General features: G+C 38.9%; 2 protein-coding genes across 2 annotated transcripts; one reads left to right on the forward strand and one right to left on the reverse strand.

The window, feature by feature from the left end:
• Positions 1–71966: 71966 nt before the first annotated feature.
• CACNA2D3 (calcium voltage-gated channel auxiliary subunit alpha2delta 3) lies at positions 71967–448275 on the forward strand (the record flags this gene model as incomplete). The annotated part of the gene is made up of 38 exons (XM_084214355.1): positions 71967–72085; positions 72694–72775; positions 153846–153962; positions 188834–188893; positions 222367–222529; positions 240930–241061; positions 242409–242469; positions 242556–242706; positions 250997–251071; positions 261424–261513; positions 264785–264898; positions 311358–311436; positions 315723–315856; positions 334303–334320; positions 340960–341031; positions 341820–341900; positions 345854–345928; positions 356170–356253; positions 361114–361185; positions 361419–361480; positions 363331–363398; positions 365111–365156; positions 365309–365424; positions 366458–366551; positions 366909–367004; positions 368157–368278; positions 368843–368923; positions 406934–406995; positions 407886–407930; positions 411200–411262; positions 413773–413843; positions 422229–422304; positions 425748–425800; positions 427344–427399; positions 430728–430839; positions 446390–446502; positions 447290–447372; positions 448183–448275. 38 exons carry the CDS (start codon positions 71967–71969, stop codon positions 448273–448275), a joined length of 3291 nt encoding a protein of 1096 aa, XP_084070481.1.
• LRTM1 (leucine rich repeats and transmembrane domains 1) lies at positions 380323–390554 on the reverse strand (the record flags this gene model as incomplete). Its single annotated transcript, XM_084214629.1, has 3 exons — positions 380323–380759; positions 383948–384550; positions 390482–390554. The coding sequence occupies 3 exons, from the start codon at positions 390552–390554 to the stop codon at positions 380323–380325; spliced, it is 1113 nt and encodes a 370-aa protein (XP_084070755.1).
• Positions 448276–576716: the final 128441 nt, after the last annotated feature.

The following is a 576716-nucleotide window of genomic DNA, read 5'->3' on the forward strand; positions in this document are numbered from 1 at the left end:
TATCTTTAGAAATGAAAAGGAATGATTAACCAGGGAAATGGCTTTGTTAAGACAGATGTGAATGTTGCCTTTTTTGCCAGACTGTTTAGCCCACAGAGCAGGGCAGTACATCAGCTGCAGGTGACTATATGGTTCAGCTGATGTCACAGCCTTCTACTGTGATTTTGGTCTTATCCGCACACAAAAATTTGCTTGTACTGATTTGTTTAGCACAATAGTACTAGAAAATCAGGAGAAATGCTCTGAAGACTGAAAAGATAAACATTTGAAGGGGAAAATGGCATCTCAGAATGCTGAAGAGTGGTTGAAATGCCAGACATTATCATATCTGAGTAAACCTGGTCTCCTTCAAAAGGTTTTAGATTGAATGTGTTCTCTGGAGCCTGCTAGAGCATATAGTGTGTTTCTGTTATCTTTAAAAGCTGTCTTAATTGTTTGGCATACATTAGACTGTCTGTTTTTGGTGATAGCTTGGTTGTGAATATACTCAAAAGAAGGGAAAAAAAGCTTTAGCTCACTGATGCTGTGGAGCTGCTAGTAGATAGCTGGAACATTCTTATCAGCCACCTGGTGGGACAGGTATGGGCTGTTTGAGGAAACTCCTGCATGAAAAGTGGGAAAGGAAGTTGGGAGGACTTGCTTTCCAGCAAGGGGCTACTGTTTGTCATATATATCTTTATTTTTGTGTCTGAGGTGACTACAGCACCAAATAGATACTGGAATCCTCTGGCCTCCCTGATGTGATATCCCTGAAAATATGTGCAGCTGGGATATCCCTGTGCTGTTTCCTGCTGGATGTGCAGGGGTTGCATTTACACTGATGACTGAGCGGGCAAAAGTGTTTCTTCTTGATTCATATTTGCTTTGCTGTGTGTTTGGAGCTTTGTGTCTGCATTTGGAGCCTTTTAATGGGCACTTGAATGGGCCATTGCTGTGCCAGGAGTGGATTCCCCTGATGAAGCAAGGCTGAGATTGCACAGCAGCTGGAGCTCTCCTGCAGCGTGGGCACAGAGTGATCAGCTCTGTTCATGTGCTGTGTGCAGTGAGGACTGGCAGCTGTGTGGACAAGCAGTTCTGGAATCAACAGATTTCAGCAAATGAAACCCTGTTTTTCCCTTTCTGTGCAGCAGTAATGGCCAGCAATTTCCTAATGGCCAGCAGTTTCCTTGTCAGTGGAAATGGAATAAAACCATATATGACAAGATTAACATAAATTTTGAGAATTTCACTTAATGCATTGGAAAGGGTGATGCAAATAAGGTGGCAAATTGAACAAGGCTCTAGCTGTGGCTAGAGGCATCTCTGATACTTGATATACCCTTTTAGCAGTTAACTTTGTTCAACTGCTTCAGATTTAACAGCCAAGGTAAAAATAACACCTGGGGTACTTGGCAGAAGTAGGTGGATGAAGCCGATTCCATAAACTATTTGGTGAATAAAGTGTTGATAAATGTGATAACTGGAACATTGTTCTAAAGAGCTTGTATGGTTCTAATGTTGTACTAGTATCAATTTTTTGTCCTCCAAAAATTTATTTCTTTAATGGAATATGTTTGTGCAATCAAAACACCTTTGAATGTGTGCAAACAGTGTAGGTATTTTAAAAGCACGTGGTTGTTGAAGGTGGGGTGGACTCATACTGGAAAAGTTCATGCAGAACTGTATCCCCTATGAGGGACCCCAGGCTGGAGGAGGGGAACGACTCTGAGCAGTGGCTGAAACAGTCTGTGATGAACTAACCAGCAGCCCCATTCCCTGTGTCCCTGTGCTGCTGGGGAGAGGAGGCAGAGCTTGGCAAGGAGACAGGAGTAGTAGGAAGGTAGTTTTAAGATTCATTTTACTTCTCTTATTTTATAATTAATAAATTTAGTTAATATACCAAATTCAAGTCTGTTTTGCCTGGGTTGGTATTTGATGAGTAATCTGTCTCCTGGACTTTAATCCATGAACCTTTAATTAGATTTTCTCTCCCCTGTCCAGGTGTGATAAAGTGTGATAAAGTGGCCTGGTGTCCACCCCACCACACAGAGTTAATTGGAGAAGTGTTATCCAATATCTGGTTGTGGAGCTCACACCTCCTCCCAGGTTTAACTTTTGTGTGAATATCACATTTGCTCCTGTCATTATCACATGATAGAGGACCCTTAAGATTCTGATTTTAAAATACAGATGACACTCTTTACTATCCTGTTCACTGCATTTTCCATCTTTTTCTCATTTAATGCGATCCACTGCATTATACCTCACAATCTAGAACATAATGTACATGGGCTCTGTGCTATCAGAGACAGGAGGCAGAACTAGCCCCCAGTAAGAAATTGAATATAAACTTGAATATTTTTTTGTTCATTTTAATCAGACGACAGATTTTGGATTACAAAACCATAGTTTCAGTTCTTTGCAGTCATATTGTCATGACTTTAAATTGTCTTCCTTTTCTGCTTGACTTAAATAGGTTTTAAATTCAGAGGGAACAAATTCAGAAGAATTTCCAGTAACTTCTTTATCTTAGAAATTAATTGCAATTGAATTATCATGTGGTTTGTGCTTAAGGAAGCAGAAAAGCCTACCTGTAAAGAATTCTGAAGTGCTGATTTTCTTCATCAATAACTATGGTAAAAATTAAAGTTTCTCCAGCAATCTAGTCGGTGTGAAGCTGAGCTTCAGTGGTAGAGAAAAAAAATGCAACCCAGACTGAGTAATGACATGATAAAATTTCTTGTTGAGTTCTTCCATAAAGTAATATATTGAATTCCAATTGCTGCGTTTTAAAAAAAAAAAAGATATTGTAGTGGTATTGAAGAAGATTGTGAGAGTTGATTTCTTTGGGAAGCAAAGGCAGTAATAGGTAGATGGTATCTGAAAAAATAAATAATGAGAGAGTATATAAACATGTATATAAACATGCAAATGGATTAAACAGCAGAATGGTTTTTGTTTTCTTTGGTAACAGAAATATTTGATGACAGTGAAAATTAGTGGGTGGTAACTGGTTTCTTTATGGTCTCTTGACAGAAAAGCACTTCCATGAGGAAGGAAGTTGTTCTTCCCACAAAAACACCCCAACAAAAACTGCAGGGTCGGACTTTTTTTCTTGAGAGAGACTCTGGAATCAAGCATTTTAGATCTCATGCTTTCATAGTAGGACGCTCACATTCTAGGCTGCTATCAAAACTAAGTTTCTTTTTGGAAGAAGAGGTGAGTTTAAGGAAAGACGTTTTTTTCTTAGGGATTGGATTCCTTCAGTCTTCTTGCTGTTGGACCAAAAAAAAATCTGTGACAATCAAAAGGAGTTGGACAATTTTTTGCATAAGAATAGTGTTTAATTTTGCTTTAAAACCAGTCAGGTATATAAGCAATCACCTCTGAGTCTCCAAGCCATAGGAATTAAGCTGAGACGTTTGACTAAGTGGCTTATTCTCATATTTATCTCAACTGGTATCTCCTGAGCTTTTCTTTGAAGTGTTTGACAGCAGGTACTGGAGAGAACTGCAGCATTTGATGCCTGCAACTCCTTTCAGAGATTTTCCAGTCATCCTTGCTGTCTCCTGCTGTGGATCTGCAGCCTTTTTATGGGCATTAGAAGCAGCCATTGGGCTGCAAGATTTGCTTCTCTCCCTCTGTTTGTGTTCCAGCTGTGTGTGTCCCATCATTGACAGAGGTTTTCAGTCTGTCTTGGCAGTGTTTGTCTAACTCATTTCTAAGGCAAGAGGATCCTGTCCTGCACCATCCCACTGTGTGACATGGTTTTGTAGAGATGCAGTAAGCACCAGTTCATCGTGAGGATGAAGTCAGGCTCCAACATGAAAACACAGGGATTTTAATAAGCAGGTCTCACGGCTGGTCTCCTTATGAAGGATCTGCCCCAGTTCACTGCAGCCCAGTTGCTTTGGCAGCTTTTATCTCCTGAAGCTCTCTAAGTGATATTGGATATCACCTGTGCAATACTTTAGGTGGGTGGGACTGGTCAGGAAGGTGCCCCTGAGCATTTCCCAGCTGCACCATGACCCTGTGGGCAGGGGTTTGCTGCTGACCCAGCGCAGCACACGAGGCCACCAACAGGTCACAGGGCAGAGGGGCTTGGTGTCCAGCTCTTGGGGTGGCTGCCAGAGGGAAGGACAAGGATGCCAGGCTTGAGGCAACTGCATTTGTTGTGCAGAAAATCTGCAGGGGTGCGGCAGCAAGGAAAGCAGGAGACAGTTGGTGATGAAGTTCTATGTTTAATTGGCTATTTTCTTTTGAAAACCTATCCTGCACCCTTCAAACCTTTCATAATTTTAAGTCATTAAGGAGAGAGAAAGGGTAAAGCATGTTTCTCTGCGCTCATATTTCACCCTGTAACATAATCCTTTATGTTACAAGGCTTTCTTCCAGGCTGTTAGCCAGGTACACCAATCTCTGTAGACTTAATCAAAGAAATGACAACTAAAATGGTGTGAGAGAAGCTTCCAAAAAATTGAACTCACAAGAGACTACAATGCTTTATTAGGCTAATAGACTTTGGAAAGTGCTTGTTTCCAGATTCTCCCCTTTAAGCTGTTCAAAACATGCTCCTGAGGGCAAGCTGAAAAAAAATCAATGGAGAGCAGTTTTGGCTATCACTTTCCTTCCTGCTGCAATGTGACTGATCCCATCAGAGTTCACTTGTTTAATGCTGAGAGGCAGAATGCAGGTTCTGGAACCATGGGCTGTATTTTGTCAGGTTGCTTTCTTTTGTCAATTACAGCTGTTTTGAAGACACAGAAACTTCACTAATAGCCTAAAGTTCCTTCTGTTACTTTGGGTTAGTAGCTTTCCATGCATGGAAAACTGACACTGTTACCTTCAAATTTAAGCTGTGTTTCATTGCTTGACAGTGTCATGTGTTGATTTTAAGTTTTTTTTTTTCCCCTCACAAGACTTATTTTATAAATCTCTTTTTCAGATGACACCTGACTAAATAATTTTTTAAAAATAAAAATTTAATAGTAGCTTATGAAATCTTTGCTTTTGCATTGAAATGTCATAATTGGACAGTAAATTACCTAATTTGCATAGAAGTCACAGATTCTTGATAACTACTGACAGCATGTGTCCTTTGGGAACACAAATGTAGAGATTGCTTCTGAGTGTTTGTAAGAAAACAATACAAAATGTGGAGGTCTCTCCCAGTGGGTAAATTACTCATACAGTTCTGTATCTTCCTTGAGTCTTTCCTTCAGCAGAGTCTGGTCCATTTACAAGTGCTGCATTGATAACATATCCAGTGGGTGAATATATTCAGTATTTGGGTACCCAGAGAGTGATGTGTCTGCAAAGTGATTAAGCACAGAGGAGTAATTTAATATTAAACTTATATAAAAGAAAAACTGGAAGAGAACTTCCTTTTAGCCTTTGAAGCCATTATTTGAGTCTCTTAATGTTAATATCTCAGTCTTTTTCTGGTCATTCTTTCTTTTTGATGGACTTGAGGCAACTCTTAATATTTTTACAGACGGAAGCAGGGACAGTGTGCAGACTTGAAGATTTGGGTGCATTTCAAGATCAGAGTTTTTGATCACAGCATTCTTCACTCCCTTTCCATTCACTTTCTTAGGTTTACATTACAATTTTCATTGTTGCTATCATTGAAATACCTATAGTCAGCTCAAGCTATGTCTAAAATAAAGACCGAATATTTAACTACACTGCATATTTCATTTTAAGCATGAAACTGAATAAATTTGATACTTCTGGAAAAACCAGTTCCCTTAATAAGAATAATCAATTACATTTTCCTTTCTGCCACATGGCCAGACATGCAGAGCGATTCTTTCCACCTGGGTTCCTCATGTCTTTTGAAAAGCCAGAATTAAAAGGGACAGAACAGGGATTGCAGCCTTCTCCATGTCATTACATAAACTTTCCCTCTGTGCAGCTGGTACACCAAAACTGCTTCAAAATAGATTCAACAGATCTTAACTGTGAGAACAAAAGAACTTTAATTCTATATTGTGATTTTTGTCCTAGAGAAAGAGTATTAATGCTCTTGTGGGGATCTAAAATCTCCTCAGTACAATGTAAAAATCACCTATGTATTTTTGTAAGATTTGTGGTTTGCTTTTTTTTTTTCCCCTCCCTCTTGCTGCCCTCCCTGAACCTGCCATCCCCTGGCTGTGAAGTGTAGATTTCCTTTTTGCAATATGTCACCTGTAGTAAGAAAAACCCTGAAAATTATGCACTTACACTCATCTCAGCAATTAATTCCTTCAGTATTTTATGGCATCTATACAGCCTCTGGTAAGTTCAAAACAGTTGGGATAAGCAGAAATTAGAGGAAGTATATAAATAAGTAATTAAATATAGAAGCAAGGGAGAAAAGTGTTTTCTGGGCAAGTGGGTTTTATGTATGAGCTGCAGCTATTTGTCTCCTTGCTGAGAAAACTCAGGTCATACTCAGAGGTCTGAAGACCCTCCCTAGGAAGGAAATGTCTTTGTGGCTGTTTCAGTAACACTGTGTTGGGGCTCCTACCAGCTAGAGCAAGGCAGAAGTGTCTCTCTCCAGGCTCGAGAGTAACTGCATGTGTTGTGTACAAAGAGTTTTCACAACGTGTGTTCTGAAGCCAGTTTAATTTTACTGATTCATACACCTTCATGCATAGTTTTTACAGAGTCTCTTAAGCTTGGTCAGTCCTTTATCAGAATTTATTGTATTTGAAGTCATCTGGGTCTTTGAAGTCCTAGGCCTGCTGTGACTCTGCAAAATTCCTACAGATTGTTGCTAATTTTTTTTGCAGGAGCTGTCCTATTCTTTGCATATTGATACACTGCTCATCTCTCATAGAACTAGTGCAGCATTTTGTTGTAAATCACTTTTATGTTTTAAAACGTCTTTGCAAGGTGGTGGAATGACTTAGCAGAAAATATTGCAATTGCTGACAGCAGATTCTTTCCCTTAAGAGATAATGCTTGCAAAAAAAAAAAAAAAAAAGATAGTGTAAGCAGAAAAAAATCTGGAAGTCTCATTGTCCACTTTGGCTCCATGACCTTGGATGTAATTAGAAGACTTCTCAGCTTTGTTGCTCAAGCCATGTGTAGATAGTCCTATACACAAACTTGACTAATTTTGTGAAAGAAGCAAAATTATCTAATCTAGGAGCTTCAAATGAAAGGCAACTAAATTAATTTTCTTTTCCTAAGAAATTTTTATTACACACCTCTCTGAGATGTGAAAAAATACAGACACTTAATTTTTTATGTTAGTTCCATCTACTAAGGAAAAAAAAAATCAGGATTTTGTTTTTTTTTTTTACCCCTGGAAACCTTTATCTAATTAAAAAGGTATGAGTATTGCCTTTATTCTACAAGGTTACTTGATTAATAATATTATCTATTTCACTAGTGAGTATAGTCCTTAGACATTTTTGAATGAAAATAGGATTTTTAAATCTGACTGTATTAATTGTATCATGAGAAATACTATTCCAGTTATTTCTCATTCTCTTTTGTCAATGATCCTACTTTAAATGTCTGATGCCTGTGATAGCAGTTATGTGAATTCTGATTTTTGTAGCACCCATCCTGTTCTATGTATCTTTATTTTATTGTTGTTAATCAATCAGATCCATTATGTGTTTTGTAACATCCGGACTTAGCTCATGTCTTTCTTGTCATGTTTGTCTTTTCTACTGATTGCACAGGAGTGAAGAAGACAGTGTGACAGTGCTGTTTATTTTTTTTTTTCTTCAGTCTACTCATTCCTTGTTTCTGGATCTGTGAAGGAATGGTGGGAACTCTCGTGCATTGCTGGCTGGTTGTGAGGGAGGAATGTCTGAAGGGCAATGAATTAATTGATGTACTTTGGCTGTGAGTCTGTAGGAAAAAGAGCCCCCCAGCCCAGCCCAGACTGTTCAGGTGGCTGTGGGCAGCATGAGACTGCAGTGGCACTGGGACTGCTGCAGGAGCACAGTGCAGCTACTCTCCATCACCTTGAAACTTCCCAGATTCCTAAATATGGCAGACCTGAGGTTACTTCTGGGGGAATGGCTGTTGGTGCTTTCTGACAAATCCAGTTCCTTCCTGGTGAGTTATTTTATGAAAGGGAAGAGAACATGTACTTAAAGCTGAGTGCCAATCATCTTAGGGCAGTAGCACCAGATGACATTCTCTCTCCTCTTCTCACCCTTTTATCCTCAAACTGGTAATGGCCTTTGACAAGCATTGCTGAGATTAAGTAGAGAGACAGATTGCCTTGTTAAAGGTACTTCACAGAGTAGGAAAAAAATACTTTGAAGACTGCTTAGATTAATTATTCATAGTTAGCTGATGTAGCAGGACAAACAAAGTACACTCAAAGTTCCAGTTACCTGGAGATCATGAATGTCACTGCATCCTTAACATAATGGACAAGATGCTGCTTCAGGACTTCAGGGACAATGTATTCATTGTTCTCCACTTTGTCCAATGTGGCAATTAATGTGATTAAGCTAGCGCCAAATCTGTTTAAAGTACTACTGCACTGGGTCGTTAACTTTAACACTGTCATCATGTTCTCCCTGGTGCATTTGCCTTATTTAAGGGATGTACTAATGCTTAGCATTCACTTGAATCAGGAATATATTAATGTTTCTCTAGTTCTCAAGATATTACTCAGTTTTCATGTATTTAGAATTATATTGGACTAATAGGTGAAAAAACATTCAGCCCTATATCCCTTAGCCACTTCAAACTCCCACTGGCATAGTAGCAAGTGGTTTTATACCATAGTTTGCAAATCTGTTGGTGTCTAGCCAGTTGTATGTACTGTTTTTATCTTCAATCTTCAAGACTGCCTAGAATAAAAGAAAACTGGAATTGTTCATAGGTCCTGTAAAGGATGTGATGCAGTTAGTTCAGAAGAATTGCCAGGTAATTCTCAAGCAGTTCCTTTCATTCAAAAGATCCATCAAGCCATGCTGGATTTTCTAGAGACCACTATTGGGATTGGCTGGACACTGCAACAAGGGCTGTCTAAAGATGTGGGCAGTAGGTCTAGACAGCAGTGGTGTTGCTTTTAGAAATAACTTAAATAGAGGCAAAAACTGCATATTAAACTGGTCTGGTTTGGAAAATTAACTTGTGTTTGAAAGAGTCCCAGTGTGACCTGAAACGTTAGAATTAAATATATAGAAACCTGCTCCTATAGAGCTGGTGAAGAATGTAGTGGTTTCCATCTCCCTCATGTACAGCAGGAGCTGTGTTGTGTTAATTAGCTCTTTTCATAGCTGCATCATTTCCTTAAAAAAAAAAAAAAATTGAGAACTGGGTGTGGCTGTGGATAGAAGTTAACTTCTTCACTTTCAGCCCTGGTACATACCATAAACTGAATTACCTCTAATATCCCTTCTGTTCCAAAACTGTTAATTTTTTTTGTCTCAGCAGCCTATGAAAGCATATGTCTGCAGCACTTTGTATCTTGAAATAAACTGAGGGAACTTTCACACTACTGTAGAATCATCTGACTTGATAAGTACCAAGGAAGATGGAGATTTTCTTGTGCACTAGCCAGATGGATCCCACAGATTCCACACTGCACAGTCTGGTCCATACTCTTGGCAATAGTTTCTAATGAACATTTGAGCTTTGTGGTTTCATTGGTGGTGACCATCACTTCACTAGTTAATGATTTTAAAGTATGTAGTCCATTACCTGGTTTTCTTTCTTTTTTTTTGTTCAATAGCCATGTGCTTCTAGAAATTCTTCCCAATAGATTCTCTTAGACTTTTATGTTTTTAGATGAAGGGTGGTTGGGAGAACAACTTCTTGGACATTTTCAAACTTTTTTACAAAATTGGGCTTGTCAATGTATAATGTTTAGGAAAATTTCACATCAATGTCCTAGTCCACTGCCTTGTGAGAAAATTTGATCTCCTCTCTGCAAAATACTACACAAAGTAAATTTTTGGGCAGATTAGATACATCTACACTTCCATCCTTTGCATCTTCCTCAAATACTGATTATTTTTTCTATTTTTAAAATGATAAAACCCAGTGAATATTCTTTGGACATTCCTTTTTCCAGGTACTTGGGAAGATATGTGCCTGTTTATCAGATGTTTTATGTGTGCATTGCTCCTGCCCAGTTCCCCAGAGGATTTGCTAACTGAACCTCACACTCTTACTATGGTGTGTGCCTGTCAGGAATAACTCAGGGGGCAGGTGGGAGGTGAGAAGATATTTCTTTAAATAAGGGACCCTGTGAAATTCTCATCTGAGACAAAAGAAAGACAGACTTGTGTGAAGGTACCATGGGATTTGTTTATGGATGAAAAGAGGAGAATAATTTCATAATGTATCCCTAAAAGATAAAAAGGTAGCAGCCTGTTTTGACTGCATTCCAAAGGACTTGTGGCACATTAAATCAATTCAGGGAAGTAAGAATGAACCCAAGAGCTTTAGGTGTTATTTCATGTAGGCTCATGTAAAAAAATTCCAAATTTGGTGTATGTATTTTTTCCATGTATGATGAGCTCATTAGCTCCTCAGAGAACACAGAGCATAAGAAATGTTAGGTCACAGACTAGTGTAAAATAATTCCCAGGATGAATTTCTTAATCTTTTTAGATGAAAATAATACAAAATTAAAAACAAAAAAGTGCATTTCAAGGTCAAGAGATTATTACAATGAGATGAGTATACAAAAACATGCATAAATGATGCCCACTAGATGAAGCCTATTAAGCTATTATTCTTACTAGTGCTGCATTCAGTATTTGCAAATATAGACTCTAAGGAATGCTGCCTGATGCCTGTATTTAAATGAAGGTGGAGTAGTTTATAAGCAGAATAAAATGCTCAGTGTTTCATATTAACAACAAGCAAAATATCTGCCATAAAAGGGGATGAAAGAGATATAAAGCCTAAATTGTGTACACTGGCCCTTCATTGGGAAGATCAACTCTCCTTAGGGGATTTGCTAGTTCACATAATTGCTAGCACTTTGAACTGCGTTTTGACTTTGGTACAAAATATGTTGGACTATTTGGAGCTTAGTGACCATGTCATGTAAAACCTGCATTCAGTAAGTGGCATGCAAGGACAGTGTAAATATCAGTGTGTATGTATGGATAGCTAACACATAATTATCAGTAAGCTGTCATCATGAATACAAAATTATGGTGATTATGAGAACAGAAAATAACTACCTTTCTGCCTTTCTTTTTAATACTAGCACATATTCTCATGTCAAAACCACAAGTTCTTTTCCAGGTCAATTTTCTGTGTGCTGTTTCATTCTGTGGAAATCATGAGAAAAAGAATTCTGAAAAATCTCCATTTTTCAAGCCCTCTTGGACTATCCATATTTGACACTTTCCAGCAAGTTAAGCTCCTTTGCAAAGCAAATTCATTACTGATCAAAGAGTTTTGGGCATAAAGCACAGTAAAGCCAGGGCAGAATCTACAATAGGTTTCCAGCAAATTGGCAAGAGTGGGGTAGTGTGAAACAAATCAAGTGCACCTTGTGATAGTTTGTTGCTTTTCCAAAGAAGAAATAGATTCTTTTTCATGCAGTAATGGAAAATTCTCCCATAGCAAGGCTTGTCCAGCATGTGTTTTCAGAGGGTATCATCACAGAGAATGGACTTTTGTTTGCCCTTCCTTGGGATACCAGAATTTTGCAGAGCTCCAAGCTTGATTGCCATGTTCTCAGTGCATCCCTGAAAATCCATAATAGAAGCAATATCAAAACTGTCAAAAGACCCAAGCAAACAAAACCCCCAACAAGTGTTAAAAGGCAAATTATGTGTTTTTGTTAGTGATACTGAACTTCAGGATTACGTCTGCAAAAGACTCTGCTGCCTGTGGGCTATAATGCAGAATAACAGTTAGAGAAATATTGCAGAATGGTCAGTAGGGCAAAATCATCAGCCCTTGGTGTTATTTGAACAGGCCTGTTGTAAGGATCCTCTTTCATGGGAGCATTTAGATGTAATGTGAGGCACTTTCGGATGTTGGATATACATTACAAACATGAATAACCTCTTTCTTATCTACTCTGAAATTACCTTTCACACTATCCTCCTCTCACCAGTCCTTTTGCTAAAAGGATTTGTAGCTTGCACATCTGTGTTTCAGACTGTGGTTGCTGCATATGCATTCCCTGCTTAGGCAGGTGCAGTTCCTGATCTCAAGGACTGTGATCCAGTTAAGTGCTAAATGTGCAGGTCAGCTGTGGCATCACTTTTCCAACTGAGTCCTGGCAGATTCTGTACAACAGGTTTTCATTGCAGGGATCATCTCCAAATTACTGATTGAAAATTTGTGCATGGAACATGCTGTAAGAGTTCCATTGTAACTGCAGAAGGAACTCCAGTCAGTTTCAGGTTTTTGGCACAGAAGAGTTGCAAAGCCTTATGCAGTTCCCACCATGGAATTAGGCTGTGGAACCCTTCTACCATGTTGTAGATTCTATGTGAATTCAAAAAGTGGCTATGCAGATTTGTGAAAGGAAATTTTTTGAAGGATGGGGAAGCACAAATATATCAACTCTGGGTCTAAGGTGCAAACTGGTGGGAATTGTGAGAATATACTTTAGTGTCATCATTCCAAGTTATTTTTCTTTTTTTTTTTTCCTTTACATTTGCTCTTGGTATCTTTTGGTGCTGGAGCACTGAGTTGGCTGGCTGGCTTAATGCAGAGATACTTATAATAAGTTCTTAAAATCTTTAAGGATTTTTTCACAAGAAAAAATTATTTAGCAACAAAGTCTTTTTCAAAAGACTTAAGGGTGCCTCAATCCTTCTCAGATGGGGGAGTTGGTGATAGCCTCCAAACTGAGGTTAAATATGTTTGTATCTTCTTGAACCTAAATCTGTTTGTTGCTGTCTCCCTGATGGCTGTGCCTTCTAGGGTTCTAGCAGCAAGCTTAGGCTGCCTGATTAAAACTGATGTTGCCCTGTTTTTAAGGAGATCAGTGGTGGCTGACTTACTACCCTGGTGTGGAATAGGAAGTAATGTGAATAATTCACTTATGTAGAAAACCCAAGTAATTGTAACACAGATGGAATTCAACTGTATCATTCCATCTCCTTCCCTATAGGTGCTTGGACTTGTCTCAGCATATTGCCTGGTTTCATCAGAGTAACAAATCCAAAAAACTGTCAGGTTTCCATTATCACCATGTCTTTGGCACATGAAGTAGATTTTAAGTAGATGAGAATACGTTGTTGGAATGGGCTCTGCTGAAATGTGTGTGACAGATGTCAAAGAAATATTGCTGATGTATTTTAAGTTCTGCTTCCAATTGAGGCATTCCTGAAAGTGTAAATATCCTATGGCAGCAAGGAAAAAATTCCTTCTGTGCTCATCAGGAAGTGCATTGTAAATGGAGCCAGGCTGAACATTTGTGATGTTGACAATAGACAGACATAGAACAACAAAATTAAAGTCATCCTTCAGGATTGCAGTCTGGGACACACAGCTGTGCTCCCATGCTGCTGTCCTGCTTTTGTGTAAAGGTGATTTCCTCTTCACTCTTTTTGTCATTTCTTTGTGCTGTAAACAGAACACTTATTTTTCAATTTGCAAAAAAGTTTGTGTAAAATGCACAAAAATTCACTAGTGCCTTGTAAATGCAGTTACAATAGCAGATATGCAAGCATGTTGATGAAATTTCCTTGCATGGGTGTGTGTGAGTAGGACCAGCTTGAGAGAGTTATTCAGGGGGAAAATTTGCCACAGGTGCAAGACTGTTTAAACCATATAAATAACTAGTTACATGTCTTGTGCATTAAAGTATCACTGTGATGGAGATTCTTAAAAATTAAGGCAAAGTTAAAAACCAAAGCCCAAACTCTCCAAATAGTTTAGAAATTCCAGACAGGATAGGAGGATAACTTGGGGTAAAACCAGTCCACCCAGATGAGAGGGAAGGGGAGTGCATGCCAAGCTTAGGACAAGGACCCTGTTTCTCTTGGGGCTGCTCTCGAAGAACCATGAGAGGAAAAAGCTGAAATTAATAATTTTGACAGAAAGATGTAAATGGCTGTGAGACCACAGCTGTTGGCAAGGATGTTCCCAGGAAATCTAACAGCACCTAGGAAAGTGACAATAAAAGGGAAAGAGCCACAACTCTGTCAAGGGTTTGTGTCTCCATGAACTGAGGGTGTTCAGTTTCTGTTTCTATTTAAAGATATCCTTGCAAGTTAACAAATCTGAAATTTCCTTATATTTACCAATCATTATGGCTGTAAATGACACTGAAATTAAACTTTTATTTTGTTTTGTTTTCTGAGTCCAATAGAGTTGTTGGAAATTTTTTTTGGTACTGCAAAGTATCAAGGGACTTTAGTGGACTGAAATACAAAACAGTACTTTCAACTGTGGTGATAACAAGGAGCAAATATGAATAAAGATGTATTAAAGTGGAAATAAATGTTATAACCAGATACTAAAGAAATTACTGAATATGCAGTTAAATCACAATTTAAAATTTAAAAAGTATTTGCCCTTATCATAATTTATGTTAACAACTTGATATCTTTATTCTGTGCTACAGAATCAGGTTTGTTTCAGGACAACAAGCAAATGAAAAATCTCTGTAGATAAGGTGTGTTCATCCCCTTCCTAAGGCACAGGGAAATCAGAAAGGTGCCTTTGTCATCTGAAATTTTTCTCTTCTGCACAAAATTATAAACGATATAAAGAACTCTATGCCTTCAGCACAAGGAACTTAAGCACATACTAACATTGGGATCAATGATTTCTGCCTAGAGAAGTGACCTTTTCTACAGCAGCCAGTGTTCTGTTTTATAAATATTTGATGAAACACTTTAGATTGGGTTTGTTGTTAGCAAAGGAGATAAGTAGGGGTAAGTGTGCTGTTCTTGCTGCGGGCTTGCTGGGCACTGCTGTCCTTACCAGCTGCTGGACCTTCTGAGGGGCCATGTGAGGCTGTGAATTTGGCTTCCACACCTTGCTGGACCAGTAAATAAGTGGAAAATATTTGTGTGCATCTCTGTGTGTCTTTCTGTTCACAAGACTTAATTCCAGCTTTGTGCCTGATTCTACAATGACAGGGTTAAAAATCCATCTCTGTGTTTGCATCCAGGATAGGCCATGCTCCAAGCAATGGCCACAGAAATTGTCTTTCCTCTTGGTTTCTGTCTGCAAGTCCAAATGAATTCCGTGATGTGATACTGTCAGCTAGTTTTGTGCTTTCATGTATTTGCTGAAAAAGAAGCGCACTTTTGATGTTGTTCTACTTATGTCTCATCAAAGGTTTCGCAGCAGCTGCATTTCATGGTTCTGTGCAAAACCACCTGGAAAACATCCATCCTCTGCAAGTGATATTCTTAAGAGCGCCTTGCAGACTCAGATTTGCAGGTTGCTGAATGCTGCTAAATTGAAAACGACCCTATTTGAAAGGAAATGGATGCCGTCAATCCTTTAAGAATATCAAAAGCTACAGTACAAACAGCTCACAAAATGTAATGGGTGTCTAGAGATCCAGCTGTAAAGCTGCAGTGTAGTGCAATCTGTTGAATTTCAGTCATATAGAGTGAGATTTTGCATATCTCTACTAAAGTGATTTTACAGTGAATGGCTATTTTAAACATTTACTGAATACCTGATTACCTGTGCTTATTGGAAGAGACAAGGCCTGTATTTAAAGAAATTGTAGTTAAATTCTCCTGTTACCTTCGTGTCTTCCCCCATCAAGTTGCCAAAAAGCAAAGCATGTGCTTTATGTCTGCTTATCCAAAAGTAAATGTGTTTAAAGATCATTGAAAAAGGATCATTGCTGCAGTTCTGAAATGGTTAGAAGAGTACTTGAGAAATTATTTTAAAAGAGAGATGAGAAATAAATTATACATGTTCATGATGAAGTTAGTCATGAAGGCCTCAAGGAACTGTTTGTGTACTTGTGCTGGTTTATATATGCTATATATGCATAAATTATTAATAAAAAAGGTAAATAGTACTATCAACAACAAATTTTGTTTCCTCAATGATCTTAAGCAATGAAAACTTAATTGGACTGCGGAGAGTTTGAGAAGGTTCTTTTAGAATTGTAGGATGCAGTAAGCAGAGGAAGTCCTAATATAATTCTACAGTGATCTCCAAACTGGCTGTTGTTTTTCAGAGGGGGGAAAAAAAATCTCAGAGATATTCTTGATGGTTCTCTAAGATTGCCAGCAGAAGGTTTACACTGGATTATTCCAAGTGGCTTTAGAACATACTCATCTTGATGAAAATTCGACACTTTTTTTGGCAAATCCATTTTGAAAAAAAAAATTATTAAAAGTGTTCTCATGTCCACCTTGTTCCTTTTAAATAGATCAGTCAAATGAAATTAAGATCCTTAAAGATCCAAAATGAACAGAAAATCCTGAGTAAAAGGAGAAGCTCTGTGTCCCTTTTTGCTTGTTTTATTCTGTAGCAATCTGCTATCCCTTTCCATCAATCACTTGTAGTGGCACTTAATGCTGTGATTCATACCATTAATTTATTCCAAGGATTAATAGATAGTGTGTAATAATTAACTACAACATGCTGTAGTATGGCTTTCACTGCCTGCTACATGAAAGGACAGATATCTCTGTACTTATCTGAGATTTTTTTGCTGTTCAGGTGATACAAAGGAGCCAGATGTTGGCTGTAATTAATCAGTAGAGAATTGTTCTGCTGATGGGAAGCTCTCAGCTGGAATAAAGCACAGAGAGCTGGCTTCTGCACCAAACACTTCTGCCTCTCTGCTGTCAGAAGAGAGACAAGATTTTGATCCATCAATCCATCAGATATGTAATGTTTTATGAAAAACATGTGTTTCTAGGACATTTGGTTGGTGTTGGCTTGCCCACAGAATCATGGAGCTGTAATTATTTCCTTGTTTTTCATCTGCTGTACTGGTCAGATGAAAAATTTCAGGAGATAGCGTAATGAAAGAAGAATTTGGACTCTACCATTTTTTTTTTGAGTAATGGTTATCCTCTTAAAAATAATTCCAACAAGTCTTAGAATGATGCGAATGTAAGCCCTTTAAACTATTTCCCCTGTAACATTGACAAAGATTTGCGAGGATCTCATTAGTCACAAGAAGTGCAATAAAGGAGTACTCACTCCAAGAAAAATGTTTCTTTAAAAAAGGAAATTTATTGTTTTACATTTACACAAGCAGCAGACAGTAAGGTGCCCTCCTTGCAGGGTCACACAAGTCAGTAGCATGCATATGTTTTCTGTTGAGCTCCTTCCCCTGTTTCTGCACTTACGTACATTTTAATGAAAGGAAGATAAATTCGTACCAGGAAATAGAACACAAAATGAAATCGTTATTCAAAATACAAAACCCAAACATTCTGTGGGGGTTTTTTTATGATTGCTAAAAACAAAAAATATGGGTTTTAACCCTTCCATAGTTTATAATCTCCTATTCCTTCGGAATCACAGCAAAAAAGCACCCTCAAAGAAGATCTCTCAGTGGGGAAGATTCAGGCGGGTCGTTTGCGGCCGGTTTTGGGGAAAGCCGCACTGCTCGGTCCGGAGGGGCGGCTGCAGCCCGGAGCGCCGCCTGCGCTGCGCCCGCGCCGCCACCGGGGGGCGCCGCAGGACGCGGGAAGCGCCGGGAGCGCGGCCCGGGAGTTCGGGAGCGGGGGGGACTGAGCCGGGCATCCCTGCGGGGATGGAGCTCGGGGGGACAGAGCCGGGCATCCCTGAGGGGATGGAGCTCGGGGGGACTGAGCCGGGCATCCCTGCGGGGATGGAGCTCGGGGGGACCGAGCCGGGCATCCCTGCGGGGATGGAGCTCGGGGGGACCGAGCCGGGCATCCCTGCGGGGATGGAGCTCGGGGGGAGTGAGCCGGGCATCCCTGCGGGGCTGGAGCTCGGGGGGACTGAGCCGGGCATCCCTGCGGGGCTGGAGCTCGGGGGGACTGAGCCGGGCATCCCTGCGGGGATGGAGCTCGGGGGGACTGAGCCGGGCATCCCTGCGGGGATGGAGCTCGGGGGGAGTGAGCCGGGCATCCCTGCGGGGATGGAGCTCGGGGGGAGTGAGCCGGGCATCCCTGCTGGGGCCGGAGCTCGGGGGAACCGAGCCGGGCATCCCTGAGGGGATGGAGCTCGGGGGGAGTGAGCCGGGCATCCCTGCGGGGATGGAGCTCGGGAGGAGTGAGCCGGGCATCCCTGCTGGGGCTGGAGCTCGGGGGGACTGAGCTGGGCATCCCTGCTGGGGCTGGAGCTCGGGGGGACTGAGCCGGGCATCCTGCGGGGCTGGAGCTCGGGGGGACTGAGCCGGGCATCCCTGCGGGGATGGAGCTCGGGGGGACTGAGCCGGGCATCCCTGCGGGGATGGAGCTCGGGGGGACTGAGCCGGGCATCCCTGCGGGGCTGGAGCTCGGGGGGACTGAGCCGGGCATCCCTGCTGGGATGGAGCTCGGGGGCAGGGACCTTCCTGCCGCTGTCCCCAGAGTTTAGAAAGGCATGGCGATCATTATTCTTTCTGTGCTGATCTAGCACTGCGGAGTTCCTGTCCCAGTGGCGTATCAAAGTGGATAGGGGTGGTGGAAAGAGGAATTCCCAAACCCTGCTCTCTCTCCCTCTCCCCTCCCCTCCCATTTGTTTATTTGTTTATTTATTTTAACCCTCTGTGCATTAGTTACAGCATTCTGGTCCAGACCCTTCTTTGGAATGTGCTCCTGCTTTCTGAGCTTGCTTCGCCTTTGGGTACCGGCAGTCATTGCCGCTTCAGGGTGCGGTAACAATGACTGATCGCTTTGAAATGAAGTCACCACCTGGAACCCATTTCTCCCAGGTGTGGGTCCTGACCACATTTAACTGAGTACTCATGTTCATACCAGCGTTGCTCTTTAGTGTTTTTTAGAGATCCATGGCAGAGAGACTCTGCTGATTTTTATTTTTATTTTTTTTTCTCTTGGTATGAATACCATCAGGACTCACAACATCCTTCTGCTGGCTGCAGGGAGGTGCAAAACCACCCACCAGGTTATTCATCCACTTCAGCTCTTTGTTTGGGGTCACAGGAAGTTGGCATTGCCACCTCAGGATGTGGTGGAACCAGAGTGCATGGCTGTGGTAGACAGGATGCTTTTCTAATCCAGTTTCTCTCTGGGGTAAGCCATAATTCTGACTATTAGAAGATTTTTTCATTTATTTCATCATGGTTGCCAAACATAGTGGAATTCTTACAGACCTTCCAGGTGCGTTTGACCCTGGCATCAGCTGGTTTACTCTTGTTATAATACATTTCACAGTTAGTGAAACACTTTGCACCTGGGATTCCCTCCAGCCCTGTGATGAAAGGGGCAGCTGAGTCCTGGAAGGTCTCTTGAGGCAGTGTCAGTGCCCAGGGCTCCTTTCTGGGCAAAAGAGCCCACTCAAAACAGCAGTGTGCATGAGAAGCTTATGACAAACACCTCTGAGGAAAGTAAATCTTTCCATGTCTTGATGTATTAATGTTGAATGCTTTTTTGAAAATGCTTTAACTTATTTTTTAAGCTATAATTAGAGCTCATTAAAGAGCTAAGTGGATCAAAACCTATGGACTATGATACAGTTATAGACCATGTGTGTGGTAGTCTAAGAATCTATATTCAGTTCTTGACAACACAGACTTGGCAGTTTCTGTGCTTTCACTCCCACTTGCTATAAATACACAACGGAAAAATTCAAGTGTTAAAAATTTTAAAGTGTTTCCCAGGCTGTTCCTGCAATGAAATTTTTGTGCCAAAGTGGGTCATAGGTGAGAGTGGAGAATGGGATCTGCTGTTCCATTATCTTGTTGCCTCATGTTCAAGTGGTGTAACAGTGATACTGCACATCCTGACAGGTCAAACAAGTGAGAGCAGTGCAAAGAAAACCACGACTCATTTCATCACTGAGATTTAAAAAAAAAAAGGTATTTAAACTAGGGTTTTATTTCTTAAGGTGAAAGGTTTTTGAAGTGCCTTTGTAGTTATTTCAATTTGGTTCAATACATACCTGCCCAGCAGCTCACAGATGTAGGGGCACAGCTGGGCAGCACTTCTGGTTTGCTTCTGAGGAAAGTCTGGCAAAGCAGGAAACCCTGGAATGGCTAGTGAACATTTGAACTTCCAATACTGAGCACAGGACTCCTGCAGTTCTGCAGGGCTTCATTCCTAGTTTTTGCATGGAATTTCATGTTTAAAAAAAAAATATCTACCAGAAGAAAAATGTTATCTCTAAATTCTTACATGAATTCCCATAAGAAGAACACAAGATTTCTGATGGGGGTGTTTTCCTCATTTCTTGTTGACCAGTTTTCATCAGTCTTTTCTCTAACAGAAAGACAGAATGCTGTGCATTAGCTTCCCTTTGGGGTCTGCCATCCTTTCCCCTCCCTAATGCAGGTACCAATCTACTGTGTGGAGGTGTTCCTGCAGTCCCATGCAAGTTGCAGCAGAGGTGGTGTAAAGAAGTGTTCAATCCTCTCTCTTCCAAGGGTACATCTCGTGTTTTTCATTCTATATTTTTGCAAGGATGGTAAAATACAGCTTAAAAAATGACTTGCTCAGCACAAAATCACTTCCCTATTGATTTGGTTACCTCCTTGCTGCCTTTGCCATGCAGGCCAGCAAGCAGTTTTGTTTCCTTTGGTGAACTTAATCAATGAGGAGAGAGAGAACATGGGAGTAAATATGCTTGTTCATATGAAAAACCTTACTATGCATTTCAGCAGCATTCATACCAAAACAATGCTCTTGTTTTTCATGAATATTCCTGTAAGAAAAATGCAATTTTCACCTAAGCATTCATTTTCCTCATGAAAGCTTGGCATACATTTATTAGGAATATTCAGAGAGAGATGCAAGTGGTGGCAGTGCTGTGAAGCCCTTAATGATTGGCTCCTGAGAGCTCCTTTCCTCTCTGTGCTGGGAGCTGCTGTGGGTGAGGATAATTGTTGGTTTCAGTGCAATGTGTACCAGTGCCCTCTGGAGCACAGGGCTCAGGCTGCAGTGTGTAATTGCTGGATAGATGGATTTATAGTGAGTTATGGTCTACAGGGCAGAACACTTACTTGGCACACCATCCCTGCTTCTGCACAGCTCTGCAGCTGTGTGCTCCCAACTTCATTTTTCCACATGATGGATGCTGTCATTCCTGCTCTCTGAATGAACCAAAAAGGAAAAAATCTTGCCAGAAGTCCCTTTATATGCTTATAGTTTCTGATTCTCTTATTTGACCACACTGGAATTATTTGAAGGTTTTTTTTTTGTTTGTTTGTTTTTATTTTAATTTGTTTTCAGATACTTTTCTGCCCATATTCAGTTTGGAGTCCCACAAGACATCTTAAGTGCAAGAACTTATATTAGTGGTACTTAAGAGTTTCAATAGGGCTTTGTTTATTACTGTATAGTTTTGTTGTCTCACCAAGAACATGTTATGACATTTTAAATTCCTGGTATCTTCTAAAAATGTGGAAATACATCTGAAGAATAATTTTTTAATTCCCTTTTTTCAGGTAGGAAAGCTGAAGCATAAAACCAGAAAGATTCACTCAGGGCCCACAAAAAGGCTGCTGTTAAGCTAGAAATAACCTGAAGTCTGGATTCTTAGAATCCTACTTTATTATTCATTACTGATCCAGATAATGTCTTATTTGAAATATATGGCAGTCAGGATTTTATTTTCTGTTACTTTAAATAGCAGATATTTCTCCCAATAGAGAACCCTGTGCTAAATACAAATGATTGTGAGTTACTGAATCTACAATCACTGAGTTCTTTCCTTGCTTGGTTTGGAATGAAAACGTTTTTATTTTGTTCCATGAAGTTACAAATGTGTTATTTCTACTCAGTGCTCATTTTGACCTTGACATCATGTAAAATCTCAAATTCCCATTCCCTCTGCTGAGCATCTTAGAACACAGAGGAGAGAGACACTGTGAGTAAGAAGATTTTTGATTAGTTAGTGGTTCAACATAGTAGGACTACAAGTCTTTCTCAAGCATTATTGCATAGTAAATACAAATTTCTTTTCTAATTGCATGGAGTGTATTTTCCTGGTACTCAGCAAATTAAACAGTATTCATCAAACTAGTTTAGCTACAGAAAACAATACCTGGAGTTAGACAAAGAAAGGTTTTTTTATCTTTCTCTTTTTTTTTAATGTCCCCATTACTTTATTCTGCATACTATTTAGAGTAGTAGAAAAGATGAAAAATTAAATTTTTGTGCGTGTGTGTGCAAGTGGTATATTTTGGGAAACGTTCAAAAGAATGAAATGAGTGTGCTGAAGGAATCCCTGGTGCTTGTGTTGGAAGGAACCTCTTGGGAGCTGCACTCTGCAGGTGGAGCACGATGTTTTTAAAGGAAGCCCCACTGCTTTACAGGGCAGCCTGGATCATTGGCATTCATTTCTGTGATTGCTCCTTGGCAGTCATAAATCACCCTGTCGATAGGCCCCTCGCCTGGGGTGTTTAGATCTGAGACATTGATCCCTAGGAGTCCACTTTTATAAAGAATTACTGTCCATGTCCATCCAGAAAAGACCCCATTGAGAGTAAAGATGGACACAGGAAGGCTTGTCTTCCTTTTGGTGTTTGCTTTCTTCTCCAGGCAAATAGATGAGCTGGGTTTCAATCCCAGATCCTGATTCTATTAAACTTCTTGAGTTAGTGCACTTTTGATATTCTCTGTACGGATTTACCTGAGTAAGTGCATGCTAAAAAATGAATGTGCCATCAAAAAATTGTACCAATATGTAGTGTGTTAAAGAAATTAATTTTTGTGTCAATAAATGCACCAAATAATTTTTAATATAAGCCAGGCAGTGATTTGATGCAACAAAATATAAAGCAAGAGGGAAAGAAAAATCCTTCAGTAGTGAAATTGACATTAATGAGTAAAGAACACTTCTAAAGTTTCAAAAACCCAGTGGTCCACAGGAATGTGTTGGTGTTAAGATGTGTACCACAACATGAAACATTGCTGTGCCACATGTGTTAAAAATATACTTTAAAGAGAATTACTGCTATTTGATTTAATTATATTCATAATGGCCATTCACACAGCTTGGTTATAACTGGTTAAATAACACTGAGCACATTCTTACTAAAGCTGAGGCCAGCTGTGTCATATGCACAAACATAGGAAATATGGAATACAGCCATCTATATTCTGTGGTGCAAATAGCTTTGCTTCAGTTTAAAAAGGGACCTTGCCAAAAGGTTTTAGTGTAAAAATATATTTATATATATATTTGCATACATACACAGCTCTCTCTCTCTCTCTATATATATATATTAATAAAAAAGTATTCTTCCTTAAATAGTTCTTATTTGTATTTCACTATTAATTAATGTGAAATGCTTGTGTTAGTCTTTAAACAGCTGCTCCCCTAAGTCTTTTTAGTGTGCCTCCACATTTTTATGATGTACTTACAAAGTTTTTGTGGTTACAGGTAAATGTTGTGTGAGATCTTGAATCTTCAGTTTGGAAAGCACTGTGTAGTCAGCTGCCAGTTTTTATTAATTATGTCAATTTATTCTTTCCTTAATATTTCAGCTTTCTCAGTTTGTATCTCAAACTTCTGAGAAAGTTTTGTTTGCAGCTCCAGCAAGTTCTTCAACAGCTGCTGCTGGTTAGTCAGCATTTTATAGGAGATTGTCATTGTGTAGCACAACAATTAAGATGCTGGACTGAATAATGTTATATACTTAATAGACTTAGAGTTTTTGTAAGCAATATAAACCTTAAACTGATTCCTAAAATAGGGATCTTTCTTAATATCTTTTCATCTGTTATACCAAGAAAATATAATGCATAATACTTTCTGAGGCTTCTTTTGAAATTTCAACAGCCATAGCAGTGTTTTGCAGCCCTGCTTTGCTGGGTGTGAAGCTGCTCTGTGTTGAGGTGAGGATGTTTTTATTCCCAGCTGTTATCGTGGGGCAGGGTTTGATTCCACCAGAAGGTTTTGGTGCGGCGCTGCTGCAAGGAGCTGTGACGGTAACTCTGGAATTTCTCTTTGCGAGCGTTCCCCACCCTTAGGATCTGGTCTGACAGCACCTTGGCCCCAGTCCTGCCTGCACTGCAGGCTCTTTGCAGCACCCCAGCACAAGGTGACTCTGGAGCCAGTTTAATTGGCCATGGAGGGATGTGCACAGCAGAAGGAAGGAGCCTCCCTGGAGGCTCAGCCGTGCGGGGCTGGGCTGTGCTCGGGGAGTGCCAAGCTGATGGTGCAGGAGCCTTTGGGAGCGTTGGCAGGCACAGAAAATCCCATTAGGCTTTGGACAGCTCTGATTTATGGGAAAAGCCTGCACCAATAAACGTGCAGCCAGGCTGTGGGGAGAGGGGCTCACAGGGAGCTCGTGTGTTCGCAGGCTGCTCTGCAGTTTTAGTGCATCTACCCTCTGTGCTGTGCTGGAGACATGACAGCTTCAGTTAAAACCCTAGGACAAATAATTTAATCAATGTACTTCTGGGCTTTTGTGCTGCATGATCATCACTGGGATAGAAATGTCCCAGTCTGTGGGTTTAACTTCATGCCCAGGCTCTTGTACAACCCGGTGTAAAGAGCTCCTCATTCCACCGGAAAGGGTTAACAGGAGATGAAGAACAAGGGATGTGCAGTTAAGATATTTGCATGAAATTCTTAGGGGATTTGTAGGAAGCATTTTAATCTTATAATTTTTCACCAATTATTCGTTTTTAAAAATAACATGATAAATTTGAACACAGCTAAAAGGCCCCAGGCTTTACCACACATCCCAACTTTTGCAGTCACAGGAGAAAATGTACCCTTTCAGATTTTTGTTTTCTTCAGCCACCTCTTCACTTAGAGAGTAAAGGGAAATGATATTTAAGCTTTGCTCTATTCTTTCTCATCCTCCCACCTAGAAAATTATGGCACTGAGTCAGGTGGGTAATTCAGAATAGAAAGAATAGCTCTTGTTTACATCCTTGTATCTAGTTTTCAGAGCTCTTTTTATATTTCAAAATTATTTTCTCTGATAGTTCTGGGTGTAAATTTGGCAGACTGTTCACACTGCATTTATTGATGATTCAATACCAATTGTCCTTCTTTGAGAAGGTAGTAATGATTTTTTTTTTCATGCTTTTTTCTTTCTTTCACTTTTTTTTTTTCAATATTCAAATCCTGGCAACAATTGCATCATTCCTCCACTAAATTTTAAAAAATATTCATTACCATAAAGGAACTATAGTTAAGAATCCCTTTGTGACTTTTTATAATAGAAATGGGCAAAAATAATAGGGCTATTACATGTGTGAAAGGCTATGCTCATCCTTTATGTGTCTTGGAATTTGAATAGATGAAGAATCAAGGCTCAAGGAATTGTTATCTTCCCCACTACTGAGTCATTTTTGGGGTGGCCATAGGATACCCAGGATGCCAGTGATGTTTGAACTGCTCTTACTTTGGCCTGAGTTGGGCACTGGCTCACTGGAGTGTCAAATTTACAAAAAATAAGGGCTTAACCTCAGTGGAATATTTGCTAATCAAACCTCAGTGGAATATTTGCCAATCATCAAAGGGTCAGTATTTTATATTCCAGCTTGAATGAAGATGTGAAGTATCCTTCCTGCAAGAGATACAAAGGCAGACCCGAGGTGGAGAGCAGCTGATATTTAAAGAAACAAACTCATAAAGAGTGGGTTGAGAATAGCCTGTATTATTTACATACCATAGTATGTAAAGTTTCAAAGCCAAGTGATATAGGTCTCTTTTGTCTTTTTCAGACGTGTCCTATCAAAAAATTTGTTTTAGGACTCTGTGTTTCAACTATATGTTCGTGGCTGTAATTTGAAGTTTTAAAATTGGAGTGTCCCAACATGAAAGATTATTTCTGTGATTGCAATCATGGCACTGAATCCCTTTGGTATTTCTGCCACTGTGGTGGGTTTCTTAAGCTGTCTTGGTCTGTATGTTTTGTAATTTCTGCAGGAAAACCTGAAGTGTTTCTGGAAGTTTTGATAATATGCTAATTTTATATATGTGTATATATATGTATATAGATGTATATGTGTGTGTATACATATATATATATGTCAAACCATATATTTTGTTGATTTCTGTACAAAGTTTTGCCATTTGTTTTGCCATTTTGTTCTGGTTTTGACTTCTGCCAGAAATAATTATCTTGAGGCTTGTCTCATGTATTTACCATGCATGTTATTTGATAGTCCAATTCAGAAAACAGATTTATCTGCTGGATATAAAATAAATGGTGGTAGCAATGGTGCTTAGCATTATGAGAGGAGATTAAAAACAGTCTGCAGTGAAAGTGTCCCCTTCAAACATCTCAGCTAACATTTCTTCTCTCCTCCCAAATGCTAACTGCACCTCAAACTGGAGCAAACAGTCCAGCAAAACATTGCAACACCACCTGAAAAAAATGCCCCTGCAATATTTCCCAGTGGGGGATGCAGCCATGCCAGGAATTAAAGGTTTGTCACATCCTGGCTCATCAGCTGTGTCATTCCACCCACAGCACAGCCCTGCAGACTGGGGGTGATGTGCCACAGCTGAAGAGGCAGCATTTGACAAGCTCTTCATTTCAATGAGTGTGCCAGGTGCCAGGAAATCCTGCAGTCTCCACTGATGCTCTGTGTAATCGCTCTCCAAGCCACTGTGCTCTCTCCAGTGGGGTATTTTGAAACACCACTTAGGCAGAACAAAGATTATCTGCACTTTTGGTGTGCATCTGGAATAAAATAATGCCAATAACCCTCTCCCCACTGTCCTGCCCCTACATCTGTAAATCATTTAAATACAGTCCTTTATTTCAGATCTCCACCTTTGCCAAGGAATATCAGAAATCCATGTAAAGTCCCCAGTGCCAGATTTTGTGTCTGGGTCTCTGATTTAGATGAGTAATGTGTAAAAGTTCATGAGGTGTGAAACTGCATATAGCTAGCTCCTACTGCTTTATGCACATGAGGACATTAAGGTTTCTTCCAAGGTCAGTTCAATTTATGCTCACCAAATCCTATCAGAAATGTCACCTGCCTTCAGACAAAGCACATGACTGAGAATTTTGTTAATATTACCTTATTGTCTCACCATACCCACTTTTGAAACCCTCATATTAAAAGAGGGATGACCATACTTTCTTAAAGATGTCACAATATATTGTAATTGTAATTTAAAAATAAGGACTGCTAGCTACTCTCACAATCATCATCTTCCATACTCTTAAGAGTTATGAGCTAGATTTAATATTAAACTTGGTTCTAAGATTTGTTTAAAAAATAACCACAGTGGCTGCAGACACACCTATTCATTTTTTCAACCCACGTTTCAAATATACACACCTATTCTTTGTTTGGGCTCATCCATCCCATTATTGGAAGTCATGTTTATAACAAAAAGGTTTTTTTTCCCCTGTTTGAAACAATTAGCTGATCTTATAAATTGGCCAGCAAAATTTTTCACTAAAGGTTGTATTGCAATTAATAGCACTGTCAGTCCTTGTAACTGTGAATTGTTGGTAACTGCAGGCTAGTGCTAATGGCACAACAAAGTTATTTCTAAAGCATGCAGCTACATACTAAAGAACTTAATGCCTGGATTTGATTATACTGTTTGAGATAAAAGAATAGGTTTATACAAAATGGCAGTTGACCAAAAGGTATCATCACTGAGAAACATGAGATAAATAAAACTACCTGTTAGAGTGGTACAAGGAGAAGAATTAATATACTTTATATTAATATACTTTATTTCATATTTATTTCTTATTTCTTATATTTCATTTATAGTTCACTGGTTCAAATATATTCCAGAAACAGGAAGTTATTTCCATTTGAAAATGTCGAGCTATTCAGTGCAAAGTGATGCCTCTGTTCATGTGCTTTGTGTCATAGTAACTTCCACATTTAAGTTTTAGATCCCTTACCAGTAGCTCATCAAAAGGTGTAAGGATTAGCATGAGTAATACAGATTTATGTCTACTGTGATCCTGGAATGTCCTTTTGTGGAAAAGGATAAGACATGTCATGTCTTACTTTCCTGCAAAGCTTTTCTCTGCAAGGGACCAGGTCTGGGTGTCACTGAACCTGAGTACTGCCAGAATTCTGAAATCATACTCTTAATCCTTAGTCACCATTCTCCTTTGTGCCTGCTAGTAACTTGCAAAATTAAGTGTTAGTCTTTGCTGCTGTTTTTTTTTTCCTCACATTCTCTGAGAAGCTGTTGATGAGAGCATGGTTCTGAAACGGTGCTCATGGGTTTGGGGCTGTTTGGGAGAATAGGACATGAGAATTAAATCAGTAGCTCACACAACATAACAAATGACCAACTGAGGCATTATTTACATCTTGAGTTGACATAAAGATAAGCTGCTGCCTGCTGTATTATTTCTGCACAGGAATTTCTACAGCACTGTGAATAGCCAGAGATATGGAATGTTTAAAGCCCAACACAACCCATGACTTGAGAAGAAGTAGAGGAACTGTAACCCACCTTTCTCTGGACCCAGTTGAAGGGCTTCCACTTTAGGGTAAGACAAAAAAAACCATAATCATGGTGGGTAGACAAATTTGCTTCACTTTCAGTGCTATTTGGATAGTCAGGGAGCTCTGAGCTGTATAAATCCCTAGAAGTCATAAGTCAACATTGGCTTGAGAGAACTTCCCTGTGGATTTCACATTTTAGAGTTCCAGTCATTGCTGTGTCCCATCCCTTATGTGCAGTAGTTTTGAGTAAGGTGCACCAGGCTCACTTAAAGACAGGAAGCTTTTAATGTATCAATGATCCTGATTTTTCAGATTTACCTATGGATTCTTTCTGAGCTTTTTTCCCCCTCCCTGAAAGTGTGTTTGTATTTCTTAAGCACAACATACTATATTTCTAGTCAGGAGATGGAAAATGTAAATGTGTTGTTCCCTGAGATGTTCATATCTTTTTGTGGGTTTGCTGGTGGGAGAGAAAAGCTGGCTAGAGTTTTAAGAAATATTTACATTTGTGAGTTGAAATGTTGTAACTGCATGAAGAAAGATTGCTTTCAGCTTACAAGAGACATTTTTAATGCCAGCTTCAATTAAATTTTGCAAATGCTGTATTACTGAGGAACACAAGGTTCTGATAAGAGAGAAATTTTTTTAAGGCTGGAATGATTCCTTAAAGTCTTCCATATTTGAATAATTAGTAAAGCATATATAGTTACAGAATAAGTATCAGTGTTGTCCCTTTGAAAATCACAGTAAGAAATGTCCTCAAATTCCTGCAGAAGTAAAGCATACTTCTTTGGATCAGAAAATATACATGTGTTGATTTTGTTTAAGAAATGATACCTGTGCTAACCACAGTGAATTTAAAACTGTGTCAGAATTTCTGCAAAAAACCCCAACATCGGCTCCACTTGCTTGATCATCTGAATGAAATTTCAGATGTCTATTTCCTGTTTTGTTTGCATAGGATATAAACTTCTTCTGTTTTACCTTTTTAACTCAGTGAAATTGCACAAGAATGAGCTTTGCATGCCCAATGAAGAACAGCTCAGAAGATCAGGAAAAAAGCATTTTTGCAGAACTAACACAAACTTCAGATATGTGAGTGCAGAAATTGTTGCTTAGCATCAAATGGTTTCTGTCAGATTCAGCTTTTATCTTGGATATTCCTGAAGGAATCTGGATTAACATAATGAGAATTGCCATGCACCATCTCATCATAATTTTAGAAATTTCAGTGCTGTATAGTACACAAGGCTTTATTGTAAAGGTTTGTGACTGTTTTTTTTTTAATTTTATAAGATATATTTGCCCTGTATAGTTTAATTTAAATTTGCTTTCCTGTTTGTCAGCTATTTTTTTATTGTCTAGAATTTGAAACAAGGGCACAAAGTACCAGTAAAATTCTGACCACCAATGTTGAGGATTATATCATCCAAAATAGCAAATAATTGCAGGTTCTCTACATTTCCTAGTGGCCTTTGTACTGGACATGTCCAAGGGGATTTTATTATATATTGTAGTGAGTTGCAAATAATTACAATTTATTCCAAGAATTAATGGAATTGAAAATATCTCTCATCTGGATTCTATGGTAGGATGAGAAGCTGTGCATCACTTTTAAATCTGGCAATCAAAAAAATCAATCATAAAGGAGTAAGCATGTATAGTATGCATGGTCTTTGATGAAACTGTCTAGATGGAAGTGTTTTAAAGATATGAAATATTTGCAGTGATATCAAAAATCTGCTAAGATTTTTCACAGATAGGCTTTTTTCTTTTCCCACATCAAAAACACAGAGCAAATGTGATGTAGTTGAAGAACTGATGATAAAGGGGTTTTTCTGTTTCATACAAATTATTGACAGCTTCTATGGCAGCTTTATATCTCTACATGAGTGTGCAGCATTTTTCTCTTTATTCTTGCTCCTTTTACAGCTTTTAAGCTATTTTGCTTCCTGCAATCTATGATTCCACTATTCTTCTATTAAAGATGGAGAATGATCCTTCACAAGGGAAGCAGGTTTGCTATCAGAGATGACACAACAACTTCTTTCAATGCTTCTGCTAGTAAAATAAAAAATATTTTTTATAAAAGTTTATTTTGTGAGAGAACTCTCTTGCAAATTGACCTGTCCTCCACTTCAAATATGTTCTTACCTCCTTTTCTTATTTGTAGAGGAACTGTAACCCACCTTTCTCTGGACCCAGGTGTGGATTTAAATAAAACAAACTCTCTCTGAAATATTTAAGAATTTATAGAGTATTGGAGGGGTTTTCATTCTTACCTTGCCTTGTGTATCTCAGAAAAAACAATGTATTTAATGAAGACATCAGCATGATTTGCACAGATGGCAGTGTAGTAGATTTTTCCCATTGTGAAATTGATGGCAAAACTTTCCTCTTTGCTGTCCTCTTCAAATTACTTCCCCTTCCTAATCTCTTGTTTCCAGAAATCCTTCTTGCTGTGAGAAATGTGTTAGGTTGGTTACCTAGTACTTATTTGGTGACATGGATAAAAGCACACATGGAATTTTGGAGGTGAGCTCTGTCACAGACACAGCAGGAAGAGAGGAGGCTCAGAAAGCAGAGCTATCCTGTAACACAAGTCCATGCAGTTATGGCCTCAGGATATCAGAAGTCTGTGGTGACTGAATTGTTGAATTTCTTTAGTAATTTTAATTGGCAAGGATATTGAGTGGATTTCTGTAAATATTGATATAAATTTAAATTTGGAAGTCTGAAGTCAGGTTCCAAGTCCATAGATTGGTGCCTAAATATAACTGGCCTGATTTTTTAAAAGGTTGAATATCAGGTCAGTCATACTGAAGCAAAAGAAGTTATTCCCAAGGGATGGATACCAGAGGCTGGTGTTAGATGTCAGTTTGGAAAACTTGGACTTTGGGCTTTAAATTCTAAAATATATGCAATAACTCTTTCTTGTCACATCTAAATTTGACTATTACTCTTTGTTAAATGTTGTGAATGAGAAGTTGTTAATGAACTTTGTATGTACTTTTGAATTGTGTAACTGAAATTCCTGTTCTCAGATGACCAGGTGTTTAAATCCAGGTGCTAAATCCTGCTTTACTGAATATTTATGAACTTTTCAAGATGTAAATTGAGCTAAAAGGAATAAATGCCAGTTTAGGTTAGCACACAAGTTAACCTGGACAGGAATTGTCTCATAGAGCCCTGTTCTGCTGGAAGACACTTTGTAATGAAATGAACCATCATAATTTAGTGATTTAATATTATTGTTACTGTGCAAACATTTAAAATGTTATTCTGATAGTCTTAACACTCTTGTGATCCATATTTTACTACAAAACATAAAACATGCAATGCTGCACCAGTTTGCATCCATCTGTTTACAACTGGACTTTTCTAGGTTCTTTCTTAGCAGGATTTTGGGAGCAAAGGAAAGACCATCAATAGAAAATCCTTTCTGAATTTTAACTTAGTTTGATGGCACTTGAATGGAGCTTTGAGAGGTTAATGAGGGTTCTGTGAGGATTCACAGAGTGATAGCCATTAAAAAGATGGCAACTGATGTGGTAATTATATCTTTTTATGGAATATTCTCTCTGCTTCTCTGATCATTACAGAACTCTTAGTGAGTTTCTGAACCCCAGCTCAAGAAGGTTTTAGAAGCTGAGGACCCATGACTGTGAGCACCTTGCTCCTGGTGTGTTGTCTCCAATGCTTGCATTTTTCCATGAGTAACTGCCCTGCAATGGAAAAAAGATATTATTTTTTTATCCTTTAATAGTTGCTTCTCCAGAAATTTGTGTAAGCTGCAAATATGCTAATTTGATGTATCTTTTGGGCATATGCAGGCAACTCTGTGTAAGTTTGGGAGGCTGTGGAAAAATAGAAAATTTTGAAAAATGGAGAGATTTAAAATATTGTAAGTACAACACATGGAGACCTCACCCACCCCCCAGCCCCCCTCCCCCAAAAGTTTTCCTGCACAAGTTTTTAAATACTTGAATGCATATATTATTAATTATCTACTCAGTATTTGGCTGCATTTTTCTCCTTGCAGTTGTGAAACAGCCACATGTAATGAAACCTTGCCAAACAGCATAGGGAGCCTGTCAGAAGATGGAGGTTTTTACATAAGTAACATATGTAGATGAATATATAATTAATTAAGAGTGTATGAGGGGCTACATCCTTTGCAATATCTGCAATATATTATTCATTTTTCTTTGCCTTTTCATTAGTTAACCTATTACTGTAATTATCACTCATCTTTTGTGGCAAGCTTTGTAGATTAGAATTAATCACTCTAAAAATAATGCAGTCACCTAAAATATTCACATCATCAAAGATGAATTCTTTTGTGGTGCTGCAACCTGATACACCTTGGTGAAAATTTGTAGATGTGGCATTTTCTATACATTAGGGAAAAACAGGCTGACTGCATGAGAAAAGGAGTGGTGAGTCACAGGAGGGAGATAGGAGTGACCTTTTCCTTTTTTGTCTTTGTCTTAGTCTTGCACTTGTGGTACATAGTCATCATTTTCAGAGCAAAAAAATGCCAGGCTCATTAATTCAGTATAATATATAAGTGTTTTCTGAATATTTCTGAATATTTCATAATATTCAACAATATTCTGTTATTTAAAAAAATAATTGGGGTGTAAAATCTTTACTCACATTTTCCACAAATAATATTCACAAGTCACATAAAAATTCCTTGTAGGGTGAGTCAATCATCATTTGACAGTTTTTGGCCAAAAAGTTGTCTGGTGTTCCTTGACGTGAGAGTTTCTGTAGTATCCAAATGTTCAAAAAAACCCCTGAGTGATGCAAAATATGGTCTGCATTTCCTTCTCATTTTTTCTTGTAGTGGTATAATGTTGTGCTCTCAAGAAGTAATTATGACATCTGAGAATGGATTTAGAGGTGTAAAAGCTCTAAATTAACACTACTTGTAAAAAGGGACTGAGCACTGTATGTCATTTTCTTCTGTGTTAATGGTTTCAGAAGGTGGGTGAGTGAATCAGCCCCAGCTGGAGAGGTCAGCCTTGCAATTTTTTCACCATCACTTGCACTTGGAGTACTTGTGACAACAGAAATGGAAAAATATTGCAAGGAAATTATTTTGGATCATGCAGCACAATATCTTTATGTATGATGGATAATCCTGGTGACTGGGCTGTCAGCCAGGAATTCTCTTCTCCTGCTGAAGCCTCAGACTGTGGCAGGACGTGCATTAGGTGCAGTCCAATATTATTTAAGCCTAGATTTTCAGCTGTTTGCCCCATGGAAGGCAGAGCTTTCACATTTCCTCTCTCAAATCCGACAGGTCACGGTTTCCCCAGGGAGGAAGGAAGGAACGTGGCCAACCTCTTTTCTTTTATCAAAGGTGCCATCAGTGAGCACCTACAATTATCTAACTCAGATTAATACTTTTATCATGTCTGTTTGTGCCAGCCTTTATGCCCAGCCAGGAAATAAGACACTTGTCCTTTTTCAAGTTGCTTTGAAAAGATCAGCAGAAGACAAGTTCTAATTGCAGCTCCTGTTCCTCTGGCCTTATATTTAAGAGCAGAGCAGGACCTTTCCCACATGTCCTTGTGACAGCAGCTCCCAGTCTGCTGGCCTGCAGACATAAACACTCTATATAAAGTAATTAATGCAAGCAGTGAAAATAGCTCTCTGGTTTGCCTTTATATCAACCATTCCCAGTTCAAACACCTCAGGGAAAACTGCACAATGGCAGACTTTTACAAATCCCTCTGTGTGATGACTAAAAGGGTAGAACAATCCTGAATTTCCTGGTAGTTTTAGTAGTACTTGCCTTTCTGGATATGGCACATTCAACATTAGGAATAACTTAGAGAAGGTATTTGGTGTAAGTAAGTCAATCTGTAGAAAAAAATGCAACAGGTGAGGTATCAGACAGCTCAAGGCAAATTTATGAAACCTTTCACTTACCCATGTTTCAGCAGGAATCTTAGAGGGATAGATTTTCCATAGTGTGGCTTAAATGAGTTTTGGTCTTAGTGCAATGAAAGATTGCTATTCTAATCCTTGTTAGTAAACCATACGTCCCTGTGTAACTGTAAATGTTTTGGTCGTGGAATCTTTTGCAAAATCATTTGGCTGCATCATTTGATGATTGTGACAGAACTGTCTCCACTCCTGCCTCTTGTGTCTCTGGCAGTAGTTTGTATCCAAATCCAAATCCATCATCAAAATATCACTGTGTCTCTGATCTAATCCATCTGACTATTTGTTACCAAGGGAAGCCAGTTATTTCTCCTTAATATCTGTGAATATTCTCTTTTCTAGAACAGAATTGTAGCTGCTTGGTGCTCGTTTTGCTTCAAATGGATGTATGGAGTGGTATAGTTCAGGCATAGGGCCCTGGAGGTATTGACTTGTTCTAAAATCAGGCAGATTTCCAAAACTGAATTTATTTTCATTCAGACACAACTTGCAGCATAAGAGAAGAAATAAAAAAGTGAGAGAGAATAAATGCTGATAGGTGAATTGATGTACTTTTCCCTTGCTTAGGGACAAAAAGGAAAAGTAAGGAAATGAAAGTTACCATTTGCCATGCCTCAGGAAAATGAAACATTTCATGTTCACCTGTTCACAGACTCATCTACAACACCATTTTCACTGTGTGAAAGGAGCTTGGAGGCCTATTCCTATGAAATGCACTTGCTTTTACTACTCCTAGTGAAGAGGCAGGTAATGAGGAGAAAGTTTGGAACAATTAAATGAACTGCAGCCCCTTGTTCCCTTGTCCATTAGGGGAAAGAGCATTACAGGAAGCAGCTATGGTGAATAATAACTCTGGAAAACCAAGAAGAGAGCTGACATTAGTGATAATGCACTTTCTGCCTCTGGAAGGTAATATGTCTGCAAAGCAAACAATTTGAAATCCACTCAAAAGCAAAGAATAAATACTGAGAGTGGAAATTCTGGATAGCAGATTGAAGCAAAACACAAATTTGAAATGCAGTCATTGACAGTAGGAAAAGACATCAATTGGTGTGTAAGTGCTACTGGGATTTACATAGAACATTAAAAAGTTTGGGAAAAGCAAAAAAGCATAGCTCATATGTCAAAAACATTGGAAACAACTTACAGAAGAAAACAATGTAGTTATTGATTCCCCAAAATGCCTCATAAAAGTTGAGGGTATTGGGAATTGAATGGGAACATGTGGGTCTGTGGGCTGGATTCAGTTACTCGGGGTTTATGGTCACTCCTAAGCTTACAAACAGGTCAGGCTAAGTCTTGCTAGACCTGCCTCTGTAAAACTGGAGTTGCAAGGGAGGCATGACAGAATGGCTGCATGTTAATGGCCAAAATGACCCACCTGAATGCTCTGCTGAAGGGAAGCAGGCTCTGCTGAATACATTTAGGTTCTGAGCATGGATTATATTCCCCTTAACAGTTGATCTTTGATTTTACAGTTATTAAATACCCCAGAAATAAATAGAAGACTAAAGCAAACTTTAAAACTGACATACTTTGAAAATGTGTATTTGCCGGATAGTTGCATCCTCTAATTAATTGTAAGTCTAACATAACAGCAATTCACATCTGTGTTCTGTGTTAATTTATCTATTTCTGTTTCTCAGTTACTATGAACACAAAGTGAATTGCTATCCCAATGTTGCCCTGTTCTGTGAGTTGTTTACCCAGCTGCCATAAGGCTGTGCTGTTTCAAAAACCCACGTGGAATTATTCCACATTGCTGGGGATGCAGCTGATAGCCATAGGGGTGTGCATGTGCTCGTGTGCCCCTCTGCAGCCACACACAGCACACCCTGAGACATCCAGGGTAGCATCTGAAATACCTGTGAATAACTTATTAGATCTTTCCAGCAGTATAGCTGCTGTATTCTGACTGGCTCGAATGTTTAATTTAGGAAGGACTGATGAATTTTTCATATTGATATAGTCATTTTCCTTTTAAGTGTGTGTTTTGTATCCATAGGGAAACACATGGAGTTGCCAGGGTAACCATGACTTTTCTTGAAGTTCTAGGATGATGGAACACGTGCAGTTCATGGATATGTGTCTCTGTGTGGGGTGAAAAGGTTTCTGTCTAGGGCCATTTTGGCAAAGCTGGGATGAATGGCATCCAGTATCCCAGGGCAGGCTGTAACTAGAGCTACCCTGACACTGGGATTTCCTCTGCAAGCTTGTGCAACACAGAGAAACCACTTTGCTGTGCTGCAGCACTCATTGCTTGCAGGGAAAAAGTAAAAACAACACTCAGGGTGCCTGGGTGGTGGTGAAGACTCCAAGCCAGAATCTGTGAACCTTCCTTCAGTGTGTCCTGCCATGGGAACAGTAAGTCAACTCCCACAGCTCTCCTTGGCTGGGAGCTGGGATGCAAATGTGGTTGTGAATTCAGGACAGGCTGCAGCCAGTAAGTACCAGATCAACTGCTGCAGTAGATCTTCCTGATGCTTAATTCCACAGAGATGATGAGACTTTCCACATTTCGTAATATTTGATTTCCCCAAACCATGTAAAGATTAGGCTTGTAGCATTTACATATGGATGTATGAATCAGGTATAACTGCATTTGCAACTTCAGCCTAAAAACATAGTTATTTAAAAGTCAAATGTTATGACAGGACATCACAAAAAAAGCTCTGTAGAAGTAAAAATCAGGGCTAAGAAAGGTCATATTTAATATATTATAAACATTTGCTTTATTTTTTTGTGCCTTTAACAAAAGTATTCTTGCAGGGCCATTCCCTAAATATCCAGCATGAAGCTTTATACTAATGAGAGAACATATGAGTAACTCTGTTCTCATTATCTTTGGTTATCATGCACTAATTTTTTAAGTTGGAGGTGAAGACCCAAGACCAGTTTTTTAAGAGTAAAATGAGTGCTACTTCTATGCATGTGTACATACAATATTAGTTGCACTTAGACTCAAGTAAGATATGATTCTATGATTCAGAGAAAGGCAATTATTTTATTTTAGTGGAAAATTTAGAAGGTTGTCTCAAGCTGATGTGAATTCTTCTGTTTAAGATGCCAAAGACTTTTGTTTAATTCTCTTCAGACAGCTTAGTTCTGCCCAGGTTAGAAACGAATTTACTGTTTTGTTCAAACCTTTAGACCAGTGGTGCTGCTTTACATGTTTTCTTTGCTTTTTTTCCTCTTTCTTCAGAGGGGTGGGAGTCTTTTTGTCTGCAGCGAAGCAATGAATGACACTGATAAAACTTGGCTTTTTTCAATAAAATAGAACAAGGTCAATTTGAATAAGGAATATCTTGTGCTAGTCAAAATGCTCAAGGACAGCAGAGAAGGGGACAGCAGAGTGGTGGAAGGAATTCAGTTATACTTTTTTCAGGGGAAGTCCAATATCTCTGCAAGTCTAAAATTAGAAATGTCTGCTCTATTAAGAAATTAGCAGTAAGAAGGGTGGACAATCTAACGAAACTGTAATAAGATGACTTTTCAAGGTCAAATACCTCAATTTAATGCTGCTTGAAATCTCTCAAAAGTACTTAAGTGAAGCTGTGTGCAAATCTGAAACCACTTCAGTCCCACAGTGAAGGTTTTACAGTGAAATAGATCAGCCAGTGGGAGAGAACACGTCACAAAAAACATGTTAGAATTTGGTTATGGATTTTTATGGCTGGAGCACGTAGTAAGTACTAGGAGGACTAGATAAAAAGGAACCTCTGACTAGATATTCTCAGTTCCCAAGCTGGTTTTGCATGTCTGGCTCCAATGGCTGTTACATTCAAACACTTTCAGGTGTTTGGGCTCACCTGAAGTTCACTGATGCAGCACTTAAGTGAATTCTGTCACAGGTGCTCATGCACTGAAATGCAGACCTTTACTCAACAGCTTCCACCTGTGGTCACCCTGTGTCAGTCACTCTCTCTCTTTGAGTTTCTAAAAAAACTTAATGCTGTTAATTTTTTATGTACGTGCTTTTTATCATAATATAAACATAAAATAAGTATTTTGCACTGTCATTGGATTGTGCTCCCAAGGAACTTCAGGATGGCATATTGAAATCATGTTAAATGTGTATCTACCCTGAGCAGCAGAGTGTAAGGCAGTGAGTGCCATCCAGGCTGGTAACTCCTCAGAGCAGGACAGAGCCAAGGTTTAGCTCCCAGGAATAATCTGAACTCCTTGCAAAGAGCAACCACCTTGCAGTATGTTAGCAGGGCTGCTTGAAAGAGCTGAGAGAGATCTCAGGTGGAACTTTTGACTGGGAGTTGTTTCTGTGCCTGCCTGGTGCTCAGAATGCTTTGGATATGTGGGTTTCTCTTGGACATTAAATCACAGTATTGATGTAAGTGGACACAAATCCTCGTTTTACCTGCTCTGATGACAAGAAATTGACCCACAGTGGGAAATGTCAGACTGCAGTGTCTGTGTTTTCTTTCAGGATTTCCTTGCAAACAGAGGTAAACAGTGCAACCACGAGAGAGGCTTTGGGGCTTTGTATCCTACAAAGAAGAAAGAAAAACCTGTTTGTCTTTGGACACCCTGGTGCCTAAACCTCACAGGGATTTCTTTAGTTTAGTGGGTTCACAAGAACGATGCTTGTGGTCATCAGGGAAATCTCTCTGCCTCTTGCTCGTGCTCAGAGTGTTGAGAGTTTTCTCAGAGTACAAAAACTTCTTTCTCCAAGCTGGCCCCTCTCACCAATATGGTGTTTGCAAAGCAGCTGAAGGCATCTCTGCTAAATGCACCCCAGTCTTCAGCTCCTCCAAGGCCACCAAAGCAGTTTGATTTAGATCATTACTTCAGTGAAGACAATGCCATCGAAATTGGCCAATGTAATCCTGGTTTCAGCAGCACAGGACATGAGCAGTAAAATATACCAGTGCCCATTTAAATTTAGATATCCGTGTGAAAAAGAAAGGAAATGAGTATAAAATATACTCTTACTATATATTTAACAAACAGTGCCTGCTGATTTTTCCACTCATCTGGAGCACCTTGGGCATATCTTCCAAGTCTAGAGTTTCTAGAAATTATGAATTAAAAGCTGAAATGACTCTTAAGATCTGGTTGAAATTCATTCCTATTTATATTATCATTTATCCCTCAAGGAGTTAGATTTTGGATACAAATGGAAATGCCCTTGCTGCTATGCCTGACTAGATGCAGAGCACAAACTAAAATGAAAACACATTAAAAAGAATGAAGGATCTCCAAAATCTCCCCACCCCTTTCCCCCAGACAAAGGATTTACTGGACAGAAGGAGGAGAAATAATGTGGGAGATTTAATTCCTCAGTAACTTCTGACTCTGCCCTCCCTCCTATGGTAGGTGTGGGCTTCCACCACTCCATTGTGCAGTTCCTGAGGAACCAAAGGCTGCACAGCCTTGTGTGAGGAGCTGAGAGTGGACTGGTGTAGCATGTACACCTCTTTCATGTGGCTGAGATCACTCCCTCTCTCATCCCTTGGTCAAATATTTTATCAGTGTTTATATCAAACTACTTGAATATCATATTTTACAAATATTTTTCAAGGATGGGTTAAAATTGTGGCCACTGATAGAATAGGTCTCTGGTGTTTCATGAAGTGGGTGAGACTAGCTGTGATTTAATCAGATCTTTCTGTCCTAATGCACGGGTTTGCACAGAGATAGTTCCCATCTGTGCATCTTTTCTTTTTGCCTTAGGGAATTTAGCAGGAAACCTAGTGCTCATTCAAACAGTGCAGCATAGCTTAGTGATTTGTATTCTGGTCACATCATAAATAATCCTCCCAATGCTTGTTCCAATATAGAGTAAACACATTTGGGAAAAATACACACAACTGCGTTGAGTGGAGTTGATTTGGGATCACTAAAGTAGTATTAAACCAGGCTGGTTGCAGCTTCTTCTTAAAATTTTAACCATGTGGGAGAGAGAGATTTCTGAAAGTATCTGATAGATAATAGTGAACGTTAATATTTCTTTTCCTTGAGGAGACAATCCTTTTTTTTGATATTTTAAATTAATTTTATTTCTTATCTTTGTGCCTTGCAAGCAGACCCAGAAGCCATAAAGTGAAACAGCAAAGCAGAATCAAATGCCTGAACACATTCAAAAAGACCCAAATTGCTTGTTCACAGCAGCAGCCAGAGCTGAGCAGTGCAAGTCTCAGTACTTTGGAAAAGCGAGGCTGTTAACAAAGAATTTCAAATATGTTTTTAGTAGCTTTAATTACAGGTAGATTTTTTTAACATCAAACACATTTTATTTTTGTTGAGCAAAGAGTAAAGTCAGTCAGAGGTAGTTAAATGAAGATTCCTTATGCTACCAAGGGCCCAGCCAGCTAAAATGTCTGTTCCTGACTACCTTGAGAGAAACATGGAAGCCACTGTAACCTCAGATTCCTCCTTTCACATCCTGCCCCAGACAGAAGAAAGACTCGGTCCTGTTCCCAATACCATGTGCCTGCTCCCAGTACAGTGTGGTTTCCTATCCACTCACCTGCCCTGAGCTCTGTTTTACACTTGCTCCTCTGAATATCTTGGTTCAGGAGGAATTTGCAAGGGTCTAAAATCCCTGAAACGCCAAAGATGTTTTTCAGTTGCTGAAGGCAGATTAGGTTCTTAGAAATCAACTCCTTACTTTAAAAAAAGGTGGGAAAATGTCTGTTACCTCCAAGATATGTTGCAATTATGTGTGCCATACGTGGTAATTATTTTAATGCTTAATAAGAGTAGAGATGTAAGTTACTATAAGAAGAAGACTAAGGCAGCATGGGGTAGACAGCAAGGCACGTGCAAGACCAAGTAGCCCTGAATTCAAATCAAGGCAGGATTGAACCTCTGCATTTTATGGGCAAAAATATACTTTTTTGAGTCAGACCCTTACTAAAACATCTCTTCTATAGATCTGTCCAATAGACAAACAGTATTTTTGCAGTTCCATTGAAAGTTCCTCTCTGCAGGGCAGGTCTCTTCTAAAATCCATGGCAAAACCTTTGAAAAAAAAAACCCAAATAATATTTAGAACAAATGTATTTTGTTCTAAAACCAGACATCCAGAGATATGTTCCATTTCTGGTTAACTGTCTTTTCATAAATGAAAGTTCCTCTAGCCTTTTTTAGGCTAGATTAAATAAATGTGGTTTTGCACATTTATTTGTTCACAGAATTATTTAATTTCTTAATTGTGCTGCTTTTGTGGGACAGATTTCAAGGATGATATTTCAGACTACATCCAGGTGATTTCACTCACTCACCTTATCTGCTAAGTTTTCTCCATGGAATTGTGTTTCTGGATGTAATTTAAATGATGTGGAATTAAAAAGGAACTAAATAGCTTTTGTTTAGGAATTGTATTGAGTAAATATACTTCTTTTTCCTCAGGGTCTCACCAAGGACTAAGCTGTAAATAATTGTGTATACTCACTTTAAGATGGCCATTACTGTGATGGAAATTGACATAATTTTGAATTTTTTTTGGTTGGTTGAGGAATGAAAGGAGTACAAAGAAGAAGCAAAGAGGCACAGGCTTGAATAACTCCAAATGCCTCTTGGCAGCTGAAATATTCAAGTGTTTAACAGAATCATAGAATAGTTGATATTGGAATGGACCTTTAAATGTCATCCGGTCCAAAGCCCCTGCCATGGGCAGGGGCATCTTTCAGTAGAGTAGCTTGATGGATGTAAATATTTTGTGATGTTTAAGCTCTTGCTTTAATAGTTCTGGCAGTTGCCTTTGGAAGACTGAGCCTTATCAAGGGTCAGAGCAGTGGCTTTGGGCAGGTGCTCGTTCTCTGACCTTTTCCTCACAGACATGGATCTCAATAAACTAGTCTGGATCTAAATAAACTAGTTCACTCCTGCTTTTCCTTTACAATAAGCCTCAGAAAGAAATGAAACATTTGCTCTGTAAGGTGACCAGCATTCACTAACAAGCTAACAGAAGCTTGTTTAATGCAATTGTACTTAGGAGAGAATTGTGCAAGATTTAGGGCAGGACACCCATGTAAATTGTGCAAGATTTAGGGCAGGACACCCAGGACACCTTGGGCAGCTCATAAAGTTGGTTAACATGCACATGTTGCACAGCAAGGCTCTTACTCAAGCCAGGGGACCTGAACACTGCTGAAATATTAGGACCTGTGTGTTGTGTGTTTAGACATGGGCTTCAGCGCTGACATACAGCAGTAATGGCTGTAGATATTTTAATTAGAACACCTGCAATTGAAAAATAGGTACTGTTTACTCAGTCTGTTTGGACCCAGTCTGTACCTGTTATGCATTTTTAGCACTTCCTATTATCACCATCATGTGTTGGGATAATCCACATTCCTGAGCTCAGATTACTCATGTCCATGACAGTAGTGCCTAGGGAACAGCACAAATCAGGGGTAATGGTAGAGATAATGTATTTTGATATTTTTTTCACACATAACAGTTGTCTGTCTCTGCCCCCAAAGCACATCATCTGTCTCCTGTTAGACATAATTTTCTTTTTTTTTTTAAGTAAAGAAATAGGAGAGATCTAATTTTTCAGGACAGTCAAATTACACTTCTCTAGAGTCATAGAATAAGGAACTACTACAAACAAAATCATGACCTAATGAAAAAGTAACAATAAAAAAGTTTGGGTTTTTTTTTTTAAATAACAATTCTTCGTTGTTGTCGATCATGGATGCAGTAATTCCTGAAGGTTAATGGGCACTTAACAGTCACATTCTCACTTATGCACTGGTTCTGCTTTGCCTGGTTTTTGGCAGCAGGGGGGCCACAGAGGTGGCTCCTGTGAGGAGCTGCTGGAAGCTTCCACCATGTCCAGCAGAGCCAATCCCTGATGCCTCTGAACATGGACATGCTGCTGGCCAAGGCTGGGCCAATTAGAGAGGGCGGTAACATCTGTGATTACATATTTAAGAAGAAAATCAAAACAAAATCATGCCGGTTTTGGCTTTTAGTCAGAGAAGTGGAGGAGGTGAGAACATGTGAGGGAAACAACACGGAGACACCAAGGTCACTGGAGAAGGAGGGGGAGGAGGTGCTGCAGGTGCCTGAGCCGAGACTCCTCTGCAGGCCGTGGTGAGACCATGGTGAAGCAGCTGAGCCCCTGGGGATCCATGGGGAATTCACAAATCCAGTTGAGTTTTGCCCTTGAAATATTTCTCCCAGTCCTTATCTCACTCATGAAGTGTTCATTAATATTTTTTTCCTCTCCTCGACCCAGCTGTGGCATGGGAGGGTCAGCAGGTGACTCTCGTGGGTGCCTGGTGTTGGGCCAGTGTCAAACCACAGCAACCTAAAAAGGAGAAAGTTGCATGAAGTTCCAGTTCACCTTACAGAAAAACTTTTGGAGATGAAATTTGTAGTAAATGACTCTGGATAAATACAAACTAGTAAATCTTTTAACAGATTTTATGTGGTTTAAAAAACACCACCACGCACCTGGTCCTCATTGAGTTCATCATTATTGTCCCCATCTGGGACCAATCTGCACATGAGATTCAGGTGCTTTAGGAACAGCAAACCAGGGTATAAGAGATGAGGTTGGCTGTAAAGGAAGAGGTGGAGGGCAAGAAAAAGCTGGAGAGGTGAGAATGTACAGTGAAATACAAAGGAGTTGTTGGAGTTCATCCTGTTTGGTTTTCTTATTCTAAGAAAGATGTTATGATTTGTGAGAAGATAGATGTGGGGCTTGCATGTTGGGTAAGTAAATGTTCCTATCCTCATTTGCAGTCTACCTAACTTCTGTTCATCCTGGATTTGTGTGTTTGGTTTTTTTTTCCCTAGTAAAGCACTTTTTCTTAAATTTTGTCTTTCTCACCTGTGCCCTTATGTTCTTTATGATCTTTAAATTCAAGAGACTGTATGTTGTTGTGTGCCATGAGAAATCTCTGGTAATGCATTGTTGCTGCATATAATGAAAACACTCTGCAATTTTCCACAACAGAACTGTAAGCCAGGGATAAGGCCAGGCATGGGAAGATATTCTGAGTTTTCCTAAGTGCATAGAAATGGAGCCTTCTTGCTTTAGCTACAAGTCAGTGTTAGCCCCTAGGCCTCTTCTCTAGAATTACACATAGAGCAGTGAGTCGTATTGAGAATCTTGGGCTACTTTTAAAGGGTGCAAAAAGCAGCTACTGCCAGTAAACTTGTATTTGCCATATGGGGACTCTAGTTGAAAACAGCTGAAAATGACTGATCTAAACAATAACACACCTGTGAGAGCTTCCTCTGTAACTTCTTCATAACCCCTTGTGCACTGCTTGGCTTGGATCAGAATCCCTGAGGGGATCTTGTCCTCCTTCTCCTGCCTGTAACATTCCTGCTGAATCATGTAAGTGCTTATTTTCTGGCTTAGCAGTCAATACCCTTCTGGTCTCCAAATCAGTTGTGAGACCTTTTTGTTCCTCCTTTCCAAAGCTTTTGTATGGCAGGTTTGCTCTGAAGGTCTAAGTGCCCATCCAGGTGATTGTGTGGTTACTCCCTTGGAGTTCTGATATGAAAAACTTGTCTTACAATTATTGGGAATGACTTTTACACAGTGGCATCTTGCTGGAATATGTCACTCAAGATTTAAGAACTGAAGTTAAGCCTTGGTTGTTTACAGCAATCTCTCTTGTGTCAGAATGGAGATGGGTGTTCTTCACTCTTTTTTGTGTTGTTCAGTAAGTCTGCAGTTGGGCATGGACATATCTGAATTTTGGGTGTTAGAAAATGTCAGTGGTATAACAACTTTGAGTTCATCACAAGCCATCCAGTGTGGCTGGGGCAGAAGCTGTTTTCTCCCCTCATCCCCATGCTGACTGTGTCTCCTCCTAGAAAGATCTATTCCATTTTGGGTCCTCCTGATGTGGCAATTCAGCCTGGATTGCTGCATTATTGTTACATTCAGTTATTCTCTCAGACTCTTTGTACTGCTGAATCACCCCATCTCATCTCAGCCTGCCTTTGCTTGTGATCAGGTGGTTGAGTGACCTTGGTACCTACAGGAGTTTACTTTGGGCTGCTGCAAGAAATATGATGTTAAATAGATGTTAAAGGTTCTTCAGAACAAAACTGTAAAGCTGTGACTCACCGAGCAATACAGACTGGACAAAGACAAGGATTTGAAAACAAAGAAGGTTTAACAATACCTTGTTTATGCCTGGCATTTCACTCCAGTCCTTAGATAAGTATGACTTATCTTTGGCATCCCTTGCCCAGTTCTCCTGGGGCCCAAATTACAATCTGCTTGCTGCAGCCTGTGCCTCTGTGAGATTGCTGCAGCTGACAGCTGCAGAACTCAGCCCTGGCCAGCGAGCCAGCAGCAGTGAGTTTGCAGACGTGCTTGTGCTCTGCCTGTCTTTTGCTAACTTAAAATTAAATTCTCTGGGCAGATGACACTGGTGGTGGCTGAGTTTACACATATTTCCTTTTAGTAGGTCAGATAAATGTATGTATATACAGATTTAATAATCTATTAAAGGAAGTGATGTTGATTTTGTCTTCTTTTCCCTTGCCCTTTTATTGTTATCTCTTTGTTGTTGTGTTAAAGAATGACTTGGGGAGGGTGATGGGGGGAGAGATAAATAGGAAAAGTATGATTAAAAAAAAAATGCCAATATCTTCAGGAGTACATGCTAGCATATTTTACTGTCTTAATTTCACCAAAGAAAATGCCATGGACTGTAGAACTGTAATTTATAGCATGGAAAAGATGGTACCATGTGCCTAATTTTGAGAATAGAAATAAAAGTAACAATATTTTAAATTTGCTAGTGAAACTATCCAGTCCTGTTCAACAACTAGGAGGTTACTGGTGAAAAATATTTAAATTTAAAACTTTTTTAGTTTTATTTTTGGTGTATCTGGCTGTGTATTCCTGAAAGCTTTGTTTGTGGTTCTTTTATATGATTCAGTAGTTTATTTCTTTTTTTAGGAAAGCTTGTACTAAAATGTGTATGAATTGCAATCTAGAACCTGTTTTGGACTATTTAATAGTAGTCTAATTGGAATATCTCTGCATTTTGGAAGCTCTATGCATTTTGAATGATACCAACTCTCTGGTGCATTTTCTCCTGTCCTACTTGGAGCTTTTACTTCTGCCTGCTGGTTAGACAATCTACACTGATGAATGGTTTCAGACTTCATTTAAAAATAAGTAATTCTTCCCTGTTGCCTGTGTTTAGGTTTCCTGGATTCTCTAAGTGATTTTATTTGTTTCTATTATATTGGACTTCTGTACACAGTTTCAATTGAGTCTAGAAGAACAAAACATGAAACAATTGAGTTTAATAGAGGAAAAATTCTCCTCACACCGATCAGCAAAGCACAAAGGTGATGCTTATCTGTAGGAGCACCAGATACATGTGCACTACTCACTAATTTTAAGGATTGTTCATGTTTTTTTTTTGAAATATCTCCTCTCTTTATTGACCCTCTACTACTCAGAAATCAATGGTGACATCGCACATGTCTAAAATTGTAGATAAAAGCCCACCTGGAGAACAACCAGCAATTCCAAGAATTAGATTTAATAATATGCTTCAAACCTATGGATTTTCTTCGATGACTGTATTGGAGAATTTGCCAAGTCCCCTTTTGTAAGGTTGATCTTCAGTGCTTGTGGCTCTGGAAATGTGTAAACCACAGGCATTACTGACTTTTCAATTACAAAGTAGTAAAATACTTTTGTTCTACTTCAGGGCTTGAATAGTTGTGTGTATGCTGAAATTATAGTGAACTGTTTTGTTGAAGAAACCTTAGGATTGCTTGAAAGGAAAACAAATATTAATAAATGCAATGAAACTTTGCAGACTGAACCTTTATATTTAAAAATAATGCAGCAAGCCCTGTAGTGGTGGAACCATAAGCTGGCCTCTACATTTTACAGAGCAGGATAATACTTTCCCAGGTGCAGAAATGACTAGCTAGTTTTATTCCATTGCTTCCAATTTTTTGCTACCCAGAAAATACTCTTCAATTTTTTAAAATAAGTTGTTATCTATGGACCAGCATTAACTGGAGCTGGAAAAATGATTTTTTTTTTTCTGAAAGTACAAGAGGGAGCAAGTGTTTTGGGCTGTAATTTTCTTTGAAAAGCAAGTAGGTTAAAAAAGTTACAATATGCTCTTTTATTGTCAGTCATAAAAGCTAAACTGTTACTGGGAATTATGTGAAAAATCATGTTTTATTTTGGCAAACAGTATTATCGATTGTTGAGGCTTTGCAGAATTTTTTTCTGGGTCATAATTAACATCTTGGCAACCTTGCACATATATGGCTTCATTTTTATTTTTGTGCATATTTTTAAAATAAAAGTGCCATCTGCAGCGCTGGTAGCCTACTCTGCTTTAATATAGACCTGGGACATGCACAAAGACATCACACACTTTGGTGGTGTGTAAATATCTTTGCTCTACTGCACTCCTGAGAAATTTCTACTTTTTAGAATTTTGTGAATAAAAATTGGGGCTTACTTCCTTAACAAGGAGTTGTAAAAAGAGAATGAAAACAAAGAAGGCTGGGAAAAAGAATTAGGGCATATCTTCAAATGTCTTAGGGGATTTCTCAAGACTAATATGGGAAGATCCCTCACAATAAACAGTGCCTTTTGTAAAGCTCTGTGCTGTGGGACCTGCAAGTACCAGCATGGCTGTGTTTCCCACTCAGTTAAGCAATGTATCCTTGAAATTGCCCTTAATGCAGGGAGGGGAGCAATGGCCAATAACTGCAGGACATTATTTCAAAGGTCCCATGGCTGTTCTTGATATAAACCTCCAAATTCTGTTATGTGTACAGCATTATACTATTAACAACACCTACTTGATATTCCTATTTATAGTCTGCACACTGTATGGTGTGACAGGTGATAACAGGGCTGTGTCCCTTCACAGAAAGAAACTGTGAACTGATTTTCTTTGGGGAGTTCCACAGAATTTATTGGTTCATATATGGGAACTACAGTCTTACACCAGGAACTGAATTGGTGTAAGGTGAATCATGCAAGACCCTTGGTGATGAATAAAAATAGTTAGATCTAAACTATAAATGGCCAGAATAAAACAAAAAAAAATCCCAAACAAGAAATATAGTAGTATTTTATGCTAACTCCTTGGAACTAATGATTGAAAACAGAGTTTGCAGATGGCACTGAAACAGAAAGAACAAATATTGAGCAATGAAAGTAGACATGAGAAGGGTTTTGTTCATAACCACCATGTGTGAAGTGAACTGTTCATTTGATACAAATGCAACAACAGATGCTGAAAATGTCTATTATGGCATTATCACAATGAAACAATATTTTTAGTCTTGGTGTGTGCAAATGGCTTGCCTATTAATAATTATAATTTGTATCATGGTGAATTATTACAATACACAGTCCTCATGTTCCTGCAGTACCCACAACGTTTTACTGCCATTGATATGTATTAATGCTGCTTGAAATTTTGCAGCAGATCAAAAGCCCCTCATCATTCTGAAAGTTGACTCTATTTTACATGAATTCTCTTCTTTGGTTTATTGTATCTTCAAATTTTGTTTCTTAAATCCACAAAGACAAAGAAATCAAGAACTCTCCTTTCAGCCAAGCATAAATTTTTAAAATATATTTATTTTGTTTTGAGTGCAGTTAAACAGTATAATTTTGTTTAATGGCCTGAAGATAAAAATGTCCTTGTCCCACATTAGGTATTTTCACTCTTTATAACTCAGTGGCATCGTGCAGATCTTCTGCTGGGTGGCTTTTTTGCTTAACTGCTTCATATAAGATACCCATTTATAAACCAAGAGCTTCTGAAGTTATCCCTTGCTCATGTCTGGCTACTCAAAGCTTGGCTATGTTTTCAAATTCTTCTTACAAAAATAACAAGAGAACTAATTTTTTGTTAATTTTCTTTTTTGCAATAACTATTATATTCTATATAAAAATGCTATATGTGAACTGTGTTGCTTACAGGACTTCTTCTATAACTATCCATTTGTTCTTTGACTGGAACAATGTCTAGATGCTGTTCCAGACTTTGACAGTTCATTTGAGGTCTACAGTAAAGCTTTAAGGGAAGCTGAATGGCATCCTGAAATCCATCACTGATTTCTGTGTTAAATGTGCAAGGCAATATTAAAACAAGAGCTGGCACCTTCTGACCTCCCTTATGCAGCTGCATTTACAGTTTAAATGAAATTGATTTACCATTAGTGTCAGTCTTTGGGCTGGAGGCAATGGGTCACAACACTCTGCCTCTGCCTTGGAGGAAGTGACAGCAAAAACGTTGATATTGAAAAACTGCTTTTAAATTCCTGCATCTGGATGGTGGCAATCTAAAAAAAACTAAACTAGCTGAAACACACTGTAAGGGCTGTGGGGCCAAGGTTCCCAAAGTGACATATTTTGTCCATTTCCTACACGGAAAATGAAGCCAAGGGAATTGGTTGCTTACCTCCCTCCGTTTTTCTCCCAGCGGCAGTTTTGAGTTTCTCTTATCCCTGCCTTTGTTTTGTGCTCTGTAGAGATTTTCCCAGATGAAATGGTTCTGATTTTTCAATAGGGCTTGCTTGTCTTCTGAGACCGTTGCTGTTCAAAGATGAACGCACCTGGTAATTTTTATCACTGCTGTCTTTAATTTGAGCTCAAAGTTAACTGCTCTTAAATTACTAATTCCACTGCAAAGTTGAAGAGTCTTTTTGAAGCTTTGAATAAGTGAAAATGGCAGGAAATGAAGTGTGGGTTTCTATTTGGAGATAACTGCACTAACTGTTATTCTGACACTCCCAGGTTTTGGGTCCTTGCTTCTAAACTCTGTTTCTCATTTTGTACAAATTGTAGACCTCAGATCTGAAGTCTTTAAGTTAGTGATAAAAATTTCTGCCTAACTAAAATATCTCTGATATTTTTCCTCCCTCTGAGTGTTATGGGAGTATAATAAGGGCTATTAAAATAAATTAGATTGCATTTTCAATTAAAGCTTCTGTTTGGAAAACTCAAGAGTCCCAATGTTGTTTTGAATGATTACAGAAGCTGCATGTTTGATCTCTCTTCAGTGCTGTCAGCTGTAGGGAACACTTCAGGACAAATCTCAGCCACCACCCCTTGCCCAAGAAGGGGACACTGAACCACCATGTGATGGAGAAATGAATGTTGTGTTATTTAGCTGTTCTGTGTTTCAGAGGTTGAGGTGTGAAGGGATGTAACTTGTGCTGCCTGTTTCTGCCTTTCCCTGATCCCTTCTAAAATTTTGCCCTTGAATTTTCCTGGTGTGTCATCTAGCCAGCAGACACTGGTTTTCAGTCCAGTGACCTCTAGTAGCTCCTATTTAAAATCAAGAAAAAGTTTTCAAAATATGGTGAGACTACAAATGGAAAGTGCTGATTTCTGTTTAAGTCTCTTAATGCTCTTTGTGATGAAGGTGCTGAAATATGTTAAAGAAAAGCTCCAGTGATGAGCACACATTAACAATACAGTGAATCACTAAGCTTTTTCTAATAGTACAGATTGTCAGTGATTACTGAATTTTCTGGCTCCTGCTGCTTTGGATGGTTCCTGCTTTGTGTTATCAAGGGTCAGGAGAAAATTGTGGTGTTTCTTTTGTGGTGCGGAACAAAGTGCCATGTTTCGTGACTTCTGAAATTAAATAATTTTGAATTTATTTTTTTTTCCTTTTCTCTTCTTATTCACCTTCTTTTGCACAGCATTTTGAATTCCCATTAGAGAAAAGAACATTAGTAACAGGCTTTCAACTTCCCAGCACTTGCAAGGCAATCATTAATGGAGGCATTTTGACATTCTTCTTTCCATGACAGCCTTAAGCTGCAGCCACAAATGGCTTTTCAGATTTATTTGAACTCTTGTCTTTAGTTTTCATGTTTTTGATGAATAGATGCTGCCTTTAGAGTTTCTAAATATATGTTGGACATATGAAAACATATTCAAGGTCTCTTCTTAAATGAAAAGAAAGAGTAAAGCCCATAAATAAACCATCAGAGCATTGCTTTTGGAGACATGTCACACCTGTTGTAGAATTAACATTCTGAAACTTCAGAATGTCAGACTGCTTTTGGAGAGATTCTTCCTAATGAAGAGGAAAAAAAAAATAAAAGAAAAATAAGGAAGAAAAAAATAACACTTCAAAGAGCTACTTGCCTGATTGAGTTGGGGTGAAAAAATGACTTGATGGCTTTGATCCTTCCATCAAGTGAAACAACATGGGAGAGGAGGGGGGAGGGAAATGTGTGGCTTTGCAGAGTAATGTCATGCTATCAATGAGGACCACTAAAGATATTTATTGGCTTCAGCAGACAGCATCATAATGCAAAAGAATTCTCAGTCACTGTAGGGCTACCTATGTCCTCTGCTTTAAAATTTGGTGGCAGAATGGTAATAAATCACCAGTGGTTATCTAACCAACACTGGGTGAGTGGAGATAGATTCAGCATCACTCTCCAAAGAATAAGGGTTGTCTACACTGCACAGCTTATTTCCAGTACAAACAAACGTTGTATTAGATAAATATAAACACATTTGTCTAAATATGCTGTGAATATTTTATGCATAGCTCCTTCTGGGGAAGGAAAAAAAAAATCTATCAGACCTTCAGTCTGAGATTCATTGAAGAAAAATGCTACAATTTCCATATCTGCCACCAAATTTGATCTAAGCCTTACAGAGAACAATTGCAGGGAGGGGGAAAGGGACTGATCTTGAACATCTGGTTGGTGTTTCAGATCCTGTGTTTACCATTTATGATATGCATGAAGCAGTTGAGGGCTTGGAGGATGGATGGGCTGTAGGAAGGATAACAACAGGAATGGGTTGGGAGAGGAACCCCTGGGTGCTGAGTGGTGTCAGGAGCTGGCAGCTGTCACAGGAGAGGTTCAGCACAGGGTGTGAGCACTCAGGGCTCTGGGGAGAGAGCCACAGGCAGGGAGCAGGGAAAATGCTTCCTGTCCTTTGGTTCTTCTTGTCTTCAGGGAATCGGGACCTTATCCTGTCTCACTAAAGATGGGCAGGGTTGCATCAGGAGGTATTTGGCTCTGTCATCAATTTTACCTGAAAACAATAATCTCCAGGATTCTGTGCTCATTTCTGGCCCAGGAATAGTTATTTCTGGTCCCTGATGTGGTGATTGTGAGTTGCTTTTGAAGCCAAGCTTTGCAGCTGACCTTTCAAATTTGAAGTGCCGTCTCCTGTAGCAGAATACAACAATCCATTCTCCAAGTAATGCTAGAGCATTCAAGGTCTGCTTTTTCTATTTTGAGACTTTGTTTTTCTAACCTTCTTTTTAGTCTTCCACAAAGATGATAGGGGGAGGGAAGAGAATAGTAGCAAATTATTTTAAAGATTCAAAGAAACAGCAATGCAAATATATTTTAAATCTGTAGTCAAATCTAGGCACAATTTCTTTCCTGTCATCTTTATTGTAAGGCTGTAATAAATAATTAAGTTGGATGCACTACTTCTGTACAGGTTGGTGTAAAGTATAAAGAGCTGCTGTCTGGTATTTCAATCTCATTTTACTTACTGCCTTTAGTGAAAATGCTGACCTAGAAATTGTCATCTCTGACTGAAGCAGTGCTGCTTCTGCTCCACTACCTACATCTGATAGTGATCAGTGGCAGCTGTTTTGGAAAAAAGTAGGATAAAAAAAGTCTACAGTGAGAATATATAGAATAGTTTTTGCATTGGGAGAATGTTTCTGTATGTGATGGGGTGGTAAGAAACTAAAGAAGACCCTGGGGGGTCAAGTAGCAAAGATGTGTTCTCATGCAGAACAATAAAACATTGCTTAAAAAAAATTAAAATAATAAAATTTGTGAAAGATCTGTTGCTTGGATTGTAGTAAACATTTCTTTTTTTTTTACAATCCAGTTAATATTTAGCTAAAACTAATGTGTAATTAGTACATCTTGCAATCAAAATCCAAGTGTAAGATCAACTATCAAATCTTTAGCACTTTCAGAGGCTGGTCCTGGTAACACAGAAATTTGACTCACTGTGAGTAAGTCATCATGCTCTGGGAATGCTGACTCAATGACTTGTCTAAAAGACATAAGAGGGAATAAATGCATTTTCCTGCATGATGTGGGTACAGGATGTACAGGACAGGCCTGTAAGTGTAGACAGGTACAGTTTGTGGCTGGGGCTGTTCAGATGGGTTTTGTATGTTCAGAACATTTCATTGATGTGACTGTATTGTTTTGGAAATGGATATTGACTTTCCAGCCCGTTTCTGGTTTTGTGTAACACTTAAGAAGAATTGAATAGGAATTATTGCTCCTTTGGGTTGGAAATGCTGGCTGCTGGTTTTGAGTGGAAAGCAATTGTAGCCAGTTCTCACCAAGTCAGGCATCTGAAGAGCTAGATGCTTTTCAAACCTCTAGCAGATGTCTAACTCTATTTTTAGATGCTTGAACAACATTTTGGAATCTGGTCTGAAAAAGCTAAAAACCCCCTGTAGATAGCAGCAGGATTTTCATGGCAGATTCAGGTACATAGACTATCTGTTTTATTAATATATTTTTTGTGAATGCTTTGCAAGACTTGAAGGATGTTTTACTTGTGACCTCACAGGTAAAACACTTTAAGACACTTTCTGTTCACTGAAATAGTAATAAAGCTCCTTTTTCAAGGCATTGGTAGATATAAACACTCATAAAAGTGATTTCTGATTTTACTTTTTTTTTTTTTTTGTTTGGTGCCACCATCCATAGATGCTCTTGGTTATGTTTGGGGACTAAGAGTGGTTAGCTGATGGCTGTGAGACTTTTGTTGTTTGGAGTGGTGTTTTTTAATCTTCCTTGAATTCACAGTGGTAAGCAATAACTGAGGATGTACTTGCAGCATAATTTGGGAAGGTATTGTGGGAGATAGATTCTTTGTTTCTTTAGTTGAAACTCCTTTTTGGAATGTGAAAGAAGGCTTATCAGCGAAATGGAAAATTTCTGGGCCTTGGCATGTGGTGACTCTGACCTTTATGATGACATTGATTGATGTTCTGGATGACACTCTCCAGAATACTCTGCCAAGCAACCTTGGCCATTGTTCCCCAGTAGAAAAAGCCAGAAGAAAACGTGGGGGTTGGGTTGAGGCAGTGAGCTTGGTCAGCCAAGAGAAAGCTGATGTGCTGCCACCTGGACTTGTTCTCAGAAGGGTAACTGGTTTACCCACAGGGAATAAATTCTGAATTAGTGCAACTTGTCTGAGAATGCAGGAATGGCTGAGCTCCGGTTGCTACAGCGCTGCTCGTACCAGGCTGCCACAAAAGCACAACTCTGGGGCTGCCCCTGGCTGTTTCCCCACAGCCTCCTGCCAACCTGGGGCACAATTGCATGGCCACAAGTTTGATGCCTTACTCAGAAAGAGCAGGGTCATCTGTGTGGTGTGGAAAAGGCATAGACAAAAAATTGCCTGGCTGATGTGCTCCCAGATGTTGGCAGGCTGTTCTTGAGCAGAAATGAAGAGTTCATGACTATGTGGCACTCTGGTTTGTGGTACCTGGGTTTCTAGAACTCTTTGTCAGGAAGACATTTTTTAATTGCCAATGATTCTTTATTAAAAGCAGCAGAGATTAATGTGTTTTGTGTTCAGGTGTTTCTGGATTTCTCTGTAGTGTTTGAGGCACTGTGTTGCTTGGGCGCTTTACTGCGGAGACAGTTTAATGATTCAGTTGTGTTTTCTTCCTGTGAAAATGTGGAAGTCTGGGAAAAGAAGTCCCTTAGTCCTGCTAAAAGTGTTTTTGATAAATATTTACTGTCTTGCACAAAAGCTGGCCTCATCTAGTATGAGACTAGGGCATTTCTCTACCTTTACATCTAATAAAACAAGGGGAATGTTGAGGCAGACTTGATAGAGATGAATTATGGTCACAGTAGATGCAGGTCCTTTTGAGTATCTTTGTTCAGCAGCTTCCAATGACATGGAGCCACAGTTTATAGTTCTAGCTTGGGTTTTTTAAAATAGAAATTCTATCATTGTATGGGTTAATAAAATACAAAATGGCAAGTTTTGGAATGAACATTATGTGTGGAAAACCCAAACTGGCCATATACTCTTAAAACCATAACAAGCTGCTATCAAATAACGTGTACTCCTCTCCTTTGGCTTGCTCATTTTGTAGGAGGAATCTGATTTACAAGCTATGCTTATAACCAGCTGATTTCTAAAGGTCTTGCAGTGTAGTATTTTTTGCTTGTGACTGTTTGCAAGACTTACAGTGAACGAGATAATCTTTACAGGTCGTTTAAAGCATAGAATGGGTTTTGTGTTTTGTGTTTTAGAAGGAATTTTCCTGATGTAGCATGTGAAACTAACAGCTTGATAGTGAAATAATCTGCAAGGAGTTCAGTGTGTGTTGGGTGGCAGTTTGTGGGCTGGGCTTTTTTGTAGCTGTAGTAAACAGAGATCTGAAACAGACTGAAATAGGGAGGAGCTCACCAATGATAATACGTCAAAGCTTTTTCAAAATACTGTTTAACTTTCCACATCTATTCTCTGAACATGGTATTGCAACAGAAAAGGGGGAAACCCCCATTGTATAGCAGGAAAAAGTGAACAAAAGTGTAGGTAATTAAAAGTGTAGTCAGATTATATGATAACAAATTAGGTAGCATATGGGAAAACCAGAGAAGAGTCTTGCACTGAAAGATGAGTGATGGACCCAGGGGTCAATAACACAATCTGAGAAGTAGGAGATCTGGTAGGAATGACCTAGTTGGTCTAGATAAAACCAAGACTTTGAGCATGTCTCGCTCAGTGTGCTGAGCCAGTGATGCTATGGACTGGCCCTGGCAGGAAGCATTTCAGTGAGGTTTAGCTGTGCTGGATGCTGGGGGCTCCTGCTGCTCTGGGTCAGCTCATTTTCCTCAGTCCTGGCAGGCTGGGCTCTCTGTGCACGAGGAATTTGCTGTGAAGGGTTGAACTCTGTTTCTCTTCAGTGCCCAGTGGTGGGGATTTTGTTGGGCAACCAGCCTGGTGAATATTTCTTCCTGTGCCCAGGATGCACCATCAGGAAAGGGAGGCTGTCACACACAAAAGGCAGGCACAGCTCTCCAGACCAGCCTGTAGCACAGATGGGCCCTTGGCACGGAGGCAGTGATGTTTAACGGGCGAGTTCGTATCCTGGAGACTGGAATGCCCTTTCCCAAAAGGTTCATATGGTATCATTTTTTTCTGTTTTTTTTTTCCATGCTGGAAGGGCAGATTGGTCAGGAACAGGCTGTGGTTCCCCCCTGAGGGCCTGTGTGCTGCTGTTCTCTTGATGCATTACTGGACGGGTGCTGGCTGGAGCCTGGGTGTGCCCTGCACTCTCCCTGTGTTTAACGGGATTTTCCTACACTGTGCAGCATTTCCTTTTTCTGATTCACCCCCAGAATAGATGTGAAAACATCTACAAAGCATGCATTCTCTTCCTGAGGCTTTAGTCCCAAAGGTTTGAAATAAATCACAGGCAGTGTGAGGAAAGAATAACTTAATCTTTCTAGGCAAGTCCTGGGAGACTGTTCTAATATCTCAATAATTACAGAGCAAGTATAATAACAGGGCACAGAATAAAATCTGAAATCCATCAAAAAGAATCAAATAGCTATTTTTAGTTTGCTCTTTTGTTTGGATTCTTACCTTGCAATGGCAAGTTTTCCTGCAGTAAAGATATTTTCAATTGGTGGCTTCAAAGCCTTGCAAGTTTTAAATAATATTTCCTTTTTATTGATATGTGAACTCCTGCTTACGCAATAATAATATGCTTATAACAATAATATGTTTACCCTGAGTAGCTGTGTATTGATCTGGCCCTTACTCCTGGCTCACATATCTAACACAAACTGAGAGATTATTCTATATCTTCCATAGTCTCATTCTAGAATAATTCCATTCTGAAGGGACTCAGCTGTTGAAAGTGCAAAGTACAGCGTATTTCTGACTAGTAAGTAATAGGCTTTTCTTGATTTGGAGGTTTACCAGCCTGCTCCCTTAGAGACTGACACGTTTGATTTGTCTCCTGTGAGCACGTAACTCTTCCTAGAGCCACTGTTTGCCACTTTACAATTTAATTAACTCATAGTTGCCAAGTTTTTTTCTAAGTAGCCTAAGGCTTCAGCTAAGAAACACGTAAAATATGCTCTGCTAATGCCACCTGCTGATGCTGAGAGTACATGTCTGTCTGCAGTTTCATTTTCTGCAAAGTTTTTATGTGCCATCCTGTATACATGCAATGAATAACTTCTCATATGCTTGGTCAGAGTGTTATTTTAGACACATAACAATGAAATAGTTCTGTCTCTTACTCCTGTGTGCAGTAATTTCACTTTAGCTCTAGTCCAACTCATAAAGTGCAATTCTGGTTCCTAAAAATAAACAAAAGAACTCAACTTAGCCCTTGTTCTTACTGTGTACTAGTTCCATGCAGAGTTAAACTGCAGACTGCAAATAAGGCATTCTTTACATTTTTATAAAATGTGTCTTACTGTCTTAAAAGTTTCATGTGTCTGTGAAGGTACAAACTCTTGGGCTTGTGTGTGACACAGCGCAGCAGAGTTTCATTTCTCCACCCCGAGTTCTTGCTGTCTCCCTCTGTTGCAGAGGACTCATGTACAAAGTGACAGGATGATCAGGATCAAGGCAGTGGTTAAAAAAAAAAACCTCCTTTGCTGGGAGTAGTTTTCCCTTTTCTGATTGATGGCAGGCAGGGCTGCCAACAGCTCTGAGAGATGCTATGAACATGCACTCCCCACTTTTTGGATGGGTTTAGCGGTGGATTGTTGTTGTTTTAAACCTTGTGTTTGGTTTCCCCTCCTTGCACAGCTCAGTGGGATGCAAACAATTGAAATAACCAAGAGCTGGAATTACTTAGTGTCAACCTGCACATAAACAGTAATTGAGTGATTTTGAATGGGGCTGTGCAAAAGCAGGGCAACACTGAAAATTTACGTTACTGAAAAGCTGCTTTTCACATTTCCCTGCACTAAGGACATGGTTTGGGAGCTGGGGAGGGAGAATTGTGATGGACAAGAATGTGTTAGGCATGACTCTAAACTGTGAAACAGAGCTAATACCACTTTAGGGGAAAAAAAGGAAAAAAAGCTGAGTTATTAGCACCATTCATTTATTTGTGCAGTAGCATGTCCTTAGACAGGCAGCTCTGTATGTTTAGCATCTACTTGTTTCAGCCACCATCATGTCCTTCTCCTTTATAAATATGGACATAGTAGCTGCAACAAGGTCTGCTCCTTGGGTTTAGTGGGATTTTAAAGTTATTTAATTACTATTTATGATTATTTTTCCCCTGGTCAGTCTTAATTGTGTGTTCTGTTTTTCCTCTCATAGGATCCATTTCTTTAGCTCTTCTGATTCAAATAGTTGTCATCAAAATAATTGAGGATTTAATGTCTATATTCCTTTTTTTCACTGTGTGTTTTTACTTGGAGTTGCAAACATCCCCAATTTCTCTTTACTCATAAGAAAAGAATGGATGTCTCTCTCTTTGTGTTCTCTTGTCCATGTTGGGGCAGGTTTCTTTGCCTCCCCTCAGGCATTGTGCTCCAGCCCTGTGGGACAGTCCAGTTTGTTGTTTTGGGATCCTGGCTCTTATCTCCCATGGCTGTGACAAAATTCTGTCCCTGCAGAATATAATTTCTTGATTGTTCTTGCTCTGTGTTTGTTTTTTCACTAATTTACAGTAAGAAAAATATTTGCACTCCTGACTTTTCTTATGCATTATCTCAGAAATACTTTTTTTTATGTTATAAAGTAAAAAACTGAGTCAGGACCTCTAACTGGCATTGTACAAACCCCTTCAGCAAATGCAATTCTCTCACGTAGATGGGCCTATGCAGAAAGGTGAGTTTATTAGCAGAGATGTTAAAGTTGCTTATATCATTCTTTAAGCACTTTTGAAAGTGAAAAATGTCACTGACAAAAAATGTGTCCTGAGTTTAATTTTTCTTTTCTTATGCACAAATGTAATTTGAGAAAAACAGAATTTTTTATCTGAAGGTATTAAGAACAAAAATAAACTTTTATTTTGGTAGACAAGTGCTTATTCATGAGTTAAATTTTAAAGCCTCTCTTGATCTCTGAAAAAGCAGCAGCTAATGAAAGGAAGAGAAGACTGATGAGTCGAAGCTGTTTATCTTGTGTGTGCAGGGGATTTGAGAATGTGATTCTGATGTGTTTTAATTCTTTGAAATTGCTGCTGCAGTAATGCTTTTCTATTTTAATTTTGGATGATGCATGTGTACATAGAACCAAGAGTAAGTTTCTGAGTTTAAAGGTCCCTGCTTGCAGCTGCTTGAACTGCACTTTGCTTTGGACTGAAACAGGTGCTTGTCTATCTGCCTCTTATCCTCTCCTCCTCCCCACGTGCCTCTGAAGTGGACTGTGAAATGCTGCAGCAGCAGCTGAATATAGTTGTTAATGGAAATGGAAGGAGAGAGACTCTTGCTTTAGCACAGCAGGAGTCTCTGTGTGTTGTGGAGACCTGCTGCACTCACACTGCTACCATGGCAAGATCATGTCATTTTAAAACACCATCATAAAGGAAAATAGTCCTAAAAATGGACTTTGCTAGTATTGAAGAGTTGAATTAAGAAATATTACAAAAGGTCTAAACATACCTGTGTTTTTCTTTTCAGTCTAACAGGGGCTGATTACTGTTGTGTTGGAGCACTTAAGAGCAGTCCCATTCTGGCAAGTCAAATGAAGGGGTTATGTATTTTTCAAATATTTTTGGAGGAGAAAGGCTCAAAAGTGTGGCCCAGAGGAAACTAGATCTGCTCTGCAAATACTCCCCAGTGAATGGTACTTTCTGTATGAATGTACCATTGGAAGTCCAAGATGTAGTAAAAATGTGCACACCTGAAACTGACCATGTTCAGATGTGTGCAAAAATCCAATTCCTTCTAATGCAGACATCAGGGTCCAGTTTGCTGGCTGTTTTTGTAGGCATTTTTGAATGTTGCATGCTTACCCACAGAAGGCTCAGCCAGCCTTGCTTAGCCTGTGAACTCTGAACTCAGTAAGTAGAGCAGACACTCTGTCTGTCAAGTTTTCATTAAATTTTAAAATACATATGCAGGTTTGTGGTGTCAGCAAAGAGAAGAATTCCTTCTGGCAGGATTCAGCTCCAGGACTTTGTGCTCTAGGATAACCCTGCTTGAGCAGGGAGGTTGAACAGCTGTGGTCCCTTCTAGCCTGACCCGTTCTGTGACTGCAGAACTTCGGTGCCTGCGCTGGTACATTGCATCTCTGGGTGGTGTTATTTATTTACACCACACAGTACATTGCAGCTCTGGGTGGTGTTATTTATTTACACCACACAGTACATTGCAGTTCTCTGTGGTGTTATTTACACCACATAGTACCTGTTAGCCAGGAGCTGAGGGCCCTGCCCAGTGAAGGCAGGTTCAGTGTGTGCAGAAGCTGTAAACCTTGTGATGGTCGCTGTCGCAGCACTCTCAGCACAAAGGGCTTCCCTGCCCATAGCAAACAACTCTGGAGCTCACTGTGCATCTCTTCCTGACCTCTTGCTGAGCCTTGACAGGCTGGCACAGTGGCAGATTCTGCAGCTGTTTTCCTTTTAATGAACTGGAAATGGCCTTACAGGGGTGCAGGCTTGGTGTTAACCCCTGACTGATGTGTTATTTCACCAGGTAACTTCCTCTGTGTGCGCGCTGGTGCAGAGCAGGCACGCTCCGCTGCACACAATGGGTTCATTCTTCACTGGATAAATATAATGTGAGTAATTGCAGTTCATTATGTAAATTCCTCTCTCTGAGACTTTTATGGAGCAGTAATGGATTTTGCAGAATGCTGTTTTTTAAAACAATGTAGCAGTGTCCATCAGGGGGGAGGCTTCTAAACCTGCAATTTAGAACATTTTGTTATAACTTTGTTCTCTCCAATTCAAGTTAAACTATCCTGACTATATAAACATCTTACTACCTACTACTGGAAGGTGAAAGGCTGTTTGGTGTGATAAAGGTATTGTTATTTTACTGTTTATTAAGCATCTACTTCATAGAAGGGTACCAAGGGTGGAATTTAAAAGGAAAGACACATACACCCCTAAATGAAGGGATCCATATGGGAGAGTTAAGAAGATGTGATGGAGGAGAATTAGGTCTAGAGGTACCACTGCTTGTGGTAGTATTGCAAAAATATCTAAAACATAGGAAACCTCTTGGTAAATCCTAAATTTATAGGGATTATTTTAAGTATGTCTCTCCCTGTATGTGTGTATGTTAGTACTGGTACAGAGATAACAACAAATATTTGAATATAATAATAGAAGAGCATTCTAGTGTGAAAAATAGGAACAGATCTTCTGTTGGTAAAGCATCATTAAGAATGAAATATTAAAGGACTGAAGGGTATCCCTGTTAACCTGATATTATTTTTTTTCTGACAGTATGGTTTTAAATCCCATCTTAAATTTAACTGCAGATTTCTGCCTAGGTTTTGCATTCTGATGTGTAGAAGAACCCCAGTCAAATGAAAAAAGAGCTGGCAACTTTTATGCCTCAGATTGAAGTAGTTTTTAAATGGATTTTTTCTACTTAGAATAATGTGGAATGGCCTTTGTTTCTGGGCAATAATCACTGAATGTGGGAAAATCTTATATTTTATTTCTGTTGGGTTATTCTATTTTTCAAATAGAGGAGAGAGTCTTTGGTCCTTACATTGACTGATAACACCAAGATGCAGTTCTGTCAGTCAGCTCTGTGGAAAAAAAGGTTGCCCAAGTTTGTGAAGACGGATCTTTGTCGTGTCCTGGTGAATTCCAGCCAATGCTGTGACATGTCTGGAGGGCCCTGACAGGCTTCCAATCTAACAGTGTCCCTAAAATATCGACGTATGTAGAACGGAAGCCTTTGTGTGTTTTTGATATAGCTGAGATCCCTGCATACTCAACAAAAACTATTAATAAGGGAAATAGTTTCAACATACTTAGAAAGGCAGCTCAAGTCCATAAATGAATGAAAGGAAAAGCCAGATAACACAGCTGCTCTATGTAATGGCTAGCTTGTCTTCAAACAACTCGACTGTGAAATGATGCAAGCCTTGAGATTATTACTTTTCCCCGTTGGCAATTTGTATGCCTGAACAGCCTGTGCTCGACTGTATTTCAGTCTCAGGATGGGGGTGGCAGGGTGCTGGGGGGTGCATGTTGGGCCAGTTGTGGTAATAAAGGGCAATTAGGGCACTCAATTTTTTTTTTACACGTATCCCTAGTCACTTAAAATCCTTCAAAATGTATAACACCGGCTCTCTGGGCGGTACAGCAGGGCAAGATGCCCAGAAAGATGACATGTGTTGTCTTCAACTACTGCAGCTTCCTGGTCTTCAAGAAATGTGTAACTGCTGCTCTAAAAAGTGCTCCTTGGAGTGTGGGCTGTTGTCAGATCTGCCTCTCGCTGCCAGCAGGCTGTGGGATCAGATGTAACCCAGGGTGCTGTGAGAGAGCTCAGCTGGGCTCCAGGGCTGGAGTTGCCTCTGTGCATCTGTAGGTTAAAGACTGGGCAGGTACTGATTGCATCCAGAGTACCTAAATGTTATCTTGGGAAACTGAAGCTTTTTATTTACTTGATTTGGGAGAGCTTATCTCTTCAGAGCTCTGCAGTTTCTCAGCTGTGTGTTATGACTGTCTTGCTTTGCCTGGGAGTAATTAGTTTTCTTCTGCAAACCTACCAGACTACTGACTACTAGGACAAAACTGTTAGAAAGAAAAACATCATAGTATTGCTTTCCTTTCATAACTAAAAAAAGGTCTGCCTTTAGATTTTAAAGCTTGAAGCAAAGTCAGGAGCTCCCCAGAACAGCTGCTTGGGAGGAGGATTTTAGACAGTGTGAGTAGGTGACACCTCAGGTGGAGATTCCCTGGGGAGAAGTGACACCCCAGGGACTCAGCAGTGCCCTGGGGAGGGGGTCAGGGGGCTCATGGGCATGGATGGCCCTGGTGCCCTCAGGGGCTTGTGGCTGTAGCCCTTGATTATGAGGCAAGTGTCACAGAAGCACAGGGCATCACCTCAGAGAGCTTTCCTTGGAGTTCTGGCACCTCCTGTTCCGGAGACTGAGCAGCTTTGGCACTTGAGGTTTATGGTAATTTGAGAGAGAACTGAGCATAGGCTGTGATTGACATGGCTGTGTCTTCTCCAGCAGCCTGTAGGAACCAGAAGGGTATCCAGGATGAAACTGCCTTCACTACATTTGTAAAGGAGGATGGAAGCATGGAATTTAGGGATCCAAGTAGCTGGAAAACTGCTTAGGGCATTTGATGTCTTTTTGTGAGAAAATGGGTGGTACCTTTCTATGGTGGGGAAAAGTGGGACTTGCAATAGATAAAGGTGAGACCTGAAAATAGAAACCACAGCAGTGGAAAACAAAATGTTGGGGGAATAAATGTATTGGAGGAAAAATAGGGAGCCTCAGTTTACACGTACCAAAGTATGTATCAGGTTGTATAAGGCTCAGGGAAACTCTTGGGGTCTGGTGCCTTTCCTGTGTCCTTCTTGTCATTTTTGTAAACATTGACAAGATAGCCTATTGCTTTTTATTTTGGCAGCCCTCAGCTAATAAAAAAAACCCAAAAAAACAACTTTGAGGAAAGTTAAGAAGTCCATCCACTGCTGAAATGGATACAGTTATTTCTAGTAACAGCTGAGAACTGCACAACCTTTTTATTCTTATTTTTGAGGTCCCTGATGTAATAAAAAATCCCATTTGGATTGTCACTGGTGTTGTTACCACCCTTTGGTGTTGTCACTGGCCTTTGCTCAACATTGCATTGAACCCATTATCTAAATCTACTTTATTGGTCCCAACTGAAGATTAAGCAAAAGTGTTTTCACAGCATAAAAAGTGTTTTCACCCTGAACCAAACCAACCCCTCCCTGCCAAACTCCAGCTTCAAAACCACAAAATATTGGGGTGGGGAAAACGTGATAATAAGTTTGACTCAGAAATTTTCTTTTTTCTGAATTTTTTCTAAAATCTATCTAGTATTGTGTGCTTATAAGTAAAATTGTAGTATAGACTGGCATTTGGGTGGTGATTTTTTTCCTTTTCTTATTATGGATAGGAAGGATGGCTGTATTATAGCCTGAACTTGTTAGTATTAATGTTTAAAATGGAGTGATGCATTAAAAAGTAATAAGCACAGCAGTCTGAGTGTGTCTGTTGCAATGTTAGTGACACTATGATGGATTAACAGCCTGTAAAATAGAAATGCATGCTCTGGCAAATATTTTACCTAACACTTATTAGTGTATTTATGGGTATCAATTTTACTTTTACTTTGCATCTTTTAAGCATAATCATGGTTTAATATATTTTAAAAACCTACAAACCTATAAATCTGCTATTCTTCTGCAGGTGTGAACTTTCCATGATATGTAATGTCAAGTTAGATTATTAAAGTAGAAGCAGAATTTGAGCATTATATTCAAGCCAGAATTTGAAACCCCAGAATAAGAAACTACCTGGTTGTTTGGGTGGTTTTTTCCTGTGATGGGGTATTTTCTGTGATGTTGGAGTAAATCATTATGTCCAAGTCCACTTTTCCACTTTAGAGTATTACAGAAGTGCCCTAATAATGGATGTTTTCATCTGTCTACAGCAGCCAGATGCCATCAATTAATGCTCACCAGAACAAGAAGGCACTTGCACTGGTGGGATAAAATGCAATCCTAAATTTGATTCTTACCCAAGGTGACAGTAACCCCTTAAGAAATGAACCTTGATTTGTATAAACCAGCAACTCTTAAATAGGTTTTATCAGCTTGCTATTGTGACCTTAAGACAAATAATGACTTGCTTACACTCTTCTTAAAGTTAAATCAATCTCAAACTCTGGAAAGTTTGAAATTTGCTTAGCGCTCCCCAGTATTATTTTAGACCACCTTGAAATATCTTTTCTTTTAGTATCTCCTGGTGCCCTTAATCTTCAATTGAGATCAGATATGTAAGCCTAATGACTTCACAGGACACTTTATTCCATTGGTATATATTATTTTTCCTTATGCAACAATTTAATGGAATTCATTACCACAGTGTGTTCCTTTTTAATACATACTATTTCTAATTTGAGATAACGTTCCTTTTGAGATAACTTTGATTTTCAGGATAAGTTAATGTTCACAATAAATGAAAAAGGCTCAACAAAGTGATAGAGCAGAGGTGGATCACAGGTTAGCAACTGCTGCCATGGAATTATACAAAATCCATTTTCTGTACTCAAGAGGCAGAACTGTGGTGAATATCAGATCAAGAAACTGGCAGTTTAGTCAAGACTTCATAAAAGTCACATTCCCACCACAAAAGTCATACTTGTGATGTAGGAATTAATTGGAGAGTGACAGAATTATGGGCCTCTGAAGTACCTTATGGCTCTGTGTAATTACTTGACATGGCCCTGCTTCTTGGATTAAAAGCCATGTTATGTTTTCCACTTGGAAATATGAATGTTATTTTGAAAATAATTGCATGCCAACCTAAAGTTTGCTGGTTGCTTTCAGCTGAGTGGTTGGAACCTTGACCTCCCTGATGGCAGTGGCTTCACAGATGTCACTTCATCTCCTGCTGCAGAAGCTGCCCCTTGGCAGTGGCTGCTCAGGGCTGTTGCTCCCCCCTGCCCAATACATCATTTTTGGCACCCCGAGTTTGTGTCACCAACCCTGCCAAGGTCTGGAGTAAAGGCAGTGCTTTTCCTAACCCTTGAACCTGCAACAAGGGTCCCTTCAAGTGGCTCTGAGGAATTTGTAAGGTTTGGGGGGAACATCCACAGGCCATTATAGACATGACCAGGGGTTCATTCTAGAGCATAGACAGTAATAGATTCACACTTTAAATATGCTGTGACCTCTAGTCTTTTTTTTTTTTATTTTTTAATTCTCAGAGAAAGAATGCTAGATGGGTTCGTTTCCATAGCATTCTATTCATTATATCAGAGCTCTTAATTACAGTTTCTCATTTTTAAGTCCTATCTTCAGTTTGCAGGTATTTTGAATTCATTGAAAGCATTAACATTTACAACCTAGCACCAGCTTTGGGAGTAAAAAGATAGTTTATTTGCTTAGAGAAGAGTTCATTTCCCAGCGTGAAACACTTGAAAGAAACCAAAGGCAGACTTTGTCTTAATAGTTGAAAATTCAAAATAAATGAAGCTTATGTAAAATGGCAGTAACAGACTAGAGCTACAGTGGACTGCTGAAATTGGATTTGGGTAGCTATAAACATAATTAGCTTAAAGCATTCTAGCTTGCCATGCAGTGTGAGCTCTCATAGGCTGGGATTGATAATGCTTTGCTCTTTTGCATTTTAACTCCTTGTGGAGATTGAAAAGCCAGCTGATCTGAGGCTTTGTGGAAGTGAAATTAACCACACATTCCTCGGGGGGTTATGGCCAACTGTGAGCTTTATTGGGTGTTGAAGTGTGCTAAAGATAACGTGACAATAACCTAAAATGCTGTACTACCAACATGCTAATTAGGATTGTATATCAGTATTTTGAAAAAATCTTTAGAGATTTGTATTTCTAGTTGTGTAAATGATTGATTCTATGTAAAAATTGGTTGTGCAGGCTCTCATGGATGAAATACTAGTGCTTGATTTGACCTGAACAATATGCAGAAACAAAATGATAATATTATAGAGTTGCATATAAGAAATACTGATGTGGTTCAGAATTTCTGCAGGATTTTTGTTTCTCCCAAACACGAGCCCATGATGTGAAGTTGTGCTCATTTAAGCCACTGAGTAATGCTACTTGACCTCAATCTTTGCTGTAAGTGGGTTGGAACTGGTCAATACCCTGGCATTCCCACACCAGTGGAACACTTAGATTTATACACATGAGACCTCCATAAAATTCTAGGATTACACGTTCAGCCTCTCCAGAAGTGGCTTCATGTGCAGCCTCCTGCTCTTCCTGAGGTGTAGGGATCACCTGAGACAAGCGAGCCTGTGTTCTCACAGCAGGCAAACACTGCACCATGGGTGCTTCCACCACTGGGTTGTTTCCAGATAATAAATTCAGAACCTTCAGATTTTGCCTTTCATCTGACAGTCTCAAGCTTTGCAAAGCTGAGATAATTTGTGTTATCCCCCTCCTTCTCCTGCTTCTATTTTCCATGAGTAAGTGTATGTGAAACATTAAGCTTACGCAGAAGTAAGGGAAAGTTTCATGGAGTTGTTAAAGGCTGGAAGGATTTTCACCATGGTATTATAATAAATTGTTTACTGTATGAGGTGCCTCTATATCCTTTCACTTTTCCCCTTTTTATTCTCCCACTGCTTTTATTTAAGGGGGATTTTTTGAAACGAAATATTTCAAACGAGACTAAGAATGGACAATTTAGTCTGTTAAATAAAAAATATCACTGTGGAGAACACATCTGAGGATTATAATCTTAGTACTTAGAAGTGCAGAGGAATGTGGTACAAAGCAAGTATTAGCACTGTGTAATGCAGAGTAGTTACAGTTTTTCTATTTTTGCAGTATCTGAATCTTCTAATATATGTAGAATAAAGATAAACTGACTTATTTCCTTTCTTGTGTTCTTTTAAAAATATTAATTTCCAATGGAGGTGTCTTACATCTTCAGCAAGGCCTTTAGTACTTCAGGCTTCTGCATTTATTACTTCTGTTTAGAACTCATGGTAGATAAACTTCAGGGAAAAAAAATACAATAAACATTTGTGTTAATTATATCATTTCCTCCTACCCTTCTCCCCTGCACCATATGTTCTCTTCTCTGTATGGCTCTTGATTGACTTTTATTAGGGTTTGATACGTGTCTAATCAGAGCCCTCAAAGTACGTGCTGATGATGCAGTTGTGACCCTGTTTCTGCACCCTTTCATAAGTGTGGATAAACCTGGAGGTGGAAGAAAAGAACAATGGGATTGATTCATCAGGTGGTTATTATGTGTGTTTATATACAGGGCTTTGCCTTAGTCTGTAGTCTCTGCTTCAGCCTTTGAGTTATATCTCACATTACTCCTTGACCTGGATGTTTTGATTGTTTATTTGTGGGTTGGTTTGATTGTCTTTTGTTTTTTCCTCCAATCCCTTGGTTATTTCCTTGAATGAGATCCTCTGGAAAACCTTTGGGGATTCATCAAGTTTCTCTGCCCCTGTCTGTGACTTTCCATTACAACATTTGAGTCACATATCCAAGTTTTATTTCTGCTTTCATAGGGAAAACAGCTTCTTTCATTTTCTGTGAGATACCAAAATGAACCATTGTGCTTGATCATCAAGGACACAGCAGAAAATTACTTGCCATTTTTTATCCCTTAAAAATGAGAGGCCAGGAGCAGGGAGATGCAACTTAATAAACTTGTGTGGGGAGCTCTACTTCAGAGACCAGTGACATGTAAGGAACTTACCTGCACTTTTTGCTGAGATGCACTTTGGTTTCTGAATGTATATTTGCTATGTGCATAAATGCTTTCCTTCTCTGGTCAGTAATCTGTGCATACACTTTTCTAGTGGGACCAGAAATTATTCCAGATTCAGCAGTTGTTTATAACAGCATAAGGACATGATAGAAATGCCACATTACTTCCAAAAGATAAATTCATTACTATCCTTTGAAACTTGGCTTTCTGCTGCCTTTGCTCCAGGACATGAGAAGGCTGGAGCAAATAATGAAACACATTGCTCTATCCCCACTAAAAAGGACTGAAACTCCCCAGCAGAACTTACCACTTCTTTTCCCTGTGTTTTCCTTGGTCCTTCATTATGCAAACCCACTCAGGGCAAGTTTCTGCATCCCGATGGGAGCAACACGGGAGAAATGCTGACGTGAATTTGGGATCCGGTGTCACGACTGCAGTGATCTGCATAGCAGGAACAGTCAGCAGTGGTCAGGCCAGGACACAGCTGCAGACAGGTTGTGGTGTCACCTGTGGTGCTTCCTGGGTGTTGTGGTTCAGGTTTGCTTCCCATTCACCGAGTGGTCGGAGGAGCCGATTTCCTGCGCGGACAGAGCCGGTGTGCACTAATGAAAGGTGCTGAAAGCACTCTGGGTGTAGTGAGCACAAGTGCTTGTTAACACAAACAAAGATGGCTCTTTCAAGCAAAGAATTCTTTTCCGAGTGAATTTAGTTTCTTACACTAGCAATAGTACAAATACAATTTTTGTATTAAGCAAATGTGAGTGTCCAGTTTTGCACGCAGCAGATGCATAAACTGGAAGTCTGGTATAGTATTGAATGTATGATAAATGTAAACAAAGTCAAGGTTTGATGAATGACTTTATCATCTTTTCTTGCCAATAATTAGTGATGGGTTAAATCTGTGTTAAAATGTGCTGGCCTCTTGTACACAGGCATTTTGTGTGCTTTCAAAAATCTTCCACTAATGCTTTCAGAAATGAAGGTAACTTACTTGCCATAAGGGCACTGTGTTGGCTTGAAGCAGATAAGGATCTTTGTTAGCATAAGAACTGTTTGAATCTCACAAAATGAGCTCATGTATTTACTGCCTGACAGTGTTCAGCCTGTAAAAAGAAGTGAACAGCGCAAGTATTGAGACATTCACCCATTTCTGTTTCATTCCTGGCTTTGGAAAGATGCTACTGTTTATGTAATATGTTCAAAGGAGCACATAATTGATTATATACTGTTAGTCAGCCATGTGCATTTTTACATTTCTGCCTGTAGGTAAGCTGAACACCTGGTTACATGGCAGCATGTTTTAAACACTGTTAGAAAATCCACAGTAACAGCACAGATAACAGGACTTTCAAAATGGTTCAGTAATAGACAAAATAAACATTGCTTTTAAGAATTTTTTCTTTATTGCCTTCATACAAAGGTATTAGTGCAGTGGGAAATGTGATCTATTTACTGTTTGTGGTGGGGATGGCTGGTGGGTGGTGAAACTTGCAGGGTGCTGTGCTACTCTGTTCTGCACAGTTCCCCTGTTAGTCTTTCTATCTTTAAACTTCTAATTTCTTCTGAGAAAGCAGGAAGCTTTTGTCAGCTAGATATTGAATAGAGGTTTTGATATTTAAAGCAAACTGTTCAGTGCTCTTAGAGATGCTAATGTGGAAAGAAATACAGGTACTACATCTCAAGCTTCAAGACAGTAAATGCTAAGATAAGGACAGTGTACAAAGGCAGAGTGAATATTTTGAGGTGTTAATTCTAACTACAGAGGGAAGAAACTAGGATTCTGGAGCGGACACTGGAGCTATATTGTAGGATGCAGGGATGACTCAGCCCGTGCTCAGATCATGGTCTTGCCATACTTGTTTACATTAAAGTTCAGTTGCTATTTTAAGTCTGCACATTTAGTGGAGAAGAAGGTGAGAAAAAAGCAGAAGGAGAAGAATAAAAGCAAAAGGAGGGAGGGTATATTTGAAAACGCAACAACAACAACAAAAATACCTGGACCAATCCCTCCTGCTCCGTACGCTGCTCTCTCAGTGGAAGAGCTTGTAATCCTATATTTGCTATATCAAGAGGATTCTTCTATGAGCACAAATTAATAATTTATTCATAAGCTGGAGTCAGCCCGCATTGATTTACTTATGCTGCATTTCTTTTCATTCATAAGCCTTTGCCGGTCCCGAGCTCTCGGAGAGTGACTTGCTGCAGTGCTCCGGCGTGGGAGGAAGCAGCAAACGCGCCTTTATGCACAAGGACGTGCTCCCTACGACTCGATTCAATGTGCGAGCCTGACCGAGAGCCGGGGCTGGCTCCGGGAAGCCGCCGCTGCCGCTCCCGGGCGATGCTCCCCGGGCAGGCGCCGCCGCTCCGCTCCCTCCGCCCGGCGCGGCGCCGCGGCCGGGATGCTCCGGGCCCCGCACGGCGCTGAGCTCCGAGCAGCCTTCGCCTCTCCGGGCCGTGTGACAGACAGGTGCTTGTCACGCAGCCGTGCCCTGCCTGAATCGCTCTCCGGTGGGTGTGCGCGGCCCCACGCCCCCGCCCCTGCCAGCCCTGCCGAGCCCTCCCAAGCTCAGCCCCCGGCAATGTGCAGCGCTCTCCTCTCGCCTTCCTGGAAGGGCTCAACTACACTTTCAGCTCCTCCAGACTTTCTCTGCTTTTGCCGTACCCTCCCTCTGTCCAGCTCCTCCTGTGCCTGCCTCTCTGTCTCGGCGCTATCCCGTTAAAAGGCTGCTGCTCCTGCTCCGCTGAACCAGTGCTCTGGCTGGCTTGATCCGGGATGAAGGCTGGAGGTTATCGGCGAGGGAAAGGAGAACTCTAGGCAGCTTTCCATTTGCAAAGTGAGCAGTAATTGCAAGAAGACAGCCTCCCCAGCTGGAATCAATAGTCTGCTTTCTTGCTGCTAAGGGCACTTTGGAGCAGCAGTAGGTCACTGAAGTAACTTCAGCACACTGCTGACTGCGGAGTTGTAAAGAACTACATGCAAGTGGCTGCAGTGGTGCTGGAAAACGCTTTGCTGTTACCAGGGACACAATAGTTTTCAAGTCATTAGAGCTTCGATTCTGGTCCGCTCCTTCCATCACACAGAGAGGGTCATTCTTTGGAGGAATGAGGATGGAGCTGTGAATTTTTCTTTTCCAGGGTTCCGGTGTCCCCTTCTAGTGGAAGGGGGTAAGAGTGGGGGAAAAGAAGCTTTTAGAAGCAAAACCCCACTGCTGCTGAACTCAGCTTCACTTGAATTTCCCCAAACCTTTCCAGGCACAGAGAGGCACAATGCCAGAGAACCTGAATCTTCTTCGGGCTTTTGGGGGTTTTTTCTTTCTCTTCTGGACAGCTTTTAACACAGCCTTAGTGGATGTGGTTGGATCGGAGCAGCAGATCCCCTTGTCAGTGTAAGTGCTTTCGTGCTCTTTCTCTCAGGACCATATTCAAGGATGAGAACTTGCTGCTCAAGTTCTCCTGGTTTTGTATTGCAGATATTTGGCTGTTCCAGGGCACCTTTGCTCCTCTGTCAGCTGTGTTTAAAGTGGTTGTCTCCAAGGTGCTTGGCACTACTTTGATTTTATTGTAGGAGCATGTGTTGGTGGAGTATGTGGCCACTGAGTTTTAAGTGCTTGCATTTACTGAAATTGATGCAGTTAACACTTTCTCATGTGGGAATTTATCATTCAGAACTGTTTTGCCATTTTATCTGCTATTTTCCTTTCAATGGATATATGTCATGTTGTGCCAAAGCACATTTCTGTACAACTTAATTCCTTAAATTTTAATGGTTCAGGTTGGTAGTTTCATATCAGAGGCCTTACCTTAGCACAGGGTCTAGTTTGTGCTTATACTTGTACAGCTTCACTGATCTTTTGCTGTGCTTAGGTTCCTTAGTGAGCTCTCTAATGCAAAATTGCTCGGATCCTTCCGAGTGCAGCTGAAGCTGTTACAGTCTCTGTTGCTAGCTCTGACATGTGTATTACATTTCTTCCTGTCTCTTTTTTTTTCTTCACAGTGTAAAGCTCTGGGCCTCAGCGTTTGGTGGAGAGATCAAATCTATTGCGGCCAAATACTCAGGTTCCCAGCTCCTACAGAAGGTAAGAATTTCTTTGGTTGCAATAAGGAAGGTTTTAACAGAGAAAATGGAGGCAGATTTAATTTTTCAAATGAAGAGGAAAGCAGTGCTGTGTGTGCTTTTGTCCAAGATCTATTTTTGTATTGCATACTGGTCCCTGATGACTCTTTGCATTGCACTGCACTATCTGTAGAGTCCTTGCTTAACCTGGTATTTTTCTGTTGGAATGACTTTATTTTTCCATTGGAAAGTAAACTCCAACACTTATTCCTTGTAGCCTAGGCTTCAGCCCAGGTTGCGGGTGTTCAGTCTGGTTGCTGCATTGTGATGATGATGATGATGTTTCTGTGCAGAAACAGCTGTTTCTCATGAAAGATGCTAACTTCATTCAAGGAGCAGAATTAGTGCATATTGTATTATTTTCACCCTGGGCTCTATGTACACAATGCTCTGTGTCAGGAGAAGGCGGCTGCGCTGTTGTTTGTCATCTCTGCAGTTTTTACAATGCCATTATTCCCCCAATCATCTCAACCCAGTGCTGAGATGTATTACATCATTACAGATAAGAGGAATGAATGTGGTTATCTTCTTCCTCAGCTGCACAGCTGGGTAATAAGGTGGTGAAGTATAGCAAAAACTTGAGAAATTGGTATAAGTCTACATAATTGGGACAGAGGGTAATGAAAAAGCAGATTTGAGTATTAGGTATATATCAAGGACTCTTTAAATATGCAAGCTATAGTAAAGTTCTGTATTGTGGACAGTTTATTTTTACAACAGTTGCAAAAAAAAAAAGAGAGACTAAGAAACATGTTAGACTGAGACTGCTATTTTGGGGCATTTAACATGTGATTGTCAAAATGCAATATGTAAATGGAAAAACATTGAGACATTCACTGATCAAAAACACTCATTCAACCCATATATTAAATTTCTGCTGAATTTTTGTAGACATGATTTTTAGTTCTGAGTAACACTGATTTTATTTTTTGTCTGATTGCGAAGAAAATTATTCCTTGAGCTTTTAGCATTTATTTCGAAAGGCTTATATATGTGTGAAATTATATAACAGTACGTGCAGCAGCTGAAATAAAAAGCTTGTGCTATCCTTAAAAATGAAAGTAACTGGCTTTAGTAATTACTAAGGCATATGAGTTCTTTAGGAGCTTGCCTTTTCAGATTTGTATACCCAGGACTGTAAAACGTGAATTTCACTAAGCGAAAATACTGAGCTGTTAAGAACAAAAATATTTGTGGTTTCTTACTGCCTTTCAAGGCCTTTAAATGGCTTCCCTTCAATATGTTGGGCAAACTTTCATTTTATGATGAAAATCTGGACACTCAATATTTATTATACTTCCAGCTCGCATTCTTTAAAGTCTGTGTAGTCTTATTGTCACCGTTTTTTATGAACACCTTAAATTCATAAAGCAGATGGAGCTTTCATTTTTGATTAGTTTGTAATCAAGTAGTATTAAAAAGATTTTTTTTTTTTTTAATTGGGCCATGACAAACAAGTATCTTTATTTAACTTTGGAGCTCTTCCATGTGCAGCCATTTCTGCGCAAAAATGGCTTTAGAAATGAAACGTGCCCAGTCCTGAGCCCAGCGTTTGCTGGGAGAGTGTGCAATGTACCCTGTGTGGCAATCCTGCTAAAACCCACAAAGAGCCAGTATGGAATCCTTAATCCTCCTGCTCTTCCTCATAGTAGATGCTGCTGCCATCCCTTCTGTGATGCTTTTTTTCCCTCTGAAGTAGCAAGATTGGTTCCTATTGGTTGTTATAATTGTAGGTAATTGGAAGCTATTCATTTTACCTTTTCATCAGCATCCTTTCTGTTTCACTAACCAGTCTGTGCTCCTGTTTTTGAAGGTGGACAGTTTGTGTTCTTTCAAAGCTATTTTGTTTTTCTTTCTTGCTTACATTATATTTCCTTATTTAATGAAAGAGAAAGGAAAAAAACCCACAGGTTTGGTAGGTATTTAGAGCATTTTTATTCCTCTGTCACATGTACTGTTTTTTGCTTTTTTTCTTCCTTCTGGCTACAGTAGGTTTTATATGATGTCTGTTGCTTTTTCTTTTATTTAGAATTCCAAAATGTCTCTGTCCATTTAAGCTTGCTTTATCCTGGTGTTGATTGTGGCAAATGAGCCTGGATGACAGATGACTTTAGCATGTACTTTTTTTGTATGGTTATAAGGTATATTTTTTCTGGAAGCTTGTGTGAATAGAAACATACCAAACTTCAAGGTCTGCAAGTATTTTCAACATGCAAAGTCAGTGACAGAGGTTGTCACAACAGTTAAGGAGGTGATAGCACAGGAGGGCTCTAAATACAAATGCCTTTTTTCCCACCCCCTCCCTCCCCACTAGCCAGGCATCAAGAATATGTTTGGTATTTACTGTGAGCTCTGGGTGATCAGAATCCATGTCATTTTAAAGTCAAGATTCCACTTTTAGAAGCAGTGAGACTTCTGATATTACCAGAGGAGCCCACATTTCCTGATTATGAATTAAGCATCCTTAAACAAGTGAAGATATAAAATGTGTGTATGATTATGGATCTGGACAGTATAGATTCCTCAACTGTCAACTGCTTTGGAGTGCCATTTAGCTTAATACAGGCTTGCTAAATGAAAAATTAATGTAAAGGTTACTTGATTCATTCTGTCAGCACACACAGTGAGTGCTGCTTTCAAAGGGATGCGCTCACAGGCGAGGCGTGATTGACAGTCTCTGCTGCCCAAATGTTTTGCACACTGAGTCATTTGACCCACACTAAAATTTCATTGAGCAAATTAATTCGTGTGAGATACTCAGGAAAGAAATTTTTTGCCAGTTTACAGTTGTGAATATTGATGGAGTTGTTGCAATTCTTAAGGTCTTGCTGTACTGTGAACATCAAATACAAGACCAGCACTGGTGTCCTCTTGACTTTGTAAAAGATGTATAAGAATATTTTCCTTGCTTTTTGAAAGTATATTTTTAAATCCACTGCTTCCCATATCTTAATTGATTGTTTCATTATTTTATGTCCTTATGATAATCTTATCCAAGTATTTTGTATGCCTCCTCCTAGAAGTATCTGGGATACATGACTTTTCCCAAAACTGACTTCAGGTGAAATACAGATGCTTCAAATTGTTTGGAAAATAATTGCTCAGTAAGTAATTTCAGAAATTATAATGAGGGTTTAAACAAAATTAACACTTAAAAAATGTTCTATGCCTTGCTTTCAAAGAGATGGAACATCACTAAGTGTAAAAGAAAACATCCAGAAGCAAACAGGACTGTATTATTCCTAGTTTGTCTGGTTTCTGGAGGCTTTACAGTTGTCATATAGATTTGGAGAGACTCCTTGATGCTGTAGAGATGTTCGTACTCTTCACTTACTTAGCAAATACTACTGGGGCCTGAGAATTAATTTTAATTCTCTCTTAGGTATTGCTTTTTTTCCTTAGACTGTCAAAAGACATCTGCCTTATTTGAATCCTGACATTTTCAATTTTTTTTTCTTTTGTAAACACTGAGTTTTGTGGGTCCTGTACTGAATGTGAGAGTGTAGCCCACTGGCAAAGCCAGGCTTCAAATATGGGATGCAAAGCAAGGCTTAGGTGCCAGGAACATATCCACTTCAGCTGCTGCAATTAGAGTTTTGGAAAACAGGCTTTGGGGAATGCTGTTGTAATACAGTAAATCTCTTAAATCAGTGCAGGGTCTGTCTGTGTGAAAGTGCAGTGTGGTCTGTGCTTTCTCAGGTTCCTTTTGATGAGACTCTTTTAAAAAAAAATATTCTGAGCTTTGATAATTATTCATTTCTTCCTGAATTGTCAATTTTATTTATTGCAAATGTAGGAGCGGTGAAAATATCCTTAATTTCTTGGTCTTCCCACAAGGGTTTTTTCCTGACCAGAAGCTTGTTGCAGGCTCCCTGAGATGTTCCTTATGTAAGTTGTCTGCTGGAGCCCTGGTGTTATGTAAGCACTGCCTGCCTTGGTCTGAAGCAGGCTGGAGCCTGCATCTGCCTGCTCCTTTCAACAAATCCTTCATTGTGTTGGGAGCTCTCAAATCATTGTTTTCCCTGAGCAGGTTTTTCAGTCAGGAGAGCATTCCTGTTCTTAAAGATGCAGAATTGCATTTTGTCTCCCTGACTAGGAGGGGTGCTGGAACTTAGTAGTTTCTTGCTAGTGTGGAAATGTCAGTGCAAAATTAATACAACGGGGTGATTTAGATCAATTAGCATTCAGCTGGTGGATCTGATTCATACAGTACGTCTATCTTTAGTTTAAATTGTATAATAGGGACTTAGATTCTTAGGCAAGTTTAGTGCAATCATCTTGACATTAATTGCCTTTCTTTTATTCAGCCTTATGTTGGTTTTGGTTTTTGTAGGCTGTTTCTTTGCTCGAGACACTGCAACTACTGCTTGGAAGGAAGGGTCAAGTAGGACTGAGACCTGCAGGTTAAAGGACAGGCATCTACTGACTTTTTTGGATATCAGTTTAAACTTTTGCCAGCTGAGCAATTCTAAACCAGCAAAAATAATATAAATTTTTAAAATCAAAAATAGGGGAAAATTATCAATAAAATCTGTAGGCATATGGCTGTGAATCAAAAAATACAAAAAAAATCCTATTGAAGAAAATACCACCACCCCCAAAGCCCAAAAACCAAACCACGAGCAACAACCTTCTCCTCACCCACCAAACCTGACACCTACCCCAAAACCCAAATTCAAAACCCCACCAGGCAAGTAAATGGTGTAGAGCTTACCCAAAACTGTATTCAGAGTAAATTAATTATAATTTGGACTCCTGAAGTCTGGCTTATGTAAAATATGTCTCTTAGCACTGACTTAAAATCAAACCTTAGAAAATAAAAGAAATATACACCTGGGAATCTTACACTAGTTTAATTCTGTTGATTAATGCAAATGATGTTTTGGAACTTGCAGAACTTGAATCTCCATCCCCTTTAATTCCTACAGATCTTTGGGCTACATGAACAATAAGATTATTCTCCATGCCAAACTAGGTACAAAACATTTTAGTGTGCTTTGAAGTATTTTATGTTATCTACAGACATAAAGATGTAAATTCTTCTGGATAGATATTTTAACTTTGGTCAAGAATAAAAAAATCAAACACATTGTTATGCTACTAAGTATTTGGTGGGAAAACCTGGTGGGTTCCATGCTAATTTTCAGGCAGTATGTTGCTCTGTAGAGGAAAGGATTAATCTTATCCAACTTTTTGAATACTTTTTTCTTTTTCTCCATAACAAAAAAACTCTTGGCCTTTTTTTGGTAATAAAGTTTTGTCTTTTCTGGAGGTATTGGAAAATTTTCTTTCACTTCCGTGAAGTTAGAACTGCACCTTGAATGATCTGTGATTTGTACTCTTCTCTCCTGTTTGAATGTTATAGTGGGAGTAATAATTTTTTTGGTGTTGGTAATGTTTTTAAAATGCAGTCAAATCAGCTTGAATATCAAACATGTTTTAGATTTCACTTGGGCTAAAAGGGAACCCATGCTGAAATCATGTTTTGCTTCCTTCAGCACCCTCTATTGTGCAGTGTGTGCTGTGTCTTGCTGGGTTTGAGTGTGATCCTCTGGGGTTATGGAAAGTAAAAAGTTGTATTGTTAGTATGTAAGAGGAATGTGAGATGGCTTTAGTAAGTTCATGATACATGCATTACACTTTCAGTAATGTCTTTTAAGATGGGAATTATTGAGCAGACAATGCAACTGGAAAACATCAGATCTTGGAAGGGAGAGAATGATAATTCCCTCGCTTAATGCATTTATGGTTGGTTGTTTTCACATCCTGTATTGGAAAATGCTGACGTTTCAAGGTTAGAGGAGCTGCTCTCCATGCAAATTATCTTGGCAGTGGAGGTATGTAGAGCATGAGTAGAGGCTGTATTGTAGTGGTGATTCACTCTTAAGTAACTGCTAATCAATACTCCACACTTTCAAATGTCATTACTGTTCTGTAGGGGACAGTTTTTTGTTGCTGATAATAAGTCTTAACACATTTTACAACACAAATTATATATTGATGAGGTAGATGGTATTTTAGTTTCTGTAGAAGCTCCGCTGACAGGTTATAATGAAATAGTTAAATTCATTTGTAGTTCTTGTGGCGTTCCAGTTTGCTTTTTTTTACACAAAATGTTTTTGCAAAATTACATGGATGTTTTTATGATCCTGTTTAGCATCCACCAAGTTAATTTGTGTAAAGCTGTAGTACTTTCTTAGAGTGTGTGATCAAATGCTTGCAAGATTTGTATTTAAAAAGGAAGTCCTCACAAAACCACTTCTTTTAAAATCATAGTTGAAAAGAAGTTGATAAGTGTCTTGGTAGCCTTTCCAGAAGTGATTAATTTCAGAGACACATAATTACTGAAAATATCCTGCCCTCAGGTCTCCCAGGACCTTCCAGGTGATGTTACCCATGTCATAGAGGATAACCAGTGCACTGGTTTTAAAGACAGTGATGTAAGACATGAGGGGATTGTGACTGCTGAAGACACTCCTTCACATGGAATGAACAGATTCTGCATCCAGCATACCAAAAAAGGGCAATATAAATTTTTTCTCCACATCCATGGCAGATGTACAAGAACCAGTCTTTAAACACAAAAATTAATTTTTTGCTACTATCAATTTATTTGTTTACTTGTTTTTTTTTACTGAGAGAAAACCCTAGAACAGTGTGGAACTCTTGCAGCTTGGCTGCTCAGACCAGGTTCCTGACCATTATGTAGGCTTTGTTGAACTGCCTGATATTAAGAAGATGAGCTACATCCTTTATTTTGGACTATCATCAATTACAGTAACTGCATTTCTTCTTTGATGTCTGTACCTATGTGCTATTAATCTTTGTGTCTATATCTCCTTAAGGCATAGCTGGGCTGTCCCTCACTTTTCAGAGCAGAAACAGCTCATAAACACAGTTGTCAGTGCTGTACAGGTAGCCAGGATGGATGAAGACTTGCTGGTTTTTCCCTCCCCCTTTAAGCACACAAACAAATGATCTTATTAAAAATATAATTTTATTATAGAGGAATAAATATGCCAGCTATAAAAGAATAAACTTTTTGGAAAAAGACGTGGACTGCTCATATAATCTCTTGTTGGGCTTCAGGTCTGACAGCCACGTGATAAGGGATCAGCAGGGTGAGCTTTTCAAGGTGTTCCCGTGTGTTCTTGTGTTAAATGCAACTATGAAGTCCACAAGGGAACTTCAGTGGGCCTTGTAAGGCTCTGGGGTGTCCCAGTGAGAAACAAGGAAATGATGAAAACTCCTGGTTGATTCCTTATGTACCTGCCACAGGTTCTAGTGTTTTTTTATCAGCAATTGATACTTGTTCTTCACTGTTGTTGTTCTTGAGAAGAATTTGCCTGAAGAAGTACCTGCACTGAAGTTTTGCTTCTTTAGGTGGAGCCTGGTAGGGTGGTTGGATGGGGTCTTCAAAGCATCTAGGGTCTTGTAGTGATTCTTCATCAAAAGAGTTTGAAAAGTGATTTCTTCTAACCATGTTTTCTGTCTGTCAAGATTCCTGAAAGAACTGGAAAGAGTTAAACCAGTGCATTTCACTGAGGTGATTAAAAAAAAATTATAAAATCTTAGAAGGTGTTTTCTTTGTCAAAGCATCTGCTCCTACTTGTGTGTTTTGCTTTTACTTTTTTTGACACGCTTTATTGTTGTCTTTTTCTCTCCCTGTCTCTTTCTGAACTACCTTATTTATCTTTCATTTTAATCTTTCAGTTTTTAAATGGGCATATTTTGTAGAGAGAAATGTTTTCTTCTGAGCCAGATGCCAAATGTTTTGCATAAATAATTTTACAGTACAGGAGGCACTTAGAGTAGTTATTTCTATTTATCCTTCTAGATTGAGATCTCAGAGCACCAAAGTTAAGGCAGTAAAAGATGAAGGAAAAAATTGGTCTTAGGTCCATTAACAAACCAATCAATAAGGTGGCCTAATCTACATCATAAGATTGGGGATATAAAGAGAGAAACATGTGTGTATAATTAATTCAGAATACCTGGGATTAACACATGGATCCTATGGATTGTTGACTAGTAAAGTTTCTCATATGTATGACTGACAGTAATTTCCTTGAAGCATTCCTCTTAGTTTTTAGGAAAGGGTGGAAGAGCATCTAATAGATCTTCTCATAAGATGTTTTCCTTGGTGCTTTCCAATTGTGGATTTGACAGGCTTCCCTGAATTTTGTGCAGGTGGTGGATTGTCTGTCTTGTCAATACCATTCCTCTACAATGTGCAAGTTGAGTAGATTTCTTTTGCTTAATGTTCTGCATATAGTGATGCTGAATTAAAAAATTCAGCATCTCTAAGAATTGAGACTCTTGTGTTTGATACTAGTGACTCCACAAAACTGGTTCTGCAAACCAGCACTCATCACCCCCTCTATACAAAGTCTTTCTGTCATCCACTGTGGAGCTCTGTTTTCCATTATTTCTGGACATATGGAATAATGAGTTCTGGAACAGGATTTAGAAGGTCTGTTAACTCTGATTCCTGTTCAAAGTGGGGTCAGAGCTAAAGTCAGTGCAGATTTCTTGGGTCTTTGATCTTCAAAACCTTCAAGGGCAGCAGAACCACAGCCTCTTTGGTTCCAATGCTTGTCTCTAGTCTGGACAAGAAGTTACTTGAGCTGGAACTTCCATTTCACTTTGGCTCCTGAGTGTCACTTCTACCTCTCTAACATTGTTGGTTCATCTTCATAATCTCCAGGAAGGCATGGAAAGGCACAGCCCTTTGTCATGGAGGTCCCAGTCATGGACAGCATTCTGGAATTCTTGAGTTGCTTCATCAGGTCCCAACACTTTTCCTGACCTATTCTTTTAAAATAGTTCTCAGTAGCTTTATGGACTCCTAAACTGAGCTCTTGGCTGTTTGATATTCAGGTGGGTTTTTACCACTCACAATAGGAATATGTAACTGTTCTCATAATTATGAAGTCTCAAGAGTAATTTCCACTTAGCTGATTGCATGAATAGGAGAAGACTTTTTAATTTGTCGTGGTAACACAGGAATTTATTTTCTAATCTAGGCATAAGACAAGACATTTAGCTCCCAGTTGCTTTATTAGCCATTTCTTTTACTATCTTTATCCCCCCCAGTATCTTAAGTGAACTTAGTGTTGTACAGAAAGAGTCTGTCAGCTGGCAGAAGGTTTTATGTCTATTTTTACTTTATTCTACAGTAGCTGTCAAGGGATTTCTTTGTGCTTTTATACACAAACAAGGATTTTACTTGTTTTCAAAAAAGCAGGATTCAAAATTAGGCAGTCATAATATCTGTAGCCTGTTAGGTAACAGCTCAGTGAAAATGCTGTTTGGAATGCATTATGAAAACCCTGGTCAGGGCCCCAGCATGCAGTGTTCCCATTGTTCCTCCAGGTCCCATTTTAATACTTGACTATTCAATATACTTTGAAGATTTTGTGTCAAGCTATCTAAAATTGCTAACTTTCAAAAGAAACACACGCAAAAAAAATCTACATGCTACGGGTATTAAAATTTGATGTGTTGGGAACACATCATTGGTCACAAAATTAGATAATTATCTTCTAAAGTCACAAAGCTTCAGAGATAAAAAGCAGGAACATTCAAACTTTGGCTTTACCTTGAAGCTAAGTGTCTATCATCTTCTGACAGCTGTATGAAATGTATGAGCACTGAGCTGTTTGGCCATGATGCTATCGTATCACATTAATAGCAATTTTCACTGATAATGGAAACTGGTAGGAGGCTAAGAGCAAAGCTTTAGATTATGACTTGCAGCCATTGACTATCTGCATCCAGCAGATTTATTACCCCCTATGCACATTGTGCCTTTTATAATGTTTTCTGCAGTTTCTTCATCAAAGTACAAGAAGAAAGCTATTATAGATGGCAAGAAAGAGGAAAAAATCTGGGTACTCACTTCACATTTCAGACATGCACTAGTTGCAAACTGCAATGCAGCTTTACAGTAAAAGTAGGGATAAATTTTAGCATCCCCCATGAAACCTTTGAGAGGGAGAGGAGTGAATGAAAGAAAACTGGAGGATTTCTGTTGGTCAGCACTAATTTTCTATCTGTAGATATATCTGGTTTTTATCCTGGGGCTGTGATAACCATTTGATGGTCTACTTCAGTCCTGTAATCTTGGTGGCCAAAACTCAGGGCAGTCCTTAAGCACAATGCTAATTTAAACTGTAATGTCACACAGACAAATCAGGGGCACACGGTGGTGGTAGGATTTCATGGAGAGTGCCAGAAACCTTAAATTGAAAATTAAACATGCCAGCCTAATTCCCCTCTCTCCCCAGCTGGAGGCATCTTCTCCCAATTTTCTGTGTAAAATGGGCCTAGTAAACCTTTTTTTTCCCCCCTCAAATTTTAAAACTTTGATATTAAAATTAGGGACAATGCTTCATTATAGAGAGTTTAGCATTTAGAGAGAATGGCTGGTGAAGAGCACCCTTAGCATATGGATATGGAAACAGAGGGAAGTGGAATGGAAAGGATCAGCTCTGAGAGCTACAAGGCATTAATTTTAACACACTATTTAAATATAACTGCTTGCACTACTGAAAAGATAAATGGTTTCCTGTAACAGTCCTGAATAACTACAAAATTGATAAAAACTTGCTTTTCCCTGTTGTTGATATTTGGTGTCTGTAGCTGGCAATAAATCTCCATATGGCATTGCACTGGCAAGTGAGATTGAACCTTTTTTGTCAGAGGATGAATCCCTCCTGTGCTTTGAATACAAGGTGATACTCTCTGCTGATATCAGAAAGTAATTTTCAAATTTGCAAACCTTTTCTTCTTTCCCTTATAATTTTTTCCATGCTGATATTTCTTTCTCATTATGAATTTTCCACATAACTACAGTTCTGCACTACTTTTTCCTGTCTAGATCCTTCAGACCTTTTCTGGTTTTCTTCCAAGTAAGATCCAACCAACAAGACCCTCATTAGAGTCAAATTCAAAATTGTTAAATGCACCTAAATTGGGAATTGAGCAATTTTTAAAATAATTTTATGAGTGTCTGATTATTTCTGTCTACATTTCAATTACCGTATAAATTTATTTTCATGTGTTCTTTTTCATTCTGTCCTTCTCTTTACTCCCACTTGTTTATAGCCATTGCTTTTTTCCTTTGGAAATTTTTGCTATTAATGTAATTTTTCTAAAAGTTCCTTTAGAAATTTTATGGTTCTGATTATGGTTGTAATCATAATACTGCAGTAAGGATCTGGTCACCTGAGAAAATGATGCAGAAATAAAATGAGTAATAGCTCAGTAATTCTTTTATACCTAAGAATTGGGGAAGGTTTTTGCAAATGAAGCTGTTTTTCTTAAAATCTTTTCCTTAAATTATGATGCCTGAATCCTTAAAAGGAAGAATAAATAGATTAGGATGCATTGATGCACTTTATACGTTGTGAATGTCATTGGAAAAAGTGGGTGGTTGTGTCCCCAGTAACAGCCAATGTACTTTGTTGTGCCTTGGATGGCATGTGCAGGAAATGGGGTGGGAGGGACAGAATTTCCTCCAAAAACAAAGGGGAATTCTGTCATGGAGGAGGAGGAGGCAAGTTTTGCAGAAAGGAGCCTGCAGCAAGCTCAAAAACCAACCCAAGGTGAGAACAGGGACACATAAAGGGAGCGAAATGAGGAGGAATGGAACACATTGAAAGAAGCAGAATGAAGAATGTTAGTTTCTTCTCTGTGTTTTAAGACAATTGGAGAATAAAGACATTTGTATGAAATGCAGGCAATGTCTGTATTCTGGTGATTATTTTGGATAAATCTATTAAATAAATAACATATTAAAATATATAAGTCATAGAAGGTCAAGATGACTTTTTTGCACATGATTTAAAACTTTAGCCAAGAACTGAAAATAAGAAGAAATTATATGCTAAGAAATGTAAATTTCAGTTCAGGAAAGGCATCTGAAATTAAACTGGATTTAGTAATGATGCAACTCTGACGTTTTTATTTTGCTTCTCAGATGCTTAAAATTGGAAAGCTTAAGCATTTTTAAAAAATTCTAGTTTGCTTTGCCCAAGTTTTTTATTCTGTACAACCCCTGTGTAATAGGAATATAGTTCAGCTACTTTCATAAATTGGCACTGCAGCTGTCCAGTCCACCTTAAGCACGTTATTAATGTAGATATATATTTGTTCAGTAGAACTTCCTCAGCCTTGCAAGATGTCTAGGGAATTTAGTCTGAAAAAGGATGGCAGAACACAGCATGATATGAGGGATTGGGACCTACACTTGTGTGTTGGAATAATTCAAACGTTAGTGTATAGTATTATTCATCTAGACCATATTTATCTGATTGCATGCTGCTTATTTATCTTGGTTTATAAATATACAGGAGTTGAATTACTGAAAGCTCTAATTATTCTGAACATAATTTGTCAGACAAAACCAGCTGCTAACTCAGCTCTTCTCAAGAATCTTCAGTGAAATGCACAACCTAAATAATAATGTCTTGAAAAGTACAGAATTCCCATTCTTCACACAAATCCTCTCTGCCTGTTGGGTACCTTCCTCTCCAGAGTCCAGTAGAAGCCTGGGTTTTTCTGATGTGGCTGAAAGGACAAGAAATCCAGACAGAGTGTACTGTGGCTTGCATTGCTTGGGCTTCACTCACAGCAAATTTTTCAACACTGTTTAACCTGAAGGTTGGCAGAGATGATTCTTTCCCATCTTGGCTGAAATGTTGATAATGTTCATTGACTAGTGCAGCCATTAAGCTGAATTAAATAGTATTCCTGCTTTCAAAGCTTTCAAAATACCTGCAGTTTTGGTTTGCCCCTGACCTGGTGATTAACCTTATGCAATTCAGTTCTGAACTATCTTCTTCCATGGGTATAAAGATGTGCAAAGTCCTGCTTTCTCTCTACAGTTTAAAAAAAGTTTTGATGGCACCTTCTGTGCAGAATTTGCTTCTGTGGGGTCTGTTTTAATGGGTGTGGTACTCTTTGTTTTGTAAGTTGGGTGGGTTTTTTCAATAAAAAGGGGTCAAATATCACGAGTAGGTATAGATTAATGATTGATCTAGTTGACTGAACAGGTCAATTATCTGTAACTTTGCATATATAACAATGCTGTCAAAGAAGAAGAACCATCTACATGGCATTTATAGCATCTGTTTCCAAAGGCTTGAATGAAAACAAGATGTGTGCAGGATTAATGTCATTATTTCAGTCTCATTTGGAAGTAAACTAATTAACACAACATTTTGAATGCACAGCAGTTCAGGGTCGACTGAGGCCAGTGCAGATGGGAGTCACTGCTCCTGTGGATGTGCCTGAAGTGAGGCTGGTTTTGGGTAGCTTTTAATGAAAAGTTCTTGCCTAAAGTGTTGTGTACCTCAATTATTGTCAAAGAATCGCAGATTCACTGTTGAGGGTCAAGGGCTAAAATCATCACTGCTGATGAGAAGTGATATAAAGAAGATAAGTGAAGGAAAGAATTGCTGTTGACTGGCAGGTAGTAAAGACAGAAAAAATTTCCACCTATGTCTAGGATAGATGAGCAGGTCTGCACCTACTGTGACTGTAGGCTGCCTTGCAAGCCTTTAAACTTGGAAAGCTGAATTTTGCATAAATTGTCAAAGGATTGGATCTGCAATCCAGTAGTTTTCTTTTATATTCACAATAGTCATACACAATAATGAGACTGTTATCTGTAATGAAACCACATTCTCTTGGAAAAGAGGGGGAGAATATTTCAGGGGCAATGTTCTTCAGACTAGAAAAATGTTATGGTTTGAATATGAAGAGTAATTATAAATCTTCTTGATGGCTTCACATTAGGTTGAGCTGTAATTTATTTCACTGCAAAAGTGTGTGTATTTGCTGATTTCTACTTTTTCTCCTTGGTGGGTAGGAAGTTAGAATTGAAAGATGGCTTTTATTTCCTTGTTTAATTGCCTAAAAGGAAAAGTGACTGGAATAGAATCCCATTTCTTGTAGGGGAACAATAAAATGAGATTCTCTCACCTACTGATTTCAAAATATGCACTTCTTAATTCTATTCATTGCTTCCCACAGGAGCTGGCAATCCTTCTGTGACACCAACTCTCTGCCCTTGTATCACATATGAAGAATTGCTTTTTTCCATTTTTAATGAGTGGCTTGATATACAACCTGTCTTTTGCCTTAAGCATTTATTTCCATTCTCCTTTCTAATACACTCAATTTCCTTCCCCCCAAAACTGTCTGTTCTTGCCTCAGACCTCTGATATTATTTGATAACTCACTTTTTCATAATACAGTTTATTTAATTCTGTTTTCAGGTTTACTCCTGTGTATTAACTTAATTTTTTTAATATGTATACACATATAGTAAAGCTGTTAGTACCTTCTCAACTCTTGGAAATACCCCAATACCTATCTCCAAGAAATATCAAAGCTGACCTTGATGTACATAAAATCCCTCTGGGAGTGGTGACTCCACAATTTCCCTGGGCACCGTGAGTCAGTGCTTGACCAATTAGTGATGAAATTTTTCCTAATGTCCAATCTAAACCTCCCCTGGTGCAACTTGAGGCTGTTTCCTTTTGCCCTATGACTTGTTAACATGGATCTCTTTGTCTCTACCAGTGTCATTCAGCCTCTGAAATGCCCCTTGGTTTTGACTGCATTTAGTCTAGAACCTCTCCTTGGCTGTGGAATGGGATTTCCTCTGGAAAGTGTAAATTATTCTCTGCTTGTTCACTGTGCATGAAAGAGCTCAAGGTCATGATTTGCTATAGTTGCAGAAAGAAACTGATTTACTTGGCTGTTTCTTAATGGTTACCACCTTCATTTAATGAGAGAGACCCTGTTTAAAGGATTTTACAACTGCAGGCTAAATACTGTGCTAGAAAGGGGTAACAAATAACATTTGTGTAGTTTTATGCCTCTTTTTTGACTGCATATTCTGAATTCCATTTTTAGGACTATTTACCTGTTCCATCTTAGCTTTTCTCTCGCTGCTGTTGATAGATTTTACAAGATATGTTACATATAAATGTATATAACCATGTGCTGTCCTTAAAAAACACAACTCCCAAAAATCTCAGAAAACCTTGTAGTACATTTGCCTATTATGTAGCTGTGTGAAGTGTTATGAGGTTTGGTAAAAGCAGATATAGAGCCATTTGAATACACCTTATTGTATGAGATGGTGAAATTTATCACTAATGAGCTACACACTGTGTTGTCTATTCTTTGTTTACTGTCTTTTTAATAGTCCTTAAAAATGATATAGTAGAATTGTGATATGACTCCAAGTCTTGATAAGGTTCACAGGGTAAACTTTTTAATTTTTATAACCTGGTTATCTAGGAGAACAAGGAAAAAAAACCCCACCTGTACAGATTGCCCCCTCTGCCATGTATTCATCATACATTCAAGGATTGCTCTACCTGTACAGAGATAAAAATACCCAAGCACTGCAGTAAGATGTTTTATTGCAGGTGGTGTTTGTCCAGGCATGAAAAAACCCTTCCTTACTCTGGTTTTCTGAAATGTGGAGAAAATGTGAGCAGAAGTTTACTTTGCTGTGCTACAGAAGTATTAACCGTTGTTTATTCTGGATTAGAGAGTTAAAGGAGGAAGCGAGTCGGTGAGGATGGATGCCATTGTTCATTGTCCTAAACAGGCCAAGTCTCTTGTCTGATGCTCTAAGAGCAGGATTTAATTGTTGTTTGGGGTTTTTTTTGTAAGATACTGTCTGGATTCTTTCTTGACCCTTCAAAGAAACAAATCCTTTCTGTATAAAAGTGTCCTTTGCAACTCCCTTACCATAAAGTCATTGCACACTTGTAAATGAAAAATAGAAAGAATAAGGGTTAAAAATGAGCAACATCCCAAAGGACATCTAATTTGCCCAGAGCTTGCTGTGAATGAGATCTTAGCTTTACCTAAGCTTTACCTAGTTAGTTTTGGTGTGTGTTTCTTTTGTTTGAGGTTTAGTTTTGTTTTACCCAAAGTTTTATAAGGACAAAGTAACAATTTGCTACTTTAAACCATTTACATGCAGTCCCATGTAGAAGTGGTGTTTTAGTAGTGCTTGGCTACTGTCTAGGGACCTGCACAGCCCAGAGCTGCTGCTGTGTCAGGTGTTCAGGAGAAAAGAGCCCTAAAAAATCAGTCAGTGGTGTATTCTGGGGGAGGATGGGTATGGGTATAAAAAGTTCTCAGTTTGGTGCAGTTAAACAAATTCAAAGTGAATCCAAAAATTGTTGAGGAAACTTGACTTGTGGAATCATCTTATTTCTAGGGTTGGCTGTGTAGGTAAAATCAGAGGGAAAATCTTGGGAAAGAAAAGAGCAGGAAATGAAGGAATTTGTATGTTGGCCTGGGAGCCTGGTGTAGAGGCAGGTGCATCATGGAGTCTGTGCCTTGCCCCAAATCTGTTGAGCTGCCTCCTGAGGAGTCTTTGCCACAAACGTTTTTGAAACAGAATATAAAGCAACTGCTCAAAGGGAAGTATTTCTTGATTGAAACTTTAATAAAATTAAAATTTTAATCAAAGGGGGATTTTTTTTAATGGTGTTTCCCATATTTTTTCATGTGTGCTGCCTATTGTGTGTCAGACATGTAGACAAGTGTGTTTCTGAAGATCAGTGTTGCTTGGCTACTCCTTTCCTCAGCTTTTCTGTTCTGGAACTGGGAATGGCAGCACAGTGAGACAACAGTAGGTGTTTATCCCTTTGTCTAGGCGTTGTTCTGTCTTCTCTTTTCCCTCTCACCAAAGGTAAATGTATTCCTCTTGTAAACAATTGCCTTTTACTTGGCTGATACTAAAAGATAAACTGCAGAAGTGCCAGAGGGTATTCAGTCACACTGGGAATCTTGGTTGGACTGGCTAATGGGAATCTTTGGGGTGCAGCTCTCAGTCCAGATCAGACTTTGTCTATGAGCAGATCCTTACCTGGACTTCATTAAGTTTTTAACCCTTCCTACCTGGAATCAAATTAATGAGAAACCCCTTCCCACCCCTTACTTCAGCCTTGCTTCTCTGTGGCTGAGCTGTCTGAAAAGTTCCCACTCCAGTCTCTTATGTGTTTTTCTGCTGAGCCTTTCTCCTCTGGTTGGAATAACAATAAATAGATGGTTATTAACAGGTAAATTAGAACAATTGCAATCAGGCAAAATATTGCTTTTTAAACACTGATCAATATTTCATTTTCTGCCATTTTATTAATCTTTTTGGGCTGCTGAGGATAATTTGCCCTTCTCCTCCAACTAAGCAGATGCCAATTTTCAGGCAAATGATTCCACCCTTCAGAAGGGTCTCTTTAACCAGTGCCATGTGCAAGCCAGAATTTTTAGGTGATCTATCTTAACTTTTAAAAATAAACCCTTCAGCATTCCTGCACATACCTAAACATTTTGTATCTATGACATTTGCATAAAAAAAAAAAATCCTGTTTTATGCAATAAACTTGGTCAACAGAGAAAAAACCAACCAAATCCCATGAAACTCTCTTATCTTTCTGGGATTTATTACCATTAGGAATAATTGAAACACCTTGAGGATATTCAGTTAAGCTTTGACTCTTGGTTTGCCTCTCCTCAGGAGTGCTGAGCCTAATGTGGGGATTTTTGGGCTCCATCTCATTTCATGTGTTATGGGTACTTCATTTATCAAGTCAGGAGAAGCATTTTAATCTCCTGGTGCTCTGCCACAAGGCAAGGTGTTTCTAGGAAATGTTACCTGTTACACTGTTATAGCAGACAAAAAAAACCTTATGGGATCCATAATAAGATTTTATTAGCTTGACCTATTTAGTAGTTTTTCTTCCTTTTTGTGACAATTTCTGTAATAGGGATCAGAAGTGTCAGTTTTTCTGTGGAAATGGTAAAGCAATTACACACACCTTTAAGGCAATGTATTTCGAAGTTTTAGGTTTAATGCAAGACTTTCTTCTAAGCTTAAAAAATGGGAAGGAATTTCAGAAGTGTTTTAATAATGGGCTGGGATTTTTCTGTGGAACTTTTTTCTTGCGTTTACTGTTTTTTGTCACAGGATGGCAGCATGAGTAAGACCCTAAGAAGGTATAGCAGGGAGTCCTTTTTGATGTATTTTATAGATTTCTACAGGGTTAGATTTGTTGCCCTTCAAACTGAGACATCAGCTATAATTTTGCATCCTAAAGACTGATTAACTAAGTTTGCAATGCTAGTGCATCATCTTATGATCTGGAGAAAAAACTATGAAGGGATGGAGTGGGTAAGCTTCTCATTTGAAAGATGAAGTTCCCATCCAGATCAGGCTTTTGAATAGAATTTACTTTTTTACATTGGCCTTTTATTTTCCAGATTAGAATCCAGGGTTCATTTTAGCATGCTTCTATATGACTTGGAATTTTTTTCCTTTTTGTTACTAGACTAACAACTTTTGGCTTGTCAGAGTATCTCACAGAACATATACCTGAGGCTGAACCAAATGCCTGGATCACTAACCCCTGATGCATCTTAGCTATTAGAACTTTGTAGGCCAAACCCATTTTTAAAATGAATTCTTTGATCATCAGTTTAACCAGGTCCTGGGGAAGATCTCTCACAAGGTGACTGGTTCTGCAAGACAGCTGCTACTGCTAGACATGCCCCTGTCAATGCAGTAATTGTGTCTCAAACATCTCATCTGGAAAAGCACCTGTTTTTCAGAATAAGTAGTTCTTCAACATGTACATGTGCTCTGATTTGTACAAAATTATGGATTGATTTTCCTTGCCATCCGTTGCCTTTATCCTCAAAACTATTTGCTTAAAAGGTAGAATACAAAAAAAGGAAACTCGACTTCTACTCGTGACCTAATGCTTTTACATTTTATTTTTGTTACTCAAATCTAAGCTCTCCAAATTTTACAGCCTTAGTTTCCTGTCAAATATATTTTCTGATAGTTTTGTGTCCTGCTCCACTGTTATGTTTAGGAGTTTTATAACTGAAGATTCAGACTTTCAATACTTGTTCCAGCATTGAGAGATATAAAGAAAAATACTTTCTTACTGAAAACTCTCTGCATGGTAGACTGAATTCTTCACTCTCTTTCCACAGATTAATTCAATACAAAAATCCTAGGATGTATCTCCATGACCAAGTGCTAAGCCTTGGAAGTTTATGGCTTGGGTACAGAGAGCAGTTTGAGTTCAGATAAGAAGCAAAGAATTTCAGTCTGAAATAAACCCAGTATCAGCCATCATATTTATACAACTTATAGCTATTAGCAAATGCAGAAAAGTCAGAGGCAATAGATTACTTATTCAATTTGTTTTTTGTAGGCACAAGAATTGTTATTATAGGGCATTGTAAATAGAAAGGGGGATTACAAGAGGCGGGAGGACGAGGTTTAGGTGGTACATGTGCTGACGTTTCACTTGGTGTGATTCTGACTGTGTAATCTCTCTTTCCCTGCAGACTTCTTTCATATTGGATCTTAATTTGCCTCTGCAGATAATTCTGCTATAAACCACTTAGAGTTGTCATATGCTCTCACATAATGCTATGTCAACCACAAAGCCAACAATGTCTTTGATCACTTCTGTGGTGTTTATTAGTCACTTTCCTTTCAGGAATTTCTGGGCCCTTTTGAAAGCTTCAAAGAATTCTACTCCAATGCTGCATCAAACCAAGACACCCTTCAGATGAAGAGGGCTCTGCATTATCCCTGCAGATGCCACTGGTGCTGGTTCTGAGTCTACAGAGGGGTTCATGAACAGCAGTGTAGTGCTTTTCTGCCACTGCTAGGGAGCTAAGCAAACTTCTGTGTAGTGCTCCCAGCTGCCAGTAATTTTAGAGGCTTTAAGTATAATGCTCACTATGCAGATTTACATTTACAAATTCTATTACTTTGTCCATTTTATTCTGTGAGTGGTTCATGTCCTTCCTATTCATTTTTCTGTTCGAGTGTTATTTCAGCTCTAATTTGTTTGACATTCTTGGTAGTAGTATATTTGTATTCACAGAAAAGCATGTGAACAATTTCATCTATTGATGCTGTACAATGTGCCTATTAGATATACAAGTAGCAGTTGAATATATCCCCCGACCATTGTTAGGCCTCTTCAAATGATAATGCGCCCACGTTCCCCTGTGAGGCTGATGCAGCATAAGAATGAGTCTGCAATCTTCAAGGACTCTATGTTGTGCTAGCAGTGACCAGAAATTGAAGTAATTACTTGCATTACTTATGCAGTGAATAGCAGGGAATGTGTGTACTTGCATTATGTTCATTAGTTTTACTTGTAGGGGGCATCACAGCCTTGAGTTCACCTGGCTCAGCTGGGGAGCTCATCCTGCTCCCGTGGGGGCATCCTGAGCAGAAGGAGTGAAGAGTTCTGGGTCATTCTCCAGATATTTCCACATGATGTGTGGAAACAGCCAAAGAGTGAGTTTTAAATTCTCTAGTTATTCCATACCAGCTCCTTCACTAAAAATGCCTTTGTAGAGTGATACTTATTATGCAATGATAAAAATATATACACAAATCTTCTTATTGGTCTCTTTTTACAGAGCTATTTCTGCGTATTTCGAAGAAGTATGAGCATAAGGAGATTTGCTTTCAATATCCCAGGAAAGAGAAATTATGCTTATTTTGTCCTTTTTGCTTAAAGATTCTAATAGTAATAAGTGATATTACATAAAGGGATCTCAGTGTAGCATAACTAGAGAGCTGACAAGTCCATGTTCTAAGATCCCCTTGAAGGCAAGAATTAAGAACGACAACTTGTTAACATTTATTTCCTGAGCTGAATTTTAGGCAAGTCTACGTGTTTTACAGAAGCCACTGTATAGAACAGCGAGCATGTGGGTGTTCTCAGCAGGATCACAGTGTGCTGCTACCAGCAATCTCACTGCAAAATAGTAATGAAGCAAGAAGGAAAACAAGTATCTGCTAGTAATGTATATGCTAGTGAATGAGCTGCTTGATAGAAATAGCTCAAACACATCACAGTTGCAAAATGGAGCAAGATCCTCCCAAGTGCAATGTTGATCGGGCAGCTGCTTTAGGCTTGTGTGGCTCCTCACTCTGCAGAGAGAACTGGGGAGATTCATGATCAGAGCTCTGGAAATGTCTGCTTTGACGTGGTTCTGCCTTCATGCATTCAATAGATAAGATGAACTAAATAGAGAAGGCAAGCTCATGGGAGGCTGAATGTGGGACTTTGTCACGCTATTTTGGTGTGGCAGCGTTTTTGAAGCATTTCTGGACTTCAAGAAGTGAAGCAAGTAGCAATCACATGACTGCTTTATGTCAGGCTTTTGAATTTTCTGTCAAACTCAGAATTTGCTTGAGCAAAAAGTTATTTGGTTTGAATTGCTGAAACAGCATGCTCGGCCAGTCATAAAAAATATCAATGGTGCAGTAGGTCCTCGCTGTGCTGTTGAGGGTGGTAGCACTGGATTGCCATCTCTGAAAACTACTGCAGAACTGCTCTGAAGTGTAGAGGTGAATGCAAGTTCTGAGCATGAATAGAGTCTGTACTGACCATCTTTTATGGCAAAGGGCAAACCCAAGGTTGGACAAGTCACTTCTTGGTACCATGTGAGTCTGTGTGTCCCAAGGACCACTGGCAGGGCTCTTTTCTTGTGTTTGCTCACCCACACATCCTATGAGGGATGGCAGCGTTCAGTGCTTGTACTTTGCACTCAATGCCATTAATCTAAAGTGTGATATTTAACTTATTCTGGGTTATTAGCTGCTAACCTTGAAAACCAGTGAATAAAAAATGAAATGTATCCTGATGCCAAGCATTATTTCTGAAAATGCAGTGCCTGGATTCAGTAATTGTCATTCACAACAGAAAGGAGACAGTGCTAGCTGAAGTATTAATTTAGATCTCCTGTTATGTAGTAAACAAATTAAATGATATTATCATACAATTTGGAAGCTTGAAGGACTGTCTTCCCCACTTTTTTCTTCCCACATCCTTACACTTTTGGGGTTTAGTTAGCAAGTGGACCTCCCCACACACACTCACCATTCTCTTTGTTTATCATAGTATTGTAGCTTGGATTCTGGAAAAGAAATGTTGACTGAATTCCTCAGGCTGTTAGGAAAAGGATTATTGACTCTTATGTGTGTTGCTTAGTTATGGGCACAGGTAGAATTTGACATTGTCATTATCAACCTTCAAAATTTCCTTAGGAAAGAATGAATAAGGGTTATGTGCACCTGACATGCCTATTGATTCAGAGCATGATGGGCAATTCTGATAAGATAATTGATTTCTTAATATGGCTGATAATTGAAAAAGGGGACTCGTCAAACAGATGGGCTTTGCATTAAAAGAAGTGATTCATTACGTATAATTTTAATTATTTTACACATATATTTTCAATGTAACTTTTTCAGACGTTTTTATTTAAATCTGGAGGTTGTTTTTGGAGTTTAAATTTGGAGTTATGATTATTTTGGTTTAAAAATAAAACTTTGGATTTAACAGGTTCTGTGTTTTCTCTATTTGCAGTTTAATTTCTCTCAAGCTGTGTAATGTCTTTGACAATTTAAATTCATGAGTTCTGAAACTCATGATCATGTGAACCTTTCAGTTACAGGGTTTATAACAGTACTGGAATAACTGCATAAAGTGTAGTAACTCTGAGCTTATACTGTTTCAATATGTGAGAAAAAAGCAATGTTTGAAGAGCAAGGGGGGGGTTTGTTTTCTTCCTCTGTTTGTAAGGAGTAGGAAATGTGACATAAGAAGTTGATGTATGGTGGCACATCCCACACCCCCTCCATTATTTCTCTCTCCTCATGAGAATTCATTTTCTTGGCTACTTCTTTTCATTATGTACTCTGTCTTGAGACAGAAAAATAGAAAATCTCTTGCCTGGTGTTATGGCAGTGATTTCAGCTAGTGGACACCAGCTTCAGCTGGAAGGATTTTGTAAAAGTTATTTATTTAGGGTTATTATATTTTTTTCCTTATCTGTTTAGTGGATACAGGCACATTAATGTTTATGAAGTATTTTCTGAAAATTGAGGGAAGATGTTTGAAAAGCATAAAGCAGAGCCTTTCTCCTGTTCTCTGCCATAGTCTTCAAAAGGGATTAAACTTAAAAGCAGTCTGGTAGGATCAGTTCTGGGAAAGTAGCACAGTGTTTCAGCTCATTTCACATAGCTCAGAACTGGGAGAGGTTTTCAAATCAGTTGTATTTGCAGAGCCAGGCTTAGCCATATTTGTTTGCTGTTTTCTTTCACCATGGAGAGCTGACACACTATTTCATATTTTTGAGTATAAGAAGGGTCTCTTATCACTAATAACTAAACTCCAGCTTTTCACAAAATGCCATTCTCTTGAAAAGTTGTCTCTAATGGATACCATGCCATTTCTGTAAAGCAATTTTTTTTTGTTTCTGAACACATTCTATCCTCATAGAATAGTCTGATGGTCTGAGGGGCTGAGAAGCTCCCCAGGATGACCTGGGAGTTTTTACTGTTTGCCCTCTTTGGAAAGAAGCTTTTGGTGTGCTCTAGGCCTGGTCTTGTGTACGTGAGAGATCAAGTTGGTGGTTTAAGTGTTTTCAGGGAACAGTGGGACTAAATTTAGAGAATGTTTTATGCAGGATATTTTGGGAAGAAAACTGATTTTGAAACACAGGGTTGGGATTTCTAAAAATCACACCCAACCCCCCCCCCCCCCCTTCCCATTCTGGGGGGGTATAAAGTGGCTTCTGTTGTAAGATGGAAACTGCTCAGAAAAACTTTCCCCTTCAGGATTCCTCCTTGCCCTGAAGTCAGAGCCCTTCCAGGATAGGCTCTCCAGGAGGAAAAGAGCTTTTCACATGATAGTTATTGGTGAGCACAAAGAAACATGACTGTGCTGCTGGCATTGAGGATGGATGGCTGCAGAATATAGGAAATGTTGCTTGAAATTGCAGGGCAGAACACAGACTGTTCATTTGGGTTATCCTGTTTGTTGGTGTTCTTCACTTGCCAGTGGAATCTATTCTTTCTGAAAATATTTATATATTTTTAAGAAAGGTGTGTGAGACAGTGGCTGAGCTATGTTGCTATAGCAACTTAAATAGTTTGGACCTCTGAGGAAAACATGGTAATAATTACAGATGGTGTTGAGCAAACTTTAATGCAAGCAACTTTTCTATGGTGCAGATAACTCTGCCAGGGCTAAGTTTACAAAATGGTATTTCTGTGGTTTCTCTTCAAGATGGAAAGAGCTTTGAAGGCACCTCTTTTGTAGGACTTCCTAAAACTTATCTTGCATCTATTGGGAATTTGTTCCAAAATATTCTTCTCCAAAATGTAGTTACACTACTTTATGCTATTTTTGTTCTTTGTGTTGCATATCAGGAACTGTTAAAACTCACAGTGTTTGATTAAAATGACAAAATCTTTGCTAGGGCAAAAGCTGTTTAGACATTTAATGGTATGTGTGCAGAGAATGTTGGGGCTGAAACATCTGAGAACTCCTGTCAGGGCATCAGGTTGAGATTTGGAGAAGCCCTGCACAATTTAAATAATTCTGAGGACAATCACTTGTTACTTTGCTTTTGCCCTTCTTACACCAAACTGTTTCTGTTTAAAAAAGAAAATGTGTTGATTTTCCTTTTTCCTAGTCACTTGGTGCAATGTTTTCATTTTTAATTTTCTTTGATTTTAACCTGTAATTTCTGGGGAAGAGCAGGGAAGTGTCCATGGTGCTGGAAGCAGCAGTTACCCAGGACTGCAGTCTGCTTTCAGACTTACATCTTTAGCTGTATCAGCCATTGAATTTGAGTGGTACTGTGGAAACACAGCCCTGCTTGCACAAATCAGGCATTCTGTATTCACTCATAATCATAGTGCTTTTGTCCTGCTCTGGTCCCAGCTTCAGATTATCTGTCCTTCTTATTTCTTCTTTATTGTCTGCTCTAGAAGTGAGATCCATTCAGATGTTGACCATGTGCAGAAAAGAATCAGGCTTATTTTATGTAATATTTTAAATCCTTTCCTATTTTTTCTGGATTCAAGATATGCCTCTATAGAAATGGAAATAAGGCCTAGCAACTGAGTGGTATTGTGGAGTGAGTTCCATCAGCTGCATGACTAAGTGAATGAAAAGATGAAAGAATTTGAAATGAGCTTAAAAATATCTCTTCCTATTACTTTGTCCCTTCTAATTTTTGAAATCTGTCATATTTTATGTTTAAAAATTGAATTGAATCAGGACTCTTCCTTAGGATGGCATATTTTAGTGGATTCTTAAATTTGAAAGATTTAAAAGGCAAATGTTTTTCTTTTGAGAGCTTAAGATTACTCTTGAAAGCAATAACTCCTTCAAGAAATATAGTTAAATGGATAATATTCATGTGACCAGGAGCAATTTTAAATGTGCAGTTGGTTATATGCCTTACAATTGGAAAGGAGATTAATACAGAAATTTTGCAGTCCACCAATATATCCTGATACATTCAGTCTGACCTAATTCAAATAGCTGCAGTTTCTTAGAGTCCAGGGTTTTGCTGAAAAACCAGAGTGGTGGAGTTCTACACTGCAGTTGTGTTTGGCTAAATCTCAGTGTTGGCTTTCTAACTCTGAGTTGAATCTTGCAGGCTTTGTGCTGCTCTGTTCAACAAATGGCACAGTCAGTCTTGATCTTTACATTCTTATAAAAAGCATCTCTGGTTTCCAGCACAACAGTGAGTTTGGTGGTGCAGCTGGGTCCTGTAGAATCAGGCTTTGTGCAGAGTGGAATTCCAAACTGAAAAAGAGGACAGTAAGAATTGCTGGGAATGGAACAGGATGAAATCAATTATTATGGTAGGCTATTAATGCATGTTGGACTCAAATCTTGAATAAAATATGCAGGGCTGATTTTCCATCTCAGAAAGGTTGCAGTAGGATGAGAAAAGGTAGAGGCAAATCTTTAATATGCTGAAATGTACAAGACACCTTTGCTGGGTGAAATTAAGACCAGCATACAAAAGAAATGAAAAGCAGGGAAAGGATAGTTTGAAAGCTGTGTAAAATCACTGATGACAGGAAGGAAATGATCAAGAAATTATTCACAGTTTCTTTTAACAAAGGAGTTGAAAACCATCATATGACATTCTGTTAAAAGTTTTGATATAAAGGAGATGCTGTTTTCATTAGACATAATTAATCTATGCAATTCATTGTCATGGGATATTATAAATGCCAAAGTATAAATAAGTTCAAAAAGCAATTAAGCAAGCGCACAAAGGAAAGGTTTACCAAAGAGCATTAAAAATTAGGTGGATGCAGATGCTACTTTTATCTTGGAGTTCTGACATCACAGATTTTTAATGCCTGGGAGAATATATGTGGAGCATATTAACACCTACATCTCCCCTCTTTATGGCATTTAAGCATCTGCTGCTGGACTCTGTAGCAGTGAATATTGTGTTCATCCAGTGTGACTATTCTTGTGTCCATAATGATTATTGTAGGCTACATAAAGCATACCTTGTTCATTTATGCTAATTAAGGGTGACAGCATAAATCATGGATGAAGTTTAGGCATGACTTCCTGTGCTGAGCAGGAACAATTTCAGATGTGTCATAGGAGCTCTTACAAACAACCTGGCTGCTTTGCTTTCCATTGCAGGTGTGTTTTCTGTGTTACTTCCTTGCTGAGTACAGTGTGGGACTTCAGCTTGCCATTATGAGTTTGGTACCACTCTAGGAGAGGAAATCTTTGATCTCTGCTAAAGGAATTCTTTATTTACAGTGCTTGCCTCTTGAACTGGATGTGGCATCTTCAATACACAAAAAGGGGAGACAATAAAACAGGTAGTTGACAGCAATATCAACCACACCAAACTGTTTCCTCCTGCTGGTTCCTCACATAATTTGCTGTGTCATTGTAGATTATATTTGTTAGTTCAATTACCTTTAAATTCCTTTATAAAATAATTTGCTAGTGTGCCTATTTAGAAAGGTCAATTAAAATTACTTAGCCCAGAGAAATCAATTTACATCAGAAAAACTGCTTGAAGACACCATTAAGTGCCTGATTCACTGACAAAACTGGATTTGCAGTTAGACTGGAACTCCAGATGTGGGGGCCTCCCATCCACAATGAACTTGCACTTTTGGGTTATGAATGCTGAAGCATATGGAAGGCTTCATGAGTTAGGAGTTCCATGGCTGAATGTTTGCTCTTGTGCCATTTCACTTCAGTTCCTTCTTATTTATTGCTTTCAATTAGTTTTTCTTTGTTGTAAAACAGCTAAAAAGAAAATTAGAAACATAACCTGTCATAGTAAATCTTTGCTGCATAGTCAGTGTAGCTTGTAGTCTGCTGTTCTAAATAAACTGTTCAACTGATTAGGTATCAGTAGCTTCTTTGTGTTTTGTCTTTCCAGCTAAAATAGCAGAAATGGGCACAGCTAAAATTAATTTTAAAATAACAGATTACAATATATACACCTCTTTCTCACCTCTTTTACCCTTTGTTAATGGTGAAGAGCAGTAAATCGACTTGAAATTGGGCTGAACTGACACCTACAATTCTTATGCTGTGCTTATTGTGTGAGAAACTCACTGTGGCATCATTAATCAGGCTGTCAGGTACAATGTGAGAGTCCTACATTCATTACATAAAGAGGAACTCCACGAAGAAATGGAACCCCTGTGATGAATAGGCACTGGACACCAATTATTGTGGTGCTATTAATCATTACAACCAAAGCTCAAACCACCGTGGGGAAGAAATGCACAATATGCTCACATTCCTATATGTGGTTTTGTGAGCTTTAGAGTCTTCAACATCCCCTTGATGAGATGACAGCTAGAAGTGAGTGTTGCCAAGTTAACTCAGAGACACTTCTAAAGGCAAGCATGATGGATGAGGAATGTTCTTGCTATGAACACAGGAATCACACTGGCTGTGGCTGCCTCTCAGCTTTTCCTTGGGCGCTTGGGTGTTACTGCACAGAGAGAGTTCTCATCTTTAACCTGAAGGTGATTGCCTTGTTTCCAGAGTTTGGAAGTTTCTCATCCTATGAGAATATGAAAAGGAGACACTTGCAAAGGACAGGAGTGGTAATATCTAATTAACAATATCTAAAGACTGTGTTCCCATTGATAGGAGCCTTTGCACGTCTATGTAAGGAATCTCTAGGATTGAAGTATCTAAAAAATTCTTTCCTTGGATGGCAGACATCATCCTGATTTACATTTTTCACATAAGGTTCTGTAAGTAGTTTTGTGGCAGGTACTTTTTGAGGGTCTTATTCCTACTTCCTGCAGTTCCTGAAACTTTCTGTCTGAAATCAAAGCTCAATGAATTTGATGCAAGTGAAAAAAAAGCAAACCCCTAAACTGTAGAGGCAGTGGATCTTAAAGTAGTTTATTGCTGTGTAGCACCATTGCAAAGCAGCATCTGTCACTGAAATGATGTGCAACATGAAAAGTGTGCACTCCACTTGACTGACAGTCAAATTGGAGATTTTTCAGAAAATGCTGTGAAATCATTAATTTTTGTGGAAAACAGACACTTCCTTCTGGAGTAGGAACTGTGCAAAATGAGTTTGATCCTATATGTACTTGAAAGCTCTTAATGAAATTATTATTATTATGAAATAATTATTATGAATCTCCAAAATAGTATTTCTTTTATCCTTATGTCTTTTGCTCCAACATTAACTTTTGAAAGCCATTCCTTTGTGTTAATTCCCATCCCTGGAATAATTCTCATTCATTTCAGATGTTTTGAACACAAAGTAGATATACTTATTGGGATGATCAGTGACTTGAGCTAAATGTTGAGATTTTAACTCTTCAGTTCATCTGCTTCACGCTTCTCTTGCATTTTTATAGAAAACTCTCTGAGCTGTGGCAGAAATCTAAAGTTGATTTTTGCCCTGATGTGTAAGAGAACTGCACTCTGCTGTTCTTTCTTTTTCTACAGAATTCAAGGGGAAACCCTGTCTGCTGCTTTGCTTGGACTTTTCAAATTATCACTTGAATCCTAAAGAGTCTTCAGGACTTCTTGTCCTTATTTCAGGCTGCTGAGAGCAAATGTTGCCATCTCAGTGTTTCACTGCAGAGAGGAAACTAATTGCATGAGGCCACTTTCTGTACAATCATCACAGAACATTCAATCAGAATTAATTGCTAAAATTATATAATTACAGCTGCACTGAATGAGACTAGACCACAGCATCTGTTCCAGTCCCAACTGCATTTACTCTTGCTTTTGGGAGAAAAGTGCCAACTAGGATATTGTATTTTCTGCACCATTTTATGAATAGCTAAATAAAATAGTGGTTTATTTAATGGGATACTTTGAAGTGAACTAGATATTTTAAAACCACCATAGGGTAATAATATTGCCATAGGAAGAAAAGAATTATGACCTAAATTATTAATTAAATCCTGAAGGGCTTTTAGGTTTGGTTTTCTTATCTTATGATAAACTATGTGAAGAGTTGTCATGAAAGAAAACAGTAACTTGGATGGAAGATCTCTACACTGAGTCCAAATAAATTAATATTGTGTTTATGATTGCATGAGAAACAGTAAGTTTATCTCTAGATATCAAGTCATCTTTAGAAGGGAAAGGTGTAATGGCTTTGACAAAGCAGGAAGAGGAATTGAAACTTCAAAAGACAGTGAGGAAGGGAAAAGCCACACTGGAGTTCCTTGTTCATGTGGCTGATCTTGGTGTCCTCTCCATTGCATTTGCTTCTAGGCTATTGGCTAAGCAGCAGGGAAATATTTCCTTTTTGCCAGTCCTAAGGCATCAAAAATTTTGAGACAGTCCCCTTAAAACAAGAGATGGGCTTGAGAGATAGAACCAGTACATTCCATCTAGCTGCTCCACTAGTTCTTAATCTTGAAGCTGACCAGCTTGCAGAATTTACCCTAAAATCATGAAATTGGTGTAGATATTTTTCATCAGAACTCGATTTATATGTAATAACTTTTCCCTCAGAAAGCAAATCTTTAAAAAGGCATAAACAGCTTGAGATCTGCCATCATGAATAAGGAAATTTAGCAGACACTGTTCTGCTATGGAAATTCAGGGTTATAACAGAGCATTTATTAAGGCTAATTTATTGTCAAACATTTCAGAAAACTTCGACACATCAAACTGACAAAGAAAATAAGAGTTATATTCCCAACTAAAAAGCATCTGTGTGTGTGTATCTCACAAACGTTTAATTCACAAACTGTGCTTCTTGGTATCTGATCCTTTTTCAGAAATGCACTAACACATCACTGAATCCTTGTTGCTCCCCTTTTTATGTTGAAGTCACTAGTTTTGAGCATGTTTTTTGAACATATCAGACTTGTTAAACAGTCTGATTTAAATGCTGTCTCTCCTAAAACAAGCAAGCAGCATGTCTGAGGCTGTCATTTAACACAAAACATCAACTAAAAACTGCTGTGTCAGTCCTGGAAGTTCATTTACTGCTCTGTCCTTGCTAAGAAGGCAGGGTTGAGTTTTTTTTCTATTCCACACATATAACAAATGTTGACAATATTTGTCAAAAACTTTTTATTAGATGAGACAGAGATAAAATTGGATTTCATGATAAAAGGAGCACTCAAACCATCTCATTTAGAATGTATAGTCTTTTTTGCAGTGCCACTCTGCAGAGCTGCTTTGGTGATGAGTTCTGGTTATAGGAACAAATACTTTACTGACTGAATTGTTAATGTGCTTAATCTCTAGCAGCCTTTGCAGATGCATGGAAGCATATTGTGATAATTGCTAAAATGGCATTTTAACGTATTTTCTTGTTTCAGAACTCATTTTATGTTCAAGTGTTAACTTGTCTCTCCACTTTAGAACCACATTTATTAATGACCAGCTGTTATAAAACAACACAACTTAAACAGAAGTCAGAAAGTAATATTAAGTTATATTATTGATGAATAAGCAATAGTTTTAATATAGAAATAATATTTCTATGTATTTCCTTCCTAGTTCTAACTACACTACCTAGATATGTGCATGTAAGGGGTACAGTCACATGAAATTAGGTTTTATGTGGACTGGACAAACTGACAGTGATTCCTTTCTTGGTCAGGAGACTGAAGCTGGATAAGGCCCTTTGACTAAATAAAATGCCATGATGGAAAAATGCAATTTGTATTGTTTCACATGTACTAATTTAGGTGTTTGCAGTTTAATTTGGTTCATAATAGTAGCTTCAGATGAAATATACACATTGCAGGAAGTATTTTCTGCACTGTGAATATCCAGTAGTTGAGTTTCAGATGCAGCTTCTTAATTGGCATTGATAATTGAAGGGAAATCAAATAAGGAAGTGTTAGGGAACTGCTTTACAACTAACTGGGATTTTTGTGCTGTTGAGATTCATGACTGAAGGACATTTTGATGAAAACCTTGCCATGGCATTATGTGTGATTAAATTCCAGTGTCAGCTGAGCAGCATTGCCTTCAGCAGTGTCCCCATGAATTACCTTGGTGCTCTTTGCTCCCAGAGCCTGTGGAGCACCTGTGTTCATGTGCTGCTCTCTGCTCTTGAGGGCTCTTCTTTCATAAATTAGGGTGCAATCTCCTCACGTGGGGTTTGATGCAGGCATGATTACAGACAAGACGCAGAAGGTTCATATAATTTGCTTTATTTATTCTACTGCTGAAGATACATATTTCCATTTCTCGGGAATTGGGAGCTGTCAGTGTGGAAGGAAGGAGCTGGGACAGGGTGGCTTTGGGCAAACCAGCAACCAAAAGCACCCTGAGCCTGGACATCACCCCACCTCACATTTCTGTCCTGCCCAGGTAGCTGCAGTGGTTTCAGGGTAGTGGTGAGTGATTTCTTGAAAATGTTAGCAAAGAAAAAGGCTTTTGAGATGTTAATTTGCTCTTATGCAAATAAACCTGTCAATGGCACACTGAATGTGGAAGACCCAACTTCTTTTCCCAGAGTGGTTCCTATGGTTTCAGAGGTATGCTTTCATATCTTTGGGAAGATATGAATATTTATGGTACACAAAAACCCCTCATCTGTGTTGCAGTTTCTATAATTTTTATTTAATTTTACATTAAAAGATGTCATTTCTATCCATTGCATAGGTAAATGGCTTCATCAGCAATCATTTTATGCATGCAGGAGCTGGCCTGATTTACAGAATGCTAAACACAGATGGGTTTGTTCCTAATGCTCTCTAGTAGCTACTGCAGGAAAGAGTGCACAGTATATGCCTAATACATTATTTACTGAAGATAAATGCCAGACATGATTATGGTAAATTAGACCTTTTGAATTATTTATGAGACTCAGTGCTAAATGTTTTTCTCCTCCTTGTGTTACTATAAAAGCTGTTATATAATTGTTGGTAAACACTTTTTTTGTTAATTATTCAAGATACAGGAAATAAAATGTTTGGTTAAGTGAATCTGTTATTCACTTAAAGCCATCTGTTTTTTTTTTTCCAAATGTATTTCAGCATTTTTCACTGCTTTCTGAGGTAAAAAATTAGTGCATTATCAGGTAACAATCCTTGCAGTCCTGTTGTCACCTAGATGGAGAAACTGAAAAGCAGAGTATGTATGGAAAACCAATAATAATAATAATAATAATAATAATGACAACAACAATAATTTTATTTATTTATTTTTATTATTTGACCATCACATTTCACTTTCTAATATTACCTAAATACATGAGTGGAATTGTGTTCCATGCTATGTGGCTGTTCTCAGTTGAGTGGATTTGTGGCTAAAGTTGGGTATTTTAGCTTGTGCTCTGACTTGCACATGATTGCCCTCTTTTCTATTGAAATATTTGAGTTTCTGAGGAAAGCAGGTCTGTGCACTACTGGGATAATATTTTGTATGTTCCAGTCTCTAACTGCTTCATTGGTTTCCAGTAAAATACCAAATCAAAAATCTGAACCTGAATTAAGTATTCTGTACAAGGAATTCCTCCTCCAGCCATTTCAATGTTTGTGGAGTTCTTTTTTCTTTTTCTAATTATATTTTGAAATTGAAATTCCAAGATGCCACCATTCCCAAAGGCCAAATGAACATAATCTATTTGACAACAGACTGGTTTTTGGCAGCAAGGAACACGCTGACAATGTGGGCACATACATCTTTTGTCAGTTTTTATTTAGCATTCAAAATATATTTCCCATGCTGTGAGAGTGCTTCTGCACCAGTTTTAAAGCTATGCTGGCAATTATGTGTTAAAGTCTCATTCTGCATTTTTCACAAAGACAATGCCCGCTTATTTATTCCAACTGGAGCATCTTTGGAGCGGTTCATATTTATTTTGATAAATTTTCTCTATTGTTTTTTCACTCAGTTGGGATAGCAAATCTCCCTAGTTGGTAGTTTGGGCACCACATTTGAATGGGCTGTAAAATGTAGCCATTCTTAGATGTGGAGCTGTCTTGTAATTTTGGGAGAATTAATTCCAGGAAGATTTTCTCCATGCTCTGTGTGTGCCTTATGAAATACCTTGTTGAACTGAGAGGTGTGAATGGAAACACATTCAAGACTGTTCTGTAATATGTGCCCAGATCCCACTCACTATATTTCTGACTCTGGAGGAGGAAACAGTGAATTTGTGGAAGGTGTGGAAAGTTTGGTTAGGAAATTTTAGGGATTATGCACTCCTGCCATTGTTAATTTCTTATCAGTCTTACTCATCAAATTAAGAATCAGACAACTTTCTTATCAACTGGGATATTTTAGAAAGCTGTTACTGCTTCTTCTTTCTTACAGCAGATTAAATTTCTCTCCCCCATTCTTCTCTCTTGGACTCAGCAAGAGAAATTAAATACTATTCTGTGTTACCTTTTACTGATGAGTGTTTTTTGAATTGTTTCATTTTCCTCTATTTATAAAGCATTATGAGAACTGTGGTTTGATAGTTTTGTTATTTTTTTCTGGAAAGCTTGTTCTTCTGTAAAAGGAGAATGGACAATGCAGCCCCAAGTCTAAGCTATACATCTGTTTCAGGAAAGCTGTTTAAAGTAATGTTAATATACACATTTTGTTCCATTAAAAGGGTGAAGTGCAAAATGCGTAGCACTTTGAAGCATTTTGTGAGGTAAATTGGGAAAAAAAGCAGCTTTAATTTAAATTAATTAAACTTTGAGATAAATTTCTGCATAGGTCCAAATTCTGTTTGGTTTTTCCCCCTGTAAACTGGTGAGTTAAAGGAAGCAGCCCCAGTGTGGCTTGGCCAAATCCTGTGTGCACGTTCCTCCAGGGTGCTGTTGGATGTGGGAGCAAGGGGAGCTGGTTGAGAACATGCTGAGCAATGATTTGTGTTTCACCAGAGGAACAGGAGAAGAACAGATAATGATTTGTCCGTGCATATTCACATCACTTGACCTGTTCAAATTTTTTTGTTCCCTGTGATCTTTTCATAAATGCAGGGACTTGAATTCCAGATGTGATTAAAAAGGATAGTTGTAAACCCTGAGCTAATACACAATAGAGAACAACATACCTGCAAGGCTCTAGGAAACATTTCATATCACTCCTGAAAAGCAAATTCAGCCAGCCAGGGCTAAAAGTTGGTGCTGGTGAGGCAGCAATGAGAGTTGGTAAAAAACCTGAAAGCGCTGGAAGTTTTGAGTGGTGTGATGGCCTCTTTATCATCTCTAACACTTGTTAGGTATCCAAGCCTGAGATTCTGTCCCAGCTGTTACATGCAATTTATAATTTCCATTTTCAAGGCATATGTAATTGTGGGGCTGGTGTGGATGCAAGCAGTGAAATAGGTGTCAGCTTAAAAATTTCTGATGCTGACTTTTGAAGGAGGCGTTGCTAAAGTTGCTGCAGCAAACGTAGCAATTAAAACGTTGCTACAGAATAAAAAATGCAGTTGAATACTATTGCCCTAAGTTTCCCTGAATTTCATGCCAGATGTGCCTAATTTACTGGAAAAAAATTAAAAGGGGTTTGGGGCTGTATAATTTCCTTGGTTTGTGGCCTTTCTTTCTCTCACAACAATTTTGTGCACCCTGACACAGTAAAAACCACTGTGTTTATCATCTCATCGGTATAATTTAATTCATTTCATAAAAAATATGAATTCAAATGATTTCTAGAGTTTCACTCTGCAGTTAGCTGTAGGAAAAAGCTGAAAAAATCCTGTTATAAATTAAATATTCTTAGCATAAGCCAGTTTGGAATCCATACTGTACTTTAAGAGAATTAGTTACATTTCACTATTTGCTTATTAGAATTTGTATTTTGCCATAAAAATTAGTTTGGAAAATGTCCCCATTCATTCTGTTTAAATTTTGATCCTATGAAGAAAATTTAAATGTAACTTTTCATAAAAATTTTTTCCCCTTTGAGTTCTATCAAGTGGAATTAAAAAGGTCCCTTTGTTTTCTCCTAATCCACTGGCAGCCTGCAGTTTTCTGATAAACAATTAGAGTAATGATTTATCTAGAGGGAAAACTGGAATGTTTAAAAGTTTCATTATCTGGAAAATTATTTTAAAACTAAATGGTGAAGCAATGAACCCAGAGGGCATGGTGATTCAAAACACCACGGAGGAATCCTTACAGTGAGGTTTGTAAACCAAACAGCCATCAACATTTACAGGTTCAGACAAATGGTGATTTATTGTCCATGATTGACTTGTGCTTTAGCAGAAGCCCAGTTGCCAAGACAGAAAGCAACTCCATGTGCTATTCTTTTGAAAGAGGACAAATTAAATTTTTGCTGCTGAGAATAACAGAAATGTCTGCAAGGAGTTGAACAGCTCATCTCTGGCTTGAATAAAACAACCAAACCAACCCCCCACATAAAACAAACTCCATCTAACCAAGCAACAACTCCAAAAGACTGAAAGCCAGGAGCTGTGTGCACTGAGACACTGAGGATCACACGTGATTTTTCTCAGCTTTCTTATATTTAACAAGATGTTGCAAGCACCAGCATGGTGTGTGTTTGGAAACACAGGTGTTAATGGCTAGCAATGAAAGAACAAGTATTTTAAATGGAAAAAACTGTCCTATTGTAGTAGAACAGTGTTTGCCCCAAAGGGTTAACATCTTTACACCCCAGCTCCCCGCCTCTGAGTGCATCAATAAGGCATTTAAAATTCATTACTGCTAATTTTATCATTGGTAGCCCTTTGCTGGGCTTTAATGGCAGTGCTGATAAGAGCCTGTCTGCAGATGATAACAGAATTTTCCTTTCCTGTGCCTGTGCTCAGGGCTGAGGTTGTTTTCTCTCAGCTCAGGAGTCTCAGCTGAACTCAGCTGCTCCTGGAGCAGAGCAGCAGCAGCCCCAATCCAGCTGTTATTCCAGGAGCTGACTGCAGGAATTAGCACTTGGTGCTCAGTGTTCCCCAAATCCTAGGGAAAAAATTGGCTTTAGAAGCATCCTGTTGAAACAGTGTTAGCACAGAAATGATTTGGAGAGAATGGAGCTGGATACTCTCAGAAAACACTTTTCCATGGGTCTTTTACCTATAGAGCAACTAATTTTATGAAAAAGCCAAATCATTTTGCTAGATAATTAATTTTTTTTCCTAAAGTGGTGATTTCCACCTGCTAATAGGAGGCTGGCTAGGCAGATAGCAGCCTCACAGAGCCACCAAAATCCCAAGCATCCCTTGGCTGCTGTGCAGGGTGTGGTGGAGGCTGCTGGGGGCACAGGCGGCTCTGGGTCCCCCTGGTGCTGCCTTCATCATTTCCTGAGGAAGGAATGAGCTTCCTGCTTCCCTTCCAGTCCATGTGGGCAAAACCTTTTCCTTGTCATGTGGGGCCCTTCCTTGGGAAACAAATGACCTGCTTCTGCCTCCCCTGTGTTGAGCAGAAAAGGGTGTTTGAGCAGGAGGTGAGTGAGACACAGTTCTGCTTCTGCAGGGAAAGATTGTTCTGGATTTTTTAATTACTCTGAGTCCTCAATGCCTCAGACTTCTTCAGAAGTGCTACTGGATTGCAGGGGGATACAGTCTGGGTAAATGAAGGTGGTATGGAAGGTAATCTTATCCCCCAATGAGTTGCAGCTGGACCAATTACTAAAGATTAGGAGCAGGCTTGATCTTAACAGGCCACACCTGTAGCCAATAAGCACAAGTGGTATAAAAGAGTGGATTGGTGGGGTCTGGAGTAACAGGAGTCAGATGATGCTGCAAGGACCAGGGACTGGCAGTGCATGGAGGAGGTAAGAAGCTCTGGCGACACGAAATCCTTGCACCATAATGATGTTGGAATTCACGATCTCTAAGACAACGCTGGGTCGTGGGCACTGCTCAGCTCTGGCAAACACTGAGTTTTCCCCTGTCTGGTGTTCAGGCACAAGTTTGGAACTACCATCAGGAAGGCTGGTTCTTGTGCAGAACCTGAGGAGGCAGAGCTGAGGGCAGCCTGGCTGTGACTCTATCAACTCACTGTTTCATGACTTTGATCTTTTAGCTGCTCCCAGTGTATTTCTGTAGGGTGCCAAAGGCTGCCTCTGGCTATTTTTAAGGGCTGATTTGTGTTTTTGGCTATATCCAAGTATAAAGTGTATGTCAATGAAAGAACTGCATGTATCATATTTTCTATGACCTCAATTAATTTAATTTAATATGTCCAAGTTCCAGTGTAAACAAATCTCTGGATGTATTTGGAATGCTTCCTCTCTTCAATGAGAGGAAAACTGGGACTTCTGTACCTTAAATCCTGTTTCTTAAACAGTTGTGGAAATGCACAATTTTGTGAACATAAAGAGTCTCCTTGGCCTCAGCAGAAATGTTTAAAGTGACTAAACTCATGAGGAGCTGACTGATGGAGCTGGAGGGCTACAGTCACTACAAAGGTCTGTGCTTGGTCCCAAAAACCTACTGGCAAGCCCTGTCAGCTCTCTAAGAGCTTCTGGGAATCTGAACTCATTACAGGTTGTGAATCAACCTAAACTCCAAAATCCAAGATTTCTGAAAAAAAATAATTGTACCATAGAAACAGGGCTCACTCTGTCAAGACAAATCAAGTGCTCTGTAGTTTAACACAGATGAGAATATGTGGAAAACATGCACCACCTATCAAGAAAAACAGGAACATGAAATAAGGAAAGATCAGGCCTTTCCCACTATTTCTTGAACTGATTTTAACAAAATGAACCTCTTACAGAATTGCCTCTGGGGTTTATTAATTGCGTGTTTTCGTTTCTAGGTAAATACAGAAATGCAAAAGAAAAAAAATTAAGCCCTGAATCTTTTTAGGAAGATTCATCTCAGTTTTCCCAGCTTTCCTCAGTGTGCTCAGCTGTTCCCAGCTGATCAGTGGCCCCTGTGTGAAGCTGGCAGTACCTGCACAGTGCCAGACAGGAGTGTGTCCCTGTGCCAGGGAGCAGTGCTGCACCTGTAACATCAGACAGCTCTTTGATGTGTTACAGTGGAACAGGTTGAAACCTGCAGAAAGAAGCTGCTGGGGATAGAACACAACCTGCAAGGAGGCTTGTAGGGGCAGTGGGATGAATAAAAAATACTGTGATGTCCATGCAAAATGTGTTCTAATAGAAACACAACTGCCTTTTTTTTTTTTTTAACTTACATTTTGCTAAAATCTTATCAGTGTGATGCAATGGTAGCATTTGAAGATCTTCTTAAATTGTGCTTGATATTTTTAGCAATGTGCAATGTTTTCCCTAATCCATTTTAATAGGATTTACAATCCCTTTTTGATCAGAAGCTTCAAGCCTTTCTGAAGCTTCACTAAAGCAATAATTGTGGTAAAGCCAAAAGGGTTGTATGAATTTGACTTGCAGTCTCTTGATGCCATTTATATCCATTCCTACCAAGGGAAATAGCCCAACACAGTATTTGTAGTGTGGGTCACACCTGTTGTAAATAAGTGGTCTTTGTAAGTGCTTTACAGTGAACATATTTTCTATATAACTCTTGGAGAGTTTATTTAAGAACATTTTGAGATTCATCAGTACATAAAATTCATTTCTAGGGCTGAAACACCAAGACTGGATCCTGTTTGGAGCGTTGTGTTGTATCACACATAATGAAGTGTTAGCCAAATATTTTCTTTAGCCATTACCTCCATTTTAATCCACTCCATCTGGTGTGAGCACACAGTCCCCTTCCAACCCAGGTGACTGGAGCACATGCAGACTCCTCCCATCAGGGAAATCAGGGGCAATTGGAGCAATTTAGAAATCAGGCACAGAATCAATAGTGCTGATGATCAGATTTGCCCAGCACACAAACCTGCAGTTGTTACACAGATGTATTAGCAGAAATAGGCTCTCAATATCATGTAAAACTATCCTCCCCACCTGCTTATATAACTTGATCTCAACACATTGCTTTTTACACAGTTTGCTTAGTGTAGAAAATAGGTTTTTTAAAGCAAGGATTAATAGTAGTAAGTGTTTAAAGGAAGCATTTTGCACCCTTTTACTCACAAAGAGGATTATGTTTAAGATATCTGACTTGACCTGATTTTCCCACATGGGAGAAGCAAGCCTTCTTTTCCTGAAATGCTGTGAAGGTGCCTTTGGCCCTTCATCCATGTAGGACAAACTTACCTAAATGGGAAGTCCTGTGGAGCCTTCCATGGAGCCTGCTGGAATTATGTTTAGAATCTTGAATAATGTTCTTTTTGTATACTTATTTCTCTTATCCCCTTCAATATTTTTGCCCTGTTCTATCTGAGAAAGCCACAAAGTGCATCACAACTGAGCTTTCCTTATTAGCTGATTAAAATCTTAGGTTTTTGTTATTATGTCTGTCAAAGTTGATCACTGATAACATCAGAACAGCAAAAGCAGAGAATTTATGAGATCTATCTGCTTCCTCTGAAATGCACTAAGTAGCAGAGACAGAGGCTTTGGAACAGCAGCAGTGCAAAAAAAGATATGGTAATTACTGTGGTGATGTTTTATAAAACTGCTTTCTGCTATTATTTTCTGCATATCCTTGGGCTCAAAAAGCACTGAAATGAATGTCATTAAAGACAGTGTATTCCCAGCTGTGCCAAGTACAGTGTTCAAGAAATTCCTCCTGTGCCTTTTGAAAAGTGTTTCAACTTGTATAAAATCTATTTACAGAAAGGATGAACCAGAAGACTGAGTGGGGGAAATACTTTGGGAAAAAAAAAGATTGTAAACAGAAATGAATACATATTTTCCATAGAATTTTGATATATCTGCAAGGTAAATACGATAGAAAAGGTTTTAGTGTCTACTCTGAAATAGGGCTTTACTCTGTCCCCCTCACCCTAGTTATCCATTTCAGGGGAAAAGTTAAATAGGTAATCACTGGGAGAGGTTATTTTTGAATCTGGAATCTGTAAAGTGCATTCTTATATTGCAGGTCACTGCAATAAATTAGAAATTCCCTGTTCCCCTTGTCATATTTCCTGTTGAGCTCTAGTCACATGAATGCTGGGTAAGTTAGATACATTTTTTTTAGTTGAAGATTTTTAGGTTCTGGGATTGTTTAATGTGTAAGTGCCATGATTGCCAGATATCTGGTACAAATGATTTTTATTGCATATTTAGGTAAATCCAGTCACAGTATGTTGTGAGGGTGTTTTGAAATATTTTACTTTCTCACTGTAGAAGAGACTAAAGACATCTGGCCTCATTAAACATGTGTTGAGAATAGCCTGTATGAAAGAATAACCTGGCATTGTATTTTATCAATAAAATTCCCTTTTTGCAAAGGAAGGAATTTGAGATAATCACTGCACTCAACTTTCTAGCTTCCACAGTTATAATATTGTATATCAATTGCTTTTTAATGTGCTATTTATCCACTTTGTAGAATTCTGCAGTCAAATGTTTTAATTTGTCCTCCTATTTAAAAATCATAAATTGAATAATTGCAGAATATAAACCATGAATTGGATAAGCTTGGTTTAAAAGGTCTGTCTCTATTTCATGCTGCCCATTATTACTGGAAATTTCTTAGAAAAGGTAGATGCTGAGAAATTCCAAATTGTGAAACAGTAAAATTGCAGTCAATGCAGGGTCCATGCCCACCCCCAGACCCAGAATAAACCTGAATAAATGGGATGGCAGGATTCTATTGGGAAGGCAATTAATCCCGAGAGAGAGGGAGATCCATTAATATGCAAATGAAGATCATGACACGGTCAGCATATTTTAAAGGGTTTTGTGTCATTGGCAGGCATTTCCATTGAAACAAAGCCATTTTCAAGAACCTGCAGGAAAAGGAAGTTCTGGAAAAAAGAGTTTATAGAGGAGAATGCTTTCAGAAGTGCCCCTTTGCTGCTTGCTTCTGACAGCAGCCCAGGGGGCTTCACCTCTGGATCCCCAGGCACTGCAGCTTCAATGTTTTCTCGTGTGTTCTTTGTCCCCCAGCAGCGGAGACTGCAGGGCACAGACCAGGCTGTTCCCAGAGACTGCAGGGCACAGACCAGGCTGTTCCCAGGGACAGACTGCAGGGCACAGAGCAGGCTGTTCCCAGGGACTGCAGGGCACAGACCAGGCTGTTCCAGGGACAGACTGCAGGGCACAGACCAGGCTGTTCCAGGGACAGACTGCAGGGCACAGACCAGGCTGTTCCAGAGACTGCAGGGCACAGACCAGGCTGTTCCCAGGGACTGCAGGGCACAGACCAGGCTGTTCCCAGAGACTGCAGGGCACAGACCAGGCTGTTCCCAGACTGCAGGGCACAGAGCAGGCTGTTCCAGAGACTGCAGGGCACAGACCAGGCTGTTCCCACAGACTGCAGGGCACAGAGCAGGCTGTTCCACAGACTGCAGGGCACAGACCAGGCTGTTCCCACAGACTGCAGGGCACAGACCAGGCTGTTCCCAGACTGCAGGGCACAGACCAGGCTGTTCCCACAGACTGCAGGGCACAGAGCAGGCTGTTCCACAGACTGCAGGGCACAGACCAGGCTGTTCCCAGGGACTGCAGGGCACAGACCAGGCTGTTCCAGAGACTGCAGGGCACAGACCAGGCTGTTCCCAGGGACTGCAGGGCACAGACCAGGCTGTTCCCAGGGACTGCAGGGCACAGACCAGGCTGTTCCCAGGGACAGACTGCAGGGCACAGACCAGGCTGTTCCCAGGGACTGCAGGGCACAGACCAGGCTGTTTCCAGGGCTGGGTGTTTCTGGTCAGCTGTGGGAAGGAGGAGCCAGGGCTGCCCCAGGGCAGAGTGACCAAGGTGTTTGCAGGGCAGGCGCCTGCCCAGGCTTCACCTCCTTCCTCTGCCCTGGGCTTTTGTTCTCCTCCTGGATAATTCCTGCCCCAGGCCCTCTTTAGCTATCTTTGCAGAGTGCCTTTCCTCTCTATTGCATGTTCTGCCCCTTGTTTTCACCCAGAAATTTGAGGCAAACATCCTCCTTCCCCCAAACCCAGAACAGGGGCATCGATGCCTTTTACAGAGAGTTTGACCCCAGCTCTGCAGAACATCAGAGCATGTGACTGAGCCAGGCTTCCAAAACCACTGAAATGCTCTGTCTGGATGCTTGTGAAGGGGCTCTGGTGCATCCTGACAGTTTAACCTTCCCTTTATGGATTTCCCTGAAGGGAAGTGGTCCCTCAGTGTTTTGGTTGTGCTGGGGACCAGCAGCTCTCTGCTGAAGCCATCTGGTGCCTCCATTCCCCTCCTGTGCAGGGAGGGCAGCAGAGCTGTTTGAGCCCCTGGCTCTCCTACAAGGAGCCTTCTCCTCTCTCCAGGATCTGTATCCCAGTCTCAGGAGGGTCACTTGTGCTGGCACAGCAGGGACCATGGGTCCTTGAAGCTGGGGGCAGAGCACTGGTTGGAGCGCCTGGAATTTGGGAACCACTTTGGAATGTGCACTGGGAGAGCTGAACTGCAAACCTCTGGGGATGCACTGAAAGTGATTTTAAAGTGCTGAGTCTGGTTGTGCAGCCCAGGAGCCAGGGCAGCTCCTTTGAGAGATAAGCACTCAGAGAGACTCCAAGGGAAGAAAACAGAGTTGCTTGGGGTCTCTTAAAAGGCTTTGACCAATTAAAATCTTTGTGGAAACAAACAGGTAGTTGTTGGATGTTGCATTTTGTTTCATTTCATATATTTTGTTTAATTTTATTTTCTCTTTATGGCTCCAAGCTACTTTCTGAAAAGCAAGGGAAAAAATTACTGTGTGCAGCTGAAAGGTATGAAAGACCTTATTTTTGTGCAGAAAATCCCAGAGCTTCCAGTAAACATGGTAAAGCAGAAAGTAATAGCATATGAAGGATTTTGAGTTGAGAGATTAAGGAAAATAGCCATTCTGTGCTGTGATACACAAATAGCTTTGCTCATAATAAAACACTTTTTGCTACAGTAGCACTGCAAGAAACTCAGGACATTTTAAATTCTTCAGAGAAAAAGTCATGAGACAGTGAAATCTTGAGATTGTGCAAATTAGCGTTGGAAAATAATTGTCAAGCTGATTTTATTATCATAAAATAACAAAAGTATTTTTGTGAGAGCCTGTAGCCTACGTTGGGACTAGGGTCTCAAGAGAACAGACACCAATATATTAAATATCCCTTTAGTTTGTGGACAGCAGCAAAATTGACTTTTTATCATGGAAATAAAGGAGGTGCTGAGAAATTAATGAGTGTCCAAAAGTGCTTGATCCAGTACAACAGTCTGTGAATTTGTGCAAAATGCAAAAAGTTGTGTAAATTTGGCTAATTATTTACTAGGTGCTTACAAAAATCTTGGCTGTGAAGTACTTATTAAAGTGCCTAATGTGCTTATTCCACAGGTAAGACATAACATTTATTTTCAAATCCTCAGAAGCTGGAGAGTGTCTTTGACAAGGTTTTTGTAAAGATCAGTTTTTAATGGGGGGAAATCCTTCCCTGTGAGGTGGGGAGCCCTGGCTGCCCAGAGGAGCTGGGAATGCCCCATTCCTGAGCTGCTCCAGGCCAGGTTGGACACTGGGGCTTGGAGCAGCCTGGGGCAGTGGGGCTGGGACAAGATTATCCTAAAGGACCTTTCCAACCCAAACCACTGCAAGGTTTCTAAAATGGTGTGTGACTAATGCAAAGATTTGATTTTACTTCCCCTTAACACTTGCCTTTTGATTTTTTTCTTTGCTTTTCTGTTTAAGCCGTATTTTGATGTGAAATGACAATTTTGTGACAGAACACAGTTCAATAATATTCAGCCATATCTAGCTGAGGAATATTGCTTATTTAATATACTATTTGATGAACATTTGCCACTATTCCTATGTTTTATAAAAGGAGCAGAGGTATTTTAGTTTATCAAACAATGAGAATGTAAGAAGGAAGAAAAAGTCATTTGAATTATAATGAAGTGGTATAAAATTCACAGTACATTAGTTTTCATCTGTGGGATCTTATAATGAGTATTATTCTGCCAGGCTAAAAATTAATGTTGTGAGGAACTCCCCTCAAGTGCTTTGTGATGTTTCATATCTTTTCACTGTGTTAGCCATCACAGGGTTTGACCCTGAGCTCCCAAATGTATCTCATTAACACAGAGATTTCTGCTTTAGTTTAGATAATAAAATTGCTGTAGCTGATTTTCTGTGTCACTTTGTCAGTGGGATGGAAATCTCTGAACCTCTGCTCTGTACAAAAGTACCTTGAGAACACCAAGACTTGCCAAAGAACCTTTGTTGACATTTCCTGTGGTGTTGTACAGGTATAACAGTTTCAAGCTTCATTTTCTGCAGTCCTATCAGCACAAATCTCTTTGACAGGACCCAAATCACTGTCAGGCTGCACTTTAAGTGTTGGATTAGAAGAGCAGAGAGACATTTTTTGGCCACTTCTACATCCTTGGATTACTTGTGCATGTTGCTTTTCAAAGTGAAGATACAATCCCTTTACCTTCGCACAGGTTGAAGAAGGCTTTTGGTAAAAGTCACAATTGATTTTGGGAGATGATCTCAGTGAGTAGAATCAAAACACTAAGCATTTCTTTTTCAAGCAAAGATGCAAAGGCAAGTCTTTTTAGGGTGTATTTTCTTAAGAGGTTTATAGGAATGCATAGGATGCAGCTTTTGCTTTTATTCACACTGTTTCAGCTGTTGGAATTAGTGTCTGATGTTCTGAGGTTCAGTCAATGATTCAGATCTACATCTGGAGTTATAAAACGTTGCTGCATCCATAGAAATGTTTCCTTGATGTAAAACATTAGAACTGAATAGAAATAAAATAGCAATTAAATATAATAATTTTGCATAAAAAGCAGCGTCACAATTGCAAAATTGCACATTTGAAACCTCAATTTGTGACATTGAGAGACCATCCTGTGCACTGGAAGTCACTGATCTCATGCAGAAAGTTAAGTGTTTGTACATGCAAGCTGAAATGCTTTTGAAACTGTAAATCGAGTTTCTTTTCGTTTACAAAGGCTTGAGTTTGTCAGACAAATTGTTTTCCTTAGCACAACTCGTTCATTTGTTGCTCCCTGAGGGTTTTTGTTTGCTTGTTTTGAAAGGCAAACCCTCGAAGAGCTCCTTGTGTTTCCAGTCTCCAAACCGCTGGGGATGGGTGGCCCTGAGCGCTTCACCCTGGGCTGGGCTGTGCCTTGGGAGGCTGTGAGCCTGGAAAACAGAGGGGTGGGTGTGAGCTGGGCATGAAACTGCTCTGCTGCTTCTGCTGGGGGCTCTGCTCTCTGCCCTCCTTCACCTCCCAGGTCCATCCCAAATGTTCCGTCCCTTCTTCAGCTCTGCAGATTTCATCTTCAGGGTCAGCTTCGCTAAGGTAGCAAAGTAAAGTGCTTCTGATAATGCAAGAGTGAAAGGAGAAGCTCTTCCCATATTGCTGACATGAGTATCTCAGGGAAAACAAGCACACTGTAGAGTGTTTTATTGTCCTTTGAGAATGTCAGCTGCTTTGGAAGCAAACAGAAGCAGTTCTAGCAGAAAATATCAAGGTAAACATAGGGCTTGCTGTCTTTTTCCCCTACACAGACTTGGATTTTTTTTCCTATTTGTACTCAGGAGATCATTATTTCAGTTATGGTATAGTGTCCTATAAATTTAAAGTATTTAATTTTTGAATTTTCAGAAATTTTTTTAAAAGTCAAAATTCAAACTCTGGGCTGTTTCTGGAATCCACTTCTGTTTCCCAATTGGCATCTGTTTTTTCTTTTCAAAATGAAAGGACTAGAAGGGCATGACTCCTCTTGACACGAGCTAAAGTAATTTATTTATCCAGTGGGCTAAGGAGTCTAGTGTTTTTATAATTTCTGTACTGTAAATAACAATACTGGCAAGAAATCTGAGGGAGAACAAAAATAAAACTTTTCACGCTGTGTGCATTTTATTGAGTGATTTTTACTTCTTTGTTCTAGAAGATCTCAGGGATCAATTGTGTATAGTTACATGTGGGCAATGAAAAGACAATTGCAGCCTCAGAAATCTGCAGTGTAAATGCAGCAGGAGAGAGAACAGCTGGACACTGCAGCAGCACAGGTGCTCTGGAATGAGTGAAATAATTGTGATTGCTGTAATAAGGGGTGCTCACAGCAGACCAGCTGTCTCACCAACATGAAGCAAAGTTTCAACTGGATCAGGTATTCATGAGTTGAGCTTCTCTGGGTTACTGTGCTGAGGCTTGCAAGTGAATTTCTTACTTGTCAGAGGGGTAAATTATTAGTGGCTGAAATAACGAGAGAATGTATCTTGGCAGTGTGGTTGGAAAGAGTCTGAAGATAAGAGGATGACCACAAATAAAACACTGCTTGTCTTTAGAAGAAGTGTGGTGTTCTTTGAACTAGTTGAGTTAATCTGCATTTATGTGTGCTTCATAGTAACAAACATGGTAAAATCTGGAATTGGAGAGATTTCTGGTAAAAGTAAACAGCTTATTTAAATAATGCTCTGGGTATGGAAGGATTAAATAATACTTTGCAGACAAAGCTTTGTTGCCATTCAGGGTTCAATTTGCAGTGCAGTGCTCACAGGTTCCTTGGTTGGCCAAGTCCTATCCAGTTGATTCTGAAATTATATTTGTCTATGTCAGAGGAAGGCTGAATTTAGTCCTGAATTAGTCCAATTCTCTCTCTCCCCTGTCTGATCTGCAAACACACACATGCAATCAGAGTTAAATGCATTGCAGAGCCGTGGCTTTTGTGTCATGGTGAGCAATTATCAGTTTTGTCTTTCACAACTTTTGGTAGCAGTTGAGTAAGGCTTGAACATGTATAGCACCCATACATGCTGAGTATTCCTGTAGTGTTTCTCTTTAGGCATGTCATTTATTTACTCTTAGTTTAGTAGTTTAATGACTTTAATGAGTAAAATGCCTTAAATAGCATGATTGCATGTCTAATGAGGCATTTGGATGAAGAAGCCTTGCAGTCTTCTGAAAGCACAGACACTTCCATCTCCCATGTCTGCAAAGTGTTAATTTCTTTCCTTTCAAATAACTCTGATTCAACATACAAGAAGATATTTTGTGGCAAGTGCATATTAGAAGACAAATGAAATTTTATTTTTTGTTTTGTTTTCTTTTGTTTTTTATAGCAGTTTTAGGGCAAGGTATTTCAGCCTCAAACCCTTGAATTTCTTCAGATAAGTCTTGTGTTAAAAAGGAACATTGACAATTATCTTATAATTATTAGTAGATGAGATGTTCATTCTAATATCATACAGGGAAAAGCGTAGGAAGTGTTCCCAATATACATCCTGAATTAAAATGTTTGCTTCTCTCAATCTAAAAGTTTTAAAGACTTCCTGTGGCTGTAGGGACACAAAGTAGAGCAGTTAACTGCTACAAGCTATTTCTGCTGAAGACTCTTATTTTCCTCTTGGAAGTGCAGATCCCAATGAAATCTGAGTTCCAGGGATTTACAGCTTCCAAATGCTGTAACCTCCTTTAACCAAAAGGAGGAAAACAGGAACTTTGTGGCAAAGGACAAAGTCTTGATAGACAGAGATTTCTCATGATGTGGCTGAGTTTGGAGAGTAAACTGTTTTATTCCAAGTATTTTGAAAAGTTTCATAAAAAAGCCAATATTTTTAATATGGAATATCAGGCTATGAATGGTTGAGTATATGTTACTGCTATCCTGAATTCTAAAATTTTTGTGCTGATTGTGGTAAAAAAATTAATGAAGATAAATCTTTTACTATAAACTTTCAGACATTTTCAACTTTAACGTCACTGGGTTTGCTATTCTGTATTTTTCAATGATTTTCAAAATGTGGTGACATTTGAGAACAATTGGAAGAAAAAAGTATGTATGCTGCCCTTTATTCCAAAACAGTAATTCTGCACTTTTGCTTGTGTTTATGTTTGCATTAAAAGAAATGTTAATGCTTGCACTGAAAGCTGGACCATTTTGGAACAGCAAATGCACTGTAAGCAGGAGAGAAAGATTATATGACTTAGGCAGGAAAGGTAGAAATGGCTTTGAAATTGCAGGTACACTGAAGAGGTGAAGCTTCCAAACTGAAATTGTGTTGGCATTTAGCAGAGGAACAATGGGCTTGCATCACGATTGGATTTTATGTAAGCAGATTTTAAAGTTATTTCTCTGACTCTTTCTGCTTAAAATGGATTTTATGACCCCCTTATTCATAAGCACAAACTGACTTAATAACTGAAGTGTAATTAATAGAATGAGCACATCTGCCCAAACTTTATACAAAACTTCAGCAATTCCAATGAAATTGTTTGAATTGAGGCTATCATCATTATTAGATACTTGACTGATGGAGAAACAAACATCCCAGCAGGCAGTTTAAGAAGAGAAAAATGTGTTTTGTAATAATTCTTGTAATAAAAACCTGAAAGTAATTATTGGCCCTCTTTATTGGTTTGGAAAAAAGGTGTTTCCTCTGTAGAATAGTGTGATATCCTTAAAAAGGTAGAGGTTTCTGTGAGGATAAAGTGAAATAGGAAACTAAAAGATGGTTTTTAATATATTTCAGTGCAGAATAAAATATTGTAGAGCTTCATAATTTTTCTGCATAAAAACTTTTGATAGGTTTCATTCTCTTGTAACTCTGGTCAGTCTCTGACAGCTGTATTTACTGCACACACTTCTTAATTTTCATGAGGGTAGGGTACAAAATCTGTATATCTTCTCATTCTGCAGGTTTTGCCAACAAGGCTTGCTCCATGCAAGTGAAGCAAGAATCTTTAAAAAGCATACAAAGCCACAACTTTCTTTGCACTTATTATCATTAATATACTTTAAAATATATGTGAGTGTATTAAAATCTGTGTGAAGTCTGCCAAAAGTCATTAATCTGTCTGGCAGGAACTGATGCTAGAGAACTTATTGCTGGTTGCAATTTGGCTGATCAGGTGAGCAGGCTCGGCTCTGGCAAATGTTTTTTTCCAATTTCCAAATCCAATGAGTGATGATGTTTTTTTCCCAATGCAGTTATCAGCACATGTGCATGTGCTCTGTGTTACTTACACATGGAGTAGCTGCTCTGCCTTTGATCTCTGTTTCTGAAGGAGAGAAAGCTGCTTGGTAAATGCTTATGTAAAAGCACACACTTGTTTAAATACAGTAAATTTTGTTGAGTTTAATGGTGACTCTACTATAAAATGCTGGTGGTATTGCATTTTAGCATTTGTGTATATTTAAATACTAATTTAGTTTTTAAATATTCAGGCTTTATCCATCTTACCTGTTCATCCATTTAAACTCTCTCTTGCCTCCTTGTCCCTTTCTGGTGTACCTGGACATGTGAAACAAGACCAGGGAAGATATTTTTACTCTGCCATCTGCTTTTACCACAACTTAGTTCTCACATAAGTGGCATTTTATGCCCATTTTACAAGAGATTAATTTTGCTCTGCTTGTTGTCAGAGAGCTGTTGTGTCTCACAGTGCTTGCAGTTGTAGTGCCAGCAAATTTCTCAGTTTTGAAAGTTGCTTTTGCGATGGCTGAGCAGAGATGTGTGACACATCCTGTCTTGCTGAAACAACATGATGTGTTTATTACAATACAGAGTTGTGTTGTGTGTCTCCAGCCCCAAGGAAGCCTTTTTTACCAACTCCATTCATGCAGTGCTGTGGATTTTCTTGTGTGTGTAACAGGCTGCTGTTCAGTCAGCATGAAATCCAAACCAGCAGTCAGTGGAAGTGTGAGTGCCTCCACAGCAAGTGTGCCATTAAACAAAGTTAAATGACAACAGTTAAATCAACAAAATGTGATGGGAAGAGAAAATTGCAATTGTTAAACATTTTCTGTTTTGTCCAGAGCAGCAATATGAAGCTGAATCTGTAACATGAAATGCATAGAAACAAGACAATCAGTTGGAATAATAGTCCATCCAAAATGTCTAAGAATTCTTCAACATTTTCCTGGCTATTTGTTCCAATTCTGCATATCTGTGCTTAGGGGGCAGTTTCTCAGAGCATATCCCTTGCTGGGCTGCAGAGACTTGAAGGAGCTCAGCAGCTGGATTGCTTCCTGTTGGCAAAATCTTCAGGTAGGAAAATGAATATAGGTGGCTTGTAACCTGCTTGCCAGCCTTGGTCCAAGCTGAACTGCAGTCCTGCAGGAGGTTTTAACACCAGCAAATCCACTCTGGGCATTACCTACCTGCAAAGATTTCTGACCCTTTGAAGGGAGCCCTAACTGGGAGCACCATGGCAGGAAGAGTTTCTTCAAATCTATAGAAACAAACTGAATTGTTTTACCACTTTTTAGTGAAGGTGGCTTATGATCATAGTAAAATGTTAAGGTAATTACAATTTATTAAAAGTATCTCTCCTTGTTTAATAACATTTTCTGTCTTTATCAATAATAAATGTCACTGTCAACATTTTAATGATGTTTGTTAATATGTAGTTTTAAATGACAGTGATATAAACAATGCAGAGGAGGGAGATGTGCTTTCTTATTTTTTTAGTGGTTTATCCAGCAACTATCTCACTGATAGTGAGATTTTAAAATTCTTTTAAAAAAGCCTGATTTGTTGAAATAGAATGGACAAGCTCAGTGCTAATGGTGGCACACAGGTACCTCGGGCATCATCAGCTATTCTACTCTGTCAGCTATTTTCAGAGGGCAAGGGTTTTATGACATTTCATTCACCAGCTGTGCATAGATTTTGCTCAAGGAAGGTTTCTAAAACAGATAATATTATGATGAATTAAAATTAGAAATTATGAAGACATAATATACCCCGAGAGCAGAACATGCATTTGGTTTAGAGATCTGTCTCTGTGGGAGTTTTCCTGTAGGTTCTAAGTGACCTATAATTTATAGTTAGCTCATAAATACTCTTTACTGTAGTATTTTGAAAACATACTGTCATAAAAACTTACTTGCATTTTCAGACTACATAATTCTGTTTAGGTTGATTTTATTCCTGTATCTGGAGCCTGAGCTTGTAGCTGGTCCTGCTATACAGGACAGGATAAATATGTTTGTATGGAGAGCATAGAAGGAAACCACCTGTTCTGTAAAGATGTGCAATCTGCTTTGTCTGGTTTTGCTTTCTGGGTTTCTGGGGGTAGTTTTTTACCTTGATTTTGTAAATTTTAGACGTACTGTTTGGAGAAGCTTTTCCCAAGGTTTCATTTTTTGTAGGAAGCAAAATGTGCAGTAACAGTACAAGCTGCTGGTCCTTCATCCTTGTCATGGTGGGGTTAAAACACGTTGGTGCACATTAAGAAGTCAGTTTTGATCAGCAGTAGTTTGGTATTATCTGGCAGTTGTAGTTCTTTCATGATTAACTTTACAAAACTGTGCCAGTCATAGTGTCAGATGCCCCATGCACCCAGATTTCTCAAGCTTTAGGATGCTGCTTTTGACAGACTTTGCCAGCTGTTAATCCAGGAAATGATTAAAGCGTCTTGGATGAGCATAGATGAACTTTCTGATCATATCATTAGTGTGGAAATGTAATCCCCTTGAGGAAAAATGCCATGGCAGCATCAGTGACAGGGAACCATGTAGTTCACAGTTTAGAGGGTATAAATAGACAATATAGAGAAAAATATTTTGCTATCTGAAGACTTAAGTATTTTATAGTCTCATTCTGTTGGTATTCATGGAGAGCTCTGGATTATGAAGCCTGATCCTAAATATAGGAGGGTAAAAAAGAAGTTTTTTCTTGTCTTCAGCAGGGTGTGAAACAGGTCGTATATAAGCTTCAGGAGTTTCCTCATTAGTGCCAATGAGTAAACAGGGGCTGTTATTTAATACAATAAATGTTCCTTTTTTGTCTTACTCTGCAAAATTTCATTTCTTTTGCCCTAAGCATCTTGGCTTCAAAATGGTCCATATTATTAAGTCTGGTTCTGAGACCTTCAAGGATTTGTAAGATATACTCCTTGCAATTAAAACTAAATTGAAGCAATTTCACCCTGCAGTCAGAATTCAACCACACCGTTTTCATGTTTCAGCTTACCTTTTCATGTGAGATACCCAAATATTTATGGTAATCTTATCAGGAAAAGAACTTTAAAAATTCTTCCAGATGACTGTTTACCATTGAGGATACTTTAGTACTGAACTCAGTCTCTGTGTTTAGCCAGAGCCAAGAGTGGAATGTTTAAGGTCGACTGCTGTATCAGATTCTGGGAAATCTATTATCAGGCAGAACATTTCACACTTCAGTAAACTCCAAATTAATTACATTGATGGTACATGAATGCCAAAAGAAAGTGAGCGTAATTAATGCTACTTCAGCAAACATCAGAGGAAATATTAGAGATTTCCAATTGATGATAATGCTAATGTGTTACATAAAAGTGTTTTATTAGAAATGCTATAATGCTGCCCCTTGCAGTGCCTGCGTAATGTGCCAGTTTATTAATTTAAACATGTTTTTATTGGCAATTTAAGATTATATCAGCATGCAGATGTATTTTAATATAGTCTTAATTACATGCAGTTCCCTTGCAGGACAGTTTAGGTGTGAGGACAGACAAATCTGAAATGAAGTAGGAACATGTATGAAGACAGCAAACCTGCTACCTTAGACTTGTGGAGGGCAGACTTTGGTATCTTTAGGAGACTGGTTGGTGCAGTCCCTTGGAAGGCATTTCTGAAGGGCAAGGAGGTCCAGGAAGGCTGGACTTTGTCCAAGAAGAAAATCTTAAAGGCACAGGAGCTGGATGACCCCATGGGCCAAAAGATGAGCGAGTGGGGAAGACTGTCCTGGCTGAACAGAGAGCTTTGGCTGGAATGCAGAGAAAAAAAAAAAAAAAACAACAAAAAAACCCAAAGAGGATTTATGGCCCTTGGAAAATGGGATAGAGAACTCAGGAGAACTGCAAGGATGTCATGAGGTTATGCAGGGAGAAAATTGACGGGTCAAATCCTAATCTGGCTACTGTCATAAAAGATAATTAAAGGTAGTTTCCATAAAGGTGTTGACTACGAAAATGAGGCCTAAGGAGAATCTTCATCCTTTACTGGCCTTGGGTAAAACATAGTGAACAAGTGTGAGGAAAAGGCTGAAGTACCAAATGCCAGTTCTTTGCCTCTCTTTAATAGCAAGACCAGTTGTTCTCCAGGTGCAAGGAGATCAGGCCCCTGATCTGGAAAAGAGGGTTGGGAACAGAGTGAAGCCCCATAATCCAAGGGGAAATGGTCAGCCACCTCCCACATCCCTGAAACACACAGACTGTGGGACCCCCAGGGGTATGGAGGGAGCTGGGGGCAGCACTCTTTGGGCCACTTTCCATTTTCCATTATTTGTCAGTGACTGCAGAGGTCCCAGCCCACTGCAAGTTGCCAAATGTGATGCCCATCAGAGGGGGTGGGAATGGACAGGAAGGTTGGTAGGAACAAGGGTCCCAGGAAGGACAGGCTTGCCAGTGTCACCTTGGAGGCAGGGAATGTCATGGAGCAGACCACCCCAAGTGCCCTCCCGTGGCACTCACAGGACCACCAGGGTCCCACCCAGTCAGCGTGGGCCAGTTTATACAAGGCTTGACCAACCTGATCCCCTTCTGTGACAAAGCACACCCTTAGTGATGAGGGAAAGGTGGTGGGTGTTGTCTCTCTGGACTTCAGGAGAGCCTTTTACACCATTTCTGCAGAATTCTGCTGGACAACCCGGCTGCTCTTGGCTAGGATGGGTGTACTCTTTGCTGGATGAAAAGCTGGCTGGGTGTCTGAGCCTGGAGGGTGGTGGGGCATGGAGTCACCTCCATGGGGGTCTGCAGTGGGGACAGTGATCTAATCAGTGGGTCAATTAGATCAATGACCTAATGAGGGGGCTGAGGGTACCCCGGTCAGTTGCAGATGACTCCAGGATGGGTGGGAATGCTGATTTGCTGGGGGGGCTCTGCAGAGGGATCTGGTGAAGGATCTGGAGCATGAGTCTCATAGGGGAGCTGGGGGAGTTCAGCCTGAAGAAAAGGAAACTCAGGGGGACCTCATGGCTCTCTACAGCCACCTGGTAGGAGCTGCAGCCAGGTGGGGGTTGTTGTTTTATATTCTCTCATGTAGCAAGAGACAGGATGAGAGAAAATGGCTTCAAGTTGTGGCATGGGAGGTTTAGATGGGTATTAGAAAAAACTTCTTCAGTAAAAGGGCTGCAAAGCTCCCTGGGAGAAGGCTGCCCAGGGAAAATTGGGGTTGCCATCCCTGGAGGTATTTAAAGGATGTGTAGGTGCGGCACTGAGGGATGTGGGTTGGTGGTGGCTCGGACAGTACTGGGTTAATGGTTGGACCTGATGCCATTAAAGGTATTTTCCAACCTAAACTATTCTATGATTTTCTATCTTCTAGGGTTTATAGTGCAACATTAAGAGCTGATGCTATCTCAAAAGACCATCTGTAATTCAGTGACATTTACACAAAAATATGCTATTAATGGTATTATGGCTTCAATTGTTTACAATCTGAGCCATAATGAATTCCACCCTGCCTATTGTGGAGTACCGTAAGAGCAGCCACTGTAAAACAAGCTGTCGGCATCCAGAATGCAGTTTCTCACCCAGAAACAATGTAATAAGAAAAATAATTAGATTCTGTGATTAACAGAACGCAGTGAAATTATATAAGGTGGTTTTGAGTTTTTTTGCAGATGTTAGCACTTTATAAATTTGCATCGGAATCTTATTTCAGCCACTACAACTGACTTTCAAGCAACAGTAAGCAGGCTATAGTTAACCACTGAAGCAGAAATTTAGAGTCAATGAGTAATTATTAAGAGCTTTCCAGAATATTAGCTGTTTCAGTTGCTGCAGTGATGGAATAGTCCATTAGATATTTCTGTTTCTGGCAACTCCTGAGAATTGATTCTGATACGAAACAAGGAGCCATTTTGATCAATACTGTAATTACTCTTATTGATGGATTGTTTTACAATGATAGTCATCACCGCGGCGTGTCTGCTCGGGAGGCACCGGCGCTGTCCGCAACGCGCCGCAAATATCGGATTCAAATCAACACGCCATTGAGACTGGGCTGACAAGCGTGAAATTAATTGTTCCACTTCATGTAAGAGCTGCATTCTTCTTTTGAGAGAGTAATTTGTTGCTGTGTGTAGCCTGGGAACAGTACAGCTTCGGTGCCATGTTAGGTGGGGCTTCCTTGGTCTTTGTCTTTTCCCTGCAAGATCGGTTCTTTTACTCTTTTTGAGTAAAGTCAAAGGAGTTTGGGGCTCAAGGGCTCTGGCCAAGTTCATATTCCGTCAAGTTTTTCAGAATGGAACTGCATATCTTGGTGAGAGAAAAATATCATCCAAGCTATTGAAAGGTTTTAAAATACAGGAGTATAACTGAGGCAAGGAAATTCAAAATCCTTGTATATGAAAATACTGCAGAACAAGATAATGCTTTAAAAGCTGTTTTTCTGGTTTTTCTTTTTCATCTGAAATGTTGCATCATTACTAGTGTGTTTTTAAGTGAATATTCCTACTGAAAATGTTATCTTCAAATTGCCGTGGTGGAAAAAGAGACTGCTTGCAGGGAGAGAAAATATTTAGAAACATAAATATAGATGTACTGTGCCACACCACTATGGTCTATTCATGGTTTGTTGGCTTATTAATAAATGGAAAATAAGTCATTAATTAATTGTGATAATGAAGTGACAGTTATTAGTACAGTTCCCAAAATTGTGTTGCCCTTACACTTGTGTGTTTCTACTTTGAGGATGTTATTATCAGCTTTAGGTTTCTTAAAAGAATTTTCATGATATTAGAATACTTGAACTCAAAGGTTTTTAACTTTATCCTATTCCACTTTGCCATTTTCTTCTCTTTTTGTATAAGCTGCTCTCTCTCAAATGAAAGGCAAGTTTATTGCCAACTGGCATGGTGGGTGTGCACCCATGCATGTGCAATTTCACTGCATCTGTGTAAATTCTAACAAAGTAAATTCATGGTATGGGTATACTGGTTTGAATATGGAAAACATAGAAATAGCCTTGCAACTCAATGGACATTTCTCCATCTACCATTCTGTCTAATAGTGTCAGACTTAGATGTTTGAGGAGGATGCTAACATTTCTGTCATGAACACCTGAGAATAACCTTCTTGCGGGAGTGAAGAGCCCAGCACAGAGTCCCTTGTTGGTTACTGAGAATTTTAGAGGTTTTGTGTCGACAGCTACTGAGCCTTAAGAGAACACATTTGACCTGAGGTTGTGGAGAAGTTTTCTAAAATTGAAAGATAGAACTGGGATTGTGGGTGTGGAGTTTGAATAGAAGTGTGTAATATTATATGGTGGAAAACTTAAAGGTTTTTGAATATAAAACAAGATGGAGGTTTCAGGGTTGAGGCTAGTTTTTTTTCTTTACTTTCTTCTTCATGGGTTTGGATAGTATTGTATAATTGGATAAAAAAGTCTGCATTGAGGGCTATAGGTAGCTGGTTATTAAGTTTAAAATTAAAAAAAAAGTGTAATTTCTTAATTAGATAGTTTATTTTTCATTTATTTTCATAAATATAGATTTCTTTTCATAAAATATAAAGGTTCCAGTCACTAATTGAAAAAGGGTCTGTCCTTGAGCCACTGTTCTCTCATCAGCACAGGAGACTGCCAGTCTTGTTAAATACTGCTTACCTAGATGGCCGTGGTGGGTTTTTTGTGATGGCAGTTTCAGGGCTTTAGACATACCTTGTGTAAAGTGATGGTGCTGAGAGGGACTTGTTCACTCTGTGTGTGTTAAAACTGCTTTCTTATGCTCTTCCCAGGGAATCTTCCAGTGCTGGAACACTACCAACAGGTTTTTAGTGTACCCTGAGCAGATGCACGCATCATTCATTTTTCAAGAATGCCACTTAACACACAAACATTTGCTTTTTGCCCCAAAAACGCAATTGAAGGGCTTGAATAGTACTCTGACAGCATTTATCACACTGATACCACATCTCCCCCGTGTTCCACATTTCTCTGTGTCTTAGAGAATCCCAGGAGGGTTTGGGCTGGAAGGAACCTTGGACACCATCCTGCTCCAGCCCCACTGCCATGGGCAGGGACAGCTCCACCAGCCCAGCTCGCCCCAAGCCCTGCTCAGCTGGCCTGGCCTCGTGCTGTAGAGCTGAGCAGTGGCTCAGCAGCACACAGTGCTTGGTCAGGCTGCTGATTACCAAAATTCTTAGGCACTGATGATCCCAGTATGGTCTGCCAGCAAACATCACAGATCCTGTGTCTCACTGAATCACTCTGGCCTCACCCTGTACCATGTAGGTGTTAGTAGTGAGCATCAGCAAGACCAAAGAATCAAGTGTTATTTACAAGTGGAAAAAGTGGTTTGTTTAAATCTGCTTTCCTATATGGAAAGAACAAAATATTTTGAGTTGTATTTGGAACAAGATTTGTCCTGCGCTAATTAAATTTTGGGGTTTTTTAAAACTTGTTTGGATGTTTGGTTCTTTTCTGCCTGAAAGAGTTGAAGTTTATGGCATCATCTGAATTTCAAATTGCATTTCCAGGATGCAGGCATGAATCAAACACAAATGAAGGAAGCCCAGGGCCAGTTGTGGCTCAACTCAAGCAAATACAGAAAACCTGTCAGGGAGATTTAGCTTTGTGCTCTCTTGTTCTCACATATCTGTACTGCAGCAATCAGCAGGGAACTTAAGCTTTCAAATATGTCTTGAGACAAAACTTTTGAATTTCAATTGATTGTTTTTTATTTTGTTATAAATTCACATTTATATATCTATCAGAAACAATGCACAGAAGTTTGCACACAAATTAATCAACTATGGTAGTTCTTCCATAAGAAAAATAAAATACACCTTCCCCCTAAAGACCAAACTTTCTTTTTTTGCAGATCTTTATTTTTTGTTGAGTTTTGACTTGTTCTTTGAAATTGTTTTTTGCAATGAATTCACTGGAATCTAGCATTTATCTTTAATTCATCCCTAGGCTAAACACACAGCAAAGCTCTTTGCTGAAGACAGATCATGCCAGAACAGCAGCAATGTATCTGGCTGTTCTCTAGGTCAGAAACTCAAAGAACTGCTGCTTGCTGACTTTCCAAAGTGTAACAGATATTTTATTGATCTGTCTCCTTAATTACCATAATCCTCTCTGCTTTATTGCTATTATGGTGTGTGTGATCTGTGATCACTGGAGTTTTATTTTATCTAGGGTATCAGACGTAATACACCCTCAGTCACTTATAGTTTTGAGATTGTTTCTACACTTATTGATTTTTCAGCTTGTTTTATTAAATTGCAAGGAGAATAAATTCAAAAGCTTGCTTGCTTGATAGATGTTTACAAGTTTGGTTTCTTGTAGGATAGAAATCTCAGTGATCCCAAGAAGGAAAAGACAATCATAGTGCATGGTTTGCTTTTGGAGATGAAAGGAGGGACAGGACCGTGGGTAGGTAGGACCAGGCATCCCGTGGTGTTTTGCTTTGCCCCAGAGATGTAGATAAGAGCTGCTTATCTTCAGTGTGGACAGCTTCACCTCAGCCAGAAGATTTCTGGGCAGAAAACTTCTGAGAACATAATCCCCCTGCTTGCATTTCAAGAAATGCTTTCCATTTCTGAATGGCAGAAATGAGTTTCCTTCTTGAAATTCTCGGAGATGCTCACTTTTGGTGGCTCTTGTATTTGAACAGTGTTCCACAGCAAGTTTGCTACTTCAGGTTTCTCTTTGTGTAAGGTTTTGTGCTGGTGTGTGTGTGGAGCAGTTGATGAGCCCAGGGGGTTTTTCAGTATTATTTAAAAACAAAAGATTGTATTGGTTTATGCCTGAACGTCCATACGTACAGTTTTAACAAAAACTGGTTATTTCTTCTTCAAAAATTAAAATCAAACCAAATTTAGATGAAAAAAACCCCAGAACTTGCTATATCCTGAGCCTTAGCAGGCAGAAGTATTTACCTTCATGCTGATTTTTAAAAGGAAAAAGTATTAAAACATTAAAACTTCAATTTATTTGATGGTGTTTGCTATGTAAAAATTCTGTCCTTTGTAGCTAGTATTAATGCAATTACTGTCAGGAAAATATTTATGCAAAATTTCAGGTGATAAATCACCCAGCATTTTGTAGGCTTGACTAGTCATTGGTTCTTTTTATTTGCTAATTTTTTTTGTATCTGTTCTATAGTGAAGGCTGTGTATTTATCTGCTTAACATTATAAGAATGAAAATATTACATGAACCTGAAATTTTGAGAGGATTTTTTATATTTGTGTACTGCCAAATCTTATTGATAATTTAAAAAAATAAGGATTCTCTGTCCCAAGAGCTTTGCCAGGCACACCTTGGCTTTTTTTCCCCTTTGCAATGTTATATTAAAGCTGAAGTCTATTTCAGCTTTGTTGCACGGTGGAAATTCACCCTTCTTGCACAAAACTGCCTATTTGGAGCAGCTTGCTTTAGAAGGAAGGTTGTTTGAAGCAGTTTGCTTCTGAGTGGGAAATCCTTGGACAGAGGGAAATTGTGGCTATTGCCCCCCTGGATCTGGTGCAGTTATGAACCTGAGTGTGCAATTGAAACTGAACCAAATGTTGCCTTTAAAACCAGAATTTTGTCTTCATTCCCAACAGACATATTTGAAGTAGCAAGTGCTCAGTGTATAAATGCTTTGATCGGATTAGCAGATTTGAGGATTAAGTTTGTCTGTTTCAGAACTGGGAATCACTTTTTCTAAAAAAACTCATATGCCTGCATATGTATGCTGGTTTTCAGAAATTCTCCTTTCTTTCCTTATTTATACTTTAATCCTGGATAATATAAATGTAGGCACATATAATGCATTGTATGATTAAAACTTGTGAGAAAAATGGATAAAAAATCTGCTTTCATTCACTTGAGTCAATGGTCCTAAATCTGTCTCACAGGTACTGGTTATTCATCTGACACGGTCACAAAACCCCTCCTGTCAGCTGACAATTGTCTGCCTAAAGCTTAGTCTATAAGTAGGAATTTCTTTCCCCCTTTCTCCTTGCATTTGGGGAGTAAAGCTGAAGTGACTTAATTTAGAAAATCTGGAGCTTGCTGAAAGCAATTGGGGGTGTTAGGACTGTAAAATCTGCTGGGCACTGGAGAGTTCTGCTGGCATGGGCAGGGTGGGCAGCAGTGCTCCTGCCTGGTTTGCTGGGCAGGGTGGGCAGCAGTGCTCCTGCCTGGTTTGGTGGGCAGGGTGGGCAGCAGTGCTCCTGCCTGGTTTGGTGGGTGGGCAGCAGTGCTCCTGCCTGGTTTGGTGGGTGGGCAGCAGTGCTCCTGCCTGGTTTGCTGCAGGGTGGGCAGCAGTGCTCCTGCCTGCTTTGCTGCAGGGTGGGCAGCAGTGCTCCTGCCTGGTTTGCTGGGCAGGGTGGGCATCAGTGCTCCTGCCTGGTTTGCTGCAGGCACTGGGCTCTGTCCAGGGTGCTTGGTGGCCCTGGTGGCAGTGCTGGGGCTGTCCCCTGTGCTCTGTGCCCGCGGCTCCTGCGTGCCCAAAGCACTTGGGGCACAGCCTCAGCCTTGTGCTGGGCAATTCCCACTTGGATTCCCTGTGCAGAGCTGATGGATTGTCCAGCCTGCCAGGGACACAGGGGCAGGCACAGCACACTGCAGGACGGAGCTGCTGGGCCAGGTGTGACCAGCTGGGCTGAGCTCTGGGCGGTGAGGGCTCCTTGCCGTGCTCTGAGCCACCAGGACTGCAGGGACAAAGCTGTCTAAGCTGTCTTGCCACCACGAGAGCTGCCCAGCAGACCCCAGAGTGCTGTCAGGGCTTCCTTAGGATGTGGGATGAAGGTGGAACAGCCACAGGGGCATTTACAGTGAGTGGAGCCCGGTCAGCAGCTGTGAGAGCCTGCACAGAATGACAGTGCTCTGTGCCACAGAAGGGTATTGAGATTTGGTGTTTTTATTTTTATCCTCCTGATTCAGTTTACCATTGAACAGTCCTTAATCTGATTGATTCGTGGGTGGATAGCTGAAGGTAATGCATGTAACCTAGTGATCTGCTCTAAGTTGAAAATCTCTGATTCTTTACTGGATAAATCCGGTGTCAGACCTGAAAATAACATTGAAACAAATGCACATGTGTGTATATATATGTTCCTCTGAACATATCACACAGAATCACAGAATTTTAGGTTGGAAGAGACCTTTAAGATCGAGTCCAACCCATGTTCTAACACCTCAACTAGATCATGGCACCAAGTGCCACATCCAGTCTTTTTTTAAACACATCCAGAGATGGTGAATCCACCGCCTCCCTGGGCAGTTGATTCCAGTATTTGATCACTCTTTCTGTGAAAAACTTCCTCCTTAATTCTAGCCTGTATCTCCCTTGGCACAGCTTGAGACTGTGTCCCCTTGTTCTACGTGGGTATATATATGTGGATATATATATATGTTCCCCTGAACACATATATACTGCATTATGTATCTGTAGTTTTAAAAATAGCTCAAATCTGAGACCTCACCATTTCTCCTTTTTTTGTGGGAGAGCATGAAGATTTAGTGCATGAGATGGCCAATTTGCACTGGAAGGATGAGGAAATACATAAAAAAACTCAGTGGAAATGACTCTGGTTGTTGTGGTTTGAAAAGCAGCCATCGTGCCCGTGCGTGGGTTCGTTTCAAACAAGAAAGTTTCAGTGGCAGATTTATGGAGCAGGTAACCAAATTGTCATGGTAAAGTATAGTCACTCTGGAGCTGGATCAATACTCCACAGAGTAAATACAGATGAATTTCTGTATACAGATGACTGACATTTCAAGTTAGAATTTAAAGATTCTATATTTTCAGTGGTTTTTCAAGGAGAAGATGGGTGCACTTTCAGACTTGTAGCTCTCAAACAAAATTGAGAGGGCTGCAGCCTCTATAGCAATTGGAAATACAGTATCAGCTCCTAAAAAAGGTCATGATTTTCACTAGATTTATAATTATTGGATGAATTCTTAAAATAGCAATAAATCTGATTTTTATGCTTTGATTAAATAGAACACAAATCTGAAATACATAGTTCAATGAAGGATTCTTAAAGTATCATATTTTTAGATTAATAGAAATTGATGGCAGCACTTAAGACAAATTACTGTCCTCTGGTTATAGGATTTTATAGGAAAACTGTGTTTTGAAACCTCTCACCTTTTTCATAAACTGCAGTAAGTAAAAACTTCAGATGGGGTCAATTAAATTTTAAAGATTTAGCAAATAGAACTAATATTAAACATTCTTGTTATCCCTCGGTGAAGTGCTACAAAATACTGTTTGCTGCAGTCCCTCTGCAGCTTTGGGGCTTTGTGCAGATCACTCCCAGCCTTTATTTGGTTGCAGCAACATTCTGCTCCTTGTATTATACATTTAGATTGTATATAAGTCTGATTCTTGCTGCTGCTTGAATTACAGATTTTATATTTCATACTACTTTAGCTGTTGTGGACTTTTTATTTCATGCTACCTACACAGGCTTTAAAGTGTAAAACCTTTTTATGGCAACTTCTCCTCCTGTGATTGCTGTTTGCACAAGTAGGAGCTGCACTGATGGCAGTTTGATCCAGCAGGTGAAGGAGGGTTTGCAGGAATGTATCATGTACTCTATGCAAATTTCTTTTAGTTCAAAATTATTTAGAACACTTGCATACTGTGCATTAAGCAATTCCCCTCAGATTTATGGGGAAAAAAAACCCTAAAAAAAGATTCATCCACTCCTACCTGAAGGTTTTTTTTGGGCTAATTAAATGCCTTTTCTTCAGGTCCCTTCCCCCTCCCACCACATTAGCATTATGAAACAGGTTAGTAAAGTCACGGTTTCTTTCAAGCTATTTTAGTAACATTAATTTTACTTTGGTACCTTATTTTCACAGAAGTTTTTGCTGTGATTAATAAAAAAGTTTGATCTGTTATTGCTTGATTTGGTAGACAGTGGGAATATTTTGTCCCCTCTTAGTTTGTTTATTATAACTTCCAAGAAACTGAGTATAGACATTTTGTATTTCTGAATGGGAAATTGAAGGAGAAGCAAATAGTTTGTGTGGAACTCTCTGTATTATTTTTGGACTAGAGAAACCTGACATCCAAGAAAATTGCTTATGCAGTTAGATTTTTGTTGTTTCTCCATTGGGGTGGATTACACACTCAGCTTTAGAACAAAAGAAATGATGATTTATGCAGTACATAATGGTCCAGGGGTAATGAGTGTGTCACTGCATGCTTTGTGAAAGAGAAATTCAGGGAGCCATAAGGTATAGAATAAATAGTGACAACGGTGAATTAGAGATCCATAATTCCACTGAGAGGTTCTGAGCATGGCACAAACTTCAAATGTGAAGCTTGGGTGGCTCCTGGTGCTCCATCACTGGAGCTCAACAGAATTAATTCCTGAGGCCCTTCATTCCAAATTAATGAGATTTTCTTTTCTTGTTCAACACCTGAACCTCACCTTTTTTTCCATTTTAAGCAGTGTGTCCCCACATTTTTCTATCAGGACATCTTTCTTGCTCCCAGCTGTTCCCTCTTTCTTGCAAGCTTCAGGAAAGGAGCAATAACACCTTTCATTCTCAAACTACTGCAAACTGACATCTCAGCCTTACCTAGAATGGTTTTATTGCTGTCTTGTTTAAATGTCCAAAGCTGCTCATCAGTCAGGCTTAAAATCTGTGACCTTGTGTTTGATAAAAGCTCTTAGCTCGATATGTGAATGCTTTTACAGAATTTAAAGAGAAAATAAGTGTGCTGCAGTTCTAACAGCAGTTAATTTCTTGTGGAGTTGTGCAGCTTTTAAATAAATGGTTGGAAAATATTTTTTTATGTAGTTCATCTCAAGAATTCTTTGGGAAAAATAAAAATAGGGGATTTATACAGAAAATGCTTGTTTTTATTTTTAAGTGATATGTAGTACTTGTGATGCTTTATGATATGTATTTATCATAGGCTACAAAGTGGATATCTTTTCACAAATTGAATAACAGATTATGTACATAAGCATTTAGTGGAAGATAACAAAGGTTTTCTTATGTTCATTTCAACATATCAGTTCTTCAGAATCACAGGGACTGGCTGCTCTTGCTACATAAAGATTGTTGCTTCTTAGGCTGTGTATGCCTCTCTTGCATGTGAATTATGAAAAGTACATTTTATTTCATTAGATTCAAGTTTTAATCAGAATTCTGTATTCTTTCCATTTGTTAAAGACTTGCATACACACAGAGTGTATGTACTGAAACTATAGTAATGGATTGAAAAACCCAAATACTTCTATTTTTATATTAGGTTTGAAGTTTGCTAGTGTTATTCTACCAGTCAATGTAGTAAGCCTTTGCCTTTTATGCAGATACAGCACAGATGACACAAATATTATTTCTGGAATGTATTATTATTGATTCTTTTTTTACTGTAGTTCCTAGGATTTTTGGTGTTTGGGATCCCACAATGCAAACTGAGACTGATGCCAAGGCTTCAGAACAGAAACTTAGTTCTGGAACAAATTGTTCTTGGGGATAAACTAGTGGGGCCCTTCACAGATTTCAGATTTTTGTTTTCTTTCTGATTTGCCAGAGAACAAGGTGAAGCTGACCATGGAAATATTATTATCTGTGTTTAATACCTTGGGAAGAGAAGCACCAAGTAATTATGTGACTAATTCAAGGTTATGCAAAACTCTGTGGCAAAGCTGGGACTTGAGCCCACTTCTTTCAAGTCCAAGGTTAATATCTCAACCACCAGACCATTCTTCCCCTAAGAATGTAGCTTTCATTTTAACCCAAAATTTCACTTATGCTAATTCTTCTGCAAAACCAAAATCCCTTTGAATTAAATTTTCTGTAGCTACTCTCAAGTAATGAGGGACTTTAAAATTGCTTCTGCAAAGTTTGACTATTATTGAGTGTTTTTTGGTAAAATAACTGATATTTGAAAACATGTTTAAGATTAAATGTGCTTGTATTACTTTTTATGCTTTCTTTGATTTTTTTCTTTCCTCTGCCACCTAAAACTATAGATAAAGGATTATTGACTGTAACTGTTTCTGGAAACTAGATAGATTGTGTCCATCTCAGCAATATTTGAACTACAAAGCATGGTTGTTATATTTCTTCTCTCTCTCAATATATATTTATAAAATGGAAGCTGAATTCTGAAGGAATTATTAATAATGTGACAGTTCAGTGTTCTAATATTTAAAGCTGCTGTAGAGGGACAATTGACATCAGACTTGAGTTATACTATAGCTCTCACTTTAAAGAATTAAAAGGATAGTATTCAAGACAAAAAAATGAAGTATGAGTACATGCTGCCTGTCTAGAAGATGTTTTATCATGGAACAAAATTATTTCTTCTAATGCAACTTGTGCAACTCCATCTGGAATAATATGGGAATTGTTTTACAGTTCAGCCCTGAAAAAGGGTGACAAGTCAGGACCAGTAACTGGAAGAAGAACAAATAATTAGGAGTGTAATCATGGATGCTATAAATTATTGGGAAAGAAATGGAACATTAAGGAAGTCTGAAGTATTGTATATCTAATGTGTGTGCTGCTTTAGGAAACACACAAGCATTTTATTTGCCAAAATATTTTCAGGGGAACTCAATTTTCAGAGGCAGCTTCAATGATCTGGTTTGTTAAGAAGCCAACTGGGGTAGAAATAAATGTAATGGTGCTTTTGGATATTATTCATTCTTATTCAGTTTGCTCTGTGCTGTATGCTAATACCTGGTTGTCGTGGTTTGAGAGGAGGTAGGTTTTTTTTGAGATGGACACTGGTCCTCTTAAACTAATTCAGAAGATCTTGTAAATATTTTAGTGAACAAACAGATAATGTATTTTAAATGTTTATATCTTACCTATACAAGGATATTGAAGAACGATAACCGTTTTGGCATCAAACTATTCCTGAAGCACAAATTTAATTTGTTTTATGAATGAAGAAACAGAGAAGTTAAAACAATTCCATCAGAAGGCTGCTGCAGTGCAGGGAAGACAGCTGCAGTGTTCAGGAGATTTGTGTTGTCTTCCCAATTGTCATTTAGCAAGTGCTTTGTTCTGACTCAGTGTACTGTGCAAAACAGGACCTTTTTATCCTTTCTCCTGGTCCAGATATGTAACCCCTAAACCCACCTCTACCTTCTTACACCAGGAGGGACCCATTATGTTTTTATGGAAAATATGCAAAAGTGAGGCTCTAATAGTCATGGAATTGTATGTATTTTCCAAACCTCTTGATCCTTTCATATGCTGTCAACTGATACTATATAGAATTTGGATTACAGAGGAATTCCAAGGAAAACCAGGGATGACCAGCTGATTCTGACCTTTACACATTTGTTGCCATAGAATTGGTGAAATGTTTCTGCTTGTTACTGAAATTATTACCTAGGAACAAAGAGTTTTTCTGGGCAGGATTATAGCCACTGCATGCTAATTAATGAAACAAAGGGATGAGGATTACAGAAGCAATAACAGTAAAATATCCAAGAGCAGTTGCACTGGGGCATTATCTCCTGCCAGCTGTGCTGTTGTGTGCTTTGGCACATCTCCTCCTGTCATCCCACAATAACCAGAGGCTTTTACAGGGGCCTCACAGAAACTCGCCTCCTTCTGTCCATGTGGCTTTTCCTGTCCAGAAATCCTGCCCACAGGGTCAGCAGAACCAGATGGGGAGGAGAAAATAATCTAATGCTGGTATTCTGAGTGAGATGTCAACAGCTCTCCAAAAGGGATAGAGGGTGGGTGGTTTCTCTAACCACTAATTGTGGGAGAAACTGTTTAGGGTGAAGTGGTTCACTCTTCAAAACTACACAGTGGCACTTTGAGTATCCTCAGTCTGTTCTGCCATGAGATCCTGATGGAGAGAGGGATTTTGTCAGTTGTCAGGGTCATCAAAGAGTTCTAACTCTGGTATCTGCTAGTTAAGTTTTTACTGGAAAGCAAGGCAGCATGATAAAAGGTTAGTTTGCTGAAGAATGTTTTCGTTTCTAGTACTGAGTACCAGACATCAGATATTCTCAGCAGATTCTCTAGATATTTGCATTTTCTTCAATTTCTACTCCACTATTTTATTTAGAAATACTGTCTTGTTAGAGCTTCTAGTGGCTCTTTTATAAATTTATCCTATCTGACACCTTGAGGCCTCTAAACCCTGATTTTTAGATAGTTAAGTAAGCGGGTTCATGCCATTTTCCTGTTTGTTGTTTTGGAAGAAGTTTCTGCCAACCACAATCTCTTCTAAAGTGATCACCAAACACTCTTCATTTGAACCAAGAATATAAAAGGGCCAGGGGTGTGACTGGAGTTTTTGCCTGCTTATTTCTTGATTTTTTTTTTTCAAATGCAGTATTGACAGAAAAGCTGTGAAATTGACAGAAATCAAAGTAAAATTCTTTAATGCAAACTATTGCAAAATTTTCTAATTTATTGCACTAAATGCTCCCTTTCACTGTTCCCTATAAATATATAATTTAATTTTTTTTGGACTTGCATGGGTCTACTGATTGGCAGTGTTCTCGTGGTTTGACTTTTCATCACCAGTTGGAGCAGGAAAACTTTGAAGAATGAGCCAAAAGCAAATTCTGAACAGTGCAGTTTTTTGTTTGTTTTAAAGGCTGGAGAACATTCCTTTATCAGCTAAGGCATCATTCAGCATCCCTCTGGTTAGGGCGTTCTAGAGACATCTAGAGATGTGCGATGGCGCCTTTAAGGTGTAAATAAATCTCAGGGCTCCACACAAGCTGAGTGTTCGTGCAGTGCTGCAGGCAGGCTTGGGCTGTTGCTGTGAAATGTCCTCTCCCATGTTCAGAAGCCCTTTAGGAGAGTTTGGGTGTTGGGATCTGTCGTGTTCTGCGGGGACACTGCAGTGGGAAACTGCCAGGAGTTGTTTTAGAAATGGACGGTCGGGAAGGAGATTGAGCCAACCAAGGCAAACATTGGATCTGAGAGCCATTTATTGGTAACAAAAAGGAGTTGGAAAAGGAGTTTCCCAAATGAAAGAGGGCTAGAAGGGACAGAAAAGAAGAAAGGAAAATGGAAAAGGCATGGGGGAGAAGGGCAAGAGAGGAGGTGGAGGGACAAGTGGAGCTCAGGAGTGCCGTCCATGTCCTGCAGAGGGGCTGGCACTGGACAGGAGCTGAGAGGGGACAGAGCAGCGGGGCCAGGAGCCTGGATGGGCAGTGGTGGCCTAGGCAGGGACACTGAGACATGCAGGCAGGGACACAGGGAGGCAGGATGGACACGAGGGTGAGCGAGAGCCGGAGAAGGCAGGAGAGCCGAAAGATGGGCTGGGGCCAGGGCAAAAGCATAGGATTCTAAAAACCCCACAAGATGAAAGCATAAGCTCCAAAAGCAAGTTCAAAAAAGTCCCCAAGGCTTAGGATGCCCCTTTTATGCCCCTTGGCCCCTCCCAAAGTCTGCCTGCTGACAGGAGCCTTAATGATGTCAAAAAAAAGAGTGCTTGAATGTTGAGTAGGTTTTATTATGCTGTAGGATTTTCAGTTATCAGAACCCTTCCCAGTTGTGATACTGTGATAGGAATGCAAGCTTTTTTCAGAGTCAGGAATTTCTATGCAGACATTGAAAGTAAATATAAAATAAATTAATAACTCTATATAACGGGTTATGTGGTGATAGTGCAAGTTAGAATTCTAGAGCAAGAAGAAATGCATGTAGTGCAACCCATGATTAAAATGATCCTTGTGAATTGTTTTCTGTCTGTCTTTAAAAAAAAAATGTAGGTGGTGTTCTATTGCAGTCTTTAAAGATATCTTGCATCTTTTGCCAGTGGCTATTATGCATTCAGGCACCTCAGGAACAAAGAAATGACAGAGAAATGGATGGCCTGGGTTTAACTAAGTAGGTGATGGTACAGATGAGGCCTGATAAGCTTAACACTCCATCTCTGTGCTGCCACTGTGCTTTGCAAGGAGATTAGAACTGTCTGACTGTGAGGAGGGCAAGCTCCACAAATTCACTCATACATGGCAGTTCTGTAATGAGGTGATACTTCATTCCTTAAACTACTGAAGTAGAACTGCACAAACAGATGTGTGCCTCTGGCAGTGCTGTGCAGGCAGCACAGGCTCTGCCATGCCTCCAAATGCAAACACAAGGTCCACTTGCTACAATTATATTTTATTGGTGTACACTGTTTGTGTGTTTGTAATAGTAAGGGACAAATTATGTTGTGTAAAAGGGAAAGTAAATTTGAGGGTGTTTGTAATGCAGGGAAGAGTCTGAAGAGGATCTAAATAATTATTGTAATTTTCAGTAGGTTAATGTGACAAGATTTGTGTTGGAAATTGAGAGTACCTTTCCCTTGGTTATTTGCATTATGTTGTTTCACAGCAAAACTTTCAGAAAGCTCACAAGATGGAGATGTGGCCCCACTTTGGGTGTTTTACACAGTGAAAGGCCCAAGGTCAGCTCAGACTCAGAACTCAGCCTCTCTGTGTTTGGGGGCAGCAGCCCCAGAACCATGGAAGGGTGAGGAATGGCCATGAGACCCTGATTCACACAGGGTTATCTTTATGTGCTGACTTGTTCTGCCTGCTTTAATAGCACCACTTGTGACTTTAACTCCACTCCATGTTAATTACTCTGCTGCTTAGAGGCCTGGATGCAGTTCACCAAGGTCACTGTGTTGTGGTGCACACTGAGGAATTTATCAATAGGCTGCCTTGCAATGATCTGTGATTGTGGTGCCTCTGTTTGGTGTTCTGAGGTTTAATGAAACTGTGTATTTTTATTAAGCAATGATATAGTTGCAATCTGCTGATGGCGGTTTGCTGAACATTGTCACAAAGGATATATTTTTAAAATGGAAACTTTAATTTCCATGTCTGTGAAAATGCATTGTTAATTACAGCAGCCCAAGGTTTCCTTTATACAAAAACAATAACTTAGAAGAACTTTAACACAATGAATACTTAAATTGTCTTCTTTAGAAAGCAACAGCATTCTCTTTAAAACCAGAGAACCAATAACTTTATCTTGTTTCCTCTCCTAGAAGCTTGCTGGTCCAGGGACAGTCTCTTCAATTAACAGGACCTCCAAATATTTTGTTTCCTAAGAAGCAGATGCCTCAATTAGATGCTGATCACTTAAACCTTGTCTTCTTTTTTTTTTCAATTGCAAAGAAAGGGCATTAATTAACAGTGGAGTTGAATAACAGAACCACTAAGCTGCAGCATAAGCAAATGTAGTTTTCAGTGATAAGGCTTTCCATTATGGGATATTGAATCCCACAAGACTTAGAACATTTCTACAGGTACATTCACTAGGAGAATATTTGTGCTGCAGAAATGTAGTTTTAGGCATTGGTCATTTATACTAACCAACAACACAACCAGAGCAAGATCTTTTATTTAAGAAACAAGTTTTCAAATTGCAGTACTTGAAAATATCAGCTGGTATGTGCATATGCTCCCAAAAACACAAGCTGTTTTTCCTATGTGCAAATAAAGAAATAATTTTTGAGTGCTCTAAACGCATGAACAGAAAAGTTACAGAAAGGAGATAACAATATGTGTTCATTTTAGAATTAAAAAATTATGTGATTTCTGTGCTCTTCTCCGTGCTTCCTCACATGTGTGAAGGGAGGGAAAGTAAATTAATTACCATTAGGCTGAAGGAGAGCACACTGTACTCTTTACAACTTCATAGCATTGATTTGGCTGTTATTCATGGCTTCTGTTCTCTGCTATGCAGATTGATGCATCTTTAATTCATAGATACATTATCATTAATAGTGCTGTATTCACCAAGCAAAACAAAGCTGTTGTTGGGTCCTTTCTAATTGTGGGAATTTTGAGAGAGGAAAAAAAAGACAGGTTTGCAATACAGGTGTGAGAGTACACAAAATTCTGAGTAGAGGGTCTGAATCTCATTCTTTTTGGATGATAGGTTTTGATGAAGGTGATGTCATTAAGCAGATAGGTACAATTAATAAAACCAGCTTGAGTTTTCATTTTTGGGGGAAATAAAGGCAGAGATTGGGGCTGCTGTACTTCAGTCCTCTCTGCAACATTTGAAATTGCTCAGGGTTTATTTACTCTTTGCAGTGATGTTTGGAAATACCTACATATGGATATGATATGTTACCCACTCTATTGTCTAGAGTATTCATCCAATTTTCATGAAAACCCAAAACAACCAATCAAAACAAAAAAAAGTCCAAAACAAACAAGCAAAAAAAACCCCCCAAAAAACAAAAAAGAAAAAACAAACCAAAGAAAGAGCTACAAACAGAACTCTGGCTGGGATTTTGATGCACAGGACTTTTCCTTAATGAGGTTTCAAGTGTCATTTTTCAAAGTGTGAGAGAGGAAAAACTCTGTTGAGGGAAAAACATATTGAGAGCCAGCGTGCCAGATGCCAGTCTAAGACTCTCCTAGCTAAATGGCCCAAAGAGAAAAGGATCTGCACCAGTTCTGCTGCACAGGGCATTCGTTTATATCATATTGCAGCCTTTGCAAGGCAGTTATTAAATATTGGATTAAGGGTGGTTTGGCAGTTGAACTTTAACCCTTTGTTTGTCCTTGTCTGTTCAGCAGTTTGTTTTGGGAAGCTTTGAAGGAAATAATGATGGATCAGCTGCTCTCTAGAAGGATACAGCAGGGCTGGCCTTCCTCTGCTCTTTCTTTGAAGTTTTATAAGTGACTGGGAATCACATTTGGAAGTGAAAAGCATTAGCCTGTGTGGCAAAACCACAAATATGTTTTCACACTTCCAGGCAGGGCCAAATGCTATAGTTAGGTTCCCAGATATTTTTGTTCTTTTTTTATGGGTAACGAACTGAATTCTTCTCAAGACATCTCCCCTCAGAGCACATGCAGGTGGTCTGATTTTCACAGATGCTGAGAGTAGACTGATGATGCTGGCTTTGATGTGACTGAGGGCAGCCCAGATTTTTGAACACATAGTAATTTTTAACATTCAGTCATGAGCTGAAGAATTGTGAGCCTAAATTTAGGTACCCAAATTCGGCTCTTCAGATGTCATGGTTTTTCTTGTTATTAAAATTCCGCTTTGATCCGTAGGGTTCTGACACCTCTCTGAAGCCCCAAATCAATATAAATACTTTTATCAGGTGTGTACAGAAAAGTGCAATGATGAGCCAGAGCAGCAGGGATCAATGCCATGTCCTTCAGAGTGCCAAACAATGAAATAAGAAGCTCATTTAAGAGTTTATGTTGAAGGTACCACACAATGGTTTCGAGGTATCCAAGCAGACAAATGCTCATGGTAGAGAACATTCAAAACATAATTTGTGTCGTGAGGAGATTGTGTTTCTTTTTCTGAGGAACAAAGCCCATTAGAGATTCTTAAAAGCAGTGCTTTTGGACCTTCTCAAAAGGCATGGATATTGCTAAGCAAAGGTTTGTCTTGGAACACACTTCCTTTTTTTTTTCTTCTGCATACATTCCACTTTATTTCAGGTTTTCTTGGCTGCTCATTTTATTTTATTGCTCATTTAGGGGCAACCATGAAGTGTGGGATGCCAATTGTGTAATTTTTCTTTGATGGAAAATAAGTGTTGTTTCATAAAAGCTGGTGGAAGAGCTTGGTGTAAGGCAGGCATAGGCTGAGGGGGAGCAGTAAGGAGAGAAAGAGACATTCAGTGATAAGAGGAGTGTAAAGAGAAAAAAAAAGAATTACCAGAATGTCTGATTGCAAAACTTAGTTTGTGGTTGTATGCTGTGACCTTACAGCACAGAGTAAGCTGTCTCTCTTGGCTGTTCTTGTTGCCAGCCACCACAGAGGCTTTTGGAGAAGACTAATGCAGCTTTGTGTACAAAAGAAAATGTTGTAGTATCTCATCCCTGCTGGGAACTGGTGATGGCAGCGAACTGTCAGGTTACCTCAGGGGCTTTGAAGTGTTCAGGGTGAAAGGATTGCATTCTCAGATTGCTTCAGTGAGGAGCAGGTTAGGTGCACATGCTTTTAATATTCTTTCACCTGAAAATATAGTGAAGGCTTGGCCATGGATGAACACAGCCTCTGGATCCTGTTTAATTCTGCAGATTTATACTCAGAGCTGTGTTGTTCCTCATGGAAAGGATTTCATGTGAAATACCAGTGAGTTTTCAAGAGTATCCAGAACAGCATTATGGAAAAAGGAGTCTCCAGGGCAGTTCCAGAATGTTCTTATTCAGTTTAAATGAGGGCTTTATGTTCTTTTCTAAAATAGAAGCAAAGGTGTGGGTAATTGTATAGACAATTCTTCTGTGAAATATATTTCCAAAGCAGCTCTTAATAGCCTTTGTTAAGTAGCTCCTGAAAATCCTTGCTGGCCCGTGGAGATGTTTCAGATGTCTGAAAGAATTTGCAAGACAATAGTTTGCTTTTTCAGCTCTTTTCAGTTTTGATTGAATTGACATTCAGGGCAGCTGGTGAGCTGAGCCTCCTGGGGAGGGAGTGCCTGGTGCCTCTGCCCTGGGCTCTGGGGGCAGCAGCCGGGCAAACCCTGCCAGACATTTGTCACTGGGGCTGGCACTGACCAAAGCAGCTCTGGTACAGGGAAGATGGGAATGTATTTCCCATTGCAGTTTGCTTGGAATTGGATTGCCCCACGAGTTTGGATCACCCATTTGTGGTGGTTTTCCTTTCATTAGCTACTTTGGGTAAAAGTTAAAATACCGAATTAATCTCAGAGAGCAAGTGTTTGAACCTCCTGGAGTGTGTTTGTGTGCTTCCTTATCTTTTTATTTATTAGATGCTATCATTTATGTAACACCAATGTGGCTGCTTTTCTAAAATTGTACTTCTGAAGAGAAGTGCTCTGTGGTAGTGTAGCTTTTATCTTCTCCCACTAGCTCAGCTGTTTTAACCATGCTTGAATTCCAATTAATGCTCTTTACATGGTATTTTCTGTTATATAGGTGCTATGTATGTTTATATATAGTTAGACATAAACATATCTAGTTGTGAAAGGTTCAAGGAGACACCTTGTGTGACATTTCACAGATGGGGCAGAGGAATGTTGCTAAATCAGGAGTTGGGTTGTTTGGTTTTGATGATCATTCAGCTTAATGCTTTAATGGATTTGGTTTTGTGGCATTTACATTTAGCCATGAGGTAAAAATAGGTCAGAAGTAAATATCTTTGTAAAGATTAAATATGCTGGGGGTATAGTGCCCTTGCAGTGATTTTAATGTGCAAATTATTTTGCAAGGAAAGCAGTAACTATCCTTGTCAAGTCTGCTGATGATAACAGATTTCCCAAGGTATTTGTTCTTTGGCTATAACGTACCAGGAACAGCACTGAGTAACTAATCACAGTAAAGTACGCAAAAAATATCCCAATATTTTGTTTTAAAAGTGTATTTTGTGAAGTAACCAAACTGGACTTGAGGCAGCAGGAGTTCCTCAGACACCAGTGTGTGTGAGAGCCAAATGTGAGAGGCTAATCCCAAGCTCCTAGGAGCTGTGTGATGAAGTGAGGGAGAATTTCTCTGCAGAAAATGAGTGTGCCATCACACTGGGCATTGCTGATGGATTTCATCAACACAAAGAGGTTCAGGAAAGGTTAATAGGAGTGTGTAATGTGGTGTAACACAAACTCTCAATTACTAGGGAGTTCTCTAATGTCAAGGTGAGGAGAAGTGTGCTGTTGTGATTCATCTTGCCATGCAGATCAAGAGGAAGTTAACAAAGCTGACTGTGGTTTATTGAGCAGGGCATTGGAAGAATAACCAAGAGAGCTTGTTCTCTTTGTAGTTCTGAACTCTTGTGTGCCATTGGGCACATCACTGAATTTAAGGACAGCCCAATATCCTCTTCTGCATGGAGATTTTGACCAACAAGCTTTATAAATTCTTTGAAACTCTGAGGGTGAAAAACTTAATACCAACTCTGAACTAAAATAATTTTGTTCAACAACAAAATACAAACCCCCTAGTTGTTTATTTTGTTAGAGTTGCTCCACTGAATGAATGCATTTCAGAGTCAGGAAGAAAAGACAGCAGCAGAAGAGTGGCACTCTAACAAAACCACCCCACCGTGGGGTCAGCGTGATAAGGGGAAAATACAAAATCTTGTAGGAAGGAGAGAGTCACAGCTGAGTCTGTCAGAGGAGTGTACCATCTGTATTTGATATCTCTGCTGTGCCTGTGCCATCTGAGTCCCTTCTGCTCAGGGGAAGGGCTCAGACTCCCCCTCACACACACATGTGATGCTGGAGAAGGTTTTTGGTTTGGGGTTTGTTCCAGCAGTGCATACATGGTTAGTGACCCCACAGCTCTAATGAGCCGTTCAGAGGCTGTGCTGGATGATTTTAAATCTTCTCCTGAGAGTTGCTCTACCATCTCCCACATGCAGAAGGGATGTGTGCTCCATGGTGGAGCACTGCAAGAGCTCGGGCTGCCTAAGGTCTGAACTGTCACTGGTTTTGTCCCATCAATTTGAATATGGATATTGTCTTATAAAATGCTGTGACAGACTTTCCAGATGAAGAGTAATTTATATTTGTTTTGATTCAAAGCCATGTTTTGCTGTAGTCACTACTCTGTGCATGGCTTTTTAAAATTTCAGCAGAACTGTTAATGGGGTAAGGCAGCAGCTAATGAGACATTTTGAGTTTGCTCCATGTATATGGCAGGTTCTGGGTTCTATCATTTAAAAAGCCCACAAAACCAAAACCGAAATAAAGTGTAAAGAGGAAGAGGTGCTTTTAAAACACCCTGAATAAATGATATTTTAAAAAAATTGTGCAGTTGTGCTAAAAAAAAAAAGAGAAAAAATTGTTATACATTAAAAGGAGTAAAGAAAAATGAAGGGGCTTAATGTTAGACTGCAATGAAGAATAGATTATTGAAAGAAAAAAGAATTTCTTTATGCATAGAAAAGTAGTTTATTATCAACCTTCTGATCCCCACAATTTAAAAGACCTTGACATAAAAATTCAAGGCTACTTCAGCTGGGAAACTCAACTTTCGTGATAAATTCATGCATTTAGGGGTCAAGACTATGGTCAGGACTGTGGCATAACTTTTGGCTCTGTAGCTAAAGAAACTGCTTTAAGAGATGCAAATTGTATCAGCTGCAAGCTTTTTGCAACCTTTCAGTCTCATGAATTACATCTGATTGTTGGGGAGTCTCAAATATAGAATCAAAATAATTCTAATAAGTTTATTAACTCCTGTGGCCCTTCAGTCCAGGCTGCCTCTCTGAAGGGAACCACTGCAGGGACCTGCATGGCAGAGGGAGTGAGGCCAATCTAAACAGTTCAAGCACTGCACAGCACAGCCTTTCTGCTGGGCCAGAGATATTAATTGAAATCAAAAGTTGGTGATTTAATCAAAAGTGTATGTTTCTGCAATCTCTCTTTACATTCTCCATGTTGAGGCTTGCACATCTGAAAGTGGTTTTTTGAAAATGGCATGGAGTAAACACACATTTAATTTTTTCATGGAAACAATGGATAGATTGGATATTTGATCTGCCATTTGCATGCTGGTTCTGCTTTTTCATTATAAAACATAAAATGTATATATGCACATATAGTTTTAACATGCCTGTGACAAAATCTCTCAACCAGCAGCATTTGTGAAGTGTGTGCAGTAGAGCTATGAATGCACCTCAGAGGCAAATAACAGCTCCAAACAGGCAACACAGAGAGATGACTTTTAAAGTATTATTGCAAGATTCCTGTTGAATTCCTTTCTTTAATCAGGATGGTAGTGGTATTTACTGGCTCTCAAAATCCCAGGGAGGGGGAAGAATTTTCATCATAAATGGGTAGTGTTCTGCAGATGTACAAAGCAACCAGAGCCCTTTTGAAAGACTCAGACTAAGGATGGTGTGCACACATGTAAGTAACTTGAAATATTTTTGTTTACAGCACAAAGGTGAATATCCTGATTTTGGTAAGACTGGATAGAAGTAGCTACAAATAGGAACACAAAGACCATGTTTCTCTTTAGAATAAAAACGAGGAGAAAAGAACTTAAGCTGAAGTTTGCTTCAGGAGTAGATTTCTTTTCCTGCCTTGGTCGCTCAGACTCTGTAGGTTTTGGTGTGGTTTGGCTTTGCTATGGTTTGGTTTGTTTTGGGGACTCTCTGATTTTTTTTTTTTTTGTTAGCAATTCTCAGTTTGTGTGTGTTTGTGTGATCTTTCAGTGCCAAATATTTAGAGTGCATGAAACACTTCTGAGCTGAGTTTCGTACAGATCGCTTTTTGTTATTTCTAGAGGATCATTTACCAAGGAAAACCCCCGCACCCAAACCAGTGAAAAACATAAAAGCATTAAGGGTTCTGACAGTGAAATACTGTCTGTCTTTCCTTAGTGCTTATGTGAAATGATGTGGCAAAACAGATACTGAAGAAATAATGTATTTTTTGTGGGCTTTCTCAAATGATAAATGTTCTTGTCTCTCTGGAGAATTTCTTACCAAATGCTGATTTTTGCAAGCTGACAGAATCAGCATTTCAAGTATTTTTTTTTTTAAATGGCAGCAAATCAGAAGCTGTACCTGCTTCATCTTCTAGACAATTGGAAATTCATTTATCAGAAGTTTCCAACTATGCCTCTAATATTTCATACTCTTTTTTAAGCAAGTCAGTTGTTTATAGAAAAGTTAGGGCTATTTTCTCTCCTTTCAATAATAATAATACACATGTATTATTGCCTGTGTTACAAATGATGAGAATTATCAGTATCTCTTAATGAAGTAAAATTAGGGGAGATTAAAAAAAGCTTAAGGGCTGATTTTTTTTTTTTAATAAAACAAAACAACAACTTTTTCATCAGTTTCATTATTTTTACAGGGAAGGGAAATGCTAATTCAAGGTATTGCTTGTCTGAGTGGCTTCATAGTAGCAGTACAACATGGGAGTTAGCAAGTCTGGAGTATAAAGGCGAGCCTGGCCCCAAAGCTTGGATTTTTCCACTAATTTTGTGTAACTGGAACAATAGTGTCATGCTGCTTTCTCAAGATAACATCAAAATATAATAATTTCATTTTAAAAAATTTCAAATTTATTCCAGAGGGACTATGTCTTTGCTGTTTTAATTTATTGAAACTTAACCCCAAATATAATATGTAAAAATTTAGTGATGGGGAAAGGATGAGGGCCTGGAGGTCAGACAGCTGCTGCAGTGAGAGGAAGAGAATGCAGTGTTAATGATGGCCTTTGGTGTGGTTTTATCGTGGTTTTGTGTGTTTTCACTGTCCTGTGTGATTCAGGTTTCTTGCATTGATAGTTGTTATCAAATCAGGTTCTTTATGGGTGGAATCTAAACCCCAGCATCCTGCAGAGTGAGCACTGGGGGCACAGACACCCCCGGGTCAGGCTGGCACTCTCCCCTCCAGGCACCAGGAGAGCAAAAACAGCTGGAAGTTTTTTACAACCACATACTTTTCCTGTTTTGGAACCTTCCAATGATGGTGAAAAAATGATAGAAGTGCTTTTTTATGGCAGTGGAATTCCAAATATAAAGTATGTAATACATAAACCTCTTGGATCCCAGGGTCTTGCAGACCAAACTCTCCTGGTCTTGTTGCAAATGTTCTTGAAGGCTTCCAGCAACTGAGTGGAGTTGCACACCATGCAAGATGTGGGCTCTTTTCAAATAGATCTGAAATAATATCTTCTGTTTCTTCCAATTTCTTCTTTTGTGTTGGAACTTTGGTATTTGAATTATGAAAAAATGCATTTATTTACTATGAACTGGCATAATTATAAGATCATAAATTACAAGTTAAGAAATCATTCACATCTCTTTTGAGTGCAAGTTATTTTTAGCTTTCAAAAGCCCCAGTTACTCAAAATTGAGGAGTGTGGCTTTTTTATGTGCTTTCACAAGAGCTTAATAGACCATGTGGTAGGGTTCTGTGTGCCTAGAAAACGTTGTGGATTTCAACAGTTCCATTCAGTTTTCAGGCAAGCACAGTGAATAATTGCCTGGCTTTCTTCACTCAATGGCAAAGCTCAAATCAATAAATCTGATGACCTGAAAGCTGTCTCTTCAAGTGATGCATTTTAGAATACTTTCTAAAAACTCAAAGGTCAAGTCTAAAGGAAACATTTTTATCAGGAGGTGAAATGTTGAACATGCTCTGTGCAGCTGGAAATAAGAGATTCAAATTTGTACTTGATTTGTTTTAAATTCCCCAAAGCTTTAAATCCTGTGGGATGTGGACAGACATTGACATCATTCATTAACTGGCAGTGTTTTCAGTTTCCTGATCATTTACTGCATTTTATCATGGTGTTGGCTACAATAGCATTTGCCTCTCTTGTCCACTGTGCTCTTATATTTTCTCCAGTGAACAGGAAATAAAAGTGTATTTTTCTATTTTAGAAAAATCCCTTTTATCTCGAGTAATGACATAAATGGACTTCAAGAATTGAAATCAGAACTCTGTTGATGGTATCTAAGTGCAGATCAAAGAGGGGGAAAACCCAAATCTCTCTGCCTGCCTCGAGGGAGTAAAATGCAATGGGTTTGTTGGAGGTTTCTTAGGTTGCTAGATTGCTATTAAGGTCTCAAACTAGAGATTAATGACAGGCAGTAATGGGGAAAAATGAAATTATTTCTGAAATTACAGATACAAAAACATTACCCTAAATATTTACTGACAACTTCATATTTTTAACTATTATGTTTTATTAAATATTGTTTCATTTTCAAAACATTCACAGATTTTCACAGAGAAGAGTAAAGTTTAAAGGAAGTACAAAGTGTCAGTCTAGCTTGAAAATTAGTTTTGTTGGGGGAAATGGGTACAACATGTGCAGGCATTCTCTTAACAAAAGAGTCCTTTCTTGTGTCACCAGCCAGGACATCACTTGTCCTGGCTTATTCACTCTTTTGAACATTTTAATATTCTTCAAGCTGCTTTGAACCTCTGTTTTTGGTCACCTTATTCTCCATTGTCTCTCTGGAGTTCTATAAGGATCATCATTCTGCAGGCAAATTTTAATGATAATTTTTTTTTCATGATACCAAGGTGTGCCTTCCTCTCCCTCCCTGAGTCATGGAGGTGCAGGTTTGTGGTCAGGTGAAGGGTTTGGTGATGGGCAGGGATCAGTTCAACAAAACTGTGCATGTTTTAGAGAGAGAGAGGGAAAGAATGGCCAGAGTGGGAGCCAACAGTCCTTAGGGAACAGGCTGCAGTGGAGGAATGTGGGGAAGAAAAATGCTCTCAGCATTAAATTCTTTTTAATAATTAATTTTTACAAAGCTTCCTCATAAACACTGATGAGGAAAAAAAAAAAGTATTGATATGCAGAAAATAGAGGATAAAACTTGTTTTGAGTATTTTTTTAGTGCTTAGGTATTCCAAGAGTTATTCACGCTGTGAAATGTAATGCTCATGAATTTGGATAAAGGATGCTTTGATGCTTGTGTTTAGGTGAAGGCTCAAGTTGATGTGCTTTGTTTAGGCCTTTGTTGGCATGAAAAGTTAAGCATGTCTAGAGAAGCTCGTGGTGTGAGCACTCCTGATGTAAATGTTGTATAAAGCTTGGGAAATAGGCAGCTACAGGAGTTCAGCTGAGGAGGAGGATTCTAGGTTGCTAAGGCAGAGGGATTGCCAATATATCACTGTTTTTACATGATTTTTGGAGGAGATACAAGGGTTTTTTGTTTCTTCTTTTTGGCTCTTGTTTAATTGTGGGGAAGAGTAATTTAAACATTGTGAAGGGGAGTTATCGTTTTCCTACAGTGCACGAGATAAATATTTTTATTATTTTTTAAATGGACTTCTGGTTCTAATCCAGTTTTTCTCTCCCCATGACAGCATCTTGGCACAAAGCAGCCTGCTGTCACGCAAATAAACATCAAATAAATGAAGAATGTCAGCAAAAGTGTAATATAAAACGAATAATTAGTTGTCAAAATTTCAGCTGGTTCCCTGTGAGTAACTTTTCCCTATTTTTCTTTTCTTCTTCCAGAAATACAAAGAATATGAGAAGGATGTTGCAATAGAAGAAATTGATGGCCTTCAGCTTGTGAAAAAGTTAGCAAAGAATATGGAAGAAATGTTTCATAAGAAGTCCGAAGCCGTACGGGTAAGCAGCAGATCGATCTGCTATTTCCTTCTATGATGTAAAACTAAATATATGGTTTAGGCTCTGCTCTGAAGGCTGTACTAGCAATTGAAGGTGCTGAAGTGGAAATGCTAAAGCATTCAGGAGTATTTCAGGATCACTGTTCAAGAGAATAGATTTAAATTATTTATACCATCAGTAGACAAAATGTAACAGTGTGCAACGAGATTGGGACTGCCAATTTCCAATATGAGTCTGTAACATATCACTGTGTGCAATAAAACCTATGGTTGAAATGGTAGATTTTAAAATATCCAAGCAAAGCAGACTTAATATCAGTGCTCACTATTATAAAAATAGTATTGGAGGGAGATGTCTGAGTTCAGTAACTCAGGAAAAGATGCAAACACTTCAAATGGTAAACATTTTAATTGTGGTAAGCAACACATCACTCTTCATGTAGCTTGTTAATGATCACTGAATAACTAGGCTGCTCTCTGTAAGTCTGTAAGTTTTTGTGCTTTTTTTCTTTTTTTTTTTTTTTTGTATTTTTCTCTCTCCATTCTGGTCCTTCTTTTGTAATAACTTTGGTGTCTATTTAACTTACTATAAAACTGAGAAAAAAGTTCAGATTTTTATGTTTTATTAAATCAAATAGGAGTTTGTTGTAAAATGTGTGGTCTAAAGAGTAAAAAAAAAAAAAATCTTCCTGTTGTAGTTTTCCTTTTGCATTATTCTTTGCTAGAAATTGAGGTGACTGACTGGAACAATGTGGCATCACCCCTGTCAGCAAACTCACAGGACATTATGGTGATGCTGTTTACCATCAGCTGCTCTATTTCAGCCAGACTTAGCTGCTCAATTGAGCTGAAGATCCTCCTGTCCCCACTGCAGAGCTGGAGGCATCACCCGAGGACAGGGATTCCTTTTGTGTGACTGAGGATACAATTCCACCCTCAGCCTTGTATTATTTGTTATGGTGCAAAAGGGAGGAAGGAATTTGGCTACGTTTAAGAGGTTGAATTTTCAGGGCTGGCAGTGAAGTAAAACATATTTCAGCTTGTAAAACTGAGCTCACTTGGCAGGGAAGCAGAGAAAGACAATAAACATGGAACCCCGCAATGCTATTTTTACAGTGTGTTTTTCAGAGGGAAAACTACACTTTAATATGTGTGCAACAGCTTCCAGAAGCCTGAAGAATATTGACTTGGGGAAGGGGGAGGACTCTTTTCCTTGTTTCTTTGCAGGGAAAACTGCTCCCCTGAGATGATCATGTGAGCAAAGCATTCTTGGAGCAGCACTTGTTCAGAGCGAGAGGCGAGCAGCGCACTTGGCTGGCGAGGGATAGAATTCCAGCAGGGAGGAGCGCTGGTGGGGAAGGGCAGTTTGTGTCTCAATTAGAGCTTCCTAACAAATGCTTAGAACAGGTCTGGTCTCTTCATACAGATGGTGTTTTTATCTAAGGAGGGGAAAAAAAATCCAGGATCAATATAGACCACCGTGCTCTGAGTGAAAACAAGCCCGAATTCCGCGAAGTTAAACCATGCGTGTAATCTTGAGCGAATGGATTTTAGTGCTGGAAAAAGTGACTGAAATCCAGAGCCTTTTTTGCAAGGTTTCCATCTTTGGAAAGGAAGCTAAATGTGTGGTTTGGACAGGGTCACTTCTTTTAAGAAATGATCTGTTTAGTGTACTTTCCAATTAAGCTTTTAATTTTTGCATAATTATATAAATTGGGCCTTCTTGATGCTAGAGATGTAAAGAGTGACCCATTCGGTTCTGGCAGTACGTAGTGCTTGGTAATTTGCATCCTGAGAAGTACAAAAACCTTTGGTACAACGTGGGTTTTGCAGAAATTTCACCCTTGGTTCATCACAACTAATTTTCCCCTCATATCTGGGGAGGTGAGATGGGAATTAGAAAATTCCTCTACACTTAAGGGCTCTGTTCCATCCTGGTACTGGATCACCTTGTCTGCAAAATACTTGAATTTTGACATAAGCTTTGGATGGAAACTCATGCAAGAGCACTGAAATGTACAATCCAGAGCAATGTGTCAGGTCTATTGGTGGTGATGTTGGAGGAAGTACTAAATGAAGAATACCGTACAAAATATCCCTCAGACCTAGAAATAATGGAGACGGGATTGTGAGGCTGCAAATCCAAGGACTCAGAAAATGTGTTCCAATATTAGCCCAAATTGTTACCCTACACCACTGAGAGAACTTGCTTCAAGTACACATCAAAATCCATTGTTGATTAAAATGTTTTCTCCAAAAGCATTTTGGGCTAAGCATACTTTGTCAGGTGTTAGCAGATGTAGCACTCTGAAAATGTTCAAAAATTCATAGCACATAAAGTGTTTGATTTGTAGAAAAGGCCAAGAAGAATGAGTTTTTGTGGAGTTTTTTTTTTTGTTGCCTTTTTTTTGGTGATTCTGCTTGATGCTTTCAAACATATGAACTTATTTGAAACTACTAATCACAAGTGAACTCTTCTCCCTTCTCCCCCTGAATATTCTGCATGAATTTTTATCTTTGTCTCATCGCTTTTCATAGTGATTAGTTGGTTCAGTGTGATTTTTATCATATTCATTCCCTGTTTGAATTACCCTTCAGTATGCAATTATCCTATCACAGATTGTCCTATTTTTGTTCTGTCAGATACATAAGATAAATGGAAAACTGAAAGTGCTAAACCAATTATATAACCTTTTGTCATCTACTTTCTGGTGGAAAACCTTGCAAGCAACATTTCCCCCCCTCCTTCTCCCCAGTGTTCACTATTTACCTTGGGTTTATATCAGTTCAGGATATTCCTGTTAACCATTTCCTTCCCAATGCTGCCCTACCTGACTGATTTCAGCCAGGCAGCTTTGTATTTTATTTTGAAGTATTTGTGACATGAATTCAGTTAAAATCCCCGAGCTGTGGTTTTGATTCAATGCCACTGGTGTTTTTTGTTTCTATCTGTGGCAAAGGTAAATGGATCCATTTACTTTTAATATTACAGTGCTTGAGATGGGAAAAATCTTACTGCCCATAAGGTGACAGACACAGAAATGTTTCCTGCACTGTTCAGCAGTTGTTTCAACTTTACAGCCAAACACAAATAATCCCTTTGAGACCTTCATGTAGTCTGCTGTCACTTGAGCTATTGCTGCTTCTCTGGGACTTTTACTTATTTCACTCAGAGGAAGTTTGCTTCATCAGTCTTAAAGTTACCTGGGATTTTTTTTTTAATATAATTTTTAGAAGGTTTTATGATACTTCAGTGACTTTACAAATTTGAATCTGAACGGGAATGAAGCACTGTGACATAATGCTCAGTAAGTGACAAATGACCATGGCAACAAACTTGATAGTGAAAAAGAGGTGGAGTTAAAATTGTTCATTTGGTGCTTTTACTTTTCCTGGTTATTGGCATACTGGAAAAAACTGAAGGCTAGAGGGAGGGGAAAAGATAGCAAAATGAAAGATAACCAAGTTATTAGGGAATATTTGAAAAGCTATTATTGTAACTTTAGCTTTGTACTAAAATTTTGCTTTTCATTAATATTTCCTTGCAAATAAAGAAGTTCTATAAAAATGATTGTTGATTCACTGCTATGATGGCAAATCAAGTGTTAAGGATGGTTTTTCTTTAAGGCAACTACACTTGCTGCAGTGGAAAATGCAAATAAGAGGCTTCTTTTTATTAACTTTCCCTACCATAGCTACCTGGTGTTCATTGTGAAGCTGATTCTCATTATAACTGTACTGTGAAAAGTAATTGCTGTTGTACAGTAATTCAATTTCAGTGCATTCATGCATCAGTAAACCAGCAGGGTTTATCTAGAGAAACCTGGGACTCTAAAGCCTTTTATCATGAAATTCCACACGCAGACAAATGTTCTTCCAAGGAGTAGAATATCAGCATTTACATTTAACAAACATTTGCAATGAAGAGAAAGGGATTTTTTTTTTCCCCACTGATGATTTTTACACCGGTCTTTAAGCTTTTTTTTGGGCACTATTAGGATGGTGTGGTTTATGCACAGTTTGAGAATTTTGTGTGCTTGAGATGTTTGTGCTTACTCACATGCACGTGTGGTGTGCACATTTTAGTGTGCACATGTATGTTTGTGTGGGTGCAGATCTTTAGATGTGCATTTTGAGGTTTATGTGTGCCATATCAACAGCTACAATTTACTATTGTTTTTCTGCATGTATATCTACATTTATAAGTAAGAAAGTATCAAACAGCACATACTGCATTCAGATATTTCCAGGCAAATGCTGGTAAATTGCTGTCCTGGTCAATAAATGAATTTTTATTTAAAGTGATGTGTTAATGAGTGCAGAATGAACTTGATGAGCAAAAGATCGTGGCAAGTAATTTCAAGCTGAGAGTGAAAGTTGCTAAGGAGCTCTTCTTTATTCAGAGCACTGCAAAAGATTTCCACAGAGTGCATGAAAGCTCAGTTAAAAATTAATACTGAATGCTTTATTTACAATCCACCTCCAAATAGTTTAATCTTTCCATGAGTGTACTTGGAATTTAACTTATTTTTAGTATGTAACTTAGTGGTGAGTTTTTTCCTATTTGAGACAACAGTGAGGAATATTCCAGGTGCATTTTGAACTGATTTTTTTTTGGATACTGTTTTAAATGTGCACTGGCTTGAATGCCCAGTGTGTATTTTATTGCACTGTATTTTCATTCTGATTTTCTATCACTGTGATCAAGGCTAGATTGGGAACAGCATTCTGGAGAAGAGAAGCAAACAATCATTCATATTTATATTTATATAATATAATAGAAATAGATCTTTAATGTCAAAACATATTACTTTTCTTGGCTCACTACTTCAAAGATAGAATAAACTAAGTTCTTTCCTTGAGCTAATTTGCATCTGTAGAATTAGAAGAAAAATGAATATCAACGTGCACTCTTTACAGCTGCAGCTCAGTGGGGGCTGTATTGACCACTGATTTTTTTTAAATATAGTAACAAAGGGTTTTTTTTTAATATTCAGATGGAAATGAAAAAAAGAGAACCTCAACATTAAGTTTATAAAATTACTGAGGGAAAAAATTATAGATGGTTGTGGGTGGAAGGAAATTATGGTGAATCAACCCAGTATCACTATAAATAGTTTTAACTGACAGAATAAAGACATAAGGAATAAAGGAGAGATGGCTACAGTTGTGTTAATTACTGCTAACAAATTAAAGGTTTTCAGCAATATTTTTGTATTCACATTTAGTATTTTAACTGTAATTGTTGCTATTTAATTTTGGTGTCATTTAAATTTGCTCATAATTTTACTGGTCTCCTTCATGTGTCAGTAATAAATTTGTGTTCTTGAAAGCATGAAGAGCTTTATTTTTACTTTTTTGAAAATTGGAATACATTAGAAAATGAAAAGATGGATAGCAATCCACTGACAGGGGAGTATTCAATAGCATAATGCATAACCTTGATAGTGATTTGGAGACTATTTAAAGGCACAGTAAATATTTTTATTCCTTATTGCTATTGGACTTGAAGATTGCTCTTGGTAAATGTGTAGGATTTAGGAAATTCAACAAAGGAAGGATTGCCAAACCTATTCTAGTGCAGATCAACTAAATCCCACCTTGCTGCTTCTCTTCTTAGTTCTTTGAGTTTGTCAAGAAATTTTTTTATTTGTTAACTGCTATGAGTTCTGAAAGGGGGGGGGAGGAATCTATTTAATTGGAGTGTGGGTGGGCTTCTTTTTTCTTTTCATTCCCATGCCATGGCTGTGGTGTGAGAGCTCAGACTGTCCTCAGGTGCATTTGCTGCTAAACACGAGGAATGAATGAAATAGGTACAGTCACTTTACCTCATGCCTGTGTCTAATGGAATAAATATGAAATAGACAGCTCTAATGGAAGCTAGCTTTTCTGTCTGTAGATCTCTGTGAAACATAGCAGGGAGCCCAAGTGCATTGATGAAATATTTAACTCTCATATGTCCTAAAACCAGGATAGCTGGGTTGTCAGAACAGGTCTTGGCAGGGGGGAAGACGTGAAACATGGAAAAGCTCAGTGGGAGAGAATGAAAAGAAAACCAGGGAGAACCTCAGGGAGATGTTTCAGGGGATGTGTGTTTGCCAGGATTTCCAGGGAGTCGTGTACAGGATGTGCAATATCCAGGAATTCCTGCTCCCAGCTCGTCCCTGCTGGAGAAAATTCTGCTACAGCTCTGCAAACGTGGAGCTTTCATGTCAGGCTACAATTTGAAATATTTACAAAAAGTAAAGCATTCTGAACCATTTTTGGATTTTTATCTGTCTTTAAAACCCTGGCCTGTTTGTATGCTAAAGGAAAAAAATGTCAATTTCTTGAAGTTCAAATTTAGAAAAAAGAAAAAGTAGTCATACCATAAAAAGGAGAAAAATTAAGACTCGTAAAGAAAACTTCAAAGCATTTGCTGCAGAAGAAAATTATGATGGTCTCATCTCCAGTGCCAAGAAAAGAAATAAAAAGTATTTAAAGATAGTGCATTCAACTATGTAGCATTTATGTGAAAGTACAGTGAGGAAATCCAGCCACTTCACAGATTAATTCCTGTATTAGACAACAGCACACACCATTCAGTCTCTGCAATCAACATAAAATAGTGTTTCAGAGAGCAGAAAAAAGCAGTAAACTAGTTTTGGAAAAATGAAGTAGGATAAATTAGTCTCATTTATCCTTCCTTCTTATCAGTGTTTTAGGGTATTAGCATATTTTAGTGCTTTAAATTAACATTAATTATATAACAAAGTCGTATTGTCCAACTTTCTGTTCAATGTGGGATTTAAACTTCAAATAGTAATATTTTAATTAAAACTTAATTTCACTTGCACAACTGTCATCTTCTCAATTTTCAATTAGGATCCTGATCTCACATTGTAAATACATATCATTGAATCTATTTGTTGGAATTATAAAAATAAATACTGGTACTTTTATATCAAAGAAATGATAGATGTTCAGTGTCATATTAATTTTAGAGGGTTTAGTGATACCTATTTTTAATTGATTATAAATATTCTCTTGAGAAGGTGCACTATAGCTTGCTGTTTATGTAACATTAGTTTGTTTTTTGAATCCTTGTGTGCATTTTAATGCTTAGGTAATAAAAAATATCTCTTTGAGATTGCTCAGCCTGTGCAGAGCAGGTTTCCAAGCTGCTGCCTCCTTTTCCATCCCATGAATGATTCCCACTCCTCTGCTCCATCTGTGGAGCGCGAGGGAGCACCAGGAGCAGCGGTGAGGAGGAGCCTGATAATGGCTTTTTGGAGCCATTTAATGAATGGTCATTTATCAATATTTTGAGGAGGAGAGAGACTATCATCTCTGTGTGATTCTTCACTCTGAAGTGCTCAGAAGCATTTCAGTGAAAAGAGGTGCAAAGAGAATTCATGAGTGGTGTTTTATGGGCATGAACCCTTCCCTCTGCTCTGCGATGGAGCTTCCAGCCTGACCTGCCCTGGAGCACCCCAAGAGCCTCCTGCACACACAAACACCCCATTGATCCTCCTCACTCCCACCTGCCTGGAGTTTGATCCAGTGTAATTAGGTAGGAAGAAGCCTGCTTCATCTAAAATACTTCCAGCTCAGTTGATTTTTTTGTGTCTCCAACAGCTGATCCCGTATTCCAAACATGCCCACCGTGGTTGGTGCATTTCCTTGTTCTCTCACCCTTTGGATTTTTAAAACTTACTGCTTCAAAAGTTATTCTGCCTCATCTTATTTTCTCTGGACACTGCAGTTTCTTTTATCTTCTAATTTGAATAGAATTATAGGTTTATAAAATAAACCCACTGTGCTGCTCCCAGCTGAACAGTTTCTTTAAGACTGGGGAACTTCATGGACTCTTGCAGTGTCCTTTTTAACCTCATGGGCTCTCTGATCATTCCAGGGAGCTGCTGAGAGGAGTGGGGGTAAAGAAACTTCCCAGCAGCACTGAATTTCAGGTGGTCACAATTTCCCAATCAGAACATCAGGATTATCTCTACTACTGGTATGTGAAACAATAAAATAAACTCCTTTCTTTTGGGTTTTTTTCTCCTTTGGAAAAGCAGGGGCTTATTTTGAGAGTGAGTTAACAGAACATTTAGTTAATGGTCTTGTTTTGATCTGTATTTTAACAGCTGTCTGAAATACAGCTGCCATAAAACATCAGATTTGATGCTGTAACTAGAATTTCAAATATTCAAAACTCATCTTCCTTTTGATGAATGCCAAGAAAAAGGCTCAAGTTTTGTTTGCTAATGTTAGACTTCTGGATTGTCCTGGCCTGTACTTTGACATACTTCCAAATTAGCAATGGCTCTCTTCAAAAATGTCTCTTCTGGCTTCCACAGGTTCTTGCTCACCTCTCCTTTCTCCTTTATTTTTATTCCACCGTGGCAAAGCTGTGCAGAATAGCCTGAGAATTTTAAGACTGAAGAATTACCCGGTGCAGAAACCCCAAAACAAAAAGTTAAGAGAGGTTTTCTTCCCCTTAGATTAATTAGGGCCTTGTTCATTGCATGGCATGAAAAATATTGAAAGAGATGGGAGACAGGAATGAGTTGGATCATGTGATGGACACTGCTTTTTTATTTTCTTATGGAAGTGGTGGTGATGGCTTAGAACTCTATTGAACCAACCATTTGGATGAGTTTTGAAAACTCTGGTGACTCTGCAGCTCTTCAGGGAAATTATCCAATTACTTATAGGTCCCTTCAGGTCTGGTGTTTTGTGTGTGGTGGGCTGAACTGTGCTTTGCTGTGGCATGCTCTGCTAGAGGGTGGGAATCTCCTCCTGGCTGGAGAGGATCAGTTCCTTACGTGTGGTGGCTGCAGAAAACTCAGCTCTGAGCTCAAACTGTGTGTGCCTGAGCAAAAATGTTTCAAATCAGGAACCTGAATCTCCAGAGGTTCAGTAAAACATTAACAAGACTTAAAGTTTCATTTTCCTAGGGAATAAGGCAAGGTAGCTCACACATGGCACATATTGATGGATTTGAGATTGTGCTGGACAGAAGGACTCATCCTGAGTCTCACAGTGCACAAATTCTGTGGTACTTCAGTCTGTGACCCTGGAGACCAACCAGCTCTAGGGCTGAAATAATAGCCTTAGACTCTTACTGAAATAATAGTCTTGCCGTTGATCAATTTAACTAATTGATCGAATTATACTTAAAATTAAAATGTTAATGGATTTTCAATTACTTCCAAAGACAGACTGAATGTGGGGTTTCATGAAAATGTCTGGGCAGAGCTTTCCATGTGCACAGCCAAAAGCATCCCAGTACATTTCTGCTGGAGATTTGGGATTTGTGGCAGGAGCAGCTGAGGCCCCCAGGAGCTGCAGCACACCTGGGTGAGAGCAGGTGCAGAGCCCCACACCTGGGCTGCAGTTTGCTTTTCTGTCTTGAGGAGACACAAAGTTAAAAATCCCTGGGGGGGGGGGGGGAGCAAAAGTGTGAACTTTGATTTTGTGGTATTTTACATTTGGAAAGAAGAATGTTATTAGTTACATAGATTAGTTATCCTAATCACTGTGTCATTGCTGCAGGGGCTATGGTAAGAACAAGTTTAGTCATTTATTTCAGGAGCATCTTGATTTCAATGCCATGTAATTATGCCACATTACCTTTGGTGTATGTTTTAAAATTATTTGCAGTGAAGGGAACAAGCCATAAATTATAGAGATCACTTTTTAATTTCTTTTACCTCCCTGTGAATAGACACACAGCCATGTATTCTTGGCCCACATGCATTTCTTTGTCATTTAAGCTAGCACAGCATATCTTGGATGATTGCTTCTGGTGCTGTGCAAGTACTCCAGGAGGACAAATTGTTTGAGTAAATCATAACAAAAGAGGTGTTTCATGTAAGAAATAAACAGTTCCAAACTAATACTATAAACTGAAGTTTTATTGATTAGTCTGGGTTTGTTTTTTTTTAATGTAAAGTTTAAATTACAGCAATCATTGTGGCACAAAGCACTACAGAAATATTACATTACAGAAAAATCTGGTGCCCTGTATTTTCAATGGGTCATTTAAGAGCAGTGGCATATACAAGCAAAAAGGAAAGAACTGCTCTGCACCCCTGAGTCTTTGTTTTAAAAAGAAGCTGGACCTGGAGAAGCAGGGCACAGAAAAAGGCACAGCAAAATCTGTGTGCAGAAAAAGAGGGAGCATTTGGAAATTCCATGTAGCTTCACATCACCCTTGCCAGGTATATCATAGCATGGACTACACTCTACAGCCTCCCCCAAAAAATTACAGGGCAGCTTTTTATACATCAGAAAAAATTCAGGGACATCTCAGGGTAATTTTAATTCCTAAATATGAGGATAAGAGATTATTTAAAACCACTGCTGTAACTGTTAAACCTTTGGCACAGGTTAAGGGAGAACCCTGGTAAACATCTTTATTTCCTAGTTTATACCTTGGTTTCTTTCATCAGTGGAGTTTCTGAGGGGGGTTTCAAAGCCCCTTGGGGCTAGCACAGCATGGGGATTTTTCCTTTTTGAACACACTGAGCAGGCTAGAACAACATCTATTATTAAAAAAGATTGGCATCTAATTTTCCATTATATTGAAAAAACTGGGTTTCATCAGTAAAATCTTACTTTTTTAACTCATTTCCCATAACTTGTAGTGAGGTGGTAATTTAGCACTCTGTAAATGTGCCAGTAAATTAGTAATTCTTGAGTCATTAATTTTGCATTTATCTTAATTGTGCTACATCTATGGATATTTATGGTGTTTTACTTTTTTACATTTGAAAAATATTACTATTGAGATGGGTTTAAAAAACTAAATAATCTTAATGGGAATATTTTTGACATTAAAAAAATGGAAATTGTGCCTTGATTTGTGAGTTAAGCAATTATCATTTAAATATCACTACAAATTGTTCTAGAAAATGGGAATAGCTATTTTCCTTTTGCTTTTAGATCACTCCATGCTCATGATCTGGTAATTAAATCCCCAACCTCTTGATCTTTATTTTGACAGAAGTTCAATAATGAATTGGATAAATTGATAAAAGATGAGTCCATAGGTGGCTAATTAATATACTAATGGACAACCTTTAAATCAGGAAGCCCATAAAACACTGATTGCCATAAGCTGAAATCGTTTACTGAGGGAGCAGACAAAGGCTTTTGTCCTGTTTCTCGAGTTCTTTACTGCAGCAATCACTGCTGCAGAGGGTTTGGGAGCTCTCCTGTGCCCCTCTGTGCTGACACTCAGGGCTGAGATTCTGTTCTTGGCTCAAAGAGTTCAGCTTAAAAAATTATTTGATGAATTCTGTGTTTTTGAAAGTTCAGATAGTCTGAGCTTGTAACAGTTCTTTCTGCTGCTGTATTCTTATTTTAAAAGTGATATTTTATTTGAAAAATGCTGCATGCTTATGGCTTTTTCTTCTCCTCATCTATCATCTTGTTTTCTGAGCTCAAAGAAACTGAACCATGCAGGTGGCACTGGCCAGGCTGCCCCTGTGCAAACCCAAAGCAGTGCTCAGGAGAAACTCAGACCTCTGCAGATTGAGTTTTGCAAGACTTCTTTCTATATATGTGGAATATGAGTGGAACAGGTGAGAGAATGCAGCTGTGTCATCACAATCTCTGATGGTACAGTCAGGTGATGGCACAGAAAAGGATGTGGTTTTATTATGGAGCTAGCAGAGAAATAGAGCATAGTTTGAAAATGATTAGAAAGTGAATGGCTTTTTATATTATATGTTCTTAAAACATTTTTATGGCACATATTGTGACAATCTGCAGGCCTATGTGTTTTTGCTGTTGGTAGCTCTTTAGAATGTGGCAGGTAAAGAAGAAACTTTATCTTCTGTAATTGCAGATTTGGAAAAGTCCAGGTGTTCCAGCTGAGCATTCCCTGAGTTAAAGGGGTATAGGATGTAGTCAACACAAACTCTAGATTTTCTAAATGACATAACTGGAATGTTTCATCTAAAGTAGCAGAGCTAAGACAAATGTAGAAGCCTTTCCTATATTATGCATGCATGAATGAAGCCTTAAATAGCTTCATTCTGCAGTAGGGGAGGTGAGAATTGTGGGGTGATGTGCTGCTTCCTGTCAGAGACACAAATTGGTCTTGCATTATTCTGATTTTGCTGTGGAGCAGGACTCAGGAGGATGCTCAACCTTTCAGGTGTAAGGATGATGCTCAGGAAGTCAGGACTTGGCATTTGTTAGCAGGCACAAGCATTGTGCATTCCTTCCAGGAGAATGCAGTGTCAGCCCTGGGGCAGATGCTCCTTTGGTGTAGCCCAACTCTCCCTGTGCTCCCTACAAGGTAAATCCACACTGTTCATGCAAATCTCACAGGGCAGGGGCCCCTGTGGCTGCTGATGTGGATGGTATCCTTGATTTCTGGTTAATTTTAATTTGTTGAAGTAAAAGTCTTCCAAGGCACCTACAGGGCAAGATAAACTCACAGGGGTTCACTCATTGCAACCCCATAAAAGTTTAAAGCTCTGATGTAGAAAAACTTGTGATGCCATATATAAAATACATTCAGATTAAAAAAATAAAAGAAATTAGGTGGTTTTTTTTTCTTTATACCACATAAAATGCCTTTTTGTGTTATCATTGCTGCTGGCATAAAGGAAAACATCTTGGACAGCAAATTTGGCTGCTTTTCCTTTCAACCTACATGAGTGGTGACAAAAATAATTTAGTTTCAAAACTTGCTTGATCCCCTGCATTCAGTCTGTCGCAGTTAAGATGTTGACTGAGCCATCCTGATTGCAGTGTGGACCTTTGTCCAGACAGAAATTATTAGCACCAGCAGCTGATTTTACAGAGGGCTTGGACCAGCCTGCAACAGCACATTTGACTTCTTGCTAATGGGACTGAATTTAAGAAAGTGTCTTGCAGGAGAAATGTCTTCATTATCTATTATAAATGTCTGTTATTTGTTTCCCCTTATTTGTGTTACAAAGCACTAATGCTTGAAGAAGTGGAATGGGAAAGTGCTACGGTGATTTTTACTCCAGGAATTAATTGCACTGCAATCCTCAGTGGCTGAACATTTCATTTCAGACCAAAGTTAAAGAACATAAAATTAAATCCTGGATGCAATTTCATTCAGTCTGATTTCAGTATTAGTTTCTTATAATGCATTTTGGGAGACAAACAAGTATTACCTGCTGGCATGAAAAGAGCCTATAAAATTTAATAAAAACACAAAGTAGTTAATATACTTTTTTATTGGGGTAAGATTTCATTTTGTTGTAGTATGTATTTTGTTTCTATTTTTCCTTCAAAAAGGGCATTTTAAACTCAGTATTTCCTCCTGTAGAATTCTGCTTTTGAAAATGCAGCCTTCCTTTTCTAGTAATTTTCTTTTGCTGTTTGTGAAGAGTTGAGGATAGACAAATCAATTATGACTTTTATTCCTTTCTCTACTCTAAGCGCTTTGGTGTTAGCAAGCTAGGTTAGTCTGCTGGTATTACATCACATATGAATTAGGTAATGAAAAAAATTTAACTTCATTTTTGTGGAGTAATCATAACAAAATTAAAATACCTAGGAAAAGGAACAATTGTTTGATTTAGAATGAAAAAGAAAAATGTAACTAAACAATTTTAATTTGCAGTGTTGTATTTCACTTGCCTACTCTCACTTTTGCATAGTTCCCAATATATTTTCCAGTGTTTTACGTATTATCACATTTATGGTTGAAAGCTGTGAAATTGTTCCCCTTTCCCTTTCTCTCACTGGGGAATTTGAGTTCTCTGAGCCAAAATTAGCGTTTGGGTCATTACAAAGACACTGCTGATATTGTATTTCATACTTAATGAATCTTTACTGGCATCTGGGTCTAACCTTGACTCTGCTCAGTGAATCATAACTTGGCAGTCTCAGAGTAGGTGCTCCACTGTCCTATCATATTCCAGCAGAGATCATTTGGTCTTTCCCACAGATTTCTTTATAACATGCAGCATTGTGATTTTTAAAAAATAATAATAATAAAAATGAAATAATAAATCCAAGATAAAGTTTCAAAATTAAAGTCATATTAGAGTTAAACTTTGTAAACTTAATATGATTGTATTGTTAGTAAAGGTGATGTTCTCATCTTTTGTGTACTGCTAAAACCAAGCTCCTTCCTCTCATCATCTCTAAAGATCTCAAGGCTTGGTGTGAACCTCAGAGTTTCAGTACATGCAATAATTTTTTAGCAGAAGAGAATAGAGAAATTCAAATCTCCTCTATGTGCAACAACTGAAAAGGAGCTCGTTTCCAAGTCTTAACTTGTAGTGTCTTCATGCAGATCTGGAGAGCTGCCCATCCCTTTTTGGGGTGTGGGAAGCTCTTTCAGGGCTTCAGGTGTCTTAACCAGTGCTCTCTCTGTAGCTGCTTCTCCTCCTTGGCCAGTAATGCTATTTGGCACTCCCAGAATTTCTGTTGTAATTCCTTTTCATCTCAAAATAAGTAGTACAGAAAAGCAAAGAAAAAAACTTTTGAAAAATGCTGCCATTCTGAATTGATAGAAAGTAGAGAGTTAAATATGTTTTTAAAAGATAAAGAACACTGAGAAATATCCCATTTTTATACAAGCAGAAACTCAGAGAAGACATTTGCAATCCTTGAACATGAATTAATATTTTTTTCATCAAAAAAGCATGTATGTTTCTGGTAGCTGAGTGCAAATGTGATGTGTAGTGACTGGCAGCAGGAAATATCACAGGCTTTCACCTGCAGGTGACCAAGGTCTCCTGGTCCAGGTGGTGCAGCAGGAGCAGCCCCTGGTGCTCACCCTCCAGGCTCCATCACCTCCCATCTGAGGCCCCAAAGCCTTGCTGGTGGTTTGATAGCTGTGGTCAGGTTTATGCTGAGGATTTTCACCTGGTGCTTTTGGGTGTTATAAAGGCCCCTGTGAACCCTCTCATTTCTGTGTCAGCTGTTTGCTGATATCACAATTCACAGCACAGCTGCAACTTCAGCAATGCGGGGCTCAGGTCCTAGGAAAGCAATAATGGACTTTAGGAGCTCAGAGAAGAAAAGCCAAGGCAGTTGCAGGTTGGAATGTCTTTGTTGCAAGAGGGTTCCATGCATGTGAATTCCTCATTCTTGAGGAGCAGGGCTGAGGTGGGAGTGAGCAGCATCACAAGGGTGGGGAGGATTGCAGGGCAAGCAGCTGCTCTGTTTTCCAGTGCAGCGCCTAAGGGAGGCTGCTCAGCTCTTGTCAAGTCCCAGAGCTGCAGATGGAACTTGGGAGAGCATTCCTGAACCTCCCTGCTCCCCAGGGCACTTTCTCTGCCACCTGCAGGAGCAGCTTGTTTGGTTTTGTGTCCCTCTCCCCGTGGCCAGGCTGCAGACACAGCAAGCTCTGTGGTTTGTGCCTCGGACTGAATAACCAAAAACCAGCAAACCAACAGCCCTGGGATGCTGTCACACGTACTGGATGGTTACTTGGTGCTTTGCATCCTTGGGCTTCTGCTTTTGGCCACTTGTGAGACAATTCTGGTGCAGGTGGGCTCTGAGTGCACACACCTGCTCCCAGGTGCAGGAAGGGAATTCCAGTCTGGCTCTGGGGTGCTCTCTCACTTGTACCACACTTGGCCTTCTCTCTTTGCACACACACACAAAATCCTGACAAGTTTTTAATCTAGCTAATTTTTGAAAAACAGCTTTGTGCTTTTTATTTCTTTTTGAAATCAAGCTCTCTTTCTAAACCTGAGGGCCATTTAGTTTTCTTTAGTTTTGACGTTTGTGCAGCTCTTGTACTGACAGTTTTGAGGGTTCATAAAGGACCATTTTTTCTTCCTTAGAAACTTGCCTTTGGCAAGAGACTCTGCTGCACTGTGGCCCCCAAGCTGTGTTTTTTATCTCTTTCTCATTTTAGCAATTAATCTGAATTTTGCCATAGGGAATACCTGGTGTTTCTGCTCTGTGGATGTTCCTTACAATTCAGAATATGTCGTGATAGGTACTGTGTGATACAGAAGGAAAAGGTTGGGAGCAATGGATTTTGTGGGATGTAGGTGAAATGTGGAACACTGCAATCCAGAGAGAATATTTAAATGTCTCACTTAAACTGTCAGGCAAAGTAGATATGCAGTGAATGCATATGTTCTGAGAATATCAAATCTGCTCATGTGCTACCTTCAAAAAGAGACTTTGAAATAGGCATTGCAGCTGAAATGAATTCTGTATGGCACTTTCCCTATCTTCAGGAATTGGCATCAAATTTGCCTCAGAACAAGACAAAAACTAGTCAGACGTAGAGGGAGCTTCTGGAAATGGTAAAATTCTCACTGGAATCGTGGAACAGCAAGACTAGTAATAAGATTTGGTGTATTCTTTAATTTTAATACTCCTGTCTACTCCATCTGGATGTCACTTAATTAAAAAAGAAGGAAAGGAACACCACCAAGGCATTTATTAATTTGGGGGTAAGCTGTGTGAAATCTGTCAGTCTGAGTTCACCATATCCCTGAGATTCATTTTCCTTGGATTTGAAAATAAACCTTAAACCTCAAGGATGAGCTGCCACTACGGCTCATTTCATTACTTCCAGCAGACAATAAACCAGCCCAGAATTAGCATTCCCCCCACAGCTGTGCCCCTGCAGCCTTGTGTGGAGGGAGGCTGGTGAGCAGAGGTCTCTCCCATTTCTGCAGCTCTCTGGCTGCTTTAGCCCTCTTATCCCCAGGAAGGATCTACAGATCTCCCTGCCTGCTCCCTGATAATTCCACGGATGCAGATACAGAGATCTACCTGGGATATTCATCTTCCTGCACGTTAATGAGCAAGGTGAAGCATTCCTGAACCTCCCTGCTCCCCAGGGCACTTTCTCTGCCACCTGAAAGAGCAGCTGGTTTGGTTTTGTTTCCCTCTCTCCGAGGTCAGGCTGCAGGCACAGTAAGCTTTGTGGTTTTTCTCGCGGACTGAAGGACAGAATTAATTGGCTTTGAAGTTTCCAAATCTGTTTCTGAAGAAGAGATTTGCAATGAGTGACTGTGAGGGGGAGCCTGTGTGGAAGCCAAATCACTCTGGAAGCGGAGCAGCGCTGGCTGGGTCAGATGCCTGCTCTAAAATCCTCTGTTAGCACTTGATGTGAAATTGAAATTGGAATGATTTCCATCCCTCTGATGGAACTGGCTGCTCTCACTGCTGTTCAAGCATCTGTGCAGATGATGATTCTCTCCTGATATCTCTTAGAAAGCACTCCAAAATCTAAGAGTATTTATTTGCTTATTAAGTCCTTAGGGAGCCAAAACGAACAAAGCAACACCACTGAATTCTCCAAAAAGGCTTACCTGTCTGGGCTCAGACAGCACGTGCTGATTCCCTTGTGCCAGGAGTGCCCAGCCCTGGTGATGCAGAACTCTCTGCTACACATCAGGCAAATTCCTTCCCTGTCACCTTATGGAAGTTTGGAACTTGTAGAAACCAGAGATTTGCAGTAATTTTTGAGAAGGTGGTATCGAGTTTGGCTTTTCTCGAGTGAAGCTTTAATCTGGCAATATGAATAATGGGAAGGGACTGATTCTCTTGATCCCAGAGCAAGGGGGGTCTTGGTGGTGTTTTCTCTGGTGGTCCCAAACTTCTAAATCCTGATTTGCCAAAGGATGAATTTGAACCTCTTGAATGAGCGTGTTGTAGCTGATCCTGACCACTTTCTCCTTGCCCTCTAAACTCTGGGAATTGTAAAATATGGGTTCCACTGGATGCCATTCCTGAGATCCCTGACTGAATTCTGCACCTGGGGACCCTGGTGAAAAGATCTTTCAAACAGCTGTTGGGGACCTGCAGATGGGAGTGGGTGAATGTGTGGTTCCACTGTGGGAGCATCATCGATGGCTTCGTTTCTGGGCTGCAAGGGAACATTCCCCAGTAAAAGCTCGTGGGAGGCAGGTTTACCTTCCACAGGAGTGGGATGAATTCTAACAGGAATGCACAGCAAATAACCTCACATTTCCCCTTTGGCCTCTCCAAATACAAAGCACGTTCCTTCTTTTTTGCTCTGCCCACTGTCTGCAATGCTAATATGTAGGATAAAAAAGCACATGAAAGACTGAAGAGTAATAGTTAAAAATCAACACCTTCTCAGCTAATATTGCTAAAATTAAAAATGATCAGTGCATATTTATCATCTTTTGGGACAAGGAAAAGTTCTATTTGTGGCAAGTTGGAGATTGGTGCACTGCTGACACTCCTGTATGGTGTCAGGTTTGAGATGTTCAATTCAAGCCTGTCCACACTGCAAAGCCAGTTAGCTTGCTACTAATTACCATCCCTTGTAGCTTTGATTGGTTTTAAGACAAATTAGCAGATGTAAAATTCTCATTCTTAGACTTGCTCAAAATTAACATTAATATATGGCTTGAAGATGCAAGGTTCCTCTGCATTTGAGTTTTTAGAGTAAAGCTTTTTAAAACTGCTGCCCTGCAATCATGTGCAAAGACAAAGCAGACTGAATAAAGTAGGATTTCTGATGGCAAAATGGGAAGTGATGTGCAGAGTCTGTGGTCTTTCATAATGTAAATGTGATAATTGCTAGATGAAGGTTATTTGGAAATGCTTCTAATATTTGATTTGTCTTTAGCATGACAGATTTTCATAATTTATAATGTTTTAGACAATATTAATTGATGTGGAAGAAATCTGTGTAAAATCTGTTAAATGAGCTGAGAACTGCATGACTCCAAGTTACTTTGGGGATGTCAATAGTTAGACATCTCAACAGAGCAAACCACATAATTTTTCAAGGTTTGATCTTTATACACAAAGAATATTTGAATATAGCAGTTGCCACACAGAACTCAAGAATTTAGTACTGTAATGTGAGGTGGCTGAACAGCTGTTTTTGTGCAGTATTACCAGAATACCTGCAGCAAGCAATCAGCTGTCTTACAGAGCTAAAATTTCTTTTTTTATCCTTTTAACTCTTGAACCTGAAACAAACCACTATCCATTTCAAAGAAGTGATACTTCCAAATAAAATTTAGCTCTAGATGTACTAAACCCAAAAGAGAAAAAAGAAAAAACAATCCCAAATCTGAGGTTTGTTCCTTCATTTCTGGGGCTGAGTAATGTGATGGAAAAAGAGTGGCTTTGCTCAGTGTTTCAGGGAGGATGACTATCCTACCAAGGTTATTAGAGAATTCTGCATTTCACCTTTAAAGTGTTATCTGGCAGTGCCACTAAGGCTTATCATTAGCATATCCTTTGGTACTTCCATGGCATCAGGAAAGACATAAACCAAAATAGAGAAGGGACTCATAAACAAAACAATATTGTGACTGTGTTGGCTCACTCAGAATGGTAAATTTTTCTTTACCTTTTCTGTAGTCCTTTAAAATGGAGATAAAATTGTTTTAAGAACAGTGAAAACCTGTATCACAATGTAAATGATTTGGGAAATGAGCCCAAGCCAGTGTAGTCTGCATAAATGAAAGTGTTTTGTGTGAAACTGCTGTAAGCAGGTCAGAAATAATAATTTGGGGGCTTTTTATTAGTGTCTAACCTAGCTTTCTTTACAATCTTTATTTAAGACGGGTTTTTCCATTGATTCTGAAGTAGATTTGAAGACAAAGTAACTGCCTGGTGAAATACTGTGGGACAATAACTTTCTTCCTTTGGAGGTCACCCTCTCTGTGTGGAATAAACAGGGTAGGGCTGCACTTGCACATTTCCCTGTTGCTTTGACTGTTTCTTTGCAGATGTTAAAAGTTCATATATACAACTCATGTATAAAAAAAAAAGTAAAAGTAAGATATTGTGTTATTCTTCCATTTACCTTGCCTGGGCAGAGAGTTCAGAGTGATGGTGGTCAGTGCCACTTTTGTAACAAAATGGGATCTGAATTGATCAATACCCATATTTATACATTGGAGTGCTCCATTGTGGTATTTACAGCTACTGTACTGTTTCCCTACTCTAAAAGGGCTTATTCTTGGGGTTTTTGCTGTTTCTCTTAATGAGGAACTGAAATATTTTTCTAGATGTAGCAGTGGAGATCCCTGGGGTTCAATGCCTGCTTTTGAAAATCCCTACAGAATGTCTGAAGAAGAAAGCAATATCCCAAGTTTCAAAAATCGAGGATTTAATTGCCATTTACACAGTCTGTTACACATTTGTGTAATAAAATTGACCTTGCAAGTTTTATTAGTGTACGACTTAGCCATCATTCATACTTCTTAAAGATTCATGGGAAACATCTTACACATTTTTATTTGAATATCATTTGGCAAACACTTCAAACACCTATTGGAAAAAGACTTAACTTGAGCAGAGAAAGCAGCATATGCAAAACAACTCCTCAAAATCCCAAAACAACAATAATCTCCCCCTCCCTCCACCCCCAAAAAAATAAAAATTGTCTCCCAAAATTCAACACCAAAGGAATTCAGAGTTGAGGCTGCCAAGATGATACTGCTTTACAACCCTAATCCCAGCCTTTATACCTAAGAGTTCTAAAAAAATGTTTTTCTTTACCTCCTCAGCCAGTAGAGAACTACCAAGGCCGAGGGGATTGCAGACATTAAGCCTGACCACCAGGACATGATTTTGGAAAGACTGGAAATGGCACATTCTTCAGGCAGCCATGAAATGTGTGCAGTGGGAACGTGGCAGTCCCCATATGGAAGTCCTGCTGACAGCAGCAGAATGGTTTTTAGGCGGCATGTGCTGTTATCCTGCTCCAAAGAGCTGGGAATTGGGTGGTGTGGAAGCCTAGGAGCCTGTACCAGATCCCTCTTCCATCTGTGCAGGGTGCCTGTGGTGCCAGACAGGTAGTAGACTCTGCTGTGCTCTGCTACCCTTCATCTGCTTTCATGACTCCCACTAGTAAAAGCAGAATTATACTGCTGAAATTCAGTTAAATCCATGAAATTCCATATGGCAAGGGGTTAGTCACTTGTTTTCAATACAGATTTTAAAGGGTGTGAGCTTTTAATTTTGATGATATTTGGGTTCTTAGAATCAAGAGTATAGTGCTGTTCAAGTTCCTGGTTTTTGTAGATTATGTGTGTTTAATACAATTAAAAAGCTACCAGCAACCAAAAAAAAAAAAACAAAACAAACCCCACAAACCAAAACACCAACAAAACCCCTCCAACATTTGTAGAAGAAAGATATGTTTTTAACATGCTAGAAATAAAACAGATTTACAGCTAAAACCAACTAAAGTTTCAAAATTCTATTCTTCATTGTAAAACTAGACTTTTTGTTAAAGCAGATTATTTAAAAAAATTTTTTAACACTGCACATGTATCTTAATGTTTGACAATTTTCCCCAAACTAACCAAATGCCCCTAAAAAGTGTTTGACTTCCTTTCCCCTTCTTGTTCTTGATAATTCAGTGCCAAGATTACCCACACCTGGTGCTTTTGTTTCTCCTCAGTGTTCTGATTGCCTCTTGAAGCTCTTCACAATTTCATTCTTCTACAAATGGCTCAGCTGTCTGGAAAAACGCCGATTGCTTTTGTGAATTTCAGCATTGAGAAGCTCAGTAAAATACTCTTTTGATCTTTCTGTAATTGTTTTAACAAAAATATATCTGCATTTCTGTGTTCATTCTTCAACTTTGATTTCTTCACGTATTGAAGTTGCAAATTCATCTGGCTCTATCAGTGTTGTCTTCATTCATCTTCTCAGCTGTTCTCTGTGAGTTCTGGGTTTTACTTTTCTGGTGAAAATAAAAACTTGGATAATTATTCTCCCCATGCTGCTGATTTACAAGCTTTTCTCAGGCCCTCTGTTCTGTTTTGGCCCTTCCTCTGTCCTCTGTATTACCGATCACTTTTGGATCTCTCAGTGTATTTCATACTCATGGCATGTTTCATTTGCTGTGAGTATTCTCTGGAACCTCTAAGGACTCTTCTGAAGCCCCAAACCATTCTTGAATTATTCCCCAAGAGTTTCTGTCCATGTTTGAGAAGAATTCTACCTGTGCACTTTTACATTTCTCAAATGGAATTCAAACATTTCATACATTCTGTTAATTTATTTATTTCAGTAATTCCTTTGCCTTGCTCTATCAAGAGAACTGCTGGTTGGTGATTCCACCATTCCCTGATGGTTTTTTGCATCAGGTACATGGCCTAATATAAAAGTTTTTCTGTTGAATCCCTGGGAGCTGTATGTACCCCTTGTGCTGTATGATGGAATCTGGTTTTACCCCTTTTTATTTCAGCTACTAGAAAAGCCCCAACACTCCAAACATCATGAAAAATCCTTGTTCCTAAGGTCAACTATTGAAAAAGTAGAAAATGCCATTTAAGGTTGGCAGTAGATTATTTATATTCTGATACATTTTAATTATTTAATAATTTTTCTTTGGACCTTCTGACCTAATGAATAGAGCAGACTTACCCAAAAGTTAAATCAGCGCTGCATGGGGGAAAAAACTGCATTAAAAAAAAAAAAGATGTTTGAAAAAGGAATTTTCCTATGTAATATTCAACTTTGTGTGCCAGGGCTATCCACTCAGAGGGTCCTCCAGAAAAAACTTCCTAGGTCTGATTTCTCTGAATTCAAGCTGAAAAACCTGTGTTGCTATGCAACAATCCTAAAAATTGGAATTCTTTCAGGTTGGCTTCAGTTAAACCCAATGTTTTGTTCTTCTCTTTGCTGGATAGAAGATGCTAAAATAATACAATAAAGATGTTCCCTAGAATAAGATAATTTACATAAGAAACTGGGTTTTTGTTACAGACTATTGCCAAAAGGTGGCAGTCTTTGTCCCCAAAACCCTGTGCTCTCCAGGAAATGTTACATGGCAAACATAATTTATTCCTACCTACACCAGATAATAAAAATTACTTTTTAAGCAGACATGGAGGGTAAAACCTCCTAGATTTGAAAGTTTAAGGGTGACATAGCTGTAGTTCTATTTTATTTTGACAGTGGAATGTTAAATAACAAAGCTTGGAGGGGAGCAGTGATGGGGAAAGAGCACTTCACAAGTAGACTGCTAATGAGCAAGAACTGCTTAGGTCTCAGATTTGTTAGTGCCTGCAGTACTTCAGCTTTTGGAGATGCTGTTAGGATCTGATGCTTTAGATCAGTAGGTTGCTGTGCTCATCAATCAACCCCATGAAATTAATAGAAACCATCCATTAAAATTCACGTTCAAGTTGTTGATTTTTCTTTACAAGTGATTCAGTTAGATCCAAGCAAAGCACGGATTGATTTCTTATAAATAGCCTAAAAGAGGGAACTGATGATAAATGATAGCCTTGCTAAATATGTGCAAACTTTGGCTATATATTTTCTGTTTAAAATTGTATTTCTTTTGATTTTGTTGTTGTGGTTTTGCTTATTTTTACAGTGAGAGCTGCTCAGGATGTGGGTAGAAAATGGTTTTTTTGGCAGGGCTCTGTCAGAGCTGTAGTAAATCAAGGGCTTCCTCTACTTAGCTGAGGAAATACCTGAATAGTCCAAGAAGCTTGTGAAAGTTAGTAATATGTCAACATCTATTACATCATTGAGTTAAAAGTGAGAAAAATGAAGGTATTTTAGAATTTACCAGTGTTACACTTTGAATTCAAAAGTGGAGCAGGCAAATTTCTTGCCACCAATTGAAGAGCACGGAAGGAGTGTAAACTGAGCTGCACCTCCTGTTCATTATATATGCAATATCTGTATACTCTCTAATTTTCTGAATCCTTCTCCCAAGGTTTTTCAGGCAATAGTTATCTCAGATTTTCTGCCAATAGTTACAGCAGACCACTGAGATGTTTTCGGATGAAAGAAGTAATTTCTCTGTCTTTTAAAAATTTTTATGTCTGTTTATTGGTACTTACATTATTGAGGTCTTATATAATTTATAGTGATTGTGTGAGATCTCAGTTGGTGAGAACTCATTCTGAAACATTTAAGTGTTGCACAGAAGTGTTCTTAATTTCACTTTGCTCCTTATTTCTTCAAGGGCCTATGATGAAAGCCTAATTACTGAGCATGTTTGACTCATCTTTGTGTCCTGGTGTAGTGTAAACATTAATTATAATGGTTTGGTCATAGAAAACACATTTAATTTCCTCTTCTTTTTTTTTTTTTTTTTCCTTTTCCTTGTTAGGATTTTGCAGGTTGGAGCACATTTTCTGGTTGTAGGTAATTGCTTGGTGGAGAACCAGTGGTGGTGGGTGAGGGATTTCAGCAGAAGGCAGCGTGGGGTGGTTCACAATTCTCTTATAATCCAAGATAAATGCAGAACTATTGTTATAATTTACTCACTGCCTCTGCAAACTTAAGTTAATAGTTTTTGTTGGCTTGATTGTAGTCTTGGTTGTTACTTTTTGAACCTGCAGGTGTTGGTTAGCTCTGTGAAGACTCTTATTGTTCCCCAGGTGCATTTTAGAAGCACTTTGAGAGGCAAGAGAAAAAAATTAGTCAGAAAAATGGGAGTATTCTATGAAAAGAGTTCCCTAGGTCATACCAAAATCTAGAGGTGTGTCAAACTTAATGGAAATTATGTGCTGTGTTGCATATTTTACTTAGTTTTCCAAACAAATCTGCATAAGATAATTAAATGGTGAATGTTTCAGTTGATAAAAACTAATTAAGAGGTGAAAGTATAGCTATCTTTTAGTCACTAGGAGAATACAAGTTACAAGACTTCTTAATAAGGAACAAAACACCCACTGGATTTGAACTTATTCCCTTTACAAAGCAAAGCAGATAAGGTTTTGACTATGCAATGTAGCCTTTCTTTTGGTTTTGGGAATTTGCAATTTTCCTTTAATTGCAAGGACGGTTTAGTATTGTTCTTAAGATAGAATTTAAAATACTATTATTTAAAAATAAATAAAAAATAAATAAATGAATAGATGGGATGGTGTCTGTACCTGAATCCAGACTTGTATTTAATTGTGACTTTAGCAAAGTGATACCCCTGTACTCTCTGGGACTTGAGCATTAATCCACAGGTACCAGCAAAATCCTTCAGGTACATGGAACTGATGTCCAGTTACTAAGACTGGACAAGTGTCTACACCAGGGAGTTTTTCCAAAATGTCCAAAACTAGAGAGTTTCAACATAGTCTTTTTTTTTTTCCTTTTTTGCACCAGACCAGCCAGAATATACTAAACTATGCACAGACTAAATTATCACTTAGTCTGAAAGTTGATTTTGTAATTATTTCCAGCATTCTCAGCAATGAAGTCTCAAGAACTATAAAGTATGGTTCAGGAGACCAAAGAAGCTTGGAATTTTATCATTGAACGTCATCTTTTTACAAGAGAAGCCGGGGAAAATGCATTGGTTTACTCTTTTAAACATAATACTGATGTTCTTTTCATTAAAACTCTGTAGCACTTCTGTGCTTGGGAACCAGCTCTTGAAATTGGCAGGGCTGGGGCCTTGACACAAGGTTTTCTTTGAAATTCTGTTCCAGCTGGATCAAGTTTTTAGCATTTGGAAACTCCACACATGGAGGCATATGGCCATTAGAAATGTATCACAGCAAGACTGTCTGCAAGTGAAATCTTTGAAAGTTCTGTGCACTGTGAATTTTCTGTACAGGGCTGAACAAGACTTTCCCCCAGCTGGGTCATTACTTTGCTATTGCTTAGGCAGCAGCAGCCAGGGGAAAGAGTGTCTGTCTCTGCTGGGCCAGGAGAGAGCTCTCCTCCCTCTGTGCCCACCTTGGGGCACTGGAAAATGGGGGGGGCAGCAGCCAAGGGGGTCTGCTGGTGGGTTTAGGAGAGGCTGAGGAATGTACTGCCACAAGGAGAGCAGAATGAGATGGTCCAAAGAGACAAAGGCAACAGAATTCGACTGTGCTAGAGCAAGATATTCCAGATGTGCTTAATGAGAATGCAAGGGGAATAGGGAACATTGGAAAGGGAAGTCAGCAGTGAGGAATTGGTAGGGACCTAGAAAAGACTGATCATGAACATGCTTGACAGCGTGCACACCAAAGCTGTAATGCAGAAGAAGAAAGAATAGTTGGTAGGTGACACAGAAGAGGTGGAGAGTAGTATGAAAAGCTTTGTCAGTGGAGTTTGGGTCACCTCATGTGGTATTAATGAGCTCAGGATATGGAGAGAGGAGTAGAAAAGAAACAGGGGCAGGTCTAGGTCTGTGCTCAGTGAGAGAAGGACCAGGACTAAGCTATGGCTGTGTTTGAAGGCAGAATTTGGTACATTCTATTATTGAATCTGTGCCTGTTTCACTTGAGATGTAACACTGGATTTCTGAGTCTTTGGTGAATGCTTGCAAAGTCCACTACTGATGCATTTAGAAATGGAAACTAGCTGCTTTCCTCACATCTTCCCAACAATGTTCTATTTGCCTCAATATCTATCTTAGACAATTCTACTTGCCAGAAGGAGCTGGGAAATTTTTAGTTGAAAACTTGGTGTTTCGTTTTCCTTTCAGTGTTTAGATTTTTTTTTTTTCTTTTCAGTGAATCTATTGGCAGCTGGCATTCTGCCCTGAGAGAATTAAAAGCCAGTCCAATGGACATTGCTGGGTTTGAGAGTGGAGACAAGGCTCTGTGCCTTGTGATGGAGTGCTGGGCTAGAGGAGGGAAGTCAGTCCCTGCAAACCCTGGAACTGACCTTTGTTTGGAGTAACAGATCTTGAGGATTTTTCTTCTGCTGTTGTGTGACAGTAATCTGGTTGGAAACTGAAAGGAGGACAGTATAGCATGAGTGGTTTGGTTGAAGCAGACCACAAATTGCAAGTTGAATTTGAATTAACTTGGGGGACTAAGCCTTAATGCAGAGGTAAGGGAACAAAGCAAAGACATTTGATTTCACTTGGTGCTTCTAAATGCAAAGAGAACAGAAACACCTTGGCTCATCCCAGGACTGCTGGCAGGACAGAGTGATGCTTCAGGTGTCCTTTTCCCTATTGAGTGAACATGGGAATATTTCCATTTCTCCTTAGCTCATTTGTGTGCACATATGGTGTGGGATTCATCTCCCTTAGTTTCAATCACACGAAGTTAAACATCTAGGGAAGAAAAGAGTGAAGGAAAAGTTCCAAAGGTCTTTCTGTATCTTGTCAGCTATTTTAGAATGGAACATGCAGCACCTTTGGAGTTTCCTGTCTCTACATCTGAAGGATGTTTAGGACACTTCAATGGAGAGATGATTAACTTCGAAACAGATGAGGTTAGGTGAGAAAAATTCTACCAAAGGAGAATTTGCATTAAAAGAATTAGCATGAAAACAGTGATCCCAAATCTTTCTCAAGCAAGACCTGCCAAGCATCCAGCAGTGGTGCTGAGAGCTGTCAGAGCTGAGGGGGAGATGTTTTTGCTCAGCCATGAAAATCCTCACTGCCCTGAACGCAGAAAAGACAGTCTGGCATTATCCAAGCAGGAAGGCATTTGTGACAGCCAGGTAAAGAATATGACCTGTGGCACCCTAAATGTGTGAAAAAATAATAAATCAGATGCTTTAATCTAGGGGTTTCAATACAGGAGAAGGGCAAAAGGATCATACTGACCCTCACAGGTTAGTGTTGACAATATTTAAAGGTGTGTGTGAACAGGTGAGTCTATGGACTCATACACAGGCTGTTTGCCTTGCTTCTGGAAGGTGCTTTACAAAGTAACATTTTTATTGAATTTTTAAATATATGTGGAAGAGAAAAATGCACTGGTTGTGAACTACTCGTTGAAAGTAAAACTTTGTATTCCCATGTTGCAAGTGAAGTGAAAAGGATGAATGAAGGTGCTGCCAGAGAATTACACAACCTTGGGTGGATGTGTGGTTGGTGCAAAATTCTGAAGAATCTTCCTCTTGGCCCTGAGGCAGGCGGGGTGGCTGAAGGAGCTGGCTGTTGCTGTACCCCAGCCAGGCAAATCCCATTTTACATGTCCCTGGAACAGCCCTAAGTTGTGTCTGCAGCTGAACCGATTCCTTGATGTCTGGGACATACGGAATTAAAAGTATGGAATAAAACCCTAGTTAGCACCTCATTCTGCTCAGTGCTAGACATAATAACATGGTAGGAGCAGATTTGATAATCTGCATATTTTATATCTCCATATATTGGGTTTGTGCAGCCTTTGAGCATTGAAGAACTTGGTACAAGACAAATGTGTTATAATCTTCATATGGAGCCTTCCTTCAATGCCCTGGCAATCTCCAGATGCCATAATTAAATATAGTGTCAGCCTAGTTAAGTAGAAATGCATCTAATTACTCCAGGATTGTCTCAGCCACTGTTATGCAACGTGTGAATTTCACATACTTTAATCCACTTGCAGTGTCATTTCTGTTTTGTCCAGCACTGTGCCAAGCTGAACTCTTGTTGCTTCAAAAAACCAGCTAGCACTCTAACAACAATCAACCTGAATATCTGCCAGTTTTCAATGAATGTAAGTGGATAATTGAAGTTATTTGCGATAATTGCATATGCTAAGCTTTTAATTTATTTTTATCCTTTATTTATAATTTCTGCTTTGATTGTGCTTTGCTGCACTAAGTGTGGCTGAGCATTGTCTGGCTGGGTTGCAGTGGAATTTGATAGTAGTCACAGAGCAGGCAGTTTTTGTATGGCATTACTTGCAAGACTGATATCTATCTTAAGCCACAAGCACTAGGAATTTCAATAGCAAGGGAACAGGCACTAAATAATTTTTTGGTGCATCTTAGTCACAGCAACAGCAATTTTAGAGCTAAAACTTCCTAGAGAATACCACACAGCTGAGGAGAACAATCTGGGGTATAAAATACACTGCCAGGACAGCTCTCTCCTGGGTCCAGGAGATTTCTCAGTCATTAAAATACGTGTTTGTGTGTCCCCCACCCCAAGGACTGAATCAGCCCCGCTGCCAGGCTGGTGTCCTTGCCCTGCTGAGAGCCTGGGGCGCTCCTGACAGGAGCAAATATTCCTCCAAGGTCAGCATCAGTGTCTGATGCTCCTCTCTGTGGTACAGCAAACAGGTGCAAAGCTTTCTGTGATAAAACATTGAGATTGGGAGACCTGTTTGCACCCTGGGGCATTCACTGCTCTCTGACATGATACTGGGTCTGGGCATGGGAAATAAAAGCGAGGCTGAGCACAACACCAAAATGTCTCTTGGCTCCTTTACCTTGTCTGCTAAATGAGCTGTGAAAGGAGCAAACCCCAGAACTCTGAGGGAGCTCAGGAGGACCTGCAGCAGCATTAGCACCATGCCAGAATATTACCTAAGCTCACTTCATGCTAATAAATCTTGTTCTCTCTCAAAACAGCCCCGCCTTTTCAGAAGTTTTCAAAGAACCTGCAGCCTTACAGGTTTCCTGGGGAGGAAAACCCCTTTTTCACATCTGAATGAACCCCAAAATGGGGAGGTGACAGGAAGGTACCTGGGTAATGTCCTTAGAGCCCAGTGATCTCCTGCTGATCCCACCTGCACAGTGCAGGCTTCTCACGGGGAAGCCAGCGAGGAAAATTGCTCTGATGATGGAAACCCAACCTCATTTCTCTCCCAGGAATACTTTCAACTGCTGAACTATGTTTAAATAGTTATCTGGCAGCACTTTAGGAAATATTTTTGGCATATTCACAGCTCAGTTATTGTAAATTTTGATTGGAAATTAGACAAGCAAATCAATAGCAAGGCTATTAAAATTGCACTGAATATTTCACCCGAAGAAGGGTAACTACTGGTGGCTGTAAGTCTTTTCTGCACACAGAAAAGTGGTGTTTCAGCACACAGAATGCTGCTGGTTTTTGGTTGGTAATGTACCATAAACCTTGCTACAAAAGAAATAAGGTTTTAAAAACAAGCATAGGTTTTCCTTTCTTGTTATCTGCTGTTTTTCTTAACAGAGTTCATTACATTTGATTAAGATAGAAATCTTGCTTACAATTCCATATATGTAGGAGTCAGAGAGACAGACCTGTTAGAGTTACACAAATGATTATTATTATTATTTCTTCCAAAACACATCTCAAATCAACATCGAAGTTATATTAATGTTTTTAGGAACCTCAAATAGATCTGATGCCATGGGAAATAATGAGAAAGTTTGTTAAGGTTCAAGGCTGTTTTTTGTTGTTGGTTGAATGCATTTGATGCTAGAATATAAGAGCAGCCTACAGGTTTTTCTACACTTCTTTAATGACTGTGATATGCCAGTGCATTTTTTAAAAGAAATGTTATTAAATTGTTATTAATCAATAGAAACTATTTATGTTATGGACTCAGATGATACCAGTACCTAGCTGATGCTAGTTATAATTTAATTTGAGCCATCTTCTCTGGTTTTGTGGTTTGTAGCAGTTTGTTTTTGAGAAGAATAATTTTGAGAAGCATTTCTTGTTTTATGCATTACAGTTGGTTCATCTTAGAAAAATGGAAAGGAAATAATGAAATACTTTTTTTTTTTAAGATTTGATAGCTGAAAAGAGAGAAGGGCATAACTTCTGTGAGCATTCATGGATAAAGATTAGTGACCCTCCACAGTTCAGGAGTTCAGAAACTGTTTCAAATTTGGTTATGCTTATGAATTTATTTAATCTAACTTTAAAATGGGATTCTAATGAAGGAAAATCATTGAGAAGTAATCTGAAACCCTTAAAAAGTACGTGAAGAGAGAAAAGATCTCAGAAGCTAAAATAACTACCTACCCTCTGGATGTTTGTCTGATTTTTTTTCTTGAAATTATTATTTGCAGCTTTTATTTCCACCTCTCCTCTCCATTTCTGTTCCTTTTCCCCTTTACTTTTTGCTGGATTCCTCTTGTACCTCATCCATTTTGTTTCACCTTTTTCTTTGCTCTATCTATAGCAACCTAACTTGAAAGAATTTATCTGGAAATATCAATTCACAGAAATTATAATACCATTTGTCAAGAAAATTACCTTGTTAGGTAACTTGAGAGGTAGCTCAGTGATTTATTTTTTAAGAAAATTACTGTGAGGTAAAAAACATTTCTTTTTCATCCCTCAACTTTTTCTATGTTATTTATAACACCAGTACCACTGAACATACAAAACATTGATCTCGTGTTGTGGTGAACATTTGGAGGTTTTTTGTGATGATGTTATTTGTTCATCTCCTGCTTCATGCCCTGCTTTTATCCACGTTGCATTGTGATATCCTGGGTCAGGCACTTCATCTTTCTCATGTTTATGTGTGTTGGGAAAATTCTAAGGATTAGTTCTTTAACTGGGAGTGCCTCAATTGAGCTGTGCCTTAGAACATTATAATTGCTTTATCTAAAGATTGTGTGCTGCCCTTGACCTGCCTGTTTACGTGCACACAGACACTTTTCCACATTTAGGGCTAAATTCTTCTAAAAACACCCTTGAATGGTGTTAGTGTAGCAATTCTCACTCTGTGCTCATAATTCATTCCATGTAAGTGCAGGCAGATAACTCACAATTCCCTTCAGGATAACCACAGCTTGGGAAGCATTTACTTGCTCCAGCAAGGATTTGACAGCATGGTTACTCCAATGAAAATATATTGGCATTTCTATTAAGAATGTCGTTATAAACTATTAAGCTAAAATTGTTAATCATGCTAATGTTGAGACTCACTGCTAGATAACTGCTCAGTCATTAAAATATTTTAAAAGGGATCTTTTGCCTCCATATAAAAAAGTTGCAGTATTACATGTGGTTTTTCTGTTTTTGCCTGCAGAGTGGTAAGAAATTTCTTCCATTGTGCTTCATCCCTTTGGGGACCTCTTTAAAAAAAAAATCCAACACATCCCCCCCCCCCAAAAAAAAAACCCACAACAAAACCCCATGAAACATTTGCATTCAATTTCTTCATTCTGATATAATTTGTGTATATCCACTAATATGTCATTTTGTGGGGTTGGACTTATTATTGGCTTTCCTTTTCTGTAACTCTTCCAGATTTCTCATGGTTTCCTTCATAATGGTGTTGAGAGACTTAAAGCAAACTGTGGTTAAGGACTGACACATTGAAAGTGCAGCACATGCTCGTATTTTTTTTCATTTCATGTACCAAAAGTTTAATTTTTTTATTTCATTTTGTGAGGGCAAAGCACAAATTTTGCTTACGTATTTGCTTCTACAGCTTCAAGGAAAAATTCCTGTCAGTAGACACTTTACTTCTTTGTCATTGAGTTTCTTGTAGAGAATGTTGCTGAAATGTACATTAAAAAAAACAAAGGCAACAACTGAAATCTTAATGAATAATTCAATAAAATAACATGCAGTACTTTTCATTTCTGAGCTGCCCTTGTTTCCAGATGTTTCTACTATTGCCCATCTTATGCTTCTCTAGTTATTTCTTATATGTGGGGATAAATCTTAGTTTAAATTTATTTCACTGAGGCAAAAAATGTAATTGAAACACATTGGGATCAATACAAACTATATAAGAAGCCATGAATTATTTTTCTAGCCCGCTAGGTACTGATATCTAATATCACTGGTATCTCATGAAATACTATAATGATTTTTCTTTTGATGATTAAGTAAGTATTTCAGCACAAAAAGAAAAACATGGTTTCCTTTTCCATGTATTCTTTTCTGTATGAAGAATTTTTTTGATCCTTTCACTTTTTTACTGTCAAGCTCATCAGTCATGAACCTTTGTATCAGGTGAGCACAGAGTAGTAATACACCTATGCCTTTCTAATAAAGGAAAATAAAGGTAATGCATTGAATTAGAGCAGTTATTTTACATAAAAGGCTTTTTTCATGTTTGAAAAATGAGGGCTGCATTTGTAAAATCCTTTCAGAAGGTCACTAGCATGCTGATTAAAGATGGGCTTCAGAGAATGTTCAAATGCGTACGGATTTATTTCAGTTGCTATGAGGCTTCCCCTTCAGAGGAGAAAATTTGTGTTATTTCCCTTTTTAGATTCTAAAGACAAAAATGTGTGGCTCAAATGAAGGTTCTTTAGTGTTTCACATTGCAAGGTCTGATTTTGGTACTATTCAGACAGTCCAGGAGTAGTGGGAACAACGACACAGAGGTTCACAGTTCCATTTGAAACGTTTTCCCCTGGATCCCCCTCCTGCAGCAGGTTGGGATGCATTGCTAGTTTTGGGTTCTTTCACACCTGTATGTAGGAAGGTGAGCTCAGACATTTTGCCAGTTCAGTTCTGGCTTGATTTGGCCAGTGTTGGACCCAGCTCAGTTCCAGTTTGGGTTAAATGGGTTTGCTGTGACCAGCTGGATTGTCATGGGACAGCATGTTTAAAGCTGAAACCAGCCAAATGTCAGGGAGCTACTCCCAGCACAGGGCTCTGGGAAGGTGACCTCTGCTTTTCAGTATCAGCTGAGGCATCAAGAGTGTTTCCAGCTTTTAATTGTATGTGTGAGATTGTAATTCTGCACAAAAGAAAAGTCTGGAGAGCCTCCCCACGGGGTGTGTAGGGAGGGGGCAGGAGCCCAGCAGAGACCCCGGGGATTTTGGGGCTGGCACTGGTCATGGGTGGGTGGGAGATGGGATGGGGCAGGGGGAGATGGGATGGGGCAGGAGGAGATGGGATGGAGCAGGAGGAGATGGGATGGGAATGGGATGGGGATGGGGCAGGGGGGAGATGGGATGAGGATAGGGGGAGATGGGATGGAGCAGGGGGAGATGGGATGAGGCAGGAAGAGATGGGATGGAGATGGGATGGAGCAGGGGGGAGATGGGATGGGGCAGGGGAAGATTCGATGGGGATGGGGATTCGATGGGATGGGATGGATCAGGGGGGAGATGGGATGGGATGGAGCAGGGGGAAGATGCAGAGCAAGGCTGGGACTCGCTGCTGCTCTGCAGACCTGACAAGCACAAACCCTCCCTGCAGCCACCAGGGCTCTGCTCAAACTGTCAGCGTTCTGCTCAACCATTTGTTCTGCATTAGCAACCAGAAATGTTTTTCTTGGTTCAGTTTCCATTATAGCTCAAACTGTATAGCAATCAATATGAATTCTGATTTCATTTTGATTTATATCCAAAGACTTGATAAATGTGCAAACTGTTATGAAAAGGGGGAAAAATGTGTGCATGGCTGCCCACTCTGTGTATTGTTAATGAGAGTCTGGACTTTGCTTTGTGATGTAAAATATGTGAAAATATCCATGCGTACCAGTGTCTGATAGAGCAAAGAAAATAAAAGACACAGAGTATTCTTTGTTTCATTTTGGCTTGTTGAATGTTCAGGTAGATTAAATGAAAACTAGAAGGAGTTTCCTCCATGGTTAAAATACTCTGAAGGATAAAAAATGCTGAGTAAAACCTTAGAAAGGGTATAATGTCAATCCCCAATAGAATCTCTGCAGCAAACCCCTTTATGAATTCAATGGTACAGGTAGCTGTGTTTTGGTGCAACTGTGTTTTTTTCCTGTCAGATGACAATGGTGAGGAAAAATTACTACTACGAGGAGTTCTGGATATTGTTAAGAGGGCAAAAATACGACTGAATTGCTGCCATTCAGTAAATGTTACTTCTGTAATTGCAGAAAAATCTTGTGATAATGTACCACGTTAGGGTAGTATTTCAGCCTGATCGGTAAACAAACCCAGTCTATGTTTTTCTTATCATTTATAGTTGATGTGTAATTTAGAAATTTTTTTTGGTCAGTTTCTTGAAATCAAGTGCATTATTGGGGAATTCCTCCTCTTTACTGTTAAGGAAGATTTGAAAAGGGCTCCTATGCGCAAAATAAAGTCCATGTGAAATCAACTTTATTTTTGTTCTCTCAAAAATAATTTTAGAATGGGAGCTACAGAAAGCTGAGCACTGGTGAAAAAAGAGACTTTTATTTCTTTATTATTAATAGTTGAGCTGTTTTTAGAGTTTTGTACCACCAACTGTGGATACTGAGGGTTTAAAAAACTTGCTCCTTTATTTTTTTTTAAATCCAAATCATTTATCTCTATTCAGTGAAGTATGAGAGCAGATAAATTGCACAAAATGCTTAAGCAAGCTTTATTTTATATCGAGTTGTAAAGTTGTTTTCCATTATTTAAAAAACACACTTTTTTTTTTTCCAGCGTCTTGTTGAAGCTGCAGAAGATGCCTACCTGAAACATGAATTTGATGCTGACTTACAGGTAGGAAATAATTCTTTTCTTGAATGTTTATCATCAGAGTATAACTAATGGTTTGTACAACAGCTTGCTGGATATAGCTGTTGTAGAAAGCCAAGCGTGTGAGTAATAGAAGGATGCTGATTACAGGAAATGAAATTAATGAATTCTGGCTCAGTATTTTGACAGGTTATGTACTTAGTGCCTGTGTGTTGGGGCACCAAGCAGGTGGCTTTCACTCTGTCAGAGATTTCATTGAAATTCCCCCGCATATCTGCGGAGATCACATTTTACACCCAGCAATTATCTCGTGTTGCGTCGCTGCAGCGTGCTGCTCTGCAGAGAGCCGGGGGTGCAGATGGGCTGGGACCCACGGGGATGGGATCAGCTTGACCTTGGTTTGTGCCAGAGGTTTGTGCTGGGATCTGCCTCTGGAGCAGATGCTGGATTTTCCCTTTCCTAGGAGCCCTTAGAGCGCACCACTGGTGTGCGTTCCCTATGGGAACGACAGGGGAGGGAGCAGCACCGTGGCAGCTCACAGCCAAAAATGTTTAAAACAAAAGCTCACAGCTTAAAATGTTTAAAAGAAAATCCTTGTCCTGAATAAGACACATAATTAAAAAAAAAAAAAAGGTTGATTTTAGCAACCGAGTAATTTAATCTGACATTAAAAGTTTAACAGAAAGTCTTAATGCTTAGGTGAGTAAATGCCTCCTTACCTTTAATTGAATTCTTAGATCCATGGTTTCTTGAATGACACATTAGGTGGAGTTTTGTCTGCTTTGCCTCTACCTAGTTTTAATTTTAAAGCCTTCTGTGAATATTTACCAAAAGTCTATTTAAATTTTGGGCTTAAAGAATGAAAGGAAACAGAGACTTTTTCCATAGACATTTCCCCATTTGTGTATCTAAGAAACAAACAGATCTTTTAAGTTTTGTTTTCAGATTTTGCCATGGTTATTTCCAGTAATCACAAACCACTTTATTTTAATGGAAATGTGATGCAAATTACTGATTTCTGTGCAGAAAGGAATCAAAAATAGAGTGAACTTATCAGAACCAAGCATAAAAAAATTGAGTTTAGAAGGCTGTGATACTGAGATCTGTCAGCCCAGGCTGGAGTAAGGATAAAATGAGCCCACTGGAAATGATCATTCACATTATTGTTGTATATTCGAGGAGTGCTGAGTTCTCTATTCAAATGCTTTAGAGTTCCATTATACTCCAGCCTTGCAGAGGTGTGCTGCGTTTCATTTTCCTGAACTTTAAGCCATGGAGAAATAGGAACCATTGTCTGAATAAATCAGAAACACACTTTATGGAAGATGTTTTAGAGGGCTGCAGTAAATGCTTCTTCACTGCAGGACAGTTCTCAGTTTGACAAAGTCCTTGGTTTGCCGGGGCTCTGGCGATATTAACACTTTCAGGAGGGCAGTTAAAAGCCGTTTGTGTCAGCAGCATTAACAGGACAATCAAATCTTTGTGTGCAGCTCTGTTGTTTATTACTGTCACGCTCCATTAAAGCTAATCAATTGTTAATCTTGGTTTCAGCGACCCCTTTGCAACCCTTCCTGGGTGATTGTTGTTCTTTATCAAAAATCTCATAATACCATCTGCTCAATAGAAAGTAATGGCCAGGATGATTTGATAGTGTACATTCAAGTGGAAGGGGACAGAAGGCTTGTATAATGTACAGTGTATACAATTCTGCTATCAAAGAGGAATGTCTTGGCATTTGTATTGCTTTGGCCGACGTGTGGAAGACAGGATTAAATGCTTTGAATTAGTGATATGTGATACAGCACCAGCCTGTGCTCTTTGTGCTCAGACACTCTGGAAATTCAGAAAGCGCATAAAGAAAGTGGTTTCCTTGCTTTGGAGAACGATAATAAAGAGGGTAACATCTTCTGCTAGGAAATGTTCTACTAAACAAAAAATATCAAGTAATTTATAATTATTGTTAACTGACATTTGACCTCCTGATCTTTTACTAGCTCTGTGCTTGTGAGTGTAAGATGTGAACTGCCTTGTTATGGTTCACAGAAACACTGTGGTGGATTTGGTCTTCTGTGTCTTGAGGACAGCATAGGTATTATTGTTTTAGTACATAAAAATGATAGAAGGGAGAAATAAAATATTATTAATATTTTTATTGACTGTAGAAGAGCACCAACTTAAAGAAAATAATAACTGTAAGAGTTCACCTTTTAGACTGCTGGTATTCTCTTCAGCATGCTGAAACTCTATTACTTGGTTGGACTAAACCTGATCCCTTCTGGGCATTTTTCTTAGTAACATTATTAGTTTTGTCCTTAGTTATTCCATAAGCATTCTAATCAATAAACTGTAATTCTGTGTAATGGTCTAAGCATTCAACTATCTATCCCTGGATTGAATCTATTGGCACCACTGACCTTGTAGTTATAAACATAAATAAAATTCCCAGAGAATTGAAAGGAATAAATCAAAATGGGTGATGTGATGTTTAACTCATCAGCATTATACACTGCATGTTTGAGTAATGGCCAAACTATGAATCAGTGAGAGCAGACCTTAAAGATTTACCTTGCAATATTTGGGGTTTGGGAGATTCTTTTTTTTTTTTTTTTCTCTTAGGGATGTGAAGTTATAAGGAAATAACCTTTTAAATGCTACTTATATTTGAGTCTCAGTCCAGGGTTTTCTTACCCTGTGGGTATGGGTGCAAGTCATTCTGTGTTATTAAATATTATTTTCAAGTTTATAAGTGGAATTTCTTTAGTCATGCCTAATGCATTGGGGATGTAAAATAAGTTACCATTTATATTACTGCAGCAAGTTGCCCTGTCACAATATATCCAACGGTGTAAAGATTTGCTTCCTTTATATGGGAATGTCTCTGTGCTCACCTTTGTTTGAAATGAAGCCATTCCCCTGATTTTGTCACTTTAACATAATGGAAAAACCCCCAGCATAGAGGTCAACTGCTGTTCCCAGGTACCCAGCAGGAGGACAGAGTATTTGCTGTTGCAGGTTTTGTGGTTCTACAATCATCCTTTAGTGTCCTTGGCTTAGCCTTTTGCCAGAGAAAAAATTATGGAGAAAGATAATAAAGAGAGTATCATCTTATGCTAGGAGATGATCTATTAAAAAAAATCAAATTATTTATAATTATTGGTAACTGAAATTTGGCCTCTTGATCTTTCACACCCTCTGTGTTTGGAGGTGTTTCCTAAGCTGTGAACTGCCTTTTTGTGGTTCACAGAAACACTGGGGGATTGGTGTTCAGTCCCCTGGAAGAGGCTCTGAAGTGGAAAGCCCTTCCCTGGAGCTGCCATATACCCAAGAATTTGTTCCATCTGCAGCTGATACAACCACATTGGTGGGAGGAGAGAGCCTCTAAACCTCCTTCATCAAACCTCTGCAGAACTGGGCTTTGGAGGGGTAAGAATGCACCAAGGGGACAGGCAGCTGCCGCGGGTGATGGGGCACCCTGAGCCTGCCACCGCAGGCTGGGGTGGCTGCTGAGCCCTGGCTCACTGTGTCACCTGTGTCACCTGAGCCATGTCACCTGTGTCACCTGAGCTGTGTCACCTGTGTCCCCTGAACCGAGCTGTGTGCACACAAACTGTGCTGTCAGCACTGCACAGAGCCAGGGCAGGATCCCCTGGCAGGGCTGGGCTCTTTCTGGGCTCCCATGATCTCAGCAGTGCTGGGCTTTACTCAATGTAGCAGTAAAAATAACCTGTGCTTTGTTTTTTACAAACAAACAAAACCCCCCATTCATTTTAGAAGAAAGAGTTAAATTTTAGTTCCTACCCAGTTTTTGTACTTCCAACCCCAGTGACAGGAGGAAGTAACATAAAATTTTGTCGTGACTACTTGTTCATTTGCTGACTGATTTCACTACAAATACACATCTGCAGGGTAGTTCTTTTATTTTCTCTGTGTTAATTAAGTTCATTAGTTCATTTGCTTTACATTCCTGCCGAGATTTCTCTGCATGTGTGTGATGTGGTGATAAAAAAGCAAGGTTATTTCTTTCTGCTAGAATCAGAGCTGGCGCACAGTTGATGCACCAGAATTACCAGATTTTGTGTTTCTGATTCTTGTAGTTTTACTTCCTGCACAAGATAGGAGAGATTCAAGTGCCAATGTGTTAAGGTGGTTGACCTTATTTCAGTTTTATGCCTGAAGACTAGAAGAGGATTAATCAAATAGTTTTTAGGAAAAGATTAGTTTCGTTTAAGAATACTCTTAAAGTTAATTTAGTGGGATAAAAAAGGAATACCGGTGTGAGGCTGGTTTTCATTATTCGTTTTTCTAAGATCTGTAACATATGGCTGAGCATTAAGGAAAAGGTTTGCAAAACTATACCAGAGTTAGGTACCTGTCTGCCAGATTTTGCTGTCTGTTAACTCCAAATTGCATTTCATGTCCTTGAAAAATCACATCCTTACTCTCAGACTATGTGTGTTGGCTACATTAAAAAATCTTGTGAAATCAGCAGACGGAGAGTTAAGGGGTTTCCAGTGGTTTACACATGTGAACAATGCACTTTTTTATACCAAAAAAAAAAAAGACTTCAGATGTTTAGGAGAAAGCACAATAATAAAGGAGGGCTGAAGAACACAATTAGCCCAGTTTGTGGACTAATTCTGAGTCTAATCCTCCAACTGTTAACATTACTCAATAGTTTCATGTTTAAGGGGAGCTGCCTGACTTTTTCTAATTTTGCAATTTAGCTGTTAAATACAGAGCCTAAATAAAATAATATATGTAGATATAAAATCATAACCTAAATTGATGCTACTTTACAAAAATCTGATCTAAATGTTTATTTAGTATAATGATGCCAGGCAAAAATTTATAAAGATGGATTATTATATGTTTAAGGATTTAATCAACATTTAAACAATTAGATGATAATGACATTGATATCAGGTACTGGAAAATACAAGGACAAAAAATAATTGAGAACAGCTATTCCACATAAATCTTATGATACTCCTGTTATACACACACATTTCTTTTATGTTAGTACTTCAGACAAGTCTGTTTGTGTATTTATTATCTCTCTAATATTGCATGAGGCACATGATAACTAGATTTACAGTCTCTTAATATTTTTCTGGCTGTTAGAATAATGTCCAGTAGCCTGAAGTCAGCTCTTGAAGGGCCCTGGACATCCACAATAGGAAAGGGAACCCTGTTGGACTTCATGCACTTGTAACCAGCAATTGAAGAGATTTTTTGAAAAGCACATTTAAAATAGCAGTGCAACATCTGAAGTTTGACATATTTCATGGATTATTTATCCAAGCTGTGTATTTTGTACATCAGAATTCAGTCTGTCTAAACTGCAAGCCTGGAAACAGCCTAAATAAATTGTTCAGGCTCAGGTGCTCTCAGCCCTGTTTGGGTGGGATGCGGGCGCCGCAGCTGGAGCTCCCAATGAGGCAAGAGGAAGAAGAGATCCCTGGGAGCTCTCACAAATCTCAGCTCTAAACTTCTGCACAGCTCCTGCAGAAGTAGCTGCAGAGCACTGCAGTTTATTCATCTGTAAAATCTGGAGCTCTCTCCCCAGGTGCCTCAGCCAGGATCTGCTCTCAAGATGATCTGCTCTCATCTCCACCTCACTCTGACACTCAGGCTCTCTCTGGTTTTGTCCATCCAGCTGGAGGTGGAGTTTGGATACAGCTAGGATGCAAAATGCTGCCAGGACCTGCAGAGGTGTTGTTCTTATTCTGAATAGTTTGAATTTTTCCATACTGATCAAAAGATAAGTGAGAACAAGGAAAGACAGTAAGCATAGAATTGAGAATGCCTTTAAAAACTGACTGCATCACCAAAGGCCCAAGCTCTTAAGAATTGTAGTGCAGTTTAAAAGCTAAAAGGAAGGAGAAAGTGCACAGAAATGTGAGTGCCTAGTGAGCTAATGAACTACAAGGCTCAGCAAGCCACATTTAAATCATAAAAGCATCTCTTAGAGTTTTTATTTGGAGTTAGTTTTTCCTTTGGTATTTTTTTCTTTCATAAAATACTTGAATTTTTTTTTTCTGAAAGAGATAAAAGGTTCCTCTTTGCAGTTCTCAGTTTTGTATTATTCTTATTGATTTTTGTGAGCTCAAATTAAGGACTTCCCAACTGCTCTAATACTGCAACAAATTGATTTTGAGACTTTCTGCCCTTTCAGTGGAGAGCATTTTAGCTTGTCTACTCTTTCCTATTTATTTGTTGACGTTGCCAAGAGGAAAACTGAAATGGCTGTGAAAGTATTGAGAAAAAAACTTTAAAAAAATTTAAAAATGCAGCAGAATTCATGCACAAAGTAATCTTCAGAGGAAGACTTCCACTTGGCCTTCACTCTGCATGCATGGCAGGGATTAAGCATCAGAAAGGGAGTACAGAGAAAGAGGGGCCATGCACCTTTTTGGTAATTTTACTTTCAGAGCTTTTATGTTTTCTGACTCTGTGGCAAGGGAAGAGTAAAAGAGAAACAAGGTGCTGTGAAGCCAGGCTAGCAATATTTTAGCTCATCTCCTAATGAGAAATGACTGCATTATTTTTTTTTGCACTTGGAAGTTTTGTCGTTTGGGGGCTTTTGAGCACTGAAGGAATATTTTGGATATTTAAAGACAATAATGATCAGTGGTTAATTTCTATTACTTTCCTTCCTTCCACATATTTATCTTGCTAAGAACTGTGTTCTCTTACTACAAACAAATCAAATGCCAATAACTAGAGTGATTTTATTTTTGTTTGTTGACAAGGACTTTGTGACTTTGAGCACGGAAGAGCAGAGTTCAACTCTCTGTCTCAGAAGCAGAGATGCAGGAGAGACGATTTTTGAGCAATTTAGTAATTTTGGTGTGGTTGTGCAGTATCCAAAGGGCCCATCCAAAAAGAGCAGTAATTCTCTGCCTGTCTGCTTCAATAGCTGTCCTGTCCACACGGGGCTTGACAGCAGAGGAACCGGCAGCTCTGGGCTGACTTTGTTACTGCAAATAATGTTCTCTGCTTCTCAGGAAGTCTGGCACAGGTTTCTGGAGGCTGGTTCTTCTCACTTCACCTACAGGGCTTGTCCTCTTGGTACCCTGAAGCCAAAAGAAGTTTTCAGACATTTCTGGGTTTACTTTTGCCAGCCTCTCCCAGAACAGCAGTCTCTCACTGAAGTGTGTGAGGTGTGTGCTGAAGAACACTCCATAAATTCAGTTCTACCCATCAAATATGGACTCAGTGCTTTTGCCTCGTGATACCTGCTGTAAATAATTAGAGAAATCTGAAACCTGGAGTTGCCAAAGGACTGTATGACTGGGCTGATAATGCTGTTTTCCTGAGATCTTACCTTTTATATTTATGTGGTCCTTTGTTATGTTTGATTGCTACCAGCAATGAGAAGGAAATAACTTTATCATCCCATGAGTGTTTTCAAAATTTCAAGTTCTCTGATTAAACATTGAGACACCCCAAAGGTTTCCCTGAGTAAGAGACACTTCTGCTTTGGAGCAGCTCATAACCACATAGGTGGGGCTCTCAGGATATGAGCAACCTGTTCCAGTTGCTTCTCTAGTGAATATGAAATTATTTGTATTATGTGAAACAATTCAGCAGAAGAGTTAGTGAGGCACTCAGCTCAGAAAAGCCTGATGGATGGGGCAGTTGTTTTGGAACTCAGAGGCTCTAGTCTGAGTGTCTCTCCTACTTGATTCAGAGGACAGCTTTGAACAGCAGCACAGATCTTTCCTCTCTGGCACAATTCTGCAAAAGAGAAGTTTGTTTTCCAAAACTAAGAAGATTAGCAGATCACATCTCACAGCACCAACAAGATGGAACAGAAAGTGTTTCTGTTTTTCCTTTCCCATCCTCAAGTCATTAAGTATCTCCAGGTTGGGTTATTAGTGATGTGTTTAAAAGAACTAAAAGCTTAGATTCTTGCATATTCACACAAACTCGTGGGTTTTATAAGTGAAGCTGAAATTCTATTTAGAATAGTGATAAAACAATTTGTTGTTTGCAACACAGAATGCTTTCATTTATTGTTTTTGCAAGGCAATTCTTTAACTTATTCCAATAGAAGAGAAGGAGGAATGAATGAGTATTGTTCAGATAAGGGGATAATGATGTGCCAGAAGAAACCAGTCACATGAAAACAGAGAAGTTCATTTTCAAGCAGGTAATAGGGAGAAAAAGAAAAAGGAGAGAGACAGTATGAAATGAACATTTAGCAGAAAATCAATAAAAGCACTTAATCCTTAAAATTAGAGTGAAATTTCTCATATCAAACTGGGAGTGAGGGTAAACTTGCAAGAACTTTACCTGAGACTCCAAAACAATTTACTCTCAAAATGCCCAGGATTCCTTCCAAGACTGCCCAAACCAGAATAGATTCTGCCAATGTTTTTTCCTCCCCACCCAGTCAGAGCAGTGTGCACCATGCTGTGCCACAGCTGGAGCAGCTGGAGGCTCTGCTGCATTTCAGACAGACTGGCCTTTGGGAAGAGGTGATCCCACCCCAGGGGCAGGGATGTACCTGTAGGCAAAACAGATTAAACAAGGCAAACTTTGTTTTGGGAAAGGAAGGATATGGAGGATGCAGAAGAAAGCAGAAACAGTGCAGAAAAAGGTTAGGTGTCAGAAGACTGTGAAGTGCAGGGAAGAAGGCTGGAGAAGCAGAAATACCTAAATAATGTGTAAAGGCAAAGCTGTTAAGTGTTAATATCTAAGTGTTTCAAGAGTACTGACAGTAATCTTTTTGCAAGTCTCTCTAAGAGCCATTACCTTTGCTTAAAGTGAGGCTAAAATGGAGAAACTTTTCAACTACTTGAAAAAAAAACCCTTTGGAGAGAACAGAAGAGTAGGTAACATCCAAATAAAGCTTTAAAACAGGTTTCAGGGAAGTCAGGCAAAACAAGCATGCACTGGGAGTGTGGGAGAAACACTGCATAGATGAGGAAAAAAGATCACAATGTTATTGAAAAACATGCACTCCTTGAGATTGCTGTAAACCTCGGAGAACCTGGCTTAGCATTGTCAGAGCAGACAGAGATGATGTGTTTAATAACGTGTCTCTCGTAGATGTTTATGGCCCTATCAATTTCCAATCCTAACTAACCAAGAAAGAGGCTAAAGAGCCAGGAAAATGACATACAAGGTGAAGTTAGAGTTGCCAGTGCTTAATGTTTGGCATATTGGTGATAACAAACAGGAATTTGACATTGAAATTAGCTTCATACGAGGCAGTTTTTTGTCTCCTTTTGTTCAGATTTGTGGCCTTGAAAATACTGAACATCCCTCTCTCACAGGAAGGAAAAAAAAAAGCTTGTCATCTTCTGAAAATGCTTTTTAATTAGCTTTTAGCTTTGTGCTGCAGACAAGGTCAGCAGAGCTCTGAGCCCTGTGCCTGTGCTCTGCCCTCAGCGCTGCTCTTAACAGGGTTCACACTGGGAGCCACACTTACTCCTACATTCCCAGTCCTGTCAAGGTCTCTGAGAATGTTTTAAGAAAATGACTTTCCTTGGTTTAAGTGATGCCAAAGGCAAGTGACAGATCTGAGGAGTTTGATCCTATCAAGACTGGTTGTGAGAAATGCTGCTCTGGCTTAGCTTTCCTTTATCTGCGGATATTCAGCGCGTATCCGACAGCACAGGGAGGAGGTGATGTACAGGGATTGTTGTTTTCTGATTTGGTAAGTCTTCTACAAAGGCACACTCAGCCTCTCATCAAAGCTTTGTGTCTGAGATGTGTGTTCTGCCAGGATCATGTGTTTTCTGAGTTCCCTGGAAAGTGTATTTTAAAAAAAATCTACTTGAAACCTCTATTTAATTCTGTACGTACTTGTACTTCTATCAGAAACTAAATGCAGGTACAGAATGTTGAAAGTGCAAGATGCTGAGGTGCTTAGGGGAACAGGCAGAGCTGGAGTTAATGCTTTTATTTATAAGGCTCATTGGTCAATGATACTGAGCTCTCCTCCAGGAAAAAAAAAGATCCTTAATTCACTCTTACAAAATTCAATGCCCTATTGTTCTCACTTTTCTGAAGTCACTGTTTATAACATTGCTCTCCTCTCCCCTCTGAGGAATAATATAATTTATTGGAGCAGTTCATTCATAGTCTGTGTGATATCTATCTTTTGGGACAGAGATACCTTTTGCATGATGTACACACTGTTAACTTCAAACTCTTCCTGTTTGCTTTATGTGCAAGGGTTCATAATCAGGAATATTTATGCATCCTGGTACCCAGTTGTGCTGTGCTTGCTGTTTTCTGCTCTTCATAGAAAATTAAACTTTTTTTCTTTTTGGCTCACACCTACCTGAAAAGCAAAAGATTTGAGAATATTACCCAATGGATTTATGATTACTAGGCAGATAGCCAGTAATAAGCAGTGATATCTGATACTACAGCCCAGACATTCTCTGCTTTTTTCCACCTTTTTCCTATTATCTCTAGGTTTAATAAACTATAAATGGGAGACATAAATGGCAGACCATCTTTTCTCTTTTTGTGCCTTTTTTTTTTTCCTTTGGAGGTGCTTGGTGATGAGATTAAGTTAAGGGTCATATATTCTTCCAGCCTAGTATTTAGGAATAGGCAAATTATTGAAAAGGGTGGAAGTGATCTAGGCTTATTCATTTTTGTGGGAGAGCAGCTTTTTTTTTTTGCTACACAACAATCATTTTAAATGGAAATAACAGTATTATAGATAGAGATTTAATGAATATATATGAGAAAGGCACGCTAGGAGTCACTAAGCAGTTCAGGGCTCTAGATGAGGTCACGTTTCTGACTTGTGTAGTATGAAAGTGAGTAAATCTTAGATGATCATAGTAGAAATATTTCCAGGGTATTGTACATACTGCTTATTGTAGGGAAAAAATTATTTTCTTGCCTCTGGCTTAGAAGAAAGATATTGAGTGAAAACCAGCTGCGTTTGTACCTTAACGTTTCCAGTGCATGTATTGTGTCTTTGTTTCTGGATCTCACGTAATTGCTGACTGTGAAATTAAAATACCAAGCTCATTATTTCAATCTTGAAATATAACTTGCTTTAGACTTATGCTTTTGTCTCTAATTGTAGTGTCCATGTGTTGAGCTTCATTAACTTGAAACAGAAGGAGCCCCCACTTTTGTGTTAAAGTTAATTAAACCTGGTAATGGTTATTGTCTGAAAATTTTCTGGGTTCAACTAGATTATTTTGCCTCTCTCTCTCTATTTTCATGCATCATTTCTTCAGTTGTGGTTTGTCAATTCATGATTTGCCTGGACTCAGAGGACTATTGGGTTTTTTAATCATAAAAATACTCTTGCATGTTTAATTAATGCATAGTCGGAAGCTTCTCCTTGTGAAATAGTCACTGGTGACTTTTAAACTCAGATTATAAAAAAAAAAATTGGAAAAACAAAAGCAATTATTTTTCCATGAATAATAGGTGACAGCACAGCACACAACAGATGGGTGTCAAGGGCCACAGTTAATGACTTTCAGGTCTTTTTAATATAAAAACAGAAGATCTCAAAATTCTACAAATCTATGATGTGTAAAACCTTCAGACTTAGAAATGCAGCCTTCTGAGCTGTACTACACATGGACATGTGGCTGAGAGGATGAATTAAATATGCACATTTAAATCCATGTATAGTTGAGTATTTATGTTTTAATAATTTTGTTCAAAGTTCTGCAATTCAGCCTTAAGTATAATGGATGATGTGCACATCTTTATCACTGGTTTTGTGGGTTATGCTTTGTGGGAGATGTACTCCTTAAAAAATACCCTAGAAAGCCTCCTAGTGAAAGACCATGTCTAAGATCAGGCCATGGGTTTTGCTCAACAAAGCTCAATGATTAAGTGCATGAAATAAAAGATTAGAAGATGCACTTGGCTATGGGAAAAGCTTGGGAAAAAAGCAATGGTCTTTTCCTTGAAAAATCATGCACGCCAAGTTTAAATAAGTGTTTGTGATTCACTAAAAAAGAAAAAGAAGAGCACATAAATAACAGTAATTTTATTTAATATCACTTTTCTTGCATTTTAGATTTCAGATTTAAACCATCAGCCGTTTAGCTAAAGCTTTCAGACTATTCAATTGAGATGTAAAAAAATAACTATATAAAATCTTATTCTGTGTCCAGTTAGCTTTTTGAAATGAGGAGCATGTGTTCAGAGAAATATTGCTGTGCACCCAAAAGGTGCCAATCAGAGATGTTAATGAAAGGTTTAATGGGTGTTCTGGGCTATGTGAAGCTGCTGCTCACAAAGTCAGCATCGTGTGCAAACCAGAACTCTGCAGCCAAGAGGAGAGGAGTACAGGGGGTCAAAGAGGAGATGAGTAGAGGGGTCAAAGAGGAGATGAGTAGGGGGGGTTGTGCTGTGCTGGAATGGACCATGGAGGTTTTGGGTATTGGGATGGCAAAGGCCCAGCTGGTTGACAGCAGGGTGAGGAGATTTGGTGCAATTTTTATGGCATGTGGAAGCTTATGTAGGATGTGTGATTATTTTTCTTTTTTTGACAGGGTGTATGGAATTGTGATGAGGTAAAATGGTCTGGACAGAGCCCTCTGAGGTTATGAAAAGCTGTGGGAGGTTTTGGAGGCTGTGAGGTCTTTCCAAGCCTTTCTGCCCAGCCCTTGCACAGTGCTGAACTGCTCTCCATGGTCTCCCCTCCTTTCAGTCACTCCTCCCATCTCCTGTTTCCAATTCTGCCCCCTTGGCAGCAGCAGAGAGGGCTGGGGGACAGGCTGGGCACTGCTGGGGAGAGTGCTGCCCCAACTCAGAGTGCTGCCCCAACTCATCCCCACTGCCTTGCACTGAGCACAGCCTGCTGCCCTGGGCTGTCCTGCACACAGCCCTGGCTGATGGGTGATCCTGTCTCACACAGGACCTGTCCCAGACCTGTCACACACAGGACCTGTCCCAGGGGGCCCAGCAACACCTCAGACCCCCCTGGCTCTCCCCATCACCAGTGTCACATCCCCTAATGCCCTCATTTAGCAGCTGTTCCCTGCAAACACTTGGGAAGGGAACAGTCCCACCAAGTCTGATGGTGTTGGTGCCACAGATTAATGAGAGGTAGAGATGCTCAAAGTGCAAACCTGTCAGTAAAGGAGCAAATCCTACACTGCCTTTTGAAAATTTCCCTCATTTTCACTGGAATCCTCATACATGCAAATATCTATTGAGGAAGCTCCCTAAAACTCAAATTCTTATTTTTCTCCTAGGAAGACCTAAATTCCCAGGCTTTAACTACATGTCAAATGTCAATAATATGAAAAGGCATTATAAGGAGGTGAAATACAAAATGGGAATGTTATGAGAAATTATTCAATTTCTATATGCTCTCCCCTTCCCTACTCTGTTTCATTTCTTAGAATAGCAATTTTCTGCAGATTTTATGGGACCTAAATTCATTGGGATATCTTGCAGGTTATAGAATGAGAAATGTCTTCAAGATTAATTGAAATTCAGAGAATAAGAACGTGTAGCATGTACTATAAAACCGCTTGAATCCCCAAAATATTTTTTTTTCATTTTGGATCTAAGTTCTGCACTGAGCTCCTTAAAATAGCAGCCCTAAGAGTATTCACAATTAACCCCATAGATAATGAAATTCATTAAAAAAAGAAAAAAAGTAATTCCTTGATAAATACTTTGCTGTGTATTTCTTCCAAATAATTCAAGTTGACCTTTCTACATTCAGGCAGCACCAGTGTTCCTCTTGAGCAGGGGTTGCTGGGCTTGTGGAGAAACAGAACAACACTTCAGCTTTTCACCTCATCTTCCCTCTGTGTGGGAGAAGACAAAACTGAGAGGTGGGATGGTTGTGAAGGCCACTTTGGGTGGATGCAGTTTTATCTCACCTGTGTGAGCCAGGAGAGCCCTTGGTGTGCTGAGATAAATCAGGAGAGACAGGAGGAGATACCAGGGCTTTGGGATACAAAGGTGCTTCATTTGCTGCCTGGCCCTTGCTCTTCAGGCTGCAGCTCGCTGGTCTTTGACTGCTAGAGCATTTCTGCAGTGACAAACCCTCCTCAGAGCCGAGGACCTGCCTGCTTTCCTCACCCTTGCCGTGGCTGCTCAGCCGTGTGCAGGCACCTCTGCTCCAGGTTAGCCCTGGCACTGACTGGTGAATTTGGGCAGCGCTGCCTGCAGTGTGTGAGGGAGCTCCAGAAGGACAGTATAAAATCTGTGTTTTCTGATTTGGGCTTTCCAGTGCCATAAACAGTGACATCATTGGACAGACACACAAATATATAATGATGAATACAGCAAATGCAGCCTTGCACATTGGCTGGAAAATGCTCCAGGCCCGGATTTAATAGGAACTTTCATATTCCATTCGTGGAATATAAAGCCAGCATTTTTGTCTATTTTGACTTTTGCATTAATAAAATGAGGTCAGGAAATCTGTTAAAGTTTATCTTTAAAAATGTTTTCAACCCAGTCACCTTGTTTTAAAAATCATTTCCGTTTGTTATCTGCACATTTAAGTAGATTGTGTTTCCCCGTGATTGAGTCTCTGAAGGAAAGCACTAACAGATTCCTGTAATTGATTTCACTTTAATGATACATAATGGCAAGTTCTGTTTTCCATTATTGTTCCCCTACACGCTGAACTGTAACTGCTGAGGTACCAGAATGTGTATTGATACACAATTGATTTAGCAACATTTGACTGGTTGAAATGTCCTGCATTAACTAAAACCATGTCTCCAGCACTTCAGGAGAAGTGGCCATTCACACATCCAGGACAGGCTCTGCTCAGTTCCCCCAGCTCTGGCAAAGGACAGCACTGCTGGGCAGAGCTGCCATCACTGGCTCTGGGTTCCATGGTGATCCCAGATGGGAGCTGGCTGTTCTTCCTTGGCAGTGTTTTGCTAATTACATTCTTTTCTTTTTGCTTTTCCAACAAGTGATCCACTGCTTCTCCCTCCCACTGCCACCCCTGCGAACTCTCAGCGGTGAATGAGGTGGTTGATGATCTGAAGGTGTTGCTTATCTTGCTGATTGGCATTACCTAATTATTTATGGTTGTCCCCTGATGGTATAAACTTGTGCTTGGGTGGAAAACCTGAGAGCAGGGATTGCCTTGTGTGCCTGCCTGTGATGGTGTGTGCAGAGTGAGGACAGTGAGCACAGCCCAGTGCTGCTCTGGGCTCCCACTCCCTCTCTTTGCTGCAGTTCTGCTCCCACTTTGCTGCACTGCAGCCCCTGGACCTTTGGCCTGTCCTGGCAGAAAGGTCACAGGGAAGTTCTGGTGAGTGATCCAGCACACAGAGCTGGCCTATGTGGGGAAAAACAATTTGGAAATGTTAATTTGGATGCTGCATTTGGAAGGTGCTGCAAAAAGCCATGGAGCTGTTGTCTTCTCAATAATTATAGAATATGGGGACTTAATAGCTAGAACATTACAGTGATGTAAAATTGGTGATGTACCTTCCAAACCCTGGATAGAATCACACAGTGATTCAGATAAGGTACTGACTAAGGCTTTGCTTTTTGCCTTGATTTTTAATTTTCTTTGCTGAGAAGAGGATGGTGCTTGAAGCTTGCAATTCTGGCAAGTTGTGCCAACAAATCTCATTTATTGTGTTGCAAGTCAGCAGCTGTATTATCAAAATGCTTTATTTTCCAGGAATTTAAATTTAAGCTTTTTAGCAGCATAGACCATATTAAGCCAGTGACCACCCTAAACCGAAATTCAGGGGGAAAAAAACTTGTAAAACTTCTGTCTGGATTTGGTGAATGTCAGTGTCTGGCAGAATCAAAATGCCTTTGAAAATCTGAAATATTTTTGTATTTCAGTTTTAAAATGAAATTTTAGCTTTAAATTCTGGAAACTAAAAAAAGAAAGTCACTTCTGAAGTAAATAGACACTAGGTTAAGTTGAGCTCAAATGCAATGACTTGCCACCACACAGATTTTTTGGTCTCTTCTCTGCTATATACATTTTGTAATGTTTTAAATTACATCACTGTATATACATGTATTAACATTCAACACTTGGATTCTGTTTAATATATGTTAAATATTAGTTTAATGGCTTTGTGTCTGACACTGATTGCAATTCAAATCCTCCTTGCATGCTGTTCTGCTGATAGTAATAGCAGCATTTGTAATGTTCAGTCACTGGCATCCAAGTCATAAACAGTAATATCAATTAATATATACTTATGCTTGTGTGGTTACTCTGTGCAGGGATTAATAGAAAAATTATTTTTACTATCAGAAAACCATTTCAGAGAGATAAGAATGGCAAATGCAAAGCAGATGAAGTTACATAAATGGCCTTTTCAGTGGTGATATTTGAATGTTTGTAGTGTCTCACAGCAGTTTTGGAATATAATACACAATTTAATTTCCTGTATATTTGTTTTGTAGAGGAACAGTTTTTGGACTGTGAAGGAAAATTTATGCTCTAGTGCAATGTATTCTCAGCTCAACCCCACACTGCAAAAGAAACCTCTACACATTTCTTTAATTTAAGAAACATGAGTTCCTAATTAGTTATACATAGACAATGGAGGATTTTTCCAACTGCAAAATGATTAATAATACGTAATTAAAATGGAACCTGGATCAAAAACTCATCAAGTCTCCCTAATGCCATAATACTGTACCCTTTTCCTAGGCAAGTGAGCTTCCCCCAGGGGGTCTGAATGATTCTCTGGAAATACATTCCTGCAAATGCACTGTCTGCTCTCATAAGGAAATTCCAAAATTTTCAATTGGGAAACTCTTTTCCTAAATTTTCATGTTAAAAATATGTAACTTGTGAGAGTGTTAAGTAAATTTTGGAAAATATGGCCAAATGAGCACGCAAGGTGTGAACATGCTCTGTTAAAATAGTTGGAAGTCAGGTGTAAGTAAACAAGCACACATGAAGAACAACCCAGTATTAGTCCTACAGCTTTACTGACCTTTTTCTATAAAAGTGTTCAATTTATTCCTGCCAGATTAAAACACAAATCCCACCTACTCGCCTCTAAGCAAAGTTCCTAACAAAGCTCCCCTAAACCGAGCATAAAATCTCTTTACTCTATTCCTGGACTTGTTCACCTCCTCGCAGCCCCGTTCCCAGTTTTGCTGCTGGGGACTCAATTCCAGACTCTCAGTTCCAGCCCGGGGGCTGCAATGGACCCGGCTCAGAGCAGCTCTGGGCTCTGTCCCAGCTCTTCGGTGGGCAGGAGCACCGTGGCGCTGGGAGCCACTAGATGCCACTCTTGTCTCATCCCAGTACCAGTCTGAGACTATTTATGGCTGTTTAAAAAACCCAACTGCGCCCTCCCACCCCCTAAGTCCCTCTAAAGATGTTCCTTTGGTATTTCAGATATTTTGCCTTTTAGTTTTTTTCTTAATTACACTTACAATGTGACCCTGTTGTTTACAGTTTGCCTTCCCCGCGCTGTAATGCTACACTTGTTTATAAATATTTTAAAGCTATTCCTAGACAATATTTTTGTTGCTGGACTCTTGCATAGCTGTGTTGTGCTCTGTCTCATTTTTCTCTTTGGGTGGGATTCCAAAAATTCTGACATAAGTATTCATCTATGTTTGATTGATTTCACAGCCACTTATGGTGTAAGAACCTCTAAATCTAATTTTCTAAAAAATTCTCCAAAGAACTTCACCTTTGCAAATTTTTTTTCCTATACCAGATACAGTAAGAAGCTCTTGAAATTGTTGTATATTCAGATTTTGCCATTGATAACCTTTTTACTACACTTGTCATGGCATTTCCAAGAAAGTTGCCTCACTGTAGATTCCCCAATTTTCTCATGTAAACTTCCTGCATATTCTTAACCAGGTAGTTGAGGAAGAATAAGTGTAAAAATTATTTAAGACAATAGAGGAAAAATTCAAACAATAAAGAAATCCCTATAACCTTCAACATAAAATTGTAATGTTCTATTTGCACAATAGTAAATTTAAATTTCTTTTGTTGGCAAGACTGAAGCTGTTCTCTTGTTTATGTCAATTTGATATAGACCTTGCAATTCTACTGTTTTCCATACAGAATCAAATGCTTTTTTTCAGTTTTTACTGTGTATATCAGATGACTTCTGTGTACTGTAAGCTTACCTGTATGGCAGACAGAGCTGATGAATTTGCTTGCTTTGAATGATAGACATATATATTCTGTAGGTAACCTGCAAAAGCTTGTGAATAACATGGCTGAATAATGATGAAAGATTATAGGCGTATAAAGACCTCCTGCACTTTCACTTAAGTTAGATTTAGATTTATCTGAGCATTTTCTTGGATGCTGTGAATTAATACAAAAATGCAGAGGGATAGATCCATGGATAAAACCTTTTGTACTCTGCTCAGTTTCTTAGAGGTGAGGGTTGTTGGTTGAGCTCCGTGGAGAGAAATGTGATTTTGGAACATCGAAATGTAAGAATAGAGGGAAAATATGTTAGTGCATAAAAATATGTCAGTAAAGAGGATTATTTAAATACAGTAGAGATACCTTCATTGAGAGTTGGTAGACTGTATGCTAATAAAAATTATTATCATCTTCTTTTTAAGAAAAAACCCAGAACTATTAGTGGTTTATGAAATTAACAACCACACTGCATGCAGACCAAAGTCCAGACCTAAGGTTGCCTGTGGAGCCTTAACGTTATTGGTTCCATATCTGTGAATAATAACTGTGCAACTTGAAAGTTCCCTTTTTGTCATTTGCAATGGAATGATTTAATTTATTTAAGTTTCTGTGATGAACACTTAATGCCTTACACATGTAGGGAAGGGCATAGTCCGTGACTCAGCGCCCGAGTCTGTAACTGCAGCCTGCCTGCCCTGCTGCACTGGGGAAGCTTTCTGTGGTCATTAGCCAAGGCTGACCTCTCTGTTTGTATACAATGTCTTGACCATGCAATTGTTGAAGGGCAAGTTTAGGGATGTGGTTAAATTAGTCTGTAATTTTATTAACTCACTGGGGACCATAGCAGATATTTATGAAAGGTCACTCTGCAGTTCCGTTCTGCTCTACTATCAGATCTCTCCTTTGTAATCTCTTCCCAATAAGCTCCCCATTACTGCCCTTGCCTAGGAATACTTAAGTGCTGGTGGTGAAAAGAGACTCTGTATCAGCTTTTCTGAAGCACATCCCCATGTGGTGTATCTGGAGAATATGAACCCTTCACAGAGCTATACTGGCTCACAGACATGGGAAATAATAGTGTTGAGTTTCCTCCTTCCCAAGGGACGATTGCTGGCAGTTCCATTTGTCAAGAGTAATTCCATGCCCTTGCTTGGAGAGCTCCATGTCAAGGATTTGCAGATGCCAGTTTTGCTCAGGAGCCACCATCTGCAGGATCAGCAGCTCCTGGGACGGGCACACACCCACCCTCTGACCCCAAAGCAGCTCCCTCACACCCCATCCACCTCCCTGCTGTGCTTCCTGGGAAGTGTCCATCTCCCATGGGAGCCCTGCTCCCCACAGGGTCCATCCTCACCTCTCCCACAAGGACAGCACACCTCCTACACCTGCTGCTGTCACCAGAACAAAGTGTGAGCAGCCAGAACAGTTTTCCTCTCTGGGGTGATCTTCAGGTGATGTCTCCTTACCCTGAATTGGGCGAGCTGCCAATGTCAGGAAACGTCTGGCAATAAAGAGCTTGCTCCTTCCACCTTTGGGGTCACTAAAAGGAGAAGGGGCAGCTCTGGTTTGGGGCTCCCAGTCCTGTAGCTGCCCCCCAGCTCCTGCAGGGTTTCTTGCAGTCAGGAGAAATGCAGGCACAGCTGGGCCTGGGGGCAGAAGGAGCTGCTGCAGGGCAGGGCTGGCTTGCAGCTGGATCTGCAGTTTCCTCCTGGGAAGCCTCGGGCACAGCTTGTAGGGAGCCCCAGGATGGGAGAGGGCTGTGCCATGCAGGAATGAAAGGGTGTCTGATGTCGGGGTGGGGGCTCTGTGCATATTTTCCCCCCTAATTAAGTAGGGCTTTTTTCCTTCTCTTCCAATATTAAGTCAGGATGCTTTCCTCAGATGTAGAAGGGCAGACATTTTGAAGGAAATTAGTTTTAATCTAATAAAGTCTGTTCCAGGACAGAATTTGCAGTAAGCATAACCTTTTATAAATAAAACTGAAAAAGCAAAAAACCACTGAATTTAAGAGAAGAGAGCGTACGTGACATGTTTTTTTGAGGAAATACTGGGACAAGGAGGTTTATTCCCCCCTTAGTGTAGGTATTTAACTTGGAGGGCAATAAGTGCCAGATAAATATGGACCAAAAATATAAACTGTGGTTAAGAGAGAGATTTTCAGTTTTTAGATCTCTACATGTTGAACCTCATTCAAAAATAGTTACTACAGAATGACAACAATAAAATAATCAAAGAGCTTATGGATTTAATCAATGATCTATATGGTTTTTAGCTGACAAAAATAATAACCTTGATAGAAAGGGATTATGGAGAATTTATATTAAAATCAACATAATGGTAGTTATTATCAGAGTAGGAAATCATGATTAGAATGAGGAATGTGTTATGAGCACTCAGTGTTATGATATGTCATTTACAATATAATTTGTTTATTAATTTTTTTTCTGTAATTAATGTATGGAAAGCTTCTTTTTAGTGAATCACAGTAATAAATGGGCAGCACAGGACACTTTAAAGGGATCCTTGTAACTTACTGTTGGGTAAGATGATCAGAAAAACCTGAATCCAGGGTTTCTCTGACATCCTTTGTGGTCTGTGTGGTCACCCCAAGGCCATGAGGAAGCTGCTGGCTGGGGTTTTGATAGCAGATGATCTGTGTGGGATAAGGCTGTCTTTGAGGTCAAAGGCTCTCCTGATAATAATTCTAATTAACTCAGGCACAGTCCTGTGCAGGCAAGGTAACAGCTCCCAGGTCACTATTTTCTGTCTCTGTATTAAGAAAGTGGCTGTCCCTGGCTTGTGCTGTACACCACAGTTGTACTTAATCACTGCAGAGGTCGCACCAAATTTAAAGCCAAATGTTAGGACTGAGAATGAGAATTAAATATTTAAGTCACCCAGGCATTTATTTTTTCCATTTCACTTATCTTTTCAGGAGGCATGTGGAATTTTGGGCAGAGAAGAACTAAAGTAATAATTCCTTTTCCCATGTTTTATTCCCTGTATCACTTTTTTCCTCTGTCATCTTGCTTTCACTTAAATTTAATTTTAGTATGGTGAAATACATACCAAATTCAGAAACTGAGCATACATTAGGAATGTATTATTCTTGCTGATTGCAGGTAAGTAAACACCAGTGAGGGACTGTGCTTGCCAGCCCTTTCCAAACCTTATGTTAGAACTTGTGGAGCCATGCCAAGCACTGATGGACTTCAGCTATCATTAAAAGCTAAATTTCCATCAGATTTTTGCTAAGGTTCACAGAACTCCTCAAGCGAATTTGAGCCTCATGGTGGTAGTCTGAGGATTGATTTATTGTTGTGTATCAAACCCTAAAATGGTTTGGGTTTCATGTTTTCAGCATTACAAGTAAACTTGGAAGCTCTGATCCTGACGCATAGCTGAGTGCAAAATCCAGAGTGAGCCAGAGTAGAAATCAAAACTGATTCTTCTCAAACCATGCAGATGAAACCTGCAGATTTTTTTCCTAGAAGTCTGAATTATGTGCCTTTCAAAGGACTAATAATAGCTTGTTCTTATTTTACAAATATAGACAGATAAGAGTTGGCAAACACTTGTGAGAAAGAAAGAGAATGAAGGAAAATAGGTACGCAGAAGCTGTGAGCCAACCATCCCCAGAACCATACTGTGAAATGATATGGCTAAAATATGTGCATGGTAAATAGTGTGACATTGAAAAATGAAACATTCAACATTGCAGCCAGAGGAGAAAAATGCCAGCTCCAAAATTGGGTTCTGGCAGTATGCTCAGAGAGTCAATAGGCATATGCTTGATTGCAGTTTGGGTGGAGAGAAAGGAGATTCACAAAGCTCTATTTCAGTTCTTTCTGTATTTTCCCACACTATGAATTAATCACATCTAATACTAATTATATACTTGCAACATTCTGAATTCCTGCATAAACTGTGGAAAAATGCAGAGATGTTTCCAAGACTGGAGCAGCTCTAACAATGAATCCCTCTATGAGCTTTTGCAACTGTTTGCTGTGCGTCATCTTCAAACCCAGTTATGTTCTGCAGATTTACTCTTCTGTACTTGGATGGTGATTTACACTCCTAGGGAAGCAGTTGGGTGAAACCATGTCTCAGAAATGTGGAAGCTTAATATAAATAAATGAAACCCAGGCGCTTGATTTCAGTGAATCACAGCCTTTTGACGTTTATAATTTCAACACTTGATTGTCCCCAGCTACTCAACCTCTGTGACTCATGGGGATGCTTCAGCTATTGGCTTGAGAAAATGTAAAATGTAAGGTTGGGGTTTTTTAGCTATTCTAGGATGCTAAAAGATCTGGATCCACACAAGTGGGACAAATTCATACATGCCTACAGCATGGTAGGAAACTCTCTAATCATTCTGAATTAACGATGTCCTGATTATCTTGCCTGCGACCATGAGGTCAAATGAAGAGTTTTCTCCAGGCTTTGAGATACAGGCAGGTGTAATTATTTTCTTGCTGTTGAAAATAGAAGTGTGGCCTGACCACAGAGGTGAAATTTGTTTCAGGAGGTAATTCTGAGAGAATTAAATTCTTCATGTTGCTAGAGTTGCCCTTGCCTGGAATTAGACAGTGTGGGAGGGTTTCATCCAAAGGGAACCTGTTGGGAAGTGCTGGGACCAGGAGGGGCAGGTGCTGCACTCAGGCATGGGCAGTTTGAGTGCTCTGTGTCAGCGTGGCCTGTGGGGAGCTGGGCAGGGACTCTGGAGTGCTGCCCTGGCTGTGCAGGTGGGATACATCAGACAGAGCATCCGAGGGCTCAGAAGTACCAGCGATGCTCTGCCAGGCAGGTAATGCTGTGGGGATTTCCCATCAGGCAGTTTCAGCTCTGCAGGTGTGACAAATGTGATCAGTCCCACCCTGCAGCTCAGGAATCAAGACTGATCTCTCTCATGAGATATATATATAATGCTGATTTTTAAAATTTTTTGTCCTGCATTTTTAACAAAGTGATTAAAGAACAGTATCTAATGAAAAACTGCGTAAGTTTCAGCAAGATTTTCTTGCAGAAATAAACTTGATTTTCTGATCTGAAGTAAAAGAATTTGCTTTTGGTGGAAGGAAAAATTGAAGTGGAAGGAAAAATTTTGAGTTTCAGAAACAAGATTAAAATTTGCCAACTTCATTAACCTGCTAAATTGCAGTTAATAGCAGAGGCACAATCAGTAAGACTCCAATGAGGCTGGTGTAAAGTAAGTTTCTAATTTTTATCTGATTTTTTTACTTCTAGCAGCCTGGTGATAGATACATTTACTTCCTCAGTTTCCTCTGAATTTATTATAAAGCAGATTGAGGAAGAGTAGAAACAAAAGAATTGATAGAATAAAAAGATATGAAGGGTGATTCTCCTCCCCTGTCATCTTGCAGCACTTCAGCAGATCTGCCCAGTGTACAAAGGCTGTCTCTGGAAATACTCTAAAGGTTTGAGAAACAAGAATATCAGAGCTAATTGGGAAAAACAATGGTGAATTAATCTTGCTGCTTTCCATGGAGAATCATAAAGCTGGCTGTATTTTCAGGGCTGTTTTCTTTTTTGCTATTTGTTATTATTTGCCTGAGTCCTGCCTTTCAGTAATTACTGTGAGGCTCAGGTAGGAGAAACCCCAGCTTAACATCTGAACTTTGGATGATGCCAATGCTGTGTGTGGGTCATGAACCCTCAGCACTCTCATCTCTCTCTAAATGTCCTCAGTGCAGAGCAGGCAGGTGATTTGCTCTTTGGCCGCTGCTCACAGGAGAGCCTGGGGCTGAACTCTGCCAGAACAACTGCTGTGGAGAAGCAGTAAAAACCAGACTTATTTCACGTTCTCTGGCACAGTCACACACAGGATTTGGGGAGTGGGTATTAAAATGTGCAGATGCAAACCCTCCTAATTCTTCTGTACATAAAAGTGGTGTTGTATCAGATTAGCCTCTCAGTCATGTATGTGCTCCAAGATAAATGGACAGCTATTGTTTTCAGCTGCAGCACCCAACATTCACATCAAAGTCTCTGCATAGCTGCAGCAGAGATGAGAAGCTTTTTTTAATCGAATGTGTCTCATTTCCTTCAAGTATTTATGGCTTGTCACTGTCAAACTGAACCCAAGATGCTGACAAATATGCAAGTCATTTGTAAAGCAGTTAAAGGACAGGATATACATAAGTAGAGACATTCTTCTGATTAGAAAATAATCTTGTATTAATAATAAGTCTTCCTGTTGTAAAATTCTTTCTAAATACAGTAATATTTGGAATGGGAATTAGAGATATTTCAAGGATGACATTTCATTATTTCCAATCAGCTTTACTATAAACAAACCCTGCAAATTTTCGGTGTCAGCATATAGCTCAGGTAAAACTAAGCTCATATTTGTGCTCTGAGTACCTGAATGTTTGCTGAGGATTTATTCATGGCATATTTCTGTTTCTGGATGATGTGTGCTACATTAGGCATTTTGAATGGTATCCATTAGCATAAGCCTTTCTGTCTTTGAAAATATTTATGTCACCCAAGTTTATAAGTCTGTTTTGGGTCTCTATGTTTGTTTAAAGTACAGATCAGTAAATGGCTGAGATGTGTGTTACATTTCAGGGTTTCTCCATGATACCTTGTAGGTATTGTTCAGATCCCTGTGTGGTCCAGTCATGCCATATACTATTTCAAAAAAATAGCTAATGACAAGCTATTGCTTAATGAAGTGCTTTCATGGCACCTTATTTAGGAGGGAGGATCTTTTTTTCTGGCAGTTGGAGGCTTTTGTAACAGTATCTACTGTAATTTCTCCCTTGGAATCTACAGAGTAAGTCATCTGTGCAGTAAACTTATGTCCAGGAAGGCTGAATTAATAACCTCTGGGTCAGCTTCACAAATTTCTCATTATTCCAAATACCTTTTCCTGTTGGCTAAGCCTTTTGTTCAAGATGACACTGAATTGCAGTGGTTATAGATGGCTTATGACCTGGAAAAGGCTATAGGCAATGCAGGTATATTTTGTCACAGACTTAAAATGAAGCAAGCATGAGAGTAAAATACATTAAATGTAGTAGTTATCCATGAAAATAACCCTTACAAACAGTAAATTTGTTTATATTTTTATTAATATTGTTTTAGCTGTGGCAATAAGTTCAGAGCCAACATATTCAAAACTGATAAATCTCTTTTATAAGGGAGTATATTATATTAGCACTAATCTTTATTTCTACAATAAATATGTAAAGGCAATGGAGAATTTTCCTGCCAAGCATAATTAACAAATTTATATAATATTTTTATTCAGCTCTTCTCCTTCAATGTAGACAAATGCAGTGGAATTTATAAATCTGTATATCATTTTTTCCATTAAGAAGATAGTAACAATTAAGAAAAAAATGCTATTTGCCCTTAAAAATGTCATTGTTAGGATGATGTCCTGAACAAAACATGCAGGATCTCAGATAAACATCTGGTAGGAATGAGGGCTTCTTCATGGTTTTGTTAGATGAGCACTTCAGACTCATTTGTGACTGAATGATACTGTATTTTCTCTTGTTATTTTCAATTTATCCTTTACCAGAGAGACAGGAAGGAGCAGTGAAATAGGAAATTAGGATGTTTAGAGAGAGTAACTGGAGAGAGCTAAAAAATTGTTTTTTAAACTGTTTAGATGGCTGAGAGGCCCCTGTGTGTGTGATCTTTCCTGCTGAGCTGAGGGAAATGCACAAACACGAGATGTACCCGGTCTGGGCTGCCCCTGGCTGCTGGGGACATCCTCAGCTCTCAGAAGATGTTTCATGCAAAGCCCATCTCAGGAATATTTCTTGGATTCTTCAGAGTCTTTGGGAGATGTTATCTCTCTTGCATCTTGAACCTAAACTCCTAATGATTGTAAACAAGACAGAGCAGCAAGCTGGATTGTGGGGTAGATGATTCATAAAACTACCAGATATCCATCCCCCAGATGGATTCCAAACTAGAAATTTGCCTCTGCTTGACTTAATTTGCCTGATCAGCTTTTCTACAAGTGTTTATCTGTTTTAATTTAGAATAGATAAAATTGCCACATCAGCTAGAGCTGGAACATGGAAATGGTGGAAGTGTTTCTGCAAATCTCAGTCGTTTCTGCAGTTGCATTCAGTGTCCCTCTGTTTGACCATAACTCTGAGATTGTGTGTAGGATTCCAATAGCAACACAGTCCACAGCTCAGTGAGTATCCCAGTAAATTGTTCTGTGAGTATCTGAGAATTTAATATAGTGAAGAAATAGTTGTCCAGACTCCAGATAGTTTCATGATGTTGCTCTGACAAATTCAGTTTATGTAATATGTTCTTCTATTGCTGCTGTTATATTTATCATTGTTGGCCGGTCTTTGCTTGATGTGAAAAATGGTTAGAAGTTGAAAACATAAAAGAGACAGTTTTTGTATTTCATAAACTTAACTCTTGGGCTCTACCTCTCAGTTATTCTCACAAGTTCAGGATGGGAATAGTGTGCAGATGTTCATTTTACCTACACAGATATTTTTCAATATCCAGGTTCCTCACTTGCCCCTCTTTCCAACCTCCTTTGTCTCCCAGCTCTCTCCCTAGGGCAGATAAAAACTCATATCTGATGCAAACCTGCCTCAGCTGCTTTATGTGGTTCTGAATTTCTGTATCTAGGACTCATGCTTGCTGAATGGAGTCAAGAAAAAACTTAGTGTGTGACATGAAAAAGTATTTTCTTTGTGTCTTTTTTTAAACTTTATTCCTACAATCAGTACAAAGCAAAATTATAAAGAATGAGAGAAGTGTATGTGCATACTCTGTGATACCCTGTGAGATGATTTTAAACACTTCCAACTTATTTTATGAATAAAATAGATGCCATTGGCCTTCCCCCTGTACTCTAGAGACATGTGTTTCTTTTATTAAATTAACTCATCATCATGGTTTTGTTGTTTCAACTGTGGGCTTAGCTGACCAAATTTCTATATTGCTTGAGAGAGTCATTAATCATTTGAAGAGGATTTGTATATGTTCAGTTGCTCAACATCTCATCTCTCACTTTACCCCCAAATAAATTCAGTAATGTTGCACGTGTTCTTTTGCTTTCCTTTTTGTAGTCAATAATATTCATTTAACCTCCTGTGTGTTGGTGGGTGGTTGGAAGTAACAAAACAAAGATGGGATTGTGGTGAGCACCACGAAATTCTGTTCTAGTTCTTCACTATTTAACTATTTTGATTATCCCCTGTTGGTCTGAAAAAAATAAATCTGGTAAAGTACATGTTTAATTCATCATTCAGGGCCACAGTGTTCAAATGCTGACTGCTGGATATGAGCTGGTTGTTGCTTTCTGTATTTTTGGGAGCAGTTATGAGCCCCCAGCCCAGCACAAGGTTTCAGGCAGGCTGTGCTGTCCCTGAGCGTGCCGTGCTGGGGAGGCTGGGCACAGAGCTGCAATACATGCATGCTTTAGACTGAGGAGTCTGGGTTAAACTTGCTTCTCATGGCACACAGAGAAGATGCAGAGCTCGAGAAATATTTTTTTCTCCCTGCTTGGCAGTAGGAATGAGGCACTTAGGGCATGTGATTGTAGAAAGGCACAGAGAAGTCACACAACGTCTCCGCCGATAATTGGAAGCAGCCTTGAGGTTGTCATCAACCTGAATGTGTCAGATGAGCTGGATGTGCACAGAACGACACTGATTTCACTCTAGAAGTTTTCATCTTATCTGTTTGTGAAATAGTTTGCTTTTCTATCTCTGTAGCACATTTTAAACTGTATGGATGGTATTTTTTTAATGTTCTATATTGAGCACCGTTCACTGGTTACCTCATGGTAAAATGAAAAGCATCAGAATATGTTAGTGCTTTGATTTTGAAGCAAGTCTGCCACTTTGCTTCTCTCTTTTACAGAATTATTTTGCAGAAATTGTTGATCCTGCTTGTTCATTAGCTTGGTATTAGCTGTAGGGCTTTCAAGAAAAATGAAGAAATCCTGTGATTCTAGCTAGTAATAAAAATGGTATTAAAATTAATTAAAATCTAGCAGGTTTTTTTGCATCTCTAAAGATTCACATATGATATAATTTGTCTAAAAATTTTTCTGGTTTGGGAAATATTTGAGTTAATGGAATTTAGAAGAAAGGCATCCTGACAACCTGTTGGCATGTTTTGCTTAATCTAAGTATTCTGCATCTGTGATTTGGCCACGCATATTATCAGTGGGATACTACTTCTAACCTAAAAAGTAAAATGAGACATAGTGAGGGTTTTTAATGTTCTGAAAATATTATAAATGTAATAAAGGATTACTGTGCAATGTTTTATCTTGGTTTTCCTAGTTTGAAAAGGGAGGATCAAATCTACTGCAGGATGGAAGTAATTGTAAGCTTGATACAAGTGTGTTTAAAAACTTTTAGCATCCTCAAGCCTTCAGAAGTACCTGTTAGTCTTGCCTTGTTTTCTTTGATCTTGCCAAATCTTTCCTTTTGGAGTGACAAGTTTTGGGCTAATTGCTGCTGCTTCCAAAGTATTGTTTAAATAAAGCCCAACAAACCTCTCCTGTTTATTAGTAAGAAAATCGAGCTGTTTCTAATGGTCTGTTTCTGAATTGGAGCAGTCAGTGTGGAGCCCTTGTCCACGTCCATCAGGAATGGAAGAAGCCATTCCAGCTGCAGTGCCCAGGGAGCTCTGCTGCGCTCAGGCCAAGGGGGAAGAGCAGGAGGTGGCTGAGGAGGGGCTGCCCCAGCCCCAGGAGTGCTCCTGTGCTGCTCACACAGCCAATAAAAAAATGTGTGCAGGACATGACAAGCCTTGGCAAGGGCCACACTGCCCTGCTGCTGCTGCTGGATTTGCCAGGTTGGGGCTTTTTGCCTTTTCCCCATCAGACAGAGACTGGGCTGCAGGCTTTGCCTGGTTGTGTGCTGGGCTCAGGCTCTCTGAGACTGGGGCTGATTCTGTGTCTTTGAAATGCTCAACCTCCACAATGCACAATCATTGTGCTCTGGTTGCAAGATGATTCCCTTAAGTCATGCAAGCCTTGTTTAACGTTGCTCTAGAAATTTTCATTACCTTTATTCCATGGTTGGCTGCATCTCTAGGATCATGGTCCCTGGCTCTGAACTCACTATTCCCTGCAACTGGAATCTCCTTAACCTACACACACTGGAACAAGGGGAAAATATAATATGTCCCCAGAGCAGGGATTTGTTTTGGTCTTCAGCAGAAAGTATTCCTTACAGGATTCTTATGTGTATGAAAATGAACACACTGAATATTTGCTCTTCTAAAAAAAAAAAAAAAAAAAGATATCCAGTAAGGCTTGTCAAGGTGTCCAAAATATTAAACCTAAAGCCTGTTAAATAAGTGTTTTCTCCTTTCTTGTTTTATTCACTAAATTTTAGTGAACAAAGAGTTTTTTTCAGTCTTGCAACAAAGAAGAGACTCAAGAGCTTTTGCATGTAAAAGCAAATATTTTTCAAGTCATTTATCTGTAAAGGAAAAGGAGGCTTCATCTGAAACTTGTAACCTAAAGTGATGTTTTTAACTGTATTGGATGATTTAAAATAGCCATCATAATAATTTGTACATTCAGTGAATCAGTTAATCCTTACAAGTCTGAGACCTTGATGTCTTATCAATTTACTGCTATAATAGGTTTTATACTATAATGAAGTATTATTTATTTAGCCTTTTTTATGGCAATTTTAATAGGCTAATCATATTGGGATGGAATGTATAGCCTGGGGGAAGGTCATCTACATTGATTGTGTAGAAAACAGATCAGTTTTTTTTCAAGGATGCAAGTAATGTTTCTGTGCTATTTTCATAATTAAAATGGGACTGATGACAACTTTTCAAATCCCAGGTGTTCTTTGAGCCTTGCTGCTGAATAAAGGCACAAAAAAGAGGGGGGGAAAAGTGCTGGATGTTCCTACAAAGGAGCAAGGAGGAACCTTCAGAGAATAATTGGAAATTATAACAATTGTGTCTTACAACAAGAGATGCTGTTTTCTCAAACATAAAAGCTTTTTAAAATTCAGAAGTTTTTATTGAATGAGGCTCTTTGCTTTTATGACCTTTTATGCTTGCTAAACAGACCAAGTTATTGAATACAGGAGCTTTAATCATATGCTTGAAAACATAGATTCTCCTTGCTGGACAACTGCCAGAAGAGATTTTTGTGGGCCTTAGAAAGAGATATGCATTCAGATGTTTGTCTCTTCTTTAACTCGAGTACCAAAATGGGGATTGCTGTCTCTACTGCCTTCTAAGTAGGACAGCCTCCCTCAGAATAGATAACTTTCCTCATTTTGCTTTTCACCTATCATGAACCTTTCTGGTCTCCTTAGAGATGTCTCTTATTTATCAGTCTTGAGAAAATAAACTTTTATCTTTTTTGTTTAAACTCTGATGATAATAGCTATTTTGTGGCAGTTGTCATAGAGGTTTGAAATATTGTATATTTCTAGCTGTCTGTGTTATTTCATGGTAGGTTTGGCTTTCCCCTAATTTTCCATGTTATTTGCTGCTGCTTCATTTTCTCTGATGCTCTAGCCTTTTGAGGCTCAATGCAAATGCCATAAACTTTCCTTAATTTAATATTTTTCAGATGAGCTGCAAAGTTACAGAAAAACTGTGAAAATGGTTCTCGAGTAGCTAAGAATTATCAGTGTAACCAAATATTGCTCTAATGCTGGCTCATTAGTGCAAATCATTCCCATTTACACCTTTCTGCTCCTCATTGCTCTGTGAATGAGACTTTTTTTGCTGTCTTGGTAAAGATAACTTCTATAGTGTAGAAAAAAAAAATACAGCAAACTGAAATTGTAGCTTGCATTCTTTCATGCTGTTAAAAACCAAAACACTTCATTTTCAAATGCACTGATAAAAAGTGATACTTATTCACTCTTAAGCCAAATACGTTTTAAGTTGCAAAGGCAGTTTGAATTATAATATATCTTTTAAGTTTAAATAAATATTCTGTTGACAATGCTAACAAATACTTGATAAAATATTTAGGCTTCACTGGATATCTATTTACAGAATGATAAATGTAAAAGGCAGTATAGAACATCAGTCTTGTGCAACACTGCAATTCTGTGAGATTTGTGCAATTCTTTTCAATGCTGCATCAAAAGTTTTTACTGAATTACCCATTGTTACCAAGGAGCTTGTTTAGCTGAGACATCATGCCAAAATAAGTGGCTAAGCTGGAATAGAGAACTTTGAAGAAGCTTCCTTCTTACCTTGCTTACCTTCTCACCTCCAACCTTCTCCTGTGGTTCTCATTGCAGGCCACCAACTTTGCACTTCCCTGGTTTTACTATTATATATTCTGAGCAAATTAATTTTTGTCATAATTAACCTAAATCTTTGGCAGCCATCCTAAATGAGCACATAGCACATGTTTTTCCATTGTGGCTGCAGGTATCTTTGTTTTCAAACAAACTTGCTTCTGCCTGTCAGCATGAACGATGCTGCACAGCAGTTTAGTGATCAGTTCTGTAGCCCCATAAGTCTCTGTCTCCTGTGATCACAGGGTATGGCAGAGCAGCCCAGGGTTCTGCAGACTGTCAGCAACAGGATTATTTGGGGTGTCTCAAACACGGTCAGCTCCCTGCTGGGGCAGAATGGTCCAGGGCTTGTTCTGCTGGGCACTGATCTCTTTATATTGGCTTGCACTAGGAAAACTTGACTGGGATAAAACTGAAAACTGAGATTTCAATTTGCCTTTTCTTATTATGATACAGTGTGGGCTTTCAAAATGTCAGATGAAACATGCAGAATGATGCAGATACTGCAAAGGAATGTACAAGCAAAAAAACCCAATGTATTTATTTGAGTAAATCTAAATGCACTAAAGTGTAAAAGCTGATTTTTACTTCTAACTGTCTAATGGTTCATGTAACAGCTGACACAAAGGAGGTTTCCTCACTCACCTGCAGGTCTCTAGGTAAGGTTGGACTAAACTCATCTGTTGGACAAGTCACAGCAGAGCTGAGTCTGCTCCTAACCTGGATAATTATCTTGTTATTTATTAGACTAATAACTCTCTGGTGTGTCACATTGTGTGCACTCAGAACTCACCTAGTTAAGGTTATATCAAAGACTGACCTCCACTGACAAGATTAAATTGAAGTTATTTTCTCTAAGAGCTTAGGTAGAGTATTTGTGTTGTCAGCAAACAGGACTTTATCCTCTTTCCCTTGGGCTTTATCTCAAATGCAGTGTCAGAATGCCAGATGGATTTACTTTCATATTTTTTCTTCAATTTTTAATATTCTTTCTATCACCTTTCAGCTGTCACACTCAATAATTTCCTTGGAAAGGAAGAGACCAAAAGAAGCCATTGTATAACAGCTCTGCTTAAATGCTCATCTTTTTCAGTACTATTTTTGAGCTGCATACATTACCTGATGTTTAATCCTTAGAACTCACAGGACTGTCTTAAATACGCTATTTTTGTAGGTGTATTTTGTACTTTTTCATCAAATAAACATAGATTTATGGTTAAATATTATATGTATTTACTCTCAAATGGATATTAGGGCAGGAATTCCTATTTAAATTCATGTGATTCTTCAAAGACACTAAACTTTGGCCTCCTCTAATTAGAAAGCACATCACAAAGTGTTGCCAAGGGTTAAGGTATTTAAGAGGTTAAAAAATAGGCTGTACTGTTTGTTGCTTTCAAAGCTTAGTAAAATTTCTGGTTAAACTGGGTCATAAAGATATCAATAATTTTATCTAAATTGCTTTTGCTTGTCTGGTTATAGTACTGTACAAAATAGGCCAAATAATCTTCAGGAATCTTTAACAGGCAGACAATTATTTCTTGTTCAAAATAAGTCATTATTAAGTTTATATATCCAGATTAAAGTATGCATATATTAGAAGGCCAGCTATGATGTGCATTCCTAAAATTCAGTATAAAGCAAATAATTTTAGGAAATGTCAGTCAGTACACATTGAGTACACATCTACAGCTGTAGTCAATACTCCTGAGAAGTAAAAACACTTTTGGTTTGTCAGGGACTAAGTTCAACACTGACAGCAGTTCTTGATCTGGTGGAAGTAAGCTAAACAGAACTCATAATTAAGTAATCATCCAGAAAAATATTTAAATTTAGAAAGCTTTGTATTAAAAATAGTACAAATATTGTTTATGATTAGAGCTTTTCTTGGACTGGCCTTAATATTTCCAGGGCAGCCAGAGAACTGAAACAATATGGGGTTTTCTTGAGATGTATTGATAAATACAGGTAGATTTTCATAAATGTACCTGTACAAAGAGCATAGAGGGAATCTGAGAGAGGATAAAATTTCTTGTTCTAGCTGGAGATGTTAATCAGTGAGTTGATAGATGCACTAAACCATTCAAACCTCATTTTGCTGCTGAATGTGCATTCTGAATAGGGAATGTGGGTTTCTGTTGCAGTATGAATACTTCAATGCTGTGCTCATAAATGAACGAGATGAAGAAGGAAACTATCTGGAGCTGGGGAAGGAATTCATCCTGGTGCCAAACGACCACTTCAACAACTTGCCTGTGAACATCAGCCTGAGTGATGTCCAAGTGCCCACCAACATGTACAACAAGGGTAAGAAAAGAGCTGCTTTATTTCATCATGCCACTGGCCAAACAAAAGCACACCCTCCCTTCAAAATGAAGCTGTTGATTAACTGTGTATTATCTGTGTTTTCCAGTTGGCAATAATACTGAAATTTTCTATGGAAGGATGTTTTAAGTGTGACAGTTGTGTAATATTTTTTGTTTTGTGGCAGTTTAGCAGTTTAATAAGGTTAATGATTTGCATATGAGGTTTGCCTGGGTTCTGTCATAGAGTATGGCAGAATAAATTTATTCCAGTGAATTATTTTCCAGAATCTTCAAATCATTTGAACAGAGCTTACATTGTCACCAGTTTAATTCTATCCTTGCTGAGATTTAGAATTGTCTTTGAAAGATATAGGATAGGTGGAGGCAAATACTTTATTAGACTTATGCTTTCAAACATCTGAGAATATTTCCAGCAGTATGTGTGCTATTCTAGCTCTATACACAAACTCTGCAGATATTATTTAGAAGGAATAATTTCTACTCCCCTATTTGATGTAAGTGCACATTGTACTAGCAAACAGCAACATTAGGGGTTAGAAATGAAGGACTTCAGTCTAAAAATCTGGAATGTAAACTAAACTCAGATATGCATTTACTCATTTTCCTTTTGCCACTTCCCTTTAATCAGACAGCAGGAATTTGTGTTTATGCAGCACCTATCTATTTATTTTTCTCAAGACATGAATAAAAGAAAAGTTTAGAAGGAAAGTGCCAAAGTTTCCTAACAATATCTACAGTATATTTGTCATTGGTCTGTAGAAGGCTGCCTAATCTCCTTATCTATCTCCTCTTCTGTGTTTTAACTATGCTAAAAGACATCTAAAAGGACATTAAATGCCTTCCTCTTAATACATTCCAGGCTAGCAATTGTGGTAATTCATGCAAGGATATTGTGTAATAAGGCGAATTAATTCAGCTAAGTTGGTCTGGTAAGAGAAGCAGTGGATATGGCAGCTTCTTTTCAAAGTTAGGATTCTGACTTGAGAATCCTGATAAACCAAAATTCCTACAATAGTCTTAAACTGGAGATGAAAAATAAATCTTCCTAGAGAGCACTTGAAAGGTTGTGAAATGATTAAGGCAGGATATTTTGAAAAGACCTGCAAAATGCTTAATGCTTCTAAAGATACCAAATTGCTTTTTTTTTGTGCAAGTGCTAACATTTATTTAATCAAGTCAGTCTATAAATTAATTCATTCCAGAATTGATAAGGAGGAAAAAGAAAAGGAAGGAACATAGAAGTCAGGCAACTGTGCTTTTCTGGAGGAGGAAATTATCCTGAGTAGTTAGTGAGAGCAGTAGAACTAAAGAACTTCAGGTATGTGATATGTGCTCATGCTATGTAGTGAATGCATTTTAAATGCTGATTACTTATAGTTACAGGCCAAAGGTCAAGGGCTTGCTACATCTTGGCGTGGCCTCTCATACAGGGATTTTCTGTAGCTATGGGCAAGACGGAGTTCTGTGATGACTCCTGTTTCTACTTTGTATCATTCAGACCATCCAAAATTGTCACTTTATGCAGCTGCAGAAAAAAAAGCATTTTTAAATAATTTAAATGTATTCCAACAGCAGATATCTGGTTTGTTACTGACATTTTCCTTGCACATGAACAAAATAATCTTGTTTGGACTCTATCAAGGTCTGGAAATGGTCCTCTTACCAAGCAGAGAACTATATACTTAAATTTTTTGTTGCCCTGTTCTGTAATGCAGAGGGGTGATAACAAGTTAATTTAATCCTAACCTGAGGGTACAAGCAGTGGATATGGAGAAGTTTAAAACCAAGTGTCTGCAGAATACCATTTCTCTACAAAGGGCCTCTTCATTTCTAGGTTATATTTTATTTTATTGAATTACTAGGGAGAACCACAGCCAGAACTAAGAGTTGGAAACAGACAAGTGTGATCACTGAATAGTTAAACACAGGGTTCTTGAGTCAACATGGGAAAATAAAGAACCCTATTTGTAAGCTAATTCTTAACTTTTTCCTTAACTTTGGCCTTTTCAGTTGTACAGATATTGATAATTTGCAGTGGTTTCAGAGAGGAGTCACAGGACTCATCAAAGAATTGACAAATGTGCCATGGACTGAGACCACAGGAGCTCAGTTCATTTAGCTTATTCAAGAGATGATTAAAGGCTTAATTAGTTGTTTGTAGTTAATTACTAATACCAGGCTCTATAATCTGGTTGCCAAAGATTGTAAAAATCCTGTGGCTGAAATCAGGTTCCATTAATTTGCAAATTGCACAACTGTGGGCTCAGTTGAGCTTTGGGAAAAGGTTTGCCCTGGTCAGCTTCCACAATCACAGTGATGCTGCCCAGCTGTGGAATCACTGAAGTGCACAATCCCTAAACTGGGCACTAAATGAGATTGGCTTAAAAATCTTGGCACATAAACATATTGCTGTTCTTCATTTATCTTCTGGCTCTGTCAGCCTCTTCATAGAAAAGCTTAAAAATATTGATGGCAAATACAGGATTAAATAATTCTCATTCTAAGGATACCTTCAGGTTTGGAGTCTGAAAATAAAAGAGATGAAACCAAATTTCATTACATTTACGATGAAATCAAGAAAATGAAAATATGATAAATATCAAATTATGATATGAAAATTTAGCATGGAACATTTTGAAAAGGAAAATGAGACACAATAAAAAACTCTGCCAACCTAATCTGTAAGTATACACTATACTAGTGCCATCTTGGAGTACAGAGTGCATGCACCTACCACAATATAGAAGGAAAGATAAACTAATGAACTGAACAAAGAATCACAGCTTTGCATTTACAGTGCTCTTGATCATCATTGTGAAACATAAAGAGCTGATCCAGTTATTGATGTCCTTGTATACTTTTCATTTCCCTCTTCTGCACACCCGCATTCCCTGCTTTCTCCAAATCTTAGAATGGTGTTTTGGTTTTGCTTTGCCTGGTTTTTGGCAGCAGGGGGGCCACAGAGGTGGCTCCTGTGAGGAGCTGCTGGAAGCTTCCACCATGTCCAGCAGAGCCAATCCCTGATGCCTCTGAACATGGACAGGCTGCTGGCCAAGGCTGGGCCAATTAGAGAGGGCGGTAACATCTGTGATTACATATTTAAGAAGAAAATCAAAACAAAATCATGCCGGTTTTGGCTTTTAGTCAGAGAAGTGGAGGAGGTGAGAACATGTGAGGGAAACAACATGGAGACACCAAGGTCACTGGAGAAGGAGGGGGAGGAGGTGCTGCAGGTGCCTGAGCCGAGACTCCTCTGCAGGCCGTGGTGAGACCATGGTGAAGCAGCTGAGCCCCTGCAGCCCCTGGGGATCCACCCACAGCCTGCGGGGATCCACGGAGATCCACCCACCATGACGGAGCAGGTGGGTGCCTGCAGGAGGCTGTGATCCAGTGAGAGACCCAGTGGAGAGAGAGGGCCCTGCTTCCAGGCTGGAGCAGCCTGTCCTTGGAGGACTGCACCCCGTGGGAAGAGAGACCCACATTGCAACACTTTGGGAGGAATGTGTGCCCATGGGGGGAGTTGACCTTGCAGCAGGTGCTGCAGACCAACTGCTCCTGAGGGTGGACTCAGGCCAGAGAAGGTCATGGAGAGCTGTCTCCCCTGCGAGGGACCCCAAGGCCTCACAGGGGAAGGACTCCTCTCCCAGAGCAGCAGAAGAAAATCTCAGTGATGCCCTGACCCAAAAACCCCCATGCCCTGTCTACCGGTGCTGTTGGTGGGAAGGAGGGGCGAGCTGGGAGAGAAGGTGTTTTAAGGGCTTATTTTTACTTCTCACTATCATACTCTGATTCTGTTAGTATTAAGCTTACTTCTTACCTCTAAGTTGAGCCTGTCTTGCCCCTGATGCATTTTCTCCCGGTCCTTATCTCAGCTCCTAAAGCCTTTGTTAACATATTTTTCCTCTCCTCTGCCCAGCTGTGGCAGAGGAAGGTGAGTGAGGCACTTTCATGGGTGCCTGATGTTGGGCCAGTGTCAAACCATGACAAGTGGATAGCCATTAATGTTAAAAATACAGATATTTCTGGTCTTTGGAATATAAGGCCTATGCAGTTGAGAGAATAAATATTTTGGTATTCCTATGAAGGTCATATGCTGAAGGAATTTAGAACAAAGAAAAGTGGGATAATTGTGTTTTATAGTTAAATTGTCCATAGGAACTGCTCATCTTTAGGACATTTTGCAGAAAAGCTGGTGATCCTTTTAAACTGCACAGCATTCTCCTGGAATTGGCCTCCTTCATTTTTTCCTGAAAGGGATTGCTCATTATAATGTTTTGTTTTAGAAATGCTTAAATATACATTGGGAAATCTGAATCTGTCACTGCATTGTATTTCTTCTCTTTGAACACAAAGTGTGCTCATTACCTGTAGGCTCATTGCCCACAGCCACAGGATTTGCAAGGCTGTATCTTTTTAAACAATTACTAATTAATTGATTAAGACATTTTGTGATAACTGTCTTAACAAGCAGTAGTTCTTCCATCCACAAAGTTTGCAATTATCAACTGTGTATAGATTTCTGAAAGAAAGCAGGGCAAAGGTTCCTAGTGAATTAGTCATATAAAAATATTCATAGAGGAAAAAAGAAGGGAAGAAAGAAGGCATGTTTTTCACGTTAAAAGGAAAGTTCAATTTTTTGGAAGTACAGAATCAATCTGAATCTGGTTTGGGCTATGCAAAGGCAGAGTCTAGGTGTAAATAAGGCACTCTTTTATTCAGCTGCTGGGCTCTTATTAAAAAAGTTTATACTGGTTACATGGAGGCACAAAAGGAGTTCTCATAGGTCTTATTTTTTATGTCTTCCTATTAATTTAGAATGTAAATGATTTGGGACGTGCTGCTGTCCATATCTTGCATGTACTCTTCCACAGCTACACATTCCTAAAACACTCAGATACAACTTTCTACATATCAATCACTATATTTTAAACAGTTATTGTAGAAGACATTAGTGATAATGAAAAAAATTATTAATAATTTAAAGTTTGTATGGCTTCAGAATTTGATTTATTACTTTCTGAGATGACAGTAGTATATTTAGAAGAATCTAGGAACGTGACATATAATTAAAAAGTAGCACTTGGAATGTGGGCCAGGCTTTCTGGCAATCATCCACGGGGAGCATGGTGTTAGGATTGCCACTGGGGAGAGTAACATTCTAGAATGGATTTTTGTACACAAGGAAATGATAAAAGAAGACTCAAAACTGATGTTGCAGATGTTGACAGTGTATAAAAGAAAAATAGAGTAGCATTTTACCCTTTGTTAGTGTGAGAATATAGGTAACCAAGATCCCATATTCTTTCTCCAAAGTATGTGCTGTATCTGGGATGAAGAACCTACTCCAGTTTTTGTTTTTTTTTTCCTCAATCTGTCACCTCATATTTACTCCTACTTGTGGACAGCAGTGACATATTTTCTGCTATTGAGTTTTCACTCAGCAGTTTTCCCATGAAAGAGGCTTATGCATACTTGGATAAATGTGGTTTTCAGAGGAATGTGGATGAAAACCAAAGCCAAGGTGAGGGTCAGTGTGTCTTGGTGACACAGTTCTGTTATGGCACCTGTTGGAAAGCAAAGCCTAGAGCAGTACAGTAGCAGAGGTGACACACAGCAGGATGTCACCCACTTACTGTAGCTTTGCATAAAAGCCAGGAAACACCTGGGGAAATCCACTGTCTTGGTATTAGCTGGAAACAACGCCTGGATTTGAGAATTTGCAGTTGGTCTTTGTTTGTATAACAAGGTAGGCTTCATGTTTGTGCAAAGGGGAAGAGCCCAGGTTCTCTTATTTTCAATGATTCAAAAATATCAGGATGAAAGCACTTTCTCCTTGCCTTTTAAACTCTATTTCTCAGTGCAACAGTTTCTTCACAGTAAGAAATTTAGAACTAAAGAGAGACTTCTGTGCCTGAGAGCTTTTTCATTTATAATTTTTTTTTCTAACCCCCTTATATTTCATAAAATCTTACAACGTCTTTGCCTTCATATTTGGTCTAAGATTGATATTTTGGACTAAAATATTACACACCCAAAGACAACCTTTCTAAATGTTTTTAAAAATAAAAATACCTTGTAGAATGAGCCAAGTTTGACTTTCCTCATCGGGTATTTTGACAGAAGTAGGGTAAGGGTGAGCATATGTGACTCTATCCTGCAGCCCCAGCCAGTATCTCTGAGGTGTGGTGGAGGAGACAGACATGTGCCAATAGAGGTAGATTGGAGAAAGGATAATTTCTTTGTTTGGATCAGATGCATCTTGAGAAGTATGTTTGATTTTGTCTTAAAAAAAAAACCCAAAAAAACAACAAAGTAAAACAATTTATCTTGGCAATAGAAGGGAAGAAGGGAAGTAGGCTTATGTAAGTTGATTTAAAGTAATGGGAGGTTTTTCCTTTGTTGTCATTTCTAGTTTACTGGATATATAATCTTATTTTACTTGCTCAGTTTTATAATGGAGAAACACTTCCTAGGGGATAAGCCTTCATCCCATTAATACAGCTGACAGTGAAATTAAGTGCATTCTACAGCTTTGCAAGACTTAGTTATCCACTGATTTTTTTGTATTTATTAAAAGTCATTGAGCAAAGAGTCCAAACTTAACTACTGGATAAAAACCCTAGATTTTCCGACTTTAAATACTCTTATTTATCTTAAGTGTATTTTTGTTTTCATCACTAGTGAATGTCTGAGGAAAAGACATATGTATAGAGACATAAATGAAAAAAAAATCTATATGTGTATATATGTATCTCCTATGTGGTGGAGAGTGGTGCAGTCTGTTCTCACACCAAAGGATGTTGACATATATGTGTGAGTCACTGAAGTATTTCAGGAAACATTAGGGACACAAGATAGTTTTGTGACCACAAAGCTATCTGCAACTGAGTTGTCAAGTCCTGCATCAGAAGAATTTTAATTTAAGCTGTAGTACAAGGTTTGTGTCTCTTTTCCTGCCCATGCAGAGATAGTCAGATCACAGCTCTGCTCTGCCTTTTGTTTGTACAGCACACTGATGGCTCCTGAGAGCCAGGATGATATTGTAACCAGTATTTCAGTGCTTGCCTGTTTTCCCAGAGCTTGTTTCCAGTGAGATTCCATTGTATAGCCTGAGGCACAGCTTCTCCCTTTAAGCTCTGTGACTATTGAAGCATTTCAGAGCTGGCTCAGCAGTCTGGTCTCTTCAGCACAGCCCCAAGTGCCACTGTCAAACACCGAGTTACATTTTCATGGTCCTGAAATTCAACACGTGCTCAGCTTCTGTGCTCTGTGTGGAGAGATGGAAGCCTGTGCTTCAGAATTCTGTGACATCTGTATATTTCAGCTTGGGCTTTTTGCCCTTTACTCCTAGTGAAGCCCTGGGATGAATATCACATAAACTCTTAAATGCCATTTGGAGGTGCACATGCAGCAGCAGTATACTGGTACAAATGAACAGAGTTGCTCTGAACAGACTCAGTTGTGGAAGTTTTTCTTCCCAGGCTGATTTACAGGGATGTCTGTTCAGATTAGTTTGAACATGGAAACGTCCACTCCTGCTGTGGAGCTTTGTGAAAAGAGATGATTGCTGTCTTTGAAGTGCCCAAGGTGAAATGTTGATTGGTGTGTGGAAAAGTGAGATGCAGTGGGCAATGCAAAAAAGGACCATATGAACTTATGAAGTCCACAGTATTAACTATCTTTCACCCATGCCTTTTTGGTGCCTTCCTTCCCCCGTTGCTCCAGCTGAATTGAAATACCAGCATCTGGGCATGTGCAGAGGGTAATTCATGAGCATTTTCTCTTTTTAGAAACCTGATATCAGTAACTGCCCCACCTTAAAGGCATTAGGCTCTGCTTCAGGGAGGATCTGTGCTCTCTGCACGGAGAAGAAAATATGTTAGAATCAATTAGTGAATCTAATCATGACATGTCAAAATAAAGCATAAAATTTCCCCAAAAATGTTGGGTCTGGAAAGTTACTCTCCAGCTTTCATTATACTGGAGAAGGGGCTTATACTAATGAACAATGTTTCAGTTTTTTCCTTATATGAATACATGTTAAACTCAGGAAGTTAGGTGAACTTTTAGCCCAGGGCTTACCCTGATTTATTTTTAATGTTGCCATGATTTATACGGAATACATTTCTCAGCATTTACCTACAACTATTTCGGACATTTCATCATGTCTACCACTATAAAAGAGTGAATTTTCACATCATCTAGCAAGTTATATTTCATAGTACTGCCATGTGATTTAGAATGATATTTTGAGTTCACTGTCATGTTTTTGTGAATTTTGTAATGAAATCTTTATTCCCTACTATAATATATTTTAAAGGGGAGGAGCAAGATGTCAGGGGTCTGTGAATTTTGCTAGTTGCAGTTTTGGCACTAGGGAGGATTTTTCTTATCAGATTGGTGAATTCCTATCAGCAGCCCAGTGGTTGGTGACTTTATAAAATCTCTGCTATCATAAACTGTCAGGTGCCTCATTAAATTACTTCTACATTTTTACATTGTCAGGCCTGGTTCTCTGTTAAATTAGGAAATACACATATGCTAAGGAAAGAGAACAGTTTGTGCATGATCAGGGGAAAATTATTTGCTCCAAATCCTTTTTTCAATTGAGAATGAAAGAAGAAAAAAAAACAAAGCCCAAAAGAAAAATATTCCACTGGATTACAGATTGCCTGGTATTTATCCTGATATATTTAGATAATGAAGATACTTAGTGCAAGATACTGCTTTGTCTTTAGTGACAGAGTAGACAGAATCAGGATAGGAAATAAAATTTGATGATCAATTTATACAGTCTGAAGTTAATCTGCTGCTTTGAAAACTAAAAGCAATAATATAAATTTTTACTTAGAGAAAAGTCTGTCTTAGCTGTCTTCCATCTGTTTTTCTCATCCTGATACTGTGATAGAGCTGCAGTTGTGGAGTTTTTGAAGTACAGGAAGCAATTTTATCAGTGCTTTCCATAACTGCAGAGTTTTTCACTGATGGATGCTGAAGTCCATGAATATTTTCAAGCGTTTCTGTCAACAGGAGATATGGTTTATGTCAACTCAACTGACAAACATAAGGCACACAATATGTTTCTGAGAGTCTCAAACTGTGTAAATCAAGCTGTAAAATCCATTTTAATCCATCCAGTTTTTAAAAATTGGTTCATGACTGTAAAATACAATTTAAAGTTCGATAATAAGTAAAAGATAAAGAAGTCTTCATTAATAATAGTCTAAATTCATTTTTCCTTAAATTAATACCATGCTAATACTAATTCCATGCCAATGCATTTGGAATACATTCAAATATTGCCAACCATTTTGACTCTGTAACCATAATCACTCTGCGAAAAAAGTGATTAAAAGGTATCTTACAGCTCTTAAGGTGTATTTGGACTTCACTTATTTTGAGGACAAGATAACTATAAATATTTTCCTATGGATTTAAATTCAATTCTTATCATTGCTCCCATTTTCACAATTCAATTCTTTTCCATGTTTTTTTTTTTACAGGGTTGCAATACTTTTTTGCACAAAGAGGCTGTATCTCTTTGTCTTACGATTCTTTGCAGCACATGTGCACTGTCTTTTGTGCCTCCCTTTGTCTCTGTCATCTATCATTTCACTGGCTGTTGAAAGTATAGATTTTATCATGTGACTTAAACCTTTGTTTAAAAGCTTTCTGTTAGGATTATTGTTATAACTCCTGTGGAAAGTTGGCAATCAATTATTTGTGTGCTTTTTTATTGTTTTGTGGACTGACTGTGGAGCAGTTTGGGTTGGAAGAGATCTTTAAGGGTCATCTACTCTAATTCCCCTGCAAAGAGCAGGGACATCTTCACTTTGATTGTGGTGCTCAGCCTGACCTGGAGTGTTTCCAGGGAGGGGACATCAACCAACTCTGAGTGACTTGTTCCAATGCCTCACAGCTTCATAGTAAATAATTTCTTCCTTCTATCTACTCTGAACCTACCATCTTTTAATTTAAATCCTTTACCTCTTATTCTATTGCAAGATATTTTCTTCCAATTGTTTCCATCCTTTGCCTCTTTCTACCTTTATAATCACCGATACTTTTAAAATTAATTACAAAAAATATGAATAGAAGCAAATGTGAATAATTCTGACCTCAATGTCTTTCATATAAAAGACATAAGGTGTACCCTGTGTTTTTCTGTTTACCTTATTTATATTTTCTTAAATGCTGAAAACATTGCAAAAGGAGATCTTTGCCTTAGAATTCACAAATATTCTTTAAGTTTTGCTTGAACAATTTAGAGACTGATAAAGAATATTACCTGTGTCAAATGGCATTTCCATTGCATGATGCTCACTGTATGTTAAAGATGAGTTTATGCACTACAAGTCAATAAATGCAGACTCTAATCAAAAGTTTTGCTTGCATTGGAAAAAAAATCTGCTGCATGTAATAGTGCCTTCTCTAAAAGATATTGAAATGTGATGAACCGCAGCCATTTTTTGATTAAGTAAGGTTTTTTCAATTTGATACTTAAAAAGAGCTATGAATATCATTCAGTCATACTTTCCTATCAATGCCTTCCAACTGGCTGCCAAAATTGAGATTACCTATTTTCTAGAATATTAGACTCCAAAAAAATCATTTCTCAAGTGATGCAGAAAGATTATAATCTGCAGCTAGCACATATGCAAAACCATTTTCCTGTAAGGTGTGAAATTAAGAAATAAAATCTTGTCTGTCACTATTGTATATGATTTTATGGACTTTGCTTCTGAACATTCAACATCCTGGAGCTGTTATTTAAATGCTCATGGTCGCATACTGTCCTGGACCACTATATTTATGTTTTGAAATCCTTCCCCTGGATTGTTTGTCTTCACATTTTAAGGTCTCTAGGACAATGTTTTCACTGTCTTCCTAGCACTGGACATTGTTTAATTTAAAAGGAGCTTTCTTAGTCCAACAGATTTAATCAAGGTTGCAGAGAATGTCCTATCTTCCCATATTTCTTTGTTTTAACTCTTGTTGCCTGTTGGACAGAGATGCACGGACGTCTCTGCTGCTTCCATCTGGTTTTGCTTAAATTCTGCCTCAAATATGATTCCCAGAATTTACTCAGGCTGCTGCTTTGTTCTTGAAAAGAGCTTTAGCTTCACAGATTTTTTTTTTTAAATTTTTTTTTTCTCTCAAACCTCTGTCTTTAACAGCAAGCCTTTTGGAAATGTTGGCATGGCCATGCAAGATGTGTACTATGCTTTATCTTTGCTGTGTTCTAGTCTGTCTCTGGCTGTGGATCTAATCTGTGTGTTTCTAATACATCCTCATCACCATGGCAACTAGATGTCAGATCCAGGCTACATGGAAACGTGAAGAATTTCCTCTAGAAAGCCCTGCTCTCCACCTCTCCTGATCCAGCAGCTGTTGCTTAGTTACTCAGAGCTGGGCTTTGCCTTTTGACAAATGTGAGCCAGAGAATGTTTGTCACTGAACACTATCTCAGGTACAATATTTAGAGGCTTTTTGACCTGACATGCCTCTGTCAGTCATGATGCCACCCCTACTTCCTTGTTGCTTTTAAGGACAAGAAAGTGACAATAATCCTGGGTTTTTGAAAACTTTAGGAGTGAATATGCATTAATTAATGGTTGTCTGGCAAAGTAAAAACTGTAACTTTACTATGTAGTGAAGAAGATTGACATTTGACAAGGAATAATAATAGTTTATCTAAATATACATATTAATTTTGTCTACTGTTTTAGAAAACTGTAATAATCTGTTTCTCCACACTGCTACATTTACACAGACCCTTTGATTTTTCCAGGGTATGTGTTGTGTGAAGAAGAAGGCGGCTTGCTCTTCTAGTTAAGCATTAGTATGCTTGGCTAGAATATAAACTGTTTCAAAATATTGTTTGGCTAAAAACGTACAAAGACATTTTTACACTATACTTTGTTTATTTAGGTGTCTCGCAGCTTTTATTTGGCACATTCCTGAAGGAGTAAATAGTGTTTAAGAATACAAAATGGGTTTTGTAATGTACTCATCCCAAGATACATTTGTACATCTGCTCAGTGTTTTTATTACTATCTTCAGAGGCTTTATAACCAGCTGAAAATTTTCATATCTTGTATGAGTAAAACTTCCATTTTACTCAAATTGTGCAAGCAGTCTTTGGGGCAAGGATTATAAAAGCACAAGAGAAGTAAGGTCCTGTTGATTCGAGAGGATAAGAGATGGTGATTTGCCATGGTACTAGATAAGTTTGCTGTTAAATCCAATAATTGCACATTCGTACTCTGTTGATGCTCCCAGGAATGGAGCAGTAGAGGTTTAATTTATTATAGCCCACTGCAACTGGGATGCATTTTACCTGCTAAAACATTTCTCTCTAAAGGTTTTCATGCCTCCATTTGCTGTATGCAAGAAGCATGATGTGTTGATAAACACAAGATGTCTTTGGAACCTCCTTCAAAGCATTATTTGCTGGTCCCAGCTGCACTGTGCTGTGCCATTAAGTCAGCCTGCTCCTGTAACTCCATGTCTGGGAATATCTGTGCAATAGGAGTGGAGTATTTTTTGTGAAGTGCTAGTTAACAGGTTTGCATGGTCCTGTGTTTCAAATGGCTTTTGTAAAGACTGGTGGATGGATCTGTCCCCAAGAAATTTCCGTAAGGATGACTTTTATTTCCAAGGCTGCGCCTTGCCTATGTCATTCATCACTCTGACAACAGCTCTGAATAAAATTGTCCCTTTTGGTATGTTGTGCATTAAATATTTTACAGTACAGTTGCCTGGATTTAGCAGCAGTCACAGTTGCTTTCTTTTCTCCTGCTTTGCAGTGTGTTCCACTGGCTTCCTCTATTGCTTGTTGAGACACTTTTCCTGGTCTGCCACTCGCCAGAGGTTTGAATTTCCTGGCTGCTGATAGTTACTCTTCCATCAGCCTGTGCAGAAGTTTCTGCTTGCTGTGTGTTAGAACTGACTCCTTTTTTTTTTTTTTTGTAGTATTCATGACTAATTTTGCTTTTGTGATGAAAATGCAATGGATATAAGGCCTCTTTAATTCCTGCGTTCTCAAAATTTGTTTTCTCTTTTCCACTCGGAAAACCATTTCTATCACTGGTTTTCCATGTTGTTCACCCCTTCTCTTTACATTGTGGCATCTTATAGTTCTGTGGTGTTGTATTTTATATTATCCTTTCATTTTTCACAGTCCTCAATTTGTATCATACAGAAGTGTGGAAATGAGTACGTGTCACTGAAAATACAGAAATACCCTATCTTCAGTAACATTAATTAATTTATCTGTTCAGGATGACTGGCTTTTGACTTTAGCTCTCAGCTCAAAACAATTGCTGGGTGGGCAATTCCATCTATTAGGGGCATGTTAGAGACAGATTTAACTGCCTCATATACCTGGCTTCTGGGACAACAGCTCTAATAAAGCAGAATCTTTCTATTTTGTCCTGGGATGCCCTTGACTTCTGCTCTGAGTTTCTCCTTTAATTTAAAACAGAAGTTAATATTCAGTTTTCTATATGCTGTTTCCGGAGCTTTGCTCTAACCTGCCCACTGGTCAGCCCCCACACTCTTTGCTTTTAGCTGTTACATCTGAGAAGTTAAGCAAAGTCCAGCCAGGCCAGCACCAAATGGGTGAAGTGGGCTCAAACTGCCCCTGCTGCAGGACATTTTCTATAACTCATGATAAGGCAAGCCCTTTGGAGACAGAACTGAATCTGTATCCCAGAATGCTGTTAGTGAGGAGCTTGCAGCTGTAATTCTGGCTTTCAAATGAGCTAAAGTTGAATCTCAGTCCATTTCATTAATTAAAAAAAAAATTACAAATCTCCCCGCTCAAACAAAAAAAGAACACTATCCCCCCCATACCACAAAACAATACAAAGCATCACCCAAATGCACTCATGAAACTCAGTATAAAAAATAAACACATCTGGCCATACTCCAGTTCTTCTGCTGCCACTTCAAAGGAGAAGGGTGAAGTCATTAGGGCAATGCTGGAAGATGAAGGCACTACATGCCTACTGCTCTGCCTTTATGCAGTCACGTACCGGGAGTCTTCAGCACCCATATTCCTGCAAGGAGGGAATGTGATTTCTGACATTGGTGAACAGTTCCCAGCACATGAAGCAAAATGGACAAACACCTTCTTTTATGTCTACAGATGGCCAGATGCTTTGATCTGTGAGCTGATGCATCCACATTACCCTGGAGTCAGAGAGAGGGGAAGAGAGAAAAAAAAAGTGAAGGCAGTTGCCAAAACTGGCATCCAGCCCCAGCTCTTGAGTATGCTGGACCACCCTGAAAAGCATTCATATTAGTGTTGAGTAGTGTAATTATTAGATTGTTGGTATATGTCCCAGCAAAGTATGTGATTTTGTTATTCTTTAAAATATGACCAGACTAAATATGTTGTCAATGTCATAAAAACTAAGCTAATATTGTTGCTATCTCTGAGCCAGAAAAAGTGCAGGATTTTGCATTCCTTTTCCAGTGCTTGGGCCCTTAGGCTGTGCTTGCATTGCTCTGTGGTAGGATAGAGCTGCTCTGCAGTTTAGGGCTGCTGCTGAGGCTGTCAGATATTACAGGAGGGGAGATCATTCCCAATGCCAGCCTCTCTGACAGCTTTCCAGGGGAAAGTAATGATTGTATCACAAAAGGAATAGAATAGGGAGAAAAGACTAAAGATCTTTAGAAACTTTAATTTCTTGAGAATAAAGCAGAATATGGCAAGAAAGAGAATGTTCTTCATAGTTACTGAGTTCCTCAATGTTTTCCCTTATTTTCTGTAAAATGTGCTGCAATAATTGAAATGCAAAATGGGTTGTGTAGCTATTAGTTTTGTTCTATAGATTTAGCATACTCTGGATTCTGTGAACATTAAAAAAAGCCATTACCTTTGGCTGTTGCACATCTTTTAGCCTGTGCCTCTTCCTTGCCTTTGTTCAGTCTTTTTTGGGCCAGCAGGATCTGTGACAGCCACTTAATTGCTACATGCATTTGTACTGTTCTTTGGCAATCTCATTTCAGTTTTGTGTCACTGTACTTATTTTCCTGGAGGCTGGATTTATGTTAAATGTCAGTAAAAACAGGTAACATGTACAACAGACAATGGTGGAGGAAAATCCCATATAATTGCAAACCAGCTCATCTAAAAGACATGGGAAAGGGAATATTTTATTGTATTTTATCTGCCAGGAAGCAAAAGCAGAAATCATATTTCAAGAACTGTGGTGAAAGCTATTTCCATTTATTATCTTTGAGCCCCATAACATCACATTGATGATTTTGCATTTATATTAAGCTTTATCTTTTTTTCTTTTTATCCCGCACCAAATTTCCGAATATTCTCACAGATTAATTTACCACCATTGACATTTAACTACCTGGGGGATGCAGATGATGCTCACCAGTAATTGAAAAACTTAAGAATACTGTTTCTAAATGAAGTACTAGGGGAGCTTAAACAGTTTTGTGTAATTACTAAAATTGGAGATTGGCCAGAACAAGTTAAACATACAGGTTATTAGATGATGATTTAATGAGACATATGGTCAGAAATGCAGCTGGATTTGGGATGGTGCATGTGCACCCATGTAGCAGTGGTATAAAGTTCAGAACAAAGAGATCCAGAGTGAAATCTCTGCCTGAAGGTGCAGCAGCCAGCAGAGACTCATGACTCCCAGCTTTGCTGTTTTGTTCTGTGGCTACATTTGTCCCTGCACCACTTTTCCTTGTATTACAAGAATCCAACTGATTGTAGTCCTATTTGCTTCTTTTATTGAAGTGGTTGGGGCCTAAAATATAACTTGATATACTGTAAGAAGAATAGCCAGCAGAACAGACCTGCAGGGGGTGGGAAGGCAGGGAATTATCACCAGCTTTCATTTTGAAGGAATACAGTGAGCATAGGTCACATTTTAATTGTGCCCTCTTATTTAAAATGCCTCCTTTCTGCTCCTTCCAGCTAAAAAGCAAGTCTATTAGTTTCAGAGTCACTGGATTAATGTTTAGAGTGATCAGGAGTTGGATGATTAGTGTTGTCAGCCTAATGCAGAATATGGACTCCACCAGACTTGTTCAGGGAAAATGTCACGATTTTATTTCCATGGAATTCCCTAATCCATAATATGGATGGATATATAAACATGTTTAAGTGACTCTTCACAGATGGTCTAAAAAAATTAATTCAAAATACCCATGGATATTTCAATATGATTTTTTAAAAGTGATTTATATTTGTATTTTTTATATACACATATTTATTTTATATGCTACTGGAAGGACTTCAATTCAGAACTTAAGAAGTGAATGACAAAAGTTGTGCCATAACCTTATGGAACTGGAATGCATATAGAATTTTAAAAAAATTGTCATTGGTTGGAAGGCAGAGGGTTCTGCTCATGAGTGGCATTAGAGCTCTGATTCGTTAGGAAAGGCATTAAAACTTAGGCCCTGAGGAATCCAGGATAGGAGGCATCCAATGAATTGATAAAACTAAAATACCAAGTATAATGGGCAGTCTTGGAATGACATCCAAACATAGGTTTCTAAGAAGCACTGCAGGTTATTTTAAATATAAACTAATATAAAATTATCCTGTTTGATTTGTTTGGCTTTTCTCTAATCCTGATGACTGCAGGGCATATAAAGAACCTATAGCCCTCTGGAATCTTGAGAAATGGAGTTGTCTCTTTCCTCTAAAACAGACCTTTCTAGCAACACCAGGAAAAGTAAAAAAACCAAAACCTCAACTCTCTGAACTTGGCCACTCTTTTCAAAGATTAATTAAACTTATTGCCTTATCTCAAGATTGTGATGCTGAGTCAACAGTGCCACTGCAATTTTTAGTGATTTGGATACTCCATTATACATGAAGTATAGGAGCAGAATCAGAATATCAATTTTTGAACTGGTACTGAGAAGTTCCTGTGGGCTGAGGAACAGAATTCTCATTTTAATGCTCAGGTAATGTCTAACTGCTGAACAATGGGCTGATATCTTGAGATGCTGACATAGGAGTGTATTTTTACAAACCAATGACAGGTCTCAGTCTTGAGAGCTGATTTGTGATGTTCTGGTCACATCTCATTATTGGGGTAACTGCAGATTGGAAACCACTGGACAATGAGTTTTGCCAGCTAGGCAGGACTGAAGTGACATCAGTTTGTTTGATATGTGTCTGGTGTGGCAGATTTTAAGTATATATGTCATCTTCTAGAGAAACAAGTAACTGCACTCCATGTGTCTTAAAAATAAGATCTGTTTTGTTGACCTTGCTTTTCAGCATTTCTTCTATATAAACCTAAATATTTAGGTGAAAGCAACATGCAAAGTTGTGTAGCTGAGACATTTCCATTTTTCTGCTGTTTTTTCTTGATGAATGCAGGGGAAGATAACAATTTGCCTTTTTTCCACTCCATTAAAATCACATTTGAAGCAGTCTTCTGAAATCAGTACAGTGACATTATTTTGCGAGCTAATGGCTGCTTTATTTCAAATGCTTGAGCAAATGTTACTGTGTATTCATGTATGCACACTTTTGCAAATTAAATAATGCATCTGTGATTTCACTTCTGTTTTTTTCCTTTCTATTCTGCTGACTTCATATAAGATTGAACTGGGAATATCCTATATCTTAATTGTTTCTCACCTTTCAAAATTCACAGTTTGAAATCCAGTAACTTTCTAAGACATGTTCATTGATTTCTCATTTCCCACTATTGAACCAAATCTGCAGCTTAAAGACACACTTGAGCAGCCTGGGGTCTTAGGGATTGATAGATGGGGATGTCTTAAACAGAACATTTTCAGCATCAAGGATTTACTTTCTAGTTCTCTTTCTATGGAAATAAAAACTAATTGGGTTATTGCTGTGGAATGTGGGTTCAGTGTTTTTCAAATAACAGCTAGTGTTATTTGTAATGAGATGTGTTTTTATGCATATTCAAGTGCAAAATAAAAGGTATTTCACTTTCTGTTCCAACATGAAAGCTTTCAAACATTACCACATTTAATGTTTAAAAAAAATAAAGTGTTGCCATGAGACATTCCATGCATTTAGGGAAGGTACATTGAGTAAATAATCTAAATTAGATTGAGTTATTTATGTTCTCCAGAGCAAGCAATGTGGTGGTTCAAGATAGATGCTCTAAAGAGCAATTTTAACTTATCTAAAAAATACTACCTGTTTTATTTGAGCCATACTTCTGTTCTTTAGTTGAATTATTTATTTTGAATCACTTATTTGACAAAGGAAACTAAAACCATTTTGCAACAGTTTTCAGTCAATAAACTTTTGGATATTGAATAAGCTGAAGATGGTAGAGTTTATGGGATTCTACTTAACAAAATCACTTTTCATTGTGTGTGTGTTCTTTATTTTTTTCCAGATCCAGCCATAGTAAATGGAGTTTACTGGTCAGAATCTTTAAATAAAGTGTTCGTTGATAACTTTGATCGTGACCCTTCTCTCATCTGGCAATACTTTGGAAGTGCAAAAGGATTTTTCAGGCAATATCCAGGTAGGAAGAAGAGAAGTTCTTAAAATACAAGAAAGAATTCTATGGCTTGCAGGTTTGATTTTACTTCATCTGCTTCTCAGAGAGATTTCCAATCAGCATTTTGAAAATGTTGAGTTTTTTTCTACCAATTTATATTTGGAGGTGAAACCCTCATGGTAGCTCATGTACTCATAAAAATTTCTATTCAGGTAGAATATACAAATGTGAAAAATAACTTCTAAACAGGCTGTGAGAAGGAGAGCAAAAGGATTAGAGCCTTCATACAGTACTAGGCTTGAATTATGTTCTCTATCAATGCACACAGTAAGACTTCATCATTACTTGTTGTTTTGTTTTTAAACTTCCACTTAACCCAGCAGATTTGCATTAAAAATTTTTAAAAACTTGTTTGAAAGTTTATTTTCACACCAATTGTAATAAAATGCAATCACATCACTTGTATTATGTCTATAGAAATAGATTAAAACTTAAATTGTTGCCTATTAAGGTTTATGTTTAATCCCATACAAAATTTACCACAGTATAATAAAATAATAAACTGTGAGGTTAAATAAGCTGATTCTCAGCTTCTGTAACTTTGAATCAGGCTCACAGTGGGTATTGTTCCTTTGGCTGATGGGGTTTAGCAACCCATGTATCTCCAAGTCTTGAGTTTAAGCAAGGTCACTGTAAGCCTGTATGTCTCAAAGTGGCTGAGAGTAATGGCTACTACATCTGTGTTAGTTTTAGGTTATATTTCTGTTCCCAAGCTCCATGATATTTCAAATATTAGTCCAAGGCTATTTCTTATTTTTTTCTAGAAAATGAGTGTAAAAAGCAGGCAGAGTTCCCCTGACATTTTTTTTTTCCCTTGGAGTTTTTTTCAATCATATTTCTTCTGACCCACAACCAGGAGATGTTACCTCTTCATAGTGATGTGAGTGAAAATTCAGAGTATGCCCTGTGAGTGAAGCAGGTATTGTAAGGGCAGCTGCTGGAGCCAGCCACGGGTCAGAAGTGCACAAGGTCCAGAAAGGACTTGGCAAGATGTGGTAAAGCTTGCCAGCACCAAAGGCCAAGAATGGCAGGAATTTTGTGAAAATAGTGCAATGAACATAGCAGGCCTGAAGAGCATTCACCTTACAGTAGATTAAAAAGGAGTGAGCAAAAAAATTATTTCTGGTTGCCCTATTTTAGGAACTTTTCTTCCCCCCAGTATTTCCTATGCTATGATGGCACAGCCTGTTAGATTGAAGTATGAAACTCCATTAACTGCTACTTAGCCCCAATACCACAGATGCATTTTCCACAGGTACTGTGAAAATTTAATTTAATATTCTATCCTCTTTTTTTTTTTTTTAACAACAGGAATTAAATGGGAACCTGATGAGAATGGAGTCATTGCATTTGACTGCAGAAACAGAAAGTGGTAGGCAATTGATGACTGATGGTGTTTAAGAAATTTGCAATGATGAAAAGCTCAGTATTTAAAAGAAGTTTTATCTTTCATCTCAGGTACATCCAGGCAGCAACTTCTCCAAAAGATGTGGTAATTTTAGTGGATGTCAGTGGCAGTATGAAAGGGCTTCGCCTGACTATTGCCAAACAGACAGTTTCATCTATTTTGGATACCCTTGGAGATGATGACTTCTTCAATATAATTGCTGTGAGTGTCTCAGGATTTTTTTTTTACTATTTTTCTTCCATCATTTCTTGCTATCTGTCATGTTTTACTTCACTCAAGCCACTTGAAAAATGTTGCAGACAGGTGATGGGTGACATCTGAACCCACTGGACAGACACATTTGTTTTTTCAGTGAGAGATTCTTCAAGTGTCAGAGATTTTGGGCTGTTTGCCTGTGACTTGCAATTTGAAACTCTTTAAAGAAGTAGTCTTCAGTCTGGGGTTGCAAAGAATAGTTATATATGTATTTTTTAGTTTGCTTGAACTTTGTATATTACCATAACTTTTAACTTCAGGGTGTGTCTGCCTTCCCCCCTGCCTTTTCCCCTCAGCTTCTGCCCTACAGTTCAAATTGCAAAATGGGTAAAATGTAAGCATTAATAGATGCAGATTTTAGCTTTTTCTAAGGCTTGCATGGCATGATAAAATGCCAGCATAGCTCCTCAATGTTCGTGTCCTGGTCTGAAATGTGTGTCCGTGTAGAGGGGCTGCTGGTGTTTAACAGCAGTGAGAAATCAGATCCTCAGGAGCTCCTCTGGTGTACACCTGAGTTTTCCATGGTACAGGTACAAGTTTTAAAGTCGTGACAAGAGGCTGGTTTTACTGTACTTAAGAGTAATGGGATTAATCTTGTGGGTAAGGATGATTTCAACAAGTCCAAAACTGACATCAGAACTATGATTTGCAGGGGAGGGAAGGGAGGAGGAATTGATTTTTACATACATTTTATTTTGCTGAAATTCTCTTGCTAATACTTTGTAAAAAAAGAGTTTTCTCCAATGTGCAAATGTCTTCAACTTGAATATAAGGAAGATTTTGGCCTTTTTGTTTTCTTGCTACAAGGAAAGTGTCCTTTGTGTACTAAATTAAATGACCCCAGAGACACAAGTGTAAATCATTGAGATTGTAAAGTGTATGTGCATGAAGTATATGTACATATACTGTATTTTTAACACACAGCCAGCAGTTCAGACTGTCATATTAATCTCTTTGCATGATAATTGCATAATTAGCAGGAACTCATGTTGTAGAAAGATATAATTACATACTTTATCAAAAAAGATTTACTGTCCTTTAAAAAATGTGATTAACTGTAATCTAAATAACTTCTGTAAGTTAAAAGAATGTTTCAACTAGACTAATTACTAAGATGCCTGACCAGCCATTTTTTGGTGTATGATCTGTGTTTATCAGTAATTGTAACAGTTACTGTGAATTATGTAGGAAGAAAAAAAGAAAAGTTGGTTTTTTAAGTGAAAATTTTACTTTGGGAAAATCAAAAGGCTCATCGGTAACCAAAAGAAAAAAAAGTAAAAACATATGTAACTGGAATCCAAAGTAATGATTTTGCCTAAATAGTACAGTGGAAATATTGTGCAAATACTTTTTAAAAAAGCAACTATGAAAAAGCTAATTGTCACTTTTTCCAACTTAAAGTTCATTTGAAAATGAACTGAGCTGCGTGTAAAACACCACGGAGTCAGGGAATTTTTAGAGAACTTATTGTCAAATTGCACAAGCTTCCCACCACTGACTTTGTGTTGATAAAAGGGAAGGATCACCCACCTGAGCCCTTCCTCCCAGCTGCCCAGGCTGAATTTGTGCCATCCCCTCTGTGGGGCAGCCCCTTCCCCCTGGCTGCCCTTCAGCCTCTCCCCTCTCGGCTCAGCCAAGGGCTGGCTCCCAGCTCTGTCTCTGCCCCTCTCGCTGCCCTTCCCTCTCCCTGCTGTCCCTTCAGCTGGCTCACCCCTGTCCCCCTGTCCCCCCCTCGCTGCTGTCCTCACCCACAGCCCGTGGTGTCCAGCAGCACACCCCTTTCACCGTGGCCTTTTCCCAGCTGTGCTTCCAGATGTTCCCAGCTGCTGATGGCTCTTTCCAGGCACCACAGCCTGCCGTGGCTCCATTGGGCTCCCTGCAGTGTCTCCAGCCACAGCTGGTGCTGGCTGTGAGGGCACAGGGCACTTTGCCCACACTGCAGCCCTCCTGCTGTGCTTGGCTACTATCAGAAATTCTGAATTTCTAGGAAAAAACCTAATTATTGTGCTAAGTACAGCATTTGTCTGAGGTAATTTTTTCCTCTGTAGGTTCTGTCCCCTCTAGAACCTTTTTTAGGATGGACATGTGTGTGTTTGTTTAAATAAGTAGAAACAGCAATGGAGAATGTGTTTTTATGCTTCTGAGCTCAGCTGTTGAATTTCATTGGGAGGCTGATACAGAAATACGAACCTGAAGGGGTTCATTGCATTGACAGAGGTACCACAGAAATGCAGGGGACCAAGGAGAGCATGACAGGAGTGGTGGTGAGGGGGTGAAGAGCTGTGCTGCTGCCTTGGGCTTCTGCAGAAAGAATTTGTAGGGAGTTGTTTTATTCTAAGTCAAGGAATAATAGAATATGCTGAGTTAGAAGGCATCCATCAGCCTCACCACGTCCAATTCCTGGCCCTGCACAGGACACCCCAGGAATCCCACCACGTGCCTGAGAGCATTGTCCAAACATTCCTTGAACTCGGCCAGGCTTGGTGCAGTGACCACTCCCCTGGGGAGCCTATTCCACTCTTCAGCACCCTCTGGGTGAAAAATCCTTTCCTGGTATTTCATCTAAACTTCCCCTGACTCAGCTTCCTCTTGCTCTCTCACAAGGCAAATAAATAACAGTGTAAACAAAGAAAAAAACTGCTTGAAAACAGCACAAACTAGCAAGAGAGAGGTGCTGTGGAGAAGGGAATGGGCCTTTCAGTGAGGAATGGCACAGGTAGGGTGGGGCTGAACCATGAACTGCTTTCAAAATGTGCTGTGTGAAAGGCACAGTGAGGGGACACAGCAAAGCCAGCCACTGTGGCTTATGTTATCTGCAGAAATTGCTTCCGAGGCATTGCTTTGACCGAGTGCCAGCAGGGCAAATGAAATTTGTCAAGAACAGAGATGTTCCAGTGATCAAAACACGAGACAACAAAGCCCACACAAGAGGGTGTTTGGTGTGAAAGCACTGAAAATCCCTTACAGCTTTTATCTCCAGACAAATGTTTGAGTGAGATTGCATCTGACTCTCTGTAATTCAGGCAGAGCCTGCTGATGTGACAGCAGTTTCATTCGAAGGTAGGATACACATATGTCAGTCCAAGAAATCCCCTCTGTAGGAGCAGATCCCCTCTGTCTCCAGAGCTGTCCAGCTGTGCAGTGTGTGCAAAAATGGATCTGCTGTGCCCTGATGGTGGGGACTGACCCCTCACACAGCACTCAGCTGAGCCCTGCTCAGGCTGACCTGTCTGAGAGGCCACTCCAAATCGCTGCTCTGTGACATCCTGGGCAGCTGGGAGTCGCAGACAAATGGCCAAGTATCCCCTCTCTCCCCAGCCCCAAATCTGAGGTGGAATAAGAGCTTTATTAGTGTGGGAAATCTGGACAAACTGTACTTATTAGATGAAGCAAAATTTTGAACTTGAATGACCAGGACTGTCAGGATGGCTTTATTAAGCACAGTGATTAACAGAATGAATACTTGCATGTATTTCTGTATACCTATAGACAGATATAAATGTATATATATCAGAAAGCAGAATTCACTACAGGTCTTTCCAGAAAATAAACATAAAAGGATAATGTTAAAGATCATTTTAGCTTTCATGGGTAGGTTGTTGCAATATCCATCTGAAATTGATGGACTAGATGATTGAATTGCAGGAAAAATTATTGAAATTCAAGAGCGATTTTGCGCTGCCTATGTTAAAATTTAAGGTCAGTTCACTGGTGCATGAACAGAGATATCTGCAACAAGAAGAGAAAAGGCATGTTTTTCCAATTCACTTTGAAGTATAATTCCAAGTCAAGCATTAAATTAACAACATTATCATAAAACGAGTACTAATTCTGTCAAATGCTGAAATTTTTAAAATGCTTTTATACAAACTCTACACTGAATTAGGAAAATATTAACTGAGCCAAGAATGTTAAATTAACTTTACTGCTTTAGACACACCCTTTTAGCAAAATTGATTAGAATAAAAGTATTTTTTAATTCAAAGCACAGTAGTATAGCTCCCAGTATTAATATGTAGAATTTTCCAATATAAATAGTCTCCTTTTTTTTTTTTTTTATTCCTACAGAATAGACCATGGATAAATTTATTTTTCAGCCTGCCTGAATAATCAGATTCTGTAGAGCTGATGTGTGAGCTGGCTGACAAAGAGAGGCAGCCAAAATGCACTTCCATCTGAAGTCTCCAAGCAGTGGCCTGTGCTTGTGTGCCACTTGTTTGGCACCAATTCCTTTGGTTCCTTTTCTGGATTGGCTTCTTAGGCTGGGCTGAATTGAATAGCTGAATATACTTTAATATAATGTGAATCTTTTATCTGTGTATTGTTGCACAATAAAATGGAAATTTAATTTATTTCTGTGGACCTTGTGCCAGGTAGTTTAAATGGGACAAAGAAGAAATGTGGAAAATGCCAAGGAAGATGTGTACTACTTGTGTAGGTGTGCTAAAACCATATATATATATCATTTTTAGAATATGAATTGTATCTTATTATAGAATGTAGGCCCACAACTCTCTAAATTATATGGGTTTTCTTAGTCCTCATTTTAGCCCACTTACATTTTTATGCTTATTGTGCACAGAAATAAGAAGAGGGACAAAATAATGTGAAGTAATAAGACAGATAACCATAACTATGTAAACAAAATAATAACTGTTGGTGTAATTGCATGTTTAAATTGCAAGAGTAACGCAGGGTTTTTGAAGAGGAGGTCAGAAAGGAAGGTAATTAATTTTTACCTCCCTCTCCTCAGCAAAACCCAGGTTATTCCCAGCTATATTGTGCAGGTATCAGCTCTCCCTGCTACTGCTGTCACGTGCAAAGATGTCACATGCCATTGTATGGAGGAATGGGACATGGAACACTGGGAAATGTGAGAAAACACCATAATGCAAGAACTCTTGAAAAGCCAAATGCAGGCTTTCACTAGGTAAATTAACAAGACATCTTTACTGGGCATTGCTGGGGAAGCCAGCAGTGGGTAATCAGATCAAGAAGTTATTTCACTAAATATGAAATGTCAAATGTAAGAAGAAATGCAGGACTAAGGCCAAATTACTGATGAGGGTAGTGAGGAAGTGGAGGAGGGGTGAATTTCTTCACTTTTTGCGCTTTAAAGATTTGGCACTGTTAAAAGAAAGGCATCACCAATATCACTACAAAACACCCTATCACCAGGGCAAAGAAATCAAATATATGCTAGGAAGCACAAGTTAGGTGTTTTACTAGAAAGTCACAGCCGGAGTAAGGATCTCATCAAGTGGATATGCAAGTTTAAGTAGCAAACATTGCTTGAATGCTTTCATGTGTTACATCAGAAGTCCAGTTTTTGTGGACTTAGGCCGATGCTCTTTTGGGAATTTCATTAGGAACAGAAATAATTCTATCCAGTGAATTTTTAGATCTCTTTATATTTGAGATTTTAAAAATTATTAGAGAGTGTATCCAACTAGTAAAGAGATAAAAATTAAAATGGGTAATTAAAATGCACCCTTGCAAGAATTCAGACCTTAAGAAACTTCTACACTTTTTATATGAAGATTTTTCTTACTGTGCTTTCATTTATACCTGTACAGTAGATGCACAACACAGAGAACACTTCCAAGTTATGCTTATTATCTTAGAACACCATTACATAATATATTCCTTTTTGCATGTTGGCACCACCCAGCTACTTCCGCCATGGATACTCCCTTGCTTAACATCTTTTTGGTAGGGATAATCTCAAGGTGAATGAGATGCCACAGCTGGAAATAGTGACACAATTTGTCTGGGTTTCAGAAGGATCACCATCTATATTTTTTATGCAACTGTGTTTTCTGTGTGAGAATGAAAACTTTTAATTCCCCTTTTCTGAAGCAGGTTGCTCCTGTGAAAGGGAGCTGCAAAGGGACTTGAAGCACATGCTCTGTGAAAGTGTCAGTGTCCTTTATCCTGCACAACTGTGGGACACAGGAGGCTCAGTGGGAAACTGCTGGGAATCTCTCTGGGTTGTGGGGCAGCTGCAGTCTCTGGGAACAGCCTGATGGCATGAGTTACTCAAAAGAGTTGTTAAATCCTATAGAAATCTAGAGGACAGAAATTGCAACTCTATAGATGCAAGGCTTGATAGAGTAGAAAGTTGTCTCATTTATTTGCTGGTGGTTATAGACTTAAAAAAATGATGTTGCTACAAAATTAGGAAATCTTGAGTTTGCTTACATGCGAGTGTTTGAGCCTTTAGCATTTTATTGTATGTTGGCCAGTTGCAGACACTGTGCCTGGTAGGATATAAAGTTAAATATGGATGCTCTCGTAGCTTCCAATGACAGCTACAGAGATAAAACCAAGAACAGGCTGAACTGGAAAGTATCTTGATTAAAGAACATATTGAGAAAAACCAGTGTATGACCAGAAAAAGAGTAGGGGCTGGTGTACCAGAGTGTCACAGACTTTTGGTATCTTATTTTTTATAATAGAATGGAGTATGGTCTTGACTTTGGACTATAATAAGAGATGCTCTGTAGATTTGGCATTATTATTTTGCAATGACTCTCAGGAGGATAGATTGGAAAGCAGTCTGAAGAGAGAAACTACAGGGGCAAGTACATCATTTATCAGATCAATAAACTGTTATGAGGCTGAGATGCACACGGGACACTCTCAGTGACTCTGAACTGTTCTAGAAGCCTTTGCCTTGTACTTTGTATTACCTATGGAACAATAGAAAAGTCCATACACACTCACACATTGAAATAACATTGATGGCAATAAAACAATTAGGAAGCATGCAAATCTGCTGCAGAAACTGTGTATATATCATGAAAGTATTTTTTGCTTGTTTCTCTATATCCAGTTCCTATGCTGCTGCTGATATAAATCATCTGTTTATCCAGCAATAGCAAGTTACTCTGGGTTTATATTGCCTTATAGCTGAGGACTGAGTCTGGCACAGTGCCTCCATGCAGTTCCAATTAAGTACTCTTCCCTGGGCAGGAGTAATTATGTGGTGATGAATGTGGTGAGTAGAGCACAGCTGGAATGGATGGTGACGACAGGTGTCCAGGGTGGGTCAGGTTCCAGGGGTCTCTGCTGTAGAGAGCAGTGGTGTTAAGCTGAAGGGAGTGGAGCAAATTTGGAGCTACAGGCAGAGAGAGACAGTGAGAATTCACAGTGACAGGGACCCCTGCCTAAGCAGCTTTTTGTTACGAGTCAGTCATTGGAGGGCTCTCTTGGAGGAAGGGAGTAAATGCTCACATTAATCTAATGAAATGTTTTCCCTGATTCTTTTTGTGTCATTTACTGTGGATGTTCTGATTCACTTAATCCTTCATGAAAGGATGAAACCACCTAAAGGCTAGATGCAAAGTCCTTACAGTTTGATCTGTGATAACTTATAAAGTTATCTACTTCTAAAGGAGATTAAATTAGCAGGAGAATGAATTCAGTTAAGGCTCTATCTAGAAAACTATTTGCTGGGGGTACTGCTTTATTAATGGGACCTGTGTTGAAAGGTTTAAAAGATTGAAACAAGCTCAAATTTCAAATTTCAATCAATTATTCATTACAAGTTCTACTGACTGCAGAGGAGTTTTCTTTTTTTTTTTCCCATGCTTAGGTTGCTTCTGAATGTAGGACTAAGCTATGTAGTTACCTACACCTTGTGAGAAAAGCAGATAATTCCTTCAAGATCTGTCACATATCCATGACTTTGTGTATAATAAGCATCTCTGCTTGACTGAAATTTTGAAAATTGTCAGTCATTGACAATTCAATTTACAGATTTTGATTCAATTGATTCAATTGATTCAATTTACAGATTTTTTTTTTTGTTCCAGTATTAACCTTTTAAAATGTTAGACAATGCCATAAATATTTTTCAGGACTTTTCTTATATCTAGAAAAGAGTTATGAGTTAATTATGAGTTCAGATTGTGTTGTATCAAACATGATCTCTTAATATTATCCAGATTTCAATTTGAGGGATATTTTTGCCAGCTAGTGGTATATAGTACCCTTAAGTCCACCTGAGTTTTGGCATCCATTCAATGCTCCTTTAGAAGTATAAACCCCTGAAAAATTAAGAATCATGTAAAAGGAAAAGGAATACCTCAGCCAGCTTTTAAAAATGAACAAAATCTTTTGTTCTTGCTTTCTGTGCACATTTCATTCACTGTAGTTCTAAGTCATGAAATTGCCTTGTATCTTCCAAGCTTTTAATTAAATTTTTCATCATACTTTGTATTTTCCTCTGTAGTATAATGAAGAGCTCCACTATGTAGAGCCGTGTCTGAATGGAACATTAGTTCAAGCAGACAGAGCCAACAAAGAGGTAAGGAATGAAAGTAACAAAACAGTGGAGAGCTGGGATGCAGTGGGTGACAATGTGCTATAATGATCTTTTCCTAGTACAATGCATTCCATTATTAAAATTTATTAATTATTCTACTCATGCCATTTCAAAGAGTTTTGTGTGACTCCACAGAAAGAAAGAAATAATCTCCTAGTCAATTTGGTTGAATAAACTTAATGGGAAATTGCAGGAGTCACTGAGAATATACTGTTAATAAAGTTTGGTAATTATTTTAAGTAAAGTATTTCAACCACTTTAAATTGAACTATCATTCTGTTAACAAAATTTACTGAGGAAGAGATTGCATTCTTAACTCAAAGTAACACTAAAATTGAAGCAAAATCTCCAAACAAGTGTAATACTATAAGAATAAAAGTATTTAACATTCCAAACAGGTCTGTCAATGTAATAATGCACTCATTCAAGATTGTTCTGTGAAAATGTTTAGATTAGTTTCATCCTGCTAGAATGTTTTAGGAAACAAACCCCATTATGCTGACTACAGTGCAAATTTTATTTGAAGAGAGATTGCAGTGTGAATCTGTAGCTTGAGGTTTAGTTTACTGCCTGACAGTTTTCTTCAGTGGTTCTGTGCAGGCAGACTTTAGGAGCTGAGGTAAATTGTTTATGCCATGTGAAATCATGAAATATGATGGCTGAAAAGCCCTGTGATTCTTACAGTGGGAAAGGCCTGTTCAAATGAGCCATGTCTGTTATTACACCACTTCTTCCTTGCCAAGGCTTCCTGTCTTAGAGTGGTTTGTCCTTCTGCCCTAAGTCTGGCCTATGGCTGGAGCAGTCAGAGTCTTTCTTTAAGTAGTTTCTATTTCACTAAAAGAAAATGAAAAGTTTCAGCTCAACACCCAGTGTGGTACTTCACTTGTGCTCAGGGTGTTATTGATCTGTTACAGGAAGCAGAGATCACAGCTCTGAAAACACCCTTGGAGTGTGTCAGTGCTGGGTCTCTTCATGTTTACCAAGACAAAATGATTTTTGATATTGTTATGCTGATCTTTATTCCACTGTATTACTCCCAAGAGTTCTTTGCATTTTATCTATGTCCTACAGAAATTATTCTTCAAGGGCTTCTACTTTTATATATTTGATATTTATCAGTGTAGGTATCTAAATATCATGTGGTTGCTATGTGGGCATGAATTGTTTTTAATAATATAATGTTGAAGTCCCTCATTTGTGAATTGTGATGCAGCTTTCTAAACAAGCACTTTATTGTGGGTACATCAAATGAGCCACATGAAATCTGTGCAAGTTCTAGATGCAGACTTAAAGATTCAAATGTATTGCCCAGATGTCCTGTCTGGAATTAATCCTACAGTTAACCTTTCTGTCATTCTGCAACTGATCAAAATGCAGATTACCCCACACCCATATGTTACTTAATATCAGATTTATTTTAATTTAATTGATCAAAAAGTTTTTATGCCACCCAGATGATGCCCAGATTTTAAGAGCAGAGCTCAATTTTTCAAAATAACTAAGTAAAAGTTCATATTTTGTTTTTCAGAGTAAATGTTGATATACTTTCTGATTAGGGAAATTATTTATTTATTTATTTAATCTCTTTGTCCTCCTTTGTCTGTAAACTAAATAATACATGCAAGATTTGGGGACATAATTAAATATGAACTTTTTTCTAGTTGGTTATATTTGTAAGGTAGTTCTTGTTCTTTCCTTGAAAGGCCAGAACTACAAAAAAAACCTGAGATAGGTAGCATGTAATAGTTTAGTGCATTTGTGTATACCATGACTTTGCCAATCTTCATTTCTTTCTTATATGTGACCTTATATATTCTTATATCATTTTTCTAGACACTGTAATGAAGTTAAACATTTATTTGCCTAAACACTAGAAGGCACAAAAGTTCCATTGTCCCCAGTATAGCTCAGAGTACAAAGTAGAGATTGTCCAAGGAGGTGGACAGCCACTTAATCCTACATGAGTAATTCAGTTATCATGCTCCTGAAGCCACTTAAAAACAGCTTTCTGAAATATCTGATACTGTTGTAAGATGTGATACTGTGTGATTTGACTGTACTGACACAGCAAATTTACCTGGGGGCCTCATCAAAAACTGAATTAACTGGAAAAGTTTCTCTTGAATTCAGAGCTCTTTGGTCAGGCCCATAGAAAAAAGATGTCCTCAAATGTTTTTCATGTGCACATTCCAAAATTGGTCCAGAGCTATCAGAGTTATTTAGCTGTGTTTTGGAAGTCATCAAAAGCAATCAATTGTTTGGGTTATAACTTTTATTTCTCTGAGTCTCACAGATACACCAGACTACTCCTGTAGGTTTCTTTTTTTCTTGTGTAATTGCTATTGGTCCATTGTAATATCATAGAAAAAGTAGATAAAATTACACTTTCTCAACCAGTCTTACAAGGTAAATACTCCTTTGCAAGTTCACTGGTAATAATAATAACTCTTTCTTTTCTTTTGTTTATTAAATGATGAAAAACCCAAGAAAAATATCAAGGCAAACACTGTGTTATGTAGCTTTTCCAAACAGACATTATCAGCATGTGAACATGTTTCTGTACTTGCAAAGTAGAGCAGAAAATTGACAGGCAATGTTTTGATATAATCTATTGTCTCAGTTTACATATGTCTACATCTGCCTGATTCTCTTTTTAAATTCCAATCTAGATCTGAAAATGTAGCATATATTTTACTTTCTAGCCTTCCTTTTTATGTCAATTGAATGGGTGCAATGATGATCACATCTGTTAGTATAAACTTTACTAGCACCAAAAGAAATACAAGTATTTTTAAAAAGTTTGAACAATTTTTCTTTAGCAGGCAAATATCTATTCTCAAATGGAATGGAAACAATTAAAATTTGCTGTAATGGTATTTCATATTGCTACAGTTTTCTTTTATGTGGGAACAGGAGATGTATGATGCTGATGATTGCAGGGACTGAATTTTTAGCAGTTCACTGTACCACTCTTTTATGTTGCTGTTCATATTCCTGACCTTTCTTAAGACACATATCACTTAATGCAGCACTGTGGCTGGGAACATGCATGGAACCAGATAGTTTTACCCAACTATTAGCTTATGCTGAATAAACTTGAATTCCTACCATTTTGGCAACACATTTCTCTCTGTCTTTCTCTTTTTTATTTTTTTTTAACCACAATACATGAGTTTCAATATAAAAAATTCCCATTAAATGACCCTTAAAGAAAAAAAACCCCTGTGCTGTACATGGATGCACCCCCCAGTTCTTGCTAACTGCATCTTGCTAGGTTCATCTGACACCACTTGTACCAAATACAGACAGTTCTTAGAAGCACAGATAAGAAATTACTCTGAGATGTTTGGAGCTTTTAATCTCACGAGGGAAGCAGCTGTCTCAATAACTTCAAATAAAAATTGCTCTCACAGGATCAGTACCCCAGTCTATATTTGTCTTGAAATTATTTATTGAAGAACTACTTTGCTGTCTTCCTGCAAGGCTCAGATGTTTTCAGATGGAATCTTTCCACTCTGAGGACTTCACTTAAAGATGCTGAATGGTGTTCTTTGAATCGTGTTTAATCTCTCAACTTTAGCAAAACAAAGAAACAGACTCTAGAAGAATAGCTCTCCTTATCACTTGCCCTTCTTCTGTAGAGAGCTGAAGGGCAAACCATGTTCTCAGCAGAATAAATTAAATTATACTGCCTTGGGGCAGCCTGGCCGGGGCTGGCTGTGGGGAGAGAGCGAGTCCTCCTCGCTCCTCCTCCTCCTCCATGGTGCTGAACATGCTTGTTCACATTCAGGGATGGGTTGCAGGAACTCTTGGCCATAATGTTCAGGAATGTAACAGGCTTCCACATAGCCAGATGTTCAGAAAATTGAATCAGTCTTAGAAAAAAGAAAAACTGTCTGGTTTATGCATTTTCTCATGAAACACTGCCACTCTTGGTCCCCTCCCCACCTCTTCTCTTTTTGGGATGGAAACAGTCTTGTAAGCAGTGTTCATTCCACACACTGGCTCTAGAACACTTGCCATTATTTTCTGAACGACAGTAGTAAGAGAAAACTTACCTAAAAGAAAAAAAATCCACTCTCATCAAAGAATGAAAAAGCATTTAAAGCATTGTAGCTCTCTCATATCCACTCTGTGGTGACACTTTCCCTTCAGTAATGTATTTTAGTTTCCTGTTGCAAGCACTAGGGAAGATATTACAAAGCCAACTTCAGTTCCATCCCTCTCCTTCCATTTTTCTCTGTCTTTCAGGTAAGAACATATACCTGACATTAGAGTAAATCTGTACAAAGTGCACACAGAGGAAGGAAACTGCATTTCTTTCTGAGTAACATCCCAATTATTATGGGTGAAACATTATTTTCCTCTAGAATATGCAGCCTTCAGTCCATTTGCATTTTTACTTAAGAGTCAAGACTCAACTGGAATATCTGAACTGAACTCTCTTCTCACAGCTATATCAGTAAGGGGTGAAAAGTTAGACTTAATTTATATGATAATGGAGCTCATGTTAGCCAAAGATTCTTGATCCTGCATCATTTTTTAAAGTAAAGAGAGCAGTCAGATAGAGAAGAAAACATAGCATTAATATTTTTACCTTTACAATGTTCAGCCTGGCTAAATGAATGTTTTGAAGGCTGGTACAGATTTCATAGTGATTGGTATAGCAAAAGCAGGAATGTTTTTTGAACAAGCCTAACCCCTACCAAGTTAGAGGTTACTTCATCAAAACCACTTTTTTGTTACAGCTTTAATAAATGCCTGCTATATTACAGTAGATTTTTGAGGGACATCAAACACGTTTATTATCATTAAGTGTTTTAATGTTTTACACACCTGTGCATTTTTGTCATTGGGAAAAGAACAAAGGTTGGAGAAAAAATGTTTTCAGTCCCAAATCTCCAGCATGCAACGTGCTTTTCTTTGAGAAAATGTGAAGATACTTTGAAAGAAGTAAGGATTTAAGCATCTAGACCTCTTCCCTGCCAGCTTAAAGAAAAGCCAAGTAACACAGACTTTAGTAATCTTCATTTAACTTTAATTTTTCTTACTGGCAACAACCTGCAAGGAGGAGAAGCTAGTGTAATTTGTATAACCTGTTTAGAAACTTCCCCAGGTTTTGAGCAAGTTGTTCTATTGCTTTTCTGCAAAACTGCTGGTTCTGTAAGTGCTGCTTGTGCGTAGCTTTGAGAGCAACCGGGAATTTCTGTCACATACACTTCAGAAAGCATTTTTCTTTTCAGAAACCTTATTGAATGGAGTTTGCTTCATGTACTTGTAAAAGACAAAGTCACAACCTCAAATATGTTTGTGTTGTGATACGACAGCGATGTGATTGGTGTTAATGTATGTGCCACCAGTTTTCCTAAGATACACACAGGGATCCCAGTACTATTATTCTTCCAAGATGGAGTGTTTCAACTTTCATTTTACAAAGGGAGAATACAGTAATTTGTTTTAGGAATAATTATAATGTCAGGTGATATGGCAGGTGTCACTCTGTCTCCACTTACTTCTAAAAGTTTTTACAGCCTAGCAATTGTCATAAATTTTTGTGTTGGCACACAGCTACAGTGCAGTTCAGTTTAGGTATGTGGGAATTGTAAGCTATCCCTAATTTGCAGAACTTGCTTAAGTTTAGTTTATCACAAAAAATTAAATCTGTAATTACACTGGGTAGCATAACTGAGGTTGAAATTAATCTGTGATCCTAAGTGTGGTTTGGTAATATAAAATATGCAAGGTATATTTGAATTTTACCAGACTATTTTATAATTTGGCATCAGTGTTAAACAGCTGCTACCTTGAAGTGTATCAATTTGCTATACACAAATTTAAAAAAGAGTGGGAAATAGTTCAGACACTATTCTGTCACCGTCTGCACTTTCTCCACAAATTGCAAACATGTGGAACTGCCTATTTTAATACTAGTTTTCTTGGGCCAAGAGGTTTTCATCTTTGAGAAACTCCATGTTACAATTTACCTACCCCAAAGGAATCGGATGACAATCTGATTTAATGTAACTTCAGATTTAAAGTAACAATATTACAATATACATTCCTCTTTTATATGTTTTTTTAATGTACTATATATGGGTTGAGGACATTTCTCTGTAAATGTTTCCAGATGAAATATATCATCTTCTAGATGCACAGATAGGCACAGTAACTCCAAACTAAATCAAGAACTTACCCCAGCGTAAATTCGAATGACAGAAATAGACAGATGTAATGTATAACTTCCAAAAAGCTTTTATTTTTCTATGCAATTACCAGAAATTAAATAACCAGAAGACTGATTCAGCAAAGAAGCTAAGTGAAATTGCCAATAAGAGGTTGGTAAATACAAATTTTGCATATTGAATTTTATTTCAGCAAATTACTTTTGCATATTTATCTATCCATCTCTGTCAGATTGCAAAAAAAAAAAAAAAAAAAAATCAACTGCATTGCTTAGCTGTTAAAAACCCCAAAATAGTAAAGTCTCACTGAAGTCTACTCTTATTTTAAAAGTGTCAAGCTGCCATAGTCCCTCAAAACTTTCAGTAAGGCCCTGAGCACTGAAATTTGGTCTGACATTTTCTATTGCAGTAACTAATTTACTTAAGAAGAATTTGGTTTGAATCTGAGCATATTGAATCTTGAGCTCTTGGTTCAGCATTGTGTTTATGATTTTTTTTTCCCCAAAAAGCCCCCATCTTTTCCAACACAGCATGTTAGGAAACAGAAGGGGCTGGATAATGATTACAGTAACCTGTAATTGCCCTGCCCAAGGGTTTGGAATGGGCTGATGCCTAAATGCATTTTACACATTTACCTGTCAGTGCATGTGGGTTGGTAAACCTCCCTGTGACACACAGGTGAACATCACTCTCCCCCTCATTCAGGCCTTCTGACTGTTTGGTTTTTTTGGGGTTTTTTTCCTGTTTGTGTGCTGGTGTAGTCCATCTTCACAAATCTGATAAATCTTTGCCAAGTATGTCCCAGGGCCATTTGGAGTTCCAGCATGTGTGGATAGGCATGGGAAGAAATTCTAGAAGTAGCAAAGACTTGCAGTAAAGCTGACAAGGAAACCTGGAGGAATGTTGAAGCCATTAATAATGCTTTTCTCTAGGAAGCTCAACCTTGTCAGACAGTTAATAGCAAATATCATGCCTTTCCAGTGTACCTGTATAACCTCTGTGCATGTGTTAGGTGTGGACTGTTCCTTTTTGGAATCAGTGGAAAATATTTGTTGGCTTGAATCCATGATTGTACCAAATCTAATTTGGGTATTCCTACTCATCATAAGTGATACCTTATTTTTTGGTAAATATAAGTAGGCTCTAATAAAATATTTGTGCAAGGTACTGGGACTCCTGTGCAGCACATTGGCTTAACAAGAATTAAATAAAAACTTGGATGGTTATAATAAAAATTAAACTCAATTAACCAATTCTGAAGCTGTAAAGTAAATAAAAGTAATTTTAAAAATGCATTATTTTTTTCTAGGTAAGTGGGAAGAGTAGAGATGGGGACTTGATTTGGTCAGTTTATGAGAGTAAACTTTCTATTGGTTTCCTTCCATTTTGTCAGTGCCAGAGAGAGGTAATATAAAGGGAAACAGGTTTCCAGGACTTCCAGGAGAGGGATCTGCTGCAGAGCATAGCAAGCTCAACTTAGTGAGTGATGTATCTGTGTGTGTGAGGCTTTAGGCACTGTTCTCATGTTAAAATGCATTAGAGCAACCTGTGAGGGCAAATCTATCTGCCAATTAAAAGGTGAGCCAAGCTCACTGCTGTGACACTGTCTGTCATGATGCTGGGGAAAAAAACATTGGTGTAATTCTGCAAATGTTGGCTACAGTGAACAGGAATGCTGGGCCTTTGGGATTGCCTCTGCTGGCATCTTCTGTGCTTTCTTCTGTGTGTCTGAGATGGGCTGGTTGTCACAGCCCCTACCTGGAACTGGAGAACTGGAGCTCGGTTCTCTGTGCTAATGGATCATCATCTCTTTTCAGACGTGTTTGTTTCCTGCTTTCAGATGTCAAATGAAGATGGCTGTTTGTTCTTTTCCTTTTATTCTTGTTTGGAAAGGATAAAGCTTTGAAGGTTATGGAGTATTCTTATACTATTTTAATGGAAGCCAAAGATTTTCCCCCATGGTTGTGCAGACACTGGACTCTCTTACTTGGAGAGTGACCACTTTCCATTTGCTTCCAGAATATAAAAATTTCTCATCTTCTTGTGATCACAGATACCAGTCAGCTTGTCTAATCTCAATAAACCTTGTGAGGCCATTATAGCAGCCCCTAAGATAAAAGACCAGAAAAAGGAGTTGCCTTAGAATTGCCTCAGAATTGCCACAAAATTAGCAAATCATTCTTCAGGTTTTGTATGGGCTAGATAAATCAGTGTCTCATTTTGGCTACAAGTTTGGCAGCTTCTGCCATGAAGGAAAAATTCAGTTTCTGGCCTTCATCTCAGAAGAGTTTTTAAATTACCTGCAATGACCTGGAATTGGGAAAGGAAAACCAATTCTTGCCTGTATTCAGACTGCCCTCTCTACCTCCCTAACTGTGCTTGTGTTCTGAATCATGAAAAGGGCTATGAATATGTGTCAACTCCCAAGCACAGATTTGCTGAAATAAATTTCTTAACTTGAATTATTTGAATTCATTAACTCTTAAGTATTAGTAAATCAAAAGTAGGAAACTAAGAAGTAACAAAAACACAAGTTGCTATCATATTTTGAGAGACAATTTTACCTAATCCCCAAAGAATGAAAATTTAATGTCATCATCTAACCAAGTATGATCCCAAATCCCTACAGTTGTTCATTTAACTGTGAGGCTAGAAAAAGGAAATACACTAGGGTGTACCAAAAGATGCTTTCAACAACCTCATTATAGGAGAAATTCCAACTTCAATCATGATAATTGGTTATGAATCTGTCCTCTTGTTATGCCAAAGCCATATGCAGCAGTGGTGTGATTTTCATGTTCTGTGTAACTGTCCCATGACACACAGAACATGAAGGACATTAAAAACCATCCTGGGTTCCTCCTTCTCATGTAAGTTTTGGAAGACCTCATCCTGACTTACCTGCACCTGTGGATTTGCATCCTCATTCTCCTCAGCTCGTGTCTTTCAGACCCTTCTGGGTGATCACAGACACCTCCCCAGCTGAACACTTCTGTGCTTCCTCACTCAGCCTCTGTGCAGCTCTGACCCTGTAATTTTGTAATCAGACATCAATGTCTGATTGTCATAATTGTGTGCCTGATTTACATTCAGAATTGCCAAGATTATGCATGTCAATTAGGGACATGAGTCTGCAATTAGATATTGCACATTCTGGTATTTGCACACGGAAATTAAGCATACAGCTGCCCGGGAATGTTTGTGCACACACTTGGACAGATCCCCCAGTCAAACAAGGGCTCCAAAATGATAGCAAAGAGAGACTGAGATAAACCAGTTTATTACTAAAAAGAGCTCTTGGAGTTGTAAAGTTGAAGGATGCTTTTTGGTTCTGTAAGAGCAGGCGACTCCTGCTTTCTAAACTCTGTTTAGTTTCTGCAAGTTCTTGAAAGTGCAATTAAGGTGATTTTTATCTCATTCTGAAATCATGTATTCTTTTTCTTTAGACTGATCTTTCAGTGTTATATGTCTTTCCCTGACATTTTTTCTCTGCTAGTTGGGTTTAAATACCCTTTTCTGTTTTGCAGGTCTTTTGTACTTTTTAGCTAGCTGGGAAGACTGAAACAGCACTTCACAAAAGCTTTGCCTCCCCTGCTGTTTCCCACCACACAGGGCTTCATCTTCTTCTTACAAATAAACTGTCTTCTTGTGCAGAACAGTTTTTAATAAGTCTAATATTAATATTTACACTAATAAACTGCATTTATACTTCAATGACCTAATGATTAGAATCTACATCTTTTAGAGGTGTGTACTCTCAAAGCTAAATTTCAGAAGGAATTATTTATTAAGTAAAGATTCCAAAGACCTACAGGGAAAATAGTTACAAACTATATAAAATTACTATACGAAGTGAAAAGAAAGAAGATCTCTAAATAAAAACACACAAAAAAACCAAACCAAAATTATTGGATTGAATAAGTAGCCAAAAATGTACCAAAAATGCCTTTGCATTATTATTGTACTAACACATCCTTAAGTTTAGTGTTACTTTAAGAGTCAGAAAGGATTAACTGGGAATTATTTTGTTAATTAGTGTATGTGATCATTTAAGCCTAAGAAGTTGTTCTGAAGTATTCAGAAATCCTTAATCATCAACAGGTCTGTTGTAACAACATTCTGACAAATGAAACCTTCCTGTTCATGTTTCAGCATTTCAGGGAACACCTTGACAAACTTTTTGCAAAAGGAATTGGGATGCTGGACATTGCTTTAAATGAAGCTTTCAACATGCTCAATGAAGTAAGTTCATGCTTTTCAGACCCTTTTTGTTTTTCACCTCCTTATTCTTTTCCCTTTTTTCAACTGAGTTTATATTCCTGAAAATGTTTTAAAATGTTTCCTAAAGTATAATTATGTATTTTGTGGAAAAAATACTGAAATGTGTCAGTCTGCTGGAAGATGAAAAAATGTCTTTTGATTGAAGGATGTGCCTTGGAAATAAGAGCTCAAACCCAAATATTCTCAAAAAAAGTTTGACAAGTGTGCCTGCCTTTATGCTGTGTGATCCTAGATTAATTAATGGTTCTAATTCCTGTGTATTCATCTTGAAGGGCAATATTGATTGATTCTTTTCCAGGCATAAAATCCTAAAATGAAAAAAGGAGTATCTTCTTCCACCCACTGCTCATGTGTTCAGTTAGACAGTGTGGAACTAATGCCTTCGTGTGGTGCATGCCAAAAATGACAATGGGAAAAGGTGCATGAAGTAAAGGACACTGCAGGCTGTTTGTAGAGGTTTTATTAACAGTTGTGGGCACCAAATAGAGTCTTGGGAACCAGAAAAACAGTGTGAATGCCTCAGTGCCAGAGATGTTCTGTGCTAGTCCTCCAAATCTATGTAAACTGAAAAAAAAATCACATTGCAGGAAGTGAAAACCTGACACAAGATCTGTTTTGCTTTGGTTTAAAACCTGTGAGGTAACTGAAGTTATAATGATGACTGTGATATAAAAATGCCATAAGATAATCTGTTAGGTCTGAGACTAAAGGGATCTGGCATCCCATGTGCTGAACTGTACCCATGATGGGAGGTCTGTAAGATCATGATGGGCTCTGCTACCTGTATGTTCAGATCTCTTCAAGGTGCTCTATTTATTGCTTCTATTTATACTTGAAAATGAAGTTTCAAATAGGTTCAACCCTTCTTGCATTCAAACTTCCAGAAATGCCAGCATAAAAATACTTCCCATTTTATCCAGGCATATCTGCAGTGTCTCTGGGAAATTCAATTAAAGCCAACTAGGCCAGAGGAAAAGCTAAATCTCCCCTTAGCAGAGTACAGCAAACCATTTTCCACTTCATCTACAGGATGTGACCTTTATGTGCCAGCAGCCTATTTGAATTACAGGTTAACTAAGGATGTCTTTTCTTCATTAAAAAAAAAAAAAAAAAAGAAAAAAAAAGTGGGTGAATGGGGAGGGGGAAGGAGCAGGGGGTGGTATAGTAAAGGAAAAAACTGGATAAAGCTGTGTGTTCCACCAATAGTCTCTAAAGACTCTGGCTGGATTTTAAAATGGTTCAGGGGTTACACTAATTAAACTCAGTCAATTTTGCCTTGCAATTACCTTTCAATATTTGCTGTGGTTGTCAAGACTTGAAGATTTCTGCTACTGATACCTTTGAAAAGCATGTTTAAAAATCCACTTCCAAATTCTCTCCAATTGTCAATTTATGCAGTGTACATTATACAGAGGAAGAATACAGAAGTGCTTGGTACAGTAGTCAGACACCTACTATGTCATGTGACAACTGCAATTATCTCTTTTGGTGACAAATGTGCTCTTTGAAGTGATTACCTTTAAAAAAAACATAACCAATTAAATAAAATTCTGTGACATTTCAAAGACTGTTAATCACAACCAACTGCTGTAAATGTCAGGATGCATTGAAATTTTTGCTGCTAACTGATGAATCACTGAGTTAATTGTAGTTCATCATAAGCCCCTTGTCATTGTTATTATTATGGAAAACACTTTCATCACTCTTGCTATTCAATAAAATTAAAAGTTTTAGACAAATATGAGAAGATATTACTCATCAGAGTATTTGAATTTAATATCATTCTTCAAAATATTCAGATAACTGTGTAGAATAATGCAGATGCATACAGAGCGGTGTTTGAAAGTAAATGTACAAAGGCATTTCCCCTTCATTAATTTCTCTTTTCAGATACCTTGTCACTTTTAAAATATATTGTCCGTGTGAGGAAGATATCCCTAAACAAAGTATCTTCACTTTTATGAGAAAAAAGATGAAATTTTTTGGAGGACTTTTTCAGAAAAAGTGGGTTTTAGAATTTGGAAAACAGTGAATATGTAAGGGCAAAGAGACTGTGGAAAGCTTAAAAGACAGTGCTGTTGGTAGTCCAAATCAAACCAGAATACTCTGAATAATTTTTCATGACTGCAGGAGCAGTCAAGAGTCCTGGAAGGTAATTCACCTATGAACATAGGGACTGCTTTTTAAATTGAACCACCCTGTTCTGGGGCACAGCAAGGCTGGGGAGGTGGGACAAGGTAATTCTTGCTTGGCTTTCTCAGCATTAAGAGAGGGAGATAGGATGAGGCCTTGCCTGGCCTCAAATGTGATAATGTACATGAAAACGACAAGTAAGTAATTGTAATATCCCATTTATTGACGTTTTCATAGATTTTTTTTACAGTGCTCACACAGAGAAATTAAAAATCAAATAAATTAAAAACTTTACTATTTTTTTTGTCCCAAAAGATGGATGTTTCACCAAAGTTCCTTGAATACATAAGGTCATACACAGACAAATAAGAACCTATTCTGCAACCAAAGCAAATGGAGACACGTGGATTCAGACTCAGAGCACCAACTCCATAATGAACAGATCAAAGCTCATATTATGACAACGTGTTTGCTCTTTGACAGGAGAAAATCCCATTTGTCTAAGGATGAAGCTTCCTTTGCTTATGCCAGAGGATTGCTGATTGCTGTCTGAGTACCTGTGCTCAAGTACTGCACTTCAGCAGCCTGAATTACTTCTATGTATTCATTTTGGTAATAGGAGAATCTCAGGGTATATAAATATGAACTGGGTTCTCCCAGATAAATATTTAAAGGAAAATAGCATATGGAATGTAATCCTGAGGGAATATGAATGAATGCCATATGAACAGTCAAATGTCTCTCAGGAGTTGTGTATCCCCCTTACCTCTCAGGAAAATCCCCATTCGTTACTTCTTTTTGTGTAACGTGTTCTTTAAAAATGGTACTGAAATCAAAGCAAACCCTGTGGATGCATCAATACTCATCATCATCTATCAGAACCAGGGGAGTGACATTTTAATTTTGGGTAGTGCTGCATTTATGTATGTTTCTTATTTTTCAGTTCACCAAGAACATAAAATCTATGATAAAATGTTTTCAGCCTGAATATTTTTGACTTCTTCTGAGGATGCTAAAGATGTGACAAAATCCATGTGTGATCCTGTCTGTAGTCATGTAACAGGGATGTGCTGTTCCTAATGGTTGTTTCCTTTTGCAGTTCAATCACACAGGACAAGGAAGCATTTGCAGCCAAGCCATAATGCTGATCACTGATGGAGCTGTGGACACATATGATACCATATTTGCAAAATACAACTGGCCAGACAGAAAAGTAAGTGTGTTATCACCTTTGCTGAATGGGAAACCCAAAGCTTCATATCCAATCTAAAGAGTGTATCTATTGAAAAGTCAGTAACAATCTTTCTAATTACCTATAAATTATTTTGGATCACTAATTTTAAAAAAATGATGCTTATATGTTATTGCCTGAGGACAGAGATGGCCTTTTACTGTTGTAATGGACTTAGGTTAATAAGATATAAAGGCACTGTTTCCCTCCAGGTTATGTTTCTGAGCAGTATATAATCTTCTCCTGAAACACATCATTAAGTATGAAAAAAAAAATTTATTTTTTTCTCCCAAAATACACATTAATAACTCCATGCTTTTTCAAGCTACAGATGGGTATGTACTATGGACAGCGAGTGGCTTACTATGACAGGACAAAGAGCAGGTGTAGTAATCAGTATTTTTAATTTCTTCATTTGGCAGAGTGAGGGATAGATCTGATAGTTGGTAAGATTTTATGAAAAATGTATTTGGCTCTATGGATCTGTATAAAGAAATTCACCCAGAGTTAAATTACCTTGTTATATAGCAAGTGGAAATTTCACAGTAGGGCAGAAATGCCTCGAATTTACCTGATGAGGAAGCTCTAGTGGGCCTTGTTTCTCTATGTGAAATAATTTTCTTCTACATTTTATCCTCTGCTAAAGCAAGTTTAGGGACTATTTTAGGAAGTTTTTGTAGTTCTTTGCCACTTTATGTGCCTGTGGAAGCAACAACCACGTGGTTTGAAGTGCAGTTTGAGCAAGTAATTGATTCATGTGGTTGTGCTGCATGGGGTTCTGTATTCTGTGGAAAAGAAGTAGCTGTTTTAATTTTCAGCTTTTAGTCATGTTTCTCTTCTATAAAATTCTGTTTATTTTCTGAGTGACTTCTATTTCTGTTTTATGCAAATATAGTATCATTCCACTGGAAAGAAGGCCTAAAAGCTGAAGGTTTTGTGGCCAGTCCTTCCTCTCTTACTCGATGGGATGCCATCTAATTTAAGTTGTTAAGCCCTCAGGTATTCCATGAGAACATTTTAGTTTATCTAGCAAAAACTGGTGTTGAAGGAGATTCTCAGAGTCTCTCAGAAGGATGTGCCTCTGGTGCTGCAAATTCTTATTCTTTGGAGTTGGTTCCTCTCTTAAGAAGAGACTCTGGGGAAACTCTTATCGCAGGAAATCAGCAAGGAAAGAATTCTCTGAAAGAGTCAGCTAAGTATTTTCACAAAAACATGTGTTGTGTATCTTTCATGTGCTAATCCACAGCTCTATCTGAGATAACCCTGCTCAGCACAGCTGTTCCAAAGAGCAGCAGGAGAAGTTTCCATTGGGAATTCTTCTGCAAAGGCCCAGCATCAAGAGTCCTGCCTTGTTCAGCAAGGACATGATGTCTGGGGAGCAGCTTTTAGTTAATATTCAACTCAATATTCTACTCAACTCTTCTAAAAATATTTAATGTATTAACACAGCCTTGTAAATTGTGTTTTAAGAAACATGGGGGGAAAAAAAATCGAATCTTTTTTCCTCTTTATAGCCTGCAATGTTTCAGCATGAAAAATGTAAAAGATTTCCATATGTAGGCTTCAATGCATTAGAGCTTTGAATGTCTTTGTTAGATTTGTTATTCTAGAAAGGAAGGCTATTGAAAATGCAATATCCTACATATTTGCAGTGTTAGTGTGCCTAGGAATTATGCATGCCATGCACTTGAAATTCACTGCCTTTGCATTACACCCTCTTTATTCTCTCCAAAGCTAGTTTTTATATTTATAAACTTCACCTTTGAACTGTTTGATAGTCTGTTTTTTTTAATGTACATAATTTTCCCTATTATCTATGTATTGGCCTGCCATCTTTCTTATAATTTCTGTTTTTCCTGCATTGTGATACTGGGGTGGACAGTGGTGGAAAAGGCAATAGCTCTAATTGAAGTAAGTGCTGAAGTTTTTGTTTACCTCAATTACCTGGTTAGCAAAGTACCAATTTCAGTTAGATTTGATCTAATGTTAGATAACAAAAAATAGTTTATAATTAGTTGCAGCATAAGCATTTTGTTCTCTTATAGAAAGGAAAGAAATCTTTATACAACTGTGAAGACTTTAAAAGTTTGTCAGTGAGAATCTCTAAGAAGGGAGAGTGAATACAAACTTACAGGATATAAACACCAATTCATGTTTTCTTCCTTTTTCCAAGCCATTTATATCTTTGCAAAAGATAGCCTTAAAAAAATGTATACATATATATACAGCATGTAAACAGGGAAAACAACACTTTATCACATATTATTGGAGATATATTCTGCCGAAAAACTGATTAAAAATCATCTTTCTACTGATAATGCATTAAAATAAAATTGTGTTGCAATTATTAGGAAAGGGAATAAAATGGTTCCAGTTAAATCCCCAAAGTAGCTTAAATTAAGCAATTGAGTGTTTTGAAAGAAATCAGCCTGATTTTTTGTATGAACTAGGAAATTATGACCATCAAAAGACTACTAAAAATCATCTTCTGGACTGTTTCCCTGAAAAAAGGAATGCTTTCATTTTACTGGGTTTTTTATGAGTCTCTGTCTTCCTCAGCAAAAGGGAAAAAAAACCCTAAAATATTTCCCCATGTTTACTTAGTATCTTCTGCTACTTTAAATGTAAATCTGGTAGATACTATTTTTATAGCACACTATATTTTATTTATATGACTAGTTGTTAACATCTATTTCCTTCTTTTTATGAGGCCGTAGGTGCAATCTTAAGGAGCTGATTCTCACGCATTAGAAATGAGTTTCTGCTATATACATAATTTTTCTCATTCATGAAACTTACATTCAGTACTTTCCAATTTCTGTGATTCATTCAAGGCAACTCTGCCACGTGAAGTACCAAAATGGGAATAATTAATCCATGAGAGTAAATAAATCTACACATCTCATATAAAAGCCCAGCTTTTCATCATGTAGCAGAAATAAGCATTTCAAAGGAATTGTACCAAGGAAATGTTTGTTTATAATGAGAGCTATAATATAGTTGCAATAATTTTATTTTTTTAAGATGTCCTATTTCAGGAGAAAGCCTTTTAAGTCTCAAAATACTTTTTGATGTCAGTTGTACCAGAATCACGCTTTTATTCTACGTTACTGCTCCTACTATGAGATCCAAATGCATTATCAGAAACCAAGAAAAATACTGCACTTAGGTATTTCTCTAAGTCCCTTATTCTAATTCAAAAGGATGGAAGGCCATGGGTAGGGGAGGCAGGCAGACAGATAGATGTGACTACATGGAAAGACGGTGCTTCAGGTCTGCTCCCAGAAGATAGTACCACTAATGATCTTTTCTTAAATAAAACTGCCCTACTTTCTTTCTAGTGGAAAATTCCAGCAATAAACAACAGAAAATTCCATGAGGATTAATCTTGTAAATGTTGCTGAAATGCCTTAGCACATCAAAAAATGGAATTATGATGAGATTAGAGATATTAACTGAGCGTCAAGCTTTGTCAGGTTCTCAGCTGAAAGCCATTTTAATCACTAATTGAAAATTAGTAAACTTGGAACAGAAAGCATCTACTTAAATATTATTTAACACATTTTGACATTTTAAATATAGCAAGACGGTTCTCAGAATCTTGTGATGCTGCAAAGGAAAAGAATGCAGTAAATTCTCTTAGATGAATTTGCACAACATTTGCATGAATGTGTAAGGGAATAATTTTAAACCCTATTAACTCACAACTCCATGAGGCCTCATGATGTTTTTTCTCTACTGGCTAAAATGACCCTGTGCTTGCATATTTGAGGGTCTTTTTCTCTCCTCAACTTCCCATTGTTTTTATGTGGCTGTCAAGTTCTATACTTCTACAAAACCCATCTACTCCTTGTTTTGGTGAAGCCGAAAAGCATTTCTTCTATAAACATGATGGAGAGCAGAGTCTAAAATCTCATTGATATCAAGGGGAAATCAGTATTTCAGTTTGGGTACAGACTTTTAGTATTCCTTTTGGGTCAATGCAGCACTCAGGTGGCCAAGGGAGATGTCAGCTTTGTGACCTTTCATGACTTACGGCAACCAGAAAGAAATGTTCTGCTCCCTTGGCCTGAGAGGTCTTTGCTTCATGGTGTTGTACCATATGTAAAACCTGGAAAAGAAAGCAAAAGAATCATTGAATCATTTGAACTTTATCCTCCCCTTTGGGTGTGTCTTTGAGTCTGAAATGCATTTGCTTTCATAATTATCTGAAACAGCTATATGCTATGGTAAATATATGCAAAACCAGGAGCACTAATTCCTTACTAAGTCAAGTCAAATGGAAACCAAAATCCCACCTAAAGTTTCCTCATTTTCTAGAATCAAATCCAGATAGAGAATCTGGGATAAAAATACCTCTGTATCCAGTTACGTTGTTATTCTGTAGCCTTTCTTTTTCTGGGCAAGTCACAGGGAATAGAACTTCATCTGTCTGTCTCCTATTATTCTGAGGCTCTGGGTAGAATTAATTTTGTATGGCACAGAAATATTTTCTTTATGCTTATGAACCATTACAACAAGGCAGAGATTTAAGATGGTTTCTATCAGTGCAAAGGCTTCAAGTAGGGTGAATATAAAGCATAACTGCAATAACATCTTTATCCAACTGCTAAATGATTATGGTGTAGAAAGCCAGTGCTGCCCAAGTCTGAATGGAACTGTTGAAATTACAATATAAATAGTTCCATGACTTTTAAGTGTTTATACCTAGTCTTACATCTGCTTTATAGGAAAATTTCACAGTCTGGCAGGTCTCTGGATCTATATACAGTACTAAAAATTATAATTGAATCCAGAGAGCAACACCTTGAGATTTGCTGGATTTAGATTTGGTTTCATAATGGAATACTAGATTTGCAGGCTGTAATAATCAGTTAATACCTCCTTAATTATGTGGGACTTTCATGCATACCTTTACAGGATCAGTATTTATGGTACATTTAATAATATATGGCTTTCTTAAATAGTTAAGAAAATACTTGGTCATTCCTGGTGAGAACTGGTCACTTGGTCACTAAAGCTCTTAACATCAATCCAGTAATTTATATTAGTAATTATATTAGTAACTTCATTGATATTAGAGATCTATGAAATAAATATTTACATTTAATTGTTCTGTCTCTTAAATTTTTTTTGCCAGAAACCTATTTAGTGAGTTTATTTATTGATCCACAATCTATTGGCTTCAACTGCTGTATATACAAAATGAATGTCTGAGCTTTGGCCATATGTAAAAATCCTCAAACATTTAATTTCTGCCATGGGACAGGAGAGGAGGCTTTCCATATCCCCCTTGAGCAAAGGAAGATGAAAACATGGCATGAAAGCTATTCTAAAGAAATTAATGGGTGCTGTGAGAACAGGCTACAAGGCAATGGGTGGCTGTGTCGTGGCACTGCAGTGGTGGCAAATCATCTTTCTCTTCAAGTCTGCCATCCTCAGGTTACAAACCCTTCTGCAGAGCCTTAACCAAGTCTGCAGCTTAGGAATGAGGCAAAGTTGGCAACATGGAGCATTCACACAGCAAACTGGATGTCTCATGTGCAGTCCTGTCTGGATGTTATTAAACTGAGCTTCTTTCTGAAAAGGCTGACGTACTTTGGAGGCAGATGCCATTGCTGCTACACAAACCTGGTGCTTTATTACTGGTTATCTCAAGAACAAAAGAAGGTCCAGACACTTTATAGGCCTTGCAAGCTATGATGTAACTTATATTAATTACTTACCTTTTTAGGCTCTCCTGTAGTATGATAAAAGAGGGGGTATGAGATCAAACAGAAGTTTTTGATTTCAGGATAAAAAGGAACAACTCATCATAGCTAGATTCCTGCCCCAAGTGTGATTTCATTTTGTGAAAAAAAAAAAAAAGTTTAAAAAAGGTTTTATTTTGCCTTATTACTTCTCCTCTTAAAGAGAAAAATAGGTGGGTAGGTCCTCTTTCAGTGAATTTGTTTTTTGGTCAAAATTACCATAATGATTTCTGCAAATTTGTCACTACTGTTTTTACTTGAATTCTTCTATATAACTCCGAGTAGTTAAGACCTCTTCTTCAGTCACTTGTCAATTTAATTTGCCACGAAGAAACTTCCCCTGAAGTGTTTAAATTGAAAGAAATGGAGAGATGTTTTTTGTGAAGATAAAGGTAATTAAATATTATCCTCAGGGTATATATGGATTTCCAGAGGAAGGATTACTGCTTCATGTATACAGTCACTTGTTGGCTAGAATCATGGAGGGGCTAATGCTTTCTGAATGTTTGAAGACTTTTAGATGGAATGATAATTTATACCCATTGAAAATTGCATATTCAAAGTGCCCTTACTGTGCTAATATTTGTAATATAATCAGAAATAGATACAAAAGTGAATTAGCCATGAGTCATACAGAACACCTTATAAATAAGGCACAGTCTAAATGAGAATAATCCACTATTTGAAACAGATTATACAAAGTACTCTTTGGGAACTCATGAGTATCAGTAACACAAAAATGATTCCTTTTCCTTGTAAAAAAAGAAGATAACTTTTATGTAGTATGTAGACACAGAGAGATCCAAAATTTGAGATAAAATAGGTGTTCATAAAACATGCCTAGATGACTACAAGTAATCACTATTTGCCTCTGGCATAAAACTCCTTGTGGCTGAAATGTTTGGCTGATGGCCATCATTAACAAGAGAGACCAAAACATAAGAAGTAAATATCATCGAAAGAAGCTGATATATTATGTATTCTGTTTACTAAACAAACCCCAAACAACCAAACCTTCTCCTGATATTTTATGTGCTGTAAGGTATTAGTTTTTCAAAATTATCATGCCAGGAGCAAGACAGTTAAAGTGGGCATGGTAATTGCACAAATATGCCCATGTTGTTCTGTGGACTATGTCTATTCCTGAGGTAATGTTTTTTGTGAATAATTGTGTCATCTGCTTAAGGAAATGGTGAGATCATTTATTCCTTGAAGTTCTTTAACAGCATAATAAAAACTGTACGTTAGTTTGTGTGGTTTAAACTGAGAAATGCTGCAGTTATCCTAAAAGCCAGGATTCCGTTTATAGACTGTTTTTAATTCTCTTTATAATGTATGCATCTTAAACATACAGACAGAAAAGAGATGTTGAAGTTTGTCAGAGCTGTTCTATTTTAGATGAGTATCAACAGTCTCTGTAAAATATCAAGAATGTATATTGTTGGTTGTTGAGTGACCCACCACCAAAAAGGTGACCATAACTGCATATATATAAAATCCATTTGGCTGCACTGGACAATAAAGGAATAATACAGCACTCCAAACAATTATTTTGGATTAATAAAATTTAAAAAGAAAAGTATAGATAGTAAAAAAAAAAGTCAAGGTTGGGTTGGATTCCTGTTTAGAGTTTGCCTTTTAGAAAGAGTTGAAATAATGTGATTTTATATTAAACATTACATTACAGCCAAGAGTCATGGTGAACACTACGTTGGTGTAAGAGATAAAACTAGGGTTATGTTCACTCATCTCTGGTTCCTCCACTAATAGCCTGAAATTAGGATATACTAGATCTGCAAACTTGCTCAATTGGTATTTTCTGATCTGTAGAGGAGAAGTTACAAAGTAAAAATTTTCACTGACTTCACAAACAGGGAAGAGTGAAAAATTCACATATATTTTTGGAATAAGTTTTTAAAAACTGTATTTATGATGTCCTGTTATAACCCTTTTTTCAAAGTGTAAGATTAAGCTTGAGTCAAAACCAGTATTGTCTAGTGGACAAGCACTTAATAGGATTAAAGATATTTTGATGAGTAAGAGGAATGGGCTCAGTTTGATGCAGGAGTAGAGAAGACAGTCCTGAGGCTTGAAGAGGAAAATGGGTTATTGCATCTTCTCCTGACCAACAGGTCAGACTCCTTGCTAGTTCTGGTGGGGTACAGCAATTCCAACAGCCTGTGAGCAGCTGGTAAGTACCCTGGAAACCACATCAAAAAATAACTGTTTTCAGACATTTTCTTCTGAGTTCTGAATTATATTTCTACCTTGTTTGTATGATCCATTCTTAGTTCACTCCTGTATCATTTTTCCCTAAATGTAATCTTCATACGCTCCTATTTTCTGTAACTCTCACTGTATTAAAATAAGCCATAGTGTGTTGTTTCATTACAGAGGGAAACTTTAACTTCTGTTGGATATTTACATTAAGCTGAGAAGGTTGGTAAATTGCATGTTTAAATATCAAATCTCAGGAGATGTTTGGAAAGGGAATGTTACAAAGAGAGGAAGTTAAATGTTTGGTATAGTATTCTCTTGCTGGCATCCCATTACATACAGCAAATGGTATTTCTTGCTCATTTTACTCTGAGAGGCCAAATTCTGCTGGTTTGGAAGTACAACAGACGTTGTTTATATGAAATTATTATTCATATATACCATTTTCCCAGAGTACCTCTGTTATCCTTGGTGGTGTCTGGCTGTGGAACAATCCTTCAATGCATGCACATATATCAAGGCAGTAGGAGAGATCCATTCCATGCAGGGGCTCATATATGTCTAGTTTAGTATTCATTTCAGTGAAATGCTTACACATGTGAGTTATTACATCCCTGCTAACCAAAGCAATGGATTCAGGCATACATTAAAGCGCTTTACTGAATTAAGAACTAAACAAGTTATCCAAACAGTCCCATCTTTAGAACTCTGGTGTGGGTCTGCTGATTCTTTCTGAGCGGTTGAATCTTTAACTTTGTTAGTGGTTAGGCATTTTACAGAATACCCATTTAAAGAGCACTGTTTGTTTATCTCACTGTATTTATACCTACTTTTTCTAAACTGGCATAACAGCATTAACTGCATTCTGAGACTTCTGCAAAACATGGCAGCCTCTGTAGACTTAACTTTTGTGTTCTGTTCCCATGTGCAGACATCTGCTGCAAAACTGATAAAAACCTATTCTGTTCTATGAGGTTCTAAATTCCATCATCCCATAATCCTCTCTACTACCCTTACCATAATTGTCTCTGTGCAGAACTGACAGAATGGGATTTGCACATCTGAATAAATATGTTCTCTTTCTGTGGGACACCATTTGTGCACTGACTTCTCTTAAGATTTCAGTTCAGTCACAGAGTTTCCCCTTACAAGTTCTTGAGAGCTTTTTACTGGATCTTAACACTGAAGCTGAGTTCAGTGCATTGTTAGAAGACAGAAATCTTTATTCTGCCATCTTACATCATAAGACATATCTTGAGAAAACATGAAGGATTTTTAATCATCCAGGACTTGTTATTGAAGAAGGCTTTAAAATCCATTGTAGTAGTAAAGTGTATATGTCAATGACTGCTGTTCAGCATGTTATTATGAAAATAGGAGCAGCTATAAATATTTATAAAACATTTTGAAATGTGTATTATATGGAGGTTCATAAAACAGAACACCTACAGAGTCTGGACAATTCAAGACAGAAGCCACTTATGGGTTTGTTTTCCTGGGAAAATGTTTCCTTCTCAAATTGTACAGTCAAGCCCCTTAGCTCTCATGCATCCATAGGATCTGGAAATATTCAGCAACTTCTGGTATGATTTTAATGTTCACATCACCTATTTTAAAAATAAGCAGAAACAAACTATCCCTGTGTGAGGAAAAACGCCACAAACACCCTTAGAAAGATGAATACTCTCTGTTGTCATCATGCCTAAAGAAAAATTTGGAAGTTTGCATGAATGGAGAAAATAGACAAATATTCTAGGCAAGCTGGGCAACCCTCTTGGCAAGAATAAAGTATGATTGTGTTGTAAAAAACAGTAATTTTTCTAAGAGTTTTAAATCTAATTATTCAGTATTTCAGCCTCTGATGAAAAAGAATTCTTTGGGGTTTTAATAATGTCTAAGGTAGTATTGGATATTGTCTGTTTCTGTGCTTTTTAACTGATTTAATAATAGAAGATAGTAGGACAAACACAGAAGGTTTCCTAAGAATAAAAAACAAAAGATAGAACAATACTGGCCTTTCAATGAACCATATTTCAGTTTAAATCTTTAACTATTGACGAAAAAAAGAATCCTAGGCATTTTTTTCTATTCTATTAACTTAAACTCTGAGAGTGCAATTTGCTCATCTTTTGAATAAGAAATGGCTGAATCTTTCATAAAATGAGAGTTTTGTCCAAATACTGAAACATCTGTGGTAGGGATGGGTGAAAACTGTAAACATTTGCTTTGGCTAGGTTTGCATCACATTAGGGGGTGAGTTTTCATAAAATATTCATGCTACCAAGTTTTATAGGCACAAAAATTCATGGAAAATTAATTTCATCCTGTATGCAAAAGTGACTCTGGTTAGACTCTCCTTCTGTCCATCCATTTCTTGTCACCTGCAATTGAAAAACGATCCCTCATCAGTCCCCAGTTTGTGGCAGCACCACCAGTGAAACCTTTTTGCAGTTACACTGCTGGCAATTCTGAGTGGGAACCACAGAATCTGTCTAGGGAATGCAGTCAGTCTGAGATTCCCATTGTTTTCTGGTGCAGAATGGTTTGTGTTGTGCTGGAAAGGCACAAACAGCCCACCTTTCAGAAATTACCCTGGGCTTTGACTGAGACCAAGTTCTTTTCTCCTCCCTGTCCCACTGCCTCTGCTCCTGTTCTGTGCGGTCAGCAGGGTCACAGTCTGTGATTCAGGCAGGGAATCACAAGGATATCAAATTGTCTCCTCACAGCTTGGGTGGGCTCTGCTCCTCAGAGGCACTCAGAGTGCTCTCAGTGCAGTTTCTGTCTCTGCTGGGCCCATTTTTGGGACAGCCAGTGCCTGAGCTGGCTGTGCCTGGCTGTACCAGCAGATCTTGCTCTGGGCTGTGCTGTCCTGGCAGGTCACAGCCAGGTGGGCAGCGCACACTGCCCGAGCTTGGATCCACACATCAACGCTGTGTGCTCAGCTCTCCTGCAAGAACTTCTTTAGAAAATGCCTCCAAGCAGAGATCAATAGCAGTTCTCTCTTTGTCTCTCACACAGGGGGCAATATTTGCCAAGACAAAAGATCCTGTTAGCTGCCTTGTGAAATGAGTTTTCATTTTCTTTGCTGGAGGTAGTTTCTAGCGCTGTCTCGTGTGTTATTCAGTACAATCCTGTCAAAATGGGAGTTATCTTCTATTCTGGGACTTGTCACTGATTCCATGAAGAGTAGTACCCACAGTATTTATAAAGCCAATGGAACTGTTTAGAATTTTTTTGAAAAGCGTGACAGAACTCAGTCCATAATTGAAACTTAGCTTACAAATTTAAACAAGAAGTTATATCAGCATAATTCTAATAACTATGACAATAATTTATAAAAAAGATTTTGATACACTTAAGCAACCAAACCCAAATTTTTAGAAACTATTCAACTGTACACAAAAAGCATGAGGAAACTGTGAGTACAGAGTTTTTAGCACCATATCTGATAATACTGATTTTCTGGCTAAAACTTTTACTGGCTAAGTACATTTTGACATATGGCACCCCATTTTGAAACAAACTGTTTTATTTTGGCTGACCTAAATTCTCCTTAAAAGGCCATGTATGGAAACTAGAGATGAGCCAGACATCTGAGGATGCCTTTGTGGTACATCATATTTGTGCCATTTCAGACAGAAAAATGCACTTGGCTCTGAATTTGTGTGCAGCAAGCAATAATTAATAAGCCATTGGACCATCAATATAATTGGTGGGTGCTTCCCTATGGTTTTAACAGTGTTATATACAATAATCAGTTGTATGCAAAGGTGGATATCAAAATGAAGTCTTTGTGCTCTGCTTGAATTAGCAATAGGTAATAATAAATACAATTTTCAAAATCAGAGTTTGGTTCATTATAAAATCCTCACATACCTTCCCCAAGTGAGCAGACAGGGCTAGACTGAGGTCAGGCAATTTTTGGTCACATAGCAGCAGGGATGCATGGAATGTCTTTTCATCCCCCTGCCCCTTCACAGCCTTCACAAAAGTAGCTCAAAATGGTCTCTGCTCCCAGGCAAGCAGATGACAGTCATTAATCATTGGCAACCAGTCAGAACATACTTCTAGGCTGACAAATATTGAACCTTTAAGTGCATTAGCAAATTCCTTTCCTGAATCCCTCCAGCAAGCTCCTGAATCCAGTGAGGGAACTCTGACAAAGCTGTGCCACTCTGCACCAGAGCCACTTTCAGATGTGCTTTTCCAGAGACTCACTTCCATAGCCTCTAAGAATTATCTTTAAGGATAACTGGTTAGCAGGGATGGATGGGATCTGTGCACAATGTAGACCACAGGGACTCTCAGGAAAAGGAGAGGAACTCAGCACAAAAGTGCTCCTGTTGTAAAAATAACCACAGCTGCTTTTGCTGAGGAGGGGGAAAATAGTTCAACTTGAGCTCACTCAGCTCTAAGGGTTGTAATGCTGCCATATTGCATTTTCAAAACTTCATAATTCATTAAAAAACTGTCCATCATTTAGTGAGAAATAGATGAGTAAACACCTGGTTTAGTCATGGTTTATTGTGCTGCTTTTTAAATGCTGGAACATTGAATAGCCATAAGGGAATATTAATGTAAAGGAAGCCACACAGGTATTTTACAAATGCCTGTAATGAACTTTATGTTCTTTTATAAACACAAAAATACTAATAAACTTTTTCTGCTAATTTACAGATCTACTCTTTCCAAAAGATACTGGCTCAACAAATTTTTCCTCCTTTCTCCAAAGTGACTTATTAATGGGTTGTTGAGTGGCAAAAGAGCCTGGTGCTCACTCCCACATTAATGTTTAATCAAGTGTTAACAGCACTACAGCATCCACATGATCCAGAGCTGGTCACAGGAGCTGTGCCAGTTCAAAGTGTGGTTGCCCTCTGAGTGAGGCTGCACTATGAAATTAGAAGCACGGGCAAGATTATCATGCCATCATAAGCAGATATTTCCCTCCATTTCTCTCCATGAATTTTGCTGATCTAATAGTAAGAAGTTCTATGTGGGTTTAATTTTCTATGTAGGACTGCTCAGATTGTGATATATTTCCCACTAGAGAAGTTTCTTTTGTGGCACATGTTCTTGCAAAAGTTTTCTGAAACAGCATTCTGAAAAGAGACTTTGGAGAATTAGTCTACACTGTGCATGTTTGTCTCTAAGTTTTGGAAGAGGCACATGAAAAATCAGTAAGATTTAAGAAGGAACTTTTGTACAACAGTGTAATTTTCACATAACATGTTACATTCACGAATGCACAGAGGAGTTTTTACCATGGGTGCAGATTTGCACCCAGTTTTAAATTGTGCCATGTTTTTGTTAATTTGGTTTGTGCTGTTTTGGGTTTTGTTATTGTTGTTACTGTTTGGTTTTTTTTTGTTGGTTTTTTTTTTTTTTTTTTTTTTTTTTTTGTTTTGGTTGTTGTTTGCTCCATTGATTTAACTATCTGATGAATCTGTAAGTGATAGAAGCACAGAATCCTAAGGGCTGGACTGTGAGAGCCTCTCCAACTCCTGATCTCACGTTAGAATCCCTTTGTCAATGGAATATTCAATTATTCCTGGATTGCTGAAGTGCTCTGTACATGCTCTCAGTGTGGGTTAAGCAGCTGATGTATTCTGTTCAAATAATGCCTGCACTCCATGGCAGACACAAGCAAGCAGTTCTAGTGTTTCTTTGACACTTTTTTGTTGTCATGAGCAGTTGTAATATTTTAGGAGTGTTGCACTGTGCTAATTACAAAAGTAGGCAAGACCCTATGAAAGAAATAAAAATGTAAGATTATCTGGACTGCCTCACAAAATATAGGGCTTAAAAGAAATCTAGAACACCCAGAAGCTGGACAGGGAATTGTCTCCCTTCAAGATAACTTGAGTCTTAAGCTTCCTTCTCCTATGATTTATAAGTCTGGATCATAATCTCAGCGTTAAATAGAATCTGAGAGATGCTGATATTTTATTGTATTTATCAATTCCACTGCATTTCACCTGTCAGCACTGAACAGATTTCAGGAAAAAATAGAAGAGATTCTTTTATGTAAACATGTCATTGGCAAGTCTCTTACATTTTTTCCCCGAACTGCCACAGTCAGTGCTGCTTGTGTGACAGAAGCTGTTAATAAATTAGGCCCCGAGCCTCTTGATGGCAGTGTATTTCCTTCTTGAGTTCACAGGCTTTACAGAACATTTATGTCTCATTACAGCCAGTACAGCAGTTTATGCCCTAATAAATCAAGGGAGCTTTGCAGAGATGATCTTGACAGTAATGAATCTTTCTGTTGGCATTTCCACTTCACAGACACAAATAATGAAGCAAAACTGCCCCATCTGGCCACTCAGTAAGAGTCAAATCACAGCGGGAAGCTGTTTTCTCAAGCATGACAAAGGTCATTGTGTGCAGCAGGAGTGAGGGATAGCAGGTTGTGCCGTGAGTGACAGTGCAGGATGAAGCCATTTGTGAGCTTTTATCATTATAATTACATTTGTTAGCCCTGCTGCCAGGACTCAACCCGCCCTTCTACCAAGTCTGTGTGCTCTAGCATCAAAAGCTGCCTTAACTGATTCCTGCAGCTTGTTTGGAGATGGGTTGGTTGGGTATTGCACAGGAATTGATTTCATCAGCTCAATCAGGAGCTGAAGTGCTGTTATCATTAAAGTCTCTCTTGGTAACATTATTTTTTAAATTTCTTAAAATGTACTGCCTTGAAAGAAGAAAAACTGGCAAAATATGCTGCATGCTAGTTGTAAATGGACAGATATAGCAGGATCACTCTGCTCTAGGAACATATGGAAGAAATGCAGAATATGTCATCTCAGATCTGCTGGTGGGTGCACTGAGCCTCCTGTGTGGCCTTTGGCAGAATGTGAGCAGGTGATCTTTCCACCTGTTCTGAACTCTTCAGTTCTTGGGTCTGACATTATTCTTAGACTATTCATTTGTTAATAAAGTCCTTGCAGCACAGAACTTGGATATACACCAAGAATCCTTGAAGGCTTTTTCCAGGGCCCTTCACAGAGCATGCTCCCCACTTCGGTTTTCCACAGCTCAACGTTAAACAGTATCCCCCAGCATCTTGATTTTAAAGCACATTTCTCTCATTTGTTTATTTCCCTGCTTGATAAGATGGTTTGGTCTGCTTCCTTTGGTAAGATAAATTACTTTCTCCTGGCTTAGTTTGTGCTTTTTACACTGCATCAAACAACAGAATTGAAAACAGTGTCTTCTGTCAGATGGGAGTTTGGAGTTGTTTTGCTAGACTTCTATTTTCCCCCTTCTGTTTCTTTCCCTCTTCCTTCCTGTTCAGCAGTGTGTTAGTCCTGCACATGTGGTGTGTGCCTGTGGCTTGCTGACATCCCAAACAGAGCCACCACGTGCCACTGAGGAGATGTCACCCAGGTCCCTGCATGGCTCGGTGCTCGATGTCCTGGCTTTGCACACAGAATAATCCAAGTGTCTGTAGGGGCATACAGTCATTGCTCTGCCTTGGATCTTGCTCAGTTCTGAAATGCTGTTGTTTCTGTAGCATAAGTCAGCAAATAATTTGATTTCAATTTGCATGTGGCAGATCTCCCTTCACCTATAGCACAGATTTGTAAAATACAGGTGCCCTGACAGGCTGCACATTCAGGGGTGTCTCATCCTTCTCAGGAATGCAGGTATCCATTCTGTATTAGCAACATGACACAACAAGGATTTTTTATTTGGAAAGACAAAAGTTATTTTTTCCAGCTGATGTTTTACAAGGGTTATGTTGCACTGTGAGAATGCAACTGCCTGAGTACAAATCTGTTGAGAATACAGACACAGTCACAGGCTCGTGGGAAGTACCAACTGTTTTTTTAATGAACACAGGTCAGTATGGACTCACTTCTATTTTAAAGACTATTAAGGTGAAGGAAGAAGTATATTTCAATGAGATTGAGGTGCCAGGTACAGGACATCTCTCCACAATAACATCTGAGAAATGAGGAGCTTAGGTTTATATTTACAGTTCAGACAGGAAATGCCAAATTCCCATACAGAAGACACCAAAAATTTTCAAAGATTTTTTTCCTTTTTTAGTTGAGAGTAAAGGGAGATGTGAATGAATGTACAACAGAAAGTGCTGCAATCCTCCTCTTGCATGTGGTAAGACCCCTGGGGCAGAGGGTCTTTTTTTGGCTAAAATCTGTTGGTTTGTTGTTTGTTTTTCTTCTCCCCAAAGACCTCCAGCAATCATATCTATATTCATATTTATTCAAATTTATTCCAAAGCAAAGTATTTCTTTTGCAGGACAGAGGAAAATTAAGTGCTGAAGTTCCTCTTTGGTAGCAGCATACAAATTTTCCCAATTGAAACAAGCATTGAAAAGCTTCAGGCAACTTTCTTACTCTTTAAGAACAAGAATCTAATGTACAAATCCTAGGCTATTTGTATGCTTTTCCTGTTCCATCCTTTCTGGTTTTCCTTTTCTTTCCATACATGAAGACTGACAAGTTAAAAGATTATACCTTTCAACTGCAGTCTTGACAGATATTTATCTGTGGCTTTTATTTTGTCTGTCTTGTGATGGGACTCACTATAAAATTTCAATACCTTGCCAGCATCTGTGAAATGGAGGGAAGGAAAAATAAGTCTGCAGTTTTTGTGTCATAACAACAATTTTGACTGCTGGTATCCAAGCTACTTTTTGCAGTATAGCATCACTTCAGTCAGCTTTTTCTTACATCCAGGTGTTTTTATCCACTGAGTGCTACTGTGCTGGCCCAGGGGAAATGTATGGAATTGGTGCTGCTTGTTTCATCAGCTGTGATGGTTATGAAGTTTCTCTGTAAACTCATTTATTCTTTTTTTCAGTTCTTTCAGTTTCAAAGTAGAAAGGAAGGCTCAAAGAAAGTTCACAAAATCAATGTTGCATCAGCTCCTTTGGTTTGTATCTTCTCTGGCTTTCACCAAAGCATTGCCATTTGTTGACTCCAATTCTGACTGAGAAATGCTTTTCTTTTAAAAAATTATGGGCGGGTGCCTTAGAGAAAGACCATATATTTAAGTACAGCTTTTAAATTTTACAGTCCCAAAAAGTGTTTCAAATCAAAGCACTTCTCCTTTTTATCCTTTTCTGCATCACACATTGTACCTTATAGTCAGCACAGATCTGGCTCAGCTGATCTGTCCCCTAGAATCCCTGGTCTTGCATCTGAGATGAACATATTCTGCTTTCTCAGGTGTAAAGTAGCAAGAATAAATTTGACCTCTGGAGATTTTACAGTTTTAACTCTACACCTTTTATGTTTAGAGGGTTTTGCCACATGCTTATGACTCTCAAGATAAAATAAAGATCTCTTTAGCTACCATTCCATTAGCAGCTTAAACCCATCTAAGGCTATGGAGGCATTATTAGGTGTGATACCACACAAAATGTACAAATAATTCAGAATACTTTGGGAGTCTAAGGCGTAGTGGATGCCCCTTATCTTTAATATGTTGTTACTCATGGCAGTCTATGGTTTTGAAAAGAAAAATTGTCTGCTGGTAAAGTTAATAATGTTCATGTTTAACTTAAGAAAATGTTACATGGGGTTGTTGCATTAAGATGGTTTATGCTGTAAGAGCTGAAAGTAAAGATAAAAGTAAAAGATAATTTTTTTTTTTGTTGCCAGCAGATATATTTTTAGCTATATTCAAAGGACTGTTTGAGAATTGCCTAGTGAAGTAACTAAGAAATGGTCAAGTAAAATTATCCAAAGCTGCAAGTGTTTGCAGGAATACATGAAAGTGATTGTGGCAGAGAGACTCACTTGGACTATTTGCTGTTGTGACCAGTTTCTGTCCTGTTTTCCATGGGAAGTTTCTGATTCTGAACCAGGTATAGTGTGGACCAGGTATAGTCACCTGTATTCCTCACAAGTGACCCAGGAGATACATCCCCAGAAACACCCAGGAGCGTTCAAGAACAGCTGTGAGTGTGCAAGCTCTCAGATGTTGGGCTAATGAACACTCAAACCTGAATTTTCTGGGCTGTATCTGTTTGGTGCCATGCCTCAAACCATGCTGAACATCAGTACTAAATGCTACACTAAATTTTCTTACTCACTGGAGTGCCTACTGGTTGTACAAGCCAAATTGTTGCTCAGTTCAGAGATAGTATTTCCATTTAAATTAGTAGGATTTGTACAATGAGACCTTTGGAAAGAGGTTTATACCATGCTAATCTCTGTTATGAAATGTTAGTCTTAATATTGTAGTTGTTTTAAATATGCACTGGTTTAAGTGGGTTTTTATTAGGAGTATTTATTCCAAGTTAGAAAGTGGATGTCTAACAAAACTCTCACCGTAAGAATGTTTGGAAATGTATGCAAAGGTTTTTCACAACAGCATTGTGCTTTTGTATATCCTATTTAAAGTGCCTGCTGGCAGGAAAACCATTCCACTCATCTTCAGGAGATCAGGAAGTCAGTCTTCCTTCCCTTGTCACACGCATTCTGAACGTGGTTGGAGGGTATTAGGTTAATCACACCGGATGTGGAGAAATTTCTGTGTTCAGAACTCTTTTAAATATGTATTTGTGATGTTCTTCACGTTATGGTGTACTTAAGACATCTAAAATACCACAGCAGCTTCAATCAATTTTAATTTCCAGCTGGCAAGAAAATTAGTATTAGGAAAAGCAGTAATTGCAATTAAGCTAAGATCAGATTATGACTAATTTGAAATATTGGCAACCTAAAAATATTTCTCCCTTTCCCTGCTTAAATCCCATGATAACTAAATTATTTGCTCTGCTTACAGTTCAATAATTTGTATTTGCTTGCAAAAAAGCTAAATTTGTTTGCTTCTACTTCTTCAAGGATAGAGAAAATATGACATTTCCTCACTATCTCCTAATACGTGCTCCCTGATGAAAACGGACAGAATCCCCGAGATAAGTGTAAACTGGGCAGCCTTGAAATGCAGAAATGTTCCATTAAATTTGTAAATTGAGTTTGGGCTGTGAAACACTTCTAAATCATCAAGGATTAGTATATAATTCTGTATTATAATTTCTCTGAAGAAGGATTTCTAATTTTTGGGATATTTTTTCTCTTTTTACTGCATTTTTAAAAAAAATTCTTTTATATATTTTTTCAAGTCAAATAGACGTCTTATGAATTTTAAAAAACCTTTTATCCCAAAAGAAATTTTTGAAAAATGCTGAAAAACTCTCCAAAGTCACAAAACATTAAATAAATCCCTTGGTATTAGGAGATATCAACAACTGATTAAGATCTTAAAGGCAGGAGGCTTTTGCTTCCTTTGTGCCAGGTCCCATCTCTCTGTGGGTGTTTTAGGTGTTCTGCTTGCTGGCTGGAACAGGTGGAGGTACTCTACCGGTTTAGTTTTTCATCCTATCACCCTCCTTTATCAAGTTTCTGAAGCATCCAAGTTCTTTATTTCCCATTTCTGAAATGTCTCTGTATTCTCTGAGCTGTCACTTGAATATGGCCTCAGAGAGGTGAAGGTTTTTTGGATAAATTTCCTGATCAGTAGAACAATCCTACAAAGATGCCTGGAATAAAAAGGAAGAGGGTGCATGTCTTGTACTGTGGTACTCTGCTGGGAAAGCTTCCTTGGTGATTACCATTTGCATATTCCTGAAAGCAAACTTTCTGCAGAACTGATGCTCATAATCTCTGGTTCAAAGCAAGAATTAAAATAACATTAATGGAAGTTAATACACTAAGGCACATGCACCGCTCGCACATCAGAGGCCTTGCTGCTGCATCTAATTAGAACAGCTTTTAAAAATTTTAATCTATTAATAAATTACTTTGCATGCACGTTAAGATGTTAATATTCATATTTGATTTGATTTTCGGTTGTTAACACTGATCAAGCTTTTTTAAAAAGAATGATTGAAGGAGATGACTATGTCTGCATCTCACCATTATTTAATTAAATCATTCTTTTAATTAATAGAAGTAAAATTGCTTGTCACCAATACAGGAATACTCTCAGTGGGTTTTTAAACATCTCTTTTCTTGCATGTTTTTTCAGACCCAACACTTTTGTTCCAGACTTTTTTTTTCAGATGAGTTTTGTTTGCTTTTCATTTATACACCTTCACGATTGTCAAGAGAGATACATGCTAAAGGGAAAAATTAAACTGAGCAATAAACAAGGCAGTATGTCCATTAGAAGATCATGTCAGTGTATAAACTCCTCTAGCCTTTCTTTTATGTGGCCTGTAAGAGGGTGATGCTTCCCTTGCCCCCAGGTGAAAACACTCAGGGATCCAGCCCAGGCAGGTCCTCTCAAGAATGTAAAAATATCTGCAAGAACACAAGTGCAGGTTGTGCCATTTGTCCTCCTGCTTCAGAATAAGCTGGAAACATGATTGGGTGACTCCTTATTAACTGAAGGTGGAGATGTGCCATCTCCTTCACCTGTTAGCTCAGGTGAGCACTCCTGAAGTCACTGCACTTCGTAGAGAGCAAGGCTCTTAAGGCATTCTGTTGATACTTCTCTATTTAAGTGGTACCTTCTCATCTTATACCAGTTTAGAGAAAGCTTTAGCACAAGATGTTTTGTACCTTAGTCTGCTTTTGTTATAAATTGATGTGGCTCTCATTTCTTTTGGATTACATCCTTTGCAAGAGACAGACTTTCAACACTAGAACTAACTGCAGTCATAAAACAAAATAAAGGAGGAAGCAGCGCCAGCTGTGAAATAACACATGAATATAGCATCCTTCTTATATTAGATCTTTCCACATAACAGCATTATCTTTTTTTAGAACATAATATATTAATTGACAGCAGTGTATTTTCTATTCTTTTTGCAAAAGCATCAAACTATAGAGAAAAATCCTTTACCTTATCACATGCTGTTTTAATAGTAGAGGTGTATTTGAATATTCAGAATTTCTTTGTCTTTTGGTCTGGTTTGATGTTTATCTCATTCTACTGTGTCGGAAGCATATACAAAAAATAACAGTAAATATATGTCTGGCATTAGATGTGTTAGAAATTGGCTGGAGTAGCTGTGCCAAAAGTTGAAAGGGAAGTGTTGAAATGTGAAAAGAGGGAGAAAAGAATCCAAAAAAGGAAATAAGAAAGTTATCATGACTATTAGGAAGAGATTGAACATATAGTCATTGCTTTGTTAACAATGAGAGATGCAGGGAGGAATTCTAAACAAGCTGCCCTATCTGTGCACCATTAACAAGAAAAAAAAAAAGGCAAAAAAGATCAAGAAAAATACATTAAAAAATGGACTTTTATTTTTACTTAGATGTGTGTGTTTCTTGGAAAATCAGGGCACTACATGCCCTCTGTGCACTGCCACTGCACTGAGTCCAGAGGGCAAAAGTGGTGCTTGAGAAGGACTTTTTTTTGTCAGTCTCCATGTGAAACCAAGTATGAACAAAAAGAAGTAAGAGATACCAGAAAGTTTTGATAGTTTGGTGAGAGTGATGTGATAGGGTACAGCTCCTTTTCATATATTTCTTAATAAACATGAGGTTTGCAACAATAACATTACCAATGTCACCTGCTTCAAAGAACTCCCTTCTGTCTGTTCTCCATTTTACTTTGGCCAGGCTTCATTTCACCCTGATGGAGACAAGCCATCACTGTTGATATTTTTCCATCTATAAACTAAAAAATTATTTAAACAAAATGCCACTAGCTGGCCATTACTAAACTACTGTTTGTAGGAATTCATTAGAAATTACTAGTTAGTAATTGTATTGTTAATAATTAGCTGATTTTTAAAAGAAATTGGAACAGTTAAAGGATTGACAACACGTAAAGAACTTATTCTGTGGGGCAGCACAAATTTGTAGTTCTTCAAGGAAAACCAATTTGAATGTTTATGTTTGTCTCACAGCTGGACTGTGTGGCATAGAATGGAAAGAGATTTTTTTACAGCTCAGTTCCTCCCTTTGGCAATAAAGGAGGTTACATTAATGTAATTGGTATTTGTAGGTTTTCACATTCTTAACTGCAGCTTTTCTTAGGAACAAAATTGAGCTTAAGTGAAGAGATAAAAAATGTTTTCCTATGTTGGCGAACTATTTCTTCATTTATAAAATAAGAAAATATTTATGTAATGCTGCACGTTTAATAGCTGAATTTTTCCATGTGATGCTGTACTGTGGCAAAGAAACAGAATTTGGTAACTTACTGCATTTACTTTGACATTGCCACGTCTCATTGAATAACTTCTATAGAAACTGTTACATCCATAATGTATTAACTGTAACTGCCATCTACCCCAAATGAGAATTTATTACTCTGTTCATTCTAGTCTTGCTGGAGCCTGGGGTGTGGGTATAAGGAAAATAAAAATAAAGGGTCAGGAGCTCAACAAATGGAGAATTAAAGAAATATATGTATTATTTTCAGTGATTTGTTATATTAATATTCGAGAAGGAAGAAGTTCCATTTTGACTCACACAGATTCTGGGGGCTTAGACTTAAAGATGAGTCAAAACTCATCTTGCTTTTCAGGATATTGAAGAGAATGGCTATTTATTCTAAAAAGAATACAATGTAGCAGTATTTATCTGTTTTCATCATCTTTCTACTCACTTCGTTGCTGTATTTGCTGGTAAAAAGTTTGTTAAGAATCCCCAATCCTTCTAGTAATTTTTTGAAGCTTCTACTCGTAATTTTTAGTATACATAAAAATTGGCATACATACCAAAATTCATACACAACATTATAAAAAAATATTTAGGAAAAAAAGCCTTTTCCAGTTCCCCACAGCATGCAAAATTATTGACTCATTTCTCTAACACTTTTGTGTTTTCTCTAAAGTAAAATAATGCTTTTAGTTCTTACTAAAAATTTTGTTTTTAGTTTGATAGAAAGTTCACAGCCATTCAAAAACAGCATATTCTTGTCAGTAGCCTCATTTGAAGGGTCTCAATGGAGCAGCTCCTGCATTGGCCTGAATTTGCTTCGTTTCATGATTGAGGTGCTCAGAGTGGAAAGGACAGGCTGTGATGCAGAACTCCGCTGTTCTGTACACCTGGGGCGCGCTTGCTGCAGAGCTGGCTGGGAACCTGGGCTAGCTCTGAGCCCTCTGGTAGCCACGACAGGAGAGGGGAACAGGGGGGACTGGGGTGTGCCCACAGGTAAAACTAAAGAGGTGCATGCTGTGACAGCAAGGACCAGGCGAAAGAGGAAGAATAGCGGTCTTTGGTCTGCAGGTCCCACGAGGAAGACTTACTGCCAGGGAAGGGAGAAGGGAAAAGAGCACTGAACGTGCCTGTGCACAGGCTTTTATAGCGCTACAAACCAGGGGTGGATCCAGAAAATCAGCCAATAGGGAGGCTCCAAGGGTGGAGCAAGGGGATTACATCAGCACTGTGGGACCAATCAGGAGAGGGCAAGTCCACATGGGCCAATGGGGCCTCGTGGCATTTCGAAGCAGCGGGTGCTGCGATCAGGGATTGGCTCAGGGTGTGCGTGGCCGGGAACATTCCAGAAAAAGGGGCAGGGTTGCCTTGATAGGCAGGGAACAAGGGAGGGGAATAGCTTGAGGGACAGCTCTAAGGGAGGGTACAACTCAGGGCTGGAACAACTTCGGGAGGGCATGGGGGGATAACAGGATGAACCATTTAACAGCAACTTAACGCAATAGACACCAACCACAACATGTGCTCACTGTCACTGAAAGGAGTTTTCAATTTGTATTTGTTCTTCATTAGTTTATAATGTTGCAATTATATTCAGGACAAGCACATGTTTTATTTGGCTTACCGTCATTCTTTCTCATGTTTCTGATTTTGTCTTTTTGATATATATGGAGTCTCAAAAAGAGGAACATTTATAAAGATGGTAAAAATCAAATCCTTCAAATTTTAATGGGGACGTCAAAATTAAAACTAGAATGAAATGCTCGGTTTCTGAATGTCACATAGAAAATTGTGTTTAAAAGAGCACTGGAATTCATCAATTAAAAATTATATTCTCTGTACAACTGAAGTTTTGTGCATATTATACATTTTTATTAGGAGCATTTTTCTCTGTGGGCTTTTATGATAAACTTAACAAAATACATCTTCTAAATATTCTATTGACTTCTCCCCAAAACCCATCAATAGGTTCTGATTGAGCCCAAAGCCTTCAAGAGGGTATTCTTGGTAGTTTTCGGTATTTTGCATTTTTTGCAAAGCTTGATTTGTTTTGATTTTTTTAGATTTTGATGGTTTATGTATTGTATTAATTTATGGCAGTTATGGGGGAGCCCAGAGCAGACACATCTCTCACTCCTTTGGCATGGAGTGTGGCACTGGGGTTTTCCCTGCCACAGCCACATGCTGCTGCTCTCTCCAGCTGATTTATCACCCCTTCCTCTGCCTTGCCTCAGCCCAGTCTGAGCCCATGTCTGTGAACAGGGTAAACTTGAGCAAGCAGGCATTTGATGATCAACTCAAAGCACTCTGTAGTGCTCTCTGCTCAGCACCTTGTGTTCCTTCAGCAGCCTTGAGCACGTTCAGCTGCCAGGATATTGATTGGGTAGTTTCCACTGGCTACTGCGAGTGCTGTGATAATGTAATTTCCAGTTCCTGTTTTTCTGCTGTCATTTAGAAAACTGTGCACGGTCCAGATTGGGATTTTATGGTCTGCTGCCCCCTTGGACAGTTTTTTCTATTTTGATGGAGAAAATGTTGAAAATGCCTGTAATCTAGAAAGTGTATGGTTGGTGCATGGCAATGATGCTATCACAGTAAGTGAAAAATGGATAGGGGTCATTGCTCCCTTGATAAGGGATGAAAGTAATGCAAACTTGCACAGGGCAGAGGAAAAGCAAATAGCCCAAAGTGCATCTAAGAGATCAGAAGTTTTCACTGGTATGTTAATGTGCAGCTCCAGTTTTACACCGCATGCTTGGCATTATGAAGGAGGAAGGAGGTGCCTGGGTTAGTACTGATCAGTTGTTGATGGGGAGCCTTGTCCTGCAGGAGCTTTGCTCATAAAGGGTAGAGGGAGAGCTGCATTTTTCTAGTGGCTCCCTTAAATACATGGATAGGAGCCTGTTTGAAAGGTTGATGTGATAATAAAATAATAGTAGGTGATTTTTCAAACCTGATGTTCTTGTGATTGGAAGCAAAGTAGTTTTGGCTAATTCTTTAAGCTGTAAATTGGTCACCAGATAAATGCTGTTGCTGAAAGAAGCAGTGTTTTGTCTCATTGGGAAGGTGGGATGAGGAGTTGAGGGGGGTTTGCAGAGTAATGGGAAGTGTTGCAGGCTGTAAAGGCAGGCAATTTTCAACATTTGTGGGTTTGATTTATGCTGGTATGTACTACGTCTTTACTCAGCCTTCAAATTATGTTTCCTTTTTTTTTTTCACATGCTTGAAACTGTTTCTTCTGTAAAGTTACAAAAAAAAAGAGAGAAAAATGGTGCCGCTTTATCTTTCATGTAACTTTTAAATATTTTGTTTCTAAATTTCTTTATCCATATTACGGGTTTTACTTAGGTGGTTATTAAATATTTACATATGTTTTCTGCTTAGAAAGCATTATTCAGAAATTAGGAACCCTTTATAGTAGATGTTAAAGAAATTGTGGCTCACTAATCTAAAATGAGGTGAAGATATATCGTAAAAGATACTGCTGCATTGCTGCAGTCAATGGAAGATTACCCAATGTTCACATATTAATGTCCACTGTAAATTCAATTAATTAGCAAGTAATTTGGAGAGAAATGCAATTACTGTTCATTAGTTACTCATGATTATGAAGCATACATTAAATACAAAACCAAGTGCCATTGATTCAGTTTTAACTTTCTTTTTATCTTTTGACATTGTTTCTCTTTTGTGTCAGGACAGAGCTGTAATCCTGAAAAGGCTCAAGTATGTGCTTTGCTTTGTGCACTGAGAATATTCTGAGAGTCTTCTATGAAAACCATTTTAATTTGTGACCTTGTCTGTTTACTTGTGTTTGAGTTTGCCACTTCCATAAGTAATTCCACTAAGTCCTGACACCTTTTAACCTTTCTGTCTTCATGAACTGCCTAAATTTTATTTGAGCTCAGGGCACCTAGAAATCAAATCTGGCACCACATCCTCATGATGGAAGGATAGTGATAAGGGAAGCCATTTGAATGTTCCACATTTCATAATTTTTAGAAATAATATTGTGCAATAAGAAACCTTTAGGACAAAATTGTGTGTCAGGAGACTGAATATCCCATTGGCTCATATATCATTAGCAGTTTGACCTCCTGATGGGATGAGGGCACTGGAAGATGTATCCCCTCAGGATGCAGAGATTGCATCAGAAAGTGATGCAGGATCTGGGGTCCTTTTCTGCTTCACCAGCTGCCCAGCATATGCAGCATCTGAGCCAGCTTAAGGCCGTTCTCTGCTTGTTCTCTGCAGGGAAAAATAGCATCAGAAAACACGTGACAGTAACTTTTTTAGAGCAGGTGAAAAACCAGGTACATAGCAGGCATATATAGCTCAGGGACCTTAAAATGTGCCTGAAAAAATTCCTGAATGAACAGACAAGGAAGGACTGGGTGGAGAATCTGGGTTTGTCCAGTATATTTATGAAAAAAATTCCAGGAGAATAAATGAAATATTTGTCCATATCTGTGCAAAATCTCAGGACCCAGGTTTATGAATTCTGGAATAAAGACCTTGTCCCACTGTCTCAGATGCAAGCAGCACTGTTGGTCAATATTTGGAATAATTATTTGATACAATACATGTGGTTGTCAACTGGATAAGAAGTTTCTACTTTTCTGAAAGCTTCTCTACTTTCTTTGTTTTTTAATGATCTGTTTCCTATAAAAAATTCTGTGCATATCTATCTATTTATTTACCTAAGTTTATTTGGGAGCCTGATAACACAACCTATAGATTTTTAGAGAAATTTCTCCTTCAAGTTCCCCTGTGATACATTGTGACTTAAGTTTACCTTGTAAAGTCGAATAAAATGTCTCAGGAGAGTTTGTGGTGAGGAACCTTGTTCATGAAAAGCTTCACACCATTCCCTTTATGTGTTCTGCTCCTTGGCTTCACCCAAATGTTGTGTTTTGTGGATTGCAAACACTCTAGATATGAAATCTGCTCCATGCTTAAAACACAAAGTTTTATTTGAACAAATAAAAGGCATTGAAGATCCTGGCATAGAAATGAGATCTTCTGAATTCTACTCCTGCCTTGTTTTCAGGGTAACACACTGCTTGAGCCTTTGAGCTTTTGCATATCTTGGCTTTCTTTTAAATGAAGGGATGAATAAACCCACCCAATTTGCACATATTTTTTTGCAGTTCTGTCTGTATAAGCTAATTTTATTTAAGTTCTTGGTACCCCATTTGAATGGGCAACATCTGGGGTGTCTGACCAGTTGCAAATGAAATGTACATGCAGGCTGTGTCAGTGGAGCCAAAGTTTTGCACATGAGTTTTAATATCCTATGGAAATGCATAAATAGTTGGCTGTAGAGTTTAGATTAGTGGCCCATTTGATTCTGAGATCTCTACAGCCAGCAGAGACAAAAATCACCATAAAAAATAACAAAAATAAACCTGACACTGAATGGATAAACCTGAACAAAATGTCTTTGATTGGGGCATTTGGGATGGCTGCCAGGCTGGACTTTGAGATGTTTATAATGGGTTATGTGTTGATTGAGGAGAGGAGCATGAAAGGTGCAGTTTTAGCACCCCCAACCTATGCCAAAGTATGCAAGAAGGTGGGGACTGCTGTTTGGACAGGGGACAGATCAATTAAATCTTTTAGGACAGGATGCTTTAAAATGCATGTTTGTAAGTTAAGACATAACCTAAACATTTTATTCACAGGAGATTCTGAAGTTTTATCCAGCTGGTGAGCTCTTGGTGGGGAATCAGTGTTGAAACTGACTCTCCCAGGTCTTCAGCAATTCATTTATTTTCAACCTCTAGGTTTTGCATTGGTTGAGTATTTAAAATTCTTTTCCCCCCCTGCTAATTAGTGACCGTAAGGAGAAGTGGTGATGCAGCTTTTCTTTCAGTTTCAGATCAGACACAGTTTCAGTTTGATTTACTCAAACACATTTTGAATCCTTTTAATGAAATAAATAAATCCTGACAAAATGTCATGGTTGAATTGTAATCCTAACTAGAAATTAAGCTTTAACATAGTGATTCTCAAACTCCTAAATAAAATCAAAGGTTAAAAGGTTCACTGGTCAGTACAGAGTACCAGTGTCCAGGCATAGGTCAGACCAAAATTCAAATGCTGAAATACTTTTCTCCTTTGCTATTTTCATTTGCTTAAATTCTTTCAAGTGGGACTGTATTTTTTAATACAGTCTTAACTGTATTAAAACATCTTTAACTGTGGAGAATGTTGGCATCTTAATTTTAAAGTAATGGTTATTTTAAAAGCCCATTAGTTATTATTTTGGTTTTATTTAGCAGGCTTGAAAGTGGATCAATATTTTCATGAAGTAAGCCAGAAATAGCACCAACTACTTAAAATGTATTTCTCTCTTGTAGTGTCACACTGGTTAGTGTTCATACCCACATGCTGCTCTGACAGTCACAAAAATTCCTGGTAGACACAGATTCTGTTTTTTCATACAGTTCTTTTTTGGTGATGTTCAGTAATAACTTGTATTCATATAAAAAGGCAGCCCCAAATAGGAAAATTTGCTCTTCATTTACTGAGTCACTGTGAATAGGATATTGGAGCTGTGCAGACACTTTCTGTTCATTACCAGCAGGGAAAAAAAACAGATTTTCAGCCTTTGAATCCCAGATCCCTGCATTATTCTTTATTGTCTGAGTGTCATCTTTCTGAGTGGTGTAAAATTCAACCAGTATCTCCTGAGGCAAAATGTCAGTGAATTCACCTATCCAATTATTGAGCCTTCTATAAATTTGTTATTACATTTTTATTATACAGGTAATAGTAAAATGCCTTGGGCACACTTGCATAAAATAGCTAAACCAATATTAAGTTGCCAGCAGAACAGCAAACCCTTTTCCTGTCTCTGTGGGTCTGAGGGACTCACTTTGCTCAAAGTCTCCATAATAAGATGGCTCTTCTATTATGTTTTTATGAAGGTCATTGGTTCTGGACAATTTCAGGCAGATGCTAGAACAAGAGTTTCTCATGTAAAATGCTCTATTGCAAACCTCTTTTGAATTAAGGTCAGGGTACCTTCAACACTTTCACAAGTGGGGTAATCCTGATGAGACTCTAAAATAGACATTCACATTATTGGGATTGAAAGAATCAACCTTCATTTTGAACTTGATGTAGAAATTATGCTCTGTATTGTCCTGTTGAACTGAGGAATGTGTTGAACTGTGTGGAATATGTTGCCACAACTTGATTTTGAGAAAATGAGTGATGGTAGAAAGGGTAACATCTGAAACCAATGGTTGCAGTTCCCTGGCTAGCCACCCTGGCAGAAAGCTCCTTTGCAGGGCAGCAGGGGCAGCTCCTGTGTCACTGAGTGTGTGACAAACACAGGAAAACACTGCAGAGAAAGGGAACAGATCCTTTTCAGAACATAAACTGACTTCTTCCTTGAAGTGTACTGGCATCATGTGAGTTTCTCCTCATTCAGCATCAGCCAGCAAAGTGTCAGCCTTGTCCTAATCTCCCTCTGACAGTGGCCCAGATAATCAATAGCACTGGCTGGCTGAGGAGAGAGCTGAGGCCACTGACTGAGACTAATAGCTCCATAGGCACAATCACAACAAATAAAGGAAAGCACTTGAGTAGTCCATGTGCAGCTCTCCTGCAGTACTAACATTTTTGGGATGTTTAGAGACCTCTTGTACATCTTTTGTCTAAGGAATGCATTGAATTTTGTTTTACACTTATATGCTTAATTTCTAGTGATGCTTTCAGAAAAATGTTACTTGAGGAAGTTTGCTGTTATGGGAAATTACAGAATTCTATAGCTCATCTTAGAAAATGTCTGACAATGAACAACTACACTGAAAGATGATAAGAGTACAGGAACTCTGTAGGAGAAGGCACTTGGCAGTAAAAACTCTTCAATAGCTTTCCGGGGAAAAAAAAAAAGGTTTTGGAAAGGGCATGCAGATTGGTGTGAGGCTTGTATTTGCAGTAACTGTTACCTGAATATGGTGGTTGCTTCATGTCCACTCTAAACTGCATCTTAGGACCATTAGGTTGATCTGAAAATGAAATCAAGTGTCAAAGTTGGCAGCTATAAACTGAGGGATGACAGTGTCTGTGTGCTGTCTCAAATGAATGCACTGGTATTTGAAAGTTGTAATTATTCTTCTGAGAGATTCCTGTACTTGAGTGAGCTTTACATGTGTCCTGGTTCAGTATAACACTGGGCTTCTCTCTCATTTATTGGATTTATTGGCATGGTGGAGCTTAAAAATATACAAAGAAAAGATATGAAGTTTTATTGAAGTGGATAATCTTCAAGTAAACTTTTGGGTTTTTACTTTCAATAAATAAAAATTAGCTGTCCAGAAAAAATATGAGAAAACAAAATCTGATTTGAGTGGCTGTAATGGCAACATAATTGTGTGCTTGACTTCAGCAGTGTGGCTGCCATCAGAGTAAATGTTACAAGGACAATATAATCAAGGGGCTTTTCACCTTCATTGCTGCCCCTTCCAGGGAACATATAGGGGATTTAAAAGTATATGTTGTATCTTTATAGCACAGAGAGCACCACAGCCTAAGCGTGGCAATATTGAGCAGTGTCTATTAATAAGAATTTGGGTGAGTTTTTTGGAATTTCACATGCAGGTATCCTTATCCTCATACCTTCCAATGGGGTTAAACTGATCAGATCAGGATTTTGCTGTAAATTAAGTTGCCATGTATGGGTTTATTCAAGAATAGCTGTTGTTTCAGTTCAGATATCTTTATTTCAGATCAGTGTTTAAATATAGCAGTCCTGAAATGCTGTGTGTGATGGGACAGGGAACAGTGCAGACCCCAAATGCTTTTCCTGTGGAGGGAAAGGCAGTGGCCAACCCAAAGGAATCGTGGAGTTGGACACAAGAGCAGGAAGGGGATGATGGACAGGTTGGCAAGCATTTTTAGTGGAGCTGCATTTTTCTTGCTCTGGCATCAGCCAGGGTTCCTGGAGTTTCATTGCCCCCAGCTGGCCGTTCCTTCTCCTCTGGTACCCACCTGCATTTCTTGTCTCTCCGGTGAAGATCCATCCTGGGGGTTCCCCCTCCCTCTGTGCCAGCTGTCCCTGCTGCAGGGCCCCTGGCACTGCTGGACCCTCAGGTTCAGCTGAGCAGAGATTTAATTCCATGTGTTCAATGTTGTCTGGCTTAATTAACCTAATTCTACCTTTGATTGAATAACCCCTTTTTCTCTTTTGACTGTCTCATTAAAAGGTTGAATAGAATCTGTCTTAATTTGTTGTACACGATTTTTCCCTTTCCTGAAGCACATTTTTAAGAGAAAGCTTGCATGTCCACATGTTCTGTTCTCTCTTCTGTGTTTTCATGTTTGCTTGTTGCTCTCATTTTATATGAAGCCATGTGTAGATATATGTATGATGTCATATATATAATGTAAAGAATAAGGTATCATTTTAGGCACGTATCTTGACTTCATAATCTTTTCTGTTGCATTTTTTTTGTGTCTCAGTTGGGCACTGTGTCCCTGTGTTACCTGCACTGCATTAATGATGTTTATTCTTTTCATCACACTAAGAGCTCTCAATGTCTCATTTTCAGTGCAGTTTGCAATTTTTACAACCTTGCCCTTTACAGTTCTCAGCAGTACTGTCTTCTTTCTGCAGTAAACTATTTTATTCTTTAATCCTGTCTTTGTCTTATTTTCCAGCTTTCATTCTTTCTCTTGTCTTCTTGGCACTGAGGGCATTACTCTGTTCTTTTGTATTTACATCCCTGGTCCAAGAGTCTCTTACTCTTACGTGATGTACTATGTCAAGAAGATTTTTAAGAAATCAGTTGCTCAGTGTCAAAAATCTTCCTGCAAAATTTTATCCTTTAAGTTTGTAGTTCCCTATTTTTCACCACTAACTTAATTTTCCTGTGTTTCCTAAAGTCAAATGCAAGTTCAGTATAAGTGTGCTGGTGCTCAGTGTCCTCATTTTGGTTCTCAGTTCTCCTTCCTCCCATGTTTCTCTAAAAGAAGGGAGAGGAAGCTCTTTGTTTAGGCTACATGTTTCAAGAACGAAGAGTGTTTATAGAGTGTTCATCTGTTTTTTCTTCTCCATGATACATATGGTGACATCACTGCATACTTTTAGAAGGTTTGGACAATGCAAAACCAGCAGTGAAAATGGAGAGAGCAAACAGAGCATGTTTTTATAATTAACTGCAGGACTTAGAGCATAGCTTGTGAGTCATGTTAGAGAAAAAAGCTTACTTAGCTCTGAGCTCAGAGGATGGACCTCTCCAGGCTGTCTTTCATATTTGATGTCCACAGTAGTTCAGGTCTCCATTCTTTGCTCTCTCTAGTATCAGGTTTAAAAAAGCCAAACTATTTCTTTACAAACTCCTCAACTGCTGTTGTTGATGCTTAGTGAGCAAATACTGGAACATGGATGAATTCTAATTGACAGGTGAAACCCCTCACTGTTTTGTTAACATTCTAAAAGGGTTAACCACGGTACCTGGAGCCACCCACAGGTAAAATCCTTAAATGAGTTGTTCAGGATGCAGTCAGGGAATAATGATGAAGCAAACCTGTTTTTTTTTTATTTTTTTACAATGTCTGCAGCCTTATGTAAAATGCATTTTACTCTTGGATGACATTCTCAGTTACAGTGCTTCTAAAATCACCTAGAATAGCTAATGGTAAGTAAAAAACCCCCAGTTCTTGTGTGCATGGAGGTTTCCTCCTTTTCACAGACCTTTCTAACTGTCTTGGGCTCTGCAGTACACACCAAGTCCAGCTAAAGCTTTTTTCCATTTCTCCTGTTCACAGGTAGGGCTGAATAACCACTTCCTTTACCTTGCATTCATGTCAAGTATTTATTGCCATTTCTTTTAGGTACATTCAGCAAGTGTTTGATATTTGCTTTTATTGCAGTAGTTTACCATTTTGACCCACAATCAGTTTCTTTCAGAAATCTAGATCTATTTCTGGTGCTCCACTGAGTTCTTCCTCATCTTTCATCCATGAATTAGCATTTTCCCTCCTCAGTGATGTACTTTTTGACACAAATTTAACCCTGTTAATTTCAGACTGTTTCTGTTGCTCCCAAATATTTTGAATTCTCACAGAATCACTAGATTGGAAGAGACCTTCAAGGTGGCAGAGTCCAACCCACGCCCCAACACCTCAATTAAACACCCAGTGCCACATCCAGGCTATTTATAAACACACCCAGGGATGGGGACTCCACCACCTCCCCAGGCAGACCATTCCAGTGTTTATCACTCTTTCTGTAAAAAGCTTTTTCCTAATATCCAACCTACATTTCCCTTGGCACAGCTTAAGACTGTGACCTCTGGTTCTGTCAGTGCTGCCTGGAGAAAGAGACCAATCCCCTCCTGACTACAGCCACCTTTCAGGGAGCTGTAGAGTGATAAGTTCACCTCTGAGTGTCCTTTTCCTCCAGGCTGAGCACCCCCAGCTCCCTCAGTGGATTCTCACAGGATTTGTGTTCCCAGCCCCTCTCCAGCCTCGTTGCCTCCTCTGGATGTGCTCAGTGTCCCAAGGTCCTTCCCAAACTGAGGAGCCAGAGTTGGACACAGCACTCCAGGTGTGACCTCACCAGTGCTGAGCACAGGGAAAGAATGACCTCCCTGGCCACACCATTCCTGATACAGGCCAGGAGCCATTGGCCTTCTAATTCTATATTCCAAGGGATATGGAATGACCTCCATCTTTGTGTCATTTGACAAATCTTTAAGGGATCTCTTCATCTAAATCCTCAGATTATTAAATTGCACTTGGTACTGGCCAGACCTCTCCCCGCTTTTCCAAATTCTTATGATGACAATAATAAATCCACTTTGAGACACATCTGTCTGAGAAGTGCATTCACCTTGTGTTCATTTCATTAGGCTTGAGTCCTTAGAGGGAAACAGCATCACTGAGCATGTAATATGCTGTGCCTTATTTTTGTCAGGCCCAGTTGGAAGCTCTCATGGATAGTATGTTGCCCATGAGTCCAGGATTGGTGAGGATGGCCATACTTCTCCTAAAAATATTTAGAGATTTTAATCAGGATATCTTTCTCCTCCTCTTTTTATCTGTGTAGTACAAAAGACACTTGTTAAGAAAGGAAATAAGTTTGGTTAAACACAATCTTAGATTCATGCTGGCTGTTTCTTTCCATGTCATTGTGTTGCATATGATTGTGAATTAATTGTTTCATTACTTTTGCTACAGTCTTTTTGGGTAGTAAAATCTAGGAAGTGATTCTACAAAGTTTTTTCCTTGGTTTTGAAAATATTTTAAAATTAGTTTCCCTTTTCTGGTCCTTGGCATGTCCTTTGATACTCACAGAGTTTAAAAAATATTCACTAATATTTTAAAGATTATTTGATTAGTTTTCCAACAATACATAGGAAATTATATCAGGCTTTATTGATTTAAACACATATTACTTATCTACCTTTTCTTCCCAAATATTACCTCAGCTCCTAATCCCATAGTTAAAAATGCTTGTGTCATAGTAACTACTCAAATTAAACTGCCTGGTGAAGGTTGAAATACGTAAACCTTTGACTAATTGAACTTTCTCTACAGTTGGGTTCTGTGCAATTCTTGTTAGGATTTGCTTGCACACACATTTTGTTATGATTGGGCCTCACATGTACTTGCTGAACAAAGCAAATATTTTTGACTGTAAGAATTTGAATTTAGATTATGGTCCTAGATCCAAGGTGTCCTCTGGCCAAGTATTCCTGATTAGTAAAGAGAAACTTTGCATTGGCCCCTATTATTCCAAGGTCTATATTCAACTGGCACAGTGCTGTTCAGGTCAGCTGGCTTACAGTCATGCTTTATAACATTTAAAAATGTGGCCTTTGAATCTCAGCATCCTAGAGTATTTTAGAATACAGTTTACTCTTACAGAACAGACTTCTTTCACCATTTAGTGGTTTAAAGATGACACCTGGTATCCTCAGTTTCATGTGCAACTGAGTTGGCAGCCTGTCTAGGTTAAGGCAAAAAAAAAAAAGTAATGGTCTCTTTTTGATTTCACAAGTCTGTGTGAATTCTCTTCAAGTATCATTTTCTATTCTGCTCCCTCAAAGATCATGCTTATTGTCACACTGCACATATTTGGAGAGCAGGAAATGGAGTTAAACTTTCTGTATTTTTCTCAAGTAGGGTTGTTTTGAAAAATCAGCTGTCCTTTCTGTCATGTGAATTCTGCTCTTTAATGTGATTCCTTTGAATTTGCCTATTTTCAAGAAGAAAATCAGAATTTTTCCAAGATTAGACAAATTGGAAGAAATAAATCATAAGGTCAAAAGACCATGCGCTTACCTTTAGCCTGTAAATGATGCTGCAAATTTTGGTGACCTGGTTAAATTCAGGGGTTAAACAAAGTGCTGTACACTGTTTCTGTCTTTAGACATTTGTTCTGTATCCATGGACTTATTTTAATGTAAATAGTCACCTCGACAGCTGTGTCCCCTTAAGCACATTTTATTTAGCAGCTGGATTATACACGTCACTTGGCAGCCATGGATTTTCAATTTTTCCCCGTGCCAAGGGGGCAGCTGGAATAATTTGAGTGCTCATTAATTTGGGAGAAATATGAGCTGCAAGTCAGACAACATGAGTCTTCTGTATGGTGTTGTACAAGGATAAGCGGATCAGGGTAGAAGCAATTTGCCCTGTCCCAAGGGGGTCTTCGTTTTTTAATAAGCTGGTTATGAAAATTCTATTTCTTTGCAGTTTAAAGAGTCTAATTAGAGCCTGTAATTTCTCTGGTATAGCTGGAGTGGATGAAGGTTAACATTATGCCTCCAGAGTCCTTTCACATTCATTTACAGACTTAAATCAGGTAATAGTTTGTAGCTAATTAGAATGGTGTATTAAATATTTAGTTTGACTTCACTTAACTGTGAGAACACATGGATGCTGTAGGGCTACAAAAATTATAAAGAAGTACATTTAATTTTTAATCAAAGGTAAAGGCATAGCAGTTTTAATACTGACTGGTATAGTGTGACAGTCTGAGCAGCAATTGCCTTCAGTTGGTTAAAATGTCAAGATAAAGGAATTTCATGTCTATCTTATGTTCTTGCTGTAGCACTTTGAAGTTTCAAACAATTCATGGGTGTATATACATAGTGTCTGAAGGATTAAATATTTTTCAGCATAGCAGACAGTTTTTGTGTAAGATCTCATTCATTTTTCTGTCCACTAACTCAGCATTTTCAGAAAGATTTTCTTAAAGAGGTTGTAGTGCTCCTACTCACAGGAAGTCCAACAATAAGCACACTTTCCTACCAGAGTTTGCCAAACAGTTGGGTCTGCTGTTCCATCAGAGCAGCATCTGTGTTTACAGCTTCCTCTGCTTTGGCTGATTTTGTATTTCAATGAACAAGTAAAGTAATCCTAAAATTCTCTGCACAAACTTTTTCCTGTTCTTGTAAGTGTTCAGTTTTATTCTCAGGCACAAGGTGTGATTCCTGGGGCTCTCCTGTGCAGGTCCAGGACTTGGGCTCTGATAATCCTTGTGGATCCCTTCCAGCTCATTCCATGATTCTATTGCATCTACAATTCCCAAAATTCTTTGCATTCTCTGAGTAGACATCATAGTTTTCTGTGCTACGATATGAAAATCTTCCTGTTGAAGTTGAATTCTTAGAACCTGAACCTTTTGCTGCTGAAGTCAGTATAAAACCTGTCATCAAATTCAGCTGTACAGAACCAAACATAGGCTGACAAAGTGGAGATCAGCACCACATGGACTTTTACCTAAAATGGTTGGTTCAAAGCACAGGCCAGGGGGATTTATGGCTCCTTGTAGTGAAGGAAAGCTTGCTCAATTCAAGCCTGCATGAACAGGGACAGATATCCTGAGCCATGAAATACAGAACCTCACTTCAAAACAATTCCGTAAAATTTCTGCAAATGGATCATATTTTATTAAACTGGGCATTTTAGTAATGCCTCCTTGTTAGAGCAGGAGTGGCTATGGATTGAATTTCTCTGGATTTATTTTATTGATTTTTTTTTTTTTTTTTTTGTGTGACATTTATTCTACAAAGCAGTTTTGTTGAATAAATATAGAGCATCCAACTATTGCTACACACCTGCCCGATACAAAATGACATTGCACAGATGTAGCTGTGATGTACCAGGGAGCTCTGAAACACCTTACAGGTTTTATAATTGTCCTACAGTCTGATGTCTAACAAACAAAAATCAGGTGAATTTTTTTCATGCCTTTTTACCACTTTGCAGGACCCATACTTGTTTTCAGTGGGAGTTGTGTGTCCTAATTCCCTTGACAGTGAGTGCTTGGGTACTATTGCCTGTTGGCTTGTGTGCTAATGTCATTTTAGTTCAGACTTGATCCTCAACTGCTCACCTTCCCAAGATTTCCCACAGTTTCAGTGAGCTGATTTCTTTGGCAATAAGCTGAGTGCAGCTGCCCCTTGTCCTGTCTCATGGGTCACTGATGTCCTCAGTGACTGCTCTGGGTAGCAGTGAAATCCCTGGTTCGTTTGTGAACAAAGCTGGGGGTCTAAAACTGGAGTACCAAAAGTGCTGAAATACTTCAAACTGAAAAGGGAAGAATCCTGATGAAGTGGTGACCAAGTAATTGAGACTAAACAAAGAAGAAATTTACTGTATATTTGACAGAGAAAAAAAAAAGACAAAAGGTGTCTGTAACCTCAAAACAGTCAAACCTTTCTGACTGTCAGCTTGTTGAGGCCTCAGATTCTTGGCTCACGATCTGTAGCTTTAATCTCAAGTTTCCTCTCCAGCATTTTTTGGATGCTAGAAACTCCATTACAGATTGGTAGAAAATCAGTGATAAAACTTCTGAATATCACCTTATTTTCTTACACTGCTTTCCCAGTTGCCAATTTTTATAAAATGGTTTATGACTGCAATAATCCCCTCACCATCAGCTGTTATGGGAGATAATAGCTGGTTGTCAGAGCATTAACCACCCTTGACTTCACTTTGGGCCATTATGTAACAAAAGAATGAACTGGTGGTAAAGTTGCCAGGTGTATTAAATTATATGATGAATTGTAGAGACTCTGTAGTGGGGATTAGTGTCCAAAAGAGACTAGTGGAGATTGCCAAACCCATTATCTGATAGGACTGCAGGCTGGACAAAATCCCAAGGGTGAAAGGGCAGTGCTTTATCCATTATGTCATCCTCTAATCTGTGTCTGCACCATGCACAGTGAAGTACACTATAAATGAGTTACCATTGTTCTGGGTTACATCCTGGAGCTGTGTAATAGCAGAACTGGAGACGTTGGCAGTATTTGGTTACTTAGAATTTTGTCTGATTTTTGTCTTTTCTCATGGATTCCTGCAAAATAATTAGTTGATATACAAGGAAGTTGAGTAGAGAAGTAGCAGGAATTGGGTGAGCTGGCTTTTTCCACAGGAGATTCAGTTAGGTCCAAGAAAGTTGGTTTTGTCATGGCTTCTGCTCTAATCCCTTCCCCTTCTCTCCATCCAGACAAATTAATTTGTTTAGGCTGCTATTTTGCATTTAAGGAAGAAAATGTATGTTCTGCATTTCAGCAAATCCTCCAGGATTTTGAAGAATGTCAATATTAGGTATAGTTGAATTTTGCTTGTGTAGTTCATTTAGGCTTGACTTGTTAATGGTTTGTAATGACTGACCTGGAATCTTGCAAATCAACAATGGAATTGAAAATTTCCTTTGCTTTTCAGATGATAGCATAGAATTTGTTCCTAGCAAAAATAAATCTATTTCAATTTACTTTGAAATAGTAACATTGTTATAGAAAACTGATGTCAGCTAACATTTGAAAGTTTAGAAAAAGTGAGTTAAAATTTTCCTCTGCCTCCTATACCCCATGCAATTGAAGTCATTGTACCATGGTTGGATGTACCAGTTGAATTATATAAAAAGCAGAATAAATATTTTTTTTTTAAACTCAGGAAAATATTTCTAAAATAGTTCTTCAGTAATAATTTGTAGTACTTACACGATATTTGCAGGGGCTGTTTAAAGATTTTATTCACACTCTCTATATAGCTGAAATATTTATGACACAACCCCATGGGGCTCAAAGTAATTTGTTACAGTTATAGCTCATGCTGAAAATAGACATTATATTAAAGGCAACAAGCTGGTTTGGGATAATCTCAGGGTTTTGGGGTTTTTTTGAAGATTAGTCTTTGGAATGTCATTTCTTAGACATGGTCTTAGCCAAAAAATTTAATATTATCAAAATCTGTGAGAATTGTGTTTGCTGAATTGACTTGTTCAACTGGTAAGAGGAATTTAGTACATTCAAGCTACACATTGTTGTACCACACTTAGTACATTATGGGCTGCCTGTTTGCCATCCTTTACACGTGCTGCACACTAAGCAGGAAAGAGCTGGAAAGGATTTGATGCTTATTAGACCTATTTTGTAAAAAGTTTTTGTTTTACTTTTCAATACCATCTCTTGAATGGTTATTTGATAGCATTTACCCTATTTGCTCTGCCACATCTTTACATATTATTTATTGCTAAGCTCCTGCTGTGCTGTTTGTGCCACCTGTGAAGGAGCTGATCTTATTCACTGCAGTGTGACCAATAATCAAGGATGTGTAAAATGGCTAAAACTTTGTGTAAAAATCCTGTCTTGTTTTTGGTTTTGTTTTTTTCACAGCTGTGTCAGTCATCAATCTCTTTTAGGGAAACAATAAGCCTTGAGCTGGTCCCTTTCTCATCACCTCCTCTGTCCTTGCACAGTGTAAAACAGCATAACCCCATCTCTCCCTGCTAGAAATATTTCTTATGTATTGGGGGAATTTTCACAGTGGGAAATTATTCTTTGTAACTCCTCAGTTTCATTATAATGTTCAGTGAACCAGCAAAGTATGTCAGCACATGTTCAGAGCTAGAAGAAATATCCTCACTTGATGTCTCATGTAAAACATGGGGCTTGTTTGAGTTTTCCAAAAGTAACTCCCAGCAGCCCTAGTCCCAGAGAGCAGATCCAGAAATGCTCCTCACAGGTGAGTGTGACACAGTGCTGCTGTCCCCTGACCCCAGGGCATTACCTGCAGCCCCCCCTTCCTTTTCTCCTGCATGAATTTCTGAGGTAGGTCTGTGCTAAGAGCTGATGGAGATGTGGATGTTTGGAAAAGCAGGGCTCAGCTTCTTGATGTTCTTGCAGTCTTTGCTTACAAAATCTTGTTTTCCAGTGACATAGATGTTTCAATTACTTGGGGTTTGTTTCTGCTGACTGCCCCATCAGTTTTTAGGGTACAATGTATGGAGCTTTAATATCACTGCAATACAAAACAATATTATAAAATTTTCTGGGTACAGAGTGCAATTGCAGGAGGGGAAAAAACATGAGGAAATGTATAAATGTAAACTTTCCCAGAAGAGGTATTTTGAATACAGCAGGAGGAAAATTAACAATGAAGAACCTTTTACTGAGTAACTTAACATTTCAGGATTCAATTTCATGAGGTAATGTCTTCAATTTCATGGCTTCCTTGCTCTGAGTGCACTGCAAGTTGAGGCTTTCAGCACCTCATGGGGTGAAGGTCTCCAGCAGGACAGGAGATATTGGGGTAGTGCTGTCTTGCATTGCATCACAGGGCTTTGCACCTCTGCTCAGTGGAATTTTGTGTGCTCATTTAGATCACTGTCTTCATGGAATTTCCTGTTAACTTCTCAATGCAAATAGTTGTTTGGTTTTGGTTTTTCTACTAGTTCATAATAAAAAATGAACTGAGGTTTAACAAAGCTATGAAAATATTTAGAGATAAGTTAAATGTTCAAGAGTCACTCGATATTTCTATTTCTCTTTTCCCATCCCTGCTCATGGCCCTGTATGTTATGCCTTTTGCAACAACCAGATGCACTGAATACACTTGGAGTTTGTGTTTATTTTTGGATTGATTGTGTGTGTATCAGTTAAAGTTGGTACCTATAATACATCTCACATTGATATGTTTTACAAGTTCAACATTTTTCCCTTTTCAGATTTGGAAAGGTTTCTTGGGCAAACACCTGGGGCCTGTTCAGATTTTTTTTTTGTTGTGGATCTTGCTGATTGTGATGAGTGAATCCAGTATGACTCTCAAAACCCTTTATGGCTGCATCCAGACTGTTCCTCACAGGAAAATGCAGGGTTGTGCCATCTCCTTAACACAGGGACCAACAGAATCCCCCCTTTTCCCACTGGGGCGAGGTGTACAAAAGGATTCTGGGGAGAGAGGACTAGGAGGATGAGATGATGTGGAGAAGAGTGGTATTGAAGATTAATCTGGAAGTGTTGGCAAGCCCAGTGTAATGTTGGGTGGGAAGCATGAAGTGCCTGTGAACAGCTATCTTGAGAGCTCTCACCTTGAGAGCCCTTGTGACAGTTAAACCAATTCTTTTTCGTGAGGCTGCTGAGGAGTTCAGACAATGCCTTGGCCTCACGTTGGTCCATTGTTCCCAGTCAGTCCATTTGCTCCTCTGTGCAGAGAATAGCCGAGGTGTTCCTGGACCACCACAGATTGTCACTATGGGAACTTGAATTTTGTCCCTATATCCCACTTAAATTCCATTGCTCTTGCCACAGGATTATTTTTATTTCTTGCTGAGCCAGAAAGGAAAGGCTGTTTTGCTGAAGGTGTCCATGAAATAGTTTGCAGCTGCAAACAGAGGTCTGCACTGTCAGCTTCAAGCAGAAGTCCCATTTCCCCTCCCACACAGCATTTAAAGTTTCTGGGAATACTGTTTTAGCAGCTGTTTGGCACGAAGATGTGAATTCACAGTTTCATTGTGTAGAATCTTGCAGATTGACTTGTCTTGCTGAACAGAGATGGGAGAAGGTCCCTATTCTCTTCCCTCCACTGCAGGTTTAATGATGTTTCAGAGGTGAGGACAGTTCAGGGACTGCAGATTAGCCCACACATAATGGATGGAAGTGTTCAGTGGATATTTCAGATGGAGAGCTTAGCACTGAAATAGCTGTCACTGAAGTCATCACTCTTAGCTTTGCTCACTAATGGTTGAGTGTATGCATCTCTGAGATTTTAGATAAACTTTCTCTCTGGAGTTTAAAGGTTCAAACTTCAGAATATTCCCTGTCTGTAAAAGCAAGAAAAAGCAAGAAAGTTGCTAACAATACTCTCTTATTCTTGAAAATTTGAGGGGCTGCAATAAAGAGTAGAGAGCAGCCCCTTATGTTGTCCAAACCATGATCTGTGCCTAGGTAAGGCAGCGAGAATGAAAAACCAGAGACTGGAAAAGCAGAGAGAAAGCCAGATAAAAATACCAGCAATGTATGCAGTTATGTCTCTGCTTTTGATTCAGGTGCTTTACTCAGCACAAGATTTATGTTCAGTTTTGTCTGAACTATTGAGCTTGGAGGTTTGGTGCTTTAATATTGGTTAATTCTGCTGTGTGGATAGAAGTAGTTGCCAATGTAGCTTGTGACAACTGCTGGCACGTTGTGCTTCTCACTAGTTTAGTATGGACTTACTGGTGTGGACCAGAGTGCCCAAAGGGTGACCATCAGAAAATGCCCTGTGGAAATTAGTTGGTTGCATAATATGAATTTGATTCCACAGTTTGGAATCATTTGAGCTTTTGCAGCAATCTTTGAGTGAGAAGAGAAACTGAGTGGAGTCTGTTTCCAGTGAGTGACCCTTCTAGGTCAGGAATAAGGCATAATAAGAAGGTAACATGTGGGAGGTTTCCACAGCTGCTGTTCTAAATATAATTAAAATACATCAATCTCAAATGGTATTCTTTGCCCTTCAACACTTGCTTCCAAAAAATATGAAGTAAGAAAGTCATGAGCTCTAATAAAGTTTCTAGTTCCATTGTCCTTTCAGTTTCTTTCAGCTCTCACTCCATATTCTGTGAACATTGGCTTAAAAATAGCAGTCTGCAGCACCTACTGTGCAGAAACAGCAAGTGCAATTGAAAAGGTTAAAGGTTTTGCTCTTGGAATGAGCTTTGCTTTGTGTTCAGTGAATCTGACATCCACAATTTTCAGTTTTGTAGATGGGATATAGAAATTCAAGACTAGTGCATCTGCCTGAGAATATTTTCTTTCTCTAAACCTAATTGTTCATGATACGCCTTAACATAGTTGATATAATACTTTGCAGGTCAGATGCAGAAAATATTTTGATTCAGGTATCTGTTTCAAGCATCTTGTAAAGCTTCCAAAATTATCCAGAACTGAAGGGTTCTCTTTCTATAATGTTTTTTTGCCAGAGATGTGCTTACACCCTCTGAGGCAGATTCTTGCTCTGATGGAAGTGGTCTCTTGATTCAGTCACAGCACTTGGATATTCAAAGGTGTTTTTCTCATTTGTCTTACTCTCAGTTAGCCAGAGCATGTGTAGACTCTGTAAATGTTGTTACTGGATCTTCTGGGATGTGCCCATAACAACTTTGAATTTACTCAGTCTCCCTTGACTGAACATGCTCTCCATATGGATTCAAAGGAAGTTTTAGTGTCCTACCGTTCTGCTGTACCATCAGTTACCAACACAGGTGCATCAGTGTGTGCTGCAGAGTGCACCTATCTATTAAAGCTAATAGTTTCTATTTTGTTATTTTCTCCAAGGTCCAATAAAAACAGAATGAGACAGACACACCTTATACTTCCTAATCTATTATTAATTACAGAGATTTGAATCCCATGCTGTAGTATACATATTTACTATAATACTATGCATATATATCAGCAGACTATACGATATTAGTGCTGTATGGGGGTTGTTTGAGTAAAATAAGCATTTCCTGCAGTCATTTTGCAGAGCAGGACTGATTTGACACAGTTTCCATTCAGTTACCTCACATGTACAAGAAAATTCAGTGGTCACTATTAACAGCTTTACCTACCAACATATATCTTACCTGGGATCTGAAAATATGGATGGATATTAAACCTGATCCTTAATGTCTAATCAATGTACAGTGACAATTTCAGTGGTTATGACAATGCTGTGTGTCCTGTTTGGCACCATAAATAGCCCATCACTGCACAGGTCTCATCCACGGACAGCAGTTGAATTAGTTCAAATTTATCTTCCCAAATTAATATAGTATTTCTGTAACACTGACTTAGTTATATTTTTATGTATCTGCAGTAAAAAAAAACCAAAATCTGTGGCCACAGTAACTTTTTTCCTGTTTCTTGGTGTTATACATCCGGAATTATCACATAGAATCCCTATCCAGAAGACTAAAACTAATTTAAAAGGTGTGTAGAACCAAGCTGGTTTTGAAAAATGGGATTTAGAATGTAGAATTATTCATGCAAGTTACCAGTTCTAATAATTTATTACCATGGTCTGATTCACAAGGTGGTGGGTCATAGGTTGCACTCAATGATCTGAAAGGTCTTTTCCAACCTAATTAATTCTGTGATTCTGGGATACTTCTGCAGTGTATAGTTAATGCTTTTCACTGTAAGCTCACAGTGAATTAAGTTTATGCTGGTGGGTTCAATGACCTGATCAAAGGCAACAGGAGCAGAAGAATAATCAGAATTGTTTTCTGTCAATCTTGAGGATTTTTCTCACTGTTCTGAATGAAGTCTTAATATTTGCAATACATATTAATGTGTCTTTAAGGTCAATGTAGAAGGAAACTTTAAAGTATCAGTAGCTTTAATTTTAACTGAAATACCTTCCTGCGATCCTGTCATGGCTATTTTCTTACAATACTACCATGAATAATGGTCATTCTATTAATTCATAAACAGTATAGAAGGAGTATTTTGAAGTTATAGTGTGACTTGTATTTCACTGTGTAAAAGACTTTTTTTCTTCATGCTGTCCATAGTACACATCACTTGTATAACATGTACCATGGAAGGTGTGTAGAGGAAAGCAAACCATGCCTTGGGACAGGGAAGGAAACAGCACTTCATAAATCTGGATCACTCACCTTCTAGCTCTCTGTTTTAGAGATTCCTTTATTTTTTCAAGTAATTACAATTAGGAGATTTTTATCATGCTTAAAATATTTTCTAGCAAAACTAAGTAAACTAGATATAGAAAATATGCTCAGCAAAAAATCATTACAACCCTTGCAACAGTATCCTGGAGACAGCCCATTCCTCATGGTGATCCATGTTACCAGTTTATTGAAATTTTATTTTATGTAGGTTATTTTGCTGCCTGTGCCTGTTATCATGCTTACTGCTCATCTGTTTAGATAAGGCTGGTCTCCTTTTATTAGGAACACAGTCTAGTTTGATTCTCCATAGATTAAAGCAGATCATTAAGTATAAATCTCTCTGAGTATTCAGTCTCATCATAGGCTATTTTCAAGCATCATTTGCAGGAAGATAAAACATGACAGTGATTTATGCTGTATTTTGAGGCTATAAATCTCACTCTGCACTTTCATGTGTCTTTGCAGAACAAAGAATTTCTTTATTAATGCTTTCATAGTAATCAACAAAGTATAAAAGCACCATTCTTTTGTTTAATGTTCTGTTCTTTAGAGTCTTAGAGCTGGATTTTGCAGACTGTTGGACTCAAACTTGCAACACTACACCATCAGTGTGCAGACTTTTTAAACCATATAAATCACAATTCAATTCTGTGCATATTTTATGTTTGAGAGACTGGGGAGAGTTTTGTGATTGGAATCTGGTCTCTAGGCATGATGATAACACAAAGCACAGGGTATGCCTAGAAACAGGATGTGGCCATTAAGAAAATGGATAAAAGGGCAGTGAGAAAATAGGGTGTCCCAACTGATAGTAAAGAGGGAGATTTTCAGAGTATTTTATAACTACTTCTGTGGGGAAAAAAAAAACCTAAAGGAACTTAGTATAAAGTTACTTTATTCTACAAATATTATGATTTGTGAATCAGGAAAAATGCTAATGGGAAAAAAATAGAAGTTTTTTTAAATTTCAAAATGAATTAAATGATATTAAGTTACCTGTCTCTGTGTTGACAATGATATTGTGTCATATGAACCTTGAAAACTGAGGGGAATTATCTTGCTTGGTGTTGCAGATTCTTTATCCAGAGAAGAATTTGCTAGTTAAATGCCTTTTCCCCAGATAATAAAAGTTTTCTGAATTCCTAAGTGCAGAGCAGATTTGTCTGAAACATACATTTTGTACTCCAATGGTTTTAGTTTATTCTTGATTACACATTAAGCATAACTGTGGTTAAAGGTCAGATATTAAACACATTCAAAAAGATCAACCATTTTCTTACACAGAACAAAAGCCACATTTTGTCAGGAAGACATTGCTGGCAGAAATATATTTTTTTAAGCTACTGTACTGCTTAACCAGTAATACTTTCTTAGAAGGGGCTTGTCCTGTGAGTTACACATCTGTATCTGAAGTTCCACTGGATGTGTTTTAAATGCAGAAATAATTGATTTATCTTTTGCATTTTGCTTTCAGGTCCGTATTTTTACCTATCTGATTGGAAGAGAAGCTGCATTTGCTGATAACCTGAAGTGGATGGCCTGTGCTAACAAAGGTTGGTTAACCTTCTTCTGTGAAATCCTTGTTTTCAGGACCCCTGAGCTGAGCCCTCCTGCATCTAACCCTTCTACAGAGATGGTGTCACTGGCAACTAATCACAGAGGATGGGTTGTTTTCTTTTTCCCAGAAAATGAAAATACTTAATTATAACATACCATTTAAAGAGCAAAAACTCTCAATTTGAATTTTTCTGCTTTTATATAGGTATAAAGCTTTTGAACTATGTGGTCTTAATTTTTTGTTCAGAGAACAAACTCATTTCAAAGCATTTGTTCTCTTCTATCTGTTATTACTCAGAATGAGTTTGGTTTCTAAGAACATTGGGTACAATCCTGCTGAGTTAGGCATGGTATGTAAAACACCAGGCATCCTGTCCCTTGAGGAGCTGACAGTGTAAATGAAAAAAACTGGTCTATATCCTTTAAGGAAAAGAGCATTAAAACATTTAAAATGCTGAGATGCTGCAGTAAAAGGATTGACTAGTATAAGTAGGAATGATTCAGGAAAAAAACAGCCCCAAACCCCAATTAATCTTCAGGTTTTCCTTTTTCTTTCCTCTTGGAAAAAAAAAAAAAAAGTTCTTTTTTCCATTGTGCCACATTACATTATGATGAATTGCATCAGGTGCTATCCATTTAGTCATTATTTCTTTAACTACTGTTATGTCCAGCTGATGGAAATTACTCAGTTTGAAGTCTTGTCTTAATCAGCTAATATTACACCATAATTTAGTTTAAATAATAGTATAAGAATCCTTTGAAGCATCTTTTTTTGAAGACAATTTAATCAACAAAATCTTTTAACTTTTTAGCCCAGCTCTGCAAATTCATAAAGATCTAAGTACAGCAACTCAGAAATTAGGACCAGGCAATGGAGGCAGCCTTAGCAGATCATCTGGTCCACGTCTTCCTCCTTCCCACAGGGGAAAAGTGGTCACCTTTGTCATTCTTCAGGACCACTTTGTTCTTTTCAGAGCCATGTTGCTTTGAGTCAGAGTCTTACTCATATGAATCAACTAAACAGCTTAATGACTGTTACGCCTATAAATTTATTTCCCTCTCAGTTTAATAGTTACAATACCTGCTCTCTGATAGCTTATAATGTAAAAAATCTTCTACCTCTAATCATTAATTATTATATTTTTTTTTTTTGGCTTTGAAAATCACAATTGGAAACAGCATGTCATGGTCAGAGAGTTCAGGTTTAGATTTTTCCTTGCAGTTTTCACTTACAGCTTGTTCATTTTATTTCAGTGAAATGAGGGATTACAGCACAACAGATGAGGAGTGTAGTAAAGCTGGTCTAAAAACTGGCTGAATAGCAGGACTGCAGTTTACTCCTTGTGTGGGTGGGCCAAAATTTGTTGTTGTCACTGAGGGTGAATGACCCTAAAATCAATTTTCCTTGCAGTGATTTTCCCCTTGGAAGCACAGCATAGATGAAGGCTGTTTGCAGGGTTTCCAGCTGACTGGACTGTGCTCAGCAGCCCTTTCTCTCAAAATGGGTCACAGGGGAAATTCACACCACCTTGCAAAACTTCTTCAGCTCCTAAATTCTGATTGTGGAACCTTGAAAAACCCCAAGCATGTTTTTCTGTTACATTTTTCTGTTTAAGTAGGGCGTATCTAGAGGGAGCTTGCTTAATGAAGCAAAACACCAAACCATTTTAAATACATTAAAACATTCAAGATCCCCAAAATCCCTCTAGAGCAGTTTGTGGAATTTCCAGTGATTTACTCTTCTGTATCATAAGCAAGTGCATATTAAGGAAAACAGGATTTACTAAGATTCTGAAGTGAACAAAGGTGGAAATTTCCTAGTGCTGAGTGTGCATGTGCCAGATGTTAGCAGTAACATCTAGAACTTAGAAATGGAGGCACTGCCTTTCCCTCAGCATCACTTCCAGCAGAAAGCTGGAGAGGTAAAGCTGAGAGTTAATGTATTACTTGCTAACCAAACAGCTGGGATATTTTTTTTTTTCCCAGTAAAATTCACTACTACAGTAGCAATTTGACAGCCCCTGTTTTACTTACTTGGTTTTTTTAACCATTTTGTCCCGGGTCATCACTGTGCTTGGTGCGTTATAAAATGGACCAAGGGTTGGATTCATCAGTGCAAGGGAGCAGAGGCTGAGAGAGCAGCGTAGAGAAAAATGCTTCACATGTCAGGGAGCTGATGGTGGCTCCAGCTCAGGCAGGGACAGCTGAGCCCCCAGGCAGGTTGTGGCCAGCTGGAGCAGTTTTCAGACCATGGTACCAGGAGAGGAGAGCTCTGTGCAGGAAGCCCCCCTGACATCCATTCCTGTTATTAGCAGGACCCCAGCCCCTCCTGCACGGGGGCTCTGGGGTGGCAGGCAGCCAGGCACTGAGCCTGTTCACCTGCTCCAGGGGCTGCTGGGGGAAAGGGGGAGCCTCCATGGGACCTCCACAGCTGCATGAAACAATGAATTCACTCCTTAGTCCTTACCCAGAGGAGTTTTAAATTCTGCTATTGTATTCGTTGCAAGAGCATCGCTTCTCTTTTGCACGGTGCCCAGGAAAGGAAAAGTACTGTGCTCCATGTAAAAATCAGCTGGAGGCAGTTTGAAATGTTCTCAGTCTAATGGTGGACATTTTAGAGAAAAACAAGGCAAACATGCAGGGACTGTGTAATGGGGAAAGGCAGCCCACATGCAGAGCATAAGTGTCTGTCTTTTACCACATTATTATACATCTCTCATGCTTGTCATTACCAAATCTTACCCATTTCCTTCACGAGTTTTTTTCCTGCTGGGGAGGAAAAAAAAAAAGGTAGTGCTGACTGTGAGGGGGCTCTGAGGTGGCATAATTCACACACCAGGGAACTGAGGAGCAGGTGTTGGAATGCAAAAACTGGAGCACGGGTTTGCTGCTCTTGCTGACATGGCCTCAGCAGCTGTGCACAAGGAGCTCAGAGCAAGTCTTTATCTTGACTATGTATTGACATTTTCACCAAATTTAAAAGGACCAAATAAATAAAATTCCTTAAACAGAATATTGAATATTTAAGCAGTATGAATAGTATATGTGAGTAAGAATGCCATACTAGGTATATTTGAGATCATACTAGAATCCAATTAGTTTAAAAAAACACAAACAATGCATCCCTTCTCCTTTTTATTATTAAGTTGAAGATATCCATTAGGGTACTGCTGCAACTTGTTTCATTTTATAGATCTCTACTAAAAAGTCTATTCTTTCACAGTGCCTTAATTCACACACAGATAAAATTCATGCAGAAACAGCCCTTTTGTAGCATTTGAATTATGGGCTGGTGTATTGGTTCAGAAAGTTCTAGATTCAGACAGACCATCTTTATTGCCTTGCCAAAATTGCCCCCATCTACAAAAGCACAGCTCAGAAGTTCTTTGCAGCTGCCATGTTTTCTGCTGAGCTTAATAAAGCTTAACATTGCAGCTCCACAGAAGCTGTGGTCTTGTCAAATGATGAAAATTGTAGTGAGGCCTCTTTCATGTTGGTCTTTTCTCATTAACAGAAAGTAAATGAAGGCAAGTGATGCATTTAAATAAGGCCTGATGAAATTTTAGCCTTGAAATTTGTCAGTCCTTCATCACTATTGCATGATGTGGGCTCCAGATGCCAAGGCTGTGATGTGTAAGGATACTTGACATGTAAGCACTGAAAAGGGAGTGGTGACAGCTCAAATAGCTGAGGCTCTGCTGTTCTCAATGCTGTCAGGTTGGAAGAGATGCTTTAAAGCATTAACAAGGCTGTGATCACCTGAGCACACTATTCTAGTTGTAGCCTACATTTTCTGGGACCTGCCCTATTGGTGAATGACACGTTGCTTTTTTAATTTCAGTCACACTGTGCAGGGATGAATGCTTCAGAGCACATGCCATGACCATTCTCTAGCTCTGCTCCATCATGTTTCTTGAAACAGGAAAAAGTGGGTGAGATATTGTTGGGCAAAGATAATACTGGTTCTAAATTTTAAAGCAGACAGCATTAAAAGGAAAATGCCCAAAGCATTAAACAAAAAATGTGGTCTGGAAATATAAGTTTAGTGCAGTGGTTCATGGCAGTGTTGGAAACCCTAGCCTTGAGGGCTGCCCAGAGGTTTCATCTGTTTTCACCAATTATTACTGTCTGAGGCTGCTTCTGATGAAACATTCCTCTTTTGTCTCCTCTCTTTGGAAATGAGCAAAACACACGACAGACATAGACCGCATCATCCTTCCTCTTGAAATCTTCTTTTATTTGTTCTCTCTGGTTTCTGACATGGAGTTGTGTGTTCTCACAGGGTTCTTCACTCAGATCTCTACCCTGGCTGACGTGCAGGAGAATGTTATGGAATATCTCCACGTTCTCAGCCGACCAAAGGTCATTGACCAGGAGCACGACGTGGTGTGGACTGAAGCATACATTGACAGCACTGTAAGTCTGCGCGAGAAACCAAAATTATTGTGCTAGAAACACTCATTATGAATCTGCTTTCTCTTGCTGGAATGTGCAGTGTAAGAATTGGGACTTGATATCTTTATGCTACAAGCAAATAATTCAAAATTACTGAGCTTTAGCAGATATTTGTACATGGTAATTATCTAGAAAATACTGAAAAAAATATAAGTTGCAGAATAATTTTGAAGTTTATGATGTCAAAATCTACATTTCTTTTATTGATCAAAAATAAGCATGAAACAGATATTGATTCTATTGAGTAAACATTTTTTCAATATGTTTTAGAACATGTCAGTGAGTATGTGGGTGTAAAGATACAGACTGACAAGAATCAATAGTTTTAGTGTAGGAAGGCGAGTCAACATCCAGCTGTGAAATCTTGGGGAAGAATATTGAGAAGATTCTGCCTTTTGAAGTGTATTGAATGGGTGATATGTTAAAATAATCGTCATAATTATCCAATTTTAACTTGGCATCCCTGTAAAATAATAGAGTTAAAGCACAACTTTCTATTATGCAGTGACTGAGCTCTTGTGGTACTTCTGTAGCATTTGTGGTAAATCATCAGATTTGCAGGTAAAGGTTGTTCATTTCCATGGGTTAGTCTGAAATAGAGTTTTATCTATTTTCTTTTGCTTACTATATTTCCTTCATTCCAATTAAAATATTTTGGTTAGTATATTATCCACAGAACAAGAGTCTGTACAAATGTCTGCCATTTGGTACAGGAGATGCCAAATATTCAATATAATGGATCACAAATTACTGATGACACAAATGTTTCTTTATTCCTGTTTTACATTTTCACTTGATGGGTAAGGTGGGAGAATCTCACCATCTTCACTCTGATATTTGCTGGGTTTTGTTTGTTTTGAGTCTCTGTTGCTTCTAGATGGCTCAGTCCTAAATCTATATAAAACCACCCTGGGAGTAGAGCTTTTATTTCATTTCACAATTGTTTAGGCCTTTTATAGTCTTCATTTGTGACCATGGGTAATGAAAAATAAGTACTTAAACTGCAGCTATAAAGGAGAAACAAAAAGTTAATAGCTTTAGAAGGAATTAGCTTATCTCTGTTTCCTATTTAAAAATAATGTATTAATCCAGTCTCCCCTTTGCTCTCTTTCTTTTATTGAACCATAAGATGAGATGAACAGAAAATATGTTTTATTACTGTGCCTTCAGGGCATCCCATGAAATGGGGAGATGACCAGGAGAGTCTTGTTCTCATTCACTTTATTTTTTTTTTAAACACTTGAAGCAATCAGTGTGTGAATGTTGAAGGGAGTTTGTGTGTTTGCTAGAGACAAAGACAATCAGGTAAGTTGTGTCCTGGTGCAACTCTCTTTTTTTTGCCCATGAATCATTCACTAAAAATATTGTAAACAAAATTTTCCTCCTTTCTCAATAACAAGTCATCCCCTCTACTCACCAATAAATTGCAAATTGCTCTTTCAGAATTAATTTGACACTTTACTCTTGCTTTTGCCTGTTAATCTCTATTTCCTCGATCTTTGCAGGGAGAAAAATATTCATAAAAATTAGTCTAACTTTCAGGGATTCTCCTGCAGGTTATGGAAAAGCTAAGGGAAATTAACAACTTAATGTTGTGTGAAATGCTAAGTGAATACGGCAGAGCTGAGTAAAAAGCAATTTAAGGACACTAGAGGGAGTGTAGAGAAGGAATCTTGAGAAAACCAGAAAATCAAAGACAATGGAGCTGTTAGAATCTTGAATGATAGAACTGCTTAAATCTAAACAAAATGTCTTTTGATGCAGTCAAAACACTTCCAGGTTCTTTTCTTTTTCTCCTCTTGTTTTCCTACTCTCTTGACTAAACTGATCAATGTCACTGTGAACACACTCACACACACACACATATATAAATATGCACATATATAAATATACAGGCCTGCACTCATGTACATACATGCACACATATATTTTAAGTGCATGAAAGCTCCATTCAGGACCCTAATGGGCTGGATTCTATAAGAAAAGATTGCAAAATAAAATGCCATTATGTGCTTACTTGCAAACTAACTTTTTCCTCCCTCCTCCATCATTCTTCCCACAAAAAAAACCCCAAAAAACAAAACAAAACCAGGCAAAGGAACAGGATGAATAAGGGTATATAATACAAAATATACAATACAAAACTTGAAAACAGAAATGAAGAGAACCTTTTACCCACCCAGGCTGGCTTCTGCCTCAGCTAAAGCTGCCAGAGTGCTATTTTCAGAGACAGATTCCCTGGCCATCTCTAGTGCTTTGACATTGGAAGTGTTGCTAAAATAATCCTCTCCATCCCATAACTTTTTGATTTTCACAGACAGTTTGTGTGGCTGCCGCTTGGACCTTTCCCAGTTAAAAATATTGGTGTATTTCCAGACAGCTTAAATGTTCTTATCACCCAGCAGTGTGTGAACAGCCAGGGTTAGATTCCCAGGGCTGCTTTTACATGGTTGCACTCAGTGTCACTGTGCCCTAACAGCATGGAGCACACTTCCCCCAAACAGCAGAGTTAATTGGCCAGCTGGGCTGTTTCTGAGCAAGCAGCATTAGGCTGGAACATTCAGGGATCCAGGCAGAAAGAAGCTGGACAGCAATAATCTTAGCATAGAAAATACTTTCCCTGTCACCCCAGACTGTTCTCATCCAGTATTTGTGCAGGACAAAGGCATCTGTGAAAGCCAGAAGTTAGTCCATTTAGGAGTTTGATACCATTTAGGAATATTCCCAGAAGAGTTTTGCTAGTCAAACAAAACATCTCATTCCTGTGTCTGTTCACCTTTCCTGTAAGAGGATGTCTGCAAAATGTTCATACAGCTGCCTCTTCAGCATGGCTTTGGCATTCCTGAGGAGCTTCACATACTGTTAGAAAAAATACAACCTGGATAGAAGTGGAAATCTCTGGCAAGGTGTCACATGCAGAAAGCATGACATGGAACAACCTTGCTGTGGGTCAGGGCTGTGTCCTTTGGCACTGTCAGGGCTGCTGCTTCATGTAAAGCAACTGGGACAAGGCCTCTCTGGTGGCTCCATGCTTCCCTTTTTCCTGTCCCTGAACTTTTTTTTTCTCCCCAGTGTTTCCTGTCTTTCTGAGAGGTAACCAGAGAGCTTCTACAGGCATTTTTTGTTACCCCTCATCAGAGAATTTATTGTGTTTATTTCCTTTAAACCCAGAATTTCGTGTTGAAAATATGATTATCACTGTGTAAAGCCTCATTTCTTTCTAAACCAAGACTTTTGACATGGGAATGACACAATTTTAACAAGTGTTATTGGCTCTTGGAGAAACCACAGATCTCTGAAAACATTTGAATGTAGGTCTGTGGGGAGCTGAACTGGTTGTACTTGGTTTTGGTAGTCACCTGGGAAACAGTCTTTATAGGATTATCTTGGGCTAATTCTAAAGTCAGCTTCAGGATAGTTGGGAATGCTAGTCTTGTGATAGCCCAGTAGCTGAAGTGCTGCCAGTACTGTTGGAATTGAAGTATGTGATATGTACCAGCCAGCCTCCTGTCTCCTGATTCAGAGTCCCCTGATTCCAAATTCCACACTTCCTTAGACTTGTTCTCTCTTCCATTTGTCCTTCTCTACTCAGCAGTTGGACACACAGCACAAGTGGGTGACCTTTGCTGGATCTATGGGATTGTGTGAGAAAGGGTCTTTGGGATGTCAAGAGTGGGGTCAGGTGGAAGATTCTTAATTGTGGAGTTTAATAGGAGAAGAAGTTGTTTTGCTGCTGTTCCTGTTCAGCTGTTCAGCCCAGAGATGCTGTAGGAAATAGCTCCAGAGGTTGCAGATGGGATACTGTGCCCTAGACAGTGAGGAATGGACACCACTCCTACAGAGGAGTCTCAACACAACTTTTCTGCTCAAAAATGGGTCACAGTTGGATCTAAGTCCTTCAGCATTGGCCACAAGCATGTAATGGTTCAGAAAATAAAATAACTTAATGAATGCTTAAAAAAAAAGAGATTTCTGAGTGATAGCTTTTAAATGTAAACAGAAAGGAATTCCAAAACCATCACAGTATTTCAGGGAGGCAACAGTTTTAAAGTCATCAGTGACTTTTAAGCATGCATCTATAGTGAGTCAATAAAAGTGAGTATTCTGGAAGGAAAAGGAATATGGGCTGGGCATCAAAACATTCATACAAGCCATACACAGAGGTTCATCAGCAAAAGACCTACTTAGACCTTTGTTAACTCTTCCTGGTGGAATTTATTCCCCATAAGTGTACCTGAATATATCCTCTGGATCTAATGTACCATTGAGTTCATCTCCAGGCTGTTGGTCTCCAGCTGGGAGCAGATTCAGGCAGACATTGCCACACTGTCTCTGTTCAGTTTCCAATCAGAGGAGTTCTTTGCTTAAAAAGAGCAAATTATTGTTTCAGTGAATATTTTGAGATGACTGTCTGATGCTCCAGAATTTAAGAGTTCATTTAAAGCAGCAATGTTCTGAGTCATTACAGGTCAGGGTTCATCATAATATGAATGGTGAGTGCTTTTGCTCTTTGTAATTTCCTTCTGTGTCAGAGTACCATGTGCTGATTCTTCATTTGCATTATCCCTACATACATAATACATACATTGTATTAGGGCTTTTAGTTAAATTCTACAGTTGCTGTTGTATATACGTGTATTTGTAAATATAAATAGCTTTTCCCCATTTCTTTATTTTTATGGAAGAGGTAATATTTGACAGTATTTCCTGATCAAGACACTAATGCTGTCCTAGGAAGGCAACCAAGAACCTTATTTCTCTTTATGGGGCACTAAATGGAGACAGCTCCACTGAAGTAAAGACTTTAACAGCCATTTCTAAAATGCTTATGATGGGTGTTACAATTACATTATTATGTAGATGGTAAAATAAATTCATCTTCCTCCTTTAAAAAGATGAAGAAGAAGATGAATTTATTCACCTTCCTCCTTTAAAAAAAATCCATACTATGCAGGCATACTTTTTATCCTGATCCAAGTTCTTTACAGAAATACAGCAGCAATTATAGGAAGCTCCTGCCTCTCAACTGTCACATCAGAATCCAGATGTTTTGTGCATGAAAATTTAAATTCTAGGATACAGTTCTTCTGACAGAGGAGAATTATGAACCAGTTCCACAGAGGCACTATATATAGAGATATGTATGTGTGTATATATATGTGTGTATATATATATATAGACAGAGTTATACAAGAAGGTCCCCCAGACTGAAAGCTTTTACTCTAGGCATATTTTTCTATCCAGGACTTTCTGGTGACTTATTAAAATGCAGTTTAGTGCTTCTTCCATTCTCACAGTTTTCTTTGTGCTCAATGCACAGAAGAGCTTTCATGAAGTAACAAAAATAAAATAGTACCCCATTTCCACTAGCTTCTATTCCCAGAGATATCTTCAAATACTTTTGGTGGCACAAGTTAATTGTGCAATTACAGTAAGTGGGTGTATTTAGCATTTCTATAACAGTAAAGGTTCCCCAGGCCTCAATTTCAAAAAAGTAACTTCTGGTTTGCAGTACTGGTAGGCATTAAAATGCATCAGTGTGTTCAGAATGTTCAGGCACATCTAAAGCAAGTAAATATTGGTAATCACTGCAGAACTGAGTGACAGCAAGTGTCATTAATCAGCAGCTGAGATAAGAAAATTTGAACACAGTAATTTTTCTTTTTTTTTTTCCTAATACACTAAGAACTAGAAATCTGTGTTGCTATTTTTCCAATCCCACTTTGGATTTGGTTACATGCTCTAACCATCCCTTTGTGGCCAGCATCTTTTACTCTCTAAGAATTTACAAGTCTTTATCAGAGAATGTCACCACCTCCAAGTGCTTCTGAGGTTCTCATGGGAATTTCCTTTCCTCACTTTGACATTTGAGGGAATTGGTTTAGCGAAGAAAAATCCCATGCACGGATATCAGGCCTTCCACCAGGCAGGATTGTTCATAAAAGAAGGTTCTTCAAGCTCTGCTTCGTCTCCTGCAGATCTCAGGGATCTTTTGAAGGTTCTGATATGGGACAAAAGCAGAAAGTAGCCCAGGAAATGCCTTTGATTCTGCAGTACAGTTTGGATTAATTTTCCTGGAAAAATACAGCAGTTCTGACCATCTCACCATGAGGCTTCCCTGGGACCACAAGTGCAGTTCAGAGCTGCAGCAGGGACAGTCTGATGTGCCTGCACTGGGACCTCAGGGTCTGGGACAGTGCTTGAGCCATTGGCAGTGCTGATCCACACAGCTGCTTCTGCACACACCTAAAAACCTGTAGAAACAGGTTGTGCACACATTTATGGGGAGGTGCAATATCCCTTCTTGCTGGTGATTGGTGCACTGTCTGTGGAAATCTTCACTGACAGTATTATAAAAAAAAAAGCATCTGAGCCAAGGCTTTTATGAGTTCCGTGGCCCAAAATTTTCAGTTGCTATAATTAAGTGCTCTCATTTTCTCCCCAACAGTTCTAATCTGTTTGTTTTACTGCTGGATCTGGAATAAATGAATTATCATGGAACACATGAACTGTTTCCAATTCAGTAAGATCTGTGTCAACTGTCAAAAACCATAATGAGTTCTGGAGATAGTCAATGAATGAACCTCTGAACTGAATAGAATTCATGCACTCCAATTGTCTTTCAGATGCAGCTCAAAACAACAATGGATGTTGTTCTTTTGTGTTAGAAAATGAACATCTGATTTACTCCTGCTCAGCAGCAGGGTGCTCATCAGTGCAGGGAATGTTTTCTGCCATTTATATTTGTGCTTAGGTCCCACATTCACACTCCAAGACAAGAGTGTGGGTGCAGTGTGTCCCAACAAAACACTCAAATTGAGACCCCTGAAATCAACACTGGGGCATGCAAGGGAAAATAAAGCCCATAACAACCTAGTGGGGGTAATGGACACTTAAAATAAGAAAGATTATTCCATGGAAACAGAGTACATGCAAATAAGGTTTCATCACAGGGAGCACCTATGCACACATTATGGACACAAGAATGTATATCTTTCAGCTTTTGGAAGGAAACTCCTTTTGATAAATTATATGTTTGTTTTCCTCCACTGCCTATTGCTGGAACTTATAGTATTAGGGCAATTTCCAATGATTGCATTAAGCAAAGAATATTACTACAGAGAGCTAATTGCTAGTTGTCAAAGTCATAGAAAAACTGTTGCAAGGAAATAGCAATACTTAGTTTAATGAATTAAAACTTTTCATGTGTATTACTCTACATGGTATTTACACTGTAAAATGCTATAAGTGATACATCAAAAAGATGTTTAAAACATCAAAACCAAAACTAAAAGTCCTGCACTTAAAAAGGAACATAAAATTTCCTGCTGGGGATGTGGAACATGGAATGCTATCTGTATTACATGGCACTGAGAAAACTGATTATGTTTGGACCTCTATTTCATAGCAGATGGGTTCATTAAATTTAATAGCCTCCAGAGCCTTTAGAAACAGTGTTAAAAACATGTGGAACATGCTGAGACACTTCACTTCTCGCCCCACAGTCATTATAACTCTGGCACACACTATAAATATTACACTACTTTATTTCCATTGAATCGGATTACTATTATAATTATTTTTCATACGGTACATTTACATGAGAAATGCAGAATGCAATTTGTTCTCTTCAAACTTTGAGATATGCAGTTGATGTCTTTAAATGCATTTTACAGTTCTCTGCACTTGGAGGCTTTTATAGAGAATTTATTTTTATCTTCCTGCGACATCAGGAAGCAGCTGTAATGCCACAGCAAAGCTGGGTCTTAAGCAGCTCTGCTCCCAGTGTGGTGCAAATAAGACAAGCATTAGGTTAAACAATTGAAGGGAAATCACAGGAGTGTTACATCTTGGCTTTCAGCTATAAATTGCCAAAAGAATGTCTTTTCTAGTATTTTATTATTTATATGATGAGGTAACTTCAGTTTGACCTTGGTCTCTGTTCATCTTTTATCACTGGATGAAAGAGAGATTAAATATCTAATTTTGAATCAGATTAGTTCCTACAGAAATATTGCTTTAAACAAAGTAAAGTCTCATCCCTTTTTGAAATATTCTCAGTATTTGATAGATTTGTCTTACTATTTGATGGATTTTTTTACTACTTAATTTTTTATTTTAAATAATACTTCCAATGAAAACAAGTAAGTTTTACCATGTTTAAGTGCTTTGACCCCTGTCTAACCTTCTTCCACATCTGCATTTGCTACATGTTCTGATGTTTAAACTAATTTACAGTTGAAGAAATTGTCCTCCTTGATCATGATATTTTTTCCAAAAAATAACTGTTTCCCAATACCCATATCAGCTTGTTATTGTGCAATGTAATTATCTTCTTTCCACTTCTTTTCCTGCAGAATCCTGTGACTATCTATCCCGTCTTTAATTGTGTTTCTAAGGTCACTCTTAGTTTTGGGTTGCACTCATCGTTTTAGTGTGGATTTTCTCCTTCTTCATATCACTGACTTCAACTCCAATTTTGCTACTGACCACAGCTGATATTATTATCATGACCTGCCAATTTTAATAAATCACCAAAGTCCTGCCACAGTAGATGATGGATGATTACAGAACTAAATAATGATTCCTTCCTCATATAATTTATATTTAGAGTAATAGGTAAGAATGACCAGTTGCTTAGAAAGGGCAGAGAATGAAAGGACATGGTGAGACAGGGTAGGTCAATGCAATAATTGATTACTGGTCTCTCAAACAGTAGTGCCCACTTCTACAGATTTCCCACACAAGTCTCTAGGTCTCAAAAATCATGGAGTTCTTGCTTCTGTTTGGTGAAACCTGATTTCATGGAATTCTATTAGGAAGTAATGTTTCCTAATATCCAACCTAAACCTCCCCTGGTGCAACTTGAAACTGCTTCCTCTTGTCCTGTCACTTGTTACACCTGGGAGAAGAGACGACCCCCACCTGACGACCCCCACAATCTCCTTTCAGGTGCTGCAGATCCATAAGCTCCCCCCTGAGCCGCCTCTTCCCCAGGCTAAACACCCCCAGCCAGTCCCAAGGAGGTTTGTGCTCCAGCCCCTTCCCCAGCTCCCTTGCCCTTCTCTGGACACACTCCAGCCCCTCAAAGCCTTTGTGCAGTGAGGGGCCAAAACTGAGCCCAGGATTGGAGCTGTGACCTCAACTGGCTCCTGAGATGAAAACTGATTGGATGCATTGGGATAAAAATCCATAGAATTACAAATGGCAGTGGGTTTCACCTGCTGGATGTTCTCCCACCAGTTACTGTGCACAGATTACAAAGAATTGCTCTGCTGTTGAATTTGATTAGTGGGAGTGTTCATGCCAGAGGGGTATTGGTCCCATTTGCAGACACCTGTGCACTAGAGATGGAGCAGCTTGGGACCATTTCCAGCTGGGATCTGTCAATGACTTACAGGGCCTTTGACTAAGGGGATGCTTTGCATTTCCACCTTATTTCACAAGGAATTCTTGAGTTTTGTTGAGACACAGAAATAAGATCAAAAGCTGACAAGACACTAACTAGAGAAAGAATTTGATTCTACATCCCTACATGCTATGGTGAATCCAGCATTTAGGAGGACAGGTCTATCCTGAGTGGAAATTTCTTAAAGACATTCACGACTGATAACTGCCCATCTTTTGTTTTACTGCCTCTACTCTGAGTGAAATTGAGTTAATTATAAGGAAATTGTAGGTATTTTGTCAGATATATTATCTTTTTCTGGCATGTTCTTGTCTTTAGTTTTCACATAACATATTTTTAAGGGTAAATGATAATATAGGAAAGCAATGAATTAGTATAATGTACTAAATCCCATCCTTTGATCTCAGTTATCATTCCTTGACTTTCTGGAAGGAACAGGGCAGTGAAGATGAAATGTAATTTATCTGCACTGCTGGAATAAAAACCTGCAATAATAAGAAAGGCTTATTAAATTATTGGTACTATTTGAGCTTTGCTGCAGTGGCAGAATTCAGTGCAAAAAAGGAGAATAGAGAATAAAAGGAAATAATCTTTTGTCTATTGTTCTGCAGATATGGAAGTCTTTAGATATTTATAGCTCTTTCTGTATAATCAGGAGTTTTCTCATACAACTCAGTCATATATGCACAATAAGCATAAATGCTGAAGTTTGTGTTTATCACAATCATTATGTGATTATGACTTTCTTAGAAGTTGGTAATTTGCAGAGAAATTATTCAGAAATATACTCTATTCTACAAGGAATAACACGATTTTTCTATTTTTCTTACTGATGCTCTTGCTTCTTGACAACAAGATGTTTGGCCTTGGTCCACCCCACTGTATTTTGTCAGAGCAGATCTTTCCAAGCAGGCATTTCCATGAAACATTAGTGTAAGAGGATTTATCCAGCTGGTAAGTAATCTCCAGCAACATCAGTGCCATCAGGAGAACCCAGAAATATTTTCTCTGGAATTCAGAATAGCCATTTCATCCACCTTGATGTCAGATTTTGGGGGTAGGAAAATGCATTCACCCAAAAATATTAGTTTAAATTTGCTACTTCTAGGAAAATCATTAAAATGTGCAAGAGCTCTCTAGTAAGAGCTAGCACAAGGACTCTACAGGCCCATTGCATTTAAGCACTTCTTCTACAGAATTGGATTTTTTTTACACTACCTTTTATTAAGTGGCACATAAATACTACAGCAGCATGCACATTAGAAAGTGTAGGCTGGCATGAAAAACCAGCACAAATTACTGAGCTTTTTCTTGTTGTTTTTTTTTGTTGCAGCCAATGAACTCTGAGTAATAATAAAGGCCTTAGACTTCCATGTTGACAGGTTTATTCCATAAAACTGTCCAAAAAAGTGAGAGAAAACTACCTAAGGCAGATATGTGCTTGTATTCCATATGGGTTACATTTATTGATTATTATTCCTCCTTATTTTACTTTCTAGTAAATCAGTAGTATCTCTCTTATGTACTGAAGTTACACTGATGTAAGCCAGAACACATATTCATTGTGTCAGTTAAAAAAGGAAAAAAAAAATCTTAGTTTAAGGTGCTTGGATTATACTTCTGTTGACTGAGGGAACATTCTAGCATTTTGTATTAAAGCCTTAAAACGTCAGAAATTTGAGTTACAGTGAACAACAAATTGTCTTTGTAGAAAAAATAAGTTTAACCTTCCTTGCCTCATTCACCTGGTCCTTTTCATGTTATAATTTATTTTAGAAAAATGGAGATAGTGAAACCTTATTTTGCAATAATCCGGGGGTTTATGTTAATGAAATTTTTGCCATGTATTACAAAATGATGGTTTTACTCCCATTTTAGATTCTAGTATGTCTAAAAACTACCCAAGTGTCTGCAAACAGCTCTGGCTCTGAGACAGGTGAAAGACTTTTAAGACCTTTTTTTGGGAGTTCTTGTGGTGAAGGAGGAGTAAGGTTTTCTTGACCTGCTGGTTTCTGGTGCCCTTGAACTGTTATAAAATCTGTGGATTTCTTCTTCTCAGCAAAGGAAATGATCCTAATAGTTTTGTGCAGCCCTTCTTCCTTTGAAATCATCTCCTGTTGTTTCTCAGCTCAAATGATCTTCTGAGCGTATGGTTCCATCTCGTCCTGCCCTGCAGCCTCCTGCTCCACACAGAGCAGTTCTGGGCCATTGCTCACTGACATTGCCTTCAAGGTGCTTTGTGCCAGCTAAATACATAATCTGTACAAAACTTCTGCTCCTTCAGAAGCGATTAATGGGGGAGAAAAAATGCCCAATAAAATGCAGTAATTATTCGGAATGTATTTGTTAGGCAGCTAAGCAGATTGTTCCCTCTAAAAAATGTCCAATGTTTTCATTCTAAAAGAGAATTGGTTCCAGCACTTAGAGCCTTGTACTGGTTCCAGTCTTTGCATCAAACTTCTAGAATCAAAAAGTTAATTTCAAATCATTTTTGGAAGGACGTGTCTTGAAGCAAGTAAGAGAAAGAGTAAGTTCCATGAATTGCAAGCTCCCCTCCTCCAAGCACAGCTCCATTTTCCTTTGCTTTGATATTCCTAGAATCTTTTGCTGCACAGATTCATTTCTTACAAGATCAATTTAGTCCTCTAATTAGAAAAAGCAGGTAGATTAATTGTATACACAGTCTTATTGATGAGTTCTTCCTTACTGATGATGGGTTTTTCCCTATGCCTGATTTTTCTGGTCATGTATGCTGATTTTCAGACATCAGTTATTTTTCTACTTTTCCCCATGTGTTGTGTACTAAACATTTCACAGTAGTTTTGCAGGTGCCTTGTTTTGCCCTGGTATTAGCTAAAGCTAATTGTTTTTTCAATTACAAGTTCATTGATTTCATCATAAAGTTAAAAAAAAAATCAACAACTGCCACAATAAGAAGCTTAAATGAAGATAAAGGCAAACAAAATTACCTTGAATTGAATATTGTAAATAAGTCCTGTCACCCCTCTGATATGAGGACATTTTTTGTACGAAACACAGTTTTTTTTATTCTTAACTCTGAATTATGTGTGACACAAAATTATGTGTGAACTTTATAATGGGTCACTTTTGTCTTCATACCTGTAAATAGTGTCCCTTGCAAATAAGAAAATGTTTGCTTCTACAGGAAACTGCTTGACATAAGCAACTTCCTGTCCCTTTCTTCATTGCACATTTTGTAATCATAGTCCAAAATGCTGGGAACTTGAAATGATGCCATTTGCATGGAAATGTCAGCAAAAGATTCTTCTTTATTAAATGCAAGATCCACGAGGTGAAACTGTCTGGTATGAATTGTGCTGAATTCCAACTTTAAAGTTAAGTTATAAAAGCCTTTTGTCACTGCAAAAACCTTCACTCCTGTGAGGCTGTGAACTCCACCCAGCAAAGGAGAAATTATCTTGGGTTTCTGAGAGCCATAAAAGGCCCAGATTGTTTGTGACAGGAGGGGAGAGGGATGGAGCAATGGAATGGAACATGAGCCTGGATACAACTTCCACTGCTCCTGGCTGAGCAGTGCTCTGGACACACAAGAAATGGGATTACTTTGTGAAAAAAGATGGGGGAAAACCAATGGTTTGGCATAATTCAGCTGTGCATGTCCTTACAGCCATTCCCTTGTTAGGCTGTGTTGGATGATTGCAAAACAGAGCAGCACATCTCTTCTCCAAGTACAATCCCATTTAGTACAATCAGAGTGACATGCTGAAAATCACAAACACAATTAGTAAACCTGCTATTTTAGAGGACATTCTGGCTTGCTTTACACATCCATTAGATCAGCACACTTTCATCTAGCTTCAGAAAGAAGATCCTCTTTCATCTTTAGATGTCTTGCATTGATATGTAGAGCAAGTGAGGATTAATATAGTGCAAGATCAGAACCCCAGTAAACTCATTGCAGGATCCTCATTGACTCTCATGGTTATTGTGTGAGACTTGCCTGGGGTGCCTTTGATTTACAGGGAGAGGAAGAGGATGTGTGACTGGCTCCTAAGAGGACTTATGATCAAGGATTGATTTTTTTGTTTCTAGGAGGACTGTCAAAGAACCTGCCCTTTTTCCAAATGTGGAAGGGCCTTTATGTGAGATGAACAAATAAATATGTGTATTTGCACCCATTTTCTGAGGCTGATTCCTTTTTCCTTCCTACTCTTCCTCCCTTTCTTTTTTTGTAAGAGTTAAAAAGACTATACAATAGGTATACAAATTTTAATGTAAATTGTATCACTTAGTATCAGGGATGTGTATCTTACAACCACTAGTTTTCTTTGAAGTTGTCTATATAAAAAAAAAATATTCCAATTCCATGCATCAGTGTTTGTACAGTTTTTAATTAGGAAGGATATATCCTCTACATAGTAGATAAGAGAATAGCTGTATCAGTAATTTCTGTAGGGAATTATAAATCTAGAAATGTTTATACAGAATATATGTTTGCACACAGAAGCAGAATTAACTATGGACAAATATTTCATGCCTAGCAGTATTTAGTTATTGGTGTAATAATGAAAATAGGACTCACTCCTTCAACACCACAAGCATGAGGCCAGAATTTTGACCATGGACTGTCTGACTCATTCATTGTTTCTGCTGCTTTGATTTGTTGTCCTGTGGCTTATCTGTACAATTAGTATAATTCTTTAAAAAATATTTATTAATAAAGTTTTAGCCAAACTTTGCATTTAAAGTAATCAATTGGATTAGTGTAAGTATAATCTTTCCTGTAAATATTTTGCATTCATTAAAAAGAGAACAGTTAGTTTATACAAGTAAAATAATCACAGGCCCAGACTCACAGAATATATGAGTACAGATTTTTTTTCTGTTAATTTCCACATGAAGTTCAGAGAGCAGATGTAGACAGATATGACTCTAATAACTGCTTTAAAAGTTGAGAATATTTAGATCCTTTTTTGTGCTGATTCTCTTTTTAAAAACAAGATTCCTAGACTGCTGTAGGAATTCTTCAGTCGTTTGCATTAATAAGGAATTATTGTATTTTAGAAAAGGTATCAAATCTTCAAAGAGTGGAGCCATTTTATTACAAAGTTCTTAAGTCTATGTAATTTTTTATTTTGCTCTTTCTTAATTCCAATCCAGTGCCTTTACAGCTCCTGTGTGTTCTCTTTTTCATATTTCACAGAAGCTAAATTCTTTCCTTTCTGTCATCTATAGGAATTCTTTTTAAAGAGAGAACTAGAATTGTAGGTTTTATCTTTGTTTTATGACTCTCTTCTCCATAGCAACATTTAAATTTCCTCTGATGAGTGTACTTTGCATGCAGAGCACAATCTATCCTTGACTAAAGTGCTGTAGTTACTGAAAAATATGTGGTAGCACAGTAAAACAATTATGTGAACAGTGAAGGATTTGGTGTTAAATCCCTTGAAAAATCAAGTACATTTCCTTAGAGATGTTGGCCTAGTAAGCTGCAGGTTAATGTTACTCTTGTAATATTTATACTGAAATCTTAATGTCAGGAGCATCCCAGTAGGAGACAGAATTTTATTTCTCCCTCTGTGTGTGCATATCATTTTGCATGATGCCTGTAGTACGTAGATGGGGGGAATAAGTGCATAGATTACAAAAGAAAAATTATCAAAATCAAAAGAAAAATTATCAAAATCATAATATTTAAATGCTGTATATAATTGTGACTGAATAAGTAGATTTTAAAGCATAAAGTTTACATTTTCTGCTCAAAACTGAGAATTGGAATATTCTTTCTGTTCTTCCCCAAGTTTTTGCTATTTATGGGAAGAGCTGAGGAAACCTGCTTGCAATGTATGAAATGCTTTGCATTTTCTCCATGTCTGCCACAGCACTTCATATGTTTCCTGAAAATGTATTTTTGAAAAGTAAAAGTTCGAAGCCATCCATCCCATGTCAAATAAAGAGTCATTCTGTGGCATGGATGGGATGAACAGGACCATTAGAAACACCATACATTTAGCAATGCATTAAGGTTAAATTTAGTGCAGCTCAGAAAGTATTTATAGAAATGTCTGTTTTATCAAAACCATACCCAGACTTGCTGATTATTTACTGAGATGTTTGGCAGTTACTTTCTATTGATTTGTATTGTATCTGATTTTGGAGCAGTCAAGTCAATGGGGCTGTTTTTCTGTGACTGCTGACTTTTAAAATTTTGGCAGGAGGACTGTGGAAATAAGGTCAGTGAATGTAAAATAAGAGGTTTTGTTTATTTTTCAATGTTTCAGCATAAATAAATTGCAATAGTATACTTTTTATAGCAATAACTCCATGAAATCATTAGAAAAATGGAAATGGCATCTAATTATCATAATGATATATGTTATATTTGTTTCATTAGTAATAGAAGCTGTGGGGTTTGATAGAGTAAGAAACTGAGTATAATTTACTCTTGCAGATTTTTTTGCTATTCTTCAAACAAACATGAGGTTGAATTCTGAACCAACAGAACAGTAAATCTATAATTCTACTGTGTCTTCCTTTAAAACTTCTAGATTTGGTATCTTGGCAATCTAGGACATGCAGCTACATCATGTTTTTAATAAATTGTTGAAACAGGTCTAAAATATTTTAACCTTTTTCTTTTCAATTATCATGAAATCATTTACAACATCAGTCTTTATGAGCTTCTTCTGATAAGGGTGAAAAGACATACATCCCTTTTATGGGGTGCTTCTCAGAACTACTGTCCTATAACTTATTCCTTCTGCTCTAAGGAAGGGTCACACCAGAGGAATGTCACTACTATTGTTGGGAAAAGGATTTGTTTCCTGTGGCCTCCCAGAAGGGTAATGCCAGACAAAACTCCACAGTTTATTTCAAAGGAATTTGAAGCAAATATTGAAAAACTGAATAAACTGAATTGCTGGCATATAGGACCTCGTAACAGTCAAGTCTCAAATCAGCAACAGGATGAATGTGAATCTGATGGGAACAAAGAATTTATTTTTTTTAATTCCTGTTTGGTTTTTTATTGAGGAAAAACCTTGAACCTGGATTTTTAAGCTTAGGTAAGATGTGTCGAGAATTCCAGCCCTGGAAAAAGCATGATCTGCTGACTTTATTATTCTTAATTATTGTGACTACAAATATTTCAGAGAATGGGAATGTTCTTGATTTTATAAAAGCTAATAAATGGACTGACTGACTGAATTCAGCAGCAGATAATAAAGAACTCTAGTTTGTAAATGCTTATTAATGTGCTCATGAAAATAATCTGAGTAAAAACAATAGGAGTCACTTTGTATTCAGAAGTGTGAAGCATCTAGTTCGTGTGGTAGTTCTAAATAGGAAATCCTCACTTCAATCCATCTGACTGTAACTCCCTCACTTGGCAAAACTTGACCAAACTGCATGTACAAATTTTAAAAAAAATCATATTGCAGCTTTCTCCTCTTGTTTGAATGTAAAAAAAAAAAAAAAAGTTTCCACTTGTCAGAGTCAAAGTAATTAAGTCAAAAACGAACAAGTAGTTAAACTTTCAGAAAGGCTTTAAACTGCTCTCACCTGTAATACAGGATTTAGGTCATGTATTTACAATTCACAGATATCTGCAATTTCTGCAGCAACCCTTTTATAGTGTTCAATATAGTAATTTATTTTTTAAAAAGGTTTTTTTTGAAACACATGCAAGTCATACTTTATTGTGATCCTGGTTTGTATTTTGATATTGGATCACTGCAGTTTTAGGATCAAAGAATTTTACTTGTAGCAATTCTTCCTGCCATGAATTTTGTTACATTTTTTGTTGTGGAAACAGAGAAATTGTGGTTGTTTGCTCCAGTATTTGTGAATGAGACATCATGTGACAGTTCTCTTTCATGACATACACCATGTGGATATTAGCTTTTATCAGAGGACCATGTTCCAGTTTGGTGGTTTTTTCTCTATTTGTTTTTATTCAGAGGAAGGGCAAAAGGTCAGTCAGAAGCTCACTAGAGATCCTGAAGGTCTTTTTGCATTTGGCATTGATTCTCCTGCCTGTTGCCATGTTCAGATGACGCCTTTAAAGACAAAATTTGAGTTGGACAAACCAATTTTCTGAGGAGGTACACTTAGCACAAGGCTCAAGTGCTCCATGAGTGAATTTCTCCACAATTACGGAGTAAGAAGAGAAGAATTCAGAAAAAGGGAAAACCGTATTGTGCCTGTAACAGTTTGGTTTTCTGACTTCCTCTGTTAGAATGGGTTTTCTTTTTTCTGAAGTAAAAAAAGAACCCATCTTTCAACTCTTGATAAATAAGGTCTTTTATGTGTGATGGAGTCTGCTGCCTGCTCTCAATGCCTTTATCTGTGAGTTGTTGCTTACAGTAAATACTGTGCACACAACCAGGTATGGCTACTCTTGTCTGATAACATCTGTGTGGTACAAATGTGCATATATGCACAAACACTTGCATTTGATTTGCATATATGCAGATATAATCATACTTGTGTTTACAGCACAGAAATGTATTGTTCTATGCATATATTATTGTATATTATGCATGTGTTGTAATCTGTTTGCATAAGCAGTTACTAACTTTCTATTCCCATTTTGTTCTTCTTTCCTCTGTCATGGAGGATACAACCTTCTACTTTGATATGATGATCTCCTCTTAATGTCAGTTTAACCAAAACTGTCTCTATGTTGAATTATATTTGTGTACAGGAAGATGGAACTACTTCACAGTTCAGGTGTGATACCATATCTGATGAGAAAACAATCCTTTTCTTGGTGTGGTAGTATCTAACAAGTGTCATTGTGCTGTTGTGATACCTTGTAGAGAAGCTGCCAAATCATAAAGTCAGTTAATAAGCCCTCCATAATTGAATCAATTGGCAATGCAAACCTAGTTCCTCTAGTTTCTTTCCTTTACACTTTGTTTTATACTATGTTTATGCTTTTTTTCCTACAGCAGCTAAAGTAGCTGTTCAGATTAATTTAATGTATAATTGCTTGTTCTGTTTTGTTGTTTTCCAGCTCCCTCAGGCACAAAAGGTAAAATATTTTAATCAAATCCTAGTCATTCCAAGCAGTCACCAGTGCTTCACGTTTCCATGGTGGTGTGGGTGTGGTACAGGTGGTGATCAGTGAAACTCTTCACTGTCAGGGGGCTCTGAGCTGGCCCCAGGAGGGTGCCTGGCTTTGAGCCCAGCTGAGGTACCTGCTGAGAGCAGCTCTTCAAACATATCAGCTGTTTAACATGCCAGGCATCCAGCAGCCTTCAACTTGCAAACAACAGGGAGGCTATTTTATCAACAATTTGAAATAATAGTAGGGATTAAAAAAACTCCAACCCACTCCATTACTCCATGTGAAACATTTCTGGGTCTGTTGTGGAGACTGCAGAACCCATGGCATAGCTGGTACCCTTTCACTGCTCCCCACTGTATCTGCCAACACACCCCTGAACACATTCAGCATTTGACTTCTCTGAGAGGTTGCATAATTTCCATCCAATGTGCTCTTGCCTTTAAACCACTTCTGCATCGATATGGTGTCACCAGAGCCAGGACAGCACAGCCACTCTGGCAAACCTCAGAATCCCTTGATGCCTGTTGCATCATCCTTGTGTGATTCACAAATATAATCAAGGCTTCCAGAAACTAGAAAATCTAGCTGGTGTTTTGTGCTTTTGGTAAAAAAAGTATTAAAATGATAAAAAGGAATAGAATATGCTGGGCAATTGCAACGCTCACTTGTCCAAGTCATTCTTAGTGTTCTTGGTAAAGCACCTTCAGTAAGAAATGTCACAGCAGTTAGTCAGTTTGACATCACTGTTAGTAACATTCATGGATGATGATGAAAGTTCAGTTTTTAATGAAAGCTATAAGTGAAGTGATCTTTCACTTAATAGCTTTTGAAGAATGGTGAGGGCATCCACAGAACTTAGAACTTCACTAAAGTATCTCAGCCACCTTTTAGCTTAAAAACCAAGAAATATGAGGATGAGAAGCTTTATTTTTATGATACTATATGCATTTGAAATTTCCTTGCTCACAGAGCTCAGAAAATTCAATTTCAAACCTGCAGGTAATATGCTATTTTATGACACTGCACTATATCTGTAGTTTGTTCATGCTTTGATAGTTGCAGAACAAGGCACCAAAAGATGTTGGTTTTGTTTTGTTTTTTTCCTTCTTGAAAAAAAAAAGTTTCAAGAAATGTTTTGTGTGCAGCTTTCTGGAAGAGTAGAAGGACAGAAAGTGGCTAGACTAGCTAACTTTGGCTTTTTCATTTTCACCTGCTTGTCTAAATGTTTGTGCCAAATGCTTCTCTTAAGTCTGCAGAGAGAAGAGAGAGTCAGACTGGGATGGGATGGTGCAGAAAGTGCAGCCAGTCAGGCTGTTTGTCAGCTTGAGCCATGTGGGGCTGTATTACCTGTTCTGATGGCCACAATTCTGAGCTAGTAAATAATATTGTGGTACAAATTCCTCAAGTTTGCTGTTAGCAAATGCAATTGTCATGAATGGTCAAAATTGCAAATTTTTTAGGATTTTTACCCCTCAATCAAACAATTGCAGAACTAAAGCCACATATTTCTGTATGCACTCACAGCTGACTGTAGTCTAATTGTGTATTTTGTGCAAAGAGGGGTGGGAAGGAAGGAATGGCAGGTACAAGTAATCCTCCAGGGCTTTCAATAACTCCAGGCAAGAAATAAGCCTTTTAATGAGTGTGGCCTGGAAGCTTATGGACAAACCAAGAGAATCTCTCTGGCTCTCTGCAAGGTGAAGGGAAGCAGCACAGGGCTGGTGCATGCCTTTCTGAATGACTTAGTCACTGTTCTGCCATATGGTGTCTGAACTTGTACTGTATTTTTGTTGGAATCTATGTATCATCTTGCAAATGTTTTCTCTATAAACATTTCAAACAGTCATGTCTCTCTAAACATGTTCACTTTAATCTTTGAGTGATCTGAAAGAAAAATGTGGCATTTCAAGTTTACCTTTGCTATTTCATATCTATTATAAATAGTTCACCATCTTGATGAAATGTGTTTTATATGTGGGACACTTTGGCTTCTGACTTTTCAGTGTTTGGTCATTGTTCTATGGTCATTAGCTATTGATTTTGAAGACCTATAGGTTTTAAACTGTCTGCAGCAGTTAAATAAGAATTAAACCTGTTACTCTTATGCTGTCTGCTCTCAGCCAAACTGGTGCAAATTCAGAATTGGAGAGCAGGTGAAATGAATAATGATGGGTTTAAGGTGGATATGTCTGCTGTGCCATGATATTTGTCTTGAAAATATCTTTATGGTATACCCTATACTTAAACCAGAAAATACCACAAAACCAAATCACACCAACCCCTCTCCCAACCAGCCAAAAAAACACCAACCAAAAACTCACCAGAGTTTCAGGCAATAGAGACCTTGATTTAGTCTGGTTATCTTACTTTCAGAACAAAATATGTATAGGAAGAGTTAATGTATCTAAAAGGAAGAACTGCTAGCAGACAAATGAAACAAATTCATGTGAATTTTACTTGTTCTCTATGTTTCTTTTATGCATGTTTTTAGGTAGCTATCCCACAGGGCTGTGAAAATATCAGTAAGACAAAATAATAACTCAAATTCACCACTTTTCAAATTTGTTCATTTTGATTACCAAAATGACCTTTATCTTTGAAACAGTTATGTTAAACAGCTTTTTGTACGCGCTGAAGAGCAAAAGCCATTTTTCCTTAATAGTTCAAAAAGGTGTTTTGTTTCCTAGTAGGAAAGCTTTGCTTGCTTTTTTGAGCAAACACAGCAGGATTCAAAAGCTTTTGCCCTACTCCTGCTGTGATGTTTTGTTCTACTTAGCTTGAGTGAAAAGGTAGAAGTGAATAAATTAGGCACACAAATCAGAAGCAGAGAGTTGTGTTTAGGAACACTTAAGGATGTTTTTGATGATTCTCTCATGAATGGAGCCATATTTCCTCCATACAGAAATGTTTTAATGATATTTATTGCCCAAAAAGTTCCTGACAGTTTTCTTCTCTCTTTCTGTGTAGCCCTTAATTTCTGTAAGTAGTGCTGTGCCCTCCTCATATCTTGATGTGATCCTGTTTCAGCCTTTTGGGAGGATCATTATCATCCCTGCATCGTTTACCTCATACTTTGAAGAGCTGAATTAACTGTCACTGGGAATAGAAAATTTGGAAAGCTTTAGTTTCATTGAAGTGCATGACTGTTGATTTTAGCACTTTTGTCAAATTATAACATTTAAGTGGAATCTAATGGAGTACAAAATAATCATAAAGTAAACAGTTTGACTTAGCATTCCTTTGGATCTATTTCCTCCTCATGAGGTGCTGTTGTCTTTGTTTTGTAATGTATATTTGGTTTCTATTCAGAAAACCACGTTAAAATTTTCACTTGCATGTTAATTGCAATCTTTAGTTTCCAAATTTCTCTCACATTCCTCAACAAGCGAACTTACTTTTAAACAACATTTTTGAATCAGCAATTTACAACCTCCAAGTAAATATTTTACAATATAAGGGGTTTTTTTTTCATTTACTCTGTGTGTCAAACACAGAAACATCTCTTAAAGACACTCACACAGGTTCCTATATTGTCCCAGACCATAACTCGAGTCTATGCCAAAAGAACAGCTATTCCTCATTCTTTTAGTCCATATAAAACAGAAATTCCAATTCTCTGAGGCTTCCAGCCTGCCTCATGACTCTGATCAGCACATAAAAGTGCAGTGGTCACAGAAAATAACATATTGTGAAGCAAATCTATACAGAGCAGGTAAAGCAAGAAGGGCAGGGTGGGTTGGGCAGGTGTCTCAGAAATTCTGAGCAGTCCACTGTAACTCTTGACTATACACTCCCAAGGAAGATATTTCAGAGATGTTTCTCAAATTCCTCTTTCTGTAATGGGAACACCTCAGAAAATGTTTATATTCTTTCCTGCAGATGTGTGTCTGGTTTAATTCTGGAGCCTGCCTTATTCTTTGCCCTGAGATGGATGCTGGTGCTGGGTGTGAGGCTAAACTCTTAAGTGGCTTTACTCTAGGAGGATGATTTTTATTTGTTTTTTGGAAAGATCTGCTTGGGGTTGTTCTGAGGGGGGTAACTTGTGTACAGCAAGGAATTAAAGGGAACACTGTTGTAGTTAAATCTACTTCTAAATGGAATTATTCCTCCAGTTATAAAATTATCACTAGGTGTTAGAGATCTGTATCTTTTTCAGAGAGCAAGATCTGTTTCTTAATTCTAAACAGCCAAGAGACAATTAGCCTGGGAAGGCACTTTTTCCTCAGTCTTAAGATTTATTTTCTTTCAAAGATTTGTTATTTTTTGCTAAGCATTTTATGAAACTGAGTGTCCACAGCCCTTGGGTAGTTGTCCACAGAAAATGCCCACCATGTCTTTCCAGCAGAAGAACATTCTGGGACTAATCACTGATGCTGTCTCCTACATTGATCATTTTAGACTAGGTGGTAATTGCATTATGATGAGCAGTGACTCAGTAAAACTGTAAATTTGAGTCCCTGCTCATCCAGTTATCTGCTGACTCCACTTATGGAAGTGGAACCTGTTCATCTGCCAAACAAATAAAACATCAAACAGGCTGGATTCTATAGTTGCAATTCTATGGAAATGAGTGCAGCAGCCAGCTCTAGTTGGTACTTGCAGATAACAAAGTTACAAGGCAATCCCTCTTGCCTGCCTCCATAGTCAGTTTGGAGAGTTAATGGGCAGTTCTTTCATAAATTCCCAAGAACTCCAGACTGTGGGGCTTTTTCTCTCCATGTAAAGAATTCCAAACACTCTAAAACTCTGCTGGAAGTCCCTTGGCTTTATCCTATCCATTGAATTGTTTTTAGTACTATCTTGAAAGTGGGCAAACTCATAAATTAATACTGTCCTGGTACTTGACAAAAACATGATGGCAGAGAAGACTACCCAGGGCAATCACAGAAAATCTTGATGTGCTCCAAAATGTCACCTTGTAATCAGCAGAATGCTTTTCCCCTTCCTGGGCTGCTCTCCCCACAAATCATATCAGTGTGCTTGGCTCTACTACTCTGGCCAAGGAGTGGAAATTCCTGCATTGGTTTGGCTGCATTTGAGTTTCAAGTGCAACCATTGAACCCACAATGTTTTGTCAAGTTTTGGGGTTTTTTCTTGTTTGTTTAATAACTTACTATTCCCTGATAGATCAAAGATTATATTAGGGTTAGAATTATCTCTTCTTGCTAACAAGGAAGCAAACAAAAAAAAAGGAAACAAGATCATAAGTTTGTCTCACCTCATATCCCTGGTGATTCCTTATCAGATGTAAACCTTCTTGACTCTAAACCCCATCTGTGTTCCTGTCTAATATCTGCAAACATTCCTTCTCACCATGAGATAGTGCCATGCCTCAGGAAATATATTTGTTTAAGAGACTTAAAATCCTCCTGAAGAGGACTGGGAGATACAGGACACGTAATTTTCTAGATTTTGTTTGTCTGATTTGTTAATGTAGGGTATCTTTAATAAGGTATCTTTATCATAATGTAGGATTTGTTTTCTGGGAATTTGGAGAGCCAACTGCTACTGCTTCATTATAAGGAAACTTTTCTAAACACAAGCAAAGCAAAAAAAAAAAAATTGCAAAAGTTGTAAAACACAAAAAGAAAAGGATTAGAAGTTCTACTTGAGTGCAGAAAAGATAATAGGGGTGGTAAGAGTGATAGGAGAATGTCACAGTCACAATTGGGCAGGACTGTCACCTGCAGCATTGCTCAGCAAGATCGTCCCTGTTGCTGCACCCACCTGGCTGAGCACAGGAGCAGCAAAGCAGAATTTGTGTTCTACAAAATCTCCACCTGAGGTCACAACTGTCTGTGTCACACTTTCAAATGTTGGATAAACCTCTTCAGCTTTAATATCTGACCCTGGGGACAGGAAGGGTTGAACAATGACTCCCCACGCCCTGCTTGAGTTGCCCTTCTCATGCTGCTGGTGAAGATGGGCAGGCAGAGAGCAGTGCTGGTCTGGGGCACCCCAGCCAGGCTCTGCCTCGGGGCAGGGCTCATCTGAGCAGGGAGGAGACAATCTGAGCACTCTCATGTCCTGTGGCCAGTGATAAACACCCTGCATGTTTCTCTTGAATGGAACCAAGGTCAGGAGATCTGTTTGCTCCCCAAACTGAAAAACTGATGTGCAGAATGAGCTAATGCTTCATGGCACCTCTGAAGGCAGCTGGAGCAAAGGTGCTCCTGGATCCTGCCTGGCTGCCACCCTTTGTGATCTCAGTCTGGACCAGAACCAAACCCACACAGCTCAGGGCCCCTTGCCCTTGGCTGGCAGAAAACAACTGAGGCAGAGCTGGCAGTGGCAGGGATGTGGAGCAGAGCTCCAGCTGCTTTGCTGCTGCTCCTGCTGCCTCCACAGCCATCCCAGCCCTTCTCTGTGCCATGGCAGGCTGCACTGGGAGAGAGGACCAGGCTTTTTTCCTGCCCTGGAGGGGCTGGGATGGGCAGAGCTGGGTCAGCTCCAGGGGCTGGGCTGGGCTGACTGCAGGTCTGGCTGCATCACTGCCATTCGGGTTAACTGCCTCATCTCCTCTAAAAGGGGAATAATGAAACTGAAACTGCAATCACAGGTCTGTAATTGTTCTCAGAGATGGTATTTCTTTCTCAAATATAGCTCGCTGATGATCAGGGATTGGTGCTGATGACAACTGTTGCCATGCCAGTATTTAGTAAGCAAAATGAGACTGTAAGTACTCAGATGATTTCTGTCATGTGTGACTGATGTGAAGTTGCTTTCAGGGATCTAATAAGATTTTAGCCAGCTCTTAAATTTTTCTCTTTCCTTTTTCTTCTTTTGTCTGCATTTAGAATCCCTTTATTAGCATAAAAATGTGGACAAATATCCCCAAATACCTGTGCTCTATAAGCCATTTATTTATTTAAATGATGAAACCCTATGGCTGAGGGAAAAATCTCAGATGACACTGGGCCTTATGACTTTCTTACTTCTGTATTACTTTTTTTGCAGTAAATATTCTATATAATTTTCCTATTTGCTCTGAAATAACTCAAAATTTGATTAGTTTTATGTCTATTATGTATGCATCTATTTGTCTTTAGTAATTAATCAGATTCTTAAAGAAACTTAAGTGAACTTTCCCCTTATTGCTTCATCTTTCTCTTTTGGTTATCAAATGGTAGGAGAAATTGGGAAAGACAGGAGTAGTACATTTTTAACAGTAGTTGTTAATTTTAAACCTATTTGCATGTGAAAGATTTCAGTTGAGGGACTCACCAGCTATCAAAACCTTGCATGCCTTTTCTATGTGAATTGTAAACAAGGCAAAAAGGAGCAATATTATTGATTTAATTACTGCTTGATCAGCTGAGTTGTACCAGTGCCTGCCTTCCCCGCTTTTTAAATAATTTGTCTGTTATCTATTCAATTTCACAGTGTAGCTGCAAGGTGAAATAAGTGGTGAGAATGTTTATTATTATTGTGGTTTTGAGTGCATCTTTTATTGTTCTTTTCAGAGGTCTAAAGGGATTCTCCTGGGAGTAGTTGGCACAGATGTTCCAGTTAAAGAGCTTTTAAAAACTATTCCAAAATACAAGGTAATTCACAAAGTGGTGTATATATCATTTATATTCAGTATAATGTCAAAAATATAACCTAATTCATTTAATAAGTTGTGATTGTTTATACTTACATAGCTCCATTATTTCACCCATTTATCTCAGGAATTTTACCTCTGTAGTGTCTGAGATCAAGTGCCATTTTTAAAACCCAAGTTAAAATATGGTCTGATCTTAACATTTTTTTTTGGATTGGGGGTAATCAGTAAATACTGACCACATTTTGTAGTCTAGAGGGTCTAGTATTAAATACTGTCCATATTAAAATCAATATAATTATAAAATCAAATTATCAAACTATGAAATATAGCCAGAATACGAGTCAAAATGACCAAAAGAATCGTGCTGAAAAACTGCATAACTTTAAATGAAAACCTTTCCTTGATGTGGCTTTAGGCTTCTTGTTTGTGTGTAATTCCTCCTGTCCCAATTCTGTGTCTCCTGGAATTAAAGAAAGTGGCACATTGCAAGAACTTAAACAAGTTCCTGCTTACCCAGACTAGTGCTTCCTTCTCTCCTACCCAGCATTTGCTAAATATTTTCCTCCACTTAGTTTTCCAAAGTCAGTGACAACTCTACAGTAAGTCTTGAAATCAAGTATCACAAAAATTTTCAAAATCTGAACCACTCTATCTCTTGTGAAATTTTGCATTCACTAAAAGTAGGCTTCAGGCAAACACAAAATGTAATTACTTTTCATTTAAATTTAATGCAGTACATTAGTATTTCACTACTTCTCCATGTCTGAAATGTTTTACTATAGTACTCTTCTATTCACAAATGAAAATTAAATTTGAATTTTCCCATTAATTCCTAGTGGGTTTTTTTGCATGACTAACAAGCATGTAACACAGTATTGTAGACAGCCTTTGCTAAAGAGGCCAGCCCCTGGAATAACTGCATTTTGACAGCACCTCTACTGAGCATAAATCTGTATATCATACAAATTGACTCTTAATTGTTTGCCATGTTCTCACTTAGTGATTTCTAAGAGGGTGGAGGAAGAAACTGACTTGTAAGTGCCTTCCAATAATCCTCCTATTAATAAAAATTCCTCCTATTAATTATAAAAATTCCTCCTATTAATTTTAATTCTAATTTGAATACATTAGGATTTACCAAATTATTTCCTAGATCAATATACAGTAACTTAAACAAGAAATTGATAAAAATGATGCATCAAAAAGATTGGCAATATTATTGATAAGGTGAATTGGAGTGAGTTCCTGTGACCTGGATCCCACCAGCACAGAAAGGCTGTCCCATGAGCACAGGGACAGAGACATTGCTGCTCAGATTAAATAGCAGGGCACCCTCTCAGTGCACAGACCACCAGAGTTTGCCAACAGCAATGTTAAAAAAATGTTGCACTCCTGTGCATGAAGAACTGAATTAGTAGAAGGTAGAGGAGAAAGGAGCAAAATTTGCTCCTTTGCTAAATTTGGAGCAATGGACACAATCTTTGGAGCTGCCTGTAAGGAGCTGTGGGGAGAGCAAGTTTTATCTGTAGTGAAAATGAAGAGCAATGTTGTGGTGCCTGCAGAAATAAAAGCACAGCTGGATAGGAAAAGTCAAATAACAGTGATGTTACTCCTAAATAATCTGTGAGATTTGAACATAGCCTGACTATGAGAATCTAGAAAGAGTGGGAGGCCCAAACAATGGGTATTGGAACAGAGTGAGACTGATTCAGAAAAAAAGTTTCTTAAGAACTAGTTTTCTGTGGAAGTAATAAATGTACCTTTTTCTGAATATCAGATTTTTATTTGAAGGTATGTTTTATACTGCAGGATGTACTGCAAGAGAGGATTATTACCAATATCAATGCAAGGCAGTTGGGTTAGTGAGATCCCACTTGAGTGGGATCCAGTCCCACGTGCCCTAAACAAAGACTCTGCAACTGCAAGAGCTTAATCACCCCTGGGAGCCATTCCTGCAGAGGCAACACGTGACAAAAAATTCACACAGGGACATAAAATGATGGTTGAAAATGGAATCCTGCTGGCCTGGAATGCTCTCAGCTTGGGTGAGGTGGATTTTCTGCTGAGGAAGATGAATAATAGCAATAAGGTCTTTTCAGCAGTTGTTACCTTGACTAAACATCCCCAGATGTCAGTGGCAGTTTGTCCTGAGTGAGGTGGGGTTGGATTTGGTGATATTTGACTTCCATGTGACATTTTACCACAGTTAGAAAAAGGTTTCCTTGTTTCTGAATCTGTGATTTAGAGACAGAACTCAAGGTTTAAAATGGCAGTGCTGCTGTAAATGGTGGCATCACTCAGACACTGCAGAGGCTCTGCAGTTTCACACATTGCACAGAACAGGATCAAAATGCTGCCCTCAGATCCTGTGCAGGCCTCTAAGAGGGAAATGATTTTTTCCTGTGAAAAGTACCACCCACATTTGTTTCCTCACCTGACTGCCATTGCCTGGATGCTGTTCTGCAGTTATCAGCACAGACAATTTTAATATCTGATATTTAGCCAACAGCTCGTTGCCTTGTCACACTCTAATAGTTAAAATATGTCCAGTGTTATTATTTTGGGTATCTCTCCTTTATGAAGAGATGCCAAGAACATATCACCTTCTATTGCTCTCACTGAAGTTTATTGCTATAGGAAAACCACTAATTTATGAAACAATCTCCTGTGTGGCAGATAGAGCTGACCATATACCACCATTCACAGAGAGACACTATAAATGAACCTGGAATGGTTTACCTGTGACCTTGCCATAATATCATAGTTGGGTTTATATTTCCAGAAAATCACAGAATCCAATAAACTTGATCTCCCTTTTTCCTCTTAGAAAGGATTCTGACTTTTCAGCCTTGCTCAAGTTGCTTCATGTCAGACAAATTCCTAAAGACCCCCTTCAGCAAAGCACTGAAGAATGCCCTCAAGTTAAATAGCAAGATTTAGTAGTGAGAACTGTAAATATCAAAGCAAGATAGTGCTGGACTTCCAAGTTCCTTTTTATTTTTTTTTTTTTTTGGGTATTTAATACCTCAGTGTAATCTCAGTGTAATGAGATGCTTAAATAAAAATACACAGGCTATTATATTGTCTGAAGAACTGAAAAAAATGGGCAAAGATAGGAAGGTACTCTCTGCATGGCAAAAGATACATACTGAATCTGTAGAAAAAGTCTATATTAGCAGCAAGTTAATGCTAAGGAGGGATGTTTGGATGACCACACGAAGGATTTAAAGGCACATTTATTGAATTCAGTGGATGCAATCAACTGTGTAATAAGCATATTGCTAAATAGACCAGTATTTTTATTTAAATAAGTACAATGCTAAATTTGGGCACTGTTAGGACTCATCGAGCATCTCGTTGCTCTCAAGGAATCTCCCACAGTTCTCCTCAGCACAAAGATGGAAACTTAGAGGAAATTCTTTACAGAAATAGCTGCCTTCTGTGGCTCCAGCTGAACTGGAATCACAGAGAGCCTTTGAGATGGGAAGATGTAAAATCACATATGACAGGTCACTCTTGCTCACTGTAGCTGTGCTTTCCTTATCTTGAGTTGAGTGGTTCTTTAACAACAAGTGAAGAAAGCTGTGCACTCCTGGGAATGGGGAATATCCCAGTGTCTCTTTGCCCTGGCCCATGTTCTGAATGCTCTCACATATAACTATATTTTATATATGTATAGTTATTAATTGCCTCTATCACACAGAGGAGCCAGTGTCCTGGACAGCAGAGTTGTGGGACAGTGTAAAATCATGCTCTGTGCTGAATTCATCACCTGGCAGGTTCTCATTTGCACAAATGTCAAGGATCTTTGCCTGTGTTATAGCAAAGCCCTGTGTGGGTAAGGGCTGGGAATGCCAGGTGCCCTGAGAGCCAAATCATTGCCTGAGTTTTGTTTAAGGGTTTGCTGGAGACCATGCTGATCAGTATTTCTTTCTCATTTACTTTTTGCAGTTAGGAATTCATGGATATGCTTTTGCAATTACAAACAATGGATATATTTTGACTCACCCAGAACTAAGGCCTTTGGTAAGAATGCTGTTTACTGATCTCTTTTATTTGGCTGTATGTGTTGCATTTGGTTTTTTTTTCCTAGTCTGAATAGCCTTCATTAAAAATGAAATACAATGGAGCAGATACTTTATATTGTTTCATAACCCATCATAGTTCTTGGTAAATTTAACTCTGGAAACAACACTTAGCATGAAAAAAAACCCTAGGAAAATAAATATACAACTTGCTTCTGCAAAAGATGCAGACCTCCATTACTGCAAAATAGCAGAGCCAAAAATTGCTATAATTATGTTCATTTTACATTGAAATGGAATGCTCTAGTGCTGTGTAATAACCCCTATTTGTCACGCTAAAGTGTTAAAGTTAATTTAATATATGTGCAGAAATTTCAATAAAGCATATTTTTAAGCAAAATAGGAGCACTAGGGATTTTCTGTACTAAAAGAGAAATAGCAGCAATTTTTACCTTTAGTTCCCCCTTATCATCTTGTTTGCACTAATCACAGCAAGAAAAATAAAGTGACTGTTTTGCAAATGTTGATCAAGTGAACACCCCAGAGGGCTGGTGCATTCCTGGTTGCATCATTGTTTAGGAACAGCCCTGCCAAGTGTTCCATCACCACTGGCTCCCAGCAAAGCACTGGCATTACTGGTCCCACTGCTGGGGCCACATGGCTGCCACATGTGTTTCTCATGCAGGATCTCCAATGTCCAATTTCAATGATATTTCAGTAGAAAACAGAAATATTAACCGGGTGGGTAATTTAATTTGAAAATAAAATTATTGACAAGCATGATTTATTAAGTCATTAGCATATCTGAAGTCTTCACCAAGCAAAAGAGTTTTTCTTTTTAAGATATGGGCTAGGAATTACACACTAAATTAACATTTATAGTTGCACTTAGTTTGGTTTTTAGCTGGAGTAGAACTCAGGAAAAGTGAACAAGGATGTTTCAATGGGTAAATTGACATCCCAGGTTTGCAAGCCACAGGAATGTATTTAAATGAAACTTCTCTCTCTACATCCCAAGAGTTTGATCGCTCTTGTCTTTGCTGTGGTGTCCCTTTCTCTTTGGGCAAATTACTTATTTCAAAATTATTAGTATTTATTCAGTACATAATAGATATTTTATAAAACAGAAGGGAATGAGGTCAAGGAGCTGTGGGTAGCTCTAAGGCTGACAGAGGGTCTTACCTGCTCCCTAATTGCTTTAGTGAGGCAAAAGGTTGTTTGCTGTAACTATCCCTCACCAAGTGCACATCTTGAAGGCACTGACTTCATTACCTTATACAATGGAATCTCTTTTTAAAATCAAAATGTTGGTCAGGAGCCCATAAGCTGTCAGCTAGGGGAACTCATTGTGATATATTCATGATCTGTGCATTTCAGGTTTTTGGAAGAGTCGTTTTTACCTCTGGGTTCTGTCAGTGGTGGGTAATGAGAGTCTTCTGTTGACTTCAGTGGAGTTTTTGAGAGTGAAGTGATTGCTGGCCTGGGCCCTTGGTTTAATATTGCAGGCCAAATCCTGATACCATTGTCATATTCCATGGAATTTGTGACAATAATTATGTGAAAATAGGCCGTAGATCTGGAATTAGATAATTCACTCAAGATACTCTCGAAAATTATTTCTGTCTTAGATTTACAGTCAAGTCTCATTGATTACTGACTTGATCCACTCTGGTTTATCCCGTTGTTATATTTTCCAGCAGTGATGTAAAACTAGAATATTATTGAATTCCTGAGTTCCTAAGCCCATATCTATTAGTTCTGGAGCTGATGTACTGCTTTTTAAGGAATTGTCTTCTGGGACACAGAGCAGAGAGGCACGATAGCAAACAGCCCAGAACGCTTCCTGCTGCACCAGATTTATCTAACACTGAGCAGTGCATGTAATCATTAATCTGGCTGCATTTTTGTGCTGATTATTCTATTGGGTTTATATTTTAAAATGCTTTCCTGGGAGACTTCTATTGATTCTTCTGCTGGTTTTTGAATGAACTTGGCTTTCGGAGAGGCTGGTGGGTTGGGTGCTCGTGGTTGGGCTGCAGGAAGGAGAGGAGGGCGCTCCCTGAATCCTGAGCTGCTGCTGGATTCTTCTGCTGGTTTTTGAATGAACTTGGCTTTCGGAGAGGCTGCGGGTTGGGTGCTCGTGGTTGGGCTGCAGGAAGGAGAGGAAGGCGCTGCCGGAATCCTCTGAGCTGCTGCTGGAGCAGCCCCAGCCCCCAGCGCTTCCTGGGAGCTTCCACCGGCCACCGTCCCTCAGAGGGACCAGAAAGAACCTTTTGGTTCCGTTCCTCACACGACTTTAGCAGGGCGATGAGTCGCGACAGAGGAGCCGACAGAGCGGGGCAGCGGGGGCGCGCCTCCCTCGGGAGCGGCCGCGGGGGCGCGGGCACGGCCGGCGGCTGCAGTGCGGGGCGGCGGCCGGCAGGTGGCGCCGCAGCTCCGCGCAGGGCGCTGCCCCGGCCGGGCCGGTCCCGGTGCCGGTCCCGGTGCTGGTCCCGGTGCCCTCCGTGCCCGGCAGCACCGCGCCTCGTTTCCTGCTCATTCCTTTTTGTCTTGTTATTTATTTTTTAATTTTGATTCTTGTCACATAGCTGAAGAGCATCCATTGCGCATTTTCCTGTTTTATGCCCTTTAAAAGTCTCCTTTCCTACCAAAAGCATCCCAGTGGGAACGCCATAGACTATAGCTGATAGGAAAAAACCTTTTTTTAATACTGCTTTAATACATCATAATGCCTCTATGTGCTGACTTTGACTAAATGTCTATGTTTTCACAGAGTGCTATTTTATTTTCCACGAGAGAATATTTTCAGTCGTGTGATGTAATTTGTAATTTTATATTCTCTTGAAAACCTCGACCTACTGCTAATTTAAAAAGTACTAAATTGTTTGGGAGTTCAAAACTGAATTTTCAGTTTTTTCTTGGCGCATGAGGCTCCTTACCTGTAGCGAAATGTGCACATGAGGACACAGTCTTCCTCATTTGTGATCATGGCAGATTTAATCTATTTTTTTAATCTGCCTGTTAACACTTGAGGTGTGTGCCAGGTGTTACACTGTTAGATTTTAAAATGAAAATATGTCATGTTGATGATGTTACAGTTTGCCAAGGACACGAGTTTACTGAATGTAAAGGAAGAATGAGAAGCAAGGGACAAATACTTTTTTTACTGCCCTTAAAAACAACCTTAACCTGTCTAACCTTAATTGTGGTTAATTGCCCATTGCTGCCACTGTCACTCTGCAGTCCGGCAAAGGCTGGTGCCAGAGGAAAACTGCTTTTTTAGGGAAGTGTAGTGGGATTGCAGAGAAATTAAGGAATGTTCCTGGAAGATGAGGGTCAGCCACAGTCACAGATCAGCACCAATGTGGACCTTACCTGGTGTTAGGGGCTTGTGCTGCTGCCTCTCAGCCCTAATGTCTGTGTGGTTTTCAATAAATAACAGCAAGGCTGCCACCAGGTTTTATGAAGTTGTGGCTTTTTTGATTCATAGTTAGCAGTGGGATTTGTATTTTTGTTCAGGGAGTGGAACGGGGTTCAGTTTTTTTCAGTAATTACTAGGGTGGAATACTCAGAGCTCCTGAACAAGGAGCCTGAGTTTCTTAATTAAAGAAAAGATGCATTTAAAGACAAATGCATGAAATTGCATCTTTTATTTATTTAAAAATAAATCTGAGGTAAAAAATGTGTTCTGATTTATGAATTAATCTAATAACATCTCTGCTCACTAACGATTTTGTAATATATGTATTGTATTATGTTATTATTATGATTATATGATTTCTGTAATATATGTTTTATTTAAATCAAAATCCTCTATCTCTGAGAAGATTGAGATTTATTCTTACTCTCAAAATACACTCTGTAAGACTTGTACTGGGGTTTATGACTGGCTGTTTGTGAATGCTCTTACCACTGTAAATGAATTCAACTGATGCCTTTCTATAGAAGGATGCACATCTTTAGCTCGATCATTTTTGGCTGGGAAGGTTGCCCCCAGCCATCAGAGCTCTGTGTGACACTGCAGTGCCCTCACCAAAACCTGGGGGTGGTTCAGGTGCCTGGGTGAGTTCCCATCCCACCCTCAGAATGGGCACTGTCACCGTGGCTCGCACTGAGCTGAAGGACCTGCAGTGTTTGAGGATTCCAGATCAGTATTAAGTCTTCTGTAGCTGTAAATTTTGAGAAAATTTGTTCCTCCTAATATAGCAAACCAGAGAAATCCGAGTGTCAGGGGAAACATTAATGCCCCACTTAAGCAGTGTTAGCCTTTCAGAAGCAGCAAATCTCATTTCTCTCTGGGGAGTCCCGCCTGGAACGTGAGATAACCTACACTTACCCTTGCTTTATTCATTGACTCCATAAAACTCTACAGCTGTAGCTGACAGCAGAATATTTAAATGATTTGAGCAGAGCAAATGCCTCACGTTCATTTAAATAACTGAAGAATTCAATCACTTGAATGCCAATGATTATTCCTATTGGAGTTTACATTTCAAAAAAGACAGCCCATCTGAATCCCTGTGAGAGCATTAAATTGCTATCTAATTAGAAGTGCAAAATTACATATATTTAAAAGATAATTAAAGGTTTGAAGGCTGTTGAATAACTGGTTGTACATATAAATGAATCACTGAAAATTTGTTAGCAATATGTGAAGCTTTCTTTTATTCTTTGCTTTCAGCTTTGAAGTTAGGTATAACTGAGCTCATGGGTTTAAGTCTGGTAGTATTAAGATAAAGGCAGATGTTTTTAATTATTTCTACTTGAACCCCAAATAATTATAAGCAGCTGCCAGTTTTACATAATCCCGAATGATAAATCCCGAGAATGCAAATAAAATCCCAAATAGAGGGGTTGTTCTCCTCTGTGGAGGAAATCACATCCATGGTTCTGGGATAATTGTCTGCAATCCACCTGAGAACCTGAGCTCAGCTGATGAACTCCTTGGCCAGGCTCAAGGTGTGGGACTTCAAGCTGCTATTTTGTGTTGACTTTTACTTCACTATGTGTACTTCAATATTGGTTTATTGTTTTAAACTTTACTGCACTGTTTGAAAAGCAAACCCATATTAGGAGAGTGAGTAGATAAAGTTAGTTAATACGTGTGGCATAAGAACTGTTTTCTTCTATTGTTTTGCTAGAGGCTTCTCCTGTGTGCATGGCACATCTAACAGCTCCTACTTTTTCTCTGCCTGGAAACTTAGAATTAAATTATTCTCTTTTCCCTAGCAAATGACATGGCTCCTGTTTTCAGCTTCTCTTTGCAGAATTGCTTAAATTTTATAGTGCAGCAATTTTTCACTACCATCTGGCATGGAGAATAAATCCAAAATCACTGGTTTTACTACCAACCATAACTTAGGAACTTCTGGATTAGCATCTTAAATAATAGGCTGGTCATGAAAATCTGTCTTTGGACAGGGAAGTTGTTTTTCCTGTTTTCCTAAAAGAATCAATCTGTTACCTTTTTTAATATTAAACTAAAAGGTGTGTGTGTTTGTGAGGTTTGAAACAAACTTTGCTTTTTGACTGAACAACTATTAGTGTTCTACAGATTCAATGCTAAGTGCAGATCAGTAAGAAATCATTTGAAGTTGCAGACTGGATGGAAACTGAAATTAAAGTATCACAAATGACAAAACAGGACCATGTGAGCAGAGAAAAAAGTATTCCAAATTGAACAAAGAGCTTAAAGGGCAAGCAGCAGTGATTTAGATTAAGAGGCTGCTTCACATGTATCCCCAGGCAGAATGCTTTGGAGCTAAGCAGCACGTGGAGGATGAAAGCTCAGGCACTGGGGTGATGATGTACTGTCAGGTTATAAGCAGGTGAAGCAGGGAAAGGGATTTTTCACTACCATTGTTGGTTTGTTTGGTTGGTTTTTGTTGTTTTATTTGTTTGTTTGTTTTTAAATCACACTTTCCCCTTGCACAGTGGGAGCAGTGGGACAGAGCAGCAGCTTGTGCTGGGAGGGCTGGTGAAGCTCTTGGATGTGTTGCACTGGCCATGGGAAGTCAGGTCTGATGCAATTTCCACCCCAAAAGCTGCAGGCTTTGCATGACAGTCAGAGGTACCCCAGACAATAAAAAAGTGGCAGCTTTACTGTGCAGAGTTTGAGAGAAGGGAGGGAGCTGAAGAACTTCCCAGACCAAGGAATTGCAAATAAGACAATGCTTACAACCTCTGCCTGTTTATTTAAAACTGCATGGAAAAGTGTGTAGCTTTACTTAATTTATCTTTTCCTCTGATATTTGTTCATTCAAGATTTCCTATCAGACTTTGTAGATAAGAATACCTTTGCAGGATGGCTTAGTGCAAGTTAGTTATAGAAACAATTATATTGTGTAGAATTTTATTATGTAGAACTCAAGCTCAGCAAAATTTGCATATTTTCACTTGTCTCCCCTAAACAAAAGAAAAAGGAGTCATTCTCAAAGGCTGATGAGATTAATACACCTGATGAGATTAATACATTATCCAAATTTTGAGGTGCTAATTTCAAAAGATGAAACTTCATTGAATGATGCTATGTTTTAAAATTGGAGGAGTTTTTTCAGTACCTAATTCCTTACTTTTGTACACAGTAGTAGTTTGGCAATGGAGAGGTATTCCTTGAAATTATTTTTCCTCTCTAGGTTTTGGTTGGTTTTTAGTAGGAGCTTTTCTCACAGATGATTCCACATTGTGGCTTAGAGAGTTCAATAAAGTCTGGTGGTGCTTCCAAGGCTGCTATCACAGCAACTTCCTCTCTCCCACCTCCCCATTATCCAGATGGAGCACGTCTGAGAAATTCCAATCACCTTAGACCCAAGATTGCAGCTGTTAAGATGTAGCTTGCTCTGTCCTTGATCAGATTGCTGCACTCTGACTCTATAAACACGTGGCTGGTCGTATTCAAGGCAGATGGTTTGGGACTGCTTGTGTTAATAAAAAAATAAAAAAGAAAAAGAAAATCAAAGCAAAGAGTTTAATATTGGTACATGTAAATGGTTGTGTACAGGGTGGTGAAAAAGTGTGGTTTAGTCTTTAGCATTCACACGTTCTTTGAATCATCCAATGCTGTAAGGGTCTGGCCCAGTCTCAAACAAAAGATACTGAGTAAGATATAATAAAGCTCATTCTAATGGAAAAACCAAATAATGGGTTTTTCTCACAAACAATAAGTTAGAACCGTCCTGTAGTTTTGAGCAGACCAAAAGTTTCTTCTTTTGCAGTCCAGATATTTAACACTTTTCAGTATCTTTTTTTCTCTCCCTAGGGTTAACTGCTATATAATATCACCTCATATTTTATATAAGCCAAAGATTAGCAGCACACATTTTAAATCTAGGTCTTTTTCTCCTGTACTTAAATCAGAGTAATTTGGTAGAATTCCTCATTTCTATCTTTCCCATTGGGTCCCTTAATGATTTTTTTTAAATGCTTTATAGTAATCTTGCAGATGGGTTTGGCTTCAGGCTTCAATCAGCATTTTATACTTTACCCAGGAGCCCCAGAGATAAAAGGTTAGATTAGGTTTGCTACCAGAGAAGATGTAGATGAATGCTATTTTTAAAACCTGTGGATTTGCTTCAGTGTCCATTAATAACTTTTACTAAGAAATTAGTTAAGCAATAAAACCAGAACAAAGCTAGAGGAGAATGGACATTTCAACATTACTTTTATGAAGTATCTTATATCTGATCTGCTTGCATTGGTGTTTGATGCCCTGTTTACAGAAGCATAATGTAAATTTACTGCTGGGAAAAAGGTGGTATTTTCATGGGGATTAGTAGTTCCTGTCCTAAATGCATGTAAGTGCACTTGCAATTCCTTTGAATGCTCATAGAGCCTAACTCTTGCTTGACCATTGGGATTTTGCCTTTGTGTCTTCTTTTATGAATTTTTAAGACATGAACGCTTCTGATTCTTTTCTGCAGAACTTTGGGTGTTTTATCCAGATCTTCATTTGTTTGCTTTCGGTTTTTGCTCTCTGAGTGCAAGGTGTGGAATCTATATGATTAAAAATAAATACAAGCCCCATAACATGATGCTAATGGTTTGCCTTTAGGGTTTGAAGCCTGCTTCTGCTGTCAGACACACAAGATGCAGTTTTCTTGTCCTAAATAGGGGTCTGCATTCTCTGTCTGAGAATGCAGCATAGCCCAGAAGCTCTTCAACATCTGTGAGGGAGGATGTAATTAAACATTGGAATCAGTACAGGAGCTGTTTGCTCTACTCAGATGATCCCAGCTCATGTCTGTGTAACACTGTTCAGCCCTCAGTATTTCAGAGCTTGACTGTAACCATTTCTATTCTAAAATGACTGAATCAGATCAAAGATTTATTTGGTTAATTGGTGCAGCCACAGAGAATAGATGTAGTTATTCCCTGTGAAGATTAAAGATAATATTGATATAGCTGCAGCCATAATGAAAGACTAGCAAAACCCAGCTAGAGAAATCAAGCCCTAGTAATGAATGGGATGTTATCCTCTCATATGTTATTCTTGTGAGATTTAATTATATTGGCTGCAAATTTTGTTCTTCAGTATTTGGGCATAGTTATCTCTCTGGCTATCAGGGCTGTCACAGAGAAAAAATTAATTGTAGGACTGAGCTGCCTGAATTCAAAGTCTGGAGCATGAGCACGTGCTGAAAGCAGAAGTTCTTTACATCTCTCTACCCATCTGTTGAATAGTAGTAGAGAAGAAGTAGAGAACCTTGTTACAAGAACAGAGGGTTTTAGCAGAGGGCAAGGAAAGGACATGAAAATACTTTTCAATTGCATCTGCATCCCTTCTCAGAACTTACACCAATGGAGTTACTGGGAATTTTTTTATGCAGAAGAATGAGAATTCTCAGGGCTTTATCCCGCAGAATTTCCAAAGAGATTCATCTGTAAGAAAAATTGGAGTGTCCAATTTTTTTATGAGCAAAAATTAAGGAAGCTCAGTGAAGCCCGTGCTGGGAGAAACTTTACAGCGTTCCACCTCAAAATCTCTTTGTGCTAATATGCTGCACTCGATATTTTTAAAAATTTTTTCTGTTCAGGAAGATTTTTGTTGTTCCTATTTTTAAGTATTGTGGTCTACAAAAGCAACTGTGGGATTTATATGAGAATTTTTGAGAGAGGAAAAAGGATGGGAACAACCTTCTTAAAGCTCAGAGAGCAAGGCTTTCCCTTGGTCTCAGTGTAATCTGCAGAACGTGATTGAAAGTGCCTGCTCCACTGGCTGTGGTGATGGATTGCTTGTCTCAAACACTGACAGCTTTGGTTTATGGTGTAGCTGGCCCTGGCCTGGGGGAGGAGAATCAACCATATATATTAACTTACAGGTACAGTTTCAATCCTTCTGTGGTGCTGCTGAGGAGTCACAAAAGCGATTTGGGGATATTTCACACATCACAATGTCTCCTGTCATACCTCATAAAGAGACTTGTGGTTTTTCTTGATAAAAGACTGGATTTCACTTTATGCCAATCCTCTCCCAAATTTACTCTTTTTTCAAATGTACTCTCCTAATTTTACTTATCCAGTCAGATTCTTTATTCTTCCCAAGTACTTCTTTCTTCCACTGGGCCAGGTTTGTGTGGTTGCACTGAGGCTGATTTTGAATGTTCAGCAGAGGGCAGAATTTCCCACGTTATAAACACCTCGGTGTCAAATTAATTTGTCACAAGGATGTTTATTTTAAATGTGCCATTTACAGCGTAACAGTGAGGAGTGATAAACCCCCCTACATTATCATTATTACTGTGTTACTTTTCCCCATGAAGTTGCAGATAAAATGAAATATCAGCAAATGCTAACACCATGCTTCCCAAAGACTTGCATCTTATCTTGTTTGAAGTGAAATGGGTAAACATTTTGTTGATAAGATTATAGTAAATATAACTTCCTGTACAGCTGAAAGAGCCAGTTGGAGATATTTAACATAAACCTCAACATCCAAGGCCTTGTGTATTTTCCATCTGGGGAGAAGAAGGTACAGCAGCTGAGTTTGACCTCCCTGTGTGTCCATCAAGAAAAGCTCTGCATCATGGCAAGAGGTCGTGCAAATGGTCATGAGTTGTAGGTTCTTCATTCACAGGGAGCATTGATGTAGCAGTATATGGTGCACTTTCAGTACATCAAGCTGCCTACTGCTAAATGTATTGCAGACCATCAGCATGCATTTAGAAATATTTTAAATCTTCTGATGTGAAAATCTTTGTGGAAATAAAGCAGGATGTGCTAACTATTCCATCTTTTTTGTACCAGTATGAAGAGGGGAAGAAACGAAGAAAGCCCAACTACAGCAGTGTGGATCTTTCTGAGGTGGAGTGGGAAGACAGAGATGATGTGGTAAGTGATGTGTTTAAAACCCTGTCAGAAGATGATGTTCCATCCCACTGCTGTACCTGGAAACTGTTTAAGTAGTCATTAGAGAGGCTACCTGATTGCTTTCTGGAAGGGAAGGACAAAAGACCCTTTTATTTAATTCAGAATTTTATAACTGTTTTGCATTGCTTCTTCCTTATGTATGCCCACACCACAAACACAGACTCTTTGTATTTTTGGTAAAACTCATCACCCTTGCAGTCTCCATGCATTCCATTGTGTATTTAGCACCAGAAACAGGAATAGAATGTCTCCTCAGGGCTAGCCCAGACAATTGATGAAACTCAGAAATTAGCTGAACTTCTTTCCATGAGATCCTTTTTTCCTTAATGGAAGTAATAGGAGGTTTTTACTTACTGTACAAAGTCATAAAACATCAGATGAATAAACAAAATTGGATTCTTTGACCTGTGTGCAGAGCAGTTTCACTCCAAACTCTAATTTCAGACACATGGGTAGCTGCAGGAGCATGAGTTCTGTGTCTATCACACAATGCTTTCCATGAACCTAATTCTTCAGTGCTCCATCTCTTCTGTAGTTTCCTCTTTATCTTATTCTTTCTTACCTTTCAGCCTTAGCCCTTTCTGCAGTACTGTATCAAAAGCTTTCCTTATGTCCATGGCTTAACCTTTGCCTGTTCTTTCTGTCACTTCCTCAATAAATCTGATTTGTTAGGCATGAGTCGTTTTGTGTGAATCTGTGCTGACTGTCCCTAATTAAATCATAACTTTCCAGCTGTTCACCTTTCTGTCCCGTAATTTAGTTTTTCCCATAAGGTCCCTCCTGCCAAAGTCACGACTGCATGTCTGTATTTTTCATGGATGTCTCCTGGATCCCTTCTCAAATATCAGTCCTGTGCTAGCTTCTCTCAAGTCCCTCGTACCTCTGCTTTTCCAGAGAGGTTTGAGTGCATCCACTGAAGGTTCCCATATTTACTGTGTCATGTCCTTCCGAAATCTGGGATGGATCACGTACAGTAGCCCCTGGAGTCTTGTCAGTCTTCAGATGTCCTAATTTCTTGATCTCTGTTCTGACAGAAGTCTGTATTTTCTTTCTCCCTTACAAAATATATACCTTGCATTCCCTGCTCCCTCTGCCCCCCTGGTGAACAGTGAAGCAGTTCATCTATGTTTTAGGCAAGCTCTGTTTCACCAGGTGATAGATTGTCCTCAGCCTCCCCTCAGAGGCCACTTCACTTCCTAAGCTGAAGTTTTGTGTTGGAGTGCACACACAAACTTTTTCAACGTTTTTAGAGCTTTGTGTCATTATCTATGCCCACACTGTTTAAGGTTTCCTCATAAGATTTTCATATATTGTAGCGGCCTTCTGCAGTCTTGGCAATCTCATTGGCCTCATGTTTTATACCCTGCTTTTTCTCTTAACTTTGATCCTTTATTATTCAACCAGTTTCTTTGCTAATTACCTTTTAAAATTTCCTCTGTTCTTTCAAATGTTATTATTGTAGTTACACACAGATTTTAAACCTTCAGGATTTTTCTTTAAAACTTCATGAGTTTTCCTATTATTATTTGTCCTTGGTTTGTTTTCTTTTTTCCTTTATATTTCTTCCATTACTTCCTCTGCTTAATTTTCACTTTTTTAATCATATCTCAGTGCTTCAAATAATGGGACATTGAGCTATTTCTGTGACATTGAAAATCAACTTTTATTTATAATTGAAATTCTACCTGAGTACGCATGAAAGTCCAGATTCAGCTTTCTCTAAGTACTGCCTTTGATTGAGACCCCTAAACTCCATCACTTTTTCTGAAAAGTTCTTAAAAAATTGAGCTTTTTCTTATCTGAATGTCACAAAAATTTTATTTCACATTTTGATGAAAAATATATACATACATTTAAGCTTTCTTTCGCCTATAAAATATGTTTCTTAAAAATGAATTTTTAATCGTAACGGAGAAACAAGTTACATGTGGCTCTGCTTCACCCAAGGCCTTAGATTTGATGCTCTTGATTTTTTCCAAGCTTGAGTAGTAAAGCATTGTTTATTCAACTGCAGAGGCAAAGAATTAATGTATTCACATAGCTGCTTTTAATAACATAGACTACTACTGGTATATTTTTCTCCCATGAAACACTTACGTAGAAGCTGATTAAGACATTTTCTTACTTTTTGCCACATTAATTTCATGGTTACACAGCTTTCCAAGAATACAGAATGATCTCATACTGCAGCAGGGAAACTGAGTTGTTAGGAATTGATTGAAAGATATTTTGTTGAAGGAGCAATAATGCTTATTACTCTGAAAGGGGAAGACATGGGTTTTCTTCAGTGATCCAATGAGGAAAAGGTGGCCAAACTAAGGTTAGAATTTTTTTCACTGTGAAATATTGTTGTCATAAATATATCAGCTCATTTTCCAGTTTAACAATACCTGCTATCTCGCTGTTAAGGCATTTTATTAGAAACAGAGATTTTAGCATGAGCTTGTTAAGTTAACAGTGTCTTCCAGCAAGGTTTGCAAATACACAGGTCCAAAGAGAAGTTTCAATTTGGATAGAAACCTTTTTCTCATCAACTCACCTAAAATTCTTCTGTTATAATTTCTAGCTGAATGAAATAATTTTTTTTCCAAAAAAAAAAAAAAAAAAAAAAAAAAAAAAAAAATACCATGAATGAATGTTTTGGGGCTTGAAGCCAGCTGAGGCAGTGCTTATTTTATGCATTTGAGGAGGGAGATGAAACTGCAGAAGAGCTGAGAAACCAGATTACAAAGCCAAGAAATGCAATCACAGCAAGCAGGAAAAAAAAAAAAAAGGGAAGAATAAAAGTCTAAATCCCACATGCAGACTTGATCTTAAACACTACTGAGAGTTTGGAGATCCTTTTAGTAAATCTATGACTTGCCTGAGGCTTGTGGGAGGAATGGGTCCTAGACAACTGCAGGCACCAATAGGAGAAAAATGAAAACCATGTTAAAGATAAATGGAACTGTTCTGTAAATGTTAGAAAGTAGATGGTTAATTAAGACCAGCTCTACAAGTCCAAAACCACAAAACTTAAAATAGGAAACTATTTCCAGAATTGCCTATTATGTATTGTTAAAAAAAAAATCTACAGTAAAATATATGCTTTATTTTATATATGCCTCCAGCTAGAAATTATTCTTTTACACTCACTGACAGAAGAGTAAGACTCTTAATTCAAATCTAGATGCCCTAGAATTAAATTTGAAGAGCTGCAAAGTTTGCAGTTTTTGATAGGTCAGCCATGCTCAACTTGTTTGTGGGAATAAAACTGGATATTTCACTGGCAAGTTTGGTGATTCTCCTTCCCCTCCATACTAACTCAGCCTGCATTGACATTTGTCTTCACAATTTCTCTTTAAAACTCAACTGAATTGCTCAATCTTGCATGAGGTACTGAGAACAGGAGATATTTATTCAGCAGGAACATGATGTCCAAAATTTTGTTTAGAAAGATTTGCAATTGAAGAGGCATAAAAATGCTCATTTTGCCAATATTTTCCTATATTTTAAATGCTAAATTGATTTGTAATAGTGGAATTTTCAAATTGTAATGAAAATTAAAGCTGTGAAAGATCTATAGGTGCTTTTTCCCACAAACAGCAAAATAACTCCCATCTTCCATTAGTAAATCTAAGAGTGTTCAAATGAAATATTTCCATTTATGGATGGTGAGACTGTTAAACAGCAACTTTTTTATTTCTTCCCTAAAGTGAACTGATGAATAGGCAAATTCAAAACCTGAAGGCTGAGGATTTCACATAACACCTGTCTTGTCTTTGCTCAGTTTTAGCCCAGAGGCCCTGTCCTCATCCCTGGGGACATTGATGGTCATTTTGGCTTACAGGGTAGGGGATGGTTGTTGGGATTTTTAAATCTTCTTTTCACCATCATGGCACATTCATCTGTGAGAGAGAGGTTGTGTGTCCTTTGGGAGGAAGGCAGGGAGCACCAAGGTGTGCCAAGGACAGAGTTTTTAGGGATGATATGCCAGGGACTTAGCAGCTCCCAGGTTTGGGAGCCTGTAGTTCACGTAGAAAAAGAAAATTACAGGAAAAGAGTGTGTATTTGTAGTGGTGATCTAAAAAGTAACAGATTTTACTTGCAGAGCAGCAGCTAAATCATTGTATATAAACCCTTTTCCATTTGTTTTCTGTTTTCCCTAGCTTCTCTGAATTTTTGGCTTATGAAGCAATGAAACTCATTTTTGAAGGGGATTTAAAATGTCTTTTGGAATACGTGGAGAGGTCCAGGCCAATTGTTAAAGCTGTGACTGGGCTAGGGCTTCCACTAGAGCTAAAATCTGGTTTTTTGTGGAACTAGTGCTAATTTTTGATGCAGTTAGGATAAAGTTTCTGGTGCTCATTAAGGATGCAGTGTAGATGCTTAAGCAGAATAAATAGGGTAAGATAAGGAGGTTTCTCTCTTCTTGCTTTCTTGTTATCTGTGTCATTGTTGATGTATTGAAACACTGGGCCCTGGTCTAACCAGCTAAATCCAGCTAGGAATCTAGTCCTGGCCTTGCCATGCAGTAAATACAGAATAGTAGTCACACTATTCATACCAAATGAAATCCAGATTATTACACAAAAAGGTATTTTACTAGGAAGGATGCTGAGAGCAGCTTTAGCTTGAAATAGTATGGCAGGAGCCTTGGCCTATACAGTCACTAATAAAATCTGTCAATGGGTTCTCCACTGTGTAGTAGAATTATTGGAAATGAAGGAATGAAGAAAACTGAGTGCTCCTTAGGCCAGATGAGCATACTGGGGAGCTCAGAGTTTAAAGGATTACAGGAAAAGTAAATAAAGGAATTGACACACAGTTCCTTCATTTCAGCTTCGAAATGCAATGGTGAACCGGAAAACAGGAAAATTCTCCATGGAAGTGAAGAAGACAGTGGATAAAGGGGTAAAATGTCTATAATAGTATTCCAACTAACTATAAAGCAACCAGATAATTTTAAAATTATTTTTAAGGTTGCTGTAAATATGGCACCCGGCAGTATATTTTTTTTTTCACTCACTGAACATATACTTTGCTTATAATTATGTCAGTGACTAACCACTTGTTCTTTTATACATTTCTTACAGCAAACTAACTTCTTCCCCTCTCTCCTTCTGACTTTCTTGTTCTGAATCTAGAAGCGGGTCCTGGTGATGACAAATGACTACTATTACACAGACATCAAGGGCACTCCATTCAGGTAGAGCTGGCCATAATAAATGGACATTTCACCCAACTCACTGGATTTGTGCTTATACAGACCTTGTGAACTCATTAAAAGCTCATCAGCACAGGCTGACAATGAAATATTCCTGGACAATGCTGAAAATAGCAAGGAAAAGGAGCCTACCAGCATTCCTTTCAGCTTTTCCAGGGATGGAAAGTTTGTGCAAGCTCACACAGGCAAACTCACAGTGTTTGTCATGGCTTACGTTTCATTGAAAAAATATTCAGTTGAGGTTTGCCTTGAACGAAAGGCTTTCGCAAGTACTTGGAGAGCTATAAATACTATAATCCGTTTAAGTAACTACATCTTGAGCCCCATTTTATTATTTTTTTCCACAACAAGAATGTAATGTAAAATGAGATAGTATTTCACTTCCAATTTGAGGTTTGGATGTATTTTTTCGCTGAACGACCTTCAGTGGATTTCTATAACTAAAACCAAGTAAGCTGGTAATTTTTGCATGTATTTTAGGAGGAAAAAAAAAAAAAGGAAAGGAAAAACAGGTAGTCACTTCAAAAATGCTCATGTTTGAACTAGAAATAATCTGCTAACAAAGGAGCCCTAACTGTACTTTGCACTTGAGGCAGGAGTTTGGCAGTTGTGTGATACTCAACTGAAATTTTCTTCAATGGAAGAGTTTCACATGACTTGAGCTACATTACCACACAGAGAAACTACAGGCACATTCCTGTGACCTCTAATGCATGTTAACATTTACTGATGGGTGATAATACTCAGTGGGTTTTCTGTTTTGTTTTCATGTTGTGGAGTTTTTTCCTGGTTGCTGTTTCGGGTTTGTTTGTTTGTTTGTTTTTCTTTGGCACTGGCACTCTTGCACTATAAGGTAAACAGAAATTGGGCAATGTACATGCATGTAGTGTGAGTTATGGTGCTCAGGACAGAAATATAGTTAGGAAAATTCCTTTTTCGACATGCTATGTATCTGGTTTTGGACTATTGTGTAGATTTGGGACAACTGCACACTGTAGTGTCAAAGATGTTTAGTGTTCAGCCCTTTCCCAGACTGAGCTGTTGATTGCAGCTTGTGTGCTCTTGGATTTGGTGCCTCTCCATGTACTTCAAGTACTAGCCCATGCATTTGCAGTCTTGCTGATTACTGCAGATTCCTAGCTCAGGATAATCCCCTTCAATGAATGAATGAATGCCAGAAGGTATTCTGTGTTTGTGTTCAATAGCAAGAGGCATGGGATCCCCCAGCCACTTCATTAAACTTGGATGTTTTAAATGGTAGACTGAAAACCAGACCAAAACACAGTGTGTAACTGTTGAGAATTTATGAAGCTGAAGTCAATACAAAAGAGCTATGCTAGCTAAAAATATGAAACACAGAAAAATTAGTCCAGGAGGAGTCATGATGCTGTTGTCACATTTGAAATTCTTTTCCTGTCAGTAGCACCATCAATTCCCACACTTCTGCAGTTTCTCCACAGCTTCGTCTGATTTACAAAAAATGGTCTCCCTCATTGTGAGGCCATGGTCATGTTCAAGGCTCAGCTGAAGAAATCTCATGCTGGGTGAGCAGCAGTGAGCTTAGAGGGGCTCATTTATCAGTTTGCCAGGGAATAATAGTTTACTGCACCTCCAAGCACACATAAATACAGCCAATTGTTGCAGGCACATCAGAACTGAGACATCATTGAAGCAACTAATTGAACAATAAATATAATTGGTGAGGGTTTGGCAACAACAGTTTGATGTTAATCATAGTACATGAGCTGGAAATGTTAAAAATGAAAATAGCTCTGAATGTCTGCTATTGTTTGTCTCACAGATTTCAAGGTCTGCTTTATTTCTCTGCACAGTTTAGGTGTGGCTCTCTCTAGAGGACATGGAAAATACTTCTTCAGAGGGAATGTAACTGTAGAAGAAGGTAAGGTACCTACCTTCTCACGTGGCTTACAAAGTAGTTTTATTGTTAATTTGGCAGTTCCTTGTCTGCAGATTCCATAAGAGTGTTAGACTTTTTCTTTTCTTTAAAGATCTTTTACTTCACAGGGTTTCAGGCATTGTCAGACTGTTTGTGGATCTTTAGATGGGATCATCTTCCATCCTTTTCTCTCAGTATTTCAGAGAACAACTCATAGCCCAACGTTAATTATGTGTGGTGTTTTCTGAATGGAGTAACCACTAAGAGCACTGTAATGGCTGTTGGTTTTGTTCACAGATTATACATTGTGAAATCTTTCAGAGCTATAACTGGTATGTGCATTAGCTACAAGGATTTGCATGTTTATAATAATAGTGGAAGTACCCAGGGAAAGAACTTTTCTTTGGTTTTGCTTTTTGATAAGTCCCCAAATAAATGAGTGGAGGAGTCAACTGTGTGAGTCATAAAGTTGTTTGGCAAGAAGGTTGCTGAAGATGAAGGAAGAGTGGGGGCATTTCAGAATGTTACAGGAAAGGTTGAAAATTTTAGAAGCTGCTGAGCAAAAAGTGTTTCAATAGAGGAGGGCTTTCAGATTTTATGAGGAAGTCTTTATTTCCAACTCTTCTTCTTGTTTTGTCAGTGTTGTTAAACAAGAAAGCTAATTTCTTCAGGTCTTTTTTTTTGGCTGTATTTTGGCACATTAATATGTTCTTCTACTGAGGAGAGATATGAAAAGAAGTGCCTTGAGGTTTGAGTATCTGCACAGCAGCTGCAAAGGAGCCAAACAGGAGACTTGGAACTACTCCCTCCCCAGACTGTTCCCAACATCCCTGTCACCCATGTTCTTTAATCCAGCCACAATCTCAGGCAGTGAGTCCCAGATGCACCCCCAGAAGTGTTAACAGAACCATAACAGTTCCCACTCTTACCTTCACTGATTCTCTCTCACTTCATCTCACTGTCCTCCCCAGGGACCACAGTTTTAGCTCCAGTTTTGGCATCCCTGCCCTCCTTGGTCATGGTTGCTCTGTCCTTTTTCATTGTCTACTCCAGGGGGTTAGACCCAGATGCTGCCTTCTGAACCCTATTTGCTTATTGTCTATTGAAAAGTGGTTTAAGAGTTTTTAAAATTGCCAAAGTACATTTTTATTGTGCTATATAACTAATGATATGGTTCTTATTTATAAGCATATGTGTGACCTGTTAGTACAAAAAACCTTTTCTGAACAATCCCATAAATTGCTGTTTGTGTTCATGGGCTGTGTGTGTGCTTAGGTTTTGAGGGAATTGTCCTTAATGAATTTTTGCTTTATAAGAGAGGAGAACAGCTCACATGAAATGAGAAGTGTGTATTTTAGCATAAAGAACTTTACTGGCCAAAGAGAACAAGGGAGTATGAACAGGAGTCTGTTACCATTTTGCATTTGTCTTTGCTGAAATTGTCTTCTAAACTTTAAATATATTATGTGAGTAACTCACATAAGTTAAACATATCAGCACAAAATTTTTTTCATACCTTTTCAGTTTTAGATCTGATTTAACTAGTTTTGCCGGTTTGTTAGACCCTGAAGTGCATTTGAACACAGTTTACTGTGATTTATTTCATTATGGTAATAATGTACTTTCCAAGAAGGGTTTATATTATGGAGTGTATGCAAATAACCATCTGTTACCCAGACTTCTCCCTAAATAATCCATTGTTATTCCTGTTACAGGTTTACATGATTTAGAACACCCTGATGTATCTTTAGCCGACGAATGGTAAGCCTTAAATAAAGCATGAAATTAGTGCCTGTTACCCTCCTTGGTTTCATATTGTTTGTGCTTTCAGAGCCCAATTCTTTATGTTCAAAGACAAAGAAAGATTGTGCTTGTACATATAACCTTTTACTGTTTTGACAACGTGTTCACAGGTCCTACTGCAACACTGACCTGCACCCTGAGCACCGGCAGATGACTCAGTTGGAAGCAATCAGACGCTACCTCACAGGGAAGGAGCCCCTGCTCCAATGCAAGTACTTGGTTAAATGTGGATTTGCAGGCTTATCCCAGCCAAAAACTGTCCTACCTAACCTTCCACAAAATGCAAAGCTACTTAGCTCAACCAGTGAAGGAGCCCCTGCTCCAATGCAAGCACTTGGTTAAATGTGGATTTGCAGACTTATCCCAGCCAAAAACTGTCCTACCTAACCTTCCACAAAATGCAAAGCTACTTAGCTCAACCAGTGAAGGAGCCCCTGCTCCAATGCAAGCACTTGGTTAAATGTGGATTTGCAGACTTATCCCAGCCAAAAACTGTCATACCTGACCTTCCACAAAATGCAAAGCTACTTAGTTCAACCAGTGATAGGATTGCTTGGCTGATGTTGTTTGCAATTTCATATGTTTTGTGCTTTTCTCAGGGTATCATTAAAGATATTATTATTTATTAGAATTAATTATGCATTATTAGTTGTAGTATTATGATACAATTTTTCAACTTTTATGGTGCCTGTACCAAACATTCAAGTTTCTGTTCAGATGGTGTAGCTGTACTATGCAAAATTATCACCCCATCTGGTTTATGAATTAAACAGGACTGATGGGAATCAATCCTTGGTTCACACCTCTAAAGAATATACCTGATATTTCATGAGTATTTTAGGGAGGATGCATCTGCAATTAGCATTTCTGAACTGCAAAACAGAATAAAAAATTCAGATGGTGCATATTCTGTATGTTTGCAGGAATGCAGAGCTTTTGTGACTGTTACTAGACCTACTTGTTGTAACCTTATGGCACAGGCAGACATGAGCATTGAATAATATATACATGAATGAGTTACACGAAGGGGAATATCATTGGGTTTTGACCTAAAATTGTTGGTAATGCAATGAAATTATATGTGAAAAACTGCACTGTGGTAAAATACAGTGTAATATTATGTAGTAAATGTTTTGTAGTGCAAAAAGTTTGAAAGCATATCACAGGTAAAAAAAAATGTAAGAAAAACCTATTGTTTAGTCATCTAAAAAAAGTCTTTATCTGCACATACATTTACTGATTTTATTGTTCTGTGGTAGGTGATAAAGAATTGATCCAGGAAGTTTTGTTTGATGCTGTTGTGAGCGCACCAATTGAAGCTTATTGGACCAGTCTAGCATTGAATAAATCAGAGTAAGTTATCTTTGTGTCCATCATTATTCATTAGTCATGGCTGTATTTTTATTATTTATGTTAATGAACTGGTGGAATGTCTTCCAAATCCTGATATCCATGAAAATATTACACTAACTCTCTAATCCTAAATGCCACCAAGTCTGAGTTCAATGTGAAGTGTTTATCTTACAGAGTATGTCATGATGATTAGCTGAAATTCCCACAATAAAACTGGTGAAATTGTTCGATAAATAAGGGAACTATACATGGAATAATCTTAAAGATGTGTACATTTGTGCTTTCTGGGGCAGTGAAGCAGCTTTATCTGTTTGCTGTCTGAAGCTTTGGCTCTGCCTGTGCTCTGCTGTGTTTCAGGAACTCTGACAAGGGGGTGGAAGTTGCCTTCCTCGGGACACGGACTGGACTCTCTCGGATCAACCTGTTTGTGGGGCCAGAGCAGCTGACCAACCAGTGAGTAACAAACTGTGCCTGGCAGCCAGAGCAGAAAAGAGAGGAAAAAAATTAGTTTATTTTATGAAGCCTTTACACAGAGCAAGTTAGAAAGGTATCCTAGGATCCCTTAAATTAGTTCTTTGACTGGAACATTTAGAACAATGAACTATTCTACACCTGTAGCCCATAAATCTGCTTTCACTGCACACACACCTGCAGCCTCACATCTCTCTTCTTCAGAGCAAATTACAAACATGCTACACCTTTTACTACACCACCTGAAAACAAATACCTGTAGGCTTTTTCAGGGATTTTGCATTATTGTTGTGGAGAATATTTTTGGTGTTGAAATAAAGCCAAGGGACAGAATTGGACTGGGTGAAAGAGCAATCAGGAGACCTCATCATGCAAGAGTTTCCCATTGTCCTTGGAGAACATGTAAGCTATTGGAGGTATTATGCATATAAAAGAAAATCTGTGATATTGATATTTATTGATAAACTAACTTGATTGAAGATAAATTTCCATGGGATTATCTGAGGACAGGTATTTTTGTACAAGTAGGTGACATCAACAGCACTACAATTTGTCACTGTCAGACAGAAAAGCAGAACAATGGAGTGGACATTATACTTGTTCTTGACATAAATTTTCTTCTGTCAACTTTCCCTGAAATTATTGAGGAATACAGGATTTGGTTGTCCACTACCACCCTCTACATAGTATTTTGAACATGGGCTGAAAATTACCTTTTCTTAGGTAAAAAAGAGTGAATGCCAGTGGCAACAGACTAGCAGGTCTCCAGTGCCTTTTCCACCTTGTGCAGCTCACAGTTCTTATATTGTGCTGAAAGAAAAAGGCTTTTTAGTCTTAAGCGTTTTTTATTTATACAAATCAGTAAAAACAATTTCAGTGGTACTTAGAGGTACTGATTTTAGTGCTTTTTATGTCTCTCACAACAACAAAAGTTATTGTGTGTCACAAATAATTATTAGTAACTAAATTTATCTCTTTTGTTGAGCAAGTATTATTAGAAAAATTGTGCTAAACCATTTTCTTTTGTAAAAGATTGCTGTTTTTTTTCTTTGTTTCTAGCTTTGATCAAAGCTAGAAACCATTATGTGCTATGCAACAAACAACAATTGTTTTCTTTCTCTCTTTTTTCTCAAGAGACTTCCTGACAGCTGAAGATAAGGAGAACATTTTTAATGCTGACCATTTTCCACTCTGGTACAGAAGAGCTGCTGAACAAATACCTGGGAGCTTTGTCTACTCAATCCCATTCAGCACAGGTCTGTAATTTTGTCATTCCTTGGATTCTGAACCATGCATAATGCTGAAAGGATCCCAAGAGTGTCACTAGAGAGTGGGCTTTGTAGCTGATCTCAAATATTGATCTGAACTAGGCATTGAAATTTGCAGCTGCTTCACTGGTCCTTTGACCCAGGTGTGTTTCATGGGGCTGCAAGTGAAACCCCAAAGTGTGGTGTGACACTTTTAATTTAGTATTTGTACAGGCAGAACTACATTTGAACTATTTTAAGCAGCACAAGTCCAACAGAGTAAATGTCCACATTATTGAGAAGCCCTGCCAGTTGTCACCTTCACTGCCCCTTTTAGCAGGGGAGGCAAAATCTGATGGCTCATTTCAGTGTTTGAAGCTTGTTTTTGGCATGCTGGGGAATTTAAAATGCCAGTGCCAGTATGTTCTGTGCATATGTGATGTTGCCTGCTTTATTTTCTGAACACTATATCCACCTAGACTGTTATCTAAAGCCAAGGGGGAAACACACCCTGAATTTCCTCATTTTGCAATAGATGGTTTCAATGTTTTTCCCCCTTAATGCACCCCACAGAAACTGCCAACAAGAGCAATGTGGTGACAGCCAGTACTGCTATTCAGCTTCTGGATGACAGGAAATCTCCAGTGGTTGCAGGTACAATTGTTGTAGTTTATACAAGTTGCTAATTTTTTTTAAATCAGTTTATGAGTTTCTCACTTTCTCTTTTGGGTTAGCACATGTAGCTATCAGATCTTTTAAGAGAGAGGAAGATGCAGTTGCACCTATAAAATATAATTGGATGACTCAGTGTGGAGAGCATTTAATGCTTCCTCTCCCCAAGAACTTGAGCCTTTATTAATTGACTCTCAAACCTCCCTGTGAGCTATTCAGTTTGACTTTATGGAAATGACCATTATCTGTAAAGCATTTTTGGTAGACAAAATTCTATATCATCATAAATCAGATTATTATGATAAGAAAAAGGAAATATAAGAAAGGGCTATCTGATGTGTAAATATTCCACCCATGCTTCATGGTTGAAAATTCTGTGCTATAACAGGATTGTTTTATAACAGAATACAATGTGGTGAGTTTGTCTAGATATCAGAGATGTGGTTTGTTCAGAGCATAGAAATTGAATAACAAAGCTCTACTGTCTGTCAGCAAGAGTATAACACTACCTAAAGACTAAAAGGTGAAGTGTGGCAGCTACAGAACAGAGATAAAACAGACTGATTTCAAACTGAGAGTAAGTAATTTTGAAATTGTTGGATGTTCCTAACTCAAGTTCAGATGTTTATCTGACCAGTTTTTTTCTAGTTCCCAATTGTTACTGACCTTGAAGAAGGAAAGAATTTTGTTAAACCTTATGATTTATTTTGCTGGAATCCAAGCTCTCTTATCTCAGGAAAAATTAGATACTTACCACAAAAGCAAGAACCACCTAATTTTTTTCTGGCATTTAAAATAGTATTTAAAATGCAGTGAATAAAATACTGAAAGAACAAGAATGTGCCAAAAAACTGGGAAATCTCAAATACAGAATATTTCCTCAAACACAGAATATTTCCACTGATAAGAAAAGATTTTAGAAGGTCAATAGGAAAGCAGCTTTCTGACTCCAATCCACAAGATGCATTCTTCAGAAATTATTGAACTCCTCTATAACATTTCATGAAATCTTAATTCTGACTTCATACTCCTGTTAAAGCATAAAACAGCTTTTATAAAGTTATGTCAATGCAGTTACCTGCAAAATGCTGAAGATGTAATTGAGGTTTTTCACTGTACAAGGAAGAAGGTTGATGTTATTTCTGGAATTCTCAGTTGTTTGGAGTTAGAAAAAGTTTCATCATGAAGTTTTCCATCATCTCTAAAATGTGTAGGGTTAATAGAATCCTGATATTTATTCTTTTCTCACAATTAGTTGCAATTTGGTTTTGACTTTGAGAAGGTATCACACATTATTACTTCTAATACACCATTAACAAGTTGTGGGGTTGTTTGTTTTTTAGTAATTGTAAAAGAGAACAGCAATTGTTGTTTCCATTTCCCCTTTAATTCTGTTTATTATTGAACATTTAAAATTTCTTGGGGCCCATACTTTCTACCTAAAATAAGCACAGGTCTTGAAAGCTTTTTAATGCCCAAGCATGGAGAAGATTTCCATGGTATCTGTAAAAGCATAATGCCATGAAAAATAAGAGCAGTGTACCTTCACTCTGAAGCACATCAGTGGTTTTTTATTTCTAGTTCTGTAAACTTTAAAGACTATGTGCTAGATATTTTGTTTACAATATGAAGCGTTTTTAAGAGTTTGTTTTGAATAATTTTTCCCTTCCCTCTTGTATTGCATGTTTTAAGGTGATTTTCTTTTTGGGGGGAAGTCTCTTTGGGTCCATACACATGTTTTCTATGAAAGCATCACTGACCCAGCTGCAGCCTCTCAGAGACAAAGAAGTGCATGCAGTATTCTTGTTCTCCTAAAGATCATGAATGTGACTTGTGAGTCCTACTTTCCCTCAGAAAACTTTCAAGAAAGAACTCAGCATGTATATTGTAAGGCTGACAATATTCTGTGTTAAGTAAAATGGATTTGGAGGCAGAAACTGGAGCAGTGATAAATGGGAGAAGTTTGAAGTTTTTATTAGCTTGACTTGGGAGACTAAAGTAAGATTATGGGTAATGTTTTCAAATACCTCCATTGGAGTTCAAATTTGGCCAAAACATCTCATTTTAATTTGTGTAAAGTAAGTATTCCTTATCCCCATTTGGTCTGAGTAGATTACAGTAAGCAGCAGGATGGGATACACATTTCATGTTAAATCACTCTGTTCCCTAGAGGGATTTGACTGAAAATTAAGCTGTGCCAGAATGTTGTTTATTGCAGATCACTACAAGAGTTTAAATCTGGCAGAAAGAAACAAGAACGTTGTTATAAAATGGAAAACTGAGTTATTCCTGCCCATGAGAGGGGAAAAAAGGAACAAAACCAACTCTTACTGCAAAATCCATAGACTGGGGTTTGGGTTTATTGTTTTATTTTGGGGTTATTTGGTTTATTTTGTTGTTGTTCATTTGTAGTGGGATTTTTTTGTTTGTTGTTGTTGGGGTTTTGTGTTTTTTATTTGGAAACCCATCACTTATAACAGATTTCATATAAAAGTCTAAGACTTAATGCAAATAGCAAAGATTCAACTGTATAAAATAGGCAAAAAACCCTGGAATCAGTGAGTCTGGCAACTGTAACTACAGAGGAATTGAGTGTTACTGCTGCTTCACCATCTGTACCTACTAATACCAATTCCCTGTCAGAATGCCTTTGCTTCTTGGCAAAAAGCCCATGTGATTTTTTTTGAAAACCTCTCATGCTTCTTGAAATTGAGATTGTGATTTTTTTTTTTTACTTCAATATATGCAAATTTCTATAAAAGGTGTATACATAAATCTTTAAAATAAGTGTAGTAGCATCATATTTATTGCTGTGTTCAGTTTAGTTGCAGGAGGGAAGTGAGAGTAGTACTGCATGCAGGGCTTTCTTTAGATTTGAGCACATTTTTGTTCAAAATTTCTTTAGCTGAGGGTTTTCTGTGGCCATGTCTTTATATCAATATTACACTGAAATACTGAGCATCTTTAAACTGCCCCAGTAACAAAGTTAAGAGTAAAATATGGTGGATTTTTTTCCCTTCTTAACAAGAACTAAAAATAGGAGAATGACCCCAGACCCCAGTCTTGAAATTTAGTGAGATCCTTGGAACATTAGTGTTCCTCTGGGTGACAAAGTTGAAGCTGAGTTTTGATAGTGATTTAGCTATTAAAATTGAGGCAAGTCAAGATGGAACTGTGTTTTATGATGCTCACAGGAAGGGCAGTACATTTCTGCTTAATGTCGGTAGAATTCACCATTCCAGTCTTGTATTCTTTGAGACTGCAAGGTGAGTTGGATGCTGACTTTCAAGTGGCAAACATAGAGGCATCTGGATAAGTGCAGGATAAAATTTCTGTGTGCTGTGTATGTGTTTGTTTCCATTTTTTGGCAAGAGATGATGGTTTAATCAGTATGATTTAGTTACAAAAATTATTAAATGCACTGCCCACCTTGAAAGTTCTGAAGAAGACACAGGGATGGAAGCAAGCAAACAAAAGTCATCATGGAACAAAGCAGGGTCTAAAAGCCAAAAAATTGCTCTCTCTTGAGATTTTGAGTGTGAACAAAATATGTGAACCTTCAAAAATGCAATTCCCTGTACAGGCATTTTAGTTCCAAAGCTGCAGTCCAATATAGGACCTTAAAAGCCCCTCTTGTTGAAAGAGGCCATCACTGTTCACAGAAAACATGAAAATTAGCTCCTTGGTATATTTAATTAAAGGCAACACAACTGACATAATCTTCTTAGGGAAAATAAAAATATCAAAGAATGCTGAGGAAAATGTCTGATGAAAATTGTCAAGTCCTCTGAAGATTTCTTCATTGAACAAGCAGAACCTGGATTTCAGGCCTCATTGGAAAAGTCCTTAGCAGGCTTAGTAAAAAGCTCTGGACACTGAGTCAGAAGAATGAAGGATTACACCATGCACAGGCAAATTCTTTAGTCTGACAGTCACTGAAAATTTAGAATTTGAAGGAGATGAGGAGGAATAGTCCATTTTTCTTTAATACAAGGCTGCTTAGAAAAGCTGAAATTACAATTTTCCTGAATTTTTTTTGCCTCATTTTGTGCAGATCAGTAAAATAAATGAATTGTAGAGGCTGGAATTGATTTCTTAAGATCATCTAGTCCAATCCTAGTGGACTAAATCTTGAGAGAATCTGAGCTAGAGCTGATTACCCAGAACTGTGTCCACTCAGATCTTAAATGCTTCCCAGGTATGCCAAGTGGAGAGGCCATGCCTTCTCTGGGTGTGTTATATTAGATGTAAATAGATAGAAAAACAGGTGGAGTTTTATTACTGTTCCCACCAATTGTTGCAAATGTAGAATTGCAAAAAAGTTTTGTTTGTATGGTACCTAAGTGCAAGGAAGGAATATATAAAGAAGTATTTTCTGCCTTTTTTTTTTTTTTAAATATGGTTAGTTTTGTGTTGGACTTCCTATTTATCAAAGTTGAAAATAGAAAGCACTAAATGAGCCCTCCTAGCACATGCCCTTCTGTGGCCTGTCAATTCAAATCAACTAGTAGCTGAATTTGTTTGTTTTGAAAAGATAAAAAGCTTTACCAGCACATCAGACCTGTAGTTTCTGACAATGAGCAAGTCCTCAATGCTTTATGTCAGCTTAACTAGAATACTATAGTAAGAGAAGCTTACTGCAGCTAAATTATGGAGAAATGAAAGTATTCCAGTTCTGTGAGGATGAAGGCATTTTACAGTCATTTTCTATTACACAAGAGTGGTTTCCTGGGATGTGCATTTAAGCATTGCCATAGCTCTGACTCTACCCTTTATGAACCTGCATAAAAAGAGAAATGGCACTAATTTATATATATGTGTGTGTGTATACACATATATGAACTAAATTGTGTTTAATATATAATAAGCAATTCTTTGTATCAGGTATAGGACTGTTACTGAGGCAAAGGCAGTCAGTCCTCTTCTGTTCACTGACAGTGGGATTTTAACTGCTCTCACCAAAAATACTCATTATGCAAACAAGAATGCTATGTTTTAGTCTCCCAAAGAAACCGTTCCAAGTAATGCCATGATCTAGTATTTAACTTTTCCAGTATTTAACTTTTCAAACTTGATCCTTTATTTTTATAACCAGCCCATATACAAATTCAAGGATTTTTTCTCCAAACCCTGGTTAGAGAGACATTTTTTTGCAAGGGACCTCATCCATCACTTTTTTTTTGGTTCTCCCTTTTATATACCTTTAAAACCCAACTTTAGTATAGCAATACAATCAGTTATTCCATGTTAAATATTCCTAGTCAAAATGCTAAAAGGCCTCAGGTATTTTGAATGAATCAGCTTGATGATTTAGCATCTCCTTCTAGGTTATATTCATAAGCTAAGCTATGAAATAGTAACTAAATTTAATCACTGATTTGCTAGAAATGGCACACAATTTTGAATGATTCTATTCTGGCCAGAGGAAAGTGACCCTGATGATCCTGCTGTTTAAAATAGTAAAACTTAAAATTAGGAAAGATCCAAAATCTCATATTACTTTTAAAATACAAATCAGTCATATTGAGGCTGGTCCCACTTCAGGTGTTCATTCTTCCTGTTTAGATCAGACTCTACAGGACAGCAGTTTAAAAGGGAAATTTGTGAACATACCAGATTTTCAGTAACTGAGACTTCTGCTGATCTACGCTCTAAGTATAGAAGATTCTTTTAAAAACTCATGGGGGAAAATGTGCACCTTATTTCTGAAAATATGTGTGCCATTGAGGGCACCTTTATGACACAAAACCTGTTTTTCACCCCCTTTTCCCCCTTTTTTTTTTGGTGTGTGAATATTTTTATCTATGTGACCTCAAGACTTCATCCGGGTTTTTTTCTAAATGAATTTAAACTGGGTTTGCATGCACATCTCTCTTTTAGCAAAGTGACTCTCAAGTACTTAATCAAAATTAATTTGAACTATTGATATTTCTAGGAGTGACAGATGCTGTAAAAGTTCCATAAATACTGAAATCTGCTGATGTTACAGTAGTACAAAGAGCAAATACATCAGCTCTGTTCTTCTTGGATGTCTTTTTCCTATTTTTTTTCACATGTATTGCTTTCATATTATTTTTAAGAACATTCAGGCAAATGTCAATGCCATATACAGTCCTTAAAATTTATGATACCATCTATAAAATTGCATTTTAATATAGAGGCCTAGGGGAAAATGAATATGTCATCATAATGACACACCAACCAAATTTTTGAGGCATTCTAAAATAGATGCTTTCCTTGTCAGGCAGGAGAGTGATTTACCTAACTTTTTTCTGCCCATTATAAGCCACAGAATATTATATTCAGCAGCAGCATTTAGCAAATCCCTCAAAATGTTTTTCATGTTTTGGTGAAAACCACGACTTCATGTTTTTCCAGAGTTTCTTGTTCATTTTGAATATTGTTTTTGTATTCATAAATCTAATATTGGTATACAGACTAATGTTTCCAGCTTTAGGAAAACTGAGATGTCTATTTGTACAGCCTAACATTAAGCAACTCACATGTTGGGATAAATTGCTTGGGAAAGATGGTTTAGAGGAGGAGTGTGGAGAGAGGTAAACTCCTCCACTGGATGCTTTGGAGCACGTGGTGAAGTCCTGTCCCTTTCCATGGGCTGAACAGGGGAGCTGAAGTTAGTGACATTTCACAATTCAGACATTTACATTCATTTGCATTTGTTCTTAGTTCCTTTCACCACACAGAATCAGTGTGTGGAATAGTTTAATAGTGCTTCTGCTTTTTTGAGGCAGCTGGTGTTAGTTTGAGAATTTAACCCATATTTATCCAATTCTTGGCTATCCTCACCACTTGTTCTTAGAGAATCCAGGACTTTGACAGATGTATCCCAGTTAATATGTACAGTAAAATGGCACAGAGCATCTGCTCTTTGCTTCTGTACTTCTGCTTTGCTGTTAGGGTTTGTTGGTTGGTCAGTTGGGTTTCAGTTCTACATCATTTGTGGAGGAGGAAGATTCTTGTGATCTAACAGCAATCAGATTCTAGGGGAAATTTGCTAAAGAATTCTGCTGCCAGCAAAATAAATCCCTGATTGCAGATCAAGCAGAACAAGGCAGCAGATGAGCTGCTGGATCCTTTGGATAATAACTTCAAATAATGCTGCACAAGGTTGAAGGATGAAGCTGCAATCATGAATATGAATCCATTGCTATCCTTTTAAGTATTGAGAACTGATTAATTTATCTTCCCTTCAGTGGACTATACTTCCAAACAATAACAGTGTTTTCTCATGTGTTTTATCTTGAAATGAGGATGAGAGCCTTTGCAAAAGAGTTGAGCACATAGTGCTCATAGTCCTAAACCATGGAGGGATCCCTGTGCAATCAGTATGAGACAGCAAGCACAGCTTCCACTGAGACAGCTGTCAAGTTTGTATTTTTGGTTTGTTCATTGCGGGCTTCTGATTCCTACACCTCCTCCCCTGCTGTGCTTTACTGTGGCTGCTGTTGCTGTCTTTTCCCCTGTGATCTGAGGAACGTGAAGCCACATTTCAGGTAATACAAACTCAGGATATACCAAGAACCTGAAGACTGTGGTTGCTATGCCACTTTTGGCCAAATGAAAAGATCCAAGTTGTAAAAGTAGGCATCCTTCTTGGATGCTTGACTAAAGCCTGTGTGTCCTTGTCTCCTGGGCAGCAAAGCTAGATTATTGTCGTGGTTGTTATTTTCCTGTTAATTGTTAATCAGAGATAAGCTATGTGTAGTGTCACTAAATGTGCTACTTTGATATTCCAGAAGAGAGATCCAGGTTTTGTCTGGAGATTGTACTACTAGAGAATAATGAAGCTGAATTTTGATTGACTTTTTGCAAGCTATCAATGGAAAGACAAATATGGCAAGCAATTATGTTTCAGTTTAAACTTTGTGTCTTTCAATATAGATGCTTATTGGTCATTTTCTGTAAGGAACATGGATGTATTATAGGCTTCAATTTTTGTTCTAAAATGAAATTTTACAAAATTTTTCTGTAAACAAAGCAATAGAATGAGCCTTTATATGAAAGGCAGGAATGTAACAATGTGTGCTTTCCCTGCCTTTGCAAATGCCTTGCAGAGTAGCATGTCCTGATATTTTGTTGACTTTTATGGGGAAGAGTGCTTTTCAAAGAGATTAGAAAAAAATACTGTGCTTACTATAATACTCTCATGAGATTGCTGGAAGGACAACAAAGCTTTCTCAGGATACCTTATCTGAAAAATAAATCTGTGCAGACAAATAATTTCAGTGGCAGATGTCCATTGCTAAGCTTTATAAATTAAGGGCAGTTCTGTGGGGAGTCCCTATATTCAGTCTTCCACTTGTTGTAGTCAATAATTTTTATAGACAATAAATTGTGGCTTTTATCTCTATTTATCAGTAGATGAAAATTCTGTTTCCTCTACTGAAAAATAAATATTTTACCTTTATCAAATAATTGAATTAATACTTCTCTCTGTTCCTTTTCTGCTGTTACTTTATCATTAGAAATGAGTGGATTTGCTAATTACAAACACTTTTACCATGGTAAATATGATATACAGACTAATAAACATTAAATGAAAAATTTCCCTATGATTTTTTTCTTGTTTGTTTGTTTGTTTTTGTTGGGATGTGCGGGGTTTTTTTTGTGGTTTTTTTTCCTTTGGGAAAAAACATTTGAGACAGTATAGAATCAGATTTTGCATGGATTGGCTTGCTCTGTTCCCACAGCAGAGGGAACTAATGGAAATACTTAATACTTTGCTTTCTGGCAGAACTCCCTATCAATTTACAGCCTTGTGTGTGCATGAAAATCCCCAAAGCATCTTCAATGTGACTCAGAATGAGTTTCTTTAAATGTTGCTGCACCTTTCATTGACTTTCCCTCATTTTCTTTTTTCCTTCTTCTTCTTTTTTCTTTTTTTAAAGTATATGAATGATGATACAATGAGGAAAGTCTGAAAGGTTTTTGGTGCTAGGTCTGATTTTTTAAGGACTAGGAAGATGTTCTGGGTTATTCCTGACTAGGAAATATCAACTCAATTCTTGCTTTTCTTTTGCTTGAAAATATCAGAAGTGTGAAGTGATCTGTGATGGAAGCTGCACTGCTGTGTCTGAGCCTGTTAGAAACACTGAGGGTGAAATCTCTCTGGAGTTGGAAGTTTATTAGCTTTCATCTCAGGATCTACACTTTGAGTACAACTGTGCTCATTTTAGGTTGTAACTGTGGAAAAGCAGTGATTTGGCATGGCCCCAAACTCATTTTTGGGCCAACGGGCAGTAAGATCCAATTCTGTCTTATTTCTGTCTTTATCTGAAAAGCTGTGTTTTGCTTTACAAAATGCTGTGGCAGTAAATGGATAAAATTGTAAAAAAATGTAGATTTACATATTTAAATGACTTAGTTCTGAAAGTAGATTACATTATTCATTAAGCTTTACCAAATATTTACAAGGAAAAAAAGTAAACATCAAGAGATCAGATTAAAGAGCCTTAGTACAAATATTCTACATATTAGGCTATTTTAGAAAATATAAATATTCTAAAAATGTTGTGCTGATGATGCCTCAGGTGAAGCAATGTTCCCAGTCTAGGATACCACATTTTAAACAAAATGTAAAAGAACTGAAAAGGTTCTAAGGAATGCAGGAGGAAAAAAGCATTTTGGAGAATGTGGTCTTGTAGGAAAAAATTGAAACACCTTGGTTTATTTAGTTCAGGACAGAGAAGAATGAACACAGCCTAAAAATTATATGAAGTACTTAGCAGTTAAAAAAAAAAAAAAGGAAAGAAAAGACAGACAGTAATTGATTGTTTTCAATATCTGCTAGATTTAGATTAAGACTGAGATGCTTAATTTTCTCTGGACATGAAAGTAACACAGATGTAGGAATGAGCTTTAATATTTAGGTTGCAATTATTACAAAGTAGATAAGAGCAAGGGTTACATGACTCCTGCCACAGAGCCCATTACTCAGTTGAGGCTGTTACTGGGACAGCTACAGAGCTTGATCTCAGAATCTGTCTGTTGGAAGGGGAGGGCAGATCTCCAAATGTCACGACACAGCTTCCCCTGGCCCTTGTTGCAGATTGCTCCATGGCCTTTTCCCTCCCTACTATAAAAAATGCTGATTTCTGCATTGGCTACCTGGACAGCTCTTTATCCCTGTCACTGAGGACAGGTAGGGGACACAGGAGATGTCTGCCACAAATAGCCTAAAATAGATTTCATCCAGTATTGGAAAAGGTGAATGGAGTTCCTGATCTCTGCTGGTTGCCTTAAAATAATTTCTAAGAACCATTAAAATAACTACCTCTGCATACTCAAAATATTTGCGGAATTCTAAACTTATGATATTCAAATAGTTTTGGCTCTGATTTTCTCTGATGGCGAAAGAGCTCTGCAGAGAGCAAGGATGGAGCCTTGAGTGAATCCAGCTGAATGTTCCCTCTGAGAGGGAGGATGTGTAAACATGCCAGCTACATTATCCTCCTGCTGAAGGGCAGCACTGTGATGGGAGCTGCATCTGCAGCATGGCATTTGCAAAATGGAGCACTTGTGTGAGGGTTTGGGAATAAATGGCTTCAGAAAAGTCTGTAGCAAGCTTGCAAGCCAGCAGGATATCAGGCAGTGTCTTCAGGTATGCTCTGTGTACTCCTTTTGGGGCTTGTCCAAAGCACTGCAGCATTTCTTTCTTCAGCATTTTCTCAGCTCTCTTCTTTCTTCCCTACAAAGTAATTAAAAAACTCTATGCAATAGTTAACAAGGTGCTTCCTATTTTCTAAGTTAGGAAATTAATGTAATATTTATTTGCTGCTTTCTAGGGCTTTCTGGAAAGTTGAAAACACATTTCTGGAAATGCTTTTAACACATTTCTGTTATCAGTGGCTGTGCATAGAGTAGCTGGTTTGAAAACTGCTTGTCAACTGTATACATTTTGAGTTGAATAGTAATTTGTACTCTCTAGGATAGTACAAATGTAACTAATTGAACTAGGTTAGATGGCTATTTTCTGTTTTTCTTTGCAGAACATCACTCCTGTCAGCCACTGGCTGTATGTGCATCATAGGTCATGTTTTGGTATAATACTGCATCAAGAGTTGGTAAAGGATGGTGAGATACTTTAAACTCACTACATCAAGATTTCATGATCTCAAACACTCAGCCTTAAATAGTGACATTGGAATATACATACAGCAAATAAACAAATTCTGTTGTTCTATATAAAGTCTTAGCGAATATTCCAAACAATACATATACTTACATTTTTAAAAAGTAAGACAGAAAAAAAAAAAAAAAGATAGAAAATAACCCCACTGATTAGTATTAAAACAATGCTATTGGGATTCCAGGCTTTTCAACCGCAGCTTTATTGTCACCAAGCCGGAGCCGGCGGCGCCTCAAGCCATGGCGCTCTCGAAGGGCTCCTTCTCCTCGGCAGTCCCGGCCTGCCTGCCGCGGCCCAGCTGCTCCTTGTGGTACTTGGCCGTGATGGCGGCGTAGGCACAGCCATAGACGGCGGCCGCCAGCATCATCAGGCACACCACGCCGCACACCACGCCCGTGATCACCACGGTGGCGATGGCGTGCCGCAGGCTGACGGGCCGGGGCCGCGCTTTGGGCTCGCAGCCGCCGCGGCCGCCGTCGGCCGGCTCGCCGTGAGGGCCGGGCTTGGGCCAGCCCCGCGGCTCCGGGCCGGGCCAGGGCTGGGCGCCGGCCGGCGGGACGGGCGCCGCCCTCAGGGCGCAGGCCCCGAAGAGCTCGTAGGGAACCTTGAGCAGCTCCTTCCCCTTGCGAACGCCGGGCGCCGAGCAGATAATGCCATCGCTGATCCCTCCTGAAAGGACAGAACAAGGGTCTCGATGTTTGGCTGTCGAATCAGGACGGCCCCCGTGGCTGGGAGAAGTGATGGAGGAGGACTCCATCTTATCAGAAGGCGAATTAATTACTTTATTATACTATATTATTCTGTACTATATTACACTGTATCACATCTAAACTGAATCTGCCCAGCACTCAACTCTGCACAGCATCTCGTGACTGTCAGCCCTCAGTCCTGACACACACACGCACACTTGGCCCTGATAGAAAAACAAAACATCAAGGGAGCAAAACGCCATCACTTTGGGTAAACAATCTCCACGTTGCATTCTACTTTGGCACAAACACAGGCACAGCAAATGATAAGAATTGTTTTTCCTTTCTCTGAGGTTCAGAGAATGTGAAACCCAGAAATATTCTTGGGAAGAATTGTGCCTTGCTTTTCTCTGCGAAGAGAAATGTGGCTACATTTGACAGCTGCTGAATCACCTTAATGTAAAATTAACATAAACCTGAGGTAAATTTCTCATCAGTTTCAACTTCCCACTTTTAAAGATTTATGTATGTTTTAAAGGCTTTTGTTCATTAGGTCAGTGGTGAGATTATTGCGCTTCACAACTCACATAAGAGAGCATTTTCAAGAAGCAGGTCATCGGGAATTAGGTTATCTGCGTTTTTATGGATGTAAGTGTAAAAAAACCCATGGTGGTAGAAGAATAAGAACTGTCATAGATAAAGAGGTAACTGCAAATTCAGTTTGTTCAACTTCTGGCTACTGCTAATTTTTATGGTGCAAAATGAAAACAAGTTATTTAGAAAATATTTCCCGCTTGATTGAAATATCCCATGAAATTGTCATCGTTATGACAGCATATGTTAACTGTAACAGGGCAAAGAGAAAGTTCACTAAGTTGTATGTCCCCATGAGGGATTTTTTAAAGCAAGACTTGGGGTAAGAAAATATACACAGTATAAAGGAGTTGAGTTTAATCAATCTATTACCCTTCTAAAATGCTAAATTTCATGATTGCTTAGAGCCAGCTTCCCCAGGGAGGCTTTTAGTACAATGGGGAGGGAATTAGGAATCCACAGTCCTGGTAAATGACGTGGTTGTTCCTCAGTGTGTAGAGATGAATACACCAAACCTACCCCAGTCGAAGCACAGGGCTTTAGAGGTGTGGTGTGTCAAGGAGTCTATGAGGCCAAAATCAATGTTGACATATTTTTAAAAAATTAACTAATCAAATCAACTGAATTTTCCTTCTCTTCTCTAGCCAAATAATTCACCTTTCAGCTAAAGCCAGGCACAGAAATTTTCATCCTGAAAAGACTTTGAGAAAGTAGTGAATACAGATGGAGCCAAACTGAAATCTGGAGACTACTTCACAAATAATGTTGATATTCCAGGACAGATTTGAGCATAGCAGATCTCTTGGTTCTTAATAGTGAAACCCAAAGCGTGGTTCCAGACATCTTCAAGGTGTTAGATTGAATATGGATATAGATAAACCTCCAAATCCTTCAACTCTTCTCCTTTCATGGTTTTAAGTAACTAAATATGTGTGCTTGGAGTAGAACCCTGGTGTTCCTCCTGAACTGAAGCATTCTCTATAATCTCCTGTGAGTATGCATGAAATGTCAATTGCCCAGGATGGATTCAGCTAAAAAATACTCAAATATTCTGGACTTATATTGCTTTGTTATGACATACAAGAAATATCTGCAGAGCCCCTGTGAAGTTTCATCCCATGTGTGTCATATAAGTAGTAGGAAACATTATTGTGTAATGTAACTGATTTTTCTTCATGTGATTCAGACAAGTAATTTTAGGGAAATACAAACAGAAGAGAACATAACACTTGGGCTTCCTTTAAAGCTTGTGGCTAAAATTAATTTGTAAGTTCCATGTCACTTCATTTAATTAATCTGTATAGTGTTCAAAAAGATGGAAGGACATCACTGAATTTCTAGACAACATTGTTTTTTGAAATAAATGATAATGTTTATGCTGCTGGCAGAGTAATTAAGATAATCTGATGTGTTTATCTTGGATCATTTCATTCTTCTGCACAGAGAAGTCAATCCCTGCTGAATTTCCAGCATAATAGACTAAAGCCCTGTGATACAGTAATATTTTATCTATTCATGATATGAAGATTTTATTGCTGAGAGGAATTTAGACTTTTGTCTTTTCTAAAAATTACCTCACCCAAGGACCACTGCAGCAGTAATTGTGTCCCTGCATGGCCAGGATGGGTTTCCAGCTGGCCTGCAGAGCTCTGATCCCTGCAAAAGGCAGTCCATCAGTCTCAGGCCACAGGGCCACCTCTGCATCTCCTGTGCTGCAACAGGCTCCACACCACTCTGGTGCAGAGACAGGCAATCAGTACTTTGGTCACATGCAAGCATCAAAGCCTTATTTAGAAAAAAGAAAATTGCCCTGCTGTTCTGAATTCTCAGTTTGAACATACCTCCTGGGAGAAAGAAATTAATTTCTTCTTACACATAATTCCTTTAGAATTAAATCATGTTATCTTTTTCACAGCATAACTCATGAATATATTTAAAAGCAGATGTGACCAAAATACTGCCACTACTATTTATAAACTTCACTTTTCCCTGTGTGATGCTGTGACACATTTCTGTCAGGAAATTGCCAATGAATTGAGTTCCTCTTCTGGTTAACAACAAATTAGGAAGTGATACTAGGTATTCATAAAATATTAAAGAACTACTAAGTCATAATTAATAGAAAAAGTAGAATCCCAGGTTCTCTAAAGTTTACTAAGTACTGATATCTGTCTTGATGTTTGCCATCATGCAACAGGTAAAAAGCTTTAAAGCAGTAGGTTGGTTTCCAGCAAAAATATATTGTTAGAATTGAAACAAGTGTATGTGCACGAGTATACTTGTTTTATATTTAGAAAAGTCTGTATCTGAATTGACACACTGCAGAACACACCTGCTGTATGGGTGTGTGTGCATTTTTCTCTGGGCACTAATACAAAGTCCCTCTCTAATTCTAGTTTCCCACCGGTGTTTACAAAAGTATTCTGACCTATGCAGGAGAATATAGCTAAGTGTGTTTATTTGAGGAAGTGACCTACAGTGTGGGGTAAATTTTTAAGCCATAGAAGTGAAGATCAGTTAGATGTTGCTTAAATGTTCTCATGTACACTCTATGCAATGAGAAAAATTCCTTACCTCTGTATAGAAAACTCTCCAGCCACAATTTCATGCCAAAGATATTACAGTTGCATTGCCAGGGATTATCTTTGAAGAGAACCACTTTCAGGTTTGGAAGTGACTCCAGAAGAATTCTTTCCATTTTCTGAAGTTTGTTATGCTTCACAGAGAGCAATGTTATATTCCCTGTGCTGTTTCCAAATGTCTCAGGCAATCGAATAATGCTGTTGGATGACAAGTCCAGTTCCTTTAGGTGTGGGAGGAAACTGAAAGTCTTGTTTTCTATGTAATGAATCAAATTTCTGGTTAGGTTTAAAACCTGTAGATACCTCAGTTTTTGGAAAGCACCAGGTGCCACACTTGAGAGAGAATTATTGGACAAGTCCAAGATTTTGAGTAACGGCGTTGCAGTGAATGCGTTTTGGTTGATTCTCCAGATACGGTTGTTCTGCAACTGTAGGATCTGAATTTCAGGAGGTAAACGGGCAGGAATTTCAGTAAATCCTCTGTTCTTGCAGTCTGCAGTCTTTGAGGCTGTGTGGCAGAGGCATTTTTCAGGGCAGCTGTGAGCTCTGTGTGCCAACAAGACTCCAAACCAACTCCAAACCAAAAGCCAGTTAGCTATAACACAAGTGAAAGATGATTTAAAATTAGGTTAAAATATTTGTCTTTAGGCAATACACAGGCCATAAACACAGCCAGAAGGTATATTATAGTTCCACAATAAACAGTAATGTAGATAACACAGAATATATTTTGTTTTATAACACATAAGTTAATTACAGATAGTGTTGAAGTACTTCTATAATGCAGAATGAAGATGCTACTATGATCTTAAAATGAAGTACTTCCCATGGTTTCTTCTTAAGTACAAAAGGTTTTCAGGAGGATTTACCATCAGCAGAGCAGTGATGTTTGAAGGGAATCTGACAGTTTCTTCTAAAATTATTAAATTGTAATGCCTCCCTTTCTGTGGTAGTAACAACTTTAAGACATCTTGTGTCAGAAGAATTACAAGCAGAACTTCTATTTTTCATTGGTTTTACTAATATCACTGCCTGGAAGAATTGAGTCAATGTACCATTAAAAGAATTACAAGCTTCAAAGACATAGCTATAAAAACTATTAGCAGTACTATTTCAGCAATTCAGATTCTGTAAGTTTTTCCTTTAAAATATCCATTTATTCTTTTTGCTTTAATTCCCTTCTCTGAATGCCAGCTGTACTTCCCATAGATACAGGTTTCTGCACAGTCACCAGGCATTTGTCAACAAGATTCTGAAAATATAAATTAGTTGAGAGGACTACTTAGTAATATTCATATTTATAATTATCTGCTGCTCCCTGATGTTCAGGTGGTTTTAACTGAATTTTTTTCCCCTTTTATGTCTTACTAATGATCTTAACTTTGAAAACAAGGTACTTAAAGCTGTGCTTGTATGCATATAATGAAACATTAAAAAAACTCAATCAGATTTTCTTTGACTAAAGAAAGTTAGAATGATGAATCCTTTTCAAACATCGTTTTTGAGATGCTTCAAATAATTTTTACTATTTACTGTTTCAAAATGAAAACATTTTAGTTAGTTGCTACTTAATACTTTTTAAAAATAAAGCAATTGCTGTTTATTGTGTTTCAGAGATCAAATGTGAATTAATAACAGGGAATACCATATTGATGAAATAATGTGTGATTATAGTAAGAAATATGGGAAATATATAAATGAAAGTTGTATTTTGAGACTACACTTTAAGAAACAAATTACTCATTAATTTACTCTCAGAAATGAAGTATTTATATTAAAATTATACACAGTCTTCTGCAATACTGAATTCTGCATCATAAAATTAATTTTAATCCAGCATTCCTGCATGCAAGGTAAACAATACTTTCACTTCATTACACTGTTCTGCAACAGTTGGCTTCAGAAACACAGCTTCCAGTGTAGAGGTAAAATAAACTCTTGCTTGGCAAGGAAATGATTTGCAAACAGAAAAATTGCATTATTAGTCTGAATGCTTCAGGATCTCACCTTTCATTCTGCTTTGCTTGTTCTTCCCCTGGTGGAAGATTCAGTCCAGATTTCTGATGTAGAACAGTGACAGACACTGCTCTGATTTCCACTTCAAATCTGTAACATGCTCAGCCAGTTTCCTTCCTTGAGGATGTTTTAGGTGGTGTCTGTGACTTGTGTAGAAATGCAACTATTTCTACTCAATTACTCTATCAGCCTTTGGTTTTTTCTTAATCACATTCTCCCCTCTCCCCCCTTTATGACTCTCAGAGACTTATTCTGCCTCCTAATCAGACAACAAGCCATGCAAGCAGTGTCTGTCCAGCTCTGACTGAACAGCTGTAATGCACAAATAATGACCTGATAACCTCGCCTCTTCAATTTGTTTAATCTCCATCAAAAGTAAAGCACAAAAAATAAAGCTGCCTTTTTAATATCCAGTATGGTTTCTGAATTCTGGTGGGTTATTAGCCAGGCTGTGTCAATTTTTGCAAGATCTGAGCATGGATTTTGATTATCCTGGGCTGTGACTGGAGGCAGTGGAGTGTATAATATCACTACAAATAGTCCTGTGGGTTGATGACATGGTTTTGACAGTGCCCTTGTTTGCTCTTTTAAGCTTATTCATCTGACATCCATTAGTTGTGCTGACAGGATTTTATTGCTTGGGAATGCAGGACCAGTGGCTCCTTCCATAAAAATGGCATACATCCTGGTATAGTCACTATGAATATTGAATGAATTAATTTATTATCGAAGATTGGAAAGACATAGCAGATGAGACTAAAATTGTACTTAATGTGTGGTGCCTTGGCTTGTTTCTTTGTTATTTCTTCAGTAGAACTCATACTGTGCCATCTACACCAATAAAAGGATTAATGGCTTGTGACTGTGATGGAACTCAGAGGTGTTGAAAGGCATGAGAGATCTCGTGTATAATTGAGTCTTTCCAGCCATATTATCACTCCATCTATGACTGTCCTATGGAGAGGGAAGCTGTGCAATCAAAACATTTCAGACCTATAATAAAGATTTCTTGGGTACAAATTCTGCTTTTAGGTACTTTTGAAAAGATCACATAAAGCTCACTTTCCAGGTCCAAATTTATATGATGTAGGCAATTATCTAGAAGGAGTACTAGAAAAACAGATCATAAAGTCCAAACTGGTGTTGAAATCAGGGTATTTACCAGAAGTTATCCAGGATCCTGTCAAGTTGAGACTTCCTTATTTCCAGTAACAGATTCTATCACTTTTCTAGGCAACCTTCTCCAATGTGTTACTCAGAGTCAATAACTTTTTGTTTCGTTCAGTGAGAATTTTCCTTGGAGCTGCTTGTGTCCCTCCCCTCTTGTCCTGTCACCACGAACCCTAGTGAAGGGAGTAACCCCGTCTTTTCCATAGGTATCTTTTGGTTTCCCAAAGCCTGTGCTGAGCTCTGTGTTCCCCTGGCTCAGGGGCAGGGCTGTGCCTGGCAGTGTGCTGTGCCCTGCTCGGTTGTTTCTGACACCAGCCAAGACCAAAGGAGCAGTGGGTACATGGAAACAGTGAAGGAGAACACAGGAAAATCCTCATTCTGTAAAGTAAACGTGGTTGTTCACCTTGAGGATCCTAGGATTCCTGCTGTGAGTAGCAGACCTTACTATCCTTGACATTCTTGTTGAATGACACCCTGTCCTGATGTGGGGTGAAGCCTGGGATTTACTGTGGAGGAACACTACAAATGTAGATAAACTGTACCACAGTCATCCTGGTTAACCCCAGCTTTACAAAAAAGGGGAGAGGAGCTTAAAGATCAACTGTACTGTACATTAGATTAATGTCAGGTTAATGCAAAAAACTTTAACTTTTGTAACATGATACATTTATTTGCTATTGCTAAGACCTGTCTTAAAAAATACCCATGAATCCTTTTAGTGAAGACACAATTAAATGTAAAAAGGTCTGTTATAAAATAGCATCTTCCTTAGAAGTTGTAGCCATGGATTCTCTTGCAAATAAAGTTAGGTCAGGTAGTGTTTCCTTGAGATGACATCCCACTCTCCTTGCATTAACTCATCCCTTGTATCAGTGGCAGGTCTTTTCATGACCTTTGATTAACCTTGCAGGAAGTAATATCTATTATATTATTGGTTTTTTGCGTGTTAAGGTGCTTTTAAATTCTCTTTGGTATCTATAATTTTATTTAGCTGATGAATTCAAAGGGTTTCTTTTTAAAGTTATTTTTCCATCTTAACTAATATTTGCTGACCAGATGGGTATACAAGCTCCCACTGCAGTTCATTTCATGTAACAGTGGGCTTAAAGAATGTCTCTTAACTGCTTTCCTATTTTAGGTAAGTCTTTGCAGCTATAATTGTATTATTTTTAGTATGCACCATATTACAGAGATGTTCATAGGACAAGGTCACAGAAAGTTAAGCCCTGTGGGAGGTTCAGTTCCAGCAGTAATGCAGAGGTTGTTTTATTTACTCGGAATCATGGTATAAGAAGTTACTACTTTTTAAAAAATCTTTATGCTGGGTTCAGATTTGGAAACATATGATTAAATCTGTCAATTTGCTTTTCATGTAGATGTGGCTATTTTTTCCTTATATTGAGAACTCTGAATGAACATGTTTTGTAAACAGAAGTTACCCCAACCTATAATCCATGTCCTATTCCCATTTATTAGGAATAAAACTTTGGTTGTGACAGAGAAGTCTGATGTGGTGAAAATTATAGTCGTGTCACAGGTAGAGATTTGCCAGAAACAGGATAACCATGAAACCTACTCTTACTTCTGGCCTTTTGAACCACCAGCAGGATTCTTTTCAGTTGTCTGATGTGGTGCAGCAACTGTTTTTGCAGCCTCTTAAATTAGCCCGTGCCTTGTTGTAGCAAGGTATGTTTCCCATTGCAAAGGGCAAGAAAGCCCCATGAGCTAATATCTGATCCCTGCTGGCTGAGGGGGCAGCTCTGTCTCTGCTTTGCCAGCAAACTCTTTGTTGCAGCAATTACTGCCATCTGCTTTAAAGGAGTTCTATGTGTAAGAATCATCTCTTTTACAGAAGAACATTATGTTAATTAAACTCTTGCAGAAAGGAAACAATTTAAATATTTCAGATATTTAAAAGTTACAGGATTTGGATTCCATTGCATTGTATATTGAGTCCAGGCAGACACAATTATATTAAAAAATGTTCCCAAGACCACAGCAGACAATTCCTATACATACCCTTTATTAGATTTATTTCCCTTATGCTTTTGAGTGGGAAGGAATTAAAACTGATATACTTTCAGGGAAATGGCATGTGCTTTCTCTTTACTAATGTGTGTCTCTGGTTTGGTAAAACAGTTAAGCTCTTGCTCATGACCCTAAATGAAACTTTGGGTAAATGCAAACCCCTCTTTATTTTGGTTCAGGATTGAGAAAAAAATTGTATTTTTTGGTGAAACAGCCCATACCTTTGTTGTTAAAATTCTTCCTTTTTGACTGGCACTTTAAAAAATACAGTAATGCATGATGGAGAGAGGATGTGCCCTTTCCCATGAGTCAGAACAACATGCAGAGGTGACAGGGCAAAAGAGAGCTGGCAGTCCCTCATGCTTTTCTTTCTTCAAGGGTATTCCTTGAACTCTGAGAGCTCAGGACTCTCTCAAATATTTCCTGGCAGGGTACTAGGTTTTCAAAACTTGACAAAACTTAGAGGAAGGCCCTGGATCCTATTTCTTCTTGCTTTTTACAACAGAAGTATAAGCCAATGGATACAAACTAAATTTGGCTCAAGGAAGATTTATACCTTAAAAATCAGGCCATATTTTCCAGAGAGGTGGGCTTTTGGTTTTCTTTAGACATCCTTTGTTCTTCGGAATAAGAGGGAGGAATATCAGCTAGATTTTAATAATGTCAAATGCTGGTTATTACTCAGCATAAGGAGACACCATGATTTCTTTGTGTCTGAACTGTTCTGAGTTGGGTATTATTTGATGGTGTCCCTTTCAGGTGGGAAGAAATGTTGTGCAGCTCTAGAAACAAGAAACCACGCAGAGAGCTGTGATTTTGTACTGGGGAAGAGCCCAATTTTTCCTTTCCAGTGGCTTGTTTTGCCTTACTTAGATACATCTGGTACTTGTTTATACAGTGAGTAATTAATCTATGAAATGCATTGTTGAAAGTTATCCTTGGGCCAGCAGATTAGTAGGATTCATATATAATCTTGAGCCATAGTTACCTCATGGGGGAAAAAAAAATAATTTAGAAGGGATATAAACTTTCACTCTTGAGGGCTTTAATCAACCACTAATGACACAACTTATGAAGAAAAACCTTTCCCTGTGGGCAGTTTTTTTCCATAATTATTATTTATGGGAATTTTTACACCTTCCTCTGACACCTCTAGGAGAGGCCAGACTTTGAGATGCAGTAGTGGACGAGATGAACTGGAACATGCTGTGTTCCAGGTGGGGATGGGGTGGCTGGGCAGCCTGGCAGGGCCAGGCAGCTGCTGTGTCCTGGGCACCTTATCTGCCTAGGTCAGAACTCTGGTTTTCCTCACATTGCTCTTTTGATCTGGACTGGAAAAATCTTTCAATGTTCATATCCAGGTCTTTCTCACCAGGTCTGTTCATAATCTGTAAACCACTGTTTGGGACAGTCCTTTGTCTGCTGGTTTTTTCCCTTTCCCTTTCCCTTTCCCTTTCCCTTTCCCTTTCCCTTTCCCTTTCCCTTTCCCATTTCCTTTCCCTTTCCCATTCCCCTTCCCCTTCCCCTTCCCCTTCCCCTTCCCCTTCCCCTTCCCCTTCCCCTTCCCCTTCCCCTTCCCCTTCCCCTTCCCCTTCCCCTTCCCCTTTCCCTTCCCCTTCCCCTTCCCCTTCCCCTTCCCCTTCCCCTTCCCCTTCCCCTTCCCCTTCCCCTTCCAATCCACTAAGTAATGCAGTCCTTGATTTCTTGTGGTTTTATTACTCAAATATCACTCTCTTAGAAATTAATATGGTTTGTACTCTTTTCCCATAACAAAATGAAAAGAAATATATGGAGCTGAGAATGGCTTAGCTGGAAAATGCTGAAACTCCAGCCTTAAGTGTGCTTTGGTAGGTAGAAAAATTACCAGGATGGATGCAAGGTCTTCAGAATGAGAAGCACAGGGGATAAAGATGCTGGGCCTCTTTACCTTAATTGCAAGTTAGATGAAGTTGCAGCAAGGGGCAGATTAAGTGTCAGCAGAGTATTTGTTCCATCACAAATAGCAGCAGGGGGTGCAGATTCAATTTTCAATCATTTCCTGACTAATGTCAACCACCTGTTATACATGCTGGGCATCCATAGATAGAACGTATCTCCAGTAAAAGTAAATTAATGAACTCACTGTGCAATTACTGCAAATAGAAAATAATATTGCTTGACATCAAGCTAAGAGAAATGAAAGAAATAAAACTGGCAAGAAGAAAACACTTGCAAAAATAAGTGCAGGTGTACTTTTTGTTTCATCTTGACATTTTAGATGCTTTTTGTCCTCTCTAAAACATGTTAAAACTGAGATCACTTGCTATTTTTCTAGATAGCTTATTCTTCATCAAAGTTTTTTCTAAGCTTTTACTTAGTGATTTTGTTTCCTTTTTATATTTAATGAGAATTTCTGTTCATGGTCACAGCTAACCCTGGACTCAAACTTAAGACCAGGATATAAATCTCCTGTGCATTCTGAGTGGTTGATTTACTAGGGCAGCTCTTGTAAGAACTGGAAGGATTTTTTTGAACAACATCTGTAAAAGGGTTTTGAAATGTTCACAGTGTATGAAGAAATATTTTAAAGTGCAGTAAATGCTTCTTATGCTGCTGCTCACCAATATTGCTACAAAGGAGAACTCATACTTCATTGATTCCTTTTGTGCTTTTAAGGCAAATTGTGGTAGTTCAGTAAAACTGACAGTTAAATGTTGGGAGCTCCTGTGTTTATGGGCTCACAGGACTCTTTCTCTTTGCCCTAGTAGTCACTTGAACACAGAATCTTGCAGAAGTGGGGATGTTATTTGCTGCAGTAAAAAGTCAAATAGTTAAATCTCTGTAATTCTTGCAACACTTTTGAAATGTCCACAGGAGGCTTCTTTTTTTGTTTTTCATTAATTTAGCAGGGTCCTAAATAACCTGACGTTAAAATTATGCAGCTGATAAGCATTAAATACAAAATTTTGGAGGATTTAATCATCAGTGAAATGTAAGTGTTCCGTTGGATGAGGAGTGACGTGCTCAGTAGCTTTGGATTCAAGCTGGGACGGAACATTTCCACTGGATGATGTTTTGCTGCAAGGGAAAAGGAAACTGTAACTCCTGAAAGGATCTCAGTTGCCTTGCAGCAGGTAAATTGGGGAGGACCAGCTCCTTTAAAGGGTCCCAGCTGCAAGGCTGTGCCCTCTGCAGTGTGTAGCAGCTGTGCCCAGCAGAGCTCTGGGCAGATCCATGGGCAGCACCCACAGTGTCCCTGTTTGCAGCTCTCACAAGCACAGCAGGGATGTTGTGAATTTTCCCATATGGCTCCAGTGAACAGAATGAGCCAGATGCCTTTACCTGGTGCCACTGCTCCTCATTTCAGTAGCAGATAAGCGCTACAAGGCAGTGCAGAGTTTGCTGCTGTTCCAGTTTCCTTGTTCTCTCTGCTTTTCTGCCATCCCTACTGCTTGAACTGCTGCAGCTGCAGGCACCAACAGATCTCTGAAAACATCCTAGAGATCCCATAGCAGTCTGTTATCCTTTCCTCACCCTCTTCTTTTTAGTCTGTCAGCAGGTTTTAAACACCAAGGATGTTTTTAAAATACCCTTTTTTCTCCACAGAATGTTTTAAATGAAGTAACAGGGTTAGTGAGGTGTATGGATAGACATCTCATGAGTCAAGTTTAGTTAGTTCTGCTGTTTTCAGACAGGATAAATCCCTGGGAAACTTAGCTAGTATACAGGGTAATGATGCTTCTGTTTAGAATTTGTAAAATAGTAGTTAAATAGTCTACTGAGAAGACTTTTGTTTAAAAAAATAAAAAGAAAATGCTCTTTCAGAGGGCATTTTATTAATGAGAATTACAATACTGGAAAATCTGTTATAGATTAGTGAAGAACAGTAACAGTGTATCCAAATGGAACTGGTTGGATAATTAAATTCATTTAATAGGTACTGAAATTTAAACCTCTTGATCCCTCTGACGTAAACATAACTCTTAAAAGTCATGGAGCTTGATTCTAAAACTGTAATGTGGGAGAGAAACACTGGGACAGTGAGTACAGATTTCAGATACCCTGGGAGGAAATGTATTCAGGAGTTAAACAACATGCATTTAAATAAAAAAAGAAAGAAAGAACAACCCCCAAAAGTGTAGCTATGAAATATGAAAAGAAACTTTAATAAAACCCTGTATATGTAGGTGTGCAACTTATATGAGCAGTATTGAAGCAATGTGATGGGGATAACCAAGTGACAAGTAAGGGATACTTTAGATTGAAATCATTAAGGAACATCATGTTTTCACTATTCTTACACTCTTTACCTGTTCTGTATTATCATGTTTGTTTTGGCTGTATGTCCTGTTTTGGTTTCCTGTTTTCATGCTGAGAATCCTCAAAGATTCTCATTTTATAATTTCTCTGCTCATTAATAGAATTTTTTTTCAATATTGATTACAATTTATAAAGAATGTCCACTGCATAATTGTCTTTCCTGGATTTAGTGAAAAGGAAAATTATTTACTGAGTTTTAATACATCTTTTAGGAGGATCATACCAAATGGCTGACAGGCTATCTGCTAAGTAGGGAGGAAAATATTTTAGGTTTGGTATAAATTATGAAGCCCTGACAGTTGTAACTGAGCTATGCCTCATTTTTGTTTGTACTACCTAAAGTTATTGTTAAGCTTTTAACCATGGCTTCTGTTTCACTGTCCCCTAAAGTGCTGAAGGATGAATTTTCTCTCAAGCCCATGCATTAGTTGAGAGGATAACAGATTTAAGACAACAGCTGGAATGTCTGTGAGAAAATAATTTTTTTAAAAGTACAGCATAAAAGTATATTGTTAGCCCTAAAGTTCAGACAACATTTAAATTTTGATTTCATCTTTTTGTCTTCCATGTTTCTATCTGACTTCTGTGTCAACACTGGGTGATGCTGAAGTATAGAGGTGTAACACATATTATCATTTAATACAATGCCTTTTAGTCTAAAAGCACTTCTATTTTACTATTCTTTAATTTATGGTGGGATCTCAAAAGTACCCAACCTCGCTGAGCTTTCTCTGTCTATAAAGCTATAGTTGCTTCAAGCAAAAAGGGTGTGTTTTCATCTTTATTTGCTTTTATTTCCTTCTGCAGTCTGTTATTTTGGAATATAATGGCAGGGCTGAGCTTGGTTACTCATATTTTGGCTGAGACTTTTTATCCTTTTCCCTTTTCAAAATGACAGTGTCCATTTCCTCTCTGTCTCTGTGTTTCAGCAGAGTTAGAGCAGATGAGTTCAAAGAACAGCACTACTGACTTCTCCCTTCTCAAAGTGCTCTGTGGGAGGAGTGGGCTCACTGCTTTTAGAAGGTGAAGTTATCATCATGTGCCTAACTTTAGTGAAATGATATTTTCCATACCTTGAGGCTTTTTGGTGTCATTAAGATCTTAAAGAGTTTTCATTAGCTGCTTCTACAAGCTTCTTTTCTATGAACCTGTTAGAAAGAAGAAAGAGCAGAGCAGTCTGTAATTTGTAGCTTGTGGTGATTCGGAGGTGTGATCAAACACAGGCACTTAAGTGAATAATTGTATTTTAAGCAATTGTAGTACAGGCTTTTCCTTGGAAACTGAACACTCTCTGCTTTTCTGTATGCCATCAGTTGGTCATACTTTTACATATTGTTGCTTTCTTAGTTTTGGAGTAAAGAGATACCTGTTTTAGAGCTGCAGACTTTGTTACATTGAAAATGTGAAAAAGTTTTGAGAAAGAAGTGGAAGTTACCTAATGCTTGATTTTCTGTAATACTTTGTCTAAACTTCAGTGAAATTCATAATGTAGAACAACATTTCAGTTTCATCATAGTGCAGATTTAAACTAAAACACTAAAAAGACCTGTCTGTCTACAGTCCTCTTTGTTGTACTGTCTCAGCATTCTTGCTAAGGCATCTCTTTAAATGTTCCTAATTAGGACCTGATTCTTCTCCCAAAATCTTAGGGAAATGTATCACCCTTCCATCAACACAGGATTTGAACTGCAAGTGTGAATATAGCACATCCTTTCTGAAAGGATGTGCTATATTGTGAAATGGCGAACAAAATGCACCACTCCAAGATTCAAAATGTTTTACACCTTTTTGGACAGATGATGGCACCTGTCAGACTTGGGGTTTCTGGGGTTCTCATTAGGCTAAACTTATGGGGAAAATAATCACTCTGAAGAAGAGAATCTGTTTGATTTTAATTCCTGTTTATAGGGTATCTTTAGACCAGGAGCTGCCCTAAGGCTTCAGTGCTTCAGACCCTGGACCTACCTTATCTTCATGGGCAGATGTTCTCTGATGGAAGTGTCACAGAAGTTCAGATTCCATGCAATAATTTCCTTATATATGAGTATCATAAATCATGACCAATGCTGTTATTTTATAATAGAGATTATTTTTTACATAGAAGACCAGTTAACACATTTTAAGCAGTGGCAATGCTGGTGTTTCCTGGTTTTCAGAGATGGACTGAACAATGGTTTCCCATGGTAGAAGCTTTGCAGTAAATGTTTCTTCTGGTAATGTAATTAGGAAGTATTGGCTCCAGTTATTGTAACTTAAACAAAACATGTTGTCCTCAGCAAACTCTTTAAACAGACATAGCCTTGTCTAAAAGGAAAACAGGGACATATAGTGTTTCCATGGAAACTCAGTTAAAATTCTGATTTGTGGATGTGAGCATGATCAGCACTATAATCTAAGCTTATTGCATTAAAGGAGTCTTAGTTGTGAAGTCAACCCAGTGTAAAAGTATCTGTACACATGCAAGAATCAGACCTTCCATCCCTATAGATGCTTTCTATCTGTACTTTAAAACAGAAAAAAACAGGGAAACTTGGGTGAGACCCTTCTCTTTTTGCCTTTTGTATCCATTTGTGTCATTTTAATATAAAAATCTATATAAGAATAGAAACTAAATCTGTTTAAATATACTTAATTGGAGTTTGTTATAATTTACTGCAGCTCTAATGTGTGGTTTTGATTTCCTTTTATTTTAAATAAAAGTAAGGAGGTTTTTTCCCTTAGTGTAGGGCATATCAGCCCTGTACTGTGAGAGAATGGAGAATATTATGTTTGCTTCCATTATAGATGTGCTGAGAAAATTTAGTAATTCTGGAAATTATGCTCCAGCACTCTTTTTGTAAAACAGCAGAAAAGTAAAGAATTGATTGAATTTGCCTTAATTAGAAAATTAAATATGTTTTATAAATGTTTTATAGCAGAACTTCCAGGAGAAAATTTGCCATTTATACATGCCTACATTTTGGAAGGTGGTATCTCAAAGTTATTTTGATGTATATATATCATATATGACATATCATGATATATCATGAATATATCATATTCCTATATCTAGGAATACAATAAGGACTTCAGAATTACAGTGATTCAGCATTTAGTGATTGCAGTGTGAAATAAGTGCTTCTGGAGAGCCCACCAGGATCAGCCTGCCTTTGGTATGTGCTTCAGCAGCTAAAAACCCTGGCCTTTGCAAAGTTCACTTTCCTTGTAAGTCAAGAAAGGTTTGCCTCTATAGAAGAGCACAATCTCTGGCAAGTCCTGCCAAGAGTCCTTCCTTTGAGCAGAGTTTTCAGGGTTTTTCTGTTCTCTGTTCTGGAGCTGGGCATCCCATAACTCCCACAGACTCCAGTGAGCCCTTAGTAGTGCTCAACACCTTCCAGGCAAAAGTCCCAGCTGAATTCGCACCCATCAGGTTACTTATTAACAAGAGAATCTATTTGGTATGATAAAACCTTAGTTTAGTGTATAATCAGACATCTCCCTTTCAGAAACCTTCCTGATTTATTTCAAAGCTATTACCTTAAAGAGGATTACATTTGGTGCCCATTATATTGATTTCCCTCAAAACTCACAATTTATACTTCTAAAATATGACTTAAGACTGTATTGACAGCTAAATCCTGCTAATCATTAGTACATAAATTATAAAAGACTACTTATTGAAGCATCTGGATAGCAGTTTATGTGAAGTATGGTCCATTTGTACTTGAATCCTGAAAGTCATGTCAGCACTTAGACTATTTCCAGGAGTTAATAACTCACCCAGAGAAGTTCACTTATGATCATGACTTGGCACACAGGTCTTGGGCAATGCTGACATTTTATTAAAAAACTAAAAGTGTGTCAGTGCCTTCTAATTTCATCAGTCTCAACATTTTCTAAAAGCCTTATATCTTTGGAGTTTTTTCTTGAAGTATCAATTAAATATATTGTTCTTTGTATTTTGTGGCTTTAAAGAGGTGATTTCATCTTTTTCTAATGAAGAAAATAAGCTGTTGGCTAATTTTCAGCAATATGAAAACACCTCTTAATACACCAGATCAGACATAAGCAACCATTTCTGCTGGCAATTAGGCAGACTTATGTAGCAAATCTGAAAGTGGTGATTTCTTATTTTTCCTGAAATCTGGTAAGACAAATAAATAGGCAGCTGTCTTTCCACCCTTGATTGCTTGGCTCTTGGATGGCATTAGCTGTTTTCCAGTTCTACACATTAAATAAAGCAAAAGATAAGTTATTTTCCCCAGTACTGGGGGAAATTTATTTCCCTAATACAGGTCATTGCTGAGAGGTATAGTTAACACTTCTTGGCCGTGTTTCAAAATTGTGGCAATAAAATGTTCTTATGAAATAAATTTAAGTAAATGTGAAAATGTTCAGATTACAGCCAGTGTTAATCCATAGTTTTAGAAACTGACTTTCAAGTGAGGTATTTGTAATGTACTGAACGCATCTTGAAAGATGGTGTTATTTTTTATTTAAGACATGAAAAGTAGGAGAATACGAAAGAGAAGAAAATTTTTATTTCAGTATACTGGAAAATCTCAGTGTTATTAGTCTGAGATTGCTTTCTATTCCTGACGTGGTTTAAACCTCCAGTTCAGGAGATTCCAAGAATGCCAGTTTATAGCTCAAATGCCAACTCCTGTTTTGCTGAATCAAGATGCAACTGTGTTCTTTTCTACACAGATATTTAATAAAAGTACATATTTGATCCAAAAATGTAAAAAGCAGGCGTGCAAATCTGCTTTTGCAGATTAAGTTTAACATCTGTATATTTTGCTGTTACTGTTTTTTTTAAATTGTTCAGTAAAAGACACAAATGTAAATCAGGTTGCAAATCCACCAGTGTTATTTTCTTTGAACTTGCAACAGCAGAACACAATGGTACTACTCAATTTCAAACACATAAAATGCACGTATGTGCATTTAGTCTTTGAGATACATAAATTTTTTTGTCCTTTTCTAAAACTGTAGATTATCACCGTGTGATTAAACAGCAGAAACATGGTTAAAGTAGTGATCTTCGAAAAATAAAAACATTAGAACCATTCTGGAGCATTACAGTAAACATTTGATTTATGAATCACCCAGTAGATGTGGTGTTGAAAGGCTGGAGATTTTTATTCATTATGGGGTCCTTCTGATGTGTTATTTGACTTCAAGTAACATGACTCATATTTTCAGCTATTCAAAGTAATTTGCTAATCACAGTATAGCACAAACAGTTTGTAGAGATTATCACTATTTTTGTTGTTATGACTCAGTAAATAAGAGATCCAAGACTTATTTCCAAATGATGTGGTTTGATAAAATGTCAGTGTTTGCTCATTCAGTGTCCCAGACCTGGTTTGACTAAGGAGATTCCATATGTTCATAGACTTGTATGGGCACAAATCCCCTGGTGACAGCAGCAGACAGGGAGTGGTTGGTGCTCAGTGTGTTTTGTAGGCAGGGAATGTTGGATTTGGTCAGATCCCTCCCCCTGGAGGAGAGGACAGGACAGAGAACTCATGAATTCACTTTGCTGTTGGTGCCATAATATTTATCTTCAGTGTCTCCAAAGTATTCTGTGTCTAGCAGCAAGACAACTTGTACCCATTCTGCTATGACAGGATTGCAGTTTGGGAGGGGTAAACCACTTTGGAAATTATGATAGAAGCTTTGCCCATGTCTGAGATCAGCCTTCTCACAATGCTGAGAAATGTAGAAACAGATTTTTTTTTTTAAATTTTTTTTTTTTTTGTTAACCTGCTTAGGTAGTAGCCAGAATCCAATCTGCAAATAAAATATGATCAAGGCTTGAATGTGTTGTGTTTAAGTCACAAGTGGAAGCAGAAAGTCTTATATATCCTGAGAGAGCCTAGTCACAGGGTATTCAGATAAATATCCCAATTTCTGGCTCTTTGTCTGGACTTTGAGCCTCTTAGGCTTCCTTAATTGCCAGCTTGAAACCACAGCCTTTTAGCTGAGATGGAAAGGTAACCTGGCTGTGCTGCTCTGAAGTAGGACCTCAGCTGTGAGAAGTAGAGCTTTTTCTGAGAACTTGACAAGTCCTGGGTCTTCCCTTAAGATTTATAAAAGTGCTTACAAATCCATACTGTTCCTATTTTTTGTTTCAGTCATGGGTAGTACTCAAATAGCAAGAAAACCCTATAAAACTAAAAAATGGTTAGGGAGTTATAAAAATACTCTTACTGCTTCATTATTTTAGCATTACTGTGGTCAGATTTCAATCTTCACATGCTTCCTATACCGTTGGAATTCAGAATTATTTGTCCGAGCTGTGGCTGTGCTAGGAGATGCTGGAAGAAAGTTGAAGGCTCATAGGAATTAATAAAAGCTCTGCCACCAGCAGAGTTTCCTCTGTGATGATTCTTGCCTTGTTTCTGCAGGCTGCTGAAACTTCCTGAGGCTAAAAGTAGTACTACTCAGCTTTCTTTTTTTTTTTTTTTTTTTTTTTGGCTTCCTTTCTATTTTTCTTTTGATAATGCAATGAGCAACGTGTCAGTAGGTGTCAGGTATTTTCTAAAAGTCACAGGGAGGATTCTCCAGACACCAGGCAGGGCTGAGCTGTGCCCTGCCTCACCTTTTTCACACTGGGCCACTTAAGCCTTTCCTTGATGCAGTCACTGAACTCCTTGCATTCCTCAGGAGCAAGGCACCTCCCTGGTGGCAAAGTGCACTAAGTGTAAATTTGCATGCCCAAGGGTTACCTTCCTCCAGCCTTATGAGAGGTTTGTTTCAGGGTTTTTTGGTTTTTGTAAAAAGCTACAGATGGATTCTCAAGTACCTCCCTTGAGCTTTGCTCCTGGTACACGAAGCTGATCCTGGGGTAAGTGAGCAGAATTCTGTGGGAACCTTTGTCCCAGTGTTGGCAGAACATCAGCTACTCTCCTGTAAAGTCTGGGATACAGGATGATTGTCTCAATGCTAATTTACAGATAACCTGTTTCCCTCCAACATCCCCTCTGAAGATTCCTGAAAAGGCAATGGACTTCCAGTCGCCAGTGTCTATATTTTTTTATGTTTACACTCAATTTATATCCTTTTTGAGTTTCCTCCTTGCTCCTGCTGCTGCTTCATTAACCTGCAGAAGGAAGATGTGTGTCAGGGAGTCAGAGGGAGTCTGGTTTTTGATGATGTTCACAGACTGCCCTCCACAGTTCAGTTTGTCAGGGCTTGGCTGCAAACCAAGCCCTTCAGCTTTCCCTGGTGCTTTGAGTTTGGATGAACTTCGGCCTCCCAGCAATCATCATCCTGCTCCCCTTTCAGCTTGGCCTCCCAGCAGCTTCCCAGCATCCCCTCCCCTTCTGCTTCAGCTCGGCCTCCAGGAAAAACCATTTCCTACTCCCTTCCCTCTGGCTTGCTTTCTCCATGCACACATCATCTTCCACCACTAGTTCTCAAAATCTTCTGGAAGAAAGCAGCAGGCTTGAGGTTCCTGAGTAAAGAAAACTTAAAAGTTCTCACATTTAAGGAGAATTCACTCATTTACATCCTGCATCACAATAGCTCTGATGAAAGAAGGAGTCTTTGTGTTGCTAAATCTTGTGTGGCCAAAAGTCTTACATAAAAACACCATTAATTAAATAGGACTTAAAAATGTCTCTCAGTCATTCCACTTACTTGATGACAAAAAGATAAAGGTAAGATACCATAAATAATACAATCTTTTTTCCCCAGCTAATTGTTTAGAATCCAAAACTAGGTGATAGTTTGCACTTTGAGATATTTTGTGTTCGACACTATATCAGGCTCTGTAGCTCAAACTGGGATGGAAAAGGTAGGTGCACATCTACGTGGATTTCAAAGGATTTAATAATAAAATATTTGTAAAGTATTAAAATAATTTTAGAGTATTTAAACATGCAATGGACATATTGTGGAGTAAACAAGAAGGTTCTATGTCGAGCAACAACAGAGAAAGTTGTAGAAACATTAGAAATTGTTCCTGAGTTAATTAATAAACTATTATAAAACCACAACACATTGCAAAGAGCAATTTCTGAAAATAACTTCTTATCCAAATGCCTAACAGATACCTTATTTTTGCTGAGATAGGAACCATGCTTTATCATAAGAAAAACAGAAGAAAGTGTATAACTGCTAAATAGTTCAGCCCATTTTTTGTCAATTTGGGTCTTTTTTTTGGCTACCCATAACAGCTCACTATGAGGATGGCTGGTGTCACCACCCAGGACTGAGACTGCCTGATGCTTTCAGGCATAAAATTGTATTTTCAGTAAATTAAAAAATAGCCAGACTTAAACTGTTAGCTGTTTTGTTGTTGTTGTTTTTGGGGTGTTTACATCAGAGTCAGTCATTCCAGGTAATAAAACTAATACATTTTTCATGTTATAATATAATTTTGAAGATCTTCTCTTTGAAAAGAGGAACTGAAAACAACGAGCAGATAAAAGTGTAGATGAAAGGGGAAAGATCACTGAGAGGGAAGCTGAGTGGAGTGTGGAGTTTGGAAAGGTGAGACTGCATTTTACTCTGCAAGTAAACTGAGTCTGGGGCCAGAAGCAGTCTGAGAAGTGCCCAATTCACAAATGCTTGTTCCCATTTTTATATATCCTGCATATGACAAGGAATGACTGCCCCTGAGAGTGCAGCTGTGTTGGGTGATACTGAAGCATACCTATGTTACTGATTCCATAACTTTATTATTGTCTATAATAATGTCTACATAACTATGTTGTAGATAGAGAGGTCTTGCTGGAATACCTCTAATTTGTTAGCTAAGACTTCCTGAAACTGAGGGGAGAAAAATATCTAGATTTTATGTTTAACTATTCTATGTTAAACACCTATGTCTTACAAGGTTTTTATCATCTTTAGTGATAGGTGGGAATCTTCTGTTAATCTGTATTGGCTGTTCTTGACAGTTCTGGTGTTTATTTCTCTCAGTGCTCACTCTGGGCTGTAGAGTCAGTGTCTCCTTCCTTGCCTGAGCTAAATGCTGAAGATGGATTTTTAACTGAAAGAGATTTAGAGTATAAATAGAAGGGAAATCAACTTTTAAAAAGTATTTAAGTGTGTTCTGGAATATTTCACATGTAGTTATTAGATATTTTAAAAGATGATAATCAGAGTTAATACTACAACGGAGAAAGAAGATCATTTTAAATAGTCTAAGCTCAATACACAGAGGTGATACAGATTGAAAAATAATCCTGCTACAAGTCTGTGTCCAACATTTCTTATTTTGAAGCCAAGTAAAACATCATTTAAGATAATTCCATCAGTAATAGGAGGCCAAAACGTCCTTATGATTTTAGGCATCTTTTATGTATGAGAGAGAGTCTTAATCTCTACTGTATTCCGTGGGAAAAGGAATGGAGACCTTAAGATATTTTTGTAACCTTGCTGATCTAGTGCTTATATGCAGTGTTATAGTGTACAGTTATTTCAGAGAATGGAAATCCCTTTAGCTTTTGCTACTTTTTCCTATAATCATGTATTTGGAATCCATTTGTCAGGTTTGTAGGGAGACTCAGCTCCTCTCTTGCCTGAAATAAATCAGTCTAATCTATTTTCCTCTCGTATTTTGAGTAGGAAATTGTTCTTTTTCCTTAGAACCTAAGAAGGATTCTAATTCTTTGCACAGAAGTAATTTGCTAAGGAAGGATTTCCTTATCTTCCTGTCTATTTGCTTAACCACAGAGATTGAAAGGAACACAAGCAATCCTGATGTGTTCTCAGTAGTTATTTGTTTTGCTTCATGTTTGCCTTGATCCTAAGCAGCCTTGAGCCATGCAGCATTTGAGCCCTTCCCAGTACTTCCATCCTGAAAGCAACCCACTGAGAGAGTGAAATATTACCTTCAGCCATGGAATCAATGCACAAGGAAATTACTTATTTAACAATAATTATCACTGAGCCAAGAATTTAACTTTGTCCTTCTCAACCGTCTGTTATTTCATAGGGTCTGCACTGCAAAAGTAGCAGCCACTATATTAACCAGAGAGAAGAAGTCTCAGGGAGTTAAATAACTGTTTTCTGTAGGCAGAATTAAAGGGTTTTATTTGCATCACCTAAGTAAATTCGTTAATGTTACTAAAACAAAAGATTGGATTTGCAATATTTGTTTGAGATTATACATTTTGTGCTACATAACACAAAACATCCCTCTCTCAGCTCCCATCAATTGTTATCCTGCCTGCCCTCAGCTCCAGCCCACCCTCCTCTGTGATATTGGAGAAAAGGCAGCAGTGAACACAGAACTCCTTTTTTCCTGGCTGAACAACTTTTATCCTTTGGCCATTTTGGTTGAACCAAGCCTGAAAATGTGGAAGAATATTTTATGCTTGGAAGTGTATGATCCACACAAAAGTCAGTTAGAGTTTTTGTTATTTGTGGCAGTTTCTGGGTACCTTCCCAAACAAGATTTAGAAAAATTTCAGTGCTATTTCAGCTTTTTAATCTAAATCTCTGTGGTAGCTGTTACATCCAGAAGGCTAAACTAGGAATGAGAGACATGGGAGATATAATTTTGAAGTTTTCCTGTTTCCTTCCCCCCTCCATGTAGGCAGTTTGTAAAACACAGATTTAATGGTGGTTTGGAGCACAGATATTTTGTTCAGAAGTTCTCAAGTGCTGAAGGATTAGGCATTGCTCAGGAGAATACAATGGCTCAAAAACCTTTTGAAGTATATTTGAATAGCTCTAATGGCATTAAATGACCAGACAAAAAAAATGTCATCTTCTAGTCACAAAGTTCTTGAAAAGCTCAGGAGGGAAAAGCCTGCAGAAGTGGTTTAGTATCACATGAGGGGTTGAAGAGAAAATAATTTTCCTATACCTTAACACTGTTAATTCTTTCAAATCTGGAGGCATTCAAATAATTTTTAGCTGAATTTTTAGAACTATTAGTAATTTTCATTTATTATATATTATGTAGGATATAGAATATTTAGAAGCTGTGATGGGGAAGTTCCTGTGTGGAATTGCACAGGGAGCGATGTGTAAATAAGACAAAACTGTGAGATTAAAATCTCATATTAAGACAGACCTCTCAAAAAACCTGCTTAATTCTGCTTTCACCATGCCATGTTTGTGAGAGCTGTTCTCTCCTCCTTCCCTGCAAGCACAGGTAGAGATCACAGAATCATTAAATGGGAAAATACCCTTTGGATCATCACACCCAGCTGTAACTCAAGTCCAGCCATCATGTACTTGACATCATGTAGTATTCATTATTTAATACCAAGCCAAAGGATTTCAAAACGAATTGAGGAATTGCTTCACAAGGGGAATATCTTAAAATGTTGCTGTTGTAATGTTGTGTTACCTTGACACAAATTACCCTACTGCTGAAATTGTGGAATCTGGTCAAGTGGAGCAACCCCAATATTTCTCTCTCTCTTTTATTTTCCCTCACAGTCTGTCCAAGAAAGCATCAAAATCTTTGAGTTGCTGCTATGAAACCAAACCTGCAGCTGCCCCTTGTCATCCTCATGGAGAGGGATGCTCTGCATTTCACAGAAATGAATCCCAGCATTTCAGTTGTTGTTCTGCTGCAGCATTCCATTGTGACTCAGTGAAACGTGTGTTTCACTTTCACAGATGAGCTTTGCTGTAATTCTCTTGTTACTGTTTAAGATTCTGTGGTGTGGTAGGTTTTGTACAGTACACAGAAAACTTTCCATGCACGTTGTAAGGAAGGTTCTGAGCTGTAAAATTGTCCCTTTTCTATAAAACATTTACGCTTAAATCAGAATCATAAGATAATTCAGAGTGGGAGGGATCTCCTGTGCTTGAGTCCAAAATCCTGCTCAAATTTGTATATACATATAATTTCATTAGGGGAGAACAGGAGTTTTACCTCTTTAATTAATGTTTATTACACTTCCATTACCTTTCATTAGCCCTTTTCACAGCAGCAGTTTTCTGGGTGCTGGTATCTCCAGCAGAGTGAACTCCAAAGGGCTGAGCTTATCAGGACCTTAAATGAGCAATATCTGAGCGCAGTGCACACAGCTCTGTACAAGCACACGAGATTGACCCTTCCCATGCTGACACAGCACCCAGAAGTGATGTGATTGCCTTGGGGAAAGCTCCTAAAAGTGTGTTTGTGTGTGTGTGGTTTTTTTTTGCCTGCATTTGAGAAAAAAACAGGTAGAATGTGCTAGGAATTAACCCAAAGGCCAGCAGTAGATGAAGCAAATGTGCTGCTTGGCTGTCAGAGAGCATCTTCTCATGGACCATAATATTAATTCCTAGATAATAAAATGTAGCTGGAGAGTCTCCTCTGGTGTTTATTCAAAAGGAGAACTGGATTCCTCCACTTGCTCTCTGAAAGCCATCAGTGGGTTACAGATAGCAGAAAAATATTTATAACCAGCTCTCATAAGAAAATTCCTTATGTAATTTCACATCCCATTGTATTAGTCCATTACAGATTTCATTGCACATACCTGCTAACACAAAATCAAATATGTGCATGACATCAGTGTGTGTGCATTTGCAAAAGCAAGTACCAATAATCTAAATGTAAATGTGTTTTTAAACTATTCCTGCTGTAGGCCCTAGGGGAGGAATGAATAAATGATATTTCATTCTGTTTTCCAAAATAACTTTATTTTTGAAGCTTTGTTTTTAAAAAAACATGAATTTTCTAGGAGTTAGATCTTCAGACTTTTAAAGCTTTTTTGAATTCTCTCAGTTTAGGCAAGTGAAAAAAGAAGAATCCAGTGCTTTTGGAGATTCTGCACACCTCAGGGCTTTATATTGCTCTCCAATAGAAACAGTGATAGGAACATCAGATTAGGCTGGAAGTAAGGTCCACTGATACTTGGAAAAACAAAATTCCACCTGAGATTATGAGAAACATATAATTTAAACCAGTAGTATCTTGAATAATGATTTTTAAAAATTGCAATCTATTATCATTAATATAATTTTTAAAAAAGTTGATAGCCAGTAAAATTTGTCAGATACTTCCCTTTTACAGAATTACACATATTACTCTTAACTTCCATTTCTCAAATACAGATTTAATGCTTCTTGTGTTCCACTGATAATTTATGGGTTAAATTACCTCAAAACAAATCATCACTTGAAGTATCAACCAGCATTTTAATGTTGTCCCAGAAATTCTTCATGGGTTTCAGTAGAAAACACATTGTGTGGGTTCCCTACAGCTGTTATATTGGTACCAGTGAAATATAAATGAAATTGGTGTGAACATAAATATGTTCAGCTTCTGGTTCCTTGATATTAACTATGGAGACATGCAATTTGAATGGTTATTTTTTTTTGTTTGCCATGTGTATTCTTCACGCTATGCAAGCATCTTTCTGTTTAAATGGTTTGAAATATGACTGTGTGGTCTCTTCCATTTTATTAGTTGTGGTTTTTATTTCAGGGTTTAACTTTCTCTTTTCAGAATGAAATCTTTTCTTTCTGACTAATTTTAAAGAATAATTTTGGTTTTATTTATTTATTTTTTATTTCCCAGCTGTAGGTATCCAGATGAAACTTGAATTTTTCCAGCGGAAATTTTGGACTGCAAGCAGACAGGTATATTTTCAATTGAAGGTTTTTTGTCCTTGAAGGTTTTTTTGTCCTTGAATCCACAACAGTTTTTTAACTGTGGAAGTGAGGATCTTGTCAGAAGCAAAATATTCTAAAGAAACAATTTGAAGGTTTGTTCTGCTTTTAAATTTGGATACAGAAAAGGAGAATTCAGTGATGAAAGAGCAGTTGCTTGATTTTTGGAAGCAAGTTGAAAGTTTATTAATTTTTGGCCCCCGTGCATAAGGAATTACTTTCTTGGCACATGGTTTTTCTCCCTTAGAGAAAGTGTAAACAGTGAAGAGAAGTGTGGAATTTGTTTCTAGTGATAGCAGAATCATGGCTTCTCACCTAGGTTTTCTCTCTAGCACTGAGTAACTGTAAGATCACACAGGTTAATTAACAAAACTACAGCGCTGAATCACGGTTGGCACTCACAGTGCTCAATAAACTTGACCTAAACCCTTCAAGGATAGAATTTGTACTCACTGAAGAGGATAATCAGGTACTTTCTGAGGATTAGGAGATGCCATCCCTGGTTTGAGAATCGATTGGAACTGTGCTGTTACAGAAAATAAACCCTGACCCAACCCCTGCTGGAGAATCTTCTTTCATCTATGAATGGCTTCAAAAATTGAGTATGGAGGAGATTCTGGTGTTTAAAGCAGCTGAAATTGTTACAGTGTGAATGAACCCTTTCTCTGCAGAGAGGAACACAACACATTTGGTGAACAATTCAAAAGTTTACTAGTAATTTTTAGAATTAATTTAGATAAAGATGTAATCAATATCAACTCCTTTAAAAATTTGCTCATATGAATTTCTATAAAGTTTTATTTTGTAATCATCAAGGAGATAATTGAAAATACTTTCTTGATTTTTTTTTTAATCTTTAGTGTGCATCTCTCGATGGCAGATGTGCTATAAGTTGTGATGATGAAGTAAGTATTTATTTCTTTTCCATTGTCTATCTCTACTGCAGTAGAAGATACAGTTGATGAATTTAATTTGAACATCTCATTGTACATTATGGTCTTTATCACCTTGTAAATATTACACTGTTTGGATAGTGAGACTTTTTTTATGCCTGTTTCAGGTACCCACTGAATTACAAGGTTGACTCCAGTACCTCAAATATGTGTTGCAATAATTTCTGCTTTGTGACTCCAGTTTGGGAAATAATTTGAACCAGTGCTAAGGCATTTGTTTATCACTTTATTGTTGATGAAAAAAAAAAGCCACTAGCAGTTTAAAGTCTTCAGCTGGACACCAGCAGGAGCCATACATGTAGAAATTTAGGAATAGTGTGGACATTGCTGATTTAGAGATTCCAGACTTTTTCTTAATGACAAAACACACTGTTGATAGGACTCAAACAAATATCACAGCTCCTCTGGTGAGTCTGTTGACTTTCACAGCTTCTCTCAATGGCAATATCTGCTGAACATTTCCAGTATAAATTAAAGCATTTAAAAGTAAACATGAAGACATTAATGCAAATTGAATGGCACAATAGTCAATAAATATTAATGATTGTTAATAATAACATGATAATTGTAAGTATAATTAAAAATAAAGGGAATCAAGTGATGGGTGTGTGATACCTTTGATCCTAAAATAGAGACAACCCATTAATTAAAAATACTTTTTTTTTTTTCATGAGAGCTTTCAATTTGCTCATTTATTCTTGTTTTCCTGATGCCTCACATTTTATTTGCATGTTCTGTTTTCTTTCTATTTCATTTTTGGTTTCTTAGCCCACGTTACATTCCACTACTGTTATTGTATACTGGAGCTGTGAAAAACACATAGAGGACTTGAACTGCATCAAAGTTTCTGTAGTTCAGATGTGTTCTCAGACCTCAGTTAACATTCTTGCTGTGTTTATTCTGGACTTCATGCCTGCAGTTTTACAAGCTCAGGGACTCTCCACCTATGGAACGTTCCCTTGAAATCTGAAATTCACTGAACTTGAACCTTTGGGCAAAGCTGAGCATAGTTCACTTCCAATACCTGTGAAACATTGTGAATTAGAGCTCTTTCATGGAGCTGTAGTCTATGCAAATGCTATTATCCCAAGCATAAAACTTGTATCAGAAATCTGAGATTTGCTAGTAATGAGTAAATGCATTCTGCTGCCCTTTGTCCATGCTAAAGTTAAATTACAAGCTGTTTCTTTAACACTGTAGTAATACTGAAAGTTATTTATCTTGCTGGTAAGTGGTGAATGAATGGTTCTGAATGAATTTTTTTTTTCTAGTTAATATTTCTAAAATGGATTGAAATAGAAACCTTCTTATCTTCCCATTCCACAAAAAATACATAGATTCCATGTATTGCATTATGCCTGTTTCCAATAACAGTGCTAAAAAATTTGTATATTTTATAGTTCTGAACTGTGCTAGTGAATAACCAGATCTTAGAGATTTGAGACATGGCCACTAATTCTTGAATTGAGCCAATCTTTTCCCAACAGCACAAAAGCCATAAACTATGAAATTAAGCCTACACTTTTTCTTGTCCAGCATGACTTGTTTTATTTATTTTCTATACTACTGAGAAATATTGTTTCTAAAGCAGTATCTTTAGATTAATCTTTCATGCATGAAGACTGCAAATATGTATCCTCAAAAGATCTCAGTGTTGACTTAGCTCCTCTCCTGGTGCAGTCAGTGGGAGGTTCAGGTTGGCTTTGGGGAGAGCAGAGCTGTGCAGTTAGAGCCTGAATCTGAAATTCCATCCCTCACATACCACTGGGCTTGAGGAGCTGCCTCTTCAGAGTGCATCAGCTCTGCTCAGTTCCTGGCCAGCACCATCAGCTCTTCACATTGCATTTGCTTTGGGCTTTCTAGCAGATCAAAGGTTGACAATGAGTTGTTTCAACTTCCTTTCTGACAGGTTTTCTGTCACTGGGCTTGCCTGTAGCTTGGGTCCTCCTTTAGAATGAATATCCTGCATTTGCATTAGGGAATGATGTTCATTCTCAACTTTTGCCTGATTTCAGCTTCAGGTTTTTTTAAAACCTCCACTTCAAGCTAGCATTTCTGCAAGTTTCTCCTCTTTGGCCCCACGGGACAGTACTAATGTGTGGCCAGAATGAGAATCAGGCACATCTGAGCATCTCTGGAAACATCAGACTGCCTTTTCACATCCACAACTGCATGGGGCTGCTTTCCTCCCTGAAACAGCACAGTGATCTTGCTGGATGTGCAGAGTGTAGCAGAAAGCCTATTTTGTCATATTTCTGTACTGCCCATTCGCTGCAGGGAAGGTTTTGAATCACAAACAAAGCCAGGAGGATTCCTGTATTGAAAGCCATTCTGCTTATTTTATACAAATGTCATGGAAATTTCAATAAGCAAAGATAAAAATGTTGCTGATTTAGACCAACAATAGAAAAACAATAAAGATTTAACACTGAGATAGTTATTTGGCAATCCTGAGGAGAAACTGAGTTATATCAAGGTTTCAGGGTTTGAGTTAAACCTCATGTTTAAACTCTGAAGTGCAGTAATTAAAACTTTGCCTGTAGCAAGTAATTCTGTGAGGTTAAAATGGTGCATGTGTGTGTGTGGAGGGAAGCTCTTATTTGGCTTTACCTTGTTTTATACAGTTCAGACGTCTGACCTACCAAAAGCTAACAGTCCTGCCTCTAAACCCCGTTCCCAATTAAAAATACAATTTGAAAAGCTTTAGGAGACCTGTGGGGCCTCTTTTACAGAAGTTTCTGGTCCCATCCCCCAATGAACAAATTAAAAAATACTGCCTGGTCCCCTGTTGGTTCTGCAGGCTGACACTGTGTTTTCATTAATACATCGTTAGGGTAATGACATTGTGCTGATGTTTTTCTCCAAATACAGGAGAAGCCATCAGGAACACTAAAGTTCTGTGCCTTTGCAAACTTTGCTATAAGGAAAACTTTTAAGAAGGGATTATGAAACCACAAATTTTTGGTTTTTATGTTTGTTTGTAATTATATTATATCCTCCCATTCTGTACACATCTTTGTTTAGTTTTGCATGAAAAAAGCATACAAACTAAATTGGATAATATCCCATAACCAAGACTACACTCATTTTGAATTTATGTAAAACCTTATAAAAACCTGAATGTTTTAGCCATTTAGAATTGACTTAGAAATAAAGTATATAATTAACTTATTGATGTGTCCTAAAATCAAAAATTAAAATAGTATTTTATTATTTTTCAGACAATCAACTGTTACCTAATAGATAACAATGGATTTATTTTAGTATCTGAAGACTATCAACAGGTAAGTGTAAGATTTTTCTTGAGTCTTCTCATGTAAGATATTAATCTAAAATTGCTTTTTTAAAAAATAGGCCATGATCTGAAAATGGTAAGGAATTAGCAATGTAAAAAAGAATTCCTTCTACAAAGAATGTAAGCTTTATTCTCACTGGAGCTCAGTTTCTTTCTCCCATTGGAGCAGGGTCTGTTCTTAAACTCATAAATGCTCTCTTTAAAAACCTTTCTCGCTGCAGAAGTGTCTGTCTTTGTAAGAGGCTTTTACTCCAAGAAAAAAATCCCTGTGCCATTTTTGTCACATGGAAAGGTTGGGAAGGGGAGGACACAGAGCTTTTACATTCAAACTTAAGATAATGAGATTTTACAGAGCTGTTGGCTGAGGAGTTTGTTTTCTGAAGGGGATTACAGTCATTGAAGGATTAAAATTAAGCACTCAGCATCACAATGGAGAGGACAAGAAATATGATTATCACAGAATCATAGAATGTTTTCCTCAATCCCGCAAACCGTATGAAGGAACCATCACCATTCTCATTAACTTTTGCCTGAAAACTGCTGGGATGGTGCCCCAGTCATGCCAGAACTGTCTGAAGTTGAATTATGTGTTGGGACTGTGAATAGGAATGGCCACACTCCTGCTCAGCCCTCAGCTGAATTAAGTTTGTTATGATGAGCATGACCTAAGAAATACACTCATTATGGAATGGTCTTGATACACTGAAAACCTGTGTCTCTATTTCCCCTTTAGTTGTTACTATTTACAGATGCACAGCTGTGACTTGTGCCAGTGACTGGCGCGCTCAGAGCTGGCCATGGCCAATGATGATTAGGAAGAGATGTTTCTTTTGGTACTCACCTGATAAAAGCCATTTCTATTCCTGTGAATAGTTTGGACAACTGTTGCACAAGAAGTAGGCTGGAAATGTATTCTGACCTGGTTTTTTAGCTAAATGTATCCAAGTCAAAGAGGGGCAGCAGAGAAGTCTCTATGTTTATGTAAATTTATGGTAAGATTACATTAGTGTATGTCTATTTTATATATAGTGTGTATAGAAGCTGCTGTGGATAGAGAAGGGGGATGATGCCTTACCAATTCCTGGGGTTGCTTCAGCACTGTTTTTCTATCTATCAGCTTTCCAAACATGACCTGAACTGCTCCAAGAACCAGGTTTGTGGGGCAGAGTAATTCTTCTGAATTGCAACTAAATCCTGATGTATTAAAAAAATGATAACCTGAGTGTAACTGCTTGGGGGAGAGCTGGCATTTACAAAGGGAGCTTTTGTGGAGAGAGCTGTCACTGAAATGTCTTCATAAGACTGGTGCACAGCTTGACAAATCAGGTTCACTGCTATCTAAGGTTATATGAGGCATTTATGGTTTGGAGTTTCTTGACGTTGCCTGCCTCTCCAATCGTTAGGGTAATCTTTCTTCATCAGTCAGCCAGGGCTATTGAAACTGGTATTTTTAGTCATGTTCCTTGTGTTTCTAGGAGACTTTACATACCCATATGTTTTGGAAAATGTTCCAAGGTTCCCCTGAGGAAAGGAAGGAAAAAAAAAGGCAATACTTGCCTTTTAGGTGGAGGAATGCCTTTTTTTAGCTAGGGCTGTAACTTTTCTGCCTGCAAACTCCCAGGTGCATACTTGAGGTCAGCTAAGTTCCTTGTAATGGAATTGGGGTTTAGTTCATACAAAACCTATGGAATCCATGCAATTTGAGAGTGTAGTGCCCTTTCCCCCTCATAAATTGTGGGATTTCTCCCTTTAAACAATGAAGAGAAATATCCAATCCTCCTGGGAGCTGAGGCTCTAAAATAAAACAGGTCTTCCCAAGGTAGGAAAGTGCTGTACTTGCAAGATTTTCCACTGTCACATGAATGGCTGCAGATGACGGAGTCACTTCCATCTTGCTGACCAAATTTATAACAGCAATGTTTGTTTTCTCAACAGAGATTTATTTTTATTAGTCCACAAGTACTGAATAGGGACAAAATGAGTAATTCATCAAGCTGAGTGGTTTTAAGTATGAAATGACTCTGAATGGAGTTAAAATTTATAGGATTGATGAAATGTGCTGTTCCAGCTCCTTAAACAGGTCATACAGGAATTATAAACAATGTTTTTTAATGACTGTTTATGAAATCCTCTCACAACCTATTTATATCTTTTTTGAGTAACATTTTAATCACAAGAGTTTGTGATCAGATTAGTGTGTTTTCTTTACAAGCTTTAGGTTTGGAAGGCTTTTATTTTTTGATATTGGATGTTATATAATGTACCTCCATATATTGTTTAAGCTCTCACATCTGCTCAGGGGTAATAATATAATCCCAACAATTTGCCCTGACTGGGAAGTCCTCTTCAGGTTTTATGTAGCAGCAGTCCTGAAAACATCTCTATATAGCAGTCAAAGCCACTCTTGCCAGATCCTGGAATATGCCAGTTCAAACTGCAGCCAGTTTTGTTTTGCATTTATCTATGCTTTTGGTAATTCCTTACATTTTCCTCTTACAGACTGGTTACTTTTTTGGGGAGGTTGAAGGGGCTGTGATGAACAAGTTACTAACAATGGGCTCTTTTAAGAGGTAAGAATGAACATTTTATCTCTTAAAAAATGTTCTAGCAAAAAAATCAAAGTCATGTAGAAGAAAGCCAAGAGTGGCAGTGTGGCTGGATTCTCATCTCTGTATCTTTTCTGTACAACCTGAGTGTAATTTGATTCCACACACATCAAATATTGAGAGTATTGGAGTCAGCCTACAGTGAGTTTCTTATTAAACAGTGGTTTATTTGACTACAATGCTAAAACTGTGTCGTTTTCCCACTGGGCTCAGGTGGAGAAGAGATTGGGCCATATCCACTACTGAGCAGTTTTAAACAGCTCTAAAGCAAAACATTTATGCCACATTATCATTTTGACCTGTAAAATGTTGGAGATTGCTCAAGCTAGACAGTGCAACAAGCCCTGCTGTTGAAGGGAAAATGTGTTCTCCCAGCAATCCATCTCCATTCACATGCTAACTTACCTTTGAACGTTGTCACTATTGACCTGGTCTCACTATCATGATGACATTTAAAACTAACAGTGATTTCATGTGTTGTCCTTTGAAATAAATTATGCACTCTGAGGAATTAAGAATAAAATTTCCCTTTAACCTGTAACTCACCACTGGAGTCTTCATGGCTTTTAAAAGGTCTAGGAATTGTTCATGTGGTCAGAGTTGTTCTGTACCCCTTTGTCCTCTTCAGCAGAAGAAAACTCCTTTTATACTTTTGCTTTTTATTCTCCTGTGCAATTCTAGTATGAATAAAAAGACATATCACTGCTACCATCCATTACTTAGTCACTACCTGTGAGGGTGTGTACAGAGCCTCTCTGAATCTCTCTCTGGTTTGTGGGCTTGCTTGGTAAATCAGCTCCCTTAAGCTGTGTCTGAGCAGGGCAGCTGAGTACCACTCCCAGTAAATGACTGACCTGAAATGTGAGCATCTGACGCTCATGGAATCATCCCCAGTCCTGGTTTTCCAAGGGTGGTGACTTTTTTGCATTTAGCACTACATATTTAACGTGTGCTGTAGAAGGAAGTGAATCAATACCAGCGTTTATAGGCTGGATTTGGCAATGAAAGGATCTGTTTGGACAAGAGATGAAGCATTTTATTTAGTGCAAAGGACAAAATACAGTCAAAACCAAGGGAAAATGCTTTAACTTGTCCCAGTTTGTTTAGTCCTGCCCAATAAAGCATTTCAAACAGAGCATCTACTCAGTGATGGGTGCCACCATTGAGAAAACAGGCATAGCTTGAGAGTTCCTTTTAAAATTCAGTGAGTGGATCTTTGGGCTGGATCATTGGTTGGGACTTCATTATTAGAGATAATGAAGGCATAAGGTCAGTGCAACTGAGCTGCATACTAAGGAAAATGTAAACACAAGAAGCCAATTATTCAACCATGATAAACTGACCATTGCAAATCAGTTAAAGATGGGACAGAATCAAAGTGGAGTTATTGCAGGTGAGCAACTTCCCCTACAGCAGATAGCAGCAAAAAAAAAAACAACTCCAACAAACTGTCTTTGATCTGTGTTAGATGAGGCCTTTAAATAAATTATTCCAATAATATGAAGAAGAAATCTTTGCTGGTTCTCATGAGAAATAGATGCATTTACAATATTTGTAAGATTACTAATTTTTCTGGGTGGGGATTGTGTTTTGGTTTTCCAACATTTATTTATATGAGATAGGAGGAAAATAAAAATGATGCTTGGTTCAGTGGCAAGATCTGTCAGCAGTGGCATTTCCCTGAGAGCACCAAGTGGGCCTTACACACATTATATTGTCATTGCTGCTCTTACCATGGGGGCAGAGCAGAGATAGAGAGAGCTCTGTCATTGCAGTTCCTTCTGAAAATGCCCAGAGCCATCCTTCCCTGCAATTTGCTTCTTACACGGCATGTGCAGTGCAGCAGGTGAATTTTATAACCCTGCCCTGCTTGGGGTGGTTGTGCTCCCTTTGGGGTGAGTCTAGAAGGTTCTGTGGAGCCTGATGTGCCCTGCAGAGGAGTTGGTGTCAGCCCCAGTGCAGAGATCCGAGAGGCAGTGCCAGTGTGTGCTCCCACCTGGTGAGTCCTGCCAGCCTCCAGGCTCTGCACCCACAAAGGCAATGAAATAACTCTTTGTCTGCTCTCCCCACTACTGCAGATTTGGAGTGATATAGAAGTGCTTTGTAGGATTGAGATGGAAGTGCTAAACAAAAGGGGGTTGTTTGCTGCTGGCTGTATTTCTTTTCAACCTGCAGCAGGATGAAATTCAATTTTTATGTTCGCTGTTTATTTTTTAAAGTGAGCTTAAATACCTCCTTCCCTCCTCAATTTCTTTAAACTCAGTACTTCTTTTGAATAATGTGTGCATATGTATGTATGTATATTTTCTTAGTTTATGGGGTTTATAATTAGGGAGAAAAACTATATCAGTGCCTGCACAGCAACGTGACATGCTCTATGATTTCATTTAGCAAAATTATGTTTATCTTATACCTTAAGTATTGCACGCAGTTAAATAATTTAAATATGATTTAAATGTATTATTAAATAAATTAGGATGTGCTTATGGAAAAGTATCTGCTTCACATAACTTAGAAAAGTTTCTTTATGTTTTTCTCAGCACTTTGTTTATATAAAAACAGTGAAAAAAATTCAACAGCTCAAACCATGAAAATCTAAAAACCAACACTAACATCAGGAAAATTAAGGGCTATCAAAGCAATGAGATCCCTAAAGAAATAAGCATAATAAATCTCTAAGAGAAAATGAAACATCTCTTGACTTCCAAACATTTCACCTTTTCCAGTAGGAGGAAAACTAAGCAATTCTATATGAAAAATATGGAAGCAGCATCATTTCCTCTTACAGTTTTCTTTCCACCAGGCATCCTCTTACATAGAAGAGCCTATGCATTGGTATTTGGCATTTAGTAATTTTGTAATTTTGGTATTTGTCAATATTGGCATTTGACCAGGTTGTCAGGATGTATGACTGAAGTGGCACACCCCTGAAATGCAGCTTTCCCAGGAGCTAAGGCTCAGTCTATCAAGTTCTTGTTGCTCTCAGAGCTTCTGTTGTTTCCTAATTTTTCTTGTAGTGCAGATCCTTCACCTGTGCTCTCCACGTGCACCAAGAGGCAGACTTTCATCTGCCTTGATTTGCTTTATAAGCACAACCTAGCAAGTGGGTTTTTTCCCCTAGTTATGAGAATAAAAGAAATTCAGAAGTTTGTTCTTCTCCTAGAAAGTAGTTCAGTAAATTCTTAAATCCAAATCATGAGAGCAATAACTAGTTGCTTAACAATAGGACACAGTTTTCACTGATGCAGCACAGCCTCCAAATGAAGGATATTTTTTGTATTTTGGCCAGTATTTCATATTTAAGCATTTTATTAAAATATTATTAATATTTTTTGTGCTAAATTGACACATTTAAAATGTGTGTTTATTTTCATGTGGATTTTTACAGTCATGGATTTAGCTGCCTATTAATTGGGCACATTGTACATGTATGCTTAGGAGAAGATCAGACATAGACTGCAGGAACATTCCAAATTGCAGTTGTTGGGTTTGGCATTGGACAAATTGTCATTACCAACAAGGTTTAATTTTTATTTCAACATTTACTAAAAGTGCATCTGGTACCTGCACACTGAAACTCCCACATTGCTGTGGGGTATGTTTTCTGCTCATATTTAATTCCTATGATATCTAAAATTAATGTCTTTAATCTGAGTTTTAGGCATTGTTTGACTTTATGTCTCTGTAAATATTACTTTTAATGCAGTGTATTCATATACAGAACCAGTTTGTACAGTTAAGGAGAAGCACAGGCATATTTGTTGCATAGATGAGTTCTCATTCCATATTCTTTAAATACAGGCTGACTTGCAGTTGTTATGCATGTTATTCCTTGAGAACATTGGCAGTTGGGAATAGCTGAGCTATAAAAGCAAAGATATGTGATGACAGGTTTGTTTTGTCAAAATGCTGTCATTTAGTTTTATTATTTCCATTGATTTTGGTGAAAAGTGTTACCCTGGCAGCTTCTGGACTCTAATAATGTCAGTGCAGGTGTGAGAGCCAGAGCAGCAACAGTCTGGGCTTTCCTACAGTGTCCTGCTGTCTCCCCACAGGAGCCTCTCTAGGCGTAGAAACTGCTTTGCTTTTCACACCATTCAGCACTGTCCCTCCTTCCCTTCCTTGTGAGAGTGCCAGACAGGCTGCACATCTTAGGTCTGAGTCATGAACACCTTTCCACCACAATCTTGCTATAGTCATTACTAACTTTTCCACAGACTACTGAATAAAGCATAGGGTCAATAATTAGGACTTCTGTATTATTGGCTTCCTTTGTTCAGCTCTTTAAAGCACTTTTTCTTTTCCTCTAGACTGGATGTTCATTTCCATGGTAAAAAGCTTATTATTCCTACAGATTATTTGAAACCCACCACATCTTGAACTGCTGACAAAACATTTGAAATTTTATGCATTGAAGACCTTTTATCTTCCCCAATTGTCATTGGTGGTATTTTATACTAACCAAGTAGAAATCCATGGGTGTGATGAAAACCTGGCTGAAAGCAATAGAAAGTGCATCTGCCAATATATTCTGTGCTGCTGGTAGGTCTTGGAAGTTTAATTTTCTTGAACCAGATTCATACTCAATTGTAAGTACATTGCAAAGTAGGAGAGTGGAATTTAGTGTATCAGGAAATTGACAATAAAAGGGCTTTCAGTAAGATGTGTTTGGCTGCTGAAGTTACATAAACTGACAGTGCACATTTTGGTTGTGCTAAATAGCTGATGCTGAGCACAATTGCTCTGTGGACTTCAGTTGTGGAAGTTGACAGCGTGGTGGTGTCAGAAAGTCTCAGTAATGCCCTCTGTAGCAAGGGTAGAGCTCTCCTGGGAGGTGCTGTGATACAGAGAATGGAATTGGGCACACAGATGGGCTTGGGAAGTTGTGTTCCCTCACTATGATCAGTTGGACACAACGTGGTCAGCTGCAAACAGTTACTTAAAGCTGCGACACAATCACTTCAGAAAGGGTGCCAGGGAAGCCTTTCTTCTGAAACATTGGGTTAAGTCTTTCTGAGTGAGAAGAAAGTCTGTTTTCTAAAATCTCAGAAAGACTTCAGCAGTAAAACAGCACCCTGGAAATGACACCTGAGCACAGGAACACTACAGCATCTTAGGCAACTGCTCTGAGTGCAAATGCTCTCACACCTTTTATAAGGAATAGGGCTGGAAGGCTTTTGCTTTCCTATTCCATCTATAATAAAAAGAAAACAACTGGATTTGAAATAGTGAATGCCTTGGAACCCATAAAATACCATCTATAGTGACAGAGAATCAGGAACTGGTTCAGTATGTTGCAGCGTTCAGATTTCAACGTGGTTTTCAGCTTCATGCACTGATCTTTGAAGTGTGTTACAAAATTCTTATTTGTTTCCAGATCTTTTTAAGAACGTTTTGCAGTAATGCTTTCACTGTTATATTTCACACATCCTGTGCTATAATTGTTTGAATCACCTTTAGAAACTTTGAGCTAGGTGTTGAACGGCCCACTTTGAAAGTTACTGAAACAGCAATGCATTATTTTAAACCCACAACTCATTCCAGACTTTTTTTCAGAAAATTATGTAAAGCATTTGCTCCTTTTGTTGTTTTGTTTTGTTTTTCCTTTTTTAAACCTGGATACATTAGCTGATTTCTCATTTTTCCTGAACCTGAACCATCACACTGGAAGATTCAAATATATTTGCTCAAACTAAACTCATCTAACTAAACCCAATATCATCCATAGATGATATCAAACCTTTCCAAGTGCTCTAGTGATCAACGTGATTTTGAGGTTGTTCATTAAAACTCTTTCCTTCTGCCATCACTCTAAAATTTGTTAATTTTTTCCCTGTTAAATGAAGACTGTTCTAAGTACATTTATTTATTGTTTTTCTTTCCCTGAATCATAGTGCAATCTTAGATTGCTGAATACTCCCTGCAATAACAAGACAATCTACAATAAATATAACCTAGCATGTTGGGGTTCAGTATTAATTATATTTCTGGTTATTTTGGGGAGTACATACTTCAGTCCTTCAATACATTTTTATCTTTGAGCATTTAAAGAAACTATTCACTCTATCAGAATGCAATGATTACATAAGAAATGTAATCCAAGTTCAAATACTGAGAGGGGAAAGGCTTTTATCAATATCAAAAATTAAGTTCGAATTATAATAGATCTTTCACATGACATTATAGTAGTATATATATTCTATATATAGTATAGAATGGTATAATAGTGCATATATATATATATATATATATATCTACTAGTATATATATAATAGTAGTTGATTAACATGGCTTAGCAGAATAATGAAGTCCACTGATTGACCATGAAGTTCTGCTGTGTGAAACTGAAAGTTGAGACATTGATTACACTTTCAAACATGGAACAGTCACCAAGCTCAATAAATATATTGAAAAAACATTTACAATTAATAGAGGCAAAACAATGTATTCTGCTTCTAAGGCTAGGTATTAAATGAAGCAAGATGGGACTCTTTCATCCATATGGAAATCCATATGGAATTTCTTTATACTCTTCACAGAGCACATGAACACCTCTAAACTGCCCTTTTCCATGCATTTATCCCTTGCCTCCATCTCTGGCTGGTCCAAGTGCACACACACCCCCACCGTGCTTGGATCCCAAGGAATAAAATAGTGGATAAAGCTGGAAAGGCTGAGCTCTAGAAATTCCTTTCCAGGACTGGATCCTGAGCATGGCTAAAGGACGAGGAAGGAGGAAGGGAAAAGCTAGGGGAAGTGGTGTATTTCTGCATGCCACAGAGGCAGCACAGCTTACACCGTGTACTGCTCTGTTTGTCTTGGCAGATCTGGGTGCGCGGATCTGGCCGTGGGCGGGATGCTGCCAAGGATGGTCAGTGTTGGACTCACACCATGTTTAGGTCTCTAGTTATGTTTTGTCTCCCATGTGCCTCTCTCTGCCAGTCCACACAACAATGGCTTCCTAGGCATTGCTCTTCTCAGCAGAAGAGAAAAACAATGATGTAAGCAGTATGACCATGTGCTAAATGTTTAGTTGAAGCTGCGACATCCAATACATTAGAGATTTTGTCTGTAAGCCAGAAAGAAAATATAGACATAATAAAGAAGCTTTTAGTGATGATTGCTGTCACAAAATTAGATCAGAAAAATAAAATATGCTCTCTGCCGCAATGGAATACAACATTTTATTGGTACAGCTTGCAAGGTTTCATGGCATGCAGTACAGGATGCCTCATGGTGATGCTGAGTGCATTTCATGACCTGGTTTTGGCAGCTTCTGGGACATCCTCTCTCTAGCTGAATTTGTGTGCTTTTCTTTCCTCTCCACTTAGAAGCAAGGCACACATTGCAAAACATTTTAGTCCCATCTCATACCTCTATTAACCATCTCTGTCCACTTGTGTTCCCTTGTCCCTCTGATGATGCACAAGTCAAATGGAAATGTTCCAAATAACAATAGTGAGTTCTATATATTTACACTTGTTGCAAATTATCAGTTAAAGATTCTTTACGTCTGCTACAGATTTTAAATGCTTTGTTTGTGTGGATGGAAAAAGTTTATTGATTGTTCTATGGACAGACAGATTTAGAGAAATAATCGCAATAATTCCATGTACTAGCTCTGAGTTCTGGATTTTGCATTTAGATCTCTGAAGTGTTTCAATGATGAGTAAGATTGCAAGCAAAAGTAAATTTCCCTGTTTACTATGCATCTGAGGAGGCTTCTAGCATAAGTTGATTACAGCAGGTACCTGGAATATTTTGTCTTCATGAAAAGAAGCAAAGGTAAACCCATCCTGCTTCAAATATCTGTACTGTCAATGCACTGAAATTCCACCTCTGTCTCCTTCAGAAGCAATGCCATGTTCAAAGCAGTTGTGCACTGAGATGCTGGGACTGTAGAAGAGCGTTTCTGCTTTTACTGAAGTTTGAGTGGTCTGTTGTGAGAAGCCTCTCAAATGCATAGGCTCTTTCACTTTCTGGGGCTCAATGTGCTGATCTTAGTCCAGAACCAATTGTTTAAGCATTGTGTTGGATGTGTATTCTCCTCCTCTCCACATTGTTTATGCCATTGCGTGTTACACTCTCTGCATATCTTCCCTGGTTCCTCCCAGTTATGCTTTTGCTTTGTTCTGTAGTCTGCTAAAATCCTTACAAAGTTTTCACAGCATTTCTTACACTCTTCCATGTAACCTGTATTTTAATGATCCCATCCCCTCTTTCCCCCCCCCTCAGCTATTACAATTTTTATTTTCCTGTCCACTTTGTGAGCAGAATGTTCCATATCATCATTTTTATTCCACTGTGTTTTCTTCTTTTAGTCAAGCAGTTTTCTGTTCTTCCCTGTAGAATTACTCTTTATGACTACCAGGCCATGTGTAGGACAAACAAAGAGAGTAGCGACAGTGCCCATAGCTTACTGGACGTAAGTACAGCACCTCTCACCAGCATCTTTCCATGCCACCATCAAAGAAAATTGCTGCAAACATCTCATGGCCATTGTGAGACTGTTATTTTGATTTGGAATGCTTGCAGCTCCTCATGTTTATCCCAGAGCATACACAGGGTGGTTCATTATAAACTAACGCAAAGGGTTCTGGTTTTTCGAGTTCAGTCAATTTAATGCTGGGCCACCCTTTCTGAGGTTCTGTCAGAAAGTTCTTTGCACTGTATGGATTTGCCTTCTTAGGAATTTGTAAATTTGGCAATAGATTGTGTTTTGTCTGGGGGACTGGAATCACATATGCCTTTTCTGTATGTAAACATGTATTTCAAATTAAAATTTGAGATTTCTTTTTTTTTATACAAAAGGAATGGTTCACTGACAAGGCATGCAAGTCAGTGATTTTAACAATTTCGTTTTCCTAGTATTTAGATGTGTTTTAAAGTAAAATTTCGATGCATTTAAACCCTCGTGTTGCAATTTGAGTACAAACCCTGTCTCTCTGCTAGGCTTGATTAGAGACAACCTGGGTCTTGCCAAGGCAACACTTCCTTGTGCTAAATCCTCTGTCAGGGTAACACCCCAAGGACACTTTGTGACCATGCATCCATTTTACTGATTGCTGTAATAATCTATCAGAACTGATCAGATGTTAGATAGAGGTTTTGCATGTTAAAAAGGAACTGTTTTCACAAATAAATAACAGTAATAGCACGAAAAAATTCTTAAGTAAAGAGAACAGCAGTAAAACACTGGCAATTTTGCCAGTCTGGAAAAGTACCTGATAGTATTTATTTTTAAATGTGCATCTAACTAGAAATAAAAACCAAAAAAACACCCTTTAATAATTTTGTACATTAGGGGCTATTTTCATTTAGGTATTTACATTATTCTGGTTTTCATATGCCTGGACTTATGGCATTTGTCAGGTTGTTATCCACTAAAGTCTGAACCCTAAAAAAGACCATCTTCCCATCATAAATACTAAACTGCAATGAGACCTAAACTATAAGTGAAATAGAACAGGCTGCTGTGAACACATTTGCATGAAATATCTTAAAATATATTACAGCTCTTAACAAAAACCTTCTATCCAAAAACTTGGGGCTTCAGTTCAGTTTGCCTAAGCATTCAGCTTGTAGAGCTGAGGCATTAGCCCTTAAAAAGTGGGCTCTAATCCAAAAGATGTTTTTTTATTATTCCAAATTTTGTCCAGGATATCCAGGAAAAAAGCCTCTGTATCTGTTATGGGATACACTGAGACATGTCAAAGATTTTTTTTTTTTATTTAAAGATAGTCAAGTTTTTTAAACCTCAAGAGAGTTTGGGTGATCCTCAGTATGAAAGATGAATAGAGTTTTAGATTATTATTTTCCTGTTGATTCAGTCACTTCTATCAACCATGACTACTGAGAAAGTATAAAGAGAACTTGCATTAAAGACACATAGGGCTGATTCCCCATTTTCTTGGGTTTTTTGCCCAGTTTTTTGCATATCAGCTAATTAGACAGTATCCAATATAATTTCTGCTTAAGCAAAAGGTTTGCTTACAAATGTTTATCCTTCCTGTTGAGAATTATGGTTTCATAAATGGAGGATCAGAGACAGGGACAAGATGGAAACTCCCTAAAACGTTCCTATTTTACACAGCATGGAGAAGAGGTACCAGAGATTCTATCCCAGCCTTTTAGACTGTGGGAGTGAGGTGATAAATTAGGGATGGACTAGACTCACAGATCACCTGGTCCATTTCTTTATCAGAAGAATATTGCTTCTCAACATCTCTCCAGATACTTTGTTATTAACACTTCTTTTGTTTTAATTGCTCCAAGACCTACATGGTTCTCCCTAGAACCACTTTGTTGCAAATGTAGCTGTGCCAGGGATCCACAGAACGAAATTACTTTAGCTCTCAAGAGTGCTTTAAATATGAAGAGAGAACAAAACTCCTGCAGTTTTTGTTGCAGTTTTTAAAGGAACAGTTTGTAAGTGGAAAAGGCTCTCGAGTAAAATCACATTTCATGAGAATGCGTTTATATCAATGTAATTACATGTTTTTTCCACTGGAATTTCAAAACAAAATATATTTTCAGTTTTTGTAGACATTAATGAATTTTTTCAGATACACTGGAGTTTGAAATTTTAATTAATTTCTAGTATTAAAATAGTTTCTAAAACATATGGTATATTTCAGACTAAATAAGTATTCTTCATGAGTAATAGTGAGTACATTGTTTTACATGAAATTTGTCATTATGAAAACAAAAGTATACAGCAAATTTAATAACTTGGGCATAAAATTTCAGGGTTTTTGATTTGGAATGAAAAGAAATAAGATGTCCCCCAGGGCTGACATTTTCTTTTCTTTCATCTCCAGGAAAGTCTTGTAGTTCTTTATCTTTTCCTATAAGTCAGGGCTTCACAGGTGAAAATCTTTCCTGTCTCACACATTTTGCATTCTGCTGGGTTGGGATCTCAGCCTCCCATGGCACTGGCTGAGTCCTTTGGGTCTGTGAGTCCTCAGCCCTGCACAGAAACTTTCTCTGTGGCCCCTGAAAATTTTGGTTGTCCTGTTACTGCTCTGCCAAACAGCACTGCTTCAGTGAGTGCTGGTTTGGGCTGGTTAGGCATGATTTTAGATATCTGAGGAGTTCTGTCAGTATGATTTCTATTTGTTAAAATACTCTGTTTGCATCTAACAGAGTAGGCGGAATTTTATGCAACTAGGACATCCTAACAAAGATGAGGGAGACAAGGAGAAATTCCAAATTTCTGCAAACTGACTTTTCTGCCTGGCTTTTTTTTTTTTTCTTCATGAAAGATTAATCCTATTAATAGCCTTTTCAAAAAGGAAATATTCAGAATGTAATAGAAGTACTGTCAACGGAGGATTTTCAAAGGATTTGCTGTATTTGTTATGATCCAGAATAACAAAGGGAGGAGGGAAAAAACTTCTTAAAGTGCTTACAACTGGACTGTCAAATGACACAGATAAACATTTAGGTAAATTAAGACTTTACTGAGCCTAATGAGGCTGAGGTAATGAATAGAGATTTGCATTATAGACAGGCAAGCCTGTGAATTGCAGCCCAAGAAAAGCTCATTTTATCTACCCGAGCTGTTCCTCCAGCAATAGCCTGGGAAATAGGAACCCCTAGAGGTTAAAGATTTAAGAATCATTTGCAAAAACTTTCCTTTTTCCCACTGATAATCTCTGTATATGACTAAGTATGCTAAAAAGGAAATTTCATTGCTTATGCATTTTACTAATCAGTATAATAATATTTCTTGATCCTTAAAAAAGGGGGTTTTGTGCTCCATATGCATTTGAATATCCAAAGGATGGTTTTTACATATGAAGAATTCAGTTAAGATATAAATGCTGCATGTTTTGACTTTTTATTAAATGAGTTTCTTCTCTCCAGCCTTATAATGCCTTCTTTGCTGCAGTAAAGTGGATTATGACTGAACTTGTCTTGTAAGTAGATTTCATCAAAAATGTAACAAATATTTCTATGATTTGCTAAATATTTGTACTTTTGAATATTTCTATTTGTACCTTTTGCATTTTACATGCATTGTGCTGCTTTTCTTGAATGATTAAAAATATATTGATATTTGTCAATTTTGTTTTCCGATTTTGCATTTTTGAAATCTGAGAGAATTTTGGCTGGATGACTGCACTTTCACTTTTCTCACACTCATGGTCTTCACTTCTATCTGTGTGGCTTTGTTCAGCAGATCACAATGCACAACCCCAATTTCTTTCTGTGGTTACTGTTAAATTTTGGATACACCTCTGGCTGTTTGTGATGCTGCTTGGGTGGGCTGCTGTCAGAGGAGAAACTTGTTACCCTGACTCACTGTATGGTTTGTCACTTCATAAAATTCTGCAAGAAGGACCCATTACAGTGCCAGATAAGGTGCACTTGGATGTTGCTGAGTTTTTCTATCTCCATTAATTCATCTAAATTCCCAGTTAATTCATAATGATCATTATCTCTAAGAGAAGGTGCCCAAGAAATAGTAATATCCCATGGAGAAGAAGAAGCCTTAAAGTGTGCTGTGTTATTAAGCTATATGATTTATTATTGTTCTTATCTGAAAGCAGAGCTGCAGATATCAGTGAATTTTATCTTTATTGACATAGAACTGGTTTTTTTTTCTGTAGCAATTTTGTTTAATTGTAAATTGTATGAGTTTTTTTCAAAGTTCAGAATAAGAGTTAAGGAGAATTAAACGAATGGCTGCTGTCAGAGGGCAGAGATTGATCTGAAGTGCAGCTTTCTAAGTGAATCTGAGGGAAATAAAGAGTGTTCAAATGAGACTGATGTTACATTTCACAGCTTTGAAAATGTTAAGAAACCTTCTCTGTTTATAAGAATTGTAGATTCGTGGGTATATGATGATCTGGATGTTGGTTTCACATTCTTTATTTTACAACAACTGATTGGCTGATGTTTTTCAGTCTGTTCTTCCAAGTAAATAATGGTGTATTTTAGTGCTCTTCACAAGTTAGTTAGGGTTGATTCGACAGTGGTTAATCTGCTCTTCAAAATAAAGCAGCTTTATTATTTCAATTTGAGAATTAATAAAAGAAACTATTTTGTGTGTGCTCCTGTGTGGTAGCCAGGACAGTTATAAACCCATGGCATTTTACTAGAGTCAAAATACCCATATGATGAAGAAATAATGGTCAACAGCAAAAATAGAGTGTGCTGCCATGCTTTGGGAGTTTTAATGGACACTTCAAATACAATCAATATTTAAAATTAAAAATGAGTAAATCTATGATTTATTGATGGGGTTAATTTCAGAAAAAGTTTTCAGAAGTAAAAAAATTACCCAGTAAAAATATGAGAATAGCAGTAGGTGCTAATCCCAGAGTTATGCCAGTAACTTGAATTTCAGTTCTGTGTTAGCTTTTATTTAAAATAGGATTAATGTTATCAAGCTACTGCCAGTTTAGGATTTTGAAAACATTCTGTGGGGTAATGTGAAAACTCTAATAATTTTTCCAGGTTCCTTGTGGAATTTAATCTATGCAGTTGGTGGCACTCTGATCTAACAGCTAAAGGTAAGTGGGATTTTTATTTTTACTGACATAATGGCAGAAATGTCTAGAGTAATTTGGACTTTTGAAATTCAGATGTGGGTACACTGTTTTAGATTAAATAATAAACATCTGATAATAGTTTTCCTCCCATGCCAGCATTCTCTTCTTTGTTAATCTTTCCTAAAACCCAAGAGAATTAAGATCTTCTGTGAATAACCACTAAGTGCTTGAGTGCACTCTAGGAGCACAGCACACCGCTATAGCAAAGTTAAAATAGTAGATAATGATTAAATATGTTTTTAAAAACATTTATCTTCATTCCAAAACAATCTTTGTGAATAAAGCAATTGCACTGTTTTAGTTATACAATTTTTTTTTTTACTGGAGCTGCCATAAAATGTAGTGGAGTTATTGTTCTAGAAAATGCCTTTTCAAAAACAGTGTACAGAAATATGACCATCTCTATTATTTCATGCAAAAATAATTTTTAAAGCTTAAGGTAGTAGATTTTATTCTTAAAAAGGCTGATCTGTTTTTTTCTTATTATTCCATTGAAAAACTAGACATTAAAATGTATTGAAATTCAATTTATTCAAAATATATTTTTAAAATGCAGAAGCTTCATTTGAAATAATATAAATTTTTAATAGTTCCACTAAGAATAGGAAGTTTTCAGTGTAAGCTGTCTTTCTGTATTTTAACAGACTTTTTATGGCGTTTTTAGGAGTTTTTCTCAAAAGCAAAGGGCCACTTTACAAGAGCAGTGCTCTTCAAGTGACAATTTAATAGGCAAATTGTGCTGTGTGTCATTGACTGGTGTAAGAATTTAAACTGAATTCTTCAGGTTCATATTTGCATATTGCTTAGCAAAGCAGGGGATAAAATTGCTGCTTTAGGCTTCATTTAATATTTGCATTGCCTGGATCCTAGGCTGTCTTTATGCCAAAATATTATCCTGTCTGAAGCCAAAATATCAGTCAGGCCCCTAAAACCAAGACCAACTGTTCAGTGATTTCTCTAAGCGTGAAGAGAACCATCTCTAACACTGAGGCTGTGAAGGACAGCCAGGTTTGCTGTGCTAGACACAGAAAATGCAAAACTGTTCCTTGAGGAATGGCAGCTGTGCCTGTCCCAGTCCTTGGTGTTTGCAGAGCAGCCAAAGCAGCCTGCGTAGGAAATATTTTTTTTTTCAAGTGTACTGCACAAATATGCCTTAATATATCCTGACATGAAACATCCAGTGGAACTTGCATTATATGCTACAGAAAATATATTTTAAACACAACATCCCTCTTCATCCCGTGAAAATGAATATCTGATTTGTGTTTTGAGAGTGCACTCATTACAGAAAAGGCAATAATAACTTGCAAACTTCCTTTTATTTAAAACAAAACTATCAGTGCAGCACTTTGATGGATCAGTATTATTGAGAAATTTCAATTCATGGTTTAGTTGACAGTGAAGTTTTAATTTCACAAGTCACTTGCTCCACTTCTTTGGTGAGTTAAAAGTATTGGAAATTCCCCCTCAAGATGCTCATTGGAATCTCAGTACTTTCAGGGTAGTGCTTGCCCAGCTCATATCTGGTTAGGTAGCAAGGGCTGGTTGTTTGGAAGCAGCATATTTTAGGAAGAAAAAGCAGAATGTATCTCACAAGAAAGCAGAAGAAAAAAGCACATGCTTTGATAGTCTTCTGTAATGCTGTTATCACTCAGAGTTGTGATATTTATGACTGCACTTCATGAAATTAAAATTAATAAACTTGTTCATTTACTTTTTACTTAACAATGTTTGCCAAAGCTCAGGGGAAAAAAAAAATAAATCAGTTCCTTAAGAGGAGAAATTGCTTCCCACTGAAATTGTGACATTCATAGAATGTGATACACTGTGAAGATGCTGGAGGGTCTGCACACACCTGCCCATTTGCCAAACCCTGCTATGGAAAATACTGCTGCACGAGATCTTGTAATTGCAATCACATTTGTAAATGAGAGAGAAGAACCCCTAAACCTTGGACAACCCCATCATCCTCTGGACTCTAGTGAGGTGCAGGAAATGTGAGACCAATGAATCTTTTCAGCCTCTTTGTTGAGCCATATGTTGATACAAGTGAAGGTAGACTCAGAACACAGGTGAGAAACTCCAGTTATTCCTGACAACAGCTAAGGAGAACAGAAGAGAAAGGGAAGATGTCAGCAGAGCTAGTAAGACAATTTTCTAAAAAATACTGAACTGTTAAATATCTCACAACCATAGTGAAAACATCAGAGATAACAAAACTTTTCTCACCAGCTTTAGTACCTCCTTTGAGATCTGTGCATATGGTGGAATTTTTGGCAGTTTTATCACATACACAAGTGTGAACAGTTCAGAAATGCCTGCCCTGGTGTGATTGGAAATGCAGATGTGGTGGCTCCCCTGGCATTGCTCAGTGGATGCACCACTCACCCTGAAACAGATCATCTCCAGGGAAGGTCTGTCAAGCCCAAGAGCCTGTTCTGTGTAATCTATTTTTGTCATACCTCATCATGTTTTCCCACTTAGCAATTAGTTTAAGATAGGGCTAACATTTGTGCTGATGTGCAAAGTGTATCTCTGTGTTAAGGAACAATGAATGGGTGGGGAGGAAAAAGAAAGGGAATGAGGAAGAAACATTGTGTGACAGAAGCTTCAGTGTGAAAGCCAGAAGAGCAGCTGTCCTGTAGTTTGACCTTGAACCAGACCCACTGCTTCTTGGACAATTTTTCCTTGCATTGTAAAGACTTCAGTTTAAAGGTGCTATTAAGTCTTAATTATTACTATTTTGGGAAGCAGATAACAAACATTGCTGTTGGGTAAAGTAACCCTTCTGCCTCTCCCACCCACAGAGTTATTTTAACTGATGAAACCCTGCAAAGATTCCCAAGCTGTAATATAAAATAGATGTTTTGGCTTCAGTGAAATATACCACAATTTACATACCAAATAAATGTAAACTCCCATGAATAAAGGTTAGTGATGCACAGCGCCACTGAGATAAAAGTGACAGTAAATCCATCTTGGATCTACACAGAAAGAATAAAAACTCATGCATAAATGTAAAGTAGATTGGCAATAGCTAAACCATTAATAACTGCTTTAACGGCGATGTCTTGCAAAATTACATTCCGTGGATAAACTTTTTTTTTTTTTTTTAAATTTAATTGAAAAAATAGCGTTATGCACTGCCTAGGAAATCTCACAGGGTGGCAGAAGCTGAGTAACATTTCCGTTCTCTGCGAGCTCTGTAACACAGCATCTCATGTTGTTCACAATTTTGTGTGCTGTTCTTCTCATGTTAACATCAGGATGTTTTTTCCTGTGCCTATAGCGCAGAGGTTGAAGCAGACCCTGGAGCCCTGTGACACAGAGTACCCAGCCTTTGTTTCCGAGCGCACCATCAAGGAGACCACGGGGAACATTGCTTGTGATGACTGTTTCAAGTAAGCCCTTTCCATTTTTTATTTTTTTTTTTTCATACAACTGTTTGTGACAAAGCAATAAAACTGAATTATTCAAGGCTGTGTTGAAGAATGTACGAGTCTGTTGTGTTTTATCCTAGGTACTGACCTCTGTCAAGGTCTCATTTCTCCTCTTACAGGGGTCACTTAAAACTTTGATGCTCTTAAATTAAAGCCTATTACTTTCTACCAAAAAAAAAAAGTCAGAGTGGTCGAGGTTTATCTTAATTTCAAATAGTGAATGTTTTAATTCTTTTCCTAAATGCAGGCAGCATTCTAAGGGCATAGGCTGTAAGATTTAGATTCACAAGGTAAGTGCTGTTCAGTCTCCTGTCCAGGAGGGAAACCCTGCTGGATAGGTTAGGAATTCCCTTGTGGTACAGTGAGATCTGGTTGTTTTACTGGAATGCCAAACAGAGTTTCCTTCTTAGAACTGTTAGTCTGAAAGAGTGGGAGATGATTAAATCTATTCTCCAAACTTGCAGTGCTGGGAAGCTGAGTTAATAATAACAAATCTCACATGACAGTGCTGTAATGTCATTTCTACCAGTGCTCCTGTAAACTTGTCCCTTATAGAGCTAAAAGAAGAGGAAGATTTCAGTCTAGCTTTCCTCTCTCTCACTGAAAATGTATTTTCTCTACATTTGGTGCCCATGTGCTGTGACATTTTGATTGTAGTACTGGTACATTTTAATTGTGAAATTGCATAGGTATTGCTTATGCAAATTTCTGTACTTTGATAAGTCTCTTAATTGGATTTCCTTTATGCTGAAAGTTGTCATCGCCAGGGAGATTAGTATTTACAGCAATAATTTGTCTATCAATATAAAAGTCAGGAAGAATTTATAAGTTAAACAAAAATTGTTACAGCTCTTCCTTTCCAGGCTAAATCAATATGCAATTAGCAAATAAAGGTGAAAAACTTCGCTTTGAAGTCAATAGGTGTGCTTCTGGACTTACTCCTAAATTTTCTCCTTGATATTTTCATTACTTTAAAACAGGAAACAGGAGTAAGTACACTGCAGATAAATTTTAAGTGTTAATATTCACTTTTCATTTGCTACTGACCAACTTTTAAGTAGAAGGAAATTGTTCATGTCTAGTATGAATAATTGGTTTTATATGGCTTTGTGGGATAGAAGTATGAGAGTGCTTTGTAAATTGATGCTCTGGAACCCTTTAAGTGCAACAATGGGTCCCACTGCCTGAAAAGTACAAACTCAACAAAATCAAATCATGATTTTTCCACTTGACATATCGAATACAATGAAGGTTACACTGCTGTGAGTGCTTTGTGCCAGCATTGTAGAATTTAAGCAGCCTTATTTTGTGATAATTTAACAGAAGGTTACTGAGAAGTTGTGCAACAAATGATCATGCAGTCCTGGAGGTGTTCCAGGCCAGGTTGGATGGGCTTTTCAGCACCCTGCTCTAGTGGAAGATGTCCTTGCCATGGCAGGGGGGCTGAAACCAGATGGTTTTTAAGGTCCCTTCAAACCTTCTGATTCTGTTTAAATATTGCAAACAGACACGATTCCATGCAAAGAAGATTAATTTAACAGGACTGGGTTTTCTCAGAGGAATGCAGATTTCAGTCTGTGTTCCTAGGTAACTTCAGGTCAAAGGAAATAAGTTTCAAAAATAATACAATTCTGCAATACTTGGAACGCACCAAGTTGGAAACTGAGTTTAGTGAAAATTATAGTATTTCAAAAATAATGCACTAAGATCTTTTTCATAGAAAAACATTTTGTGTTCCACAGTGGAAAAAAAAAATAAAAGAAAACCCTGTAAGTTGCAAACTGATCTCAAGGCACCCATTATTTTTCTCCACAAGCAATGGCAAAACCTAAAGAAATAATCCAGATGAACTATTAGATTCTCATGGGAAAGTTGTTCGTTATCCCGTTTACCCACTGTCATTAACAATCTACAAATTGCATCTAAGATTGCAGACTGCATTGGATTCCAAATATTTTTGTTATAACCCAGGACACTTTCCCGCAGAACAGCTAAGGAATTTGACCCAAAGTCCTTTGTAGACCTACATCTTCTGACCCACTTTTCTGTTTCATAGCCTCAGTACCAATAAATATTTTTACAAGCAAGTGTATTGCTTAATATTTGTAATTTAAGAATGATGGGCTGAATCAGTCAGAATTCTGATTCAATCTTTTATGCAGCGAGTCTGGAGCTGACACTGTGCTGGTGCTTAACCTATGCAGCATCACTTTGAGCCACTGGGGTTATTTTCTGTGTCCTCCTTGGATCATGTTATAGGTTAATCTGTGACACATAATTGCAAATATTTATTGCAAATAGAAGGAGATAATTGTAAATATTTACCTCATTATGCGCCCTGTGGAATACTGAAAAACTACTTGAAAGTCAATATATTGTGAAGAGGTTTGCAGACAAAAGTTGTGCAAATACTCTGCTTTAAGCAAGTTTATGTCAAAAGATACCCCAGTCTCTGGCTTTTGTTCCTGCAGTGGCAGGCACTACTATAGAGCCCTTGTCTGAAAAAGGAGACTAAAAACAGTCTCTTAGTAGAAGTAAAAATGATGACTGATGTTAATTGAAACCATATAATGTTACTCAGATAAGACATTTTGGGGCACAAATACTGTGGTTTTGCTAACAAAGTCACAGTCATAGCCAGCAAGGTCACAGGGTGAGGGGCAGAGGCTCAGCTCTATTCTGTCATGGGTGTGCTGTCACTGATCTTGTAGAAAACACTTTGCCCATGCACAGAGGGACAGTTACCAACTGCAGTAATGACAATTCATAAACATTTCCAATAATAAATTTAATCATGGGTACTTGGATTTAAATTGAAATATGCTACAATAAATCACACAATAGAAAGGACTACGTGCTAATTACTTTTTTAACAGCTGTCTCACATTTACAGCCATCTCTGGGAACTCATTCAATGGAAGGACACCTATGCACTTAAGCAGGCTTTGAGTCAGGCAATAAATACATACAAACATATAAAATGTACTCCCTATATGTAAACTTATCTCTTACAAGCAAATTACTTTGGGATAAATTGCAACGTTTAAAAATGATTTTCAAAAATATAGGTTTTATTAAGAAAGCAGGAGCCTAAAAGAAAATAAGAATTAACATAAGAATGTCATTAGGGTCAGGGTTTGGCTGTCCCACCCCATAATTTGTTGTTATTCAATATCCCAATGATTATTAAATTAATCTGTTATTTAAACAGCAATCAAAAACAAGTCAACCCACATTTTCTAAGCACTGTCAACAAGAGAGAAAAACTGGGATTTTTTTTTAAAAATCTGAATTGGTTTCATATTTTCCAGTAAGCTATTACTTTTTATAGCAAAAAACCTAATAAAAAACAAACCTCATTACTTCTGAAAACTTATAGACTGTTCTATCACAGCCTCAATGCTGAAAGTAATTAATTGCTAAAGAGAAATATTTTTTCTTTCTCAGTCTCAACTGGCACTCTTTCTGTGAGTCAGAACTACACTAATGACAGATGCACTTGGTATGGGCTTTAAAGGTGTTGTGCTGCTCAAAGATGAGTTTCTGATTAGACATCCAGCTTGAAGCTTTAGGCTGTATAAGCATCTCAGTGCTGCTTGTAGTTTTATGAAGTATTGCCCCAATATTCCACCAGTTTTAAATGTAAGTGTGCAAACCAATGTCCTTCAGCATTGGTCACTGGGTACCTCACCAGCTGTTTTGCCTTCTGGGGATATCATCATAACAAATTTTAGTTGCAGTAAAAGTGTCTAAGAAAAGAATCCTTAGAATGTCAAAGTTGTTATAAAATAGAATTGATGATGGCTGTCAAGACATTTGATTAGAAAATGTTTGCCAGTCTTTTTAGTATGTCCTCCCATCTCTTTGTAGAACAAACAAAAATGTTTTTGTCTAATTGCAAATCTCATTTATGTGTGAAAGTTCAAATGTTTTCATTTAGCTTCATTTAGGAAAATACCATTAATTTCAGCTATAACTGCTATGAAGGTGAGTATAGCAATTTAGTCATCTGACTATTTGTACTTTAAGCATACATGTTAAAGTTTCAAAGCTGCAAGGAGCCAGTTGAGTGCATAGTTGCCAAATTTGAGTGTTCACTGTAAAAACGGTGGGTATACAGATCAGGCAGCCATTGCACAGTCAAATGCTTAAAAATTTGCCCTTTTAACCTCTCCTGTTCATGTGTGATGACATATTGGACTTGGATGAAGATCAAAAATCTGGCCTTACTTCCAAAAAAAACCCCCTTCTCTTTTAATTGCAGCACTCATGGGTCTACAAGGTCAATACCAAAACCCCAAAGAAACTGTTTTGTTTCCAGTTGATCCTTTGTTCGCAATCTTAAGACAAAGAGGAAAGTAAATATAGGAAAGCCATATTGTCACTAGGGAAGCAAGGAAGCATTAAGTACAATCATCCAAACCCTGGGAAGGATTTATACATATTTTAATTATGCCAGATATGAAAGATGAATGCATTTATTTTACCTTGTTGGGCATTACATGTAAATTGCCTGTTAAAATGTATAGGAACTATTTATTTGAATAAACACTGTCCCATCTATCATCTGTTTGTCCCAATAGAATGTTAGTAAGCAGACATTAAGTTAACAAGGCAAACCATCAAGAAACCAAATTGTTTCTCCTGCTTTCCTGTAGACTGGGCATTGAATGCTGTTTATTGTCAATAAAAGAGGTCAATGGCAATGGAAGTGTAGTTCAGGATGACACTGAACCCTTCATGTGGATTTATAATGGCAAATTTCAGAATTGTCCACTAAATGCACAGATTTGGCAGTCACAGATAAATAACAACACAAATTAGATGCAGACTGCTCAGGGCATAAGTATATTAGTGTCAGGAGCAGTGCAATCTGCAGACATTAAAATGGAAATGGTTTTTAAAACCCACTTAATCTCGAGACATACCACCATTTGCTAAAATATTTCCGCATTGCTTTCTCAGTAGAAGCTTGCCAAACTGCTGTACTTGATCATGTTTAAAATGTGAAAATAAATACACAGTTCAATTTCCCATGAAATAAATAATCATTTTCCTTTTCAGATGTAGTTAGTTTACTTCTAAACAAACCAGCTTGCCCCATAAACCAGCCAAGGCATCCAGGGCCAATTTCTTCTCTTTCGGAGCTCTATCGATGTGTATCTGAATGTCCCTGTGTCTGTCCTCGGGCATTAAATTATAGATTTTAGATTCAAAATTATAAATCTTCTAGAAGACATTCTGGATTGTACTCTTTTTTACTGCATGGACCTTGTGTGATCCTGAGGGAAATGCTGTCTGTATTTCCCCACGCTGTGTGTCGCTGCACTGCCCTTTCCCAGCAGCCATGCCCGGTACCCGCGGGACGACGGCGCGTGGATGCCTGTGACCCGTGCCCATGCTGGGGTCAGGTGTGCTGCAGCCAAACTGCTCAGGACTGCTCTTCTCCATGCTGAACAGACCTTCATTTCTTTCATTTCTGGGCACACTTCTTAGATGTCCATGGAGCTGAAGGAATATCTTCAAGGGAAACTCTCTGTTTTGCATGCCTCAGTGTCTAAGTATATGGAATTATCTTGCACGTCTCTTTTGAAAAGTAGATCTTCCAGACTTGAAGAATACTTATGGCTGTTAAAAAGTCTTTAAACTTGAGGCAACAGCAGTATTTCTAGAAACTTATTTTAGCCAAAACCCCAAAACTCTGGAAGATCCAAAAATATGTTTTCCTTGTTCTTTCCTTGTAAAAAGTATCAAATTATGCAATTTAAACTGCTAGAATTGTTTATTAAAGGTCTTATACTGAGCTTAAAATGTTATATTGTGTGTTACCCACACTTCTCCACTTGCAAGCTGAGTAACTTTCTCTTCACTTCAAAGGCAACAGTGATTATAATGTTTGTCATGCAGGTGTAATTTAAAGTCACTGCATGGGCAATTTAATTCTACCCTTTGATAATGTATATTTTGAATGACCAGTTCAGGAAACACTGTAAATTACTCTTTTCATTTAAGAAAAAAGGTATATAAAATAATAGGGCAAGACATATCTAAGTTACCAGGCAGGTCTGTGCCTGCCAGTCATCAGTTTAACAATCCCTTGGACAGTTTTCAAGGCTGGAGTATTTCTGTTTGCTTGGGGATTTTGTTTTTTCCTTTTTTTGTTTCAGAACAATTTTAGTATGCTTGCTGAATTCTGGAGCATTTTAGTTGTCTGTACAAAGAATGCCACCCTATGTCTCCCTTCTGTAAGCACCATAAAATCTTGGAATTTTAGAGAAAATGAAGTTTAGTTACAGGTTTTCTCACACAAGTAGGACAAGACATGCATTCTTCCTCTTAACTCCCCACTTCCAATAAAACCTCTGCAGGGGAATGTGGTGATCTGCACCCATTCACTCTTCATAGTTAAAATCAGTACTCCATTAAAATATAAATCATAATCTACTTAAAAGTTAGCTTAATTTTACATTTTAAACAAGCATTAATAAATATTAATGAAATGACAGATAGTAGGTGATGCAATGAAAGGATGCTTTGTAATGACAAGGGATTTAAAAAGTTATATGTATGCCATAATGTATAGAGCTTAGTAGTAATATATATTATTTTTATTAACAATGGCTTGGGTAAGGAAAAAGGTGATTGAAATTGAGAAATGTTGCAATGAATTTTTAAAGCCAGGCATAGTTGTGAAGAATTTCTAATAATGAAACATTAATTTTAGTTTGTAATATATTCATATTATAGACAGAGATAAAACAATGCAAACATGGCTTAGACATCTTTACATGGAGAAGTTTCTTTTTTCAAGGGTTTGGGATAGCTTAATGAATATTTTAAAGCCACTAACTTAGAAAAACAGCTTGAATCTTTAGATTTGAGAGCCATGAAGGAACAGTTGTATGTTAGATAAAACAATGCAGAGTTTTAGCTGGCTGTGGAAAAGATGGCAAGTTATGTGCTTGAGTCTTTCAGACGTGGCCTTCTCAAAGTTTATGTTAACAGAAATAAATTAACAGCATCCTTGCAAAACACACTGTGGGCACATCCAATGAGGACTTCAGCTCCAGGATTTATTGCTCTTTTAAGGTGAATCTTCCGGTCATTTCTGCTTTTTATACTTCAGTTTCTGTCGTGCAGTTCCTTGCTAGAGTCATATTGTTGATGAGACTTAACCTAAAGTTGTGGAAAAGAGTAGTTACCAATTCTTGCAATTAAATGCTACTTTTACCATGTCATATGATATCTGTGAGCCTTTCTAAACTAGAATTTATCAACTTGCTTTTTCATCTTAAAGTTATATTTAGAACCTAGCTTAGAAATCATATAGCATTTTAAAAAGCACAATCTGAGATGTCTCTCAATACAAACCACAACTACTTGTGTAGAGAGCTAAAGAACCCTGCTAAAAACACATATTTGCTAACATGCTGTAGTGGAGCTGCATTTTTCAGTCTGGATATCTTCCCTGAGCTCTCTGTTGAGGTCTTGTTAACCAGGTGTCACTGTCAAAAGCAAAGGTCTTTAGGAGACCTCTGATATGATTTTCTTTGTACCAGTCAGTGTGCCTCCTCTCTTGGTCAGTGTGAGCCCAGAACCAGGTACCCACCCTGCTTGTGGGGACCCACACATGTCACACTCAGCTTTGGTTTGTTCTGGGGTATGAATGCTGGCAAATATTTAAAGTTTGGGGGACTTCTGGTCTTGATTTCTTTGATAAAAACCTGCCAGTACATTTTAAAGCTGGAGGTCTGAAACTCTCCATTTTCCAACACCTCCTATGGGAAGGTGGCTGCACTGGAAAGGTCACAAACAGTCCAATGCCTCGCTGCACTGAGGATCCTCTGTCATCCTAAAGGCTGTGCACTCCAAGGTTTTGGATGTTTGCAGCATTCCTAACATGCAGTGGTCAGGTACTCTTGTCTGAGTACCAGTAAATTGAGAAAGAATCCCCTCCTGCTGGGGAGTGAGCAAGGATGGCACTTCTGGGGGTCCTGGCTGAAGCTGAGGGGTTTCCAGCCATGGCACAGCTCCGTGGGGCTCTGAGCATCCAGCAGCACAGGAATGGAGAGGATGGCACTGCTCACCAAAATCCTCAGTGCTAAACTTTAAGTATCTGTGCACTGATAGCAAATTGTACTGCAGTCAGGCTCTAGGTGGTGGCAATATTTTGCTAGCATGAGGTCAGGATCCAATTTCAAGGCTGAGGCTGGAAGTTTATCTGCCTCTTTTCATGTGAGAGAACCATTAGCTGATTTTTTATACACTGCTCCAGCTCTCAGAAATGTTGTTATTGGCATATATGTTATTTTTACAAATTGCATTAGATATTTCATTCTCTGTCATCATTTGTTTGGGGGAAAAAAAAACAATCAAAAAAACAAGTAGCACAACTTGACTGTGATATAAACATTTCATTCATTCATTGCAAAAATGTGATAAGTGAGAGAGATGTGGGTTGGAAATGTATCCAGCCGCCTGGAAAGCACATGATAGGAGTTGGGAAACAGCAAAGTGGATATCTGCACTCTAGCTGAATTCTTAAAGTTTGTTCCAGACCATTAGGGTTGAATGTTTGCAACCAACAGTTATGTGAGTAACACATATTTGAGTGCAGTGTGCACAATATTTTCCATTTACTCTGCCCTCATTCTGGTATTTCTTTTTTTTTTCTATAAAATAGGAAAGATCACATTTGACAGAAGTGAAATGTAATCCTAAAGTTACAACTCATCTTAATCCAAAATACTCCAAGTTCATTAATGGTGGTCTGCAGGCAAAAAATATACTGAAATATACCCAGGGGGAAAAGGCTGAGTTTACAGTGATGCTCAAGAGCCAGAGTGGCCACTGAGGGCTATCTCAGTTGAGTTCCATGGAAATTTAGACACTTCCTCACATCTTTGTGCATTTTATTTAGGTTGCCAATTTGAAAATATTGAATATTGAATATTTCAGTTCAAACTACTCACAGTGAAATTTTTCTATGCTTTGTAGGATTTGTCTGCCTGAGCAAACAAGTGGTATTTAAAGGATCTTTTCCATTGTCACATGGAAGTGATTGATATGATTATGTATGTGCAGGAGGGACATTTGCTAACATAATATTCTGATATTCTACTCATAATGGGATTTTAAGTCCCACAGTCATCACTGTGACATTAAATGATAGTAATAGCATTCCAGTGGTCATTAAGGAAAAAATGGAAAATACATACATGGATTTTTTTTGCCCTTAAATCAGGCTGCTAAACCTTCTGAGCATGGAATTAAAAGTGAACCTGAACAGTGATTTAAATATTTATATTACTAAAATCCTGCCTAAGCCGTGTGTTTGTCATGACCACAAATTCTGCTGCAGAGTGTCTGTTACAAGCACAGATATAACAGCAGGGTATTTTTGTAAAATTAAAAGAGAATACTGACTGTAAAATCCAGCACACAGATCAGCAATTATTACTTATGCACAAAGTTTTTTTAAAGCAAACTGCAATAATGAAATATTTCTGTGAGAAAAAAAAGAATTAATTTTTAACAGGAAACACACAGCATTGTTTTTAAACAAGCTGAATTGCTTTTAGTGTTGTTGCTGTGCTCAAATCCTCCCCAAATTACAAAGAAATATCTTCCATTCTTCAGTATAATGAGAAGATATTTTTTCTAAATGTTCTGGTCCCACAAGCATAGTTTTATCCTGTGCCTTCTGAGTGCCATGCTGCTTGACATTAGTTCTGTTCCCTCTAACCCTTTTCAGCCTTTGCAGCTGTTTGAAGAAAACAGGGAGCCAGGGATCTGAAAACCAGAGAATTTTGAATGCTCTTAGGAGGTTTCCTGCCATCCTTTGTTGCTGGAACGAGCCTTGTGCCAGTGTCAGCAGCCCCCAGAGCTAATGGCAGCAGGGCTGCAGGCCAGGAAAAGGAAAAGAGTTGAGTGCAAATGACCAAGAAATGGTGGTGTTTGGGACCCCCAGTCTGCACAAGCCATTGTCACTGTGCCCTCTCTTAGAGCTGCCTGCCCCCCTCAGGCCCATACAGAAGATGCTGTTGGATGATGTTGGACCAGTTTCCCTGAGATTCCCTGTGCTGGGGCTGTGGGAGTGGCTGCTCATTAGTGGGGACACCTCGTGTCTGTGTTCAGTTTCTATCCTGTCCAAGACCTAACAGCAGTGGACAAGGAAATGGATTTCCTGCCCTGCATGGAAAGGCAGAGACTGAGCTGCTCAGCTGGGATATTGATTTCCTTTAGGAGCAGAGGCTGTAGTCAAATAGTGTTCAGTAAACAGCTGAAAGGTTAGGTTTGCTTAGCTGGACGAGACACATCTCTGGTGTGTCTGCAGTGGAATTACCTCAGCTTTGCCTGTGATTGATCCAGCTATGCTGGGAAAGGAAAGGGGAAGCCAACTGCACTTCAGGGACAAGGTGTTCAGCCTGCCACGTACAGATTTGGGTATGATTGAGGGATTTGTAGTGAAGCAATGGCCTGCATGAAGAAGGGAAATCGGTGACTGACAGAAGTGTGTGAGCTGCAGGCTGGCCAGTGAGCTGGCCTTGGTCTGTCAGGAGATAGAGCAGCCAGGAGGGAAAAAGGGCACAGCTCTGCCTTGGTCCTGCTGGGCCTGCTTCCATCAGCATGGGAAATGCTCCAAAATCTCTCAGGAGACAGACTGCAGAGCCCTCCTGCAGGAGCAGCAAACCTGCTTCCCCACATCCTTCCCCACAGGGCACTGTCACTGCTTGTCCTGCTGTCCCTGTCCTTTCCTCCCTCTTGGAGCATCTTCCTCCTTTTCCAGAGAGGTTTGTCCCTCTCCCAGTTCCCTCACAAACACTTTGCCACCCAGAAATTCAGAGACAGAAAGATGAAAGATGAAAGAAAGAGAAAGAAGTGTGGAGAGAAGGCAGTGCTGCAAGGGTAGTGTCAGCTCAGTCCCTGCTTCTGTACTGTGTATATTCTAATTATTTCTCTTTGTAGAAGAAAGCGATTCTTCTAATATGAATTTTGGGAATTAGGTTGAGGGGTTTGATTTGTTCAGGGGTTTTTTTAACAGTCTGGGGAAGAAATTATTATAGCAATAGAATATATGTTATAACTCTTTAAGGACTTTTACATATAGAAATAAAAGGGAGAGATTCCAATTTAAATTAAAACAAAAAAAACCCCAAAAAAAAAACCAAAAAAAACAAAGCCAAAAAACCCCGTCAAACCAGGTTTGAATGTAATGTGCTGACTCTAAGAACAGGTGTTGTAGCCCACCCTTAGCTTTAAGTGTCATGTTTCACCCTGTTCAGGATGCATTTCTCTGCAGGATCAGTGCCCATCCATTAGAGAGAAGGACCCTCCTGCAGAGGATGACTCCTATCCCCAGAGCCAAGCTCCTGCCCTGAATTATCCTTGCACGGTCTGTGTCTCTGCCTGGCCAGAGCTGGAGGTGCTCCCCCTTGTGCTGCAGGAACCTGAGTTATGTGCTCGAGGGCAGCAGGGTGATTGCACCCCAGCATTTGCACTGCAGTGCTCTTGGGATGCCTTCCAAGTTGCAGGCTGTCTAAAGGAGTTAGAAAGAACTGATGAGCTGTGGGAAGAGTCATTTAGCCCCCAGACACACATTAAAAGTGTGCTTTCTTATCATGCCTTCAGAAGCATGACTACCAAATACAATTATCAACACAGCAGTACCTGCAGTCCAGGTCTCTTTCTTTATAAATGCACAATGAAAAATTAATTTTCAAGGAACAGATTAATAAGTATTGCTTTTTGAGCAAATATTTTCTACTTCCAATTAAAACATGAAGCTGTTGTTTGGTTTTTTCCCCAGATCTATTTGCATTTTATTTGTACTCATGTTTTTATATGGACCAAAACCAAAAGAGGTTAAAAAGAAACAGATACTGTGTGTGCAACATGACAAAATTATCATGTAACACTCTGACTCAAACTACAGAGTTCTTTGCAGACTTACTTTCTGTTGTCATTTTTTCTTCATTAACAAAATAGTTTGGCATAACCAGATTTTCTTCCTCCCTCTCTGTCTACCCCTTTCAAGTATTAAATTTCTTCCTTCCTCACCTTCCCCACAAAGTCAAGAAGCAGTTTGTTTTCAGGTCTGTTTTAAGCCTCTGAACCTGTACATCAAATAAACCAAGCTAGTTCCTCAGTGGATGAAAGATGGAGGAGAAATTATTAATAAGCTTCTTATTGACTCAACGTAGCTTCAACAGGAAGCCCAAGAGTTTAGTCTGTTTTATATTTGGAGATATTTGCAAGCCTATTCCTGTGCTGCCTCATTGAATGATGGTGATGACACTGCAGCAGAGGAAAAGGATTCAAATCGAAAGATTTACACTACTGAAAACAAGAAGAGCTTTATCCTTTAAATGTGAAACATTCTCTTTAATAATAAAGCACTTAAACACAGACTTTCTTGCGATTGTTAAAGCAGCAATAAAGTTCAGCCAAACCCCTTACTCAGTCCTTGAGAGTTGGTTTCCATATTCCAGGGACACAAATGCCAGCTTAAGCCAGCAGGTGTTCAGGGATGGTTATTGTAAGAGAACCTTTAGAGACTCACAGTGGATCTCACAAAAAGATAATGCCATTTTCCCTACTTTGTCAGCGACTTCATTTCTCCCTGCAGCCATGGAAGCTGTTTGCTGGAGGTTTTTCTGCCTTGCAACAGAGCCTTGGCTTGCACAGTGAAGGATTTTGGTGGAATGTCTCAGTCTCTGAAAGGCTTTGGTCTGACTGTGTTTGTGCACCTTTTGTTTTCTCTGAATGTTTGGTTCCTGAGACTTACTGGCATGAATGTTCAAAATGAATTTCAAAGATGCATATGCATGTCACCATGGGAACTGAAGGCTGGTCTCAAAGAGCAGAGCTGCTGCTGGGATGATTGTGTGCTTTATCCAGTTTGGGCATGGAAGCAGTGCCATGTGAATTATCTGAATAGTCACACAGCAACCGTGGTGCTTGCAACTGGCACAAACTTGTTTGCCACTGATCTGGTGAGGGTAGGAATATCTCATGACTGTGAAATGATCTTAAATTACAATGGCTGAAGGAGGTATATTTTGTTTGTGCAAACAATTAATAGAAGAGAAAGCTAAAATGGACATTTTTTGCCCTTTTTTATTTGCTTGGCTCCATCTCAGTCTTGAATCCTCTGTCTCCACTTGTTGGTATGTTGGCTTTACAACTTCATTTACAGGTTATGTTTGAGAATTCTGTAAGGGGAAACATCCATCCATTGCTTGATGGAAGAAAACATTTTCTTTTAAAATGTTAACAGACTTCTCGTGGGAGGATGAGAAGCCAGTTGTTTCACTTTTCAAGATATTAGTGAAGTTGTTATTGTGCACTAAAGAAAAAAAATGCCACAGAGAGCCAAAATTTTCAGTCTTTTATGTTTCCTTTCAACAGTCCCATGCTCTATGGCAGCCACCATAAGCTCAGGTACTTCACAAACTTCTGTACTAGTTAAACAGCCTGCAGGTCTGTAAGAATATTCACTGTTTGTTAAACAGTCAAGGTACTTAGTTGATACCTCTGATATAATTCCTAAGGTAGCAAAGAGGGGTTTTTACTTAACTAATATATTGCTCCTTGAATTGCCTTTAACCCCTAATTTCCATCAGTCAGTGCAAGTCCTGCATTCCTCAAATTGATTAAGTCAAAAATGATGAAGGCATGCAGTAAGAAAGCAATACAGGGAATTTTGTTAGACTTCATAGTTTAGTAATTGATTCAGCGCCATAGTTGTGTAGTTGAAACTCTCTCTGGATTAGGTGCTTTCATCCCAGCTAGGTGAAGTGATGGGAATTTTTCTTCCCCCCTCTCTAGTTTGAGGAAGGCTGTGCCTCACACTGCACAGCCCTGGTGGCACCTCAGAGTGGGTGAAGGAAGACTCAGAAATTGCCCAGCTTTCATGAGCTGGCACCTTGAAGCCTGGCTGTGGGGTACGTGCTTCCCACAGGCTTCAGTGCTCGCCTGGGATATCAAAAAAGGGCCTGAATTTGGGGACACCACAGGTAAAACAGAAGAGTAATGACTCCCTTCTCAGCAAAAAGAAATTAATCATTTAGCATCCAATTAATTGTCCAAGCATTTTATGCCCATCAGGTTCTTTTCTGAGCTAGTTTTAACGATACAATGAATATAAGTTTCCGACTGCATGAAATGCAAATAGTGCCAATTTCTGGCAATAAAAGTAATGTTTTTTCTATCCTTTACTGTTTGATTTATTCATAGCTGTTTTGAGAAATTCATGCAGTACAATTTTGGTGCTATTGCCTGCTAAAGATTTTTCCTCCTTTCCTTTTATTGGCCCCATTTCTCCCACACACAAATCCACAAAGCCACAGATGCTCCATTACAATGATGTCAGTCTTGCTACATGCTCCAGCTGTTTGGTAGGTACATTTATAAAGTTCAGCCTTTTACATTATGCCATAAATGTATATTTCATGTATAAACATAAAGTTAACATATTGCAGATCGCTCTAAGTGTAATTTTAATGGAGGTTCAGTAAGTTTAAAAAATACTGAAAAGCATTTAATCTTTCCGTTGGCAACATTTTTATAGTAAGTTTTCCAATTTTTTTTCCTTAGGCTAGGTCTAAATATTCCCTGCCCTCTGTGCTATTTCATCTTCTGTGATCTTTGGAAAAAGCAGGGAGTTATTATAGTAAGACAATATGTATTTTAAAGAAAGATGTCTGAGGAAAAATATGTTTCTCTCCACATCTTCTTGGTGCTCAAACCCTCACTTAGCATTCTGTACATTTAGAGCAAACCACGCTGCAAAACACCTAATTCTTGGAGTGGCCAGATTTCAGTGATATTTGACATGGCTGATATGTTGCTGATAGTATGTACAAGTTCTAACAGATTGATTCAAAATTTCATGAAGAATTGGGTCTGAGCTTAAAGCCATTCTTTGTACTGTGTCCTGAGCTTCAAAGGAAAGGCTAAATAGTGTCTATCTGGCTCTGCCTTTTGCCCCTTTTCTCTGTGGTATGTGCTTAAGGGTTCACTGAAACTGTGCATCACTGACTGGTGCCCACAGGATCCTTCCCTGGGTGCTTTCCTTCTTGCAAAAAAATGTCTGGTTTTTTGCTTTCCCTTTGAGTTGCCTACTTTGTCTTCATTTGAATGTGGTGCTGAGTTATCACCATATTTATACCAGATAGTCATTAATCTAAAATAAATCACTTTGGAAAATGTTGAGGCCTAATCTCTGTTTTGTTGGCTCAGTAATGAAATGGCTCTCAAGAGGACAGATGAAAGCTGAGATCAGGACTTGCTGTTGCTTCAGGCAAGACCCAGAGTGCACAAAGGCCCTGATACAACTGTAGAGACTCAGGTTTGGGGCAGTGAGCTGTCAGTGGAACCTTCATTAGTGTTGTGGATCTGTTCCATTCCAGACTGTAAATACATAAAAGTCTGATAAACTCCTAACAAGAACCAGTGGCTCAGAAATGCTGATAATGTCACCATTATTTGTTTTCTTTTTAATTTTCAGGTCTTTTGTTATCCAGCAGATCCCAAGTAGCAACCTCTTCATGGTGGTAGTAGATAATGAATGCTTCTGTGATTCTATCCCACCAATTACCATGGCACCTATAGAAATAAGATATATCCTTTTATTTGCAAACTGGTCAGAAAGAGATTCAAGATGAGAATATTGAAAAACTTCTTATCATGTAAAACCTGCATTGCATGACATCATCACCCATTATAGGTGCTGTTTGAAATTAAGTCATCTGGGAATATGCTCTCACTATTTTTTTAAAGAGAATTCGCTTCTTTTTTCTTTTTTGAACAGCCAGTATAAATTAAGCAAGCAGACTCACATGGATCTTATGTAGCATAAGGTCATGGTCGTCCTTAGACAGCAGAACAACTTTCAATTTAGGCACCAAGTATGTAATTTTCTTATAAGGATGGACCTCATTATATTGGAACTTGCAGAACTCACTCTAATACAGATATCTCTTTATTTAAGGTTTGACTGGAGCATTGAAAATGTTTCAGAATCCTGCTTTCCAAATCTGCAAAAATTTAGCAAAGTAAATATATCACTTGATTTTTTGGTTGCCCCACCTTCTGTTTTTTGCTGTTCTGTAGTTCAGGTAGTTCAGGATTAGTTTTTTCCCATGTAATTTGTCAGAAGCAGCCTGCAGCCTGCTTATATTGCAGACTTACAGAAAGACAGGTCAGCAGTGTAAGTGCGCACGTGCTTGAAAACACAAACCACAGAGAGGAAAGCTCGAGAATCACTTTCTTGTCCTTGTGGTGACCACACAGACCACCTTGGGGTTTTAATGGGGAGGAAGAGAGGAGCTGAAATTCACTGTATTCATTTCAAAACACTCCCATGAGAATGCAATGCTCAGAGCATCTCTCCTTAACTGCCTGGTACATAATGAATCCCTTAAATGTGAACGGTTAAAATCGCAGAAGATAAGAAGACGCCCAGAATCCTGTCATGGATTTCACCCTGAAGTAAGTTTCTCTCTGCTTTTCCTTTCTTTTGAACTCTGGTAAATTTTTTAATTCTTTAAAAATGATTAATAGGAAAACTGTCTTCCAAGATGAAATGTTGGGAAGTAGAAGACTCAGTAGTCAGGGAAGTGAGGGATATTGTAAGTGCTACAAGTCTTTTTTGTACTCATGTAGACAATGCCTTGAGTTGCTGCTGCTGCAGAGAACGTGGTAGGGTGTGAGCACTGGCAGCCAGGAATATCTGAGAACTTACTCTGGCCCAAGCAGTGACCACAGGGCTCCTCAGAGATGACTGGGAACTTTGTGCTGTTAATGTTTGCTTCAGGAATTAGCTTTGGTGTAGCTGTCATGCTGTAGTCATTGTGCTCACACGTAATATTGCTTGGGAGGGATAGTGACCCCTCCACCACCTGTATTTACTGCTCTGTGTTCTGCATAATGCTCTCACACAGTGCCAAGGAGAGCTGGTAGGGACCAGGATGTGATTCCAGTGGCTTGTACAGGATAGGTTCATTGACATCCTCTTCACTCTGGAGTAACTTTAATTTCTGCCTCTGCTGATGTAATGCAATGTAGAACAAGACCTAAAGTAGAAAATGAAGGGGATGGTGTAGTGCTTGTTGTTTCAGTCTACAACCTAAACTTGTTCAACTCAAAATGTGTACTTGTATTACTTCCTGAGCATATTTAATTTATGGGCTTTGTTGTTTGCTTCAGTGTTCTTATGCCTATGTTTGCTAAAAAGCATGTGTCTAATTGACTGTAGTGGCTTGTATTTATTTTCCTTTGTTGTTGTTTTATTTTCTTTAGGAAAATGCAAGAGAATGTGGCGGTGTCTCAGGCCTTAGTGCTAAACCTTCTCTTGTTCTTCTTCCTCTGCTATTGATGGTTTTCTCCAGGTGACATTGACTGAGGTGTTCAACTGGCATGCTAAAACATGGATAAACTGTGAACTGGGAAATGGTGCAACATAGAGGACATGAAATATAGTCAGAGCATCAGCATTTCATGATTTTAAACTGTTGGTGATATAAATTCTTAAAGATATGTTGAAAAAAGATTTATCTTTTTACTTTGCAAGTCGTGCAGATGTGAATTTGGCATATGGCAGTCATGATTCATCAAAAAAGGACTTGGTAGATAGAGGTGACCATTGCTTTGTCCCATTGAAAACAATTTAAACTGTGTACTTTTTTCAATAAAGTATATTAAAATCACAGTTTCAGAGTGTATTTTAAGTATGCTAATATATTTGTTCAAATAATGAATGATGGGAAGAAAATAAAATAAATGGATGATATTTTATTATGCTTTTAGCCTCTTTCTGAAAAAAAATCAGAGAAGAAAATGGGGACTTAGCTTTTAAAATAAGGCAGAATAGCTTTTATTAAGAAGCTAAGGAAACACCTGTGTGTGGATGAAGCTGAGCAGGTAATATATGGTGCTGAATTGAAGTTCTGGTTTCTGGAAATAGCCATAAAATATCTTACCTGCATTTAGAAAGTCAAAGTCTTATTAAAGCCTTCTAACTTAAGCAAGCTTTGGGTCAAATTGGTTGATCTGGCTGCAGATGGCATAAATCAAATACTTTTCATCTGAAGGAATAGGAAGCTGTGTAGAACAGCCCAATCAAGGGGTGACACTGTTCTCTTGGTGTTCTGATCTCATGTCAGACTGGAGAAGCTCATTATGAGGAAAGTGATATGCAGAGAAAGTCTGACATGCAACACATCTGTGTCAGCAGAAAATTGGTTTTGAGTGTCCCTGTTGGTAGGCAAAGTTCTAGACCAGTATGTTTTTATTCCAGGCTTTACATTCTTCTTTGTAAGGGAAATGAGGTGATAAAGATGAGCATATTCCTTTTGCAATTGGCATCAGAGTCCCTGGTGTGGATATATTTGCTGGAGATCTTGATCTTTGAACTATGACAGTCTCAGCTTGTCTTTGGAGTTTTATAGAATGCTATCAAATGGTAACCTGTCCTTCCAACAATATAGTACATTAAATGCAAAATAAAATGCCACTGCTCTAAATCTGGTGCTTGGAGACTGCAGCTTCCTGGTTGGGTGTAAGTTTGCTTTCAGCCTTGGATAAATGCTAAGCAGATTTGCTCTGTATCTTTGTGGGGGACAGGGAGGTAGGCCACTGAGAAGGGCTTTGCTTTAAAGAATACTACTCAGCTTGTAAGGAGAAGAACTGGTAAAGCAAAATTTCCACTCCAATGCTTTAATGGGTTCAAATGCACTGGTACTCCCTCTGATTCTGAAACCATTCAGGTCTTTGCACTCAAATTTCTTTTCCTCACGCCTTTTTTTTTTTTTGAGTGTTTTCTTACAGACTTCTTATTGGTCTCAAAATCTTTCTCTATGGAATAATTTTCCAGCTGACATTCACTCAAACTGTTATCCTAGTGATATTCTTTGTTTACTAAGCAAATTGGGAACTTAAGGCATTTTCTCCACTTTGGCTGACATGGATATCCTGCTCTTCTTAGCTTGGCTTTTCTCTGAGCTCCATTCCCCTTTACCCTCCATCATTCTCACAAAAAAATTAATGTCAATACATTATAAATAAAGTATTTAATTTTTGATTCTCCTTCTGAGTTTTCAGAATTCACAACATTGCAGCCTCATAGCTTTTGTATATCTGATTACATTCTTCTGTAATGGTATTTAATGGTTATAGCCAATACAATCCAGGTGGTTTTCCTTGTTAGTAGAATGTGGAAAAAAGAATCTTTCTCATTAGAGCTATTGAAAAGCTCTGCATGCAACTGTCTGATGTGTTAATCATCATTGCTTACAAAGAGAGGAAATACATTAATGGAGAAAGTGTATTTCTACAAAAGCTAGGTGAAAATCTGTAACAGTAATTCATTGTTCATTTTGGGAAGAGGTGGATTTTTTTTAATTACAAAGGAGCCAGGAAGTGACAAGAGAGATTAAAGTATGACAGTCTAAATTAATATTGAGAAAGAGATTTAAATATGGGCATGCAAATGAATATTGCTCAGAGAAATGTGACAGTTCATTTTCACACACGAAGGCAGAGTTGTGAAGGCAGAATGCATTGCTGTACCCAAACAAGTCACAGTGTGAAACAGAGTAATACAAGTCAATTGCTAAATGTAAAAACACTTTTGTGAATTGTCCTTTCTCTTATTGAAGCCATCTTTTAAATTTTTCATTTATTCCTTAGAAGTTTCTGGTGCAGTGTGAATCCAGGTTGATAAAGCCAGCCAGGGAAAATGGACACAAGGCCAGGGACTCCAGGGTGTGTGTGTGCACCAGCCAGTCCCTTTTCCAGAGGGAATGGCTGCAGCAGGAGCAGCCTGGGCTGAGCACAGGAATGATGGTTATGGGTTTCATGGGACAGACTTCTCCAACAGGGGAAACAGATGGAATCTGTTGAAACAGATTTCCAGAAAAGCTGGAAATGCTAATGTTGTTCCTGCCTGTGTTTGAGTTTGCTGGCCCCTGTGTCATTAGCTCTGAAGGTGTGAAGATGCCGTGCCATGAAGTGGGTCAGTGCTGTCATTCCATAGCCTGTGGCAGGTCATAGAAGGTTATGGAATTTAATTCCATTACCTCACTAATCTGAGATGCTATTCTTCTTAAATACTGAAATTATTATGCAAGGTCTGATGCAAAGTCAATTGCACTAAATAGCAAAAGAAATATGTGTGCATGTGTATACATACAGCTGCATATGTGTGAGCTACATATATTTTTAATAAACAGGAAATTCAGACATTTTCTGTATCTTTTATCTCCCTGAATCTGAGGACAAATCCAAGGAGAACTGGGACAACTGTACAATAATTTTCTGCACAGCGAGAGGCAGAGCTAAAAGCTTTAGCTTTCGCAGGGCTTGGATCTTTTTTCTTCTTTACTCTCTTTGCTAATGGCATTGATTTGCAACTTATTAGCCCCAGCTGCCTCCTCTTCCTTTAATCTTGATAAAGTAAAAGCTGTCTGGGGGCTCAGGGCTGGCCATGGACACACCATTTTCTAATAGTTCTGTGTGGGAAAACTGTCCATAACTGTCAGTGCTGCAAACACTCCTTTAAAACCATGTAAGCCAGAGAGCCTGGGGCAGGTTTCCACAGCTGTGCTATCTCCTCTCATTGTTTTTGTGACACTGAGTCTGCCTGACCCACTGTGTTTGGCTGCCAGGGCCAGCTCTGCAGTATGTGTGTTCGGGGACACAGGTGGCTGCCCAGGGCAAGAAGATATTAAAAGCAGCAGTAATTGTTTCATTGCCTAAATGGCTTCGAGAGACTGTTTCAGTTTTCTTCTGATAGCAGGAGCCCCAGAACAAGGCACTGGCCTGTTTAGCCCTTTGAGTTCACGAGGCAAAATAGAAGTTTGGCACAGAAGGTTTGTGGCTGGAAGCCTCCAGTTATTTCCATGTGTTTCCTGAGCCCTTTATGGCCTCCAAGGACTTTTATATCTTGGGACTTTCTGTGCCTCAGAAATTCCAGCTCGTGCAGATTTAATGTAAATAGGCACTCACAACTGGAAAGTTTTCTGCAGAAGAGTGCATCAAAACCTTTCACCCGTGGAAAATATTTATATTTGATTTTCCTATTTGATTATTCTTTTCCCTGAACTGCCCCAGATACTCCCAACAATATGCAGCTTTTTTTCTACTTGTTCAAATCCCTCCCTGTGTGTTTGATTGCCTTGTTATTTATCTGGTGTACAACAACACATTCCCTGTGACAGGTCCAGCTCCCATGTATCTACTCAGAGAGCAATGGTTCCCATGTACAGAGTCCAGAGGGTCTCACTGGAGTTTTTCACAGTCCAGCCACAAGACAATTTTCTTCTCCCTTGTCTTGAGGCTTTTCCCCTTAAGCCCAGATCATATTTCTTCCAAGATAATGATATTCTTGCTGTAGTTCTTGGGAGCATTTATGTCCTCTTCCAGATTCAGTCCTAAGTTTCTTCCCAAGAACAGTTTTTGGAACTGGATGTTACAGCTTGGATACACCAACTCAGAGTCCATTCTTGTGGTGCTCTGAGTGGAAGGATGTGTCTCCAGCTCTTCCAGACTTTTTCCCTTCTTCCCATGGTAAGTGTGGGTAACTCAGCAAATGTTATTTTATTGTCTGCACTTCAGAATGAATTATTTTTGAAGTCCACAGTTCTGCCTAGCAGAGGATTTGAAGAATTTCAAAGCACAGGGTTAATTTAGGAAGAACTCATTGACTGTTCTTGCATTAGATATTTTTGACTATTTTCTCCTAAGTCTCATGGTGTCTTAATTAAGAGTAGCCAGTCAGACTGTGGATTGATCCTTCCATCCATCCATCCATCCATCCATCCATCCATCCATCCATCCATCCATCCATCCATCCATCCAAGTGATGAGAGGCTAACACCTTAAGACCATTTCCTTTTCAAGAGTTTTAGCAGATTTGATTGCTCATCACTGTGGCAGGAATAACCAGGTAGGTGTGTTTGTGTCACCCTACCCTCTAACACCTCACCAGGTACCCAAAGCTCACTTTCCTGCTCTGCTCTAACACTTTCTGGCAGCAAATGGGGTGTGTTGGCTACATACAAACGTTCAGGTAATTCACACAAGATTGACAAAATAGTATGGAAAAAAATCAATGCAATATCACAATAAGTGGCATGAAAGCAACTGTGTTCTCTGTGATATTTTCCTTATTAATTGCAAGTCACTTGTTATCTTTAAATGGAACTGAGGCTAAATTTCCAGCCTGTCATGTCACAGTGCTGTAAAATCCAAGATGCTTTTGAAGAGTTGAGCTCTAGTTCATTCAAGTAGTGCAGAGTTTGGTTATCTCCTACTTGAATTCTTTTATCAAGAGGTTATAAGGAGTTGACAGCTAGTAGGGCCTCTGTAAGATCAAGCTGGAAATCTGGTTTTTTCATTCCAGATGTGGTCTTGAACTGCACTTATATGTGTTTAAAGCAGCCTTGTAAGAAAAGGTTGCACTTGACAATTCTGAGTCAGATTTGAACCTTAACACCAGAAGTTCAAGTGGTTAATGCTGGGTTTGTTTGACTATGTTAGGATTTAGTTTGCAGCTTTAACATGCTGGGTATTTCACTTCCAGGAGAAAGGGAAGATCAGATTTCAGTTCATGGTGAGAAGTGTTTTGAATCAGCTATTTAAATGTCTTAGGCAGAGTGCTAAATGTTTAATAGAGGAAGCTGGTCGGGACTAGCTGAGCTAACAGAGAATGCTCGGGGCACACATGCAAATGTGCAGATGAATCCTGAAAGGGGAAACACAAAATCCTTTTGCTTTGTTTCTTTGTTATTCATCTGGCATTGGTCAGTGTGGTTTAACTGGAAAAATGAAATATTATTTTTCATTTTCCCATGTTGTTTGGGGGGTGCATATGGGTGGGGAATTAATTTAGAAGCAGTCAGCTGCATTCCCAGATCTTCTAATGCTTCCTCTGAGACATTGCTGTGATATGTGCAATGGTTAAGAGAGAATCCCAAGTTTCTGACAATATTTTTTTATCTGTTATAGTTAATGAAGCTGTTTAGGTACATCTGTTTAATGTCTACAGATGTGAGTGAAATAATTAGTGAAAAAAGCAATCTATTACATTGCTGGTTTCTAAGCATCAAAAACAAACAAGAGCAACAATTAATTTGTGATTCCATTATCTCTGGCAGACTTTAAAAAGCAGGACATGAAACCTGGTCATAAAGGCTCTAATGGAGACTTGTGATTTCCCATCATCAGATCTTTGTGGGTTTCAGAAAGCCATTTTCCTTTAAAGTAGACATTCCTCCTGCTCTTTCTTCTTCTTTCTTTCAAAGCCTAAATCCAGAGAACTTCAAGAACTCCCAGGAAATCTGTCCTCTGGAGAAACAGTAAACAAAGATTATTTTGAATTCTGCTTGAAACCTGGAGTTAGTGTGACACACTTGAATTCATACAAGTATGGACTCAGTAAGGGATATCTAGTTAATATCCTTTAGGTCCACTAGTAATGATATAAACAGAGAACTCTGTAGGAAGATAAATATTTTGCAAGATATAGAAAGGTCAAGAATTTTTATTTTCTACTGATAAAAATTTTCTTGGCAGAAAACCTCCAGATTTTATTTAAAAGAAAAAAGCTTTAAAAACTTGGGTTTATGAGAACTCAGAGGGGCATTGTTTAAGTCCGGTTTTTAACCATGAAATCCTTCTGACATATGGCAGTCATTATGGATTTGCATCTGTCTGTCTTGGAGGATTTTTTCTAATAGAAGATACTTAAAAGTTTCACATTTAACAAATTTTTCAATAAACACTTGAGAACTTCTTAACAGTAAACAATGATCTTAAACTGCCTTGCCAAGCATGTAAATGATCTACAACTTCTAATACACCAAGATTGTTGCATATTTTCAGCCCTGCATTTGGGACCTCTAGGCAATGCTGTTTCAGATTAGGATAAACCATGAATTTCTTAACTGTTTCACTTGAGAGAAGAAGGCTTTATCGTTCTGATATTCATGGCAGAAAACCTGGAAATTTGTCCTGCCCATTCCTTTCCAAATACAGCAACCTTATCTTCATTAGCATCTGAAAGATTTAAGATTAGTGGAAGATACCCTAATTCAAAAAAATGAAAAAATGAATATGCTCTGAGTAAAATAAACAGGAAATTCTATGTTCTATACTGCTTTCCCTGCCTTTCCCTGAGCTTTTGCCTCAGTCTTACACAAGAAGAAAAAATCCCTTGTAGCGTGGCAGGCATAGAGGAAAGATTATGGCCTCTTGAAAGGGAAGACTGACACATTTTCCCTCTGTCCTGTTGTAGCTATCAATTGAAATATTCATGCCACATTCTTGGAAATATTCTTCCTTTCATGAGGTCCTACAGGTAAAGCTGGCCCTGAACAGGGAGGGCACACGAGATTCAGCTTTTTTGTGTTTTAGAGAGCGAAATGACTTTTTTTGGGACAGCATTTTCATGGTTTCAGTATACAGCAGAAAAAAAGATACAACATACAACATTTCAGGCAGTGCCTCAGGAGTGAGTTGCAGAAAAGGCAGCCTGGTGCACACTTGTGTCGTGCCAAGGCCAGGATCAGGAGCCACATCTGCTGTTTAGGAGTGAGCACGAGCAAGGAGAGCACAGACTGAAAGCTGAAGCAGTTGAAGTCAAGGGAACTGGGAGGGAAGTTGATTCCAAATAAATTCTGCAAAATGGGAAAACAAAAAGACAAGTTACCCACTGAGCTTGGTTTGGTCTTGATTCAACAGAGATTTCCTCTGGAATTCTTCTACCGTATTGTCCTCTTTTTACAGTTTGGGAGACGAAAATGCAGAGAGCTCAGGAAGGGAATCCTTTGAGATTCTGCATTTGTGTTTCAATCAGGAAGTAAGAGTAGTCTGGTGCTTGACCTGACTGGGCTGTAAATACTTTGCCCCAGAACTGCTACATTGATCAAATCAGGAAATAAAACTGAGGAGCTCAGGTTTCAGTCAGCTGTGTGCAAACAATGTGAAGATATGGCTCCAAAGAATTTCACCTATCAGCTGCATGTTCAGCCTATTAAACTGCAGTGTCCTGAGAGAAGATCATCTAAATCAATACAGAATAAGAAATCAAGTGTAAAATCACCTATATCTCACAAGTGCTGGTAGAGTCTTATCCATTTTTTAGTGGAAATAATGGAAATAACAGCATTAATGGTGCAGGTATCTTTTCCATATCTTTAGTGAATTTTAGCTGGAGTGTATAAAGTCCTTCATCTAAAGTATCTATTATTTCAAAGTCAGTGCTATGAGTAAACAAAGCTATTTTGAAAAATAGCTCTTAAAATATGTGCATTTATCATGCTTATCAGAAGTCAAATTTTCTCCCAAAAAGAAAAATCTTGAATGGTGCTGGTAAGCCCTGAAGTGCAATATCCTAAAAAGCCTGCTTTTTGGAAGAAGAGAGTATTAAACTAATCTTGAAGCCTTAACATAAGTAAGTAACTGTGAAACATTGCAAAATACTCCCAAAAAGCCTCTTGGCCCATTTGTTACTGAACTTCTAGAAACATAAATTTCTATTACCAGCACTGTCTTCTGGAAGGCATTTGCAACTCATATAAATGAAAAAACAGGTGCTTATCAAACAGACAATGCTTTAACATATCAGTAGATCAGGTTTGGGTTTTTTTTAATGGCTGAATAATCACTGAAGAAGCACAATCACAGTATTCATGAAGAAGGAAAGAGAAAGCAAATGGATATAAAATTGATCTATCATTCTTTGTTCCAGTCTTTAGAGACTACTGGACTCCACATCTGTTTCTTCTCCATAGTTTTATCATGATGGATCTTTTCTGCTTATAGAGCTCTAGGTCCTTTTAAATCCTTCCATTTTGCGTTTCTATTCCTACTCACTTTTTTCCATGAGTTTTGAAAAACAATCCTAAAACACCCAACCAACCACCAAACCCTACTATCATACAGAAGAAAAAGAGCTCAGTGAATCTTTTTGGAATTCTCATATAATCTGCTGCCATTGAAAGCAGAAAGATCAGTTCAGCCCTGCTATAGGGGGTGTGTATATATATATATTTGTATATGCTACAGTTTGGGAAGTAGTTATGCTGTAAAGAGCATTTTCCTCATGCAGGTATTGATAAGCCACATGTCATCCAAGCACATCCCTTCTTTCTGGTTCTGATTATACCCTCTTAACCCAGCCTATACCTATGCACTGGAGTGCCATAACTCATGGAATATGAAGTTCAAGCTGGCCTCTCAAGTGACAGCATAACTCTTTTGAGTCTCCTGGTCCAGTCTTCAACAGAGAATGTAAATCCTTGTCTCCTGATGAATTTGAAGAGTGTGACAGCCTTCCCTCTACCCATGCTCTGCTCCCTGCTCTTCATTCCATCTATGCTCCCTACTGCCTCTGAAGTGTCTAATGTATGGGATAGGGGTAGAATTGGAAAAGAAAATCTATTGAGAAGCCTCAAATGGCAGCATTTTTTTTAATCAGTTCTCTTTACTTTCACTTGGTGTTTTTCAAGGATTTTTTGGGGAGAATTAGCTTCAGTTGCTGCTTATGCATTACATAAAGTGCTGTTTAGCACTTGTGCCCTACTTGAAGTGTCTTGGCAGGACCAACCAAAAGTAGTTGAATTCCATGGTTCACTTTTAAATTATCTTCTTGAATACAATATAGAGTGTAGTACTTTATCTGTCAATTCGTCTTTCTTTTAGTTTCTGGGAAAGAAGACATTGGTTTTATCTTGAGCCTTGACTTTAACAAAATGCTATTTTTCCTTCTGTTTCTCTGGAGTTTGCTGGAAGCTGGATTGGAAAGGACCAGTGACACCTACTCAGAGCAATCTGAGAAGGAAATAAAAGTACATCTGGGTCTGATTCTGTGATCCACTGCTAGCATTGTGTGTTTGAAGTGGCCACTGGTGACTGGAACCTCATCATTTCTGGGCTTCTGCAACTTGGAGTTTGGGGGTTTTTAGCCGGGTTTTAAATCACATTTTACCCTCTTGGCTGTTCTTAAGCTCTGCAGTTCTGTGCTAACTTCTTCAACTGCAGTGAATTTAACCTCTTGGTTAACACAATGGCAAGAAGAAAAGCTGTGTGTATCTGTGTGCTGCTGCTGGGTTTTCACCCTTTTTTACCTATGCTGTTCTCAGAGACTGACAGTTCTTAAAAGGATTGGAGACCATCAGTCTTCCTCTTTTTTTATTCAGTTGTCTCAGGTTAATAAATGACCTTTTACCTTTACTGAGGAATTTCCCCATATGTCTGCTCAAAGAATTTCCTTGGATGATTCTCTGTGGATTTCATTCCATGTTTTGTAGAAGTGAATTATGATTGGATTAGAAAGGCGTAAATCTTCCTGAGTTTTCAGGAGATTATTTCCTGGATTTCCAAAGTTAGCAGTATGTCATTCTATCTTCACCCATGCCATGGGCCCTGTATCCCTGCTCCAGGTGGAATTGGTTTCTGTCTGGTTGAAATTAATTTGCTTTAAGTTGGAGTTCTAAATTTTAGCAATCAAGAGCAGCTGAGATCATGCAAATATAAGCAAATGGCTTTTGAACACAACTTTTAAAGTGATTTAGAAAACTCACTGCTGAGAAAACATAGTCTGGCTTATTTTCTGTCTGTAGAAGGCAGCTCTCTATCAGGTGAGATCTGTTTGATCCAGTGGAACCTCCAGAATTTAAGGTGTTTGACAGCAAATCTTTTTCTTTTTTTTTCTTTTTTGTAAAAGCTTCTAAGGTATTGCATATTGCTTGTTTTATCATTTTGTTATAAAAAGAAATGTGTATTCTTCAAAATTCTCTTGAAAGCATAGCAATTATTTCTGATAATTTTTCTGCTGAGAAAAATAATGGTGAAATGTTAGCTGAAACATGTTTCTTTAAAAATTGTAATTGTCTCATAAGTTTTTCAGTATTCAATGAATTCAAAAAGATTCCAGTTTCTGTGCACCTCTGCTGAAATGAAAGCAACATCAATTGCACCTGTAGGGTCCTGTCAGGACAAAAGGATCTGAAACACCAGGAAATTATTAGTGAAAGAAACAAATATTAGAGAGGCCAGGTTCACACTGCAGATGCTTCCTAATTTGAGGAAGTCAAATATTAGAGCTGCTTCCTAAATAAACTCTACAAGCTCCTATTTTCACATGAGTGTCCCCAGGGAGCTCTGGGCAGCTGGCATGTTCCTCTGCCCTGAGCCAGGGCTGGGCAGCTGCTGCAAGTGCTGCTCCCTCACTCAGGACTGAGTAGAGCTCTTGGTCAGCTCTGATTGAAAGCTGGCACTTGGCACAAGAATAATTTTGGCACCTCAAAATGTTTGTAGCTGGTGCTAGTGGTATCACCCATTGTAATTTTAATATCATCTCCATTCCCAGTCATGGTCCCCTGCTGCACAATCTCAGAAAGTCTGAAGGGCATTCCCCCAGCGAGTCAGCAGTCAGGTGGGACTCCAGGAGCTTCCTCCTGCTTTCTTGTCCTGTTAACCTGCACCTGAGTCTGCTGGCAAGGGCTGGAACCCTCCTTGGCTTGGTTGCACTGGTATAATGGTATCAGGTGTTGTGGCTAGAACGATTGTCTGTAAGCTCTAGCAATATGCTATCGGCTAGAAAGTTTTACAAATGTCCTTAACAAAGAAATCTTGGGTTGCTGCTGGCTGTACATGAGTTTTTGCCATCTTCCTGTTGTCTCAACCGTGTAATGATGCTGCAATAAAAGCTCAAGGGATGTACCCCAACAGTCCCATCCTGTTTGTGAAAACAAAGTGCCAAACACAGTTGTAATTACACCAGCCTGGCCAGTATAGCTCTCCTTTTGCATATATTTAATATGAAGATATTTTTTTCTCCTCCCACAGCTTTCATAGTGACATAAACTAAACCAGAGATAAGCACTGATAGTCCTTATATGAATGTACAAATAGAGAGTTGCATTTATACCCCAATTACAGCAGTTCTAATTAAGCCATTATAGCCATGCTGGTAGATTTCCCAGGGCAGTGCAGCCCTGGATTAGGAAGCAGAGCCTGCAGGGTCTGCAGTTGGCTGATGCCACCCAGCTCTGGAGCACAGCGTGCCCAGCTCAGCCAGCAGCACTCTGAGCCCAGTTCAGTGTGGGGGAAGTCTGAGGTCAGAGGGGGCCTTTCCTAATCTGACTGAAAATAGGGCTGTGGATGGAACTGGGGGGGATTGGAGACTTGCAGGGAAAAGAGATTATGTTGCCAACCTGGCATTCCCCCACCTTTCTAAAAAAGGCTTAGTTAGGAATTTTTTAGGGTCAGATTTGTGCCCAGCAAAGAGCTTAATTGTTTCTGATGTGCACCAGGAGCCTTTGCCTCTTCCAGATAAGGTGGCTGCAGTGCAGCTTTGATTAGGCCAGAGCTCAGCAGAACAGACTGATAAAGAAGGATGTCTCCTGGTTAATAGATGCTGGTGCAATAGCACAAGGCCCTGCTGCTTTGTAATCTACAGCTATTAACTCCAGACTGAATTTAAAAGGACGCTAGGATTGATTTAGAAAGATCCAAACAGCTTTGGACTATCCTACGTGCTAGAATGACTTTCCAGTGTCATCCTTTTGCAGTTAAAATGAGCCAAAGCATCCCCTTCCACTCTGAAGAGAGGAGACAGGTGTCCATAACCCCTTTCTTATTGTCATCCCTTCTAGAAAAGCCCCAGTGTGCTGACTGATCTTCAGGGCATCTTGCACAATACATCCTTTTCTATTCATTTTAGAGGCTTTGTGTTATGATGGTAATTGGAGCTCTGTGATGGTTGGAAGGTGGGGGAGTTTACCACAGGGCTAATCCCTGGTTGTTAAGGAAGGATGTGAATATTTAAATCTTGTCCGGGTAGTTTAGAAGGTACAGAAAGATTCTGGGTAAGTTCTTATTCTTTGTGACAATTTCTATAAATATTTAAAGGCATACTGTCAGATGCACTGATAACCTTTGCCCTCAGAATTGTTTATATTTTAATTGTACATAGAATAGTTTAATAAACTGTATATATAAATTATATACACTTAGAGAGCTAGCTGTTATGGGAAACACCCTTTGATTTTTTTCATAGTAACAAATCAATCTCTGTTCAGGAACAAACATTGTACTAAGCATGGAAAAATTGCTGGAGGGCTTGGATATTTTTGGAACTCTAATCCTGATTTTCTAACATTAGATTTTGGTCACTGGAAGTAGCATAAAATATCCATAGAGCTTTGCTCTTTATAGAGAGACCAAAAAAAGTGAATAAATCTTCTGAATTACTGAACACACTCAGAAGAGAAGGAGTTACATTTCAGCTGGTGCTGCAGACAGCAAGTACTGAATTGGGAAAATCAGATGGAAATTGAATCAGCTGGAAACTGAATCAGATAGAAACTGAGTCAGACAAAAACCTTGTGCTGATTCTGAGAGAAGGGTGCCACTGAGGAGTTCCTGAGGTGGATGCAGAGGTTTAATGAACTCTCTCTTGCACACTCCTGGGGGAGCAGTGTCTGCCCTGGGCGCTCCTGCAGGGAGGGATCTGGCGGTGCTCCGTGTGCCCTGCGCTGTTCTGCAGGGACCCTGCCTCAGTTTCCCTCTCCAGCCACCAGCCCAGCTCCTCTCCCCAACTCCCACCTTTCCTCACTAAAAGCAGGGCTCGATTCTGACTGCCTTTGCAAAGGGAAGGAGAGCTGAAAGTAAGAGAAATTTGGCTGCTGTGAGATGGTGTAGAGTTAGTCTGATAGCTTTTTAAAGCGCTTCAGGATCCCTTGGGATGAGATGTGCTATGTAACTTTCAATTATTATGTTTTAAACTGTTCATTTAAAAATGCCTGCTTAAGTATTTGGCGCAGTGAGATGGGACTTGTTGAACCCAAGCTGGAGGCCTGTGTAAAAGCAAAAGCCAGGGGCTTTAATGAGGTTCTCCCAAGGCTCAACAGCTTGAAGAGCTTCTTAGAGAAGTGTGCACTGCCAGGCTGTTTTTTTCCCAAGCCCTTACAGCTCTGGTAATATGGTTTGAAATGAAAATAAAATACAGAAGCTTAGTTAATGTATGCCACTTCCTCTGCTGAGTTTAACACACGGCTCAGTCCTGAACTTACTTGGTCATTTTGATGATTGGCCACTTATGTATAATACACTGTACACTCTGGCTTTTTATTTCCTGTTTAATTTTGAAAAAAACAATTCCAGTACCTCTCTAAGAAGCAATTGTAGTTTTTTAAATGTCACGGCGTATTAAACATGCTTGTATTTTAGCAATTGCCACAATGCATTACTGCTTAAAAAATATTTTATGCACATTACAGATAAAAGACACAATAGATTTTGAGGAAAGGCTTCATGCCACAGAAATAAGTGATGGCAGTTGTGCAACAATATGGGTAGCTGTTAAATTGTATTAAGATGTGGTTAACATTTTTGGACAAAAGATTTTAGTATGGTTTTGTTGTAACCTTTCGCTTTCCATGGAAAATATTTTTTCCTTGAGGGTAATAAACCAAAATCTTTTTCTAAAAAAAAAATTAAAATCCGAACATGTTTGCTTTGAACTAACATTAAGAAACGAAATGAGCAGTTTCTGTTCCACCTAAAGTGTGTAGCTCTGAATTTAATGTTAAAATGTTTATTGGGATGAAAATTCTATCTTTTTGTTGACTACCTGTTCTTTTATTTTTTTTAACTCGAGAAATGCAAAAGTGCATGAAATTTTAAGTGTATATAAATAGCATCATGTTTCAATAGGGAAATATAATTCAGATCTGCCTGACTGTTAACATTGGGAAAAGCAGATGAGGAATGAGACATTTTCCTGAAAGAAAATGCTGTCTCTGTTCAATAAGTTTTCCCCTTCATGTTGCAGTGTAGGAGTCAGTGGCCCTGATCCAACAGGCACTAAACCAGGTTTGCCCAGATTCTTACACAGCTCCATCAGCTTTAGTAGAAGAGCTTTTTTGCTAAAAATTAAGCACATGCATAAATGTCTCCTGGAGCAGAGCCAAGCTTAGCGAGGGGCTTTACCCCCTGGCAGGGCAGTGCTGCACAAGCCCAGCTCCGAGGCTGCCTGCACAATGTGTTCCAGAGCCATGCTCAGCCACTCATGCATCCTTTCACTTCAATATGGGCTTGTTTTGGATTCTTTGTTCCAAAATGTGGATTTGAATTCAAATGAGCCTGAACACAAGCCAACAGAGGAACCTCTTTCTGTCTCAAACTATTAAATGCCTAAGCATCTTCAATTAAAAAAAAGAAAAAAAAAACTGAACAAGGGACCTGACACACACTGGCTGGAGCTGTAAAAGTCATGTGCTTATGTGGTTTTATTTATTTTTCACATATGTGTAATTGAACACCATCAAAGCAAAGCACAATAAAATGCAGAGGGACGTCAGCATTAACATCTGTCAGCCCTGTGCTGTTCAGTGGAGGCAAACAAAGTCCCCTTTTCCACCACTCTCCCCAACTCTGCTTTCCCCCAGGAGAGAAAGTGGGCATGGGCTGGGCTTGGGCCATGGTGCTCCTGGTTCAAGCAAGGTACAGAGACCTGGAGCAGGGTGTGCTTGCAGCTAATCTGCTCAGACAGACACCCTGTGATTTGTGTGCCCTGCCTGCTGGAGAGTCTCGGATCAAAGGGAAAGGCAGGCTGGTGATGTCAAAGCACTGTGGAAGTGAAGAACAGCACCTTGAGCTGCAGCCATAAAGGGAATCTGCCATAAATCCTTCTGGGGTATTAGAGCAGGATAGGTGAAAGCCACCCACTGTGTTTGGCTTGTAGCTGCCACTTTTAAAAAGTTTGTTCACTTTTTTTATAAGATCCTTTGGAGGTCTCTGTTATAGCAGCGTGCAGTTCTGTACCCTTATAAAACCAGAGCCTTGCATGCTTTTGGCTGGAAGCTGAGACTTTTGGTGACATGCACATTTATGTCAGGGGAGTGACAAGCATGAGTGGCATAGCCAGGACTTTCAGTCAAGAAAGGGAGAAGCTCATTTCCATTCCAAGGCCTGTGCATTGTCTGGGCCTTTTGGTTGGACCAAAATCCACGGCAAAACACTCAATAATCAGGATTAGGTAATAAAATTGAAATGGTTTGAGGGATATTAGTGGATCCTGGGTGTGGAGACAAATTTCCCTCCCAGAATCCATTGAATTAAAGCATCTGGGAAAAGAGGCCGAGTGCCTGAATGAAGACAGAATTATGGAGGAAGCAGTAATGCTGGCCTGAGGGAAGCTGGTCAGGGAGCCTGTACTGCCAGAGAGAGATGCTCAGCAGGGAATACCCATCCTCAGAAACTGCAAATTTTGGCCACAAGGATTCAGCACTGTAGGTAGAAGGTGTAAGTTTGCCATGCTACATCCTGCAATCCTTTGGTAGGAAAATCTTGGATCACGCTGCAAGAGATCTCCTCGGTGTGGAGCTGAGTTAGCTGCTCTGGAACTTTCCCCATCCTCTCTCCTAAAATCCTACGTGAGCCTTGCCTGGGAGAGAGGAGGTAGACAAAAAGAAAAGAAGTGTTTTTGCTGGGAAAAATTAAGCTGGAGGTGGGCTGAAGCAAGTCAACATCTTGATTCTTTGAAGTCCTCTCAGCTTTGCACTAGCCCGGGGAGCAATGGGGTTTAGCCACCCTTGGCCCTGCAGCTGAGTGAAGCAGTTTCCTGTTGTCCCTTTGGTGTCCTGGTGACTCTCCCTGTGTGACCACCACAGACATTTTCTGCAATTCCAAGGATGTGGCAGGACCATCAGTCAGTCAGGAACCCTAATGCTGGAAACTGTGGTGGACCCCAAATGGTTTCAGGGTGCCTTGGACAAGAAACTGTTCAGCTTGGGAGAGTTGGGCTCTTTCAGAAATGAAATGTGTAAAGATAGTTCCTGCAGGAATTGCCAACTGTAGTGACTTGGTTGAACAATGAAAACAGACAGGCTTTTGTTGTGGGTGCTTTGTAACAGATAATACTCAAATGATTAATGAGTTACTGGAGCACCAGTAAAGACCTAACTATTATTCTGCGTGGCATTCAAGAACTGCATGAACATGGCTCTTTGGCTGGAGAAAAACTCAAAAGTCAGAGCTTTGGAAAGCTAAAGCACATAAAAATGTTACACTCTTTTGTGTCTCCAGGAAGCACAGTAATGTGAAACATCCACCACATGTTTAAATTGTGTAGGCTTATTTATACATGTGCATGTGTGTGTATTTACAGGGAGAGAGAAATAGAACTATTTGATTCTACTGTTTTAAAGCTGTTTGCAGATATTCTATAGCATTTTTGTAAAAGGCATGTCTAGAATGAAAGAAATGAACACCCAAAGATTAAAAAAAAATTAGGTAAATCAGATCATCAGATATCATGCCGGTCTAAAAACTCCATCTACAAGAATTAATTGAGGAACTGGACCATGAAAGCCAAGAAATGGGGCCTGAAAATAAACTTGATTAAGAAGATAATTCTGAAGACACACTAAGGAAGACTTATTAGCATAGAGGAGAACATCAGTGAAGAAGCAGAGGAATAAATCTCCCATGGATAGCTGCTCAGATCAGATCAGAACATATTTGAAAGATGAAAGACAACATGAGGAGCAATTTCTCATTTAGACTGGAGAGGAAGGCCACCAACTGATGTATTCCTTCTCTAAATGACTTTTGGCCAAGACACAAAGCTTCATCCACAAGAAAATATGGAAGTGGGTTTGCTTTTATCCTGAAACTCTGTAGACAGACAATGAAAAGAATTCCATTGTGAGAAAGGGACACAAATGATGAATAAAACAAACTTAATAAAGAAATACATGTTAAAAGAGAGTAGCTGATAGATTTGGGGCACGAGGGTGGGAATGAAGTTATGACTTAGGCACGTGTGAAGTAAATGCCCTCTAAATCTCATAGCAAAGCTCTAGTCGTTGTTTTGGGTTTGTTTTCCTTTTTTATGGTTTTGGGTTGGTTGTTTTCTTTTGTTGTTTGGTTTGGTTTTTGGTTTTGGTTTTGTTTTTTTTACTGACTAGATCTTCAACCAATCTCTGGAGTGCAGACTGGTACTGTTTATTAATTTATTAACTGTTGTGATGAGGGTGTAAGAGTGAGAGGAAATCTCTAGATGATGGGCCATTCTGCCAAAAATCTGAAATTAATCCTCTCTGCTCTTAAAGAGAAAAACAAGACCAGAAGAAGGGTGGCAGATACATAAGGTACAAGTACATAAGATACAGACAAAGTTAGCTAAAATAGAATTTTATTTTATTTTTCTTTTTAAATTGACAATAGAGGCTTAGAGGAAGAGAAAGGAGAAAGACCTGAATTTTCACCTGCATCTTACCCAGGGTAAGTAAACCCACTTTTTTCTTGTCCCAAGAGAAAGGAATAACAAGAGATGGGAGATCTAATTTGTCTAATGCCCCATTTTCATTGTTGTACAGCATTTTGGTGAATCTAAGTCCAGAGGAGCACTGGTATGGCGTGGCCCCAAGCTGGATGTGCCTGGAGACGTGCACAGTTGGGTATTTTTGGTCAGGCACAGGCAGTCACAGCTGTTGCTATTTTTGCCCTGACTCCTCTCTAATCACTCAACACATTTTAAAGCAAGATATAATGATAGACTATGTTGCCAAGACAGAAAAATCAACAGAGTATCTAAGGGAATATGAAAAGAAATGAAAATTCAAAACGTATCTGGAAGAGAAATATAACGGACAAAAAATCTTTTGATAAAGGCTGTTCTACAAACTTGGCAATGTCTCTGCTAGAAGTAAATATGACTGTCTGCCTGCCTTGCTTTATGTTCAATATGTCCAAAATTGGGGGGGATGTGGAGGAAATACAAGGAAGTCTCTTCTCTTGGTGTGGCCAGCTGAGTTTTCAGGCCTAATCCATTCTGAAATTAAAATTAGCTCAAATGGTTGGACTCTACCAGGAAGTTTAAAATGGAGAATTTCCTTCATAAATATGGATAAGAAGAAGACAACTTTTTGGATGTTCTGCACAGTGACTTCCATTAGAAAAATAAAATCTCTCTCTTTTTTCCCATCAGTTTACCAATTCTCTCACTAAACTTCAGATATTATTTTATAGATGACTTAAACTAGAACTCCCTGTTACTACTTATGAAGTATCTGTGGATTTATAGTGGTATTTTTAGTGGTAACCATTGAATCTGCTTAAATGGCAGCCAAGGACAAAATTCATTAACCTGAGCACTGCTGGATCAAACATGAGAAGTAGTGGAACCCCTTTGATAGAAATAAATTAGGAAACACCTTAATTTAGCACTCCCCTTCTAAGGAATAAAAGTCCCAGTCCAAACCAAACTGACATAAGATGAACAACTTGTATTTCTGATATCAAATATCAACTTGCATTTTCTGATCTCAAAGCTGTGACTGCAAATCATGGTGAATTAGGCATGATCCAGCTGTGCTTCTCTGTCCTTCTATGTAAATACTGTCTTTCCACCTCCTCTGGAGGGTGGAATATGTTTTATTAGTAGTATTATTTTTGATAAATAGTAATGTTTAGAATACCTAGGAGTGTTTCCTGGTAAATAAATTCCATTTTAATGGCAAAAAAAAGAAGTCTCCTACTGAATCCAGTATTCCATCTACCAGGCATAGTAGAAGATAAAATAAATTATTTTCTGGAAACAGACCACTGGTAATTAGTAAAACTTCATCATTTCTGCTTGGAAAGCATACACTGGATCTACATTAGGAAGAAACTTGCTCAGCAGGACAAATTCTGCACCTGCAGAGCTCCTCACATCCCAAGGGTCACCCACCAGCAGCTCCAGTGCTTTGCTGGGGCTCCCCAATCCCCCCATCCCTTAGAGGTCCCTCCCCAGCCCCAGCTGGAGCCCAGCCAAGCAATGGGGGCTCACATCAGCAGGTGCACGTTGGATCCTCAGCAAGGGCCAAGGGGAGGGCACACAGGACAGCTCTCTCTGCTCTCAGTGTCTCTGGTAGGCTTTAAAATACTTTCTGGAGACAAAACTGCAGTGTGAAATATATCTGTGGATGTTACTTGCCAGAATTCCTCACAAATAAACTGCCCTTCCTCTGTTTGAATTACAAATTGCTAGAACATAATAGAGGAGATTGATGGATTGCACTGAAACCATGTGAAAAAGGAGAAAAGGCTGTGGTTTACAAGCTCTGTAGGAGGTCCAGTCTAAGTCAACATGGAAGCTCTTAAATTTTATATGCAGGATTTCATAACCAATATTTTGGATTGTTTCAAGTGATGCAATCAGAATTGTTTTGCTTCAAACCCACCTGATTTAGTAATACTAATACTATAGAACTATGACCTAACTGCATTTCAGACTGGATTTCTCAGATGACATTGATTTTGGATGTTATATTGGGAACTCCAAAATTTTTGATTGGCCAAAATGACTTTTTAGATCCACCTGAATTTGTCAGGTGAATTATGCTTTTCATGGCTTGGCTGATGCAGGGGTAGCATGTGGGGCTGTTTCCCAGTAAATGCAATTAACACCCTCTTTTTTGGCACAAACAATGATGGCAAATCCCAAGCAATTTGTACAGCTTTGAGCATTCAGAATATTCATTTCCTTAAAAAACTTCTCAGGTTCATCATAGTACCAGCTTATCTTTAATCTCAGGATTGTCTTTTTGATTTCTTTGTTTAAGAGAAATGTATGTTAAAAGAAATAATAATAGCAGTAACTCTTATCACACCTCTTATATTGAGAAAAGACCATTTGAAGAGGGGACTCAGTTGCTAAAGATAGTTTTAGTACTAGGAAGTATATCCTGAAAGCCTGTTAAAGCTGTTTCTTTAAAGACAAATACATAACAAGTTCCTCTTGCACCTGTGAACCCAGTGGTAACCACTATCAGCACATCAAGATCATTAAATCTAAGTAATATAATTGAATCTAGTGTTATTGAGACTGAATCTAGGTAAATAATACACATTCTAAACTGTGACATCTCTGCCCCAGGTACCCCCATTAAATAGCTGCAGGACAGAACAGGAATAATCTGATCCTGTTTCACTGTTGGGATTTCTTACATTTTAGCTTGGGCACAGAAATATTGAGGGTCTTCCATGGACTGAGAATAACTCCTAAGTGGGCATACATATGAAGAGTTTTATAGGGTGAAAAATGCTTAAGCTATTTAACCAAAAACTGGGTAAACACCCACGGGGATACAAGTTCCAAGCTAAGAGCCTTCTGAAGGTCTTAGAAGTAAGGGGGTAAAAGTGCTGAAATGAAGTCAAATGCCTCCACATAAAAGTGAAGTTTATAGGAGTATTCACTGTGGTCATTTTTTCCAGATTTAGCCTTATTCTAGAAATTGTGCTTTATTTTCCTATGTAAATTGCTTTTTAAAATGCCACGTTAAATATTTCTGCTAAGGGTAAAAGGATTAGATTAGTTTAGAAGTTTAACTGCTTCATTTATTTGTTTCAGCTTGAAATAAGAAAACTAAAATCCCACTACCTAGTATGCAGCTACATCTCGTTATGCAAAGTCATCCTCAGGTAATACCTGTGCCCATATAAAATAATAGAAGTTAAGGCAAAAAGGAAAAAAGTATTTAAAACAGCAGCAGCATGTGATGCCAATTATGTTGCAGCCAAAAATAATACTTTTTGGCATGTCATGCTTAAACTAAGTTCTGTTAATGTTCCTTGGATATAGGCAGATTTCAATTTACACTTACAAATATTTCTATTTGAGAACTATTAGGAAAATATTTTGAAATTATAACTTAAGAGCATGTGAAATGGGTTACCTCCCACAATTATGTGAACTACTGTAGAGGAGAGCTGCATTAGCTTCCCTGCAACTAATGAACCATGTCATTAATTACAGACATTCAAAATAGAAATTACTCCAAGGCAAGACAAATATTTACTATAAATAAAAGGGTCAAGAACTATAAAGTAGCCATTTTATTCTAAACCAATTGTGTTCAATTTTTATGCTCTTTCTCTTCAAATTTAATTTGAAGCACATTAACTTGATTTCATAAGTCAAACCTGACAGCTGTAGGTGTACCCACAATGAGACTCCCATCAGGGACCAGGATCACTGGAGATTTTCAGTGAAAGTGTTAACTATATTTGAAGGTGTTTATTAAACTCATGTGACTTGTTCTCAGGACAGGTTTCTCTCAGGAATATCTAAGAGGCACATTTGCAAAGGTTTCCCTTTGGTGCCACTTTGCTGCAGTGTCTGGCTCAGTACAGACTGGGGCAAATCCGTGGCATTTTCACATAAATCTTGCTGTGAAGGAGCAAGATTTCTTCCTTTCCTTTATATAAAGGAAACCTTCCAAAGTCCCCCACCCTGCAGGGAGAGCAGTGGCTGCTGAAGGTGAGGGCACTCTGACCTGCAGCTTTTACCCAGGGCCAAGCTCTCTTCACTGCCACTCTACTAATATTCTGTTGTATGTCTACTATTTTGTATATTTTGGTTTGGGTGATATATTTATTTTATAGCAGATAATACACAGTCCTAAACAACATAACATCATTTTCTTCTGTGAACTCGTTATAATAGTTTGTGTCAGTCACATGATGTCACATTCTTGCTAGTTACATAATTGAATGTTCTATATTAAGCATAATTTGCCTTCTGCTTTCTTTTCTTTTTCCTCTTCAAATCACATCATTACCTCTCCAAAAGTCAGGCATGAGGGCAGGCAGATGCACTGACCATAGAGATGGCAAACAAGAAATCCTCAATGAAGCAGCCACATAAAAGTTCCCCTAACATCTACCCTCATGTTTGTAACTAGAGGATTTGGCATAATAAAGATAACAGCAGTAGATAAGTGGTTTATCTCCATATTTGCCAAGAACAAAAGAGGATGATAAAGTATTACTGCTATCAAGAATCCAGAAAGTGCAACAGTTCAACAAGGTGTTCTGCATTACTTTGAGTCAGCCTCAGTTATGTTCACAGGGATTTTTAACAAAAATGTGAAAAACAAGAGGAGGAACTTAGTGGAAGCAAATAGCTCAAGTGGGTTTTTGTGGAATGTGGGAAAGTTGCTAAAAGTCATATTAAAATCAGCAAAAGCATTCAATACTTGTCTTGGAGGAAAAGGTTGTGTTTAAGAGAAAGGGTCAGCTGTTAAAAAAAATATTTGGGCAATATGAAAAATTGCAAATCTTTTCATCAGGAATTTGGGACTGAATGCATGAGGGTGTACAGACCTAACGGTGACAACTTTTACAGCTGAACAATGCTTTTGCAACGAAATCCTGGCTCCATTCAAATCAATGGCAAAATTCCCAACTGCTTCAATGGAGCCAGGATTTCATGTGTATCTGTCTTTTTTCATTCTTCCTTGATATTTGTATCCCAACTATCTGGCAGACTATTGTCTGTACAGGTCAAAATTAAAGCTTTCTATCCATATATGTCAGAGTTACTGTCTGTTTTCTCACCATTAAAAAAAAAAAAAAAAGATGAAAAAGTGTGACACATACTTGCAGTGCTGTATCATTCACTTCATTGCTCAGAGTAAAGAGAATTGTTGCTGCATCTGCTAGGAGGACAAAATGTCAAGAAAAAAGCTAAATGCTGGCTGTGTGTAATTCCTAACTCCAAAGCTTTTAAAGAGCTCTTATTTTCAGCTCTACATGTATTAAGTTTCGGATATGGGTGTCACGGGATTTAAGCAGGGGCAGAATTACCTCAATGCTGTCTCCTCTTAAAAATGCTTCCTGAATATGGAAAAGTATTGCTTGGGCAGGAAGGAAGGTGACTTTCATCAAACAAATCTGTCATGCATCGAGACTATTTAACTCATCAAACAAACCCTGGTATTTGTGCTTCTGAATATAGGCATTAACCTAGAAAAATGAGAGAGATTAATGAAAATTCAAATTGAGAGAATGAAAATAAGAGATAAACTGCTGCTTTGCAGATGAATGAATATTTAAAAATGCTTAAATCCACAGAGCTTGTCAAAATGCACCAAGTAGTGCCCTGGTAAGTGAGAAATGACAGAGAGATGGTAATAAATGTGAATGGGGAGCTTTGTGTTCCCCCTGTGCACTATTTGTACACTACAAAAGCTTTAAAAGAATTGTAATTCTACACTCACTGTTGTTTAACTTGGGGAAAATACATGCAGCCTGCAAAGTGGCTGTGTCTATTCTGCTTTAAAGCCCATCTGAGAGCACGTGGGCATTGCAAACATTTCACAAATATAATGGGGAGCCTTAGAAAAGCAAGGAAATATTCAGATGAGTGAAAATCCTTTAAGCATAGTCAAAGCAAGTTAGAAAAGAGGCAATAAATCAGCTGACTTTAGTCTGTGGATGGTGTCATGGTAGATGAAACCAATACCCATGGTAGGTAAATATACATGGTAATATGTGTGCACCCATCAAAGACAAAGGAATATGTCAATAGTGAGTGAATCCCACATCAGAAAATGATGATTGCATGGTAGTGATCTCCAGAAAGAATTCAGCTCCAGGCTAGACACAGAATGAATCCAGGAACAGAACAGTTTTGTACAGTCAGTGAAGAAGGACATTCATAGTTCTGACATCCTCCAGTCTCTTAACTCTTCTTGTTGCTGTTATCCCAGGCAGTGTAGATGAAGTTACATCAGAAACATTGCTGTGTCATTAACTTACTGGACAGCTGATCTGATAAAATTTATTTAAAATAAATATGCACGTAAATTCTCAGTTTGGTCATAGTTAAATCTTGCCTGATCCATGACACAGAGGTTGCACAGTCCATCCTTTTTGGGGGGGTGCATGAGCGTGGTATTTCCTCTGCAAGTGCTGTTGGAAATACTTGTGAGTAGGTCATTAATCTTCAATGGCCAGTGGTCATTTCTGGAGCTGCCTCAGCAAATACTTCTGCTAGCAGTGTCTTTCTGCAGCATATTAGTATAAATTTAACCCACTTGGGAAGTGCAAACAGCAGGGTTGATGAGCCTGGGATCAGTGCCAAGTTAATGCAGCTCCACAACTTTTTGTACCAGCTCCTATGCTGTGAGCTTTGAAAGGAGCAGAGCAGAAAGCATCCCTCCCTGCAAGATGTACTTCAACACAGCCAGGACACTGAGGCAAACATCACAATTGCTGATGGCACAGGATGTCAAATGTATCATCTAGATTCTCTTTTCAGCTGGCCAGTGGAAGAGAAAAATAATATCAGAGTAAAAAAATACATCTTGCATTTCCCTTTTCAGTTTGTCAAGCTCTGTTTCTCCTGATTCCCTTGTCTTTCTCAAAGTGATGCTGAATGGTGCTTTGCTTACTGCAAATATGGATCATGGAACTGTCCTTTTTCCTTTGGCACATTTGTTCATTTTCTTAGATTTATATCTGTTGGTAACGATCAGAACTGTAAACCTAGAACCTTAAATTCACAGAGAAAAACTGCACCAACCTTTGGAAGCTTGCTGTAAATCTCACTGACTGCACAAATTTAATCTGGAAGCCATAGAGAGGCAATAAACATGGAAACCCCTGCTGCCAATTAATTTGTTACTTTTCAAGCTACAGTGCAATCATAGCTTAATTTGGTTTGCCTCAAGAATCTCTTTGTGATATTTCCGTGAAATTCAAGACAGTGAAAGTTAGTAATTCTGGTTTAGGAGCACAAGTTACTGGTTGTTGCCAAAGAATTGTGCACTGCCTAATTGAGTTTTGATGTTCTTGCTGCTATCTACAAACCCAGTTTTTCCACATGGCTTTGTGATGAGATCTAAATCTCTGTATCAAATGTTAAAACCCTTGGCACTTGCAAAACAGAAAGATTTATGTAATTAGCAGTGGCTGAGAAAAATAAGGTTATTCTCACTAGGGAAAGGAGACATTTTGTTTATCTAATTGATGCTTTTCCTCATGCAGAAGACTGATAAAATTGACCTAGACAAAAATTTTCCCACCGTCAAAATCACAAAACCAACATGACATAATGCACATCCTAGGAAATTAGGAGGGCAAACTTAACAGAAAACTACTGTATTTTATCCAAAGGGAAATAAACATACTGAATGGATTATAAGAAATGTCCTTGAAGAGTAGCAATTTTTTTGAGTGATAGTTGAAGAAATTGTAGAAAGAAATGTTTGAAGAGCATTGGAAAAGGAGAATCTTTAAATGGAGAAAGAGGCAAAAGAGTTTGTTCCTTTGGTTTCCATTTACCTTGACTTCTGGTTTAAAAAAACCAGTAGTTCAGAACAACAAAAGCAGGAAATGATGTACTGAGATATTTCAAGTCTAACATTTCAACTCTGAAATCACCATTTTGCTCCAATTATACACAAATACATTCAATAGGTCTGGAATGGGATCTACATGGTCCTTGTGTGTCGGGAAAGTCAACCTTCAAGTAGAGCAGGGCAGGATTTCCAACCAGTTTCAGACAACAGAGTCTTTCTTGAAACTCAAAACTACAGAGGTACAGAGAGCCCATTTAAAGGTGGTGAAAGTGTGACCCTAGAAATGAAAATCCGACTGTTCCCCAGTCCTAATTTTTAGGACTTGGGATCTATTGAATGTAATTTGGATATTTTGACTGAGTTTAATGAGGTCAAAATTAAATTCATTTGCCTTCAATGTTTTTTATGGCCATGGATCATTCTTTTAGCTTTAAAGATACATATTTGTAACCACTGCTAACATGTAAATTAGATTAGAAGACTGTGCAGAGTGAATAACATAATTTAGCAGTTTGTCTTCTATTCTCTTACAAAATACTGCACTAAGTCTTTGTGAAATCAAGGTGATAAATGTGCTTTAATTGTGTCCTTCTCCTTAACAGCATCACTTCAGTGTCGTAAGGAATTTATATGCATCCATGAAATTACACTCTTCTTAGAAATGAAATTTTGCTAGAGAAGGCGGTGTGCAGCAAGGGAAAGGGAGGAAAACTCTAACTTGAAGAGGAGCTTGAAAAGAGTCAAGAATCTGGAAGGATAAAATGTGTATCTATTTTCTGTTGCTGAATCAAGCCATTATACTATTTAAAGTTGGTTATCTTCATTTCCCTCCAGTGTCCAGCATCCCTGGAAGGGAGGACCAGAGTTTGTCCTTTGAAGCAGCATGGCCAGGAGCCCTTGGGGCAGGGTAAGCCCAGGACAGGGGGAAGGCCAGCCAGCAGAAATGCCAGGAGCCCTTTCCCAAAGTACCTGTGTGCCACACACTGGAGCACCTGTGCAGAACACATCTCAAGAGGCAAGGATGAGGTGAAGGAGCATCACTGCTGCCTGTTTATCAGAGACCATCCAACAGGGCTTCCTCACCAGGGCTGTTCCCACTCTATCACTCTAAGTTGGGAGTTTATTGCACATGGAGGAATAAATTACAAAGAGAGGCATATGCTTCCATGCTTCACTGACTGAATCAGAGCCTCAGTACCTGTAGCAGTTGGACATGCAGTAAAAGCTGAGTATTTCTTGCCTTTTCTGTATCTACTTGTGGATACAGTGTGTTAACACCCATAATTAACTGCAGGAAATTAACAAAAAGATCACACCCCTAAGAAGAAAATATTTCTCCTTCTTACTCAGTGTTAAGGCTTCCCTGGCAAGGAATTCTGTTTTTCTGCTGTTCTGGCAGATTGTTTGACACTGAGCAACTGCATTAGCACTTCTGGAATAAGGAATGAGAGCTGAGAGTGTGAAAAAGCATTGTGGAAGCCTTCCTGCTCGAGACATTTAAAAATTAAATGACTGAAGCTTTTAGAAATTTAGTGTAATAGACTGATGCCTAACTAACAGGGAAATAAAGCAGATTGCCTGAGAGAATGTTTAAGTTTCAGTTTTGCCGTGCCCTGCTGCTGCCTTGGGTGTTTGGCTGAACTCTTCCCAGGTAAATGACTCTGTTCCTGATTCTAAGCAGGCTCCAGGCAGGAACTGGCAGGAAGAGGAGGCAAGAAAAAGGTCTTAGAGGACACAAGTCTCTGGGGGAATGAGCTCAGCTGGTTCCTGGGGCCAGTGGCCAGCAAGAGCAGCTCTCCTACCCCCAAAGAGTGCGGCTGAGCTTTGGGCCAGATGAGACCAGACCTGTCCAGGCTGGCAGAAATGGAACCCTCTCCCTGCCCCAGTCTTCTTAGCACAGGAGGGAAGGTGAACCAGGAGAAGTGTCTGCCTAACATGGCACAGGGCAAGAGGAATCAGTGCCCTGAGAGCCTCTGGGGCCAGGTCCAGCCCAGGTCTGTGCAGCTGCTCAGGAGCTGGGGAGGTCAAACATCTGCAGGGAGACCTCCAGGCCCATTAACATTTTCAATTAACATAAATCTCCATGCTTTCAAACAATTTTCTATATAAAATTGTTTCTATATAAAATTGTGGTTCTGATAAAACCACATATTCAGGCCCTGGACATTGCTCACTAAAATCACATTTTGAAGAGTGGCAAGTAAAGCTTCACCCTGCTCTGAGCCTTATCTGCTGCGTCTTGCCTTGTCTTGTCTGTGCATCTGAGCCAACAATGAGGGAACTTTCTTTCCTGCTTAGGCAGATGTTTACCTTTCAGCACCTGAGATGACCTTTTGACTTGGGCCTGAAATTCTGGCCTTGCTGAAATGGGTGGAAGTTTTGGCACTGATTTTGACAGAGGCAGTATTTCATCCCAGGTGCTTTGCTCAATAAAGCATATAAAATTACAAAACACGGGCCTTCCCTCTTGCTCAACTTCTCAGTCATCCCAGGTATCACTGAGTGATAAACACAAAAACCTGGAGGAAACAAAATGGCACCTACAAAAAGGCTCCTACATGAATAATTAAAATACCTTTCAATAGATATAATAGGTACACCTATACACACAAGCACACACATACAGAAGATGTCAGTGGGATCAAAGCTTTTCTCCAGCACTTTAATAGGTGGCATGCACCCTCACTTATCTGCTGGAATCAAAACCTGTGCGTGCACGTGCAGGTGCTGGGAGTTGCTTTTTCATATTGTTGGCACAGGGCCACGTAGTAGAGCCATGCACCTTCATTTTTTAACAAGCCTGTGTTTTCTCAGGTGTTCATTTGTCTCTGTGAAGAAGTTTCTCAGACCTGTAACCTCATGTTTAGCACGCTAAGAGGAAGAGGTGCTCTTGCTGCCAATAAACAGGCCTTACTCTGTCTTAGATCCAAGAATATAAAACCAGGGGGTTTATAATTTTTTTTTTTTTTTTTCAAATATAGGAGTTATGAGCATGGAATTGTAACAATGGGCATTGGAAACAGACTACCAAAGGATGTGGTAGGTTTTCTACCACTGTGAGTTGAAATTTGGATAACTTTCTAAAAGACAAGTTTAGGTTGAACCTGCAAAATGCAGTTCCAGAGGCATGACCCACTGTATGAAATATATGGTCTGTGTTGAAATGGCTCTTTCTGGCTTTAAAAATCTATAGTTCCATGCTGGTTTAGCTAACAGAGATACCATGAACAAAGGCAGAATGTAATTAAGGATTATCTTCTAGGGAAAAAATACTGCCTTGAACAATAAAGCAGAGCTAAGGAAGGTGCAAATAACTATCCATGTGATTAACATAAACTCTCTGCTCCAGAGTGCAACAGCCTTTTAATTCACTGCTAAGTTTTAAGATTGCAGCATGGATTGACTGAATTTTTGAGTGAGTGACTGAATTGTTTATATTGAATATCTTTTGGCAGTTTAGGAAATGACTCTGCTCTTGCTACTTAAGCCCCATTAGAACACTTGTGATGTTTCTGCAGGCAATATTGTCAGTTCCCATTTCTCTCAATTCTCTGCATTTTGACAGCAATGAGTCAAATTATGGATTTTTTTCATTGTCTGAAAGGCTTTTGCTTTTCTGCAGCTGTCTACTTCAAGGGGTTCATTTCTTCTCCTTTGCAGTCAGTAGAGCCTTACTGTTGTTTCTCACAGGCTAGAAACAGGGCTCTGGTTTTTCTTTGGTGCATTTATTTGATCTGAAGAGCTGGCTCTTGTTATCTAAACTGAAAGTCACTTTCTCATCCATTAGTCATTTTATGTTAAAGATTGAAAGTTTGGGGGATTTGTTGTTGATTCTAATCTCACGACATTTTTCTTTATTTACTGTACTTGTAGATTCTGTATTTGAGAATTTGCAAAACTTGCTTTCAATGTCAACATTCAAGTACTTCCCATAAATAAAATAGCTGGAGTCACTTAAAATAGTTCCAAAGACTTCCCCACACAATCTCAGATGGAGCAGCCCATAGTTTCCTGCTATTAATCTATGTTTTTATATTACATTGTAGTATTATATTGCCACTTGTTTTTTCTAGTTCTCTTGGATCACTGCTGAAATGGGTAAGGTTATAAAAAGAATTTTAAAGAATTTAAATCTTTAAAGAATTCCAAAACCTAATTCCTGCTTACTTTTATGGTACTCTGGAAGATGTGCTGTTTTCAAATTTTGTTAGAATCAAAACTGCTCAACTCCTACCCACTTCTGAGTTTCCTGACTGAGCCTGAAAAAAAACCTCAAAGAAAAAAACAACCAAAAAAGATTACTTAAAACTTTATATTATTCTTCCAATTGTCACAAAGTCTAAATATCTAAAAGATATGTAAACATTATTAATATTAATTAATAATATTGGACATAGGGGTAAGAAGAAAAAAGGCTGTAAATATGTTCTAGGCAAAATATTTACGCTGCAATTCCGTGTCTGGTTACTTTGGGTAAGTGTCTGAATTAGGGGCTCTCCAGTCTGGGGAGGGATTGATGACATGGGGGTCAGGTGGACAGTAATTATCACACACAAGTGTGGGAAATAGTGCCCATTGCCAGTAGCTTTTCAGCAGGCCCTGAAGTGGGCTGTACTTTCATAAAGCTAAGAGGGGATTTTTAAATAAATGTTTTTGTAAAGGGTGCTGAAGCTACATTGGAAATAATTTGTTAACCAGAGGGGCTGTGACTGTCATTTGAAACCTCCATCAGGAATCACTAGCCAAGGTCTAGTTTTGATGGTTTATAAGTTCTGATACAGGCAAGCTTCATTTCTACAGAGGAATTTGCATTTAATCCTCTTTAAACTTCCCCTGAATTTTGTTTATGTGCTGATTTGGGCTGGGGCAGAGTTAATTTTCTTCACAGAAGCTGGTACGGAGCTGTGTTTTGAACCATCTATTTGTATTTTTCAGGTAGTACCTTTATAATGTGTTTTATTCTTTCACTGATGTGTGTCCCTCCCCAGTAAAAACCACACAGCAAACTAGATTTCTAAATGCATGTCCTCTGAAGCACTTCCCTAGGAATTTTGCTGAGCTTAAATGTCTTTACTGTGTGTGAGAAAGTAAATATACATGTAACAAAGAGTTCTTCCTTCCCTGGGCAAGAGTGTGTTCTATCAGGGAAAAAACATTATTCTTGGCATGATAATTAAAAAGAAATAACACGTTTGAATAGTACCAGCCCACAAAAGCCAGGGCTTGAAGCTGGCAAGGGAAATAAGGCATTCTAGGTTGACATTTCTTTTCCACTCTTTTCCACATGAGTGTTGTGTCAGGAACCTTTGGCTTTGGTTAGTTTCTGTAGTAACATTAATTCAAGTGAAACCATAAAATTTTATTTTACATGTTAATTCTGAAGGATTAATTTTCTTCTTATTTTAACTGGACAGTAACAAGTGAAATACATAAATATCTAATCCAGAAAAATTTAATGCAATAATTTAGTAACATTGTGTGTGTGTATCTATATATAAAATAACAATCAAATAACAGTATAATATTTTCTCTATCTTTTATATTAGATTTCTTTTTACAACCCCAGCATATTAGAGATGATATGTTTATGGTCTCTCTTTCCTTGTCCTTCTTTCTCATCTTGTACCACTGCAGGGCTTGTCCAGGCTCCTCCTCTCCTCCCAGGCAGAATGGCCCTGGCTGGAGATGTTCTGAGCACTGAAGTATCTGCCACTTTCAGAGGTAATTTGCACTTTTATTAAAGAGCCATAAAAAAATCAAAATTGAGAATCCTGCAAGTTAAACATGGAGCCTTGGGGAATCTGTGAAGCTCTGAAAACAAATGTTTGGGGTTTTTTCTTCTTTTTTTCTTTTTTTTCTGTGATTTTGTGCGGTGACCTCAGTACTGGGACATGGGTAAATACCAGAATGTTGCTTTTAAAAGCTCAGTCCCCAGAGAGCACAGCCAGTACCTTCTGTTCCCTTCTGCAGGGAACCTGTTGAGGGAATGGAGCAAACTGCCAGAAAGAGCCAGGCCCTAAGGGAATATCTATCAGAGAAAGGAAGGGGAAATATTGCAGCTCAAATCCATCCATTTCAGAGTGCGCCCTCTTCTCCCAGCGGTGTCTGGGAGCTGGGATGTCCTGGGGGGCACACTGGGGAGGGGAGGCTGGTGAGGCCATTCCCCAGGTGCTCTGGATGAGCCTCTGGAAGGAGGGTGGTTGGCCACACCTGGCAGCAGCCTCAGGAGAGGCTCAGTCCCACCTGCTGCCAAGGCGGGGGCTCTTCCTGCCCTGCACCAACACAGTGTCTCCCACAACTCTTTATTGCAATAGTCCATAAAACAAGACCAATAGGAATCCCTTCTGATGAAGTAAAAATAGTAAAAATATTCTTCCCCACTCCATTAAATGACATATAATGTGTTGCTAAGGGTGCCAGGAACACTGGGAGCAAGAGGAGAGGAAGCCCAGGTCACCACCCTGTGCAATCTTTCTTCTCCCTCACCACAAGCAGGATGAGCTGGGCTCACAGCAGCCTGTGCAGGGCTCAGGACTTCCAAGGCAAGGAAACCTGGAGAGGGAGAGCATGAGATGGAAACCTGAGGGAGCCCCTGGCTCTGCAGTTGGGGTCAGGGCTGCTATTTCCCCGTGTGCACCAGGCTGGGGGGTTCCTTGGGGACCAAGAGCCTTTGCAGGTCACAGTGTATTTTAGAAGGTTTGCTTTTGACATCATGTGGCCAGAGTCATTTGGAGCCTGATCATGCACTAAAGAACATGTCAGGAAACCACAAGGCATAATTTCTCTGTGTGGCAATAATCTGCAGGGAGCCTGGATAGCTGTAATGGTACATTGCTGCTTGCTTTAAGTCTGCCTTTGCATTAACTCTTCAATTTGCTTGCTTTGGCTTCCCTAACTCTTAAATACATACACACAGGATCACTTTGACATAGTAAAAATTCAGTTTCTGGAATTGGCTCCTTAGTCTCCAAAGCATGGAGCTCCTCGTGCCAGTCCTGCTCCCACGAGCTGCATGGGGTAAGTCTCCATCTCACCTCCCTTTCCTAATTTGCTGTGACAGTGACTAATTCCAAAGGCATTGGTAACGAGCTAGGGATTTTCTTCTGAATAAAATTTACTATAAAATTTACAGGGACTATTTTTAACTGATATAAAATGAAAAATAGTTTTTAAAAGATTTCTCTCTACCACTCCTGTCTTTTTTGTGCCAAACTCCAGCAAACAGGGGGAAACCAGCTTTTAAACCCTTTTTACAGTTTTATACTTTTACAATCCTCTTCTACTAATGCAGAAGTATTGGCCTTCCCACCAGGCCTGGAGTAATCCACTCCCCATTCCCCGAGTTCTCTCTTTTGATCTTTTAGGGTTAAAGAGACTGGACAAAACCAGGTAGATGAAACACCCAGAATCTCTCTTTGGAAGAGGGGTTTGTTGTCCTCCTCTCCACACAAATCAAGCTTGCAAGGCTTCAGAAGCACCATTCCTTCTCCCATCCACTACAATTTTAATAATAGGGTCCCTCAGTCCCAAAATCAAAATGTATTGATCTTGGAAATAAGTTCCCTGTGAACTTATGGTACTGCAGTGAGTAGTTGCTAGATCTAGTTTTTGTTAATATTTACTGCTGCTTTTATTTAAGAAAATATGCTTTGTGTACTTTATTATTCCTTACTTTCATCTAGTAAACACAACCAAAATTTTATTTTATAAAAACAACCTGTTACTTGAAATACATTTTTCTTGAATGACTACCACCAAAACTAGATGAACTTTAAAAACTAATTCTGTAGTTTTCTATACCAAAAGTGTCCAATCTCAGATTTATGATCTCGGTGACTTTAAAATTAGATTGAAGTGAAGAGGTCAAAGATGAACTAAATATTAACAGCAGCAGGAGCAGAAACCAAGTGTCTGGCAGAGAGCACAGCAGATAAACACCTTCCTACCTAACCTGCTCTTTCACCTTCACTCATAAAATGGGAACTGGCCCGAGAGCTGGGTGACCTGCAGATAAAGAAAGACATAGCATGGACCAAAAAAAAAAAGAATCAGAGCAGCAATGTAGCTACGTATAGCTGGAAATATTTGGCTTGGCTGGAGTGTCAGCTTAAAGCTTAAGCAGTTCTTGATTTTTGTTCAGGTTGCTTTCCGCATCATTAACAAGAACTGTACTCTAGTTAGCTCAGTCACACAGAAGCTGCTCCCAGGATCTCAATATCTTGAACTATGCTGAAGGTACAAGTCAGAATAAATAGACAATGTTTATAATTTATACTTGAAGTGAATAATGCTGCATTGTCAAATCTCAATTAGCCATGCTCGCTTATTTGGTCTAAGGATTATCTTTGCCATGGACCCTGAGATCTTGGATTTGGCAGATTTCTTAACTGAGATGAAGTGTTGTGCAAACAGGGCTCCCCTGCCCCCAGGCCAGCCCAGCCTGGGAGCTGCTCGCGCTGCTGGGTCCAGCTCTGGGAGCTGCTCACCCTGCTGGATCCAGCTCTGGGAGCTGCTCACGCTGCTGGGTCCAGCTCTGGGAGCTGCTCACCCTGCTGGATCCAGCTCTGGGAGCTGCTCACGCTGCTGGATCCAGCTCTGGGAGCTGCTCACGCTGCTGGGGCTGGTCAGAGGGTCCCGCTCCTGGCAGGCTCCCACCCCTCACCCGGCAGCTCCCCTGAGCCTCCTGCCCCAGGAAGGCTGGGAGCTCACCAGTCGTTATTTTGTCTTCCACCAGGATAGCTTTCTTTGCAATTCTGTGCAATTTTGGATTGGATTCTTCATAATTCTACTCCTTAGAGAATTTTCTCCCGGTCCCTTAGGGAGACATGATTGAGGATGAAATAATAATTATCAATTGTTGTTCTATAACTGGGGAAAGAAGCAATATTTCTCATGAGTGATAAATTACCCTCCCTGCCATGATCTGTCAGGGTTAGTGGATTGCCAGGGAGCTGCAGAGTGCCCTGGCAGGCATCAACCCAGGTTTGTGTGTGGCACAACGTGTTGTTGCTCACACAATAGGGTCACTGCATAATATGGAGGTTTGCAACTAAGTGTAAAAGAGGTGCAAGAACACACGTTAGAAATCCATATCACCTTAGCATATGAGAGAGAAAAGGTTTTCCCTTTTAAAGAGGGGCCTGAATTAGAAGTTTAAAATGCCTTCTGTAAAATACTGTCAAAATGTGAATGTTTTTCTTCAGATAATGCAGATGCTTTAAGACTGATTAAAAATAAAACAAAAGCAAATAAAAACCCCAAATGAAAAATGAGCAAGCAACATCTTTAAAAGCCCTTTCTTGAATTCTGTGGACAGGTATAATAATGATTTTTCTGCAGAGAGAATGGGTTAAACAAGATCAGCTATGATGGCTCTATTTCCAGCTCCAATAAAATATTCCAGGGTGTCTTGCAAAATATCCTATAAATGTGAATACAGAAAAACTGAACATTCTTTTGCACAGGCAGGTCTTTTCCTCAAGCATAAATATTCCTAGTCTGTTTTTTGGAGATAAAGACTATATCATTACCAGACCAATGGCTGGAATTTTTCTTTGAAAAGGAATCCTTGTAAATGCTGTGTCTCTGAAGCCAAATGCTCATAAGTTCCAATGAAAAATTCACTGAATACTCCATACAAGGGGCAGATTGCATTAACTAAGATTTTTCAAAGTTTATGCAAAGTTAATATTACATAATATTGAAAAAAAGAGAAGTTATAAAGCTTATAAAGCTGCTTTCTGATTTTGAGTATTCATGAATAAACATAAGTCTCCTCAAGATTTTTTAAATTATTTATGCACCTAAATCCCATTGAATTAAACAGACATTAGGATCATAAATAGAAATATGTATTTTTATTCTATATTTTAAATTTCAATCTGAACATTTTAACAACTCTTTAAAGTTTCTTGACTTTTTTAATTTAAAGGGAGAGAAAGTGACTATGCAAGCAGTCATGTGTGTGAAAACAAATACACTAGCTAAAATTTCATTAAAAGACAGTACTAGAGCACATTACTATCATGCAAAATGTATATTATATATATATATATATATGCACACAATATTATCTTATAGTTGCTTTAGAAGATTGTTTCTATCAACCAGCACTAGGCTTTAAACTGCACAGGAAAATAAATGAAAATTACATCAGATCTGAATTTTTTTAAAGTTGTTTGTTTGAAGATGTTTGGCTTGAGTTAAAGAGCTTTAAGATACTCTCTTCCTTTTCTTATGACAAGTAACAAAAAAAAAATAAAAGAATTCCCCATATAACAGTAGCTGCTGGTGTCCTGTGTCAGGGTATTAACCTTTTTAACCCTGTCAGTTGGCTGGGGCCAGGAAATATGGACTAGTCTTTTACTACTCTTCTGTGTGTCACAACTTTATTATGCATCACATTTTTGCTCTTCTGAAGTGTCTATAGCACTAAAAAATATAGTCTTGTAAAGAGAATGCAGTGTTCCAAGGCTGAAAATGTCTGTAGGACTGAATATCATGTATTTTATCAAAGCAATGTCCCTCTTCATCCAGAGCACATTATTGTTGCTCTGTAAAACCTTAACATCAAAGAAAGACTCAGGGCTCTGTTTCATATTTTGTAAAGGTGATCTCTGAGCATTTCTAGTTGAATTATCCAATAGTTTGCTGTATATCATTTTGCTGATGACAAGAGAGCTGCCTCATACCCTTACTGGTGTCTGTGCAGAGCTGGCTTGTCTTTCAAGTTACTATAAAGCCATACAGAGCTGATTAGCAATAAATATTTCAACTGCTTATAAAGAAATGTTAGTTCCTACAGGCACTATTATTGTCCATTGCTTATACAGACTGTAGTCTCTTCAGGGAGCTTGTACACATCCTCCATTAAGAATAATACTGAAAATTATACAACCACTTAAAAATCTTGTCAAGGCGAGATGGCATCGTATTGCAAGGAGAATCAAAGACACTCTTTAATTCACAGACATCCATAAACATTGCTTTATCTCTTAATTGTAAATCTTCAGAGATTTACACATTCTTTTCAGCAAGCCAGATGGTGGTAGAAGAATGTTATCTTCCACTAAATATCATTTTGTTAAATACATAAGAGCTTTGGTCATTAATGGCAAGCTGCATCCAATTCCCTCCTCATTGCTGGGGTTACAGCTGATGGAATAACCTGGCTTCCTGCTCCTTCTTCAAATGTCCATTTTTTCCATATTGCCACCCATAACTTACTATTCATTTTCATGCAAAAGGTTCACCTGCAGGCACTATTCCTTCTGACAGCCATGGCAGCAACTGCTTGCAGTGACTCAGAGAGAATGTTCTCTAAGCACAGCAGTATCTGCCTGCGGGGCAGGATTCCAGGGAAAGGAGAGCTTTCTCCTGCTTGGACACTGACCTGGTGGGGCAGGCAGGGGTCCCCAGTGTCACCCTGGACCAGGGAGAGCTGCTCTCCAGCCTGTGTCTCCTGCCTTGTGATCCCTGCCTTTGCTTGCACCTCTGTCCTCCCTTGCACTGCTGTCCTCCCTTGGAGCTGGGAATGAGCAGGGATTCAATCCATCTCTGGTGCGCTTTGTGCTCTTTGCTCTAACAACCTGACCAGCCCACAGGGCACCAGGTGAGCTTCCACTTCCCAGGCCAGATATTTTGTCCCCATGTCTGTGTGTGTGTTTCTGCCTCAGCAGCCTCCTTTGACTTCATTCCAGTGTCACACAGATGACCTGAGGGGAATGTGACATTTATTCCCTGTCACTCTGTCATCCTCCGCAGCAGGGTATTGCTGATGGGAAACTTAAATGAGATCCAGGGAGCATTCAAATGAGATTTCACCACAATTAAATGGAATTTTCTTCCCAAAATCACTCTGTTTCTCCTTAGCAACTTCAGTCCTTTAGAAAGCAGTGGCAAAGACCCTGGCAACACTCCCTGCAAGGCAGTTTTGTGTGCTGCAGTGGGATTTCAGCTCCACTCCAATATCCCTCTGTGCACCTCTGGCAGCCTTTGGTGCACAGTGGAAGCTTTGGGGATGAATTCAATCAGAAAAGCAGTAAAAACTGAAGTGAAGTTTTCCTATTTGGTGAGATGCTGCAGCACTGCAATAATCTGGAAATAGATGGAATGAATAGCCTTCTACTTGCCTGATTTAGAAGTGAAGTAGACAAAATAAAAGAGAATATACTTTCATGGATAATTCTACCTCAGACTTTTCATCTGAAACCAGTTTGAGTTGCTCACTATTCACATTTTCCATTTCTTAAGCTAATCAGTATTCACAGTTTCCAGGTTTTTTTAATGCTTAGTATTCAAAAGGCCAGATTCATAACAAATGCTAACTCCTGGTCTGCAATAAGCCACAGCATTTTTCACATTTTAACAAAATATAAATTCTGGGGCAAAAAGACTTTTTTCCCCAACATCTTTATTCTACTCTTGTAAAAGGTGTTCTCAGTCTTTAACTGATAATTTACAATGTTTTTGCTGTCATAAGCTGGTTTGGTTCCTCACTAGTTTGTGTTATGTCAGTAATAGCAACTGATCATATAGTAAGTATGGTCTGTTCATTTTTAATTGAGGAGAAGAAGGGCTTGGCTGATTAAAACCTTTTTCTATCCCTTCATTCAGCGTGGGTGTGTCCTAACCCCTCCTGACAGCACTTTACATCACCAGAAGAAACTCCACAGTGCTGGGTTTGTCTGTATGGTCCAGAGCAGAGCATATGGGTGAGCAGATTGCAGAGGTATAATTTAACTGAAGTTTCTGATCTCTGGAGTACTCCTTATCCATTGATTTGGTGCGGAGGAAAATTTGTTAACCTTATTATTTTTCTGTATCATAGAGTGTGTTTACTTGGGAAATATGCTTTAAACCTCCATGTTATGTTTTAGGTAGAAGAGCTTTTAGGTTTTATTGAACACCATACAGGCTTTATAAATAAATGCTGCCCTATTTTACTATGATAATCAATTTTAGCCATGCCAAAAATGGAATTTCCCTGATCAGCATTTGTAGCTGAAATGATTTTTTTTAATTTTAAGATTTTGCTTTCATTTTTTAGCGAAGTAAGTTTTATGGTGAGAGCAGTTAAAATTGGAACACATTTGGTTCCAGTAGCCCCTTGGATGCAATTCAGGCATTACAGTCCCTTGCTTTGCCTGGCCTTGCCTTCCCTCCTTTCCTTTCCCTATTATCTTTTTTAATACAGCCAATAGAATAGATTTCTACCAAACATCACACGTTTTTTTTTAAATATTATCACTTTTTTGGCATATTTTTCTAATTTATTAAATGTTTGTTCATCTTCATTTTACTCTTACTGCTGGCATAACTGAGAGTTTGGAACTTGGTTTTAGATTTTTGTCTATCTGCAAGGAGATGCAATCAACTTTCAGTAGTAAAGTTTTGTTCTAAATGCTGAAACAACGTATCCCATTTTAAGGTTTTGGGTTTTCTTCAAGACACTAATATGGTGTTCATTATCAAAGGACAAAGGGCACTCTGAATTGTAATAAGGACTTTCTGGTTTTAAATTCCATTACTTGCATTAAAACCACTTACTGCCACTAAGAAAAATGAGTATAACTTTGTGCAGTTTGTGGCAAATAGGCAGTCTTTTGATATCTTATAGCAGAATGTTTCAGTTAATAGGCCTGTACTTGAAAGTCCCCTTTCACACCCATGCTTGCAAGTGTGTTCTGTGTTTTTGTTTAAGTCTGACATCCATGAAAAGACAACCAGAATCTGTTTCTTATTGTGCATTAAAGAGGATTCTTTGGAAATTGCTGAATAACTTAGCAATATGCTCTGTATCATTTTTACTGATGACAAGACAGATGTCATCTCTGGTGCATCTGTCTCGAGTATCCTCTTGGATAACTTCTGTGTGTTGCAATCTGCTTCTTTTCTTCAACTAGGAAGCACTTCCAAAAGCCTTGTTAATTGGCAAACGCCTAAATATTTCACTTATTTGCAAGAAACATGCTGACTCTTGGGAAACAATTCCCAATAATAATGAGTATTCCATTTATTAAAAAAAAAAAAAAGAAAAAGAAAAAAGATAAAACCCACAACACCCCTACTCTTTATTCAAGAGCAAGGCTGCCTTTTTCACCAGAAATGTGTTGAATCATTTTAAGCTTTCAGGTCTTTACCATGTTGAGCTTAATGACCACAGCTGTACAAAGTTGGTTTCTCTTCCAGTCAAGGTCAGGACAGATGGTCCGACATGGAGAATTACTTTTATTGTATTTTCATGTTTAGATTAATTTCATACTGCTTATTGCTTTTGTCCTTGAAACAAAACCGGGGTTCTTTCCAACTGAAACCCTTTCAAATCAAGATGCAGGCTCCCTCTCCCACTGGTGAGGCACCAGGCTCTGTGTGCAGAGCAGACCCAGCCTGTTTGTGCAGCCCTTCCTGGGCTCTGCAGGTGCTGCTGAGCACAGGCAGCACCTGCCTGTGCTAGGAGGCAGCTGGGCTTTAGCCACTGGTATTTCTTATGGAGAAAACTGCCAGTCTGCATGAAAACTTGATGTAACGTGTTTGAGGGGCAGCCTAAAATAAACAAGTGCTCCAGCTGCCTGCTGGTACACTCAGCAGAGAGATGTAGGTGAAAAAAGGGAAATTTTCCCACTGCACAATGAAGCTGGATAGTTCTAGGAAAATATGAATTCCCTGTAAATATTCCCCTTCTTTAGAAACAAAGCAGCAAAAAGAGTGGGGCAAAAGGGAAGGAAGAGAGACAATGGGAAGGAGAGGAAAGGGGGAGGACTTAGGCCGGCTGTGTATCACCCCAACACCACTCAGCTACCAGGGCCTTTCCAGCACAGAAGGGACAGATTGGTGGAGGGCATTGGCAAAAAGAAATCTGCCCTAACTGGGGAAATGTTGCCTTTACCAAAAGTGAAGTAATTTCCAACGTGTAGAAGTCAATGGTGCTACTGATGATGCTCACTTGACACATTAGGGCTGTATTTAGCCTGCAAGTGTTGGTACTGGCCATCATGTGGTATCTCAGGAAAGATTAGGTCTTTCCTAATCAAAAAGTCTCAGTTTTAGGGTATCCCTGTCACAGCTGGGGAGGGGGGTGCAAGAGGCTGCTTTTCTTTATACACATGCACTTTGTTTTCTTTTTAACAGTCAGTTCAGGCATGTGATTTTAAGATGTCATCAGAAGCATTTCTTTTAGTGACTGTCAATCATTAATTGCTTCTCCTCTACGTCTCCATAAACACTACATGTAGATATATTGGTATATAATATTCATGTGTTTTATGTTTGTATAAACATACTGCTAATACTGTGTTTCTCCAATAGAGAGCTCTATAAATCTAGACCTCCAGAGATACCTTATAATGACTTAAACATTACACCAAACAAGAGATTCCAAGGGGACATGATCAGGATGTAATAATGGGCCAATGTCAAAAAGGATTTATGATTATTATTCATATGACTCAACCATATGCTCCAGCTACTGCTGTAATCTTGCTAGTCTTGGTCTGACATCTGTAGTGATAATGAGTAAAATTGCATTACGCCACAGAAAAAAAATCAAGACACTTAAAAAATAACTAGTGGGCTGCCAGGAGAAACATTGACCTCCTCTGTAGGGTCAAGAGATGGTTTTAAAATATGCTGGATGCTCCTGACAAAATTGAAGCACTCTGAGGATCTGGCAACCAGCTGTTCTAGCTTTATTAGAGAAGAACTTAAATATAATTGAATTCCTAAGCCATCTGTATTTATCACTCCAGTTAAACCCCATGCATGATCCAATTGAGTTTACTTTAAAAAAGGGAAGTTACCTGTTTCCTTTTATGTAGGAGGACAAATGGAGATTGGGAAAGATACTTAAATTATGTGTATTTCTAGGATCACCTGAACAGCGGTACCTGTCTGCCTTTCCTGGTTAAGCATCAGGTGTTTGAGTGACTACAGTGAACAGATACATATTTTTGGTTTGTTTCCCTCCAACACTGTTGCTCTGTCTTGGTCTTTTATAGAGCAGCCCACATCTCTGGCTGTATCTGAACCTGGTGCTGGCTCGGAAACAGCAGCTTATTTGTGTCACTTCCAGGCTTCCTTGTTCAGTAGGAATTTAGAAAACATGCAAATACCTTCTGGAGAGATGTGCAGACCCTGAAAACTCCCTCCCACTTCTGGACTAATATAAGTGTTGTGTAAGGTAAATATGAGTGCAGACTTCCTTTGTTTCTGTCAAAGTCCATTAATGTTCTGTTACTGGCTGCAGCACTCAGGTGAGAGCTGAAAACTCATTTGTTTCTCATTGAAAAAGAGAAAACTCAGGTGAAATGGCCTGATGTCAACCCCTGTAATCCTGCAGTGGTAGTTAGCAGATGGGCAGCAAGCAAAAGTCAAAGCAGCTCATGCATAAAGTGGGCTAAATCACAAACCACCAAAGTTGCTGTAAAATCATGGCCAAACATAGCAGTAAAGGACAAATATTTAGGCAGTGTCAGTCAGTCAGCTAATGTATGTATCAGCATATTAGTGAGGAAATCCCCAGAAGCTCTGTGGGAGTTTTTCTTTTTGATCTGCCACCACCTGCCCGGCTGCTGGCACGGCACCGCAGCCACCAGGCAGGCGGGAGCAGCTCCCCTGGGAACCCAACAAGTCGCTCCTTAAGGCAAAAAACCACTTCATTAATGCACAGGCAGACGGAGCGATCGGCAGCAGGTGAGGAGCAAAAGGGAACCAGACTAGAGGCAAGCTTGTCCTCCTGCCCCAGAACGGTGTCAGCAAAGCTCCTTCTCTGCCTCTGAGCAGCAGCAAATGGTCTTCGCTGCTGTCAGATTGTACGAGCTCCATTCTGCTCACACCAACCTCTGGTGCCTCTCCTCACCTGGCTGAGACCCTCAGCCAAGAGACACGTTTGACATCTGTGAAGCCTGGAGTCTTGGCTCACATGAACACTAGCATGGGTAGACTCGAGATGTTGTTTTAAGCACCTGACATCCTCCATCTGTCTTCTTTATTTTTAATTATTTCTCGTCTATAGAGTGACCTAATCAAACAAGCTCCCGTCTGATGTCAAGGTTCTTTCTTTGCTTTAATCTCTTCACATTTCTATATAATTTCTTTTTCCTCTGGAACTATCAAAGAATTTTCTTTAACAAGCCCATCAATGAAAAACAAAGTCTGCATTCTTGAATTCTAAGTCACACATAAACCGTAAAGATGCTGTTTGCTCAGTGTTGACAGAAGCAGTCGTCTGCCCTAATTTACCTTCATCGTATGTTTTTATTAGAGCTGTGGGAGCATGCATAAACTCACCAGGGAGACATGCACATTACAGGGCTCTTTTCTTAAACTCTCAGCTCTAATAAAAACACACAGGCTACAGCTCTGTCCTATATTGGACAGCAATACCTCTCTGTTCTGTGTTCTTTTCATATCAGAACAATTGTCTTTGAGAGTATTCACTTACTGGAAGTCATCACAACATGAGGGAGGAATGGTCTTTGAGGAGTAATCTTGGGGGGTTGTCTCTTCCTTGATGTTTTTCTGGTCAGTCCTGCAGAAGACCTTAATGATGCTTTACCTCTAATTCAGGTGTCGAGGCTGATGTCCCTATTTCAACCCAATTATTTTTCAGGTCCTTATGGGGAGAGTGGTTCCACTCCACTACCACTAATGGGCCTCCAACAGTAACTAAAATGGCCATACTGCTACAGACTCAGATTATTCTAGACAGGATTGCCATCCCCACTGCAAAATTTTTGAGGCCCTACTGATAAGGGCCTTTTCTGAGGCCCAGCTGATCAGTATTAGATGTGGATGTACGCATCCACATGCAAACACATTAAATGAAGACAATCTGAGCTCCACAGTAGAGTGGCTATCATTGTGGCTGATTGGGATGCTTCAAATTTAACTTGCAGAAATCACCTAGATTAGAGAAAGGTATCATTTGATCTTCCATTTTTCCACAGATGCTGCCAAATAGTTTTCTAAATCAGTCCCAAATGTGGCCTGGTCTCTGTGTTGGGCCAGTGTGAATATAGTAGTGGTTTTGTTCCTCCTTGCTACCTTTTCTTCTCCCCCCACGCTTCCTCCCAGACTTTGGGGCGAGAGTACTGAGCCCCAGAATATCGCTCGAGTTAGACAAAACAAAGCTCCAATGTATGCTAGATATAATAACCTGCAATGTCTCCCCTGTCATCCCAAATTACTGCAACACACTGTGTTCCCTGCCTGCCTACCTTCCTGCCTGCTGGAGAGCCGTGCTCCCTCCTCCTCAGCCGGGCTGGTGCAGGGTCAGGGTCGGCTCCTCGCTGCCGAAACGTGCCGGCACCGCGCTCCGCTCCCCTCGGGCACCGCGGGCAGGTGAGCCTGGCCCTGATCACCTGCAGGGACCTTCAGCAATCACACACTTCTCAAATGTGTGGGGCTTGCTGCAAATTAGTCACTGCCAGCAAGTGAGTCAGGCAGACCAGGCTCCCCTGTACCTGCCTTCGGCCTCCTCACTGGGAGTTAGGGGGAAATTTTTCCTTCCATGCCAGGCTGGCAATGCTGCAAGTTTGGGAACTTTGTTTTAAAAATAACTCTTTTGTGACATGCTGTGCAAGCCACTTTTGTAAAGATCCTGACTATGCATTCAGAAAACTCTCTGCTGTCATGAGGAGATAGGTCTTTGGCAAGGGTCATCAATTGATTGCTTTCTTACTGAAGTTCATGGCAAGTCTTTTACCTTACTTGTGTGTTCTGGTGGTTGCTGAGAAACAATTACAGTCCAAATAAATATGTTCCTGGCTCTCCTGTGCAAGGCACACATTGCTGCAGTCTCAGGTGCCTGTAAGAGCTGATGTACTGTTTCAGCCTTTGAGTTTACAGTCCTCAAAAAAGTCAGGTCCACTGAAACAGTCTTTGCAGTAGGTCTTAGAAGCATCATCTCAAACACTGAGAAACAGCTTAGAAAGCCCTTGATAAAATGTGCAGCAAGTGCCAACAGCCAAGTCACTACAAGTACTTGAAGATAGTGGTCTCTTCCATTCAGTTTGGCAGACCAGAATAAAATGCTTCCCAGGACCATGTGGTAAGGGAATCCACACCTACCCCTTTATTGCAATGCCTCAAAGAGGGTTGAGTGTACACAGTGGCACATCTGTAATCTCTCCTGTTGTATTCATTGGCACAGCTGAAAGATAAAGATGAAGAACTAATATTTAGGGTAAATCAATGAAAATATGGCCCAAAATGGTAAAAGAGAGGTTCTCCCATAAATCAGTGAATTGCAATATAACATGTATTTTTTTCCTCCACCTATCCCCTCATACACTGCATACTGCATCCATCAGAGGGCTGAAGCCTCAAATAGCTCTGAGATTGTGTACGTGATGTTTTTAATCAGTGATGTTTTGGGCTCTATTTCACTGTACTGCTGCCTTGCTCTTTCATATACTTGTCTTTCTTCAGAAAGTTATTGATAGAAGGGATTCTATTTTGTAGGATGCCCTTTGCTATCCTTTTCACATATTTTTTCTTCTCTTTGCCTAATTGAAAAAATCAGTAAACATGGCAGAATCCCAAAGGTATGATCTGACACAAAGCCAGCAAAGACCCACCCTCCCAGCAAACCAGGTTTTTTACTGTTCTTTCTTGAAGCACGAATATATGAATTTGGAACTCTAAGGGATCAAAAGGGCTTTTGGTTTTATTTGGTTTGCACAATGTATTTTTTCGCTTGCAGCAACAGATAGTTAATGATGATCATGGCAGAAGTAATTTCTATGTCAAGCAGACTCCTGCCAGACACGAGGAAAAAATTTCCTGTTTAATTTTGCTTTGCTTTGTGTATAGGAATGATTGAGTACCGTCAAAGGTGATGGAAGGACAACATCATTTAAAAGTGCATTTGCACACTGTTAACAAAGGTCTTTTCGTACAATTCAACCTGTATTGTTGCCACTCTACCTAAGATTTCAATCCAGGATCAGTGGCCAAAACCATCCCAAGGAAATTACCTCCCAGTGGTGACAGTGTGAGAATAGTCACTGCCACACTCATATCATAGGGATTTCATATCATTTCAAAGACCTTTTTTCCATCTCTGCAGTAGTGGTTTGTGAAACAAATGAGGTCCTGTAAGTGAAAACATCAGCAGAGAAGTGACCTTCATACACAGAAGTATAAAATAACAAATCCAGCATCACAACGAGCCACCAGTGCAGGGCCCACAGATGGAAGCAGACAAAATAAATTAAAACAATGTTGATATCTGCTCTATTCCTCAGTATCTCGGAGGATATGGAAAGTCTCCATACATTTTTTTTTCTAGTTGCTTATATTCAGATTTTTAGAAGCCCAGAACCTACTTTATAGATGTTTTCCCTGTCATTAGTAACAAATTAAGGGAAGGACTACTGTAACTTCAGTAACTAATTGAGTAGTAATTTGATCATAAGTTAGATGGCAATCATTTTTTTTGTTATTGTTGTTTTCAGTAATCTTTTTTGCTCTTTTTTGTGCCCTTTAATTTAAGATTAAAACCACTTTTCTAAAAAACCACTTTAGAACAAAAAAAAAAATCTTAGGAAAGGAAGTAGATGAATACTAGTTTCAGGATGTTTTTATTAGAATAGTTTTAGAAGAAATTGTTGGTGAAATATTGTTCTTGTAACTCAGTTTTCCTTACTACTGAGGAAAATCAGAAGCAGAAAAGGAGGTGGTTTCTGGTCACACCACAAGCCTACGGAATTAGGGCTCAGTCTGACTGTTTAAACTCGTAAAATGAGTATAATGGTGCAATGGTGTAATTCAGGGAACTCACCCCAGTGGGCTGGAAATTGCCCCAGCCCATTCAGCCAGGCTCCCTCTAACCAGATGTGCCAGCCAGTGTCCCACCTCCCATCCCCCTGTCCCAGATTTCAGTACCTGTGTCCCCAGTGCTGACAGGGAGGAGCTGACACCACTCAGCCACAACAGAGTCATGCCAGGAGAGATTTCTGTATTCCAGAGATTGATGTGTTTTATAGAAATGTCTTTCCATGTAAATTCTAGCAGTGACACATTAAACTCACCAGATTTAACCTAGGAAAGAATTTGAACTGCACATCTAAAGTAGAAAAAGCAGAAACAAAAAACCAGAGTGGATTTGGTAACATTTGGATTCTTTTTATTTTTGTTTTACTGTTTAATATGCTCAGTTGCCAGAGTTTCTGGAAGTTTGAATGCCTCTACCATGGGAAGAGGACCCAGCAGAGACAGAAACTAGGCATCTTTGTATACCTGGTTCCACGATTTCACCTAATGCATGTGTGACACTTGACACATAGAGATCCACAGCCAGCCAGCTGGGCAAGCAGCACCCCAAGAACATTTTTGCTTTCTGTGTTTATTGCACACCCTTCCAACATCTTGGGCTCCTTAAACCAAAGCTGTAAAATTACTACTGCTATGCAAATAAGACAAAACTCTAAAATGGGGGAAAAGGTAGGGTGCTGCCTTAGCAATTCACCCAGCTGGAATATTTTCTCTCTGTAACGAAATGGGCCTCTCCTATTACCACACTTAACGAACAGCAGATTGGTGGGTGGCTCAGTGCAGAGTGTCCAGCTCACATTGTAGCCTGCTTCATGGGCACCAAAACATAGATTACTCCTGGAAGTTGCTTACAAACAATCTCCCAGTCTGACCTGAAGATCAGGTTGTTTCCAGGTTTAGCAGCCCCTTGGAATTCCCTGTTCCCATTGCTGCCCAGAGCAGTGAGTGTCCGTGGCTGGCTGTGGGCTCACCCCAGGGAATGGGCACAGAGGGGCTGCAGGGGCCGGAGCTGCTCAGCCAAATAACCTGATTTTTATTTGGTAGATGCTTTCTTTGTGCCATGCAGTTTCTTATTTTCTTGGAGGTATGCTCGTTGTTGAAAATGTCCTGTGATTAAGGAAAGTGCTGGAGCAGATCCCACAGGGCCTCTCCGGCCCCTGAGCGCGCACAGGCCCGGCCGCTCTCCGCCGGGGCACGGAACGGCTGAGGGGGCCAGCACTGCAGGGGTTAAATGGCTGCTGCCGTGGATTTTCCTAACCAGGGGTTGTGCCTGTGGGAGCTTGTATCTCAGCTGGTGTGCACCCACATCACTGGGGCTGTGGGAGCCGCCTCTGCCACCAGGGCTGAGATTACAGAGCAGCGTCCTCCCCGGCCTTGTGACCACGCACACACACGTGCGCGGCTCCGAAATAACCCGCTCTGGGGCTTTTCTGGTGAATCTGCTGCAGGACAGAATGTGCAGCAAAGTCTTTGGAGCTTTTCAGGGTTATGAGAGGATAGCAATGAAGCAATGATGTGCTTCCCATTAGTCAAAAAATTCCAGCCTCCCTCTATTGCAGTGACAAAAATTACAGCGGCAGTGAGTCACTTGGTGTGCCTCTTCCCAAGCCTCCTCTTCTCCAGTCGTCCATTTCTTTCCAGAAGGCATTGCTTTCACTTCTCTCACTGCAAAAGCAAAAACTACTTCCCTCTGCTCTCTCTCCCTTCTGATCAAACCTGTTCTTCCTTTCTCTAGAAATTCCTTGCTTCTCATTTTCCCCTCAATCCTTTTAATACGGCTGCTCCTGTGCTTGGACCTAACCAATGAGTGGAATTTGGCCCCATGTTGACCACCTAGACAGGATCCCAAACTCAGGGTTCACAGGGAAGTCCCTCTGAGGATTTCAGTGCAAAAGGCACTCTTTTATTCTCTCCCACACCATTGTAAGCAAAGGGCTGAATTACCCAGTTACAACAATATTTCAGCCCCAGTGGTCCCACGGTTTCCATGAAGCCTTGGCTGGAGTATCCCTGAGTATCCCATTCCTTCACTAAGGCCCCTGCACTGGTTATTGTTTTCTTCCATTACCATGATATTTTCATTCAGAGAAGTCAAACCCTCTGTCTTCACTCTGTTTGTCACTCACATGAGCAGAGTTGGCTCATCTGGACCTCAGGGAAAGATCTGGTCATGTTACTTTTTTGGTATCTTCTTCTGTTAATTTTGTCTTCTGCACTTAAGGCTGCATGAAGACATTTGACATTTTAAAGCAATCTCTGTAATATCCCTAGATTAAACACTCGGTCTTGTTTGTTAGTTTGGTTTATCTTTGCCATCATGTACCATGAAACTGCAAGCTCTACATCTTTTCAGAAAACAAACATGACTGACAGCAATCCTTATACAGAGAAGCTGAAGCAAACCATGCTTTGAAGGATTTTCTGTTGGGATTCATAATAGCATGGAGTTAAAAAGAGAGAAAATAGGTTCCTTGGAGCATAAGATCGTAAAATGCTAATTTCAGTGACACAGTGGTGGACTGAGTAAATATAGAAAGGATTTATTATGAAGTTCTTTAGTGTTGTTGGCACTAACAGCAAATTGCTGGGCAACATTATATTGCCAAAATCCAGGAAATAGCACAAACATTGAACCACTGTATTTTCAATGACAATAATGACTGAAGCTTTGGTATTGGTTGGCATCCCCACAAAAGGCACATGTTGGCATGTTCAGGAATGTAAATGATAGATCTGCTGCTTGAAGTTTATAATTATTTAATCAAACCCAGACTGCAGAACCTGGAGGGACACCGTGTATCCTTAAAGGAGAAGAAAGAGGGAGAAAGAGAGAGAAAGAAAGGAAAGTCATACTTTGCAAATGACGGAATGTGTTGGTGCTCTGGGTGTGCCCACCAGGCATCTGGGACTGCTGCAGAGTTTGTGGGTGATCTTTCCTGCTCACCACATCACCATGTATTTAAGTAGCCCTTCAGAAAACAAATTGCCGACGATCTCTTTCATGTGCTGATGGAAGTCAGATCAATTATCTCCATTTCCTTTCATGGAAGAAAGAAAATCTACAGATCAGGACAGGAAACCACTCATTTGATGAACTATTTCTACACTACTGTACACAGACACACAACCTCCCTCCTTCCCTCCTGCAGACAGACACGCACAGAGCTACAAGGCCTCTCTCTTCTAGACACACACACAGAGGCACGTTATTTTCAGCTCACATTTCACATTTAGATTACTATTATGGAATTTCAAGAAGACTTATTTTGTTTCCATTTCTTGCTTTAAAAAAAAAAAAAAAGAAAAAAAAAAAGAGATAATGAACATTCCATTTTGAGAAATAAATCTCCCTGCACTCTGTGTTCTGGCTGTAAGAGCCTGAGTAGCAGAGCTCTTCTATGTTCCCAGCCCAGGCTTTGCTTCCGACTCAGTTTTCAATTTAGTCCTAGCGTGATGGAAAAAGAAAAAAGTTTTTCAAAAGCAGTAATTGTGTATTTCTGGGGAGAGAGAACAAATTACTAAATCAAATTAGCATTATATTTCATTCCTAGACCCTAGGAGATTCAAGGATTTACATAATACACTTTCTTAAATTACGTTGTTAGTGTAAACATTAAGATTCTGCACAAAATCCCTGAGAAGTGTTGCAGCATTAGCTGATGTCATCATGCAATGTTTAAAAAAAGAAAAAAAGGGAAGAAGTGCCTTAGCTGTACATTTAAACACATGATTGCACTATTTTTAAAAATAAAGTTCAGGATTTAATTATATGCTGAATAATATAATGTCATTAATCCATTCTCTCTGTATGTTAGGAATACTTAAATTGTTTTTTCCTTTTCTGTCTTCACAGATGAAAATATTTGCTGTAGGGTATTCCTGGTTGTTGAAGATGAAATCCAGGCCCCACATAAGGCTGTGGAAAAGTTACTATGGACTTCTAAGGGGTGATCATTTGACTCCAAAAGGTGATTTTTTTAAACATAATTAACTTATATCAGTAAGGGTTCCCAATATTACTTTGTTTTGCATCCCAGATTTTCATTTTCTAGCGACCTTCTTCTTATTCATGTCATCAAATTCTCTGAAATCCTCTCACACTTTATTGATTTCTTTGTTACAACACTAATTTAGGGCCAAGTTTCCATGTGGGTCTCCACAGCCCATTACTCCCCCATGGCTGCTGTGCTCTCACAGGCTGCCACAACCAGCCAGTGGCACCAGGCTGCTGCCAGCTCAAGTTTTAAAATTCACTCTGACAAAAAAAACCAAAAACACTGCAGTGATCAAAATAAAATAAAAAAATGGCTTCCAATGGAGCATGTGCACTTGATAATTAATCAGAGTATAATGTAGAGAATATTATTGTTAATTTAATACATTTCAGGTTCACCAGAGCTGCAAATTGGAACAAGGGAGACAAACAAAAATTGCATTTGTCTCCTAAGACTGTATAAAGGATAGCCAGTACTGTTGTAGTTGTTAGATTAGAAATACCCATTTGAGGAGCTAAGCCACAACAGCATAAAGAAATACACAACTTGTGTTTAATTCTTTGTAGTTTAAAGATGACTTGAAAAGCAGTACAAAACAAAGACAGCCTTGAACATACACGAGCCAAAAAGCTTCATAATCTTAAAAACCCCACACTTACTGTGGGGTTGGGTTTTTACATTGGGCTGTGCCGTTCTGTCAATCCTAAAATGCTCTGTTTGTGTTTTCTGTGTTTCATACAACAAAGATCCCCACAAACTTGTGCAATGATACGTAATATATTCAGGAAAACTAATTACTGAAGCAGAGTAGAAAGGAAAGTTATCTCAAAAGCCAGAGGGATAGGAACATTTTATATAATGAGAGCTCACAGTCCACACACAATTTTTTATTTAATCTATCCCTGCATAGAAGCCTATTGTTTAAAAAGAAATAATAATTGGAAGAATAAATTCAGCACCTGAAAGACATACAAAAAATATGCAAATTGTGAAACAGAGTTAAAGTTGCAGGCATTTTTAAACTTTTTTACTATCAGTAATTATGAAGGGTGCATTTAGAGTGCTAGCATATTATGCTACCTTCTACCTCCTGGCAAATGGGCATTTATATGAAAAAAGAATTAGGAAAAAATGGACAATGACCCCTTCTTCTTATCTTTTCTTTTTGGTTTCTTTTCTTGACAAGGAATGTGAAATTTGCATTTAAATTTCCTGGGGTTCATCTGTTTGTCAGCACCAAGGCCATCTCTGTGATTTACAGGTTTTGCCTTTAATAATTTTCTCAGACAAAATGAAAAATTTTCTTCTTTAGTTCTCCTTTTGAAATCTCCAGTACTACCATCAGATTTTAAATTGAATACATGACAAATGAAAGATGTGCATTGATTTTTCAATTCAGAGTTCTTTTGAAAAATAAATAAATTATTTATAAAAACCAAATTAAACCGAAACAGGATCACTTGGGAAAGCCTTCACTCACTGAGTAATTTGTAAGGATCAGCTGGACAGGTGAAGGAATATTTGCAATATCTGACTATATTCATATGAAAGACATAACCCAGGCACTTTTTTTTTCACTGTTTCTCAAAATATTTCATTTCCTGCTAAATATTCTGGGTGTGCTGCTTATCTGTTGTACTTTCTCAAAGCCTGAATTTTCAAGAGAGGCAGATCCATTGCCCAGATCCTCATCCTGTGCACAGCTGACCCCAAATCCAGTGAAATTGAAAGCAGACCACGAGTGAAGCTCAGAAATGCCACCTGCTCATGCAGGCACTGCTTCCCTGAAACCGAGGGAGCCACATCACTCCAGAGGGTAACACTGCAGGGTGTTGGCTTTTCTGGCTTTTCAAAACTGCCTGTGTTTCTCGGGCCTCAGTATTTTAGTCATGTAGAACATATATTTTGCATATCAATGGGTTCATTACTAATAATATATCAGACTGGATCTCGGTGCTGAAGACACTCCCTGGGTAGCACTAGTTAAGCATTAATACAAATCCAGAGAAGGTGGGTTTAGTTATTAGCTCACTCTTGTTCCAAAAATGTATTTCCAACTAAACACTTCCTTTCATTCTTTCTTACGTTGCCTAAATGACCTTGCTCTTTCCCAAATGTTATTGCAGTCTGTGCCATAGGACAGACAAGATCAGGATCATGGGCTGCTTTTTATCAAAAAAGGTTCAGACATGCCTTTGGTGGAAAAGGTGTGAGCATTGGGCAGCACAAACATACTTCTTTACTTAGACCAAACCATGCAGATGCCCCTGGCATGGCCTTTGGAAATGTCTCAAATACAGAGTGTAACTAAAAGGGCAGTACTGCTCTGATTGCTTATTGGAAGTGCTTTGCTACCTGCTTGGAATGAGCCCTGTTGATAAATTGAGTGCTACTGAATGAACCAGTTTGCACAGCCAGCCCTTGGAGATTTTGGCTATGCTCTTGCTCTGCAAGGTAGCATTGCATGGAACTGAGCAACCCCACACTGGAGGGCCAAGGGTATCTGGAAATACCCAGAGCCCTGGGATGATAGATTTATGCCTGAGAGGACAGGATGTGCAAAGCATTAAAAAATATTGTAAGGTTGCTGTTAAAGCTAGGAAAATACCAAAAATGTTGAAGTTCTATTTAAATTCTATTCTGCACTGTTTTCCATTATGCTTGAAAACCTGGTAATAGTTTAGCAGCCTATCTAAGGAAAAAAAAATTACTTTTCTGCAAGTGGGAGTACTGACAAGATTACAGCAGCTGGGTGTATATTACCCTAAGCTACATTGTACAGAGCTAAAATGGATCTTCGTACAGAAAGCTAATCAAGGTGGAAGAGAAAAATTGGATTCATTAACAATCCCTGTCACTGAAAAGTCAAACCATTTTTCACTCTTTAGTTGAGTCCAATTACAGAGATATTGCTAGAAATTGGTTTTTTGTGACAGAGAGCTTTGACAGTGGTTTTTCTTCTTTGGCACCTTTCTTATTGCTCACTCACATTGCACCCATTGCTGAGTGGAGATTAACACCTGTTCCTGTTTTAACAGAAAATGATGGATGGTGCCATTACTGGCACAACTCTCTGTGAACAAAATTAACGTTGCATGCATTAACTTTGTAGTTACAGCAATTACCACAATTGCTTTTGAATCACAGCTTACACAGGCCTTGCACCAAAGCTGAAAAACTGTGGACAGCCATTCTCCCATTTCCTTGGAGAGGGCTGGAGGCAAAATGCAAGTTTGCTCCATGCTTCCCTTGAGCCAAGGGAAAGCTATAAAGTACCTCTGCCTCTTTTTGCCCTCTCAGCTAGCGATTTTCATAACACTCCTCTCAAACACATATAAGGTTCTCACATTTCATTTTATAGTTACATTTGACTTAAATATGAAATGGATTTTTCTAAAGCTTGAGTGAAATCCACAGTGCTTATCTGGGTTTTTGAAGCCTGACCCATGTGGCTAAATTCATGGGCACAGCTGTATTTTGGCTTTAGATATATGTATCAGTGGTACCACTCAAGATAATTCACCTCACCTGGTGTTGGCTGTTGGACGTTTGAGTTCCAGGCTAAGCTGCTCATCGAGGTTCCCTCTAGAGCCACTGGGGATCAAGACATGTCACTCCAGCAAAGACAGACTGCTGGCACTCACGGGAGCAGCTGCCATTCAGAAGTACCTATTTCCTTCCTGGACTATAGAGGGAGCCAAGACAATTGGCTTGGACCAGGAGCCCAGCTGTTATTTAGGATTTAATTCACAGCCGTCTGATGAGGAGAATGAAAATTGCCATCCCCAGACAGTCACTTACTGCCTTTGAGCTGGACCAGCCAGGTAAGCAGCTGTCTGTCCCACAGCAACATCTTCTGCTGGATAAACTTCTCTAGCAAGGTAGAGAAGTCCCTGAAGGTATCTTTTTCTCTTGTTAGTAGACTGAGCTCCTTAAAGTGAGATGTGCAAAACGCTCAACCCATACCTTCTGAAATGTGATACTTAAAAATGTAGTTGTAAAGACATATAACAGTAATTTAGATTATTAGATCTGTAGCTGATAAAAACATTAATGACAATTCTTTTTTCTGCAGCTAACTATGAAACTCAATGTCCTTTCTTTTTTTGTGGTGAGACCAGAAAAAGTATCTTTGAGATTTAATCTGATATAAAATGTTCCCTAAAACACTTTACATAAAAACTGTTCTCACAAATATATATATTTTCCAGAAAGAAAAAACCTAAACAATTTCCATATCACATTTCAACTAATTGTCTCCATTTACACAAACCAATCCTTATATCTTCCTGTTGACAGCACTGTTTTCTTCTCTTCTCTTTTTTTTCTAGTACATTTGTAGCATGTGGATCAAAGGTTTATGGATTCTTGTCTTTTCTTGAACCCACAAGCAAAGTAGCAACACAGCCAAGTTTTAAAAGTTTTCAAATCATTAAGAAACAAAACAGACACAACACATGGTGTTCCCAAGAGACTTGAGACATGAAAGCATCTGTGTTGTGATGAACGTACACAAAATCTGTTGGGACTAGACTTAGTTGTTTAGTAGAGCTTGGAATGCACTATGATTCAGTTCTCCTGTTGCAACTTTCAGGGATCAGTCTATATATTTTGCCACAAATCCCCCAGATGATCTCTCTGCAATGGAAATGAACCTGTCCATTACTCTGGACTGAACCTCAAATGTTTGGACACTGATCTCCATCCAGATTTTAAGTACATGTCTCATAATATGTCTTCTACTTGAAGTTCTGCAGAATTTTCTGAGGTTTTGGGTTCTTTACATGAAAAACTGTGGTTATTGGAGTTAGGGGGGCTTTGGCACTGCTGTCAGGATTTCCTGTAGCTGTTTCCTTGCTGTGGCCTCTGATGACAGACTGTTCCTGGTCTCCTTTCCTGTGCCCCTGCCTGGCACTGGTTAGCCTGGCTGCACACAGGAGCAGTGTCAGGCAGGAAGCTGAACGTGCTGCTTCATGCTGGTGTTGCCCTCGTTTGCCACTCTGCCATGAGCTGTTTTTGTCAGTGCCAGTCCTTTAATCAGACTACACAGAGGGACTAAGCCAAATGTCTTATGCAAGTCTTACACCTGTGTAGTTGCATTCACCAATATGTTTGGCAAGACTTACTTTTCCATATAGCCATCTTGACTGGCACCAATTTTACTGTCAGCCTTTAATTTTATACCAATTGAAGCCCTTATCAGCTTTTCCTTTATTTTGGTTAGGACTGATGCCAGAATAACTGACCTGTAATTACTGTGATCCTTCTGCTTCCTCACTTTGGCTTCTGGCAGCATTGCATATTTCTACTGTTCCCTAACAACCTTTGGATTTATAGTGCGTGGAATCTTTGATATAAAAACATTCATCTCTAATAGAAAGATTTTAACAGTGGCTTCTCAGACAATGTGATGCAAGGAAGTCTATTATCTTTGGGCCATTGATTGTATCGTCCTTTTTGTCTTCAAACACTAAGCAGTAGAGTATGTGTGTGTATCTGCATGTGTCTATTACAATATATATTTTTTCTGTCTTATCTATGGTATTAATAACACTTTTGTTTTAAACTGTTCTTGTAATCTGTTCATACCATCTTAATGAATTACAAGAGAGACAATACACTCTTGAAGAATTTTCCTATTTTTCTTAGCAACATGTATTTCCCTAGATTTGTCATGTCTATATTTCCTTCATTGCTAATTTAAAGTAGCACTGTTTAATTTGATAAATGTATATGTACATCTATACAAGCCAGAGAAGGTTTGCCATGTTATGCAGCAATGTCATGGTATGTTTTGGTGTTTTCTGACAAAAAAGGGAAATATAATCACAAACATTGCTCAAATGTAATCAAAGGATCAGAAAAGATGTTCTGACTGAATTTAATCCATTCTGTGTTTAATGGTGTTATTTTACAGCCCAGAGCATTTATTCCAGTGTGTTCCAGTAAAGACATAACAAGAACAATAAAATAAGATACCCTCCACTGAAACTCCTATTTTTTTTTCCTTTTCCATTGTCCTTTTTCCCCTTTGTGTTTAAACATCATTTGTTTAGCAATCCTACTTATTCCTCTAACCTCATTCACTTTCCTTCAAATGGTCAGTGTACATCTGTCACTGCACCGATGCACACCAACAAAGCAGCTTGAATCTTCCCCATGACATCCTGACAGCTGAAGCCTGCATTCTCAGTTTACAGGGGTTTGGATCTCTCCTGTTTACTGTAATTTCAGAAGAGAATGATTTTTTTATAAACACCTGGTAATTTAATTAAAATAAGGAGCTGGACTTTTAACAAGAGAGTGGTTTTTCTTAAAAAAAGGTTTGGCATTCAGAAATAAAACAGATGTTTATTGTGCTTTTTAAGTGTCCAGGAGATCTTGTCAAAGTTGTCTGGCTCGTAGAGTTATTTTTATGTTATATCTAAGTGTATATTATTCTTTGGTTTAATGTATTAATACATGTATATTATTTCATAAATGAGTTTTGTTTTCTTATTATGGAGCAGTACTTTTGGTAATTGCCCAAAGCTCTGCATATAAATGTGCTTTAAAAAGGTGTTTGGATTAAAGATGTCTGGCTGCAGCTTCATCAAACAAACTGTTAATTTATCTCGAATATTATCTAGGTTGCCAAAGGCTTTTCCTTTGTAGACAATGAGGGTTTATCTGTGGAATCTCCAACCACTGGGGCTTTCTCCCCTCCTGTATATGGCAAGCCCGTGGAGTCTTTCCCCATACAGAGCCCTGGCCATAGTGGTGCAAGTGCAGCCAAGCACTGAAGCCTTCCCCTGAAACTTTGAGCTGCCAGATCATGTTCCCCACCTGGACTGAACTCCTGTCCTCACATTGTGGAATGCAGACCTCACCTTTATAGTTGCATCAAGGAAAAACACAAGATCATCTTGCCTCTTAGGACATCAGGCTTTTTCAAGCATTATTCTTAAAAGAGAGCATTTGTTAAAAAGGAAAAACTCCAGGAATAGTAGCCATTCCCACAAAATTTTTCCCACTAGATCCTGCAGAGTTCACCAGCTCCTGATCTCTTGTCTCCACTTTTACTACTGAGGGAACCCAAGAGGGATCAGTCCTTAAAACCTCTCAGAAGACAAAGTTTAGGGCTAGACTAACCATCTAGTCTACTAGTCTCACTCTTAGTCACACCCTGACCCTGGTTTTGCAAGACTGTTGACTTCAATAATGCTCTAACCAAGGAAATGGCATCCTGAATTTTGACCCATTTTTCTTTATTACATCATCTCTGCTCTCCTTAATCTGTTTTGTCTCAGAGTATGTCTGTTCCTTTTGCATCAGCTACTGAGTCCTATCTGCAGCTTTACCTCAGCTTTTGCTTGCCTCTGATCTTTTTGTCATTCTTCTAATGAACATACCAAAAGGTGGTAAAAAAAAGTATTTCTGGAACTGGCATGAATATCATAAGGAGGAATATAATAGTTCTTTCTGTCTCCTCTGATTACAAAAGCAAACAAATAGAAAAAGTTATGGAGCAGCTAGTGGAGGAAAAAGGACAGTTACAAGTAAGCCTAAATTTAGAATTGAGAGTTTGAGCCAAAGCCCTCTGAGGACCATGAGAGTCTTTCCACCCACTTCAAAAGGATGTGGAGCACACCTCATCCTACCTCACTGCTCAGCACAGCTTTGTGCAAGAACTTTGTTAACAACCCAGAGAAACGTTCTTGAAGGTTAAACCCAGCTTATTTTCAAAGGGAAACTTTGACAAATTTTGCCAGACTCTGGATTTTAATTAAAACACTGGAACATTTCAAAGTGACAACTATGTTAAGACCTTTTTCTTCCATATTCCTTCTTGGGTGGATCAAGTAAAGTAAAGGGAAAAAAAACGTCTCTGCTGGAAGTTTTTCTTTCATTCAGATGCCTACCCACACCCCAGTCACAGAGAGGAAAAATGATTGCTTTGACCTCCTCAATATCTTATGCAGACCTAAAATTATTTATATGTGTTGCCCTGTTATTACACAAAGAACACGTCTACTGTCTTTAAAAAAACATTCTTGCCAGTCGTACTGCTCCTGTGATGATCTTGTATATCAGAACTATATTTAGAAGAACCTCCTACTCCAAATAAATGCAAAATGAGTAAGTATGTAATTACAGTTTAAATCTAATTTAGTGAAAAATTGGTTACTCTGATCCACTGTAAAGATTTCACGTCTACTCACGCTCCCCTTTTGACAGGACCAGCCACCATATTCTGCACCACTTGTAAGGTGGGGGTGCTGGTGTTCCTTTGGTGTCATTGGGTACTTGGGGTCAAGACAATTGGAATTTTCTGCTTTCATGAAAATCACTTTTTTTAAATTAAAAAGTTTGGGGGTTGTTGTGCTCCAAAGCAATGACCATTTTCCAATGATGTTTCTGAGGATATGGATGTTGTGGAAGAATCCTGGCTGGAAAGCAATGCCCCATGGCACTGCCCAAGCACAATGTGCACCTGGGGGTCCAGAAAGCATCAAGAGAGGTGATCTGGATCATACTGGCTGTGCTTCTTCTGCCATAACCAGGTTTCCTCTCCAAAGTCCTAAGCCTGTGTGTGCTGGGTTTGTGTCCCCTGAATGCAGGTCTGATGGGAACCCTGGGCAGTTTTATGCTTCAGCTTTTTCCTCTTTCAGCATTGTATGCCATTCCCTGTGTTCTTGAACTTTGTTGTGAGACGTGCATGTATCTTGCAGATAGCAATTTATATAAATGTAGATTTTTATACTTTAAAAAAGAAGCTTGTGCATAGACATGTATTTAACTATATTTATATTTCGAACTATTTTCTAGCATTGGGCTAAATTTTCAAGCATTTCTCTCTGTTTAGATTGCCTTTATCCCATGTGCAGATTCATTATTTTCCTGAATCAAGAAACCAAAAGAAAAAACAAGAGTAATTTTTTTTTTCCTCATCTCACTTTATAGCATCATCTGATAAAATGGAAATTTCTACTCCAGATAAACTGTACAAAAAGTGAGCCCTTTGCCAGAATCCCTAGAGTGCCTGTAAAATACTTAACAGGAGGCTTGTTTTGACAAAAGGATATCTCCCCTAATTGTCAAATCCATTCCAAACAAAGGTGGGAGAAGATGGGTGGGTACTGTTTTTTGTCAGCTGTCAGGACTTTGGGAACTTCATTGTGAACCATCAAATCTAATTTTGTACTTTTTGTCTTATCGGTCACAGTTTCATGGATTTCATTATTTGCATGGGTTGCTGTTTTATCAACACTTTAAACATAATGTTTGACTGGTGGTGGAGTTGGATGTGTTGGGGAGGAGAAGGGCTGAGCTGATCCTCACCAGTGTGTGCAGGGCTGGCCCAGCCCAGGCTGGACAGGGACAGGGCTGGGCAGCAGTGACACTCCTGACAGAAAGGTCCAGACCCAACAGCCCAGGTACTGAAGGGTTCTTGGAGTTTTTAGAGTAACATCTGACAGAAATGATGTTTCTTTACCATCTTGCACTACCCACCAGGCATCATCTTCTGTTCTCTTTGTCTCAACTCCTTTACACTTTGTTTGGAATTCCTTTGAGACTTGTTCCCCACACTCTTTTCTTTCTACAGTACTGTGTTGCTTAGAGGTATTATCCTCCTTTCTCTAAGGTCTTTGCACTTTTAACTGGATTTAATGGCATTTGGGCCAGACAGCCAAGAGAAAACTGGATCCTTCCAGCTTAGGGACCAACTTTGTTGGCATTGTAGAACAACCAGCCATGGGGACTGTTGAAATAAAGGGAGGCCACACACCCATCTCTGCCTGGATATTTTAAAGCCTTTCTTTTCAAACAACTCTGTTTTTGGAGAAAAGAAAAAACCACAGGATACACTTATGAGGGAAATAATTTCTAAAGCTGTGCCAGATTCCCAGCTTTTTCCTTTGGCCCAGCACTGAGAAGCAATCTTTAGGCTGCCTGCAGAGGACATCTGGTGATCCTGTGGTGTAGGGGAGTCATCATGCTGCTTTAGCCACTTCAGGACATCTGCTCTTTTGAGCTTTTGGAGAGTGATGGGACACAGCCAGAATTTTTTGAAATGGATCTGTCAGCAGAATAGTCCCTGGAGAATTTTATTCCTGTGGTGTAATTTCAGGTTGGTCTCTGCTGTTTTCAAATCAGCCAGAAAGAACCCAGTGTATCCAGCTGAGAACTCAGATAGGAGTTTTCAAGCATCTTTTGCCACCTCTGTGGACTCTGCCCAAAAAGTAAGTTTTCAGGCATGAGACCTCTTCTGAACACTGAATAATTTTTTTGTTTCCAAGAAATGTCTTAGCCAATTATAAGGGCAAGAATTGTGCAGCTTTACATTCAGCAGAAATCCAGAGCTAAAGATCATCCTGAGCTGCAGAGAGCAGAAGGCAGTTGGTACAGCTCTGAACTTCCCTGGCCATGAGCTCTGTGGGAGGTGATTGCAAGTGCCTGATGTGTCACAAATGCCAAAGCTCCAACCATCAGCACTTCCCCCTTTGTGCTCCACTACTCTTGGACTCAAAGCATCAAGCACTTGGTTGCATGGAGTTGTGCTTTATTTGCTACAAAACACAGACATAGACTTGGTCTCACTGTTCCTACCTGAAGAAAAAAGCAGAGTAAATCATTCACAAATCCATTTTGATGGAATCAGAAGGAGGTAAATCTACCTGAAAAGCAGGTAGATCATTAATTAGTTGTCTTCTTCCATTCTCCACTGCCCTCTGTTTTGGTAAAGATGGCCCAGCTTTTACCAAGAAAATAGGATAATAAAAAGATAACATAAGATAAACTCATTTGGGATGATGTTGGGGGGGGTGATACAGAACTTTCCATACCCTTCCATGCTATACATAGCAGATGAAGAATTAGACAATTTATTTTGTCACATTTCTAACAAGATATTCCATTTTGTCATTCTCGTAAGTGCTTAAAACATAATGTGTTAGGCAGGATTGATCCCCCAAAAAGTCTGGTTTTGTCTTCTGGTTTTGTCTTCTTTAGCACTCTTGGAGAACACACTGTAATTTCTGTATGGATGAGATGGACTGGGACCTATGGAATGGCATCAGCTCTCTTAGCTCTAAAATGAGTTGGTGAGTACCAAAAAGTTAAAGCTATTAGGATGTCTTTTGTGCATCGATAAAAGTAGGACATTGAAATTAAAAGGAAGAACAATTTGGGTAAATGTGAATTCCTCTTCAAGCACTGAGAAGTAAACTGAGCTGTGGAATAAGCTGTGGAATATTGACCACTGCCTTCAGAAAAGATTTGCTTTATTTATGCAGTCACTGAATCAGTGCAGAATCATTTAATCCAGTAGATCTGATCTCCGGAAATCTTCTTTAAATTTAAGCCTCTTCTGCAGGTCTTTTAGGGACAGATACATTTCTAGAGACATAAACTTCAGAATTTTAATCACTTTTTAAGACTGCTGGCACCAGTGACACGCATAATTCACAAGTTTCTCATTGCAGACATGTTGAGGCAAATGAGCTGTTGCAAACATGTAGCTGCTTACTGTGTACATACAAATCCAGAAGTAAATATTGTTCGTATTTCATGCCCAGTGCAAAATGCCTTTTTGCTATTGAAACAGAGGTGGCATTTTATGATTTCCATGGCCACTTAGAGGTACAAGAGTAATTGGTGGATTTCAGTATTTTTGTCATAATGGAGATGACCACATATTTTCCTTTCCACAAGCCTTAATTTTTAAAGTACATAAATAAAAGAAATTATTAGAATTTGAAATAGAAATGCATATTTTAATGAAGTTTTTTCTCTGCTTTCTGTTCTTCAGAATGCAACATCCCATTCCTGAACTGACTAACAAATGCAGCAGAAGTTTTTGAAGCCCTTCTTGTGCAAATCTCAACCACAAAAGAGAATCAGTCACCTCTCTGGGTCCTGAACTGCCTCAAGGAAAATGGAAACATCAACATTTACAGGTGAGGTGATGCAAAATTTTTTGTATAGGGAATCCCTGCATTATTAAAGATCCCTTTGTGTCTCCAGTGCCTGTGAAGGGAAACAAGAGGCTGGTTGTTATTCTTTGTCTACTGCTCCTTAGTTCATTACCATTTTTCTGCTTCACAGCATTAACCACTCCATGGAGCAACACTCTCCCTGTGCTTCACACATCACAAAGAGCCACCCATGCTTCTGAGAGATGCTCCTGGCTTTCATGGCAGTGCAGGGCAGCAAATGGGACAAAAGACTTCAAAGTAAGCAAATTAAGAATGATCTCTAAGATAAACATGTGTTATTCAGTATGTCTGAAATCCATACCTCTTGCTTTGAGTCACCCAGAGCCTGCTCTTTGTCTGCTGTCAGGTTTTCAGTGTACCACTGGGGGTGACTGACTTTTCCATTCATTTCTAGGCATAACTATTTTCTCACTATTCAGTCAGGCTTTGTGACATTTGCATGAATTCCACCAGGTCCAAGGAAAAAAAAGATGTTGCACATTTCCAGAGAAACAACCCAAGTCACTACTCCAGTATTTCTGCCACACTCCTCTGTCCCTGTCCAAAGTAATCAAAAACTTTACCTTTTGCACCTTTATATACCTTTATATAAACTTTACCTTTTGCACCTCAGTGACACCTTCTACACCTATTGATTCACTATTTCTGAATTTTCCTTTATTTTTCTATTTTAGATGTACACTCTTCCTGTTTAACAAAGGAGATGGAAGAAGGAAAAAATAACTGCCTTAGTCATTCTGCTGGGACTGAAGATGAGTGAGTTTTGGATTTTACATACCAGAGGCATCAGATGGGTGCAAGGAGCATGAAGATTTCATTTATTGAATATGAAAATATGAATGATTGGTATAAAGCACAAGCTTACTGCAGTTATCACTTGAGTAGAGCTCACTTTTGACAAGGCTCAGTGAGAGGAGTAGGGGTACCATTGTTTACACTTTGGGTTTTTTCCCATTCGTAATAGAAAAAGATAAAAATTAGAGCCCTGTCAAACACAGGAGATCCATCTCGTGCAGGATCTTGAAATATGGCTTTGTTCCAAACTAGAACAAAGCTCCCAAATTTCCAAATATTCAATGAAGAAGTTTGTCAGAGAAAAGCAATCTAACCCACGCTCACAGAATTAGTTCACTTTGTCAGAGCTGAAGTGCACTGTTTTCACTTTGATTACCTCAAATTTTTAGGATAATGCATCTAACCTCATGCTAAATAAAATACCTCATGCAAAACTTTCAAGTCCAGCACTGGAAAATGGCATCATCCGTGGATCCCACTTTGAAAGAAAAGTTACCAAAATCTTCATGGACGTCTGCTGAGATTTGAGCAGTGAATTTCAGTCATTTATTGGTTTGTACTTGCTCATTCAGATGAGCAATATTCAACCACGTTGAACAAGTCACCTATCATGAAACACCAAGAAGCAGGAAGGCCACCTCACATACACCCAGCCCTGCCCAGTAATTCCATCCCAGCAGTGCCTGAGGAACCCCAGGAAGATGTGAGGAGGGGTCATCACAGTGTGGGCTCTGTGCCTCCATCCTACTGCTCCAGGTCCCAAACCTTTTCAGATGAAGGGTGAACAGTCCTGGCAGACAAGGTTAACAAGTCCCCTGCATTATTTGAGTCCTGATGGACTATAAACTGGGTTTCCATAACCTTGGAAGATACTCCTGGCAATTAGCTTTGATTTGGAGCCAGCAGCAGCAAGGTCAGCAGATGTGCCCAGCCCACACCAGGTGGGGTTTTATGGGTCCTAGAACAACCATTGGCTGTAATGAAATATTTAATGGCTCCATTATCTTTTTTGTAATTATTTCCAGTACCTACCTAGAACATAACCTGGGTGTGTAAGTGGGAATTCGTGTTTGGAAACGACTGGAGCCAGCCCTGGGAAAAGAGCTGTGCTGGCCCTGCTCAGCTGCCACAGTGTTGATCCTGTGGGGCTTGTTGGGTTTTGTTTGTTTAGTAATCAAGCAGGGCCCTTTTTAGTCATTGTGTAATCACTGGGGCACAACTTGCTCACATGTGGTCATGACACAGCTCCCTCACAATCCCTGCCTGCTGAGTGCATGAGGTGTGACCTCAGCACAGCCCTGGGGGGCATTGCTCACCCCCTGTCCCACGCTGCTCTGACAGCTCTGTCAGTGCAGTTTAATCACTGATATCTAACTGTGGGGAGCTCAAACCACCACGCTGCTCAAAGTAACTTGGTGGCAGAGGGAAGACCTCTAAAATGCAAAGCATTAGGGTGGAGAGTTGGTTGGCTCCTACCATTCATTTATTTTTTACAGAGCATTGATGCACTGAAACTCCCATCACAAGGAACTATCATTAACTAGTGCACATTTATTTGCTTAAGGAGTCTAATAATCAATCATCAGATTTTTCCACTTGTTTTCTGGCATTGTATTTCATCACTTGGTAAAGTATGAAACATTATCATTCTTTACACAAGTTTGTTAACGGAATATTTATTTGAAGAAGTTTCAATATAAATAAAGATTTTCTACATATATTCCTCTAAAGAGATTTATTTTCATTTCAACTATTTGCTTTCCTATGAAAAATTTATGTGAAAAAATAATCCAGAAATGTAAATGGCATGAAAATGGAATTATCCATCAGTTGGAAGGGGTGATCACTCCAAGGCAGGTATGTGGGTTTGGGTGGGGTACAGCAAATGGCTTCATTGGTTTGTATGTTTGGGGGATTTCTCTGCAAGCCCCTCTATCCCCACTACTGTAGTTCATTTATTCTTTGGGAGAGAAAAGGAAGGCTGGTATAAATTAGGAATGGTAATGTAAAAGCTTATACCCACTGCAAAAAGTTTTTCAAATTATTACAAGCATTAAATTGCCAAACTTTTTTCCATATACTGCCAGTATTAAACATGACATGCCTCCTAGGGTTGGTATAAAGTTTTGTCAACATTTTTGGCATACAAGATCTCAGCCTGGGGTCAATATTTTCTCGACCAAATTTTGTTGTTTCAGTTGCCTTTTTACACTCATATATTGTAACTCAAACATTTCCAAAAAAATGAAATTTGGCAGGCTATTAGTCCATAATGTGGTCTGATGCCTTTGGGTATTTTTTTAAATGTAAATCACTGAGATATTTAAGGTTTGAGGTTTAAGAACTGTGCACACACTTTAACAACTTCTTTTAAAAATATTTAGTATGCATATTTACTACATATGTATCTTATAGAGACTAGAGATTAAACTGGAGATTACTTGCTAAAATGTGCAAACTGCTATCCATGAATAAACATCCTCATGAACCCCTATTGAAAGTTTCTTATTTAAAAAAAAAAAAAAAGTTTAAAGCTGCAATAAAAGCAAAGGGAAGTAAGAAAAGGGGAGAAAAAAAAATCAACGTTTAAATAACTTTAATGGTTTAACTTGGCTTCAGAAAATAAGTTCATTTTTTTTCTCCTGGGATCTAATCCAAAGCCCACTGAGGCCAAAAGAAGGCTTTCCACCTATTCCCATGAGTGCTGGATCTGTTCTCTGCTCTGCTGCTCCCTCACTGTGTTGTGTTGATGGACTGAAGCAGCAGCTCCCACAACATCCCCATGCATCTGCCCTTCTGCAGTGCATGAGGTTGGGGTCAGCTACTGGTGGCACAGGAACTTTCCTCTGGAGTGCCCTTTCTCCGTATATTTGAATCAGATTTCCACTTTTGCTTTAACATATTAGTGCTTCCCACTCATTTGTTGCACTCCTCACACAGAAAATTGTGGGCAAAAAAGATTTTAGAATCCTGCAAATAGAATCCTGTCCCCGTGTCCACATCAGTGTCATGTCCCAGACAGCATCCCCAGCCCAAGAGCCCTAGGTATTGACCTCATTTCCAAGTCATTTTTAGCATCAGCCTGGGAACACATTCCATAATTTTTGTTAGTTGCAAATGACAGGATTTGTGTAATCAACCAGCACTGGCGCCATCGCATGCAATGCTCGTTAGAGTGCAATTCCTGCAGGTCCTGGACAATCTGTTCCTTATGGGGATTTCTGGGAGCTTGGAAACTCTCACTAAGATGCTGGCAACATCAACCAAACATCTCAGACACATTGTCTTTCTGAACCTGAACTTTTTTAATGGTGGTTAAACATGTTGTCTGCTTTAGTTTCCTGTCTATCTTCATCATAAGCCAGCACCTGTTTCCAATAAATTATACACAGAGCTGTATCAGCAACACCTTGGCAGCAGCTGCCACCCTGAAAAGCAGAATGCCCTGGAGGACAATACACCTGTGAACACATACAGTGTTTATTTAGCTGAAAGGCAAAACTTTAAGTTACATAAAGCAATTATCTAAAGCCTAATGCATGCCCATTATTAACACAAAATAACCTTGTTCTTTAAAACCAATAAAAATCTCTTTAAAGGCTTTTCCCAAATCCCAGGGAAACATGTACTAGCACCATGGATCTGCTATTAGCCTAGGACTCCAAAGTCTGATGGTGGGAACACGTGTGGGGGAGGCTACATGTGCAGCTACAAAGAAATAAGGCACAGATTTGGAGTTCATTATGCACAGGGATGAGAGAAGAAGCCGAATCGTTTTCAGAGAGACTGTTGAACAACAGACTTTTTTTTTTGGTTGCACATTATAAAGAAGCATTTTGTTGCTGAAGTATAGAACTACTGTGTTTAAAATAGTGTTTGATCTTTCCATCACTATGAGACAGTAGAAAAAAGTAGTTCTGAGAAAAAGGTTTTCTTATTATTGAAACAAACCTTTCATTTCCAGTTCACGACCAGCACCGGCCTTTCATGTAAGAGCAGCCTATTTTAGCAGCAGTAAGTAGACTTGGTTGTTTGCAGCAGATCACAGGATAATGGAAATGAAAAAAATCTTATTATTAAAATAGAACACAAATCTGAGAAAAGTTCTGAAGTTTTGATAAAGCAAGAAGTAACACAAGGAACTCTGTGGTAAAGTGTAACATACATTTTCAGTTTAACACAGGTGCTTTAAAGATTACTTGGCACACGAACCTTATAAATCATTCAAAAGGGAAGACATCTTCTACCTGCTTTTTCTAAATTTAGCATTAAATATGAAAAGTTTATATGTGTGCATGCATGTATGTATCTATTGTATTAAATGCCCATAAAATCCTTCTTTTAAAGGCATACTTTAGAATAATTTCATTTCCTGTATTATGCCTCCTGATGCCATTTAAGTGATCATTAGGAATGCTCTTAGGTGAAAATGTGTTTTAACACTTCTGTTTGGCCAGACTTGAAAGCTGTGGAAGGACTTGCTAATGGCTATTAGGGCCTTCTTAAGTGTCATTTTCCTAAGCCCTTACAATGCTGAATACAAATACAGGTAGAGTGGTGATGCCAGCATGTAGATATTGGCCCACCAATAATATACTGGAGAATTAGATCCCAAGGGTTATGCCATGTTTTATGAAATGTTAAATAAAATTCCCAGAGAAGAGCATTAGCTTAGCCTCACAATAAATACCTTGTCTTTCAAATGTTGCTCGTAGACCTATTTTGCTTCATATTTTATTATTAGACAGTCTAAAGTTTAACATATCTATATTTTTGTACAGTTGACTTCCTTAAAACTGCTCTATTTTCATCTCAGAACAAGCATAGTACGTTTCAGAGATCTGAGCTAAAACATATGGATTAAGTCAATGATTCCATTTCTAAGCCTCCAAATGACTGTTCTGATTACTCATGCAAATCTATTTTTTTGCCAGATTTCCTAAAGACTTTAATATGAGCAAAATTAATATGAATATATTTTCTTCTCCTGATGCATGTGAGAATATGCTGGAGTGATGATCTCCGTGCCCAGATACAAACCTGTGTCTGGATTCCAATTTTCTTGGCTGTGTTTGATTCTAATTGCATATAAATGCTATGAGCACCCAGCTAAGATTCCAACCAAAAGGAAATCCAGCTATGGCTACAGGACAAAAACTATTTATTTTCCCCTGGAGTGTCTAGCTTTTATTAAATGTCAACAAATCCAAAAACAGGCTTTACTAATCTATGGTGTGCATGGGAAATAAGTCACAAGCACAAGTCACCGAAGATAATGTTTGCTTTGGTTTAGATAAACAGGTTCCAGGGAACTGAAATCTCACACAAGCATTTAAAACCTACCCCTTATTTTCCCTTGACATTTGTGAGATCTCCCACTGGTGCTGAGGAATGCCAAGATGGATGCAGCGTGGGGGCTGGAAGCAGACCTACATTTGGGATTGTTTACTGCCCTCTGGGATGAGTTTATCCATTAGCTTCCTTCCTGTTGACTTTCGTGCATGCTATTAACCCAGGACGTCGCATGTTCTTAAACAGAAAATGGAATTACAAGTGGAAGATGCTGCCACCTGCGAGCTCTGCCTTTGTTCTGCCCACTGGAATTGCCTTGGGAGAGAGGGCTGCAGATAGAGCTTTGTGCTGGGAGCTGCAGGGACCCCCCACCTTCCCACGGAGTGCGGGGCTCCTCCCAGCCTCACATCTGTGCTCACACACGTTCGGCTGAGACCGGGACATGGAGTGGAGATAAACCCTGCAGTCTGAGGAGATGTTACAGAACGGAGCCCACAGCCTCTGGGCTGCCCTGCCATGGCCTTCCAGAGGTTCAGGGGGGGCAGCAGGAGAGCAGGGCTCTGTGGGTCAGGCTAGTCCCACCCTAGGAACACCGAGCGGGGTTTGATTTGGTGAAGAGGTTTTCTAAAGCTGAGTTACCCTGTGGAGGGATGGAACGGGGCAAACCATGACTGATACATGGCATTGCAGCTGATATGGCCAGGAGAGACAAAGGGAGGGAGAGTGGAGCTGTGGAAAGCTGTCACCCCCTCAGCAGCATCCTTGCTGCAGTGTGGCCTCTTCTTTACATTGGGTGTCACCATGGGATTTCTCATGGTGGGGGGACATGGAGCCAGGTAAGTGCAGGGCTTGGCTTCGGTCTCCAGTCAGATGACATCCAAAAAAATAGATATCAAAAGGCAACACATCTTTCTAAAAAGCCAAATGGAAATACAAAAGACAAGACAGTTTGGGTATGGAAGACAAGCAGCCACCAGTAAGGTTGAGTATGTACCAGATCATCTCAGAGAACCTTTTATCTCAGGCACAGTAAGGTGGCAAAAGAGCCACAGGAATGAGTTTGCTTTGTTGCAATGCTTCTTTATGATTTTAATTAAGTTTCTTTCCACTCAAGAAGATACAAAGAACAATAAAAGAAAGCAATATGAATGTTCACAGTATGCAAGATTCATCTTGTATTCACAGGTTTTGTGTAACTCATTTTAAACTGATGTTTGCTTGTTTAAGAATGCACACCTGCACATTACCACTTGTGGTAAATAAGTTTATTAGCCAAGGAATGTCTGAATTCTTACTGGAAAACCCATATAAATGCAATTATGTTTTCTTTCAAGATCTCATTTTGGTAAAACATGCTATCCCACTTACATACTCCAGAGGAAAAAAGGCAGTAAATGATGTACAAACATGCAGGAGAGATGCAGGTGAAAAGATTCACAGGGCTTAAAACTGTCACATGCCTTATGATTCAGTGTGTCTTTCCATGTTTAATTTAAGCACTTGGTTTCATATTATATTCATGTCAGATCAAATGTTCCTCTCAGAAACTAGGACTTTATTAGTGTCTCATTTGTATTTGTTTTTACTTTGAATTAAAACCTAAAGGTGGTGACAGAAGAAATTCTCATGCTTGGCATAGGATTAATACTTGAGAGCCATTCAACTTTGTTAATCATCCATTTGAAGAGAATTTCCTTATGCAAAGAGTTTTGCTCCACTTTGGACAAAACAATTTTTTCATGTCTGAACTCTGAAAGAGCAGAAGGGTGGAAAGAAAGTGAGGGGAGGCAAAGGAGCAAAGGGAGATGGAGCAAAGTGTGAAGCTTTGATCCTTTCACAGAGAGGCTGAGGCAGTTCAAAATGAAAGAATCTCTCACCATTAAAAAAAAAAAAAAAAGAAGAAGAAGGAAGAGAAACAGAGAGAGCAGTATGACAGGAGACAAAAAGTGAAGCAGGAAGAAAAGCCTCAAAGTACAGGAGTCATGCCAGGCTCTGAAGGGGAAGCTTAGCAAGGAACAGAAGAGGAAGCACCTTGGCTTTCTAAACGCAAAGAACTTCCAAGAGAAATAAAGGAATAACAGCAATTAGAGATGTTTAAGTGACTTCTGATTTTGCATTTCTCACTACATTTCTTACCCTCTAAATTATAAAATGACAGTGCCATAACTGACTGAGCAGTCTGGACCCATAGATATAAAACACACCAAAGCCATTGGGCCAATGTGAGAGGAACACTGCCTCCAAAGCCTCCAGCAATGGGTCTGAAATCCCCCATTTCCAGAGCAGAGAGATGCCTGGGTGTGGGACAGAGTTTGGGGAAGGGGCAGTGCTGGTCAGTCTGAACTCAAGAGAAAAGTGATGTAGCAGCAGGTCACTAACCACTGAGTGTAAGTAATTATAACCAGTGCATGAATTCAGTGCCTGAAGACCTGCCATCTTTTTTTTTTTTTTCTGCAAACAGCAGTCACTGTTCATGAATTTAAGTTATAGAAATAGAATGCACACCTACCCACTGTAATTTATGTCATCCATTTTCAACAAGGTGTCCTCTTTGCAAAAAGAAACCTTGAAAAATCCACGTCAATCCTTCATCTCTCCTCTGAGGAATGTGTATTTATATTATTCTTGAGCCAAGAATGGATCATCATTCACAATTCAAAAGAAACATTATATTACTTACAGAGTTTGGCCAATCTTGTTTTATTCTTTCTTCTTCATTTTTGTGCAGAGTTATACATTAAACCAATGCCTCTACAGAATTTAACAAGAGTACCTAGAACTTTTCACAGAAAGGGGTGCTAAGAGACTGGGTGCAAAATTCCACTACTTTAATAAAGGAATAATATAGGGAGAGGCTTGGGCAAGTTATAGCAAGGCACTGGTTTTCTGAATCCTTCTGGAAATACTATTTACAAACAACCCAGACTTTTTCTTTGTCTCATTCAATGTCCATGCTCAAAGAGAACAGGATTTCACATTTATTTTGCTGTATATGTTTGTTATTTCAAGGAAAACTCTCAAATCATCAAAAGGCCTCTATACATGAGGTCTTTTAAGAAAGCAGACACAGGCACTCCAGATCAAAGGTACAGAATACAGTCTGATTAGACTAATTCTTTTAAAGTGCATCCGAAGAAATTTTCTTTGATTCAGGGAACATGAAAACCAAACTACCTTTGAATAAAAAGTTCCAATGAAATCCAATATTTTTTTTATAATTTAAGAAATTCAGGGGTTTTAATGTTTCTTCGCTTTTGCCTTCTTATATGTCAATTAGAGCGGGACAGAACTGTTGCATGAAATATATATGGGGTCAAAGCCTAAAGCAGTGCCATTAATAAAAACTTCTGCAGAACATCTGAGTTTTTTTTAATTTCATGCCACTTTAGAACAAAGATACTTGCAAAAGTCCCAGCAAGTAGTGACATTTTAGATTGTTTATTAAAAAATAAACAGAGACCAAACCTTTAAAGGGTGCACTTTTTATACTTTTACAACTACACTTTTTAATTAATTTGGAAACTTCTCTTCTTTTCAGCCTTTATCCTGTTTAGCTACCACATGGCTGGTCTCACTTCTATCCTGCCAGTCTCACAAGCATAAAACACCCCCAATACCCAGGACATGAGAAACATCATGGAAAAAGCACATACAGATTGTGACTTATGAAAGCAGTTAGATATGAATCTTCTTTGTATCTTATTTTAGGTAGAATTGTAGCATCTGCTCGCTATGTGCTCAGCTTTAAAAATTAGCTCTGTTCCTCCATATTCACATGCTGTTTCTTACCCTTTTGCATTGAGAAAAAAATGAAGAAACCTCTCTGAAGATCTGGGATTTTTGTCTTTTCCACTAAAAAAAGGCAGCTAAAGACTGAAAGTTCCCAGCCCTCACAAGCTTTATTCCTGAGCCATGCCAACAGCAGCACACTTCATTGTCACACTATCAGTATCTACTTCTATGTGGTAGAAACTCCAATATCTAGTTTCCAGCCAGTCTGGGAAACAAGTGCTGTCCTCCTAATTTATAATTTTTCTTTCTCCTGTGAGAAATTGCTTGTAAACTTTTTGTCTTTCCATCAGCTTTGGTTTCCTGTCTATCTGGGTTTCCTCAATCCTCTTTCGTACTGCTCAGTTTTCTTGTCTCTCCCTTCCACAGCCTCTCAACTTTCATCATCAAATGAAGATCCTGAAGATCCTTCAGAAGCTCCTGAATTCTCTGGACAGATGAGCCTTTCTCATGGCATTTGTATATTCCTGAGCCCAGCTCTTGCTTACTGGTGAACACATCTTCTGTACAGGCTCTGCTTCTCTAGAATTAGCAGGATGGTGCCTGTTGGAAGCACTGCATATAAAGTCACCAAATCCATCTATTTTTCTACTTTCTATGAATGCCCAGATCTTGTTTTGAAAACTGTTAGGTGAAAGCCAAGATTATGAAAAGTTTCCCAGGAGCAAGTAAACTTTACTAGTTATGCTTATAAAGATGTGATAACTATAACCATCATGAAGGCTTTGAGCTTTCAGCACTGGCAAGCACAAAAAATGCAGATGAGTAGGTGTCAGTGGCTGTTAATGGATTTCTTGGCATAAGGACAGAAATAAGAAAATGCCTGTTTAACAGTCTATTTTACCTATTTTATACATGTCTAGTGACAGTCACCTTGACCACCTGTTGTGTGTTCTTGCTCATTTCCAGGACATTGATGCAAACAATGGCTTCGGACCGTGATTGCAATAATCAAAAACCTAAAGACTCCCCAAGTGATTGAGTGCAAAGGGTCTGAAGAAGCTGTCAGACATTCCCACGTGTTGTCTGTGCTGTAATTGTTTCCAGTGGTCAGCAAAACCCGAAACAGAACCATAAGGGTTTGAAGATTAGGCTTAATGTCTCCTGCACAGTCTCGTACATGATATGGCCCTTTCCTGGAACCCTGCAGCACTGAAAGAGAGTGATGAAGCAGAAGAATGGGCACTATGCCATTGCATCAGATGAAAGGGACACTGGTGGATATTTGCCATGGGAATACTTGACTGGAAAGCACTTGATCTACTGTCTGTTAGCTCATGGGAATGGAACTAGTAAACTTGGGAAACCTCAAATAAATTCCCATTGTATATATAATATAATCCAAAACAGAATCTTCTCGGGAACAATTGCTAATGATACTGGAAGTCATCCTTGTTTAGTGGAAGAAGAGACAATTTTGTGGTATACATTTCAGTACAGACTCTTACATTGAAAAATTTTACCTTGTATTTACAAGATTGTCATTTGTGAAATCTTCTCTCTAAGCACCAGCTTACCAAGGGATTATAAAAAATATTTTTTAAAAAGCCTGTATCTGCCACCCTTGCAATGACATGAAGAACTTTTAAAATTACCTAGATGATAAATTACCATTTCAGAAGAGCTCTTGAATGAGCTCATCTTTGTACCTATCCGCCATGGTCATGGTTTCTGTTACAAACCAGATGAGCTGAACATTTACCTTAGATCTTTTTTCTAATTTATGAAACAAATGTGTAATAAAGACTAAGCTTCACATACAAGCATTTTCACTGACATCCAATGATTTCTCAGAGAATCCAATGATTTTGTCACTGTATGTTCAGAGATTAAATTACTTAAAAATTCTTCCTTAGTCCAAAGTTTTCCTTAGCCTGTAAAGTTTTTTTTAATCAATCATCAGCAGACACATCACACTGAATAAGTCATGCATTTCTAAATAGCTTTCCTAGAGGGTTTTTATTCAGTGTTTAATAGAAAACATCAAGTGACTAGAATCAGGATACACAGCTAACATACTAAGAAGTCTAGAATAAAATAGTTGAAGCCAATCTGTAAAGAATTTCTCTTTTACTTACTAGGTCCCAAACAATGAATCAACATAGATCAGCAAATGATATATCAACTATACCTCTTTAATAAGATACATATAAATACTTAAATAATGTGGTACTGCAACTGGAGACACGAAATATAACAAAAATTTTACATATGTTCATTTAGAAAGTAAAGCAACTGGTGTAAGTTTAATAACTCTTTTCTGTTATAATAACAGTTTAATAACAATATCATAATAATTTTTCTCCCTTGCAGATTTGCTCATTTTAAGTGTTCTTCTCTAACCCTTGAAAGCAAGTTTCTGTATTTGCTGTCTAAAACCCCAGTATCTCCATTCAGATTTTATCTCAAAACATCTTTTTTTGCCTGAATCTTTTACTTTCACAAGACATAGCCAGAGAATAATGTGTCTCAGCTGCCACAGAATGCATTCCACCAAAAGAATGCACCCAAATTTGACCCAGGGAACAAGATACACCCCGCAGTATATAAAAACCTTAATACTACGTTGCCAGAAGGGTATCTGGCAAGCTCCAAATTAAATGTCTTTTCAGACAACTCTAGCTACTCTGTTACTCCATAACCTTCCCATGGCCCAGTACTATGTACTTTAAAAAAAATCAGATTTTTGGAAAGACAAGTCTTCTCACAATAAATCCAAGGGGCAGGGGAAACTCAGTTTTCCTATTTAAATTATACTCAATTTTCATTCCCCTCTTTGCCTACATTCTTCTCCCTTTCCCTTTCCTTTTTCTGTTCTTATTTATGAATGGATTAAAATTAAATTAAACTCTTTAGAAAAGAAGGGGGAAAAAAAGACACATGCATGTCTTCTCAGCTTTTTTTTTTAAATTCTCTCAGCCCTAATAAAAATACTATATACCTATGCATTGCAAAACAATCTTATTTTTGCTGTAAAAACACCACGTGCATGTCCTTAGACACGAGTCCTCTGTGCAAGATCTTCTCACACGTGGAAAAACAGCTGACATTTCATCACTTTCATGAAGGAATAAATAGAGGAATCATGGAGGAGAAATCCACTGCTGTTCTTGCCTGTTTTTCTAGTCACAGATGCTGCTTCTTCAAGGTTCTGCCTGTTGATATTAATCCTGAAAGTCATTTTCTTATATATAGCTTCTATTCCAGTGTCTGTTGCATCAAAATTTAAATTATTTCAGTGTGCCCTGCAGCTGTTGTAAGGCTTCTACAAAATGAGGAGAAAAACTCATTTCCTAAACCTATCTCCTGCTGAACAGGTCAGTTCTTCTAACGCAGGGACTGACCACTATCTTATTTTGAGAATCACAGAATGGTTGAGGCTGGAGGTGTGGAGGCCATTTCACCCAATCCCCCTGCTCGAGCAGGACAGCTGAGGGGCAGTCACCTCAAACCACATCCAGGTGGCTTTGGAATTCCTCAAAGGATGGAGAGTCTGCAACCTCTCTGTCCTGTGCTAGTGCTTGGTAAAACTCACAGAAAAGTTGTTTCTGGTGTTCTGCCAGACCCTCCTGTGCTCAGTGTGTGCCCACTGCCTGTCCTGTCAATGGGCACCACTGGATTTTCTTTAACCCACCCTTCAGAGGTTTGTTGAGGACACATCAATGATGATTTATGATTGATGATATTGCTCAGTCTTTCCTCATATGAGAGGTTCTCCAGCCCCTTACTCATCTCTGTGGTGCTTGACTGGTCTCTCTCCAGCATGGTCAATATCTGCAAGTAAGGATGGGCTCAAAGCAAAGCAGAGCCTGTGTTAAACACTTGAACAGGGCAGCAAGGCAGGCAGTGAACAGAAAACAAAAAAGCTGTGCAAATATAAAATATCAAAGGTAGTCTGTTACACCTCGGATTCTGTACACAAAGCCTTAACACACAGGACTCCAATTTGTGTGGGGCACGTTCTGTTTTATTTCTGGTGGGGAACAAAGAGGGGAAGCCAGGCATTGCAGGGAACCAGGAGGTTCAGGGAGAGAGCAGAGGTGTTTGGAGGAGCTGTGCATCTTTGGGTGCACACGTCCGTGTGTCTGTCTGCGCGGGTGCCTGCAGTGCCTGCTACTGCTGAGGCTCTGTAATCTGATGCAAACTGTTTCATATATTAAAAAGCTGTAGTAGTAAGAAGATCTTTTCAGAAATAGACAGATGTGGTATGTATGCCAAAAAATGACATTGCAAAGGGATTAACTGTTTAAGTGGTCAAATTAAACACGACAGAAATAGTTAGCTTCCTTGGCCTGTAGCTCCTCTGCATGAGGCAGCTTGTCTCAAGTTGCCAATAGCTCATTGCTGCTAAGGCTAGGAGACAGTAATGTTAGCAATTGGGACATTTCCCAGCCTCTCTCTGTCTGAACTTATGCCTCCTGCTCTTATCTGTGCTGGGGCAGGATCCCCCAATCTGCCTGTGCCTAAAGCTGGGCCACAGCAGAGTGCAGCTCCCAGGGCAGCTCTCTCCAGAGCTGTCCCAGCTCCTGGCACAGACGTGTTTATTCTGGCAAAACTGAACTTTTGCTGCGTAACATGGGGGAAATAAGCTGCCCTGGTGAATACAGAGTTTTGTCATAACTAAGTCCACAGGAGGACTTCTGCTGACACAACAAGGGATAATACTCATCAACTGATACTGTAGTTGTAGTGGAAGTCTGGCTTCAATCCAGGGCTGGGACTTATAACAGGCTTATTATTATTATTCTTATTAACAGCCTTATTCAGATTAAAGCCCTGGCTTGATACTTGATTCAGGATATTAGGAATAGCAATGGGAGCAGGGGCAAGCAGAGGTGCTCCAGCCAGATCTGTGACTGTCCCAAAACCATTGTGGTGCTTCTTGCACTCGGCTTTACTCTTTCAAAGCTCAGCTGTTTTTGGACAGTTCTCCATAAGATTAATAAAAGATTATTAGTCAGTGTCAGAGAACATCAGCTGGATGGGTTTTTTTCTTCTTTTCAATAGGAAAATGCTGCTTTATAAATACTTACCTAGTTGCTTCAGTCTCAAGTTCCACAGCAAAGGATGTGAGATGTGCTTTAGTCCTAGATAAGCAATATCAATTTGTAGTGCAAAATGAATTAAACTGTTCTCAAAGTCAGCCTAATCATTCCAAAGACTATGCCTGGGCCCTTCTCCTCCCCTGTTGTCCAACTATTACAGAAGTTTTTCCAGCCTCTGTGTGCACACATCCTGTCACCTCACTGCTTGAGGTGGCATCTTTCACTGGGTTGTCAAATGCCCACACTGCCATCATTTTTCTCCTTCCAGCTGGGATAAAACCTGTGCAGCAAACCTGACCTGAGCTGCACATTTCCTGGGCTGCTCCTGCCACAACCCAATGCCAGGAATTTTGAACAAGTGTCTCTGTAACTTATCTAAGGTATGTCCTGGCACAGCTCTTGGAGCATCTTGAGTGAGGTTATTCAGGCTGAGTCACTTATAAACACAAGAGCTCCATAACCACAGGAAAGTGTTCTGCTTTCCACCCCCATTTCACCTCTCAGCTGCAGCAATCCAGTGTCCCTGTGGTGGTCCAGGACAGACATGGGCACGTCCCTGCTTCTCACATAAGGAATCCTGAATGTTCACTGACCCTACTCTGGACCACATATATCCATTGTGCCAGAGAGATCAACCTGAGTCTGCCAGAGTTTTTACTACTAAAACCTCCTGCAGCTCCTGAGCAAAATGCCAGGGATTGTTAAAGGCCCTAACTAATGAAAATTGGCTTTGCAACCACTGTAAATTGGAAAGGGGACAACAAATGAGCTGGCAACACTTGCTGCTGATACAGGTTATGAGAAATAAAAGCATTTGCAGAAGAATTGTGTGGCAATGAACACACAGTCCCACACAGAGCAAAAGAGGGGCACTGAGGTACTCACCAGCACTCCCAAGGAGTGAGATCTGGGGCCATAACAGATGTGTTTGGGAGAACACAAGCTCACAGCCAGCCAGACCATAAGGAATTATTAGGAAAGGAAAACAAAACTGAGAGCTACCCTCTGCTTTTATTTTAAATACCAGGTAGAATCTTGGTATCCTATATTGCAATAGTGGAACAGAAAAGTTCCATAAAGGGGTACCAAAAACTGGCCAGTCCTGTGAAGTGGCAGGGACAGAAATATGGGCTGTGTATGGCATGATCCCCTTGCTCTCAGTGGCATCAGAGGCACAGTGTAGCTCTTTCTGGATCTCTGATCAGCCTCTGCCTTTTGGGGTTTTCAACATGGAAGTCCTTCAAGGAGCAAAATCTGCATGGCCTTGAGACAAAATGTCAGGAATCTCTGAAAGAGCCAGTCAACACAGCTGGTAAAAATGTTCTGCATAAGGAATTGCAGGCAGCAGAAGTGCTGAAGTGCAGTTAGATTAAACTAGAGCTGTTCTGAGCAGACTGACAAAAACACGCCTGTACAAGCAGTATCCTCAGTATCGTTCACAAAGCTGCTAGTGTCAGTGAAGCTGACTTTACCCAAAATAATCATGCATTTTTTGCTCCTTTTATCTAGATTTACAAAAATAGCAGCTCTGATCTGCTACAGTGTCTATCTGGAAGTCAGCTGGACAAACTGACAGGGATTCACACAAGCAGTCACTGGAGCTGCATCCAAAGTTTGGTGAGCTACAGCAAACAGAGCAGCTGCAGAGCCTGCCATGATCCAGGGACTGCCCAGGTGTCAGATGGCCAAAGCACTAATACAGCAAATTGCTGGAAAAATGCTAAGCACAATACACCACTGGTTCTGTGTTGTTTGTGCTGCATTTCTCACTCATGGTGTCATGTCTGACTATTGCTGCAGCTTTGATCAGAGAGGGACCTGGCAAAGGACCATTCCAACTCCAGTTTGGGTTGTTCTTGCTGGGAGCAGGCTCAGCATGGTCATATCTCCCTGTGCAGGTTGCCTGTTTGCCACGTGGCATCCTCATATATAGACATATGTACACACCCATTAATAAGTTAATTCAACACAAGAATTCCATGGTGAGACAGAGGACCCCAAGAGGAAAGTTCTTTCCTGTTGAGATAAAGCAGTCACTCTGTTAGCTTAAGCCAGCAGAGACTTTTTTTTATGTTACCCAGAATTGCTTAGACTGAGATTTTCTGAACATCTATGCATTTGAAAAAGACTAAACTATTTGAAAGCAGCTATTAACATGCATGCTTTAACTTCACTTCTTTTTCATGTTAGGCTCTTACGGAAAAATACCAGATTTTGATATGAACATCTGTTTCATGTTTTTCTAAATGTGAGCTTAGTATGAAAATTAACCCCTGAAATTTTGGTTTCAGCAGCCTTCTAGCTCTTCAGAATGTATTCAGGAGCCTTGTCTTTCTTGTACTGCTAGGAGATCAGCTCAGACTATGGCTGTGTTGTCTTCTGAAAATAACTTGGCCAACACTGGATGTGTTCAGATGTTTAATGACCTTTTTTCAATTAGACTCCATTACCAGTTGCCACTGGATTTTTTGCTAAGGCACTCCAAGAGAAGTTACTCAGTTCTCAGTCTCGTGCAACCTCATTTAACTTTTATCCCAGGAAAACACAGGGAAATAGCAATCATATTTGCTCTTTCCAGAAATGCTCTTTCCAGTGTTTTAGTGACCAACAGGCCCAGCAGATGTTTAGCAATTGGGAAGCCACTGTGGAGAGAGCAACTCTGAGCTTGATTTTGGGCAAACCTTCTCCTCACCCCAGAGGATGAAGGCATTAGACACCATCGTACTTTCATCTACCAAAACAAAGGCAATTTTCTGTCCTACCAGCTGAGGGTACATTAGCTAAAGGTAGTGACAGCTGGCAAATGTCCCCAAATGCAGGAGTTCCTGTCAGTGTGGGTGAGCACCCAAAAGCCAGAGGACTTTCTGAGTTATCCAAACTCCCACACCAACAAAACCAGACCTTTGGTACTTCCTGCTCCATGCTGGCTCAGAAATTGTTCAAATGTTCTTCCTTTTTGACACATCAGCAGTTCCCATTTAGGGTTAAAAGGGGTATTACAAGGGGGAAGAAGAGAACTAAATCGGAAGAAAATGTTTGATTCACTTTAAACTCTTCAGAATGCTTGACCTCAGCCTGGGTGAGTTTCAGGTACAATTCATCTCTCACGAGTTTGGCTGTCTGAGATCATAATGAGGCTCTGCTTCAGTTTATGAAAACTGTGAGTATTTTATTCTGTTACTACACAAAGAAATATTCTCAGCCAAGTGAGACAGTTCTGCAGACATTTTCACTGAGAACCTAAAAATTCCAGTAGTGACACCTTTCAAAGCTGCTGAGATACTGTTAATTTCCCCTTCAAATGCATGGATGATGGACAGGGTTTGCTTTTAATACCTGCTCATGTATTTTTATTTTTTTTTACATGCTACCATTGTATTTCTGAGGCCATCAGTGACATCCAGTGGCCAACTAGATTAAGCCTAGACATGTTTTATAGACATCTGCCCACAGCTTTCCTTAGTAAAAAAAGATCAATATTAATGCTAACCATGCTGTTGACTTCTTTAGTTCAATTCTCTCCCAGGTGGGATGGGAATCTTCCTGGAGAAGACTCTCAGGACTGGATGCTCACTCCTTTTCCTGCCTTTGAGATGGTGAACCCCATGGGAGGCACAAGGATGTGATTCCAGCTCTGTCTTCTGTGCTAGCATCAGTCAAAATTCAGTCTCAGGATTTGAACTGGTGCACAACTATAAATAGGTGGGTTTTGGTTTTGATGCAGGCAGACATGAATCTAAATATAAGTGTGTCCTGTCCTTTTTCATTTCATAAATGAAATTTTACTTTTACTGGTTTATTTTAAATTAGCTACTCTAAAAGCAGCCGATAGTAAATGCAATGGAAATACAAACATTTATTCTGCCCAAATCATACATCTGGATAAAAAAGGAGTATGAAACACTACAGAGCAGGTAGTTATACTGTATCTAACAGAAATGCAAGAATAAAATCAAGTGTGATTACAAATTTTCAATACTGAATTCTGAGCTTCCTTGCTGTGAGTGACTGTGCTGTGGATTCAGTTACAGAGCCTTTACTGGGTGACAAAGAGGGGTTCTGGAGGAGGTGCTTGATGATGTTCAGCCCCTCCAGGGGGGACAGCACAGGGGGTTTCTCATCTGGCCCTGGCAGTGAAGCCCTCTCAGAGTGGTGAGAGTTCATGTCACCCCCTCCTCCTGCCCCTCCCTGGGAGCTCAGGGGAGCTGCATCATCCCAGGGGAGCTGTATCATCCCCAGAGGAGCTGCATCATCCCAGGGGAGCTGCATCATCCCCAGAGGAGCTGCATCATCCCCAGGGGAGCTGCATCATCCTCTGGGGAGCTGCATCATCTTCAGGGGAGCTGCATCATCCCAGGGGAGCTGCATCATCCCAGGGGAGCTGCATCATGCCCAGGGGAGCTCCATCATCCCCCATCCTCAGGGGAGCTGCATCATCCTCAGGGGAGCTGCATCATGCCCAGGGGAGCTGCATCATCCCAGGGGAGCTGCATCATCCCAGGGGAGCTGCATCATCCTCAGGGGAGCTGCCTCATCCCCCATCCCCAGGGGAGCTGCCTCATCCCCCATCCCCGGAGGATCTGTCTCATCCCCAGTGAGTGTCACACATGGTGAAAGCCAATGGGCCATGTTTGCCCTCCCCTGGGCAGCCCATGCCAAGTACAAAACCATCATATTTTCATTGGTAAAAGATCTCTTTAAGTAGGAAAGGGTTAGAAAAGAGTAGAAGTTGAGGACCAAAACTCTTGGTGTGCATTCCTGGGGCACAGGGCTCAGTTGCTGGCTCAGCAAAGCACAGACAGCAGTTCCATGCTTGCTCCCATCATTGTGCTACTCACATGTCTGCTCTGTGGTGCCTCTCATCTTGTAGTAGACAGTCAATTTTCCTATGACCTGCTTCAATAAACTATTATGTCTGCACTTTGCAAAAAAAATTAAAGAGCTAAATACAGTGCTTTGGAAAAGGACATTCATGCCAGCTCTTACCATTGTCATATTTGTGATTTATTTTACCCCCATTATCCTTTTTCCATAGCTGGCATAAACTAAAGAAATGGGGCTGCCTATGAAAAGTAGTTGCAGTCATCAGAAACAAGGAGAAAAAATAATAAATTCCAGAACTCTAGTTTAGAATAAAGTGGCTCACTTCTGGGAAACATAGTATAAGTATGAAGTAGCAGTGACTAAAAACTAAATGTCTGTTGTTCATTAGTCCACCAGATAATGAACTAACAATACTTCATGGATTAGGGCATGGAAGATGGAATCTGTGCTCATCTGTACAACTGACAAGGGAGAAGAGCACCAATGAAACTAAAATTTGCTCCCCATTTAGGCCAACATTGTTGGAGAAGGAAGCACCTCTTCATTTACAGTACTTTAAATTCCTTTAAATACATAAATAATATGTATTTAATTGGTCTAGAAAGGCCAAATCCAAACCTGTGGTTTCAAAAGCTTACATATTTGAAGTGCACTAAATAGAATAATTTCAAAGATAAATGATGTTTACTAAGCTTTCTTGATTCTTGCCAAGGCTGACTTACAGGACAGACACTCAGAGTGAATTTTCACCTTCTCAACAGTCTTGACCACACTTCTGCCTCTGCTCTTTCCACAGTACCCAGCAGCCACTGAAATGGCAGCCCTGTGCACCTGGCTGTGAGTAGTAGGGAGGGACTGCAAAAATGTACATTTAAACACTTGTAGAGAATTTATATATATATTTATATATAATATAGTATATATTACATAGTGGCCAAATTTACCTCTTTTCATGCCAAACACTTGTTCAGAAAGAGCACTTTAATGAGTCTGTTGAAGGTGCCATTCCAAATATGCATGTTCAGTTCCAGGGTGTGAGTGCCTTCACTTTTCTCAGTGAGACCAGCAGCTTCCTCCAATTCCACAGCAAAGAGAAAGGGAAAAGCCTGAGAAGCTGCTGCACATGAAATACAGAAAAATGCTGTGGATCATTTCTGTCGTATTTCCCTGTGAAAGGCAGTAATACATTTAGAAACTTGCAATTATACATGCAAGGCATCCTTACTGGCAAGCAGCACTGCAATGAAAGGCTGTACAGTTGGTGCTGTGGTCACTGACGGTTTGCTCTGTTCTGCTACATGGTTTCCTTTTTATGTATCAGCTAAAGATATTTTGATGATGTTTCGCCACTGTAATATACAAACAGCATTTTCTATGAGGCAGAAAATTAAAATCGAAGGTGGATACCCAAAGGCATTGAGAAATTATGTTAGTTTCTTTATTTATGCAGTTATTTGAAGAATCTGGTATGAAAACTGGCATAGCTAAGCCAAGAGTATTCATTTGGATCGTTGAGCTCAAGGTCTTCAACTGACTATCAGCTGCATATTCTGCTCATTGCAAGAAGCTTTTGCCCTGTTTCCTTTGAAGGGTGCTGATAACCCACAGTGTAAAAATGCCACTTCTTCAGTCAGGGCAGAGCATTTGCTAATTTTTTCAGGGAAACTAATCATAGCTGCAGTTTGGAAATCTAGCTTTCAAAAGGCTCCTTTGCACTTCTGCCATTGGGGTTCAGGTCTGCTAAGCTCCTTCTTGTTCCTCAGCCCACTTTCATTAACATTTCCTGGCTCCACAGAGAGCTGGTCACAGCCCTGCCAGCACTGTGTTTCCATCTAAGACTTGTCTCAGTTTTGGTCTAGGTTAGAGCAATTATGGAACTAATTATTGGCTGTACAGCTGTTCTCCCTGCAGCCTGCCAAAAGGCAGCCTAGCATACAGTCTTCCCTGCAAAAAATGCTGGTGACAAAGCAAATCTGGTGTGCTTAGTCTGATAGAGTCACAGCAATCAGAGAGCCAAACCAGTGTTACAGACACTGCTTGCCAGGAATGCTGCCGTGCCCCCAGCATGCCTGACCCTCTGCAGGCTTGGGCAGGGCTCCTGAACACATCTTGGGATCTCTAACATGGAATAGTTGAGGATCAGAGATGCAGACAAGTCTGTACATGAAAAGTTTTTGTCCCTTGTTTATGCCACCAAATCCTCCGTGCAGTTATCCTAATACTGAACCTGCTTCATCCCCTGTAGGAGAGTTATCTCTGAAGTGCATTGTTTGTACTTTTGATCCTGTGCATTTCAATATGCCAACAGGGTCCTGTTTGGCACACTGCCTTTATTGACATGCACACTTTCTCTCTAAGAATTAGAGGTAAAATTCAGCCTAACTGGTGGTACTTTCCCTTTCCATCTGCTTCCCTACAGCCTGCCCAGCCACCAGCCCTCACCATCCCTCATGTGCTTCAGCAGAGGGTCCATTATTGTTGTAAAATATCTTTTAAAAGCCTGAATAATAATGAGTGTCCTTGGAAATTCATGCTCCAGCATGGTCCAGCATGATTTAATTTCCTTTGCAAGATTTGCTGCTGTGCCCTTCTTGGCACAGGGACTATGAACTAACCAAGTGAATTTAAATATCGGTTTAATCTTCAAATTGGTTTCATTTAAATTGGTTTCATTTAGGTGATTTCTAGCCTAAATCTAAATCTCTGAGGATCTGGGTGGTTGCTTACAGACCGGTGAGCCATCCTGTGCTGCATGGGAACTGCGGTGAGGTGCCAGGAGGAGAGGGGAGGGCAGTCTGGGATGAGTGTGCAGTGTCCCGGTGCCAGGTGCCAGGGCAGTGGGGCTGCACGTCCCTCCAAGCTGGCTGCCACAGGCTGCCCTCAGCTGCCACGGCAGTCCCTGGCTCCTGTGCTTTTATCAAAGCAGCAAACACCCACCTCTTCCTGCTGAAACCCACTAGAAGTGGCAACTTGGATGCTCTGAGAAAAATGCAAGAGCCTGTAGGAGAAAACGCAGCTGCCATGGACCTGGGCTGAATTTAAAGCTGCATCTTGAACAAAAGTCATCTGCAATGGCTGCAGTTCAGCAGAGCTCTGCCTATGGCTCTTCCTCACCAGAGACATCGTCTGGATCCATAATCCCCAAGGCAGCTGGGTTTAAAAGCCTCCGCTGTGCCGCATGCTATTGTCACCATTGGAGACTTGGAGAACTGGAGGCCCCAAGGATGAGTCAGACTTTCAAAGATAGCACTAATTCTCCATTGTTGTGCTTGCAATTTGCAATTCATTGGATTACATAAATCACCCATTAGCAACCCCAAACGTTGCTGAATTGCTCCAGAAGCCAACCACACCAAGGCTTCTGACATTCAAACAGTGAACCCTTACTGTAAATTGCTTGTGCGCTATTCAAAAAGCAAAACAATATTTCAAAGAAAAGGCAAGTAATTTTTGACCAATAGAATGGATAATTTTAAAAAATCTGTGAGCCAAAAAAATAACTTGTTGTAGTTAATATTTTCTGAACATCTGAATATCTTTCAGATGTTTTTGAATACTTTCTGAAGCCTGAACATCTTCAAAACCAAATGCCATAGCCAGGTGTTTGCACTCTGACTGTCTTCCTCACAACAGCTTTTCTCCACAGCTAGCAGAATTGTCAGGAATTTTTTTTTATGGTTTTCATTTGGATGCACTGTATTAAATATAAAAAGCAGTAATAAGATCTTTTTGGAATCATATATTTATTTCCTAATGAAGTATATTTATATTGTTATCATGCTCCTCTGTAAATGAAATCTGAATTGGCCCTGTAATATCTGTGAAACTGCTTCCATGTCGAACCCTCACATTGCTTTCAGCTTCCAGTGGCTTTCAGTAAATTGTCCAGTGGCTCCCTGCCAATCTGAAAGTCTCTGTAAATGCAAAGCAATTCTCTGAGGAGCATTTTGGAAGCACAAGTGCATTCGGTTTCAGCAATTGACAAGGCAGAATCTAAAAAACATTTTTTGGCTATTTATTTATACAGTATAAATGGGTATAACACTGTGTATGATGCCGTTGGCATTTTAATTCCCCAACTGCATCTTAGAAATTCAGAGCCTTTCCCCTCCTACAGTGAAGCCTGAATGTTGCAGAAACAGAGAGAAAGAAATGAGATTTTTTGAACCAGATGATCTTTCCAGTCACTTCCAACCCAAACCATCCTATGATTATCAATAACTGAGCTATCAAATTTCACCCCTCTGGCACACATAAATCTGAAAAAAGCTTCAGCTGCATCACTCCCAGACATATCTGACGCTGGAATTTTGCTTCTCCATGATGTTCATCAGCTGCTGTTCTACCTGTGCTCCTCATTCCAGGCACAGGGGCAGGAGCACACACCTCCCACAGGGCACAGAACAAGCTTCTGAAGAGGTGTGAGCTCAGGACCGGGTGTGCAGGACCAGGAGTGCAGCCAAGATCCAGCCAAGATCACAGGTGAGGTCTGGAGGGGTAACCCCTCCTTCCAGAGGTGTTTGTAGGGGAGGACTGGACAACCAGGCAATTAACCCTGGGGTTTGCTGTTGTTGGTTAGCTGAGTATTTGGGGGGTTTTTTTTGCATCTCTAAAGAATGTTAAAAATTTGCAAAGCAGAACTGGGCAGAGAGTTTGCTGGAAAAACAGGAAAATTATAAGAATGACCAGATGTTAGGACTGAATTTTCATCTACCCCAAAACAAGCAAGAATTAAGTTGGACAAAATTCTTTCTTTGGGGCCAGACAAGTTTCATTCCAGTTGAAGTGTTCAGGGGTTTGTTTCTATTTTGAGTAGGATTACTTCTGGCTAGCTTTTATTGATCTGATTTTTTTTTTTTTTTTTTTTTTGGTAAAACAAACTGTCTAAAAACTTCATCCTGCTTAGCTGTAGAGGCCATTTTTACACAAAACTGCTCCTTGCAGAGCAGTGGAAGTTCAACTATTATTTCTCCCCACCCACAAAAGAGAAATGGTGGATCCCATCATGCCTGGGATGGAAATGACACAGACTGTGTGAGTCTGAGGAGGTGTGAGCACAGACACTTGCTGTGATAAACAGGGCTGGGCATGTCCCCCCTGCCCTCTCACTTGTTTTTTCAGTCATAAAATACTTCACCATTTTCACTGATCTCAGATAGAATAATCTCTCTCTAATCCATGGAGATTTTGGGACTGAAAAGCAGAGGCAGGGATTTTTCCCTAGCATCCACTCACACCCAGGCCTTTCTCACTAGTTTGCTCAATTAATCACACTATCTTCTCTGAGGTTCACTGCTTTAGTAAATGCATGGGATTGCATCATCAGCTTGAGTAAAGGGACATCTGACCCAATATTTTTTCCTAAAAAAAAATACTGTGAGAGTGTATGTATAGAAAATGCACAAATACAAAAACCACACTGAATACACAATGTTTTCTTCTGCACCAGATGACAGCTGGGGCAGTGTGTCATCTGGTGTAAACAAATATGCAAAATCAGGGGACTTGCAGAAAGAGTTTGTTCTCCTGCAAAAAAGTTGTTTGCCTACTAAACCAATTACTGAAGACAGGGATCAATCCTGACTGATGATGGCAGGAGACACAAGGGCTGTGCTCAAAGCCCACCAAGGAGGATGGTAACTGACCTCAGTGGTGATTCTCTTTGCTTTGCCCTCCAGAATGACTCCACAGACACCCATTATAATAAACCAAATATTGGTTGTGCTTGCCACACCATGTCAGATAGCAGGTGCATCTTAAAAGACAGGTAATTATAACCTTCCAAGATTATTAGATTAGCAAAAACACAGCTGCAAAAGAACTTAGAAGCAAATTTAATTACCATGATAATTTTCTCTTGGTATGAGAAACACACTGACTATACTCCTGCAATTGCTTACTTTATACATCATACATGCCAGTACTGCTGTTTAAGTTACTAAAGCAGTTAGAAATATGGAACTGCATTTCAGATGTGAAGTTTTGTGCTAGAACAGCCTGTGAGTATTGTGCAGTCCTAGGATCTTAAAAATCTGATTTTCATCCTTTTTAGGGCGAATAAAAGCTGAAGCTGCTAAGCCCTATGTAGCATACAAATACATTTGTTCAAACTGTATCTCCTGTTAAGAAATTCTGAAGCTTTTAATAATTCATACAAAATTAAATAGTTTTGTAAAAAATCTGGGTATTTTCTCCTTTGCCAATTAGCATTTCAGCATTACTTATAAAAGAGTCTTTCTAATGAAAGAATAGAAGAAATCAGCAGGATATCCACTAAGAAAATGCTCAGACTGGGCCCAGACCCCTGAATTTGCTGACACTTCTACTAAGAAAAAGTGGAACTTGACACTGAGACCTGTAGGATTTCAATCATTCAGTCTTTAACATAGAAACCCCACAGCTCTCCATATCTGCAGTGTCATGGCATCAAAGTTTAAAAAGAAAAAAAAAAATCAAGAAAAGACTGCTTACTTTGCTGCCTGATAGATGTAGACAACGCTGCTGATGGGAGATTGGAAAATGTCATTGCTCAAGTACTAAAGGAGACTTTCAATCAGGTCCCCTAGAAGAAAATTCCTTTTAGACATTAGAAATATCTACATGTCTTTTTTTTAACCTGTTCTGTTTTAGAGATTAATATTAATACCTCTTGTTCAGTCTGTATTTACTTTATATAGCAACAGCTACCTCTAATTTTTATTTGAGAATATCTGCTGCAGCTGGGACTGGTATTCAGGAGCCAGGAAGTGTGCAACATAAGCCTTCAAGAAATAATCTGCCCTCAGATGTTCATGGACAAGTCCCATTGAAGCTAGGGCATAATTTCATCGTATAAATTGGTTTTATCAGCAGCATAATGTTTCCCTATAAAGTGTCCTGCATTTCTAGAGCAAATGTAAAGTGCTATTTCTGAACACTAATGCTATTTCCTCCACAAAAGTAGAATATGCTTCAATCTTTGGCAGGAAACTCCCTCTCTACCCTGGGATACATTGCATGAGTAAAAGAAACAAGCCATTATGAACTGAATACTCTAAAAAGAAAGAAAGAAAGAAAACTCTCCTCCTGGTTGCAAACAGAAGATTGGTTCATTTGAGCACGCTGTGCAAAACTGGCCACAAAGTCCTTTGTGCCATCAGCATGAAAAGAATCCTTTGCCCAGGCGGGAGATTAGGGTGGCCAGCGGGAATCCCTGCACCCGAAATTCAGATCAGAATGGGTAAGTTCATGGGAAGCTGGAATTTTAAAGGGATTGTTCTGATGATGCCAAAAGAGCAGCAGGAGCGGCCAGCTCTCCAGGTCCATCCCAATCTCAGTTTTCTCTCCCCCCGAGGGAGCGGAGCGGGAGGGGCTGGCGGTGCTCCCCCCAGGTGCGCTGTTCGTGCGGGAATGAGCCCGGGGGTGCCGGCAGCTCCCGGGCACCCACCCCAGACCCCCCCACAGCCCCGCAAACCCCTTTGGGCTGTGCTGGTGCCGGCGGCAGCTGAAGGCCGAGGGTCCCTGCGGCCCCATCCCTGCTGTTATTGCGGCTGCAGCATCCGCGGCAGGGTGCCCAGCCCCGCGCAGGCACCGCCGGCAGCGCCGCTCCCTCCCGCCCCTCCTGCGGGAGCGCTCCCGCTCCGATTGACCTTTCCAATGGGAAAAGTATGAATCCAGAGCAAAGCATTTCTGCAGGATTAGTCCATTAGAGGCTAAAGAGAAAGGAGCGGGTTTTTTGTTTGTTTTTTTTTTTTTTTCTTTTTGTTCTGCAAAATATAAGTGATTACGGGATTTAAAGGGGGAAAAAAAGGTCTGTCTATAGTAGGGAATATCAGCGTTGGAACAATGAGCGCTCTTATCCTCTGCCTAAGTCCTTGTACTGCCCTTATCTCCAGCCCATCGGCCTGGCTGCCAGGAGAATGAGCTAAGAGAGAGATAGAGTAACCACTGTCCTGTGTGGTCCTTCCCTCCTTCCTGCCTGCGGAGAAAAAGGTGGGTGAGAGATGGGGATCTGCTTCCACACAGCTTTTTTACAGGAGGGGGAGGGCTGTGCTAAGATTTTATATCAGAGGGAAAAAAAGTCACCTGTTTCCGTGACAGAGTTTCTTCTTGTTTACTTTTTGAGCTTTTTTTGGGTGCTGTTTTCTTCCCCCATCCTCCTGCTTTTCCAAGTTTTTCCAAGTCAGTTATTCATCCTGTTAATAACCAAAGCAACACCAGCTGCTCATCTCACCTTTGGGAGAACAGTAAAAGACTGTGGACTGTGGATTTCACCTTAAAAACAAAGGATTATTATGTATTTTCTTTTAAAGAGATCCATACACATGTGCTTAGGTACAAAGTATTTTTTTTTTAAATCAATTAATTGGGGGGGGGGCACGTTCATTCTGGTAACAAATCTAAACAACCTTAAAAAATTAAGAATTTTTTTCTTCCCAATGGCTGAAGAACAGCACTTAATAAATGGGAAAACTGTTCCCTGTTCAGTATCTGCTAGAAAGAGTGAACTGAACACCTCTCTTCTAACTCATCATACAGCCCTAAAAAAGGTGGGGTTCCTAAAGGCCCCATAGGAACTAAAGCTGAAAGGATTTCAAACTTCAGGCCTTGCAGTCCTTACGTCAAAACTATTCAGCCCAGACCTTATGATCAGACTTTCAAATGGACTCTGATCTTTGTTTGGAAACCATCTGGCCAAAGAAAAATAGCCAACTGTTTCAGCTCTTTTTCTTTTTTTTTTTCCTTTTTTCACCTCATCCCAAAAATGTATTTTGCGAGCAGCATTCCACTTTTCATCCCTATGTGTCAAATGTGATAAAGGACTTTTAAATATCCAGGGCATGTTCTTTACACATAAAAAAGTTTGTGTAATCACATGCTTGTAGCAGTAAAATTCCATATTCATTCCCTTTACAGATGGTGCAGTAATTATCATACAGCTCTCAGAATATAACTCAGGGTGTGGAAAAGACACACAAAGTTTACACGAATGCCAACCCACCCTTTTGCAGAATTTCAAATGTAACCAGTTTTTTGGTTGTATGGTCACACTAAAATTCCCCTTTTGCAACATTTTATACAAAAAACAAACACCTGGATTCAGAGTTTCCTAAAGGAGTCATCTGAAAATAGGTACTTTCTGCCAAAATGTCACAAAGATTTATGTGCTTACATTCATGGATTAAATTGAGGACAGGTGGGAGAACATTCAAGTATGAGAAGGAATGATAGCAAATTTATGTGTAAAAAAGGCAGGGGGGAGGAGGGCAGTTATTATGATTTCTGGTGGTTTAGATAAAACAGACATAGATTTTGTAAAAGGGAAGGTACCATGCCTGGAAAGCCATCCTTCAGCAGTGAAATAATTACCTGTGGGATTGTATTTCCTTCAAGTGAAGAGAGAGGCATTCTGGAATTCCAAACGCTCTGTCTCACCCTCCTGCACGGCACTGAGCGGCACTGGGATCTGCACCGGGCACGGGAGCAATGTTTGTGGGGTGGATTCCCTGTGCACCAGCAGGCACTGAAACCCCACAGCTGCTTCCCTTCCCTGGCCAGGGGAATTGTGCCTCTCCCAGAGGAGATCTGTGGGGTCACTGTCCTTCCCTGGAACCCCCCTGAGCCTTCTGCAGGGAGCCCCAGGGCAGGGGAGCACCAGTGTGACACCAGGGCAGGGGAGACTCACCCTGAGAGAGCTGCAGGGACACCAAGGTGTTTGTCAAAGTTTGGTTTTGAAGCTGGTCCTTATTTCAGACACTTTTCTAATCCCTAAGTAGTCTTGAAGTAGGACCACATGATTCCCAGTCTGCTGGGACGAGCTGCTGGATTCTGACAAATTTCTTTCCTGGATTTTAGTGGGTGTGGGGGTGGTGACATCCATTAAAAGCCTGTGTTGGGTCTGGCTACCAAATCTGGGCCCTGCAAACCCAAAACGAGCCCTGCTGTGCCCAGATCCTATATAAGACACTTTCATGCTACATTTTAAGCTGAAGAAAACTGGAACACAGCTCAATAGTCAGCCAAGCCAGCTGCCATTCTGGCCCCTCTACAACACCATCCCAACTATTATTAGAATTCAGAGCTAAGACACATTGCAAACCAAGCTGTTCAGTGCTCACTAAATTCCTTTCTGAATAAAACTAACCTGATTCCAATCCATGCACCCAAGCTGGCTGTGTGCACATTATCATTCCTTAAAAACAGTCATGTAATGAAGATCAACATATTCCCACCTTTTAAATCACAGGGGATGATTACATTGGGACAAGTGAAAACTGAAGCATGGGGGGCTTTTTTCCCCCCCTCTGCAGGAAATGATTGTAGAGGCAGGCAGGCTAGTGTTTAACAGAAGTACTGTGTCTTATGTAAATAAATATATAGCTAGGAACAGTCACAGAGGTTAAAGGGCATCTGTAAAGAGAAAACTATCATTCCTAGCCTCTCTTAAATTTATTTAGTAGAGGGTCTAAAGAAAGTTTCTGACTGGGCTGTAAGGTGCTAATAGCCCAACCAGATAAATGTTAGCTTCCCAAGTCTGGATGCCAGAAGAAGCTGTAAATGGCCAGGAGCTGACACACAATTCTTCTATCCAAGAAAAACATGTTATTCTGCACAAAAAAAAAATAGGGTATAGAGTATTACATCTCAGTATAACATTGATGTATTATTCTTTCTCAACCTCTGGCCTTCAGGAGGGTGCAGTGTTATTGTTCTATATTAATCCTCCCATGCATAAATTTAGCTTTAAAATTGTTAAGTGGAAGCCATCAACCTATGCTTCATAATTTAATATTTATTTTTATTCGCTGTTGCCTAAAATTACTTCTTAGAAATTCAAAGCTGAATTATATTTCCTCTCTGAATTTATTTTTCCTGTATCACACATGCATAAAGATTTATCAACACGGAGCACTTGCATGCTGAACCACCAGAATTGCTTTTCTGTATAGAACTGAATCAAATTATTTATACAGAGGTGGTGACTTTTGGATTAGACCTTAAGTACAGAAACATTTCTGCAAGCAAAACAGGTTGAATTTAGCAAGCTTATAATTTATAATCACCAATAACAACCTGCTCAGTGAGTATTTCAGTATTAGTTTAACAACATGCTTCAGGAGGTGCTCCAAACACAGGGGCATTTCTGATCTGTCAGTTACCCTGGAACTACAGAGTTTGATTCCTGACCATAATCAGGGTAACACTGACTCATCTGGATCTTTCTCTGAAATCTGTAAAAAGGTTACTTTAAAATGATGACTCATCATTTCATCTTGTGAGGTACAACTGAAGCTTCTAGAAATTCATCATTCCTCAGATAACGTGGAGTTTCCTGGCTATGGTTCACCAGTTTAGCACAGCCTCTGGACATATTTAAGTTCCACCAATATGTTATAGCCATGTTGTTTGGAACCCTTTGAAAAGTGGCAGATTCAACATGTGCTCTTTTCCCAGCAGGATGTTAAGTTCTGGTACCTATTTACATGATTGGATCAAATTCTGCCCTCATTTTCACCTGTACAGCCACACTGAAACCAGTGGAAACAGGCAAGTGAAAAAGAAAGCAAATGTAAAGTGAAGCCACTGTTCCCTTTTTCTCAAAGATAAGTAGTTTTCACATGGCAGCAGCCTTGGGAAACAAATCATTTTAGACCAAATTAGTCCCAGTGGAAATGTTGATTTTTAGCAACTGTCTAACACCAGGGATACATTTAATTCCACTGTTCTTTTTTGTTCTCATTAATAAGCCCCCTTATGTCACTCAGTCTGCATGCAAAATTATAATTACTGCTATTTAATTACTTTGTTTTTGAGAGAAAAACTACCCCATTGGATAGAGTATAACCAAATTAAAATTGTGCACTCCAATCCAAATATTTTTTCTTTCTTTCTGCACATATAATTACATGTAATTTTTAGTTGTGTACAGAATTTTTATGATAAAACTCCATTAACCACAAATTCATCAATGCAGCAAAAAATCTATCCAAAGAGACGTGGTATAATGTTACAAACATAAGACATGTTTTAGGATGGAAAGAGGCCAGGATTCCCATCTTCATCTATCCCCTAATGTTACATAAATGACTAAGTCATCATAACCGTGGTTTTCACATGGAAATATAAACACCACTGAAATTCCATTCACTATAAATGGCTATGACTCTCCAGTGCTTAAAGCTACCAAGAGAACCACAAGAACAGGGTGCACAAAATCCACTGAAGGCTGAGAGCAGCCAGGGCAGTGCTGGCAGTGGGTGCTGCCCATGCAGGGCACTGATTGCCACCCAGGCTGCCACTCCTGCCTGGGCTGTCACCTTCCCTGTGCCCTGACACACAGGTACTCCAGATCCCTGGATATTCAGTTTCCCCAGCTCCTGAAGTGGTTTTTGTTATGCTGCTGTCACTCAGATTAGCTCTGAAGGCCTGGCATGCTTGCTATGGCTCCTGAGAGAATAGGGGCTCAGAGTTTATTTAGCTGCTGAAGGCCTGTTCTAGCACTAATTAAAAATAACCTTTCATGTAGGGCACTGCGGGCCCAGCTCCTGCACAACCCAGGAGCTGAAGTCAGGGAACTTGCTCCAAATGTACAGCAGCATCCAGGTGAGAAAACTCTCTCTCTCTGTGCTTTTGCAACTAAACCAAAGCCAGGCAATATTCTAATCTAATTATAGTCCTTAAATCAGCAGTGTGTTACCAGCTCAGGGTCTTTTTATCTTCAGAGCCTCAAGAAGACAATTCATAAACAAACAGTGGTTGTGAAATCCAGTCAGGCAAGAGATGCCTCTGATTTCAGAGCAGAAATCCACGCTATGTTGATGGCACTACTGGCTCAAATATCATATTTACATTCTAGTTTTTAATGGCTTGCAGTTAGGAATCAGACAAGCTGTTCTGTAGGTGGTCTAAATTATATCCTGTGTGCACGCTGCATGCTGAGAGGAGTTTGCTGATCTAACAAATGATAAAAGACCAAGCAGTCACCCACTGCAAGTCCAAATCTTTACCCTGGCAAAGCTTACGCTGATTTTTCATAGGGGTTTGCCTGAGTAATGGCTGTAGAATTTGGCCCATTTTGACCACACCAGTGATTAACAGTCAAATACCAGGACCCCTGTCCCTCTGGTCTATTTTAGGTATTTAGAGCTGATTCACATTATTGCAATAACAAAAAAATCTTACTATCTTCTAGCCTTTTTTTAACCTCAGATTTCTCTGTGATGAAGATATTTTCTCCACTTAATGTAAATATTTTTTAAGACATATCTGATCACCTATCTGATCACGTGTGACTTGTGGGATTTTCAAGAATACCTGAGTGCCTGTCTTTCACTAAAATCAAGGAGAATTAACAGCCAAATGTCTTTAATGAGTGATACCAAACTGATTGATCCAAAAAAAATCACATTAGAAAGCTTTAGCAGGATATTTATTCTGCCACTCCTATGTCAAACCAGTACTCAGGTCCCTGCATTTGACTTCTGCTAAGACAGTCAGTCTCCTTTTGCATTAACTCACTACATTTCATGTCCTTTAAAGAAGGGGGTCTCTAAGAGATGACCTGCTCTTTCAATCTGTGCATAGCTCAGCTTCAAAGATCTTAAAGTTGATCGAGACTGGAAATTAAAGAATCACAGAACAGTCTGAGTTGGATGGGAGCCACAATGGGCATCCATGAGCAAACAGCCCATATGAACCCACGGGTCAGCAGCAGCATGCTCCAATCAGCTGAGCTGATCTCAGTGAGCTGGATCCATTTAGCTCCAATGAAAGGTAAAACATAGAAATTGTAGTTGCACCAGCAATGGCAGCAGCCCAGGAGGTGTCTGGGAGCACACCTCCCAGGAATTTGTACTCTGGAAACACACTGGCTAGCAGGAACAATTGGGAGATTTACCTCCAAATCCCAAGTAACATGAGACATCATGTAAAAATAAGATTAAAATGATTAATTGGAGGCAATTGCAGGAGGAACAGCCCTTCTTTATGTCACTTTTTCATAATCCTGAAATAACCCCTGGAAGTAGGCAAATTTGAGTTTCCTTCAACACCTGCTAATATGTTTGAGATAAAAGTTGTAACCCTTATTCCTCCTTCCTGTATCTTGCTGGACTTTGGCTTTTGGGGAGAGATTTCTGTCTCTGTTTTGAATAGAGCTCTGCTTAGAGCAATGAGTTAACTCTACTCCCAGCACTCCACCAGGTTTAGGAACATTTTAGCAGATAAGATTCTTGCTTTCCCACTGCATCCCATTGCCTTCCTCCTGAGCCAGTAAAGAGCAGGGATTAGGAGCACCAGGACCACCTCTTCATTCTCCATAAAACACTGCTGTGCCTGTGAACAACCATGGAAGGACAGGAGGGAATGCCCAGCGAGCCAAACCCACTGCCAGGCCTGATGGTCAGAGCTGGTGGGACTCAGTGGGGTGAGGGCAAGAGGAGCAGGGAGCAACCCCAGAGCAGGTTCATCTGTGGGAGCTGCTGCCACAGTTCATGGAATGCAGCTCCCAATCCTTCTTGTAGTGGTTATTAGCAGCATAAGTGTTCATATTTTCATTTACAGGCAAAAAATTACTCTTGTTTTATTTTTGTTCTGCAGGAAAAGCACTAGTGAAAGCTGACTGTGTTGATCTGAATGGCATTCCCCACCTGAGTGCAGCTGCCTCGGGGAAGGTGGGACACCTGCACCATGTCTCTATAGGACACGAAAGAACACAAGCACACACCGCTGTTCTCAAGGTGAAGAGAAAAAAGGGAAGTTTATTTTCTGACTCCAACATTTATAGTTTTCCAAAAGTGACAGTGGATTGGAGGGTGACAGTGCCACCTCTCCAATGACACTGGACAAAACAACAGTCCATCAAATTTCTCCTCCTCCATAAAAGAATGCGAAACAATGAGTTATTTACAGAAAGTGTGTGAGAAAGTTTGCTACAAAAATGTCAACATCAGAAGGCTTAGAAAATCTTAAAACATCAAGGTGACAGGTGCTGTCCCACAAGAGGGTCAGAGATTGTGGAGGGAAGGAAGAGCTTCTTCTCCAGAAGCAACACCCTCATCTCCATGCCCTGCAGGCCCTCAGCAGCAAAAATTCCAATTCTCCATGGTCATGCTTTAACCCTTTCCCCTCCCTGGAGGCTGCCCCCAGCTCTGCCTAAGGGCTGCAGGATACTCCCAACTCCCAGTGCCCTGGATTGAACCATGAGCTGCTGAACTCTCAAACATGCTCTTTGGTGGGTGCACACAGTGATGTTTTGTCTGCTGCTCCTTTATCTTGAGTTCATTTGTCTTGGTGTTTCCCACAGATGGTTACAATAAGACTGAAAATGGTTTCCCTGCTTTATTTAAAAAAAAAAAAAAAAAGGCAACCAACTCCTCTCCTTTCTCATTTCCATTTTCTTAAGTGAAACTTAGATGTCTTAGTTAGGAAGTAAAGTCTGGATATTAACTTAAATAACCTTGTGAAGTCATTTTAGTTTGGGTAACCTGGATTTTTAAGCAGTCAAATCTCTTCTGTCTGGAAATGTTCTCGCTCTACTACCCAGGAAAGAAAAATCTTTTCTGCAGTGGTTTAGGTGGTAAAGGCTATAGATAATAAATAACAACATAGTCATATTTTCAACACTACCCTTGGTCATGGCATTAATCATTCCTATGCATAAAGGCAGGCTTTGTGATCTGCATATATATTGTTCTGCATATTTGTTCCTCATTTGTGTTTTTTTTTCCTCATCTAGCTTGCTAGATTGTGATAGGATAACTTCAGGAAATCCACAGCCAGGTTTCCTCCTGCTTGCACTGCCTGCTCTGAACAGCAGAACATCCACTCCAAACTAATAGAAGAAAAATAAGAACAATTTTTCACTGTGAGAGGTTCCTTTCCAACTTCATTCAGACATTCTGGGAGAAGGGATGAAAATGGCTTTTGAAATATAAAAGGTTGCTCTAGCTGACTCCTCACTAGGGTTTGTCACATCCCATTAGTAGTGATCTAGAAATATCAGTCATAACTTGTTGGCAACCACTCACCTTCACCAGCATCATGTGAATGCCTTTCCATGGTAAGGTTCAACCTGCCCTCAAACAGCTTCAAAGACAGATTGTGTGACAGGAGAGATTGTTAATGCATACAGGCTTTCCTGGGATGAGCCAGAGCGAAGGAATAACCTGCTTTATCCTGTAGAATCAGTGCACACTAGGCAAAAAAGCATCCCCAGCACAGGAGCTTTCACCACTTCTGAAGATTTTACATTTTAGATACTATTTTATCTCCATTAAAATCCCTTGCTATACATGTTATGTCATGTGCATGGTGTCTGTTGAGGCTTAGATCTAAAATATAGCCTCCTTGCTTAATAAAACTGCATTTTTTTTGCACTTGTGTTCAATTAGGTCAACTTCATTACTGAAACCTGTATGTTCAGTCATTGTAAGGGATAACTATTATACATTCCAATAAAAAATTGTTCACTTTAAGGATAAGCTGAGTAGGGATTTGCTTCCAAAGCATTTTCATCAATATACTGTCAGCTTAAGGCTGATACCTTTTAATTACTTAGTATTGTTTTTCTGGAGATTTATCCTTAACCCCAGCAAAATCTTCATGTCAGCTAATGGACCACTCCCCTTACAGTGCAACTGCATCAGGCCAAGAAAAATATCTTAACAGTCCCTTTCCTTTTCCCTCACTTTAATATTGTTAAATGGGAATTGAATGTAGGAAATGACGGTCCACAAACAAGAAAACTTCCAGTAAAAGACACTGGGTTATGTGTATTCCTGTGAACAGAAAAAATTCAGCTGCAAGCCTGTGGCATGCAATTTCATCTTTCAGGAATTTTCTTCATATTCACAAATGAATACACATTATTCAGCATTTGTCTGCAAATGATAAAACAAAGCCAGCACAAGTTCAGACCGGGAAACAGAGCCAAGCAGAAGAATAGCCTTGAACGTGGAAGAACATGCAGACGCGAGGTGGCTGAGCCGTTAGAAAGAGAACTGCAGATACCGCAGGCTGGCTGGGTGGAAGGGGGTAAATAAACAAGAAATAGAACTGCAGATACTGCAGGCTGGCTGGGTGGAAGGGGGTAAATAAACAAAGGCCTGGGTGTGAGCGTGCCCTCGGTGCGGGCAGGGCGAGGTGCCACCACCGGCAGAGGCGCGGAGGCTCCGCGCGCGGCTCGGTGCCCCGGGAGCGAGCGCGGCTGCCAGGCCCATCCATCAGCCCTCCAGAAGGGCTGTCAGCCCCGCTGCAGGCCCACAGCCAGCCTGTCAAGTGTTGGGCTCGCAGCCAGTCTGTCATGGTTTGGGGCTGGTAGCCAAGCAGTAACTTTGATGTTGAAGGGGTTAGCCAACTGGTATGTGAGGGTGGCCTATCAGCTCAGAAATAATATACCGCACTCAAAGGTCACGAGTTCTGAAACTAATCTGGCTGTTATAATATTTCTAATAAAAACTGAGGTAGACCTTTTATATTGTAAAAAGTGTTCAAATTATTTCAGTATTTGTTTTGATTAAAATTTCCATTACACGTGCTTTTCATTACGCAACTCAATTAGTATATAAAAGATTTTCTGTTTAAAATGTTCAAATGAGCATAATTGTTCAATTTGGAAAGATTACAATGCTTTTATTTAATTAACACTGCAATAAATACTTCATTTTGTAATGAACCCCATACTTTTGGGCCATTAACCATTCAATAAATTTACAGTATGGAAGGTTCTTTATGGGGAAGAAGATAAATAAAGCGATTTAAATGAATGTGCAACAGCTCTGATGCTAAGCAGAAAATTATAGCTTTTTGCTTCCCATCCAATAGAGACATACCTCGATTGCAAACATATGGGCACGTAATAAACACTATACATTTCAATTACTATTTTGAACATGAGTTACACAACACTTTCGAATTTGCTACATAAAAATGCACGTCCACATTTGTAGCATCTTCCCAGATAAAGAAGATGAAATAAACTTTCATCTGCTTTTCACCTTCATTTCTAAAAATCTCTGTGGGAATTTCCTAGTTTAAAGCTGATCATTTGCTTCTTCATGAGAGTAAAATTAATATCAAAAAATGTCCCAGCTATTCAATAGTTTGGTGTTTGTAACATAAATAGAGAGGAAAGTCCCTTGGTCATAGTGTAGCATGGTGGGCTTAAACACCCCTGTGAAATCACAGAGAGCAGAGTTGTGACAGAATAAAAGGAATACAGCATGAACCCCAGTGCTCCCGCTGGATCATGTCCATCCATCCCTCCATTCTGATGCCTACAAGCATGTCTAAATCCATAAATCAGAAAGAGGTAAAAGTGGCTGTGTCAGGTAGTGGAAGTACCGCTCCAAGCTGGATGGGAAGCAGGAGCCTGGAGTCACAGAATCATTTAGGTTGGAAAAGACCTCCAAGATCATTGAGTTCAACCATGAACCTACTGCTCCCCACGGGCTGGGTGATCCAAGCCCCCAGGCCTGACCGACTGCAGGGTGTTAAATGCCTTCAAATCCCAACAAAATCCACGGAGCTGGGAGCTGTGGGCACGGGCAGGAGCTGTGCAGAATCCAGGCTGCTGGGGACCTGCCATGCCACCCACCTGCCAGGGAGCTCTCATGGAACAGGGGCTCACTTCTGTCAATATTTTGTGTCATTTCATGGTTGTACGCATGGAGGGCAAAGCTATTTCAGATTTACAGGGCTTCTCAGCCAAAAATGCTCATAAAACTCCAGTTTGCCAAAAATGGTAACATTACCAGTAACAAAATCTAATTTGTGAACTTCACTAGGAAAAAGGGCTCTTTGTAAAACTATGATTTCATCTAGGAATATGGATTCAAAAGATTTTATTATTTCATTAACCAAACCTCTCTTTTGCTATTCCAAAAGTTGCAATCCAGAATCTTTAAGTGAAAACCATAAAATCACACCCAAAAAAAACCCCAAACCAAACCAACAAGACAACAACCCAAGAAAATACTTTTGAAATTAGTAGATTTTTATATTTCACCCTTGTAAAATAAATTGGACAGCATTTTTCTACAGTGTCCACTGGAGTCCTTTCAGATGTTGTGCTGTGTTTACAGTATCAATAGTTTACAATAATTAGTAAATTAATTTAAGCCACATAAACATGTATTTAGGCATTCCCTGTGAACTGTAACCACTGAGCAAACTACTTGCAAAACATTTACCACATGTTGTATTTCTCAACTGTTATTTGGACTTTTTTTCCAGATCTGAAAATAATACATGAGTAGCACAGACATAAAATGCATAAAATCTAGATTTCGAGAATATTTAAAACGGGTGAAAAGAAAAAGTACTACTAAAACTTGACTTAATAAAAAGTTTTTCTTGAGATCATTTAAGATTCCTAAGTATACCTTAAAACAAGTAAACATTTCAAATAGATATTTCTCAGGAAATATAGCCACCTGCTTTTGTATATTTTCTGGAGAGGGAAAAAAGATAGACTCCTGTTGTGCAAAAATAAATGGTGCAGTTTGTGGTAACTTTATTAAAGATGAGAAATTTTTAAAGCTAGCAGTGAGACATAAATGTTTAACACAAGAGTCTCTTTCTTACAGAAACTTTGAATAAAGATATGCCTGTTTTAAACTATAGATTTACAGGCAGAGAGGAGCAAAATATTTTAAAATATTAACTGTTTAGCCTGGTCAATGAAAGTGTTAAAATCAGATTAAAAACTCAACAAGCCACAAGCTGTCCTGTAGTAGTTTCTTAGTCCCTGGCACTTAGCCCCTGCAAACCTGGTGAATTAGGATATGTTCTCATTAGGAGGCTGCTCTCACGGCCATTATAGACTTTCCATTGCTAGGAGAAGAAAAGATAAATCCCTTAAAGTCTATTTTGTGGGCCTGATTAATAACTGAGACTCTTAAGCATGTGCTACATTTCATGGTACTTAAACACAAGTTTATGAAGTAGTTTAGTTTAACTCTGATAGTGATCTCTATCTGACTACCAGTTTTTTTCCAAATGTCCGACTATTTGAGCTGCTGTTTTCTTGTCGAACTGCAGGATTTAAGGTCAACTAGATTAAGAAATGAGAAAAGATTCCTTCATAATTAACTGATTTTATCAAACTCCAGACATAAAATTCAAATATTCTGAAGAATCAGGTCCTCCAGTGTGTTTCTGAAATGTTGTCTCTGAACCCTCTGCCTAGGAAGGGAGACACCTCTAGTTTAGAGCCCATGTACCAAGGAAATAGGATATTCCTACCTTTCATCTAAATGGCAAATAAGAATTGTAAGAAACAGCCATAATACTCTAAGGGGCACATAACTAATTTCCTGGTTATGACTGTTTTGGTAAAATTACTTCTGTTTACACAAGGGAAGTTGATTTTGTTTTGAAACACCTTCTTGCTTCCTGTTCTTATCCCAGTCCTGCAAACTCGTCACCCTTCTCCTTCTATGGCAATATAAACACTGAAAGTAACAATGCTGTCTTCACTCATACCTGAGCACCTTCATCTCTCTATTCACAGCATCTCAAGAAAAGCATTTAAATCACTAGAACAGCATTCCTTCCACTCATTCAATACACAAATATGAGCCAAATATAATCTTTTGTGAAATATGTGCTGGTAGGGCCCTGGCACAGTCCTGAAGGGGAAGCTGGGAATATGGTCAAGAATGTTAACATTTTGACCAAGCTGCCTCATTATAGCCGTAGAAAGGGCTGTGGCTTTATAGGCCTCTTATTTTTTACCTTTGCAGAAGTCTGAGACTATGCCATTAAGACACTTCTGAATTACATGAGCAACAGACAGTCTTGTCTGGTGCCTTAAATGAAAGTTTTCTTTATTATATGGATCAGAAGTTGAAGTATTGCACGTCCCATATGCACAGCACTCAGCACTCACTGGGAGCTCTTCTGAGATCCTTATCTCTAAACCAGTTTTTCTTCAAAGTCATAAACATCTGGAAATTGTACACTATTCTTGCTATAGAAATCAAACACTATAGTCCTTATTTGATCTCCCAGAGAACATTCCCATTGCTTTCTTCTGTTGTGTAGGTGCCACAGGATTTGGCTTTCCATTTGACAGCTTCTTTTCTTAGGCGACTGGGAATCAGTCAGACAAGGAGAAATTAGGTCCTTTTTTGCCAGCTTTTTGCCTTATTTAACTGACTAAATACTGCAATTTTTGACAGACAGTTGGTGGTTTTCTATTGAGATAAAAATGTTATAAGAGAAAATTTAGTCTTTTTTGCCCTTACCACAAACAGAGTGCCCAGTGCCATTCAGAATTTACCTAGAAAGCTGTGAGCCATTATGAAATCCAAACTCTCAAACATGCTCCTGCTTGTGGGTGAGACATATGCCTAGCAATGTTTTGCCTGGCTAAGGAAAAGAAATAACCAGAGCATGTATACAGTGATTTCTTCCTCCAGAAGCCCTTGCAGCTTCTGACAGTGTCTGACTTTGGGACTTCCTAAGTTGTTTTCTAAGAGATAACACTCAACACTCTCACCTAATTGAGACATTAATAGGTTTTCCAAAAGAGACAGATCTTTCTTCATCTGAATCCAGCAAGAGCTGAGCTTGGTTTGATGTTCCAGAATGGAAATTTCCATAGCAGCTTCTAAACCCAGGTTTGAATAGAAGTCTACAATTCATGTATGGCCACAGCTCAGGTTTAAAACGAAGAGTTTTAAAGGATTGTTGGAAAAGAATGCTTCTTTTAGGAAAAAACCTGATTCTGACTAGGTCCACTTTTCTGATGCTAAAAGATAAAATATCCCTGGCAGCTTTGTGTCTGCAGGATAGGGCCCCTTGCATGGAGTGGGAGTTGCTGGAGGAGCTAGGCCATCAGACCACCTCATACATGGGAGAGACCAGCAGAAAGTGAGCCAACAGGCCACATTTCAGATCTCAGTGTGTCTTTGTGCCCTAAAAGCCTGGAAGTGTTTTATATAAATGCCTTAACAGTAAGGCTGAAAATAAAGTGCACAAGATTCTGGAAGGGAAGTAATGAAAATATATTTTCTTTACACATTGCCCCCACATCATTAAAATCTCTGAAGGATTGTCTGCATTTCTTAAACCTTTCTTTTTGCAGGACCTTTTACAAAACATTTAAGTATTAAAATTCATTCAGAAGATATTTATAACCATGATGAAGCATAACAAGTTTCATGTGGGCATCTGAATATTTAGGAAAAAAAGCAGCAAGTGCGACTGACTATACACTGGTGAAGCATCAAATATGTATTTACATTCATGAGTTCAGGATGCCAAGCTAATTTATGAGCAGCTGACTGAAATAGAGCCATGAGTTCAAGTTAGTGGTCATTCCATATCAGTAAAAATCCTACACTACTACCCTTGGATTTAACCACTGGAGGTGTTGCCTGTCATGTTGGGCCATGTATATTATCTGTGCAATAAGGCTCTTCAAGGGGTCTGAAATGTGCATTTGGTGGTATTAGTAAGCAATTGTGCTGCAGGAATCTTCGTGGCTGTCTGTCTTGTACTGGTCTGGGAATTGTCAATCTCTCTACAGCACGTGAGAATAACATGTTGGGATGCCACAAGAATGTGGGTAACATTTATGTAACCTTCAGCCTTTGTGGGAAAATAAAATCCTTTGTTACTTGGAGTTGACTCTGTACCAGATGGTATGAATAAATGTTTGCAATGCCAGTGCTGTTCAGCTTGGCTGATCGATTCTGTCATACTCCCAAGGAGGTAGAGAGGCCTTAAGTAACTGATTCAGGATGTAGAAAATATTTTCCTTTTCCTGTTGCAGAAGTATTATGCAGAAGTGATGCTATTCTGACTGCCAGTTTCTCACTCAGCGGGATGAATGAATTATGTAAATATTGATCAGCCTTTTAGCAAAGCTGACAAAGCTCATTGCTAACACTTTCATGTTTTTTAATTAATTCCAAAGATGCTTAAAGCACAATAGTCACTATCTTTCTTTTTTTATTTTTTATTTTCTCTTCTGGTATTGTTGTTGCCTGAAGAAACCAAAGCTGATGCAAAACTTCTGTTGGCTTCTTTATGAAATTCTCTCTTGTTTCCAGTCTGGCCAACAAGTGCATTCTTATGGCAAAACAATTTGGCAAAGCTCTCTCAAGCAGTATGAGCCTGATGACAGCAATCTCCTTATTTCTTATGTGTGGGATATAGTGCCTAGGCTGGCCTGAAGCTGACTCAGGGCTTCTAGGTGCACGCTATGAACAAAACCAACAGAGTGATTCATTTACAGAGTTTGCACAATATCTTTTCTCCTTCTTCAAATTTTCCTCTTTCTTTTCATAAACCGAGGTGGTGGATCTCAAAAGCACAGGCAGCAGAGCTTTTTTCAGAGGGTTCAATCCCTTATGCCACACATCCTCTAAAGGCTTCTGCCCATAAAGTTTGATCCTGTGCCAAGCTTTATGTGGACCCTGGTAAAATGGGTCACAGAGCTCAAACTGCTACTTTTTTTTTCCTGAAAAATTGCAATAAAAAAATCTCATTGATTTTTCATAACTATCTAAAACGTGTTGCTTTCAATTTCTGTGCTACAAACAAAATTTTGCTGAAACAACTACTAGGTATCAGGTGGGAAAGATGGGAAAGATAACTTTCTGCATGTTTCTGATGCAAAACTATTTTGATTTTGCCAGTCAGATAAACAGCTTTATGTTGGTTTTGTTCTTCAAACTCCCAGCCTGTTTTAACTCATCTCTTCCATTTCCCCTGCATTATGTCAATTAAAAACTGTGAAACCTTCAAGGGGTTTTTAGCCCTTTTATATCCTTACCACAGCATGTATCAGACTTATTCCTGCAGAGAATTCCCTCTGCTCTTATCAGACCACAGAAAAGATAATCTTTCTCTATGTCTATAAGTGGAACAGATACATAAGTATTTACATATTGGGATCTACAAAACTATTATTCCAAGGAAAGTAAAAACCTCTCGGACAAATTCACATAAGAATAGTTTCTTTGATACCAATAGAGCAAAGCTGCATTTACAATATTGTGACTTAGAAAGAAATTCCCCTATACCTGTCCTACCTGAATTTATAGCAGACACACAAGTACACTTTTGAATATGTACATTATGAACACAGAACTGTCATCACAGACCTTGGGACTAGATTTTAACCTGTACATGTGGTGTACACCTGTGCTTTGTATGACAATGCACTTGATTTGCAGCGTGGGAGACTCCCAAGTTCAAAGTTAATCTGGTGTCTTTTTTTCTTTCTCTTACAAGATCATTTTAAGATTTCCTCTGTAATTCTCACACAGCTTCTGGGGTAACTTTGTTCCACCTCCTTTAAGAGTATGGAACTTATTTTCACTAATGCAGAATTAACTACTATGAAAAGAACGCCGAGGATTACGATATGTCACAGCAGTTTGCTGTTCAAATGTCCTACTCCATATATTTTCTCTTAAAGCCAATAATGTTCAAGAAGAAATCAATTTCAGCAAACTAAGAAAGCAGGACAGAAAGCCAAACCCACCGGTAAATGTAGAGTTTCTTCACTGCTTCACTTCAAAAACCATAATCACAATCCCTGCTCTATTCACCCTGCAAACCACCCTTGCACTTTCCTGGGATGAGCATTGTGGAGACATTATACAACTACTTTTCTTTCCATGTTACTCATTCAAAGAAAGATCACCAACCACATCTCCCAGGCCAGACTTCTTGTGAACCCAACTGGGATCATCCACCTCCCTTTCCTTTCCCTTCCTCCCCCTCCCTTACTCTTCTCAAGGCAGCTGCTGCATCCTGAACTGAACAATAACAGAGGTTGGCTATCTGGACTTTTCCAGGCAAAATGGCCACATCCCATATATGGAGCATACTAGCCTCTTTGTAATTTAATGCTGGCATCCTTGACAAGGTAGCTGCATTCTGTCTCACAGCATGTTGTATATTTTAAATGCTGTTGTACAACTGCTGGCCAGACCGCACAGTATAAAGTAACGGCTGAACAAAAAAGAAATTCAGTACTAACAGGCAAACCACAGAAGTTTTGGCTGAGCATCCAAAACTGCTAATGCTTATCAGGACCTCCTGAGAGCCCCCTCCTTCCTGCAGCCCAGAAACCTCCACCGCCAACTGTCCTGATCCTCATTAACTTCACATCACTGTCATTTGCTCGTTTTTTGCAGCAGCAGCCTCCACAAGCTGCTTGGCACTTCCCAAACACAGTATGAGACATGCTTTGCTATTGTTTTCTCCTCTTTTTTTTAATTTATTTTATTTTTGGGGACAGCAGGAGACATGAGCTGTGCTGGAGAAATTACAGAATTAGTGCAAGCCCTGCCCTGTGTCTGCAGCAATGAGGTGCCATCTGATGAGAGCTGGAATCTGGCCTCCCCAGCCCTTCAGGGGTCCTTTGCTATTTGTCACACCATCAGGCCTCCAATCCTGCCAGCTCAGTCTGAAGCATGGAGGCAGCTCCATTAAGTTCAAAAAGACATCCATTTTAAAAGTTCTGCCAGAGATTTTACATCTGAGCAGAGACAAGGGCTCTTACACACGTGATAGGAGAGTGCATCAAAGTGCAGAGAAGGAAAGGCTGAACACAGCTCTTTACATAAATGCCTCTAACACGTGTTTACCTACGTGACAGCAACTTCTCCAGCTTTCCCTTCTCATCTCCATTACTGCTCAGCCTGTGTCTGCAGCAGGATGACAGCTGCCACCCTCAGCACAGCTGTCAAATGTAGTGCTCAGAGTCCATGCATTTCTCCTGACAGAAATACCATCACTGATCCTTTCCTCTGCCAACAAGCACTACTGTGAGACTGTTTAGGGCTTTATGCAACTTCTTAGAAATGTCCTGGGACCACAGCTGAGTGTCAGGATGCACCATGTAACCACAACTCTATCTGAAAACTGCAATTACCCTTACAAAGGACAGAAAGTACACAAAGACAACACAGACTCTATCACAGGATCAACTCAATTCACTAATTCATTTTTCCCCCCTTTTCTTTCTCTTCCTTCTTATCTGTATAGTCTTCTAGTGCTATTTTACCTGTTTGGATTCTAATGACAAGCTTCCCTGCTTCCTGCCCCTTGGTCTCCTCTCTTTGCTTCTCCCGTGGTTTGTAATACTTTATTCCTACATTATAATTAATAATCATAATAATTAATGAGCTATATCTGCACTCACAGGACCCAGTGTCTGAATCAGCAGAAAGATTAGCAAAACTAATTTTCCTACAGATGGTTAAGAATCACAGTTTTTTTGGGAAAGCAACTACTCTAATGAATCTGTGACCTGCCAGTGCCCTGGGGAATATCTGTTAGGTGTCACCAACACTAAGATCAAAACACTTGCTAACATGATTTCACTCACTCAGTGTGATAATATGATGTTACCCCTTGGATCTCATCCACAGCACCAAAAAGGGTGAGTATGTATTGGGAGGTTTTGTTTGTTTTTTTTTTTAAACAACAGCAAACATGGCTTCTGGCTTCCTAGTGGGTGGTATATTAAATTTGAATTTTTTCCCCCAAAATGGTTCAGCTATGAATTTATTTTCTCCCTGCCTTGCTTGAACCATAATATTGTGGTAATATTAGTTACATATTTGGATTGCTACAAATCAGATATGCTGATTTTAAGATTTTCTTCTTGTTTTGTGCCAACTGTTAGAAATAATTCATTAGCATATAATGTAGCACCAAAAAGATCCTGATTCTCAAGATTTTTATAACAAGTGTCTTCTTACAGACATAATCTTGCTGTAAATAATAAAATAGTAGATGTTCAGTACTTGTGGGGGTGTTCCTTAGCAAAGGGCAGCAGTGTAGATTTAACAGCAAATTCTCAGAGTTATGATTAGAAAATTCTTATGATCCCACAGTCAAGTCTCCCAGGGACATGAAGTGGTAAAAGCACCTGTGAAAAGGCTCTAATTAACAAAGCAGTGCTTGTTGGCAGTTGAAAAAATAAATAAGCTTTTAACTTAGGAGAGACGTTGAATCCAAATAATAATTGTTTAAGGAAAAAAAAAGTCCACCATCCAGTACATCCTTCCTTGTGGTTTCATTTCTCAGATTTATAAGGAGATGGGCTTTTCTTTCCTCATCTGGTGAAGAAGAAAATAATGCACATCTCATAAAGCAGATCTTTTTTATTTTTACTTGTATATTAGAATTATCCAAATCATCTAACATGCTGTGTAATTAACAAGAAATTGAACTTATGGGTATAGCTGAGTATGTTTTACAAAAGAAGAAAAAAACCCTACCTGAAAACATTCTGCTAAAGGTTGGATATGCTTGTGTGAAGTTATGATTTTGCATTAACTGCTACCAGTGGGCACCATAGTTTGGCCTAGGATTACACACCAACTGCATTTGCATTTCATAATTACATATGGTTGCACAGATCCTTCACATCAGTTCAACTGCTTCCCTCATGCTGCTGGATAACCCCACAGAGGAGGGCAGCAAGGCCTTTACTCTGTGTTTCACTGAAATTTGGTTTACTTCAGCTAAAAATATGTGTTCAAAATGGCTTGAGAAGTTTCACAAGCAAGAAACTAGACACCAAGCTTTCTGCCCCATCCCTCAGAACCATCAGATATAGTGGTTTCCCACTAAGAAGTCACTTCCAAGCACTTTGGCTCACTGGTTGGGCAGTGTAAGAGGCATTTATGTATACATTGGATTATATACAATCTTTGTCTGGCTAAGTCTTTTGCTTTTAAGCTTGTTAATCCTGGTATCTTTGGGTTCTGACTCACAAGTCAGATAGTTATCTTTGGATGTCTGCAGTGATTCCTGCTCTTTGGTGCCTGGACCACCCGCCTCTCAGAGCTCTCCCCCAAGCCCACCTTCCTCCCACTGCAGCAGGACTCAGCTGTGACTGCCCCACCGTCCCCATGGACCAGCTGTCCCTGTCACATCTCTGCAAGGAGGGAATGGCCCCACCCTACACCACTCCCAGCGCAGTGCTCACCTGGAATGTGGGCAAAGCACACTGCACTCTCTGCTCTTTAAAGTACTCACACTCAGTTCAGCTGAATCAATCTGAAATCTGGGCTAATGTTAGAAGGAGTTCTCCTGGCCTCCTTTCCCAGAGGCTTCCTCAGCACTCACACAGCCTCACCCAATGGAAGTCCCTTTTCTATCAGATCAGATCTTGCCCTGTTCAGAAGCAGATACTCAGGGGTTTAGGGATATTTAGGTGTTTAGAGATATTTACAGTTACAAATATACTCATGCAGGAATTCAATCAAACTGGGGTGTTAGCTACAGGGAAATATTTCAGGACCTACAATTTAAAGTGCCCAGGTCCCTAAAGAGAGCCTTACATGCTAGTTAGTGACTGCTTCAATGCTAGTGGGGAAGTGAGCAAGAAAGTAGAGATTGCTGAAACATGGATGTGTGTCACAGAGTTTGAAAGACCATGGTAAACAATGTATGGAGTGACAAGAGCAGAACTGTCTTTTGACACATGTTGCTTTGGGTTGCATATGATGTGGGATTTTGTTTTCATGATGACGGAATTTAGTAAGGATAACATTTTGTCTTGTAGTCCACTTTCTTGAAAGTGAACAACCCACTGGTGCTGAAGGATAGACAAATATTTGTGTGAAACGTTAGAAACTGCCTCTGAGACCAGTTCACTGTACAAAGTTAATCATTATTCTGTGGGGAAAAATACTCCACATTTTGGAGAGCACTGAAAACCTTTTCTAAACCTCTGAAAACCTTTTCTAAAAGCTGCCAGTGTTGACTTTGATCCCAGAAAATAATAGAAAGTTGTATGTTGTTATACAAATCTTCCCGCTATTTTGTCTTGGTAATGGAATGACCATTAATACAAATTCTTCTGTGTTCCTACTTGAAACAAGTCATCTTTAGTACTGACATTCAGCCTGGGAAAAATGTATTAGCACCCTGACCAGTACCTAGGCAAGGCCCCTATGACTAGTCTATTCTTGAATTTTTGACTGCAAACTTTGTTTCAGCTCTTCATGTCATGGTTCTCTGTCACCTGTCGAACCAATATTATTTAACAGGCCTTTTTTATCCTCAGACAGTTCTTCACAGAATTTTACCATCTGGCTATCATGGCCTGTTTTTCTGCATGTCATCTGTTTTCAATTTAACAATTCTGGTTTGTGGTTTAGAAACTCTGTCTGTGACCTCTGTATCTTGAATATTCTCTGCAAGTCACCTTCTTCATTACTGTCTTTTAATTCCTCTCATTTCTTCTGATCTCCTCTTATTATACCTGACTAAATAGATTTGTTTATTTTGGCCCTAGTCTAGCCTCTGATCTTGTGCTTATTTAATCCTTAATCCTCTTAACACCTCAATTGAGAGAGATACATTTTTCTTTTCAGGGCATCTGTTCTTTCTAAATTAATTCTTAACTAAAATTGTGTCTCAAGCAGCCACTTAATATTTATATATTCCTCCTTCTTCAACATTAATAGCATTCAAAATTTGTTACTCCTGCCAGTAATGCAGTGCTCAAGCAGTAGGTGGAAGACAGAGCTCAATTAAATCAGGGCTCCTGTAACATTTTCATGCTCACATAAATGCAGCCACACACATGAGCTCAGGCTCTGACAGAATTTCCTCCAATATACAATTTGCAGCTGGCAAGAGGAGATACAAGGCTTTCTTTGGTTTGGCATTTTATCCAACAGTAAACTGATGTCCAGGTCTCCCTCCATGGGTTGTGAAAAGGCAACAGTGAAGTCAACACTACTAAATTACTAAATCTTTTCAGTACAAGGCTCTGAAGGTCCCTGGCCACCTTTTATAGACTTCCCTGTTACAAAATGGATGAGCCACCCTTAATATTTTTTTATTACCCCTCTGTAAAGAATTAATTTCATAAAAATTGCATGTACACCTGCTGAAGTGCAACAAAGACTGAAGTAACATGCATTGATTCACAGATTTATTGTACTTTTTCCACAAGGCTGCTGATCAGGACAAAACGTGGATCACTGACATAGTGACTGGAGACAATAATTTAGCTATTTTTTTTTCTTTTTACTAAATATAGCTTCTCTGGAAGCCTTTCCTGTTTGTCTAATTGCTTTACTTTGAGACTGTCTGAGGAAGCTGTCAGCCTGTGTGGTGGGAGCATCACCCTGCACATGTGTGTCATCTTTTCGGTTTTCAGTTTTGCACTAGGGTTTGTCATGAATTCACAGAAACACAGCAGATGCTGGGCATATTGATTTTTGTGCTGCTCCTGGAGATCCCCCACACTGCTGACCTGGCTGGCTAAGCAAGTCCTCAGCCAGACCTTGGCACTTTGGTGTCTCCTACAGAGACCTGCTCTTAGCACCTTCTGCATTAACCAGTGCAACTCTCCAAGGGTGGCAGTCAGAATATCTCCTACACCATCTGCTCCTGCCAGTGGAAAACCTTTCTTCATAAAAACTGGGCTGTGATGGCTGAAACATGGCTGTGCCATGGGCACAGGAAAGAATTGGATTTGTGTTTCAGCTATACATCTTCTTTAGCCTATCATAAACCCATTTCAACAACATGTCTTAAAAAAGACACAAGAATAAAACCAGAGTCTTCCATCTGTACCAGTCTGGATGTTCTTCATTGCCACACAACTCTTGTAGCAATATCAGAGAAAACACCAATCAGTATTTATTGTTCAATATCACGTACAATGCACAAAATCCTTGCTGAACCTACTACTGAATACAAGCTTGACAAAATGATGAAGCTGTCCAATTTACCTGCACTTGTCTTAGAAGTGCTTTTCAGGGAAAGGTGCTTAAGGGAAAACTAACAATCCAGCCTTTAACAGATAGCAGATAAAAAGTCATTAAAACTTCTGTCTTTGACTACACTGACCTTAGTGACTTTTCTCAGTTTTGGAACTTTTACCAGTTTTCCTGTATTTTATCAGCTTTCCTATACAGTTTTTAAACCCCCTTAATTTGTGAGCCTTTGCTGACAATAGTGTTTCATGTATGAGAGGTCTTGGTTAAGGAGAAAAGGCACAATTAAAATATTTGCTTTGCTTAATATATATGCTGGAAAAAATCATTAAATTACTAGAGAAGAAAATACAACTGAAATGGTATTTTACACAAATATTTCCTGAAAATTCAAGAACATAATCTGACAGTAAATTGCTTTGTTAGAGCAATACTTTTTGTTTTCAACATTCCCTTTTTGAACATCTCACAAGGGCTTCATACAAGCATTTTGTACATGGCTGGACATTTAAAGAACAATGCCTGAGCTCAAAAAATAGAAATTCTGTGTGATACATGAAATAGGAAGGGTGTCACATTAATTTCTATCTTCATAATGGACATGAAAGAATTTTGCTTAGTTTACAAACATTTTCCATGCTTAGCTACAATATTAGTGATTAATAAAAGCTTGTGTTTCAAACAGAGATCTCTTTTTCTGCCTTGAATTAAAGCTGACTCCTGGAACGTGACTAATTTACATTTGCTAATGTGGTGGTAAAAAAACATGCTCATCCACAGCTCAGTGAATGTGAGCAAACATGCCTTGCCATGCCTGGCCCCCATCAGGACTGTATTTTCAGTCAAATTGAACTAGACAGACCCAGACCTTGACTACAACCTGGCAGAGGGACAGTATATAGACATGTGTGGATAATTTTATTATTCCATCATCTGTGGCCTTGGTAATGGTGATGTAAAAGCAATGATAAATCACATCTCTGTGTGAAATTGTCACTGTGCTGTCTCTTGACTGCTGTGGTTTTGGAGTAGGGCAGCATAAATCCATTGCTTCTGTACAGACCTAATATCTTTAGAAAGGAAAGGACAAAACTGGTTCTGAAAAGCTCCTGTTTCACACTTGAGTCTGCATTGGAGTTCTATGAAAGAACACATTACTCAAAGAGGTGTGTATAGTTTGATAGTGCCTGGCTCTGTCATATAATATGAAACATATATGAGAAATATAAATCCTGCTGGTCTCTTCTATCTCTGCTAATTCACAGTGAGCTGCTGGCAAATTTCAGGTCTTCTTCTTTGATTTAGGCTTTTCCTCTCCCCAGGTGAGAGCAATGATGCAGAAATACTTGTCTCTGGACCTTTGGAAATTGGCTGGAAACAAATACAGAAATGTGTCATTACTATGCCATTAAGAGAGCAGAACCTCACATTTGTGTACCTTTTCTAGAAGAGCTGCTCAAAAACTTGTGATGATTTCTCTGCTCTGACAATTGCTTCATAACTTCAAAAATATTATCTCTGTTCTCATCTCCTTATTAAGTAATTTGAACCACTTTGAAGACCTGGCAAATTCACCTTATTAGTGAGAAAAAAAATCCCATGCATAGTTTTCACAGCTCAAATGTTTCAACATAAAAGCAAATATTTCCTTCACAAAGATAATTTGCTATCCAAACAAACATAATTAGAAGCAATCTGGTGAAATAACATTCACAGCCCAATTAGCATAGAAGAAACTAAGAGAAAATACAAAACTAAATAATACCTAAAATCTTTTCTGAGTGTTCTTGTCTGATTTATTCTAATTCATCCATTATCTAAATTTTAGATGTGAACAAGGCAATCTTGAAGTAATCTGGCCATCCAAAGCAGAGACCAATTACTTCTCTTCCTTGAAAAATATAGCAAACAATTTTGCAGTGCATATGACTTAGTTTATCATTGGCCATGCTAATTGGTATATACTTTATCCTTGCCAGCTCAAAGGAAAAACATTACAAAAGTGAAAGATGCAGAAATAGCCCTCATTTGTATAAGTTATATACATGAATAAATGCACCAGTTTGCAGCAATAACAGATCCAACCCTCCAGAGAGCATTGAGCATTTGTGAGCTGTTCAAGCACTCATTAGCTGTTGACATTCTTCAGAAATGAATAATTTATTTGAGTTTGGGAGAGCAGCACATGATCTAATAAAATAAACAAGTCATTGTCATCTGCAGGTACTGTGCCAGATACATGACTTAAGCCTTGGTGGAAGCACTGGTGCTGTTTGCATAGAATACTCGTTTGGTGCTAATGTTCAGAAAGCTCTGCTGACAGCTCTGGCCCCTGCAGGGAGATATGAAGCTTCACCTGCTGCCCGCTCCCACCTGCTGCTGAGGTCTCTTGTAAACTTAAGGACAGTCCTTGGCTCCTCTAAAAAAAATTAATCATTCCATATATAAGTATCAACACCAGTCATTTAAAGCATAACTTGCAGCCTCAACCTTTTTATCAGTACTTATACGAGCAAGCTAGGCTGTGCCTTTTGTGAAAATAAATACAAGGGGAGTGATTTGTGATTGGTGCCTTCTGCTCTGCTCAGACTGAGGACAAGGGCTGCACACAACATCCTGTTCCCAGGCAGCTCTCCTGGCTCAGCAGACTCCAACTGGCACGTTCTGTGCTTCGTGGCAAAAGGGTGTCCCGCCCCAGAGGCAGCCACTCCTGTATTTCAGTCCCTACCTCCAGGGACCGCGGGCTGGTCCTACAGAACTGAGAAGGACTTGGCAGACTTATCTTTAACACCATCACAGAAAACTGCATCAGCTCCCTCAGGCACATGACGTTTACTCAAATGCTTGTTATTTACCACACTCCAGGGTTTTGTTTTGCCCAAAGGACATGAACAGAGCACCAGCTAGAAGGAACCTTTTAAAAGTTCATGGATTTGTAATAAAATTGTAGATTACACCAACTGTTACACCATGGGAACTGACACAATGCATAATATCAAATTTAACTGACTTGCTAGTTGTCTTACAAAAAAAAAAAAAGCACAAATTTTTAAATGTGCAAAGCATCAGCTCACAGAGCAGGAACTAATTAAGCATGCACTTATGAGTTATGATCTTATGAAACAAGAACTAATGAAACTTCAAAGTGTTACCTTTTGAAGTAAAAAGCTGGCAGAAACAGCTCCAGATAATTGCCCAACTACTCAGAGACAAGACCAAGTCTAGGCTCCAAGACTGGTTTAAAAATCCATCACCAACCTCTCCTATAGCCACAAGGAAGTGGACAATCAATCTGGACTAACTTCTGATTGTGGTGTTTAAGGACTTGCTCCCCAACATATACATTTATATAATATGGGCGACCTCCAGCAGGAAGCATGGAATACCATCACCTCGCCAAGAGGAAACAGCTGGGGGCTAAACTACACAAGGCTGTTCAGTCCTGTGTCTGCAAGAGAGTGTGTTGAAGTTAACAGAGAGAAGACAAATTCCTGATTTTGGCAGCTGGAGCTTTACAGCTTTGCTATCGGGAACTTCATAAACCAGTGTTTAGGAGTTTCTCTAGATAAGGTACCAAGGGAGTGACAAAACTGAGGGCTGGAGTGTCCAACTCCTGTTGCTTCCCTCCCTGCCTAGTGAAGAGTTAGTTAATACAAAGCAGGACAGCTAGAAAATGAAAATCAGGGACACATCCAGAAATAACAAATAGTCTGGTAGCTAAGGATGCGTGCCAGACGTGCAGAAGACTGCCTTGTAGGTCCTGGCTCTGAACCAAGGCCACGCAAGGACTTGGGTTTGGTATCCAGCACTTGTATCAGCAGGTTACAGAGGTCATACAAGGAACACTTGTATCTTCCATCAGCAAAAATATTTTACTAGGCTAGAGAAACACTGCGAGAAATGACTTGGTTTGGAATTTTTCACAATTTGTCAGTATAAGTTGTGCCACTTCAAAAAATCCATGGATGAGGCTACCTGGAACAGAGAACTAATGTTGAGCTACTTTTTCAGCTCAGCCTTATCATCTCACCTGAACTTCCAAGGCTTCAGTAACAAATGAGAAACTGTCATTTGGTACTGTTGAGACTCTTTCAAAATGTACTTAATCCAAAGGATGCTGTTGCTGACTTTTTACTTTGACCACAAATTGCACTTCACAAGACTCAGTTGCTATCTGGCTTGCCAGACCATGAGCAGAATGCATGAAATAAAAAAATGGCTTATGCCCTGGTAAGAAAAATACAGCCATTCTCACATTCTAACTTCCAATTGCTTCAGAGTCACATGAAATATAACTCTGTAACATTCAATATGTTCTCTCCACCAAAAGTTCAGACCATTACTGACTTTCACCAAAAGGACTTTAAACCCTTGTGTCAGGGAAAGCCTTTATAGGAACTGTGTCAGACAAAGACTTTGTAGATTCAACTATAGGTGCTAGCCACTCTCACAAATGTCTCTATAAATATGAACACAGTTTGCATACTTCCAGTATTTAATATGTGCCTTGAGGAAGAACTTCTCAAGCTAACATATTAAATGCATTTTCTTCCTCCAGGTACTGTAGGAGAGCAATAAGTGACATTCCTAGTCTCTTAGATGAAGTTTATGATTTTAATAAATCTCAGGTGTCTGTGTGTGAAGCATGAACAACTTTGGGACTTCAGCCTGGGTTAATTTAACACAATACTAGAAAATGGTACTGTGCAACAATATAGCTCAAACTTCCTTAAATCTGCATACTGATTTTTTGATGTAAAGAGATAATTTTCAACATTTCATAGATTGCTCATGCACCCTAAGCTAGGATTTAGAATATTTCAGTGCTGACCTATTCAACTGTATCTTGTCATGCACTTTACCTCTTGCTGTGTGAACTACTGCCTCCCCACATTTCACAATGTGTATCATAAAGACTTTGAACCACATCTGAGATGTCTGGAGTTTTCGTCTCTCCCAAATGATTGTGACTTTAGCTTCTTCAACAGCTCTGGTTTTGATCTGATTTATTAGTACTTGTCCTCCCTATTTTTACTGTGCTATCAAAGAAGAAAACGAAAACTGTCATACAAATTATTGTTCTCATACACATACTGGAAATCCAGATAAGGACACTGGATGTAGATTTAAGGCTTCTTCCTTTTATTTAAAACTAGTAGGATTATTTTCATTAGAACATCAATTAAAATTTGCTCAACTTTTCGTAGATATGCTCTTGCCCTTTTTTCTTCAGATGGAAAAATATTTTCCAAGGACATTTGGATATATTTCAAACATATCCATAACCATTGCACAGTCACAAAATATGCAGGATCATATCCTCAGCTGGTGTAAACTGATGACAACCCATTTCTTTCAAAGCTAGCTTTGTGCAACCATCCTGGTTTTTGCCAGTTGTAGCTCAAAAACTATCTGGAAAACAACCACTTTGGAAATGTTTATGTGCCTGGCTGATCCTATTCCATCCTCTTTTGTTTATATCTAAAATATTTTGGACCAGATATATGATTAATTCAGTGGAAATTCTACCCTGGTTACTCACGAGTTTCTTTACAGCGGTTTGATTTCACTTCAGGGAGTGGAGAGATTGTGTTTACTGATGGAGGAGAACAAAACAGCAGCGATAAACTCCACTCTTTGACACTGCCGATGTACAGGAATGCTGCATTCCGCCCTGTCAGCAGTGCACCATGCTCTCATACTTCTCCTCTCACAGCTTACCAGGGAGATTCAAGATTCCTGCAACTCCCAGAGTACCCAAATCTTCAAGACTGAGGCCAAAATCAAGTTATCACAGTAAACTTCAGTGAATTGCTGCAGCTTTTCAAACTGTATTTATAGGTCAAGAGGAGGATTTGGTTTGTTTTTTTCCTCTTTGAAGCCTCAGAACATATACTTTTTAACAAGATATTATCTTCTAATTAGAAAAAAAGAAAAGGCTTTCTGGCCCTAAAATCTGTGGCATGCAAAATAAACATACACGCTTTCTTCTTTCATGTTTTCCAGACCAGACGACTTTACACTCCTGGGAAGATGTACCTCCTGTTCCTGTCAAAGTGAGACAGTGAGGAGGGGCACTGGGGAAGCTGGGGCTTTCAAAATTGGTTTATTGGGGGTTCAATTGTAGACTCTGTAATGCTGCTTTTGTTTTACACAGACATCAGGACTCAGGGATTCTTTCCTTCCACTGACTCCAAACCTCCCTTGTCCTCCCTAGCACTTCTGGGGCATCAGAGCTTTCAGCTACACAGAAACTCTAATGTGCAGATCCAAGCTCCAACAAAGCCCAGCCAGGTGGGGAAATCAGTTTCATAAAAACTACCTTGAACACAAGCTATTGCCCCACGTTTTGGGAGTTGGCAGTGCTGGGGATATTACATAGTTTGGCCCTGTCCAGGATTAAAAATTTCTCTCCAGCTGCTGATCTTAAAAATTCTCCTGGTCTCTACTGGAGATAAATGCTCAGTCTCATGCAGTTCCTACACCTCTGCACAGCTCTTCTGAACTCTGAAATGTTTAGAGTTTGTTCCACAGTAAACTGAGCTCAACCCTGAAGGGGCTGACCAGCCAAGAAGCCAACATCAACAGCTTTTCACAGTTTGGTTGGCCCCAGGGGTGCCAAATATACCATGGCAGACATAAATCTGAGACATATAATATTATTGCAAAAAGAGAGCTAATTTTCTCAACATCTAATTGAATTCTCTAGTAGTTTCACTGAGAAGTGTTGTGCTGGTTTCATCTCAACATTTAATGAATACTGATTTTTTTAAGAAACTGTTTATTTGCATTAAAAATTTACTTCCCCACACTCCCTAAAGTATCAAAAGAAATTGAATGTTAGATTTATAATTAATGTGGTTTGGATTTTAAAAGAAATTTTTTACAGCAAAGAACATTTCCATAAATCATGTCCATGATTGAAAAAACATGGTCATAACTGAAGACAAAACTGCTTCATTTTGCATCTGTTTCACATATATAAATATATCAGGTTTACTTAGAACACACTGATAAAGATGAGGAAGGAGGGAAGAAAATGATAAAAATATCCTAGGTTGTATCTCTACCTCCTTTATTATAATTCTTTCTGATACTATTGTAACCACTCATTACTTTTCTTGCCTGGTTTAGTCAATTAAGTTATGAAAAAGTTAAAAGAAAAACAACTTTTATGGAATTAAGCTCTTAGTTCAACCCTAGAAAAAAGCTGGCATTATGTGTCATTGCCTTATTTTCTTCTGACCATTTCAGAGATACCAGCCCTAAAGGAGCCCATGGCAGAACTGATTTCTTTCTGCTCACACCAAGTGTGGTGCTGTTGGTGGCTGTGACTTCAGGATCAGAGCTGGTAGGGCACTGCCAGTTTGCACCATGAGAGAATCTGCCCATGCTCCCACCAGGCAGCAGAAGTGAAGTGAAGAAGTTTGCCAACAGAACCATTTATCGAACGCAATGTCCTACTTGTAGCACTATTCTGTAGCATAACACATGTCTTCCAAATAAATAACTTTGCTGCCTAGTTAGCCAACAATCTGCTGTTAATAAAAAAAGGAACACTAATATGTTTCTTCTAATATTTTTAATTAAAATATACATCTTAAATATATTTTTACCACAGCAGTTTGGCATGAAGAATTAGAGAGAGCAAGAATATACACCAAAAAAAAGTGTTTAACCTATCACCATCTTGATGGGAAAACATACGAAGCAAATTATTTAAACAGAGGTAAGTAATGTGCTACATAATTCTTTTCTCCTAACAAGTGTGTAGTTGGTGTGGCTAATGTGAAGTCTACGTCTTTCACACATAAAGTCCCTTTAAAGTTATTTCTAGGGTCTTTCCATTTATAGTGAAATCTCTTTCTGTTTACTTCAGACTTAAGGATTTAACTCTGTGCTTAAAAAAATAAGCATTTCTTATTTTCTACAGCTTCTTTTAGGAACAATACATTGTTTAGGGAAAAAACCCATCTGCTCGTGAGAAATTTCTGCCAAAATATGTCCTATCCTTCACTGGTAAGGTACATTTCCTTTTATGATACACCCATTTATAAATTAACAGGGTGGGAATCTTTAAACATTTTCAAGAAATGGTAGGCAAAGGAGCTAAGAAGTAAAACTATCACTAAGTTTTCAAGGGTTTAGGTAAATTTGCAATCAGTTTGAAGCTCAAAGGGATCTAAAAGAGCCGCCAGCCCTTACACTGCTCCCCCGTCCAGCCTCCAGAGGCTCCCACAGCCAGCGCGTGGCAGCCTCATTATTGCTTTGTGCTTCCTTTTTATTTTAGTTGGCGTTTATTTACTTGCTGAGGGCAAGGTATCTTCCAAACTAAGGCAAACCGCACTTTTAGAGGCACAGGGAACAAGAAGTGATACAATTTGTGCTGACGAAATGGAAAGCGGATTGTGTTTCCCCACAGCCCCGGCAGCCGCTCCTCTGCCTGCCCACAGGGCCCGGACATGGCCGCCCGCCGGGGCCAGGCCTCGCTGCCGCCCGCAGGCCACGTGGCATCACCGAGCAGCACCATGAGGGAATGTCGTGTCCCTCTGGGATCAGCTGCCCCCCACCCATTCCAAAGTCCTGGCTGACATCTGGAAGGGCTTTAAAGGTCCTGCACTCTCCCCACGGGCTGAAGCTGGGCTGTGAGTAGCGCACAACCAAGGCTGTGCTCCAAGGAGCTTCGTGGCCAAAAAAGCCTCGGAGCAGCAGGGAAGGACCTGGCCCCCCTCCCTTCCCGGAGCCTGGAAGCACCAAGAGCCAAAATGGAACTGTCCTCGCTGGGGCTACTGGGGGGTCCCTGCCACCCCCAGGCCAGCACCACTGACACTGCCCCATCCCATTCTGAAACCAGACAAAATGAAAGGCCTGGGGGAGGCAGGACAAGGGAAAGGGGCAGAGTTAGACATAAGTATAAATAAAACAGTGGAACAGAAAGGGGAGGGGGAATCTGGCCAAAGCCTGGGCTGCTGGCAGCCAGCCTGGCACAGGACACAGCCCGGAGCAGAAGGTTGTCCATGCATCGGGGCTGGGAGGATTTTGGGAGAGCCATGTCTGTGCTTCCCCGCGGCCCCCGAGCAAAGCCGAGCCCTCTGCACCTCTGTGCTGACCAATTTGTTGAGACTCCAATGGGCAGAAACAGCCCAGTGAGGAAGGACATGCCAGGGGCTGAACAGCTGGAGAAACGTTCTTGATCCTGATGAGCAAATGGCCCAATCATGAGATCTCCCTCTAATATGAATAAGCTGTTTGAGGAGTTGGTTTTGCATGAGCAAAGCTGCAGGACTGAGCCTAGGGACCACCTTATGAAGATGAAATATTTCTTTTGATTTGGGTTTTATATTCCAAGTCCTTGCATTAGCCAATCTTCTCAATAGCAGCAATGCCAAACTTCCTTCCAGGCTCAGTCAGATGGCTTTAGGTGCCCAGCCAAAACCAAAAAAGAATTTATTGTGTGCTGCTATCTCCAGTTCCTAATAATATATTACTCAAAACCTGAAAATTTTAACTGTGCCAAACATTCTTTATCAAGGAGGTACCTGGAGTGGAACCTTAATTTTTGAGTGTTTCTGCAAAGAAAAAAATACTGCCTAATGGTAGGAACATTACAAGATGGATATATTACAAGATGTCTCTAGAAATTTGAATTCTGTGCTGATTTAACCCCATATACACAGTGGCAGACATATTGGGGCAAATCTAACCATCTCCAGCCTGCAGCAGTTTCTCAGCTAGCACACAGGGAAATAAAAATTAAAAACCAACCAAATAAATAAACAAACAGAAAAGAAAAGGGGAAAAAAAAAAAAAAAGAAAGGAAAGGTGTTGAATACTCCTAGTCCTGGGAGCATTCTGCCAGTTTCCAGTTTCAGCCCCACTGATCCTCAGCCCCAGTGTGGTTTGCTCCCTAACCCCCAGAGGGTCTCTCTTATGAGTCTTTCTCCAGTGATGGCTGGAGCCCATGTGAAAACCTGACACCTAAAATATTCTCTGCCCAGAGGATATTCTGCTCATCTCATGGAGAATTTGGGGGTTTGGGCCTTGGTCCCCACAGTCCCTCACCTGTGAACCCTTGTTCTCCTGTTAGAGACAGGCAAGAATCAATCCCAGTCCACCTACTTACAGTTTTCTAAACTTAAAAGTAGTAAGGCATTGTGCTTTTAAGAGGTGGGGGGTAAATGAAGAAAAAAGCAATTAGGAGGTAATAGCTCTGCTGGGAGAGCTATTGAAACACTTTGATTTCCACATTAAACCAGCAAAACTCTGATGTTTCCAAGTTCACTGGGATGTGTGTCCAAATTGACCTTTTATTGCATATGGTCAAGTGCTGTGAAAAATCCCACCACTTAGCATCTCTCTGTTATCTCAGCCACAGGCAGGGAAATTCTCCCCTTCAAAGAGAACCATAAAATGAGATAACAGAAACAAGGGCTTCTGTGCCATCAGCATTTCAAACTGCACATCCCCTCAGGAAAAGAGGGGTTTTTTTGTAAGGGAAAAGAGGGTTATTTGTAAGAGTAAACTGATCAATAGCTGTAGTTTCTCACCCTCCAATCTTGTGCAACCCAGAGAAGAAATGCCTCTGGGCTCTCCACCTGGAAAGTGTAGTAGCAAAACAGTGCATGTACAATTCTTGGAGTACTAGCCTTGCACCAGTGGCATTGGTAAATCATTTTACCAAATACACAGGATTACCATTCTCCCATATATCTACAGTGCAAACACAGATTTCTACCCAACTCTTCCACACTTTCAGCCCCCTTTTTACCAAGGAGTGTGATTTTTCTTACACTGATAGATCTATAGTCAAAACTGCTGCTGTGTACTGAATACCAAAGTAGATGCTGCTGTGTGTGGGTGGGAGGGGGAAGGAGTCTGCCAGTATAGCACATTTCATTCAGGGAACTGGTATAAACTACATACAGACAAAACACTAGCTTGCCAGTATAAGCTGTGGCTACACTAGGAAAGTTTGCCAGAATAGCAAACTGCCAAATCTTTTCTAGCACAGACAATCCACGCTATCCCACAGATAAATGTTGCTTCAGACATTAACTCTCTCCAGTCTCACCATACTGCACGTAGGAGACACCACTGAGATATGCTACTGCTTTTCTCCATAATCTGTCCCAGGTCAGCAATTTCAGGAGGCCCAAGCTCTTTTGAAGAAGATGGGAAGGGAAGAAGCATTTGGAGGCTGGGTTATGCTCCTCTGCATCTGCTGTGATGGGACAGCTGCACTAGGGCAAGGTCCCTGCCACATGAAGAGACAGAAGACCTGGTTTAGCTGCATCAGAAATGGGACTGCCACTTCACTCTGCCTGCTGCAAGAATCACTAGGATCCTCAAGTGATTTCATCAAGCTGTCTTCTATCATAAAACATGAAGGAAATTAATTTTACTTGCAAGTGAGAGAAGTGGAAAACAGGTTGATGACAAGCTGGAATAAGAGCAAAAAGAAAAAAAAAAAATCCCCTGATATAGCAACAGTAATCCATTTCACACTGTTTCCCACATGTGTGTGCAGGACTTTTTCAAGTACCACCTATGCACATCTTTCCTATACTTATACCCAGAGTAAAACTTCACAAAGAGTAGACACAGAAATGCCAGAACATCTGGCAGAGTAAATACCATAAATATAAAAATGGGATTATCAATTTTACACAGTGCATTTCCTCTTTATTTGTTTTTTCAGATGGCACTTTAAATTAAAATCAAGAGCTTTGCTGGGAAAACATGTAAAATATAATATCATATCATCACATCTGAAAACACAACAAAAATTATTAAAAACATCATTCTGTATTTAAAGCATTTAGCACAGCCTGAGAAAATCCTTTTTATTGTTCAAAGTAATGGTTGATCTCAGCATCTGAAAGCCGATAGAGGGAGGCAAAGAAGCCAATCAATCATTTACCAAAGCAGAGTGTTGCATATATGGTTTTATCTATGCAGGTTGTTTTTTCCTGACATCCACAAAATCTTGATAATTAACATGCTAAGATTTAAACACTATTGGTCTAGAGTACAAGAAATTATACCACTGAGACCACCAGGAATAACCTGACTTTACAATATTTTGAAGTTGATGTTTCATGACATATAGCCTATGGCTCATGCTTTTGCCACAGCAAAATTTCTGATATAGTTTTAAATTCCAATCTCTCTCTCTCTATTTTTCTGATTTTTTGAGCATCTTTCTTTCCATTTTGCAGGTAGGTTGTCTGCTTACTTATTTCATATATGCACTCCTGTTCATTTGCTCCCACGTCACCTGGTATTTTATTAATCTAATTTCTAATAAAAATGAAGTTTTCAGATTTTTCTGCATACCCAGGCTGTCTGGCAATTGGTCTTACACACTTGAAGGGGAGATGACAGTTTATTAAGCATTAAGCTACAGACTAATGAGTTCTTGCCAAAGCCTGTCAAAATTAATTCATTTCCCAATGCAGTGAAATGAATGGCTGAATGGATCAATACACTTGCCTGCAATCAGTGCTCCTCCACAATAACTGCAGGAAAGCACTGCCTCTGGTATTCTGCTGTATTTGCCATTAGTGACTGAAGCATCAAATTACCCAGATTCTCTTCTGATGCAAAAAAGATTTGCCAGGAAGGGTGAGGAAATTCAGGCAAAGTAAATAACAGTGTTGTTAACTAATTTCTTATTCTCGTTGAACATTTTTCCCAATATTGCCCACATTTGTCAGCACTCAGATTTCATGTCTCCTTTGACTTTCAGGAAGAAATATTTCAGTTTCTCGTAAGGACCAGATCTTGGCTATCTTACCACTGTATGGGATCTGGCTTCCCATAGTTCCACAGATTTTTGGGAGGGGACCAAAAAAGAAAAAAAAAAAAGAAAAGGGAAAAAAAAAAAAAAAAGGAAAGGGAAAAAAAAAAAGGCAGAGCAAAGGGCTTCATGTGAGTGGAAATACACATTCCTGGATTAGGCACTTCACAGTGTGAGCCATGGTGTTGGTATGCTGCCACCAGGTTATCTAGACTAATTAATTTTAAACACCACTTTTTATTATTAAAATTTATTTCACAGCTTTGTCCGTAATTCCTGAGTCCCTGAGTTGTTCCCTGTGACTCCTTCCCCTGAATGCTGCTGTTCTGCCCTTCAGAATTAGAAAAAAATTTAAGAAATCCCCTTTCCCCACTGCCTCAGCCATCCTTCCTGAAGATAGTGTGACCTAACTCTCTTCACAGCAGCTCTGGAAATGCAAAAGGCTCTGGGACCCCTTTAAGAAAGCCACTGACTGATTTAAGAGGCGATTCTTATTTATTATACATTATGGAAATTAATTTTTCATTGTTTGGGAGGTTCAGGGCACTTTGTGTTACCTTTAAAGAAAGTGCTGACAAGTTACCCAGAGTGTAAGGAGAGAGGCCACACAGGAGGAGGAAAAGAAACTCAGTGCTAATGGCTGTTTGCTCGGATATGGCTGGTGTTCTTCTGCCAGTCCATATTTATTCAGGAACTCAAGGAATATTCGGTTGTGGCAGCTTGTCAGGGAGTACAGCATTTTATAAACTGGTTCACTTATTCATATCAGGTGCTCAAATCCAATGAATGTCCTGATTTGGGAGGTGACTCGGAAGTGCCGAGTCCCCGGGAGGGCAGGGAGCTCTCCCCAGCCCAGCATCCAGCGAGGTCTGGCTGCTGCACCAGAGCCGTGCTGGGGTGTGACCCGTGACAGGGTGTGACCCGTGACAGGGTGTGACCCGTGCTAGGCACTGCCTTGTGCTCCAGCCCAGCCCAGCACCACTGCCTTGGCTCTGCCCGCAAACAAGGGAGGTCCTCTCTTTGCACTTGGACGTGGGAAGAAGAGCCCAGTTTTCCTTTTCTGTGTTTATTTATTTCTTCTGTCTTCTGCTTTTAGACAGATGAAATTTATTGGCTTTCTAGGATCAAGAATTTAAAATATTGAGAATAATCCCATCTCAGGGTATCTTCGTAAGCAACCTCCCTGTGAGATAGCAGTTCTGTCAACAGCAGAGCCAGCAAAGCTTTCCTGAGAATTTGTGCCTGACACTGAACTGCTGCATGGACTCACCGTTATCTGTAATGAGAGATTAAATGTTCACTGCAACCTGTTCTTTGGTAGTGACCCAAGTTAAGTCCCTTTTCTCTGCTGAGTTATTTTTACAATATAAATAAAAATGGAAGCTATTTTAGAATTCTCCCCTTCTGCAGACTTTGGTTTAAGCATCACTAGATGAGGAAGGAGGCACACTGACAGCCAAAAACCCCCTTCAAGAATAAGCATTAAGTACTATGTAGACCAAAGGTGAGGAAATCTAACCAAATTTATTACTGGTAAGAAAAAAAACAGAATAATTTTTCAGTGACTAGCATTTAACCAATCAATAAACTATGTGAAGTATTTATAAGATTCAGAAAAGGAAGAAAAATAAGCAATGTAAAAAATACCACTGTAATCACAGAATTGTGCCTCATGCACTCTAAAGTAGATCTATAGTGAGAGAATAGTGATATTTTCTCACTTCTTTTATGCTATTTCTACCTTTCATCACTAACTATTTCTAAGATACATTTTTATTTCCTTTCAATTCTGCATTCTGTAGAGATAACACTATAGAATAAATTTTCCAAACCCAGGCCCCACAGTTTCCTATGCTCATGTTACTATACATGTACATCTGGATTATGCACAAAAAAAAAAAAAAAAAGCAGACAAACAACACATGTTTAAAAGACTAAAGAATAATTACTTTCAATCCAATATCTCAGTACTTTGAGGAAGGTGGAGGGAAGGGAGAACAAGGAAAATGAAACAGAGTGAGTCAGTTTTAGAGCTTCTACAGATACTATTATATGGAGCGGCCTGACACCAGTGTGCTCTTTCAGCACGAAAGACACCCACATTCAGAGTGCTTTTTTGATGGCTGTGCTTAGAGCTGAAGTTATTTTATTTTCCATCAAATCTGCAGCTTGATTACCAGTCTGTCAGATTGAAACTATTGGCCTAAGTAACAGAGCTCCCTCTAATGGTGTTTCCATAGTTATACTGATTTATAGTACATTGTATTTATGTTCTTTCTACTTGTTGCTAGTAAACTTTATGTCAAGCTCAGGACTGCCTTTCTTGGATATATTTGTGTTTATTCATTCCCATCTGGTACTGGCACTACAGCTTTTTTTCTGAGACAGGAGGAGTTCATTGCAATGGAGTCTGAATATCAAAGGAAGTTTGTGCAGAAGAAGATCATTATTATGTATTGAGCAACCCAAAAGGGAGCAGAAGCATTAGCATCTGGGTAGTATTTTATAAGGCTTTTCCCCCAATTACAAATGCTGGTTCCTTGCTTGCAAAAAGCATTCGTTAAGAAAGATAGTTATACTTAATTTTCATGTTTGGATTTTTTAAATTATTTTTTCATCCTGGCATCCCACTATGGGAGAGGCTGCTGCTGTCTTTGGGACACTGCCAGGCATGTAATTGTTGAGGTGGATTGAAGACCATTCAGGATT

The sequence above is a fragment of the Fringilla coelebs genome, assembly GCF_963513975.1.
Source record: "Fringilla coelebs genome assembly, chromosome: 13".
NCBI classification, from domain to species: domain Eukaryota; kingdom Metazoa; phylum Chordata; class Aves; order Passeriformes; family Fringillidae; genus Fringilla; species Fringilla coelebs.